The sequence below is a fragment of the Heloderma suspectum genome, chromosome 9 (genome assembly GCF_057233095.1).
Source record: "Heloderma suspectum isolate Gila_16-S chromosome 9, 16-S_ref, whole genome shotgun sequence".
Lineage (NCBI taxonomy): Eukaryota > Metazoa > Chordata > Lepidosauria > Squamata > Helodermatidae > Heloderma > Heloderma suspectum.
The window spans coordinates 43,391,955-43,850,000 of record NC_139466.1 but is presented as its reverse complement, the minus strand read 5'-3'; the positions used below and the strand labels follow the sequence as shown (position 1 = coordinate 43,850,000).

Below are 458,046 nucleotides of genomic sequence, written 5' to 3'. Positions count from 1 at the left end.
GGCCGGGCGAGGCGGGACGACTCCCCCCCCTGCCTGAACTTCGGGGGGAGAAGCGAAGCACCTCCCCCCCACCGCGAATCACCCCTGCGAAAAGGTAAGTGACTTTCATACATCCCTAGGAAAAATACATTTTCAAAGGCTGTTTTTTCACCTCTCATATGTGTTGCAGATATGCACACAATGAAGAACTCATTGTTTATTGCTCTGGTTGTCCTTTATTGGATGAAACTCAGCAAGACTTTCTTCTGATGGTATGGTCATATTTTGATCTTCTGCTAATTACATTAAATGTGTCTCAAACACAGGAACTTATTCACAGCCCTATCATGTGCTTCCCCTCAAAACAACAACAATTCAATTATGTTTTAATAAGTACAGTGTTATGATATGAACTACTTTTTGCTGACAGAGGAAAATAGACTGAGAGGCTATAATTTATATGACTGCAATAACATGAATGCCCTAGAGCTGGGATACAGGCAGGGAAATGGCTGTTTCTTTCATGCATTACTTACTTTTTCTGAGGATGTTAACATCACCAGACAGTGCATTCAGTGTTCCCAGGCAAGAGTTTTATGATGCTCAGGCAGGTTAAGAGAAAATTGTTGCATAACAATGAAGGAGGGAGCCATTTCTGCAATACACAGCACAGTAAGATGTACGGGAAGGTTCCTGAAGGGAAAGGTATTGTCTGTAGACCAGATATGAGGAAGATTGCCTGAAACTCTAGTAAGCAATGGCTGGATAGAATCATAGAATCATAGATTCATAGAATAGTAGGGTTGGAAGGGGCCTACAAGGCCATCGAATCCAACCCCCTGCTCAATGCAGGAATCCAGGTCAGAGCATCCCTGACAGGTGGCTGTCCAGCCTCGTCTTGAAGGCCTCCAGTGTGGGAGAGCCCACCACCTCCCTAGGGAATGGGTTCCACTGTCGTATTGCTCTAACAGTCAGGAAGTTTCTCCTGATGTTCAGCTGGAATCTGGCTTCCTGTAACTTGAGCCCATTCTTCTGTATCCTGCACTCTGGGATGATCGAGAAGAGATCTTGGCCTTCCTCTCTGTGACAACCTTGCAAGTACTTGAAGAGCGCTATCCTATCTCCCCTCAGCCTTCTGTTCCCAAGGTTAAACATGCCCAGTTCTTTCAGTCTCTCCTCATAGGGCTTTGTTTCCAGTCCCCTGATCATCTTTGTTGCCCTTCTCTGAACCCTCTTCAGCTTGTCTGCATCCTTCGTAAAATGTAGTGCCCAAAACGGGACACAGTACTCCAGATGAGGCCTAACCAGTGCTGCGTAGAGGGGAACAAGTACTTCCCAGGATTTGGAAGCCATGCTTCTATTAATGCAGCCCAAAAGAGCATTTGCCTGTTTTGCAGCCACAGCACATTGTTGGCTCATATTCAGCTTGTGATCGACAACAATTCCAAGATCCTTCTCACTTGTAGTGTTGTTGAGCCATGTATCCCACATCTTGTAACTATGCATTTGGTTTTTTTTCAGAAGGTGCAGAACTTGGCATTTGTCCCTATTAAATGTCATTCTGTTATTTTCTGCCCAGCAGTCCCATCTATCAAGATCACTTTGAATTTTGTTTCTGTCTTCCAAAGTATTAGCTATCCCACCCAATGTCGTGTCATCTGCAAATCGGATCAGCGTTCCCTGCACCTCCTCCTCCAAGTCATTAATACAAATATGGAAGAGCACTGGGCCCAGGACTGAGCCCTGCAGTACCCCACTCATTACCTCTCCCCAGTTGGAGGAGATCCCATTGATTTCTCCATAGCTCCGCTTGGCGGTATCATTTGTTCCCACATGGATGAGAAGAAAGGGATACCTGTCATTGGGCTTTATGAGTGCAGGCAACCCTTCAGTCATGTCTCTAATCCGTTCTCCTGGGAGACAGCATACCTGGTGTGTCCACAGGTCTTCGCGACATACTTGGGTTTCGATCCCACATAGCAAGGAGTCTCCCACTACTACTACTCTTCTCTTCTTGTTGTTGTAGGCCTTGGTTTCATCGCCTCTGCTTGACTGACCTTCAACCTCTTGCTCACTCTCATGCAGGTGCCCCTGTAATTCCTCCTCTGCAGTCTGTCCTCCAGTCTCATCCTCAAGTATCTGGAAACGGTTCCCTAGTTCTACCGCCTCCACTGGTGCCGAGTGTCTTCTAGTTCTTCTGCTCCTGTCACCCTTTTCCAAGGAGTATCCTCTACTGCAGCGGTTCTCAACCTGTGGGTCACGACCCCTTTGGGGGTCGAACGACCCTTTCACAGGGGTTGCCTAAGACCATCGGAAAACACATATTTCCGATGGTCTTAGGAACCAAGATACCGCTCCTCTATCCGTCTCCAGGCAGGTCCGCCCACATGCAGATACGCCCACATACAAGTACCCGGCGTGATGACATCATCGCGCCAACCCCATCACATGCACCCCGTACAAATACAGGTGTATGTGACAGAGTTGGCGCCATAATGTACTTATGCGGACCAGTCACACATGTGTAGAGAACAGCTACTGTGTAGAGAACAGCTACTGTGTAGAGAGCAGCTGCTGTGTTGAAAGCAGCTACTCTGTTAAAAGCAGCTACTGTGTTGAAAGCAGCAGTATTGGAGGTAAAACGACACTTCATGAATTATAATTACTGGGTAAATGTAAAATCATGTACTGTAAAATCATCAACTACTGCAAAAAAATATATATCTGTACCATGGGAACTTTTTATATTCAGCTGTGGTTGATGTGAATACTGCCCCCTTGTGATAGTAACAGGTATGTAAAAAAAACAACACAGAATGGTAAATTCTGCCGCCGCTGGGCCTGCTGCTGCCGCCGCTGCCACCACCACCAGGCCTTCCCTGTGGACTTCTGCCTGGCGGACCGCCAGTCCCTGCAGGACCAGGCCCCCAGGTACCGAGCCAGCTGTGCTGCTCCACCTGCCCCTCCCTGGAGGGGCTACATAAGCTGGCTGGCTGAGGTGGCCTGGGAGAGCCAGGGCCTGCAGGAGAAGCCACCACCACCACCACCAGGGAAGAGGCGTGCTTGCTGCTGCTGGGCCTGCTGCTGCTGCTGCTGCCGCCGCCGCCGCCGCCGCCACCACCACCACCACCACCAGGCCTTCCCTGTGGACTCCTGCCTGGCATTTTTAAGGGGATTTTAATTGTTTTGTTTGTTTTATTTTGTTGGGGGGGATTTTGTTGTGTTTTTAGGGGTGGGTAGCCTGCCTGATAGGCGGGAGCGAGGGGGCATGTGTCCACCTGATGGAGGCAGTGGGGGGAGTGTTGGGGGCCAGAACATACCGAGGCTGGGCGGCAGGCGCTGGCGGAGCGCTAGGGGCAGGCCATGCCAGGTAAGGGGAACAAGGGAGAGATGTGTAGTATCTGTCCCCTGCTCCGGGCCTGTCCAGAGCCAAAGGATGGCTGGGGGAGGTGTGACCCCATCTTCTGGCCTTCGTTTGCTGCTCTGCAATGCCAGGTCTGTTACCCAGAAAACCTCCCTCATCCATGACATGATCCTGGATGAGGGTGCAGACCTGGCATGTATTACGGAGACCTGGCTGGCCGAGGCTGCTGCTCCAACCCTTGCAGCCATGTGTCCAGCCGGATTTTCGTATGCACAGCAGCCGAGGGCTGGGGATCAGGGAGGGGGAGTGGCTGTTATCTACCGAGAGTCTTTGGTCTTCACCAGACCCCCTCTCCGGGAGACCAAGGTTGCTGAGTGCATGTACTGGAGGTTGGGCCTGAAGGGCAGTCTGGGGATTCTGCTCGTGTACCGTCCACCACGCTGCACGACTGACTCCCTGGCCGAGGTGCTTGAGGTAGTCTCTGATGTGCGTGTGCAGTCCCCTAACTTACTGGTGTTGGGGGACTTCAACGTACATTCAGAGGCCATCCTCACAGGAGCACCTCGGGACTTCATGGAGACCATGGCCTCCTGGGAGCTGCACCATATTCTAACTGGGCCCACCCATGTAGCCGGTCATGCACTAGACCTTGTGTTTGTTTCTGGAGAAGCGGGGAGTGATCTGGAAGTCGGGGGTATATCCACCACCCCCTTGTCATGGTCAGATCACTATCTGGTGATGTTGGACTTCTCGGTTCCACAACCCCTCCGCAGGGGTGGAGGACCCATTAAAATGGTCCGCCCCGGGCATCTTATGGATCCAAATGGATTCCTGAACGCGCTTGGGGATTCTCTGGGGCATGCCAACGGCCACTCGGTCGAGACCCTGGTGGGTGGCTGGAATGCTGCAATCACTGGGGCATTAGATCGGGTGGCTCCGAAACGCCCTCTCCCCCTGAACAGGGCTCGGACTGCACCATGGTTCAATCCGCGGTTACGAGCTCTGAAACAGGAGGTGAGACGGCTAGAGCGCCGGTGGCGGAAGTCTCGCTCCAAGGACGATCAGACACGGGCTAAAGCTGTATCTTCAGCCTATCACGTGGTGGTGAAGGCAGCAAAAAAGGAATATTATGCTGCCTCCATCGTGTCTGCAGAGTGCTGTCCCAGGAGGCTGTTCCAAGTGGTCCGGAGCCTGGTCGGTCCTGTGGCTCCTGAACCACTGGAGCATTCTAAGGCCTCCTGTGAGGCCTTGGCAAGGCACTTTGCAGATAAAATTGATCAGATTAGGTGTGTTACTCTGCACACTGTGGATACAGTTAGTGAGCAAGAGGCGGCCTGTGGCAAACCGGTTTTGTGGGATCGGTTCCAGCTTCTTCCTCCTGATGAAGTGAACAAGGTGCTTTAATCTGTAAGGCTGACCACCTGCTTACTTGATCCTTGCCCATCTTGGCTCATTATGAGCTGCAGAGAGAGACTGGGTGAGGGGATCAAGGCGGTGGTGAACGTCTCCCTTGAGGAGGGAGTGATGCCATCAGCCCTGTTTACGTAGACTACGGCGAAAATAAGGGCAACGCAAATAGCGTTGCCCTTATTTTCGCCGTAGTCTATGTAAATCTTTACGTAGACTACAGCGACCAAATAAGGAACGGGAATGGCGGCTCCCTATGGGGGCCGCCATTATCCGTATGCGCTTTTTTTTTTTTTTTAAGTCACCCGTGATAGGCTACGTGACGATTCACGTAGCCTATCACGGCTGACTTTGCAAATCTAGCCGTGATAGGCTACGTTAATCATAACGTAGCCTATCAGGGGGCGTTTTTTTTTTCTTTTATTGCAATGGCGCGCTCGGCCTCCCGAAGTTTCAGGGAGAAATTCTCCGCCATCCCTAGTCCCTGCCCTTTTCATGATAGGCTATGTAAATATATACATAGCCTATGATGGCTAACACAGGGATGCAAATGGGAGCCGCTACAGCAGCCGCCATTTGCTGCCGCAGCCAGGCAGCAGACAGGTCCGGCTGCAGGTGGCCCTGGCCAGTGGCTCCGCGGACTCACCGCGGAGCGGAGCCAGCCGGGGATGATTCCAGGGGGAGGGATGGATCGCCTCCCCCCACTGCGGATGCCCCGGACTGGAATAAGGTAAGGGATTCGTACATCTCTACTCCTGTACTTCGCTTTGCTGCTATAGTTCCACCATTCTGTCCAAGAACTCTTCGTGTTCTCTTATTGCCCGGAGGGTTGACAGTTGCCGCTCCAGTCCTCTTACTTTTTCTTCCAGCAGTGTGATCAACTTGCTCTGTCTTGTTGCATGTGTAGGCCATGTTGTTCTCAGGCAAGGAAATAAACATTGCACACACCTTGCAAGTCACCGCCACTAGAGAGTCTTGTCTAGGGATGTTAGAGAATTCCGCCACAGACTCCAGACTCCCCTCGGAGTCCGTGGTGGAATGGAGCAACCCCCCCCCGCCATCTCGTGAAACTTCCCCGGAACGGATCCTACCTGTTGTAGGCTGTCTGCTGCCCTCATCTGCGGCCACGAATGGCGGCCCCGGTCTGCGGCCGCCATTTCCCTCGCTACTTTAGCCGTGATAGGCTACATTATGTAGCCTATCATGGCAGAGAGCAAGGACGCAAATAGCGTCCGCTATGCCATTTGCGTCCCCGCTCTTTTCATGATAGGCTACGTAAATATATACGTAGCCTATCACGGCTAACGCAGGGACTCAAATGGCGGCCGCTACAGCAGCCGTCATTTGCGGCCACAGCCCGGCAGCGGACGGAGGTCTCGCTGCGGGCAGCCCCATTCAGCGGCTCTGTGGACTCGCTGCAGAGCGCAGCCAGCTGGCCAGGCAGGATTTCGGGGGGAGGGATGGATCGTCTCTCCCCCACCACAGACGCCCCGGCCTGGAACAAGGTAAGGGATTCGTACATCCCTACTCCTGTACTTCCATAGCCTCTTTCCCCTTTTTGTGTCTAGCTTTCTGGTTGTTCTAGAGAAGCCTGTGCATGGTCCTCTACTCACTGCAGGTTAAAAACAGAGCCCCACTGGTATGGAAGTGTGTGTAGCAAGACAATTAAAAAAAAAAAAGATAAATAAAATAAAATAATTAAAAATATATATATTAGGGGCCTCTCCCTTGACCTCCCCTGGCCAACTCCTGTTTGCTCCCCCTGTTCGCTCGCTCTGGTTGCTCGCTCTCTGGGAGCTTGTTTGTTTCTATAGTCCCAAGAGCAGCTGGAGCAGCTTCCTCTGCTCTGCTCTGCTCTGCTCTGCTCTGCTCTGCTCAGCTGGAAAAGGAAAAGGCAAAAAGAGGCAAGTCTTCCTGGGTGTGCAACAGCAGAGCTGTGACAAAATCTCACCTGCCTCAAAACCAGACTGACTTCAATTATCACTCATCACAAATCATTATTATTATTATTTTTATTATTATTATTAAGGCTGGGGAGGAAGACAAAAGAAGCAGGTGCCTGAGAAAGGAGGGGACAGAGGCCGGAAAAAGCAGCAGGGGCTAAGGGATGAGGGAATGGAATGAAGGGGAGAGACAGAGGCAGTGGGAGAAATCTGACTAAGGGTCAAACTATGTAATACTAGGGATGTGGGCTGACCCCAAGATTCGGTTTGGACCCTGATTCTGTGCTTTGGAAAATGACCCAGTTTGTTTCAGAGGCTGCGCGGTTCATCTCAGGTCAGAGCCTGAAGTGTGGTTAGTTCAAAACAAACCTTTGTGTCTCCCATTGTCTAACACGGAAAACCCACAATTGGCTCTATTTTTAAAAAAACAGAATTGGATGGAATTTGCAGGTGTAGTGCACTCTGCTAAGAGTATGAAGCATGCCAAATAAGCATGCCAAGATATAAGGGCTTTGGTAGTAGATTCCCTTACAGTTCTATGATTCTTCTTTTTAAGGAAACTGCCTATATATGTATTTTTAATTTTTTGACAGAATTAGATAACACATGCCCCTTCTGTGGGGATAAATCCTGCCAAATTTCAGGCAGACAGGTGCAAGGGTCTATATTCAACGGGTACTTACAATTTTGGAATGGTTAAAAAATACTAATCTGCCTATTTTTTGGTGGAAAATTGTTATGAAAATAATAGACATTGTAGAGCTGCCCCTGGTAAGAAACCTGCAAAATTACAGAAGGGGCTTTTCTGCTAGAGGGCATCCAAGTTGTTTTAGAGGTGGGAAGAGAGACACAAAAGTTGATCCAAAATAAAACCTATAGAACTAAGGCCAAGCTGGGGGAATTGAAGGAAAGTGACAACTAGTTCTCAGAGAGACTCAGGGTCAAACTATACAATACGTTAAATATGTAGAGTGCAGCAACCTTCTCCTTTGTTTACTCTAAAGTAAGCATGCAAGGCCCTAATCCAGATTGGGCTCGCCATGCACAAGGAAGGGAGGTTTAAAGCCCCCTCCCAGCTGCTTGTTTAAAAAAAATACCCTGCATAGGGGCTAAAAAAAGAGGGGGAAGTCATCACTGGTGTATGTAGGCTTTCCTTCCTTTGTGTATCCCCTGCTGTTTCAGAATACAAGTGGTTGGGAGGGGAAGTCTTACATCTCTCCTAGCTGTATGCAGTGGTCCTGATCCAGATTGGGGCCCTGTGTGCTTACTTTAGAGTAAGGAAGACAGAGAGGGTTAGCTCACACTACATATTTAACATATCATTTAGTTTACCCTGACAAACAACAGCAAGAAGAAATAAAACTTCACTTTGAGAGGAAGATCAGAAAGAATAGATGGCATGAAAAAGAAAAGGAAGGAAAAGGGCTGGACAGCTAGATTGAAGAGAATTGACTGGAAGAGTAAAGCTACGGAATCAGGAAGGAATAAGTGCGAATGCCAGCCACAAACAACTCCTCTCTCACAAAGCTCTTCAATGCTTTATCGCTCTCAGCTGAGACAGAGGCTTTCTTCACATGGAGCTTTTATCCTGCGATTGAGATTGCTCCTTCATGGAAGTTTGCAGGCTCTTTACATGATGCCGTGTGTGGGCGTCTCCTGCACTAAATGCCCTTGGTTCCATTTTTAAATAGATTGCAGATAATGAGTTGTCAAATTACCCCGCTGTGTTCCGCTTGAGTTCCCTCCATGAAAAGAAGAAAAGCGGCAAGAAGAGGAGCGAGGTCAATGAAAGATAATGGATGACTCAGATACGGGGAGAAGGAGGGGGAAGGGGGAGGGGGAAAGAAAGCAGGTGAGAAAGGGAGTTGTCGTGATCCTGCTGTTAAAACGGAAGCAGAAAGCAGAGTTTTAAATGCAGGATTTTAGGCTGGTGTACAGATGCCCAGAAACAGCCAAAGGAGCAGAGAGCAGCCTTCAGCCAAGGATCTTATAGGACCCAAGTTCCACCCCACACATACAGTGCTTGGGGAGGCCCCTGGAAAACCATTCTCTGTCATTGGAAGGTGGACCTGTCAGACATTGACGTCTTCTCCCTCCCTCCCATGGCATTTTCCATATATGTGATTTTTTCTGCAGACAGCCTGCCTTTCTGCAGCCCTCTCAACACACACAATGCTTCAGGGCAGCTCAGCTGTGGTTCTGGTCACTTTGGAGGGAATCCCACTTTGCTCTGGAAAGCCTCAAGTTTTGAGGTCAGCCAAATCAGATGCACATCCCTATTAAATACATAGTGTGCAGCTCAGCCTCTCTTTATTTCTTACTCTGAAGAAAGGGGAGAATGCACAGAGTGGAGAACAACTTCAGGAGCTTCAAGAGGTGAGGGAGACAGTTCATATATTGATTTGAACTAACTAGCCAAATCTTGGGCTGCAGACCATTAATTGTATTTTTCTAGTGCCCTTCAGCAGGCATAAGACAAGCTTTACTTTGCTTATTCGTTCATTCGTTCATTCTTGCATGCATAGGGTGCCCTTATTCAACAAGCTCACATACGTGGCATTGTCCCATTTTATACACTGAAGTTCACTGAACAATTCTGTGAGGCAGGTTTCCCCAGCCTTTCCCAACCTGGTGCTTTCCAGAGGTTTTTTACTTCAACTCCCATCAGGCCCAGATAGTATAGCCAATGGTCAGGAATGCTGGTAGTTATAGTCTAAAACATCTGGAGGGCACCAGGCTGGGTTGGGCTGAGACAGAGTATACAGTAACATGCAATCAGTGCTCAGTACATTTACATTTCAAGAGGGCGGGACAATAAACATCACATAATCAAATTAAAATATATTTTGGAAGGGGAAGCATAGGTGAGTTGTTGGTTATTTCCAAATGCAGCACTACAGAATAACAATGTGGGATCATATTCAGATCATTTGTTGATATATTCATTTTTGAGCTTATCTAGAAAGTCCTTGCATACATAGAAGGATTCAAACAAGCACTTCTGATCCAGTTTTGTCTCCAGTTAGCCTAACAAATCATCCCAGAGCGCCCCATGTGTTTGCAGGGCTTGGCTCATTTTCCTGTGTTGAAACATATAATCAAGCAAGTCTTGTGAACAGAACAGAGGGTTGTTCTAAATGTGCAGCCACCCTACAGCCAGTTTCGTTCTGGCTTGGGGCAGAGCAGAGCCAGGCTGGATCAGACTGGAGCCCTCTGTAGTCTGGCATTCTGTTTGCCGTAGTGGCCAGCCTGATGCCTCTTCCCACAGCAGAACATAAGAGCAATAGCCCACTCCCCCTTTTGCCCCCCCTCCCGGTAAATGGCATCTGCCTCTGATCTTGGAGGTTGCCTACAGCCACCATGACCACTCGTCATAGAAAGATCTATTCTCCATGCAGTCATCCAGCCCCCTCTAAAGCCATCTCAGCTGGAGGCCATTGCCACATTGTGTGGTAGCGAGCTCCATAATTTAACTATAAGAATATTCTTATTGGCAGGAATCCTGGGAACTACAGCTTCAGGAGAGAGTTCTCTGTTGAATGCCTTATGTCCTTAAAGATTCCCCATCCATTACGGAACTACAATTCCAAGATTTCCTTGAGAAAAAAAGCTATGAGTATTAAACTCCTATAAGCGTCTTGCAAAATATACCCCACAGTAACTCCAGCATGCCTAAAAATACATTGTGAAAACTTGCCAGAGGTTTTCCTTGTGACTGATGACTGCATCAAATATTATCCACTTTCAGCGCTGAGGTGGAAACTAACCACTTTGGTGGGGTGGAAATTTTTCCTGAACACTGCTTAAGCTGTGCAGATATTCATCTTTTTAAAATCCTGTTCTACACCAATATTTCATCCTTCCCCCACCTCTTCATGGCTCCTGTTTCTTCCTCCTTCTTGGCTTATTCACAAGAGTCATCTCCCAACTAATTAGGAATCACATTGTGAATCAGATGATGTCATATTTCTGTGCAGAGGCTCAGATTTGGCTACATCGCTGAAGCAAATGAGGTCAACAGAGAGCGAGGGTGATTTAAATGAGGTATTATGGTGTCCAGCAAGTCAGAAACAAACTCAGGGTGCTTCAGACTGATGGCTCCTAATGATACTATTCAAAACACATTGTGTAGCGATTCCATCTTTCTCTCCTTAATGAGTTTTCTTTGGGAAAAAGAAAAAGATATAGGCAAAGGTTTATAAATGGAAGATGATATCATCCGGACCCCCTGTAAAAATCTGTGCATGAGGCAGGGTGGATGCACAATAAAAGCCTCATCAGAGCTTGCAGCAGTACATAAGGGGCCCATTCAGTGCTAGAACAGGTTGCATGGCAATGTCCCATCCGTGTCACTGCTCTCTCCGGCTGCCCTTCAAAGGTTTCTCTACAGATACCCAGCTGTTGGTTTCTACTATGGGATACCTTTTGCCCATCCATGTGGCTCTTGTCAGCCCCAGGCAGCAGACTTCATCTCTCCCGTATAGCTCTCCAGCAACCAAGACAGAACATTGTTTGCAGAGAGTTCCAAAACATTACCAAAAAGGGAGGGGATTTTTTTTTTGTACCACCAAAAGTGTTTGTGAAAAATGAAAAAGCCATTTTGACTTAGCTCTAATAATGACTCTTTCTACAATTTAGCTATCTCCTCTGCTTGTTCTAATAAAAGCCCGAACGAGTGTCCTATGTAACTCCCCCCAAGGGAGTAATGCTGGTATCTATAAAATAATAAAAAGGGCAGGCCCTGGTTAGAAATGACAACGTAAGCAGGGCAGTAGTGAGAACGCTTGCTCATAATGCTTTGAAGAAAAGTACTGACAGCTTAATAGACCTGAAAGAATGAACTGCAAGAGGAGAACAATCCACTCTGAGAACGATAAATAAGTGATTATGAAATAACAAACCAGGATTCCCCAAGTGCCAACAACCTTCTAGCATTCCATTAAAACCCATAAATCTGCCAATGGCCAAGGCTAAGTAAATTTCCTCCAGTGCATTAAAACTCTTTGTTTACAGGGTCGATAATTAAATTACAATGTCTCTTTAGTTCAAATAGAAATGCCCACTCTGTCTCCACAGCATACAGAATTAAACAAGGACATTTCATTCTTGTCAGTCTCCTGACACAGAGGGAAGTTGCCTTCCACAACACTGGTGGCACAACTACACTGGCAAGATTGACTTTGTGAGGATAAAGGGCTTCCCTGTTGTTACAGGCAGAAACCATAAGCCTTCAGTAGCTGAAGGACAGGTAGAAATCAACAGGTCGCAGTTTTTAGAGGCATTGAGGTGCAGTGATGGGGGAAACGTCATATTGTGCAATATGTGCAAAGCTGTGAAACACAGAATAGTAGGGTTGGAAGGGGTCTACGAGGCCATCGAGTCCAACCCCCTGCTCAATGCAGGAATCCAAGTCAGGGCATCCCTGGCAGATGGCTGTCCAGCTTAATCTTGAATGCTTCCAGTGTGGGAGAGCCCACCACCTCCCTAGGTCATGGGTTCCATTGCCGTATTGCTCTAACAGTCAGGAGGTTTTTCCTGATGTTCAGCTGGAATCTGGCTTCCTGTCACTTGAGCCCATTATTCCGCATCCTGCACTCTGGGATGATCGAGAAGAGATCCTGGCCTTCTCTGTGACAACCTGTCAAGTACTTGAAGAGCGCTATCATATCTCGCCTCAGTCTTCTCTTCTTAAGGCTAAACATGCCCAGTTCTTTCAGTCTCTCCTCATAGGGCTTTGTTTCCATTCCCCTGATCATCTTTGTTGCCCTCCTCTGAATCCTCTCCAGTTTGCCTGCATCCTTCTTAAAAGGTGGTGCCCAGAACTGGACACAGTACTCCAGATGAGGCCTAACCAATGCTGAGTGGAGGGGAATTAGTACTTCCCAGGATTTGGAAGCTATGCTTCTATTAATGTAGCCCAAAAGAGCATTTGCCTTTTTTGCGGCCTCGTCACATTGTTGGCTCATATTCAGCTTGTGATCTACAACAATTCCAAGATCCTTATCGCTAGTGTTGTTGAGCCACGTATCCCCCATCTTGTAACTGTGCATTTGGTTTCTTTTTCCTAGGTGCAGGACTTGGCATTTATCCCTGTTAAATTTCATTCTGTTGTTTTCTGCCCAGTGCTCCAGCCTATCAAGATCACCTTGAATTTTGTTTCTATCTTCCAGAGTGTTACCTATCCCGCTCAATTTTGTGTCCTCTGCAAATTTGATCAGCATTCCCTGCACCTCCTCCTCCAAGTCAATGATACAAATGTGGGCCCAGGACTGAGTCCTGCGGTATCCCGCTCGTTACCTCTCCCCAGTTTAAGAAGATCCCATTGATAAACACTCTTTGGGTCTGATTCTGTAGCCACTTGATAGTTCTTTCATCTAGCCCACTTTGAGATCAGATTCATCTGGTAGGATTTGTTCTTGACAAATCCATGTTGGCTTCGAGTAATCACGGCATTGTTTTCAAGGTGCTTACATACTGATCGCTTTATAATCTGCTCCAGAATTTTCCCAGGGATTGTTGTCAGACTGACTGGTCTGTAGTTCCCAGGTTCCTCCTTCTTACCCTTTTTGAAGATAGGGACAACATTAGCCCTCCTCCAGTCATCTGGCACTTCCCCCATCCTCCATTATTGCTCAAAGAGAATAGACAGCGGTTCTGAGAGTTCTTCCGCCAGTTCCTTTATGACTCTAGGATGCAGTTCATCTGGCCCTGGAGATCTGAACTCATTCAAAGTCATTAGGTGTTCCTTGACCATATGCCTATCGATCTCAAGTTGCAATCCTGCCCCTTCAGCCTGTACTTCGCCTTTGCCAGGGGGGTCATAGACCCTCTTTTGGGAGAAGACCAAAGTAGGAATTGGGCACCTCTGCCTTTTCTTTGGTAGGGATTTTAGAGAATTCCGCCACGGATCCCAGTAAATTCCAGTGAATTTGACCCCCTGGAATCCATGGCGGAATGGAGCCCCGCTGTGGGTAGCCCCGCGAAACGGAGCCTACCTGGCTGCGGCTCCGACTGTGGCTTCAGCTCCGGCGGCGGTGGCTCCAGCTGCTGCCGGGCTGGTGCAGATGCAAATGGCATCCTGAGCAGGGGGCACCATTTGTGTCCCTATGGTAGCCCGTGATAGGCTAAATAAATACTAACGTAGCCTATCAGGGCTAAAGCAGGGACACAAATTTACGTAAATATTTACGTAGCCTATCACGGGCTACCATAGGCCCTGCTGTGAGTTGGCCCGGCTGGCGGCTCCACGGGCTGGCTGAGGAGCGGAGCCAGCCGGGTAGGATTCCGGGGGAGAGGAATGGATCACCTCCCCCCCTCCGTCGAGGATTCCAGGGGGAGGAACGGATCACCTCCCCCCCATCGAGAATTCCAGGGGGAGGAACGGATCGCCTCCCCCCACCTGCGGAACCTGGCGGAGCCAGGTAAGCGGGGTTTCGTACACCCCTAGACTCATCTGTTATCATTTTGCCATCCTTATTTAATAGTTGAACCACCCTTTCTTTCCTCTGTGTTTTACTATGCACGTAGCTGGAGAAAGCCTTTTTGTTGCTTTTAGCATCCGGCACTAACCTCAGCTTGTTCTCAGCTTTAGCCTTTCTGACGCCATCCCCGCAATTCTGTGCTACCTGCCTGTACTCTTCCTTTGTTGCTTGGCCATCTTTCCACTTACTATATGTGTCCTTTTTTGTTTTCAGGTCATCTCTCAGCTTTTTGTGAAGCCACATTGGCTTCTTCTGTTGCCTTCCACCTTTTTTTTCTTGTTGGAATTGTTTGTAATTGTGCCTTGAGAATGTCCTTTCTTAAAAACTCCCACCCATCTTGGACTCCTTTATTATTAGGGATGTCAGAGAATTCCACCACGGATCTCAGTAGGGATGTCAGAGAATTTCGTCACGAATCTCGGGGTGGCCGAATGCCAGCGCATTCGGCCCCCCAAAATTGGTAGCGAAATGGTCTGCGTTCCCTTTTTGTTGTTGTTGCTGTTTTTAGCCTACATAAATATTTACGTAGGCTAAAACGGCAAAAAAAGGGAATGCAAATGGCAGCCGCCGTAGCCACCGCCATTTGCGTCTGCTGTTTTGTTCTTTTGCTGTGATAGGCTACATAAATATTTATGTAGTCTATCACGGCAAAATTGTTGTTGTTCAGTCGTTCAGTCGTGTCCGACTCTTCGTGACCCCATGGACCACAGCACGCCAGGCCTTCCTGTCCTCCGCTCTCTCCCAGAGTGTGCTCAAGTCCATATTCATTGCATCAGTGATGCTATCCATCCATCTCATCCTCTGCCGTCCCCTTCTCCTTGTCCATTCTGGCTTATGAAGCCTGTCAGAGCTGGGCTGGGTACCTGGACCTCCAAGGTGGTCAATGCCGCCATAAGGGATGGTGAGGTCCCTGCAGCTTTGAAAGAAATACCGGTGAGGCCCCTATTGAGGAAACCAAACCTAGATCCTATGGTTTCAGATAAGTACTGCCCAGTGTCAAATTTGCCATTCTTGGAGAAGGTGCTGGAATGTGTGGTCACCTATCAATAGGGATGGCAGAGAATTCCGCCACGGATCTTGGTGAGGCCGAATGCCAGTGCATTTGGCCCCCCGAACTCCGTGGTAGAATGGCCTGCCCCCCCGCCCCCCCACGGATCCCCCCCGAGACGAGACTTACCTGGGGCGGATCTTCTGGGCAGCGGCGGCGGCAGCTGGTCTTCTGACCGGCTACCGCCGCCGCCATTTTCAGTCTTGTGTAAAAAAAAAAAAACACGACGTGATAGGCGACATAAAGATTTACGTAGCCTATCATGGCTGGGTTTTAAAAAAAACAAAAACATGTACGCAAATGGCGGCGGCTATGGCCGCCACCATTTGTGTTCCTTATTTTTGGCCGTCTTAGTCTACATAAATATTTATGTAGACTATGACGGCGAAAATAAAGGGGAACGCAAATAGCGTAGCATGCGCTATTTGCATCCCTTTTTGATTCACCGTTTTAGCCTACGTAAAGATTTACATAGGCTAAAACGGTGAATCAAAAAGGGATGCAAATAGCGCCCACTACGCTATTTGCGTTCCCCTTTATTTTCGCCGTCATCGTCTACGTAAATATTTTCGTAGATTCAGTCGGCCAAAAAGAAGGAACGCAAATGGCAGCCATAGCCGCCGCCATTTGCATACGCGGGTTTTGTTTTTTACCCAGAGCCCTCCGCGGCCGGAAATCCGGCTGCGGACGGCTCTGGCCTGGCTGGGCCTGGCCGGCTGCTCTGCAGAGCTGCTGCAGAGCACAGCCGTCCATTCGAGGATTCCGGGGGAGAGGAACGGATTGCCTCCCCCCCAGTCGAGGATTCCAGGGGGAGGGACAGAACGCATCCCCCCCAACATCAACATAATCCGCGAAAGGTAAGTCACTTTCGTACATCCCTACCTATCAACTCCAGGAAGTGATGGATGATATTGATTACCTAAATCCATTTCAGTCAGGTTTCAGCCCTGTTATGGGATGGAAAACACCATTGGTCACCCACTTATGCAATGGAATGGACAGGGGAGTGCCACCCTGCTGGTTTTTTGGACCTCTCAGCAGTTTTCTATGCCACCAACCATGGTATCCTTTTGGATAGCTTATCTGGATTGGGCTAAAGCCCCCTACCCAGCACACTAAAGTTCTGATCCAAATAGTGAGCCCTGCACATGCTCTGGAGTAAAAAAATGAAAAGAAAAAAAACCAACGATTTAGCTACTTGATATGTCTTTAATATAATGTGTGCCCACATATGACACGGTTTTTAAAACTGCACACCAACTAACAACTTCTATGTTTCTGCAAAGCTGCATAGCCTTTTATATCTTGCAGTTTCTTCATCCCGAGAAACTGAGCTTTCATTTAAAACACACACACATTTTCAGTTCTTGGGGCTATAGAGAAGAGTTCACAAATATGTGTTCACTCTCATGTGACATTACAGAAGTAAAGGAATAGGTCCTCTATGCCCTGCATTCTTCTTTCATCACCATTTCCTGAGCCCCATATTTACAGCCCTCTTATCCAAAATGTCTGTCTCTGGCTATATTTCCATCTCATTGACATTCCAGATGGGGCATCCAGGCACAGACTCCTTGAACATCAGATAGAATTGTCAAAAGGTGTTGAATTTTTTAATAAGGAGTGTCATCTCAGGTATAATAAGTGAACATACTTCTTAAGTTCATGCATTACAAAGAACGTCTGGCTTCAGAAAAGGTGACAGAAATCCTTTCTACTTTGAATTAACTGGCAATGAATAAACTACTCTTGCCAAGACAACCTTCACACATGCACACAATGGAAATGGGTGTTGATATTAAGAACTGATTAAATCTTAAATTTGATTTAATTAGTTCTTAACATCAAGTTTTTGAGCTGGTCTCCCCCCCCCCGCCCCAATTATGTATCTGAGGCACATTACTAGGTGCAGATGACTAGAGAGTTTCACTCCCAGGGCTGCCAGAATTAATGGGACGTCACCTCCTAGCACCCTACCACCTATTTCTTTTCATTTTTTGGCTCTTTTATTGTCGTTTCATAGGGGTTTGTATTGGTTTGGGAGGATTATTTGTTTTCATTTTATACTGTATTCTTCCTTGTGTTCCCAAATCGATGGGGAAGACTGGGTGGAATTTTAAAAACTGAAATCAATAAAGCTTTTTCTTTCTTTTTTCAGGAAATGCAAGGTACAGTGGCAGGTCAGCAGCACGTAAGAGCTGGCAGTGTTGCACATCAAAGTCCCTGACTTTGGGGTCCCCAACGTGGCAGCCGCACAGCTCTTCACTCCCTGCCCTCTTCAAAAAAAAGTTTAATAAAAGCTTGGAAATGGTCAGGGCACCAGGCTCTCCTTCCTGTTCCTGAACCTGCCACTAATCAGCTGTCCAGCGGGCAGGAAGAGAATGGAAAGCAAAGGGGTAGAGGGGAGAGAAAGAGCAAGGCTGGAGGCCAGGAGGGGGGAGAAACAGCATGGTGAAGTGATGAGGGGACAGAAAGAGCAAGGCTAGGGGGTAGGAAGGGAGAGAAAGAAGGACAGGGATGGGGAAGGGAGCGAAATAGTGAGGAAAGGGGTTGGGTGGGGGAGAAAGAGCAAGGCTAGAGGCTGGGATGGAGAGAGAGAGAGAGAGAGAGAGAGAGAGCAAAAAGGTAAGGTCTGCGTGGATGGAAGAAGATTGGTGTCAGGAACCCCCTAGCTGCCTCTTTAAGCCCCTCCAATTGCCAACTCACGACACAGACGAAAGGGATTCTTTCCAAGGCTTTATTCCTTTACAACTTAATGACTCTTTCAGATGCTAATCACCAGCGACTAAGCAAGGAACAGCACTGGGAAAAGATAGCAGAGTAGCCTATGCTCCAGGTTAGGCAGTTGGTCCCGGTTTGAAGGAGAATCACAGGAAGACCCTGAACTTATGGGCTAGGGAGAGATCCTCCCTCTTTCCCTTGGGTCCTCGGGATGCGACCGTTGTTTTAACGCCAAGCGGGCAGAGCGCCGCCTCTCGGCGCCCTCCATCAGGCACCGCTCCCTGCATCTGCGCCAAGCATCCAGCAAGGCCCCATCCCCCACTCCCTCACTTCTAGGGTCACTATCTCTCTCAGGAATGCAGGCAGGAGGAATCTCTCCCTGCTGCTGTGCCTGTGAGAGATGAGCGAGCTCCTCTCCCATGGGTGGTTGGTCCTCCTCAGAATCAGAACTACTCTGGGGCTCTTTGGGCTCAGTATCCACCCTGACAATTGGGGGGGGGGCAGGAAGCAACTTTTTCCATCTTGCCTTCCCTCCCAGCCTTCAGCCTTGCTATTTCTCCCCCCGTCCCCGCAGCCCATCTCTTGACTAGCCAGGCAGCCACAGCAGGCATTATGTGATTAGCCACACCCTCTGTGGAGGCCATTTTTTCCCTAAGTTTTTATTGTGGGTTTTAACAAAACCAACCAAAAACATAACAAAACCAAAAAAAGAAAAAAACATTTTTTTAAAAAATACAACAACATATCCTAAAATCCTCAGTTTCAAATATTACAATATTTGAGAAGGAAAAAAGGGGGGGGGGAATAAGTTACATATACACTCCAGTAGAAGCAGACCAAATATCCAGATATAAGTCCATCTGCAAGTTACACCTATATATCAGTCTGTCAAATGTTGCTAGTGTTGTCAAGTTTTCAGTCCATCGCGTTATAGGCGGTGGGCTTTTATCCTTCCAACATCGTAATATCAGTCTTTTAGCAACCAAAAGGGCACGAAAAATCCATTTATGCTGACAATGTGTTATTTTCCAAGAAGCAGGTAAGTAATTTAAAAGAACATTTACATCAGTAAATATTAAAGAGCTTTCCAACACAAAATTTATCCATATAATAACTTCCTCCAAAAGGAGGCAGCTATTGGGCATTTCCAAAACATATGGATAAGAGAAGCACTGACTGCATTACACCTCCAACAATTAGCCAAATTTGACAAGCCTTTATTAAAAAGACATTGTAGCATCCAAGAGACCTGAAACAAAAGTTTTTGCTGAATAAGGCATAACCGAAGATCCATTTAAATGTCTAATACAGACACCAGGACAGCAGTCTATTGATTAAACAAAATAGGATGTTCCAATTCCCTGTTCGATTCCTGCTGTGTAAACCACTTATGTCATATTTATTCATTGATAATAAATGTTTGTAAACATGAATGGTAGGTCAATATATCTGTTCAGCTTCAGTAAGTATTTCCAATAATCAAGGAGACTCCAAAGCAGTAAAAGCAGCAGAATCGAATTTAGATACCAACAAATGTTTCAGTTGCAAATAGTGCCATTCTGTTGTAGCAGGCAAATCAAATTGATCTCGCAAAGTTGAAAATAACAAAAACTCATCATCAACCCCCACTAATTGATCCAGGGTAAAGATCATTTTATCTATCCAGGTCTGCCATAAAAACATTTTCTTACCAATTCTTAAATGTGGATTTCCCCATAAAGTCAGTTTAGCATGGGCAAATGGATCAAACTGTAATTGATGTAACATTATATACCAAACTTCTCTAACTGCCAAAATTGTGGGAGGAGCTCTGTCTACCTTGATATGCTGAGAAACTAATGCCATCCATTTAAACAGAGGCTCCAGACAAGAAGATCCCAACACTGACCAAGGTGGAAAATCTAATCTGAGTAGAAAAGACCAAAATTTAGTTGTTGTTGTTCAGTCATTGTTCGTGTCCGACTCTTCGTGACCCCATGGACCATAGCATGCCAGGCCTTCCTGTCCTCCGCTCTCTCCTGGAGTGTGCTCAGGTTCATATTCATTGCATCGCTGATACTATCTAGCCATCTCATCCTCTGCCGTCCCCTTCTCCTTTTGCCTTCAGTCTTTCCCAGCATCAGGGTCTTTTCCAGAGAGTTTTCTCTTCGCATTAGGTGGCCAAAATATTGGAGCTTCACCTTCAGTATCTGTCCTTCCAATGAGCACTCAGGGTTGATTTCCTTTAGGATGGACTGATTTGACCTCCTTGCAGTCCAGGGAACTCGTAAGAGTCTTCTCCAGCACCACAGTTCAAAAGCATCAATTCTTTGGTGCTCAGCCTTCTGTATAGTAGATTTAGGTCAGCAAATTTAGTTGAGGTCAGCAAATAGGTCCGATGGTACATAGTTATATCTGGAAAACCGAACCCACCTTCATTAATTGGAAGTTGCATCCTTTTTAAAGATATTCTTGGTGGAGAGGAACCCCAGAAGAATTTACAAAACAAAGCATAACGTTTTTGAAAATATTTGCCAGGTATAAGTATAGGGATCCCACGTGTAACATAAATAATTCGGGGTATGGTATTCATCTTAAGTGTATTCACCTTACCCCATAAACTCAACTTTAAAGATGCCCATCTATCTATATCTCATGAAATATCATTAATCAACTTGTTTAAATTTAACCTAATCATTTGAGATATATCTCTAGGAATAATTATTCCCAAGTAAGTCATAGACTCTGGGCACTGTCAAAAATCCCAATTGGCTAATACACTAGAGTATACCCTATCTCCAATTGGCATTATTTCCAACTTTGACCAATTAATTAAATAGCCAGACAATTCACCAAGGGTATTAATCAGTTTTATCAAAGCTGGAACCGATGACTGGAGTCTCAAGATAAACAGCAAAAGATCATCAGCATAAAGGCTAATTTTAAATTCTAAACCAAAATGAACAAACCCATAAATACTATTATTTTGTCTAATAGCACATGCCAAGGGTTCCAAACATAAATTGAATATGAATGGGGAAAGTGAGCAACCTTGTCTGGTACCCCCCCCCAAAAAAAGATGAGAATAAACAGTCGTTATACTCGCTCTAGGAGCAGAGTATAAAATTTTAACTCATTTCAAAAGTTCTATAGGAAAACCAAAATTAGTCAGTGTAATAAACATAAATTTCCAATTAATTTTGTCAAAGGCCTTTTCTGCATCCAAGGAAATGATGGCCACCTGGTCAGTTCTTTCAGAGTTTAAAGCAACCAAATCAACAACTAATCTAAGATTATCAGACCCTGTCTCCGTTCAATAAATCCTACCTGGTCTAACCAATACAGTCATGACTTGTAATCTATTGGCCAAGATTGCTGTTAATATTTTGATATCTATGTTAATTAGTGATATAGGTCGATAGCACCATAGGTATGGTCCTTTCCTGGCTTAGGAATCACAGTAATATAAGCATCATTTAATGATGAAGAAAGGGAGACCGCTTCAAAAATGTGATTGTAGAGGAAATACAACTTTGGGGCTAAAAAAACTAGAGAATGTTTTATACCATTCAATTGGAAATCTATCCGGTCTGGTCTGGGTGATTTCCCAGTATTTGTTTTCATTATTGCACTAATAATTTCCGCTAAACGCAGAGGAGCTAAAAAGAGCTGTTGTTGTGAAGAATCTAAATGTGGAAGAGTAATCTGAGAAAAAAGCATCCATATCTTGCTCTGATATCTAGGGATGTACGAATCCCTTACCTTCCTCCGCTGAGGGGCATCCGCGGTGCAGGGGAGGCACCCCCGGAATCCTCGATGGGGTGGTAGGCGCTCTGTCCCTCCCCCTGGAATCCTGCCCAGCTGGCTCCGCTCTGTGGCCAAGCCACGGAGCCTCCGGCCGGCTCCGGCCATCCGCAATCGGACATCTGGTCGCTGGGCAGCCCTGCAGGGATGCAAATGGCGGCTGTTGTAGCCGCCGCCATTTGCGTCCCTGTATTGAGCCGTGTTAGGCTACATAAATATTTATGTAGCCTATCATGGCAGGGGGGAAAACCCCAGCGTACGCAAATGGCGGTAGCCACCACCATTTGCATACGCTGGGGTTTCCCCCCCCTGCTGTGATAGGCTACGTAAATACTTACATAGCCTATCACGGCCTCCACAGGGATGCAAATGGCGTCCCTGTGTTAGCCGTGATAGGCTACATAAGTATGTAGCCTATCACGGCTTGAAGAGGAGGAAGAGAATGGCGGCCGTAAGTGCTCCGTTTCGTGCGCCTTTCGTGGGGTGGGGGCGGTGGGGACTTCGTCCCACGCGCCTTTCATGGGGTGGGGGGCGGGGGCTTTGTTCCGCGGCGGATTTCGGGGGGCCGAATGCACTGGCATTCGGCCTCACCGAGATCCGTCGCGGAATTCTCTGACATCCCTACTGATATCTTATTACCAGTACTATACAGATCAGAATAAAACTTTAAAAATTGTGAATTCATATCTGTAGGAGAAGTATATACTTTGCCACTCTCATCTTTAATAGCTGAAATGACATTCTGATGTTGATGCTGTTTAAGATGATGTGCAAGGATCTTACTAGGACATTCATCACTTTCCCAATATTTCTATCAGAGCAAATTTTTCCTGTTGTGAAAGAATACTGTTCAACTCATGCTTAGTGTTCTGTAGCTCTTGATAAAGCTGTGTTGTGGGGGCAGTGGCAAACTGAGTTATAAGAGATTTCAGCTTCTGACTTAAGCATGCCTGTTGAGTTTTTTTAAACTTCTTTTGTTAAGAAGCATAAGAGATAATTCGGCCCCTTATAAAAGCTTTACTAGCCTCCTAATTCAGTGGCACACGAACCCACTGTACCCTCGTTAATATTGAAATACTCTGTTATTTCAGCTAACATCTGGGTTTTAAACTTCTCATCATTAAGAAGAGAAACATTAAAACGCCAGAGACCAGGGGCTCTAGGAGTATCAGAAAATTGGAGTTCCAAACATATCGGGGCATGATCTGACACTACCAATGTGTCAAACTTGCAATCTTTTATTTGACATACTAAAGTTGTAGAAATAAAAAAAAATAGTCTAATCTAAAGCAGCTATGGTGAACTGGTGAAATAAAAGTATACTCTCTATCAGCAGGATGTAAAATTCTCCACGCATCAATTAAACCATATTCCATCATATAAGCTTGGAGTGCCAATCTCACAACAGACTAAGTCTTAGGAGAAGGTGTACTCCTATCTAATGAAGGATCTAAGACCTCATTAAAATCCCCACCCACAATCAAATAATCATAGGTAATATCAACCAGTTTAGCAAAACAATCATGAAACAGCTGGAGGATCAATATTTGTCCCCTATACATTAATCATAGCAATTAATTTACCCATATACTTTCCTACCAAGATCAAAAAATGCCCCTCAACATCAAAAATCACCTGTTGAACTGAAATAGAAAGTCGCTTATGAATTAAAATTGCAACCCCTTTACACCGTGTTGAAGTATCTGTGACATAGGCCTCACCGACCCAGTCCCTTTGCAACATCTGTCGAGCTGCAGCCATCAGACGGATTTCTTGTAAGAAAACCATGTCAGCATTAAGCTCTGTTAACTTAGTAAGAACCCTTTTCTGTTTGTTTACATTTTGCAGCCTCTTGACATTCCATGAAATCATGTTAAACATTGAAAAAACAAAAACAAATTATTTGCCCCTCTGCCCAAACACATCTTTCCAATTTGTGGGAGCCATTTTGTCGTGGTGGTCACAGCAGTTTCTCAGATTCCCAACTCTGCCCACAGGGCCAAAAAAGGCTGGGGACCCTGACACAAGGCTGCGTGCTAATCTGAGAAGGCAGGGAACTCACAGCTGAATTGCCTCTATTGAAGATGTGCTTTGTTCCCTGTATGGTTTGTGTACTGACATCCCAGGGGTGCACTTTCTGCCCATGCCAGCGATTTTTATTCTGATCTGCTGCTGGTAACAGTCCATGCCACAAATCATGCACCTCATTGAAGGGCAGCTCCCCACCCCCACCCCAAGACACAACTAGTGCAGACTCCATTTCCATTGTTCTTGGCCATCAGCCTACCCCTCTTCCCCCCTGGTGGAGTGTCCTTTGTTCTCTCTCTCTCTCTCTCTCTCTCTCTCTCTCTCTCTGAGAGTTTGCGCCCTTGATCCTACCTACCCAGCTGAAATGCTCATTTTGCCCCTGGTCAGTGGAGGCTGGTGGCTCCAATATCCGCGGGTTGGTGCATTTGTTCTGGGTTCAGTCAGAACCAGTCAGAACTCAAAAGGAACTCAGTAAGGGGTGAAGCACCTTGGATAACTCCTTTAGAGTTCTGACTGAAACCCAGAGCAGATTCACTGGCCTCCTGACTTCGAGCCACCAGCCTCCGCTGCCTCTGGTGAAACGTAGCCCTGCTCTATACCCGATCGAGGAGGCGGCTGTGTGGAGAAGGCTTGCAGACATCAGGGGGAGCAGGGGGGCATGCAAGAAACCTGTGGTGGTGCCTGGGCCATCTGGTACCAGAGCAGTGGGGCACCACAACAGCAGGTTCTGCTCTTCCTGCAGCAGAGGCGCTTTATCAAACAGTGGCTTAGCTAGGTCACCTGCTGAGTTCACGGCAGAGGCAAGATTTGGCCAAAAACAGGGAGGACCAAGTAGATAAAAAAGAAGTGACACAAAATCACAAAAGTTTCTGTTTATTTTGTTCCAGCCTGCCCAATGAATGGCTATGAACGCCTTCCTAAGGGGCTACTTGCACCAATCAAAAACACCTTGCCTTTAGAGGCAAGATTTGAACTGAGAACTTCTTGGTGTAGAGCTCCGTATCTTAACCACTACAGCAGGGCCCAGTTTAAATGCAATTACAAGCCAGGGTTTAACAGAAACCTGGATCGTCGTGAATGGGTCATCCTGTGAGCTCTCACGGTTCAGTCACTAGCAGCTCAACACCCCAGGGATGCTCCATCCTTAGGGTGTTTAGCCTGAAGATGGAACCCAGAACTCTGGCTTGTCACTCCCCCAACAAGCTGGAGTTCCAACTCTGGCTTGACTGGGGGAGAGACAAGCCACAATTCCAGGTTCGAACATCATGCTACACAACCCAGGAATGGGGCTCATTCATGACATCTCAGGGTTTAAAAAATTCCTGGGTTGTCACTGCATGTGAACACAGCCTAGCTCTGTAAGGTAGTTTTACTATGATTAAACATGAATTTAATATGATTCATGAATGAGCCTTAAGATTCAGTTTGTTTAAATTGTCCATCTGAGGGCTTGGCACAGAGCTTTTATCCTGCTTTGAGATTGCTCACTCATGGGCATTTGCAGGCCCTTTTGATGACATCGTGAACCTCCAGGGCATCTCCTGCACTAAATGACCTTCATTCCATTTGTTTTTAAAGATTGGAGATAATGAGTTATCAAATTATAGTGCTTGAGTTCTGCTTGAGTTCCCTCATGAAAAGAGGAAAACCCACAAGAAGAAGAGCTCGACCAATGAAACATATGGAAGACTCGGATGGGGGGGAAGGGGGAGGGGAAGGAAGCACATGTAAAGGGAGTCTGTTGTGATCCTGCTTTTAAAATGGAAGCAGAAAGCCCCTTTTTAAATGTGGGATTTTAGGCTGGTGTAGAGATGCTCTGAGTCAGTCACCAGAGTGACATTTTGAAATTCAGTTTCTAAAATATATCTGAAACTTATGCAACTGTTAATTTCAATGCTAGCATTGTTGTGCCCATGGCTCATCCTATCTTTGCCATCACTAGCAGAAATGTTACTCTCTCTGTGCCTCCACTGTGACATTGGGTAGTGCAAGAGTGCCAAAGAGCTTGTAGAGGCTGCACCAAAACTGTTTTTGGACAGGAAATACTATGTGGGTTTTTTTCCCCTTAATGATCTGTGAGTGGCTGTTCCAGAAATACCATGAAAATAGTCTTCTTAGTGAAGCGCTAACCCTAAAGGCAATCAGAGCAAACATGACCCATCCACTCTAGGTACTGTATATATCAGACAGTATACAAAATAACTATCACTCCCTGATCCCAGAGTAATAAAGGCAGATAAATACGTGGATGATTTTTTTTTTTTAAAAAAAGAAGGAAACAGCTGATGTAAATACATGAAGAAAGGCAAAACAACAGAGGGGAAAACAGATGGGAAGAAGGGCATTGCAAAACATTTGTATAATTCATAAACATTTATGTGAAATTCATAGCTTACAGAACAACACAGTGGATTAGTAATTGCATTACTGAAGTCCAAACTAAATGTTCTGACTAGCACCCATGGTGGAGCCATGCATGCTAGCTTTCTAAGCATGGGTAGCCCCAATCTGGATCAGGACCATGGCACTCCAGGGGTAGGGGGTTAAACCTCTCCCCCTCACCTATTTTTTTCCACAAAATTCCATCCCCCTCTGGCAGGGGGTGTTAACCCCCCCCCACTCCTTCTGAATTGGGGCTGTGCATGCTTACACAGAGGTAAAGAAAACTAGCATGCAGGGCTCCACCATACATGCGGAACATTCAGTTTTTCCCTAACTTTAGCAATAAAGTTAGCAAAGATCAAGGGATGATATTAGATGTGGACACTATGACCTACCAGTATTTACTGGAACGTCACATGAAGATCTCCGAGTGCAGACAAGCTGATGAGTCCCTTTTTTATGTTGGAGCTTGAGAAGCTAAAAATGTAAAAGGAAGGAAGCATGTCTTTTCTACTCACAAGGAAAAGGGAAAGACTGACTGATAAGTTAATTGGGCATAGAAGAGACAGAAGCCACAACAGCAACTGTCCTTTCAATGGGAAATATCAAAAGAAGTTTACGTCATGACTTGTCCCATATTTTCCTATTCAAGTCATGGCTGGTCCAGAGAACAGCATTCTAAATGAAGCCCTGGCACAAGGAGACTCATCAGGCAGAACATGTCAGGGAACAGTTTCACATGACTTGCTAAAGTAGATATTTTCAACCTCATAAGCAACCTGGAAAGAGGAGGAAGGGTTTCTCCAAGGTCTGCCATAGGGCCCCATCCACCGTCACAGAGGAGGAGCAAAGGCTGGCCTACTATTTCAGGAACAAAGTACATAATACAGACTTCTTGGGGACTGCTTCACACATGCGTATGCATCGCTGGCTCACTGCAGACATGTGCAAACAACTGATATGTAGGAACAATCAACAGGCCTTTTCCTATCCCAGTTGGTGACATTTCCATACTGGCTGCTGCCGCTTCTGCCTGGATTTGTCCCTTCCATGGTCCCAAATGGGTAATCCTTCCCACTCAGTCAGGAATTATGTGGTGAGCAGTATGGCTGTGTAGCGCTGTTTCAACAATCCAGTTTGTCTGCTTATGATGTCCCTGAGACAAGTGAGGGCAATTTCTAAACAACCATTTCCAGACGTGGTGTTAAAACAAAGACATTTGTGGGTGGGCTGCCAAAGTGTTAATGAAAACAGTGAATAGTTGCATTTTGGTTTTAAAATGCTGTCTTCTGTCCTTCCATCATGTTAAAGCGTAGGGATGGATGAATCATCAAGTTTCATTTTCTCCCATATTTGAACGTTTAAAATCTCAAGTTCTTTCTCTCCCAAACTTTGTGAATTTTGGTGAATTCTTATCAAAAGGCAAGACAAAATTCTCACCCAACTGCACTACTCAAATTTGATAGTTACAGTTATTCCAAGTATGCACAGGCCCATGATACATGTGTGCCTGCTGAAGAGGAGGAGCCTGTAAAAAAAAAAAGAGAGAGGTGTAAATCCTAATTCACCACTACCATGGCTGAATACACAGGGATTCAAATCCAGACTTTTAAGCACTTTTAAGCACTCTAAACCCTGGCTCTGGATGGACGAATCTGTCCGTTTTGGCTCCTCCCACATTCAGTTTCTGTTAATCTCAGTTCTTTTTGTCCCAAGTATGGTGAACTGTCACACATTGAATCCATTTTTTCATTCTGCGCTCCATGATTATGACCCCAAGATGTCTTTCTTGGTCAGTCAATGTCAGTTTGGACCTCATCAGTGAAGTTAGGATATTTTGCCCCAATATGCACCACTTTAGACTTTCTTACACTGAACTCCATTTGACATTTTGCTGGCCATGCACTCAGTTTGGAGAGATACTTCTGGTACCCTTGGCAGTCCATTTGGGTTTTCATCATCTTAGGAGACACGCCAGCCGCTGATGACATGTGTCCTTTGCCTGCTGGCCAAAGCAAGTGGGAGGAGAAGGACTCCACATTTCTGGGGGCTGTTGCCAGGGCTGAGCCCTCTGAAGTTTGGCATGTAGTCCATGTGTTGAAGGAATACCGTTCACCAGTCATCTGGAAGAAGAAGCCAGCGAGGTGAGCGGCCATCATCATCCTCTCACCGCAAAGGCCCTGAGAACCAACTGCCCTGGGAGCAGGCTGCAGAAAGGGAAGCAGCAGCAAACTCTCCTTCTCACCACCACCTCCTTAAATAGCCGAGTTCTGTGGTTTCATTGGTCTAGAATTAGTTGCAGTTTGACAAGTCAGACATTCCAGGGCTTTCTCCTCTAGCCTCTAGTTATCAGCCCCGATTCATAAATAAAAATGAATAAATACTAGAGGGAATGTCGTCTTTTTTTTAGGTTTCCAGCCAGTGGCTCCACCTCTCAAAAAGAGGTAAGCCTGCCTAGTTTCAGTATTTACAAGTTAGTTTTATAGATCAGGATTTAAAAATGTGCTTAAGACAATTCTGGGTGAAGAACTGCTAGTAACTGGTGGTCAGGCTAAAGGAACCTTTCTAAATTTTATTTTTTAAGATTGTATGAAGTTAGACATGAGTTATACAAAGCTCTTTGGATAACAGCTGTAGGGTTTTCTATCTCGGAAAAAAATGGGACCAAATCTATGCCATGGCAAAGCAATTTCGATCTGTGCTTATTTGAGAGAAGCACAGGACAATAATTTACAGATGGGCTGTGACACCACAAAGATTCAATAGGATCTTGCACATCAATACTTTCAGGTGTTGGACATGAAATGCCCAACCTGCAGTCCTACACCATGTTTGGTCTATGGGCTCATGTTTCCTGGAATCCGCAACCAAGTACCTCAAATTATTCCACGTTCAACAGGAGTAAAACTGAATAATCCTGTAATATTTGTTCTTGGATATCTTCCAGAACAATATAAATAGTTAGCAAATCATATTTTGGTTGCAGTAACAATTGTTCTTGCCAGATATCAGAAATCTGCAGCGATACCAGCAATGATGGAATGGTTGTTGAAAGTTTTAGATATTTTTAAGATGGGCAGATTAACAGAATGCTCCACTGAAGATACTCCATAGAAACGGGCAGGTGACTGACTTTGTTCAGAGATGGCTTGCATTTATTGTTTATTGGAATGCTCGCCAAGAGAGTGAATCCTTGGATATGGCCATCCTTATGTGAATTGTAAGAAGCCCATGTGTCTTATGCCCTCTATGTTCTCATTTTATTTTTTTTAAAATGACCCACTCCACTTGGCTCTACAAACCACACCAGAGATTAATTGTCTGTACACAGTAAACTCCCCCAGCCCTTCTTGGAGTTCCGCTGAGTCAAAACACCCAAGTGTCAGGGCTAAACACCTAGATTGCAACAGTATTCCAGTTCCACCATTATGAAGGTTATTCAGAAAAAGCTCTCAAGACTCAACAAAGCCACGGGTGAGTTTTCAGTGCAAATGTAATGAAGAAGAAAAAAAGGCAACAAGAAACCAGTTTCTGACCATTTCTTTCCACTGGTTCACCCAATAACCTCAAAGAAAATAGCATTGGAACTCAAGTACCCGCTTCTTTCAAAAGCAACCATATAATATACAGGGGAGGCAGTTGCCAAAACGTCAAAGCACTCTGCCTGCAGAGATTTTTGGGGGGCATGATATTCAACTAGACTGTTTCTGGAAGTTCTTGAGTCTGTCGACTTGGCCCATCTTCTAAACAGACAAAGTGCTACTGTGAAATTTAAAAAACAACAACACATGCCTCTCCTTCTTCGCCCTCCCACCCACCAATGGCTGTGTCCTAAATTCTTCCACCACCTGCTTTGTTTCCAACAGGCAGTTCAGGTCCAGCTCTGTCACTTCACCTGTCTCCCTTTTCAGGCTACCTCTGCAAGGACGCTTAATATGCAGCAGCGGCATCTGTCCTGTGGCATCCTCACCTTCAGCCATCTACAGTGGCACAAGAAAAAGTTTGTGAAACCCCTAGGAATGTCACATATTTCCAGCCTAAAATGCAATTAGATTTTAATTCAACCCCATAATTCTAGATAAAGAACAACAGATAACTTGGTTAAACAAATGACACAGAAACATGATGCTTTCCCAACATTTATTTATCCAGAATGGATTTAACATTCAATATCCATGTGTGAAAAAGTATGTGAACCTTTATAGTCAGTACCTGGTGGCACCCCCTTGAGCAGCAATGATGTCAAGTAAGCATTTCCTGTAACCGTTGGTCAGTCTCTCGCATCGGTTTGGAGGAACTTTGGCCCATTCCTCCTTACAGAAATGCTTCAACTCAGTGACATTTGAGGGCTTCCTTAAATGAACAGCTCGCTTCAGGTCCTGCCACAACATTTTGATGGAGTTTAGGTCCAGACTTTGACTAGGCCTTTCTAAAACATAGCATGTCTTCTTCCATAATTATCCTTTTGTAGTTGTATGTTTTGGATCATTGTCTTGTTGCATGACCCACTTTCGGTTCAGCTTCAGCTCATGGATGGGTGGCCTGACACTCTCCTCTAGAATCTAATGATACACCGCAGAATTCATGGTTATGTCAATGATGGCAAGCTGTCCAGGTCCTGAGGCAGCAAAGCAGGCCCAAACCATTACACTCCCACCACCATGCTTAATGGTTGGGATGAAGTTCTTCTGTTTGAACTCCGTGTTTGTTTTTTGCCAAACATAACATTTCTCATTGAGGTTGACTCATCCAGAAGTCTTGGGCAGTGGTGTCAAGGCAAATTCAGAAGTGCAGGGCCCCTTCGTGACAGTCACAGCCATGCCCCCTCATAGCTATGCCCCTTCTAAGATTGTACATCCTTGTAAGATATACTGCATTCAGCTGGGATCCAAAAACAGGGCAGCTGAGAGTAAGTCAGGGGTATTCCCATTGGACGTCAAAGAAAAAATGCAGGGTGTTTATCTTTTTCACTCACTCACTCTCACTCACTCACAAACATTTTGGGTTTTCAAAATATGATACTCTATGGAAGCTTCACCTCCTCAACTCAGCCCTCATGGACAGATCCCTTCTCATTTAAACAGCCCCCTTGCACACTCCCTTAGTGCCCCAGCATTACCCATTAGCTTTCCCTATGTTCCTTCATTATATCTCCCCCCTCCCGCTCCAACAGAAACATCCACACACATCCACAAACATCCAGCCGGATTGAACTACACACACACAGAGAGAGAGAGAGTTGTGTAGTGGTAAATTGGAAATGCAGGAGCTCATTGTGACAGTCTCCAAGGACAGTCCAAGAATTTCAGGTAGCTGTGTTGATCCATATCAACAAACCAGTTCTAGGAGTTTTCATCTCCACCAGGAGCATGTCTCTGGTAAAGCGAGTAGGTCTTAATTGCCCATTCCAGACCAAGTCATCCCAAATACTTTGCATTCCAACATGGAACAATATAGCATTGCTTGGAAAATTCATTCCCCCCACAGCTACAGTGAGGATTACAGCTAAGCTTAGAGGGAACAGGGAATTCTGAGTGGGGTGGCGGATGGCATCAGAGTCCCTGCTAATGAAAAAGTGCCAGGGCTGCATCCCTGTGAGCCCTGTCTCCACTACACCACTGGTCTTGGGGATCATCTATGTGATCTTTAGCAAGCTTCAGAAGGGCAGCAATGTTCTTTTTAGAGAGCAGTAATTTCCTCATGGATATCATGAACACCATTCTTGTTCAGTCTTTTTCTGATCACTGAGTCATGAAAACTCACATTAGCCAAGGCAAGAGTGGCCTGCAGATCCTTGGATGTTACTCTGAGGTTCTTTTTTAGTTCCTGGATGATGCACCATTTTGATAGGACGACCACCCCTGGGTAGAGTGACTGTGGGCTTGAACCTTCTTCATTTGTAGACTATCTGTCTGGCAGTGGACTGGTGGAGCCCCAGATCCTTAGAAATTGTTTTGTAACCCTCTCTAGACTGTTGAGCAACAATAATTGCTTTTCTGAGGTCCTCAGAGATGTCTTTTGATCATGGCATGACATGTTCCCACACAACCGCATGAAGACCAAAGTCACCAAGTTTCTGACCTTTGTATACGGTGGAGCCTCCCAAACTCACTCTTGTAGATCTACCTAATTACTTAAGCACCTGATTCTAATTATTCCCTTTAATTGAGCTGATGCAACCAGGGGTTCACTTACTTTTGCACATACCCTGACTTTCAAGTACTCATTGTTTGCCTAATTTATACATTGTTTTGTTTCGCAAGACACGGAACTGGTTAATATAAACTCTATTGGATATTTTTTAAAGGATTGGTTTTGATTCACGAAGGCTATCATGGTACAACTATGGAAATTCCATAATTGTCATTAAGGTTCACAAACTTTTTCTTGCCACTGTAATTGGAAGCCCGAGTCATGGCAGATGCTGCAGAGTCTTCTGGCTTTCCAGGCAATGAATTCTCTCTGGAAAGTTTTTTTAAAATTCTATTTCAAATCCACCTTTTTACAACAAGGCAACTTACAATAAAAAACAAATGCCCATAAAATGTAAAATTGTAAATACAACCCAACAATAACATGGTAAAAGCAGCGGTTTAGGTATCAAGGAGGCCCAATTAGGAGAACACTCACTGGAATAAAACTGTTTTCCTTGCCCGCCCAAAGGCAGGAAGTGAGAGGGCCAAGCAAAGGCAAGCTGTTCTGCAGTCTGAGGGCCACAGTTGAGAAGGCCCTCTCCTTAGTACCCACTTGCTATGCTTCAACTGTCAAAGGAACATGGAGGAAGCCCCCCATAGTGGGATGGAGTACTTGGGCAGATTCAAATGGGAGGAGATGACTCCAAAGGGTTCCTCGCCCCAGGCCATTTATGGTTTGGGAAGCCAAAGCCAGCACTAGGAAGTGAAGTGGGAAATAAACTGGTAATCAGTGCCATCGGTAAAGGATTGGAATAATGTAATTTGATATTCTCATGCCAGAATTCTGATGGCCACAGCATGGACCAGCTTACCTTCCTAGACTCTCTCCAAAGGTAGTCCTATGTAGATTGCATTGCAGTAATCCAACCAGGAGGGGACTACGGCATGAATGACTAAAGCTGGGGTTGACCTCTCCTTGTAAGGGCACAGTTGCATACCACATGGAGTTGGTAAAAGGCATGTCTCACCACCACTCCTATGTGCCTCCAGTAACGCATCAGATTCAGGAGCGTCCCCCAAGCTGTGAACCTGCTGCTTCAGGGGCAGTGTACCCCTCCAGACAGGTTGCACAATTCTCCTGACATCATCGGAGTCTCAAATTAACAGTACTACTTATTCACTAGCATTAAATTTAAAACTGCCCCAAGCCCCCACTTAGAACTGTGGTAGTAGACACACAGCTCATACCAAAGATCGCTTCAGAAAACTCAGATTCGCTTGGTCCAGAGGACAGGTGCACTTAGGGATGTCAGAGAATTTCTCCACGAATCTCGAGGAGGCCAAATGCCAGCGCATTCGGCCCCCCGAAATTGGTGGAGAAATGGTCTGCCCCCCCGCCCCCCCCAGGACGGGACTTACCTTGTGCGAATGTCCCTGGCGGCGGCGGCGGCAGTGGTTCGGTGGCGGTTCGGCGGCGGTGGCTGCGGTGGCTGGTCTTCCGACCGGCTGCTGCTGCCGCTATTTCCAAGTTAAAAAAAAAAAAGTGATAGGCAAAGATTTACATAGCCTATCACAGCTAAATTTAAAAAAAAACACCGTGATAGGCTACGTAAATGTTTACATAGCCTATCACGGCTGAGTGAAAAAAGAAAAAAAAAACGTGCATACGCAAATGGCGGCGCCCATGGGCGCCGCCATTTGCGTTCCTTATTTTGGCACATGTAGTCTATGTAAACATTTACATAGACTACGACAAAAATAAGGGGAACGCAAATAGCATTCCCCTTATTTTCGCCGTAGTCTATGTAAATGTTTACGTAGACTACACGTGCCAAAATAAGGAACGCAAATGGCGGCGCCCATGGGCGCCGCCATTTGCATACGCACAGTTTGTTTGTTTGTTTTTCACTCAGCCGTGATAGGCTACGTAAACATTTACGTAGCCTATCAAGGCTGACTGCAGGGATGCAAACGGCGGCGGCTACAGCCGCTGCCATTTGCGTCCCGGCAGGACAGGATTCGCGGCGGGAGGGACGGGGCGCCTCCCCCCCAGCCAGAATTAAGGGGAGAGGGTTGGAGCGCCTCCCCCCCACCGCGAATCAACTTTCGGGTTCAGGTAAGTGACTTTCGTACATCCCTAGGTGCACTGCACAGAAGGTACTGTGGGCCTGCTGAGTTCTTCAGGTGGTGTGTTGGGATAAGAGCCAGAAGTGTACAGTCCCCTAACTTATTGGTGCTGGGGGACTTCAATGTACATTCGGCGGCCAGCCTCACAGGACCATCTTGGGACTTCATGGAGACCATGGCTTCCTGGGAGCTGCACCATATTCTAACTGGGCCCACCCATGTAGCCGGTCATGCTCTAGACCTTGTGTTTGTTTCTGGAGAAGCGGGGAGTGATCTGGAAGTTGGGGCTATATCCACCACCCCTTTGTCATGGTCAGATCACTATCTGGTGATGTTGGAGTTCTCGGTTCCACAACCCCTCCACAGGAGTGGAGGACCCATTAAAATGGTCCGCCCCAGGCGTCTTATGGATCCAAATGGATTCCTGAACGCGCCTGGGGATTCTCTGGGGCACACCAATGGCCACTCGGTCGAGACCCTGGTGGGTGGCTGGAATGCTGCAATCACTGGGGCATTAGATCGGGTGGCTCCGAAACGCCCTCTCCCCCTGAACAGGGCTCAGACTGCACCATGGTTCAATCCGCGGTTACGAGCTCTGAAACAGGAGGTGAGACGGCTAGAGCGCCTGTGGTGGAAGTCTCACTCCAAAGACGATCAGACACGGGCTAGAGCTGTATCTTCAGCCTATCACGTGGTGGTGAAGGCAGCAAAAAAGGAATATTATGCTGCCTCTATCGCGTCTGCAAAGTGCTGTCCCAGGAGGCTGTTCCAAGTGGTCCGGAGCCTGGTCGGTCCTGTGGCTCCTGAACCACTGGAGCATTCTAAGGCCTCCTGTGAGGCCTTGGCAAGGCACTTTGCAGATAAAATTGATCAGATTAGGTGTGTTACTCTGCACACTGTGGATACAGTTAGTGAGCAAGAGGCGGCCTGTGGCAAACCGGTTTTGTGGGATCGGTTCCAGCTTCTTCCTCCTGATGAAGTGGACAAGGTGCTTTAATCTGTAAGGCTGACCACCTGCTTACTTGATCCTTGCCCATCTTGGCTCATTATGAGCTGCAGAGAGAGACTGGGTGAGGGGATCAAGGCGGTGGTGAACACCTCCCTTGAGGAGGGACCGCTCTTAAAGAAGCCCTCCTTGGATCCTCAAGTTCTGAACAACTTTCGCCCAGTCTCAAATCTGCCATTTTGGGGCAAGGTGATTGAGCGGATGGTGGCGGTGCAGTTGAAGGCACACTTGGAAGAAACTGATTATCTCGACCCATTTCAGTCGGGCTTCAGGCTTGGACATGGGACAGAAACGGCCTTGGTCACCTTGGTGGATGATATGAGGAGGGCTCTGGATAGGGGCGAATGCTCCTTCCTTGTTCTCCTCGACCTCTCAGCGGCTTTTGATACCGTTGACCACGGTATCCTCCTGGACCGCCTGGAGGGGTTGGGCTTTGGAGACACCGTATTGCGGTGGTTCTGGTCCTTCCTCTCCGGCAGGTACCAGAGAGTAGCACTGGGAGAGGAGGTTTCGGACCCGTGGCCACTCACTTGTGCAGTGCCACAGGGTTCCATCCTCTCCCCGATGCTTTTTAACATCTATGTGAAGCCACTGGGAGCTATTATCAGGAGGTTTGGGGTGTGGTGTCATCAATATGCGGATGACACGCAGCTCTACCTCTCGTTCAAATCTTCACCAAGGTTGGCCGTAGAACCCCTGTCCAAATGTCTGGAGACAGTGAGTGGCTGGATGGGGAGGAATAAGCTGAAGCTGAACCCTGACAAGACCAAGGTACTTTTGGTGGGAGACAAGAGGAGGCTGGGGGATGTTGACCTGGTGTTGAATGGGGTACGGCTACCCTTGAAAGACCAGGTCCGCAGCCTGGGGGTCATTTTGGACTCCCAGCTGTCCATGGAGGCTCAGGTGTCAGCTGTGAGCCGGACAGCGCTGTATCAACTCCATCTGATACAGCGGCTGCGCCCCTTCCTTCCCGACCATCTGCTCCCATCGGTAGTACATGCCCTGGTCTCCTCTTGTTTAGACTACTGTAATGTGCTCTACGTGGGGTTACCCTTGAAGACCGTTCGGAAGCTGCAGCTGGTACAGAACGCGGCGGCTCGCCTGATTAAAGGCAGCCGCCAGCGAGATCACATCACTCCAGTGCTGAAGGAGTTGCACTGGTTACCAGTTGTTTTCTGGGCCAAATTCAAGGTGTTGGTTTTGACCTTTAAAACCCTATATGGTTCCGGCCCAGCCTATCTTAAGGAGCGCCTCCAGCAGCACCAGACAGGCCGCTTAACAAGATAAGCCTCGGATGGCCTTCTCTCTATCCCATCAGCCAGGACAGCTAGACTGGTGGGGATGAGGGAGAGGGCCTTTTCTGTGGTGGCCTCCACTCTGTGGAACTCCCTCCCTAGAGAACTCCGCCATGCCCCCTCTTTAATGAGCTTCCGTCGTGCATTAAAAACGTGGTTGTTCAGGCAGGCATTTGGGGTGGGTTAGGGTATTTTAGAAAATGTTTTTACTGTAGAATTTTATTGTTTTAAACTGTTTTATTGTACGTTGTACATCGCCCAGAGTGGCTGGGTGACCAGCCAGATGGGCGATTAATAAATTTAATAGCAAATAAAGTGGGAGAAAAATAGAAGGGGGTAGCTTACAGTGAAATTCAATACAACAAATATGCAAATAAAATAATAAAAACCTAAGATCAGTATAAAACAAGCAACAGAGGGCAAACTGTGGTGCAGCTGAGGCTGATGTCCAGGGGCCCTCAGCTCATGGGCCCCCAGCTGACCACCCTGAGAGCGGCAGGTGATGAGGGCATCATAGCAGCAGAAGCAAACACCATTTTATTTCTCTTCGACACGATGGTATGTGATTTAAGTTGAAACAGAACATTTTAAAATGCTCAGAGTATTATTTTTTCTTATCAGGGTTGGCAAACATTCTAACATGTATGGAAAGTAGAATCATAGAATAGTAGGGTTGGAAGGGGCCTATAAGACCATCGAGTCCAACCCCCTGTTCAATGCAGGAATCTAAGTCAAAGCATCCCCGACAGATGGCTGTCCAGCCTCATCTTGAATGCCTCCAGTGTGGGAGAGCCCACCACCTCCCTAGGGAATGGGTTCCATTGTCGTATTGCTCTGACAGTAGGGATGTACAAAAATTCCGCCACGGATCTTGGGGAGGCCGAATGCCAGCGCATTCGGCCCCCCAAAATTGGTGGCGGAACGGCCTGCCCCCCCGCTCCCCCCAGGACGAGACTTACCTTGGGTGGATCTTCCTGGCGGCAGCGGCTCCGGCAGCGGCGGCTGCAGCGGCCAGTCTTCCAACCGGCTGCTGCCACCTCCATTTCCAGTTAAAAAAAAAAAATGTGATAGGCTATGTAAATGTTTAGGTAGCCTATCACGGCTGACTTAAAAAAACATGTGTGTACGCAAATGGCAGCGGCCATGGCCACCTCCATTTGCGTTCTTTATTTTGGCACATCTTAGTCTACGTAGACTAAGACGTGCCAAAATAGGGAACGCAAATGGCGGCGGACATGTCCGCCGCCATTTGCATACACGCGTTTTGTTTTTGTTTTTTTAAGTCAGCCGTGATAGGCTACGTAAACATTTACGTAGCCTATCATGGCTGACTACAGGGACACAAACAGTGGCTATGACATTTGCGTCCCTGCTAGCCAGTGGCCGGATGTCCGGCTGCTGGCAGAGCCAGCCGGCAGCTCCGCAGAATCCTTGCGGAGCACAGCCGGCCAGCCAGGATTCTGGGGGGGGAGGAATAGAGCGCTTCCCCCCCCGGCGAGGATTCTGGGGGGAGGGACGGAACGCCTCCCCCTCAACCATAAACATAATCCGCGAAAGGTAAGTGCCTTTTGTACATCCCTATTTGACAGTCAGGAAGTTTTTCCTGATGTCCAGCCGGAATCTGGCTTCCCGTAACTTAAGCCCATTATTCCATGTCCTGCACACTGGGATGATCAAGAAGCGATCCTGGCCTTCCTCTCTGTGACAACCTTTCAAGTACTTGAAGAGTGCTATCCTATCTCCCCTCAGTCGTCTCTTCTCCAGGGTAAACATGCCCAGTTCTTTCAGTCTCTCCTCATAGGCTTTGTTTCCAGTCCCCTGATCATCTTCGTTGCCCTCTTCTGAACCCTTTCCAGCTTGTCTGCATCCTTCTTAAAGTGCGGTGCCCAGAACAGGACACATACTCCAGATGAGGCCTAACCAATGCTGAGTAGACGGGAACTAGTACTTCCTGGGATTTGGAAGCTATGCTTCTATTAATGCCCCTCAAAATAGCACTTGTCTTTTTTGCAGCCACGTCACATTGTTGGCTCATATTCAGCTTGTGATCGACAACAATTCCAAGATCCTTCTCGCTTGTAGTGTTGTTGAGCCACATATCCCCCATCTTGTAACTGTGCATTTGGTTTCTTTTTCCTAGGTGCAGAACTTGGCATTGATCCCTATTAAATGTCATTCAGTTGTTTTCTGCCCAGTGCTCCAGTCTATCAAGATCACTTTGAACTGTGTTTCTGTTTTCCAGGGTGTTACCTATCCTGCCCAATTTTGTGTCCTCTGCAAATTTGATCAGCATTCCCTGCACCTCCTCCTCCAAGTCGTTAATAAAAACATGGAAGAGCACTGGGCCCAGGTCTGATCCCTGCGGTACCCCACTCATTACCTCTCCCGAGTTTGAGAAGGTCCCACTGATAAGCACTCTTTGAGTCTGATTCTGTAGCCAAATGTGGATCCACCGGATTGTTGCTTCATCTAGCCCACTTTGAGCTAGTTTGCTCATCAGGGTATCATGGGACATTTCATTGAAAGCTTTGCTGAAGTCGAGGTATATGATGTCTACAGCATTCCCACAGTCCACAAGGGAAGTTACCTGATCCAAAAATGAGATCAGATTCGTCTGGCAGGATTTGTTCTTCATGTTGCCTTTGAGTAATCACGGCATTGTTTTCAAGGTGCTTACAGATGGATTCCTTTATCATCTGCTCCAGAATTTCCCCAGGGATTGATGTCAGACTGACTGGTCTGTAGTTCCCAGGTTCCTCCTTTTTACCCTTTTTGAAGAGAGGGACAACATCAGCCCTCCTCCAGTCTTCTGGCACTTCCCCCGTCCTCCATGATTTCTCAAAGAGAATAGACAGTGGCTCTGAGAGTTCTTCTGCCACTTCCTTTATTACTCTAGGATGCAGTTCATCTGGCCCTGGAGATTTGAACTCATTCAAAGTAATTAGGTGTTCTTTGTAGGGATGGACGAAAGTCCCTTACGTGATCCCTCAGCTTGCTTCGCGGTGGGGGGAAGGCGCTCCGTTCCTCCCCCTGAAATTCTGGGTGGGGGGGAGGCGCCCGATCCCTCTGGCTGAAATTCTGGCCGGGGGGGAGGTGCCCTGTCCCTCCGGCCGCGAACTTCGTCTCCTGCCAGGACGCAAATGGCGGTGGCCATAGCCGCCGCCGTTTGCGTCCCTGCTGTCAGCCGCGATAGGCTACGTAAGGATTTACGTAGCCTATCATGGTGTTTTTTGAAAATCTAGCCGTGATAGGCTACGTAAATCTTTACGTAGCCTATCACATTTGTTGTTGTGTGTTTTTCACTTTGGAAATGGCGGTGGTGGTAGCCGGTCGGAAGATTGGCCGCTGCCGCCGCCGCCACCACCACCGAACGGCCGCTGGGAGCCGCCAGTGCCAGGGACATTCGACAAAGGTAAGTCCCATTCCGGGGGGGTGGGGGTGGGGGCGGACCGTTTCTCCACCAATTTCAGGCGGCCGAATGCATTGGCATTCGGCCTCCCGGAGATTCGTGGAGAAATTCTCTGACATCCCTAGTTCTTTGACCATATGCCTATCGATCTCAAGCTGCAATCCTGCCCCTTCAGCCTGTACTTCGCCTTTGCCAGGGGGGTCATAGACCCTCTTTTGGGAGAAGACTGAGCCAAAGTAGGAATTGAGCACCTCTGCCTTTTCTTTGTCATCTGTTATCATTTTGCCATCCTTATTTAATAGTTGCACCACCCTTTCTTTCCTCTGCCTTTTACTATGCACGTTGCTGAAGAAAGCCTTTTTGTTGCTTTTAGCATCCCTCGCTAACCTCAGCTCGTTCTCAGCTTTAGCCTTCCTGACACCATCCCCACAATTCTGTGCTATCTGCCTGACCTCTTCCTTTGTTACTTGGCCTTCTTTCCACTTCCTATATGTCTCCTTTTTTGTTTTTAGGTCATCTCTCATCTTTTTGTGAAGCCACATTGGCTTCTTCCGTTGCCTTCCACCCTTTTGTCTTGTTGGAATTGTTTGTAATTGTGCCTTGATAATTTCCTTTTTTAAAAACTCCCACCCATCTTGGACTCCTTTTCTCATTAGAAGCAGTTGTAAAGCATGAAATGGAGGTTTGGTGGGTGGAAGAGGGATGTGCATGGTATGTTTCACAACTGAAGTAATATACAAAACTGTCTAAAGGGCCCCCCAATAAGACCATTAAGTCTAGGATCTAAAATTACCTCACTGTGACACTAAGGGTAAAACTGATATAGCAAACTCATAGCAGCACTGGAAATTTCACAGATCTTAACACTTCAAATAATATCTGTAATCACAATTTTTTTTTTTTAACATTAGAATTAAAACTCCTGGGAAAATAAGGTATTTCCCCCGGTGTCAAAATGGTCACAGTAGAGGCTCCTGGTGAACTTCTCTGGAGAGGACATTCCAAAATGGGGTGCCACCACTGAAAAGGTTTAAAGTACGAGGAAAAAAGGAGTGGAGTGCTTCAGCCAGGCTCAATTATGTCTATGCGAAAGAAGTAGGATGGTATCTCCACTCACTTCACCTTCAACCACTGATTGGTTGGGATCCTTAACCATGCCGTGCTGTGACCTAAGCTGGGCTGCGCTAGGGACACCACCATTTTTGTTAATTTGTTTAGAATTATAGAATTATAGAATAGTAGGGTTGGAAGGGGCCTACAAGATCGTCGAGTCCAACCCCCTGCTCAATGCAGGAATCCAAGTCAGAGCATCCCCGACAGATGGCTGTCCAGCCTCGTCTTGAACGGCTCCAGTGTGGGAGAGCCCACCGCCTCCCTAGGTAATCTGTTCCATTGTCGTATTGCTCGAACAGTCAGGAAGTTTTTCCTGATGTTCAGCTGGTTTAGGATGCAATTCTTCGCATGTCTAGGCAGGAAAAAGTCCTACAGCCCCCAGAATTCTCCAGGAAGCATGGCATGGCTGGCTGAGGAATGCTGAAGGTTGTAGGACTTTTTTCGTCTAAAGATGCATAGGATTGCACCTTTAGATTTTTTTAAAAGGTAAGCAGAAAAAAGGAAGGAGAATGGTAGGAAAAAGTGAGAGGAAGGACCATTGTGGGCATATATAGTTGAAGTGGGTCTCATTCTGAACATGGGGGCAGGGGGGTTCCTGCATGAAACATAAAGCCCTTACATGGAGAAAACTACTAGCACATCAGGGAGAAGGTTGGCTAGAATCCTTATCCTTGACAACAGCCTTTCCAAGTGCGGGTAGATTTTTTAAACATATATGTTTAGAAATTATGAAGGAAATGAGTTTCAGCCCAAGCCAGGCTATTTAATAACTGCTGTCAACAAATTATGAAGACTACTGTAATGGTACATCAAAGGAATAAAAGACTCCTGAAAGGAGAAAACTCACCATAAGAAATGGAGGGAATAAATAATTAAGAACATGCCCCTTCTATGAGGCAGGAAGAGCAAAATGGCTGACTCCACTAATAAACCAACTACATTTACAGTTACTTCCACACTCAAACCCCTAGAGTGGCTGCAGCACGCCTTTTCTACAATTAACTGGGAGTAGCTTAATTTAGTGCTATATTGACCAACAATGTGCTTATTTGTGACCAAGATCTTTCTATAATGTTAATTCATAGAATCATAGAATAGTAGGGTTGGAAGGGGCCTACAAGGCCATCGAGACCAACCCCCTGCTCTATGCCAGAGATTCCCTGACAGGTGGCTGTCCAGCCTCGTCTTGAATGCCTCCAGTGTGGGAGAGCCCACCACCTCCCTAGGGAATGGGTTCCATTGTCATCTTGCTCTAAACAGTCAGGAAGCTTTTCTTGATGTTCAGCCAGAATCTGGCTTCCTGTCACTTGAGCCCATTATTCCATGTCCTACACTCTGGGATGATCGAGAAGAGATCCTGGCCTTCCTCTCTGTGTCAACCTTTCAAGTACTTGAAGAGCACTATCCTATCTCCCCTCAGTCTTCTCTTCTCAAGGCTAAGCATGCCCAGTTCTCTCAGTCTCTCCTCATAGGGCTTTGTTTCCAGTCCCCTGATCATCTTTGTTGCCCTCCTCTGAACCCTCTCCAGCTTGTCTTTATCCTTTCTTAAAGTGTGGTGCCCAGAACTGGACATAGTACCCCAGATGAGGCCTAACCAGTGCTGAGTAGACGGGAACTAGTACTTCCCAGGATTTGGAAGCTATGCTTCTATTAATGTAGCCCAAAAGAGCATTGGCCTTTTTTGCAGCCACATCACATTTTTGGCTCATATTCAGCTTGTGATTGACAACAATTCCAAGATCCTTCTCACTTGTAGTATTGTTGAGCCACGTATCCCCCATCTTGTAACCGTGCATTTGGTTTCTTTTTCCTTGGTGCAGAACTTGGCACTGATCCCTATTAAATTTCATTCTGTTGTTTTCTGCTCAGCGCTCCAGCCTATCAAGATCACTTTGAATTTTGTTTTTGTCTTCCAAAGTATTAGCTATCCCACCCAATGTTGTGTCATCTGCAAATTTGATCAGCATTCCCTGCACCTCCTCCTCCAAGTCATTAATACAAATGTTGAAGAGCACTAGGCCCAGGACTGAGCCCTGCGGTACCTCGCTGGTTACCTCTCCCCTGTAGGAGAAGATCCCATTGATAGGGAGGTTACTTGATCAAAAAATGAGATCAGAGTTGTTTGGCAGGATTTGTTCTTGACAAATCCATGTTGGCTTCAAGTAATCACTGCAATGTTTTCAAGGTGCTTAGAGATGGATTGCTTTATAATCTGTATAATCACCATCCCTGCAATTCTGTGCTAAACTGCCTCCACTCTTCCTTTGTTGCTTGGCTTTCCTTCCACTTCCTATATGTGTCCTTTTTTTTTTTTTTCAGGTCATCTCTAAGCTTTTTGTGAAGCAACATTGGCTTCTTCTGTTGTCTTCCACCTTTTCCTACTCATAGTTTTTGTCCATTCTGTTGCTTTGGGAGATTAGAGGCAAATTGCTTTTTAATTGCCTCTTAATTACTCAGCTTCTGTTCTTGGTTGGGGGGGCCATATTAATGGGGTTTTACCTATTTTTAAAAAGTATTTATTTCATAGAGAAATAGCACTATTTCACTATAAAAGAAAGAAAAACATGTAAGGACATCAGTAATTAATTCTCCCAGGTCAATGAAGCTGACCAATTTGAGGTAATTAAGGGGCAATTCATCACTAATCTGCTGGCCACACTGAACAGGAAGAAAAAAAGCAAACTGAACGTGGAAACAAGAAGTTTTTGATCAAAGGCACAGTAAGCCTTAAAAGCTTCAATAGCATTTTGCCTGCCCACAGTGGGAGGCTGGTGCTGCAACTGCATTTTATAAAATATGGCCACAGATCAGGCCAGAAATAAACATAGTAGGACAGCACTGGAATGCAATGATTTGGCAATCATGTGTGGATTCCCTGTAAAGAGTGAGAGCAGTTAACACAATGACGCAGCTCCCAAAGAAACCATACTTGATAATTTGGGATTTCTGCAGATCCTAACTGGCTAAGATGTGGGATGGTTATAACACCACTGAAATGTATCATTAAGTTCCGCTTCTCCCCATCTACTGACATTGAAAGAGATGGCAAACTTCCCTAAGATGGGTTTTTAGGGCAGTGGTGTTGGTTTTGGTCTTTCTCCAAATGTCATCTGTTCTGGCGCATAGAGCTTATCAGATGATTATGAAAATGCTTCCTGGAATTTACATAGACTAATGTGAAGGATGAAATCTCATTTGACACACAACATGTTCTGTGTCTTTAATCTAAGTTCTGGTTGTCGGAGGAAAAGTTATTAGTGGCGGTAGGGGGTGGGGAAAGGGGAGTCCATCCCATGTCTCTCCCCGTCACTCTACCCCTTGTCTACAGCTGGTCAAAGGCAGTGGGGGTAGTTGACTGGCTACATGTAACAAGTTTTGAACTGACACTAACAGCCCTTTGGCCAAACTCTACAAGGCCAATTTCACCTGTAACAAGAGAACTAGTCGGGTTGCCAGATCCCTATGAGCCCATTAATCATTCACACTCCAAACAGAGACCTGAGCCCAAGAGCTGCCAGAGAGCCAGGATTCCCTACAATTTGCTTTGCAGGGAGCTACCTACTTGTGTCTCCTACTGTCCAAGGACTCTTTCCAAGGACTCTTATGTCCAAGGACTCTTTCAAGCCATTCCTCCTTTGCTTGGAAACTACCCTTTTTATTTTCTTGCACTGCTGGGTAAACTGGAGTTGTGGCCAGGAAGATGATGGGTTGTTTCCATCAACACCAGTCTTCAGTCCAGTGGTTTGCAGGGGTGTTCCAGTTTCCAGGCTGAAACTGGCTGGAAACTGACTGGTTATGTGCCTAGAAATAATAAATGTGGAGGGGGAGGTGCCATAACAGCTCTGAGGTAGTTGCTTTACCAGCAGCAGGCCCACGTTCAGTCCCTGTTATCTCCAGTTAAAGGATCTAAGGCAGTTCCAAGCACCTTGGACGGCTGCTGCCTGTTGGAGGAGACTGTCCTGGGCTACCTGCACCAAGGCTGAGATAGGACAAGGCAGCTTCATATGTCCAATTGGAGGTGTAGGTTTTATATACAAGGGCCTCTACAGCCCAGGCCCTGCACTCCTTAGAGAGCCCTTTCACCACTCAAAATCATCAAAGGATGCCCTGCCTGTTTAAGGGTCAGATCAATGATGCATAAAATCTGCTAATACACCGGACCTCCCCCCTCATTCCTTACTGCCTTGGGAGGACGTCTGTCCTGAAAGGCGGCCTGGAAACCTTTTAAATTAATAAAATAAATTACAACCATTAGGAAATGGCATCTCTTTAGACATGTCTGTGGTGGCACTTAACTGAACTTATGACCATTTTGTAGGTGGACTTATACTGATTTATTTCATACATTTATAGGTCACATTTCAATTCAAGACTCCCAGGGCACTGGGCAATAAAAGCGATATAATGCAACAGTATATAAACTCAACACAAATCTCACAATTAGCAGCCAAGAACCAGTAGATTAATAAAATCCAGCAAGCCATGTAGAACAGAACTGACCAGCTATAAAACATACTGGAAAGTGTGGGCAAATAAAAAAGTGTTCTCCTGGTGCTGCTGAACTTCTCTGGGGAGGGAAGTCCAAATGAGGTACAATAGCTGAGAAAGCCTTTCCTCCATCCCCACCCACTTAATTTCAGATGGAAGGGGGATCCAGAGAGGCTTCTCAAACTGTCTTCATTCCTCCACACTGAAAAGAAAACATGACATTATTTCATAGACCATCACATAGGCTTTGATGCTTGTTTTGTGCCCCTGTTGCTCCCAAAGCAGTGGTCCCTATGACCCCATCCTAGTTACACTAGTAAACGGTCTGGCACATGCATTCCAAAGAGACATCTGAAGAACCACCATATTTAAAGGGGAGATATCCCTCTGGCATAGTGCTGCTGCTCCCCCCAAAAGTACACATAGTAACCAAAAGCAGCCTTACTGGACTTCTTCAAGAGTGGCCATTCCTAAGAGATGAACAAACATTCCGGCATAAATTAATTAACTGTTGGTTTTATCACCAAGGGTCTTGGACATGATCAACATTACCACCCAAGTTGGAGCAAGGATGAGGGAATCTATCATCTATTTACCTTGAGTTATCCTTTTATTGTTCTATCTCCCAACCCACCTCCACCAACTTGCTTTTTGTAACTTCTTGCCTGATGAAGAGATCTGGAGGTCTCAAACTCAGTTGTTATGATCTTTGAGTTGGCCTAATAAAGGTATTGCACTAATATGTATTTTGGGTATTTTCTTATGGTATTTTCTTATGCTGTATGGAATTCCTTACCCTATGCCACTTTTTTAAAAGATAAGACAAATTTACGGAGGACAGATCTGCCAGTGACTATTAGCCATGACAACCAAATGGAACCTTCTTACACAGATACAGCCTTTGAATGCCAAATACTGGAGGTAACTAACTGGGGAAGGCGGTGGCCTCTGTGTCCTGCTTTTGAGCTCCTCTGGTCAGCTGCACTTGGGAAGACAGTGCTGGAATAATTGGATCTTGGTCTAATCCATTGAAGCAATCCTTCTTATACTGAAAGTGAGCTACTAATACAGAAATAGAAGTAAACACAATTATTTTATGTAAGTATTTTAGAGTATTTCTATACCATTTTTCATTTTAAAAATCCCAAAGCAGTTAACAACGAATTATAAAACAATTGTTGTTGTTGTTCAGTCGCTAAGTCATGTCCGACTCTTTGTGACCCATTGGACCATAGCACGCCAGGCCTTCCTGTCCTCCGCTCTCTCCCAGAGTGTGCTCAAGTTCATATTCATTGCATCGGTGATGCTATCTAGCCATCTCATCCTCTGCCGTCCCCTTCTCCTTTTGCCTTCGATCTTTCCCAGCATCAAGGTCTTTTCCAGGGAGTTTTCTCTTCGCATTATGTGGCCAAAATATTTGAGCTTCACCTTCAGTATCTGTCCTTCCAATGAGCAGTCAGGGTTGATTTCCTTTAGGGTGGACAGATTTGACCTCCTTGCAGTCCAGGGAACTCGTAAGAGTCTTCTCCAGCACCACAATTCAAAAGCATCAATTCTTCGGCACTCAGCCTTCCTTATAGTCCAGCTCTCACAGCCATATGTTACTACTGGGAAAACCATAGCTTTGATTATGTGGACCTTTGTCGGCAAGGTCTCTGCTTCTTACTATGCTGTCGAGGTTTGCAATAGTTTTCCTCCCAAGGAGCAAGCATCTTTTAATTTCATGGCTACAGTCACCATCTACGGTTATCTTGGATCCCAAGAAAATAAAATCTGTCACTGCTTCCATTTCTTCCCCTTCTATATGCCAGGAAGTGATGGGGCCAGATGCCATGATCTTTGTTTTTTTAATGTTGAGTTTCAAACCAGCTTTTGCACTCTCCTCTTTCACCCTCAACAAGAGGATCTTTAGATCCTCTTCGCTTTCTGCCATTAGAGTGGTATCGTCTGCGTATCTGAGGCTGTTGATAATTCTCCCAGCAATCTTAATTCCGACCTGTGAACCCGGCGTTTCTCTTGATGTACTCTGCATATAAGTTAAATAAGCAGGGCGACAATATGCAGCCTTGTCGTACTCCTTTCCCAATTTTGATCCAGTCGGTTGTTCCATGTCCGGTTCTTACTGTTGCTTCTTGCCCCTCGTACAGGTTTCTCAGGAGACAGGTAAGGTGGTCTGGTACTCCCATCTCTTTAAGAATTTGCCACAGTTTGTTGTGATCCACACAATCAAAGAATTTAGCGTAGTCAATGAAGCAGAAATAGACATTTTCCTGGAATTCTCTTGCTTTCTCCATGATCCAGCAAACATTGGCGATTTGATCTCTAGTTCCTCTGCCTCTTCAAAACCCAGCTTGTACTTCCAGTAGTTCTCAGTTCACATACTGCTGAAGCCTAGCTTGTAGGATTTTGAGCATCACCTTGCTGGCATGTGAAATGAGCGCAATTGTATGGTAGTTTGAACACTCTTTGGCATTGCCCTTCTTTGGGATTCGAATGTAAACTGACCTTTTCCAGTCTTGTGGCCACTGCTGAGTGTTCCAAATGTGTTGGCATATTGAGTGCAGCACTTTAACAGCATCGTCTTTTAGGATTTTAAATAGCTCAGCTGGAATACTGTCATCTCCGCTAGCTTTGTTGTTAGTAATGCTTCCTAAGGCCCACTTGACTTCATTCTCGAGGATGTCCGGCTCAAGTTCAGTGACGGCACTATCATGGCTATCAGCGACATTCAGATCTTTCCTGTATAGTTCTTCTGTGTATTCTTGCCACCTCTTCTTAATCTCATCTGCTTCTGTTAGGTCCCTGCCTTCTTTATCCTTTATCATGCCCATCTTTGCACAAAACATTCCCTTGAGATCTCCAATTTTCTTGAAGAGATCTCTAGTCTTTCCCATTCTATTGTTTTCCTCGATTTCTTTGCATTGTTCATTTAAGAAGGCCTTCTTCTCTCTCCTTGCTATTCTCTGGAAATCTGCATTCAGTTGGATATACCGTCCCCTTTCTCCCTTGCTTTTTGCTTCCTTTCTTTCCTCAGCTACTTGTAAAGCCTCATCAGACAGCCACTTGGCTTTCTTGCATTTCTTTTTCTTTGGGATGGATTGAGTTGCTGCCTCCAGAACAATGATACGGATCTCCGTCCATAGTTCCTCATGCACTCTGCCTATCAGGTCTGATCCCTTAAATCTATACCTCACCTCCACTGTATATTCATAAGGGATATGTTTTAGGTCATACCTGAATGGTTTAGTGGTTTTCCCTACGTTCTTCAGTTTAAGCTGAAATTTTGCAACAAGAAGCTCATGATCTGAGCCACAGTCAGTTCCAGGTCTTGTTTTTAATGACTGTATGGAGCTTCTCCATCTTTGGCTGCAAAGTACACAATCAATCTGATTTCGATATTGACCATCTGGTGATGTCTATGTGTAGAGTCGCCTCTTGTGCTGTTGGAAAAGAGTGTTTGCTATGATCAGCGTGTTGTCTTGGCAAAACTCTATTAGCCTTTGTCCTGCTTCATTTTGTACACCAAGGCCATGCTTGCCTGTTATCCCGGTGATTTCTTGACTTCCTACTTTAGCATTCCAATCGCCTATGATGAAGAGGACATCTTTTTTTGGTGTTAGTTCTAAAAGGTGTTGTAGGTCTTCATAGAACCGATCAACCTCAGCTTCTTCGGCATCAGTGGTTGGGGCATAGACATGAATCACTGTGATGTTGAATGGTTTGCCTTGGATTTGTACTGAGATCATTCTATCGTTTTTGAGATTGTACCCCAGTACTGCTTTTCCCACCCTTTTGTTGACTATAAGTGCTACTCCATTTCTTCTATGGGATTCTTGCCCACAGTAGTAGATATAATGGTCACCTGAATTAAATTCGCCCATGCTTGTCCATTTTAGTTTGCTGATGCCCAAGATGTCAATGTTCAGTCTTGCCATCTCATGTTTGACCACCTCCAGCTTACCTTGATTCATTGATCTTACATTCCAGGTTCCTAACCAATATTGTTCTTTACAGCATCGGACTTTCTTTTCAGCACCAGACACATCCACAGCTGAGTGACCTTTCGGCTTTGGCCCAGCTGCTTCACTCTTTCTGGCGCTACTTGGAAGTTCCCTCTGCTCTTCCCCAGTAGTATATTGGACACCTTCCGACCTGAGGGGCTCATCTTCCGGTATCATATCTTTTAGCCTTGTGATACGTTCCAGTGGACCACATTTTGTCAGAACTCTCCACCATGATCTGTCCGTCTTGGGTGGCCCTGCATGGCATAGCTTATGGCTTCACAGAGTTATACAAGCCCCTTCGCCACAACAAGGCAGTGATCCATGAAGGGGGACAAGTTATGGGTAGGGATGGACAAAAGTCACTTACCTGTCCTTGAAGCTTTTCGCGGTGGGGGGGAGGCACTTCGCTGCTCCCCCCGCGAAGTTCAGGCCAGGGGGGGAGGCTTCCCGCCTCGCCTGGCCGAAATTCAGGCCGGGGAGGAGGCGCCTCACCTTGCCCGGCCGCGAACTAAAACGTTTTTTTAAAAAAACAAAAAACGCCCCCGTGATAGGCTACGTGACGATTAACGTAGCCTATCACGGCTAGATCTGCAAAGTCAGCCGTGATAGGCTACGTTAATCGTCACGTAGCCTATCACAGGTGACTTTAAAAAAAAAAATCGCATACGCAAATGGCGGCCCCCATAGGGAGCCGCCATTCGCGTTCCTTATTTGGTCGCTGTAGTCTACGTAAAGATTTACGTAGACTACAGCGACCAAATAAGGAACAGGAATGGCGGCTCCCTATGGGGGCCGCCATTATCTGTATGCGCTTTTTTTTTTTTTTAAGTCACCCGTGATAGGCTACGTGACGATTCACGTAGCCTATCACGGCTGACTTTGCAAATCTAGCCGTGATAGGTTACGTTAATCGTCATGTAGCCTATCACGGGGGCGTTTTTTTTTTCTTTTATTGGAGTGGCGGTGGCGGCAGCTGGTCGAAAGACCGGCTGCCGCTCCCGCCCCGGACGAACACCCGCCGAACTGCCGGCTGGACCCGCCGCCGGGAGGGACATTCGCCAAAGGTAAGTCCTGTCCCGGGGGGGGGGGTGCGGGGGGTGGGGGGGTGCGGAGAATTTCTCCCTGAAACTTGTTCGGGGGGCCGAACATGTTGGCGCTCGGCCCCCCGAAGTTTCAGGGAGAAATTCTCCGCCAACCCTAGTTATGGGTTGGTAAAAGCCAGGGTACAAGTTATTGGTTGGACAAGTTATTGGTTGGTAAAAGCCAGGGTAAATGAATATGTTATTAATAATTGTCACAAGTACATGTTTGTCGGTGTCTGACACAATGCAGAGGGGAGTCATTTAACTGCAGGTCAGTTACTGACCTCTTTGGTCACACTGGGCTGCCAAAGGAAGAGAGGCTACCTCACCCCCAGAACAGCATTTGTAAAGCTAAACAGCTGCAAAAGAAGAGTGCTATACTTAAGGGAGGAAGCAATGTACCAAAACAATTTGGGTTCAAATTCCTGTGCTCAGTACACAACTGTAAACATGAGGCAAAACTTCAAAATGCCACTGGACTTGCTCGCTTTCTGGCAGCTTTAAGACATTCACTTTTTAGAGGAAGCTCAAATCAATGGTTTGCAAACTCCTTAAAGAAGGAACATTTCCTTAATCCAAACCCACTGTGCTACGCAAGGGAAAGAGATGCCATGAGAGATAGATACGTAACTGCAAAAGCATGTATGTGGATGGAAAGGCCATAGGCTAAGATCAGTGGAAGGGACTCACTTCCCGGTTGTGCCTGGTCTGTAACACGGGGAAGTAACTGCTTTCCCTGCAGAGTAATGTGCCACTCTGCCCCTGCCAAGACAGAAGGAGTCGCTCCTTTCTGGAAAGCAGACCCAAGGGAATTCTGGGATCAGGTCAGATGACATCACTCACCACCATCCTCCTTGTGAGGAAAAAGTGGGAACTCTACTCCTGAATGCAAAGGCTATGGAAGGCAGTACTTTGGAGGAGTTCCTACCAAAATACCTGATGCTGCTGAGCATCATTCTTGTGAATGCAGGCTGCAATTGCCTCTCGATCCATAAAGCATGAGGGCCAGGGTGTGTGGGTGGGGGTTGTAAGGCTAACACCCATGATCTCAGTTGAAGGGAAATTGAAGTATGGGTTCCTTGCCTGGCGTGAACTGAACCGTCCTTGGCCTTACATTCCGCGCCACTGTGTCTGACTGCAAATAACTGGATTAAAGGTGGAGAGGGGATGGTGTATCTGTGTGAATGCGAAAAACAACATCAGTATGCTTGGGTGACTACACTTAGGTTAGAGAGGTCTGGGACTCCTGCATCCACTGCCACATGAAACCCCCACATCCCAGGAGCCAACAACTGAGTCGGGGAACCACGTCGTAGAATTCAGCTCGTGTTCTTCACAACCGATTCCGTGATCTGAGCCAACAGCAGTGCTGGCTCTTCAGTCCAAGTGGTGCTAGTTCAGCTGTCCTCTTCCTGCAGCCAGACACATGACTTGGAGCTGTGGCAAGCTTCAGCTCCGACTCCAGATTGCTGGGGTCTGATGCTTCTGTATCTCTTTGCCTCAGCCACATTCCAAACATCTTCAGTGGCAAACAACTTTTGCAAGGAGAAACCCTCCTGGGACAATTTGTTTCATGCCAAAAGCATTTCTGAAAGTTGCGAAAAAAATAAACAAACCCCAGAACCAAAAGCCCAGATTGTTAAAATGATATTGAAGTAATATGGATACACTTGAACTGATTATTCATTGTTCATAATACAGGCATGGGAAGCCCAACAGACCCAGTAGCCCCGCTCTGGCGTTCCTGGAGACAAAACTGCGTATCAGTATTCTTTCTTTTAATTAGGTATTTTTGTGCCACACGGTTTTCCTGTATAACTTGCATGCAATCCAATGAAGAGGAAATGGAAAAATACATTTATGTGGCTTTATCATATTCATTACAGTTAATAAGTAGCATTTTCAGACACACAAAATGTACAGATTTTTTTAAAAAACTGTGAATCTTCTTGTTCTTTGCAACAGTTTTAAATGATCTTCACTGAAACAAAAAGCATGATTCCAAAAAATCTCAGAGCTCAACACAGGGAGAAAGAGAAAACTTATTATTATTTAATGCAAGAGGTCACATTTTAATTCAGAGTTAAATATAAGATGCTTTTAATAATATTTAAATGTTAATATTTGTTACAGCATCTCATTTAATACAAGCATTTCACATTGGCATCAAATGCTATTGACTGGTCATTATTGCTTGCTTTTTTGAGGACAACTGTGCTGAGCAAAAGGTCTCATCAATTGGTTCCCAGGGTGCATCTGCCATTTTCCTGCATCATCATGACCATGATGACCATCAAGTACCACAGGCCAGACCAGGGCAGTACAGGCACCGCAGCCCAGCTGGCAACCCCAGGTGTGCAATGGGGAGGAGCTGCCTCTCCTGATTTGTGATTGTGATGCCCCATGATGATGGCAAGTCAAATTGATGCCAAATTTGTGGCAAGTTCTTGGTGGTATGGGGATACCAAGTCATCTTGTCTGCTTCCTGAGGAATCTGTATAACGACCAAGTAGCAACAGTAAGAACAGACCACGGAACAACGGACTGGTTTAAGATTGGGAAGGGAGTATGGCAGGGTTGTATACTCTCACCCTACCTATTCAACCTGTACGCAGAACACATCATGCGACGTGCTGGGCTTGATGAAGCCAAGGCTGGAGTTAAAATCACTGGGAGAAACATTAACAATCTCCGATATGCAGATGATACCACTTTGATGGCTGAAGGCGAGGAGGAGCTGAGGAACCTCATGACGAAGGGGAAAGAAGAAAGTGCAAAAGCTTGGTTGCAGTTAAATGTCAAAAAACCCAAGATTATGGCAACCAGCTTGACTGAGAACTGGCAAATAGAGGGAGAAAACGTGGAGGCAGTGATGGACTTTGTCTTTCTAGGTGCAAAGATTACTGCAGACACTGACTACAGCCAGGAAATCAGAAGACGTTTACTTCTTGGGAGGACAGCAATGACAAGTCTTGATAAAATAGTGAAGAGCAGAGACATCACACTGACAACAAAGGTCCGCATAGCTAAAGCAATGGTATTCCCCGTAGTAACCTATGGCTGCGAGAGCTGGACCATAAGGAAGGCTGAGCAAAGGAAGATAGATGCTTTTGAACTGTGGTGCTGGAGGAAAATTCTGAGAGTGCCTTGGACTGCGAGAAGATCAAACCAGTCCATACTCCAGGAAAGAAAGCCAGACTGCTCACTTGAGGGAATGATCTTAAAGGTAAAACTGAAGTACTTTGGCCACATCATGAGAAGACAGGATACCCTGGAGAAGATGCTGATGCTAGGCCCTAGGGAAAGTGGAAGGCAAAAGGAAGAGGGGCCAACCAAGGGCAAGATGGATGGATGATATTCTGGAGGTGATGGACTCGACCTTGGGGGAGCTGGGGGTGGCGACAGCCAACAGGAAGCTTTGGCGTGGGCTGGTCCATGAAGTCACGAAGAGTCGGAAGCGACTGACTGAATAAACAACAACATGATGATGGCATTCTCCAACAGCATACCAGGTTCCCCCTATGTTGCTTCCTGAAGTGACTCAGCCAGGGATGGACTAATCTGACAATTTACATTTCTCTCTGTCTCTCATTTTTCCAGTCTTAAATGCAGTTCATCTCACACCTTGAGAATTTCTCTGGTCTTAAGTTCAGTTCATCTCAAACTTTGAGAATGTGTTCTTGCTTGCATGAAAATTCATGAGCATTTTTGTGCATCCTTTCCTAATACATGCATTTTGTATCCATTTTGCCTAATATACCAGGTCGGAAGATGGTAGGGATGGCGGAGAATTTCTCCCCGAAACTTCGGGGGGCCGAGCGCCAACGTGTTCGGCCCCCTGAACAAGTTTCGGGGAGAAATCCTCCGCAACCCCCCGCCCCCCACACCCCCCCCCGGGACGGGACTTACCTTCCCTGAATGTCCCTCCCGGCGGCAGGTCCGGCTGGCGGTTCGTCGGGTGTTCAAGCGGGGCGGGAGCGGCAGCCGGTCTTTCGACCAGCTGCCGCCGCCGCCATTGCAATAAAGGGAAAACAAAAAACAAAAACGTCCCCTGATAGGCTACGTTACGATTCACGTAGCCTATCACGGCTAGATTTGCAAAGTCAGCCGTGATAGGCTACGTGAATCGTCACGTAGCCTATCACGGGTGACTTAAAAAAAAAAAAAAAGTGTGTACGGATAATGGTGGCCCCCATAGGGAGCCGCCATTCGCGTTCCTTATTTAGTTGCTGTAGTCTATGTAAATGTTTACGTAGACTACGGCGAAAATAAGGGCAACGACCTGAAAACAAAAAAGGACACGTATAGGAAGTGGAAAGAAGGCCAAGTAACAAAGGAAGAGTACAGGCAGTTAGCTAGGGTTGGCAGAGAATTTCTCCCCGAAACTTCGGGGGGCCGAGCGCCAACGTATTCGGCCCCCCGAAGGTGTTTCGGGGAGAAATTCTCCGCACCCCCCCGCCCCCACACCCCCCCCCGGGACGGGACTTACCTTTCCCGAATGTCCCTCCCGGCGGCGGGTCCCGGTGGCGGTTCGTCGGGTCTTCGTCAGGGGCGGGGGCAGCAGCCGATCTTTCAACCGGCTGCCGCCGCCGCCATTCCAATAAAACTAAAAAAAAACCAACGCCCCCGTGATAGGCTACGTGACGATTAACGTAGCCTATCACAGCTAGATTTGCAAAGTCAGCCGTGATAGGCTACGTTAATCGTCACGTAGCCTATCACGGGGGCGTGTTTTTTTTTAACTTTTTATTTCACGGCCGGGCGAGGTGAGGCGCCTCCTCCCCGGCCTGAATTTCGGCCGGGTGAGGCGGGAAGCCTCCCCCCTGGCCTGAACTTCGGGGGGAGTGCAGCGAAGCGCCTCCCCCTCACCGCGAAAAGCTGCGAGACCAGGTAAATGGCTTTCGTACACCCCTACAGTTAGCACAGAATTGCAGGGATGGTGTCAGGAAGGCTAAAGCTGAGAATGAGCTGAGGTTAGCGAGGGATGCTAAAAGCAACAAAAAGGCTTTCTTCAGCTACGTGCATAGTAAAAGACAGAGGAAAGAAATGGTGGTTCAGCTATTAAATAAGGATGGCAAAATGATAACAGATGACAAAGAAAAGGCAGAGGTGCTCAATTCCTACTTTGGCTCAGTCTTCTCCTGAAAGACTTCTCAGTCTATGACCCACCTGGCAAAGGCGAAGTACAGGCTGAAGGGGCAGGATTGCAGCTTGAGATCGATAGGCATATGGTCAAGGAACACCTCATTACTTTGAATGAGTTCAAATCGCCAGGGCCAGATGAACTGCATCCTAGAGTAATAAAGGAACTGGCAGAAGAACTGTCAGAACTGCTGTCTATTGTCTTTGAGAAATCATGGAGGACGGGGGAAGTCTAGATGACTGGAGGAGGGCTAATGTTGTCCCTATCTTCAAAAACGGTAAAAAGGAGGAACCTGGGAACTACAGACCAGTCAGTCTGACATCAATCCCTGGGAAAATTCTGGAGCAGATGATCAAGCAATCCATCTGGAAGCACCTTGAAAACAATGCAGTGATTACTCGAAGCCAACATGGATTTGTCAAAAACAAGTCCTGCCAGACAAATCTGATCTCATTTTTTGATCAAGTCACCTCCCTTGTGGACCGTGGGAATGCTGTAGACATCATATACCTCGACTTCAGCAAAGCTTTCGACAAAAGTGCCCCATGATCTCCTGATGAGCAAACTAGCTCAAAGTGGGCTAGATGAAACAACGATCCAGTGGATCCACAGTTGGCTACAGAATTGGACTCAAAGAGTGCTTATCAATGGGACCTTCTCAAACTGGGGAGAGGTAACGAGTGGAGTACCGCAGGGCTCAGTCCTGGGCTCAGGGCCCTTCAACATTTGTATTAATGACTTGGAGGAGAAGGTGCAGGGAATGCTGATCAAATTTGCAGATGACACAAAATTGGGCGGGATAGCTAATACTTTGGAAGACAGAAACAAAATTCAAAGTGATCTGGATAGACTGGAGCGCTGGGCAGAAAACAACTGAATGACATTTAGTAGGGATCAGTGCCAAGTTCTGCACCTAGGAAAAACAAACCAAATGCACGGTTACAAGATGGGGGATACGTGGCTCAACAACACGACAAGCGAGAAGGATCTTGGAATTGTTGTCGATCACAAGCTGAAGATGAGCCAATAATGTGATGTGGCTGCAAAACAGGCAAATGCTCTTTTGGGCTGTATTAATAGAAGCATAGCTTCCAAATCCTGGGAAGTACTAGTTCCCATCTACTCAGCACTGGTTAGGCATCATCTGGAGTAATGTGTCCAGTTCTGGGCACTGCACTTTAAGAAGGATGCAGACAAGCTGGAGAGGGTTCAGAGGAGGGCAACAAAGATGATCAGGGGACTGGAAACAAAGCCCTATGAAGAGAGACTGAAAGAATTGGGCATGTTTAGCCTGGAGAAGAGAAGACTGAGGGGAGATATGATAGCACTCTTCAAGTACTTGAAAGGTTGTCACAGAGAGGAAGGCCAGGATCTCTTCTTGATCATCCCAGTGTGCAGGACATGTAATAATGGGCTCAAGTTACGGGAAGCCAGATTCCGGCTGCACATCAGGAAAAACTTCCTGACTGTTAGAGCAATACGACAATGGAACCAATTCCCTAGGGAGGTGGTGGGCTCTCCCACACTGGAGGCATTCAAGATGAGGCTCGACAGCCATCTGTCAGGGATGCTCTGACCTAGATTCCTGCATTGAGCAGGGGGTTGGACTCGATGGCCTTGTAGACCCCTTCCAACCCTACTATTCTATGATTCTATGATTCTAAGATCAAACCAGTCCATACTCCAGGAAATAAAGCCAGACTGCTCACTTGAGGAATGATATGAAAGGCAAAACTGAAGTACTTTGGCCACATAATGAGAAGACAGGATACCCTGGAAAAGATGCTGATGGAAGGCAAAAGGAAGAGGGGCCAACCAAGGGCAAGATGGATGAATGATATTCTGGAGGTGACAGACTCGACCTTGGTGGAGCTGGGGGTGGCGACGGCTGACAGGAAGCTCTGGCGTGGGCTGGTCCATGAAGTCATGAAGAGTCGGAAGCAACTGAGCGAATAAACAAGAAAACATTATTTCTCCTAATATATGCATTTTGTATGACTTTTTTTGATTAATAATGCTATTGCAAAATTTGGAAAAGTGCAAATTTTGAAGGATAATGGAGTTTCAGTTTGCATAGCAGTTTGAAGGTGCAAACCTAGGTAAATTGGTATTAAAATATGAGGTGATTTAATTTTCCCCCATCTTCCTAGGCACCTTGCGGCAAAGAGCTGGCATTAGGGATGGACGAAAGTCCCTTACCTGATCCCGAAGCTTGCTTCGTGGTGGGGGGGAGGGGCTCTGTCCCTCACCCTGAAATTCTGACCGGGGGGGAGGCGCCCCGTCCCTCCGGCCGAAATTCTGGCCGGGGGGGAGGTGCCCCGTCCCTCTGGCCGCAAAACCTCCTCTCCTGCTGGGACGCAAATGGCGGCAGCCGTAGCCACCGCCGTTTGCGTCCCTGCAGTCCAGTCAGCCGTGATAGGCTACGTAAATGTTTACGTAGCCTATCACGGCTGACTTAAAAAAAAAAAAGTGCGTATACAAATGGCGGTGCCCATGGGCGCCGCCATTTGCGTTCCTTATTTTTGCACATGTAGTCTATGTAAACATTTACGTAGACTACGGCGAAAATAAGAGGAACGCTATTTGCGTTCCCTTTATTTTCGCTGTAGTCTACGTAAATGTTTACGTAGACTACACGTGCCAAAATAAGGAACGCAAATGGCGGCGCCCATGGGCGCCGCCATTTGCATGTGCGCTTTTTTTTTTCCCCCCAAAGTCAGCCGTGATAGGCTACGTAAACATTTACGTAGCCTATCATGGTGTTTTTTAAAAATCTAGCCATGATAGGCTACGTAAATTTTTACGTAGCCTATCACGTTTGTTTGTTTGTTTGTTTTACTTGGAAATGGCGGCGGCGGCTGAACCACCGCCGGAGCCGCCGCCGCCAGGGACATTCAAACAAAGTAAGTCCCATCCCGGGGGAGGGGGCGGGGGGGCAGACCATTTCTCCACCCATTTCGGGGGGCCAAATGCGCTGGCATTCGGCCTCCCCGAGATTCGTGGAGAAATTCTCTGACATCCCTAGCTGGCATGCAGTTCCCATGCTGGATCCCACCTCCTCCTGCCACATCTGCCCTGCCTCTGCACCCTCCCCCCTCCTTGGCTTGCTTCGCAGCTCCAGCCTGTCCTCGCTACCTGCAGCTGGGTTTTCCACCTGGCCTATAGCACCAGGAACATTTTAGTCACTTCAGTCCTTCAAACACTGAAAACCAATGCAGGGAGGGGGGACAGGTCATGACTGAGCTTTAAGATAGTGATGAGCAGAACAGAAGAGTTAAGTAATCATTCCAGGATTCTGGCATCTGGTTGATTCTGCCTTGGGGGCTTCCTTCATGGGGGATTTCCTACAAATTGGGAGCATTTCAAGGTTGTTGGCAGCAGATGACATCATGGCCAATCTGCAGCCACCCCAGAGATTTCCAATGGAAAAGCCAGATTTTCTGAGATGATTTTTACTCTGGTTTCTTTAATTCGAGTTCTCTGTGCTTCTGGTGCTGTGTGCCCGTATCCTCTGCATCTGCTTCAGCATGATAGCCCTGCCCAGGGGTGTGTCTTTCACCTGGCCATGAACTCACTGAGCTTTTCCAGCCTTCAGAAACCTGCACACCCATTTCGCCAGTAATTAGCCTTCATGATTATGCACTTCTCTGATGTTTGCATTCCTTCACTTCTCCATTGTTGTGTTATATTTCATCTCTGCTTTTGTGTAAAGTCACTTCTTTGATATTATGCAAAGTCACTTCTCCAATCTGGTGAGGTCTCAGGAGTAGGGATGTATGAAATTGGCCTTACCTGGCTCCGCCGGGCTCTGCTGGGGGGGGGAGGCGCTCCATCCCTCCCCCCGGAATCCTGGCCTGCCAGCTCCGCTTCGTGGGAATTGCAGCCGGACATCCGGCCGCTGGCTAGCAGGGACGCAAATATTTTTTGCCATTTGCGTCCCTGTAGTCAGCCATGATAGGCTACCTAAATCTTTACATAGCCTATCACGTCTGACTTTTAAAAAAACGACAACACGCGCGTACGCAAATGGTGGCGGCTATGGCCGCCGCCATTTGTATTCCTTATTTTGGCCCGTCTTAGTCTGCGTAAATATTTACATAGACTAAGATGACAGAAATAAGGGGAACGCAAATAGCGTAGCGGACGCTATTTGCATTCCCCCTTATTTTCGCCGTCTTAGTCTACATAAACATTTATGTAGACTAAGACGGGCCAAAATAAGGAACGCAAATGGAGGCAGATGTAGCTGCCGCTATTTGCGTCCGCGCGTTTTTGTTTTTGTTTTAAAGTCAGACGTGATAGGCTACATAAAGTTTTACGTAGCCTATCACGTTGTTGTTGTTGTTTTTTAACCCAGCCATGATAGGCTACGTAAATCTTTATGTAGCCTATCACGTCGTCTTCTTTTTTTTTTTTTTAAACCCTGGAAATGGCGGCGGCAGCAGCCAGTTGGAAGACCGGCCGCTGCTGCCGCCGCCGGAGCCACCACCGCCGCCCAGAAGATCCGCCCCAGGTAAGTCTCGTCCCGGGGGGGATCCGGGGGGCGGGGGGGGCAGGCCATTCTGCCACAGAGTTCAGGGGGCCGAATGCACTGGCATTCAGCCTCACCAAGATCTGTGGTGAAATTCTCTGCCATCCCTACTCAGGAGCCTGTCATTGGAAGCAGGAGAAAAGTACCCAGAGAAGAAAAGGGGTGGTGGTGGAAGCAATAACTCTGCAACAGTTTGCTGGAATGGGGCAAAATTGGGGGGATGGGATGGTCTCAGGGGAAGCCTTCGTATGCTGTACTTGAGGACCAGGGATTTTGGCTTCTCAAGGCAAAAGTGCACACATGGGGAAAAATGGGGTGGGAGCAATAACTCTGCAACAGATTGCTGGAATGCAGTGAAATTGGAGGGGGGAATGCTCTCAGGGGGAGCTTTCAGATGCTGCACTTGAGAACCAGGGATTTTGGCTTCTTCAGGGAAATCTGCACACATGGGGAAAAATTAGTTGCTCTCCATTCATAATAAAGTAGCAGGAGAGAACCTGGACATGGACCAGGGAACAAGCCTCTCTCATTGGTTGAGCAGCCTCTTTGATGACATTCTGTTGTACCCCCACCCCACCCCACCTGGAAGCATGCTCCTTTCAAGCACTGTGTGACCCCTGAAAACCGGATTTTAAAGGTACGCTACACTCAGCTTATCTTGCTTTGTGTGTCCCTGATGGGTCAAAGCCGATTCCATTAAAATGCAGATAATACTCCCATACTCTTCTCATTCCATTGTCATGAAGACCCCCCCCCCAGGTTAATTCTGGTGGGAAATCCAGGTTTGGGGGCATAGGTGGCAGAATTCTGTGCATGTGCTTTCATTAAAAAGCATAAAATTAATTTATTTTACTTTTTCAATCTCCCAGAAAAGGCTAGCAAAGGCTGGGGGTAAGCAACACTCTGCTAAAGACCCTCTTGCCCTAAAGACCTTCAGTGGTGAATTGCTTTTTGCACCCCATCAGGTAATTTTGAGCAGCAGCTTCGTTCAATGCCTGTAATGAATTCAAGGGCATTGTTGCACCATTGTATAATTTCACAATTTCATCATTTCACAATGTGATTGTATTTTTTAAAAAATGGGGTGGGGAGGGGTGAGGTGGGGGGCGACCAAACATTTCTTTTATAACCAAAACAGATTCTGCCTTGCTAAATTCCAATCTGAAACATCCAGGGCTTATGCCAGTTGAGGTGGATTAAAGCTTGACTACTTAGCTGATATTGATACAGATGTCAGTGTATGGAATACATGAAATGTGAGGAAATGGTCAATCCAGCTAAATTTTCCCTTCATAAAAGAAGAATGAGGAGCAATGTGATGATGCCTGCTTTCAAATATTTAAAAGCCTGACACAACGCAGATGGAGAACAATGGTTGTTTTGTGCTTCTGAGTGCACAGAAAAGGATAATGTATTTGAAGTGCAGAGAGGCAAATTTAGGCGATGTATTTGGGGAAAAAATTCTTGTCTCAGAATCACTGGGCAAAGTAATGTTTCACACACAATCTATGGAGCCATTTGCAAACCGATGCTCCTATCCAAAGGTTCTTTAATTGTGCAGCGCCTCTAATCCACAGGCAGCACTCTTCCCCACTGAAATCAAGGACGAAGGCAGCACAATCACTGAAAGCACGTGTGTGTGCTGACCTGCAAGCTCCTTGCTGAAGTGAATGAAGCAAGAGTATTTGCACCCTGACTGCAACCAGAGCTTGTAACAAAGTAATAGTGATTCTTCTGCATGATGTGTTACATGGTGTTATGAAAATAAACAGCACTTCCTGGGCCCCATCTACATGAGCCTTTTACTCTGGGGCGGCTGTGAGTCATGGTTCCTTGGGACCGATTCATTTCACAGCCATCTGTGGTTTTCTCCCAGAAAATGCGGATTTCCAAGGAGGCGTCTTGCGCTGATGTTTTTCATTTGCTGCGGGTTTCCCCGCGGTTGCGAGCTGTCTTTCCCTTCCCCAAACCGACTTTGCATTTTGCAGTGGGCATGTTGTAGGCATCCGTAGTGCTTGCATCACTCTGTAATGCCCCTTTACTCCCCCCGTCCTTTCGCAGCTACACAGTTACAGAGGCACAGGGAGGTGTTTTCCTTTATTTAATCACACTTTCACACATTTTTGCAGCTTCATATCTTTGCAATGGTCGTTTTGGACTCAGTGCCCAAGGGCAGGGGGGGTCTTGGGGAAGGACCAACTTCGCTCTGGTCACCATTTCAGAGCGATGAATAGGCACATACCGCTCACGCAAACCGTCGCAAGAGTCTCAGGCTGGGGAACTGACAAACAGATGGTGTGGAAATGAAGGAGCACAGAGCACCCACTTTTTACCTAACAAGGGACGGAAAGACACAACAGAACCCGTAAGGTACAAAACAGCCACTGCAGTGTCGCACCCCCATGCTCACAGGGCTGCACAGCTGCGCATTAAAGTATAATGGCAAAAAAATAGGGCACAGTGGAGTCTGCTGGGGAAGCATGCAGTAAATCGCGAGTGTATCGCAGCAGAAGCTAATTCAAAGCTGCAATGCTGTGCAGTTGCAACAAGGTGGGGGGTGAAAGCGGTGCCATGTAGATGGGGCCCTGGATAAATATGGAGAAGATCCTTTGAAACCCACATCTAGATAGTACAGTAATATGTACTTTTCACATATGCAGTGGTGGGGGGATTACTATGCAGAACTCTCTGGCGATCAGGCATGTAGAGTTTTTGCTCCATGTCCATATGTATGATCACAACATCAGGGTTTCGTGCTAATTTTTCCAGCAAACAAAGTTCCTCCTGTATAAAAATCAGGTAATTTGTAAAACAGCCTTAAGTTTAGTCAGCTCAGGTAAATGAAGGGGCACCCCAAACACCGGCCCCGCGAGCCTCCTCGAAGGGAATAAGCGTGACAACGAGACAGATATCGGCCAATTTGGCTGCCAGGGCTGGCTCAAGACTTTTTGCTGCCCAAAGCACAACCCAAGTGGTACCCCCCACCCCCCGGGCCAGCACAGCGATAAAACCCTTGCTGCACCATTCAGACACCAATTACTGCCTCCCCACCACCACCACACACACCCCTTCATGGTGCAACCTGAAGTGGTCATTTCCCCTGCTGCTGCACGGCTAGCCCAGCCCTGTTGGCTGTTTATAACATTCTCTGGGGAAAGGCCATTTGTTTTGCCTGAGGAGGAACCTCCAAACTGGCTTCAGTTCTTACTTTATGTGAAATCACATGGGAAGGCAACCCTGGGATATGTTGAACCCCTCTCCCCCCACCCCCGCCCCTCCAGTAATTTTGCTGTTGGAACTCGTTTGACTTCCTCTGAAATTCCACATGTTGCACCCGAGAGGAGGGGATCAATTCACTGCAGGCTCATCTCTCCAGTGAACCCATCAGAGCTCTTTGAATGAGGTGGGTCCTAAAATGGAACATGAAATGAGTAGCATTCAGTACATGCAAAAAGATGCCAGTTTCCTGTCTGTTTCTAGTGCAGCATTTCCTTCTTCTGGCCAGCCCTATACAACCAGTGTTGGTGTCGAATGAAACATGGAGTGCTTCAACAATTATGCCCTTAATAGTGACCCTTGTGCCCATAGACTTTTCGATCACCTCATTTCCATTCTTCTTTAGAGACATGTTGCTTTAGAGGAAAAACAAGCTTTGGGACTTGGGAGGAAATAACATTTTTAGGTTGCTCACTTAAAGGAATCCTCAGACCACAGCAAGCATATTTTTAGTGACGGGAAAATTCCTTTTGGTTCCACTCAGAATCAGCTCAGTAATTACAAGCTTTCTTGGCGAGATTTGGGGGGGGGGAATAATCTGTTTTCTGACATTTCTATTCTGTTTTATAAGGTTGGTTCATATGTGTTGATGGTGCCGCATGTGCCACGTCTTATTGCCGCCTGGGAATTGCAGTCCCCAGTACCAGCCATGACGAAGAGTTGCTTGGAAACTGAATTACCCACTCCGAAAACAAACAAACATAAAAGGCATTGTGTCCCTATTCCATGTTTTCCTCTTTAACCGATTTTTGGCGGTAAGAAAAAAAATGGGAAGAAATGATGGGAAAACACAGGAGGGTAACAAGTGGAAGACGATGCCATCTGGACACACACACACCTTTAAATTCTAAGAATGATGCAGGGTGTTTCCAGGACAAAAGGCTCATCAGGAAGCACGCATAGCTTAAGATGCGCTTTAAATCTGGATGGAGAGGCAGCAGCACGTAAAGGAACGGTGGTGAGAACTGACCAAAACAGAGAACATATTCCCTAAACAAAAGAGCAAATCCAGCATTTCTGTGGGAGGGTGAAGAGTTTAACATTAAAGAACATTAAATCCCAGCTGGCTTTAGATAATTGGTCTAATGAACATGGACCGTGCATGTATAAAGTCTCACAAAATCTCATTTACATTTCAAGTCAGGGAAATAACATGCAGTTCATAATGCAGCTAAGCATTTATGAGCTGGGCAAATCTGTATTCTGAACCAGGTAGTTACAAATTTCAGTGACATCAGTAATTCCAATGAGGTGTGAAAGAACAAGGGCACCAACTAGACTGCAGGAAGCAAGATAACTGGGCATCCCATTTCCTGAAGGCATTGAGGCCATTAAAAGATTACAGCTGCTGTGCTGAGATTTCTTTAAAAAATAAAAATGTGACGCCTAAGCCTTATTGTCCATGTTCAGATGGTCAGCAGGGGAAACAACACAGTATGGGTTGTTTCCCCTGCTCCTGCACATGCTGGTCGCAGAACTGGCATTTCCCTAATTACCTGCACCACATCATGGGTAGCCGTGTTGTCCGAACCTGGCACGCAACATGGTGGAGGGAGCTTCTCACCCACCCCACAACCCCTACTGCAAACCATGGGTTGTAGGGTGGGTAAGAAGCCACCCCTGCCACCCTCAAAGTTTGGACAACCCACGGTGCGGGTAATTAGGGAAATGCCAGTCATACGAACGTCACGCACAAGGACGTGGGAAACAACCCATACTGCATTTTCCCCCCCACTGATCATCTGAACCCTGTCACTGTGATAGCAAGAAAAAGAAAGGGATCTAGAACCATCGGATAGTTCTACCTGCTGATCCCCAGCTCCGATGGCTGTGTGCACTGAGCCGAAGCAAATCTTTCTGGCGTTCACTTGTTTTGTTGGTCTTATCCACACAGAACCCCAGATATCAATAGCCTCAAGATGAAATCAGCTTTATTTATTTCTGAAATAGCCAGAGCTTGTAATTCCAAGCAGCAGACTTTGTAAAGCATGGCAAAAAAGCTCATCATTATTTTATATTATGTTATCTGCCCCTGCCAAAAAGGTACTTAAGGCAGGGTCGCCAGAGGCAGCACCTTGGCGCGTGTCTCGGCGTCGCGCCAAGTGTGACGCTAAGTGCACACTTAGTGTCGCACTTGGAGACGCATGGAGGAGCACAGGAAGACCCACCCACCACCTCTCTGGAGACATCAGCAGCCACAGATGCCAGCAGCAAATAGCAGCAGCAGAGGGCAGCAGCTTTAAAGACCAGGGAGAAAGGGGCAAATGTAGATTTTATTTGCTCCTTCTTAGCTGCTGCTCTCTTTTATTGCTTTTATCCTTTACCTTCTTTTATACTGTTGTATATTTTATATCTTAACATTTTAATATGTGCCCGGGAGTACCACTGAGCAACTCAGGGGGTGGGGGAGGTGCCACCATAACTGTGGTCACGGGCAGGAGGAGGTATGGCGTTGGGGGATTAACCAGCCAGCTGAGGAGAAGAGGGGCTAGACACCTTACGGCTGTCCCCTCTTCTGGTTCTTCCCCCAACCTGATGGTTCCTGGCAGCCTTACCAGTCTGCCCTCAGGTCTGGTGCTGCTGCTGCTGAATGCCAGATCAGCCCAAAATAAAATCTCCCTCATCCATGATTTGATTGTGGATGAGGGGGCTGACCTGGCATGTATTACTGAGACCTGGGTGGGGGAACTGGGAGGGGTCATTCTCTCCCAGCTGTGCCCTCCTGGGTACTTGGTGCAGCACCAACACTGACTTGAGGGTCGGGGAGGGGGGGTTGCTGTGGTCTATAGGAATTCAATCTCCCTCTCTAGGCTTCCTGCTCATTTGAGTGCAGATCTTGAGTGCTTGTACCTTGTGTTGGGTACCTGGGACAGATTAGGGATTCTGTTGGTGTACCGCCCACCCTGCTGCCCATCAGACTCCCTGCCTGAGCTGACGGAGGTGGTCTTGGACTTGGTGGTGAGGACCCCTAGGATGATGGTCCTGGGGGATCTCAACTTCCATGCCGGAGCAGCTGTATCCAGGGCAGATCAGGACTTCATGGCCTCCATGACAACCATGGGGCTACCCCAACATGTCATCAGCTCAATGCATGTAAAAGGACACAGGCTTGATCTGGTTTTCTCAACTGGGCAGGAGGATGGTGATCTGAAAGTGGAGGAATTAACATCTGTCCCTTTGTCGTGGTCAGATCACTTCCTGTTGAAGTTTAGACTCTTGGCAGCCTTCCCCCTCTACAAGGGTGGGGAACCTATTAAAATGGTCCACCCATGGAGGCTAATGGATTCCGATGGATTCCAGAGGGCTCTGGGGGATTTTCCTGCTGGTATGGCTGGTGCTCCTGTTGAAGCACCAGCCATACACTGGTGGAATGCAGAGATCACTTTGTGGAATGCAGAGATGACTTGGGCAGTTGATACAATCGCGCCCAAGCGCCCTCTCCCTCTGAGCAGATCCCGGCCACCTCCTTGGTATACACCTGAGCTGAGGGCAATGAAGCAAGAGGGGAGACGGCTAGAATGCAGGTGGAGGAAAGCTCGTGCTGAGTCTGACCGAACACAGGTAAGAGCTCACTATCAAGCCTACTCTGTGGCGGTGAGGGTGGCAAACAGACAGTTCTTTTCCACCAGCACTGCATCTTCTCAGTGTCGCCCAGCAGAGATTTTCCTAATGGTTCACAGCCTGTTTTCTGGGCCAGGGAGAGAGATGGTGGAACCCTCGGTGGCACGCTGTGATGAATTTGCAAGGCACTTTGAAGTTAAAGTTGCTCAGATTCATCATGAATTGGACACCACGATCAACGCAGTTCCATTGGTAGAGGCATTCAGAGCACCGTCTGGTCCAGTTCTATTGGATGAGTTTCAGTTATTGAGGCCTGTGGATGCGGACAAGGTGCTTGGCCAAGTCCAATCGACCACTTGTGTGCTCGACCCTTGGCCTTCATGGCTTTTTACACCAAACAAAGAGGGGATGTCTGGCTAGATCCAGGAGGTTGTAAATTCCTCCTTGAGAGAGGGAGTGGTGCCGTCCGCTTTAAAAGAGGCGGTAATCCGACCACTCCTAAAAAAGCCTAACCTGGACCCGGAGGATGTTAACAATTATAGGCCAGTGACCAACATCCCCTTCCTGGGCAAGGTGCTCGAGCAGGTGGTTGCAGGACAGCTCCAGGCACTGTAGAATGAAACGGATTATCTAGATCCATTTCAATCGGGCTTCAGGCCTGGTTTTGGAACAGAAACTGCCTTGGTTGCCCTGTGGGATGACCTCTGCTGGGAGAGGGACAGGGGGAGTGCGACCCTGTTGATTCTCCTGGACCTCTCAGCGGCTTTGAGAGGTCCAGGAGAGGTCCCATAGGGAGCCACCATTATCCGTACGCGCTTTTTTTTTTTTTTTTAAGTCACCCGTGATAGGCTACATGACGATTTACGTAGCCTATCACGGCTGACTTTGCAAATCTAGCCGTGATAGGCTACGTTAATCGTCACGTAGCCTATCACAGGGACGTGTTTTTTTTTTCTTTTATTGGAATGGCGGCGGCGGCAGCAGCCGGTCGAAAGACCGGCTGCCGCTCCCGCCCCGGATGAAGACCCAACGAACCGCCGGCCGGACCCGCCGCCAGGAGGGACATTCGCCAAAGGTAAGTCCCATCCCGGGGGGGGGGTGGGAGGCGGGGGGGCGGAGAATTTCTCCCTGAAACTTGTTCGGGGGGCAGAACACGTTGGCGCTCGGCCCCCCGAAGTTTCGGGGAGAAATTCTCCGCCATCCCTAGGCACAGTAATGGACTGGATGAGGGCCAATAAACTGAGACTCAATCCAGACAAGGTGGAGGTACTGTTAGTGGGTGGTTCATCTGCCCGGCTAGGTGATATTCAACCTGTTCTGGAGGGGGCTGCGCTCCCCCTAAAGGATCACATTCGTAGTTTGGGGGTGCTCTTGGACCCAGAACTGTCACTTGAGGCACAGGTGAACTCAGTGGCACAGAGCACTTTTTATCACCTTAGGCCGGTATACCAACTATGCCGTTATCTGGACAGAGATAGCCTAGCTACAGTTATCCATGCTCCGATAACTTCTCGTCTGGGTTACTGCAATGCATTATATGTGGGGCTGCCTTTGAAAACGGTCCAGAAACTTCAGATGGTCCAAAATAGGGCAGCAAGATTGTTAACAGGGACTGGCCAGCGAGCTCATATTATGCCAGTACTTTTCCAGCTGCACTGGCTGCCAGTCCATTTCCGGGCCCAATTCAAAGTGCTGGTATTAACATTCAAAGCCCTTAACGGCTTGGGGCCAGGTTATCTGAAGGATCGCCTCCTCCCATATGTGTCTGCCTGGACCTAAAGATCATCCTCAGCGGCCCTTCTCCGTGAGCCCCTCCCAAAGGAAGTGAGGCGGGTGGCTACTAGGAGGAGCAAGGAGGGCCTTTTCTGCTGTGGCACCCCGGCTGTGGAATAAGCTCCCTAGTGAGGTTCACCTGGCACCTACATTGTATTCCTTTCAGCGCCAGGTGAAGACCTTTTTTATTTTCCCAGGCATTTTAGTATTTTAGCTTTCTAGACTTTTAGATTTGCTGTTTTAAATATGTATTTTAACTCCTGCACTGCTGCTAGGTTTTATTGCGGTTGTATTGTTATATTGTGGTTTTAATGTTCTATATACTTTATATTGTTTTATTGTGTGCTGTTTGGTTTTAATTCTTGTGAACCGCCCAGAGAGCTTTGGCTATTGGGTGGTATAGAAATAAACAAACAAACAAACAAACAAACTAACTAACACTTGTTTTGTAAAAAGTAAAAATCCAAAATCTCCTTAGAAATTTGGCTGGCTGAAAAATATGTATTTTTTTTTTTAAAAAAACCAAGAGAATGATACTACCAGCTGGCCAGGAGACAGCAGAGGTGCCCAGATTGGCATGCCACTCTGTCTTTCCCTAGCAACTGCTTACACCTCCTTAGGGGACACCATAACTCCAGCAGAGATGTGCGGAGCCCCACTGAGAAATTTTGCTAGGCTTCTTGAAACATTTTTGGCGTCTCTCACTTCTCAGATCATTCTCCCAAGCAGAAACTTCCAAATTCATCTAGAAATTTCACTTCGGGGGAAATTTTGGTGGCAACTGTTGTCCCAGTTGTTGTTTTATTTCTCATCTCTCTCTCTCTCCCCCCGCCCTTTATTCTGGTGTATTTGTACTTTGATTTTCTTAATAAGGCATTCAGTATGGTTTATCAGCTTTGCCCACTCTGTGGCGAGCCTCACCAGCCCTGATCAGGCATTGCTGAAAGACCCACAGCATATCGTAGCTGACAACAAGAACAGGTGTTTTCTGTGGGTCCCAGGAAGGGAGGTATAGTAAAAAAAAAAAAAAAAAACCCAAGAAATGTCTGTGATATTATTGAAATCTCTCTCTCTCTCTCTCTCTCTCTCTCTCTCTCTCTCTCTCTCTCTCTCTCCGATAGTCCTTTGCTGCTTGCCCCAAGCAAAAACTTTCAATTTTTCCTCAAAATTGTGGTCTCCATGAAATGTGGTAGCAAATCTACTCCTAGCACACGGATGTGTCCCTCTTTTTTGCCTGATTCCTACTTTCCTGTTCCAAACACACACATATGTGCTCTTCCCCCAAGCCTGACTCTATAAGCAGCTTCATAAAACTAATGTTCAATATAAGATTCAATTTTTAAAAGGATCCTTATGCATGCAAGTGTGTTCATGTTATTTGGAAAGCTTGACATATTAGCTGTGTTCCCTCCATGTGATTATAAACACATCAAGTGGGGTCCCTTTTGTCTTGGTTCAAGGGGCCTAAGTGGACTGGCCTTCACCAACCTGGTGTCTTCCAGTGGTGCTGGACCACAGTTCTCATCATCCACAGCCAGCATGGCCAGTGGCCATGCTAGCCAGGCATGATGGAGCTTGTAGTCCAGCCGATGTGGAGGGACATGATTGGGGAAGGCTAGGCTGGCCAGTCCTCACATTCCATCCATCCTGCACATCTACATGCCTGTGATGTAGAAGCAGCGATTGCCAGAACCCCCGAGGTGTGTGACAAGCCCAGCAGCTTGCTGCAGCTACAGGGAGGAAGGGAAGGGAGCCCACAGATGGTTCGTCACAGCGATGGAAATGGCAGGAGATGCTCGCAAGCAAGAAGGCTCTTAGGAGAGGGATGTGGGCTTGGAAAGTGAAGCGAGATATTAGAAGAAGCTCTCCCACAAAATGTGGATATGGATGAGGAAAGATCATCATTTTGGAAACTTGAAACAAGGACATGTTTCCAGCTGCTGCTGCAGGAATGGAAAAAAAGGGGGCGGGGGCGGGGGACAGCAAGCAGGAAAATGTCAAAAACTGGTCCTAATGCTCAACACAGAAGGAGAAGGAGAGCTAAGTAATTTGCTGGCAAAATCCACCCATTTTACAACATTGCAAAAGAGCAAGACATCTGCCTAGGAGTTAAAAGCACAATGGCATTTTTCTGAGCAACAGCTTGCAAAAAGACCTATGACCCCACTCTACGTGCTAGCTCTGGTTCAGGAATCAGGCATTAGACTGTGTGGTTCAAGGTTTTACATGCAATGATTTATCTCCCCCCACCCTTCTGTTTTCATGTGGATGAAGTAAAAGAGAAAAAAAAACGGAAGACTTGGAAGAGAGAGCTCATGTCTCTTCATGTACACTTCGTTGTCCACAAAAGACAGGTGGCCTAAAACGCTAGAAACTTTGATCCTACAGTGGTCAACATTTGGGAACATAAGTGTCAATAACCAAGCCAAAAGAATGTGATTGTGCCACTTGGGTGGACCGCGCCACACATATGCAATCCCCCCACTGTGTCTTTGAGTGATTGTACTTCTAACCCTATTGAGCTTTAGAGCAGCAGGCCAGCAGCAGCCTAGCCGGGAGAGAGTGGGGCAGTCGTGCATTTATTTATTCATTTGGGATTATACCCTGCCCCATCCTAAGTGGCTAACAGTAGTTTAGGAATATACATGGGTCCATGTGCCTTAAAACAACTTCACAGGCTGCTGGTCTGCTTCTGAGCACAATTCTGAGAGCTGAGGTTAGCCCTTAAAGCCCTGAATGGCTTGGGACGTGGGCACCTGAAGGACTACCTTGTTCCTCCTGCCAACCATGGATGGCCATCTGTCAGGAATGCTCTAGGTGCGCCCTGAAGTACAGAGTCTGCATTGAGCAGCAGGTTGGAGTAGATGATCTCCGAGGTCCCTTCCAAATCTATGATTCTATAGCTCAAAAGGTATAGAAAAGGGCAACCAAACTGGACTACATAGGCCTTTGGTCTGATCCAGCACAGCTCTTCTTATGTTCTAATGAATTCTTATGTCCTTAAGCAGGAATGCAGACTCAGAATAACTTAGTATCAGTTAGTTTTGCCTTAACCATTAAGAGGTCCTGAGTATGAACATTTGCTTTGTAGATTTATAACAGACCTTGGGGGTTCTAGTATAAAAAATAGCCCGCACAAAAGGGACCACCAAAAACAGAGGACAAACCCAGCAGGAGAGGAAGGTATGTCATGAGCAAAAGGCGTGTCAGTGTGAGGAACTTGTTCCTAGCACCTTTTTAGCACTGGCTTCTGTTTTCACATATTGAAAGACTCTTCATGACAGGAGCACCCGATCTAGCTGCTTTTTGTATCTGGCTAAATTTCCTTTTAAGACTTCTTTCCTCCACAAGAGCAGGAAATTGCACACCTCTTGTCCCAGCCAATTCTGATCTCTGCACAGATTTCTTTTTCCCATTGTTTTGTCGTGTTCTCTGACAGACCTCTAAGAGATATCATTATAGTACGCTGAAGGTATATATATTCAGGCCAGGTCTGTGAAGCCCTAAGACAATGGTTTTCAAACCATCCCGACTTCTGTTTGCTGATGAACTGTTGAATATCTACCATGGAAACTCAGGTGTGTTGCAGAAGATTATGGGGCCATGTTCTAGGGCATATATTCCATTTCTGTAGGGATCTGGCTAGGCATGTTTGACCTCACCATGTGTTTTTACACATATGTTGTAAAGTGCCTTGGAAATTCAGTATTGAAAGACAGGGTGAACTTATTGTAATAAAAGATGCAAACTGAGGCACAGTTGAGAGTGCAACTTATAACACACCCAAGACTCCTTTGTCTGCAGACACATTGCGGAGGAAGATTGAAAAATGTCTGGCTAGCTGTCCTTCTGACATCTTCTCCACTATTACTGATCTTCTAATTGAGGAATATCTGATAAAATTTATCAACCCTTAATATTTTCTTTTTCATTCCCTATTACTATCTCTTACCAAAACCCAAACAGTAAAGAAGTGTGTCTTTGACTTGCAGCCCCATTGCTTAAAATTAGCTCTCGCCCATTAAAACTGGTCTCCACCACTTAATCAACAAAAGCAAATGTTACCTGGGAGTAAGTCCTATTGAACTGAACAGCACTTACTTCTTAGTAGACATGTATAGGATTGGGCTGTAATAGTTTATAGTGGATTACCAATGGACTGTCTTAAAGCTTGAGCCCCAGGTAAGATCCATACAGAGGTCAGCAACTTTAAGCAATCATACCTGCTGACTCTTCCTAGGTGCCTGCTATTTGACGTGTAAGTCAAAGGAAAATATTGATTTGGTTCTGTTATTCAAATGCATCTTGATACTCCAATATATCCAATAAAAATAATTATTGGATACTCCAATAATAATAATAATAATAATAATTATTATTATTATTCATGAAACTCCTGACATGTCACAATAAATGGTTGGTGTCTTGTCTTTAGCTTGGTGGATCACAGTTTATACAAGTTAGGCCTGTATGGAAGACTTCATAATTCGGATGAGAGTTTTAGGGAATTATGGATAGAATTCTCATCGTTCTGGACCATTTGTGAGAAACAGGTGGGAGAGAAGCTCAAAGATTATGCAGACTGGCACTATTTGTGCACATACAAAACACACAGAGAGAAGGAAGAAGACTGCTAATCCTAAACAGTTGGCTTTTAGATTCTTTTGGTCTAGTGCTTTCAGAGTAGTAAATCGCTGGGGTAGAGGTTCATTTGTGGGGAGGAAGGAGGCTCTCTGGAAATAAAACTTGGTTTTATTTGATAAATTTACCAGGCATGCATGTGGTTGTGGTAGCTTATCACAAATAGCTACACAATTGTATTTGTGTATTTGATTAATTTATATACTGTCCTCCAATGGGTATACTACACATTAAAAAGATATAAAACAAACACATAACAAAACAGCAATCATTAAAAGAGCAGAATTCTTTTTAAAAGAAGAAAATTGTCAACAGATTAAGAGGCGTGGGAAAGTAAAAAAGGGCCTTAAACTGGCACACTGAAATGGTATCAATGTAGAAAGGCTGTTGAGACTGCTTTACATGCTGCTGGGACTATTTTGGTTCTGGTTAGTGATAGTGACAGTAGCAGGGAATGGGAAAGAAAATGTTAAAGATGGCTAAGTTTTATCAGAGGTTTAAAGAGAAGTCCAATAATGGCAGAGAAGCCTCCAGGAGGCCAGCTTGAGAGTGCCGCAAATGAGTGCTCTCCCCAGTCTCCAGATGGCAGGGGCTCCTCAACAAGGGACCCCAAAGATGATCTCAGTACACAACGAGCTTCTTTCAGGAGCAGTCTCACAAATGCCTCCTTCAAAGTGGTCCCTCTTGCAATGACAAAGGTATCACCTCTCGGTCAATCTCCCTCTGCTTGATATTATAAGTCATGATTAGAGATGGGTGAGCTCTCTCAAGTTTACCTCAGATGATCTCAGACATGGGAACTTGAAGGACCTCCTTCACCAGTATATAGTCCTTGTGCTAACCATTCAACAACAGAAGTTCTGCCCTGGGTACCCTGTCACTGAAGTTCAGCACGAGTCTACCAAGAGCAGGACCTTCTCAATGGTGGTACTTAAAGGGCAGATTTTGATAAACACTGTTTACCAGGGAGATCCCCTTGGTCTATCTTTACTTCCCAGTTCTTAACATTGACTAGCTGCAGTCAATAAGAACATCATTCCTTCATATATGTTTATGTTAGAGATAATTTTTACATAAATGAGCAGGCACAGTAATGTGCAGGTATTAATTGCAAATGAAAAATCTATTTAATAACATTGGCTAGAAGATTCTAGTACTGGGTGGCTCTGTTACAATGCCACCATTTATGTATAAAATCCGTTTTATATGCTTGACAATGGCTGCCACCACCAAATGCTGGCAGAAGCATAACACAAGCCTCTCCTGGGGGAGAGAAACAGTTTCAAAGGGTAAGTAAGAGGGGACACAACAGAGTTCCAGCGGTGGCTGGTATCCACTGGAACCAGTACATGGAAGGCAGGCAAAGCCAAAGCTGGTAGGCAAAGCCAAAGATGGAGGTGGAGCCAGCTAATTCTGGTTTTGCACCCATCCTCCGCCTTTGCAATGATGCTAAGAACACTTAGAGCGCACTCCTGTGCCCTTTGCAGGAGTGCTCCAAAGCTGGAGCATTCCAGGTATCCTATGCTCTGTGGGCAGATGCCCAGCGGAGCAGGAGAAGTGAGGAGGCAATTTTCACCCCTCCATTCTGCTTGTTGTTGGTGTTTTCTCTGGATGGGCTTCTGAGCACGTCTGGAGAGGTCATGGTTCTGGGGTGGAAGCAGAGCTGGAGCGTTCCTGTATCCAGTAAAAGAGGCAGAGTAAAGGACAGAGTTTAAATAACCAAGGCAGCAGAACTAGCAGCTATGCCTTGAACTAAGCAGACTCCATTGTGACTTCCTATTTCCTTTTACAGGGTACCTCCCTTCAGCTGGGTATAATCCCAGCTCTCTCAAAGGTGCCATGCCTACAAAATCACCACAAGAGGCCACAGGATACTGTGCATCCTGGCCTCTCCTTGCCCCTGCTACCAAAACACTCCCTTTTCCTCTCCCCAAAGTTGCATTTGCATTTGTGATCTTGGAATCAGCCACTGTAGTTGCAGTTCTTTCTGTGGTGGCTATGAGAGGTGGAGGAGGAGCAGGATTGGAACGTAGAGTCCCCCTCCTGAAGTCATAGCAGTATCTACAGCCTTGGGAAGGGGACTCCAAAAAAATCTGATAGTCCCTGTAATGCTTTCCCAGCACCATAGGATTGCAGTACAATTATTTAACACTTACCATCTAGCTGAACTTACCATCTAGCTTACCTCAGCTAAGCTCAGTATACTCTACGTTAAGCAAAACCCCTTACCGGAGCTTTCTGCTTCTGGTTTCTTTGTGAGATTAGGATGGGCTCCTTTACATGGCAGACACGTGGTTTGGATCGAGGAAAGTCCTTCCTCAGCAAGCTCATAGCACTACGCTGGCATTACGCACTGCTGATATGGTGCCATTAACTTGTATTACTAGCTTTATCTCTGATCTTTTTGAAAGTGGGATAAAGAGGGAAATGTGCAGGAGACATCCTGGAGGTTCACAAGATCATGTAAAGGACCCGCAAACTTCTGTGAGTGACCAATCACAAGCATGCAATAAATCACTTGTGTAGAGTCACCTGTGATTCTCAACTGGGGGGAAAAGGTATAGCCTGCCTCCACCATCCCTTCCAACCACCCCTTTCTTCCATTTAAGCCATGACTGAGGAGTGGCAGGCTAAAGGGTCGAGTGGCATCAGGGGCATGGGTTAAAAATCACACGGCTGCATGCCCTGCCTCACCAACAAGAACAGAAAAATAGATGCATCTAAGGCAGGACTAAGCAACCTGGTGCCCTTCAAATGTTTTGAACTACAACTCCCATACCCCTGACCATTGTTGGCTGGGTCGGATGAGACTTGTAGTCCAAAGCATCTGAAGGGCACCAAGAAGTCTACCTGCTTTAGCTCTTCTTTCCATCAAAATCAGTGGTGCACAACCTGCAGCCCCCTGCCAAATTTCCTGCCCCCCCCCGATTTCCACATCACCAACGTGTGCACACCTGTAAGTTTTTATTGTTTCCCCTGACCCCCAAGCCAGCATCACATGTGGCCCTCAAGGCCGAAAAGGTTGTGCACCCCTGATCTAAATCCGAGGATGCTTCTCTAGTTCTTAATCGGTGTCAGATCCCAGTAATGGACTGGATGAGGGCAAACAAATGGAAGCTCAATGCAGACAAGGTGGACATGCTCCCCGTTAGTTGAAAGGCAGATCAGGGAATAAGAATTTAAGCTGTGCTGGGGGCAGGGGGGTTACACTCCCGATGAAGACTCACATGTGCAGTTCAAGTGTCCTCCTGGATTCAGTCCCGAACTTGGATGCCCAGGTTGCACACTTAAACGCACTGGCACAGCTGAGGCTAGTGCTCCGATTGAGGTGACTGCGTCCCTCCCTGGACATATCAGATCTGGCGATGGTAGTCAGTTTTGCAGGGCCACCCAGAGGGTTTATGAGGGCGTTATGGTGCAGATGTGATGCCCACTGAGAACGCCATTGCTCAGAACCTGGATCTCTCAGCCACTGTGCTCCAGTCTGTAGAAGCCCGTCTGAACAGCCACATTCAGAGTGGTGGCCGTGCCTCTGCAGGCCGCAGAGCTCTCACAGGTTTTACTTATAATATTTTCTGTTTTGTTGCAGTTCTTATCTTTTGGTAAGCATTCTTTATTTTAGAATATCCAGTGTTGTTATCTTTAGAAAGAAGAAAGAAAAGTTATAAATAAAAAAGATATCCAACTGATCTCTTACAGCTTACGGGGTCATTTTATTATTATTTATATAGTACTTATAGTGTTTACAGTATTTGAAGTGCTAAGTGCTCAGTCACCTTGCTGTGGAAAGGTGTGTTCCACTGATGTTTACCTTGAGCAAATTACATTAAAGTGAAAATCGAACAAAAATACTTCAAAGCGAATTGAAGGAAGATCATTAGTACCAAATGACTTGTCGAACCTTGAAAGAAAGGTTTCAGTCGCTTGCTTTTTGCCACCTGAGATCACTGCAGACGGTACATTCAAAAGACACCGCCACTGAGCTCAGCATGGCACCCCCCTCAGCTTGGCACCCCAGAAGACCACCCAGTTCACCTGCCCCTAAGGCCTGCCCTGGCTGTATCCCACTTGGACTACTGTGACATGCTCTATATGGGGCTTCCTTGGAAAAGTGTATGGAAACCTCAGCTGGTCAAGAATGCTGCTGAGAGGCCATTGACCTGGGCTGATTATAAGGAGCATGTGACTCCCTTCTCAAAATAGCTTCACTGTCTAAGGGTCTGTTTCCAGGCAAAAGTCAAAGTGCTAGTTATGACCTATAAAGCCCTACATGACTTGGGGACAGGTTATTTGAAGGAGCATATGAGCCTCCCGGATTTGAAGGGCCTTAGGAGAGGCCCTTCTCTCCGGCTCTCCACCATCATTCAGAGGCCCATTTGGCAGGAATACAGGAGATTTTGAGCCTGTCAGCAGGGACAGGCTCGAAGGCTCTGGAACTCCCTACCGTGGGAGGCCAGGCCCACTCCATCTTAGATGTCCTTCAGCTGGCTGGCAATCATTTTTATTCAGACAGGATTCAGCTTTTAAGCTGAAGTACATTTTAACTGGTGGATGCTGTTGATTTAATGATCTCAGTAAGAATCCAAGGCAAACCATTCAACATCAAAGTAATTCAAGTCTATGCCCCAACCACTGAGGCCGAAGAAGCTGAGGTTGATCAGTTCTATGAAGACCTACAACACCTTTTAGAACTAACACCAAAAAAAGATGTCCTTTTCATCATAGGCGATTGGAATGCTAAAGTAGGAAGTCAAGAAATCACCGGGATAACAGGCAAGCATGGCCTTGGTGTACAAAATGAAGCAGGACAAAAGCTAATAGAGTTTTGTCAAGAGAACACGCTGATCATAGCAAACACTCTTTTCCAACTGCACAAGAGGCGACTCTACACATGGATATCACTAGGTGGTCAATATCGAAATCAGATTGATTATGTACTTTGCAGCGAAAAGACCTGGAGCTGACTGTGGCTCAGATCATGAGCTTCTTATTGCAAAATTTCGGCTTACATTGAAGAACGTAGGGAAAACCACTAAACCATTCACGTATGACCTAAAACATATCCCTTATGAATATATAGTGGAGGTGAGGAATAGTTTTAAGGGATTAGACCTGACAGACAGAGTGCCTGAGGAACTATGGACGGAGGTCCGTAACATTGTTCAGGAGGCAGCAATTAAATCCATCCCAAAGAAAAAGAAATGCAAGAAAGCAAAGTGGCTGTCTGATGAGGCTTTACAAGTAGCTCACGAAAGAAGGGAAGCGAAAAGCAAGGGAGAAAGGGGAAGATATACCCAACTGAATGCAGAGTTCCAGAGAATAGCAAGGAGAGACAAGAAGGCCTTCTTAAATGAACAATGCAAAGAAATCGAGGAAAACAATAGAATGGGAAAGACTAGAGATCTCTTCAAGAAAATTGGAGATCTCAAGGGAACGTTTTGTGCAAAGATGGGCATGATAAAGGACAAAGAAGGCAGGGACCTAACAGAAGCAGATGAGATTAAGAAGAGGTGGCAAGAATACACAGAAGAACTATACAGGAAAGATCTGAATGTCCCTGATAGCCATGATAGTGCGGTCACTGAACTTGAGCCGGACATCCTCGAGAGTGAAGTCAAGTGGGCCTTAGGAAGCATTACTAACAACAAAGCTAGCGGAGATGACAGTATTCCAGCTGAGCTATTTAAAATCCTAAAAGATGATGCTGTTAAAGTGCTGCACTCAATATGCCAACACATCTGGAACACTCAACAGTGGCCACAAGACTGGAAAAGTTCCAGTTCCAAAGAAGGGCAATGCCAAAGAGTGTTCAAACTACCATACAGTTGTGCTCATTTCACACGCCAGCAAGGTTATGCTCAAAATCCTACAAGCTAGGCTTCAGCAGCATGTGAACCGAGAACTACCGGAAGTACAAGCTGGGTTTCGAAGAGGCAGAGGAACTAGAGATCAAATCGCCAACATTCGCTGGATCATGGGGAAAGCAAGAGAATTCCAGAAAAATGTCTATTTCTGCTTCATTGACTACGCTAAAGCCTTTGATTGTGTGGATCACAACAAACTGTGGCAAATTCTTAAAGAGATGGGCGTACCAGACCACCTTACCTGTCTCCTGAGAAACCTGTACGAGGGTCAAGAAGCAACAGTAAGAACCACACATGGAACAACCGATTGGTTCCAAATTGGGCAAGGAGTACGACAAGGCTGCATATTGTCGCCCTGCTTATTTAACTTCTATAGAGAGTACATCATGAGAAACGCCGGGTTGGATGCATCACAGGTCGGAATTAAGACTGCCAGGAGAATGATCAACAACCTCAGATACGCAGACGATACCACCCTAATGGCAGAAAGCTAAGAAAATCTAAAGAGCCTCTTGTTGAGGGTGAAAGTGGAGAGTGCAAAAGCTGGTTTGAAACTCAATAGTAAAAAAGCTAAGATCATGGCATCTGGCCCCATCACTTCCTGGCATATAGAAGGGGAAGAAATGGAAGCAGTGACAGATTTTATTTTCTTGGGCTCCAAGATCACCGCAGACGGTGACTGTAGCCATGAAATTAAAAGACGCTTGCTCCTTGGGAGGAAAGCTATGGCAAACCTAGACAGCATAGTAAGAAGCAGAGACATCACCTTGCCGACAAAGATTTGTATAATCAAAGCTATGGTTTTCCCAGTAGTAACGTATGGCTCTGAGAGCTGAACTATAAGGAATGCTGAGCGCCAAAGAATTGATGCCTTCAAACTGTGGTGCTGGAGAAGACTCTTACGAGTCCCCTGGACTGCAAGGAGGTCAAATCAGTCCATCCTAAAGGAAATCAACCCTGAGTGCTCATTGGAAGGACAGATACTGAAGCTGAAGCTCAAATATTTTGGCCACCTAATGCGAAGAGAAAACTCCCTGGAAAAGACCCTGATGCTGGGAAAGATCAAAGGCAAGAGGAGAAGAGGATGGCAGAGGATGAGATGGCTAGATAGCATCACCAGTGCAATGAATATGGACTTGAGCACACTCTGGGAGAAAGCAGAGGACAGGAAGGCCTGGCGTGCTATGGTCCATGGGGTCACGAAGAGTCGGACATGACTTAACGACTGAAAACAAGCTGTTTATTTCCAGATTTTATTGATGTGTTTTTAATTTATTTGCTTTCATGTTTCAGTTGTAATTTTGTTTTTTTTATCTTGCATTGTATTGTTGTTAGCTGCCTTGAGCCCCCTTTATAGTGGAAAGGCAGGGTATAAATGCAATAAATAAATAACTCATAAATAAACGTAAGCTAAGGAAGCTCACCCTGTACATAAATAGAGTACTGGGAGCAGTGCAAATAGCATAACTAATTAAAGTTGCATATTATGGCTTGGTTTGCTTCCAGAATGTGGCTTTTTCTAAGAATTGTGTTATTCGCTGAAGAAAATGTGTGTCACAAGGCCAGCAAGGAGGAGAATGGGAGGGAGTGAAAATGCTAAGGGCAAGGTTAGGTGACCAGCAGGGAAGGCTGACCATATTGTAGCCCTGTGAGAAAATTATGAGAGTCATCCTCTGAAAACCAGGGCTGTCTCCTGCTTTCAATAATGTACACACACACACACACACACACACACACATGAATTCTGACCAGATACAGTAAGTGAACGGACTGTGCCACGAGCCTTTGACAAAATAGGTACAGCCATGTCAGAAAGCATGGAATTAAGAGTTTTTGACTTTTTGCAATGATATGTGACAAAACATGAGGATTTTGTCCTGGTCCTGGCTCAGAAACTGCTGCCCTTGAAAAGGGCTTGGTGTCAGCGGATGTAGGAAACACTAACATCACAATAACATGGAAAACAAGCTTAGTTGTGGTCAACAGCTGCCAATTGTCACACTTCTTTCTGGCCAAGAGTTTTCACTGGCTGTTAGAATTTTTGTTTGTCTTGAGAAGTCAGTTTTTGTTTTTCTAAAGGTCTTTACTTCGCTAGATGTTTAGGGAAGACCCGTAGCTCAGTGGTAGAGCATCAGTTTTGCATACAAAAGGTCCAAGGTTCAATCCCTGAAATAGGGCCAGGAAAGACCTCTCTTTCTCTCTGAAACCCTGGAGAATAGCTGTCATTTGGTGTATACCAAGCTAAACAGACTAATGGTCTAAGTCAGTATAAGGCAGCTTCATATGTTTAATGCACATCTGGTTGTGGGACATATGTGAACTAAGGCACTTCAGTTTAGTAGGATCTTTGCTCCATTCTTTGGTTACTGCGCCTGGATTTTTGCAGGTGGGTAGTATGTGTTACCAAAGAATCATGTGGTGCTCAGCCTTTATAAGGGGAATGGCAAGACAGCTGGTGCCATTTCACAGTGCACCCTCCTGTCTGTGTGTGAGTGTGTGTGTGTGTGTGTCGGGGGTGTGTGTTCATTGCTATGGGTGCAAATGCAGAACAAGTCAGGCTAATTCTCAGTCAGAGATTATGCCTTCAAGTGTGTGAGCGTGTGTGTGTCTGACCCCTGATGAAGCAAGAGTCTGAGGTTTTTTCCCCAAATAAAAATATGGAAACGCTATGAGAGGGCATGCTCCTTTCTCACTGGAATATCTTAAGACTACTGTCATAAACCTCCCCGCCCCCCAAAGTAACAGCACTCAAAGTTTCCTAAATGACCAGACAAATTGAGCACTTTGTAATGATTCCAGGAAAATTTATCAGACAGCTTCTGTGATTAGTGTTAACTAAGCTAAAGGATGAACATTTGGTTCAGTAAGAAAATGTGCTTGTAAAAGGGCTTTAAGGGCTATAATGAGGGTCTGCAACTCCCCCCCCCCCCATCACTGCAGTTTTATATATCCTTCTTGGTCACTAAGTGACCAGACAAATCCCCCCCCCGACCCTCGCCCCCTGCCAGGCTGCCCATCTGCATTATATGACAACAGTAGTAAGGGGGACTACAGATCTCGCTTTAGAAAATGTCACTACCACCATCACCAGGCTAAAATATGATCAGGGCTCCTGCAGATGGAATCTAAAATGTCACTGGGCTTTTGGCCCACAGATGAGGCCGGCTGAAGTCCTTGCCAATGTTTGATTTCAAAAATCCACCCAACTCAGACCCCTGATGGCTTAGGCCAGGAGAACCAGGATGGAACCAGGCCAGAATCTACTGGATCGGGGCAAAAACTGGAAGAGCATGATTCACATCTAGCAGAATGCAGCATCTACTATTTTTCAGTCCTGAATACTATGACAGAATACAGTCTTTGTTGTAAGAACGAGAGCTGAGCAAAACAGAGGGGGGAGGCACGTCTGCAACAAAAACACTTCACTTCCATAAAATGCTCCACTGCCACCCATTTCTGTAACGTTGGGGGGGGGGGGGCAAAAGAGGAAGAAAATGTCCACCCATTCAGCGTGAGGGCAGAAAATTTCTACCCATTCAGAGTGAGGGCAGGAAGCCTGCCTTATGCTCATTCTGATTTATTGTTGTGATTTATCATCACATAGCCAAATCTGAATGGCTACATAGTGTTGCCAGGCCTCCTGTTCTGAGGGAGAGGCTGCTTCCTGCCTGTGCTCTGATGCATGCATTTCTTTTTTCTTTTTTATATCCCACCTTTCCACTATAAAATAATGCTCAATGAGGCTAATAGCATAAAACCGCCAATAATAAATTAAAATAAACACAAATGAACACAAAAATAAACACATAAGCACAATAATAATTAAAACAATTGAAAAGAGACCAAAAACAGAAAAAGAGACAGTATAACAGAGAATTTAAACATCAGACTCAGCATAATACGCTAATAAAACATCCACCTAAACAAAATTGTCTTCACTAGGTGGCAGAAGCTAAAAAAAAACCCCAGGGTGCTGGAAGAGCCTCTCACAGGAGATAATTCCAGAACTGGGGTGTGGCCACAGAAAAAACTCTCTCACATGTCCCAACCAACCTGGCGCAAGCCTGTACCAGGAAGCAGAGGTGGGCATGCCATCAGAGCTTTGGTGCAGGCAGCACAGTAAAGGAGAAGGAGGAAACCCTTTAGATCCCCTTGGTCCAACCCATGTAGTGCTCTATAGGCAATAACCAGAATTTCGAATTGTACCTGGAAACATATTGGCAACTAGTGCAACTACTTTAAACGGGACATACTATGCTGACATAGTTGTGCTCCTATGAGCACCATAGCTGTTGCATTCTGGACCAACTGACGCTTCTGGAGACTTTTCTATAGGCAGCCCTATAGAAACTGTGTTGCGGTAGTCCGGTCTTGCAGTGAGCAAAGCATGTGTTGCTCTGTTTATGTCTGACCTCCCCCCAAATGGGTGCAATCGGTGCACTGGTCTAAACTGGAAAATGCCTCCCCGCCCCCTGGTCCAGCCATGACCCAGCGCTGCCGCACAATATCTCACCGCCTCAGGCAGGAAGATGTGCGTCTACTGCCTCCCCCTCTCCCCTTCTTGTGGGTTTTTGGGGTGGAGGTGCTGCATCAGCGGCAACAGTGTGGCGATCTAGGCCCATCAGTACCTATCCCTCCTCAGAGCCTTCCCCAGAGCAAGGCATTGTGGGCAAAGTGGCCACAAAGATCACCTGTGCTGCTGCAGGGCCCACCTCGCCTACAATGCCTTGCTCTGGGGAAGGAGAGTGGCCTCAGTGAGACGTCCTTAAGGCAAGGCACTTGCTGTGGACTGTGGAGTGTTTGTCACAGCAGGACAGTGACTAGCAGGGCTTTCTGGAGTGCCTACCTGATGCCTTGCTCTGAAGAATTCTTCCTTGCCTGCCTTCTGCTCTGAAGAACCACACTAGATACTTTCCTGCTGCAGTATTTTCCACAGTAGGATAATGACAGGCAAGGCTCTGTGCAGCACCCGCCGAATAGCACACTCCGAGGAAATACTTGTCAGAGCAAGCATGGGGCCTGTCAGCCAGTCCAGACTATTAAGCTGGTCACTTTTCTGCTGCAGCATTTGCTACAGCGCAAAAATGGCTGCTGGGGCTCTCTGGAGCACCCATCCGCCCAATGCCTCAATCCTCAAGCTATGCGTTTGACCCAGCAATGCTCTGCCACTGCAGCCAGCCACCTCCCAGTGGTAGATGGGGAGCTGTGCAATCCACTGCCCTGCCTACCTGAGGCAAGGGGGGGGCAATGCCACCTGAGTCATGGGAGGGCCTGCCTTGCCATGACCAGTATCTGGGCATTCAGAAACAAGGCCAGATCCAGAAGACCCCTCAAACTATGCACCTTAACTTTCAAGGGCAGTGCTACCCTGTCCAGTACAAGCTGAATCCTGCAACTGCAGAAGTCACCAAAAGCGCCTTTCTCTTGTTTGGATTAAGTTTATATTTCTTAGTCCTCATCCAATCTATTACTACCACTAGGTACCAGTTCAGGATATCAGTAGCTTGCATACTGATGATAACACACACCAAATTGTCAATGCCCTCCTCCAGTGGTTTCAAGAAGTCATTAAATAGCATAGGGGACAAGATGGAAATTGTGGGACACCCAAGGTCAGAGGCCAAGGTGTCAAGCCGATGTACCCCAACACCACCTTCTGAAATCAACTTTCCAGGAAAGACCGGATCCATCTTAAAACAATGGCCCCAAGACCCATCTCTGCCAATTGATCTAGAGTGATATCATATTGAGAGGTCTAGCACAACCAGCACACACTCGCCCTGCCCAGTTCCTGACATAAGTTGCCTACCAGGCAATCAAAGCCATCTGCACCCTGAAACCAGAATTAAATGGGGCTGGGTAATCCACTTCATCTAGGAATCTTTGAATTAGTTTCATCACACTGTGATGTAGCCAAATCTGACTGGCTGTTTGATTATTTTTTTTTCATGACATTGCCTATGTGATTCCCAATTGGCTGGGATTCTCTTGTGGAAGAATCCATGTGAAAAACTTTATGTTGGAAAGGCAAGCCCACTTAGATTTTCCATGAAAACAGGAGGACTGAAGCTAACCAAACTCCACTAATCTCACTGATGATCTTGGTTGAGAATGCCTCATTCTGATGAAGAGTTTTCCTCATCTATTCTTCCACTTGAAGAATTCCAGAAGAATTCCTTGGAGGAATTAGCCCAGCAATGTTTTGTTCTGTTCTTTAAAAAACACGTGTCATTGCTTGCAAAAACAAATAAGAAATTAATATGGTGTTTTTAAAAACAAACACACACACACACCCCGAATTGAGAAAGTGAAGATATTCGATACCTCCTTCCATCTCCATCTCTCCATCTCTCTGTTTGAGGCATTTCAATTAATATGTAGACATGTGCCACATGTCATAGATCCACAGAAGCTATTATCAAGCATTCTGAGCACAGAAATTGGTAGTACTAAGCACAAAATCCAGATTCTGAGAATCCCATCATTCAAGTATTCAAAGAGTTTCTCGCTCTTATGCTGCAAAGAAGGATTTTAAGATATTGGGCTGGTTTGCATGTAACAGCAACCAGAGTGTAGGTTGAGTAGGGGTTGTTGTTGAATCGTGGGTTGTTGTTACATGTGAACCCTGCACTATGGTTTAACTATGGGTTGTTAACCACAAACAACCCAGGAAGGGAATCTAAAGGGAACCCATAGTTTGTTGTTGGGCTGTGAACTCTGGGTTGCCGTAATGTCAGCCATTTATGGATCTCCACAATTCTTAGCATATAATTCTTTTTATTTTAGCCAGAATTGACACCAGCCTGTGTATGAGCAGCCCTATCCAGTGGGTCCAGGGAGTTACACCTGGAGATGGCCATCCAACCTGAGCAAAATTTAATTCTGTTTCTTCAGGAACACTCTAGACTGGAGCCAGATGGTAGTTTAGTTTAGTGTTTTTTCCCCCCAGAGACTTGGAGGAAGTATGAAAGAAGCTTCACTGCCCATGGAGTTTAAACTCATTCTGTCTTGTTGGATTATAGAGTTCTTCAGAAACTTGCAAAACCTGTCTGACCAGAGATGAGAGTGGGACAAAAGAAAGTATCATGTCCATCATGATGACTATCTCATACCTGCAACTCTCCTAGAAATTCTTGTACCTCTAGCCCTAGTCATCCCCTGGACACCATTTAAAGAAGAGCTCTCTCTCTGTTTCTGCCTCTCTCTCCAGTCCTCACTGCACCTTCAGAAGACATGGGCACAGATCATCCTCTGTTAAAATGAAGGGAAGCACTCAGAGTTGACTGTGCTGCACCCCCACCAAAGCGTCTGCAATTGCTTTCATCAGGTTTGATGTTCAAAATGCATCATCTTTTTCTAGGTGCCTCAGGAGGGATTTCATGTTGCTCTGGCTTCGCCAGCTGGGCAGGCTGTCTGGCAGCAAAGAGAAAAGGCCCCTTTATTGTGTGTTGTTGTTGTTTGTTGTTGTTGTTAAAAGGAACATAACATCTAAGATAGATTACTGGGAAAAGGCTCAGCATCACCACAGCTTCGTCCCATGCCACAAGGCTCTCCACGATGCACAGTCAAATGAGAAGTCACGAATTTCTTCTGCTGTCCTTGGCGTTGATCATCCATGTGTCATAAGACTGATGCTAATCTTATCTTGCACTGCACTGTGCTGTGCTGATGAAGCCTCTTGATATGGGTTGGTTGACCTTATATATCAAACAAAAGGAATCAGCTTATCCCAGAATGGAAAAGATACTAACATGCTCAGATCATATATCGTCATGAATACTAGTCAAGCGTGCCAGCCACACCTGGCCAATCACCTTTTCTTAGGGAGACTGCTGGATTGATTTTTTTTTTTTTTACACAAAATAGATGCCTTCAGGACACCAGTCTCCAGACGGGGCTGCAACAAAGTGGTAAATTGGTGCAAATAAGTACAAATTGACACTTTGGAGCAAAAAAACCTAAATTCATAAATGCAATGTTGGGGTGTATTTTAGGTGCTTTTATTATTATTATTATTATTATTAAATGATGATGATGATGATAACAACAATGACTGCGATGACACAGGATCTTTGGGTCATGGTGAATTATCTGTTGAAATCATTAATTCAGTGCACAGCAGCAGTGAAAAAGGAAAACTCCATGTTGGGATGTACTAGGAAAAGGATTGGCTGTCTAGTTCTGGTTGCTCCATTTCAAAGGATATCATAACATAATAATAACCTTTTCAGAAAATAATACAAAAAGATCAAAGAACAAATTCAAGAGGCACCTCCCCTGTGAGGAAAAGCTGAGGCACCTTAAAGTTTTGAAGAAGCAAAAAGAAGCGGGGGGGTGGGGGGAGACATGTCTAAGCATTGTCTAAAACCATTCCTGGTATGGGGAGGGTGGATAGAGAGAGATCACTAGAATTAGAGGTTGCCCAGGGACATTGCTCAATAGTCATTCCAAACAGTCAAAAGGAATTCACTGCCTCAAAATGTGCTGACGACCATTAGCACAGGGGGCTTTTGGAAAGGGTAAGACAAATTCATGGTGGTGGAGGAGGAGCAGCAGCAGCTCCAGAAGCAGCAGTGCCCATGCCTGTTAGCCATGACACCTAAATGGAGCTTCCCTGTCCAAAGGCATCACGGGGGCATGCAGCGGAGAGCTCTCACCTTCACATCCAGCTTGCGGGCCTCTCAGAGGCATTTAGTTGCCACTACTGGGAACAGGACTTCACAGTCTGACCCAGGAGGCAGGTTCTTCTTATGTCCTCAAGCCACGTTTGTTTGAAAGCTTTTGCACCTGCTGCAGTTACAATCAACACCTGGCATGACTCAGGATCATAATCTACACGTGAAAGAAATAAGCTGGGAAACATACTCTTCTCTTGCCTCCACAGTCCCATCTGTTCCCTTAAAATATACAGTTGGGCACCAGTCCAGCAAAGCTCTTAAACACGTGCTTAAGTTTCAGCCTGTGATAAATCCCACTGACTCCACAATGGGAAGTGGTTTTTCCTTTTCTCTGGCAAATCCTCTGGTTTCATGATGTTTCAGATGACTGAAACATCTGTCTCTGATCTACAAGCCCTGCCGGACTCCCCTCTTTGGGGCAAAGATTGGTGACTTTATGCAATAGGCTGCAGTTGGTTCGATGGAGGAGGTGTTCTGCAGCAGGATCCCAGAGACAGTGTGGTGATATTTTAAGAACATGATACTTTCACTTTGACTGTGTCTTTCCTTCTGAATACAGCAGAGGATGGCGACAGAGTGAATGACTGGCAACGCAGGGGCTGTGGGCAGATCTTTCCATGTGAAAGATCTGCCCACAGATCTGCCCAGAGGCTTCCACAGGAAATCTTGTGCATTTTGCATGCCACGCACCACATACCTGTCCTTGTAACACCTACAGTGCTCTAGTCCTGGGGTAGCTGATCTTCTTGGCAAGTCAAGTCCTCATTGTGAGAAACTGTGGCTTCCTGTGCTTTAGCGTAGTTTCCCTGTGGTCTACTGATCCAGGGCACTGCATGGGAAAGTAGAGCAGGTGTGCAGGCCTGACTCTGTGCCATAGCCAGCCTCACAGGCCTCCTGCTCCTGCCCTGGAACCAATCTACAAGAGCAACTTAGTGTGGAGGGAGAGCACTCTGAGGTCCTTTGCAACACATGACATTGTCACCAATCTGCAGCCAACCAACAGCTTCCCTCTTGAAAGACAAATTTTTGGAAAGTCCGTTTCCTCCATCGTTTTTCTTAAATGCAGCTCCGGAGCGGTTCCGTGGCAGTGTGCTCCGTCCCCCCACATTAAATCCTGGGCATGCTTCTGTGGCCTGGCTGTGGCCTGCAAGTGATGTGGTCAAGGTGTGGGGCCGCCCCTTCTGCCCCCCTCCCTCTTTTCCCCCATTTGCAGTAGGGCTGCTTTCACAATGAGTAGCCTCCTTTTCCAATTCATAATAGCAGTAGTCCTGTTTTATTCACAATAGTGGAGTAGCCAGTTTACAGTGTGCAATAAAAGAATACACAGAGTGGAAGGAGAAAGGGCAGCCAGCCGCTCTTTCGCAGTGGCAATACACCTGCAGCTTTGCAGTTGCATTATACACCTGCAGCTAAGGAGTACACAGAGCGGGGAGGAGAAAGGACAGACATTACAGCAAGGGAGCATGGACAGGGCTGGGAACAAACCGCCAACCATGGAATCTCACTGGGTTGCCCCTTCAGAGTAACGCAGCAGTTTGATTTTCCCATTCACAGATAGCAGCCTCCGATTCATTCATGTCTCCCATTCAGAATAGTCCCCTGTGTGTGTGATTTTCTTGTGTGTTTGTGGGGAGGAGGAGGAGGCTTAGTTCCAGTCAAGGAAGCGGAGGCAGCAGCAGCGGTAGCCGCCACTGCTGACACCACAGCACTAGCAGAGGAAGGCCATTCCAGCCCTTTCCCTCCATGCAGGCCTGGGTGGCTCCCGTTTGCCCGCCTGTCGGTCTGTCCTGGGCTTCAATATTGCTGGTTCACAGCCAGTGGGTGCGAGGAGGAGAGGTGTAGGGTAAACTCTCTGACATTACTCATCTCTTCCATTAAACCTCCCTGAGCAGCGGAGCGTGGAGAGGGGCGGGAACAAGCCTCTCTCATGGGCGGAGCAGCATCTATGGGGCAGAGGATGTTCACTTCTACTGGCGGGACTCTGCCCATCCAACTGCAAAGTGAAGTGCAGTTTGACCTGTGAAAAGCAGGCTTTAAGGCTGTGTTTACTTCACATTTTTTGCTTTGTGGGCTCCTGGTGGACCAAAGCCGATGGCATGAAAATCCACATTAAACATGAAAGCGCTTCTACGTTGCCATGTAGATCTGGGCCTGATATGCATCAGTTGGTCAAAACCAGCACTTTGAATTGTGCCCAGAGACAGACCAATAGCCAGTAAAGGTCTTGTAGCATGGGGGGGGGGAGGCACGTGCTTGGGCATTTGCTCATAGGGGCAAGGCGGTGCAATGCCCCCCCCCCCCGGTTTCCAGTCATGATGTTGTTCTGAGAGCGGCGGCGGCAGCGGCTTTGCTGCACCCACCCCATCAATCAGTTTCCAGCCACACAGAGAAGGCTCAGGATAGGACATAAGGGCAGTAAATGAAACACGGAATGGGGGGATGCCCTCGAGTTTAACCGGTGCCATGGGAACACCTGTCTCATAAGGCAAAGAGGGAGGAGCAGGCAGCAGCACATCCAGGCTCCTCCATGCTGAAGTAGTGCCATTCTAAGAGCTGCAACTGTGCCTCATGCTGCACACCCTCGCCCCGTCTCTCTCTACTCTCCAGTTCCAACCCAGCCAGGGGAGGACGGTGAATTAAACCTGGAGGTGGGATTCCATCGAGCTCAGTTGAGAGGGGCTGCCATAAAAGTGGTAAAATGTGGACCTGGAAGGGGCATGTGAGGCCAGCTTTCTGGCAGGCCCAGCCAGGCAGCCCTGCGACCTGTTAGGCCTTCAGTTTCGTAGCCTGGGGGAGCAACTGCCCTGTAAAGCAAATGGACGGTAGTATGATGGGCTCCCTCACTGATTGTGATGAGGTAAATCACTGACTTCCTGTGCTGTTCCACCTGTCCTGGGCCCCTGGCTGAGTTCACATTAATTTAAAGTGAACCAGTGATTTGTTTTCCAGTCCACAGTAGGTGTGGTAGGGGGAGAACACAGGATTGCTGTGGGAACTTGGGGACCGGGGTGGGGGGATCATGTTGTCGCTTGTAAGGACAATCCCTGCCAGTCCCAGAATCACAAGAGAAGATGCACTCCTTGTGTTCAATGGCTTTTTGTGGCTTAATGCCACCCCCCACTCCCAGTAAATATGCACAGGATTGGACTGTTAATGTTGGTATGTGAAAGCACATTAAAACCCTATGCTTTCACCGACAAAGCCTGGGAAAGTGCTGAAAGAGAACAGCAGGGAAAGGGAGAGGTGGCTGTCACATTATGAGGACAGCCATTCCAAATTTCATCCATGCTTCTGGGCATCATCAGGAAGGGGCACGGAAGGGCAACTGACCCCCTGGGGATAAGCCATAATCTCCAGATTCCCAGCTTTCGTTTTAAAACAAAGCAAGTATCTAGCCCTTGCAGAACCTGAGATACGAGGCAAAATGTGCAGCCTCTATTCTGCCTATTCTTTTTTCAGGGGGGAAACTAGCTTGCTCCCACCTTGTAGTGTTCTTAGCCCATTAATGAAGTCTCAACAATGGTTAGCACACCCACTACCTGGGTGTGTTGACCCCTCTGGGTGTGTTAAGCCTTTTGCGAGTTTTCCCTCTTAGGAAGTAATTGTAGCCTCATAAAAAACAATTTAGAAATCCAGGAGTTTCCTGTAGCTGGATTTGGGCACTAGTGTGTCTACCAAAAAACAAAAGGTAGCAGAAAAGACAGGTGTTCATGATATTTCAGCAGGGCTGGCTGAAGACATTTTGCTGCCTGAGGAAAACCAGAAATTCGTGGGGGGGGGGGCTGCCTGTGCTCTGTGTACCCCTGCTTCCCAATGAGTGCTTCTGCCTCCCACTCTGGGTGTGCCTCCACCCCCCCCCCCCCACTATTATACACTACTCAGATCTCAGTTTCAGATTCCAGATTCCTCATGAAGCTCATGGGGTTACCTTGGCCCGAACACTCTCAGCCTAACCTACCTCATAGGACTGTTGTAAGGATAAAAATGGAGAGGAATCTTATCCACCAACTTTAGCTCCTGGAAAAAAGGTAGAATATAAATATAAGGAAATAAAATTAAGTGTAGATATAGTTGAAAAAACATAGTTCTTATCATATGCTATAAATAGCTCAAAACAAGCCACCCTAGCATGCAAAATGACCATCTGTGCATTGCATGCTTATAATGCGCACGCATGGACATACTCAAACAAAGATAAGCATCAAATGATTGTTATGGCCCTGATGGCATTTGTCAGCTCAGTGGCATATAAATCTAAGTAATTAATTATTTAATTAAAATACCTGTCTTTGAGATTAAATTTACAGAGACCTTGCAGTAGGGATATAATCCCATGCACACTTACCTGGGAAAAAGCCCAATTAGCAATTGAACATAATGGGACTGACTTCCAAGTAAACATGTATAGTAGGGCTGTGCAGGGACACTCCCACCCCCCATCAACCTGCTTTGCAGGCCACCTCAGGGCTTCTGAGGTGGGCCCAACCTGCTTTGGGCTTCAGAGCTTAAGCAGGATTCAGATGGCTGAAGCAGGCTGTCCCCGCCCGACGCCCCTGCCACACTGTGCAAGCCCCCTGTTCTTTACCTGGACCCTTGGGATGTGCACCGCCAGCTTCTTCCAGGGAGTTGCCACAACATATTTTCAAGAGGAGGACAAGGGTCTGGCCATGCACATCTCCACACCCTTGCTTCCGAAAGGCATATTGTATTAAAAGGTGTGAGGAAAAAGGAGTACTAGTAGTACAGAGGAGGAGGAGGCGGCGGCGAAGTGTATTAATCCCACAATTACATGAATTATGTAATGAAATTCTGGAAGGAGCCCCACTCCCAGAAACATGGAAAAAGTCACGCATAGTACTTTGACTCAAACCAGGGAAAGACCCATTAAAACCTGATTTGTATCAGCCAATCTCTTTATTAAACACAGACTATAAAACCTTTGCCTCAGTGTTGAATAATAGAATTAAAAATTATATAGAAAAATTAATACATGCAGGTCAATTTAGTTTTATACCAAATAGACACATTTCTGTTCCCGTTAGAAGGGTTTTTGGCTTGATGGGCCATTGTAAACAAAGCAATCTTCCTCTGGCTCTGGTGGCACTGGGTAGATATAAAGCTTTTGGCAGCGTTAATTGGAAGTTTTTTAAAAAATGCAATGAAATGTTATAAATTTGGTTTCAAATTTTCCAGGGCCATTGGTGCCATATATTCCCCATCATAGGCCTGTATAAAAATGAATAACTCAGACTCAGAATACTTTGAAATAGGAAGTGGAACTAAACAAGGTTGCCCCTTTCCCCAACGTTATTCATTCTTGTTGCAGAATTTTTAGCTAACTATTAAAGACATAATGCTAATATAAAAGGCATCACGCTAGGAAAAACAGAACACCTAATCAGTCTTTATGTAGATGATATGCTATTAACCCTACAAGATCCCATAAAAGCTGCCCCATTCTTACAGAATGAATTCGATAACTTTAAAAATTTAGCAGGCTTACAAATCAATTATAATAAATTAGAATTAATGAAACTAAACATATCCCCCCCAATCAACTTTTAATTTCCCAACAGCTTGGAATCCCCCATAGTAAATAAACATTTTAGATAACTTGGAATAAATATAACAAAAATCATAATAAATTATTTATCATTAATTATGGGAAAATTTGGACTGACATTAAACAGAAAATAAAAAATGGAATAAATTAAATGTATCACTTTCTAGTCAGATTTCAGCAACAAAAACTATTGTTGTGCCCAAACTTAGAATCATAGAATCATAGAATAGTAGGGTTGGAAGGGGCCTACAAGGCCATCGAGTCCAACCCCCTGCTCAATGCAGGAATCCAAGTCAGAGTATCCCTGACAAATGGCTGTCCAGCCTCGTCTTGAAGGCCTCCAGTGTGGGAGAGCCCACCACCTCCCCAGGTAATTGGTTCCATTGCCGTATTGCTCTGACACTCAGGAAGTTTTTCCTGATGTTCAGTCGGAATCTGGCTTCCTGTAACTTGAGCCCATTATTCCGTGTCCTGCACTCTGGGATGATCAAGAAGAGATCCTGGCCTTCTTCTCTGTGACAACCTTTCAAGTACTTGAAGAGTGCTATCATATCATATTTATTATATATTTTATAACTTACATATTTATTTTATACTTTACCTATTGAAGTCCTTAAAACAGTGCTAAAACAATGGCAAAGTAAACTGGAATACTTTATATTTAACTCCAAGTGACCCAGAATAGCTAAGAACCTGAGATACAGGCAATGTATGAATGGTGGATGGGGTGTTCCTAACCTAACTTTATACTTTGAGGCATTTCAATTTAGCCATGCAGTTTCAATATTAAGGAGGAAAAGGCAGGAAAAACATCAGATACAAATAGAAAGTAATTGGCGGAACATAAAAAAAATGAATATTATTATTATTTATTACATTTCTATACCACCCAATAGCCGGCGCTCTCTGGGCGGTTTACAAAGATTACAAACATTAAAAATACAATATATAGATATTAAAAACCATTTACATAAAAAACACATGAACAGACAATATACACAAAAGAAACATATATCTAAAACAATTTCAAACAAACGATCTCAAAAACAAACAACCATAAATATATGATCCTTATTCCAGGATCAAGTAAACACTGACTTATCATATACTGCCTAATGCCTGGGAGAAGAGAAAGGTCTTAACCTGGCACTGAAAAGATAACAATATTGGCGTCAAGTGGGCCCTGTTGGGGAGATCATTCCAAAATTTGGGGGCCACCACCAAAAAAGGCCCTCTCCCTCATTTCCGTCTTCCGACCTTCCCTCAGTGTAGGCAGCCGGAGGATGGCCTTAGATGTTGAGCGTAATTAGGGATGGACGAAAGTCCCTTACCTGGTCCCGCAGCTTTTTTCAGGGGGGGGGAGGCGCTCCATTTCTCCCCCCGAAATTCTTGGCGGGTGGGGAGGCGCCCCGTCCCTCCCCGCCAAAATTCTGGCCAGGGGGGAGCGCCCCGCCTTTCCGGCCGCGAAAGAAAAAAGTAAAGTAAAAAAAAAAAAGTGATAGGCTACGTAAAGATTTACGTAGCCTATCACGGCTAGATTTTCAAAGTCAGCCGTGATAGGCTACGTAAATCTTTACGTAGCCTATCATGGCTGACTTTGGGGGGGGGAAAAAGTGCGTACACAAATGGCGGCGCCCATGGGCGCCGCCACTTGTGTTCCTTATTTGGGCACGGGTAGTCTATGTAAAGATTTACGTAGACTACGGCGAAAATAAGGGCAACGCTGCGTTGCCCTTATTTTTGCCATAGTCTACGTAAATCTTTATGTAGACTACCCTTGCCCAAATAAGGAACGCAAATGGCGGCGCCCATGGGCGCCGCCATTTGCGTACACGCTTTTTTTTTTTCAAAGTCAGCTGTGATAGGCTATGTAAATCTTTACGTAGCCTATCACGTTGTTGTTGTTGTTTTACTTGGAAATGGCGGCGGTGGCAGCCGGTCAGAAGACCGGCTGCCGCTGCCGCCGCCACCGAACCGCCGCCGAACCGCCGCCGGGACCCGCCGCCGCGAGGGACATTCGCAGGAGGTACGTCCCATCCCGGGTGGGGCGGGGGGTGTCAGAGAATTTCCCCACCAATTTCAGGGGGCCGAATGCGTTGGCATTCGGCCTCCGGGAGATTCGTGGAGAAATTCTCCGAAATCCCTAAGCGTAATATACAGGTAGGTTCATGTCAGGAGAGGCACTCCATCAGGTATTGTGGTCCCAAGCCCGGTAAGGCTTTATAGGTTAAAACCAGCACCTTGAATTGGGCTCGGAAACATACAAGCAGCCAGTGCAAGTGGACCACAGTCGGTCTTATATGTTCGGACCTTCTGGTCCCCATTAGCAATCTGGCCACTGCATTTTGCACAAGCTGCAGCTTCTGAACTGTCTTCAAAGGCAGCCCCACATAGAGTGCAGTGCAGTAATCTAACTGGAGATTACCAGAGCATAGACAAGTGAAGCCAGATTATCCCTGTCCAGAGAGGGGCGTAGCTGGGCCACCAACCGAAGTTGGTAGAAGGCACTCTGTGCCACTGAGGCCGCCTGAGCCTCAAGTGTCAAAGGTGGCTCCAGGAAAATTCCCAAGCTACGAACCTGCTCCTTCAGGGGGAGTGCAACCCCATCCAGAACAGGTTGAGCACCTTCTATCCGGTCAGAAGAACCATCCTATTAAATACTATTCTGTATTTAAATAGCATTTAAATACTATATTTAAATACTATTAAATATTATTAATTACTATTACTATTAATAGTAATTACTATTACTATTTAATTAATACTATTAATTAAATACTATTAAATACTATTGTGTTAATTGAAAAAGAATTACAGAAATGTGAACTTCCAAACACATCCACATTAAATGAATTGCTTTCAACAAGAAAAAACGGAAAAGAAAAGCTATTTCCAAAAATATCACCACTAATACCGGTATCCTGTCATCCAGATCTCAAAACAAATTACATTAATGTGAAAGGATATTCAGAACAAGGTTTTTACTATGTAAGAGACTTTTCTATCAATTCAAGTCCAATAGAACGAAAATATTGGAAAGAAAAGTTGCAAATATGCAAATTAGTTGGTACTCCTGGTACCAACTGGGAAATTTTATCAGAAATAAAACAATAATGGAACAAGCTACTAGACCATTATCCAGTTTTGAGAATTTAATACTTCATCAAACATACCAAACTAAGGGTGTTATCTCTAAAATTTATAAAATATCACTAGAAATGGATATGGGAACTGGAAACCTGAGCTCAGTTTGGGAACTAAACTGGAAAATTCAAATTACTGAAGAAGAATGGAGTAAAATTTGGCAGAGATTTCCAATTAAAATGCTATCCTCTAAAATCAGGGAACAAACTATTAAAACTATACAAGGCTGGTGGTATCTCACTCCAGTGTGCTTATCTTACTTTAACTCAGACAATAAATGTTGCTGGAGGGGTTGTAAGGAACTTGGCACTACACAACACATGTGGTGGGAATGTGGGAAAGTGAAGAAAATATGGGACTTTGTTTTTCTAGAAATTAGTAAAATAACAGGACAAAGTATATCAAAAACACCAGAATTAGCATTACTGGGAATATTTCAAGGTAATAACGATAATTTATTACATAAAACACTTACAAGATTTCTAACAACTGCAGGTAGATTGTTGATAGCCAGCAAATGGAAATACCCCAAAGGAATCTTGCTTAAAGAATGGTACAACAGAGTATGGCAGATCATGTTATTAGAAAAATTAACAAATAATATTAAATTGGCAAAAGGACAAAGAAAAAAGGACAGTTGTACAGAAGAATGGTACAGTTTTATTGTGCATACAAATGTAGAGAACCGATGGTGTGTTCCCTCTTACTACAAAACTCTGTGGTTATCATAGAACACAAAAAGGTACTATAGATGATTAAGGCAACTAATAAGAAGGTATATGTATTAACAAATTGTAATTCATGCTGTCAAACATAAAATATGGCAGCAAAAGTTTAGTTTAGGTTATATATTTGTTCTTAAGAATAAAATATGTACATTTTATCATTGTTAATAGCATGGATAACTTGTGAATTGATGTACAATTTATTATGCATTTGTTGAAAAAAGTTGTGCAGATAGATAATGTACATGTATGATAATGGAAATGAAATAAAGAACAGTTAAATCATTTCTTTAAAAAAAGAACAAGTGTATATAGACAAAAATTACGTTTCAAACAGCTATGTCACTTTTTAAAGATGCATGACATTGGTTTGATAAGGATACAATTTTATTCTTTAAATATGTGTGTGCATCCTGTTCTGTTTACAGTAACATTTCTCTTTGGAATGGATTAAGCACACACCTAAAAAAAGTGGCAGAGGAGAGGGAGAATTAGAAGGACAGAAAAAACAGCAGGAACTGAGAGAGTTGCATCAGCCATTTAGTCATCAGAGATTAAATTTCAAACAGTGATTATGTCTGCTATTTGCTTTGAGAAGGACTGACACGGACTGAGGGCACTTGTTATTTATTTTTAATGTGTGTCTTTTCTTATGTTATACATACCATGGTGCATGTGAGCTGTGCCTGCCCTTCTTGCCAAGCGCAGTTTCCCCCGGGCACAAGCGCAGCCATCAGACACTAAGTGGCCGGGCAGCCAACTTCTCAGGGCAGGCCGGCTTGTCTTCCACTGCCCCCCCCCCCGCCCAAATCCAGGCTCAAGTGGGCGCTGCAAAAGAGAAGGGACTGAAGTTCGCTCCAGCCTCTCCTTTCCTTTGCTGCAGCGTGCTGGAGTCTGGACGGAAGGCAATGGAGGGAGGCAGCGGCTTCTTGGTGGCTGACACACACATACGCACACGGCTTTGAGATGGCGGCAGCAGCGGCAGGGGGTGAAACATACAGGAGCCAGGGTGTGATGTGGGGAGCAGTGGCTGCAGCAGGCAGGTGCTGAGCGAGCAGGTGGAGCGGGGGGGGGGGAACCTGGTGAGAGGAGCAGCTCGCAACACCCAATCTGCTGCTCTTTGCAGCCTGCTGCCTCATGCAGGCGCCTCACTTCATGCACAGGAAGGGCCCCAGCCCTGTCTTTCTAACTCAGGTCTTGCTGATCTTTTTTCTGAGTTTATAAACTTTTTAAAGATGGCCTTGACAATGTGTGCAGATAAAGTTCATCATTTATTGTAACCATATTGCAGGAGGCAGGGCTGTGGCCTAGGAAGTGTGGGTTACACCAGTCCTGCAAAGTCGCCCGGTATTATTCCCATTTTCCGGAGGGGTGTGTGTGTGTGTCATACAGAGTGTATGACAGCTCTACAATGCAGTCCAGTTTTGGGGGAATGCAGATGGTCTGTGAAACTGATTGTAGCAGCAGTGCAAATTATTATGGATTAGAACGGGTTGTTGTGTGATGTGTGTGTGTATATGTGTGTGTATATATAGATATAGATATGGATATATTTGGGCGGACCTGCCATTTTTAGTTCTTGTAGGAGGCCCAAGTGAAACTTCTCCCCATCTTTGAGTTGGCCTTGGCTCTGAGACAGTATGCCACGCAGTTCCACAGAGGTTTGTGTTTTCTCATGTATTGTAGAAATAAAGAAATCTCTTGTGAAGGTACCTGAATCTGTTGTGTGTTACTTGGTCAGTAGAGTCTAGAACTGGGCTGCAAGTTGATTAGGTCACCCACCACCCCAATATTAACCATGCCCTTCAGCACTGTAATGGCCTTTGGCCCAAAGGGCTATTAGAGGGATGAAGAGAGCCATGGAAAGAATTAAGGCTTTCAGCTGTGGGTTGAAAGACATTGTCTGGACACCACTGAGAAACAACAGAGGTAGACTATATATACAAATGTCTCACAGGCTAGATCTACCTATTGTAGAGATTGGGCCCACCATTTCTAGAGACGCACCCTAAGAAGACATGGGAACCAATTTGGAGTCAGACAGGGAGGAGGGGGAAGGAGTTTTTGAAGAGCCAAGGTTGCAGGAGAAGGGTGAGATTAACGGTAACAGAGAGGAAGATGTCTAGCTGTGGACTAATCAGTTGGATAACAGCCAGCCAGGGCCTCTCCTACTGTGGGAATTCAGGATCTTGACAAGGAGGAGCTGGGAGTAACAGATCCAGGAGTTAGATATTGGATCAGGAGGGAGGAGCAACGCCAGGTCATGAGGCATTCCAAAGGCTGGGAGAGGACCCTCTGGAAAGACCCACCTCGATGGCAGGGTTTAGAGAGCTACTCAGGTTGCAAAGAGATGGCCAGCAGCAGTGTTCTTGCAACTACCTTTCATGGTGCATTAACCAAAGGTAGTCTTGTATTATGCAAAGCTGACTAGCAGACCTAGCTCTTTGTGGCTGTTTGTGAATTCTGTTTGTAACCTGAGGCATTGTTGACTTGACTGTTCCTGTTAGGACCCCAGCACATTAAGTTCTGGGCTTCTAGGGCACCATCAAGGCTACAGTTCAGTCTGCTGCCTCAAGGACCAGTGCCAGCACTTCAGGCCCTATAAACATGAAAGTGTGCAGGGGCCTCTTTGTGTCCTGTTTCCATATAGGACTACAGACCACAGGGCTATAGCATCAGGTCACTGGGGCAAGAGACAGGCAGTAACAGTGAAAGCCAAAGCACAAGAACAAAGCATAAGAACAGCACAACGCTATCAGGTTCAACATATTTGTAACTGGGAAATTGCCAAGGATGTCTAATATAGTCACATTTTCTTTCTAAAAAATGAAGGGACTAGTTAAAAGGAAAGGGAAAGGGAGAGCCAAGAGGATCCCTTTTCCCTAAAATGCTTGTACATTTTTAGAAAGCACAATAATATGATCTATGCTGGGAACTGGACATGGGGAGTGTGTCCCTGCTAGTTTTGCTGGACCTCTCGATGGCTTTCAGTACCATCGACCATGGTACACTTCTGAGGCATCTGTTTGAGGTGGGATTGGGAGGCCCTGTTATACTTCTCGGAGGGTGACCTCAGAAGGTGGTGCTGGGGGATTCCTGTATGATGCTGCAGCCATTAGCCTGCGGTGTCCCTCAGGGTTCCATCTTATCCCCCGTGCTGTTTAACACATACATGACACTGCTGGGAGAGATTGTCCAAAGTTTGGGGGTTTGGTGCCACCAGTATGGTGATGGTATCCAATTCTATCTCTCCTTTCCATCTGAATCCAAGGAAGCTGTTCTGGTTCTCAATATGTGTGTGATGTCAGTAATGGACTGGTTGAGGGCAGACACACTGAATGTCAATCCAGACAAGACAGAGGTGTTCCTGGTTAGTCAGGGAATAGGGATTCAACTTGTGCTGGATGGAGTTCACTGCCCCTGAAGCCTCAGGCTTGTAGTTTGGGTGTACTCCTGAACCTGGATGCCCAGGTTTCAGCAGTGGCCAGGAGTGCATTTGCGCAGCTGAGGCTAGTGCCCCAACTGCACCCATTCCTGTCTGATCTGATCCTGGTCACACATGCCTTAGTTACATCCCATTTAGACTGCTGCAATGCACTCTACATGGGGCTACCTTTGAAACCTGTTTAGAAACTTCAGCTAGTCCAGAATGCTGCACCCAGACTGTTGACCTGGGATGGGTACAGGAAGCATGTGACTCCCTTTTTATCAAGTTTTATTAGTGACTCTAAGCTAACGAGTGCCATTTTTAGTAGAAAGGCTGGGTACAAATCAAATCAATAAATAATAGAAGCTCAGCTAGAATGTATACCACAGAGTAAGAAAAGTACCATCAGGTCTAAGAGCCAGCATGGTTAATCAGCAGAGTCAAGGAAGCTGTAACAAAATGGGATTTTTTTTCTCAAATGAGCAGAAAAAAAGATCACAAACTTTGTCAAAAGCAATGTAAGCTGACAATAAAAGTAAAACTTAAGTAAACATTTAAATACATCAGAAGCAGGAAACTGGCAAGGGAAGGACATAAGTTGAGTAAACATGAGGTGGGGCACACATCTCCTAACACCTTGTTTTGGCCTCAGAAACCAATGTTCATCCAACAACCACAGGTCAGATGGAACTCTGGACACCTGCAAAAACCGCTATAACAATAATATAAAAGAAACCATCATTAAATACCTCAGAGATCTCCACCAAAGAGCCCACAAGAGTTCAGTGGCTAGGCAGAAGCTGGTGTCCTCATCCTCTCTTTGCCCTTGAGGTTGGGACTCCAAAGGGCACATCCATTTGGTGTTACCCCTTCGTGGGGAACACCCCCATGCCAAATAATGCATGCAGCCAGCCTACAGTGTAGGGCATTCTTCCTTTTCCTGGTTAAGACTCTCTCTCTTATGCAACATGATCAGAGGCAGGTAAGAATTATAGGCCAATTTATTTACATTTTGTTGCAGAATCAGGTATTTGGCAAGTTTTTTTTTCTGGAGTATATGACTCAACAGCATTCATTACCATCAGCCATGGTATCCTTCTGGAGAGGTTGTCTGAGTTGGGTGTGGATGGTACAGTGTTGCAGTGGTTCTGCTCATACTTAGAGGACCATTCCCAAAAGGTGGTTCTGGGGGATTTCTATTCAACCCCATGGTATGTATGCTTTGAGATCAATCTTGTCTTCCATACTACTTCACATCTACATGAAACCATTGAGTAAGATCATCTTGAGATTTAGAGTGCAGCGCCCTCATGCTGTAGTCACACAGTTCTATCTTATGGTTTTTTCAGATCCAGGTGAGGCAGTGGAAACACTTGATCAGTGCCTGGATGAGGTCCAATAAACAGAAGCTCAATTGAATGGAGATAAGACAGAAGTACTGTTAGTGGGTCGTTTTTCCAGGTGACCAGTATGACCTTCACTTTGTAGCTATCCCAGCTGTTGATATGAAAATTTGTTAATAAAAAAGTGGGAGGAGTAGGGCACCAAGAAGGTGCCAAGAAAGGTGTCTGGGGGCAAATTGGTACCCACAAGGGCCACACTTGGCCACCCCCATTGTTTTAGAGGCACAAGTATCCTCTGTTGTACGAGCACTTTTCACCAGCTCAGGCTGGGGTGCCAGCTATGACCCTACTGGAATAGACGGTTTGTGATCCATGCCCTGGTAAACTCCCATTTAGATTACTGCAATATGTTGTATGTGGAGCTGTCCTTGAAGACAGTCCAGAAACTTCAGTGAGTACAAAATATGATGGCAAGGGTACTAACTGGAAGGGCCATTATGGTATTATGTCAACATGCATTAAAAACATGGTTGTTCAGGCAGGCATTTGGGGTGGGTTAGGGTATTTTAGAAAATGTTTTTATTGTAGAATTTTATTGTTTTAAACCATTTTAGTATATGCTGTACATCGCCCAGAGTGGCTGGGTGACCAGCCAGATGGGCGATTAATAAATTTAATAATAAATAAATAAAAGTTGCATCATCTCCATCTCTGGAAGCCACATTCTGGCTGAACATCAGGAAAAACATCCTGTTAGAGCAATACAACAATGGAACCAATTACCTGGGGAGGTGGTGGGCTCTCCCACACTGGAGGCATTCAAGACGAGGCTGGACAGCCACCTGTCAGGGATGCTTTGACTTGGATTCCTGTACTTAGCAGGGGGTTGGACTCGATGGTCTTATAGACCCCTTCCAACCCTACTATTCTATGATTCTGTGATCTCCACTGGCTTCCAGTTAGGTTCCAGGCCCAATTTAAAGCACTAGCGTTGACTTAAAAAGCCCTTCACAGCTTGGCCACAGAGCACTTCTGCCTGTATATTCATGTGCATCAGTGTCCAATGGAGACCCATTTGAGGTTAGCAAAGAATTGCCCATTCTTTGCTAACCTCAAAAATCTTTTACACAGAGGTGTTTTGAATCTTAATTTCTTGGTGCTGCTTTTTTGGGAGACACAATATTTATTTTACTTAGTGAAATTAGAGTGTGCAGGATTGTTACAAAATCTGAGACATTGTTGAATGTGCTTTCACATTTATTTGTGAGGGCATGTGCACCCCATCAAATGTGTGATGTGTTTAATGTATCTCATTTATAAACATTGTATACAGGATGCACCTCATTTGTCTGAGACAAAACAGGCTAGCTAATATTTTTGATTGGACAACGTCTAGCCCTGTAGCCAGATCAGCTTTGGAGCACCTCAGTCAGACGAAGCTTCCCTCAATGCTTTCCCAGCTTTATTGATCAGGCTGCAACTGTGGTCAGGTGGGGATGCACACTCCCATCCAGCTCCAGTGGAAATGGATGGTGCTCACTTATCCTTGTTGATGTGCTTTTGATTTGGTCTCCAAAGCAGTGGGAAGGAAAATGAAAAGGGCAACCACAGCCAACAAAAAGGTAAAAAAAAGAAAAAAGCCGCTTCACACATATTCTGCCTCTGCTGGCATGAGCCAACAGGGCTTGGGGTTTTTTGGTACTTCTGTCACAGATTCCCCCTCCACACTCCCATAGGATTGCTTTGCCCAGCTGGCTTCAAGATATGGAGATGAAAATATCTAAAATTTAAAAAAATGCTTCCCTAGAGCAAAGAATGCTGAAGAGCGACTTAAAATTGAACTCCTTCTGCATTCCATGCAGCTGTATGGATCCTACAGGCTGAATGGAAAGGGGAAGGCTCAAGCAGGCATAGTCTGAGAAAATCACTTGTGTGTGCTTAATCAGCATGCCTAGATAGCCGCGCGTTTCAGCCGATACTGATCTCAGTCTGCTATGGTGCATGGCAGGCTGTTTTTAGTGCCCTTCAAGTGTCACGCTCTTGACATGATCAGCACTGTGAGATCCCGAAAATCTCTTAAATTCTGAGGGGGGGGGAACAGTTTGGCCCATATAACAGTGACACTGACAGAGTTTACAATGAGCATGCATGGGAAAGGCAGACACAAATTAACTGTCTTGGAGCTTCTCCATTTCCATGAAATGTGGGAAGAATTTCATATTGGAATGACTTTGCAATTCCAACTTCTATGATTATGTGTAATAAAGTTTACTGTCTGTGGTAAGACTGTAAAAAGGCAAAGGAAATGTGCTAATTTTCTATGTCATTTGCATTCAGGAGGGGAAAAATATTCTTGAATTTATTGTGAAATACATTTACCGCCAGACAAAACAATTTCTTTTTCCTGTCTGCCTTTGGTTCTTATGTATTGATTACCATAAGAATCTATCTTCGCAAGACCGAAAATCTGGGGGGAAAGTCTAGTGCAAACCTCTAACTACGGATGAAGAAAAAATGTAGAATGTCTATATTTTTATCAACTAAATGCAGGCTTTGTTTTACTAACTGAACTCTTGCGGGCCTTGTACCCTGTATTTGAAAAGCTAAAAGAACCTGTTTCAGGCCTACAGAGGCAAGGAAAAGGAAAAGGTCAGGCCTAGAGCCTGGTATTTTTTTGGTTGGGAGGGGGTATCCCTGAGAGGAGTAGTTTCATTTTCCTAAGTTTCATTTCTCTAGGCTTGAAACAGTGCTTTCAATTTTGGGGAAGGAGGCAGTAGGAAGGATGAGAGTCAGTGAAAGGGAGACCAGAGAGAGTAAGACAAGAGCCTGAAGAGGGAGCAGGAAGTAGCAGCCTGGAGAAGTCTGAAAACTTCCATTTTTGCAATCTTTATTTTCTCTTAATATCTTTTGTATCACTCTGTAAATACCTTTAGTTGTAATTTGCTTGCTTTAATTTACCAGTAAACTGTTGTGGTTAACACCCAAGTGTCTGAAGCGCTAAAATCTTTGGCACCAACACTGTGTTGTTTCCGGCACCTCCTGAAAACAGCAGTGTATCAGGAGGCATTTCTTAATGCAGTTTTTATTGGCATTGTGCTTTTTAAACAAGTATAATTTTAATGTGGTGTTTTAATCGTTTTATTCTTTTACGGTTTTATTTTTTGTGTTCACTACTCCAAAATGTTATATAGAGCAGTACATAAAATATTGTAAATTGTGACTAAATTGTAAATTGAAGTGCCATTCACCCCACATCTGCAGCCTAAATGCCATGTTATTGGGAAGGGGAAGTATAAAAGGAGGAAGGTGGAACTCTTAAGGAGGCAAGAGATCCTTAAGGAGTTGCTCAGGGGATCCAAGTCATAAGGGGAACCCTGACAAGGAGAAACTAAGAAATGACCATTTAAACTGGAGAGACAAAAAACCAAGAGTCCTTTAATATTACAGACTTCCCAACATGTCAAAGATGGAAAGCATCTTTCATTTTTTGTGTCCTTATGCACCCTGATTCTCAGACCAAGATCAAAGGAATGGGAGCAAGAGATAAGCAGAGCAAGTTGGCCTCCTACACTGATATGACACATTGGTCAGCACTGCACCTTTTCTGAAGGAAACACTGAAGGATATTAATCATCATCATCAACAGGGCTCAGTTTTACAGACCTTATCAACAAATTCATAGAAGGCGTATATCAGTGATGGTTAGGGAAGGGCTGTAGCTCTTGGTACAGCACGTGCTCTGCATGCAGCCCTCTGGGGAAATCTGTTAGAGGCCACATGGCAGGTGTGGGCAAGGTGATTGGAAGCAAAAGGTGAAGCCACAGCCACTCTGTCATCTGTCTCTCCCACACATGCACTTGCACCCTTAACCACGTATACCACTCTCTTTCTCCCCTTCCCTTTTCCCCAAGTGACTGGTCTCCCTCTTCCATTTTCATTGTTCTCAGCATCTGCCATGATTATGGCCTGCTTCCTGCTCCCCCTCGGTGCTGCCCAGTGTCTCATAGACATTCATGAGATTTGCTTCTGGGAACGGGTGAGATAAATGCATGGTGGAGAGGGTCTTTTGGTGGCTGTTAGACACAGCAGCCGGCAAACTACTGGGAAACACACGGGCTCCCTGGTTCTGTTCCTCCTCCAGTAACATGTAGTTGGGAGAGAGTGTGACATGACCTCATATTAGTGTATCTCCACCCCCACCCTACTTCACTGGCTGCCACACATGGGAGTGGGGGAGTGTTAATACAATGCCACATCACTTTTCTTCCAAACTAGACATTACAGCCTAGCAGCACCCCCATAGCCCTCTTCAGGCATTCTCCAAACAGGGCTTTGCTATAAACATGGAGGGAGCTGGAGATGTGTCCCCGCGGCCCCCCCCCCATTGACAGGGAAGGAAGGTGTGCAAAGGGCGCTGTAACTGAGTTCAGCTGACGTTCCCAGTCTTTTGGAGCAATGTAAATGCGTGCAGACCAACATGCTTACACCAGCCTTGTAGATAGGGATGTCAGCCGCGACGGATCTCGGTGAGGCCGAATGCCAGTGCATTCAGCCCCCCGAAATCCGTCGCGGAACCAAGCCCCCGGCCCCCCAACCCACAAAAGGCACGTGGGACAAAGTCCCCGCTGCTCCCACCCCATGAAAGACCCGCGAAACGGAGCACTTACCTGCTCCTGTCCGCGCTGCTTTGCAAATGACGGCCATCCTGCAGCCGCCATTCGCTTCCTCCTCTTCATAGCCATGGTAGGCTACGTAAATACTTACGTAGCCTATCACAGCTAACGCAGGGACGCCATTTGCGTCCCTGCGGAGGCTGTGATAGGCTACACAAGTATTTACGTAGCCTATCACGGCGGGGGGGGGGGGGGAAACCCAGCATACGCAAATGGCGGCAGCTACCGCCTTTTGCGTACACTGGGTTTTTTCCCCCCTGCTGTGACTGGCTACATAAGTATTTACGTAGCCTATCAGGGGAGGGGAAAAAAAACCCCAGCGTACGCAAATGGCGGCGGCTACTGCCATTTGCGTACGCTGGGATTTTCCCCCTGCCATGATAGGCTACATAAATATTTACATAGCCTATCACGGCTCAATACAGGGACGCAAATGGCGGTGGCTACGACAGCCACTATTTGCGTCCCTGCAGGGCTGCCCAGCAGCCGAATGTCTGGCTGCAGGTGGCCAGAGCCGGCCGGTGGCTCCGCAGCTTGGCCACAGAGTGGAGCCGGCCGGGCAGGATTCCAGGGAGAGGGACAGAGCGCCTTCCCCCACGTCGAGGATTCCGGGGGGAGGGACGGAGCACCTCCCCTCCACCGCAGATTGCCTGGTGCGGAGCCAGGTAGGTGTTTCGTACATCCCTACTTGTAGACATGGTGAAGCTGGTAGTAGGGGAAGAGGGGGCAGAGTGTGCATCTCTGGCTCCCTCCGTGGTTACAGCGAATCCCTCTCGGTGAACACCTGAAGAGGGCTTATGTCTCCCTTTAATGCATCATTTGGGCTTAAAAACAGAACCTTCTTGTTTAGAAGCTGTATGTGTACAGGGCAAATGTGAGTGTCCAACTGGCCACACTTCTGGCATGACTGCTGAACGAGACAGATCTTCTGTCTGATCTGACAGGCATTTCTTTTGTTCTTCCAGCTGGTGAGGAATGTCGAATTACAGCTTCCAGCATCCTTCAGTCGGCATGGCTGGCTGGGATTGCTGGGAATCGCACTCTGACACATCTGGAGGGTACCAGGTTGAGGAAGGCTGCGCGGATTCATGTTAGCTACCCCAGAACTGTGCATGACATGCTGACAGCCATGCGTCCACTTCAGCTGAGTTCGACTCTCTTCCACAGAGGCTGTTGGGGCAGCATCAGTTTCACTGCTGCTGCTTATTAGTTCCATTTCATGCTGAGACATAAGCTATATTCCAATGATATATATGTATTCTTTCACGTACTTGCTAGGGATAATCACCTGAAAAACATTAATGATAACTTTGAAAGTGCCAAGCTTGCCTAATACTGTACTTGCAGTTGTCAGACATTCATTTTTAATGATGAACTTATCAATGGGAAATTTTCTGTGGAAAAATTAAGCACTGGAAAATTTTCCACCCCACATCATTGGCCAGATGGTCCAACATGGATCAGTCTCTGGCAGCTTCATGTATTCATGCCAGTGAGTCACAGAAGTCCATCAACCAATTTTTCTTTTTCTTTTTCAGTAGGGAGCACTCGCCAGTTCCAACTCTTGTCCTGGAAGCACATCCCTCCATCCCTCAAACCTTCATTGCCTGTGGCTGCTTTGTGCAACCAGCACAGGAAGAAATCCATTATGGAGGAGGACTGAAACCCACCCCCTCTACAAATAGGTGGACCAAAAGCCTCCTTGCCCTGAATGTTAAGAGCTCACAGTTAGATAGAAAAGTGGGCTAAAAATGACCAAATAAATAAATATTGTCAGAACTTCAGTTTAAGCACCTTTTGAAGATGGCTTCACATGCCACAAGGGTGGTTAATAAGCCCCCAGCAACCCTTCAGCAGAATTATAACCATGCCAGCCAGCCACCCTTGCCGGGGTTGGACATCACAACAACCTGCGAGGGTAATTAGGGAAATCACCTGGCACATGCCTGGCGCACACAGGAGTGGTTAAAAAGCCATGGTGGTTTATTTACCACCCTTGTGCCATGCAAGCCCGGTCACTGAAGGAAGTGAGAGAGAACTTAAAAACAAAGGCTATCATTCCATGTTACAAGGAAAAGCCATCTTTAATGGTTCCTTTTTACCCCTTTTACATACCAGAACCAAAATAGTTTAAGAAAATAAACACATGTGCCACTGGCTAAAACAGGCTTCCACTGATTACATTAATCAAACTGTTACTGATTAATGGTTTAAACTGATCAAAGCTTGCAGACCTAATTTTGTTTGCAAAGGGATATACACCAAAAGGGAAGCACCACAAAACAGCATCAAATGAGGTATCCAGTTGGTGCCAGAGACATTTATTAATCCAAATGGTAAAAGTCTCAATATTCCCCAAACATTTTGAGCACAGGGGCTCTTCGTCAGGGGACAGGGGAAACCAAACATCTATGATAGTTTTTAAGAGAAAAGGAGCTACTAACTCCTTTAGTAGAAATGAGGGAAACGGTTTGCTTTCCAGTAACTTGCTTCAAGTGGCATCTGGATGGTGCAGCAAGGTTTTTTTTAAAGCAAGGGGGTGATTTTGGCTCAACTTCATGTAGCAAAATGTCTTGGTCCAGCACTGGTTGGGACTGAGACTGTTATCATTTCACTGGATTAATAAGGCTGCAATTTTATGGACACTTACCTATAACTTACTTCTGAATAGATTTGCATAGGGCTACAGTGACTGTGAAAATCAGTCTCTTGTAGTTGCTGCATACCTGGGGTACTTACTTCTAGGCAAGGCTTTTATACAATCACCCGGCTTCATTCACAGATTCTTGTGGGGTCCAGGTATCATTTTCCATTCATAGCCCTCCCACATTTTCCCACCACTTCTGCCATTTTTCTTACCACAAAAAATCCATTAAGGTGAGAAAGCCAGAATAGCTGCAGGTCTTCTGAGTGGTGGAGCTCGGGGCCCCCCCTTTGGAGTTGGAGCCCGTGTTGGTCTCCGTTTGGATAACAGCTGCAGTCAGAGCATACCTACTGAATGCTGGTCCCAGGTTCCAAGGCCTCTCCCGGCTGTTACGCAAGCATTCCTCAGGCAGCAAACCTAGGAAAGTGTCCTGCTTAAGAACTTGCTGCCAGCTGGAATCAATAGTTCTAGGCTAGATGCACCAAACAGCCTGAGTCCCTCTAGAAAGGGAGGTTTGATTTTCTTCGAAGAGCTGGATGAGCAGCCCGCTCCCAAAGGCGCTCAGGAGGCATGGTGGAAGGCTAGTCACCTGTAACGAAACAACAACCTTAAAGATGGCAGAAGGTGGTGTCACTGTTGGCAGGGAAAGAACTTGTGTCACTTGTTCAAGCACATGCTAGATTGGCAGAGGAGGGGGTGGGAAGAGGCGAGTGCATGGCACTTTTCTAGCAACAAGGTTCGCGGTGCCAAGGGCAGCGACTACCCTCGGCGGAAAGACCTGCGTATCCGTTGCGAGGAATCAGTCGCCACCGGCTGCCCGGAAAGGCCCCGAGCGACCGTGCGGGGCCACGAACGGTGCAGCGGCTGCAGCGGGGGCGGGAGCAGCAGCAGCGTCCCGAGCAAGGCATTGTTGCGGCGCAATCCCCAGATAAGCATCTCGAATCGCCGGCTTTTGTTCCTCCGCGCATCCACGCAACTGCCAGCGTGTTTGCGGAGCCCGCGCTCCCTCGTGTGCACGCTTCCGCAAGACCTGCCTTCGGGCACGTGTAGTTGGGCGTGCGTATGCAGAGTAGCAGCGCGGGGCTGCCGGAGAACGGGTACATAAGCCGACGCGCTCCCCGGCTCTGCACGCCTCGGAAGAGCCTGCTGTGTGGACGCGCGCCGGGCAGCCTGCAGAGCCCCGCGCAGAGTCCTGCCGGCAGAACAGACGCGCCGCGCCGCCGGGCTCGTCCTGCCCCTCCCCGCCCTGCCCTCCCCTCCCGCTCGGCTCCGCGGCTTCGAGCCAAGGCGCGGGCAGACGGGAACACCCCAGCACAACCTCCCGAGGCCGCCGAGCTGCGCGCAGAAAGTCGGGAAGGGATCGCAGCGGGATCGGAAAAGGGAAGCCGCTCCCTGGCGAGGCGAGGCGAGCAGCCCCCCCCCCCCCCGGCCCAGAAGCGGATTTGGAAGAGCGGCGACTCCAGCAGGGCGGAAGACGCGCGGGGCAGGGGAAAGCAGAAAATCCAGGCGGCGGAGGGCGAGTCGCGCAGGCCAGGCGGGCGGCGCGGCGGGCGAGGGAGTCCCCCGCGCGCCGAGCGCTCTTCGGTCGGTGCCTCTCTGCCGCCACTTGTTGCTCCTCTCTCCGCCCCGGATCCAGGCGCTCGGCCGCTCAACGCCAGCTCCGGCGCGGCGCTGATTAGAGCGCCGCCTCTCCGCTCCTCCCCGGCCGGACAGGCTTCTCCGGCTGCCCTTCCCGGGCGGGGACAAAAGGCAGGGTAGGCCGAGCCACCTCCGAAGCGTCCGGCCCGCGCGGCTCCGACTCGCCTCCGTGGCTGGCCAAGCAGCGGCGTGAGAGGCTCGCGGAAGGCGGGGCCGGGCGCTGCTGGGGAGCGGCGTTTCCTCGCTCCGTGGCGCGCTCTCCTCAGGCCGGCCGCGCTCGGCCGTAACCTTGGCTCGCCCCGGCGGCTGTCTGCAAGAGAGACGTCAGTTTGTAAGCGCAGCAGCAGCAGCAGCCCGGCCGCCTCCGGTCTCTCCGCTGTGAAAGTTGCCGAGTTAAGCATTGCAAACGCGGCGGCGGCGGCGGCGTGGCACCGGCTCGTAGCCCCCGGCTCCTTGCTCCCGCCTCCCTTCCCGGGCTCTCGCTCGCTTTCCCGAGGCCGCCGCGGCATCGCACGCTTCTAACAGGCCCACCTCCAGCCCGGCCTCCGCACGCACCTGCCCGCCCCGGCGCCGCACCTGCTCCAGCTTGCCCGTGGCTTGCGCGCGCCCCGACGGCCCTGCGCCCCGCGCGCCCTCGGAAGGGATGGCCCGGCTCGTCAGCCACAGCAGCGCCCGCTGGTAGAGGCGCTCGCTCACTCGCTCAGCCCCCCCCCGCCAAGGACGCTCTGTGATAACAGGCGGGCGCGGAAACTGCCCCGCGCCAGCTCGGGCGACCAGCGCCGGCCGATCCTGCGGCCTCTCCAGCCAGGCATGGAGGTGCACGTCGGGCTGGGTAGGGTCTACGGCCGGCCGCCGGGCAAGACTTTCCGAGGAGCTTTCCAAAGCCTCTTCCAGAGCGTCCGCGAGGCGTTCCAGAGCCCCGGGGCCGGCGGATCGCGGGAGGATGCCGCAACCAGCCACCAGGCAGCCGCGGCGGGCTCCTCGTCCTCCGCCCAGGGTCAGCCCGGAGACCGCTTGCGAGAGCCCAGCCCCCGGCGGGCGCCGCAGCAGCCACCCCCCGGGTCCCCCTCTTACCTGCCCCTGGACGACCAGTCCCCGGCGAGCAAAGGGCTGCAGGCCGACGAGCGGGAGCCTCACGCGGCGGCCGCGTCCTCCTCGTCGGCCGCCGCCGCCTCTTCCTCCCTGGCCCTGCTGGATCCCTCTTTCCAAAGCTGCTCCGGGGACCTCAAAGACATCCTGGGCGAGAGCAGCCTCCTGCAGGCGCCCGACGGCGAAGCGGGCGGCGGCACTGCCGAAGCCCGCCCGGAGAAGGAGGACTACTTGGGCGAGAGCGCCAAGGAGCTGTGCAAAGCCGTGTCCGCCTCCATGGGCCTGGCCGTGGAAGCGCTCGACGCCCCCGGCGGCAGCGAGCTGGCGGCGACCCGCGGCGACTGCATGTTCGCCCTGCCTGGCGCGCACGCTCGGGCCGTGACGCTGGGCGGCTGCAAGATCGTCGAAGCCGAGCCGGGGAGCGGCGGCGGCGGCGAGGGCGCGCTAGCCATGGACGTGCCCGGCCACCTGAGCCTCTACAAGGGCTCGCCGGAGCTGGACGAGCCGTCGGCGGCCGCCTTCCAGAGCCGCGACTACTACAACTTCCAGCTGGCGCTCGCCTCGCACGGCCGCATCAAGCTGGAGAATCCCCTGGAGTACGCGGCGGCGTCCGGCGGCGGCGTCTGGGGCGCGCAGTGCCGGCGCGCCGGGGAGATGCCCGCCTTGGCGTCCCACTACGGCGGCCCTCCCGGCCCGGGCTGGCACCCCTTCTTCGCCGAGGAAGGGCAGATCTACGGACCGTGCGCGGCCGCCGAGGGCGCCGCTCCGGCCTCCTTTGGCTACGGCAGGAGCCAGGGGCCGGCCGGCCAGGAAGGAGGCGACCTCCCGTCCGAAGTGTGGTACCCGGGAGGCGTGGTGGGCAGGATACCCTTCGCTCCTGCCCCCGGCTGCATCAAGACGGAGCTCGCCCCTTGGATGGAGGGCTACGCGGGGGCCTACGGAGACGTGAGGTAAAGCGCGCAGCCCTTCCGCACCCCCTCGCCCCAGGGCCGCCACTCTCGCGTCTCGCTAGCAGCGCACTGAATGGCACGGGCGGGGGAGGTGTAACAAGTGGCGCGGGCGGGCTTCTTCAGGCATGGCATTATTTAGGGCCAGTGGTCGGAGGGTGAATTGGATGACCTCTTGAGGCCCCTTCTCCCCAACTCCCTTGGGTGGTGTTACTTCTCTTTTACGGAGCCTGAATAGGCCAGTGGTCAGAGAGAGAACGGATACCCCGTTGCAACCTATCCGTGAACACGTTTGTTTGGAAGGGAGCTTCACCTTGGATGATTAGTAAGTAAGTCTGCATTTGATTGCAGCCCGTCTGTTCAACGTGTTAAATCTTTGCTTGACTCAAACACCAACAAAACCCCTCTTACCCCAATTTATTGGTGAATGGTTTGCACATCTGATCGGCCCTGACTTTCCTATGTATTTTTTCTTCACCGTGGCTACAAACTGGGGGCTTTTGGCTTTTGGAATTTTTGCTTTCATTGGATAGGGCTAGCATTCTGAATTCCTAGTACAGTTTGATTCATCTGCCTAAATGGAGCAGTAGTTTTTATTTTGCTTTGCTTGGTCGATGATTCTGGCTAACTGCACAACTTTGCTTCTCATGACTCATTAAGGAAGGTGGTTGTGCCAGATTTTCCATACTGAAACTTAAGATACTGGAAGGTGATTTAACGATCCATTAGAGATATGTAGTTGTGATGATTCATATTTCAGTTAGCTTTTGCATCTTTCCTTTTTCCTTTTTTGCATATCAAAGTGCAGATCAGTGTCTTCATAATGATCTAGTGTTTTTTTAAAAAACATTTTCTTTATTTTAGGTGCTTTTGAGAGTTTCTGGAACTGCTGACAACATCACAGAGAGATGTTAAAGTGAATAAATTTGTGTACATAAATAAGTATGAGCGCATACTCCCATCAGAATTTAAACTCACGGTTATGTGTTGAATTAAGACTCTATATTTAATTCAATAGTTTACAATTAGTTTAGCATTAGTATATCAGACAAGAGAGCGAAAGTTTCATGGACAAATGTAACAACTAGTAATAGATTGTAACTACAAAAAACACAGTGTTAGTTGCAATCCTATACAGACTTACCAGGGAGTAAATCCCATTGAACTCAGTAGTGCTTACTGCTGAATAGACATGCATAGGATTGCACCATTAATGTAAACACTTACATGCATGCCGCTTAACCAAAAAAAAAAAAGTGCTAATTTATTTGCAATTACTGAGACGAAATGAGACATCAGGTACTCTGATGTAGCATCACCGATGCGCAACATGAGTGCATTTGCTCAGAAGTAAGTTCCACTGTATTGGATAGGGCTTGCTTTCTAACAAACATGGTTAGGATTTCATGTTAGCCTTCTATTTGTTTTAATGGGTGGTGAACACTCAGCCCTTACCCTTCCCGCCCACTCATTTTATGCATTTCTCCCACAACGGGCTTGACACACCTGGTGATAACAACTAGTGATAGGTTTTAGCTTGGCCTCCAAATTAGTTTGGTTATTCTCGGCATACTTCTTAGTTAGCCAGTCTCCATGTTGCCAGTGGCACCTGCATTGACTTTCTTTGCTGCAAGGCCATGGGTTAAAATAGAGACAAGGGTAAGTCCCTTCCCAGAATCCAGTTGTAATGAAGTTGTTACATTCAGTTGTTTATCACTCCCTGAGTATCCCATGCCTGTTCTGTTGATGTAAAGATGACTCCATTTATTCAAGCAATAAAGCTGTTACTAGCAGTGAATTCTCTTATCAACATTTTAATTCTATTTATTTATTTATTTGCAAGGTAGGATGAGCAACAGTTAAAAGCAAGGTATGTCTAAAACATTGGTGGCTTTCCTGATTTTGGATTTGTCCATTTCCACTGACTTATTTTTTAAAAAAGTGAAGGGGGTCTAGGGTTGCACTTCAGTCTTTGATTCAGTTATATAGGATTATAAAACTTGGTTTTTGCAAGCCACTGAAGGTGAAGTATTGGGAGTCGATTTAATCCCATGGATTGGAGTGTGACTGGTACTATAATTCTAATATGTATTACATGGGAGAAAATCCCACCAGTTTCATTAGAACATTTCTAGTGAATGTGTGGGCTTAGGATCTTATTCTAAGGTGACTTAACATTCTAGTTTTTAAGATTAACCCAGGAGTGGTTTGGGTTGGTGTTTACACCCCTTTGTTTACCAGTTATTTAGTTTGATAATTAACTCATTAGATTGGTAATCCACCAGATTCCGGGACTGTAGAAATAAAAAAGACAAATTGAGCCCAGGTAATACCAGGAGAACAGTGGGAATGGCCCAAACTCCAAACATAGAAACATAAAATTGCACAGAAATGTTGCAGAGATAACATTAAAACATAAAATCCTTATCAACCCTTGCAAAAGTTAACAAAAATATTTCATTATTATAATAATATGGTATACTCTGCATGTACCAAACTCAGGCACATTAGAAGTGCAAACTAGAAGTGGTAGACATCCCAGTGGTGTACGCTCCTGCAGCTGAATCTGACATTGCTTTTGCCTGTTTGTATCTTTATGATCGATGTTGGGAGGCAGGGAGAATATTACACTTGAAGATAGGCTCCATAATGTCTAAGCAGCTAGGCTGACACACAAAACTAACTAACAGTTCTTTGTAAAGATAATCCGTGTGTGTGTGCGCGTGCGCGCGCATGTGTTTGTATTTGACTGTTCTCAATTTTGTCTGCCATTTTCTCCTGGCTTATCTAAATGCAACTCAATGATGTAAGTAAAAAGTCATGCCAGCCTCTGCCTTATCTTGTGGCCCATGCCTTGGCCTGCAGCCCCTATTTGTCTAGTAGGGTACAATTTGCAATACTTAAACTATTGCAAAGTATTGCAAATGGTATTTGTCTGGTGCTAACAAATGTCTACAGAAAGTATATTAGGTGGTGCATTGAGGCTGAAAGTGAGTAGTCATTGTCTCCTAAAAATGGGAATTGTAACCGAGGTCTTAGGTTAATACTCATTTAAATGGTTTATATAAGGTTTTATATTTTTTTTAGCCGATTCATACATGTTGATTGCAAGAATCAATAATACTGTGCTGAGATGAGATACAAAGTGAACATAGATTAGTATAGGAGAATTACATGCATGATGTTTGAACGAAAGACTTTCAGCCACTTCCCAGAAAGTCAGTTTGACTTAGTTTGGGCAAGCCTATGGAGTAGGATTCTAGATACCCAAAGTATTTAAATTGCCTGTGGAATGTCACACCTGAATATGTTATATTAATCTCACAGTTGCTATAGGAAAGTGTTCTACAGTGCTGAGAGCTAGACACAGAGAAATTTGATAGACTGTTGTTGAGAATCAAATTTGCCTACCCAAGGTTTTTATTTAAGGTACATTGTAAGTGACTGAGTATCCTTTCCCTTCTTAACATTTATCTTGGACCTAATCCAGCTCTCTATGGAATCTAGTGGAAAGCCTCCCATTGACATCAGTGGACCAGGATTAGGTCTTTACATTTTATGATCTTAGGTTCCGCTGCAATTTTAGAGTACGGTGGTCTGAATTGTTGAATGCCATTTATTTATTATGTGTTGCTTCCAGTGGGTCCATTTGTTTCAAAACGGAACAGCAGCTCTTGCTTGCGTGTTCTGTGGTCTAATGGGTTGCCTTCGGTGCAGTGTGTACCTCACATTGTGATTCATAGCAGAACTCCTTTTGCTTTCACTGGAACTGGATTACAGTTTCATTTTACCAGATGGTATATAATGTTTCCTCCACCCCAATCATGATGTGGCTTGGCTACTCCAGCAGAGGCTTGTAGTCAGAACTTTGGTGGTACATACGGCATGATAAATCTATACAAACCATCAAAAGACCTAAATGCAAGTAGTCTAATATGTTCAAAGTTATTTATTAAACAATTTTAATAAAGATTAGTTGCCAGATGCCCTAGCATTTGTCAGTCATCCCCCTCCTTAATAGTGGAAGCCAGGAGCAGGTTTATTTCCTGCTGAGCAGTTGAGTAGAATACTGCCTGTATGTTTTTCCTTATGAGAATATAATTAGAAGGGCCATGGACTTAGGTTAGGTTGTGTTCCAGCTGACATTCCAGTTCTTCTACTTCCAATTCATTTCAATGGAGAATTAAGTAAATGGTTAAATGTTTGACGTTAAAACCAATGTGACTTAAAAGTGCTTAATGTTGGCTGGATCATATAATGCTGACGACAATAAACAAAGGCAGAACACTTGAGAAAAGGAACCTGAAACATTTTTATTTATGGGATTTATATCCCGACTTTTTCCAAGAAGGTCACGGTGTTGTACATTGTCCCCCCCCCCCAGCTACCAATTTTATATTCACATCAACCCCGAGAGGGAGATGAGGTTGAGAGAGAGTGATTGACCCCAGGTCACCAAGTGAGCTTTGTGACTACATGGGATTTGAACCTGCATCTCCCCAGATAGTCCAGCGCTCTAGCCTACGCTATGGATCGTACGCTGGAATATTTGCTCTCCTGTCATGGTATGCAGCAGCATGCTCATCGGAGTCAACAGGGTAGGCGATGCAAAGCTAAAAGTGCACCTGACTTTGATCTGTCATGCTTCCCCACCCCAACATCTGCTGATATAAATTGGTTTAGGCAGTATTCCCATGCACATTTACTAGAGAGTAAATTGAGCCCACGAGATTTGTTTCTGAAGAACTCACATAGGATTGTGCTGCATGTTACGTTGCATTCTCTGAATCAAGTTTGTAATTGCTTGCTCTTACTGATCTTTCATCCTTAATTACCCCATATGCTTTATTTCTCAATGATGGTAACGTTACGTGAGCATTGTTGGTCCACATACGTTTTCAGGAGTCAGCCTGAGTGTAGATTAAGGTTGTAGTGAAGCAACGAAGTCAGTTACTGCTTAAGCATCTTCGTTCTTTGTAATGTTTAAAATTTGTCTGACAGTGAGTGACACAAATGGCTGCTTCATATTTAGCTTTTTCACTCTCCAACTTTTTAAGTAAAGGGCAGAGAAGACTGTGTGTGGTCCCTTTCCTTGTTGCTATTATACAGATCAATCTCCTTAGAAGCTATTTATTCTCTTAGGAACATAGTTGCTGTGTAACTTTATCGTTTGGCTGCCTGGTGAGTGGCTTTTGATTTACTCCTGATGAGAGGAGATAGTGAGGAATAAATGGTTGGTGCTGAGATAAGGATTTCTGATTTATATGTATGATATAAATCCTTCAAGCAAGTAACTAGAGTGAGGGCAGACAGTTGCAGGGGTTAAGGCAGTTTTCCGTTGGTACTTCTCTTTTCTCCCCTCCCAAGTTTTCAGTTGAGTGAGTCCATCATTTGGTGCGTGAGTCCAAACCAATATTTTGTATGAGCAAAGAGCAGTTCAGTAAAAAATAATTAGGTAAATATATTGCCTGAAGTTGCATATAGCAAGGTCGGAGTGATTTCATAGGGAAACCTTGACAGTGGGTGCAGGACGCTCTCTTAATGTGTATAGTCCAGGACTGTAAAATATTCCATTGTGTGGAATATTCTGTGAGACCTACTTGCCTTAGATCCCGGTTGGTACTTAGACTTATCTCCCTAGCCTCTTAGATTTGGCATGGATGAAGTCATTAATCAGGAGGCCCGCATAGCAATGTTGCAAGGCCCAAGAAATGATCAACAGTACGATCGTTTCTTACAGTACGATCAACGCTAAAGCAGGAGTCAGGAGGCCATCAAGTGCACCGCTTTCCTTCACTTTTCTTCAGGGCTCACCAGAGATGAGGATTGTGTTTTCAGTGCCAGGGCCATTGATTAGGGATGTTACGGGTGGGTGAGAAGTTCATTTGGCTTATTTTTTTCATAAGAACTCACCAAAATGTCTTCGTAAATGGAACAGAAAGAACTTAAGATTTTAAAAAAGTTGAATGTGGGAGAAACCGAAACTGACTGATTTGTCCATCCAGATCCAAGGCATTGAGTGCTTAACTCTTACACGTCTGGGAGGGAATCCCTCTGTATTCAACCATGTTTGGGGTACTGAACTAGGGTTGCCCCCTCTTTTCTGGCAGACTCCTTGTTTTTAACAGCTACAGGGCAGGCAGGTGTAAGATGGTCCTGTCCATTCTTGGAATAGCTGTACCTACTGAATTTGGATGGTGCAGATGGGTGAGAATTTCATTTCATTTCATTTTGAGTTTAACAAAACATGCAAACTTCTTCATATACCGGATGGAAAGAACTTGAGATTTTAAGGTTTTGAATGCAGGAGAAAGAGAAACTGACAGAATCATCCATCCTGGTGGAATTCTAAGTACAGGGCTCATACAAACCCAGGCACTTAAGAAATGAGTGCCAGTGCTGAAGGATGTTTTGGCATTTCCCTCTGCCTCCTTCTTCCCAGTAGGGCTACATATGGTGCCTGTATATTTGATGCAGGTTCTCAAAATTTTTGATCATGCCACAGATGAGTTTGAAATGTTTTAATCCAGCTATGCGTAATCAGGAGATTGACATAGGGCTATATCAAAAATTCCTTTCCCTCGCAGCCTCTAGCTTCTGTACCTGGGGCTAAGGGGTAGTGTGCCTGGAAGCCATACAGTGAGACTACCCAGCATCTGTCCTTTTAGAGGGTATCTTCCCCCACACCTTCATACCACCTCAGTTCCCCTTCTTGGGTGCCTTCTTTGTCATTCTCCCTGCTCTGATTCGAGGCGTTAAAAGTGGACACACCCCTTCCATTTTTGTAAACGTTTGTGTTTGCTTCCTCTGTGCCGCTCAATCCTGAAACTGTTTTGTCTCTCTGCATTGGAGGGCACTGCATTACCCCACCTCACCTTGGCTCACACCATGCTTCATTTTAGCTGCTTCTTTATTTACCAAAAGAGAAATAATCAGTCCAGGTTTAGTGCCTTTGGAGACAACAGGACTGGTTGGCTGAAGGGATGGTTGATGGCTAGTCCATGGGGCTTCTTGCACTGGAAGGCCGTGGTCACTATCTGTCTGTGGGGCCTGCAGAATACGATTTCAGTAACGGCTGCACTGGTCATGGCGCATCCTCTACTGTACTACGAAAGAGCACCTCACCGTCTGATACCACTGCTGAACTTTTCCTTAGTTTGGAAGGTGGGAAGGTTGGAATGGAGCAAATTTTACTCTGTGCTGGGTCTTATTTAAAGTTTCAGGTTTGCACAACTTGGTGCAGCTTGCCCAGTGTCCCATCACTACCTTGAGGATTTCTGTTTGCAAGGCTTAAAGTTTCCTGCTAATTTTGCTTAACTTAACAAAGGGAAAGTGGAGAAGGAGGGCAAGGGAGAAAACCCAAGCACATCTGGATTGCTTTTGAGGCTTATTATATATATAATAAACCATTTTCAGAAGTATGCTGGTATATAGTTTGTTTTTGGTTTTTTAGTCGCATCTGTCACAGTTATATTACTGTACTTTCATTGGAATGTTTTCAACAGTATTTCAGTATGTTCAGTAATAGAAATGTTCAAATCCAGGACTGAAAATGGTTCACAGGAGATAATCTTATAGACAGACAATCAAAAAATAAATAGGAGATTCGGTTATAGTTGCTGCAAAGTTTTTTTTTTAATGACAGAATGAGCCAGCTGCTAAACTTAAGTGGATTTGAGAGGGAACCCCTAAGTGGATTAAATAAATTGAGAGAGAGAGAGAAGCGGAGAAGGTCTAGGTGGGCTCATGTGGCTGGTCTCTGTGATCATATCTTTCCCAGCCCTTTTATCCTGTGCTGCTCCTGTTCTCTGCCATTTATTTGTTAATTATACTCTGACTTATTCCATTGTAAAATAGATTATAATCTTTCTACAGTGTGTGCCATCTCAGCATGCGATTTTACCGACATAATATTGTTGGGTTTGATCATGTAACTGCAATACTTATGGCTCATAAGTTTATTTTAATGTCTCTAGAAGAAGGTATCTTGGTGCTGGTAAGATAATATTAATTACAATATAATACTAATACTACTACTAATAATAATAGTAGTAGTAGAAATAAGAGGAAGTAACCAAAATAAATGAAATAGGGACATTTGTATGGAGCTCTGATCTCTATTTTTTAAAAAAATAAACACCAGCCCCAGTATGAACAGCAAGTCTTTCAGGATTAGCCTGCTTGGATTTGCTAGTTCAAGTTGTTTGTGGACTGCAGAGTCACCCATTATGGGATAATTCCCTACTTTTTAGTTTAATCCAGATTGCCGGGTCTTATCTGTAGTGTTTAAAGCCTTTATCCATGCTTAAGTTCCTTTGACAGTAAAATATTTGTGACTGACTGATTTCAGTGGACTTAAACATGTCTAAGTTTCTTTCTGGATTGGGGCCTCAGAGTTCTCTAATATGTACCCCACACTGCAGGATTTGTACTAGTAGACCCCCCCCTTACCATCTTTAATAATGTTTTTTGGGGCCCAATTTACTGTTAGGATTAATTAGGCTTGGTTCATCAGTGTTTCAGTTCTCTTACTGAGAACTTCATTTATGGTCCAACTAAATTACTTTATTTTTAAAACCAATAATTCTGGAAATTCGGATTATTTTACTCTAGCTTGTTCTATAATTGCTGTGAATTCTTGGATAAATTTTTAAAAGCCAGTTTTGGATTCCTGTTTTTCAGAACCTTTAATTTTCACGTAGAGGTGTGTATTTGTGAGTGTGCAAGGCAGGGGATAGTGAAACTCTGCAAGTAGGAATTCAGGAAAACCAGAGTTCAGACAACAACTTTTTTTTCCCAAATATGTTCCTGTTGGCATCTTTAAGAATAGGATCAGGCCCCTGTTTTCTGCTGGGTGCCTCTGACCTTTCTGCTTCACTTTAATGGCAATAGTATGTAGATATTCCTTTTGAAGGCAAATCGTGCGTGGAGGAATGCTGTTTCTGAAACTTGCCCTTCTGGCTGGCTTTCTGAAACATTCTCGACAATCCATAGTGAGTAGAACCCATTTTATGTACTGTAAATTCCAGATAATTTATCATAGCTGTGATAAAGCCTGTCGTCTGTTATAGAAAATAAATGTGTTCTTCTTCTGTCTCTCCTCAATCTCTCTCTCTCCCTTCACCTTTGTTTAAACTTTATCTTTATTAGCTTGAGTTAAAAAGCAGAGAGTTTGGGTCACATTATCTCTCCAGTTACAATTAGCCCTTCCCTCTTCCTTGCCCTGAACGGGTCTTAAAAGTCATGAACTCTGGAGTCTGATACAGTGAGCTGCTGTATATGTGAATGAGCCGGGAAGCAGATTATCTGTCGTAATTTGCTCATGCATACTTTCCCGCAGGCTAGAAAACATCGCGTACTGCAATGCGCTGTAAGTAGGGCTATCCTTGATGGCAGTTTGGAAGCTTCAGCCATTACAAAATGCCGCAGTCACCATCCTGTTTTGGGCAAGTCCCAGTGTTTGCTCCGGCTCCCTCTTGCCTTCATTCGAGGCTCGGTTCGAGGGGCTTGTTAAAGCCTTAGAAGGTATGTCTAACGTGACTAATGGACCACCTCCACATGTTCCAGCATAATGTTGACTGGGAATGCTCTCTGGAATACTTAGAATATCTCTAAGCCACATCAGGTCTGCAAGTGAGGAATTATTGGTGGCTACCCCTCACATCTGGGATCCCCCCCCCCCCGCAGGAGACTTGCTGAATTCCTGAGCCTCTGCTTCTTCTAGAAGTAGTGCGAGACTTTTCTGTTCAAGCTGGCTTGGTGGTCAACAATAGGGAAGGAGCAGGTAAAATAATAGGAACACAAACATTAATGTATTTCTCATTTTAGATCTCTTTTAGTAGAAGATTGTAGGCTTAGGGTGCAATCCTATGCATGTTTAGACAGAGAAAAGGCCTTTTCTTTGTCTAAACATGCATAGGATTGCACCCTTAGAGTCTGTATTTAATAACTGGCTGATAAAATCAGTAATATTCCCATATTACCAACTGAAATCTGAGGTGCCTAAGAAATGATGAATTGCTTGCCAAAACCAAACCCTTCTAAGTTTTGTCTTTAAAACATAAGCCACTCTGGGGGCACTGTTACGTTGTAGTTGTGGCATCCAAATATAGAAAATAAATGAAATACATTGTTGTTCTTGAATTTATATGGCCACCTATCAGCATAGCTTCTCTGAGTGGCTACAGAAGAAATAATAAACAGCAACAACAGAAACAATAAAATAAAGCATAAAAGCTTTCCTTCTAGCCATAGGAGAATAAAACAAAAAATTAGTAGTTTGGAGTATAAAATAGAACACTACTTAACAATTGAGAGTCCATTTTTCCCCTCCTTAATGAAAGGTGTTTAAAAGGCCTGGGTAAATAAAAAGCTGTTCACCTGGCATTGAAAAGACCATAAAGAAGGCCCCCAGTGAGCCTGTCTGAGGAGACTATTCCACAACTGAGTGTCACCACCAGGAAGGCCCTCTATTCAATTTGAAGAGCAGCTTTACAAGTTCAACCCAACCTAAACTGTACTGGTCCTTGTTTGGTCTTCTGCCTGGTTCGCTGCCTTCATCTTTTATAAAGAGATTCTTGGGACATAACATTAAAGTCATCTTGAGTAATGGTAGAGGGAAGCCTCTAAATTTAATCTGAGCTTCCCCTAAATATAGCCATGCCTAGACGCTGATCATATTGTAAAAGGACTGCACCACTTCAGAATGAGTAAGCATGCATTGGGTGAAGGGTTAGATGTTTGAATCCCTGTACACAGAGAACTACATGTCAGGGAGGATGTCTTGAATGATCCTTCTTGACACTTTTCTGTAATTATGGGAAACTCCCAGGATTCTCAGCCAGCATGGTCATTATGAGAGTTGTAGTCCGACCCATCTGGAAGGCACCTGGTTGAGGCAGACAGGTGTAGAGGGGGTATTTTTTTCATGGAGGTGCATATAGTTACGCAGTTTGCCTGCATGGAGGTTGACGTCCAAGACCAATTCTATCACATGATGTACTGTGCATTTTGGTCTATGCTGGGGTGTCTGATGTTTAACTGTTGCACTGCCTGACACAAAGAGCATTTGAAAGCACCCCAGAAACAATTTATGGGGCACTTGTAGTTGGGAGGAGGGGGGTCTCTCCCATGGCTTAACATCTGGCTGTGACAAAAGAAAGTGCAGATCTTTTTTCTAGGCTTGAAGAAGTGGAAAAAGAGGAAAGAATGGGGCTAAGCCAGTCCCTTCATTGCACCCATGGAAACCTAAAGCCGACAGTTGTCCTACTGGTAACCGGATTCAGAAAGACATCTGGCCCTGATGTGTTGTGGAATTCTCGTGGCCCTAGTTGCCATGGTGATGTCCATGGGCCACCCACACCCACCCTCTGGTAGTGGAAGGCTGGGCTGACGTACACATCTCCCACTCACTGAAAAGAAAAGGATGACCTTGTAGTGCCCTTGGGCTAGGACTGGGGTCTCCAACGTGGTGACTGCAGTCACCTCCCTTGGCAACCACCAGGCTCCCTTCCCCTCCTAATTTTTATTGTATTTTAAAGATTTTTTAAAATTACAACTTTTGTTTAAAAAAAACCCCAGGAGGCTGGCATGTTGCAACGTGAACTCTTGCCCTAGAGTGCCTTCTTTACTTGAGTTAAAAATAGTGGTTTTGTGTTTTGGAGATTAGACGCCACCTTTGCTTTCTTCTTGGACAAGTTACTTTTCTTTTACTCTCCCATTTGCCTTCTGGGAAATAAGTGTTTTGTAACAGACCATGCCCCCCCCCCATAACAGCCATTTTATGAATGGGCGAGACCCACCACATGGCAGCCATTTTGTGAGAGCACCCACAGCCCTCAAAATTTCAGATGTGCCCGCTGACCTCAAAAGGTTGGGGATCCTGGGCTAGGTGGAAGGAGGTTGTGTTTATCTGAGCAGCTGTTCAGTTTCTGTGGGGGGGGGGCAGGCCTCAGACATTGAGAAGCACAGTGCTGTTCAGCCTGAAGGAGAATACATGCTTAGATGAGGTTCATGGTGGTCTCTCTCAAGGACCACAGCCAGGGGAGAAAAGGGATACACAGATGACACAATAATAAGGTAAGAATGAATGGCACAGGAATGAGGCTTGATTGCCGTGTTTTTTCTGAAGGGGCTCCTGCGCCTTTGATGATGGATCTCTCCTCTCCAGAAACTCCATGCTGAAAAAAACGTCATGGGTTGAAATCCTGCTTGTCACAGAAATTTTGTAAAAGGCAAAGGAGCCTGTCAGAGAAATACATGAGACATAGGCTTGAATGAAGAGGATCATAATAATAAGCTAATACAGGAGGGTTTTTTTTTTTAATAATCTGTAGCACTTTGGTAATCCTTACAACAGCCCTGTAAGGTCGAGCAGTCTCACATATTTCTGTTTTGCAGATATGGGTTTTAAAAGAAAAAGGACATTTAAAAAAAATCACACTACATGTATTAATTGGCTCACTATTTCAGTGATGTCTGTGCTATCACCCAACAATGTTTTGTGAACAGCAACTGTTAAAGGTAATCATCACTGCTTGTTGTTGTTGTTCAGTCGTTCAGTCGTGTCCGACTCTTCATGACCCCATGGACCATAGCACGCCAGGCCTTCCTGTCCTGCGCTCTCTCCCGGAGCGTGCTCAAGTTCATATTCATTGCATCCGTGATGCTATCTAGCCATCTCATCCTCTGCCGTCCCCTTCTCCTTTTGCCTTCAGTCTTTCCCAGCATCAGGGTCTTTTCCAGGGAGTTTTCTCTTCGCATTAGGTGGCCAAAATATTGGAGCTTCAGCTTCATTATCTGTCCTTCCAATGAGCACTCAGGGTTGATTTCCTTTAGGATGGACTGATTTGACCTCCTTGCAGTCCAGGGGACTCGTAAGAGTCTTCTCCAGCACCACAGTTTGAAAGCATCAATTCTTCGGTGCTCAGCCTTCCTTATAGTCCAGCTCTCACAGCCATACATTACTACTGGGAAAACCATAGCTTTGATTAGATGGACCTTTGTCGGCAAGGTGATGTCTCTGCTTCTTACTATGCTGTCTAGGTTGGCCATAGCTTTCCTCCCCAGGAGCAAGCGTCTTTTTATTTCATGGCTACAGTCACCGTCTGCGGTGATCTTGGAGCCCAAGAAAGTAAAATCTGTCACTGCTTCCATTTCTTCTCCTTCTATATGCCAGGAAGTGATGGGGCCAGATGCCATGATCTTAGTTTTTTTAATGTTGAGTTTCAAACCAGCTTTTAAACTCTCCTCTTTCACCCTCAACAAGAGGCTCTTTAGATCCTCTTCTCTTTCTGCCATTAGGGTGGTATCGTCTGCATATCGGAGGTTATTGATAATTCTCCCAGCAATCTTAATTCCGACCTCTGATTCATCCAACCCGGCATTTCTCATGATGTACTCTGCATATAAGTTAAATAAGCAGGGTGACAATATGCAGCCTTGTCGTACTCCTTTCCCAATTTTGAACCAATCGGTTGTTCCATGTCTGGTTCTTACTGTTGCTTCTTGACCCTCGTACAGGTTTCTCAGGAGACAGGTAAGGTGGTCTGGTACTCCCATCACTTTAAGAATTTGCCACAGTTTGTTGTGATCCACACAATCAAAGGCTTTAGCGTAGTCAATGAAGCAGAAATAGACATTTTTCTGGAATTCTCTTGCTTTCTCCATGATGCAGCGAATGTTGGCGATTTGATCTCTAGTTCCTCTGCCTCTTCTAAACCCCGCTTGTACTTCCGGTAGTTCTCGGTTCGCATACTGCTGAAGCCTAGCTTGTAGGATTTTGAGCATCACCTTGCTGGCATGTGAAATGAGCGCAATTGTGCGGTAGTTTGAACACTCTTTGGCGTTGCCCTTCTTTGGAATTGGAATGTAAACTGACCTTTTCCAGTCTTGTGGCCACTGTTGAGTGTTCCAGATTTGTTGGCATATTGAATGCAGCACTTTAACAGCATCATCTTTTAGGATTTTAAATAGCTCAGCTGGAATACTGTCATCTCTGCTAGCTTTGTTGTTACTAATGCTTCCTAAGGCCCACTTGACTTCACTCTCTAGGATGTCCGGCTCAAGTTCAGTGACCGCACTGTCATGGCTATCAGGGACATTCAGATCTTTCCTGTAGAGTTCTTCTGTGTATTCTTGCCACCTCTTCTTAATCTCATCTGCTTCTGTTAGGTCCCTGCCTTCTTTGTCCTTTATCATGCCCGTCTTTGCACAAAACGTTCCCTTGAGATCTCCAATTTTCTTGAAGAGATCTCTAGTCTTTCCCATTCTGTTGTTTTCCTCGATTTCTTTGCATTGTTCATTTAAGAAGGCCTTCTTGTCTCTCCTTGCTATTCTCTGGAACTCTGCATTCAGTTGGGTATATCTTCCCCTTTCTCCCTTGCTTTTCGCTTCCCTTCTTTCGTGAGCTACTTGTAAAGCCTCATCAGACAGCCACTTTGCTTTCTTGCATTTCTTTTTCTTTGGGATGGATTGAGTTGCTGCCTCCTGAACAATGTTCCGGACCTCCGTCCAGAGTTCCTCAGGCACTCTGTCTATCAGGTCTAATCCCTGAAATCTATTCCTCACCTCCACTGTATATTCATCAGGGATATGATTTAGGTCATACCTGAACCTCTGACAATTCAGTTTACCTCTCTCCCCCACCCCTGCCCCCAGCATGGGTATCTGCCAGTTTGAGGCTAACACTTCATGCATCTGATGTTAGCCTTTATGGTGCCACAAGACTCTTCCTTGTTTTTGCTGCAACAGGCTAACAAGTTACTCCTCTGGATTTAAAAAAAAAAGTTGCTTTTGTTTTACAAAATGCAGTAACTGAGGTTCCCTTCCACAATAGGGGGGAATTTTCAGTAGGGAAATGTCCCAAAGAGAATGGGCAAAGAAACTCCTCTCCCCTGTGCCTGTCTTCCCTGTCAAATTCAGTGGTTACATGGTGTAGAAAAGGAAACCTGCCCCTAAAAAAGAATCATGAAATTCCGCAGAACGCATTGTTCTCCCCTGAGTGAGTTCATGGCTGAGGCAAGAGAAGGTTCCTCTTCTTCTCTTTATATCCCTTGTTCTGAGGGCTATCAAACTCAGTTCCATCTGCTCCCAGCTGAACACTTTGTTCATCCTTGTAATATTGTGGCCATGAAGCCTGATTCTTGTTGACACACTGATCTGCTCAGATGCTCTGGCCAGGTTTCCTTGCATCCTATGTCCCTCTGACACCACACCTGAAGGTTTGAGTAAACATGCACAAAAAAAGAAGGCATGGGGCGGGGGGGGGGGAGAAAGAGAAATGGGGGGAATTAAGAACACTCTTATTGGTTTGATGTGAACCAAACTGGACTTGCAGTAGGCTCTTTTTGTGGAGGCCACTGTGACCTTAATGGAAATGGGGCTGCATGGGGTCCCTGCAGATTTCTTTAAACCCCACATAGCACGTGTACTTCTAAAATGACATACACATGCTCTCTTGAGAGTCACATTTAAATCTTAAAAGTATTATTTTTGAAGGGTAATGTACACAGTTATTTGGGAGGGAATGCAGCGTGTAAACTCTGCTTCTGGAAGTTTCTCAGACAGATTACATTCAGACAAAATGTCATACCGTAGTTTGCTGTCATGAGTACAACAAGCAACTTTAAACTCTTGTACTCTCTTCCCATTTTCTCCATTGGCGAGTGGAGGCAGTAGAAGCTTCAAATATTGGGCTGCAGGAAACCATACTTTGCTGTTATATTGGCACTCAGCAAACTTTCACCGTATCAAGTTATTCTTTCCCTCCCGTGATTAGAATGACGTTGAGGGGGTAACAGGTTTCTGCTTGTTCACCCTGCCCCCCTACATCACACCCTGTCATCTGGCCCCACTGCCTTCACCATGTTGGATGTGGAAAGTCTGAAGCAGGGAGCCTGCTGTCTGCAGAGAGGCTTTCCACATACTTTAGAACCCGGTGAGATGGGGATTCTGCATAGGTGGAAGGTGGTGCAGCGGGACCAGGTGATGGGGATGTTACAGAGGGGGAGGGCAGTGTCCTCCCCTCTCATGCAATAAGGGTGGACACCCAAACAGGGCAATAGTTTATCCTTAAAACCAGGTTCCCAAACTGCAAGTTCAAAGGAAATGACAAACTCTAGTTTCCTACAGAATACATCAGGAGCATCTAATCTCCCCTCATGCATGGAGGAAGGGGAACCAGCAGAAGGAAGTGTGTGAGTCCAGGGCTCATGTTTTCTCACAGTGCCAAGTCATGGCTTGCCGTTATGTCTGAATGCACGCAAGGCATTTGTCTGTTCCAGTGTGCTGCTTCCCATACTCAATTTCGGCATTTCTCAAAAATTCAGTGAACTGGGGGGGGGGGGCGTGTTTGAGAGAAAAAAGTCCTTTGTGCTTAAATCCTCTGAATGTGTGTTGTTGGATGATGGAGGCAAAGGCTATAGGCTTGTCTCTCGCATGTCATAAATGAGTTAATGAGTACTCATCATTAATAATTCAGGTGCCACCAAGAGGCCTGGCTGGAGTGATGCCCTTTGAAAGGTCTTTTATGTGCCTGATACATTTTGAAGTTCTCTTTGTCTCTCTCAGCATAAGGGTCCCTCATGCTTGGGGCTCAGATAGAGCATCCAAGACTTACAATATGAACGAGTATGGCTGGGCTTGGCTTGGCATGATGTGTTCCCCTAATGGCCATGTGAATGCATGGAGCGCTCTGTATTTCTGTTGACAGAGGAAACGACTCCACCAGTGACTGGATTTCACACCAGATTTTGCCTGAAGCAGCATTCCAAGGCAAACGTTGACGTCCTTACTTGGAGGATTCTTGCTTGGAGGAACGTTGAGGGTAGGGATGTCAGAGAATTTTGCCACGAATCTCAGGGAGGCCGAATGCCAGTGCATTCGGCCCCCCGAAATTGGTGGCGAAACGGTCTGCCCCCCCCCCGGGATGGGACTTACCTTGGGCGAATCCTCCTGGTGGTGGTGGTGGCGGCGGCGGCGGCCGGTCTTCCGACCAGCTGCTGCCGCTGCCATTTCCAGTAAAAAAAAACAACCAAAAAAAATGTGATAGGCTACGTAAATGTTTACGTAGCCTATCACGGCTGAATAAAAAAAAAAAAAGTGCATACGCAAATGGCGGCGGCCATGGGCGCCGCCATTTGCGTTCCTTATTTTGGCACGTCTAGTCTACGTAAACATTTATGTAGACTACGGCGAAAATAAGGGGAACGCAAATAGCGTAGACGCTACACTATTTGCGTTCCCCTTATTTTCGCTGTAGTATACGTAAATGTTTACGTAGACTAGACGTGCCAAAATAAGGAATGCAAATGGCGGCGCCCATGGGCGCCGCCATTTGTGTACGCGCAGGTTTTTTTTTTTTTTACTCAGCCGTGATAGGCTACGTAAACATTTACATAGACTATCACGGCTGACTGCAGGGATGCAAGCAGCGGCGGCTACAGCCGTCGCCATTTGCAGCCCGGCCAGCCAGGATTCGGGGGTGGAGGGATGGAGTGCCTCCCCCCCTGGCCAGAAATTCAGGGGGGAGGGACGGAGCACCTCCCCCCCCGGCCAGAATTTCGGGGGAGGGATGGAGTGCCTCCCCCCCACCGTGAATCAAATTTCGTTAAAGGTAAGTGACTTTCGTACATCCCTAGTTGAGGGAATCAAAAGTGGTTCAGTAAGGCTAGTGACATTTCTCAGAGGGTTTTGTAAAGGTTTAAGCTACTACCAGGATTTGCCTAAAGTGGATATTTTTTTTTTTAGGCAGCCTTGGAGAAAACATCCCAGGAGTGTCAGTGGCACCAAAGAAATGCAGTTAGTAACATGTATCACTGGGGTTTCCACACATCAGTGGCAATTCCAGAATTTGGAAAGGCAGGTTGCTTTCGTACTGCCGTCATGCATATATGTATAGCTGGTGTGCACAGCACTTTACCGAGTACAAGAGGAGGACAGGTTCCTGCCCCACAGGGCTTTACAATGTGAAATCCAGCATAGGGAAAATAACAGAGGAAAGGAACTGAAGGGGGGGGGGCAGAGGTGAACAGGGAAAGAATATGCAGTTGTGTCCAGTGTACGTACTCAGATGGAGTTATAGTAGGGCAGGGGGTCTGGGGCGTTGTGTGAAAGGCTTCATGGAAAAGGTCATCCTCCTGACACCAAAATAATCGACTTTGCTTGATGGTTTGCACAAAACAAACATGGTATTTCTGGGATTATATAATTGGGCTTATATAAGAGCTATACTAAAAAAAGAAAAGAAAAAAAAGTGAAATTTTGAAAACCAAATTTCATAATGAGGAAATGCCATGTGCCAATGACTGATTGTATTTCTAGTACTGTCTTAACAGATTAATTTGTCACCACAGATAGAGAAGCCATATTTGCTCAGAAACTGAGGAAAATGTTTATTGGGGTTAATTTGGTGAATTGTAGTGATAATCTAATAAGTCATTCACTGAATATGGCTTATATGTTTAAATCTGAAGGAAAAGCATATTGATCTTACTTCTATGAATTTCATTGAGTTCTTCAACTTTGTTAATAATGTATTTGATTTGTTTGTTTCTAGTACAGCTCATTTTAATGACCAGAAGCAATAAACACACACAAAATGATTTATAAGAGGAGATGAATTCTGCAATCTGCATATGTTATGCAACCTAAATTCCTCTTATTTAGAGTTATGTGAACTGAATGTTTCTATGTTGCATAATGTAGTCTGCATACTTCTGCCATAGAGAAGGGCTAGGAACTGTGAAGGAAACTGGACATATTATTCAACAAGGCCCCTGGCTTCGGCGCTTCTATCAGGCATTGCCCACACACTTTCAAGCAGATGGCTGTAGCCATTACGCAACGCAGAAGCTGTTTTGTCGATCCATTGCCACGCCCTGCGCTTTTTCTGTGCTTGTGTGGCTATTTCATGACATACACAAAGCATGGCTCTGTCTGCTGCTCAGTCGGAAATGCTAGTAGGTGGTTAATGACTGAGTTTAGGAATCTAGTGGGACTACCTTTATTCCTACTTTTGGTCTCCCACGTTTCCTGATGGATCAGTGTTCAGTGATCATTTTTTGTTTTCTACCTGCAAACAGAGCTGATTTGTTAGTGATTTTTTCGTGTATTCTTGTTAGTCATTCCTTTTTATTTCATGTTTTTTAGTGTTGTGATTTAATTGACATTTCTTTCAGTTGATGATTTAGATGATCAGATACATGCTTTAATATCTTAGATCACCTAAGACCTACCTGCAGCAGCTGTAATAGAAGAGTAGGCTTTCAGCATTGTTGTTCAGAGGTGTGTGTGCACACGCTCGTATGTATACACATGCACCAAGAAGATGGGTGGCTAAAATCACAATCCAAACTCTTTACCTATTGATTCAGCAAGTCTTTGGGTACCCTGTGCTTGGTTCACAGGAGAAAAACACTATGCTTCTTTAGCAGGATTGGATCTCTGTATTTCTGTTGAAGGAGAGTCTATGAGGGAAGGAGGGAAACCAATAATATTTTAAAAATGAATATTCTTCTGGGCTTTGGGGGTGTCATTTCCAGTTTGATTAAGGCTAGGTGGTGATAGAATTAAGCAAGAGTTGTGCCAGTGGTTTAACTCTCCCTAGCTGACTGTGCTATGCGATTCTTCAGCAGTTGTATTTCATTTGTTTCCACAAAATGCTGCTGGTTACAATAAACTTACTTTATTCTCCCCCCTTTCCCATGCTTTCAAACAGTGCTTCTGAGTTTTGTAGTAAGGAAGGCAGAGTGCATACACCCGCCCTCCTGATCTGTTAATTAAGATTGCCAAGTCTGATTCAGAGTTGTATACTATGTTGTGCAGAGTAAGGAGGAGAGTTGGGAAGGAGAGGCACTCCCAAACAAGCAACAACAACATGGAAACTACTAAAGTGTTTATGATGAGACCTTGGTGTAGGGTAGGTGTTCTCTCTATTGACAAGATTTTGCAGTATCTTCTTGAAGTAAGCTTGGAAACAGCAACTTCCCTGGTCAGCTACAGTATATTAATGATAATTCCCAGGTGATCAGGTGGGAAAGATTCCATAAACTGGAAGAGAGCTGATTTTGTTTATAACTACAGGTGGTTGATCTTAGTCAGTAAATGACACACAAAACATGTACGGGCAGACAGGCTAGTAAACACTTTTAGGGGACATGAACTATTTATTTATTTATTTAATGTATTTATTCATTCAAATATTTGTATCCCACCCTTCTAATGAATTTGCATTACTTAGAGCAGTTTAGAACAGTTGGAGTACCACAATCAATAATAAAGCAACAAAACCCAAACAACATGAAAACATGCTCAGCAAATATTAAAAATGGGGTCAACAGAAAAATAAGCTCTTCAAGAAAAATAGTTACTGGAACAGGAAGGTTTCACTGAACAACAGGAAGAGGGGGCCAAATGAACATCATGGGGCTAAACATAAACTTTTTGTGATCTTACATAAAAGGATGCCTTTGGAAGAAGGCTGAAGGAACTGAGACCTTCTTTGAGACAGTTCTTTTTTGGAATCTCTCAACTGTTGGAGAATTTCAGGAGGCCCGCTGTCCACAAATAGGGCAGAGACTTTTGTGTGCTACAGTGATAAAATACAGTACATTTTAATATTGTTGAAAGAAGCAGCAGTGGTCTTACCTTCTAATCCTTCCACCCTACTTTCTTTGTCCACTGCTTCCTTCATCCATCAGGCTGATCTAACAATATATATTACATTCAGTATTAACTAAGCCAACGTTTCGCAGAAGAAAATGTTCTGAGAAATGTTCTGAGAATGTTCTTTTTAAAAACTTTTGGAAAAATCCCCCCCCCGCCATAGAAAATTTGGCAAAATGTCCCACACACCCCAGTTTTGCTATCTGTAAATAGAGAATGTTGAGAGGCCATTTTTTTGCTTAGCCCTCAGAATGCCTTGGACACTGATCATTCTGGAGCATTTCAGAAAGAATGGTGTCCCAGTTTGTGGTGAAAATGTATTCATCCACGGTTGCTCATCTCCAGCACATCTCTTTGACCAAGGACGTTCCTTTTCTAGTATCATGCCCAGTAACTATTGTTAACACTATGCTCCATGATTTTATCTAACTCTTTCAGAAAACTAGTTCCCTACAAGTACATGTTCTGACAATACTTCCCTAAGTTAATTATGCAATGAGTGACAAGAGTTCAATTGTGGAGAAGGGAGGGGCAAGAGGTAGAAAAAATATTTCTTTCTAGGGGCATTCATCATAATGAAAGCCATGCCCTGTTTTCAGAAAGGAAAGAGACATTATTTAATGGCTGATTTAAAAAACAAAAAGACTCCTTGTATGTTCATGCAAGAGAAATGATTTAATACATTTCTGCAATTTTTACACATGCTCATCAAAAACTCAAGGGAGTTATCCTCATCTCTAATTAAGCTAGATTTCAAGGCAGTCTTAGAGAGGTTGTTGTTTAAGGTAACTCTGGGCTGTTTGCTTTGTGTATTGGGAGGTTTTTCTTTGGTAGGTGAACTACTAGGGGAAGCTTCATGATTATGTCTTTCTTGGGACAGAGAACAGCAGTCTGTGCCACACTATGTTTGGCGCTGGTAGATAACAGCGAAAAGGGTGCCATGTTGCTTTTTGTGTGTATGAGAGAGAAAGAGCAGCATTTAATGCAGCATAGATAAACACCATGATCTGTATAGGCTTAAGTTCCAATAGGTTCTTCGAGCAAAGAATATCTCCCTACATTTCAAAACTTTTTTTAAAAACAAAGATTTATACTAGATAGCGGCTAATGTGACAGTGAGCAGAATAGTATTAAGAAGCCTTTTTTGCTTTGAGCTTGTTGATTCTTAATGTTATCCCTCCATCTTCTGTTCGCAGACTGGTTTGAAATACATTTATCATCATGGCTGCTTGTATCCAGAACGTTTGTGTGTCTATTACTCAAGAGGCCATGGGTTGCAACCTGACGATTTTAGCATTTCTTTCTCCCTCGCCTTCACTCTAGTTTTCAGATGATTCCTTTTCTAAAGTGAGTTACTAGCCATCAGGGCCCAAAAGTATATCTACAGGCAGTGTGTGGCAATGATGAAAAGTTCAAGAGTGTCACTTTTCATCAGCTTGGCACAGGGCAGAACTTCTTGCACCACATCTCTTTATGTCCATAACTTTTTAAAGTGCTTTTGTTGTAGAATCTGTCAAGCGTTATTTTGCTTAGGTTCTCATTTTTTTCACTTTTAAGTTTGTTCCATCTCATTTCTGAATTGTGATTTTTTTCCCCATGTCAGGATGAAAATTTGAATGGATTTTCGTGTGCATGGGTTTTTTTTTAAATAATGAGGGTTTTGTATGCATTTTTTAAAGTGGACATTTTTGTGTATACTTTTGCACTTGTACACTTTTTAAAAGCAATTTTCCAACAAATAAAGAATTTCTTGCGCATTTTTTTTCAACTTTACACGTCTGTCCACATTTTTTGGATTGCATTTTTGTGTGCATTTTTTTAATTTTTGTATGTTTTTGCGTTTTTGCACTTGCATTTTCGTGTACATTCCCCACCCCCACCCCCAAATTTTGTCACAGACTTTGGAAATGTACAGATTTCAATGGCAAACTGTGTTCTGGGTTGTGTTGACATTTCGGATGTGCAGATTTGGTACATTTGTATAAAAATGCGAACCCAGCATAGACACAGTCCTGCTCTTACTGCCTACCTATTTCCACACTTAAGGCCAATCCTATGCATATTTAGTCAGGAAAAGGTCCTGCAACTCCCAGCATTCCCCAGCCAGGAATGCTGGGAGTTGTAGGACTTTTTTCTGTCTAAATGTGCATAGGATTGTGCCCTTCATCTACTTTGCAGTCCTAAACAAGTGAAATTACACCCCTTAAATTCAAAAGGACCATAGAAGTAACTGTTGTTGTTCTTGTTGAGTAATTAGTTGTTAAATAATTCCCATTACTTTTCAAGAGGCTTGCTTCCAATTGAGCATGCATGGGATATCAGCCCTGAAATATTTATATTCTGAGAGCAGAATTTAGAAAGCATGTACTACCACATGATACCTGTCTACACATGATATGCAGGCCCCTTCCCAGTGGTCAGTTGTGGTCATGGGAGATCAGAGAGATCCATATGCATGATACCTTTCCAAACAGTGGAGAACTTAGTATATGGTAGTAATACATCTTGAGCCATCAGTTTGACATGAATCCCATTGGTTTTCAACTCTGCTTTGGGGGACCCTGGGGTTCCTTGGAAACTTTTCAAGGCTTATTGAATAGTAGACACGCTTCTGTGCAAGACAAGCCCATTGTTATGGATTTTCTTGCAATATGTAGTCACAGAAGCATGGAGTGCAATTTAGGGCCCACTCCCACACAGTGTAACAATCACCCTGGCTGATTCTTTTCCTGAACTGAGTGTGCACCTTTGCAATGTACAGAGTTTCTTTGGTGGATGTCAATGTTGAAAGAGTTTTTCATGGTTAAAAGGCTGAAAATCATGGATATAGATCATTCCACTGCTATTACAGTTAGAGACTAACAGAATTCACCAACTTTAGCAGCAGCATCAGAAGGGTATGCATTATCATGGGTGATTATTTATAAACCAGCTGTCAGAATTAGAATTATGAAACTCAAAATTCAAATCACATTACGTATAGTGAATGCATTTTGTGGTTTACACTAGCAAGATTCAAACCCTGAGTTGATTTTTTTTTTTTTAATTGCCATACAGTGGGTTGGAATTCACCAGTATAATATGATTTGTGTGGCTGTATTATTATTGCAGTGTAAAGCTTTCTGGATTCACAAGGTGAGCACCATTGCATCTTGTAGTCGAAAAAGTGAATCAGAATTAATTGGCATCTAGGGATGGTTCCCAGCTGTTTTTTTTTTTTACTGCATAGAACGTGTTTTATGAGGTTTAGGGTTTACCACATTTCTTCAGAATGCCAAATTTCTTTGGCAGTGGCTAAGCCTAGCCACTGCCAAAGAAATTTGGTCCAGGCCTGACTGGGATTCTAAATCCCAGACAGAACCCATTCTTAGGTTGTAATCCTGCTCTGTGTTTGTGTCTTGTTGTAGTTAAAATAACTCAGAAAAATACAAGAGTATATGCAATGGAGATTAATAGTAGAGGTTTAAATTAGAATTGCCTTAAGATAATACAGAAAGCTAGCGTGGTGCAGTGGTGAGAGCATTGGACTCGGACTGAGAAGACCCACTCAGCCCTGAAGCTCACTGGGTGACTTTGGGCCACCAGCTCTCAGCCTAACCTACCTCACAAGGATAAAAAGGAGAGGAGGAGGAGGACCTTGTAAGCATCCTTGGGCTCCTTAGAGGAAAAGGTGGGATATAAATGTAACAAATACATAAAAATATATAAGCCATAACAAAGTACATGGCTTGGGACCACAGTACCTGGTGGAACGGCTCTCCTGGTGTGAACTGTACACTATGCTCTATATCCAAGGCCCTCCTCCAGGTGCCTCGTCCACGGGAGGCTTGGAGTGCCGCAACAAGGGCGAGGGCCTTCTCAGTGGTGGCCCCCCTTTATGGAATGGAGTCCCCAATGAGGTCTGCCTGGCACCAACATTGTCATTTTTTCAGTGCCAGGTTAAAACTGTCCTATTATCTCAAGCATTTGGCAACATATAACGAGTTTTTTTGATCAAGTCCTGGATTGTCTCTGGCTGATTGTTTTAGATATTTGTTGTTGTTGTTGTGTATGCTGTCTATGTTATGTTATTACGTGAATTTTTTAATGCTTTATATAGTGTATTTTAATGGTTTTTAATTCTTGTGAACCACCCAGAGACTTCGGCTATGGGGCGGTATAGAAATATAATAATGAATGAATGAATGAATGAATGAAATGAAATGAAAGTAAAAAATTAAAGTACTGCCCAGCATCTAGCAGAAGTACATAAACAGTGTTTCAAATAAATTAATAAAAGTAGTTAAGTTCGGCTATATTCAGATAATTGATTTCACTTCTTTAAATCGTTTTCAAACAACTGCATGATGTGGACATTAAGAGGTTGAGTTTACAAAATCTAAAAAAGTATATCCATCTACCAATAAAATAATCCTCTTACTCTTATAAAGTTGATCGGTTTAGTCATAGCTGCAGTATCCCACAGTCATCCATTCTTTCAAATCTCATACTTTGGGTAATTTCCTATGTCTAGCAGATCCTGTTACCAAAAAACTACCCAATTCACTATGTTCATTCTGTATTCTATGAATGGCCTTGAGTATCATTTTTCTTGATGGGCCACAAATCAAATTGTACAAATTGTAGGTGGGGTACAAATCAAATAAATGAATGAATAAATATTTCGTTTACAGAGAGAAAAAGTAATGGAGCCAGACTTTGCATGTAGCTTAAAATTGTTTCCATTAATTTTTTTTTGGTTTCTTCAGTAGTTTTTTGTGTGGAAGCTACCTCAACTGCTGTAACTCATACCACATACAATGTAAACTATAATTCTTATTTTTAAAAAAATCACAGGGGTGATAAATATATAAATATTTTAAAGTTTATGCTTAGAGGAAAGTAAATTTGCCCGTGAGTAAATAGGGCATACTTCTGATTAGTAAACACACATTGTGATAAAATATGTCAGTCTGGCACATCGAAGCCATTTGAGTTCAGAGCTGAACTCTTCGCGAATTGTATCTAGACAATATATGCATGACTTCATAGGCTTCCTTTAGATAATCTCTTGATGGCCTTTGGTGCACCACTGTCAGTGATGCTAAGGGTGGCTATGACACATGGGGGGGCAGTGTGGGCTCCCCCAGTGATAGCATTGGCTTGGGTGGCTGCAGGCACTGTTGCCTGCACATGACATCACTCACATGTGTCCGGTATTGCATACAGACCCGATAGCCAGCAAGAGGCTTTGGCACAGCCAGCTGGGGGGTCAGGGGAGGAGCCTGGTCCCTCTTAAGCAAGGGCAGGCTCAGAAGAGAGGGGGACAAGACAAGAGAGAAATGGGAGAGAGGAAACAGTCACTTCGAAGGAAGATGGTAGGGCTGAGCTGTAGGTGGCTGTCCAAGATTAGCCAGGAGCTGGGAACCAAGAGACATACGTTGATCACAGAGTCAGGGCCAAGGAACAAGCCAGATGTTGTAGCCAGAACTGAGGGTGAAGCCAAGAGTACATGGCTGAAGAGCAGGCAAGGTTACTTGCAGAGTGCACCAGAGCTCAGGAAGTCCTTGTTGTTCAGCCAAGGCCTAACTCAAGAAGGAAGGAGAAGATAGAAAGATGGCTGAAAGTGGAGGTAGTGTGGCAGGAGGCGGCGGGAGAGAGAGAAAGGAGCAGAAATAGCTAAAAGAGATGGAAGTGTTGAGCAGCATGAGAGGCTGTGGGAGCAGGGGAAAGAGAAAGAAGGGCAGTGCTAGGAGGCTACAAGGCCCATCACGATCTGGACTGAGCCTGGACTTCTCCTTACTGGATCTCCTGTGCTGTGCCTACCTGTGCTAGCATATCACGTCAGCTGTGCACATGTAGGAGACTGTTGGGACAAACATGAGTAAGAGGCCCCAGAGAAGAAAGTTGCCCCTGCTCCTGGGCTTTGCCAGTCCTAGGAGATTTCTAGACTGTTTGCAGTAGTCTTCAGCATCCCACATAAGGGTCCTCTACCTGGAGGTGCCTCAAGTTTAAACAGGACTTTATTCGCCAGTGCTGTGGACATCGGGAAATGAAAGTTTTCTTCCTCAAAATCTGGTTGTCTGCTGGTATCTTTGCGGATGACTAAGAGGGATGTTATTATTATTATTATTATTATTATTAAATTTATTAATCGCCCATCTGGCTGGTCACCCAGCCACTCTGGGCAATGTACAACATACAATAAAACAGTTTAAAACAATAAAATTCTACAGTAAAAACATTTTCTAAAATACCCTAACCCACCCCAAATGCCTGCCTGAACAACCACGTTTTAATGCACGACGGAAGCTCATTAAAGAGGGGGCATGGCGGAGTTCCCTAGGGAGGGAGTTCCACAGAGTGGGGGCCACCACAGAAAAGGCCCTCTCCCTCGTCCCCACCAGTCTAGCTGTCCTGGCTGATGGGACAGAGAGAAGGCCATCCGAGGCTGATCTTGTTAAGCGGCCTATCTGGTGCTGCTGGAGGCGCTCCTTAAGATGTTAGATGGTTTCAGGTCCCACTTCCCCACAGTGAATCACAGTGGCAAAATGTCTGCCGTTAAAGGAGGTTGCTTCCTTCCGAAGGCTTTCTCCTGATTTCAGAACATCCTAGATTTTCTTTTTTGAAAGGTTTAGCTGGCAGCCATAGTCCTATATCAGGAATGGTTGTAAAGTTCAGTTGTCCTCTTGTCTTGTTGATGAGGGCAACGTCTCCCCGCTCTGGGCAGTTCTAAGCTTGGCTGGGAATGGTTTCCTGTCCATATCTTGTCTTTTTAAGGAAGATGTCTAAAAAACGAATGACATGCTTAGAAAACATGGCCTTCTTAACACGAGAGACATCTCAGCGTAATCTTACAGCAAGATGCCTTGTAGGTCACCAGTCAGTGTTGCCCTCCTGAATAGTTTGGGCGGTGGTGAGTTGGCCCCTTCGGACATTATCAGCCTGGAATAAATTTGGCAATAGATGCAACTGTTCAAGGAAGGCAGTGTATCACTTTCTCCAAAACAGAAGTGTAAAAGCTGTCTTTTCTGAAGATTATGTTTTGGGACATATGATATCAGAACAGCTAGTTCTGGGGTGAAATGTTTTAATATGCATTTGCTTTCTGAATCTCTAATTGTGTTCTTTAATTTAGTGCCTCTGCCCCATTTTTATGTGACATTTTAAAAGCTGGGATGCACATCCCTCTTTTTGTGTAGACCAGCTCACAGCCCTGAAGTGGGCGAGGGTGCCAGTGTCAGGAAGGAGAGAATTAAAAATACGTTAAGACTCTCACATATTTCAGCTTCAAAAATATGTTAAGACCTGTTGTTCTCAGGCTTTTGCAATATGGAGGATAAGTTGAGACTGTGCTCCCTATTTTTTTACACAGGATACTGTATAGCTGCCAGAAAAAATAGTACTACTCAGTATGTGAGGAAACAGGGCCTGGATTCAAATGCTACCTCGGTCACAGACTCCTGGTGATTCTTGGAAGAAGACGCTCACTTTTGGCTTCATTCTTTACTTGTTTCATGGAGATAAGTGATAACCTAACAGCCATCCTGTGAGGTATAATGCTACAGCAGGGACAGAAAAAATGCCAGGTTGCTCAGATGTCTAGGAATTAAGTGTTGGTGTATGGGAGTTTGAATAATTTCTTCAGACATGTATGGGACCCATGCCTGCTCTTGTAATGCTGGCTCTTGGGGATTTTAGATACTTTCCCCCAATTCCAGTGGACTCAGTAAAAGACTGTAAAGCATGTTATAAGCCAGATATGCCGTATAAATGGTAAGTAGAAAGTAGGTTCATCCATTGCCTTGACCAATATTTGAACTGCTGACCAACTGCCATAAATTATCTGTTCCGAATGATCTCCTTTCCCAGTTTGGTAGGCCTGCCTTTATCCTGAAACGGGTGAGCTGGCTGTGAGTGAGTGCAGCCTTGGTGGATTTATTGCATCCCTCCTGCCTGTTTTCCTTTGGGCCCTGGCTTTTCCTGAATGGAGTGGGGAGATATTAGGGCTGCAACAGGAGGAGGATCCTTGGGCTGGCTCTCATTTCATGGAGATATTTATGTCCAGCAAACATTTAAGTGACAAGATGCAGGCGTACTGTCTCCTCCATGCACTTCCCTGACTGATCTGGTGTGCCTGTTTTCCTCTGCACTTCTGGCTAACCATTTTGCAGTATTTCACTCATTGTAACTACGTGATGGAGAAGAGGAACTGGGAGTCCCATTTGCCTGCTGAATGATCGGTTTTATAAGCAATTGAAGGAATTTTTATGAGAGTTTTTAAAAGGGGATAAAAGCAAGGAGGACCTGCTCTATAAACCTCCCTGGGGACAGCTATTTGCTCTGCCCTCCTTTCCTGTCTAGGGTCACTAATGTATTGTTAACTAATATCTAGAGAAATGTGTCTGGAAGACTCGGCAGGTATCGTGGCCTGGTTGTCATTGTACAATGCCCAGAGAAAATGATTTATGATGCATTTAATAAATGAAGTACATCAATAAATATTAATATTTATTTGTATTGGGGTATAGCTAGGGCTGGTAATTTTTCTTTTCCATTTCAGGATTGGCCCAGTTGTGGGCAGAGTGGGGGCAGGAGGAATTCAGGCAAAGCCCAAAATGGAGAGAAGGGAGCTGCCGCTAACCACTTTATGCCATTGTGGTGAAGAGAAGAGGGAGCTTATGGCGTCATGGGGCTGCTTTTGTAAACTTTGGTAGTGGGACAAGAGCAGCTGGGGAGCTCTGGCCGTTGCCAGCTTCTCTCCCAGACTACCTCTGGAAATTAAATTACACTAGCACAGACACGTTCCTGTCCTTCCCAAAGACACTCTGGGAGAGAAGGACGGTGGCAGCCAGAGTGCCAGCCAAAGTGGCTTTTGAAAATTTTAAAAAGAAAGAAGCTGCCATTGAAAGGCCTTCCTTATTTTGGTGGTAAATTGCAACCCATGAAAATGCACTGAAGCAGCTGTCCCCGATTAGTTTTGGGGAGCAAATTTATTTACTAATTATATTTTTAGTCTGCTCAACGACAAACGTTCTCCAGGCGGATTAGAAACGGTTATCTTTTGTTGTATCTGTGCCATTTTGGATAAAAGTACTGAATGTAGCACTGGGTTTCTCAGCAGTTACACATGAAGTAAGGAGGGGGGTGGGGTGGAACTGGCACATGGTTGCCTACGGTGTTGCACAGTTTTTAACCGGCATGACAGGCACCTAGTGTGGGACCTCAGGTCAGAGCTGGAACAGGGGCAATGGGGCCGGAGCAGAGGAGTTCAGTACAGAGCTGTTAACCCAGCAAGGGTCCAAAGGAGACTGAGAGGCTTTTAGCCAGCTCCTCCTTTTCTTGGTCACCTGCAGGGTCACTGCTTGCAGCTGGATCTCTTCTGATGTCTCTGTCCTCCTGAGTAGGCCCTTCCTCCTGATGCTCCAACACCAACTCTGGGCTTCCCACCAGATCTGCTCTTGGCAGAACTGGGGATCAAGGCAAGGCTTGGAATGTGGTCAGAGGGTTATGAGGCATTTCAGTCACAGGTTCTTTTAGGTCTTCAGTTGTACTCAGGTTCTTTGTAGATTTTTCTTCTGAAGCCTAAATATAATTAATTCATAAAAAACCAAACAAAATACTTTGCGGTGTGTGTTGATCTGGCTGTGCTCTGGACACCATCAGCCATGATCTACAGGAATCCCAGAATGCTTCCTGGAAAGGGTGCATGTCAGATTCTGTGAGAGCCAGAGGAAAATGGAGCCCAGTATTCCATTGTAGTGAATATTATAGCTAGACCTGAGAATTTGTAAGTTTAAACTAGGACTGAGCCAAAAATATTCACTGCTTTTGGGGGGGTGAACATTTTCAGCAGCATCAAAAAGCACCCCCTCTTCAATGATTTTCGGGAAATTTCTTCAATGGTAGCCACCTGTTTAGAGGGCAGTGCCCTCACTCTGAAATGACATCACCTTTAGCAGTGACTGCGCATAGCCAAATCTGGTTGGTCGCACAGCATTGTGATGTCACCGTGTTCACTATGTCAACAAAAACCTCTAATGAGGAAAAAATGGAGTTTAAGTAGCAGTTAGCACTGAACAGAATAAAAAATGGGGCAAATAGCAGCAGAATCAAAACAGTTTTAGAAACTGTTTCTACTAATTACTCAATTTTCAGACATAAATTGGTTTTTACTGCAGCTTTAGTTTAAACTCATTTGTGGAATTGCTAGAGAGAACCTTGGACTGTTGGACAGTTAGTTTTGTAACTGACTGGGTTTTGTTCTATAGATCAGCATGGCTACTTGATGTTTGGCTTTGTTTGACAGCAGAGTTTAGCTGCTGAAGTGTGAAACCAACAGGTGTTGAACGTGCATCAACTCAACAAATGTCCCCATGCACGTCTGCCCTTGCTTTCCTGTCTATAAAATGGGACTGGTAAACAATTTCCCTTGTTGGGGTTTGGGCACATGAAATATTGCCAGTGAAAGTGTACAATGTAAATGGTAAATGCAATGAAATCCATTGTAAAATGTTGACACAATGAACATGCCCCCGTATAATGTTAGGCTATTGTGAAGTATTTGAAGGTTTCCATCAGAGCTATAAACAAATGTCCAATTTTGTACGAAGTGTAACTGGAGAATAAACTTTGTACATGAATGATATGATACAAAGTTGTTTTATCTAGCACACTGAAGGAAAGCAGAGGGAAATACTCATTTTCTTGAAGGAGTCTTGTCATTTTGGGATATAACAAAAAGCAATATTTTGGCTGTTGATAATTCACTGGAAACAGCTGCTGGAGACAATTCCCTTGTTTCCAGTTGAAAGGGAGCCTGATGTGTGTGGTTTTTTAATTGTACTTTTAGCTGCAGCCATATTGGCACATTACAGTGATTGTTGTTCAGTCGTTCAGGGAGTTTTCTCTTCTCATTAGGTGGCCAAAATATTTGAGCTTCAGCTTCATTATCTGTCCTTCCAATGAGCACTCAGGGTTGATTTCCTTTAGGATGGACTGATTTGACTAAGGATGGACGAAAGTCCCTTACCTGGTCCCGCAGCTGTTTTCGGGGGGGGGGAGGCGCTCCGGTTCTCCCCCCGAAATTCTTGGCGGGGGGGAGGCGCCCCGCCCCTCCTGGCCGAAATTCAGGCCGGGGGGGAGGTGCCCCATCCCTCCCCCCCGAAATTCTGGCCGGGGGGGAGCGCCCTGTCTCCCCGGCCGCGAAATAAAAAAGTAAATTGTAAAAAAAAAAAAATGTGATAGGCTATGTAACGATTTACGTAGCCTATCACGGCTAGATTTTCAAAGTCAACTGTGATAGGCTACGTAAATCTTTACGTAGCCTATCACAGCTGACTTTGAAAAAAAAAAGTGCGTACGCAAATGGCGGTGCCCATGGGTGCCGCCATTTGCGTTCCTTATTTGGGCACGGGTAGTCTACGTAAAGATTTACGTAGACTACGGCGAAAATAAGGGCAATGCAAATAGCGTTGTGAAAATAAGGGCAACGCAAATAGCGTTTAAATAAAGGGGAACACAAATAGCGTAGTGGGTGCTATTTGTGTCCCCTTTTCATTCCCCATTTTAGCCTACGTAAATCTTTACGTAGGCTAAAACGGCGAATCAAAAGGGGATGCAAATAGCGCCCTCTACGCTATTTGCATTCCCCTTTATTTTCGCGGTCATAGTCTACGTAAATATTTACGTAGATTAAGATGGTAAAAAGAAGGAATGCAAATGGCGGCAGCCATAGCTGCCGCCATTTGCGTACGCGTTTTTTTTTTTAACCCACCCCCAACCATGATAGGCTACGTAAAGATTTACGTAGCCTATCATGTCTTTTTTTTCTTTTTTTTTTAAACCTAGCCATCAGAGGCTACATAAATCTTTATGTAGCCTATCACGTCTCCCCCCCCACACACAACCCTGGAAATGGTGGCGGCGGCAGCCGGTCGGAAGACTGGCCACCGGAGCCGCCGCCGCCGCCGCTCGGAAGATCCGCCTCAGGTAAGTCTCGTCCCAGGGGGGATACGCGGGGGGGGGGGGCGGGGGACAGGCCGATCCGCCACAGATTTTGGGGGGCCGAATGCACTGGCATTCGGCCTCACCGAGATCCGTGGTGGAATTCTCTGACATCCCTAGTTCTCAAGCAGCGCTAATGAGGTTTTGCTTAATTAGAGGAATAACGCTCAATGTTTCGAGGGCATTCTGAACGCTTGGAATTGCTTTGTATGCATCATCTTGTTGTAATCCTTACAAAGACCCTGTGAGGCAACCTGGTACCCTTGAGATATTTTAGACTACAATTCCCATCAGCCCCAGCTGGCATAGTCAAGGATTGGAGATAATGGGAGTTGTCATCTAAAAACTCTGGAGAGCACCTGATTGTCTACTCTTTGTTGTTGTTCAGTCGTTCAGTCGTGTCTGACTCTTCGTGACCCCCTGGACCACAGCACGCCAGGCCTTCCTGTCCTGCGCTCTCTCCCGGAGCGTGCTCAAGTTCATATTCATTGCATGGGTGATGCTGTCTAGCCACCTCATCCTCTGCCGCCCCCTTCTCCTTTTGCCTTCAATCTTTCCCAGCATCAGGGTCTTTTCTAGGGAGTTTTCTCTTCGCATTAGGTGGCCAAAATATTTGAGCTTCAGCTTCAGTATCTGTCCTTCCAGTGAGCAGTCAGGGTTGATTTCCTCTTACTATAAGGTATTATTATCCACCATACTGCAGGTGGGGGTGTTGACATTGGCATTTTTGTTTAATTTTAACCAGGGATGGGAAGACATTGGGCTTGTGGAATCTCTCTTGTTTTTTACAAGAACCTCAAGATCCACCAGCCAGAGCCCAGTGCAGAAGGCATACAGCTAGAAAGAAATAATTTTGAGTAGCAGAACTGAATGGAGATCACAGTCCCTTCACTTAAAAAAAACAACTACTCCTACTTATCCCCTCTCAAAGCTTTCTTCATTTCAGCAGTATAATGTAGTGTGTGTGTGTGTGTGTTTTCAATGTGTTGTTTCTTGCTAAACAACCGAGAGTCAGAAACCCTTGCTAAACTACTGCAAAATACCCAGAGACCTATGAGTAGATCTAATCTATCTTCTGTCCACCCCTGATTTGGACTATCCCAAGTTTTATGTTCAAAAAATACGCAGAGCAATTTGCATTCTTCATTCATCCATTCTGCCTCCATTCTTGCCTCGCTACCCCCCCCCATTTTTCTGTTGAAGAAAAGAAAGGAAAGGGGAAGAGGTAGCCATTCAGTAAATCCCCCTAGAAGACCAGGGTGTGCCAGGCAGATGGCTCCTAGGCCCAGCACTGCCAGTCACAGTTGGCACCACCAATTGTGCAGATATTCCATCTTTCCCCTCCCCCCTTAGCAGTTGTTTTTTTGTGTGTGTGTGGAAAGAAAAAAGACGCCCCTCCCCCAAATACAGCAGGAAAAACATGGAAAGGTTGTAAGCGTAGATGACATCTTTGGGCCCCTGGAAAACTCCACGAATGAGGCAGGGTGATTGCACAATAACAGCCTCATCCGGAAGCACCCCAGAAAACCAGATCAGAATCGTTGGGAAGTGTTGTGCTTCCTTTCAACCTTGTCCAAGGCAATTCATTCTTTAGCTGTTTTGTAATGTTCCAGTACTGTGGGACCAATCTCACAGCCAGAAGTCCCAGGAGTCACACATGCCAGCTGTGGGTTGCCAGGAGATAGCCTTTTCTCAACAGATCCATGGCCCTCCCCCAGATGGTTGAAGGCAGTTTGACGGGGGATCACAGCCTATGGTATGAGCCCGTATCTTGCCAGACAGGTGTGGAAGGTATTTGTATTGCTTGAGAAACCCCACCAAACCCTGCAAACCAGTTTTCCCAGAAGAGGAACTGGGATGAAAGAAGTACATGTGCATGTCTTGGGAAGCAGTGCCTCTCCCCGGACACATTTGGCTCTCTGTTGTCAGCCTCACGTGCACCGTTGCACATGGCCTGTCTGAACTTGCACTCTGCTACTGGCATGGATCTGCTGCTGATGAGTAAGGGTCCAACTGTAGGTGCACAGCTCTACTTTGGGGTGATTAGAAGACTTCTGGCAACCTGACAAATAAGGCCTCAAATGTTTCTGTCCCACACAAAAAAGTGTGTTAGTCCATCTGCACGCTTATATACCTATGTTATAGCGTTCCTTAATAATGTATATTTATCGTTTATATAGCACTTCCATATACATGATGTGATTTGAGTTTTCTACCTCAGCAAAATCCTTCCAACAAGCCTGTAAGGTAGATCAATATTATCCTCAAACAGGTGGAGCCTGCAACAAAATTTTCAGTATGGAATGCTGTTCTTTAGGATTCCAGACACTCCAGTCCATTCTCTCTCCCCCAGGCTTCCATTTTACTCCCAACAGTCAGTGTTCAGCAGCCATTGAGCAAACTTCATTCACATTGGGCTGTATTTTGCAGGTTCCTCCCCCCCCCCCAGGGGGAGCGGGTTGTTCTGAATTTTTTTTTTGTACTTCTGCAATTCCTGGGGTTTCCCCAAGCCTTTTGCATGTGGGCGGTGCATTTTGCTTACATAAACAACTGTACTCATGCCAGAACATTGGGAATTAATTGCAGGCTAGAGACTGGGGTTAAGAGATTGTGGCTTGCCTAGGGCAACCTTGGGCTTAATGTTGCATCCCTCTTAACCTGGCTAAGAAAACTGGAGCCAGACAAAATCCAACAGACAACATTCAGTTTACCTCTTTCAGCCATCAGTTTCGTATCCAGATTCAATAGAAACACTGGGTAGCATTAGCCACAGTTAAGGGCAGTGCTGATGTTTGCCTTAAACATAGTTAAGGCAGGAGGGGAGGGATTTGCTCCTGAAAGGAGAGTGGGTAGAGTAACGCAGGGCATGCCCTCTTAGCTACCTCCTAGTCTCTTCAGCTACAGTGAAGGGGGAGCCAACTGTACTTCTCCCCTCATGTACCCACGGCTGAGGCAAGATTTGCCCAGGGGCTTGCTGCTCACTCACACTTATTCCTACCTGTGGCACAGTGGCAAGTGGCCTGAAAAAAAATAGGGCCAATTCTCTTTCCCTTTACATTAAAGCTTCCCTTCTGGAGGCAATTTTTTATTTTATATTTATTTATTTATTAAATGTATTAATCGTCCATCTGGTTGGTCACCCAGCCACTCTGGGCTATGTACAATAATAAAAACAGTTTAAAACAATAAAATTCTACATTTAAAACATATTTCTAAAAATACCGTAACCCACCCCAAATGCCTGCCTGAACAACCAAGTTTTTAATGCGGCAGAAGCTCATTAAAGAGGGGGCATGGCGGAGTTCTCTAGGGAGGGAGTTCCACAGAGTGGGGGCCACCACAGAGAAGGCCCTCTCCCTCGTCCTCAGCAGTCTAGCTGTCCTGGCTGATGGGACAGAGAGAAGGCCATCCGAGGCTAATCTTGTTAAGCGGCCTGTCTGGTGTTGCTGGAGGTGCTCCTTGAGATAGGCTGGGCTGGAACCATATAGGGTTTTAAAGGTCAAAGCCAACACCTTGAATTTGGCCTGGGAAACAACTGGTAACCAATGTAATTCCTTCAGCACAGGAGTGATGTGATCTCGCTGGCGGCTGCCTTTAATCAGGTGAGCTGCCGTGTTCTGCACCAGCCGCAGCTTCTGAACTGTCTTTCTTATTTATTTATTTCTATACCACCCAATAGCTGAAGCTCTCTGGGCGGTTCACAAAAATTAAAACCAAACAACACACAATAAAACAATTTAAAATATATAGAACATTAAAACCACAATATAACAATACAACCACAATAAAACCTAGCAACAGTGCAGGAGTTTAAAATACAGATTTAAAACAGCAAAGCTAAAAGTTTAGAAAGCTAAAATGCCTGGGAAAATCAAAAGGTCTTCACCTGGCGCCGAAAGGAATACAATGTAGGTGCCAAGGTCTTCAAGGGTAACCCCATGTAGAGCACATTACAGTAGTCTAAACGAGAGGAGACCAGGGCATGTACTACTGATGGGAGCAGATGGTCGGGAAGGTAGGGGCGCAGCTGCCATATCAGATGGAGTTGGTACAGTGCTGTCCAGCTCACAGCAGACACCTAAGCCTCCATGGACAGCCAGGTCAACATCCCCCTACCTACTCTTGTCTCCCACCAAAAGTACCTTGGTCTTGTCAGGGTTCAGCTTATTCCTCCCCATTCATCTCCTGACCTTTGGACAGGGATTCTATGGCCAACCTTGGTGAAGATTTAAATGAGAGGTAGAGCTGCGTGTCATCCACATATTGATGACTCCGCACCCCAAACCTCCTGATGATAGCCCCCAGCGGCTTCACATAGATGTTAAATAGCATCGGGGAGAGGATGGAACCCTGTGGCACCCCACAAGTGAGCGGCCATGGGTCCGAAACCTCCTCTCCAAGTGCTACCCTCTGGTACCTGCCGGAGAGAAAGGACTGGAACCACCATAATACAGTGTCTCCAATGCCCAACCCCTCCAGGCGGTCCAGGAGGATACTGTGGTCAACCATATCAAAAGCCGCTAAGAAGTCGGGGAGAACAATTAAGGAGCATTCGCCCCTATCCAAAGCCCTCCTCATATCATCCACCAAGGCTATTTCTGTCCCATGCCCAAGCCTGAAGCCCGACTGAAATGGCCAAGTGTGCCTTCAACTGCATCACCACCACCTGCTCAATCACCTTGCCCAAAAATGGCAGATTCGAGACTGGGCAAAAGTTGTTCAGAACTTGGGGAACCAAGGAGGGCTTTTTAAAGAGTGGTCTTATCACTGCCCCCTTGAGAGCTGATGGCATCACCCCCTCCTCAAGGGAGGCGTTCACCACCACCCTGATCCCCTCACCCAGCTTCTCTTCTCTGTTCAGCTCATAATGAGCCAAGATGGGCAAGGATCAAGTAAGCAGGTGGTCAGCTTTACAGATGAAAGCACCCTGTCCACTTCATCAGAAGGAGGAAGCTGGAACCAATCCCACAAAACTGGTTTGCCACAGGCCGCCTCTTGCTCACTAACTGTATCCACAGCGCATGGAATAACACTCGTAATCCAATCAATTTTATCCACAAAGTGCCTTGCCAAGGCCTCACAGGAGGCCTTAGAATACTCCAGCGGGTCTAGAGCAACTGGACTGACCAGGCTCTGGACCACTTGGAACAGCCTCATGGGACAGCACTCTGCGGACGCGATAGAGGCAGCATAATATTCATTTTTTGCTGCCTTCACCGCCACGTGATAGGCTGAAGATACAGCTCTAGCCTGTGTCCGATCGTTCAGAGTGAGACTTCCGAAACCTCCTGTTGCAGAGCTCGTAACTGCAGATTGAACCAAGGTGCAGTTTGAACCCTGTTCAGGGGGAGAGGGCGTTTCGGAGCCACCTGATCTAATGCCCCAGTGATTGCAGCATTCCAGCCACCCAACAGGGTCTTGACCGAGTGGCTGCTCCAGAGAATCCCCAAGCACATTCAGGAATCCATTTGGATCCATAAGACGTCTGGGGTGGACCATTTTAATGGTTCCACAACCCCTCTGCAGGGGTGGAGGACCCGAGAAGTCCAACGTCACCAGATAGTGATCTGACCATGACAAGGGGGTGGTGGATATAGCCCTGACTTCCAGATCACTCCCCACTTCTCCAGAAACAAACACAAGGTCTAGTGCATGTCCGGCTACACGGGTGAGCCCAGTTAGAATATGGTGCAGCTCCCAAGAAGCCGTGGTTTCCATGAAGTCCCAAGGTGTTCCTGTGAGGATGGCTTCTGAATACCAGCACCAATAAGTTAGGGGACTGTACACGCACATCAGAGACCACCTCAAGCACCTCAGCCAGGGAGTCAGTCGTGCAGCAGGGTAGGCGGTACACGAGCAGAATTCCCATACCGCCCTTCTGGCCCAACCTCCAGTACATGCACTCAGCAACCTTGATCTCCTGGAGAGGGGGTCTGGTGAAGACCAAGGACTCTCAGTAGATAGCACCACTCCCCCTCCCCGATCCCCAGCCCTCAGCTGCTGTGCCGATGAAAATCTGGCTGGACGCATGGCCGCCAGAGTTGGAGCAGCGGCCTCAGCCAGCCAGGTCTCCGTAATACATGCCTGGTCCGCACCCTCATCCAGGATCATGTCATGGATGAGGGAGGTTTTCTGGGTAACAGACCTGGCATTGCAGAGCAGCAAACGAAGGCCAGAAGATGGAGTCACGCCTCCCCCAGCCATCCTCTGGCTCTGGACAGGCCCGGAACAGGGGACAGGTATTATACACCTCTCTCTCATTCCCCTTACCTGGCATGGCCTGCCCCTCGCGCTCCGCCAGTGCCTGCTGCCCAGCCTTGGTATGTTCTGGCCCCCAACTCTCCCCCCACTGCCTCCATTAGGTGGACACGTGCCCCCTCGCTCCCGCCTATCAGGCAGGCTACCACCCCTAAAAACACAGCAGAATCCCCCCAGAACCCACCCCCACCAACAATTAAAAAAAAATCAAAACAATATATCCCCTTTAAAGATACTGCCAGGCAGGAGTCCACGGTGACGGTGGTGGTGGCAAGCATCCAGGAGCAGGAGGAACGCGCTCTTCCCCAGGGGTGGGGGGTGGCAGCAGCTTCTCCTCCAGATCCTGGCTGTCCCAGGTCACCTCAGCCAGCCAGCTTATATAGCCCCTCCAGGAAGGGGCAGGTGGAAGCAGTCCGCACAGCTGGCTCAGTGCCTGGGGGCCTGGTCTGCAGGGCAGAAGTCCACAGGGAAGCACTGGTGGTCTGTGCCCCCAGGGCACAGACTGGAGGTCTGCCGGGCAGAAGTCCACAGAGAAGCACTGGTGTTGGTGATGGCAGCAGGCACGCCCTCTTCCCCGGGTGGTGGTGGCGGCTTCTCCTGCAGATCCTGGCTCTCTTACTTGCCAGAGGCCACTAGGTTATTTGTGCCTGGCAAGTAGCCGAATGCTTCTGGCCTTGCTCAGCGACAGCTGTTCTGTTGTGAATTGTCCTTTTTCCAAATCCTCATGAGGCTCTTCAAGGAGCCACTGCTATTGTTTAATATTCTTGGCCTGACCTTTGCTTGCCACTACTCTTGGTGCGGGCTAATAGCATTTCTCAGATGTGTCTTCAAAAATGGCTTGACATTAATAGGGTCTGAACAAGAGTGGATGCTCTTGAAATTTGCTTGTGGTTAATGGGGAAATGGACAGATGTTAACAAAATTTAAGACCTTTGAATTTCAGTCCATACAGAAATTTACTGCTTTATTCATTAAGGATCAGCTGTCATCCTTATTTACGCCCTCCATAAACATTCTGGACTCCACGATCTTTCCTCTGGTATATATAGCTTGGCACAATTTACAGCCCAGTGTTGTAAAATAAGTAATGGAACTGTTAAAATGTAAAAAATGAAAAATGTCTTTTTCTTTTTGCATCAATTTGTTTGGTTCGTTGTGTGAGTGAGTGAGACTTTCTGTGTATGTGTGTGTGACGTACGACTTAGGAGAGTGTGAAACCTTCTCAGAAATCTTGCTAGTCCACTCAGATCTTTTACGTTTTCTCCACATTTCTCTAATGCTCTGTCCAAGCAGGCAGCTCTTCAATTTACTTTGGACTTTGCTATTGGTAAAATTTGGTGGCAGCATTCAGGGATGTGCGTGTGACACCCCTGAGAAATCTTGCGAGCCTTATCTTAGAGAATTGCTGTAGAACAGTGGCTAAGCTAAGATTCAAGAAGTCTTGAGTTCAGATCTCACCTGTGTCATGAACTCACTAGGTGGCTGAGGCAGCCCACCTCTCTCAGCCTCACTCTCTCCGCCATCTGCAGTCGGGGATGATAACAGTGATCTGCATTTTGGGATTGTTGTAAGGGTCACAGCATGGCATTTAGAAGTCCTTTTAAACACTTCAAAATGCTATATAAAGTGAAGCTATTTATTTAGAAGAGTAATACACTGTCCTCACCAAAGCTTCAAGAGCGGTTTACAAAAAGAAGATACAATATAACATAAACTACAATTGTTGTTGTTGTTGTTGTTCAGTCGTGTCCGACTCTTCGTGACCCCATGGACCATAGCACGCCAGGCCTTCCTGTCCTGCGCTCTCTCCCGGAGCGTGCTCAAGTTCAAAAAGCAATATTAAAATACATTGTAAGGACTGTGAGAATAAAAACATCCATTGCCTGACACCAAGAGGATAATAGTATCAGTGCCAGGTGGGCCTCCCTGGGGAAGGAATTCCACAAATGGGGACCCACTGCTAAGAAGGCTCTGACAGGGTTAAGATGACACGCTGCAACTCGTCGTGAGTTATTTAACCATCAATGACCCACAGTGTCCATGTGCAACCCCTGCTCAGGGTGGTTGTCCCATGCGAACCCAATGTGCGTGGGTTATGCAACCCTCGCATAATCCATGGTCTGTTGGTTTAACCCTTGTATAACCCACACTCGCCAGGTTTGCATGACTGGACAACCCCTGAGCAGGGGTTGCTTATTCACATGGTGTCTGCATCCCCACCCCCCCACAGCCTCATTGTAGGTGAAGTAAACCAACTTTGTGGTTGCGGCACATGCAGGTCGCATGCAGCCACCATTCTGAATGCTGGGGTTAAATAAACCATGGTGGGCTGTTGGGTCATGTGAACAGCCCCTCCGTCTCTGGTTGCCACCTGTCTTGAGCACACTACGGGAGAGAACGCAGGACAGGAAGGCCTGGCATGCTATGGTCCATGGGGTCACGAAGAGTCAGACACGACTGAATGACTGAACAGCAGCAACCTGAAAGTACCACTGCTCCCCTACCAACCAGCCCATGTATGGAGGTTATTTTGCCCCTGCCATCTAAGGTGAGGCTAGGGATGTACGAAAATCACTTACCTGGTCCCGCAGCTTGCTTCGCGGTGGGGGGGAGGCGCTTTGGTTCTCCCCCCAAAGTTCAGGCCGGGGGGGGAGGCGCCCCACCTCGCCCGGCCGAAATTCAGGCCGGGGAGAAGCGCCCCGTCTCCCCGGCCGTGAAATGCAAAAGTGAATGTTAAAACACACACACACACACACACACACATGACAGGCTACGTAACGATTTACGTAGCCTATCACGGCTGACTTTGGAAATCTAGCCGTGATAGGCTACACAAATCGTTACGTAGCCTATCACGTGTGTGGTTTTTGTTTTTTTTTACATTTACTTGGAAATGGCGGCGGTGGCAGCCGGTCGGAAGACCAGCCCCCGCCGAAACGCCGCTGGAACCCGCCGCCGAGAGGGACATTCGAGAGAGGTAAGTCCTATCCCGGGGGGGGGCGGAAAATTTCACCGCCAATTTTGGGGGGCCGAATGCGTTGGCATTCGGCCTCCCCGAGATTCGTGGAGAAATTCTCCGCCATCCCTAGTTAGGGATGTCAGAGAATTTCGCCATGAATCTCGGGGAGGCCAAATGCCAGTGCATTCAGCCCCCCGAAATCGGTGGCAAAACGGTCTGGCCCCCCGCCCCCCCGGGATGGGGCTTACCTTGGGCGAATCCTCCTGGCGGCAGCGGCTGCAGCAGCGGTGCGGCGGCGGCCGGTCTTCCAGTAAAAAACAACAACAACAACTACGTGATAGGCTACGTAAAGATTTACGTAGCCTATCATGGCTAGATTTTTAAAAAATACCGTGATAGGCTACATAAATTTACGTAGCCTACTACGGCTGAGTAAAAAAAAAAACCACGCGTACGCAAATGGCGGCGCCCATGGGCGAAAATAAGGGGAACGCAAATAGCGTAGACGCTACACTATTTGCGTTCCCCTTATTTTCGCCGTAGTCTACATAAATGTTTACATAGACTAGATGTGCCAAAACAAGGAACGCATGGGCACCGCTATTTGCGTACGCATGTTTGTTTGTTTTTTTACTCAGCCGTGATAGGCTACATAAACATTTACGTAGCCTATCACGGCTGACTGCAGGGACGCAAACGGCGGTGGCTATGGCCGCCGCCATTTGCGGCCCAGCCAGCCAGGATTCGGGAGTGGAGGGACAGAGCGCCTCCCCCCCCCAGCCAGAATTTCGGGGGGAGGGACGGAGCGCCTCCCCCCCACCGCGAATCAAATTTCGTTACAGGTAAGTGACTTTCGTACATCCCTAGCTCAAGTCCATATTCATTGCATTGGTGATGCTATCTAGCCATATCATCCTCTGCTGTCCCCTTCTCCTTTTGCCTTCGATCTTTCCCAGCATCAGGGTCTTTTCCAGGGAGTTTTCTCTTCGCATTACGTGGCCAAAATATTTGAGCTTCAGCTTCAGTATCTGTTCTTCCAATGAGCACTCAGGGTTGATTTCCTTTAGGATGGACTGATGTGACCTCCTTGCAGTCCAGGGGACTCGTAAGAGTCTTCTCCAGCACCACAGTTCGAAAGCATCAATTCTTCGACGTTCAGCCTTCCTTATAGTCCAGCTCTCACAGCCATATGTTACTACTGGGAAAACCATAGCTTTGATTATGCGGACCTTTGTCGGCAAGGTGATGTCTCTGCTTCTTACTATGCTGTCTAGGTTTGCCATTGTTTTCCTCCCAAGGAGCAAGCATCTTTTAATTTCATGGCTACCGTCACCATCTGCAGTGATCGTGGAGCCCAAGAAAATAAAATCTGTCACTGCTTCCATTTCTTCCCCTTCTATATGCCAGGAAGTGATAGGGCCAGATGCCATGATTTTAGTTTTTTTTAATGTTGAGTACCTTCAGGTACCTGGGTCCTAAGCCATATAGGGCTTTGGAGGTAACCACCGGAATGTTGAATTATGCTCAGGAATAGGGATGGGTGAGAAATTTGTTCAGTTCAGATTTCAGTGCAAATTTGCAAAATTTGTACTTCCTGAATCTAAACACAAACTGGAATGCATTGTCTCCCTGAAATCCCTGCATTTCCAACATTTGTGATGTAGCTCACACAAAATAATGTGTGCAAAAAATGCTTCAGAAATTGCACACAGAACCAATTTATTCAAAAGGGGGAGGATGTGTACATGTAGTGCTAACTGGGCTTCTAGTAACAAACCTGGATCTAGGCACATCCCCAGACTGCAAATGTGATCCTTTAGGAGGAGTGTAACTCCATCAAGTACAGGTTGATCACCACCTTCCTGAACAGATACATCACTACCCACTGAGCATTCATCCTTTTGGGGTTGAGTCTCCATCCTTTCAGGGTGGAATTTCAGTTTATTGGCCCTCATCCACCCCATTACTGATTCCAGGCAGCGATTCAGCATTTCCACTGCCACACCTGAGTCTGATGAGAAAGCGACAGAGCTGGATGTCATCAGCATACTGATGACACCACATCCTAAATCCCTGAATGAGCAGTTTTATGTAGACTTTTAAAGCATTGTGGATTTAAAGCATTATGTAGACTTTTAAAGCATTCCATAGGAATCTAGGCAGGCTGGATTCCTATGGAACTCCAGAGTATAAATGCCATGGCACTAAGCCGTCGTCCCCTAGCACCACATTTTAGAATTGGCCCTCCACAGGGGAAGGGGACAGTGCTTCTAGTTCCCAACCCCCAGAGCTTGTCTGGAAGGATAGCGTGGTCAATGCTATCAAAAGCTGCTGAGTGGTCCAGGAAAATGAACAGAGTCACACGTCCCCTGTCCTTCTCCCAGAACAGGTCATCCCTGAGGATGACCAAGGCAGTCTCTGTACCCAAAGCAGGCCTGAAATTAGATTGAAATGGCTCCTGATAATTGGACTCATTCAAGAACTTCTGGAATGATGCAGCTGCCACCCGCTCAAGTGCCTGGCCCAGGGAGGGGACATTAGCAGCCACCTGCTCATTGTTGCAATTCTTGGGGCTGCAACGCCAGCACTCTCATGCTCAGACACCATCACCACCACCACGCTCAATCCTTTATTAAAATGTTTGAACCTATTATTATTATTATTATTATTATGGTCCACCCTTATTATCCAGACTCTTTGGCTTCCCTTGAAACTCCTCAGGAGTTTTATCTGAGCAGATACCTCCAGATGTACCTTGGAAATTAGCTTGAGGTGGCTACAATGAATGTAAATGCGTGTCAGCAAACATAGGTTTATGCCTTTGGTAGTTTTGTGTAAGTGCTATAAAATGCCACATTCTATGGGCATTTCTACACCAGCCTAAAATCCTACATTTAAAACGGGGCTTTCTGCTTCCATTTTAAATGCAGGATCACAACTGACTCCCTTTACACACGGTTCCCCCCCCCTTCACTTCTCCCCGTATCTGAGTCTTCCATTATCTTTCATTGATCTTGCTCCTCTTCTTGCCGCTTTAACTCTTTTGATGGAGGAAACTGAAGCAGAACAAAAAGGGGTAATCTGATAGCTCATTATCTGCAATCTATTTAAAAACAGGACAAAGGGCATTTAGTGCAGGAGGGTCATGGCAGGGTCACAGCATCATGTAAAGAGCCTGCAAACTTCCGTGAAGGAGCCATCTCAATCGCAGGATAAAAGCTCCATGTGGTGAAGCCCTATATGTGTTCACCATCAATGTGGATTTTACAGAAAATTTTGAATCAAAATGTTTCCCATTGCCCTAAATCAACAGGGATCTGATTTGGCGTGTTTATTTGACTCACCTTTTTAGTTGTGTTAACTAAAGATATGCCATGTTTAGAGATGTGAAAACCCATGGAAAAAACCAGATAAATTCAGAAAAAAAGGGTTTTTGCAAGAACTGTTCCTTTCCCCTGAAAAATTGAAGAGGTTTGGATTATGAAATATTTTCTTTTAGAATGAATAAAATATATAAGACAAGGCATTTATATATTGTTACCTAGCCTCCCCCCACAAATAATTTCTGAAGACTATATAATAAGGTAACTTTTATATAAAGACTAGATATGTAGAAGTCTGGAAATAATAAAGCCGGGTGTGTGTGTGTTTTTTAATCCTCTCTGTAAGATTCCCAGCATTGTTATTTCTTCCATTCTTTATTTGTATTATTGATCTACTGTCTGTCAGTAAAAGATACAATCTCAGTTTCCCAACATGTGAGTAGAGTCACCATATCATAATTTTGAAGAAAATGTGCATTCTTGACAGTTTGGGTTTTGTTCTGTAGAGTCCTGTGTTTGTAGACATGTTCTGGTTAGATGTTATAGCAAGTCAATTAATGTTCTATTTTAAAATCCACGTGTGAAAAACCCCACTGTAGGTTATCCCACCATTGCCACCAGATGTGATGGCACAACATGTTTGTTATCCCATGTATGTTTCTTTAAAAAAAAAAAAACTTTGAAGCTCGAGTGTATGGAACTCATTACCACAGTTTTTAATAAAGTTTTCAATTAGATCTCAGCACTAGGAAATGCTACCTCAGCTATAAAACCCTTTAACCGTTGCCACCAAAATAAAACCTATCTGCCTAAAATAAACTCAGTAGCTCAGTTCATATGGCATTGGTGTGGGCTGGACACTACCACTAGAAGCAGCCTTTCAAAATGAACAAAGAATAAGATGTTCATTAATAGAAATTATTTGCAAACATGAATAAAATGTCACTTTTCAAATAATAGGTTGAGATTGCTTAAAGGTTCTTAATAAGTATGATTGCTTACCATTCTTAAGCTGTTTCTTGGGTAAATAAAAGCTCACAATCTTTTCCTTCGGACGAGAGTTCCCTAAATTCCACCCCACAAACAGGAACTGGTTTAGGAATTTCCCTGAAATTCCTTACAAACAGGAACAGATACTGTACACCAGTCTCCTTCTGCCTCCGGTTCTTCCTGCTTCTAGGATAATTCAGATGTTTCAGGGACTTCTTGCTGAAGCTCCCTTTGGTCAGACATAAAATAGCCTAAAATGCGTTCCATATAACTTGGTTTACTCATAAAACAATTCAATAAACAAAAAACCTACAGTTTACAAAACAATGTTAAGGCTTTCAATCAAGTACCAAAAAAGCAAGGAAATTGTGAGCTGAGGCTCACAAGCCTTAATGCCACATCCTCCCCAAGGAGGCAGAAAGTGCAAGGGAAGCCTCATTCTCCCAAAGCAGGTAAACCATGTGGACAGGATGAAGAATATGATATGCAGAGGTGATTGTGGGGTTGTGGAAGATGGATGCTGGACAACTTAGGGCCACCTCCTTCTCTCTCTGTTGGAGCAGCCTTCCCCAACCTGGGGCACTCCAAATGTGTTGGACTGCAACTCCCATCATTGCCAGTCCACATGCCCCATGGACAGGAACGTTGGGAGTTGTAATCCCAAACATCTGGAGAGCAGCAGGTTGGGGAAGGCTGTTCCTATCTCCTTAGCAAATACAGGGCTCTGCCCAGTACTTTTCCCTCTCACATCTCCCATATAGCGTACTGCTGACAGCAAAAGGGCAATGCATTACAGATCTTGGAACAGAGCATGTGTCCTAAGCCAGGCACTTTCAGCTTCTTTTCAGTGTCCTGCCCTTCAGAGAGCTGATGTTTTTAAAAGGTGTTTATACAAAATATACTGTTCTCCCCCCACCCCCGACAGCACATCATCTAATCAAAGTGACAGAGAAGCAGAAAATCTTTAGTTTGGCTGTCATTAACTCCTTTGCAAACTCATCTCTTTTGAATCGTGTAACACTTACTTGGGAGTAAACCCCACTGAACTTAGTAGGACTTACTTCTGAATAGACATGAAAAGGACTCTAGAATAAACCCATCTTCCCCGGCCTGGTGCTCTCCAGATGTGTTGCAACTCCCATGTTATGTGTTATGGGGAGACACAAAAATCACTTTCATCATTAGTTTTAAAACAATCTTTATGCATGACTGTATTAGGGGCTGGCTCTGCCTTTGATCTCACAGTGCTGAACGCATAAGAAAGATCCTCCATGTTAGGCCCCCCACACCATATATCTGACATTCAATAAACAGAAAACCTACGCCATGTGTTGAAAACTAATTTTGGAGTCTGAAGAATTATCTGGATTAGGAAACTGAATTCATTAGTTGCCTCCTCATTTGGTTTAAGATGATCTATTTAAAGTGATGCACCTATTTTGGAGCTCTTGGTGCATCATATATCTTAATTCTGGAAAACAGCATGCTTTAGAACAGGTGTGGGGAGAAAATAGATCTATCCTGATGTTTTGGATGTCAGCTCCCAGCATTCCTGATCACTGCCCATGCTGGCAGGGGCTCCTACGAGTTGAACTCCAAAACATTCTGTCTGCCCTTGCTCTAGAGCAGCCTTCCCCAACCTGCTGCTCTCTAGATGTGTTGGATAACTTGGATTGCAACTCTCAGCATTAGGAGATGCTCCAACAGAGAGAGAAGGAGGTGGCCCTAAGTTGTTCAGCATCCATTTTCCACAACCCCACAGTCACCTCTGCACCTGTCTATTGGATATTCTCCATCCTGTCTGCATGGTTTATCTGCTTTGCAAGAATGAGAACTTCACTTGCACTTTCTGCCTCCCTGGGGAGGAAGTGGCATTAAGGCTTGTGAGTAGGGGTGCACAAAAGCCACTTACCTGGTCTCGCAGCTTTTCACGGTGGTGGGGAGGCTCTTCGCTGCTCTCCCCCCGAAGTTCAGGCCGGGGGGGGAGGCTTCCCGCCTCGCCCGGCCGAAATTCAGGCCAGGGAGGAGGCGCCTCGCCTCGCCCGGCCGCGAAATAAAAAGTTAAAAAAAAAAAAACGCCCCCGTGATAGGCTACGTGACGATTTACGTAGCCTGTCACGGCTGACTTTGCAAATCTAGCCGTGATAGGCTACTTTAATCGTCACGTAGCCTATCACGGGGGCGTGGTTTTTTTTTTAGTTTTATTGGAATGGCGGCGGCAGCCGGTCAAAAGATCGGCTGCCGCCCCCGCCCCTGACAAAGACCCGACGAACCGCCACCGGGACCCGCCGCTGGGAGGGACATTCGGGAAAGGTAAGTCCCGTCCCGGGGGGGGGCAGGGGGGGTGCGGAGAATTTCTCCCCGAAACTTCTTCGGGGGGCCGAACATGTTGGCGCTCGGCCCCCCGAAGTTTCAGGGAGAAATTCTCCGCCAACCCTACTTGTGAGCCTTTCAACACGGAAGTCCATGACAAATGATGCAATAAACTCACCTTTTGCATTACCTAATACATTTGTTTCCCAACAGACTTACTGCTAATGCACCCATAAATCTAATGCTATAATTCTTAATTTTTACTATATTAAAATTAAAGAATCCACTTACATCAGGTGCAAATCAGAGAATACCATTTTTCATATTACTGTTCAAGAATCCAGACTCCTTCTCCTGAGAAAACTTGCATAGGGGACTGCGCTGTTAGTCTGGCAAAAAAAATTCGATAAAAAAATAAAGATGTAAAACATCTGTAATAATTCAATACCCTGCATGGGTAGAAACCTGTGTAGAGTCTAGGAAGTAAGTAACATCGTAAACTACCTTTTTTTCTTGCTGCCCCTCCTGGTGGAAGGGTGTGCTAAGGTTTCTAAATGTTTTTATTTTTCAAAAATGGCCTATTTGTGTACTATTTTTATCTCATATGTCACCTTCTAAAGGTTCTACCTTGAAAGGCAGCCTAAAAATTCAATTTCAGCAGGCTGAACTGAGAGAGATGAGAGGAGGAGGAAGGGGACCAACCTATCAGCCTGATTGAAAGATGGAGGGTGAAATCTTAATTTTTTTCCTCATACCTCCCTATGCTTTTTTCCTTGCATGTCATGACCTAGGATGCAATCCTAGGCATGTTTAGAAAGAAATAAGTCCTACAATCCACAGCATTCCCCCAGCCAGCATGGCTGGCTGAGGGAATGCTGGGAGTTGTAGAACTTATTTCTGTTTAAATGTGCCTTGGATTACATCCTTAATTGTTTTCCTCATCCCTCACTATTCTTTTTTCTTTACGTGTTGTGTCTGATGATGTTGAACTGAATGATCTAAGCACTGTGTGAAGAAGTACTTCCCTTTATCCATCCTGACTCTCCCACCAATTTGTGAATGAAAATTTGATCATGTGTTTACAGGATTAGTGTCAAAAACTGTTAACAATAAACATTATTTCATCTGCTACAGTACTATATGCATGTCTTTTCTTGAAAGGAATTTCTGTAGCACTTTACAGGTGTAAAGTACATTAATACGACATTATCTCATCCTCACAACTGTCCAGTGTTTCTGTGTCCAATTTTTAGACATGGGAAACTAAGCAATTACAATTCATCCCAAGTCCATAGCTGAAAAGCATCTTGAGCCCCAGTTTCCTAGATTCAAATTCAGTGCTTTAACCAGTCAACTATACAGGTTTTTGATAGAAAAAGACATTCAGCTTTCGGCAACTAAGCTCAATATATAAAGTAGTGCTGTGCCCAAAATTTCTCCCACATGTTTTTTGACCATTCCTATTCAATTGATTGAAGGCAAAAGGAGAAGGGGACGGCAGATGATGAGATGGCTAGATAGCATCACCGGTGCAATGAATATGGACTTGAGCACACTCCAGGAGAGAGCGCAGGACAGAAGGCCTGGCGTGCTATGGTCCATGAGGTCACGAAGAGTCGGACAAGACTGAACGACTGAACAACAAAATTAAATTTGATAGAAAATAAATTGTTTTTAAAAAGAAATTCAAAAGGAGAAGAAATATCAGAGAAATTCTCATGGGTTGGGTTCAGGGTTCTTGTGCTTACTTTACTAATGAGGTGGCTGAGAAATGTGCACATCCTGTCTGTCATTGTACTATTATCTGTCTGGCAGTCTGTAGCCTCCTTGACTTCCCACACTTCTCGCCCAGGGTATGAGGTCCTCCCATAGGGCTTTTTCAGATCAGGAAGTGCAGGCAGCTTGAGAGGCTGCAGAGCAATGGAGAGATGTGTAACAGAAAGAAAACCGCACAAACAGTACCATTGGCCACCTCAGTGATTAGGTAAGGTCAAAAACACCTTCAAAAGAAATTAAAGAACACCTTGAGAATGAGGCAGAAAAATAGAAGCTTTTGAAGAAATGAAGAAAACTTTCAGGAAACTGGAGGTCAGATTTTTTACAGCACAGTACTAGGTTAGCCTCTTCCCTGGAGCTGAACGCAACGTTGTCCCCCCATCCCTCCCACTTGCTACAGGGCTTGCAGAGATGAAGTGGTATTATCAGCAGCTGTATTGGAGACAGGATGTGTCCACAATTACCCCTCAGAAAGTTATTTATTTATTTTGTTTCATTTCTATATGGCCCAATAGCCAGAGCTCTCTGAGCGGTTCACAAAAATTAAAACCACAAAGCACAGCATAAAACAATATAAATATGAAAGCTTAAAACCACAATGTAACAGTATAACCAGAATAAAACCTAGCAGCAATGCAGACATTTAAAATACAGATATAAAACAAATTTTACATTCAGAACACCCTGGGGAAGGTGCTGAACCCTGAAGAATGACAGAGCTGAGACAAAAATGTTCAGAATACATTTTTTTTCAGAAAAGTTCAGAGATTTTTCTTTTCTTACCCTCCTAGAAATAAAAGGCAGATCTGAAGAATTTTTCTCCAAATGTTCTTCCCCATTGTTTTTTGTGATGCCTGCATTCCCTTCCCCCACCCCACCCCCATGCCCTGGAATGATGCTAGGTATGGGGCATTGTGGAGGATGCAAAATGGAGGCCAGGCTGCCAACACAGTTGATGCTGTTCCCGCTTGCAAAAACCATTAGGAAAAAGCTGTGCTATAACCCTTGCCAATGGTGAGCCCTACCTGTGAGAAATTGGTGAAGAATTTCTCCTCCCCCTGGGGAACTTTGGTGAAATTGTCTCCCCATTTTCTCTGTCCACAAATAGGGTGGAGAATTTGAGAGGCCATTTGCACACTGCTCTAATTTATAGTCACTGACAACTACACAGAGGGTGTGTTTTGGGTCCTTTTGTCAGTACAAATAGTATCTAGGTTTAAACACCACACTACTAGCACAATCCTATACATGTCAACTCAGAAGTGAGTGCCAAACACAGAGAAATCATGCTTTTAATTTAAAATCCATATTTAAATAAAGACTACCCCCACACACACACGTGTGTGCGCGCACCAAGCAAGCAAACAAGAAAATTAGTTGTTCGTTGTGGGATTATTGTTCTGGAAAGTAAATGCTTTTCCTCCATGCAGCAGTTATTCCCTTCAACATTCCAAATCAGCTGTTAGGCGGGAGAGAAAGAGACTCCACTGAGTATGCACGTAGTTATGAGAGCCCCATAGAGTCTCATTGTACAAATAAAAATTGTTTTAAAAATAACTAAATAGATTTAAAAAAAAGAAATCCCATCCCACCAACTACAAGATAAAGGGAATAGGAAGCCATCAATATATACATTAAGGAAGCTTTAATTTCTTCAGAAATCGTGGGCAAAAACAATCGCCATGTTTTCTCAGAAAACCCTCGGAGTGAGAGAGGGTTTATAAAAAATTTTTTTGTTCAACTGCTCTCTCTCCCTCAATCTTCCTGAAATTTTCAGGTTATTTAAACTGACATTTCTTTCTGGTACATGTAAATTTCAGGAAGATTTGTGAAACTTTTTTGATTTTATTAAGATTAGAATGACCAACCAACCCCCAATTACTCTTTTCAGTGGTGGAACGCATTTTAAGCAATTCAGTCTAAACTAAGGACACACCGTTGTGCGTCCTTAAATCATGTTTGGTATATTAAAAGTTTTGTTTATTCAGACAATAATTACTTACCAGCTGCAGGTACTTTTTAAAGTTTTTAATTTCCTAGACTGTTCTGAACATTCCCCCACATTGGGAGTGGGGCGCGTGCGAGAGGCTTTTGGATACTGTGTAACCAGAGCTTCCCCTGCTCTGCCAATGTCATGCTCCTAATCCCACATTTTTTTTATTTGTTATATTTTTATCCCACCTTTGCTCCAAGGAGCCCAAGGTGTCGTACATGATCCTCCTCCTCTCCATTTTATCCTCACAACAACCCTGTGAGGTAGGTTAGGCTGAGACTCAGTGACTAGCCCAAAGTCACCCAGTGATGTTGGTGGTTGAGTGGGGAATAGAACTCGGGTTTCCTCAGTCCTAGTCCAACACTAACCACTAGACCACACTGGCTTTCTCAGGGCCTATAGGATTGCAGCTTTAGTATGGTTTAGATGTTACATTCAAATTCAAAGCCTTACTTAGAAATTATTTTTATTGGAGTGCTTGTAAATATTTTGAAGTATGAAAACTCAGTAGCATACACTTCGCATACATTAGACAGAAAGAAAAAAAGAACTGAAGATAGTGAGAAATACTCTGTGGGAAGTACTCTACCCCACACTGGTACTCACTAATAATTCCCAAACTAGCTGTCACAACAGAAGTGCTGGCAGGCCTCAAGAAAACAATGGACTGAATAGTTAAGCGCTTCTGTAAATCCCAAATAGCCACCAACAGAGCAGGCTGCCCACTGCATCTCTGCTGGATTTACTGCTTTGGCCTCACCTCGAAGGCAGCCCTTGCCAAGGCAGGGTAATTCTGCTGTGTCTCTCCATCAGACGCTTCCAGATCGGCCAGTTACTCCTGATGCAAAAGTGCAGCCAAATTCCCAGGCAGTCGAGGAGGTTGTCTTCGCCTCTTTGCGAGAGATGCTACTATTAGCTTGCCTTCTTCCAGTCAAGAGACACACCTGGGACAGGGATTATTTTAATACCATTTAACATGGGTGACATCCTTTTAGTTTTACACACTCAACAAGAAGATACTTTGTGTGTGGGGGGGTGCGAGAGTGAAGTGAGGCCATAGCTCAGCTACAGAGCACCAAAACGTGCTCTGCATGCAGAGACTCCTGCGTTTGTTCCTAGCATCTCCAATTAAATTTTTTGGGGGGGGGGCTCCAGCTCAGTGGCAGAGCACAGACTTTGTGTGGAGAATGTCTAAGGTTCAGCCCCTGTCATCCCCAGGTAAGGCTGGGAAAAGCTGCTGTGTGAAACCCTGGGACTCTGCAGCAAGTCTTCGGGGACAGTTCCGAGCTACATGGGCCAGTGATCTGACTTGGTAAAATGCCGCTTCCTGTGTTCCTAGGTGTGCCTCCCAGGTTAATTCAGAGAAATGTGTGTCTCCACTATCAGACACTGGGGGGATCTGTGTGCACACTTGCTGATGGAATTATCTGCTGATTGCTTAATTTAAGAAATAATTGTGTTTGTCCAAATCCAGTGACTTCTTAGAGGTCTAGAATTCCATTGCGTGCACAGAGCTCCTTTAACTGGAAGGTTCACACCATCCATTTTGATGGAAGCAAGTCTGTATGCATAGTCCTTGGTGCCCTCACTTCCACTCCCTCCCACTATCAAAATGAATAAATCACCCTGTTTATGCAGGAACATAGGGACACTGGAGCACATGCTGGGCTCTGCATTGTGGTAGATGTATCCTTGTGTACATGCTCTGTGATTCATTTAAAAACATTTAATATCCCCTTTTGCCCTGTGACGTGTGGATAAACCAGTTCATGCTGGAGAGTCTCAGTAGGGAAGGAGAGTTTCTGTTTTATTTTGTTCTCTCTCTTTTTTGCTACATTTATTCAAAGACATTTCATCACATCAGGCTTAGAAGTCCAGTGTGCAGTTTATTTTGGCATGATTAGTTACTAGCTCACCATGGGATTTAATTGCCTTTTATTCGCTCTTTCTGTGACATGAGCATGGCCACTGGAGTAGCAGGAATCTTTTGGGGTTGCCATGGTGAAATGAAGACTGGTTCTTGATATGAATCCCCCCACTGTGCCCACAGTTTCAGCAGGTGTTAGACAGTCTTGTCTTCAAATGTGCCTGTTCCAAGCCTTCTTCATTTCCAAGGGGGGCTTTCCAGCCGGATGTTCTCTTGTGCAAGTGGAACTGAAAGGAGAGGCAGTGGTGCGGGATATGAAACTTTTTAGCACTTTCACTGCTCCCATCCTTGTTGATGAACTTGTACAGGAGCACTTCCCATTGGATTGTGGCTGTTAGGAGTCATCCCCTTGCTGGACTAGTCCTGCCCCAGAATGGAGGGATTAATAATCCGGCGGAGGATCAGCTGGCCTCTAATTTGTGCATCTGTCTTTCAAGACCATCTCCAGTGATGGGAGGCTTTCAGCCATGGGAGGCCCTGGGGTTGTACCTCTTGCATGGACATAGCAGTGGTTTTGTTCATGCTGAGATGCTTAGAGAGCCAATGTGATGTAGTGGTTGGACTGGGAGACAACACACAGAAGAAACAACAACACAGAAGAAGTGTGCGTGTAAATGTGGGTGCAAAGCAGCTACTTAGAGTGCCCAAGGCTCAGATCTTACAAACTCACTGGCAGCACTCTGCTCCCCCACCTCGAATCTGTAACATGGGTATAATAACACTGACTTATAGGGTTGTTGTTAGGTTAACTTGCACCTGTGGCATGCCTTGAACTCTCCCCAAAGCTGTATGTATCGTTATCACCATTAGAACCTTCAGCTGTTGTTTGTGCACTCCTACCTTGCCTGTTGATTCCATGAATCCCCAAAGGGGGTTAACAACAATGAAAATCCACAATATAGATCAAAGAAAGCACATAAAGCAATGTTGCAACAGTAAAAATCCCATACAAATGAAGACCGGGAAGGCAGGCAGCAGAACATCATAGAACGGCCAGGGGCTAAAGCATGCCATGATTGGAGAATTTCAGAGGTCCTTCAAAATAGTGCTGCCTTGGCGGGTGTCTGCAGGGGATTTCTTCCCATTAGGGAACCAATGGAGTGAACCTTGCTATGGAGGAATTCCATAGTTTTGGTGTTGCCATTGAGAAGACCACATAGCTTGGATCCCATCAGGTTATACTTGAAATTGGGATTCTTTGCCCCCATGTTCATCACTTTATACTTGCTTACATTGAACCGCATTTGCTATTTGGATACCCCATTCTGGAGAGATCCTTTTGGAGCTCTTCACAATCCCTTTTAGTTTTAACCACCCTAAGTAATTTGGTGTCATCAGCAGACTTGGCCACTTCACTGCTTGCTCCTAATTCCAGATCGTTTATGAACAAGTTGAAAAGCATTGGTCCCAATACAGATCCCTGTGGGACCCCACTGTTTGTTGTTGTTGTTGTTCAGTCGTTCAGTCGTGTCCGACTCTTCGTGACCCCATGGACCATAGCACGCCAGGCCTTCCTGTCCTGCGCTCTCTCCCGGAGCGTGCTCAAGTTCATATTCATTGCATCCGTGATGCTATCTAGCCATCTCAACCTCTGCCGTCCCCTTCTCCTTTTGCCTTCAGTCTTTCCCAGCATCAGGGTCTTTTCCAGGGAGAATTTACCATGGATTCCTACTCTCTGCTTTCTGTTCTTTAACCATGTACTGTTCCATAAGAGAACCTCTGCTGTTATTCCATGACTGCTAAGTTTGTTAAGGAGTCTTTGGTGAGGGACTTTGTCCAAAGCTTTTTGAACATCCAAGTAAACAATGTCTACTGGATCACCCCTGTCTACATGTCTATTGACACTCTCAAAGAACTCTAAAAGTTTAATGAGATGGGACTTACCTTTGCAGAAGCCGTGTTGATTTTTTTTTTTTCAGCAGGGCTTTCCCCCAACAAGAGACTCTTGTCTGAGGAGGGCCAGCAAAGTTAAGGTGCTGCACCCCAGTTTGCATCTTATGTTTCTCAAACTGTTCTTTAAAACTGTGGGCTTGTACACATCCATACTGCCCCATTTTGCTATATTGACAGAAACTGCTTCTGAAAAATGGCTTTCTAGATGGCTGTTCAGGACGCGCAAGGTGAAAGCTAACCAAGAGTTCCTGGCACCTTCAGGAAAGAACAATTCCCAGTCCATCTGGGAACAGTCATGGTGGTTAAACAGATTCAAAACCAGTTCTGGTGCATCATGTAGATATTGAGGAAGGGACCTGTAGCTGAAGCTCTTCAAGTGTCAGTATGACTGCCATGCTGCATTTGGCAAGGCTGAGCAATGGGCTGGTGAAATTGCTTGCTGTTTAGGGCTGAGCATCTGAATATGGATGAGCTCTTGCTGTCCAGATGTTCAAGCACAAGCCAGTCCAACACACCAGGTAGGGTTTGTCAGGCACCCTACATGCAAGCCGGATGGTTTCCTCTGCTGTTCAGTGTCTGCAGTATATGCAAGCTCTACTTTTGAGCTAGTACCATTGAAATAAAGGGAAATTTGCATGGATGTGTGCTTGATTGATTGTGTCACAGTATGATGGGCGGGCTGCAAAGAAATACTTAACCAACAAGAAATACCTCAGCCCACCCAGGTCTGCTAGTGACAAATTTAATAATAGAGGTATCTAATCCAAAAGCTTATGTTCACTTCCTTCCAATTCTCCTTTCATAATAAAATATACTTTCCCCATTCTGATGTGACTATGAGGGGATAATCCACATGAGGGAAAATAGTTATCTTTGAATACCATCCTAGACATCAAGGAGAGATTTTTCAGTGTGTTCACTTGATCTTCTTTGTTGGTCATAACACCATCTTTATAATTCCCTTATCTTGGAATTCCCTGTCTATTTATTAACTTTGTAGAATGATAACACAGACATCTTTAGTGTATTTTTTTAAAATTGTCTGTATTCAAGCCACAGGAGATAGAATTGAACCTCTTGATGAGTTGTAGTTCAACTCTTTCATGTCAAAATCTTTCTTTGAAGTTCCTTTGTTCAAGAATGGCCACCTTAAAGGTCAGTGACAAAGAGTCAGGAGAGGTTGAAGTGTTCCCCCACTGGTTTTTTATGTCAGATTTGTGTCTGTTACTATTTGTGTATAGACCAATAGTCTCCTGCCTGTTTGTCCTATGTAGAATTAGGTTGGTTTGCTTAAAAATGCAGACCAAATGAAATTATTCCCCATCCCTAATAGCTAGATCTGTTCTCCATGAAACTGCCCATTCATTTTAGCAAGCTACCCCAGCTAGTGGTTATATCACCATATCTTTGGTTAATGAATGTTCAGCGGCAGTGTGCTGGATATAAATGGAGAATGGCCATCTCCATCGTACCCTGCTTGGGAACTTCCAAAGGAAATTTCGCTCAACAGTGTCAGCTGTTGTGAACATAAGAACATAAGCAGAGCTGTGCTGGATCAGACCAAGGGTCTGTCTAGTTCAGCATTCTGTTCACATAATGGCCAGCCAGCTGCGTGCTGGGCTAGATGGACTGATGGTCCTGACCCATCATGGCAGTCCTTATGAATATACAGCTTTGCCCCTGCACACTGACAGAATAGCTTTATATCAGTTTAAATTTCAACAATGGACAAGGCTGCCTTAAGCTTTCCATCAGCTGAATCAAATTTAGAATAGGCCCCTGTTTTTCCTGGGTTTGTGTGGATGTGTGAAGATCCCTTAATTGATAATAGTTTTCCCTCCCCACCCTCCAGACACAGCATCTAAGTGGAAAGAGAACTGACCAGGTGGTTCCTGTCTTTAAAAATACTTTTTTTTCTAATAGTGTCAGCAACCAGTGCAGAACATTAGTCGGACTTGCTTACAAAGAAAATTAAAGCAAAGCAAACTGAATTTTGATTAGATTCTTCTCCTAATTGCCTTCTTATTTGGTGAGGAAAAGGGCACAGGTAGATATTAATTATAAACACTAGGTCATAGGCAGCTGTTTCTTTCGCACACTAGGAGCAGCAGTCCCAGGAGTGTCCTGGGATGAGAATTCTCACACTGTCTAGTTCCTGCAAATTGGTGTAAAGAGAGATTTTACACATATGTATTTCTTCAATGAGAGATGAGTCCAGTGATGGAAATGAGCTGGGGGTGAGTGGTTTTCTTAAACTGTAGCTTTACTTGCAACTATATGCTCTCCAGGTGTTTGTGGGCCCTTGGGCAAGAGGTTATCAGTGGGCCTGCCATTGTGTCCCTCATAGATTAGTAGGGTTGGAAGGGGCCTACAAGGCCATCGAGTCCAACCCCCACAAGTTTAGTGTTTCCCTAAACTTGTGAAACATGACACACACCCCTGAGAATGTCCCATGTGTTTTCCCTTGTTGCTGAATAACCACAGCCAGTATCCAAACACCTAAGAGTAGGGGAAGGGGAATCTGGAAGCAAAGGCTCTTCTTTCCAGGGAGCTGGTCTCATTTCACATAAGGAAATCCATGATTCCTGCAGCAAGTGGGCATGGGAGCTCACAGCCCGTGTGTGTGCGTGCGTGCATGCATGCGTGTGTTCCTGCAGGATTTGATGGTGGGCCATCAAAAGTCTCTGGGCCCTAGCAAGTGCCTAACTGGGGGGGGGGGAGCATTGCACTCATATCTTCCTACCTGCTTCGATGACAACAACACAATAATGAAAGCAGAGCATTCAAAGAATAGGTACTAGAACGAACTTAAAAAATACTGCCCTTTTCCTGTTTTAACAAGCACTGAAATACATAAGGAGAATCGCATTCATCCAGTCAGCACACGGGGAAGTATAATGTGTATTTCTGGGATCACTTTCAGGGGAGATATTGAGAGAAATGCTCAGCCGCCCCCACAGAAACAAGTGCAGATGGCCAAAGCATACAAAAAGAGAGGGGAAAAAATGTATTACAGCTTTACAAACCCCCAGGCACACTCAAAGGCTGCTTTTCCCAAGTTATCTGCCTTCACTTTAGCAGATTTCAAGCTTTGTTCTTTCCTTTTTGCATGAAAATGAGTGTGTCTGTTCTTGTATATTTTCCCAAATGTATGTATGGATTGCATGCATTTTTTAAATTATGCATTTTTCTTTCATTGAGTAAAGCATGTTTCTGTGCATTTTTCAAAAATAGGCATTATTTACATGCATTTTTCAAATGTACACATTTTAACACATTGTTTTTTGTTTCCTGGATCACATTGCAAGCTTGGAAATCTATGGATTTTGACCAGTTTGCTTTTGGGTCCGCAACAGGGTAAATTCTGGTCAAAAGCAAATTGAAAAGAATTTCTTATACATCCCCAAAAGAGGCTTTAAACTTCAGCAAACTCCATGTCTGTCCTGCTTGGTGAAGGCTACTGTGAAAAGCAGAGTATTGCTGGCATAGGTTGATTGCCCATCATCTCCCCTGGAGTCCTGCAGGGTTCCATCTTGTCATGCTCAGCATGTACTTGAGATTGCTAAAACAGACTGTGCAAAGCACCAGAGGTGAGAAGCCCTCAGTATATCCCATCTCTTCCTCTTATTCTCTTGTAACCACTGCCATGCAGACTTGTTTCTTAGTTTCTGTCTGGCCCAGAGTAGGGAATGAATATAGATGAGCCACTTATTGCCGAATCCAATTGAAGCCTCTGATGTCTTGGCACACCCTGTTTCCTGATGGGAACACCTTGACTGGATCCATCTCCCCTACTCACTCTGATTCATAGTACTGGAGTATTCCTGGACTTTCAGGTAGCATCTAGGGGTACTTTCTGCCAGTGCCAGAAGACTGTACACTTTTTTTTTTTTTTTTAGCAGATTGAGAACTAGTAGCTGCCATCCCTCCAATTGCAACCTTGGAACTGGAGTGCTTCAGACTTGCTTTTGAAGAGTATGCAAGAGCTACAGGTCATGCAGAACTTCATGGCCAGAGTCCTCATTCTGGAACAGTTCTGCTTCGTTTCCACTTCCTTGGCGGCCCAGTGCTCGTGATGCTAAAACTGCAAGCTCAGGGTTTGGGATTTTAGATACCAGTACTCATCTGTATTGGCAGAGATGCATTACTTGTCACCCACCAAGCCAAAGGAAGTTCACTAGCCATGAATTGTGGACTGCCAGGTGCTGCTTGGCATTTTGCAACCCTAGGCAGACAGCAAAAGCAGAAGGTTTATTGAGCTCCTTGTGCGATTAGCAGATTATAAATTTTGGAGGCCCCCATAGCAGGCATTACGAAGAGTGGCTTTCTGCCCCTCCTTCAGGATAATGACTAGTGTCCACAGAAGCAGGTTAGAAAATCCTGAACAGAAAACTGCTTTTCATTTAACAACATATTTTGTAAACCTTCAGCTCTTCACAGGAAACTTGCACATTCTTAGGGTTCCAATGCTGTGGGGAAAATACTTTGCTTCCTAAATTTCCCCTTGGTTTTATTGTCTTTGGGAGTTCTTCTCCTCAGCTTTTCCCATTCCTTTAGTTGAATGACAAAATTGTAATGTTATCTGAAGTTATATAGCTAGCAGAGGTTTCAGCAGTTCTTCGCAGTGTTATAGCTGCTCTGTGTGCTTTTACAGGTGAGAATGCCAGAGTAAAATGGCATGACAATGGGTCTGTTCAGACTCACATTGGGAAAAGGTGGTTAGGCTAACCATGGTGCATGGTGGTTACTGCTAACCACTGCAAGTGCGGCTGCCACATGTGCAGGAACCATGTTCCTCAACACGGTTAGACTAACCATTCTCTAACCACCCTCCTTCCCACAGGAACCCGCGGTCTTCTGGATGGGTGGCCATGCATCCCAGTGGCCTTTGCACTGTCAGCCATTTTGGTGCTCGGAGCTGTCAGCCATTTTGGTGCTCCTTCTTTGGCTGCTCTTGCCGCAGAGCTCTATGGCAGCTGTCAACCACGGAGGCTGTTCAGATGTCATGCTAAGCCATGGTAGAGCCTACTAACTATCTTGCAGCAAGTGGTTAGTGAACATGGTTAGTCCGTGGTTAATAAACCACCATGGTTGGGAAAGACGCCTGTTCAGACGTCACGCTAAGCTCAAAACCCCTAACCATCATGGCTTAGTGTGACATCTGAACAGAGACATTGTCTCCTTTTCTTGTGTGTGTATGTGTGTTATCTACTGCAAAATATTTTCTTCTGCACTCTTTATATCTGGAACAAAAGTTGTGCACTTTTGGAGTTTGGAGTTTTGCCTTTTGAGTTTGCCTTTGCACAAAGCATATATTTGCTAGTTCCATATTGTCAAAGGGGAACCCATTCCCCATGAAAATGCCAAATGTGGAAAATTTTCATGCCAAAATTATTTTATTTCTTTATACCTATGTAATGTAGAAAGGAAAACTTAGAATGTCTCCAATGAGCGTTTCCCACCCACCCCAAAACATTGTTTTTATTGATTTTATTTCTATACAAGAAATTAAGTTTCGGTACCACCCTTCAGTCCAGCATTTCCAAATGAGCAGATTTCTTTTGGATTATGTGTTTCTTCTTCATGGTCTCTGTGACTCACACAAATGGGTTATGCTCCTGTGCAGAACAGTCATTGGAACATCCTAGAGCTAAACAGAGTTTTATTCAGGAGCCCGGCCCACATCCTCTGCACATGCTCAGGCTATGGCTCCCGCCTGCCTTTCAGTTCCTTTTCCCCTGCTGCATTAACAAGCCTTATTTGGCACATTCTCTCACTTCATGGTTAAAGAAATTGTCAAAAATTTCCTGTCCCCTCTTGGGATGCTGAACACACTCCTCTCTTCTTTCTTTCTTTCTTTCTCTCTCTCTCTCTTTCCTATTTTCCCTGAGTTTTCTCTCCTCCTCTGCCTGCTCTTTAGGGGTGCATGCCCCCCAAGGCCTTCTTCAAAAAGTGTACCCATTGTGGCAAGAAGATACTATTGACTGATGGGCACGCTAACAGCCTTCTCTGCTTAGGATAGGCACACAGGGTGGACTTCCGTACCCTCTGCCAGGCCTTCATGAAGCAGGCCAGGAGAAACAGAACAGCATGCCCTCATGCCCTGCTGTGGAAACAAGCCTCAAGGCGGCAGACACAGCTGCACCAAACTGCCCTCTGCAAACCACCTCAGCCTCCATCTGCAAGAATCCAGCTCTTTCTCAGCTTCTTCCAATGTGTAGTATCATGGAAAGCACTTCAGGGCAACCGTCTCCAGTATCGGGAGTACCAGCCCTTACAGTACCAATAGCTTTGGCCATCCCTTTGGGCCAACAGCTTGAGACTGGTGCTTTGATGCCAATGGTCTAGGTCAGGCAGACCAAGTCCCAAGACAAATGCCCCACTAACCCCTTGGCTCCAGGACTGAAAAAGAAAAAGCTGGGTCATGGGACAGAATCTGACATTGAACTCCGGTACCAATCCAGCCACCCTCGGGACGGGCAGCACCACAAAATCTCATGTAATCACTGACAATGATCCTGGGAAAACTGCAACTCCCACGCGACCGTAACTTGCCAGATGATATCCAGTGCTTCGAGTTGGTATCACATGGCAAGTCCAGGGAACGTTTCTTGCTGGAAACGTACTATGGCCTGCCTCGGAACCTCTCCCTGAGCAAATATAGAAAATATAAGAAAAAATAGATCTCCTCAGTACTGACAGACCTCACTGGCTTCCTCAGACTCTTCAGCAGGTTTATTTATTTATTTATTTATTTCATTTCTATACCGCCCAATAGCTGAAGCTCTCTGGGCGGTTCACAAAAATTTAAACCAAACAACACACAATAAAACAATTTAAAATATATAGAACATTAAAACCACAATATAACAATACAACCACAATAAAACCTAGCAGCAGTGCAGGAGTTTAAAATACAGATTTAAAACAGCAAAGATAAAAATTTAGAAAGCTAAAATGCTAAAATTCCTGGGAAAATAAAAAGGTCTTCACCTGGCGCCGAAAGGAGTACAATGTAGGCGCCAGGCGAACCTCACTAGGGAGCTCATTCCAGAGCCGGGGTGCCACAACAGAAAAAGCCCTCCTCCTAGTAGCCACCCGCCTCACTTCCTTTGGGAGGGGCTCACGGAGAAGGGCCGCTGATGATGATCTTAAGGTCCAGGCAGGCACATATGGGAGGAGGCGATCCTTCAGGTAACCTGGCCCCAAGCCGTTAAGGGCTTTAAATGTTAACACCAGCACTTTGAATCGGGCCTGGAAATGGACTGGCAGCCAGTGCAGCTGGAAAAGTACTGGCGTAATATGAGCTCGCAGGCCAGTCCCTGTTAACAATCTTGCTGCCCTATTTTGGACCATCTGAAGTTTCTGGACCGTTTTCAAAGGCAGCCCCACATATAATGCATTGCAGTAACCCAGACGAGAAGTTATCGGAGCATGGATAACTGTAGCTAGGCTATCTCTGTCCAGATAAGGGCGTAGTTGGTATACCAGCCTAAGCTGATAAAAAGTGTTCCGTGCCACTGAGTTCACCTGTGCCTCAAGTGACAGTTCTGGATCCAAGAGCACCCCCAAAGTACGAACCTGATCCTTTAGGGGGAGTGCAACCCCCTCCAGAACAGGTTGAATATCACCTAGCCGGGCAGACGAACCACCCACTAACAGTACCTCCGTCTTGTCTGGATTGAGTTTCAGTTTATTAGCCCTCATCCAGTCCATTACTGTGCCCAGGCACTGGTTCAGAACAGCCACTGCCTCACCTGGTTTTGATGAGAAAGAGAGGTAGAGCTGGGTGTCATCCGCATATTGATGGCACCTCAGCCCACACCTCCGGATAACCTCCCCCAGCGGTTTCATGTAGATGTTAAACAGCATGGGGGATAAAATAGAGCCCTGTGGAACCCCATGGCACAATTGCCATGGCACAGAGCAATAATCCCCCAGCACCACCTTCTGGAATCGGCCATCCAAGTAGGAGCGGAACCACTGTAGTGCAGTGCCTCCAACTCCCAACCCAGACAACCTATCCAGAAGGATACCATGGTCGATGGTATCGAAAGCCGCTGAGAGGTCCAGGAGAATCAACAGGGTCGCACTCCCCCTGTCCCTCTCCCGGCAGAGGTCATCCCACAGGGCGACCAAGGCAGTTTCCGTTCCAAAACCAGGCCTGAAGCCCGATTGAAATGGATCTAGATAATCCGTTTCATTCAAGAGTGCCTGGAGCTGTCCTACAACCACCCGCTCAAGCACCTTTCCCAGGAAGGGGATGTTGGCCACTGGCCTATAATTGTTAACATCCTCTGGGTCCAGGTTAGGCTTTTTCAGGAGTGGTCTAATTACCGCCTCTTTTAAAGTGGCAGGCACCACTCCCTCTCTCAAGGAGGAATTTACAACCTCCTGGACCCAGCCGGACAACCCCTCCTTGTTTGATTTAATAAGCCATGAAGGGCAAGGGTCAAGCACACAAGTGGTCGATCGGACTTGGCCAAGCACCTTGTCCTCATCCTCAGGCTTCAGTAACTGAAACTCATCCAATAAAACTGGACCAGACGGTGCTCTGAACGCCTCTACCAATGGAACTGCATTAATGGTGGTGTCCAATTCATGACGAATCTGAGCGACTTTATCCTCAAAGTGCCGCGCAAACTTGTCACAGCGTGCTACCGAGGGTTCCACTGTCTCTCTCCCTGGCCCAGAATGTAACAGGCCGCGAACCACTCGGAAAAGCTCCGCTGGACGACACTGAGAAGATGCAATGCTGGTGGAAAAGAACTGCCTCTTTGCCACCCTCACCGCCTCAGAGTAGGCTCGATAGTGGGCTCTTACCTGTGTTCGGTCAGACTCAGCACAAGTTTTCCTCCACCTGCGTTCTAGCCGTCTCCCCTCTTGCTTCATTGCCCTCAGCTCAGGTGTATACCAAGGAGCTGGCCGGGCTCTGCTCAGAGGGAGAGGGCGCTTGGGCGCGATCGTGTCAACCGCCCGAGTCATCTCTGCATTCCACAGAGCAACCTGGGCTTCGACAGGCGCACCAGCCATACCAGCAGGAAAATCCCCCAGAGCCCTCTGGAATCCATCGGAATCCATTAATCTCCGGGGGCGGACCATTTTAATAGGTCCCCCACCCTTGCAGAGGGGAAAGGCCGCCAGGAGTCTAAACCTCAGCAGGAAGTGATCTGACCATGACAAAGGGACAGATGTTAATTCCTCCACTTTCAGATCACCATCCTCCTGCCCAGTCGAGAAAACCAGATCAAGCCTGTGTCCTTTTATATGTGTTGGGCCGATGACATGTTGGGACAGCCCCATGGTTGTCATGGCGGCCATGAAGTCCTGAGCCGCCCCGGATACAGCAGCCTCGGCATGGAAGTTGAGATCCCCCAGGACCATCATCCTGGGGGCCCTCAACACCAAGTCCGAGACCACCTCCATCAGCTCAGGCAGGGAGTCTGATGGGCAGCGGGGTGGGCGGTACACCAACAGAATCCCTAATCTGTCCTGGGTACCCAACACAAGGTACAAACACTCAAGATCTGCACTCGAATGAGCAGGAAGCCTGGAGAGGGAGATTGAATTCCTATAGACCACGGCAACCCCCCCTCCCCGACCCTCAAGTCAGTGTTGGTGCTGCACCGAGTACCCAGGAGGCACAGCTGGGAGAGAGTGACCCCTCCCAGTTCCCCCACCCAGGTCTCAGTAATACATGCCAGGTCAGCCCCCTCATCCACAATCAAATCATGGATGAGGGAGGTCTTATTTTGGGCCGACCTGGCATTCAGCAGCAGCACCACCAGACCCGAGGGCAGACTGGTAAGGCTGCCAAGGAACCATCAGGTTGGGGGAAGAACCAGAAGAGGGGACCGCTGTAAGGTGTCTAGCCCCTCTTCTCCTCAGCTGGCCTATTAATGCCCCAACGCCATACCTCCCCCTGCCCGTGACCACAGTTATGGTGGCACCTCCCCCACCCCCTGAGTTGCCCAATAGTCCTCCCAGGCACATATTAAAATGTTAGGATATAAAATGCACAACAGTTTAAAAGAATATAAAAGAGATAAAAGAGAACAGCAGCTAAGAAGGAGCAGATGGTTTTCTTCACCATCACCAGGAGGGCATCATTATGAATATAGGGATAGCGAATATCTGCATTATTATCCCCATTGTTTTCATTCCCCTCGCCATCTAAAATGATCTAAAACTACTTGTAACTATGCAGTGCCTTCTCATGTAGTATCTAAACCAGCAGAAGCTCAGTTATCGGAACCTAGCTTATCGGTACCAGACTTTACAAGTTTGTGACTTGTTCTCCACCTTCTTCTTCTGGGCAACTTCTTTCAGGACATAATCCTGGAAAACCACTTAGAACCACCCGCCACTACGTAGTCTCTGCCAGCAGTACAACCTACTCAGCCATCTTTGGCCCCTAATACACAGACACCAACTAATGACGCCTCTTCAGCTCAGGATGGCTATTGCTCCGACTTGTCTTCCACCTCCTCTGTCTGAGTTTCAACCTCCTCACAAGACATTGCTGGTGATGCACACTGGGGCAAAAAATCCCAACTTCAAGTATAGCCTGATGAGATCTGAGCTAGCAGTAACTGACCAAGAAAGAGATCTTGGGGTTCTCGTGGACAGCTCAGTGAAGATGTCAGCCCAGTGTGCAGCCACTGTAAAAAAGTAGGGATGGGGGAGAATTTCTCCCCGAAACTTCGGGGGGCCGAGTGCCAACGCATTTGGTCCTCCGAAGGTTTGGGGAGAAATTCTCCACCCGCCCCCCCCCCCCGGGATGGGACTTACCTTTCACGAATGTCGCTCCTGGTGGCGGTTTGGCAGGTCTTCGTCAGGGGTGGGGGCGGCAGCCCGTCTTTCGACCGGCTGCCGCCTCCGCCATTACAAGAAAAGTAAAAAAAAAAAAAAGCCCCTGTGATAGGCTACGTGACGATTAACGTAGCCTATCACGGCTAGATTTTGCAAAGTCAGCCGTGATAGGCTACGTTAATCGTCACGTAGCCTATCACGGGTGACTTAAAAAAAAAAAATCGCGTACGCAAATGGCGGCCCCCATAGGGAGCCGCCATTTGCGTTCCTTATTTGGTCCCTGTAGTCTACGTAAAGATTTACGTAGACTACGGCGAAAATAAGGGCAACACAAATAGCATTTGACTTTGCAGATCTAGCTGGCTGCAGCAGCCCGGCGGCTCTGCGGAGCCGCCACGGAGCAGAGCCAGCTGGGGAGGATTTGACTTTGCAGATTTGCAAAAAAATTTGACTTTGCAGATCTAGCCGTGATAGGCTATGTTACTCGTTACGTAGCCTATCACGGGGCGTTTGTTTGTTTTTTTACTTTTCTTTTGAAGTTCGCGGCCAGGGAGACGGGGCGCTTCTCCCCGGCCTGAATTTCGGCCGGGCAAGGCGGGAAGCCTCCCCCCCCTCACATGAACTTTGGGGGGAGAAGCGAAGCGCCTCCCCCCCACCGCGAAAAAAGCTGCGGGACAAGGTAAGTCACTTTCGTACATCCCTATAAAAAAGGCAAACTCCGTGTTAGGCATAATTAGAAAAGGAATGGAGAATAAAACTGCTAATACCATACTGCCCCTATACAAATCTATGGTGTGGCCACACTTGGAATACTGTGTCCAGTTCTGGTCACCACACCTAAACAAAGATATTGTAATGCTGGAAAAGGTGCAGAAAAGGGCAACTAAAATGATCAAGGGACTGGAGCATCTCCCCTATGAGAGAAGACTACCTACAACAGCTAGGATTGTTTAGCTTGGAAAAAAGAAGGTTAAGGGCAGACATGATAGAGGTGTACAAAATTATGCATGGTGTGGAGAATATGCATAGGGAGCCACTTTTCTCCCTCTCTCAAAATACTAGAAGCCAGGGTCATCCTATCAAGCTGATTGGTGGGAGATTCAGGACAGATTAAAGGAAGGACTTCTTCACACAGCACATAGTTAAACTATGGAATTCACTCCCACAGGATGTAGTGATCACCACCAATTTGGTTGGCTTTAAAAGGGGGTTAGACAAATTCCTGGAGGAAAAGGCTACCAATGACTACAAGTCTCGATGGCTGTGTGTTACCTCCACTGCCAGAGGCAGTATGCCTATGTACACCAGTTGCTGGGGAACATGGGTGGGTGGGTGCTGTTGCACTCATGCCCTGCTTGTGGATTCCTGGTTGATAGCTGACTGGCCACTGTGTGAACAGACTGCTGGACTAGATGGACCCTTGGTTTGATCCAGCATGGTTGTCGTTATGTGCTTAACCACACCTTTCTCCATCTCGCTTGCCTCCCGGACCTCCTCACAATGAGCAACGGGAAGATCATGCACCCGAACCTGAAGACACTGTGTCGCACATGGCGAAGACGCATGGCAAATATGCTGCCCCTCTGTTTCTCCAACCAAGTCCTAGAAGTGATGACTGCTTCATGCAGACTTTCCACCCCAGGCTTCATATGCAGCCAAACTAGGGATGTCAGAGAATTCTGCCACCGATTCCAGTGAGGCCAGATTCTAAAGAACCAAGGGTCCTCCGGAATCAGACCAACGGCCCCCCGGAATCGGTGGCGGAACGGCTTCCCACCCCCCACAACCCCGCAGAATCCCCCCGGGATGGAATTTACCTGGAACGGATGCGGCGGTGGTGGTGGCGGCAGCTCCGGCTGGTCTCCTGGCCAGCCGTGGCCAGGCTGCTGAGGCCGCCATCTGCGTCCTTGCAAGCAGCCATGATAGGCTACATAAGTATTTACGTAGCCTATCACGGCAAAGAGCAGGGGCGCAAATGGTGTAGCGGCCACCATTTGCGTCCCTGCTCTTTGCCGTGATAGGCTACGTAAATACTTATGTAGCCTATCATGGCTGCTTGCAAGGACGCAAATGGCAGCTATGATGACCGCCATTTGCGGCTGCAGCAGCCCGGCAGCTCCGCGGAGTCACCACGGAGCAGAGCCAGCTGGGGAGGATTCCGGGGGGAGGGACGGAGTGCGTCCCCACCACTGCGGATGCCCTGGCACAGAGCCAGGTAAGGGATTCGTATATCTCTAAGCCAAACAGAAGGCCTTTCTAAGATGTCTCACTCCAGCAGAGCAGGGCCCCAGGTCCTGTGGGCTGCTTGAGCATATTGGACTTCCTTCTTTCTTTGAAAGCTCAAGGCTTAGCCCTTTCCTCTCTCAAGATTTACTTTGCAGCCATATCAGCCAGTCATGACAATACTGAAGGGTTTTCTCTCTCTTCTCACATCTTCTCATTAAACGGTTCCTCTAACCTCTATCCACTGCCTCCCACTGTCAGTCCTGACCTGAACTCTGTCAGTAGTACTGACCCAACTAATGGCCAATCCTTTTGAACATGTGGCCATGGTCAACCTTAGGCTCCTCATAATGAAAGTGGCTTTCCTTGTTGCTAGTAGTAACAGGAGACTTCAGTTTCCTCAATATTTGTTGGGAGACAAATTCTGCAAAACTTGGCCCCTCCAAAAGATTCCTGAGTTCTGTTGCTGATAATTTCCTCCTACAGAAAGTAGAGGAAGGAACTAGAGGATCGGCTATCCTTGACTTGATCCTAACCAGCAGAGATGACGTGGTGGATAAAGTAGCAGTTAGGGGAACTCTGGGGGAAAGTGACCATGTTATACTTGAGTAATTGGTTCTAAAGAAAGCAAAAGCAGAGCACGGCCAAATGCATACCTTGCATTTTAGGAAAGCTGATTTTAATAAACTCAGAACAATTATCAGTAAGGTCCTATGGCAAGCAACTCTAACGAGAAAGGGGGTCCAAGATGGGTGGGAGCTTTTAAAAAAGGAAATTCTCAAGGCACAATTACAAACCATTCCAACGAGGTAGAAGACAACAGAAGAAGCCAATGTGGCTTCACAAAAAGCTTAGAGATGACCTGAAAACAAAAAAGGACATATATAGGAAGTGGAGAGAAGGCCAAGCAACAAAGGAAGAGTACAGGCAGTTAGCACAGAATTTCAGGGATGGCGTCAGGAAGGCTAAATCTGAGAACGAGCTGAGGTTAGCAAGGGATGCTAAAAGCAACAAAAAGGCTTTCTTCAGTAACGTGCATAGTAAAAGACACAGGAAAGCAATGGTTGTTCAGCTATTAAATAAGGATGGCAGAATGATAACAGATGACAAGGAAAAGGCAGAAGTGCTTGATTCCTACTTTGGGTCAGACTTCTCCTGAAAGAGGGTCTATGAGCCCCCTGGCAAAGGCAAAGTACAGGCTGAAGGGGCAGGATTGCAGCTTGAGAGTGGTAGGCATATGGTCAAGGAACACCTAATTACTTTGAATGAGTTCAAGTCTCCAGGGCCAGGTGAACTGCATCCTTGAGTACTAAAGCAACTGGCAGAAGAACTCTCAGAACCACCGTCTATTCTCTTTGAGAAATCATGGAGGACTAGGGAAGTGCCAGATGACTGGAGGAGGGCTAATGTTGTTCCTATCTTCAAAAAGGGTAAAAAGGAGGAACCTGGGAACTACAGACCAGTCAGTCTGACATCAGTCCCTAGGAAAATTCTGCAGCAGATTATAAAGCGATCAGTATGTAAGCACCTTGAAAACAATGCAGTGATTACTTGAAGCCAACATGGATTTGTCAAGAACAAATCCTGCCAGACAAATCTGATCTCATTTTTTGATCCAGTATCCTCCCTTGTGGACTGTGGGAATGCTGTGGACATAATATACCTCAACTTCAGCAAATTTTCAACAAAGTGCCCCATGCTATCCTGATGAGCAAACTAGCTCAAAGGGGGCTAGATGAAACTATGATCCGGTGGATCCACAGTTGGCTACAGAATCAGACTCAAAGAGTTCTTATCAATGGGATCTTCTCAAACTGGGGAGAGGTAATGAGCAGGGTACTGCAGAGCTCAGTCCTGGGCCCAGTGGTCCTTAACATTTGTATTAATGACTTGGATGCAGAGGTTAAGGGAATGCTGATCAAATTTGCAGATGACACAAAATTGGGTGGGATAGCTAATACCCTGGAAGACAGAAACAAAATTCAAAGTGATCTTGATAGGCTGGAGCACTGGGCAGAAAACAACAGAATGAAATTTAAAATGGATAAATGCCAAGTTCTGCACCTAGGGATGTACGAAAGTGACTTATCTTTTCGCAGATTCTGTTCATGGTGGGGGGGAGGCATTCTGTCCCTCCCCCCGGAATCCTCGATGCGGGGGGAGGCAATCCGGTCCTCCCCCCCAGAATCCTCAATGGCCGGCTCGGCTCTGCGGCGGCTCCACGGAGCAGCCAGCCAGGCCAGGGCCGTCCGCAGCCGGATTTCCGGCTGCAGTGGCTGCTGGGTAAAACAAGAAACAAAAACGGTGTACACAAATGGCGGCTATGGCCACTGCCATTTGCGTTCCTTATTTTTCTCCGTCTTAGTCTACGTAAATATTTACGTAGACTATTACGGCGAAAATAAAGGGGAATGCAAATAGTGTAGTGGGTGCTATTTGCGTCCCTTTTTGATTTGCCGTAATAGTCTATGTAAATATTTATGTAGACTAAGACGGCGAAAAATAAGGAACGCAAATGGTGGTGGCTGTAGCCGCTGCCATTTGCATACGCCGTTTTTTTTTTAACCGGGATGTGATAGGCTACGTAAGTCTTTACGTAGCCTGTCACGTCTCTGTAAAAAAAAAAAAACCCAAACGACCAGACTGCAAATGGCGGCAGCGGCGGCAGCCAGTCAGAAGACCAGCCGCCGAAGCTGCCACCACCCGGAACATCCGCCCCAGGTAAGTCTCGTCCCGGGGGGGATCTGCGGGGGGGTAGGCCATTCCGCAATGGATTTCGGGGGGCCGAATGCACTGGCATTTGGCCTCACTGAGATCTGTCGCGGAATTCTCTGACATCCCTATCTGCACTTGGGAAAAAGAAACCAAATGCACAGTTACAAGATGGGTGATACTTGGCTCAACAATACTACAAGTGAGAAGGATCTTGGAATTGTTGTAGATCACAAGTAGAGAATTCCTGTGGAGAATTCCACCACAGACTCCAGTGAGACCGGATTCTAAAGAATCCGGCCCCCCAGAGTCTGTGGCGGAACGGAGGACTTACCTCCGCCTCCCCACAGAATCCTCTTCGGCCAGATCCTCCAGCTCCGGATTGCCAGTGATACGGTAGCCATGCTGTATCGTTGGCTCAAGGGGACTGACTGCGGATGCAAATGGCGGCCAGGATGCCATTTGTGGCCGTAAAGGCCTTAGTTTAAGGTAAATGCAGCCATTTACAGCTGCATTTACCTTAAACAAGGCCTTTACGGCCACAAATGGCGTCTGCAGTCAGTCAGGTCCCCTTCAGCCAGTGATACGGCATGGCGGCTGTATCGCTGGCGCTTCAGAGCCAGCCGACGAGGATTCCGGAGAGAGGAATGGATCGTCTCCCCCCTGCAGACACCTCCCCCCCGGACTGGCAGGTACGGGATTTGTACATCCCTAATCACAAGCTGAATATGAGCCCACAATGGGATGTGGCTGCAAAACAGGCAGATACTAGGGATGTCGGAGAATTTCTCCACGAATCTCTGGGAGGCCGAATGCCAATGCATTCGGCCCCCCAAAATTGGTGGGGAAATTCTCCGACATCCTCCCGCCCCTCCGGGATGGGACTTACCTCACGCAAATGTCCCTCACGGCGGCGGGTCCCGGTGGCGTTGCGGCGGCGGCGGCTGGTCTTCTGACCGGCCGCCGCCATTTCCAAGTAAAGTAAAAAAAAAAAACGTGATAGGCTACGTAAACATTTACGTAGCCTATCACGGCTAGATTTTCAAAGCCGTGATAGGCTACATAAATCTTTACGTAACCTATCACGCCTGACTTTGAAAAAAAAAAAAAGCGCGTACGCAAATGGCGGCGCCCATGGGCACCAACAGTTGCATTCCTTATTTGGGCACAGGTAGTCTACGTAAAGATTTACGTAGACTACAGCGAAAATTAGGGCAACACAAATAGTGTTGCCCTTATTTTCGCCGTAGTCTACATAAATCTTTACGTAGACTACCCTTGCCCAAAAAAGGAACGCAAATGTCGGCGCCCATGGGCGCCGCCATTTGCGTACGCGCTTTTTTTTTTTCAGAGTCAGGTGTGATAGGTTACGTAAAGATTTACGTAGCCTATCACAGCTGACTTTGAAAATCAAGCCGTGATAGGCTATGTAAATCTTTACGTAGCCTATCACGTTTTTTTTTTTACTTTACTTTTTTCTTTCACGGCCGGGGAGATGGGGTGCTCCCCCCCGGTCAGAATTTCGGCAGGGAGGGATGGGGCGCCTCCCCCCCGGCCTGAATTTCGGCGGGGAGGGGCGGGGCGCCTCCCCACCCGCCAAGAATTTCGGGGGCAGAAATAGAGCGCCTCCCCCCACCCCCGAAAAAAGCTGCGGGACCAGGTAAGGGACTTTCATCCATCCCTAGCAGATACTCTTTTGGGCTGCATTAATAGAGATATAGCTTCCAAATCCTGGGAAGTACTAGTTCCCCTCTACTCAGCACTGGTTAGGCCTCATCTGGCGTACTTTGTCCAGTTCTGGGCGCCATACTTTAAGAAAGGTGTAGACAAGCTGGAGAGGGTTCAGAGGAGGGCAACAAAAATGATCAAGGGACTGGAAACAAAGCCCTATTTATTTTTATTTATTATTTATTATTAAATGTATTAATCGCCCATCTGGCTGGTCACCCAGCCACTCTGGGTGATGTACAACATACAATAAAACAGTTTAAAACAATAAAATTCTACCATAAAAACATTTTCTAAAATACCCTAACCCACCCCAAATGCCTGCCTGAACAACCATGTTTTTAATGCACGATGGAAGCTCATTAAAGAGGGCGCATGATGGAGTTCCCTAGGGAGGGAGTTCCACAAAGTGGGGGCCACCACAGAAAAGGCCCTCTCCCTCGTCCCCACCAGTCTAGCTGTCCTGGCTGACGGGACAGAGAGAAGGCCATCCGAGGCTGATCTTGTTAAGCGGCCTGTCTGGTGCTGCTGGAGTTGCTCCTTAAGATAGGCTGGGCCGGAACCATATAGGGTTTTAAAGGTCAAAACCAACAACTTGAATTTGGCCCGGAAAACAACTGGTAACCAGTGCAACTCCTTCAGCACTGGAGTGATGTGATCTCGCCGGCAGCTGCCTTTAATCAGGCGAGCCGCCGCGTTCTGTACCAACTGCAGCTTCCGAACGGTCTTCAAGGGTAACCCCACGTAGAGCGCATTACAGTAGTCTAAACGAGAGGAGACTAGGGCATGTACTACCGATGGGAGCAGATGGTCGGGAAGGAAGGGGCGCAGCCGCCATATCAGATGGAGTTGATACAGCGCTGTCCGGCTCACAGCTGACTCCCGAGCCTCCATGGACAGCTGGGAGTCCAAAATGACCCCCAGGCTACGGACCTGGTCTTTCAAGGGTAGCTGTACCCCATTCAACACCAGGTCAACATCCCCTAGCCTCCTCTTGTCTCCCACCAAAAGTACCTCGGTCTTGTCAGGGTTCAGCTTCAGCTTATTCCTCCCCATCCAGCCACTCACTGTCTCCAGACATTTGGACAGGGATTCTACGGCCAACCTTGGTGAAGATTTGAATGCGAGGTAGAGCTGCGTGTCATCCACATATTGATGACACTGCACCCCAAACCTCCTGATTATAGCCCCCAGCGGCTTCACATAGATGTTAAATAGCATCGGGGAGAGGATGGAACCCTGTGGCACCCCACAAGTAAGTGGCCACGGGTCTGAAACCTCCTCTCCCAGTGCTACCCTCTGGTTCCTGCTGGAGAGGAAGGACCGGAACCACCGCAATACGGTGTCTCCAATGCCCAACCCCTCCAGGCGATCCAGGAGGATACCGTGGTCAACGGTATCAAAAGCCGCTGAGAGGTCAAGGAGAACAAAGAAGGAGCTTTCTCCCCTATCCAGAGTCCTCCTCATATCATCTACCAAGGCGACCAAGGCCGTTTCTGTCCCATGCCCAAGCCTGAAGCCCGACTGAAATGGGTCTAGATAATCAGTTTCTTCCAAGTGTGCCTTCAGCTGCACCGCCACCACCCACTCAATCACCTTGCCCCCAAATGGCAGATTTGAGACTGGGCGAAAGTTGTTCAGAACTTGAGGATCCAAGGAGGGCTTCTTTAAGAGTGGTCTTATCACTGCCTCCTTGAGGGCTGATGGCATCACTCCCTCCTCAAGGGAGGCGTTCACCACCACCCTGATCCCCTCACCCAGTCTCTTCCTGCAGCCCATAATGAGCCAAGATGGGCAAGGATCAAGTAAGCAGGTGGTCAGCTGTACAGATGAAAGCACCTTGTCCACTTCATCAGGAGGAAGAAGCTGGAACCGATCCCACAAAACCGGTTTGCCACAGGCAAACTATGAAGAGAGACTGAAAGAGCTGGGCATGTTTAGCCTTGAGAAGAGGAGAGATAGGTTAGCGCTCTTCAAGTACTTGAAAGGTTGTCACAGAGAGGAAGGCCAGCATCTCTTCTTGATCATCCCAGAGTGCAGGACACAGAAGAATGGGCTCAAGTGAGAGGAAGCCAGATTCCGGCTGAACATCAGGAAAAACTTCCTGGCCGTGAGAGCAATACGACAATTGAACCGATTACCTAGGGAGGTGGTGGGCTCTCCCACACTGGAGGCATTCAAGATGAAGCTGGACAGCCATCTGTCAGGGATGCTCTGACTTGGATTCCTGCATTGAGCAGGGGGCTGGACTTGATGTTTGTATAGGCCCCTTCCAACCCTAGTATTCTATGATTCTATGATTCTATAACTTTGACATGCAGAGGCATGACCAACCATTCCTTACTTTCCACAAAGTCAAGGTGGTGTTACACCTGGACTGCTCCTTTGTTCCGAAGGTTGTCTCACAATTCCATCTAACTCAGGTTATTGTACTACCAACTTTCACTCCTCAACCTGCCTCCCTTGTGCATGTCAAGCTTCATTCCTTAGATGTCAGTAGGGCACTTTTAGTCTGTGTCCATAGAACATCATCATTTAGAAAATCTGCTTACTTATTTGTCTGCCATTCGGGACCAAGGAAGGGTCAGCCAGTTTCACCTCAGTGCTTTGCCCTGCTTTGAGTGTGCACAGGGGAGGTGGGCGGGGCCTCTGCCTAAAACTCTGTTTATCTCTGGAGTATTCTGAATGACAGTTCTGCACAGGTGCATAACCCATATGTTTGAGTTCACAGATGACAACTTTAAGAACCACAGTTAGATGTAAGCAACCTGGCCTCCTCTGTTCTTTCCCCCTCTTAATATAGGAACAACTACAAAAACAGCTTGAAGCCAAGAAAAGAAAAAGCTCTGTTATTCAGTCACTTACAGTTGAATTGGCTAGAGGAAAATCCTACCATTTGCACAGAGAAAAGTGCAAAACATTATCCTGTTTAAGCAACTAGCCAGACTTCTTGTATTAAATATTACCCAGATGTGCCCACTCAAGGGAGAGGCACAGCAGTTTGATCTTCAAAGTGTAGCTGTGAGTTGCTTGAGGCATGGTTTAAAATATCCCAGGCGTCAGATTGTATTGAGTTCATTATAATTAAGAATCTGAAAGAAGGTTTTTTTTCCTCCTTAACCCATGGGTCAGGAGCCCAGGTCCAGGAAAAACCACTGGCTTCCCACAGCCATGACTTGTCCAGACTGAAGACATCTGTAGCAGTCACTAGAGCTAGTTAACCAGTGGTGGGATGGGGTTGGTGCTGTGGTGGGATGTCTCCCAGGGCCAGGGGGTCCTGGTGTGTGTAGTGTTAGCATCCCAGCATGAGCTGCCTGCAGTCTGTTCCCCTGACCTGCAGTTTTGGTAGCTGAAGGAGGAGGGAATAGGTGCGCTTGGTCTTACTAGAGCTGTGGTCCAGTCTCTCTGGTGCCCGATTCCTCGGTTGATAGTGTGGCAAGGAGTTTGTTTCAAGGCTGACTGATATAAAAACCTTGGCCATATAACTTCCCCCCTTCCCAGTTCACAATTTCAAAGCAATCATATTTAATTTTGAAAGAGAAAGTATCTCAAAGTGTTTGGGAGTATCCCACCAATTTTGTTAAATAGACCCCAGGGAATCCAGGAAGTTAATGATCTGTCAACCTGATCTTTACTCCAGGGCATTGGTGAAAACTATAATTACATATGTAGTTCTTTAAAATATGGAAAGAGAAGCCTTTCTAAGGAAGAATCTGCATGATTCTTGGTTCTCAAACATCTTTAGGATTTCTGTTCTGCAAAAAAGAATGGCGTCAGCAAGTAGGTAGACACGCATGACACATATAATGAGCCTTTCCAGCAGCTTTTGACAAAGTCTCTTACAGAAGGCTGTGGAAGAAGCTTAACTACATTTGGATTACTGTGTACAGTTCTGGTCATCCCATCTCAAAAAGGTTATTGTAGAACTGGAAAATGTGCTGAAGATGGTAGCCACAATCATTCAGGAGCTGGATCACATTCCCTATAAGGAAAGGCTAGTGTGTGTGCTTGAGGCTTTTTAGTCTAGAAAAAAATGTCAGGGGGGATATGATAGAGTTTTATAAAATTACGCATAGTGTGAATAATGAGAAATTCTTCTCTTTCTTTGGCTGGAACTACATGTGCTAGTCCTTACTTCTTCCACACACACCCTGCCACCCTCGAGGGCTTTCTTTCATCATATGAAACCTCAAGGGTGGCAGCTTCAGGTGAAGCAAAAAAACCTGTAAGAGTGGGGTGGGGAGAGCTTTTTCAGCCTTTATTTGAACTGTTTGTTTAAAATTGCCCCCCTCAGCTGCTTTCCTCTTTTATTGACAATATTGTAAATATTTATGTACAATAAAAAGAAATAAGACATCAGAAAGATTGTTCAGACTGAAAGCCTGGGAAAATAAAGTCATCACTCGGCACTGAGAAGACTACAGTGTGCTAGGCAAGCCTTTTTGGGGAGAGTATAGGATGCCACTACTGAAAAGGCCCTCTCTCTCTCTCTCTTTGTTTGGTGGGGGTACCTGGAGAAGGGCCTCAGAAGATGATCTTAAGGCTTTGGTAGGTATATGTGAGTGGAGAAGGGGATCCTTTGGGTAATTGAGATCCAAGCCATTTAGAGCTTTAAAAGTAGGGACGTACGAAAGTGACTACATATTCGCGGATTCTGTTCATGGGGGGGGAGGTGTTCCGTCCCTCCCCCCCAGAATCCTCGACGGCGGGGGGAGGCGATCTGGTCCTCCCCCCCGGAATCCTCGACGGCCGGCTGTGCTCCGTGGTGGCTCTGTGGAGCAGCCGGCCAGGCCCAGGCCAGGGCTGTCCGCAGCCAGATTTCTGGCCACGGAGGGCTCTGGGTTAAAAAAAACAACAACCACGTACGCAAATGGCGGCTACAGCCGCCGCCATGTGCATTCCTTATTTTTCGCCGTCTTAGTCTACGTGAATATTTACGTAGACTAAGACGAAGAAAAGAAAGGGGAACGCAAATAGCATACTGGGCGCTATTTGCGTTCCCCTTTCTTTTCTTCGTCTTAGTCTACGTAAATATTCACGTAGACTAAGACGGCGAAAAATAAGGAATGCACATGGCGGCGGCCGTAGCCGCCGCCATTTGCGTACACGTTCTTGTTTTTTTAAAAAAACCTAGACGTGATAGGCTATGTAAGTCTTTACGTAGCCTATCACGTCTATGGGGGGGGGGAGAAAAAAACACAGACTGCAAATGGCGGCAGTGGCAGCCGGTCGGAAGACCAGCCACTGCTGCCGCCACCGCCGGAGCCGCCGCCGTCCGGAACATCCGCCCCAGGTAAGTCTCGTCCCGAGGGGGATCTGCAGGGGGCGGGGGGGCAGGCTGTTCCGCGATGGATTTCAGGGGCACTGGCATTCGGCCTCACTGAGATCCGTCGTGGAATTCTCTGACATCCCTATTTAAAAGTCAATAACAGTTTCACTGGGAGCCAGTGCAGATGGCAAAGTTCTTTCATAATATGATTGTATTAGCCAATCCCAGTTAACAATCTTCCTGCCCTATTTTGAACCAACTGAAGTTTTCCAGACCATTTTTAAAGGCAGCCCCACATATAATGCATTGCAGTAATCCAGACAGGAGGTTATCGGGGCATGGATAATGCCTGCAAACCTGTCTCTATCCAAATAAGGTTCAGTCGGTATATCAGCTTAAGCTGATAAAAGGTGTTCAAGCCACCAAGGCCATGTGCCGCCTCCAGTGACCATGCTGGATTCAAAAACACCTCCAAATTGTCAACGTAATCCTTGAAGGGAAGCTCAAACTGCTCAAAAATAGTCTGAATATCACCTTGCTGGGTAGTAATAACTGCAACTTTGCCTTGCCTAGATTGAGTCTCGGTTTATTGGCCCTCATACAGTCCCTCACATTGCCCTTCATACTACTGTGCCCAGGTACTGATTCAGAACACCCATTGCCTCTCTGGGATTCAATGAAAGTGTGTGTGTGTGTGTGTGAGAGAGAGAGAGAGAGAGAGAGAACCGAGTGTCATCTATATATTGGTGATACCTCAGTTTACATCTCTGGATAACCTCTCCCAGTGATTTCATCCAGATGTTAAACCACTCTGAATGGTTTCATAAAGATGTTCATGTAGATGAGGGATAAAATAAAACCCTGTGGAACCCTAGAGTACAGCTGAATGAAGCAATAATGCCCCCATCTCACCCTTCTGAAATCGACTGTTCAGATAGAAAAGCGACACACTACCTCCAGTACCCAACCCAGACAGCCTCTTGAGAAGGTTACCATGGTTGGTGATACTGAAAGCTGCTGAGGCATCCGAGACAATCAACAAGGTGGCATTCCCCTTGTCCCTCTCCCAGCAAAGGTCATCCCATAGGGCAACCAGAAGGAAGATATTAGCAACTGGCCTATAGTTGATATGAGGACCTGAATCTTTTACATGTAGGGGGAAAAGCAGATTTTAAGGGGATGGTGCACTTTTGAGAATATATATTGCTGTGAAAGAAAGGATTAGCCACTCCCCTGCCTCTCAGCTGCTGGTTTCTGTGCTCAACCTGAAGTGTCCTGCAGCTGCTTTACATAGTAAAAGAGCCGCTGAGAGAAAGATTCTTGGATTACTCATAATGTGTAGCTCCACCCTCAAAATTCTAGAGCTTGGAGCCATATCATGAAAATGACTGACAAAACACAGAATAAATACAGTAAGTACTGTTCCAGGCAGGGCATCATTAGGTATGGGACTCATTGCCATAAGGTATGGGTTGCGTCCAGGATTTTGCCCAAACAGGTTTTGCTTGATACTGCCAATGTTCCTGGTGTTTGCATGCTCGGTATTAGTGTAAAGGGGGGGCGGGGCGGGGCGAGGGGGATGCACATGTACTGAACGTGCAGCACTTCCCATTAGTACTGAACACACAGCCGCAAGGGTGTAGCCAGCACTGGCGTGGTTATGTGATAACCCTGTTGTGATAGCTAGAGGCTGTAACCTTTTTCTGTTTATCAGAAGTAGATGAAGTACGGTCATAGTAGCCCCTTTGGAAGGGATTCCACCTGCCCAATTTCAGAAAAATAGGTGCAGTGTATTTTGTGCTTTGCATTCTATATTTTGATTTACTTTCAAAGGGAACTGCTGACACATTTTTTATTTCTTGGCAGAATTGGATGAGATTTGCAGGTGGAGATTTGCCCCTTCTGAGGGGATTGTGCCTACCAAGTTTCAGATCAAAATGTGCAAGGATTTTTGTGCAAGTGCTGCCATTAAATTTTGAGGGTATTAAAAAAAAGATGTGCTTATTCCCCTATGTTCCTCATAGACTGTTCTTCAGAAAATAGTGGTGGCCTAAGTAAAGAAACTTCAAAGTTTCAGAAAGATAGGTGCAGCGATTTATATAGGAGGCGAGTCCTCAAATTTTGGGGGTGGGGTGGGTGAGTCACTTCCCCTTCCCTATCCCTGTGGCTTTTGGGGCACCCCTGCCCATCAGAGGTGGACAGAAGGTAGGTCTCCAGATGTTTTGGACTTCTAGAGGTGTCTCCAGGCAAGAAATCTGCCAAGTATCAGAACGATAGGTGCAAGAACTAGGAAGTAATGATGCTTAAAAATAATTTAAGGCTTTTTTCATAGTAAAGCCTGGTGGCCTTGGGAGAATGGTCATCTCACGTTCCCATTTTTGCCCTCCCCTGAAAGCACGGTGATTGGAGAATCTCTGGTAAAACATGTCCTATGAGTAGAAGGTAGACCTGTCAGTCACTCAAACCTCCCTTCTCATCAGTGTTTAGAGAAACGAAAGCAAAAGATGCCATTTCTGGAGTCACACTGTCTGCTTTCTAAAGCTGAATTGGGAGCAAAGCCTCATGGAGGGTCCAACTTCAGTTCCGCTCACTTTGGAGGGAAGCCCACTTTGCCTTGGAAACATAAAAAATTGGGCCGAAGGGGCCTGATTCAGCTCAGGCTTCAGCTGAACCTGATGTTCATCCCTAATGTAAGCCATTTAAAAAAAAAATCCAAGTTTATGGAAGTAGCTACTGCTAGTTGCTGTTGTAACTAAAAATGGAATCTTACTTAGTTCAGTGGCAGTGCGCATCCACTTATAAGGTGCTAGAGAAGAGCAACAGGGGATCTCCCCCATGCCCACTTTGTGAGATTTTGGGGGGAACTCTGTCTGGCTATTTCTGGAAAGAGCTCTGTAACGTTGGGTCTTATCCAACAAGGACATTCTTATGTTTGCCAGGCCTGTGTGAAACAAATGGATGAAAATTATGTATGTGTTGAGGAAAAAACAGTCAGCCTTGGAAGGCAGTGTTGCTTGTTAAAATGCTCTGTGAATTTGTGACTTCCCTGTACCGGTTCTAAGATCAAGTAGCCATGCTCAGTAACATTTGGAACCCAAGAAATAATAGGCATTTAGTAAAATTTAGTGTGTTTTGAGTAGAGTTGTATGTATTTACAGATGTGAGGAACCCAGATTCACATCTCTGCTCAACCATGAAACGCAGAGTGGAACTAGATGTTACTAAATTGTTTTATTGGTTCTGTTTTTTTCTGGATGTTATTGTTGAGTTGTGTGTTAAGTTTTCTGTTTTCCTCTTAGCTGCCTTCAGCATGGTAGCATAAAAATAGTTTTACTAACTAATTAGGAGTGGGTGGGGAAATTGTAGGTGTCATGGAAGGTTGTTGCATACTTGTACTTATTAAGAACATATGGGGGAGAAAGGGATGCATCGGAACTGCTGATTTTGGCAGTAGTTTTGTAGTGTCACAAACACACCTGTTTCGTAGTGTCTGCTAAGTAGTGTTTTCCATCGTCACAAGACAAGAGTGGTCTTGGGCAGATTTAGCCACAGTTAGCCTAATGATCATTTTGTCAGGTTAAATACACATGATAGCTATGCAAAAAATGGGCCTTATTTATAACGTATTTCAAAACCCAACATTCAAAGTAAAATACGGCTGGGTAATTCTATGATCTATGTGTTCTGTGTTCTAAGTTCCATATATGAGATCAGTATAGCATCTTCTCTGGTGGCATCGCTGATATTCCTTCTCTCTCTCTGTCTTTGTGATGTTAATTGTTCATTGTGATGTTCATTCGTTAGCTTTAGGCTGCCATCCTATGCTCACTTGCCTTGGGCGGAAGCTCCATTGAACTCAATGGGTCTTACATTGAGTAGACATGTGTAGAACTGCATTGTTAAATTTGTATTATGTGCTTTGTGATTTTAAATGAAAGGGTGATATAAATATTCTTATTAAATACATAATAATAAGCTGCTTTCATCCAAATAAAGTATTCTTCACTTTAATCCCCCCCCCAACCTGGCAAATCAAAATGGTAGAACTCTGGGGCCCACATAGGTCTGAGGTCTTTGTTTATTTTGAAGGTTTATACCCCCACCTTTCAACCAAATTGTTCTCAAGGCAGCTTAAAAGCAACAGGTAAAAAAAAAAGGTAAAGGTGTCCCCAACCAGTTGTGTCCGACTCTAGGGGGTGGTGCTCATCTCCATTTCTAAGCCGAAGAGCCAGCGCTGTCCGAAGACGCTTCCGTGGTCATGTGGCCGGCATGACTGAACACCGAGGTGCACGGAACGCTGTTACCTTTCCCGCCGAGGCGGTACCTATTTATCTACTTGCAATGTCTTGCTTTCGAACTGCTAGGTTGGCAGAAGCTGGGACTGAAGACGGGAGCTCACTCCGTCACGCAGCACTCGGGTCTCAAACTGCTGTCCTGCCGACCTTCCGGTCTGCAGTAGGGATGGCGGAGAATTTCTCCCCGAAACTTCGGGGGGCCGAGCGCCAACGTGTTCGGCCCCCCAAAGAAGTTTCGGGGAGAAATTCTCCACCCCGCCCGCACTCCCCCGGGACGGGACTTACCTTTCCCGAATGTCCCTCCCGGCGGCGGGTCCCGGCAGCGGTTCGTCGGGTCTTCGTCAGAGGCGGGGGCGGCAGCCGGTCTTTTTGCGTTGCCCTTATTTTGCTATTTGCGTTGCCCTTATTTTCGCCGTAGTCTACGTAAAGATTTACGTAGACTACAGCGACCAAATAAGGAACGCGAATGGCGGCTCCCTATGGGGGCCGCCATTTGCGTACGCGCTTTTTCTTTTTCTTTTTAAAGTCACCCGTGATAGGCTACGTGACGATTTACGTAGCCTATCACGGCTGACTTTGCAGATCTAGCCGTGATAGGCTATGTTAATCGTCACGTAGCCTATCACGGGGGCGGGTTTGTTTGTTTTTTTAACTTTTTATTTTGCAGCCGGGTGAGGCGAGGCACCTCCCCCCCGGCCTGAATTTCGGCCGGGCGAGGTGGGAACTTCCCCCCCCCGGCCTGAACTTCGGGGGGAGAGCAGCGAAGCGCCTCCCCCCCACCGCGAAAAGCTGCGAGACCAGGTAAGTGGCTTTCGTGCACTCCTAGTCTGCAGTTCAGCGTCTTAACCACTAAGCCACCGCTGCCCCAAGCAACAGGTAAATAATACCAAAAAACCGATACTACTCTCTTTCTGCACGCACGCACCACTTTCAACGACAACAGCGACAATCAATCAGCTCCACTTACAGCGACAGCAACACGAGCTTTCCGAGCTACAGCAAGCTGCCCACACTGCCCAAGACCACAGGCCCATATTTACTCTTGACTGTCCAGGCAGGCTGCACTCCGGAGTATTTCCAGCTCCCTGTGGGCATTTAACTGGAGATGCCAGGCCTCGTATCCTTAAAACCACATGCTTTTAAAAGCTGCCATATAAATGATCAAGGGCAAATAATGACATGCTGTCACTCACCAAACCTAGTTTTGAGATTGACTTTCATGAGTAAGGGAGGAATAGTTTTAACCTATTTGTAAATTCTCTTCTTGTTCCTTTGGAGAATAGCCTTTTGCCTGAAGGACATCCAGTTCCCACTCTGAGGTCATTATGGAGTTAAGGGCATTTAATTTTAACTAAAGATTTTTTCCAGCAAAGTCTTATACTGCCCTCTCTCTTTTTTTGCCTGTGAGCATGTGTGGTGTGCATGTGTGAACGTGTGCCTCGGTAACTAAGGGGTTGAGTCGACTTCAGCATTACAGGCTATTGAGCCAAAGCGAATGAACCTATAAATTTACCTCAGATTTCACTCGGGCAGGAAAGGCTTCCTCTTCCTTTGCAACTGTTTACCTTAGGGATTCCCACAACGGTTTGTCCGTGTGATTCTGGACCCAGATTCACAACTGTGTGGTGAAGGTGAAGAAGGAGGAGGCGGAGGCAGGCGACCAGGCCACTGCCAGGCAAATCATATGCCTATTATGCCTATCCATCCTGATTTCCTGCCTACCCTAATTCAGGCTCAAGCTCCTCAGACAATTTCTTCCTTGAGCTGTTATGTCTGTGGGACTCCTTTAGTTTGTTTCCCTCCCCCTCTTTTAATACCACTGAAGCCATTCTTTGTTTTGCAGCCTTATCTTTTTAATAAGGCCTAAATATGGAAAATATCACATCTTCCTCCCTACCCTCCTTTTCCTTTGTGTCAAGCTTCTGACAGAAGAAGGCTGTGAAGCTCTTTGTCTAGCAGGCAACCAGAAGTCAAGCAGTTGTATAAGCAGAGACTGCGGACATGCAGTTATTTCAATTAACATAAATAACATGTCATCAAGCAATGAAATAACCTGGGCTGGGGGTGGAATCCTCCCTTTTAACACTGACAATAACAGTTAGAAAAGGAAGCAAAATACAATGGCTTTGCCTCCTGTTTATTAATAGGCCCCATGTCCTCTTTTTATCAAGTTCTTTTTGCTGTTGTTGTTAATTAATGGCTAGAGCCTAGCTGGCCAGACTGCCTCCATTGCAGGAGCCTCCCATTTCATCTTAAATTTCGCTTTCAGCAGCAGCTCTGAAAATTAGGGATGTCAGAGAATTTCTCCGCGAATCTCGGGGAGGCCGAATACCAGCGCATTCAGCCCCCTGAAATTGGTGGAGAAACGGTCTCCCCCCCCGCCCCCCCCGGGACGGGACTTACCTTGCTCGAATGTCCCTGGCGGCGGCGGCTCTGGTGGCGGTGCGGCAGCGGTGCGGCGGCGGCCAGTCTTCCGACCGGCTGCCGCCGCCACCATTTCCAAGTTAAAAAAACAAACGTGATAGGCTACGTAAAGATTTACGTAGCCTATCACGTCTAGATTTTAAAAAAACACTGTGATAGACTACGTAAATGTTTACGTAGCCTATCACGGCTGACTTTGAGAAAAAAGAAAAAAAGTGCGTACGCAAATGGCGGCGCCCATGGGCGCCGCCATTTGCGTTCCTTATTTTAGCACGTGTAGTCTATGTAAACGTTTACATAGACTACGGCGAAAATAAGGGCAACGCAAATAGCCTACGTAAAATTTATGTAGCCTATCATGGCTGACTGCAGGGACGCAAACGGCGGCGGCTATGGCCGCCGCCATTTGTGTCCCGGCAGACGACGAGGTTTCGTGGCTGGAGGGATGGGGCGCCTCCCCCCCGGCCAGAATTTCGGCGGGGAGGGACGGGGCGCCTCCCCCCCAGCCAGAATTTCAGGGGGGGGACGGGGCGCCTCCCCCCCACCGCAAAGCAAGCGTCGGGATCAGGTAAGGGACTTTCGTCCATCCCTACTGAAAATACAGCCACCATGTCCTCCTTTGCAGCTGTTGGTACATATGAGCTGGTCCGCAGTTTCATATGCATTGTTTTTTTACCCCACACCCACCCCGCCAAAGCTGTAGGAATGAAGGGAGAACTCTTGTGTGGTGCACAGCCAGCAGGGGAGCAACAGGCCAAAAGATGGGGCTTGTTGCTTCTCTGTCGGCTGTGCACCACCATGATTGCCTTGCCTTGAATCCATCATTGGATTGCAGTTCTGCAGTCAAGCGATACCTTTATTAGTACTTTCCCCAGATGGACAAAATTGTGGGGAAGCTTTCAAGATCTCCATAACTGTTAATCAGGTAAGTTGTTACAAAAGGAGTGTGTGTGTGTGTGTGTGTGTGCGTGCACACAGGGGGACAGATGAGAAGAAAAATGCTGACTTGATGTTGAACTCTGCATGGTCAGGATCTTAAAATGAGGAGGAAGAGTTGCAGACTTAGAGCATTTCTACACCAGCCTAAGATCCTCCATTTAAAAGGGGGCTTTCTGCTTCCATTTTAAATGCAGGATCACAACTGACTGCCTTTACACATGCTCCCTTCCCCCCCTCTTGCTTTCAGTTTCTTTGCAGGATAAGGAAAGGCTTCTTTACACGGCAGCCACATGGTTTGAACTGAGGAAGCACCTTCCTTCTCGCATCCCCAATCCTGGGCACTTACTTACTTGGGAGTAAGCCACATTGAACTCAATGGGACTTACTTCTGAGCAGATATATGATCGCTCTGTAAGTCTGCAACCCTCGGCACACTTACTTCAGGGTAAGCCCCATTGAACTTAATAGGGTGGTCTGAAACAACAGATGACGTTGCTTCCGAGCTTGGTGGGGTGGGGGATCAGATGTGTCTCCCTTCATTGCAGGGAGGCATTTTACCCTCTTCTCCCTCCGATTGAGAAATGCAGAGGCAGGAGTCGCAATTGGCAGGCGTCCTCGTGCCTACCTTCCTCATCCTGACTGCCCCTCAACAACCGAAAACAAACGCCCACAGCAGGCAGGCAGAGCGGTTTCTTCTGCTATGGGAGAATTTGACGTGGAGGTCATGCCGCTCCTGTTCCATGGGCTGGAAAAAAATACCCAATTTTTTCAATTTGAGGAAAACACGGGATAGGTGGGAAGAAATAGTGGAATAATGCTTGGACAAGGATGACATTGTGTAAAGGACCCACACAATTCAGTGAGTGACAACCATGAACGCACAATAAATTTGAGGTGTAGAGATCCCCTTAGATGGGTTGGGCTCTCCTAGTTATCATAATGACTGATTTCCCCCATGTTAGAAAAATATGAAATCCAGTAGTAACTCAGATTTATCTCTAATCTTAGCTGAAACATGCAAGTTCCTTGGGAGCCAGAGAGCAGATATAACAAGAAGTATAATAATTTTAATATAAGCAAGGCTGAGATTAATTTTGGGTGATGCACTAGCTTAAAAAAAGTCAACAGAAGTCGCTGTGACTCGTCCTTCATTTCATCTTAGGACTGTGACCATGTGGACTTCAACATCAAGATACACATTTTTGTCATTCCCCCCGCCACGCCCCAAACCTACTTTTTGTAACATCTAGCCTGAAGAGGAGATCTCAAAACCTTGCCCACAATTTTGTGCGTTTTTGGTTGATGCTAATCAAGGTTTTACCTGACCATGGATTTTGGAATTTTTCTTATCGACCAGCATGACTTACTTTTGTTTTATGCATCAGTTGGTTAGATTGAAAAATAAAGAATTAATCAGATTGCCATGTTGCAACCATGGGGATGCAGGGTGATGATGGTGAAACTATCACAGTAAAAATAATTGGCAGCACTAAATCAGCATACCATGATCAGAAGCAGCCTCAAGGTGATGGAATTACCCTCCCTTAGGAAGCTCTGTTACTTCCCTCTCTTTTAGCCTTGGGCAACTTTTCAAGACATTGACCTGGTTCGCATGATCAAAGCCATGGTGGCTTATTTAAATCATGGTGCATGTCAGGTGCAATTTCCATTCAGCTTGTCGTGTTGTCTGAAACTGGGTGGTATGGCCTGTTGGAGGAGGAAACAACCCGCCAATAACCCTACTCATGGGTTATTGAAAGGTTGTTTCCCCCTCCAACAAGCCTTGAGATGAATTTGGGAGACTCTGTTAAGGTAAAAATGGAGCCATTTCAAGGAAGACTAAACATGGTTTCTACAAGACTAGCAATATTTCTTGGGATTGGGGGAGATTTCTCATATTTCCCATTAGATGGGAGTTTAGCAACTTTTATCCATATGTCAAAATCACATTAGATGGTTATTCTTTGCACTCATATCATATGAGTCTTGGTGGGACATAGCACGAACGCTCTTGCTCTAATACTCCAGTGCTGCAAAAATGTTCCATAGAGAGCAGCTCTTCTCTTTAAAAACGAGTGAAGGAAAGTTTGTGTCAGGTGCTAACCTTTGTGCCTTTGGTCTAGCTCCAACTGCACCTATAGCAAGCAATTTCTTCGAAGATGGCTGTTTTTCTCAATGATAGCACAGAATTAAGAAAACCCTGTCCAAGCAGTGTAGTCTAAAATTAGACTAATGTGGCTGTGTTTTGATTTGTTTAGCAGGCTTCTGAGAAAACATTTCCTAATGACTTCAGTGCTCTATTTTCTTGGAAGGATGAACAAGGAAGAGAGAGAATGTTTCTATGAAGATAGCTACAGCCTGCAGTTAGTTGTGATGTTTAACCATTGGATCTAAATGATAGTTGTTGAGATTGCTCTACTTGTGACTCCTTTTGTTTTTCTAGTTTTACTTAATGTTTAAAAAGTGGCCATGTTTTTCCAGCTTTTGAATACACCAGCCTGAAAAGTGGTGTGAAGTGCTCATGCAGAACTGCAGAATTGCAGTTGAAAAGCGTGTGTGTGTGTGTGTGTGTGTGTGTGTATATATATATATGTGTGTGTATATATATATATTCAGCCCATCCAAAACAATAACGGCCAACCTGGTTTTGTTCCTGAAGGGAAAAAGACAGGGAGACTCTTAATAGGGAAAGCAGCAGACTTTGAGTAGTCCTTACTTGAACAAATAGTGTTGGTCAGTTGACTGGTGAAATATTGGTTAATTGTTTTTAAAGCATTCACATTATGAGAAAACAACAACAAAAAAGATAACAGTCAAAATGATTGATGCTTATTAGAATGACAGAAAAACCAAATTAGAGATCTGCTGTTGTGGAACAATGACATTAACTTAAATACGTAATTCATTACACTTCAAAACATAAGAAGAGCCCTGCTGGATCAGACCAAGGATCCATCTAGTCCTGCATTATCTTCACACAGTGGCCAACCAGTTGTCAACCAGGAAGCCGGACATGAGTGCAACAGCACCCTCCTGCCCGTGTTCCCCAGAGGTGTACTGCCTCTGATACTGGAGGTAGCATATAGTCATCAGAACTAGTAGCCATTGATAGCCGCCTTCTCCAGAAATTTGTAGGGATGTCAGAGAATTCTGCCATGGTCTCCAGTGAGGCTGGATTCTTTAGAATCTGGCCCCCCAGAATCCGTGGCGGAACGGCCTCACCCCCCCCCCGCCACACTGCGGAATCCCCCCGGGACAGAGCTTACCTGGTGGCGGATGCGGCGGCTCCAGCTGGTCTCCCAGCCGCTGCTGGGCTGCTGCGGCCACAAATGGCGGCCATTGTAGCGGCTGCCATTTGCGTGGCTGGCTTTGTTCGTGATAGGCTACGTAAATACTTACGTAGCCTATCACAGCAAAGAGCAGGGGCGCAAATGGCGGCCCTGCCTTTTGCCGTGATGGGCTACGTAAATACTTATGTAGCCTATCATGGCTTACTGCAAGGACACAAATGGCGGCCGCTATGACGGCCACCATTTGCGGCCACAGCAGCCTGGCTGTGGCCGGAGCCACCGGGGAGCGGAGCCGGCCGGGGAGGTTTCCGGGGGGAGGGACAGGGCTCCTCCACCCCACTACGGATTGCCTGGCACAGAGCCAGGTAAGGCTTTCGTACATCCCTAGAAATTTGTCTAACCCCCTTTTAAAGCCATCCAAACTGGTGGCCATCACTACGTCTTGTGGCAGCAAATTCCATAGTTTAACTCTGCGCTGTGTGTGAAGAAGTCCTTCCTTTTATCAGTCCTGAACCTTCCACCAGTCAGATTCATGGGATGCCCCCAGGTTCTAGTTTTTCGAGAGAGGGAGTGTCTCCCTATCCACATTCTCCACACCATACATAAGTTTGTACACCTCTATTCTATATCCCTTTACTTACCTTTTCTCCAAGCTAAACAATCCCAGCTATTCTCATCTTTCCTCATAGGGGAGTTGCTCCAGCCCTTTGATCATTTTAGTTGCCCTTTTCTGCACTTTTTCCAACTCTACAATATCTTTAGGTGAAGTGATCAGAACTGTACACAGTATTCAAGTATGACTGTACCATAGATTTGTATAGGGGCAGTATGATATTGGCAGTTTTATTCTCAATTCCTTTTCTAATTATGCCTAACATGGAATTTGCCTTTTTCTAGGGATGGTGGAGAATTTCTCCCCGAAACTTCGGGGGGCCGAGCGCCAACGTGTTCGGCCCCCCGAACAAGTTTCGGGGAGAAATCCTCCCCGCCCCCCCCCCCCCGGGACGGGACTTACCTTCCCTGAATGTCCCTCCCGGCGGCGGGTCTGGCTGGCGGTTCATCCGGTGTTCGAGCGGGGCGGGAGCGGCAGCCGGTCTTTCGACCGGCTGCCGCCTCCGCCATTGCAATGAAAGAAAAAAAAAAAAAAGTCCCCTGATAGGCTACGTGACGATTCACGTAGCCTATCACGGCAAGATTTGCAAAGTCAGCCGTGATAGGCTACGTGAATCGTCACGTAGCCTATCACGGGTGACTTTAAAAAAAAAAAAAAAGTGTGTACGGATAATGGCGGCCCCCATAGGGAGCCGCCATTCGCGTTCCTTATTTGGTCGCTGTAGTCTATGTCAATGTTTACGTAGACTACGGCGAAAATAAGGGCAACGCTATTTGCGTTGCCCTTATTTTCACCGTAGTCTACGTAAACATTGACGTAGACTACAGCAACTAAATAAGGAACGCGAATGGCGGCTCCCTATGGGGGCCGCCATTCCCGTACACGCTTTTTTTTTTAAAGTCACCCGTGATAGGCTACGTGACGATTCACGTAGCCTATCACGGCTGACTTTGCAAATCTTGCCGTGATAGGCTACGTGAATCGTCACGTAGCCTATCAGGGGACTTTTTTTTTTTTTTTTTTAACTTTCGTGTTCGCGGCCGGACGAGGCGGGAAGCCTCCTCCCCGGCCTGAATTTCGGCCGGGCGAGGCAGGAAGCCTCCCCCCCCAGCCTGAATTTCAGCCGGGCGAGAAGGGAAGCCTCCCCCCCCCCGGCCTGAACTTCGCGGGGGGAGCAGAGAAGCGTTCCCCCCCACCGCGAAAAAGCTGCGAGAAAAGGTGACTTTCGTTCACCCCTACCTTTTTCTAGGGATGGCAGAGAATTCCGCCACGGATCTCGGTGAGGCCGAATGCTAGTGCATTTGGCCCCCCGAAATTTGTGGCGGAACGGCCTCCCCCCCGCCCCCCCGCGGATCCCCCCTGGGACGAGGCTTACCTGGGGTTGATCTTCTGGCCGGTGGCAGCTCCGGTGGTGGTGGCTGCGGCTGCGGCGGCTAGTCTTCCGACCGGCTGCTGCCGCCGCCATTTTCAGTCTTGTCGCTTTGTTGTTGTTGTTGTTTTTACAAGACGTGATAGGCTATGTAAAGACGTCCGTAGCCTATCACGTCTGGCTTAAAAAAAAAAACACGTACGCAAATGGTGGCGGCTACGGCCGCCGCCGTTTGCGTTCCTTATTTTTGGCTGTCTTAGTCTACGTAAATATTTACGTAGACTAAGACGGTGAAAATAAGGGGAACGCAAATAGCGTAGCGGACACTATTTGCGATCCCCCTTATATTCGCCGTCTTAGTCTACGTAAATATTTACGTAGACTAAGACAGCCAAAAATAAGGAACGCAAATGGCGGCGGCCAAAAATAAGGAACGCAATTTGCATGCGCATGTTTTTTTTTTGTTTTGTTTTTAAGCCAGACGTGATAGGCTACACGGCTGACTACAAGGACGCAAACGGCGGCGGCTACGGCCGCCGCCATTTGCGTCCCTGCTAGCCAGCAGCTGGATGTCCAGCTGCTGGCGGAGCCGGCCGGCAGCTCCATGGAATCCCCGCGGAGTGGAGCCAGGTGGCCAGGATTCTGGGGGGAGGGACGGAGCGCCTCCCCCCCCAGTGGAACCCGGCAGAGCCAGGTAAGGGGACTTTCGTACATCCCTACCTTTTTCACAGCATCCATACCACTGTTCACCACAACCAAGATCTCTTTCTTGGTCAGTCACTGCAAGCTCAGGTCCCATCAGGCTATACTTGAAGTTGGTATTTTTTGCCCCAGTATGCATCATTTTGCACTTGCTTACATTGAACCACATTTGCCATTTAGATGCCCATTCTCCCAGTTCAGAGAGATTCTTTTGGAGCTCCTCTCACAATCCCTTTTTATTTTAACCACCCTAAATAATTTGATGTCATCAGCAAATTGGCTACTTCACTGCTCACTCCTAATTCCAGATTATTTATGAATAAGTTGAAAAGCATTGGTCCCAATACGGATCCTTGTGGGACCCCACTATCTCCATTGGGAGAGTTTACCATTGATTCATTCTGTCTGCTTTCTGTTCTTTAACGAGTTACTGATCTATAAGAAGACCTCTCCTCTTATTCCATGACTGCTAAGTTTGCTTTGGTGAGGGACTTTGTTTACTTGGACTTCCAAAAGGTTTTTGACAATGTCTACTGGATCACCCCTGTGTACATGTTTATTGACACTCTCAAAGAACTCTAAAAGGTTAGTGAGACAGGACTTACCTTTGTGGAAGCCATGTTGATTCTTTTTCAGCAGGGCCTGTCCTTCTATACGATTACAAATTTTATCTTTAATAATGCTTTCATCCAATTTACCCGGAACAGACATTACGCCTGTAATTTCCCAGATCCCCCCTGGATCACTTTTCAAAAATTGGCATTAGTTAATTTTATTACTGAATTTCTTTTAAACACTTGTATCCTGCCCTATATCATTAGGACATTAACCATTTTCCAGTCCTCTGGTACCAAGGCTGATCTTAGGGACATGTTGCATATTTTTGTTAGACGATCAGCAGTTTCATATCTTGAGTTCTTTCAGAAGTCTAGGATGGATAGTATCTGGGCCCAGTGATTTATTAACTTTCAATTTGTCAGTAAGGTTGAGAACTTAATCAGTCACTACTATTTGCTTCAGTTCCTCAAACTCCCTTCCTGAAACATCAGTCCAGGCACATATATTTGTCCTATATCTTATGCAGACAGATGAAAAGAATTCATTCAGCTTCTCTGCAGTCTCCTTACATTCCTTTAATTCCATTGTCATCCAACAGTCCAGCTGCCTCTCTGGTTGGTTTCCCGCTTCTGATTGATTTGATTTGATTTGATTTGATCCTTGTTCTGCCTTCTTCCCAAGCGGGGGTGTCCATAGTCCCCTCCTTCATCCTTACAACAACTCTGTATGCTAGGTTAGGCTGAAGGTGTGAGATTGGCCCATGGTCACCAAATGAAGTTCGTGGGTGAATGAAATCCAACATGGGTTTCCTTGGTCCTAGTGCAACCTGACTAGGCAGAGGCCTTTTCCACTGATGACTGTTTGTATTCCTCATTTGCTGTGCCTGTAGTGGGAGAAGCTTTGCTATACTCCTGGATTTGCCCTCTGACTGTTGCAGGAAAGGGGGCAAGCTGCCCTTGCTCATGCCACTGCTAACAAATGACATAAAAATGTAAGCTGTCCTAACTGTAATGGCAATTCTGAAATATTCGGCAATATTTGACTGTGCTCATAATAGGTAGTCACTGACGGGTCAGTTGACAATATTTGACTGATCAATTGACCAGTGTGCCTGCCACTTCTAACTGTAAACAATATTTGGAGCATTGCCAAGGGTCAAATAAAATAGCTTTGAGACCCAATCATGGGCCATGGGCTGGCAGTTGTTAAAATATTAGAATTCTTGTATTCTGGCTAGGAATGTCACTTAATGGGGCTAGGACAGATTCCCTGGTGGTTTTATGTGTTTCACATGGATTCTTCACAAATCCAAAGAGTGGTCCAAGATTAGCCAGCCATACCATGTGTTTGTGCATTCTGCCCGATCATTCCTGCTGCAGCATAATAAAACACAAACCTTCTGTTTTGGTTTATTTAGCATTATGTGCAAACGAGGAACTGGGGCTTCTTTCTCCCTTGACAAGCCAGAGTAATAAGCCATGGCTTGTTGTTAGCTTATGACTCCAGCTTGTTGCAAGGGAGACAAGCCAGAGTTCCTAGTTCTCGCATAATACTAAACAAACCAGAGATGGAAGCCTTGTGGTTTATTTAACTGCAGCATGAACGAGCATGCTGCTCATAAACTATAAGCTAGAGTTCCCCAAGGACCCTGGCTTATTGTTGCATCTCAACCAGGCCATGACCAGAGCTTCCACTGGGGCAACCAAGTACTGAGAGACATTTCCCACAAGATGCTGTCTCTGGCACTGAAGTGGCATCTGCATAGGAAATTTGTTCGTTGTCACATGGTCTAGTTTAATGGTGAGTTACTTCAAGAGCCATTTAGTATCGTGTAACTGAGTGGTGAAATGCTATGGTGCAATCTTATGTTGTTGCTCAGGTAAAAGTACTGTGCTCACCATAATTGATAACTCAGTTTGTTTAAAGTGTGTTTTGCCCTGAAGGGCTGAAACATTAATGTTGTGTAAACAACTTGTAAAATGCAAATAGAAGGTCTCTTGGCAGCTAGTGCCTTTTCTCCTCTGCAGCTCCTAGAGTTTGGTCTTAGAGACTGAAAGCTACTGATTGCCTTTACATTAGTGGTTTCAAAACGGTGAGTAGGGATGCTGCCATTGGTGTTGGGAGATTTGCAGGAAGCTCACCAGGCTGCTGATAGTGTTGACCCAGAGTTAAGGAATTGGGACAGCTGCGGAGTTGATGTATGATGTGTACATAGGAGAGCAGAGGCAACCTGCCTGAGGTGTGGTGGGACAACAGGTTGTGCTTTAAATAAAGGGTTGGCACACATACACATCGCCTAATTCTCTACACTTCAGACTGGTCCCTGTGGAAGCTCCTGAATGAGCCTCAGTGCTGCTGTTGCAATTATCAAGTGATGAGCACATATGCGAACTAGCTTTCAGAAGACTGGAAGGATACTCGGATATGTTCTTCTTGGAGAATTACAGTCCACCAAGCACTGTAAATAGAAGGACACCGGTTCAAAATCTAGCTCAGCAATGGACTGACTCACTGGGCAGCCTCTGTCAGGTTTACTGTCTCAGACTTAGTTTGCCCATGTGTAAATGTGGAAATACTGATATCTGCCTCACAGAGTTTGTGGCAAGGAGAATAAGCATTTCAATATGATGAAGAAGGGTTGCTCCTTTCATGTGACATGTGTTATGGAAACCGTAGCTGATGGTGTATGAACGGAAGCCCACCTGGCACCATGATGCTCTACTGCTGTAGCTGCCACGGCACAGGCAGAGGGCTCCTCCATCCATTGGCATCACTCGGTCCTTGTGAATCCTTTTGTTCCAGTTCCACAGAGCGCCATTAGCAGAAGGTGTGACATTAATGATCCTTTTCCAAAATCCTGGATCTCTACTGTATAGAGTCTGTAGGCCATTTCAAGCATTTGCTGGGTTTCTCCACTGAATGAACAAAGAATTGCACCTAGTCTTAACTCTCTGAGTAGTATACAATACATGTGACTGCAAACATGTATTTGCCACATTTCAAGCGTACACTTAAAATAACTAAAAACTGTAAGCTGTGAAGCAGCTCAAACTAAAAAATACACATTTTTACACATGGCCCAACTTCTTTGTAATTTGAAATATTCTGCTGAATATTTCTCCCCACAAGGCTATTCATTTGGAGCAGGGAAGTCCTAACATCTGTGTTAAAATGCCTGTGTTATACCCCAATCTTTTCATAATGTCCATTTCAACAATGTACTTCCTTTAGTTTGGGCAGAACCCAGCACAGTTGATAGGAAATCTTATAAAGGTTTTATTTTCTTGAGTCATGTTGATTTTCCGCATTGATGCCATTTTGGAGTATTAGTTTTAATGTTTCTGTTTATGCAGCAAGTAGCTGTGTCAGGAATAGTGTTAGCGCTGTTGTTGTTTCTGTTTTGCCTTGTTAACTTGAATAACCACAGGAAGAACAACGGTAAAACCAAAACCCCAGACAGCTCCATTGTCTGAGTTTCAATCAAGGTTCGTTTGAGTTTCCTTGTTTAAAGCAATTCCAGCATTCTCCTACAGGCAGGTAACATCTCTGCCTGGCAATCTCAGTGTGGCGAACTGTTGCTTTGATTTTGCCTACAGTTAAAGCACACGGAGGGAGTAATGTGTGATAATCTGCCTGACCTTTGGTTGGCCAGTTTAACAACACGAAAATAGCAGTGTTTCTGTTTGAAGCTCTCATTCTTTCATCTGGCTTTAAAGTCCAACCGTAGCAGCTTCCAGCCTACATCTTGTTGCTGCTGGTGGTGGGTTTTTTGCCTTTTAAAAAAATGACACTTGTTCTTAACTAGAGCCAGCCTCCTTCTCAGACCCTGAAGACTTCTAAGTTTATTTATTCCATTTATATTCTGCCTTTCTTCCAAGGAGCTCATGGTGGCTTACATGGTTCTTCCTCCCCCATTTTATCATCACAACACCCCTAAGGGGTAGATTAGGCTGAGAGATGGTGATTGGCCCAGGGAACCCCACAGAGCTACATACGTGGCATTCATTTCAGCAGTAAAGTAGGAGGCCAGTTTATACGTTCAGTAGAATCGGTAAATGTTTGCTGGAATCTACCTTTTCCCTTCGAAGAGGGGGATGCCCTTATGTATGCAGATAACTAGCCTGTGAGGGAGAAGGCTTCATATGTTAGTTTTCATAGAATCATAGAATATAAGGGTTGGAAGGGCCCTACAAGGCCATCGAGTCTAACCCCCTGCTCAATGCAGGAATCCAAGTCAGAGCATCCCTGACAGATGGCTGTCCAGCCTCGTCTTCAATGCCTCCAGTGTGGGAGAGCCCACTACCTCCCTAGGTAATTGGTTCCATTGTCGTATTGCTCATGCCCTCTTCCTCTAAAAAGGGACCCCCCAAATTCTCCCACAGGTCATATTATTTTTTTCAGCCAGATCTGTCCACAGGCCAGAGTTCCTTTCACTCAAAAGGCTATAGGTACCCCAAACCTGCCTGCTCTCACACTCACTTCCAACCTCCCCAGGTAATTCAGTTCCATTGTCATATTGAAGGATATAACTTGTTCAAAAAGAACAGGAGGAACAGAAAGGATGTGGGGTTGCACTGTATGTGAAAAATACATATCTCCGCACAGAAATACAGGAGGATAAGCTTGGTAGCCCCATCAAGAGCATCTGGATCAAAATAAAGGGAGCAAAGAATAAAAGGAACCTGGTGGTCAGAGACTACTACTGGTCACCCAATCAAGGAGAAGACGAGGATGAAACTTTTGAAAAGCAAATAGCCAATGTTTTAAGGAAGCATGATGTAGTAGTAATCGGGGACATCAATTTCCCCGATATTTGTTGGGAGAAAAATTCTGCAAAACATGGCCCCTCCAGGAAATTCCTGACTTGTGTGGTGGATAACTTCCTCCTACAGAAAGTAGAGGAAGGAACTTGAGGATCGGCTATCCTTGACTTGATCCTAACCAACAGAGATGACTTAGTGGATAAAGTAGCAGTTACAGGAACTCTGGGGGAAAGCGACCATGTTGTACTTGAGTTCTTGGTTCTAAGGGAAGCAAAAGCCGAGTGTAGCCAAACGCGTACCCTGGATTTTAGAAGAGCTGATTTTAATAAACTCAGAACAATGATCAGTAAGGTCCCATGGCAAGCGACGCTAACGAGAAAAGGAGTCCAAGATGGGTGGGAGCTTTTAAAAAAGGAAATTCTCAAGGCACAATTACAAACCATTCCAACAAGAAGAAAAGGTGGAAGACAACAGAAGAAGCCAATGTGGCTTCACAAAAAGCTTAGGGATGACCTGAAAACAAAAAAGGACACATATAGGAAGTGGAAAGAAGGCCAAGTAACAAAGGAAGAGGTCAGGCAGGGAGCACAGAATTGCAGGGATGGCATCAGGAAGGGTAAAGCTGAGAACGAGCTGAGGTTAGCGAGGGATGCTAAAAGCAACAAGAAGGCTTTCTTCAGCTACGTGCACAGTAAAAGACAGAGGAAAGAAATGGTTGTTCAGCTGTTAAATAAGGATGGCAAAACGATAACAGATGACAAAGAAAAGGCAGAGTGCTCAAGTCCTACTTTGGCTCAGTCTTCTCCCAAAAGAGGGTCTATGAGCCCCCTGGCAAAGACGAAGTGCAGGCTGAAGGGGCAGGATTGCAGCTTGAGATCGATAGGCATGTGGTCAAGGAACACCTAATTACTTTGAATGAGTTCAGATCTCCAGGGCCAGATGAACTGCATCCTAGAGTAATAAAGGAAGTGGCAGAAGAACTCTCAGAACCACTATTCTCTTTGAGAAATCATGGAGGACGGCTAATGTTGTCCCTATCATCAAAAAGGGTAAACAGGAGGAACCTGGGAACTACAGACCAAATGCACCATTACAAGATGGGGGATACGTGGCTCAACAACACTACAAGCGAGAAGGATCTTGGAATTGTTGTCGATCGCAAGCTGAATATGAGCCAACAATGTGATGCGGCTGCAAAAAACGCAAATGCTCTTTTGGGCTGCATTAATAGAAGCATACCTTCCAAATCCCGGGAAGTACTAGTTCCCCTCTACTCAGCACTGGTTAGGCCTCATCTGGGGTACTGTGTCCAGTTCTGGGCACCACACTTGAAAAAGGATGCAGACAAACTGGAGAGGGTTCAGAGGAGGGCAACAAAGATGATCAGGGGACTGGAAACAAAGCCCTATGAAGAGAGACTGAAAGAAGTGGGCATGTTTAGCCTTGAGAAGAGAAGACTGAGGGGACATTAGGGATGGACGAAAGTCCCTTACCTGTTCTCGAAGCTTGCTTCGCGGTGGAGGGGAGGCGCTTCTGTTCTCCACCCAAAGTTCAGGCGAGGGGGGGGAGGCGCCCCGCCTCGCCCGGCCGAAATTCAGGCCGGGGGGGAGGCGACCCATCCCTCGCAAGCGAAATTCAGGCCGGGTAGGAGCACCCTGTCTACCCGGCTGCGAAAAAAAAAGTAAAAAAAAAACAACACACACAAACACCCGTGATAGGCTACGTAATGATTTATGTAGCCTATCACGGCTAGATTTCCAAAGTCAACCGTTATAGGCTACGTAAATCGTCACGTAGCCTATCATGGGTGACTTTGAAAAAAAAAAAGCGCGTACGCAAATGGCGGCTCCCATGGGGACCGCCATTTGCGTTCCTTATTTTGACACGTCTAGTCTACGTAAAGATTTACGTAGACTACGGCGAAAATAAGGGCAACGCAAATAGCGTTCCCTTATTTTCACTGTAGTCTACGTAAATGTTTACATAGACTAGACGTGTCAAAATAAGGAATGCAAATGGTGGCGCCCATGGGCCGCCGCCATTTGCGTACGGCTTTTTTTTTTTTCAAAGTCACCCATGATAGGCTACGTGACGATTTACGTAGCCTATCACAGCTGACTTTGGAAATCTAGCCGTGACAGGCTACATAAATCGTTACGTAGCCTATCATGGGTGTGTGTTGTTGTTTTTAATTTACTTTTTTTTTTTTGCAATGGCGGCGGTGGCAGCAGCGGGTCGGTAGACCAGCCGCCCCCCCCGATGAAACGCCGCCAAACCACCGCTGGGACCCGCCGCCGAGAGGGACATTCGGCCACAGTAAGTCCCATCCCGGGGGGGGCGGGGGGCCGGTGGAGAATTTCCCCACCAATTTCGGGGGGCCGAATGCGTTGGCATTCAGCCTCCTGAAGTTTCGTGGAGAAATTCTCTGCCATCCTTAGGGGAGATATGACAGCGCTCTTCAAGTCCTTGAAAGGTTGTCCCAGAGAGGAAGGCCAGGATCTCTTCTCGATCATGCCAGAGTGCAGGACATGGAATCAAGGGCTCAAGTGACAGGAAGCCAGATTCCGGCTGAACATCAGGAAAAACTTCCTGACTGTAAGAGCGATACGACAATGGAACCAATTACCTAGGGAGGTGGTGGGCTCTCCCACACCGGAGGCGTTCAAGACGAGGCTGGACAGCCATCTGTCAGAGATGATCTGACTTGGATTCCTGCATTGAGCAGGGGGTTGGACTCGATGGCCTTGTAGGCCCCTTCCAACCCTGCTATTCTATGATTCTATGATTGCTCTAACAGTCAGGAAGTTTTTCCTGATGTTCAGCCAGAATCTGGCTTCCTGTCACTTGAGCCCATTAGAGCCCATTTGAACCCCCCAAAAACGTGATAGGCTACGTAAACATTTACATAGCCTATCACGGCTAGATTTTAAAAAAATACCGTGATAGGCTATGTAAATGTTTACATAGCCTATCATGGCTGAGTAAAACAAAAAACCACGCGTATGCAAATGGCGGCGCCCATGGGCGCCGCCTTTTGCGTTCCTTATTTTGGTACGTGTAGTCTACGTAAACATTTACATAGACTCCGGCGAAAATAAGGGGAACGCAAATAGCGTAGACGCTACGTTCCCCTTATTTTAGCCGTCTTAGTCTACGTAAATGTTTACGTAGACTTCACGTGCCAAAATAAGGAATGCAAATTGCGGCGCCCATGGGCGCCGCTATTTGCATATGCGCGGTTTGTTTGTTTGTTTTTTACTCAGCCGTGATAGGCTACGTAAACATTTACGTAGCCTATCACGGCTGATTGCAGGGACGCAAACGGCGGCGGCTACGGCCACTGCCATTTGCGTTCCCGGCCATCCAGGATTCGCGACGGGAGGGATGGGGCGCCTCCCCCCCAGACAGAATTTCGGGGGGAGGGATGGAGCGCCTCCCCCCCACCGCGTATCAAATTTCGGGCAAGGTAATTGACTTTAGTACATCCCTAGCGGTACCCCGCTTGTTACCTCTCCCAGTTGGAGAAGATCCCACTGATAAGCACTCTTTGAGTCTGATTCTGTAGCCAGCTGTGGATCCACCTGATGGTTGTTTCATCTAGCCCACTTGTAGCTAGTTTGCTCATCAGGATGTCATGGGGCACTTTGTCGAAATTTTTGCTGAAGTCGAGGTATATTATGTCTACAGCATTCCCACAGTCCACAAGGGAGGATACCTGATCAGAAAATGAGATCAGATTCGTCTGGCAGTATTTGTTCTTGACAAATCCATCTTGGCTTCGAGGATTGATTGATTGATTGCATTTATATCCCATCTTTTTTCCTCTTGCAAGGAACCCAAGGCGGGTTACATTATCCTCATCCTCATTCATTTTATCCTCACAACAACAGCCCTGTGAGGTAGGTTGGACTGAGAGTCTGTGACTGGCCCAAAGTCACCCAGTGAGTTTCCATGGCCGAGAGGGGACTAGAACCCGGTTCTCCCGGCTCCCAGTCCAACACTCTCACGACTACACCACATTGGCTCGCCACTGCATTGTTTTCAAGGTACTTACAGATGGAATGCATCATCATCTGCTCCAGAATTTTCCCAGGGATTGCTGTCAGACTGACTGGTCTGTAGTTCCCAGGTTCCTCCTTTTTGCCCTTTCTGAAGATAGGGACAACATTAGCCCTCCTCCAGTCATGTGGCACTTCCCCCGTCCTCCATGATTTCTCAGAGAGAATAGACAGTGGTTCTGAGAGCTCTTCTGCCAGTTCCTTTATGACTCTAGGATGCAGTTCATCTGGCCCTGGAGATTTGAACTCATTCAAAGTAATCAGGTGTTCCTTGACCACATGCCTATCGATCTCAAGCTGCAGTCCTGCCCCTTCAGCCTGTACTTTGCCTTTGCCAGGGGGGGTCATAGACCTTCTTTTGGGAGAAGACTGAGGGTGGGTTTTCTATGTGCAGGGTGGGTTTTCATATGGAGAAGCATTCAGACACATGATCCTTCACCTGCAGATTAAAGTGGTACAGCACAGGTAAAGTAGAAACTGAAGGATCAGTGCTGAGTGGGTGGGGATCTCAATGCTTAGAAATCAACCCTGGCACCCATATTTCTGTTAGGATCCATTAGATCACATCCTACCTTTGTGGGATTTCCAAAGGCATTATGTTGCGAATATCTCTGCTTTGGGTTGCACATAATTGGTCCAGTTCTGCAGATTTCAGTTGGAGCTTGTTGGCTGGTGGTGTGCTCTTCTTGACTGACAAAGAGTTGGACTATTTCCAACTAAAGATTAGAGCACCACTGATAAAGCTGTGACCAGAATTACCAGTCTGTCCAGTTAAAGGTCCTAAATGAACCCTGTTTAGGCATACTAGAAAAAGGGTATGAGACCGCACATGGAAGCCCCCCTGCCCCACTGGCTCTGTTCCCGACCTTTGCGTGATGAGCATGGAGGTCTGAAGGAAGATTCTGAGGGCCAAAACAGGCCTTATTTAAAATCCATACTTAGCAGCTATGTCTTTTTTCATTTTTACTGTAGAGTAGGAGAAGGAGCCTGATCTGGATCTTAAAAAGCTTCGTAGCTCCCATGCTAGGGTCCCAGTCCAGATCTGGCCCCGTGCACGTACTCTGCTCAATAAAAATGGAGGGTGCAGGGAAAGGCATAGCTGCTAGATATGGATTTAAAGCAATGTGTATTTTGGCTCCCTGTGTTTGGGAGCCATGTGTAATGAGCGGGAGATTTCTAAGTACATTCAGAAGATTTTCTTCAAAGAACATGGGTAATTCCCGAGTTAGTGTCAAGCGAGCTTTGGAGCGCTCACTCATATCTAAACAGGGGGCTGTTGCTCTTTCCGTGGGATGGGTTCGAAGGGGCAGCAAGGACACTTCTTGAATAGAAGAGGGTTGTAAACAGCCATTTTCCTGGCCATCAGTGGCAAGTAAAAAGCACCTGCACTGGGTCAAGCAGGACAGTTTAATACAATTATTTTCTTCTTTTGAGACCACCTATAATTAAAACGGGCACCTGCCAACACGTAACCTAGTAACCCTTGTGGACATATTTGCAAGATTGGCATATAATGAGCAGAGACCCACAGTCTTCCATTGGGGCATAGCATAGCCAAACGAAGGAGGAGACCCTGCATTGCTCCAACTCTCTCCAATTAGATCGCTAGGATTCCCAGGCTCAAGGAGTCCATCTGTGAGCTGAGCCAGGTCCAAGGTAGACCCTGCAGATGCTGCCACCACTGCATGCTTAGCAGGCCTGAGAGCTCTCCAGGCCAAATGGCCTCCTGGCAGCAGTCTCCCACTGCAACCCACCTCTCCCACAGGAGATGATTGGAGGGTATTTCATTCCCGAAATCACCTGCCATCACATTGATTTCAGTGTGATTCATACTGCAGAAGGGGGAATGTGGAAGGGGTCATTTGTTGCAGACAAAATGGGAAGAACATGTTCAAGGAGAGAAATCAACAGATCTGATTATTTCATTCATTCCTTCGTTTTGAGACTTTGAACTTGCTACGTAAGCTCCTCAAACCCCTCGGGCAGCGTAGAATGTATCATAAAAACAGCAATAAATGTGCCAGTAAGATGAGAAAACCGCTAAAAATAAAATAAGCTGGAACAGCGTAAACAACTGCACATCAGGCGGAAATTAAAACTGCATATAAAACAGTACTATGTTGGCTATTTGTTTAATAGGCAATTGTTTCTGTGATTCTTTTTGTGAGGAATTCTCTATAGAGCCTGACAGCTATTCACAGAATTTATATTTCTGAGAATCAGTGTTTTTCTTTTAACCAAAAGACCCCTGACATTTCTAGTATCATGGTTGTAGACGTTTCTTTGCGAACTTGTACATGCAGCACTGTATGCTTGATGTACACTTGAAGTGTGTGTGCGTGCGCACGCGCACGCAAGCATGTGTCTCTCCATGGTGTAATTCAAGCAATACATTGTGCACGTTCTTTTGCTGATCCAACTGTGTTGCAACTCTGATCTCTCCCTGAAAATGGGTTTGGATGCTGTGGCTTTGTGGGAGGGAGACCTGGTCCAGAGTGCAATTAATTCAGAAAGTTCCAGCAGTCAAGGAGCATATCCCCAGTGTCCTGCTGAACTGCTTTCCTCTCTGAAGGCACCACTCATATGTTCCCCATTCATAAACTATCAGTGCCTCTTTCCTCATCATCCCTACCTTTCCACCTGCCCACTCACAACCCTCTGCTAAACATTTCCAAATTCTGCAAAATGTAATATAAAAATCAGATCTGGTGGTCAGAACAAAGCTTGCAAGTTGAAAAATGCAGTATAACAATGAAAGAAACCCATGACGTTTGAAAATTTGGGTTCCTACTCCTAGAATGTGGACTCAGATTGTTTTAATGGGATCAAATATAGTCTGTGTTTGTATGTCTTTATTTATCCATAGTCAAACAGTCTGTATTTTGAGTTAACAAAGGTCAGAACTGAAAATGACAGGCCGATAAAACAGCTGGGTGCAGCAAACATCCTAACTGTTCCTCTAACAAAACAGCCAATGTTTCACTTCCTAGGGCCACCAGAGCTGTTCTCTGTGGCTCAGACCCTTGAACGGGGTGAGGCGGCTTTATCCCAGCTGAGTTTTGGGCCCCCTGCATGTTGAAGGGGTGGCAGAGTGTCCTCGTTAGTGGCTGACTTTTCAACCATGTGAATGTGACTGAACAAATTGTTTATTTAACACATAGTAATTATGGTTTTGAATACTGTGCAGGCATTTAACCTGCTGCTGGTGCTGTTAAAAAAGTTAATAACGATGCAATTAATTAAGCTTTTATTACTCTGGATATGCTAAGAGCATTGCATTTTGTCTGGCAAGGGCATTTCCGCCATTATGGCCTTGTAGACCCCTTCCAACCCTACAATTCTATGATTCTATGATTATGTGTATCATTTATTTCCCTGGTTTTAAGTATGCAAACTTTTTCTCATACATGCAGCCAATTTTTATTTTCTTTGCAATTTCTCCATTTGGGGGTTGGATTAGCTCAGTTTTTGAACCTTTTAGGCCACACCTAATCAGGCACTGTTTTCTCTAACAAAGCCATCTGGTATAATAATCCGTAGCTGAATTGTTCCCCTCACCCCACCCCACCCCTTTGGAGTCTAGAGGACCATAGAAAGACAAAATTGATTAGAGTCTTTTGAAATGTAATTAATTTGAGAAGGGGGGCCTTGGTGAGAAGAGTACATTTGACCTGCATGTCCTGAAATGTTAATCTTGTTTGTTTGCATATGTTTTAAGTTTACTTTATCTGTAGGGAGCTTTTCAGCAGGCTAATATGGGCTATTCTTTGGAAAACAGCTTTTCTTTTCCCCTATTCCAAACATTCAAAAACTTAATTGTTCTCCCAATGACATAATTAGGAACACAGTGCCTCCTGAATGCCTCCTGCCATATGAAAGACCCAGAGCTTTGCCCTGCTGCTTGGTTTCTCTTCACCCAAATCTTTCCTGGTGGTGGCAGCAGGACCCAGAAAGCCCCTCTGCAAGGCCTCCATTCCTGTCCGCTCTGGTGCCTTGAAAAAGCACTATCCCAGCTGCTAAGGACCCTGGGAAATGTAACTTTTTATGGTGGCTCAATTGGGATTTCAAGCAGCCTGGACAATTCTTGCAACTGTCACGTTCAGCAATATCCCAGGTGTGAAGGGGACTTTTGAGACCGACACACAGACTTCCTCTGTTATTATTATAGTTGTATACCTTAAAAAACAACAACCTCAAAGCAGCTCTACAATGCAAAATCTGACACAACCAATCAATACTATATATTAAACACTAAACAGCTGAAATGGAGACAAGGCAGATAAATTTCACAAAAATTCCAGGGAACATAAACAGCAGCAGCCCAACAGGCCAAATAAAGGAGAGAAAAAACCCGCTTCTCGAGGCAGTGAAAATACGTCAAGGAGAGAGTTAAGTAAACCTCCCCAGGCAGGAATTTCCACACCCCGGGTGTGGCCTCAGAGAAGGCCCTCACTTGCATCCCAATCAATTGCACCCCTGATATTGGAACACGGAGTAAAGGTTCTCAGAACGTAACGTACAGGTTTGATTTATATATGAGATGAGGCAATCCCTTAGGTAACCTGGTCTTAAGCCATTCAGGACTTTTAAAAGGCCTTTGAATTGGACCCAGCTACCCATGGGAAGCCAGCGAACCTGTTGCAACAAGGGATTCACACGCTCTTGATCACTGACTGGCTCAAGTCAGCACTCTCTCTCTGGCTGCCCCATTCTGGACCAGCTGAAGTTTCCAGACACTCTTCAAAAGCAGCACCACATAGAGTACAGGAGGCTAGCACTGGTGTAACTAAGGCACATATTACCACAGCTAGGCCTGCCTTCTCCAGGAACAGAGGCAGCTGGACCACCAGCCTGACCTGAGCAAAAACCCTCCTGGCCAAGGCCGCAGCCTGGATGTCCAGAAGCAAAGCTGCTTGCTGGAACAACACCCTTCAGCAAGGAGGAATGCATCACTGTGGCTCTTCCACAGGTGGCAAGCTAGTGAAGCTGAGAGACGAGGAAGAGCCTGACTACGAGGCAGAGGTGTTGTCTGAGCCCCCAGACACAAAACCGCTCATTTGAGCCCAGTTTTCTCCTCCAACAGAATACCCATTTACTTCACAGAAAAGAAACGTGCTCTGTCCTCCCTGCTCCCCATCTCTCTTTCTTACCCAGAAATCTCACACACAGACATACACACACACACTCACTCACTCACACACACACACACACCCCAGTAAGAGGGGGGAAATAAAACATTGACACACGGAGACCCATAGGAGGGGGAAACACCCTAACTAGGAAGAAGGAAAAACCCAAAACAGCACAGATCTCCCCCCCACACCCACAGTTTTCCTGCCCTGCCCCACCTGCCCCCTTTCTACCCTCCAGCCCCATCTGCTGCTCTTCCTGCCTGTCCTTCATGGTGTTGCCTTCCCCTTTCTTAGCCTCCCCATGTGGCCCCACCTGATGTCTTTGAAACCCCAGGTGCCATCTGCCCCATGTTCCACCCTCCCTCGCATTGCTCCATGTGCTCCCTGTTACCCCCCTCCCCCAATGAAGTGGCCCAGTTCAGGCACAGCGAAGCCCTCAAGGCTCCTTCCCTCTCCAAACTCCTGCCTCTGCTACCCATCGGAATGGTAGTGGGAGTGTGTGCAGCAAAAGAACAGCAAGCAGGCAAAGGAGCAGCATCATTTTAGTTGGATGGGGGAGCGGAATCTGGTGCATAGGGGAGCAGACAGCCCGGCGGGTGCCATTGCAGACCAGACCTCTGTGGGCACATTGGTGCCCCATGTTGGGGACTGAAGATCTAGGGGTTGAGGACTCAGCTTGCACAGCCCAGCTTTAAAGACTACCTACCTCCAGTAGCATCCGCACTGAAGTTCAGAATTGGTGTGGGTGAACTGGAAACACGCTTTTCAGATTAGAAAGCCAAAGATGAGCTTGTACCCTCTCCAGAATTCAGCCCTGACTCATGATGGGCTCGACCCACTGCTAGCCCTCTTTGACACAGCTGGTGTTTTTAGTTTTCTAGCCAAAGTTACTAGGAAGCTGTAGCTGTGAGGGTGGGGGCACTCTCCATTAGATTTCAGAGCAGCCACAGCAGCAGCCTGGTTACCAGACCCATGGAAGATTTAGTTCTCATGGATCGTGAAGAATGCCTAACTAGAATGTCATGATCCATGGAAACTACATTTCCCGTAGATTTCGGCACCTGGGACACTGCCAAAGCACTGGAAGTCTAATGGGGTTGGGGCTGTCATTGGGCTCCCAGTTGTGCAGTTTTGCCATTGCTAGGCATGTTTTAGTGGAAGAAAGGGGAAGGCTCAGGAAATGGGATGAGATGGGGAGGTGGATAAACAAAATCTACCACTTGGACGGAACAGCCATATTTAATAGTTTTTAATTCCTTTAGCAGTAACATGAGAACCAAAGCAGCTTCGACAACAAACAGATGTGCCCTTAACTCTGAGCCCAGCTGATTAAAATTAGCCCCACCAGTGAATTAACAAAAGCCTTAGTCAGTTAACCAACTCATGAAACTGATTCAGGCTTGCAACCCTACAATACTGTGATACAATGGGAAAAATCTAGACTTGGCTTTCCATTTGTGATGCTACATCTAGTCCAAATGTGTTGATTTCTCTTCCATTGGCCTACAGATTCTGCCCACATATAAGATGCAAGTCCTTCATATTTAAGTCAGAATCCTTCAACAGATTTGTGTTGTTACAGCCGGATTTGGTTATCACGGAGAAAACTTGATTACTTTTGGCTAATTTATCGATGAAGCTTTGCCTCTGTATGACATCCATGTTGTACAGCAGAAATAGATAACAATAATATTGGCGTCCTAGATGACAGTATCTCCAGAAGCTACTTCTGAGTGCATCTTTCAGCACAAGCTTTAATTGACTAGTATGGATGCACACAGGCTTCATCTTTGGCAGAGGTCACCCAGAGGCAGGGAATGTTTGCAGAGCATTTTTGGAGAAACATCTGCGTGGAACGTCCACTGTTTATATGTAAATGGTAGATACACATCACTTGGAGATTTAGTACATTGACCTGAAATCAACAGTAGGCAGTTCACATTTGTGTCTTGCTTCTTTCCTTCCTCATTTCCAGCACATTCATGTTCCAGAGAGGAGGTGCTGGGGGGGCTAAACAGTGGTTTAGATCTGCCAGCTAGAGGCTCCTAAATCTAAAGATATTACTGCTTCCAGTCTTCCCATGCAATATGCTGCCACAGGGGAGTGGCGGCTGCATTCCCAGTTTATGCAAGGTGACAGGTATGCCTGGCCAGCACCCTGCATAAATGGAGCATGTGTGCTCGAATTTTCTGCAATGCATAGTGGATGTACAAGGCTTCCTCAGCAGAGAAGACAACACAGGGCCAAAACGGACATAACTTTAATTGTATGTCTAGCTGTGATGACTTTTCCCCCTTAATTTTTACTCTAGAGTAGGTGCAGACCTGATCAGACCTGGGATCGTCGCGTGGAGGTTAGTGGAGCTTTTAAGATCTGGATCAAGGACCCTGAAGCTTCTCTAGAGTAAAAATGAAGGGAAGACATAGCTGCTAGACACAAATTTAAACTAATGCCTGCTTTGGCCCATAGAAAAGGTTTCTTCAAGGGAGAAAGTTTGAAAACTGCCACCTTATGCCAGTTGAAAAAATACATTTTTATTTATTGTATTTTACTGTTTTAATGAAATTAATTAAACAAAAAAGATGGTGGCTAAGCTAAAGGCAAACTTGATTGGACAGAATTTCCTTCCTGGAACAGGTTCCAAATAAATGCATGGATTTGGGATTAAGTTCTCCAAATGCCATGCCTGCAACCGAGTGTTCTTGGAGTCACGCCTTTGGTTGTGGAGAGATGCTTTGAAGGCGTGGACAGGCCCAGCAGTTTGCTCAGCATGGGGCTTCCATAAGCGAAGTCTTCTTATGTGGCTTCTCACAGGCTGCTCTTTGTCCTCTACTAGGATCATTCAGTAAATATTATCAGGCCTAATGATTTAATAGGCGGAGAGTAACTATGTTCTCTCCCATAAGAATAGCATCCTGTTAAGCAATAATATAATCCTTTTTGCAGCATGTGAAATAAAATAACACCCTGCTAATGGTTTTTGTCTGATCTTTAGCAAATGCTCCTTCTGTCATCCTGGCAAGGCCTCTCCAGGGCATGGAAGGCTGGGATTAAAACTATCTTGTTACTTCTGATCTCTCTTGCAGTCATACTCCCTTTTCATTGCCAGCAGGGAATGGAGTTTATAGAATTGGAAGATTGCAGTTGAACTTAAATGAAATTAGAAAAGATTACACAGGACAGGTTGTTTCCTTGGGAACTGGCTAAGGCTTTGAGAGCAGTGGCAGCAGCACCAAGGCCCTCACCTTGGAGAATCCAGGTAACTCTTCAGTCACTAGGATAACAACAGCCTCCCTGAAGGTTGCTCTTCAGTTCATTCTCTCCACACACACACACACACACACACACACACTTTTTTTCTTGTTTTACTCTCAGACAGTTTGTATAATTCTATCTAAAACTTTGAACCAGGGTCAGATATTCATGAACCATTGCACAACATTATGCTTTGAACTACAAAGTGCATATACAATTGGTGGTGTAGTGGAGGTTTTTTGCCACCTCTATACTGTGGGGAAAAAATGCTTCAGGTAGTCAACGCAGTATTCATTGTACACAAGCCAAAAATGATTAACAGTTTACAGTACAATCCTATATCTGTACTCCGAGGGAAGCCCCATTAAATTCAGTGGGACTTATTAAGTAAGTGTGTGTAGGACTGCAGCTTTAGACTGAAGTCCTATACCCAGTTTCCTGTGAGTAAGCTGCATTGATCTCAATGGGGCTTACTTTTGAGTAGACATGTTTAAGTTTGCAATGTTAATCTGTCAAAGAAACTCAAAGCTTGCATTTAAAGCTAAAAAAAAATGATTAGTTAGTATCTTTCACTAGCTCAAATTTTCTGGAACTAGACTTATTCAATTAAAATATTTTTATGATTATTTTTAAAAGGTTATTCAAAACATTTCATGTAATAGAGGCTTCTTTTCAGACACTTCCAGAAATACATTTGTGCGAACTATACAAGAAGGTATAAACTGAGGGCTACTCATTCTGCCCTATGGCAATGAGCAACCAGTGTTTCTCAACAGCTGTCAGTAGTAACTACATGGTGTATTCCAAGAGAGATTTTGCCTGGTTAAAGAAAAGAATCTTGGATTTATTATGAGCCTGCTTACTCAAAGATACCCAAGTTGTTTTAGGGCTCAGTCCTGTCAGGATGGCTATAAGCCTCTGAACTCAGAGGCTGATGGCCATTCAATGCAGAGTGGGGGGAGCAGCGGAGGTAATCTTCACCTCCGTGCTCCTCCCGCTCTGCAGGTCAGCTCAGCTCGATGGGCTTTTCTGCCTGTCTAGCTGGGGCTCTGCAGAGCTGGAGGGAAGGAGGCTGAGGAGGCCTGGGGATACGGCATAAGCCAGCCTCCCTAGTCCCCTCACCTCTCCACCCACTAGCACACCCTTTGCCTCCCCTCCAAGGCAGCCAATGCAGTTCTCTCCACACCGTCTGTGAGGAGGAAGGGGAGGGGAGCTCAGATTCCTGGCTCTGAAGTTGGAGCCTGGCTCTGAGGTTGGTCTCTGACCACAGATACAGGAATCTGAACTGTCCTATGGCCCCCCAGACTCTGTCTAGGAGGGGCCATAGGATTGCTTTCTTAGAGATTATTAATGCACAGTTGTTATCTCATTGTAATAAACTCAGTTTGGGTTTACTGACACCTTGTTCGTCACCTTGTTCACTATTCTGTGTTATTCACAATATTACTACATTTTGCTGTGGAATATGAAATACCCCTCAATTCTGCATTATTTGTATAATCATGAAGTCAAGGAAAGAGCAGCTAATTCAGCAGAAGTCTCCCCCCCCCCCATTTAAGTTGCTTAAGTCTCAGATTATCTTCCTCGTGGTGTAAACACATGCAAAGTTTAAGTAAGCAAAGAGGCAGTAATTTCAGGATAAGTGAGGGTGAAAACAAGCTTTAAAAATTACAGTGATATTTACTGGCATGATGCTCCTTTCATAACATATCATAACCATCATTACAATTATTCTTCGTCTGTTAGAACGCATTTCTTATTATTAGCACTAGCTGAAACATCACGAGCAGCCCTACCAGTATTTATCAGGGATCAAATGGGAAAACCCAATTTCTGTCCATGTGTTTACCACAACCCTGTTGATCCCAGCAAAGTTTCTCTCTCCCAGAGACACTGTCTTCTGCTTCTGCAGCCATAGACACAAACAAGGGATGGTCAGCTTGGAAACATGCTCAAGGCTGTTTCAGGGAAGAGAAACAAAATTCAGTGTGTTTGCTGATTTAGCACAGAGTGGTTGGAATGGAAGAACAGGAAGCCTTGCAAAGAAAAAAGAACAAGAGCAGACTGATCCTCCATTATCAAAGCAGCTCTCCTCCTACCTAAAACAATGGCAATCAATAGTTATCCTCTCCCCCGCCTGACATTTCAGAGCTGCAAGCATTCCATACCTGAACAAGATGATGTGGTGCATGGAAGAGTAGGCATGTATTCCTTTGGCTGGCCGTGCTTGTACTGTGGCCCACCAGGAGCTTGATAAACCCTTGGGTCTAGTGGCACATCTAGTCTCCTCACAGGTAGAGAGGGATTGTGGCTCAGGTTCAGTCCTTAGCATCTCCTAAGGTAGGGATGGAAAAACCACTGCCTGAAACCCTGGACAGCCATTGCTGCCAGTCATTGTTGACAGTACTGGGCTAGACGGACCAAGGTTCTGACACAGTATAAGTCAGAGGAGGGAGAGGATTAAAAAAACATGTTTGGGTGTATATGTGCATAGAGGAGGCCAAACAGAGCACCCATAAAGTTGACCAGTTTGCCATGGGTGAGTTACCCTGGAATATCTTGGCCATCTGTATCACATTTCTAAGTGGTACAGATTTTTCCCCATATGTCAGGTTCAGATGTGTGGTGAAATGTGTAGTAGAATAGAATATATGGTAAATCGTTCATCTGTATCAGCTCATCATCACATGTGACTGAGCAAAGTCTAAGAGGCCCTTTAATCGTAATTTTCCTGTCATGGTGACCACTACTCCTGCAATTTGTTTCTCCCATGCTGGGTATGCATGGGTATGCATGAGGACTACCTTCTATGTGGTTCAGCTTCCTGGTGTGTTTACAAGCCACACAGATGCCTGGCCTCCCACCTGTAAACCTGTCAGAGAGCCAAAGCATAGGGGTGGGAGCCCTTAAATATACCTGGACTGGTAATGCAGCAAATACTTCTAGTCATGTGACTAATATGCTTGCAAACCACACAAGTGACACTTGCCTTGGCTTCTTACGGTGGGGGAAGTCTGTTGCTTGCATGGTGTATAAACACAACAGGAAGTTGAATCCTACAGGCATAAATCTTCAGACTTGCCTGGACCAACCGTGGAAGCAGCAGCAACCACGCCAAAAAGCAGCCTGAAGTCTGGGTTCTGTCTGGGCCTGTACACCTTGGCATGATTTAGATCACAAATATCCAAATGTGTTGATTGGGCTAGCCTGCCGTCTGGCTCACTGTTCTGGGTCACTGCCTTCCCCACGTACTTGTTTCTTCCAGGGGCCCCAAGAAGCACAGCTCCAACCTTCCTCTGTTCCACAGTATTGCCACTTGTAAGGAGACATGGTCCCTCAGCTGATGGACATTGGGCAGGATTGGCGTGCCAGTGGCCATTGGGAACAGTAGGAAAAGGTGCAGGGGTGCTGATGACAGCGCTGGAGGGAAGAGTAAGAGGCAGAGGCTTGGAGAGCCAGTCGGAGAAGCTCAGCCAGATCTGATTTGACCCAGAAGTCATACATTAAATCCAAATCCAATGTATTTTGTTAGCTTGTGATGTCAAACATGCAGTCCAGATGCAACATAAAAATACAGCACATGACACTCATTGGAAAAGAAAAGTTGGGGTCGGGGGAGAGAATGGAATAGAAGTGAATTCAAGCAAACAAAATGATTCCCATTTGGCAACCACCACCCTCTTTTATAGCAGGTACTGTCAGATTGTATAACAACACATATAAAAGGTAACAAGGTCAATGGCAGTACTTGCCATAGAACAATGCTGGCAAAATGGGCAACAGCAGCAATTAAGTGAATCATCTTTATGCATTTATTGCCCAGTAAAAATGTCAATTTCTGAGAAATGGGTTGATAATGGAAGGTTTCATTTGATGAAGAAGAATTAAAGACAATCTCTTTGCCAACTGGATCTCCAGGTCTTCATAAATGTGGCTTGTTGGATGTTAGAGAATTGGGTTCTGCACTGAAAGCTCTATGGGGAACTTAGTGGCTATTCTCATACCATCTGCAAAAGAATGGAATGCCCACTTCTGGATCCTTGTGAAGAGTCACTTTATTCTCCAGAAAATAGCTTTGGGGCTGGAACTGTATTTTGTTGCAGAAATTGAACACCTGCCTGCCCACCCGCTTGCCACCACCGAGAAGTGGTCAAGTTCAATCATAGAACAGATGTAAAACATTTAGGGCTCATGGCAGTACGTATAAATGTGCACTCAAAATTGTACATGTTGTATTCAAAATGGAAAAGAACCTATTTTACTTTTAAGATTTCTAAGCTGCCTTTTAGGATAATGGCAGTGTACATCAAAATGGTATATAGCTATCATCACTACAAACATAAAAATAGCAGAACAGTGGTAACAAGTAAAACAATAAAATTTAGCAGAGCAGATAAAACTATAGTTAAAACCAGCTTACACTACATCTTGAAATGTCTGGGCAATTTTTTAAAAAAAGTTTTTGCCTGGCTCCAGAATGACACCAACATGGTTGCTTGATGAGCTTTCCTGGGGTGCGCATTCCCTAACTGGAGTGCCAGTGTCAAGGAGGTCCTGTTCTGATCCCTTCAGATGGCCGGGGTCTTTGTGGTAGACGGTGCTTCTTCAGCTACCCAGGTTCCAAGCCATTTAAGGCTTCATAGCATATAGGTAATAGCTTTGAATGTGATCACCTTGGTGGCTTTGGGATGTCACAAAGTCTATAATATTTCTATTTCTTACAACTTGTAAATAATTTTCTATATAAATATTATAAATAAATGTAACTGTAGGGCATTCTTTTGCCATGTCTAGACAAGAGGTGGGCAACCTGGTGTCCTCTAGTTGTTTTGGACTACAACTCCAGCCAGCATAGCCAATGATCAAAGAGGCTGGGAGTTGTAGTCCAAAATACCAGGTGGCCCACACCTGATCTAGAGTGATGTTTGGTAGCACTGTCTGGAGCCAGACTGAATTGCTTTAGGCTTGCATGGCACCACCACATATCCCTAATTTAGTAGGATGGTGTCCTGAATTTTTGGACCATTATTTAGGGATCATGTTACAGAACCCATCTCTGAATACCTGGCTATCTTAAGTGATATATGTGAACTCCTGACAATGCCAGATTGTCAGGAAAAGGGTTTCTTGTTTTCAGTTCAAATAGAATATGGTGGAGAAATTGTTGTATTTATATTTTGTGGTACCTCACTAGCATACTTGAGTACAATATATGTCCATATCATCAAAAACAAAGTGCTTGTGAAACATATCATCTAACTGGAAAAGTCATGTGGTGGAAGGATAAGGCAGCATGCCTTCTCTCAGTCTCTCTCTCTGGTGTACTGTGAGATCCCAAGTGAAAGCGAGCTGCTTTTTGAAGCTTTGAAACCCCGTTCATGAATAAATGAATTACAGATCTCTGTGACTTGGCTCCATTTGGAAAGGATGTCTCTCTCTCTGTTATAGCTCAGATGGAAATTTTTAGCACAAGCCATGGCAGGATGAAAGAGGGAAGAGAGGGGGGAGGGAGTGGCTGAAATGTCTTTTTATTCAAGGTTGCCCTCAGACCATTGAGTGCGCAGTGAAAGCCAGGCTGATTGCTGAAATGAACTATTGACACACACATGATGATTACCTGGCTAGCAGAGTGGTGCTTGGCTCTTGCAAAATGCCTATATTTTGCACACATTTTCATGTCCCTAGAGAGCAGCGGGAAGCATTCTAATCATACCATCTTGCATCAAGGAGAAAGACTGCAAACGTTTGTTTCTTTCTTCACTTCTAAAAGCCATGCGAATGCTTCCGACCTTGACCTTCCAGTCATGAACTCAGGGTGGAATCTCAGGCTCACGTCATTCCTACACAAGTTGTGTCTGCTTCACTCTGCCTTATCTTGGTTTTCCAAGCTTCTCTCTGACTTGGCTTTCATTTTTCAAATTGCATTTGTGCGGGAGTTGCACTGGAAAATCTGCAGCAGAGATGGAAGAACTGAGCCTGATTCACATGGCTGCAGATGGCAATTTCTTTCTTTCTTTCTTTCTTTCTTTCTCTCTCCCTCTCTCCCTCTGCTGGCTTGGAATGTGCAGATGGTAAACTAGTTCTGGTATTGGCTATCAAGAGCACAAATCACCAGCATGCTTGCAATTATTGGTCTAGATTTGTTCATATAAAACAAAACAAAGTTCACATAGGCTAGATTTTGAGAGCTCGTGGGCTTCAGCAGACTGAGAATTGATCTTGAAGCTTAGGAGCTCTGGATTCAAATCCACAAACTTACTGTGTGGACTTGGATAAATCCCCAGCCCCAGCCTTAATTCCTCATCAGAGAATAATGAAAAATGCACTGAGTTGCTGAGAAGATGAATGCAGTAAACCAGAGGGCAACAACAAACCGGCTGAGGATAGGCAAGAGGCTGCGTCTCTCTTACTTAGTTACTGCAGGCTGCATATTCAAGCTAACCAGCTTCCCTGGGTGAGGAGCGAGACTTCAGGAAATGCATGCATGGAGCAGGTCCCCAGGATGTAGCCGTTAGGAATCTGGCTGGTGGCTAAAAGACTCCTTTTAGGCACCAAGAGAAAAGGGCTGGGCTTTTCATGAAGCAATGTGAAGCACCTGCTTCAGACCACAGACTCCCCAGGGGCGGCCATCTTCCTGCCTTCAGTATCCGCCTCTCTGTGCTGGCAGCACAGAACAGGGAGATGCTCTTTGAACCAGGTGTGAAATTCTCAAAAGGCCAGCAAGTGACTGGTGAGGGGTGAGGAGGGAGAGCCGTCATCTGTGAGGCTGCTTGCTGCCTCCTCCCACTGCTGCAGTGAAGTTTATAGGTAGGTAAATAGATGATTTAAAAGTAGTCTACAAACTAGTTACAGAAAAGGGAAAGACACCCCCACCCAATATGCTCATGACAATTTAGGAACAGCACTTAACATTATATTGCCAAGGTCAAAAATCACTATTTTCAAGCATCTTTGGTCTAATTTTTAAGATTTTATTTTAAAACGTTGCAACCTTCTGGGTAATATTGACATTATGCCCCTCCAGACCTATGAAAAGTAACAACACATCTGAGCAACTGGGATATGATGCCAAGATCAGCTGAATCAATTTTGCTCTAACCCCCTGATAAAAGTTACAATAAAACATCATATGTACCAGTGTTTTGATACCCCAGAATCACAAGGGCAGAGTCTTAAAGCAACAGATATTCCTCCGTATCGACATTTCAACACCCAGAACTGTATTACATTAAACCACACCAATGTGAAAGCCATACGGTATTTTGGAACAGTCAAATTCTGTAAATAATGAGCACTTTGCAACATATTTGAAAATGTCAGTTGATGAACTAGAGGTGAAGAAACAAGATTAGCTTCTGCCAACTGGTTCTTTCTGTCTTTATCCTGAATTGTCTTCTAAATTAAAAATATGGCTTGTGATTGCTCCATTGTAATCCCAAAGACTGATGAAAGCCAAGCATGTGTAATAACCAAGGAATACCTTTATGCAAGCTAGATTCAGAAGAATCACAAGGCCAGATAGGCAAATATACTGACTGAGTCACTCAAACAGAGGCGCTGGCAGTAACATCCATAGGATTATTGTTCCATGTCGAGCAGAGAGGTCTGAAATTCTCTAAGGTCAACAGTCAACAGCTGAACAGTGGTGTAGTGGAGCTCACAGGGTCAAAGCATCTGGGCTTTTTGAGTAGCAGAAACTGTGGCATCTCTCCCCCCCCCCCACTTCTTTATTCCCTCTGAGTTTAGCTGCAGTCCTCAGAGTAAGGGGGGGGATTATCCCAGCAATAGTATATTATTATGAGCTATCGCTGTTGAAATGTTTGGGGTGGCTTGGCCTTGCGTGGCCAGTTAAGAATCATTAGCTGTACGCAAGAGGTGCTCCTGATGGAGATAAAAATGGCTAAAGCTCTTTTGTTGACCTCGAGATTAAATGTTTCTCCCTGGTGCTGGGAAAAGAAACTCCTGGAAAATCTTGAGCTGGTGGCCTTATGCAGTTTGAAGACATATTGTGTCCTGCCCTTTCCCTTTCTCATGCAATCTCAGGTCTCTTCAGCCAGAGCCCAGTATGCTAAGCACCACACTGCCCTTTGCCAGCTCACTCTTCTCTCACTGTCAGCTTGTTAGAAACTCGTTTGTCCAACCATGACCTGTAAAATAACTTCGTGACACACGTTCAAGCAGCACTCTATGTGTATTAAGCACATTTGCAAAGGTGGGTGTCCTAATTGAGTAGACACACCTGACAATCAAAGCACACAGTTTTTATTCCCTTTCCCTGGCCACTGAGTCCCTCCCTTGTTTCCCCATTGGCCTGGTACTCCAAGGTTCACAACTTTCCGATCCGCCTATTCATATTATCTCTTTGACATGTTCCCCCTCACTTTACATACATCGCATGTACATAATAATGACCTTATTAGCTATGCAGGGTGTGTAACATAATATTCATGAGCTCTTTAAGCACACGCAGTTCTATAATAACCATGTGTCCTAACTCTGATTTTTTATCTAATTTTCTAATGTGGTTTCTACTTTGCTTAGCTAACCACACTTCTAACTTCATTTTAAGTTTCTTACCACAAAGTACCTTAGACACTTGTTTCCACATCCTGTCTCAGCTCAGTCACTGCTCAAAAGCATTTGCGACTTATTTAATGCAAAAGCAACATTTTAACCCTTTCCTACAACCTCCCCTTTTTCTTCTACACCATTCTGTTGCTTTTTGCACATCTAACTCAATGAAGCTTCAAATCTTGCTATCATGCTTTCACTCCCCCCCCCCCCCGGTGTTCGTCTTCAGAATTAACTTCATTCATTAGCATCATATTGTCACTGTATGGTGGAGGTTCTAAGGGTATCTACTTTGAAATTGTTGTTGTTTATTCGGTCAGTCGCTTCCAACTCTTCGTGACTTCATGGACCAGCCCACGCCAGAGCTTCCTGTCGGCTGTCGCCACCCCCAGCTCCCCCAAGGTCAAGTCCGTCACCTCCAGAATATCATCCATCCATCTTGCCCTCGGTCGGCCCCTCTTCCTTTGGCCTTCCACCTTCCCTAGCATCAGCATCTTCTCCAGGGTATCCTGTCTTCTCATGATGTGGCCAAAGTACTTCAGTTTTGCCTTTAACATTATTCCCTCCAGTGAGCAGTCTGGCTTTATTTCCTGGAGTGTGGACTGGTTTGATCTTCTTGCAGTACAAGGCACTCTTAGAATTTTCCTCCAGCACCACAGTTCAAAAGCATCTATCTTCCTTCGCTCAGCCTTCCTTATGGTCCAGCTCTTGCAGCCATAGGTTACTACGGGGAATACCATTGCTTTAACTATGTGGACCTTTGTTGTCAGTGTGATGTCTCTGCTCTTCAGTATTTTATCAAGATTTGTCATTGCTGTCCTCCCAAGAAATAAACGTCTTCTGATTTCCTGGCTGCAGTCAGCATCTGCAGTAATCTTTGCGCCTAGAAAGACAAAGTCTCAGTGACTGCCTCCACGTTTTCTCCCTCTATTTGCCAGTTATCAATCAATCTGGTTGTCATAATCTTGGTTTTTTTTTTGAGGTTGAACTGCAACCCAGCTTTTGCACTTTCTTCTTTCACCTTCGTCATGAGGTTCCTCAGCTCCTCCTCGCTTTCAGCCATCAAAGTGGTATCATCTGCATATCGGAGATTGTTAACGTTTCTTCCAGCGATTTTAACTCCAGCCTTGGCTTCATCAAGCCCAGCACGTCGCATGATGTGTTCTGCGTACAGGTTGAATAGGTAGGGTGAGAGTATACAACCCTGCCGTACTCCTTTCCCAATCTTAAACCAGTCCGTTGTTCCGTGGTCTGTTCTTACCATTGCTACTTGATCGTTATACAGATTCCTCAGGAGGCAGACAAGATGACTTGGTATCCCCATACCACCAAGAACTTGTCACAGTTTGTTAGGATCCACACAGTCAAAGGCTTTAGAATAGTCAATAAAACAGAAATAGATGTTTTTCTGAAACTTCCTGGCTTTCTCCATTATCCAGCGGATATTGGCAATTTGGTCTCTAGTTCCTCTGCCTTTTCTCCCAGCTTGTACATCTGGCAATTCTCGTTCCAATTGCTGGAGTCTACGTTTCAAGATCTTGGGTATTACCTTACTGGCATGTGAAATGAGTGCCATTGTTTGATAGTGTGAACATTCTTTGGTGCTTCCCTTTTTTGGTATGGGGATATAAGTTGATTTTTTCCAATCTGTTGGCCATTCTTGTGTTTTCCAAATTTGCTGGCATATGACATGCATCACCTTGACAGCATCATCTTGCAAGCTTTTAAACAGTTCAGCTGGGATACCGTCATCTCCTGCTGCCTTGTTATTAGCAATGCTTCTTAAGGCCCATTCAACCTCACTCTTCAGGATGTCTGGCTCTAGCTCACTGACCACACCATCAAATCTATCCCCGATATTATTATCCTTCCTATACAGATCGTCCGTATATTCTTGCCACCTTTTCTTGATCTCTTCTGCTTCTGTTAGGTCCTTGCCATCTTTGTTTTTGATCATACCCATTTTTGAAATTACTTTGAAATTACTGTCTCTATTAATCTCTGTGCTAAGCTTCTTATGCAGGGAATGATGCAAAACCCCAGAGCAGTGAGTACTCCTGCCACTATGACTGAAGAAGTAAGAGCAGAGATTACTGTTTCCTTCCACTTTCCAAACCAGGATTCTAACCACCCAGTGAGAGAGGTATCTATCCCCGGATTTTCTGCCATCTCTTCAGCTAGGGTTGTGAGTCCTTGAAGAGCCTTGGAGATTGTACCGTCTGGGGCAGTGTTATTAGGGATGAAGGTGCAGCATTTACCTCCTAACATTACACACACACCACCTTTCTCTGCTAATGTCATATCTAGGACCATCTGATTTTCTCAAGCCATTCTGCTAGTGGCGTCTAACTGTTCGGCAGTTCCTTTGACTGCATCTCTGGTATAGTTTATAAATCTCTGTTGGTTATAATATATATAATTAATCCAATCTACATTCTTATTTATTGTGGCCCACTAAAAGAGAAATTACTCAAACCCTGCTGCTACCTGGTTCCTTGCTTTAAATTCGTCTGGAACTTCTCTAGGGACTCCTATTGAAGCTATATAAATTCTTTCATCAAAGGAGACCCCAAGTGACCTGTTTCATCGACTCTGCTTCTTTGGGGTAGTTATCTTTCTTTTTCAAATGCCAAGATGAATGGTATAGCCAATTGAACAATTGCACAAGTGTCTCTCCAATTTCTAGGTAGAGTGTAGGGGTGGACGAAAGTCACTTACCTGTCCTCGAAGCTTGTTCGCAGTGGGGAGGAGGCGCTTCGCTGCTCCCCCCGCGAAGTTCAGGCCGTGGGGGGAGGCTTCCCGCCTCGCCCGGCCGAAATTCAGGCCAGGGGGGAGGCGCCTCGCCTCACCCGGCCGCGAACTCCAAAGTTTTTTTTAAAAAAAACAAAAACGCCCCCGTGATAGGCTACGTGACGATTAACGTAGCCTATCACGGCTAGATCTGCAAAGTCAGCCGTGATAGGCTACGTTAATCGTCACGTAGCCTATCATGGGTGACTTAAAAAAAAAAAAAAGCGCGTACGCTAATGGCGGCCCCCATAGGGAGCCGCCATTCGCGTTCCTTATTTGGTCGCCGTAGTCTACGTAAATCTTTACGTAGACTACAGCGACCAAATAAGGAATGGGAATGGCAGCTCCCTATGGGGGCCGCCATTATCCGTATGCGCTTTTTTTTTTTTTTTTAAAGTCACCCGTGATAGGCTATGTGACGATTGACGTAGCCTATCACGGCTGACTTTGCAGATCTAGCCGTGATAGGCTACGTTAATCGTCACGTAGCCTATCACGGGGGCGTTTTTGTTTTTTTTTCTTTTCTTGGAATGGCGGTGGCGGCAGCCGGTCAACAGACCGGCTGCCGCTCCCGCCCCACACGAACACCCGCCGGCCGGACCCGCCGCCGGGAGGGACATTCGGCAAAGGTAAGTCCCGTCCCGGGGGGGGCGGGGGGTGGAGAATTTCTCCCCGAAACTTGTTCGGGGGGCCGAACACGTTGGCGCTCGGCCCCTCGAAGTTTCGGGGAGAAATTCTCCGCCATCCCTAGTAGAGTGGGTCTTAGGATCTTACCTCCACAATGCCACCACAAAACCGCTCTAGGGATGTTCAGAGAGGTATAATTGTCTCCCATCTCATCAGTTACGTTTAACACCATTGTACAGGTTTTCAATTCTCCTAGCTCTTTGGCACCATTTCCTCCCTATCGTGAGAGACAAGCAGTACGGTTTCCTATAGCAGCGGAGAACACCGGAGGGACCTGTATATTTTCATTCTTTAATGGTGGGAACAGAAGAGACAGGGACTTGCAGGTCTTGTTACCCCATGTTATGGTATCTTGGTAAAATGCCAACATGCATTGCATTCCAGAGGCATCTTTCTCCCGGCCCACAGGAAAAGGGACAATCTGGGCTACTGGTCGCCCAGAGGCACACACATAGCAATTGCTTTTATTTAAACTTTTAACAGTATATTTCATCTATTCCAGCCAGACATTTGCGTCTCCATATCCTGTTTTTATTTCAAAAGTCTGCCTAAGGTCTTGAACATCTATAATCTCTACCACCTTTGGATCATTATGTGGTTTGAAGGGTTTCACTTCAGGCATCACAGTGGGCTTTTCTGGAGTTTAACTCTTTATTTTGGGGACTACTCTTATCTGGAAGCAACATGCTTGAGGATCGGCTCCTGATACTGATATCTCTATTCCAAATTTAGTATTGTTGATACTGACCCTTAGTGTAGATCCTTTAATTCCCTCTGTCCATTCAGTCTGTTGGATCGTCATATAGACTTGGTTACACTGCTTATTCTGGTCCCAATTTTTCTCAGGAAATACCAGGGATGCCACTCCTGTCTCCCCACTTGACAGCCTTGTAAGAACCAGAACCATACCAATTCTCTAGCCCCCCCTAACTTTGGAAGTGCTATATCTCTTTTTTTCTATCCTCAAATCTCAATAGGAGCACAGGGGTCCCTCCCAGACCACAGATGAGCCTGGACCTGTAGTCCAGCTGTCCACTAGAGGGTGGACCAATCTGTAAAATCACTCTTCTGTGGTCCAGGAAGGATTGTCCTCCAGCCCAGCGCCTCACCCCGGAATGGATGCAGCAATGTCCATTTAACTTAAGTTCTTTTCAAAACCAATTTAGTGGGAGAATCTGTTTTGGTTACTGTCCAGGAGTCACCCTTCTGGGGTTCTTTGACAGGTCCTTTCACACGGGTGTGGTGGGCCCAATCCTTCTCAGCAGTTCAGACAGCAGTTTCTGTTGGCAACAGCACTTGGAAGGGTCCTTCTCAACTTGGTTGAAGTTTGGCTTCTTTCCACGATTTTATCAACACCCACTCTCCCGGCTGGATATTATGGACCATGAACTCCAGGGGCGGTGTTTGTGCCAACAATCCTTTTTCCCTGAGGAGAGATAGAGAAGACGACAGCCCAAGTATATATTCCTACATCTTTCTGTGGGGCGGTCCGTATTCTCAATAATGCTATGGGTAAACACCTAGTCCATGGCAGCCTGGTTTCTAGAATTAATTTACTTAATGTACTTTTCAAGGTTTGATTCATTCTCTCAACTCTTCCTGAAGACGGAGGATGCCATGGAGTATGGTACTCCCATGCAATACCCAGTCCTCTCATTATTCCCTGCAACACCTTGGAAGTGAAATGACTTCCCTGATCGGAATCTATGTACTCTACAATTCTATATCTGGGCACAATGCGTTCCAGGATTACTCTGCTTACTCCTACAGCCATGGCAGTTGACATTGGGTATGCCTCTATCCAGTGTGTCAGACCGTCTACTAAAACCAAAATATACTTTAATCGACCCATCGGAGGGAGTTCTGTAAAGTCAACCTGGATACTTCGGAAGGGACGCAGACTTGGCTTACGCCCTCCTTGGGGCTGTTTTCTTAATACCTTCTTATTAATCTTTTTATAAATTGGACATCTTTCACATATTTGTTTGGCCACTGTGTACATTCCTACACACCTATATTTTCTAAGCACTAGATCACACATTGCTTGAACCCCCCAATGACTTCTCTGATGTAAAATAGCCATAATTTCTCTCATAATTGGTTTGTTGACCATCTTTTTGCCATCTGGAAGTATCCACTTTCCTTCTTTTACCTCCACTGCTCCTAATTCTTGTAGTTTTAACATTTCATTATCTGTCTATACCAGTTTCTCCAGTATTTGTGGCAACCTGGGGGTTATGGTGCACATCCTCACAATTCTTCTCCTATTGCAGCTTCTCGTGCTGCCTTATCTGCCAGGGCATGCTTCCCCATGCTTCAAATGATGTACCGTTCTGGTGTCCGTCCACATGGACTACAGCTATTTCTCTAGGTAAGAGTAAGCTTTTCAACACCTGTTCTACGAGTTTGCTATGTACTAATTCCTTTGTTCATTAACCCTCTTTTATGCCATATTTTCCTAGGGGTGGACGAAAGTCCCTTACCTGTCCTCGAAGGACGTTTGCGGTGGGGGGGAGGCGCTTCGCTGCTCCCCCCGTGAAGTTCCCGCCTCGCCCCGGCCGAAATTCAGGCCGGGGAGGAGGCTTCCCGCCTCGCCCGGCCGCGAACACGAAAGTTTAAAAAAAAAAAAAAAAGCCCCCTGATAGGCTACGTGACGATTAACGTAGCCTATCACGGCTAGATCTGCAAAGTCAGCCATGATAGGCTACGTCAATCGTCACGTAGCCTATCACGGGTGACTTTAAAAAAAAAAAAGTGCGTACGCTAATGGCGGCCCCCATAGGGAGCCGCCATTCGCGTTCCTTATTTGGTCGCTGTAGTCTACGTAAATCTTTACGTAGACTACAGCGAAAATAAGGGCAACGCAAATAGCGTTGCCCTTATTTTCGCCGTAGTCTACGTAAATCTTTACGTAGACTACAGCAACCAAATAAGGAACGGGAATGGCGGCTCCCTATGGGGGCCGCCATTATCCGTACGCGCTTTTTTTTTTTTTTTTTTTTAAAGTCACCCATGATAGGCTACGTGATGATTGACGTAGCCTATCACGGCTGACTTTGCAAATCCAGCCATGATAGGCTACGTTAATCGTCACGTAGCCTATCAGGGGGCGTTTTTTTTTTTCTTTGATTGCAATGGTGGCGGCGGCAGCCGGTCAAAAGACCGGCTGCCGCTCCTGCCCCACTCGAACACCCGCCGAACCGCCGGCCGGACCCGCCGCCGGGAGGGACATTCGGCGAAGGTAAGTCCCGTCCCGGGGGGGGGGGTGCGGGGGGGTTCGGAGGATTTCTCCCCGAAACTTGTTCGGGGGCCGAACACGTTGGCGCTCGGCCCCCCGAAGTTTCGGGGAGAAATTCTCCGCCATCCCTATATTTTCCCAAACGTGTGAACCATCTCATACGCATTGTTCCATCCTGTTTCTTTAGCAGTTGGAGGGTCTGATTTAAAGCATATAGTTCACACGACTGGGCTGCCCAATTATTAGGTAGCCTTCATGCCTCTACTCTCTCTGTGGTGGTGCCATCCTTTTGAATCAATAGATCCCATCTTTTTCTCCACAACCTGGTCTACTGTATTGACCATCATTTTGACGGTTTGTTTTTGCTTCTCATCCTCTCTCTTAACATAAACCTTCTGTGCCTCTCTCAACAATTCTTCTATGGTTTTATCACTCTAGTTTTCTAACTTCTCTAGCTTCTTTTTAATATCTGGCCATGATTTCGTTACAAAATTAACCTTCAGTAGTGACTGACTTACTGGATCTTTAATATTTATGCCAGAATACTTTCTCATCCGATCCTTTAGTCGTTGGAGGAAATCAGATGGTGGTTCCTCCTTGCCTTGCTGAATTTCAAAGGCTTTGGTCAAGTTCTGGGACCTGGGTACTGCGAGTTTGATTCTTTTCATTATCAACACCCTGAGGTCTTGCATATTAATCCGGTGTTGGTTCTCTTGGTGGTCCCAGCCCGGATCTCTGTTAGGGTATTTTTGATCAGCCGGGATCAATCAAAAAGAACATCTGCCCAGGGAGATGTTCTTTTTCCCATTTTTTTCCTCCTAACCATGACCCTTTCTTTTCCCGAGAACAGGATGGCTAGAATAAACATTAAGTTTTCCCAGGTATATATATTAGGTCCCAGAAATTTATCAAATTGCTCCTCCAATCCTGTGGGGTCTTCCATTAAAGACTTCATCTCCTTCTTAAAGTTTTGTATTTCTATTGAGTGGGGCATTTACAAACCCCATTTGTCCCTGTCCTATTGGGACCTCCCGTAAGGGGTACATCTTTGCCCCCCAAGTGTCACATTTGGTGCGGGATATTCTTGGTTTACCTCAGAATCACTGTCAGTTCCTTTTGATGTACTACAGACCTCCTTTTGGGCCCCCTGAGGGATAGGGAAATTTACTTGTTGTTGTTGTTCACTCGTGTCCGACTCTTCGTGACCCCCTGGACCACAGCACGCCAGGCCTTCCTGTCCTGCGCTCTCTCCCAGAGCGTGCTCAAGTCCATATTCATTGCATCGGTGATGCTTTCTAGCCATCTCATCCTCTGCCGTCCCCTTCTCCTTTTGCCTTCAGTCTTTCCCAGCATCAGGGTCTTTTCCACAGAGTTTTCTCTTCGCATTAGGTGGCCAAAATATTTGAGCTTCAGCTTCAGTATCTGTCCTTCCAATGAGCACTCAGGGTTGATTTCCTTTAGGATTGACTGATTTGACCTCCTTGCAGTCCAGGGGACTCGTAAGAGTCTTCTCCAGCACCACAGTTCGAAATAGGGATATACGAAAGGTACTTACCTTTCCGCGGATTATGCTGATGCTAGGGGGGAGGCGTTCCGTCCCTCCCCCCAGAATCCTTGCCGGGGGGGGAGGCGCTCCATTCATCCCCCCCGGAATCCTGGCCAGCCGGCTCCGCTCTGCAGGGATTCTGCGGAGCCGCTGGCTGGCTCCACCAGCAGCCGGACATCCGGCCACTGGCTAGCAGGGACGCAAACGGCGGCGGCTGTAGCCGCCGCTGTTTGCGTCCCTGCAGTCAGCCGTGATAGGCTACGTAAATGTTTACGTAGCCTATCACGGCTGATTTAAAAACAAACAAACGCATGTACGCAAATGGCGGCGCCCATGGGCGCCGCCATTTGCGTTCCTTATTTTGGCACGTCTTAGTCTACGTAAACATTTATGTAGACTAAGACGGCAAAAATAAGGGGAAGGCAAATAGCGTAGACGCTATTTTCTTCCTTCCTACTTTTCCCTGTCTTCAGGGGACTTAGTGTCAAGTGTCACTACCTCATTCCCCATCCAACATCTAGCATAATCGGACTCCTCTTTGTGAAAATGGTCTTTTATCATGCACATAGAGATTTAAAGTCTGACACAACCATGCTTCTTCCGCTCCAAATTCGGGCCAGAAAATAGCAGGTGGTTTGATACTCCTGAGTCTAAACAAAACAACAAAATTTAATCATCTTTTTCTTGTCCTTTGTTCTGGTACATGGAATGTCCTTCCAAAATTTTAACATCCCCCCTAAGGGACTATTTGGCGTAATGTTGCCCTTTTCCCTAGGCACTTTTTCTTCCCGGGTCTTTGCTGACCCATCCTTGAAACCATTGTTCCCCATCGAGACCTTTCAACCATCCCCTTTATCGCTTCATCCAGCTCTGGCCGTACTCCTCACGGATGTAACAGAGCTACAGATTAGGACTCCACACTCACTTCTTGTCCCTTGACATGTCTCACGCACTCCACAATCAGTCTCGACACCCAACCACCAAGGCAGTACTTAACAGTCCAATTTTCCTACCTTGGTCCGTGCACGGAGTTGCCTGGTTGCCGCGGTTAGCCAGTGCCTATGATCACCCTGTCTGCTTCACCGTGTCATGCTTCAGGATCCTTCTGACTGCACGTCAGGGAAGCCCCTGCTGATGAACCCTAGAGCCGTTAAATTCAACGGGATGCATCTCCCCAGTGTTGGGCATCAGTGGCCCCCGAGCAATGAGCCTGGATCCCGGACGAGCCCCCAAATTTGTTAGAAACTCATTTTCCCAACCATGACCTGTAAAATAACTTTATGACACACGTTCAAGCAGCACTCTATGTGTATTAAGCACGTTTGCGAAGGTACTCCAAGGTTCACAACTTTCTGATCCACCTATTCACATTATCTCTTTGACATGTTCCCCCTCACTTTACATACATCGCATGTACATAATAATGACCTTATTAGCTATGCAGGGTGTGTAACATAATATTCATGAGCTCTTTAAGCACACGCAGTTCTATAATAACCACGTGTCCTAACTCTGGTTTTTTATCTAATTTTCTAATGTGGTTTCTACTTTGCTTAGCTAACCACACTTCTAACTTCATTTTAAGTTTCTTACCACAAAGTACTTTAGACACTTGTTTCCACATCCTGTCTCAGCTCAGTCACTGCTCAAAAGCATTTGTGACTTATTTAATGCAAAAGCAACATTTTAACCCTTTCCTACAAGCTGATCCTAATAAACTGGGCATTATGCTGTGTGCTGCTGCTCTTTGGTATGTATGTACACACACACACACACACACACACACACACAGGGAGAGAGAGGGAGAGAATAGATCCACACAGCTGCCTGCAGTTTTGGACTTTCCTTGGGACCATGGCTATGGAGACTGTCATGATGAGTGCCTACACTTCCTAATTTATCAGTAGAAAGGAGAGCCATCATCTATGGGGCTTTTTGTTGCCTCCTCTTGGTGCTGCAATGAAGATTATAAAGTACTTTGCAACTATGAATTGCCATATAAATGGCGCCAGAGTTGTATCTCATCACAGGCATACTAATATTGGACATTTTCTGGCTCTGTAAATAGTGCAGTTCTTACTTCCAGCAGTTGTGTGTGATGGTAAAACATGGAATTCCAGTAGGGCTAGCAAGGTTCAGCTGAGAGAGAAGCTGAAATCCCCTACAGCACCAATGCAGGGGATTTCATTTGCCAGCTCATTCAACTAACCTTTCGGAGGGAAAAGAGCCATGAATGAGAGCCAGTGTGGTGTAGTGGCAAGAGTGTTGGACTGGGAGCTGGGAGATCCGGGTTCTAGTCCCCACTCAGCCATGGAAGCTCACTGGGTGACTTTGGGCCAGTCACAGACTCTCAGCCCAACCCACCTCACAGGGTTGTTGTTGTGAGGATGAAATGGAGAGGAGGAGGATAATGTAAGCTGCCTTGGGTTCCTTGCAAGAGGAAAAAAGGCGGGATATAAATGCAAAAATAAATAAATAAATCTCCTTGGGTAGTCAGGGCCTTGCTGGTGGCTGTGCCTGCTTAGAAGAACTTCCGGCTGCACTGAAAACAGCCTGTCTGTGTGGAGGGGGCTCCACAAAAGCTAACTGCAAAGGCTGAGCTTATCCCCAGCTTTACTTTCCTGTTGTTCTGCTTACTACAGTGCCGCAATTCTTGGAACTGGTCCATACACACATTTATCATTTGATGGCTACAACACTTGTTAATGGTTTGTGTGCATGAAGGAGTCATGAGAGGCCTACCAGCAGATGGAGAATTTTCATACCCCTTCCCATCATCTGGGGCACAAGGCTCTTCAACAGAGTCCATTCTCACTGGGGGTAGGCAACCAAGCACCCTTCAGATGCTTTGGACTACAGCTCCCATCATCCATATCTGGGCCATGCTGGTTTGGGCTGATGGGAACTGTAGTCCAAAACATCTGAAGGGCACCAGGTTGCCTACCCTTGATTTGCACATTCAGTTGACAGCCGTCAAGTGTCAGGCAAACGAGGGAAAAGAACAGGGCTGGTCACGGGAACTGCTCACAGCTGCAATTAGAATATGTGAACTAACAATTGGGAAGAGGCCATACGTCCAGGATTAGATGATCTGGTCTGAATGTACTGTAAACTGCTTTGGGGGTCCATGTTAGGGCCCAAAGGTGATCCAGAAATGCTTTGGGAATCATGAAACACACACTACATTATTTTAACCACATTTAAACTACCCTGTTCATGTGAACAGGAAGACAGCTGGCATTCCATTCTGAAAAAATTACCTAGATTTCAGCAGAATTTAGTTACAAGTAGTAGTTCAAGATCACAGCCTATGTGCATTTAGGGTTAACAAATGCTGGTTTCATCATGATAGTAAATACACTTCTACTGTTAGAGTATACAGAATATAGAATCCGCACAATTTAAGCCCAGAGAGAGAATGTTTCATGACAGTAGATACAGATAGATCTAAAGAAATGAATGCAAAAGCGTACCGATACCTGTGCAAATATCAATGTGATTCTAGGAAAAAAAGTTTTAAACTGTAATTTTAGCTTGTGGTCCCCTTCCAAGTGATTGTCATCTTGTTTTATATCTTTCAGCAATTAAATAATGATTTAAGATTCAAATTTTCTTGTGCGTGCCCCATAAAATCAGGGCTTCGGCTACTGTGCACATGGTGAATTACAAGGCAAGAAGGGGCTGTGCTTAGTTAACTTCCACCAAACATACTTGTGGGGCTTAATTTTAGCTCTGGCTTAGCTGGGCATAGCTCCAGAAGCTAGTTTCATTGTCCAGGCCAGGCCTTGGAAGAAATGAAGCAACAGTAAAGAGTATGCATTTGAGCATGTGCAGAGGATATTGTTTCTGCGGTGAATAACTCAGTGTTTCCAAAACTTTTTCACCTTGCTCCCCTCTTCCAAACTTACTCTGCCCCGCCCCAGTCCCAGCATCAACCATCTGCCCAACAGCAGAAGGTGAGATTCTTCCACACCATCACAGTCAGGCAGCCTACTGCTGAATGCAAAGATCTGTGGTTTTAGGGAGGGGCCATGGCTCACTGATGGAGCACATGGTTTGAATGCCAAAGGTCCCAAGTTCGGTATCCAGGGTGGGCTGGAAAAGTTCCTGCCTGGAAACCTGGAGAGCTACTGCCAGTCAGTGTTGTCAGTACTGGGCTAGCTTGACTGATGCTCTGATCTTGGTATAAGGCTCAGCTCCTGTCTATTAAGCGGTTGTTAGAGGGGTAGAGGAGCAACAGGAAACTAGGGGGGGAAATATTACAAATATAACTTAGGCTTTTAATGTTTTTTTAAATAGTGATGTGTTCTCCTTCAAGTATCTTTAGTTCTCTGACTACAAGGACACAGATCTGATGAGATTTTCAAGAGCTCAACAACAATACGCAGAGTTTCAAAGAAGCATTGTATAAGGCAGCTTCTTTTGTTCCTTTGTTGACTGAGGCAGTAATCCAACACTGACACTGGGAACGGGAATAGCACAGGGCATCTCGGACCACTCCTCAAGCTTCATACAGAGAAATTCCATTAGAACCATGCAGCAGCTCAGTTTGAGATGATAGGACAGATGAACACACACATGCCCAGTATTTTGCTAGAGGGCATTCAACTCACCCAAACTTCCGGTGATGAGGAGGGGGATTCCGTCCTGGGATCCTGTCCCTCCCTGGAAGTTTGTCCCACCAATTCCAGGCATTACATTACTGCCCACATCCCCCTGTTTGGCCGTCGCTCCAAATTTTAGAGCCACTTGAGTTGGAACCACAAGCAGACCTGATGCATCAGATGGAGGCAGAAAAACATCCTGGTCAAGCACACACTTTCCAAGTAGACTGGGGCTCCAGCAATTGTTGTTTGAGAAATGAAGCACCCCCCAGATCAGCCTTCTGAGGCCTGGCCCGGCCGACCTTGAGGTGGCAGCCATCCATGTGCAGCCCATAATGGCCCGCACAGTCTACCTTACATGGCTAGGGTGGGCTGTATGGGCCAATATTGGCTGTATGCCCAGTGCCTACACAGTTGGCTTTAACCAAGTTGGCATAAGAAACATGGAGGCAGCCATGATAATGTCACTCACAATGCCCCACGCTTTCGTCCTCCCCGAGGCAACTGGTAACCATGGGCAGTGGCTGTAGCTCAGAGGTAGAGCGCACGGTTTGCATGCAGAAGGTCATAAATTCAGTCCTTTCCACCTTCAATTAAAAGGACTGGGTGGTAGGAGATGGGAAAAACCTCTGCCTGAGACCCTGGAGATGCTAGCCAGAGTTGACCACACTGGGCCAGACGGATCAGCAGTGTGGCTCCAGATAAGGCAGCCCCACATGTTAACTCGAGTGCCAATAATTGCCTTATCCTCCGAAAATATACATGTGCACGTATTTGTCCAGGCACAGCATTGTAAGTTATGGTTCCATAGGCGAGGTGACAGCCCCCAAGGAGAACTCTCAGTGATTGTGTTGGCACATTCCACAGTTTTCTTATTAACACTGAATGGAGAACAGTAAACTGAGTGAAGGGAAGTGCTTTTATTGATGGGTTGTGTACGCCTGAATAGTAGTGAGGGGAAAAGAAACATAGAATGGTTACTGCAAAGATGGGCTACAGCAAAGGGAAGCGTTTGAACATAGACTTGTTTCTACCAAAATGGCAGCTTTTGTTCTTGTTTCTCAAAGGTAGTTCTTGTCTGAGACACCCAAGCATCAAGCATGCAGGAAAGTTTCTCGGGTATATCACTACTGCTTGTCCGCCCCCAGGCAATTTAATTTACCTGCGAAATAAAATCTAGTCTGAGTTTTTCAGCCTAGTAAGTTCAGATTGTCAGGAAAGTGTCCTTTGACTGCAGAATAAGAAATGGACCCACCAAGGGCAGCTTCTTCTCCTTTAATTAAGATACCATGTGGGACCAGCCTCTGTAGACTGTGTGAAGAGAACTGAATGTCTGTGTGAGCTAAATTTGGATCCTCGTTCTGATTTTTCAAGGAAGAAGCAGTATGAACTACTGAGTAGTTAACAGCCGAGTGTTAACAGTCAAGAGGTTGCCGTAGGTGGTAATTGGTTGGGAGTGGCATAGACAAGGAGTCCGCTTTTGCATTTGCAAGTCTTTCCAAGTACAGTCGCTCCTTGGCTTCAGGGTTGATTGATTTAAATCGCTTCTCTGAAGGACTCAATTTTAATAATATAAATCACAGTTAAAATCACTAGTGAGGCTGATTCTATTTAATCATCATTTTTAGTAGAGCTACATTATTGTTTAATATAACCTTAATACATATTCAGAGATACAGGTTTCATTAGAAGGTAGGTACACACTAAGCAATTATTCTGAATTGTTTCCAGATTTAAGTTTCATCAAAAAAAATGTGGTGATAATTTGGTCATTTTAGTACTAAAGCAGAATGAACTTGTGAAGTCATTGAGGAGATGAACATGCTTCAACTGTTCAATTAATCATGATATTTTTGTCATGATGTGCCAGAATACCACCAACAAACAAGCTTTTAAATTGTACTAATAAGATCGTTTATTCTTCTGGTTACTTTTCTTCTTCAACAAACAGCAACATTAACAAAACATGTACATGGATTTTTGTGGAGGATACATGCAGCAGAAGTTTCTTCAGGAGTCAGGGAGCATGATTTTGCATGATTTTGAAATCTGATTTAAATAAAAAAATTCTGTTTAAAATTTTAAAAATCTGATTTATTTATTTTTTAAAAAATCATTGACATTTATCAACCCTCCTTGGCTTCCTCAGGCAAGTAAATGTTTTTCCCTCCGCTGGCTTGTGCAATGAGCAAAATGGGCTTTTCCCAGCCTCAAAACTGCATCCAAACTTCATTACTGGAGAAATGGGACTTCCCCCAAAGCAAACTGTCCTGTTGCCAGGTGGAATGTGGATGCATGAATGTCTGGGGCACCTTTTGGTTAAGAGGACATGAGAATTTGTATGCCTTTTTCTATGCATTTCTCCTAATGTATGCATTTTAAATGCATGTTTACCTAATAAACACATTTTTGCAAACAGCTTTCCTAATATAATGCATTATAAGGTCATTTTTACTAATGTACACATTTTGGTGTGTACTTTTACCTAACATAAGCATTTCTGTACACATTTTTTGATTGGAGAAATCCATTGCAAATTTGGAGAACTGCAAATTTCAAAGGGTAACTGAGTTTCAGTTCATATATTGGTTTGACTGTGCAAAATTTGGTAAGTTCGCATTAAAGTGCGAACAGAATTAATCCCCCCACACACACACTCACCCCTATTGGGCTTCATCTGTAAGCAGCTGGAGGGACTATGGGTCGCTCAAAGCCTTGCAAGAAATTTAGTTTTATTGAGTCAGAGCTTTCGTTCATCTAGTACAGTTTTATCAACACTGATTCACAGTAGCTCCCTAGGGTTTCAGACAAGGTCTTTCTCAGCCCTACCTGGAAATGCCGGGGATTGAACCTGGGACTTTTTGCAGTATTCTATCACTGATCTATGGCTCTTCTTGTTAAATCTCAGGCCCAGCTGGTCTAGGCAGCTGTCATAAAGAGAGCTGGTGACAGAGGGAGGAAAAAAGGGAATAGAAGCAAGCTATCAGTCCAGGGACTTTTTAAAAAAACAGTCTTTATAAAAATATTTATGAATATTTATTACATGTTATCCCACTCCATCTCTTATGGAACTCAGGGTGGCACACTTGATTCACTGCTTTTCTGATGGCTTTGAACCACCAACCGCAGGACAATAGAGCAGGAAGGAGCTGCCCGTGGATATTGCAAAAAAGCAGAATGGCCTAAGTGCCACTGAGGATGCTACTTGCAAATAAGGCACTTTGGTTCGTCCATTTCTGCTAATTCTAGTCTGGGTTCCCCTCCACGCTGACCTTTGTGGCTTGCCTAATGGGTGTTGTTACTTCTTTCCTTGGTTTCGTTGTTTGTTCATTGTAGAATCCCTATTCTTGCATCTGCTTAATTTTTCATTGAGAACTGCCTTCTTCCCCCCATGATTTCCTGATCATTAAGATAATCAGATGAGGCCTTGCTTCACTACCCAGCCCCTCTGAGGTGGACAAAGATGGTGAGAGGGAGTAGGTCCTTTTTAGCAGTGGCCCTCTAGAGAGATTCAGAAGGCAAGTATCCCAGTGATTTCAGAATGTTAATTAAGACCATTCTTGTTAGGTAGGAAAGCTTTGTGGGATTGAGCCTGGCCTCAGTATGGCATTTCTTGTACTTGGTTTCAGTACGTTGTTGTAGTTCCTTCTATATTGGGTTTTTACTTGTGATTGTTTTTCTATTTGATTTTTGTAATTGTGGATACAAATCAGTTAGATAAATAAACACTCTCACTCCGTGGAATGAAAACCGCCTGGACGTGACCCGAGATCCACTGAGCTTCTGTTGCACTGTTGGCGCTACTCTTGCTCTCCAGAGTGCATAATCCCTTCTCCTCCCTTGCAAGGAATCTTCATGGAACAGGTACTCCCCACCCCACCCATTTTGCTTTATTGATCCTGATCATGAACATTAGGGGGTGACAGACAGCAGCGTTACTCTGATTCGCTAAATAAGACGTTTTTAAGTAATGACGCTGGGGAAAAAGAAAGGGCAAAGACAGGTGTGGATGGAACTTGCTCTCTTCAGTTGTTCTGGTACAGGTGGTTTCATTCTTAAAGTACAAAAGGCCTCTCAAGTTGCAATCCTTAAACCTGCACAGGATTGCACATACAACAGGCAAGCCACATCTACCCCATCTTCTTCTTCTCAAAGAGGAAGAAGTTGAAGCATCAAGAAAGTTGAAGGGAACCAGTCAACTGGTGGTTTATACAGAAACATCCCATTCACTCCTACCTGGGTGAGGCACAACAGCAAAAGTTTATCTTCTATAATGAGCAGATTTGAAAGTTCAGACTCACCCTCTTCCTTTCTTGGAAAACAAATTGGATTGGTATCTGCCATTGATCACTCATTTGCACTCGGAGCTCTATCCCGGAAGGCTACATTGATCTTTATAGCATTTGTAGTAAGTAATTCACTCCTTGAAGGTTGTCCACAACTGTTTGTACAATCTTTGGCTTTAGTGTAGTGGTGAGAGTGCTGGACTGGGCGTGGGGAGACCCGGGTTCTAGTCCCCACTCAGCCATGAAGCTCACTGGGTGACTTTGGGCCAGGCACTGACTCCCAGCCTACTCTGCCTCACAGCATTGTTGTGATGATAAAATTGAGATGAGGAGGATCATGTAAACTTCCTTTTTGCTCCTTGGAGGAAAAAAGGCAGAATATAAATGTAATAATAATAAAAATAAAATAAATAAATTTTAGGGCAAGGGACTGAGGATTCTCAGTTGGTGCTGCCTGGTGCTTCCATGACGGCAATTAAACAAGAGAGTTTTGAACCGCTCCAAATAATGAGAAGAAATGTGAAGAGCAGTGTAGCATTTTAAGAGCAGTGGAGGTAATTTGATGGCGCTATCACTCCTGGCCTCCAGACAAGATTGTATTTTTCTGTTATAAAGGAAACTCTGAGAAAAGGTGTGCAAGTTTTCAGCATGGCTCAGTTTGCATTGGGGGAAAGGTGACAGGGGCTCGTACCTATCAGACAGCACCTGCAACATCACAGACATGGAGAGCTCGTCTCCCTCTCCCCGCTTGCCACTGCTTTTATGACATGAGTGTGTGCTGTTGCTGAGGCAGAGAAATATTATATGCATATATGTGTCTTTTTAAATTACATTTTTAAGAAAAGGTGGGTGGTCCATCTCATGTTGAGGGATGGTGCAGGACTCCCAAGTGGCATACCTCCTTGGCATGGGAGGCCTCTTACCAATCCTGCTATGTCTGTAAAATAAGTTGCAAGGCTGAATTTATGCTACAGCTGAGGGACACTCTGTGACTGCCCTGCAAATGCTCCATCTGCCACCTTCACCTTCAGGTGTATTCGTTCGGAACATACCTAGTTCTGAATAAGCACCGAAACCAGCACAGACTGTCCTGCAGTAGTGACCCAACTAGCTCAGTCATCCAAGCCAGAAATTCATGCCTAGAGCTTCTTCTGTGGCATTTTGGTTGGTGCTAATAAAGGTGAGGATTCTGGATTTTTCCCCTCATGGAGTGACTGACTGTCTTTGTTCTTTATGTGCCTTGGGAAGTACTGTACTTAGCTATTCAGGGTGGAATCTGCCACCAGAGCAAGATGATTTTCTACTCACTGAAGGGGAATTTTGCATCCTAAGACTTCCATTCCCTCCAGCCACTTGCTAATAATACACCATTTGGCTTCAATTGGTTTTTTACCTACTGTGCCACCAAAAATTAATCTCTGGCTTTGGTAATATAAAGATTGCCATGTTTCTCTTTATTTCTGCTCACTGCCTACTCAGGAACCTGTGCATTTCACACAGATCAAGAAGCAGATCTGAGTTACAGCCAGCCCTTATTTTTTTCAGAACTGTGGGTCAGCCATTGCTTCTTTTTCCCAGAATGCTCAGTTCAATGTGCTACCTGCTCTACTAGTCAGTCATTCTGCAGTCTCAATTTTGAGACTCATTCTAAACTGCAGACTTCATGACTATAACATCTAGCCTAATTTTTGGACTTTTCTGTTTCTTCCCCCGTCCCCTGCTTTTTCACATCCTGATGAAGAGTTCTAGAGAACTTGAAAACTTGCACAATCTTTTGTGGCATTCTGGTTGGTCCTAATAAAGACATTGCCCAACTTTGGATTTTGGATTTTTTTCTCTCATGGACCAACACAGCTATCTTTGGTTTGGTTTGGTTTTATTCCATGGCATAGAAAAGGCAGATTGAACCCACAGCGTGCCAGTTTTTTAGACATGGGAGGAAAGGGAAAAATAGGGAAAAACAGCAATGCATTGGGTGCCCCAAGGATACACACACACACAATTGCTCCTGCAGCCCTAGCTCTCTCCTCATGGGGTGGCTACGTTTTCCTTGCTTGCTGGCCTTGGGCTCTGCTCCAAACTGCGCATGCTCAGGATCCATTTATACTTAAGCTGAGACCATCATTACACTAAGGCAAGACCCACCCATAATGCATTTTCTCAAAAGGACTTTAAGAAATCAAAATGTTTGAGGCTTAAAACTGCCCATTGATTGCTCAGTGCCAGTAATCAACAAAAAGCATGGATACACACATCACTTCTGATCTGGAGGGGTTGGGGTAGATTGAGTGTCAGGATTTTCCCAACTCTGCAATCTGACCCTTTAACGGGGGATACAACCTGGGACCTCCTGCATGCAACAGGTAAACTCCACCACCATTGATGAACTATGGCCTCTCCATTATCTGAAGGTGACCTGCCACTACAGTCTATGCCTAGCCAAAGGCCAAGTTCAAACCTGAGTGGAAAGCAGGAGGAAAACATGATTCCTACCAGTGAGTCCTAACTATTTGTACCCTAATTAATATGCTGTGTGCTTCTTGATTTTTCTTCCTGATTTTTTGATCTGAAAGCAGGAGTGGCTTGGTAAAAATTACCCTACCAATGCTGCTCCTTCCTTGTACTTTGTTGGCCTGAAGGATTCCATATGACTTGAAATTAGTGCTGCCTCAAAATCTGCAGCTTGCACAACCTATGCAAATAAAAATGTTTCACTAGATCTAAAGATTTCTCCAGAATAGCTCACAGCCTTTCTGAACTCTGCTGGGCATATTTCTCTTAAAATCTCAAAATATCTCTCTCATGCTACAATAGTGTTCACTCTGTATTCTTGAAACATTTTCTTTAAAATCCTTTAATGCCAACCAATTTCACTCTGTAGTCTTGTAATACCTGTATTTTGTGATACTTTTAAAAACCCACAACATTTGCTAACTTGTCTAATGTCACAATAGCACCTCTTGGTATGCTCTAGTTGGCTGCCTCTCATTCTTAAAGGCTCCCAGGTTCCATGCAGCAATGCAGCATCCAGCAAATGTATAAGCAATAGGTGCCAGGACCTTCATGAAAGTATCACTGGGAAATATACACAGTTACTTCCATCACTGACCTCAGTCTTCCAAATAAATCTTTGTTCTGCTTCTAAGAAAACGTAAGCATGTAGCAGTGGGCTCCCACTCCAGATCTTCTAGGAAACCACTCTTGGAAAAAGGAAAGTGGGCTGTATAACCATTGAGATCTGACCTACTGATGGACTTGAGGAAATATGCATTTCTCAGTACTTCTGACAGCAAGCAAAGCCAGATTGGTTATCCATTATCCACAGTGATGGGGCTGGTTGTGCCAGAGAACTTAACAGCAGGTGTGTTGAACATGTGGTGGCGACCCATTTGGAGAGAAGGTCCATTTAGAAAACTGCCCATGAGCCTCTGGAAATCTGTGCTCTCCCAAACCCTTCTCCATTTAAGTGCATATCCCAAGCTGTGGCAATCTTGAGGCTTCATGCCAGAGAGAACAGGTGGCTGTACACGTGGCCAAGCAAGGTGGGGATGATGGGAATTGCCTTTGAACACATCTGGAGGGCACCAGGTTGCGGGAGATTGCTGCTCAATGTAGATTAACAGTGCAATCCTATGCACATTACTTAGAAGTAAAACCCATTAACTTCAATGGGAATTACTCCCAGGTAAGTATGTATAGGATTGCAGCCTGCGGGCAGTATCCAATGGTGACCTTCCACAAACTCAAATAGCGCTAGCAGAGCTCTGCTGAATCTTTCCGTTGCACAAGTGGTTGCCTGTTACTCCTGTGCAAACAGTTGCGCAAGCTGTTGTGCAACGGTTTGCACAACAGGTGCAAAGCAGTTGCACAAACGGTTGCACAACCCATCGCACAATGGGTACAAGCAGTTGCGTAACCCAAGCGGAATGCTCAACCGGTTGCACAACAGGTTGAACAACGGTCGGTTGAACAATGCATTGCACAACGTGTTGCACAAGCATAATGCAGAACTGCTTGTGCAAATGTAACTTTAGTTAGATTCTTCTCTTATGCATAGTTCAGAACTTCGTTTCCGCTAGTGCAGTGTCACTTGCACTAACAGAATGGCACAGTTGGATACTGCCCTAAGGTTGTAAACTGGTGATGATGGGCTGGATTGTAGCTTCTGTAAACCCAGCAAGCTGAATTTGCTCACTAGACAAACTGCAAGGTTTGGTGGGCATACAATGGTTCTTTGAAACTCTGTGTATTGTTATTGAGCTCTTGAAAATCTCATCAGATCTGTGTCCTTGTAGTCAGAGAACTAAAGATACTTGAAGTAGAACACATCACTATTTAAAAAAACATTAAAAGCGTAAGTTATATTTGTAATATTTTCCCCCCTAGTTTCCTGTTGCTCCTGTACCCCTCTAACAACCACTTAATAGACAGGAGCTGAGCAGATAACAGTGGAGGAGCCCAGCCAGAAGATGAAAAGGTGCCTTTTACACAAGATGCTATGATGCTTCACTATAATAAGACCCTCTGAAACAGAAGGCTTGAGACTGGGGAAAGGAGAGAGAGGAGTGCTGCATTTTGTTGTAACAGGTGGCTTGGCTTATTTGCTTGACACACCTGGAGCTATTTGCACCATAGCGCACCATACTGTGTTGCTAATGATCCTTGCTTTGAATACACCATGGTTAGGATTGTGTGACTTCTTCTTTTAGGGGTTGATGTGTGCAGGATGCAAACAAATGCAAATAAATGTAACATTGTTCTTAGCCCCTTCTCCAATAAAGAACTTGGGTCAAACTATGTTGAGGATTCTTCACGGTCTACACACCCACAGCCAGCATTCATATATTGTTTAGATTAAACCATGCTGAACTTATTTATCTATTCATTTATTTATTTGAGCAACTCATGAGCTGGAAAAGCAGGATGCAAAGATCTAAAATAATAAAGAAGCTTTGGGTTTAGTTTACAAACAAACACACTTTCAGAAGGGTAACAGGCTCTATCATATGTAGATGACCCAAAGCTAATGTGCATTCAGAAGATCAGGCTTGGCACATGTAATCTGTAGCTGCCACATGGAAAACAGGTCATGGTGATCACCATGGACATTGTTATAGAGAGGCCCACCTGGTCTTTGGCCCTGGGTCTTCTGAGCTGGACCCCAGATGTTTTGAGCTGTGGTTAAGATGCTGAACAGCAGACTGGAAGGTCGGCAGGTCAGCAGTTCGAGACCCAAGTGCCGCGTGACGGAGTGAGCTCCCGTCTTCAGTCCCAGCTTCTGCCAACCTAGCAGTTCGAAAGCAAGAAATTGCAAGTAGATAAATAGGTACTGCCTAGGCGGGAAAGGTAACAGCGTTCTGTGCACCTCGGTGTTCAGTCATGCCGGCCACATGACCATGGAAGCGTCTTCGGACAGCGCTGGCTCTTCGGCTTAGAAACGGGGATGAGCACCGCACCCTAGAGTCGGACACGACTGGTTGGGGACATCTTTACCTTTAATTGCCATTTTGCCAAATTTACTTTTTTCAAGGAAAAGCAAAGAGCTATATTTTTTGTGCTTCCACATAAGTGCATGGAATTTGGGGACCTGGCAGCCCCTAAGAAGCCAACTGAACCTGCCAAATTTTAGACAGGTCCAGTGGCTTTTGTGCTAGCCATGCTTAAAGTTTCCTTTTCTCAAAGACAAAAACAAAAGGTAAAAACTGCCAAGCCACACAGGGGATTAGAAAACCTAATTAGAAGGTGCTTAAGGTGACCATTAGGAGGTCACTATCCCTAATCTCTGGTGTAGGTTTTTTGAAGTGCAGATAGTTTTTTTCTTGTCCTAAATCTGCCACTATTCAGTTTCACTGGATGACCTGAGGCTCCTCATTAAGGGAAGAAAAAAGTCAAACATCTCTTTGGCTGCAATACACATTACGTGGGAAAAAGTCACACCAAACTCAGCTTGTTTATTGTACTGCTCCACTTTTACTACTCCATATATTTTTATAAACCTCCCCCCTTATTTCCCTTTCTTCTAAATTAAATAGCCCAAACATTGAAGCCTTGCCTTATAGAGGAGTGATTGCACCCCACTTTCAATCATCCCACTGTGACTGGAGACGGCTGGGTTAAAAGTTCAGCCCTGTTGGCAGCTAGATGTCACTCGCCAAGGCTCAGTTCCCCCTCCCAACTCCTCCTCTCTCCCTCTCTAATCTTGAGGAAATTGTTACATTTCCCAGACAGGCTGTCTGGGCTTCAGAATCGTCCAAAGCGATCTGATGCAATTTGGACTGATCCAACCTGCTTCGGACTGATCCGGATCTGCTTCGGATCCGCTTAGGATCTGGACAAATTTGGTCCGAATCACCCTGCTTCGGTAGGGAATGTGGATCTGGATCCAAAGCAGTGCGCAGCCCTACTTAATATAGGCCTGCTTCTTCCCTCTGAGCTCAGTAGCCTTGCTGTTACTAGGAGGCCTTAAGACTCACTCCCTCAGCAGACCAATAGGGACTCTAGTATGAATGCACCAGCCTTTTAAACTAGAGGGGAAACTTCCACCTTTACTTCCACAGTCTGCTCATTGTTTTCAGAACAACGGTCCACAAGAAACATAGGGAGATAAGTGTGCCCTCTTTTGGGGACCTCAAAATGTCAAGGCTACCCTTGCACAAAAACCCCTGTGGCTATCATTCTGAAATTTGGCAGACACAATTTCCTCTGATGGGGCAATGAGTCTTGACTTTTTTGTCCAATTCTTCCAAGGAATAAAAGTTATTGGCAGTTCCCTTTAAAAGAAAATCAAAATATAAACCCTGCACTTATTTTTCTGACATTGGGCAGGTGTAATCCCCTCCTAGGGGGCTACTATGCCTGAAATTATCATCCTGTTCTGACCAAGAGAAAAAAGTTAAGTTTTTTTCTAATTTCCCATGGTAGTCAACAGGAAGCATAAAGACCCATTTTTCCAAACCTTGACTGAGGTTTGGTGCTGATCTGAAGTGAACCAACTACAAAGCAGAAGCAGGATGTTTTCCACAACACTGAATCGGGGTCTGAGTTGAAGTGGGGTGGGGGGTCAGTGCACACTTCTCATTTATGCATTATGTAATCTATAGACACACATACACACATGCATGCACACCACACACACACACACGCACACGTGTGTGTGTGCTTAGATGCAGACATATGCACATGCAAGTTTGTGTTATGGGCCTGTGCCCCAGATCCTTTAAGAACCTAGCAATGCCCCTGGTGATCACAAATATTTATTCCAAGATAACAGTTGGATGGGTTTATATCTAAATTAAAAACATATAACACAACCCTGTGCATGTATACTTAGAAGTAAATACAGTTGAGAACTTAGGGATTTATGTTTTAATAAGTGTGGTTATACCCAATTATCTGGGAGCAAGCCCCATCGGAATCAGTGGGACTTACTTCTGTGTAGACATGCAGAGGGCTGCACTCTGGTTTTGAGAACCATTATGATTGCAAAACAGCATATAAACGACCATAAAATAAATGAATAAATGTGTTCCAGAGGTGGACAGCATAGACATGTCCTGACTCCCTTGGGGGCTACCTTACATGGCTGCTGGGCTGCATTCAGCTTGTGGGGGGCCGGCACGGGCTGTGCAGACCTGGTCCAGGTTGCTCCCCCCACCAACTTTTCTGTCATCAACTGTGGTCACTATTGAGCCTGGGAACGCCGTGATAAATGCTGGTCCTGACAACATGCTGACCTCTGTCCAGTAGTTGTGACATGTGCACCACATTTGCTGATGCTTGTCTGTCTTTCTCTTTTGCCTCCAAAGGTTGGATTCTGCAAGGGACCATGTTCTGCCCATCGACTATTACTTCCCTCCACAGAAGACATGCTTGATCTGTGGGGATGAAGCTTCTGGGTGCCACTATGGGGCTCTGACCTGTGGGAGCTGCAAAGTCTTTTTCAAAAGAGCTGCTGAAGGTAATTCCCTTTTTTTGAGAATGAGAGAGAATGCAAATCAGAAGATGATTCTGGATGTCGTTGCCAGTCCATTTCACTGAAAATGTCATCCTTGATAAAAATGTCATTTGCTTATAAAAAAAACCTCTGTATTTGGCAATACAAAATAACTTTAGTAGATTGCAGTTTTATTGTTAACCCTCTTTTACCTGCTTGGGAAAGCGAGTTTCCACCATGTCTTCAAAGCAAACAATAAATACTTTCTGATTGAGAAATATTAGCAGTGGGCATTGATCCAATGCAGTGCTTCTGTGTTTACACACACCCTCATCTAATAGCTTCTTTTCTGCATGCTCTTCTCATCATCTTCCCTTCTTATGGGTTCTACCCTGAAAGGTGGCCTAAAAATAATTTTCAATAAATAAATAGATTCTCCAAGAGATTGCATTGTTCCTGCAGGTCAGCAAGGAAATCAATGCACACCCTATAATGTTGCAGCCTTCCTCTCCTACAGCTCTGGCCTCCATAGCATGTCTAGTACTCCTTTTTCTCCTTGATATGACTGGGCCAATGGAAGGAGTAAACATGCTTAGAGATCTGTAAACTGCCCTTCTGTCTTGTTCCATTTTTCTCAAATACTAGGAAGGAGTGGGAGAGGTCCTTCCCAGCTGCAGTCCCATGAGATCTTTGCACATGCAACCACGTAGCGGGAATATAAGCAGTCATTTAACACAAGTGGTAATGGACCATGGTGTGCATGTAACCAGTTGATTGTATTGTGCTGCTATGTGTTGAGGATAATCTTACAGTCACCATACTTCTGCACTTAATCCAAAATCCAGAGATGCAAAGAAGTCATAACTTGGCGGAATAATAATAATGCCTACCTGATGGTAAATTACCACTTGGTTAATGGTTGGCTGCATTCAGTCTTTGCAATGGCCGAAAATGGTCAACAGCCCTGAAATCTTTCTCATTTCTTCCTTGGGAGAGCAAGAATCTGAGGCCCAGCATATATCCTAGCCTTGAGGATTATATCAAGTTACGACCTGCATATGTCACTGGGCTGTCATCACAGATCTACCACCACAGACAGACCTTTCCTGCCAACTGAAACACAATGCTTTAAAGTGTAGTCTGCCTAAAATTAATTTCCTCCCACTTTCCTTCCCCTGCAATGTCCTAGGGGAAAATGGCACTGGAGGATGGAGAAAAGGAACAACTTCCTTATCTGACAGGTTTCTACCTCCAAAACCTCCCATCCTACTTTGGCAGTACCATGGGAGAAATGAAGTGGTCAAAGGAGAATTGGGAGAGTGGGCTTGGGGAAAGGATAGGTACTTTCTTTCTCTTATCCTCCTGCCCCCAGCTGCCCATCAAACCTGAAGGGTCTTTAGCTAATTGCACTTCTAGTAAGATCTGATCACCATTTCAAAACCAGGACACAAAGCCTTCTCTTCGCCTTCTCAAGCCACAAATATGGCTCTTCTCCACAGGCACATCTTCTGGGGTCTGGGATCAGTTGTTTCGTATGGATCTCAAGCATGGTGTGATTTTTATTTCTCATTTAGAAATTACAGGAAAATGGGAAATTTCATTGGGCCAAATGGTAAGAAAAGATTCTGGGCTTTAAAAGGTCTAGCAGTTCAAAGCCCATATATTTGGTAATATAAGAAGTTCCGTAAATCAAAGCAGCACGGCTGGGATTTTCAGAGGGCACCTAACCAATGCCAATCATAATTTTTGTGTTAATGCCGACATCTGCTAAAGGCACTGGCTTCTGGCAGTAATAAGTCATCTGCTGCTTTTATGATATCATTTAGCAAAGAGGCACTTCTTGGTCCACCAGCCGACATGCTCGCATTTGGGAGTCAGCCGTGTTGTTCCCTCCGATATATTTCCCTCTCAATCATTATTGAGGGTTTCTGTGCCCTAGTGTTTTACGTTACTCCATATGGCACACTGCAAGCAAGGTAGGGATGTATGAGAAATTCATTTCAGTTCAGTTTTGGTCAGGATTTACCCGGTTTGCACCTTCTGGATGAAATATTGATTTGGATGCGGTCTGTACATTTCCGAGCTTGCAATGTGATTTGGGGAACCAAAAAATGCATTTGACAGCATGCATTCATTTGAAAAATGCGTGTGAAAAAGCATACTTTCGAAAAGGTGCACAAATCTGCTTTAATAAATGGGAGAAGAATGCACACATTCCGAAGATGTGCATTGGAAAACATTATATTTGGGAAAATATGCACAAAAAGACACACAGATTTTCATGTGAAAAGAAAAAAAATCAAACTCTCATTTTGATACGGACTCAAATCAGAATGAGCTTTGAGATATAATTCGGGGAATTCCATCAAGCTCGACTTTTGCTGATTCGCACATCCCTACTGTAAAGAAATATACAGAAGGTGAATGGAGGGACAGGTCACTAAGGAAGTGTACAGGCAAATAGTCTGGAATTGCAGAGATGTTGTCAGGAAGGCTAAAGCTCAGAATGAGCTGAGGTTGGTAAGAGATGCGAAGAAAAATAAAATGGGCAACAAAGATGATCAAGGGACTGGAAATGAAGTCCTATAAGGAAAGATTAAAGGAATTGGTTATGTTTGCCTTGAGAAGAGGAAGCTGAGGGGGATATGATAACACTTTTCAAGTACTTAAAGGGTTGTCACCAGATACAGTTTGCATAAGTGGAAGTTTTAAGGGGTGTGGGAGAGAGAAATTAACCACATTCTGGGAAAAAGCTTGTGGCTCAGCTCAGAAATGCAAGCCGAGCCAGGGGCTCTAGGGAAATCCATTGAGCCCCCAAAGGGCCGGATTTCCCCACAACAGCCATCCCTAAGTCGAGCAGTCTAAAGTGGTATAGTTGTTCAGTTGTTCAGTCGAGGGAGCTGCAGGGAATCCAGCTTCCTGATGCTTGTTGCGTGCGCACGCGCGCACACACACACACACACACCAATTTCGGGTACAAAAGAATACTAGCACTGAATCACCTGGCTCAGTATGCAGATTTGCCCAGCTCATAATGCTTGACTGTGTTACTAATCGAGTGCCATTTCCCCACAATGTTTTGCCCACCTTTGAATGCTAAACAAGATTCTGCACATGTCGAGTAGGCACGTGCACAGAAATAATTTATGCTTGACCTCTTATTGCCTTGTCCTGGCCAGAGCAGAAGCCCAGAGGGCACAAGAGAGCTTCTGGGTGTGGCGTACTCAAGCAGGTAGCAGGCCATACTTGCACGTGCTTGGACGGTTTCAGGTTAGCAGCTTGCTGTGATGGAGTCTAGACCGAGGCCATTATCACTCTTGGCCCAGGCTGTTCCTCCCTGACTCTGCCCCCTACCTGAGCAGCAGCGCTTTGGTGTGGAGCCTGGCACTCAGCCCTTTGTCTCCTCCTATCTTGACTGTTGCCTGTGCTGGCCGGCTGGCTGGCATAGTGGCCTTTGGTGGAGGAGCCTTGCCTAGGGGGTGCTGTCTCTGGAGGTCCCATTTTGAGGGTCTTTTGCTCAAGAGGCTTCCAGCTGACAGGCTCAGGCTCAGTGGTAGGGCCTGCGTATGATTCCTGGACCTCCATGGCTTGTGGCATTCATCCCTTTGATCAGGTTGGCCAGTCCTCACCACTGCTCAGGATGAGGGCCATGACACACTTGACAAAACCGTTATTGGTTGCTGTGGACTACATCGCCAGACCACTTGACCAAGCAGGCATCTGGGGAATATATTCTCAATTTGGGGCAATGCTCTTTAATGTTTCTGGAAAACAGTTTAGGTGATTGTTGTCCTGACCTTGTTTCCTCTCTTGTTTCCAGGAGTGTTAGTTTATTTGAAGGCAGATTCACTTCAGAATGGCTCTCTGCCATTGCTGATCCTGCAGGATTAGGTGCAGGACAGGTGGAACCAAACTGCAATCCTAATAGAAGGCACTGTGATCATGTACATGTGCTCATGCCGAATGTGCTGCAGCATAATGAGCCAAGGGAGAACTCTCAGGAAAATAGGCAAGCGTTTCCTGATGCTTGCTGAGAGCATTCTTAACCACCAAGCCAATTGCAAACTGAGCCGACAGGAGTGTACCCATGACTCCACAAAACATTTTAGGAATACACCTTTTAAAAATGTAATCTGTGAAGTTGGTTTCAGAGCTGATGCCCTGGAGACCGCTCCAGCTTGTAGCCTGACACCTGCTGTTCTGCTGTGCATGATTTGACACATAATATCTGTACTGTAGTGCTTGAGATCCAGAGCTGTGTAGGCACTGGCATTATTCATGCCACAGAGTTTCTGTTTCCAGGTCTTCTTCCAGCTGTCTGTAATGTGGCAGCAGCAGCAGCAGTTGGGGAGAATGCACAGCATTTGCTGTGGGAAAAGGTGTCTGTGGGGGAAATAGAACGCCAAGTTTGTAAGAGATGCTTTCTTCCTGTAGTACCTTTGGAGGAAATCAAGAGTTTGCCAGGCTGATTCTGGAAGCACTTCTCAATCTTCTTTTCACTTCACATTGCAAGTGATAACGCACACACTGTCAGAGAGCCGGTTCTCATCAGACCCCAAACATTCTCTGTTTGCAAAACCACCATCCAATTTGCGCAACTGGACTTACTTGTCAGACTCAGAAGTGAAATAGCAGCAGGTATTCATAATTGAGTTTGGAGGTGCATTGGCAGAGACGTCACACACAGTGAGGAGGGTTGCATGGAAGGGTCTTCAGTTGATCTGCAGGAGCGAGGCTGGAGATGCTACAGGAAGAACAGGGTTGTTCACACCTTGAGATGTCAGGCCAGTCATTTTATATGTTGTGCCTGTCAGCCAAGTGCAGAATTGCAGGGATTTTTAAAGATTTACTCCCCCACACAGTGGCTGTGCTAGAGTTGGGCCATAAGGCCCCACGGCCCCTGGTCAGGGCAGGGGTGGGGGAGTGGGCAACCAAAGTCTAGGGTGGCCACCGGGGCTGGGGCTGCTGCTGACGCCTCAGCAAAACTGCCACTTGGCTTTTAAAGTGCAAAGGAAACGATTGGCTTTTCGATCTAGCTGCCTGGCTCCAAGCAGTATTCTTACTGAGATCTGGTCAGCAACAGGTGGTCGGCCAGCTGCCGCCCACTTTGCAGATGGCACTGGCAGGAAATGGGGAAGGAGCTTGTGAACGGTGTGATTATGTAGCGGCACGCCCTTACCAGTTATGGCCCACACCATTTCTAGACTGGCGGTGGGCTTCCCAGACTGCTGCTGCCACCACCGCCATCAAGATCCCATCACAGCCCAGTGTGCGCGCCTGGCTGCCACGCAAGCAGGCACATGGCAGGGAGTTACGCAGGGGTGGTGCAAGGGGAGAGAAGCTGCCACATCAGCAGTGGGCAGAGCACGCAGAGAAACTGCAGCCCGGGCAGTGGGTGGGGGCTGTGGTGGACACCTGTTCCTGGACCCCCTCGAACCTGGCAGCACCGCTCCCCCTCCCCCCAGATGTATTTGCGTGGCTGCTTTGCATCAGATGGAGCGCCTCTCGCAAACTCTGGCAGGGTTTGCTCATACACAGAGAGGGCGATAACCAAAACATTTTAACAAAACATTGTCTCTGTTCCCCCCTTGAAAGAGTTGTCACAGCAAAGCCAGGCGTCACCAGATCATGTCATGGTTGGGAGTCGGAAGACCTTTTGGACGTGCTATTTTAAGCGCCCAGTGGTGACATGTCTATATTTAGTGGCTGGGGATATAACTTCAGTCTTTCTGGATGTCGCCTTGGATTCTTACCCATTTTGTTTTGCAAGGCTTCACAAATTATGCTGCGCTGCCATCTTATTTAGAGTGGGAGAGATCAGTCCAGACTTTACCAGGTAGTAAAGGCTGCCGCATCAGTCAAAAGTACATGAATAGAAGGCAGATACTTGGAAGATGAGGATTAATTAAATGCAGATGGTGAAAGCTCTTGAAGTCAGCCAGACAGGTAGGCTTCGTTCAGCCAAGGTAGAGCAACAGATGTCAGAGCTTTATGGCAGGCTGTGGCAGGGATTGGATCTCTGGGCTCACTTGATCACCAGGGCCTGGAGGGTTCTGGTGTTGTGAAGCCAGTAACCCAGCAACAACTGCCTGCAGTCCAGAGAGCCGAAGGAGTAGAGAAGCAGTGTCTCACTCACAAAGGCTCCTAGTCTGAGCCCTGCTGTTCCTGACTGTGATGTGAATCCTGTCTCTGCCACTCTCCACAGTGCACTGGGAATGTGAGAAGAATGGAAGGGGCTTGAAACAGAATTAAATTCTAAAACATAAAACCCCTAGAAAACACTTTCTTGCAGATGAAGCTGCCCAGCTGTTGGGGATGCTTTGCTGTGTGAGCTGACCTTCACTGCCATGGCAGCCACAGAGCACAGGGGTGGAGGAGGCCCTTTTGGGTTTCACCCACCTCCGGGAACTCCTCACCCCAGGAGACCCAGTGTCCCTAAAGGGAAGGGCCATAGCTCAGTAGCAGGGCACAGGCTTTACATGGAAGAAGATGCAGGTTCGATCCCCAGCATCTCCAGGTGGGGCTAGGAAAACCTCCTGACTGAACCCTTATAGAACTGCTTCCAATCAGTGCAGAGAGGAGGGTGTGTGGTGGCCATCTGGGAAGCCCTGGAAGACTGGAATGGGACCCTACGTAGGCCAGGTTCGACCCACGGGCTTGAGGTTTATCACCCCTGCTCTAGACGTTGTCTGACTGGGCTTGGCGATGGTTTGCATGCAGAACATGTTGCACAGGTTCAGTCGCCAGCATCCTGAGTAAACAGGACCAAGTAGCAGGTGATGGAAAGACACTTCCCTGCCAGAAACCCTGGATTGCTGCTGCCACTCGGAGTAGGCAGTGCTGGAGCTTATGGCAGCTTCCTGTGTTCCTGTGCAGGGAAACCCATAAGATGTGAAACAATCCTAAAATAGCAATTCAAAAGTTCCAGCAGTGGGATTGGATCCCAGCTCCATTCACCGTACACATACAGTAGCAGCCATTTCTGTGCTTGCTTTGGTTCTCATTCCCTGCCCATTCATAGCACAACTGATCTATGCAGCCCTGTGGGCACGTTGCCTGCCATCTACAGTGGCACCCTCTTTTTGGAACCCCCTATTAAGGCAAGCCCCCTTCAGGGATCACTGCCTTGTTGTGGCGAAGGGGCTTGCGTAACTCAGTGAAGCCATAAGCTATGCCGTGCAGGGCCACCCAAGACGGACAGGTCATGGCAGAGAGTTCTGACAAAATGTGGTCCACTGGAGAAGGAAATGGCAACCCACTCCAGTATTCTTGCCAAGAAAACTCCATGGAACGTATCACAAGGCTAAAAGATATGACGCCGGAAGATGAGCCCCTCAGGTCGGAAGGTGTCCAATATGCTACTGGGGAAGAGCAGAGGGTATTTCCAAGTAGCGCCAGAAAGAGTGAAGCGGCTGGGCCAAACCCGAAAGGACACTCAGCTGTGGATGTGTCTGGTGGTGAAAAGAAAATCCGATGCTGTAAAGAACAATATTGTTTAGGAACCTGGAATGTCAGATCAATGAACCAAGGTAAGCTGGAGGTGGTCAAACATGAGATGGCAAGATTGAACATGGACATCTTGGGAATCAGCGAACTAAAATGGACAGGCATGGGCGAATTTAATTCAGGTGACCATCATATCTACTATTGTGGGCAAGAATCCCTTAGAAGAAATGGAGTAGCACTCATAGTCAACAAAAGGGTGGGAAAAGCAGTACTGGGCTACAATCTTAAAAATGACAGAATGATCTCAGTACGAATCCAAGGCAAACCATTCAACATCACAGTAATTCAAGTCTATGCCCCAACCACTGAGGCCGAAGAAGCTGAGGTTGATCGGTTCTATGAAGACCTACAACACCTTCTAGAACTAACACCAAAAAAAGATGTCCTCTTCATCATAGGTGATTGGAATGCTAAAGTAGGAAGTCAAGAAATCACCGGGATAACAGGCAGGCATGGCCTTGGTGTACAAAATGAAGCAGGACAAAAGCTAATAGAGTTTTGCCAAGAGAACATGCTGATCATAGCAAACACTCTTTTCCAACAGCACAAGAGGCGACTCTACACATGGACGTCACCAGATGGTCAATATCGAAATCAGATTGATTATGTCCTTTGCAGCCAAAGATGGAGAAGCTCCATACAGTCAGTAAAAACAAGACCTGGAGCTGACTGTGGCTCAGATCATGAGCTGCTTCTTGCAAAATTTCGGCTTAAATTGAAGAACGTCGGGAAAACCACTAAACCGTTCAGGTATGACCTAAATCATATCCCTGATGAATATACAGTGGAGGTGAGGAATAGATTTCAGGGATTAGACCTGATAGACAGAGTGCCTGAGGAACTATGGACGGAGGTCCGTAACATTGTTCAGGAGGCAGCAACGAAATCCATCCCAAAGAAAAAGAAATGCAAGAAAGCAAAGTGGCTGTCTGATGAGGCTTTACAAGTAGCTCACGAAAGAAGGGAAGCGAAAAGCAAGGGAGAAAGGGGAAGATATAGCCAACTGAATGCAGAGTTCCAGAGAATAGCAAGGAGAGACAAGAAGGCCTTCTTAAATGAACAATGCAAAGAAATCGAGGAAAACAACAGAATGGGAAAGACTAGAGATCTCTTCAAGAAAATTGGAGATCTCAAGGGAACGTTTTGTGCAAAGACGGGCATGATAAAGGACAAAGAAGGCAGGGACCTAACAGAAGCAGATGAGATTAAGAAGAGGTGGCAAGAATACACAGAAGAACTATACAGGAAAGATCTGAATGTCCCTGATAGCCATGATAGTGCGGTCACTGAACTTGAGCCGGACATCCTAGAGAGTGAAGTCAAGTGGGCCTTAGGAAGCATTAGTAACAACAAAGCTAGCGGAGATGACAGTATTCCAGCCGAGCTGTTTAAAATCCTAAAAGATGATGCTGTTAAAGTGCTGCATTCAATATGCCAACAAATCTGGAACACTCAACAGTGGCCACAAGACTGGAAAAGGTCAGTTTACATTCCAATTCCAAAGAAGGGCAACGCCAAAGAGTGTTCAAACTACCGCACAATTGCGCTCATTTCACATGCCAGCAAGGTGATGCTCAAAATCCTACAAGCTAGGCTTCAGCAGTATGTGAACCGAGAACTACCGGAAGTACAAGCTGGGTTTCGAAGAGGCAGAGGAACTAGAGATCAAATCGCCAACATTCGCTGCATCATGGAGAAAGCAAGAGAATTCCAGAAAAATGTCTATTTCTGCTTCATTGACTACGCTAAAGCCTTTGATTGTGTGGATCACAACAAACTGTGGCAAATTCTTAAAGTGATGGGAGTACCAGACCACCTTACCTGTCTCCTGAGAAACCTGTACAAGGGTCAAGAAGCAACAGTAAGAACCAGACATGGAACAACCGATTGGTTCAAAATTGGGAAAGGAGTACGACAAGGCTGCATATTGTCACCCTGCTTAACTTATATGCAGAGTACATCATGAGAAATGCCGGGTTGGATGAATCAGAGGTCGGAATTAAGATTGCTGGGAGAATTATCAACAACCTCCGATATGCAGACGATACCACCCTAATGGCAGAAAGTGAAGAGGATCTCAAGAGCCTCTTGTTGAGGGTGAAAGAGGAGAGTGCAAAAGCTGGTTTGAAACTCAACATTAAAAAAACTAAGATCATGGCATCTGGCCCCATCACTTCCTGGCATATAGAAGGGGAAGAAATGGAAGCAGTGACAGATTTTACTTTCTTGGGCTCCAAGATCACCGCAGACGGTGACTGTAGCCATGAAATTAAAAGACGCTTGCTCCTTGGGAGGAAAGCTATGGCCAACCTAGACAGCATAGTAAGAAGCAGAGACATCACCTTGCCGACAAAGGTCCGTCTAATCAAAGCTATGGTTTTCCCAGTGGTAATGTATGGCTGTGAGAGCTGGACTATAAGGAAGGCTGAGCGCCGAAGAACTGATGCTTTCGAACTGTGGTGCTGGAGAAGACTCTTACGAGTCCCCTGGACTGCAAGGAGGTCAAATCAGTCCATCCTAAAGGAAATCAACCCTGACTGCTCATTGGAAGGACAGATAATGAAGCTGAAGCTCCAATATTTTGGCCACCTAATGCGAAGAGAAAACTCCCTGGAAAAGACCCTGATGCTGGGAAAGACTGAAGGCAAAAGGAAAAGGGGACGGCAGAGGATGAGATGGCTAGATAGCATCACGGATGCAATGAATATGAACTTGAGCACGCTCCGGGAGAGAGCGCAGGACAGGAAGGCCTGGCGTGCTATGGTCCATGGGGTCGCGAAGAGTCGGACACGACTGAACGACTGAACAACAATTAAGGCAAGCTCCCTTCAGCAAATAACTTCCTGGTCAGTTGTGTTCCTGTGCGTTTAGTCTGTTTGTGGATCTCCACTGTTTGTTTCATTGTTTTTAGCTGGGTATTGGAATATTTATATTGTGATTTTATTCTAAAAATACAGATAATGTCATAAGCTGCTACAACAGCTCATTTGGGCTAGTAATGTAAGATAAGCAAAGCTCACCTCGATGTAGCAGGCGTTACAGAAACCTAGAGGAATTGAGAGAACCAGTGGGATATGGCAATCTCTGGATATAAACTCTACGGGAAGGACAAGGAAGGGGACGGTGTTGCTCTGTACGTCAGAGTGGGTGTAGTGTCAAGCAGACTAGAATGCCTAAAAGGGGCAGACACTTCCACAAAAGCGCTATGGGCGACAATACCAGGCTCCAAAACCAGTGTAGTGCTAGGAACATGCTATTGTCCCCCAGACTGGAATGCTCAGGATGACCTTGAGATGGAAAAGGAAATCAGGGAAGTGTTGCAATAATGGGTGACTTCAGTTACCCCCACATTGGCTGGATAAATGCCTCTCATGTCATGTCATGAGAGGCATTTATTTCCAGTCATGACAGAGAGCCATGTCATGTCCAGTCATGACAGAGAGGTTAAATTTCTCAATGCCCAGAACAACTGCGCCCTAGAACAGTTGTTCATGGAACTGACTCGAGGGGAGGCAATCCTGGATTTAATCCTAAGTGGTGTTGCCCAGGATCTAGTATGAGATGTAAATTATTATTATTATTATTACTACTACTGCTACTATTACATTTCTGTACCAGTTTACAAAGATTAAAAACATTAAAAATACAACATACAAAGATTAAAAACCATTTACTTAAAAAAACACATGAACAGACAATATACACAAAAGAAACATATATCTAAAACAACTTCAAACAAACAACCTCAAAAGCAAATATCCATAACCATAAGACATTCCAGGATCGATTAAAACTTAATTTCTCTGGAGAAAGCATGGACATCAAGTTCTGAGAGCATCCAAAATTCATGCATTTGCAGGTAGTAGTAGTCATCCACACAGCCAAACAAAGGCACACCTTTGAACCATATTATTCTGTTCCACACCGCACTGAGAAGGAAAATGGATCAAGTGATTTTAAGCTCACAAGTGCAAGGCTGTGTGTGTGTGTTTGGGAAACCCACTCACTCCTGGAAGAAATCCATGCACCCTCCCACTCGCCTCTCTCTCATAGCAAACACACACACCAGGCCACAGTAAAGCCCACCCCGCATAGACACATTGCTTTGGCCAGCCAGTATCACAATGATGTGTTTTTAAGAGCAAACAACAATAAAACCACTGCTGACCAAAGCAACCATATATTTTATAAAAGAGAAACAAACTTTGCCCAACTAATCACAACAGAATTTAAATTTTACTCACAAGTAAGCAGAGTAAGCATCTGCCTGTCGTTGTCACTCAGAAGTAATCAGGACTGAATCATGCAGTGTTCCCTCTCCCGGTCCTGCACCTCTCCTCAACAGGGAAAAGCCCTTATCTCCAGTCAGCAGAGCAGGAAACCTGGGGAAGAAGCTGGTGCTAGATGGGGAACTTGTGGGTGGTACGTAATCATTCTTAGCTTTAAAAAAATAGAACCAAGAAATGGGGGGAAATCAGAAAGGAGATTAAAATGCCATCCCCCACCCCCCGGAAGCGACCCTGTGTACCTTTTGACTCTACATTAATTTGATGAGCTGGGTGCCTTCTGCTTGCTGCACAGTTCTGTCTCAATACACACGGGCAGGCGTGCACACGCACCCCTTTCGCTCTTGCTCTCTCCTCTGGACTGGTGGACTCACAAAATGCTCTACGGAGAAGGGAGTGGAAGTGACTAATGATTTCCCGCTCCTACCGGGCATGTTTGGAAAATGTGTAAAGCGCCTGATTGGCTAGGGATGTCTACTTTCCCACCCTTTCTGGTGCTTTGCTCAGCAGCATCCAAGGTAGGGGCACTGAAGACCAGTCTGGTCGGCATTGCCCAGTCTGTGTGCCTGTGCTGGCACTGCTCTGCGGCAGAGGAGAATGGCGCTCGTGGAGAGCAAAGCTGCCCTCTTTCAGCAAGTTCTCACATGCACGTGTGTCAGTCGGGGATTGTTTGGAGAGATTGACGGAGACTGGCGAGGTTCTGTCCTGAACAGCTCATTCCACAGGAGAACTCCTAAAAGTGCATAACGTCTCGAGCTTCCATGCCAGCCAGGCAGCTTTTGGATTTACTCACTTTCCAAGGCACATGCAGGGCCAGGTTAAATACAGGCTGGCTCCAAAGCCTGCGCTGGCAGATTCTTCAGCCCTGCTACAGATTTCCATCCCAAAAGCTGAGTGGGCCAAGATTTGTTTGATGTTATTCATTTGCAGCCCTGCAGTTCCTTTTGCCACCCAGTTCTGCATTGTGGAGAATTCAAGCTGGCTGCCTTCCAAGCCCCTCCCCTGCCCCTCCTGCTTTCCCACTCCCCGGTGAAGGTGCTGCTGACAGATTCCCAGAAGGCACCATCTCTATATTCTGCAGGGCACTTTCTCACTGCTAATAATAGCCAGGGACGTGTCTGGTCCAGGTTTTGAGATCAGAATAAATTGTGCAAATTCAGTCACTTGACTCGTTCTGCATAATTTGTGCTTCTTCCAGAACTCAAGTTTTTCCAAAGAATTTGAAAGAGGGCGAGGAAAAGGCATCCCGTTTCCAGCTTCATAACTAATAAGAGGGAGGCCAGCCCTGCGCAGCTTGTGTGGCCCATGGCTGCCTGGGAATGGGGGAGGACCGTTAAGCACTTCCTTGGTGTGGAGCTGGTGTGTTGCGTGCAGCTCAGTGGGCCAGTCCTGCAGTGCTGAGTTTGTGCCACACTACCTATGGGAGGGGGCTTTGCTCAATGCTAGAGTAGCCCATACTTTGCCTGTATAGAATGCCAGGTTCAATCTCAGATCAGAGTTGACTAGACCAACCATCGGTTTTTCAAACCACTATTTTTAAAATGCCCTGTCAGAAACAGCAACTGTGACATCATCCTAGGAGGAGGAGGACAGAATACTTGCTATGAGTACCTCCCAGCTTCTTTCTGTCCTGTCATGTGAGCTGGAAAGGTGCTTTAAAATACATGAACACCATCACTCTCAGAATTACCCGTTTTCTCAACAGATATTGGGTTGGTTCACCTGTAATACTAAACCATTATATGTATGAGCTTCGTGCACACATTTCCTCTTTCTCCCCTTCCCCTCATACAATTACTTCTAGAGATGGATTTTAATTTCAGTTTGCGTTTGATAAAAATTGACCAAACACCACACATTTCTTCATAAATGGGATGGAAAGAAGGTGAGATTTTAAAAACTGGAATGTGTGAGAAACAGAACCTGACAGATTGGTCCACTCAAGCCCAGGGCTCTGAGTGCTTCGCTCTTAAAGGTCTGGCTTTGAATCCCTGCATATTCAGCGATATTTGTGGGTTTGAATTAGGTTTGCCACTTTTTTTTCTGACAGGCTCCTCAGTATTTAATAGCTTCATGTCAGGCAGGTACAACATGGTCCTTTCTAGGTTGGGAACAGTGATACCTATTTAATTTTCCTGGTGCAGGTGGGTGAGAGTTTTGTTTCAGTTCATTTTTGATGAGAATTTACCAACATTTACAAATTTCTTCATATTCCGGACTGAAAGCTTCAGATGCAGGAGTAAGCAAAATGTGAGATTTGTCCAACCTTCTGTTACCACAGGAACCACCATTTGTGTGATTCCTCCAAATCAGAGCTGCAGATCTCTGGGTGACAAAGCATAGGATGAAAGTGCTGTGAAATCCTTATAGAATCATAGAATCATAGAATAGTAGGGTTGGAAGGGGCCTACAAGGCCATCGAGTCCAACCCCCTGCTCAATGCAGGAATCCAAGTCAGAGCATCCCTGACAAATGGCTGTCCAGCCTCGTCTTAAAGGCCTCCAGTGTGGGAGAGCCCACCACCTCCCCAGGTAATTGGTTCCATTGCCGTATTGCTCTGACACTCAGGAAGTTTTTCCTGATGTTCAGCCGGAATCTGGCTTCCTGTAACTTGAGCCCATTATTCCGTGTCCTGCACTCTGGGATGATCAAGAAGAGATCCTGGCCTTCTTCTCTGTGACAACCTTTCAAGTACTTGAAGAGTGCTATCATATCTCCCCTCAGTCTTCTCTTCTCAAGGCTAAACATGCCCAGTTCTTTCAGTCTCTCTTCATAGGGCTTTGTTTCCAGTCCCCTGATCATCTTTGTTGCCCTCCTTTGAACCCTCTCCAGCTTGTCTGCATCCTTCTTAAAGTGTGGTGCCCAGAACTGGACACAGTACTCCAGATGAGGCCTAACCAGTGCTGAGTAGAGGGGAACTAGTACTTCCCGGGATTTGGAAGCGATGCTTCTATTAATGCAGCCCAAAATAGCATTTGCCTTTTTTGCAGCCACATCACATTGTTGGCTCATATTCAGCTTGTGATCGACGACAATTCCAAGATCCTTCTCGCTCGTAGTGTGGTTGAGCCACGTATCCCCCATCTTGTAACTGTGCATTTGGTTTCTTTTTCCTAGGTGCAGAACTTGGCATTTGTCCCTATTAAATGCCATTCTGTTGTTTTCTGCCCAGCACTCCAGTCTATCCAGATCACTTTGAATTTTGTTTCTGTCTTCCAAAGTATTAGCTATCCCTCCCAATTTTGTGTCATCTGCAAATTTGATCAGCATTCCCTGCACCTCCTCCTCCAAGTCATTAATAAAAATGTTGAAGAGCACTGGGCCCAGGACTGAGCCCTGCGGTACCCCGCTCGTTACCTCTCCCCAGCTTGAGAAGGTCCCATTGAGAAGCACTCTTTGAGTCCGATTCTGTAGCCAACTGTGGATCCACATGATCGTTGTTTCATCTAGCCCACTTCGAGCAAGTTTGCTCATCAGGATATCATGGGGCACTTTGTCGAAAGCTTTGCTGAAGTCGAGGTATATGATGTCTACAGCATTCCCACGGTCTACAAGGGAGGTGACTTGATCAAAAAATGAGATCAGATTTGTCTGGCAGGACTTGTTTTTGACAAATCCATGTTGGCTTCGAGTAATCACGGCATTGTTGTCAAGGTGCTTCCAGATGGATTGCTTTATGATCTGCTCCAGAATTTTCCCAGGGATTGATGTCAGACTGACTGGTCTGTAGTTCCCAGGTTCCTCCTTTTTACCCTTTTTGAAGATAGGGACAACGTTAGCCCTCCTCCAGTCATCTGGCACTTCCCCGGTCCTCCATGATTTCTCAAAGAGAATAGACAGCGGTTCTGAGAGTTCTTCTGCCAGTTCCTTTATTACTCTAGGATGCAGTTCATCTGGCCCTGGAGATTTGAACTCATTCAAAGTAATGAGGTGTTCCTTGACCATATGCCTGTCGATCTCAAGCTGCAATCCTGCCCCTTCAGCCTGTACTTCGCCTTTGCCAGGGGGGTCATAGACCCTCTTTTGGGAGAAGACTGAGCCAAAGTAGGAATTGAGCACCTCTGCCTTTTCTTTGTCATCTGTTATCATTTTGCCATCCTTATTTAATAGCTGAACCACCATTTCTTTCCTCTGCCTTTTACTATGCACGTAGCTGAAGAAAGCCTTTTTGTTGTTTTTAGCATCCCTCGCTAACCTCACCTCGTTCTCCGCTTTAGCCTTCCTGACGCCATCCCTGCAATTCTGTGCTACCTGCCTGTACTCTTCCTTTGTTACTTGGCCTTCTTTCCACTTCTTATATGTGTCCTTTTTTGTTTTCAGGTCATCCCTAAGCTTTTTGTGAAGCCACATTGGCTTCTTCTGTTGTCTTCCACCTTTTCTTCTTGTTGGAATTGTTTGTGATTGTGCCTTGAGAATTTCCTTTTTTAAAAGTTCCCACCCATCTTGGACTCCTTTTCTCGCTAGCATTGTTTGCCATGGGACCTTACTGATCATTGTTCTGAGTTTATTAAAATCAGCTTTCCTAAAATCCAGGGTACGCGTTTGAGTACACTCGGCTTTTGCTTCCCTTAGAACCAAGAACTCAAGTACAACATGGTCGCTTTCCCCCAGAGTTCCTGTAACTGCTACTTTATCCACTAAGTCATCTCTGTTGGTTAGGATCAAGTCAAGGATAGCCGATCCTCTAGTTCCTTCCTCTACTTTCTGTAGGAGGAAGTTATCCGCCACACAAGTCAGGAATTTCCTGGAGGGGCCATGTTTTGCAGAATTTGTCTCCCAACAAATATCGGGGAAATTGAAGTCCCCCATTACTACTACATCATGCTTCCTTAAAACATTGGCTATTTGCTTTTCAAAAGTTTCATCCTTGGCTTCTCCTTGATTGGGTGGCCGGTAGTAGACTCCGACCACCAGGTTCCTTTTATTCTTTGCTCCATTTATTTCAACCCAGATGCTCTCGATGGGGCTACCAAGCTCCTCCTCCTGTATTTCTGTGCAGAGATATGTATTTTTCACATACAGTGCAACCCCGCCTCCCTTTCTGTTCCTCCTGTTCTTTTTGAACAAGTTATATCCTTCAATTGCTGTATTCCAGTCATGAGAGTCATCCCACCAAGTCTCAGTTATACCTATCAAGTCATAATTTCCCTCCTGTATTAAGAGTTCAAGTTCATTCTGTTTGTTTCCCATACTCTGGGCATTAGTATATAGACATCGAAGACCATGTGCTTCATAGTCTGGCTTTCTTCCTACCTGTGTCTGAAGACTATTATTGGGCGCTATCAGCGCTGTTCTCTCCATTGCAGTGCATGCGCCTACGTCCATTGTTACCCCCAACATTACATCTCCCTTCCCCGTAGGATTCAGTTTAAAGCCCTCCTGATGAAGTTCTTCATGCTGTGTCCAAACACATTCTTCCCAGCCTTTGTGAGGTGCAACCCATCCCTAGCCAACAGCCCATCTTCCAGGAAGTATAGCCCGTGGTCCCAGAATCCAAATCTCTCTCGTCGGCACCACCTTCGTAGCCAGTCATTCACCCGGAGTATTTTTCGTTCCCTTTCTATCCCTCTTCTAACTACTGGAAGGATGGATGAGAAAACTATCTGGGCCCCAAAGTTCTTGAGTTTCCTTCCCAAAGCTTCAAAGTCTGACGTGATCTCTTCGTAGCTCCGCTTGGCGGTATCATTTGTTCCCACATGGATGAGAAGAAAGGGATACCTGTCAGTGGGCTTTATGAGTGCAGGCAACCTTTCAGTCACGTCTCTAATCTGTCCTCCCGGGAGACAACATACCTGGCGAGTCCACGGGTCTTCGCGACATACTTGGGTCTCGATCCCACGCAGCAAGGAGTCTCCCACTACTACCACTCTTCTCTTCTTCTTCTTGTAGGCCTGGGTTTCATCGCCTCTGTTTGACTGACCTTTAGCCTCTTGCTCACTCTCATGCAGGTTCCCCTGTGATTCTTCCTCTGCAGGCTGTCCTCCAGTCTCATCTGCAAGTACCTGGAATCGGTTCCACAGCTCCACCGCTTCCACTGGTGCAGAGTGGCGTCTAGTTCTTCTTCTCCTAACTGTCACCGTTTTCCAAGGAGTATCCTCTACTCCATTTTTCTTCTCCTCAGCATTTCCCACTTCTGCCTCATCTTGCTGTTGCTCTTCAAGCTTCTGGTCTGCCCTTTGCTGCTGTAGTTCCCCCATTCTGTCCAAGAACTCTTCGTGTTCTCTTATTCCCCGGAGGGTTGACAGTCGCCGCTCCAGTCCACTTACTTTTTCCTCCAGCAGCGTGATCAACTTGCACTTGTTGCAGGTGTAGGCCATGTTGTTCTCAGGCAAGAAAACAAACATTGCACACACCTTGCAGGTCACCACCACTGGAGAGTCTTGTCCTTCCATAGCCCCTTTTCCCTTTTTGTGTCTAGCTTTGTGATTGTTCTAGACTAGCCTGTGCCTGCTCCTCTACTCAGTAGAGGTTAAAAGCAGAGTCCCACTGGTGTGGAAGTGTGTGTTACAAGACAAATAAATGGGAAAAAGTTAGTTAAAAAAAAAAAATCCCATGGATTTTTATCCCATGGATTCCCACTGGATACTCCCATACTTTGACCATCAGCCATCTTAAGTGAGCATTCAGGTGCTGCCCTCAGCAGCTGACATAAAGGAAAAGGCCCCCCTTGGCAAGTTCTGAGACCTTTTCTAATAATCCTATAAGGAGCCCTTCTGCTAAAAACGTCCTGATGTCAGGTGGCATTTGCCTTTGGAGAAACTTTGTAGTATTGAAAGTGTTTCTTTGAGAAAGTTACAACAACCACCAACTTCCTTAGGTCAGCAGGCATCATCATTGCATGGTTCCTTTGGGCCCTTCACACATTCTTATCCTCAACCTCCTATGATATTCTTTGATCAGGATTTTATTGTTTGTCATGGTTTTAGAGCCTCGTGTGGTGCAGAGTGGTAGGCGGCAGTATTGCAACTGAAACTCTCCCTATGAGCTGAGTTTGATCCCAGTGGAAGCTGGGTCCCAGGTAGCCTGCTCAGGTCGACTCAGCCTTCCATCCTTCTGAGGTCAGTAAAATGAGTACCCAGATTGCTGGGGGAAAGGTGGTCATGACTGGGGAAGGCAATGGCAAACCACCCCGCTATAGTCTGCCATGAAAACGCCAGCGCAAGCGGCGTCCCTCTAGGGTCAGTAATGACCCGGTGCCTGCACAGGAGGAACCGTTCCTTCATGGTTTTAGAACTGTGAGACATTTCACTCTTGTAGACAAGAGGATGAGAAGTGGACTGTGCATTTAAAACATAAATCAACTCACAAGTTTCTTGATCCCGTTCTTGCTGCTACCAGTGCCATGTTCCCAGTCCAATTGTTCTCCAGATCTTTCCAGGCCCCTTTCCTTCCTGTCTGTTTTCCTTCAACTCAGGCCCCAATTCCACAGCCATCTCACTCACGTGGCACTGCGCATGGACTCAGACTAGCCTTTCATCTTGCGCCACAGTGAGCCAAGCCCCCCTTTGCTCTACATACAGGTTTGCCAAACGCTACTGAGTTGCCAGAGAATAAACCAGGGCCAGATTGGTGCTAGTTGCCAACACAGATCATTAGAAGCAAATTGTTTTCAGGCTCTCTCTCTCTCCTTCAGATCACAATCCCTCGGCCTTCTCCTGTGCTGTCTGCCCTGTAGCCCCTCACTTCAGTTGGCAAAGGCACCTGGCTGGAGCTGGGTTCTGAAGAGGATCTCAAATTTTCAGTAGTCGACTGAAAAGCCTGCAGAAAGATTTGGGAGTCACAAAAATGAACACCCCAGTGGAGTTTCCATATCTTTGTTTAATTGGATTAAAGATTCCCTTTTGCCTTAAGGCATATTCATGGCATGGAATGGGATTTGAAGGGGAAATCCTGGAACAACAGTTGTGTGAAGCAATGAGAGCCAGGAGCTGGTTTTCCCTGCAGACCTCGGTGCAAAGGTTTGAAAAAGTGTTCAGTCAGAATGTTTGCATACTCAAAATCTGGCATAATTTCAGGATGTAAATTTTACTTTTTACATCGCACAGCTTTTACCCTTTTGAATGTAACATAAATGATCTGAAAGCATACATAAATCTCAAGTCTTGTTTAGGAATTTTAAGTAAGACAAGTAAGCAGCCAAATTCGCTATTTTTACTGCATGTTTTTACTACAATTTCAACATCTGTAATTGGGAGTGTTGAGTGAATTAGAGGAATATACAGGTGTAGTGAAGAGTGGGTCCCTCTAGCTCAGGAGCATGAGCAGAAGGAAAACAGCCCCTAATGTTGTTCTTCAATTGCTCGTGCCAGAGTTTGCACAATGCTGTTATAGGTAGGTTCATTAGCAGTTCTCATGCTTCCCCTTGAACAAAGAGAAGAACATCTTTTGATTCAGTTTCACTTCTGTGAAGAACTCTGCCACCAAATGTGCAATAGTGTTTCCCTGAGCAAGAAGGTGCTTCCAACATGCCAAAATGCACCTTTGGATCTAGCCTCATATCAGAACAACCCAGCACGGTCAGAAAAACATTTAGCATCCCTGAGTGCTAGTATCAAATCTTTAGGTGCTGACTATACACACGGCCAAAAAAACTACTTCCAAATTTCCAGCTGGCTGCGTGCTTCAGATCGGTTCTGTTCTTCATTACCGTGAAGGAATGGGGCGTTTCTTTGCATTTGTGGGCTGGGAAAAAGATGCCTCAGCCCTGGCATCAAATGTTGTAGGTGGCTGACCTAAGGAAACATTTTCATTTCCTAGTTCGTGCTGTTCCATATTTAGTTACCAGGGCTATCAGGCACATGGGATTTCTTAGCCAGGAAGTCCCACATTTGTATATAATCGGGCCTCAGTCAAACGTTCTCAAGTGAGAACTTCCAGCTTGAAGTTTGGAGGGGGATTCACGTGAACAAATCAGGCTTCATTTCCCCAATGGAGGGGGCAGGAGCCGGAGGAATTCTGTGAAAATGTTTCCGTGTGTGTATCTGTGTGAGACCATTTGCAGTTATAGCAGCACAGAGGTTTTTAAAGGTCTGCTGTTTTTAAAAAGCTTTCCATTGCAGCTGCAACCAGAGGTACCCTTTTAGCCTCTGGACAGCCACGTGCCCCTGCTGACTGCCTCAGATGTGGAGGTGTTCGAGGGCATCTGTGGGAGATGGTGACCACAAGGAGGCTTAGGGAAAAAATGAAAGAAGAAAAACCACACCACCTCCACACATGGGAACACCCTCCCCTTGAAAAAATGCCACAGACTATTGCCAAAATAGCCTTCAAATGGGGAAGCAACTGGGTGGGGTCAGGTGCAGATGTTTGTCTCTCCACAGTTTATAACAATACAAACAGGAGCCCCAGTGAGAGATTGCAAGACAGGGACCATCAGACCTCATGTGACTGAACCTTGCTCTTTCCTTCTGAAGTCCCCCTCTGAAATGGCCCTGACTACAAGGCTGATGCAGAACCTCATTCATGTGTGCTCGCTCCCTATGTAAATTGCTTGTGATATGTGAAGGTGTACAAAATCAGGGTGGGGGGAAAGTTGAGATCTCTGCTTGCGAAGATTGACAAATAGGCAAGTGTTTGCAAAATTAAAAAGTCAGAAAATTAAAGGGTGAGATAAGTGCTGAGAAAGGAGGAATTAAAAAATGGCCTTATTGCAAAACCACTCTTTCGCTACCACTATGAAATACAAAGGTTATGATTGATATCTGTTTTTGTAAGGTACCAGTTTTTCCTTTAAAGGGCCTGGTCTTGGGGCACAAATTGTGACAGGTCCTGGAAACACTCGGGAGTTGAGCCTGGCAGGCTTTGCAAACTACTAGCAAGCCTTGTGATAGAGAGATACTGCACAGAAATTGACCAGCTGCGGATGTCTTCTGCATCATACCCAGTGCTGCTGTCATCCTGCCACAGCATACAGACTGCGTGGCTTGGCCTTGGGGGGTCTTCTTTTGCATGGCAGAAGCCCAGTCTCCATCCTTAATCACACAGAGCAGTCATTGTCAACTGCTGGATCAGGTACTCTGCCTGCTGAAGTCTTTAAAAGTCTTTCTGTACAAACAAGTAAATGAAAATATATGGCTATTCCATCGGAAGAGCAAGAAAGGCTCATTCTTTTTCCTTTCGCTTGCCTTCGGTTCCTTCTAAATTGCAGCCCGTCACATTGTGCCACAATTTATTCATTTTTATAGCTGTACATGAAGGTTTTGTTTTCTTGGCCTGCTGTGCCTTGTTCACATGCAGTTGTATGGGAATCCCAGTAGCTAATAGTGCCATCCTAGGCATGTTTATTTATAAGCAAATTCCACTGTGTTCAGTGGGGCTTATTCCATAATAAGTGTTCTTAAAGGGTCTTCTCCACATTAATGGAAAACCTGCTGCCTTACTGGGGCTTTCTGCTCCTGGATTCTTTGCAGGATTACAATTGGCTCCATTACACGGGTGGACATGGGATGGGCGGCCAGGTGGTTTGAATTGAAACCTTCTATAGCAGCACTTTTCCTATGTTTTCCTTTAGACAGCGCCCTCTAGTGGCTGAAATACAGAGCTGCGTCGACATTACATGCTGCCTATTCTGCACATTCTTTTAAAGTCCTGATTTAGTCTGGAGTTTGTTACAGCGGGATAAACCTGAAAAAGCGTGGGAGGGGCCCAGGATGTCGACGACGTTGTGTAATGGACCGGCAAACTTCTGTGAGTGGCCAGTCACAAGCGTACAATAAATTGCTGATGTAGAGAAGCCCTGTGATTCCTGCAGCTAACAGTTAGGAAAGTTGCTAACTTCTTTTGACTTTGGGCACTGTAGGTTTTGTTTCAAAAAATTTTAAAGCCATTTACATAAAAGCACACAGACAGTGTACCCAAATAGCATATAACTAAAAACAATCATAGCACCAGTGGTTACGGTGGGGTGAACATAGAGAGCGTGCCTTGAACTGCTGCAGCCAAAAAAGGGAGACTGACTCCACATTGTAGACATCTACCCTTTTAAGGTTGCAATAGGGGACTGGCCTGCATTTTCTGAAGAATTACATGGTGCAGCCTTCCTGAAACCATACCACTTCAGAATGCAGGTGGGGGGATTGCTGCAAGCTTCTAAATCCCACAGAAGAAATCTCCCACATTTTGTAGGTGACTTTCTGATATGATACAGACATGAACATTGCCCCTCATCGTGCCTGATTTAACCAGAGGTTTGAACGGGACCTGGGGTGCTTCCAAATAGAAGGCATCTGCCACTACCAATCAAAAGACATTGTGCAGCTATTCCGTATTTTCCTTCGTAGTGGGCTTTTTCTGGAAAGAAAAAAGGTGGAAGAAATGGTGGGAAAATGGGGGGGGTGTGCAAATGGAAAATGGTGTCATCTGGACCTCTTTAAAATTCCATGAATGATGCAGAGTGCATGTACATAAAGCTATCTGGAAGACCATAACTTTGCATTGACAGTGTGGGATTGCACCCGGCTTGTAAGGCTGCAAGCTTGTATTGAGGCTATTGCATCTTTTGGTACCTCATGATTTGTTATCAATTTAGAATACAGGGGTGCCAATCCATTCCAAAACCCAGCCTACCATAGGAAACCATAAGGTGCAGTCAGTTGTGTGTGAGAGTAATCATCTGGATAACTCCCAGGCTTCTGGTTGAAGCTGTACTTCAAATGTTGGTGTTGATACCGGAGTTTGAAAGCGATTAGAACTACCCAATAGAACTTTTGCCGTGCAGTTCAGAGCAAGTTTTTCAGCCTTGCAGCAGCCCTGTGCTGAAGAGCTGCAGCTGCCCGGGCATGTGAAAGGGTTGGTTTTGTTTGTGCGCAGCTCCCCGGCAAGGGGGCTGGGTGGACGTGTTTGGCTGATTTGAACTGGAACTTTCTCAGGGAGTTTAAGGTCTGGGACAGAAGCATTTTTCCTTAGTAAGTAAGGGCTGGCTGGGGTTTGAGCGGGAGCACCGCATGACTACTGCCAGAGTCCTTGCTGCTGGTGCACTTGTGATAACCTGCACAACTGTACATTTGCAAATAAATTGACTTCAGACCTTCAGCACACTCTCCTTGAAAGATGCAGCCCTTTAAGCTGCACGGATCTTCCATCCTTTTGGAAAAGGGGGGCACTAAAGCCTCTCAAAATTCTCCCCATTCAAGGGCAGTGAAATTGCAGGTCGGGGGAGGATTCACAATTCTCCCAACAGTTTCTTGGTGGGGATGCACCATTAGCAGGAGTGGTGGTGGCAGATCTTTCTTTTTCTCTCAGGTGTTTTGCTGTCTCCAAATGCAGTGGCAGAAACAGCAGGACTCTCATGTTGGCAGCCCAGCTCCCATTTTATTTCTCTCACCGGGGCCTGGATATAGCATTGTTCTAGGGCATTATGAGGGGGAAATGGCAGAAAATATGCAGATAAAATTCTGCAAAACTGCCCTCTTTTTCAGAAGGGCCCAGAAAAAAATCTGCATTCAGCTGCATTCTGGTGTGTCTCCAGTCCTGAGCACAGCTGGTGCCTACAGAACTTATGCTGCTTGTGTGGATTTAACACTGGGCTTCTAGGAATTTGCAATTATATTTCAAGTCCTGAGACGAAAGGTAGCCAAGCGGAGCTTTCCAAAGCAATGCAAATGTTGCCTATCAGCAGGAAGAAGATGTGTTGGTGCAAGAGGCTCTGGACTGACCCTTGGTACTTCCTGGTTTCTCCGTGGTTAGGGTTGGAGCTAGGTTAGGTTAGGTCTCAGTCTACATGTGGCCAAGTCCTACAGTTTACAGAGTTGTGTTCCATCTCATATGCTATAGGCCTGTTTTGGTTTGGGGCATAGAACCACCCAAAAACCCTATCTATGATTAGTGTATAATATTATTACAGCTTTCAGTTTGCCTTGTGAAGGATGTTGCTGTGTTGAATTGATTTGATAAATTGTGGTGACAGGCTCAGCTGGGTAATTCCGATTGTTTGCACTCAGCATCTCTCAGTGTTTGTATTTGTTCCCAGTGGAGACTGAAGCTTGCCCCCCCTTCCCCCTTTCACTTGTTCCTGAGATTAATTGTGATGTCAGCTCATGAGCCATGATTGGAATAATGGTGATAATTAGATTTGCTTTCTCTCTTTGTGGTATACAGTGCAAAGGCATGCAGCAAGGAACCAGCAACTATCTAACTGTCAAGAAACTGCATCAGTAGCACAAGCTGCAGCTGAATCGAACGTGGGTGTGGAAAGACAGGGTTTCTTCTCACTTGGACTTTGAAAATACTCTAATTTAGAGCAGGTGTGGGCAAATTTAGAGGGCCCAGGGGCCCCTTTCTATCCTCAGACCCTCCCGTGTGCCACACTCCAGGCACTGCCAAAACAAATTGTGGTTTGCCAATGAAATTCAGTGACAAACTGCAACAGAGGATGAAAAGAGACAAATATAGCTTGTTTCCAAGCTAAATTTGGCCATATCAAGCCTCTATCATACTTTAGCACCCAAACTCAGTGGTGAACCACTGATTTTTTGCCACACTGCCAAATGTGTGTGTGGGGGGGGGGTGGCAGCAGGAGCCACACTAGAGGCCAGGAGGGCCGCATGTCACTTTCCATCTCCCTGATTTAAAGCCTCCTAACTTGGCCTTTCCAAGCATTTCTACATAAAGATTACATTGAATTTGGCGTTTTTGGATTGGGGGCAGAGGGAAGAATCTAAAAATATTGAATTTGGAAGTTGGTATTTAAAAATATTGCCTTTAAAGTCATCAGCAAGACTTTAAAGTCATATTTCAAAGTTTAAATTAGAAAGTGTTTGGAACCTGAGTTCTGACATTGCACTTGTAATTTGCTTAATTTGCGCAGATTTTGGCTGTAAATTGTGCAAATGTGCATAATTTTTTGCAAATTATGGCTGTAATTCGCACAAACTATGCAAATTAGTGCAATTTATCATTGGAATTTGTGCAATTTACCATTGAAATTTGCGCAATTTACCATTGAAATTTGCACAATTTGCAGCTGTAATTTGAACAAATTCTTTTTTAAAGAGAGAGAGAGAGAGAGAGTGTGTAATTTATGGAAATTCCACCAGCTGGCCTGCCTCATTGCACACCGAGTCAGGCTAGCTGGCAGAAGACAGAACAGAGTCCAGGGGGCTGAGCTGATGAAAGTCCCCCACCCCAGATTCCTCCAACATCCCTACCTGTTGAGCATATAGCAGCAGCTCATATGAAAAGCCACTGGTGTGGACACACCTTCAGTAGCACCTGAATAGTGCACTTGGGTCTGTAAAGGTGTGGTTTACTCCTGAGCTACAGGCCAACAATCTAGTTACAGTTGAATTCTAAACACATCTGCTTGGGTTGTATGACACAATCCTTTCCTATTTAAGCACAGGTTACAGGTAATAGTTACCAGTACAGCTATGTGTCTTCCCAGAGAATCAGCCATCCTTCTGAATTCTTTCCTCTTCCAGGCACCCAGTGGGCCTTTTTTACAAACCTGAAGACAGGAGTGTGGCCTGTGACTCAAAGTAACACGCGCTCAGTATGCCATTTCAATGCTCTGTTGTTACATGCTGTGCACCAGTAATGCGCAGCACAGCAGTAACAGTTGCTCCTATCTAGCTGTCCTATTCAGTGCTAACAGACCAACAAATATTTGGTTGCCTCACTTGCCCTAGAGCTTCTCTGTAAATGTGATCAAGCTTAGCAATGGGCATTGATGGTGCTAGAGATGTAAAATTTCTGCAAATTTTGAGGCCGGGGGGGGAGACAAAAATGGAAATTTGGGGGGAAATAAACAATACTTATGTTTTTAGCACTCTTTACAGATCTAAACTCACTCTGTTGCTTTAAGACAGCCTTCCCCAACCTGGTGCCCTCCGGATATTTTGGACTCCAGCTCCCATCAGCCTCAGGCAGCATGGCCAATGGTCAGGAATGCTGGGCACTGTAGTCCAAAACATCCAGAGGGCAGAAGGTTGGGGAGGGCTGCTTTAGGAACAGAAGCAGCCTTTCTGTTCCTAAAGGTATCTTACGTATAAGTTAGTTTACTCATAAAATTATTATAATTTAAAAGTTTTAAAAGTAAACTTGGTAAATTTGTAATTATTGTCTGAATAGATTAGAACTACATTAAATGACTGCTACAGCATCAGAAACACAGGACTCTATAGAACAAAACCCAAACTGTCAAGAATGCAAAATGGTGACTCTACTCACATGTTGGGAAACTGAGCATAAACGTCTATCAGTAAAATATACTTTAGATAATAATTTTAATAAGGAATGAAAGAACTAAGTATGCTGGGAATCATACAGAGAGGATTAAAAAACGTGTTTCCCCATGGCTTCGTTATTTCCAGACATTTTACATCTCTAGTCTTTCTACAGAAGTGCTATTATATAATTTTTAGAAATCATTTTGCAGGGAGTAAAAGCTGGGTAGCAATGTTTAAATGCTTTGTCTTAAATTCTAAAAGAAAATATTTCATAATCCAAAGCTGTTCAGTTTTTTGGAAAGAAACAAAAATGGTCCTCGGGAAAACACACACGCGCACATCACTGTTGTTTTTTCAATTTTTTCTGTTTTTTTCTGGGCCTTCACATCTCTAGATGGTGCTGAGGAACAGTAGACAGGGTCTTTGCAACCTCTCGCATAGATGTTCTCTTTTCTGTTGATCACATAAGGGGATATTTATGCTCTCAGGATGGCCATGCTTGACCAGTCCATCCTAACGCCCGTGAAAACTTGTGATGTTCCAGTTCTGGTTAGATGAGCCAGCAGGTGCTGGATAAGACTTGAATAGGTCCAGTGATTCCTCCATCTACCAAGCAGTCTCCGTCACCCAAAGGAAGTTATCAGATTCAGTCCAAGTCATGCCTGATCTGTTAGACAGCTAGGCTCTGCCCAATTGTATTTTGTAACTGCTAGCTTAACCTTTACTTATCATCCGAGATGCATCTTTGACACTCCCAGTTAGTTACACAAGCTCCTACTCCCACGAAAAATCTTCTCAGTTTCGGGTTAAGTTTCCCCTTCTTTCTCTAATGGTCAATTGAACACAAAGCCACGGGGTAGTCAGCGGAGCATGTCGTACATGACAAACAAGGGCAGGAAGTCCTTATTCCAGAGATCTCCCCACACGGAGGACATCAGATTCAGGGAATATCTCCAGCTTCTACCAGCTTGGCCACCACTATAACAAGGTATACACAGCACATTGGAGAATGTACCGACCCTGTTTCCGCCCTGGACATGGAATTTGTAGGGTACAAATGCTGCTGTGGATTTGAAGGGCAGGTTGGCCATTGCCGCCTTAGCATGTTATGTTAGTTTCAGTGGGATACGGTATTACTCTTCCCTTCCTCAGCCCAATAAAAGTTCACAAGAGCCCTTTCAAGGTCAGTTTGTTTGCTTGTTTTCAGGGGTGGGAGATATAAAAGTATTTTTATTTTGCTCAGCTGTCAGTTGAGAAAATCTACAATTCCAATTAGAATTCAGCACCCTGAGAAACTTAGTGCTTTTTGTTTCCTTTTTACAAGAGGATTCAACCCTGCAACATTTTGTTGCAGGTCTCAATGCTGCTGCTGCTGCTGCTGCTACTACTACTAATTCTTTTTTCCATGTTAAGTTAATAAACAATTAAATACGTTTTAAAAAGTCAAGGGTGCACAACCTGTGGGCTGAATATGTCCCCCCAGGGCCCCCCTGCTGAATTTACCGCCTCTGCCACTCACCCCTTGTCCCTCTGATTCTTGCACTGCCAGCCTACTGCCACTGTGCCCCCGTCCCCCAGCTGCACTCTGCAAGAAAAGACCCTGCCGATCCTTTCCAGTGATGCCAAGCCTTGCTGCCTCCAATCTTGGGAAGATACTCTAGGACCCGGCCTCCAAGGGCCTGCCCTGGCAGCCACTGCAAGAGTGCTTTAGATGCATTTAACAGCCATGCCATTTCCCCACAGGTAACACGGGAACTTGTAGTCCTGTGAGTGAAAGGGGCTGGGGAGTCTCTAATCGAGATTTCTCCGCACCTTTGGAAAACTTCACTTCCCAGGATTCAGTGGGTTAAGCCATTTTAGTTACTGATATACAACTCAGGTAAGTGTCTATTGTGGATATGCCTGGTGACACCAACCACATATTTTTCACACCCCACCTGTGAGGGAGGAGACTTTTAGGAATACTCTGGGGTGTTCCAGATGACAAAGCAACCCAAGAGTTTTTGCTGCAGCCGAGTGGCAGTTGCATCCAGGTTGACAGCTTCCGTTATTAGCCCCTCAGTTCTAGCCTGTTCCAGGGAGAAGTTGTTTCTCCATCCCCACCCTTCTCATGACAAACAGGTTGACCCTTCTGGCACTATGTCCTTACCGAGAGTGCATTCCCAGTTGGCAGGAGACTGTGTGTGGTTAAGTCAAGGCAGGGCCTTGGTATCTATCCAAGCTTTGAAACAGAATCCCAGCCCTGGACACATGTCTCAGTTTCTTAATGTATTAGAATGTTTGGCTTCTGTCGATGTAGTGTTCAAGGTTCAGGTTCAAGGTTCTTCTTCATAGCATTCCTCATTTGCAAATATTGCTGCAGTTCTTCAAGAAAATAAAAGAAAACAAGAAGAACTGAACCCCTTTGGCTGAGAGCCAAATTTGACTTCCAACACATGTGGGGCTTGTACAAGCTGGAGCAAGTTGCTCTCTGCCAGGATAACATCCAAATGAAGGGCTTAACTGATCTTACTGTAGGTGACATCAGTGGAGTCAACCAACAAAGTGGGGCAAACCTCAAATGGTTCTAAAAACCTTGCAAAACAAGCACCTTCCCAAGGAGAAAGCCTCCTGTGAAGGAGACATGACATGGCCATTGCCTTGGATCAGCCTTCCCCAACCTAATGCCTCCCAGATCCACAGGACTACAACTCTCTTCACGTCTTGATCTCCCACCCTACTATGCACGCACTCCCACATTGCCTACCGCTTTTTTCCGCTGCTCTGCATTAGCCTGTCACAAATGCCAAGGTACTCTTCTTTTTTTAAAGGTACCCTAGAAAAACATCATTTTCCTATAATACATTTTCATCAGTTTAAAATGAACCTCACCAGTTATAGTGTTTGAAATGGCAAATGTGTACTCCGTTAGTGTGGGTGTGGGTGCATTTCCTAGATGTACTAAAGCCAAGATGCATCCACACTCTACTTAAAGAACTAGTGGAGAGAGCTGAAACCTGCAGAATGGCAGCAGTACCAACTCACATTTATTTATTTTTTTTAAGGCATCCTTGAAAGGTCAATCAAGGGCAGTGATTTAGGAAGGGTAGGAACTCTTGGAATGCGTGTTGTTCTGCCTGCAGGATTGGTCTGGGGTTTCCATTACCTGCCAACCCAGTGGAGTGTTGAAGACTCAGCTACAGTGTTGTGCCCAGGATCCTTTCCTTACACTTTAATGTTTGAAAAATCTTGAAATGAGACTTGCTGGTTTTTAATCTTAATGTGGATTCCGCAAGAAAGTTAGGTTCCCTTCAGGACTCAAAAATTGTTTCATGTCATCCCTTTTAATACAACCAAATAATTGAGACACGTATCCAGTTACAATGTTATAACTTAACGATGCATACAAGACTTACGTGTCTTTTGCAATGCCATTAGGAATAAAAAGCTTCCCCTGCTTTATGCTGTAGAGCTAAACAGATTAGAAGTTGATTAAATTGGATTACATGAATTAAAGGCATTTTGGAAAGAGTTTCCATTTGCGGTGTCAAGACTTTCTTGGAAAGTCCTGCATAGAAAAATGGAGAGCTCCATGCAGAACCATGTGAAGCAATCCAGGCTTGGTATGCACACTGTCATCATTTGAGAACTGCAACAACTGTGCTGACGTGCAGGTGTGACTGGGTCATGACAGATCAGATGCCACAAACAGAACTTTCATGTTGCGTTGCATCACCTCCCTGGAGTCCGTTCACACACTCGGCTGCCTTGTCATCAAGTGATGCCTGTGCAGGGGCGACTCAGGACAATGTCAGTTTATAACCTTCCAATGGATTACGTTTGTGTCATCTTCAGACTTTTGCCTTTGTGAACGAGAGCTTGAAACTTGTATTGGAATTTAGGAATTCCCATGGGCCACGTTCAGCATGAATGGAAAGGTAAAAACATATCTTACTCGCTCAGACATTTTAATGAATGTTACTTATTTAAATGAGCAAGTTTAAGTCTGTTTTAAAGGTTTATTTTCAGGTTTTTTGTTTTGGGTGGTGTTATATATTTTGTTATGTTCTACAACAGGGCAGAGTTCAAGCCTGCAGGATCTACTTTAGTTTTACTGGATCCAGGTGCAAAATAGTAGGGATATATGAAGAATCAACTCTGTTGAATTTTAGGGTGTTTTTTTTTTGCCAATTTCCCCAATATGGACCACCCAGAAATGGACTTCTGATGCCCTCCACACAACAGGAGAAGGGCATCCAATTAAATGCATACACTTCAAAATGTGCAAAGAAAACACGTACATTTAAAAAAAATGTGTACGAATGTGCTTTACTCGATGTGTGGAGGCATACAAAAATGCATACAATTTGAAAAATGCTCAAAGAAACGTGTACAAACATGAACACATTTTTTTTCCCGTGCACAAAACCAGCACTGAATAGATATGGAAGTGGGAAAAGAGGAACTCTGTGGAGTTGGACTAGACAGGTACAGCCATCCCTATAAAACACTGCCATGCAGGGAGGGGACATGCTCTTAAAATTACAGAACAAGCTTGCAGGGAGAGGAGCCCTTGCTGTGATCTCCTATCAGAGCTAATAGTGGGGATACCCCTTAGCATGCTGCTCACACTCCCAATTGGGACTGGGAGAGGTACACAGGGGAAACAATACTGTTATCCCCAATCACTGATCAGAGGTAACGGTGGGGATTTCCCCTCCCCGCTGACCTCCAGGGCACAGGGCTTCAGGGAGGTGCCTCTGTTGAGGCCAGATGGACTGGGCTGGCAGGCCAAATTTGGCCTGCAGGCCAGGAGTTCCTCATTCCTGGTCTAGAAGGATGAGTGCCCTAACTTCAAATAAGGCAGCTCCATAGACCGTTACCTTCAGCCTCTGTAATAATAACTACTAGATACATCAACACCCCACCCACCCCCTACCCCATATAGATGTCCTGAGAATAGCCATTAAAATAAATATAGCCCCCTTTTTAGATCCTTAATGAAATAGTGACACCAACAAAGGCTGTATATTTGTTGTGGCTCTTTATGTGGAGAAGACTTTGATAATTAATTGCTTGCCAAATGGAAAAGGACCAAATCCTTCAGAAATAAAACCTTGTCATCAAGCAGGTGAGAGGTTTTCCAAACACAGAGATGAGAGGGAGGGCAGAAACGGACCCTCTAGATTAAGTAAAAGCTTTTTACAGATCTGTAAAATCTGTATATTTTAAAGGATGGTTAGTTGAGTACTCTTCAGTTTATTTTGAAGTCCTTAGAATGAGTCAACCTGAAAATAGTAAGTAATAGTGGGAGAAGATTTATGACAGGAAAATACTTTTGTTTCTCATGAATATAAGTCTTCTCTTGATTTCCCTCTGTTGTCATCAAGACGACTTTTCTACATAGCCCATATGAGCCTATCACAGGGCCTCCACATGAACTTCATCGTAATTTGATCCCTGTGATGGCCGTCTCCACATGGCAAACTGCAATCCACAACAGCTCGTGCCATAATAAATGTGTTAGTCTTTAAGGTGTCACAAGACTCTGACGTTGTTTTTGCTGCAACAATCTAACTAGGGATGGCAGAGAATTTCTCCACGAATCTCGGGGAGGCCGAATGCCAACGCATTCGGCCCCCCAAAATTGTTGGTGAAATTCTCCGCCCCCCCCCCCCCCCCAGGATGGGACTTATCTCCCTCGAATGTCCCTCTCGGCAGCGGGTCCCGGCGGGAGTTCGGGGGCATTTCGTCTTCCGACCGGCTGCCGCCGCCATTACAAAATAAAAAAAAAAACACCACACCCGTGATAGGCTACGTAACGATTTACGTAGCCTATCACGGCTGACTTTGGAAATCTAGCCGTGATAGGCTACGTTAATCGTTACGTAGCCTATCACGGGTGTGGTTTTTTGTTTTTTACTTTTGTATTTCGCGGCCATGGAGACGGGGTGCTTCTCCCCGGCCTGAATTTCGGGCGAGGCGGGGCGCCTCCCCCCCGGCCTGAACTTCGGGGGGAGAACCGAAGCACCTCCCCCTCACCACGAAGAAGCTGCGGGACCAGGTAAGTCCCTTTCGTACATCCCTGCCCCTCTGGAAATAGTCTCATGAGCAGTGGCTCACTGCAGGAATCAGGTACACTTATAGAAAGGGAAGGTGCAGAGAATGGAAGCTAGGAGCGAAGATTAGGTTGGTGATGGATGGAGATGGCTGAAAGGAAAAGGGGTTACCCAGGGTAGGGCATTTCCTCCTCCACCTCCTGGACTGAAGTAGCTGAGGGGAGGTGTGTGAGCATGAGCCTGGGGTGAATGACAGTGGACAGCTGAATAAAAAGTGGTGAGGAGGAGAAACTCTCCTGTACTGGAAATCTTTTTCCCTTTCCAGCCTTCCCCACCACCCCCTTTCCTTCCACCTTCTTGCCACCTGCATGTTTGTCAATTTTTGTTTCTAATCTTAGAAGTGACCATAAGACATGTCAAAATTTCTATTTCCCTGAAGCTTACAGAACCTCCATCTTGGAAGTGGGCCTTGAGGGGCTGCACCTGGTGTTGGGCCATAGACAGGTTGGGATGCAGCTGGGGTACCGCCCACCCTGCTGCCCAACAACCTCCCTGACCAAGATGATCTCAAGTGTGGTTTTGGGGGAACCCAGGACAGTGGCTCTGGGTGATGTCAGTTTCCATGGTGAAGCTGTCTCTGGAGCTTGGGACTTCACAGCCTCCATGACAACCACGGGGCTGTCTGAGTTTGTCATCGGCCCAGTGCATGAAGTGCATGACCCTTGATTTGGTCTGTGCTCCAGGCTGTGAGATGTGTAGTCCAAAAATGGAGGGGCGGGGGACCAACCCCATTGTCATGGTCAGACCATTTCCTGCTGAGATTTGAACTTACAGTGTTACTTTCTTCCTGGAGGGGTGAGGGACCCATTTGGATGGTCCAGCCCAGGAGACTGATGGAATCCAATGGATTTCTGAGCACTCTTGGGGATTTTCCAGTGGAGAGAGCTGGTGATTCAGCCAAGGCCCTAGTCTCACTGTAGAACAGTGAGATGTGGAGGGCCACCAACTTGATTCTACCTGAGTACCCTCTCCAGCGTTGTAGAGCCTGCTCCGCTCCGTGATATACTGGGGAGCTGCGGTCATTGAAACAGGCTGGACATTGGCTTGAGTGCAAATGGTGCAAGACATGAAGTGAAGACCACGGAGCATGCTCTAGAGCGCATAATCGTGCCTATTGCACAGTGGTGTGGGCAGGAAAGAAGGTTTACTTTGCTGCCTCCGTTGCGTTCTTAAGTAGCCATCTAGTGGAGCTCTTTCAGGTTGTCTCCTAGTTCCTTCAAGGACCCGCTGTGACCCCTTTGCATCACACCTTAAGGACAAAATCACTTGTCTCCGCAGCAGACCTGACACTGTTGTTAGCACAGCTCCAGTCGAAGTGTCTGATGCCACCATCTGCTGGATTTTGTGGAATGAATTTCAGTTGCTGTTGCCTGATGATGGGACAAGGTGCTTGCAGCAGTGCAAATGACCACATGTCCTCTTGATCCTTGCCTTTACTGGCTAATAAGAGCTAGCGAAGGGGGTATGATCGGGTCAGTCCAGGATGTGATAAATGCATCATTGTGTGAAGGGATGGCTCCTGTTGTCCTTAAAGAGGCAGTAGTGTGACCACTCCTGAAGAAGCCCACTCTGGACCCAGTGATATTTGACAACTTTCGTCCAGTCGCAAATACCCCTTTCTTAAGGAAAGTACTTTGAGAGAGTTGTGGTGGAGCAACTGCAGACACTCCTGGAAGATACTGAATATCTAGTCCCATTCCAGTTTGAGTTTCAACTTGGTTACAGGACCAAATCAGCCTTGGACTCCCTGATGGATGACCTTTATTGAGAGAGGGACAGGAGAGTGCAACCCTGTTAATTCTGGTTGATCTCTCATCAGCTTTTGATACCATCGACCATGGTATTCTCCTGGATTGGCTCCGTAGGCTGAGTACTGGAGGCACTATGTTACACTGGTTCTTCCAATCTTACTTGCGGGCTCCACTTCAAAAAGTAATATTCCTGGGCCCCTTGGCAATTGAGCTATGAGGTTCCGCAGGGTACCATCTTGTCCATAATGTTGTGCAAGATTTATATGAAGCTGCTGGGAGCAGTCATTAGGGGATTTGGAGCCAAGTGCCATCTTTATGCTGATGACACACAGCTCTCTCTCCCTGTGACATCTGAATCTGGTGAGGCTGTGCAACTCCTGGATCAGTACCTAGATGTAGTAATGGAGTGGTTGAGGGCCAATAAACTGAAACTGAATTCTGGCAAGACGGAAGCCCTGTGGGCGAGTGGTTCCCGAGTCTGGGAGATAAGCTCAGCGCCTCTTCTGGATGGAGTTGCACTCCCTCTGAAAGATGAGGTTTGTAGTCTGGGGTACTCCTAGATCCATGATTGTTGCTGGAGGCCCAAGTGGCCACGACAGAGTCAGAGTGCCTTTTACCAGCCTCGACTGGTTCGCCAGCTACAGCCTCTCCTGGACAGGGATAAGTTGGGCACAGTGGTACAGGCACTAATAACCTCAAGACTGGATTACTGCAATGTGAGGCTGCCCTTAAGGCTGTCCCAGAAGCTGGAGCTAGTGCAGAATGCAGCAACTCAGCTGTTGTCAGGAGCTGCCCCTTTTCAGCAAGAGGGAACTGTACTGGCTGCCTGTTCGCTGCTGGGCCAGGTTTAAGGTTTTGCTCCTAGTGTATAAAGCCCTACACTACCTGAGAACAGGATAGTTGAGAGAGCACCTTCTCCTTTATCAGTTTGCTCAGTCACTGGGGTCATCAGAGAACATGCTTCTGGTGGCTCCGCACGGACTTATGGCCCGATTGAAGTCCACCTGGAGTAGAGCCTTCAGTGTGATGGCTCCCTTTCTGTGGAACTCCCTGCTTCAGGAAGTCAGGCAGGAAGCAATATTGTGCAGTTTGGGGTATCTGCTGAAGACATCTTTATTTCAACAGGCCTTCCTTGATTGACCAGCCACAGTTTTTATTGGTATTCTGTTTTTAAAAACTTATAATGGTGTTTTATTCTTTTTGTCCTTTATTGTTCACTACTCCAGAATCTGTTTAGATGTGGAGTGGTATATAAATGCTGTAAATAAATAAAGAAGCCCTGCCTTTACTACATCCAATATGAAGACTGTATTTCTCTGTATATTACCTATGATGGAGAACGCTGTTCCAGATAGGTATTGCTCACAGGCACTGATGGACTTTACATACTGCACAACCTTGTAAAGGTTGGTAGAGTCACTCCATATGTTTCTAAACAGTCACTTCCTCCACTTATCTTCCCATCCTGGACAGAAACAAAGACTCTGATTACAGCAGATTCTGTGAGACATTTATCCCACACTGCTGCCAAGCTGTCTCTGGTGCTCTGAGAGCTTTTTTTGCTTAATGGTGGCATAGAAATGTTTTCAATAAAACAAGTAAAGGATTCAGGGTCAAATCCTAAAGTGGAGGCATCTTTACCATGCAGATCGTCTGTGGGGACAGAAAGGGGCACTGTTGACAAAAGGGTCAGAGAAGTCATTGCGGTCTCTTATCTGGCTTCGATGGCTTTCAAAAAGGGTTATAGACCAGTTAATAAAATAAAGTAATATAAGTGGGTGTTGTGTCATTACACTGGAGTTTTTGCCATGTTGGGATCACTTAGGAACCCCCCACCCAGACATTGCACATACAGTGTTTCATTTCCTGCCCCATTCAGTTTAATTGGGATCTAACCACAGTGCCCTTTTAGTGAACCAATCAAATTAAAATACACACAAACGGGAGGGGTAGGAATTGAAACACCCTGTAACAATCAGTTTCTTTATTGCAATTAAATATGTGGAGTATGATGTGGCACCCCTTCATGGATCACTGCCTTGTTGTGGCGAAGGGGCCGCTTGCGTAACTCAGTGAAGCCATAAGCTATGCCATGCAGGGCCACCCAAGACGGACAGGTCATGGCAGAGAGTTCTGACAAAATGTGGTCCACTGGAGAAGGAAATGGCAACCCACTCCAGTATTCTTGCCAAGAAAACCCCATGGAACGTATCACAAGGCTAAAAGAGATGACGCCGGAAGATGAGCCCCTCAGGTCGGAAGGTGTCCAATATACTGCTGGGGAAGAGCAGAGGGAATTTCCAAGTAGCGCCAGAAAGAGTGAAGCGGCTGGGCCAAAGCTGAAAGGACACTCAGCTGTGGATGTGTCTGGTGCTGAAAAGAAAATCCGATGCTATAAAGAACAATATTGTTTAGGAACCTGGAATGTCAGATCAATGAATCAAGGTAAGCTGGAGGTGGTCAAACATGAGATGGCAAGATTGAACATGGACATCTTGGGAATCAGCGAACTAAAATGGACAAGCATGGGTGAATTTAATTCAGGTGACCATTATATCTACTACTGTGGGCAAGAATCCCTTAGAAGAAATGGAGTAGCACTCATAGTCAACAAAAGGGTGGGAAAAGCAGTACTGGGGTACAATCTTAAAAATGACAGAATGATCTCAGTACGAATCCAAGGCAAACCATTCAACATCACAGTAATTCAAGTCTATGCCCCAACCACTGAGGCCGAAGAAGCTGAGGCTGATCGGTTCTATGAAGACCTACAACACCTTCTAGAACTAACACCAAAAAAAGATGTCCTCTTCATGACAGGCGATTGGAATGCTAAAGTAGGAAGTCAAGAAATCACCGGGATAACAGTCAAGCATGGCCTTGGCTCTTTTCCAACAGCACAAGAGGCAACTCTACACATGGACATCTTCAGATGGTCAACATCGAAATCAGATTGATTATGTCCTTTGCAGCCAACGATGGAGGAGCTCTATACAGTCAGTAAAAACAAGACCTGGAGCTGACTGTGGCTCAGATCATGAGCTTCTTGTTGCAAAATTTCGGCTTAAACTGAAGAACATAGGGAAAACCACTAAACCATTCAGGTATGACCTAAATCATATCCCTTATGAATATACAGTGGAGGTGACGAATAGATTTAAGGGATTAGACCTGATAGACTGAGTGCCTGAGGAACTATGGACGGAGGTCCGTAATATTGTTCAGGAGGCAGCAACTCAATCCATCCCAAAGAAAAAGAAATGCAAGAAAGCCAAGTGGCTGTCTGATGAGGCTTTACAAGTAGCTGAGGAAAGAAGAGAAGCGAAAAGCAAGGGAGAAAGGGGAAGATATATCCAACTGAATGCAGAGTTCCAGAGAATAGCAAGGAGAGACAAGAAGGCCTTCTTAAATGAACAGTGCAAAGAAATCGAGGAAAACAATAGAATGGGAAAGACTAGAGATCTTCTCAAGAAAATCAGAGATCTCAAGGGAACGTTTTGTGCAAAGACAGGCATGATAAAGGACAAAGAAGGCAGGGACCTAACAGAAGCAGATGAGATTAAGAAGAGGTGGAAAGAATTCACAGAAGAACTATACAGGAAAGATCAGAATGTCCCTGATAGCCATGATAGTGCGGTCACTGAACTTGAGCCGGACATCCTAGAGAGTGAAGTCAAGTGGGCCTTAGGAAGCATTCCTAACAACAAAGCTAGCGGAGATGACAGTATTCCAGCTGAGCTATTTAAGAGCCTAAAAGATGATGCTGTTAAAGTGCTGCACTCAATATGCCAACACATTTGGAACACTCAACAGTGGCCACAAGACTGGAAAAGGTCAGTTTACATTCGAATCCCAAAGAAGGGCAATGCCAAAGAGTGTTCAAACTACCGTACAATTGCGCTCATTTCGCATGCCAGCAAGGTGATGCTCAAAATCCTACAAGCTACGCTTCAGCAGTATGTGAACCGAGAACTACCGGAAGTACAAGCTGGGTTTCGAAGAGGCAGAGGAACTAGAGATCAAATCGCCAACATTCGCTGGATCAGGGAGAAAGCAAGAGAATTCCAGAAAAACGTCTATTTCTGCTTCATTGACTATGCTAAAGCCTTTGATTGTGTGGATCACAACAAACTGTGGCAAATTCTGAAAGAGATGGGAGTACCAGACCACCTTACCTGTCTCCTGAGAAACCTGTACGAGGGTCAAGAAGCAACAATAAGACCCAGACATGGAACAACCGATTGGTTCAAAATTGGGAAAGGAGTACGACAAGGCTGTATACTGTCGCCCTGCTTATTTAACTTATATGCAGAGTACATCATGAGAAACGCCGGTTGGATGAATCACAGGTCGGAATTAAGATTGCCGGGAGAATTATCAACAACCTCAGATACATAGACGATACCACCATAATGGCAGAAAGCGAAGAGGATCTAAAGAGCCTCTTGTTGAGGGTGAAAGAGGAGAGTGCAAAAGCTAGTTTCAAACTCAACATTAAAAAAACTAAGATTATGGCATCTGTCCCCATGGACTTGAGCACGCTCCGGGAGAGAGCGCAGGACACGAAGGCCTGGCGTGCTATGGTCCATGGGGGTCACAAAGAGTCGGACACGACTGAACGACTGAACAACAACGAATCTCCCCTCAGTCTTCTCTTCTCAAGGCTAAACATGCCCAGTTCTTTCAGTCTCTCCTCATAGAGCTTTGTTTCCAGTCTCCTGATTATCTTTGTTGCCCTCCTCTGAACTCTCTCCAGTTTGTCTGCATCCTTCTTAAAGTGTGGTGCCCAGAATTGGACACAGTACTCCAGATGATGCCTAACCAGTGCTGAGTAGAGGGGAACTAGTACTTCCTGGGATGTGGAAGGTATGCTTCTATCAATACACCCCAAAATGGCATTGGCCTTTTTTGTAGTCACATCACATTGTTGGCTCATCTTCAGCTTGTGATCGACAACAATTCCAAGATCCTTCTCACTTGTAGTGTTGTTGAGCGATGTATCCCCCATCTTGTAACTGTGCATTCGGTTTCTTTTTCCTAGGTACAGAACTTGGCATTTATCCCTATTAAATGTCATTCTGTTATTTTCTGTCCAGCGCTCCAGTCTATCCAGATCACTTTTAATTTTGTTTCTGTCTTCCAAAGTATTAGCTATCCTGCCCAATTTTGTGTCATCTGCAAATTTGATCAGCATTCCCTGCACCTCCTCCTCCGAGTCATTAATACAAATGTTGAAGAGCCCTGGGCCCAGGACTGAGCCCTGCGGTACCCCACTCATTACCTCTCCCCAGTTTGAGAAGGTCCCATTGATTAGCACTCTTTGAGTCCGATTCTGTAGCCAACTGTGGATCCACCGGATCGTTGTTTCAGCTAGCCCACTTTGAGCTAGTTTGCTCATCAGGATATCATGGGGCACTTTGTCGAAAGCTTTGCTGAAGTCGAGGTATATGATGTCTACAGCATTCCCACGGTCCACAAGGGAGGTGACTTGATCAAAAAATGATGATCCTTCTGATGAGCTGACACTAGACTGTTTAGAGTATTAATGGTTAATATCAGAGCTGGGAACTGACTGGGAGTCAGCGCAGATGGCAAGAAATGGTATAATCGGGTCATACTGGTATGTCCCAGTTTAGAAAGCCTTCCCTAGCCTGGAGCCCTCGAGATATGTTGGAATGCAATTCCCATCATTCCCAGGTAGCATGGTTTAGAGGGCACCAGGCAGGGGAAGATTGCTTTAGGAGGTACACGTGGCATGAACATTAGAATCCTTCTGGTGCCAGGTTAAACTTGTTCCATTTGCCTGACAATTTAAATTGGGTTGTTTGTCTTATTGTATTGTCTGTCTTTTAATTGTTTTCTTTTATTGTATTTTGTATTTATACAGCTATTTATACACTACCCTATTATCTATAAGGATGAAGGGCAGTTTATATATCCAATGAATGAATGAATAAAATAAAATTAACCATCTTGCTGTCCTAGTTTGGACCAGCTAAAGTTTTAAGACTGTTTTTAAAGGCAACCCGAAATATAATGCGTTGCAAGAATCGAAATGTGTATCACTGTTGCAAGGCTATCCCTGCCCAGAGAGGGTTACAATTGGTTTGTCAGCTTAAGTTGATAAAAGGTGCTTTGAGTCACTGAGGGCACTTGTGCCTCCTGTAAAAATGCTGGATCCAAGAACATCCCCAAATTGTGAACCTAATCCTTTAGGGGAGATGCAGCCCCCTCCAGAATAGGGTGAACATCACTCAGCTGGGCAGACCACCCACCCACTAGCAGCAACCCCTTCTTCTCTGGATTTAGTCCCAGTTTATTGGCCTTCAACCCATTATTGTGCCTTGGCCTTGATTCAGAACACCCAGTAGCCCAAATCAGACATTTGACTGAACATGCGAGGGATAACAATGAGAAGAGGCATGCAGACAAGTTTTGCCCCCAACTTACCCATTTACAGGGCTCCTCTTGAGACCTTCACGTGAAGGCCTCAAGGGGATTTCCAAGTGTGTTCAGCTGAATGCACTTCGAAGCCTCCGTGTAAACAGGAACACTAAGAAAGGAGGGTTGCCAATCGTGCTGCAGAGGTTTCTAGGTGCGTTTAGATGAACATGCTTGGAAGCCCTCTTCAGACCTGCTTGCTGGATGCGTGACGGTCTGAAGAGGAGCCGCTGCACGTCAGGGCCTTGTGGGCAGCACTGACCTGCGTGTCTCTGCACCCTGCTCACTTTTAAGCCTGCACACGTTCAGGCAAACTGTCTCACCTGGCTTTGATAAAAAGAGAGAGAGAGAGAGCTGGGTGTCATCTGGATATTGGTGAAACCTCAGTCTACCTCTTGGGGTGACCTTTCCCAGCAGTGCCCTGTGGAGCCCCATAGAATAACTTCCTAGAGTTAGAGCAATGAGCTCCCAACCTTCTGGAATCGATGAAATATTCATTCATTCATTCATTCACTGCATTTATATCCTGCCTTTTTTCCTCTTGCAAAGAACCCAAGGCAGCTTACATTATCCTCTTCCTCTCCATTTTATCCTCACAACAACAACCCTGTGAGGTAAGTTAGGCTGAGAGTCTGTGATGGGCTCAAAGTCGCCCAGTGAGCTTCCATGGCCGAGTGGGGACTAGAAATCGGATCTCCCAACTCGCAGTCCAGCGCTCTCACCACTACACCAGGCTGGCTCTGGAGTAGTAGTTGCAGAACCTGCACAACACAGTACTGCTGAGAGCTGCTGAGAGGCCCAAGAGAATCAAGAGGTCCATGCCCCCCTGTTCTCCTCTTGGCAAAGGTGATTCCACAGGGTGACTGAGGCAGTTTCTGCTCCAAAACCAGACTTGTAGCCTGACTGAAACTGATCTAGTAAAACTTTTCTGCAGCAGCCCCACAGTCTCTCCCAAGAGAATGCCAATAAAGGAATAAAACCCAGCAGGGAGCTGAAGCCAGTCCAGGATTATCATGTTCAGAAGTTTGTCTCTAAGGCTGAACAGATCCTTACACACCTTCTGTTGATTCAAAAATTCTAATCCTGCGTAAGGCATCTCTCCTCCCTCCCTTTCTCCACCAGAGCACTTGTATTTCCCTGATCTTTCCCTTTATCTTTTCCAATTTGTCTTTTTTGCCGTTCTCCCAGTGTGTCCTGCTTACACTGTATTTTCTCAGCCTTCCTATGTATTGGGACCATAACTAACCCCAAGGAGGCTCAAGCTAGGCTGTGCCACATCATTGTTGTTCAGTCGTTCAGTCGTGTCCGACTCTTTGTGACCCCATGGACCATAGCACGCCGGGCCTTCCTGTCCTCCACTCTCTCCCGGAGCATGCTCAAATACGTATTAATTGCATCAGTGATGCTATCTAGCCATCTCATCCTCTGCCGTCCCCTTCTCCTTTTGCCTTCAGTCTTTCCCAGCATCAGGGTCTTTTCCAGAGAGTTTTCTCTTCGCATTAGGTGGCCAAAATATTTCAGCTTCAGCTTCAGTATCTGTTCTTCCAGTGAGCACTCAGGGTTGATTTCCTTTAGGATTGACTGATTTGACCTCCGTGCAGTCCAGGGGACTCGTCAGAGTCTTCTCCAGCACCACATTTCGAAAGCATCAATTCTTCGGCGCTCAGCCTTCCTTATAGTCCAGCTCTCACAGCCACACGTTACTACTGGGAAAATCATAGCTTTGATTATGCGGACCTTTGTTGGCAAGGTGATGTCTCTGCTTCTTACTATGCTGTCGAGGTTTGCCATAGCTTTCCTCCCAAGGAGCTTCTTTTAATTTCATGGCTACAGTCACCGTCTGCGGTGATCTTGGAGCCCAAGAAAATAAAATCTGTTACTGCTTCCATTTCTTCCCCTTCAATATGCCTGGAAGTGATGGGGCCAGATGCCATGATCTTTGTTTTTTTAATGTTGAGTTTGAAACCAGCTTTTGCACTCTCCTCTTTCACCCTCAACAAGAGGCTCTTTAGATCCTCTTTGCTTTCTGCCATTAGGGTGGTATCGTCTGCGTATCTGAGGTTGTTGATAATTCTCTTCCCCATTAGTATATTGGACACCTTCCGACCTGAGGGGCTCATCTTCTGACGTCATATCTTTTAGCCTTGTGATATGTTCCATTGGGTTTTCTTGGCAGGAATATTAGAGTGGGTTGCCATTTCCTTCTCCAGTGGACCACATTTTGTCAGAACTCTCCACCATGACCTGTCTGTCTTGGGTGGCCCTGCACGTCATAGCTTATGGCTTCACTGAGTTATGCAAGCCCCTTCGCCACAACAAGGCAGTGATCCATGAAGGAGGGAGACAGGAGAGCACTCTTCAAGTCCTTGAAAGGTTGTCACAGAGAGGAAGGCCAGGATCTCTTCTCAATCGTCCCAGAGTGCAAAACACGGAATAATGGGCTCAAGTTACAGGAAGCCAGATTCTGGCTGAACATCAGGAGAAACTTCCTGACTGTTAGAGCAATACGACAATGGAACCCATGACCTAGGGAGGTGATGGGCTCTCCCACACTGGAGGCATTCAAGATGAGGCTGGACAGCCATCTGTCAGGGATGCTCTGACTTGGATTCCTGCATTGAGCAGGGGGTTGGACTCAATGGTCTTGTAGGCCCCTTCGAACCCTACTATTCTATGATTCTATTACCTCCTCCCACATATACCTACCTGGACACTAAGATCATCTTCTAAGGTCCTTCTCCAGGTGTCCCCTCTGAAGGAAGTGCACGGAGTGGCCTTTCACTGATGGCGCCCTGCTTGTAGAACGTTTCCCCCAGAGAGGCTCACCTGGCACCTTACGTTGTCATCTTCTTGATGCGAGCTGATGACCTTTTAATTTCCCAGGCTTTAATCTTAAGTATTTTTTAGCGTTTCTAGATCTTATGTTACTAATGTTATCCACGTTGCTGGTTTTAATTTGGTTTTCTGATGTGGCTGATTTTATTCTATTTTAGATTATTTTTGTGTGTCTTATTGCTTTAAATGGTTATAATTTTTTACTGTAAACCACCCAGAGAAATTACATTTTGGGGCTGTATATAAATATTGTTAATGCATAAATAAGTAGATAGATAAAGGTACTGTGGTTTGACTGTGGGATCCAGATAGGAAAGGGCAGGCAGGTTTTTTAAGGAGTGAAATCCAGCAGTCCAGCAAATCCAGGGTGGCGGTTTTTGTGTCCTTAGCTAGGATGTACTTTCATCCAAGGCACAGGTCAGTTTGGAAGCAACTTCTGGCAGGTGGCAGTGGAAACCTCTGTGATGAGGTTCTTCCAGCTGTACTCAACCTGCAGAATGGGAGAACAGGAAGCAGGTAGATGGAAAGAAGACAAGAGAGCCTGTCCAAATGCCTCTAGAATCAGACAACCGATTTGGACAAGAGAACTTGCCCAATTGCCTCTAGAATCAGGCAACTGATTTGGACAGGAGAGCCTGTCCAAATGCCTCTAGAATCAGGCAACTAGAATGGGAGAACAGGAAGCAGGCAGATGGAAAGAGGACAAGAGAGCCTGTCCAAATGCCTCTAGAATTAGGCAACCAATTTGGACAAGAGAGTCTGTCCAAATGCCTCTAGAATCAGGCAACCGATTTGAGCAGGAGAGTCTGTCCAAATGCCTCTAGAATCAGGCAACTGATTTGGACAAGAGAGCCTGTCCAAATGCCTCTAAAATGGGAGAACAGGAAGCAGGTGGATGAAAAGAGGACAAGAGAGCCTGTCCAAATGCCTCTAGAATCAGGCAACCGATTTGGACAAGAGAACCTGTCCAAATGCCTCTAGAATGGGAGAACAGGAAGCAGGTGGATGGAGAGAGGACAAGAAAGCCTGTCCACCTGCCTCTAGAATCAGGCAACTGGAACATTCACTGGAGGGGTCCACACATCTCTCTCTCCCTGGCCACTGGTGGAGACTGGCTGCACTGGCTGGGTCTTGGTCTCATTCACCCAAGGGGAATTTTAGGAGAGCCGAGGTTGCAATAGGGAAAGCGCGTGTAACAGGCCTTCACCTGTACCTATTGCAGCATTTCCCAACCTTGTGCCCTCCAGATGTGTTTGACTACAACTCTCATTCCCCCCCCCCCCCGGGCATGTTGGCTGGTGATGATGGGAGCTGGAGTGGAAAAGTTGCCCTAAGGTGCCACATCTTAGGGCACCAGTTTGGGAAAAAGTTACCTATATCATAATGCTGAATCACCCAGTGAGCCCGTTAAGTTTCTGTGTTTACCTGTCCATCCTTTCTCACTCCATGGCTGAAGTTCAAAGAGATTTCACATGGCCTGGCCTCCTGTTTTTTTATTCCCCTTCCTTTCCCTCCCCTAATCAAACAAGCATCCTTAAAGCTAATAATGGGAAAAATGAGAGAAGTCACTGGGGGTGGGGGATACGAGAAGAGCTGCTGAGAGCTGGTTGTGTTAAAAGAACTTGCTGAAATGTCGCATTAATGCACTCGAGCCCCATTATGTTCCTTTCCTTAGCCGCCAAGGGTCTTGGGTGTTATAGCCAGGTTCTAATAAGGGCAATTACAAGGTTGGGTTTTTTTTGTTTTTTTAAATGTGTGGTTGTTTTTCAGGCCTGTGCCTTATCGTCACGCCATGCATCCTGAGAGAGGGAGAGCATTATTATAAGAGAAAAGCCTCATAATGACTTTTATACAAGCCCTTGATTGCAGGTTGTTGATGTGATTTTGCTGCTGGAGGTCAACAGTGTCAAACAAAGAGCACAGTTGTGTAATGCCAGGAGGCTCAGAGGAGGGTGAAGGCAGAGGAGTGGGTGGGAGTTCTTGCTGTGGGCTCAACAGTTGCCTGGGATACAGCCGGATAAGGATTGTCTGCAAGGAGCTCTTCTCGAAAACTGGGCTGATTGCTGGAATCAGAGGTGTCCCACAAGGTGCATCAAGGCTTGCCAGTGTGGGACCATAGATTTAGTAGGGGTCCGTAACCAGTATCCCCTGGGACAAGTACAGCCTCCTGAGCAATGCCATCTGCCTCCCAAAAAGAGGTTGTGCCAGTGAGACTCAGCAACATACCATTCCGGGGGAAGAACACTGGGTCTTGCTGCCCATCAGAGTGGCCTTCTGGCAAAACTAGTTGCTGATGAGTGGGACAGAGGGTTGGGTTTGGAAGCACAAGTTCCCAGTTCCGCCATGAAGCATAATAAAGCATCTTCCACAATTTACTTATTTATTATTAATATTTGTATAGCACCTTTCACCAGGGCAGTGTACAACAATTTAATCAGTAATACATAAAAACAATAAACCCATATTAGAACATTAAAACAGCACTGAAACATTAAGACCATGACTCACAATTTAAAAGGCCAATTAAAACATGTCTTAACACCTTTCCAAAAAGCTGAGAGAGTGGAGACCAATCTGAGCTCTCAAAGAAGAGCATTTCACGATTCGGGAGCAGTGCAGGAGAGAGCCCTTTTATGCTTGCCCAACAAGCATGTGAGATGGGGTGTCCTCAGAAGGGCTCTCCTACAGATCTTAATAACCAGACAGGTTCATGACGATACAGGCAGTACCTCAGACAGCCATTTACTGTTCTCAGGTAGCCATTTAAAGCTTTAATGTTGGCGGCGGGGGGTGGGAATGCAGCCTGAAGGCCACGTGCAGCCTGCTTGCCTCTTTTGTGCCACGCCACTGAAAATGTTGTGGTACAGTGGCAGCAAGAAAAAAATAGCCTGCTTTTAAAAGCCAAAAGGGCAGTTTGCTGCTGAAACCCAACAGCATGGCAGCAGCGGCAGGAAGGGACTATTTTTAAGCAAAATAGCCTCTTTTCTCCCTACTGCCTGCTTTTAAAAACAGGCTGTTGTGGGTGGTAGAGTAGTGCAAGGGTGCAGCCTCAGGTGGGGCCCCTGGATGTTGCCCATCTCTGCTTTAAAAGCAGTTTGAATTGAGCCCTTAACACAATTGGCAACCAGTGCAGATCTTTCAGTATAGGGGAGACATGATCACAGTACTATGCCACCAGCCTAACTGCCCCATTGTAGACCAATGGAAGCCTCCAGACTCTCTTCAAGGATAGCCCTATGCAGAGTATGTGCCAGTACGCTAACTCCAATGTAGCCAAGGCAAGAATAACTGTAGCCAGATCAGATTGATTCAGAAAGGGTCACAGCAGTACACGAAACACACTTTTTGCCACTGCTGCCACCTGAAAATCCAGGGACTGTTTAGGATCAAGGAGCTTTCCCAAGCTACGAACCCGACCTTTCAGAACAGGTGGAATCCCAATCCTCGAGCCAGGCTTCCTCCTGACCAGCTTCATCTCTCTCTTGTCTGGATTCAATCCCAGATTTTTTTCCATCCTCATTCAGCCCATGGTCACACCCAGAAATATTCAAAAATATTGACTGTTCGCTTGGAGTTAGGCAACAAAGAGCAGCAGAGCCGAGTGTCTTGCCCCTCGTCATGAGCCCCAACGCCTTCTCAGCAAAAGACCAGCTTGCAATGGATTCTGCACACACACACCCCACAGTCACCCTCTTCCCCGATGCACTTGCAAAAGTGAGCAGTGGCAGCAGGGCTGGATTATCCATTATGCCCAATAGGCACAGTGCCTAGGGCCTACAAAACTCCCAAGGGCCTATGAAAAGTTTGGACCCTACAAAAAGATTCCATTCAATTAAAGCAAGTTATTGTTTGATTTAGCAGTTTACTCATACAGGTATAATATATCTTAAGTAAATACAAATTAAACATTAACTTTCCAACTCTTTTTGTTAGCAAAATCAAAGATTACACCTTCAGGGTTTTTTTTAGCAAAAGTTCATTTCCGATTGAGAGTAGTGCAAGTGAAGATAGTCCTTTTTGTCCCATGGGTGACCTAAGATAATTCTTTATATATTTCAGCTTTGAAGAAGAGTGCTGCCCTTCACAACTTGTTCCAAAAATGGCAAGACATATTCTAAAGTCACTGTTGACATTTGTAAAACTTGTCACGAACTTGTCAGTTGTTTCTGCAATGGATATCCTGTTTTCATACATACGTGGGAACCATAGGAATTCATCAGTCAGTATATGTTTGAGACCTGATGGACAGGTGTCTATTAATGGCCTTGCTCTAGAGGCCACTTCATCACTGGACATAGACCCATCCACAAGAAAACTAAACCTTTCATTAAGTGTGGCATATGCTGCTTGCCATCTGCCCAACTCAAGGATAAGTTTATCTGTTACAGGATAGAAGGGCAGTGTCTGGAATTTGTCACCAGCACTCAAACCCAAGTCAGTATTATCCATTCCAACTTCGTTAAACAAACAGGGTCTCGGCTGTTTGCGTTGTGTGGTCTCCTTGCAGTTGGATGGCGTGAGTCCTTTTGCAGCAGCATTCTCATTGGCTAATGGCTAGGCAAGACCCTTATGTCCTGTCCTAATTGGTCAGTGTTCCAAACAGTTTGAAAATTGATAGGGGAAAAAAGGGATTACCACCTGCTACCAGAAATTGCTACCTGGCAATTTTTCCCCTTCCTGGAGACAAAGGATAGGACCTCTATGGGCCACCGTAATAACATTTCTGATTAGTTCTGGTATGTAAGAGCAGTTGGTGGCCACAGCACAGGTCAGGAGGAGGACAGAAAAGTCCCAGAAAGTTTAAATGGAAAGATATGAATGTGGGGGAGTATCTGGGGACTCTTGGCTATTGTTTTGGGGTTCCCTGTGGATATTTTGGAAGCTAGAATCTTTCCAGTGCTCTGCCCCACAAGCCCAAGGTAACACACACACACCGCCCCTGTGTAAAGATCTAAGATTATGGGACCTGTACAAAGTAAATATTTATAGTTCTATCTTGGGGGGGGGGGGCTATAATTATGAGTGTGCCTAAATCCTACAAAGACTTTAATCCAGTCCTTAGTGGCAGAGAGGGATTGGTGGATGCAGGAGAAGGCTTTTAGAAGACTCACCCATTACTAAATAATATGTGGAGGGGAAAGCTAAGAAAGGCATGCACTTTTGGAAACAGCCATGTGCCATAGCAATGATTGATTGTAAAAATAAAGCTGTCGAGAATGTTAGATTTCTGCCACTCAGAGCCAGCATCAAGCCATTATTAATACTGGATCCACCCAAGCTATGCACCGATTTCCTCCATTTGTGATCTGGAAGTATCTTTGTTTGAGGATGCCAGGGATATGACTACCCAACATGAGGTGCAGGAACAAGGGCCTAGGTTACTCTTCCATGAAGTTGATACTGATTGATGGATGTTAAGCAGAACCAGGAGGCTTGTCAATAACCACTTGCCTGTGGCAGGGAAGAACTGACTCCAGGCCAGCAGGTAGCCTGGAAGGTTTTGGAAAATTGGGTGGTATACCACAAAGCCTGTTAGGCAATTGATGGGCAATTTGCATTTAAGATTATTGATGGCTGATTGGCAAGACTGTGATATAGCATAGGCGGGGACCAAAGCCATATCAGTCCCATCTCCCAAACACGGTTGCTGGCGACAGGGCGATGGTGCTGATCCTCTTCTTGCGGATTCTTTCACTTTTTGCTCATTTCCCCCGATTTCTGTTTCTGACCTCTCCTTTTCAATCCATTACTTTGTTCCCTCAAGCCTCTTTCCTTCAGAAGCCAATAATGCCTGATGTGTACCTTGGATTCCTCCTTTTCCTCTGGTTCTTTTCTCTCCTGCTTAGTATGTCCACCTCTCCAGTTCTTTAAAAAAGCTTTGCTTTGGCTAATTATCATCTTTTCTCTTTGCTTCCTTTTTTTTCTTTTTAAATTTAATTTATTTAAAAATATACTTGGCTTTGCTTTTTAAAATAAACTCAAATCAGCTTACAAAAGAATAATAAAATATAATAAAATACATGAAACACAATAAAACAGTTCAAGACACAATAAAATTAGTTCAAATTACTAAAATAATTTTATACATTAAAACCAAGCATGGGATAAAACAATTCAGTATAAAAACAGGGAGACAGAACTTTAACCCACATTAAAAGCTCAGTGAAATAGAAAAGGTCTTGTAGCTTGCCTCAAGTTTAGTTTCTTGAATCTTTTGCCCTTTCTCAAGCTCTTAAATGGCTCTCTAATAGTTGTCTTCTGAATCGTTTTGGGTCTTGTTTTTGATTGAATAGTTTAACCAAAGTATCTCTGAGCTGGATTTCAAATGCTCTTCTCTCCCAAGCTCATTTCTCTGTACCTCCTCTTAGACTTGCCTCTGCTTTTGACACTGTGCATCATGCTCTTCTCCTGTCTTCACTGTGCTCCCTGGATTCTCTGGGTTTGTTCTTTCTGGTTCCAGTCATACCTTTCTAGTTGAAGGTTTCAGGTTAAAAATTAACAGTTCTCTCTCTTTGCCACTTTTTCACTATCTAATGATTATCATTCTAACTTAGCTGCCCTGCTTCTTTTTACCTTAAATATTCTCCCTGTTGGCTCTGTTATTTATTCTTTTGGTTTCCAGAATCTTTTCTGTGCCTCGGTTCTGTTTGACTGATTGCACTCCTCCTTCCTTGAGTGAGATTTCTGATGCTTTCCGTGCTATTTCCCCCTGAATGACCACCACTCCGCCGACTCTATTATTATTATTTCTTCCTCCTCCTCCTCCTCTCTCTCTCTCTCTCACACACACACACACACACACACACACACGTGTTCTTGTCTCCCTATTGAAGCAGCTAAATCTCTGGTTCACTCACCCATCGACTTCCCTCCTTTCTGTTCTCTCAAACATCTTCCTTTGTATCGAATCTTATATAAGACCTAGGGGATCTCCACACCTGAAGTTTATTGCGCGTTCATGGTTGCTCACTCACTGAATTATCCGGGTCCATTACATGACGTTGTCGTTGTCCAGTCATTATTCCACTATTTCCCGTGTTTTCCTCAAATGGAAAAAAATGGGTATTTTTCCAGATATGTGCAAACATAGCGCCATGTCCTCCCCATGTATTTCTCCTCTAGCATGAATGAAACACTGAGTGTGGTTGTTGGGGGCATGGTCATGACGTCAAAGGTGCTGACGAAGGTCTGATGGGCGTTCAGCCTTCCCACTCCTGCGCCATTTTGGCTCCTCGCCATTTTCAGCCTGCCTGTTCAAAACAGAGCGGCAGAATGGCAGAGCGGCAGCGAGCGGGGAGCAGCAGAGGGGCTGAGCAGCAGGGACTGGCCAGAAGCATGGAAGAGGGAGGTGGGGCCCGGGGAGATAGGTGGGGGGCTGTCCGCGTGTCAGTCCCCGTCCACCAGTAATTTGCAAGGGGAGAGAAAGGGGAGGAACCCAGGAGCAAGTATCGCTGAACCTGGAGCGTGTGTAATGCCTCTTCACGGAAATATAACGCTATGGGAATGGCCATCTACAGAGAAGGAAGCGCATGTAAAGGGAATCAGTTGTGATCCTGCATTTAAAATGGAAACGGAAAGCCCAAATTTAAATGCAGGATTTTAGGCTGGTGTCGAAATCTCCCTAATATCTTCTGATTTTTCACAGTCATCCTGTTATTCCTAGGCATGGGGATGGGGCAAGAATTTGACCATGGATAGCCCTGCTCCAGTTGTGAACAGAATTGAGGCAGGCACATTCACAGAGTGGGGTTGAGTGACTGACAGGTTCCCCCTTCTAATCATAGGGCACATTTTACCGTGGGCTGCAATCATGCTGCTTTGGAGAAGGGGAAGGATGGGACCATGAGATGGCTTTAAACTGGAAAAAAGCCTTAAACTGGTTTTCAAGCATCATAACTCCATAGCCCCTGTACATATTTGCAGGCTTCTTGCCTGGGGACAGCTCTATGATGTGTGCCATTTTAATACAAATTGCCCAAAAAGTCACAGGGGGAGGGAAGGGGAAGCAAGGCAATCCCCCCCACCAATACATTTGAGAGCTCCCTTTACACATAAACCAAACTTTGTACGTTTCTTACTTAGGGACACGTCTAGGCTGTCTTATTTTCAGAACAATAGTCCACAAGGAACATAGGGGTATCTTCTTTTGGAGGCTCTCAAAATGTCAAAGCTGCACTTGCAGAAAATCCCCTGCAGTTATTGTTGTGAAATTTGGCAGGTTTGATCCCCTCAGAAGGAGTGAATATTCCTGGAATGTTCATCTAATTCCACTAAGAAGTAAAAAGGTTATCAGCAGTTCCTTTAAAAAAAATCCAGATATAAAGACCCAAAGCACCAAAACACACACACCAACCCTGTAGCTATTTCTCTGACATTACACTACATTGGCATGTGTAATCCCCTCCTGTGGGACTACTATACCTGAAGCGATCATCCAGTTCTGACAAAGAGAAAAAAGTAATAACCATTTCTGGATTTTCCATAGCAGTGAAAGGGAAGCATGAAGCCTTGGATTTGTGAACCTCGACTTAGGTTCAATACCGAGTTGAAGCAGACAGACTCCGCATTGGTCCAAGCTGAATCAGGACATTTTCTGAAGCACTGAATTGTGGTCCAACTGCAAGCTGGGGGTCGATGCACACCTCTAATAAGAATTCCATGGAAACAGTATATCTTGATTTCAGCAAAGCATTTAACAGACTCTCCCATACTATTCTTCTTGACAAGATGGTAAAATGTGGGCTGGACAAGAGCACTGTTATGTGAATCCAGAGGTAGTTGTGTAACTTTTCACAAGAATGCTTATGAAGGGCTCTGTGTCAACCTGGAGGGAGGTCTTGAGTGGCAGCCATAGGCCTGTGTCTTAGGTCCTGTGCTGTTTAGCTTTTTTATAAATGACTTGGCTGAGAGCATAGAGGGGATGCTTATTAAATTTGCAGATAACGGAGGGATTTGTTGTTGTTGTTGTTGAGTCGTTAAGTCATGTCCGACTCTTCGTGACCCCATGGACCATAGCACACCAGGCCTTCCTGTTCTGCGCTCTCTCCCAGAGCGTGCTCAAGTTCATATTCATTGCGTCGGTGATGCTATCTAGCCATCTCATCCTCTGCCGTCCCCTTCTTTTGCCTTCAATCTTTCCCAGCATCAGGGTCTTTTCCAGAGAGTTTTCTCTTCTCATTAGGTGGCCAAAATATTTGAGCTTCAGCTTCAGTATCTGTCCTTCCAATGAGCAGGCAGAGCTCATTTCCTTTAGGATGGACTGATTTGACCTCCTTGCAGTCCAGGGGACTCGTAAGAGTCTTCTCCAGCACCACAGTTCGAAAGCATCAATTCTTCAGCGCTCAGCCTTCCTTATAGTCCAGCTCTCACAGCCATACATTACTACTTGGAAAACCATAGCTTTGATTGTACGAACCTTTGTCAGCAAGGTGATGTCTCTGCTTCTTACTATGCTGTCGAGGTTTGCAATAGCGTTCCTCCCAAGGAGCAAGCGTCTTTAATTTCATGGCTACAGTCACCGTCTGTGGTGATCTTGGATCCCAAGAAAATAAAACCTGTCACTGCTTCCATTTCTTCCCCTTCTATATGCCAGGAAGTGATGGGGCCAGATGCCATGATCTTTGTTTTTTTAACGTTGAGTTTGAAACCAGCTTTTGCACTCTCCTCTTTCACCCTCAACAAGAGGCTCTTTAGATCCTCTTTGCTTTCTGCCATTAGGGTGGTATCGTCTGCGTATCTGAGGTTGTTGATAATTCTCCCAGCAATCCTAATTCCTACCTGTGATTCATCCAACCCGGCGTTTCTCATGATGTACTCTGCATATAAGTTAAATAAGCAGGGCGACAATATACAGCCTTATCATACTCCTTTCCCAATTTTGAACCAGTCGGTTGTTCCATGTCCGGTTCTTACTGTTGCCTCTTGACCCTCGTACAGGTTTCTCAGGAGACAGGTAAGGTGGTCTGGTACTCCCATCTCTTTCAGAATTTGCCAGAGTTTGTTGTGATCCACACAATCAAATCCTTTAGCATAGTCAATGAAGCAGAAATAGATGCTTTTCTGGAATTCTCTTGTCGCTAGTTCCTCTGCCTCTTCAAAACCCAGCTTGTACTTCCAGTAGTTCTCAGTTCACATACTTCTGAAGCCCAGCTTGTAGGATTTTGAGCATCACCTTGCTGGCATGTGAAATGAGCGCAACTGTATGGTAGTTTGAACACTCTTTGGCATTGCCTTTCTTTGGCATTGGAATGTAAACTGACCTTTTCCAGTCTTGTGGCCATTGTTGAGTGTTCCAAATTTGTTGGCATATTGAGTGCAGCACTTTAACAGCATCATCTTTTAGGCTCTTAAATAGCTCAGCTGGAATACTGTCATCTCCACTAGCTTTGTTGTTAGTAATGCTTCCTAAGGCCCACTTGACTTCACTCTCTAGGATGTCCGGCTCAAGTTCAGTGACCGCACTATCATGGCTATCAGGGACATTCAGATCTTTCCTGTATAGTTCTTCTGTGTATTCTTTCCACCTCTTCTTAATCTCATCTGCTTCTGTTAGGCCCCTGCCTTCTTTCTCCTTTATCATGCCCGTCTTTGCACAAAACGTTCCCTTGAGATCTCCGATTTTCTTGAAGAGATGTCTAGTATTTCCCATTCTGTTGTTTTCCTTGATTTCTTTGCATTGTTCATTTAAGAAGGCCTTCTTATCTCTCCCTGCTATTCTCTGGAAATGTGCATTCAGTTGGATATATCTTCCCCTTTATCCCTTGCTTTTCGCTTCTCTTCTTTCCTCAGCTACTTGTAAAGCCTCCTCAGACAGCCACTTTGCTTTCTTGCATTTCTTTTTCTTTGGGATGGATTGAGTTGCTGCCTCCTGAACAGTGTTACGGACCTCTGTCCATAGTTCCTCAGGCACTCAGTCTATCAGGTCTAATCCCTTAAATCTATTCCTCACCTCCGCTGTATATTCATAAGGGATATGATTTAGGTCATACCTGAATGGTTTAGTGGTTTTCCCTATGTTCTTCAGTTTAAGCCAAAATTTTGCAAGAAGCAGCTCATGATCTGAGCCACAGTCAGCTCCAGGTCTTGTTTTTACTGACTGTATAGAGCTTCTCCATCTTTGGCTGCAAAGTACACAATCAATCTGATTTCGATATTGACCATCTGGTGATGTCTATGTGTAGAGTCGCCTCTTGTGCTGTTGGAAAAGAGTGTTTGCTATGAGCAGCGTGTTCTCTTGGCAAAACTCTATTAGCCTTTGTCCTGCTTCATTTTGTATACCAAGGCCATGCTTGCCTGTTATCCCGGTGATTTCTTGACTTCCTGCTTTAGCATTCCAATCGCCTTTGATGAAGAGGACATCTTTTTTTGGTGTTAGTTCTAGAAGGTGTTGTAGGTCTTCATAGAACCGATCAACCTCAGCTTCTTCGGCCTCAGTGGTTGGGGCATAGACTTGAATTACTGTGATGTTGAATGGTTTGCCTTGGATTCGTACTGAGATCATTCTATTGTTTTTCAGATTGTACCCCAGTACTGCTTTTCCCACCCTTTTGTTGACTATGAGTGCTACTCCATTCCTTCTAAGGGATTCTTGCCCACAGTAGTAGATATGATGGTCACCTGAATTAAATTCGCCCATGCTTGTCCATTTTAGTTCATTGATTCCCAAGATGTCGATGTTCAATCTTGCCATCTCATGTTTGACCACCTCCAGCTTACCTTGATTCATTGATCTGACATTCCAGGTTCCTAAACAATATTGTTCTTTACAGCATCGGATTTTCTTTTCACCACCAGACACATCCACAGCTGAGTGTCCTTTCGGGTTTGGCCCAGCCGCTTCACTCTTTCTGGCACTACTTGGAAATACCCTGTGCTCTTCCCCAGTAGTATATTGGACACCTTCCGACCTGAGGGACTCATCTTCCGGCATCATCTCTTTTAGCCTTGTGATAGATTCCATGGGGTTTTCTTGGCAAGAATACTGGAGTGGGTTGCCATTTCCTTCTCCAGTGGACCACATTTTGTCAGAACTCTCCACCGTGACCTGTCACTCTTGGGTGGCCTTGCACGGCATAGCTTATGGCTTCACTGAGTTACGCAAGCCCCTTCACCACAAAAAGGCAGTGATCCATGAAAGTGTAAGGGAGGGATAGCTAATACTATAGAAGAAAGAATCAAGATTCAAAACAATCTTGACAGGCTGGAGCATTGGGCTGAAACCAACAAGAGATAAATGTAAAGTTCTGCATTTAGCTACCAAAATATTCAAAGGAACAAGTTTATGATGAGGGAGGCCTGGCTTGGCAGCGGTACTGGTAAGGGATCTGGAGACAAGTCCTATGAGGAACAGCTGAAAGAGCTGGGTATGTTTAGCCTAGAGAAGAGAAGGTAAAGAGCAGATATGATGGCAGTCTTCAAATATCTGAAGGGCTGTTACACAGAAGATGGAGCAGATTTGTTGAGGCAGGACTAGAACCTATGGGTGGAAATTGCAGGGAAGTAGATTTCAGCTAATACTGGAAGAAATGTCCTAATAGTATGAGCTGTTCAACAGTGGAATAGACTGCCTCAGGAGGTGGTGGGCTCTCCTTTGCTAGAGTAGAGGGTGGATCACCACCTGTCAGGGATGCTGTAGCTGGACCCTGCTTTGCAGATCCTGCAATGAGCAAGAGGTTGAGCTAGATGATCTCTGAGGTACCTTCCAGCTATGAGTACAAGACTGCCTGCCCATTGCTGTTTAGTCTTCTTTTGTGCTTTCTGCACTGGCTCCCTCTTCTCATATTCTATGTCAATTTCTATTCATTGCTCTTTCTTCTACTTACCTATCTGTTCTGGTCTCTGTCCATGCCTCTCCATTCTCTTTTTGCACCTCTGGTTCTCCATAAAACCAAAGATACTTCCTCCGTTTTCCAACTGCGCCCTTACTTTTTCTTCCTCACCGCACCCCAGAGCTTCCTGAACGTCTACCATCTGTCTGGCTCCTTCCAACTATGTATTTAAAGCCACCTCTTCACACAGGCATTTTCTAATGGAACTTAGATATCTTTCGCATTTCTTGTCTCATTTACATTGTAAGCCTGAAGACAAAGCCCTTGTCCTATATTAGCTTTATGTAATGCACCAAGTCTTTTAGACACTCCAGAAATAATAATAATAATAATTATTATTATTATTATTAGCAACAGCAACAATTATTGTTATCAGCAACCCATCGCTGCAGAGGGAAACATCATCCCAACAGAGTATAGACGCGTAGATCTCAAGAATGATTGTAAGGTGGACACAAGATAAATGTGTTTAGCATCTACTTTGAGTGTCTCGTAGCTGGCAGGCAATGCTGGCTGGCTCCTTGGCTCTCCCCAGCACTTCTTGGCATCCCAAGCTCCACTCTCTGTGAGGGCAAGCTAAAACTTGCTTTGTGATTAGTAAATGAGCAAGGCAGCTCCAGCAGGAGGGTACAGTTGCACTCCTGCCCTCCTTGCGGGCTTCCCACAGGCAGCTGTGTGGCCCCCATGTGAACAAAATGCTGGACTAGATATAGGCCTTTGTTCTGAGTCAGCAGGGCTCTTCTTATGACATTCTGTATACAGCCTCCTGAAGCAGTCCCAGGGCGTGAGCAGGGAATGAGGAGCATCACTGGGAAAATGTCCGAATGCTATCTTGTTTCTCACACATCTGAGCAGTGGCTCCATATGATTAGGAAAGCAGAGAGGGTTGGCAATGGGACCATACAACTGGCACAACTAGAGATGGGGGGTAGGGGGAAAGGGTCCCTTGGGAGCTGCATTTTTTCCCAGGGGCTCACTTCCCTTGGCATGCTAGCAATGCCTCAGAGAGGGAAGGGAGATCTGATCATATATGCTTGCAGAATGCATCTCAACTGGATTCCAACCTATATTTTGTGGTTCCCCATTTCCAGCTTGGTTTCTGTGTTAGAGCGTGGTGAGGCAAAATCTTTTGGCAGGGTCATCTGGAGATAAATAGTGGGGGGAAGTTTTACTTGCTTGATTGTCTATTCTAGTTGTGCTTCCATACAGTTCCTCACCTGCTGCCTACTTCATCCCTCTCCTTCATCCACTCTGTCAGCTCTCTTCCTACTCTCAAGATCCTTATTTCCTAAGATCTCTGCCCACTCAACCTGCCCCTACACATCTCCAGTCACTGGGGTCTGTGTGAGGCTTTTAATCACAGACACATTTTCCTTTCCCTTACCAAAGCTGTATTGTGTGCATTCTGATGTTGAAAGCATTGTTTCCTGAGCTGCCCAAATGTTTGTGAATGTTCCATGACACCACATCAGCTCAGCCAATTGCTGTCAGAGGCTTTACCACCATAATCACTCTACAGTATAAGTTGTTGTTGTTCAGTCGTTCAGTCGTCAGTATAAGTAATAATAAGCAAATGGGCAATTGCCATTCCCAGGAGAACTGGCAACTCTCTTTACACTGAAAGACTCCCCACAAAAGTAAAGTGTACAACACTTGGAGTGTTGTTATCTTGTGTCCTAGATTTCAGGTTGTCCATTGAGCTGAGTGTGAGAAAAGCCAACTCTTATGCAGGGTTGTAAATTCCACTGTTCAGTCACACGCGCGTGCGCGCGCGCACACACACACACACACACACACGGCACAGAATTCAGCACCCACAAAATCTTAGCCTTCATTTTCAAAACATGTTGTGGCCCAAAAGACAGATAATGTTCTTGACATGTGGGCAGTGCCTGGTGAAACTTTCAGAATTTGGAGGGCCAATGTTACAGTGGTTAGGTGATGGGTATACCTGTTTGCCCCCGCTACTGACTAGCAGAAGCGGGGTGTGTGTGTGTGTGCGTGCAAAATTGACATATGTAAATTGTCTTTGCTCTGCATAAGAGCAGTGTCACAAAATTTTGTTTTCATTTGTACAGATACAGATTACCTGCCTGGAAATAGTAGTAGCAGTAGTAGTAGTAATAATAATAATAATAATACTCCTTCTTTGCTCTACTGAAATGTTTCTCCAGTTTTTATTTCTGATCTAATGATGCTCTATGGCAATGAAGCAGTTGATGTTTTCCTCTCATGGTTTGCTCTAATCTCTTTAGGTAAACAGAAGTACCTCTGTGCCAGCCGGAATGACTGCACCATCGATAAGTTTCGAAGGAAAAACTGCCCTTCCTGTCGCCTGAGAAAATGCTATGAAGCGGGGATGACTCTCGGAGGTAACGTCTGCTTGATTTAGGAATATTCGATTCTTTACAGCATGCTTGCTTTGCTATGTATGTATCATGTATCTAACGAAACTGGAGATAGACAGTATAGATAGGGTCCCAGCTGTTGCAATCATGCCCTTTATCAGAGTAGCTTTACACAGAGAGTGTATTAAATTTGTGTCCTACTTTGATGACCTTTGGACAAGCTCACATCCTTATCTCAGTGGACCAAAGGGACTTCCAGCCAAGATCATAAAATCTCATTCCATTCACTGAGGCAGGATCTATTTTATTTATTCATTCTTTCATTTAAAATGATGTTTTGGCTCTCTTCAAGGGTAAACAAACCCTCTCAAGGATCTAAACTTCCCCAAAGAGATTAACCTGTATGATGGATGAATAGAAGCCTGTGATCACGGCAAGTGTCTGTGTTTGGTAAACCAAGAACGGGAAGGTGTTGTGTGAGACAAATCAGAGAAAAGAACTTTCAGGGCTGGTCATAGAATAGTAGTAGTTATAGAATAGTAGGGTTGGAAGGGGCCTACAAGGCCATCGAGTTCAACCCGCTGCTCAGTGCAAGAATCCAAGTCAGAGCATCCCTGACAGATGGCTGTCCAGCCTCGTCTTGAATGCCTCCAGTGTGGGAGAGCCCACTGCCTCCCCAGGTAATTGGTTCCATTGTCGTATTGCTCTAACAGTCAGGAAGTTTTTCCTGATGTTCAGCCGGAACCTGGCTTCCTGTAACTTGAGCCCATTATTCCGTGTTCTGCACTCTGGGATGATCCAGAAGGGATCCTGGCCTTCCTCTCTGTGACAACCTTTCAAGTACTTGAAGAGCGCTATCCTATCTCCCCTCAGTCTTCTCTTCTCAAGGCTAAACATGCCCAGTTCTTTCAGTCTCTCCTCACAGGGCTTTGTTTCCAGTCCCCTGATCATCTTTGTTGCCCTCCTCTGAACCCTCTCCAGTTTGTCTGCATTCTTCTTAAAGCGTAGTGCCCAGACCTGGACACAGTACTCCAGATGAGGCCTAACCAGTGCTGAGTAGAGGGGAACTAGTACTTCCCAGGATTTGGAAGCTATGCTTCTATTAATGCAGCCCAAAAGAGCATTGGCCTTTTTTGCAGCCACATCACATTGTTGGCTCATATTCAGCTTGTGATCGACAACAATTCCAAGATCCTTTCTCACTTGTAGTGTTGTTGAGCCACGTATCCCCATCTTGTAACTGTGCATTTGGTTTGTTTTTCCTAGGTGCAGAACTTGGCATTGATCCCTATGAAATGTCATTCTGTTATTTTCTGCCCAGCACTCCAGTCTATCCAGATCACTTTGAATTTTGTTTCTGTCTTCCATAGTATTAGCTATCCCGCCCAATTTTGTGTCATCTGCAAATTTGATCAGCATTCCCTGCACCTCCTCCTCCAAGTCATTAATGCAAATGTTGAAGAGCACTGGGCCCCTGACTGAGCCCTGCAGTACCCCACTCGTTACCTCTCCCCAGTTTGAGAAGGTCCCATTGATAAGCACTCTTTGAGACCGATTCTGTAGCCAACTGTGGATCCACCAGATCGTAGTTTCATCTAGCCCACTTTGAGCTAGTTTGCTCATCAGGATATCATGGGGAACTTTGTTGAAAGCTTTGCTGAAGTCGAGGTATATGATGTCTACAGCATTCCCATGGTCCACAAGAGAGGTGACTTGATCAAAAAATGAGATCAGATTCGTCTGACAGGACTTGTTTTTGACAAATCCATGTTGGCTTTGAGTAATCACGGCATTGTTTTCAAGGTGCTTCCAGATGGATTGCTTTATCATCTGTTCCAGGGTTTCCCTAGGGATTGATGTCAGACTGACTGGTCTGTAGTTCCCAGGTTCCTCCTTTTTACCCTTTTTGAAGAGAGGGACAACATCAGCCCTCCTCCAGTCATCTGGCACTTCCCCCGTCCTCCATGATTTCTCAAAGAGAATAGACGGTGGTTCTGAGAGTTCTTCTGCCACTTCCTTTATTACTCTAGGATGCAGTTCATCTGGCCCTGGAGATTTGAACTCATTCAAAGTAATTAGGTGTTCCTTGACCATATGCCTATCGATCTCAAGCTGCAATCCTGCCCCTTCAGCCTGTACTTCGCCTTTGCCAGGGGGCGCATAGACCCTCTTTTGGGAGAAGACTGAGCCAAAGTAGGAACTGAGCACCTCTGCTTTTTCTTTGTCCTCTGTTATCGTTTTGCCATCCTTATTTAATAGCTGAACCACCATTTCTTTCCTCTGCCTTTTACTATGCACGTAGCTGAAGAAAGCCTTTTGATGTTTTTAGCATTCCTCGCTAACCTCAGCTCGTTCTCAGCTTTAGCCTTCCTGACACCATCCCTGCAATTCTGTGCTCCCTGCCTGTACTCTTCCTTTGTTACTTGGCCTTCTCTCCACTTCCTATATGTGTCCTTTTTTGCGTTCAGGTCATCTCTAAGCTTTTTGTGAAGCCGCATTGGCTTCTTCTGTTGTCTTCCACCTTTTCTTCTTGTTGGAATTGTTTGTGATTTTGCCTTGAGAATTTCCTTTTTTAAAAGCTCCCACCCATCTTGGACTCCTTTTCTCATTAGCGTCGCTTTCCATGGGACCTTACTGATCATTGTTCTGCGTTTATTAAAATCAGCTTTCCTAAAATCCCGGGTACACGTTTGACTACACTCGGCTTTTGCTTCCCTTAGAACCAAGAACTCAAGTACAACATGGTCGCTTTCCCCCAGAGTTCCTGTAACTGCTACTTTATCCACGAAGTCATCTCTGTTGGTTAGGATCAAGTCAAGGATAGCCGATCCTCTAGTTCCTTCCTCTACTTTCTGTAGGAGGAAGTTATCCACCACACAAGTCAGGAATTTCCTGGAGGGGCCATGTTTTGCAGAATTTTTCTCCCAACAAATATCGGGGAAATTGAAGTCCCCCATTAGTACTACAAGTCCCCCATTACTACTACAATGGTCCTATCATGAGAAAGTTCAAGACACTGTCTCAGGCAGCAAGCTTGTGGAAGGGTTTAGGAGTAGCAGATGTTGGACAAAATATGTCTCTTCTGGAACTCTTTAGCTCATACAAAGATAGTAGAAGGTAGTACCGGACCTGTGGACTGCATGTGGATAAATACGAAGCTGCTTAACCTTGAGTCTAGACCTTGGTGCAGCTAGTCTAGTGCTCTCTGCTCACAGTGCTAAGTGGCAGCATCGCTCTCAGGCAGAGGGCAATTTCTCGTAGCCCTGCCATCAGATATCATTTCAACAAGATACTGAGGGCTGAATACAGGCCCTTTCTACACACAGTGCATAGTGAGCTATCAGTGTGGCCTCATTACTTATAAAATGAATGCATAGGGTAGAGATGTAAAATTTCCAGAAATGTTGATGTCATGAGGGGTGGGGGAGGAAATTGCAGGGAGAATTTTAAAATATGCAATACTTTTCTCTTTTTTTAGCCCCCTTTACAGATCTAAAGTCACTTAGAGAGCAACCCTACATCCCCTAGACGGTATCTGAGTGAGATAGGATTTTGCAGTTTTCTAGCTCTGAGCTCGTAGCCAGGAAACCGTGCTCCCACCCCTTTCCCCTTCTCCTCGTAGCTGGGGTGGAGAGAACCACATCGGCTGCCCCTCTGTGCCTGTCCATGCTTGCAACACAAAGCATGGACAGGGTGAAAAGGGGGCATTCCTGTGGGTGGAGCGGGGAGGAGATCACGGAAGCTGTTTTAGACAGCTTCCTATGCAGTCTCCAGCCCCGTTCCTGCCCCCTCCTTGAACCAGCATTTAGAAATCGGGTGTCTGAGGCAAACTGCAGGGCAGCCAGAGCACAAAAGGAATCCTCTCCTCCGTGCTTCAGCCACACTACACTGGATAGGTGGTCACCTCCAACTTCAGAGGAAGTCAGAGGTGACCATCTATCTCAATAGAATTGCGCCTTTAGTTGCTTTAGTAACATAAAATGTGTTATATATAATTTGCTTTACTCAAAAGTTATCACTTACACGAATTAGCATAAATACAACCAAAAAAATTCCAGAATTTGAGCAGATGATGGAACCAAAGATGCCCGACAATCCATGCACCTTAGATGGAACAGATTTAACAAAATCCCTACATCCCTAAGTAAGAGCTTATGTAGTTGGGGAAGACTCTCTTACCTATTAGGAATGGTAATCAAGTACATTTCACTTTAGACTTTTTAACCAATCTCAACCTTTTATTTGAAGGGTGATATTTTATTTCCTTTAGTAAATAATTCTTCTGAATAAACATCTTAATTTTTGTTGCTTTGGAAAGTTGTCTCTAGTGTGGAGTCAGTCCCATGCCCATGCCATAGGAACCAGACCATTGAGTTTCTTTTAGGTATAGTGAGTATATATTAGTGTTAGTGAGTATATATTAGTGGCAACAGTTAAAGGTTTTGTAGCTGAAGCAGCATTCCCTAATGGTGAGGTCTAATTGAGAACTTTATTAAAAATGGTGGCAGTGAATTCCATAGACACAAGCCTCAACTTTTAAAAACAATAATAATCAGGTGGGATAACCCACGTGGTGTCCTGTCGCATGTGGTAACAGTGGTGGGATAACCTGCAATGTTTCTCTCACAAGAGGGTTTTAGAACCACATTCATTGACTGCCACAGCATCTAACTAGAACAAGCCCAGAAACACAGGACTCTAGAAAAAACTGTCAAGAATGCACATTTTCTTCACATATTATGGTATGATTATTCTAATCACATGTTGGGAAATGAGCATGTCTTGGAGTGTCCCTAAATGTCTATCAGTAAAAGATACATTAGTTCAATAACTGGAATAAGAAATTGAAGAAATAACTATCCTGGATATCTTACCGAAAGGATTAAAAAAACATTCCCCCATAGCTTCAAAACATCCAGAAATTTTACATGTCTCATCTCACATCAAAGTCTTCCTATTATGTGGTTTACAGGAATCATCTTGGGGGAGTAAAGATCAGGTATATGAACACCTTGTCTGACACCAACATGTTATTCATCATTCCAAAAGGAAATATTTCATGATCCAAAGTTTAATTTCTCCCAATTTTTCAGGGGAAAAGAAAAAAGTCTTTGGGGAGAAAAATGTGTGTGTGGGGGGGTCCTTAATTTCTTTCCTGCCAGACCTTGACATCTCTAGTCTGGAGTCAGACCATTGGCCCAGGACGATGTATTCTGACTTGCAGTGGCTCTCCAAGTTTCCAGCAGAGGCCTTTCTCAGCTAGGGCCACAGAGTGGTAACCTGGTACCCAGGACAAAACATGCTTTGGGGGCTCTCTTCCTGCAAACACCTCCCAAATGCTGGCAGTAGAGAAGATAACATATTTAAGTACATGGAATATTGACCTAATAAATATTGTATAGGTTAGTGTGTAGTATTGCTGTGGGTGCTGCGGCTTAGTCCTCCATACCACACCTCCACATTGAGGGCTGTTGCTTATCCCAAACCAACAGTCCTCAACCTAGGAATCATTGCAGCATTCCAGCTCACCCTTAGGGAATTCTGGGAATAAGCTTCCTATTTGCCTCCATCAAGCCACTGTCCCGAACGTCAAAGGTGAACACTTGGATGGGCAGAGAGCGGGGCCACCATATTTAAAGCAATATATGTTGATTTTTTTCTTGGGTGGAGGAAGGAGCAGGAGACGGGGGTGGGGGGAGAGAAATGGTTCATTTTATTATTTCAGGATATGTGTGGACTACCAGGCACATAAGGGTCTGAATGAGTTAGTAGTGTGTATATTTAAAGTTATTTTTAAGAAGGTCATGTGTCTCTGTGTGTGCGCGTGCGCATGTGCATGTGTGTGCGCACGCGCGCGCGTGTGTGTGTGTGCACGCGCGTGTGTGTGTGTGTGTGTCAGAGAGAGAGCACAGCAGCAGCAGCCAGCCAGCATTCTAATCTAGACCTAAAAGGTAGGTTATTGTTCCCTCTTTCGGGGGGACATTTTTCCTTTTCTTTTTTTGTCCATCTTACAGTACAAGCCTATACATGTCTACTCAGAATTAAGCCCCATTGAGTTCTGTGGGACGTACTCCCAGGTAAGTGTGTATAGGGCTGCAGCCTTGTTCTCTTGTCTGGCTTTCCTTCCATTTCTTAGTTGTCGTTGCTCAGACATTTTTTCCCCTTTGGGGGATGTTCTCTGAATGTGAAAGGGGTAGATTTTTGATGCTCAGACCTTGCTTATTCCATGCTTACACTTGATTTCTCAGAGACATGGAGAGGAGGCTGTGGGGCTTGGGAGAATGATCATGTAAAGAGATGCATTTTTGGATACTCAGAAGTTGGTGGCCATGATTACCAGCATGTTTTAATGCTTTTCTGTGTGGCTCTGGGATGATGATGATTTAGCAGCAGCAGCATCTCTGAGTCCCCTTTTGCAGTGGGTTGCTTCTGGGTTCCAAAGGCTGCTTTTCTGTGTGGTTCTGAGGATATTATCATCATAATCTGGTGAGGCTATGTGGATTCACCCCCCATTGTTTTGCAGCCATTGAATTCTCTGTGCAATGGGAATTGTTCCTGGAACAGGAGAAAGTGGGTCCAAAGGAGTGCTTTTGTGTGGCTATGTGAATGCCCCCACATTTTGCATTCATGATCTTAAAGTTCATGCACCTCAGTTTCCCCTTTCTGTGGTATGGATTGCTCACGGTTGGAAATTCAAAAGACTGCTCCTCTTTTGCCAAGTCCTTGGCTCCACCTTCTGCCCCGCCAGACAGATTGGCCACCAACCACCACCAGTTAAGTCTCCTATGCTGCCACCAGGGTCCCAATCTGGATTGGGCCCCTGTACCTGCTGCTGACTCTTTTAAAAAAAATCACACCATTTCAAATAGTGACGGGGTTATGTCCAGTTTGGCCCTGGCTTTATCCCCTTGGCTCAAGAATAAAAAAGGCCTGGGCCAGTCCTGCTTCAGGAACCCTGACCCTTGGAGCTCTTACACAGATTTATAGATACACGAAAAATGGTGAATTTCTGCTTTAGCGGGTGCAACTGTGTGGACTCATTTTTGTCTGGTGCAAGAGTGGATGGTAATAAGCCATCATTCCTATCCCAGACCAAACAGGCCGTTTGGGAATTGACTGGAACCCACTTAGTCTGGGCAAGTGATCAAAAGAACAACATGGTCTTTAATTAAAATCACTATAGAGCTACTGCTTCACGGCATAGTTTTGCCCTCTAGCAAGTGGTGCTTGCTCTCCCTGGGAAGAGATCCATAACTCTGTCCTTTAAAAAACAGTTAATTACTTCAGCAATTTGGCATAATAAATAAAGAAGGAGCAGTACTCCTTCTCTCCGTGCACCCCCTGCCCCCACCAAGAAAGATACCAACTGCCTTGTCCCACAGATTATGCTGGCAGCAGAATGACTACACCTGAGAAAAACTGGGTGGGAAGGGTGAGAAAAGCAAGAGGGGTGTGGGGATTTGCATGGAAACAACAAAATTCATTGTAGGGATTCGACCGAAAATGTGTGAAATTGACCCAATAATTCGAGGAGAAATGGTTTCATGGAATGGCCTTTTCCCCAATCTTGTTTTTCCCGGATTCTTCAGCATGTTTATTTAAGGAGTAAGTCCCACTGAACTCAGTGGGGCTTACTTCTGTTTAGACATGCATCGGATTGCGCTTTTAACCTTTGATTCCCACTCCCCTACTTAACAGCAAAAACAAAAAACAAAACAACCAGCATGGGACACCTTTCAAACCTTTGGGTTTGCTTTCAATTGAAGCATCATTGCTTTTTTTGCAAGATGTCCTTATTTTTAAAAAAATAAAAAAATCCAAATATAAAATAAGTTTTTCTAAGTAATTAAGGTTTAAAAATAAGTATGCTTGGAATGGCATGCTGTGACTTTCTTTATATTTCTAACAAGACTACTTCAGTCATTTTCTTTTCTTTGGAGGGGTATTTAACACTGCACTTCTTGAATAAAATGAGCTGCTGATTTGCCCACTCTGTAAAACAGGGTGGTTTTCTCATAGATATTCAACTGCTGTCCACTGCAGTGAGTGATAAAGGAGGCAGCCATTCTTTATCACAGCAACCACTTTGAATTTCCCAAAATGCAAAAAGCACTTAAGAACAAGGCTTTCTGGGAAAAATAAAATGGTGGCTGGTTCTCTCCCCACCCCAAAAGAATTTTGACTCACCCCCAAAATATAGCTGAAAGAAAACAAAACAGCCATTTTCAAAGTGAGTGAAACATCTGAGAAATAGCCCTTGTCCATCCAGTATAGTCCTAGGCTGGTAGTTGTTTAACCTTACCGTCTAAGTTGAGGTGCCTGGGTGTGTATCAGTGGGGTACCACATCCCCTTTGTTCCTGCCTGCCATTAGGAGACCAGAGTTGTCTCAAAACCATTCTTTACAAGGCTGTGGTTTCACTGGAAGGAAGCCAGGACGCCTGGCAGCATTAAATTGTGGCTCCCTAGCCAAGCCAGCCCAAACTCTCTCCCTCTTTTCAGAAAGAAGTACAGAAAGGTGCTTTTAAAGGAGGTTAATTATTTACCTTGTTAGACATAATAACCCCAAGAGCAGCTCTTCAGAATATTGACAGATGTTTGGCCCTCAAGAGGCAACTTGTTTCACTGTCCAGAATTCTGGGGAATATACAGTACATGTGTTCACCTATTTTATCTCAGATTGGCTGCTTTGACCATAGATGTTATGTATTAAAATGCCACATAGAGGTCACTGGTCCCAAATAGTTATGCGCTCTGCACCACCTGCTGATTCTCCCCTGAAATAACCACACACACACCCAGCCCCTGGATCAGCATGACACAGAAGGAGAAAGGGCTGGGAACCTCATGAGGCATGTGCAGGGGAGAATTGGTGGTGGGATAGTGTGCTCAGTCCTTCCCCCACTAGCTACTTCTTTCCTGTAAATGTGCCCAAGCCATGTTTAACTTATTTTGGTTTTTCCCCCCAACCATGCTTCAAAACCAGAAGTAAGCTTATCTTAGAACAGACCAGGCAGCAGGTTCATTTGCGGGGGACTATCCACAGTGCTCCGTCCTGCCTGTGGATCTTTCCCTGCGAATGTCCCCTGTTCCCATATGTGTGGTACCTTGGCAGGTCACAAGTGTGGTAACATGCATTTGCCAAGGTAATGTATAGTGCAGCCCTACTCTTCTTCATGGTTTCTTCCATTTTAAGAAATTGTTCCAGTGGTTACCTTCAACTGGCTGCAGAGACATGGCTCTTAAAACATTTCCTTTCACTGGCTGGGCAACTTTGTGGAAGGAAGAAAAAGTAACACATAAACCTCCTTCCATTTCTGCTCTATACCTGAACGTAGTGAAGGCCCTTCATTGCATATCTGTGCACAAAGTGGTTCTGAGTGGACAGACTCTGACCCTGTAACTAGGTCTCCTTTTTCTAAGAAGCCTGCTGCCTTGAATATTTCAGGGCCTTCACAGAGCCATGTAAGGCTTTTGTCTCCTTTTCTTTCTTATTTTCTCCCCTCTCTCTTTCACTGCCAGTTCTGGTGACTCCATTACCTTGCTCCAATAATCTGTGCACCTCCCAGTTGTGGCAAGCTCTAGCTGATTGGCTGGCTTTTCTTCTTCTCGTAACTAAAACTCAGAGATTTGAGCTTCAAATGTAAGATGTAACTGAGGTGTGTGTGCCTGTTTCTTAATTACACATTGGCTCAGAATAGAAAAAGAGCAACTCACTGGAGTATTAGCCTTTTTCTGCCTCCAGTGGCATTGAATCACCTTCGTTAGAGCGACGTCCTTCAGCTATCGAGAAAATCTGCTAGTACTGCTTTCTCATTTGAGACATTAAGGGCATAATCCTATGTGATCCGCCCCTGATCCTCATAAGCCTCCAAACACAAAGGGTTACAAGCATCCAGTGCAGAGTGAGAGGTGTGGCAGAGGCGCTCCTCTTCTACCTCCATGCCTCCTGCTCTGCATTTCAGCTAGACGGGCTTTTTCGCCCACCTAGCTGTGGTGCTGAGGAGCAGGAGGGGACGAGTCCAAAAAGGCCTGGGGATACAGCGTAGCCTAGTCTCTGGGAGTTTCTTCCGAGGAGACATGCGTAGGATTTTCTTTTCTGGAACACAATCAGAGTGAGTTAATTCCATCCACAAACAAATGATCATCCTATTTGTAGCGTTGTTCTGTTGCATAAATGTTGACTCTCAAAGACTTGCAACATCCTGGTTAGGAAATACCTTGATCCTTGTTAAGCAAAGAGCAAAATGGTCCAGTTGGCATGGTAAGCCTCCTAGCACATTGGCACCAGAGAAAATGTTGGTCTAAGCACTTGCACATTTCTCCAGTTTGCTCCACAAAGAATAGCTGCACCTCCGTGAGAGCTAAATTTTGTCCTCCTGATTAGAGCAGCCAATTGCCCTTTCCTCACATGTTCATCCCACACGCACCCCTTAAGAGCTGAATCAATCAAACAATTTTATTATGGTCGTAGACTAGCAAGTCCTTAAGAGCTGAATATCAGAATTGCCATGTTGGGTCAGAGTAGTCCCATCTAGTCCTCCCCAATGATTCAGCCTATTTAATTGTGACAGAATGAATTAAGGTGACCAGAAGATCAGAGTAGCCAGTGGTGCAAAGAAATGAGCATTGGTGATGCTCTGTTTGGATAAACACTGGGACTGAGCTGTAGTGGGAATATATACTTCAAAACCTGAAAAATGTGAGATGGGTATAATTGGGATTAAAAAAATAGGAGCTCTTTTGCATTTGCAGTTTATTTGTTACAAGCATGATTGGGTTGTCTCTTGGATACAGTTTTCCAGCTTGTAAAAACATGCAAAGTTTTAGCTTGGGCTGCTATAATAATTAGTTTACCAAACTGATTAATCAGTTCAACTTCTCTGTGTTGGTTAAATTTAGGAGCCAAAGTACTGTTCGAACTCAAGCCAAGCCGATGATTTTGTCCATGCTTACATCTGTCCAAAGAGAGAAGGACATGGGGTTTTCTGCAAAGGCTGCATCTCATCATATCTGGCCTAGCGTGGTTCATTTCTGGCTGGTTCAGCGGAGGCAAGGAGCCGCATCTTCTGAGAGACGGGAGCCGCCCTCTCCTGGGAGAGCGGCAAGAACTCACAAAAAGCCAAGCAGTGGGGTGGGTCTTCCTTCAGCCTTTGCTGGGGCTGCTCCCAGGCAGCACGCCCCTCCTCTCAGCAAGGCGTGCAGCTGCCCTGGCTCTCCCTTCTCCTAGAGCAGCAGCTGCCAAGCAGGCAGCTCCTTCCTCGCTACCTGCCTCTTGAGCACTAGCTGAGGGACAGCTGGATCCCCCCACGCATGCGCGCCTGTTGTGCCCAGGCACCTGTGCAACAGGCCGCAGGGGGCGCACTGGCCCTACTGCTGCAGGGCGGATGTCACTTCTGCCCTGACACCCCAGTCTGATCAGTGGACATGCCACTTCCCTTCTCTTTGTTGCCTTCCCTCCACAGCAACGTCTGTGACTGCCAGGGGACCTTTCGGAGGCTCCGTAATTGCAGAGGGGTCAGTGGCACAGCTCCATGCCCCAGAACCATCTGCTGTGTTCGGCTTCTCTTGTGAACATATCACTCCCATAAATAGGCTGCAGGCATTTCAGAGAGCCTGGATTATGCTCCTCTTCTCTCCAAACCTGTCTTGCCCTCTTCTGCTACTGCTGCCCTTTTAGAGTGTTGCTGTTCCGTCAGCCCACAAGCACTTTAGAGAGGGACAGTTAGAGGGGCGGAATGTCCCCCATCTCATCAGGTATGTGAGTGAGAGGCAGAGCTTTTCCTATAATTGCCTGGAATTAACAGATAAATGCACCCAAATTACCCAAATGCGTGCTCCTACAAGGCCAGCACAAACTCCATTTGGAACATTACATGCGAGATGGTTTTAAGTGAAAGAAAAAGGCAAGGTCATGCCCCCGTCGCTTGCCAGAGTTGGAACGTTGGCAACACGGCTGAAGAGCCACGAGGCTTCTGCTGCAGCCGCTGAGCTTGGTTTATGCTATTTCCAGGTCACCGTGCTCCTCCGATTCTCACGCAGCTGTCGTTTGCAGAGGGAATGGAGCAACACTTGTAGACCCCAGGGGGCTGCTCTTGCAGCTCTCTCTTAAGTTGTGTTTTGGGAGCCCATGAGGGCAAAGGACCAGCACCTTCCTGGGCTGGATTGTGTGCTGGGACTCTTGGTTGCACTCTGGGAAGTTTTAGTAGAGCCTGGAGTGAATCCATCCAGTTCTGCCAAAACTCTGGAGTGGATTGTGGAATGTGGAATCAGATCGCCCTAAAAGCATGCTTTGCTGAGCCCAGAGGCCTTGTCATCTCCCTTGCCATTCCAAAGCATTCTCCAGAGTGTTTGCAGAATGGGCTTGGTAAACAGCAGATCCCGGGCCATTTTTGGAAAGTCTTCCTAACCAGGTGGAAACCAGGTGGTTCTAGCCCAGATTCTGGTTGGAGGGGAGCACCGTTCCAACCACATAGCAAGCGTTTGTGCAGGGTTTTGTTTTTTTATTGATTTATTACATTTCTGTACCACCCAGTAGCCAACGCTCTCTGGGCAGTCCACAAAAATAAAAATTTTAGAATACAAGATGGTGACCCTTAACAGCGCAGGACCAGAATCCAGTGGCTGCCATGCTCAGTCCTCCCGTGAACCCCTGGGCTGGAAATCTGATGGTGTTCCCTGGAAGAAAGGGTCAGGTATTACGACTGCCTGACTTGCATGGCCTGCTCATAATAATCCCGAAGGCAAAAGAGAACCTTATATATTGGGGGGGGGGAGATTGGAGGCAATCTTGAGCTGCCAGAAGCTACGTGATATTTGAAATTCATGTCAGGATGAGGTGGCAGAAAGGGCCAGACGGGTGAGAAGGACCCAACATGCAGGGCTTCTCCTGCTTGCTGACACCGTTGGGAAAGCCAGCCCAGCCCAGCCCAGCAAAAGAATAAAGCCTCTTTATCCTCTAAGGCAACCCATATAGTTTGTTAACTGACAGCTCCTTTGGTCTTCATCATAAGCAAAGCTGTGTGTATGCCAGGATTCCATGACTGCGGGATTTGTACGGAATGTAGAAATCTAGCCCATACAGCCGCAATGATAGCTTGAAATGTGTGGGCAAAATCTGGAAGGGGTGGGATGTGGGGGTTTCACTGTCTTCAGTAGCTCAATGACTAGCAGAGACAATCAATTATTCAAAATCAATTCACACTGTTTTGCCATTTTATATGCGCCTGCTTTTCTTGGCACATAATTTAAAGGATAATTTAGTGGACAGTATATATCACTTTGGTTACAGCTTGATCCCCAGTGGCATTTTTATGATCACTCTTTAGAAGGGCTTCCTTGTCAATATGCCTAATGGAGGAGGGGTTATAGAGTGCTCTTGTTTGCAGCTTGGACAGGTTCAGCAACCTTGAACTGCAGGAGCATCTGTCACAGCCATGGAAAGGGGATGCAGTGCAACCTAATTAAAAGAGAACTGAAATCTTCTTGGAGGCACTAATACCGTATGATCTTGCTCATAGGGTAGACTTAAGTTCACTGCTAGCGTTTGATACATACCTGCCTGGTTGTCACTATCTGTCTCATTCACAAATCTGTCAGTGATTTCTCTCTGTTGAATACTTGTAGCCACTAGCTAAGCAACAGGGTGGAGTCAAACTACTTTGCCTTAGGAGTTTGGAAACTCCAAAGTGCTCACAGAGCTCCCCCTGACTCAAATACTGCCACATTAATTGGAGTGGGGGATGCAGGTTTTTTGTGTGCACACAGAGCATTTAAACGAAGGGTGAAGCCTGTGTGGAAGGGGACTTCACTGGTGCACAGCAGTGAAGATCTACTTCATACAGCACATTCTTAACACATGGAATCCATTTTAAAAGGGATGAGACAAATTCGTGAAAGCCAGCCCAGGTGGTGGCTGCTTGCAACGACAGTTAAGTGCAGTCACCATTTTCGGAGGCAGTCTGCAGTAGATGCTGGCAGCAAGCACCAAGATGGTGGCTCTCTCCATCTTGCTCCGGCCACTGCTTGAAATACTTTCTAGCATTGGCAGTCCTTGTGGACTCTGGCTTCCTTCCCCAACATCACTAAGTAAGCATATTATTATCAAATTTATCAAATTTAATATCCCAGGACTACCAGAATAAGGACAGCTGGTAGAACTCAGAGATTGCTTAGTTTCATGAACCATATAGAACCAAGGATTTTTTTTAAATTAAGGTTTGCATTTCATACATTGTGTGATTTGTATTTCAGGAAACTTTCCTTCCTTTAATTTAAGCCCTTGGTAATCCAGTAACACTTTCTATTCTTCTTCACCAAATGGAAGCATGTGCTGTGCGAGCAGTACCATCTTTTTGTGAATATATTTTTGTCTGCAGGACACAGAATAGGCAGTAAATTGCTGAAGTTACTTCCTACTTGGCATCAAAGTTTTACAGATTTTTTTCCAAAAAATCTCACACATTCTCAGGTTCTTTTTGAAGCTGCTTCTTGGCTTGTGTGTTTGCCTTCACCCTGTAGCCACTTCATTATTTTTATGGGCTACATTTCCATGTGAGAAAGAAAAAAGTGAAAAGTGGTACACCAAAATAACTCATTTTCTACCTCATTTCTACCTCAAAAGGTCTTTATCTTGTAATGCTGTTGTTTTCAGAGCAAGGCCTGATGAATCATCTCTGGTAGGTCTGGATTTTCATCTGATGTTGCTGTGGGACATTAGGATATAACCCAGAGCTGAGTGGACAAACCTGGCCAATAATGAAAAGTGCATCCAACAGCTGGTGAAAGAGAGTCGCCAGTTGGGCTAATTACCATGTAATGGCAATGAAAGAGACTGGCAGCAGTGAACAAGCCCAAGATGAGTTGCGTGAGCCCTTCATTAGTAGCTGGTTGACATGCGCGTGTACACACACAGAGTAATTTCGACATGTTCTTTGTTGCTGAGCATATTATAGGATTGTGGGGTTCTCTGAAAGATACTCAAGGACACAGGCAGTGGGAAAATGCTCCAAGCTGAGAGCACTGCTTGGGTTTGTAGAGCTATTACCCCTCAGCCTCTAAACAAAACTCTCCTCCCCTTCTCCCTCTCCCAGGCCACTGCCCTGCCTTGCTTTTGTAGCAGCTGGTGATGCATTTGCACTGCAGCCCAGCTATGGTGAGCCTGGCCGTAAACAAATAATTCTCCTGCTCATACAGCGGGTTTAAGAAATACATGGGGGGAAGGGGAGAGTCAAAGCAATGGAAGCACTCGCTTTTTCCGACCCACTCCTGGATTAGCTTGCAAGGTCTGTTGTGCTATTCGGTTACAGTGCCTGCCAGGTGGAGGTGAGCCTGGAAGGGTGACGGCCAGACTCCAGCAGGTGGTTCTGCCTTAGCAGCCTCACATGTCAAGTGGGTTAAGGTGGAAAACATACATCATCAGGTGTTCAAATTAATGGGCTGTTAAGAACGATCAGCTGCTTTGAATTTGCAAGTAAATAGCTCTGTAAGGTGGGCATAAAATGCATTTGGGAACTATGTTGTTTGTGTCCCTGTCAGGTACTTAATCAAACTGGTTGCATTTACAAGACATAAGTAACTTTAAGTGTTAGTAGTCAGTCAGCAGATGAACTCAGGTGGCTAGTATTGAGCAGAGGGAGAGGGAAAGGGAGAAATCGACACCTGTCATCAGTGACACAACACTTTCCAGAGTGGCTTTCCAAAATGGAAGAGGGGTTTGTTTGTTTTATTAGATTTGTATTCTTCATGTTGACGACTTCCTAAAGCAGCTCACGCAGTGTTCATAGAATTCAACCGTCCCGTTCACAACCTTGGTGAATTTGGTGTAGGGTGAAGTGGGGAGAAAAGAGAAGAGGTTGAAAAGCAGAATTTTAAAAAATTGAACAGAAAAAGAACAAAAAAAAAACTGAACAAAAACACCTCCCACAGGTGGAGAATGTTCCGTTCTTTTGAACACGAGAGAAGGGGCGACTTGCAGCTGAACCGGGAGCAGGTGTGTGATGGGTGTGTCTGCACCTGCCTGCCCATTCCTCCCTCCTCATCCACAAGGGTGGATGTGGTGAACATGTGGTGAATATGTTGCATCCATTGCTGACTTGTGAGCTGCAGTGCTGGGCTCCATTTCACAGCACTGCTTCACTCTCTCCCAGGGTGCTGAACAAGGCGCCGTTAAGTAGCACGATTCAACAATACTGTGAACCAAACTTCCTTCACTCATTTTTGGTGGGGCTGGACTGGCGCATGTCACAGCAGAACTGCGGGTTCATCCCACTTTTGGAAAATGGCCATGGGGGTACGTGAAAGAGGCTTATAAATTACAAAGTGGGGTGGGAAGAGAGAAATTATTCTCTCCCTCTCTTTCTCAAAACGCTGAGTGGACAAGCACTCTGCACAATTAACATTTCACTTTCACATCAACAGTTAATTACCAGTGGTAGCTAAACAGGCCTTCCATGTCCAAAATCCATCTACGTCTGGTTAGCAGATGTTGTGGACAAACAACATATCTTCTTGGTCACTTCCCAGGGGCCTCACTTAAAGACTACAGTTACCCTGTAACTATTTACCTAGAAGTACATCCCATTGAAGAGGGCTGCGGTGGCTTAGTGGTTAAGACGCTGAACTGCAGACCGGAAGGTCAGCAGGACAGCAGTTCGAGACCCGAGTGCTGCGTGACGGAGTGAGCTCCCGTCTTCAGTCCCAGCTCCTGCCAACCTAGCAGTTTGAAAGCAAGAAATTGCAAGCAGATAAATAGGTACCGCCTCGGCGGGAAAGGTAACAGCGTTCCGTGCACCTCGGTGTTCAGTCATGCCGGCCACATGACCACGGAAGCGTCTTCAGACAGCGCCGGCTCTTCGGCTTAGAAACGGGGATGAGCACCGCACCCTAGAGTCGGACACGACTGGTTGGGGACACCTTTACCTTTTTACATCCCATTGAACTTAGTGAGATTTCCTTCTAAGTAGACATGTATAGGGGTGTGTTGTAAGTGAATCTTTGATCCAGCTTGCAACTTTAGGTTCTTATGAAAGGTTTTCCAGGATGTGAACGATGACTTGTAGTCTGCAGTTGCTTCAGGGCATTCTTGAGACTGGTTGAGCAACACTGATATCCACCTCAAAATCCTATTTGTGTTACTTTCATATCAGAGGGGATGGCATGGACTAGGGAGAAATATTTCTGTGCCAAACACAACACAGAGATGAGAACTTCCTGCAACCCTAAGTTTACTTTCCTGGGAAGAAGCCGAAAAAACTCCCAACAAGCCATTTGGCCCAGTCTTAAGGTCAGACCAGAGTCTGTTTTGGAAGGACCAGGCCCCCTCAAACCTGCTTTAAATTTTTAATTTTTCTGAACTGCCCAGAGAGCTTCAGCTATTGGGTGGTATAGAAATGGAATGGAATGGAATGGAATGGATGAATGAATGAATGAATGAATGAATGAATAAATGTGGGTAGGTCATGGTAAGACCAGGAGTGGAGCTCATCCTGTTGGTGATCAGTTAGTGTTATTGAGTTACATGGCCCAGCATCAGCCCCTGTGCTCTGACATAGTCGCCAGTAAATGACACACCCGCCCACTCCGGCCTTCTTCATGGGTGGTTGTGTCCGGCCCTTGCCTTGTTGTTCACACGCATTTCTCCACTGGTGCTGGTGCCCTTGTCCAGCCACCAGGTCAGGTGTTTGTGCAGCCCTGTGCCGTTATCATCAGAAAGGATGGCAGTTGGGACTGAAGCACCCATCCCACTAGGAACAGCAAGGACCAAGGGACGATGTGTAGTGTTCCATGGGAGGTGATGGCCCTGGGGGCAGAGGAGTGAGGATGGCTTCCCTGACAGTTTAGCAGACAACAGAAATACCCTTTGGATATATGTGACCAAACTAAAAAGGGTTTCGTTTTAAAACCAACACCACCATTCTGCTGAATGGCATGCAGCCATTCACGAGGTCAGCCATGGTGTGTCCTTTAAGTTGGGGAGGGAGGGCACCTACCTCTCCCTCTGTCTCCTGCCCCCTGGCCTCCGCTCACCCCTGCCTCAAGGGACTGAATGACGATCGCCAAAGTTGTGATGGCACAAGTTGCTTGAGTCCCCCCCGTTCTTTTCGGCTCTTCTGCCTGCTGCACATGCATCTCTTACTCTGTGGCTGCCAGTCCCCTGTGCCGCACGTTCCAGGGCTCCTAAGAGATTCTGAGGTGAGCAGTACTCCAAAGGGAGGTTGGAAATGGGTGTCCGTGGAGTGTACCCACAGCCCGTAGCAGCCCAGCCCAGCCCAGTGCACGCCTGTGCAGGCCAGCCCAGTGGTTTCAGCCTGCAGAGGAGCTGGCAGTGGCAGCCCAGCCCAGCCAGTGCTGTTGCTCCTCTTGGGAAGCGGCACTGAAGTGCAGCAGCCTTGACTGCTGCCAGAAGCTGCTAGCAGAGCTGCAGCTTCCTCCAGCGTTCTGAGCCCCACCACACCTCCGGGGATGTCCCGGGGACCCCACAGTGGATGCACCCGTGAAGCTGCCAGAGCAGGGCTGATCAGATGCAGTCCAGCAGCTGATCTTGCGGGCCCTTGGAGCAGGCAACACAGGAGGCTGAGGCCAGGAACAGCAATGCCATGGATGGGAGTTCCGCTGGAAGAGAACGAGCAGGACAAGGGGCAGCCCCGAGGGCTGCTTCTGTTCACCCTTCTGCCACACCTCACACCCGCCAAGCAGGGTGCCTGTGTGCAGAGGGTGCCAGAAGGGGGGTGCTTGTTTGTCGTGGTAACAGTCTTACATTAAGGGGGTTGCCTCTCCATTTTGAGCCTATTTCCATATGCTCTGGCTTCAGAAATGCAATTGGTGGCTCTCTTAGACATTCCTGATGCTTTCACTCCTCTCTCTCTCTCTCTCTCTCTGATTTTTTTTTTTCATTTTATTGCTGGGGGTGGGGGGCTTCTGTGAGACTTGTGTCAAAATGCACCCAGTACATCACAGCTGGGACAAATATCAGGTGCCCTTTAGAGCAGGGCTGTGCAACTTGTGGCCATCCAGATGGGCCAATACTGATTCCCATGGCAATGCTCCCTTCCAAGATGTAAAGGCTGTTGATTTTCAAAATCAAAGGCAAGAGCAACGGGTAACAACCGTCACCTATCCAGTGCCCGCAAAACCAAGTGCTGGCACAGCATCTGATAAAAGGTTTTGTGAATCTGGAGTCCACATCACCAGACACAGGAGTTATTTTATTGCTCGTGGATCCCCATTAGCTGAAATGCCAATATTGGGAGCAAAATGAAAGGTGGGAATATATCCCACTCAATGTCTGATAATGGATCCTGATGAAGAAGACAAAAAAGAAAACCCATTTGTATATGAGCAGCAAGAACTCTGTGGGGCAGCTAATGCTATGCCTACAATTCCCATCAGCCCAAGACAACATAGTGGTTAGGGATGATGGGAGTTGTAGGCCAAAACATCTGGAGGACCACACTACTCCTGCCTTATAGGGAGACAGTTTTGCAGGAGAAGGTTGCAAAGAGACCACTGCTACCATCCTATGCACACAAAATACTGTAGATCTCCCCCCAAACATCCAAGGCGCAAGTAGGACATGGTCACAAAGATAACTTGCCTCAGTTTTCCTTTTCTGTACCTTGGCTCCGCCTACTGTTAGGTGTCCTGCCTTCCACCCCACCAGCACCAATGGGCCTGAGTTGCCACTGTATGAAGTTACATTTCTGTTTGGGATACACTGGCAAAAGAAGTGCTCTAAACGTACGTGTGTATACTTCTTTCCAGGTCACTCTAACCTTTTCGCCCAGCCTGTTTTCTCTTTATTTTTAATGTTAGCTTAAAAGAAATTGTGAAAACATGTGCTGTGAATTAGTGCTCAATATTATCCCATTTGTGTCCCTTCCACAAGTTCCTCTCTCTCTAACCCACAGAAAGATACAAGACATTCAAGAATAGGAGCATAGGAAGCTGCCTTTTATTGAGTAAGACTCTTGGTCCCTCTAACCAAGTACTGTCAACATTGACTGGCGGCAGCAGCTCTCCGGTGTCTCAGGCAGGAGTTTTTCCTGGAGATGCCAGAGAGTGAACTTGGGCCCCATGGAAAGCAGGTGCTTTGCCATGGAACTACGGCCCCAACCAGACTACGGAATATTTCAGTAACTGGCCGTTTGCTATTAACTGATTATTAACAGTCACTGAAGGATAATGCCCGGTTTGATGGGCAAAGCTGAAGAAGTTAGCCTGCGTACGGTGGGCAAGAAAGAATCTGGTCATGGACTGCAATAAAGAGATTTGGATTTGGCGGGTGAGAAAGAAGAGGCAGCACATTCATTTTCTCAAGGATTCTGTGTTTTTGCACAAAATGGTACTCTTTCTTTCTTTCTTTCTTCCATTCTTTCTATAAAGCACATCATTATTGATTTAATTCACTGTGACTCAAGAGGTACAAACCACTGGATAATGCGGAGGGGGGAAGAGGGGGTGAACCCCCCGCTGCTCTCCCATCTGCAAGTACAAAAGGGCAGGCCAAGTGATCGGGCAGCGCTGGCTCATGCTGGCAAATCCTTGGCCCTAGTCTGCACCGTGCCCCCAAAGGACTTGTTTCTGCCTGTTGAGACAGCCATTTTCCTACGGCACCAGAGACCTCTCCATCCATAGGGATGCAAGATCCTATGGTGGAGGAGGAGTCGGGAGCGATGGACCCCAAAATCAGGCATCGGGTGAGGAGGGAGAAGCAACTTTGGGACATGAGGCGTCCTAAAAGATTGGCCACTCAAGAGAGGTCCCTAGGGGAAGACTCTCCCTGAGGGTGGGACTGGGAAAGCTACTCGAGTTTCATACTGTTGGCTGGCTCTGGTTTGCATTGCGACTTCCTAACATGGTGTATTCATCAAAGGTAGCTTCTTGTAGTCTAATTAGTATTATGCAAAGCTGGCTAGGTAATTTTGCTCTGTGTTGGTGTATGCTGATTACATCTGTAACCTGAAGCATGGGTGATCCAACTCTGGCTTGCATAATAAAAGCTGTTGACTAAGAGAGCATCTTCACTGTGTGATGACAAAGACGACTGGAGGCTTGGCACTTGACAAACGGTGAGGGGTCTGGAAACCAAGTCCTATGCGGAATGGTTAAAAGAGCTGGGTAAGTATAGCCTGGAGAAGAGCAGATGTCAGGGTTGCCTCTGAACATATAGAATGTTAGAGTAGCTCAGATCGTGAGGAAGAGCTGCAACATGTGGGGGAGGAACTTTCCCAGGCTTCAGAGGCTGCACAGAGAGCCTCCTTCCCCCCCTTTCACACATCCCTGGGAGTGATCGCGAACAGGGGGAGGCGAGGGAAGAACAACCTGAACTCTTAGATGCAAAACACAGACAAGCGGGAAATTGCAGGGGCTGAACTTTGGCGCTCTGACTGATTGGCTCGGCATCAACAGCTGCGCCTAGAGGTGTCATGGGAGAGGGGGAGGTCTTCCCCTCCCACCCCTTAAGTTAAGAGAGCTTGCCACCTTTTTCCCAAACAGAGACCAACTTTCGTAGCTTCCCTTTGAACTCCCTGAAGGCTGTTTCCTTTGTAGTCTGTGAGTCTCTAGCAATTTGCATCTGTATGCCTCATTCCGGTAAATGGAATTAAAGCCTTGGAAATGCAGCCTCTTGTCTGAGTGTAGGGGTGGACGAAAGTCCCTTACCTGTCATCGAAGGACGTTCGCGGTGGGGGGGAGGCGCTTCGCTGCTCCCCCCGCGAAGTTCAGGCCGGGGGGGGAGGCTTCCCGCCTTGCCCCGGCCGAAATTCAGGCCGGGGGGGAGGCTTCCCGCCTCGCCCCGGCTGAAATTCAGGCCGTGGAGGAGGCTTCCCGCCTCGCCCGGCCGCAAACGCGAAAGTTTTTTAAAAAAACAAAAAACGCCCCCTGATAGGCTACGTGACGATTCACGTAGCCTATCACGGCTAGATCTGCAAAGTCAGCCGTGATAGGCTACGTCAATCGTCACGTAGCCTATCATGGGTGACTTTAAAAAAAAAAAAGCGCATACGCTAATGGCGGCCCCCATAGGGAGCCGCCATTCACGTTCCTTATTTAGTCGCCGTAGTCTACGTAAATGTTTACGTAGACTACGGCGACCAAATAAGGAACGGGAATGGCAGCTCCCTATGGGGGCCGCCATTATCCGTACGCGCTTTTTTTTTTTTTAAGTCACCCGTGATAGGCTACGTGACGATTGACGTAGCCTATCACGGCTGACTTTGCAAATCTAGCCGTGATAGGCTACGTGAATCGTCACGTAGCCTATCAGGGGGCGTTTTTTTTTTCTTCGATTGCAATGGCGGCGGCGGCAGCCAGTCGAAAGACCGGCTGCTGCTCCCGCCCCGCTCGAACACCCGCCGAACCGCCGGCCGGACCCGCCACCGGGAGGGACATTCGGTGAAGGTAAGTCCCGTCCCGGGGGGGGGGGCGGGGGGGTTCGGAGGATTTCTCCCCGAAACTTGTTTGGGGGGCCGAACACATTGGCGCTCGGCCCCCCGAAGTTTCGGGGAGAAATTCTCCGCCATCCCTATCTGAGTGTTGATTTGGCTATTGGAGTTCTCAGCCGGGCAAAAAGGGAATCCTGACAGCGGATTTGAATGATTGATAGCAGGTTTCAAATATCTGAAAGGCTGCCATGCAGAAGATGGCACAGACTGCCTTGGGAGGTGGTGGGATTTCCTTCACTGGAGGTCTTTAAGCAGCACCTGTGTAACCATGTGTCAGGAATGTGGTAGTTGCATCCTACACTGCAGATCTTGCATTCTATGACTGTAAATTGTGCCCAAAAATGAACTCGTTGCCAGTGCAGCTGGTGCAAAAAAGGAGTCACATCTTTAAAAAATGGCTTCAGCTAGGCATCTTGCTGTTGTGTGAGGTGTTCAAAGCCAGTGCCACATGGAGCACATGGCAGTAATCCAGTCTAGATGTAATGAAAGCATGTGTGACAGTGGCCAAGTCCGCCTTTTCTCCAAATAGACGTACCAGCTTCCCAGCTTCACTACTAAGCAGATGTCCAGTGGGGAGCACCCATATTTTCACACATACCCCAAAATGTCAATTCCACTTTAGTTAAGATGAACATCAATTTCCCAAACTCCTCTTCTTGATGCCCAGCTCCATGCCCTGGTCAGTGTTTCTCCTTTTGAAGTCTATCCATCCTGGGCAAGTGGGCCACTCCCAGGGCACGGGAGTAGAAATTATTTGAAAGGGGACCCACTGGCAAGGTCTGTTTCTGGATGCCTGCCTGACTCATCTCCCCAGTGTGATGCTCATTGGCTTGACTTCAGCACATGAGGTCATTTAAATAGAAGCTAGTAGTGGAACTACTTGTGAGTAAATGCACCACTCTACCATTTGTGCATCTTGGCCCTGTAAATGACCACGTTGTTTGGAGTGTGGTTGGGGTGCCATAGGCCATACTGCAGACTTACCTTTGACATCTCTGTGCTTTATGTTCCAGATCAGGATTTATATGAAAACTCAACCTTAACAAAAGCCTTTACACCCACCTAAAGCTATGCCCAGATGGGGCCAATCTGACCTCCCTTGGGAGGAAATTCCATAATCAGGCTGCTGCCACAGAAAAGGCCCTGTCCTGTGTCCCCACCAACCTCACCTCTCTCATTGGCGGGACTTCTGAAGAAGATAATAAATTACGGGCAGGTTCATAGGAGAGCAGGTGCTCTACAAAGCGCACATCAAAAAGTAGTCTGGCTGCTACATTATGCACTGGGTGCAATTTCTGAATGCTGTTCAAGGGCAGCCCCACACAGAGTGCATTGCATTAATCTAAATGGGATGATTAAGGCACTAAATGGCAGTGATTAAGGTGAATCACTGTGGCCAGATCCACCTTCTCCAGCCAAAGCTGGGCAAAGGCACTCCTTGCCACCGCAGCTCCTGGGGCCTCCAAAAGCAATGCTGGATCTGAAAGCACCTCCAAGCTGAGATGCTGAGCCTGCAGCGGGAGCACCACCCCATCCAGAAGAGCAGCAGTTTTCAGCAGCAGCAGCGCTCTGCTTTCCCCAAAGTCACAGCTGCTGAGCTTCATGCTGTTTGCTCAGCCCCCCTCCCCAACTTCTGTGTTCCTGGGGTTGCACAAGCCCTGCCAGCCAAATTCTCCTGCACCTTGAATGGTTGTTTCTTGACAGGTCAAAATCCCGCATGCGCAGCATTTCCTGGCACTGCCACTTCATGTCTGGGGCTGGGGGTGGGATGATTGCTGCTACTCCTCATAATGCAGCTGTTCAAAGAACAGAAGTTCTGTCAGGAACAGACTTGGCACTGCTGGCTGATTAGGGCACTTGGCTACCTTCCCGATTGCTGTGGGTTCAAGTATCACTGGATACCAGGCTTAACCTCGGACAGCTGCCTCCAATCCAACCAGGCATAAATGGGGACTGAAACAGCTGTTGATGGGTTTAGGAACCACTGCTAAATGGTAGATGGCAGCCACCAAAGATGCCGGAAGTGGCTCAGGCTACATGCCATCATTCCGCACCATTTCCAGCTCCCCACCCCCCAGCCACCCCAGTATGACCTCTTCCACAAAACACCTACCGGTATTTGGGAATTTCTAAATGAAACTGGGCAGTCATGAAGGGCTTTAACATGCCGAATTATGCCAGTCATGCGGTATAGTGATGACACTAATCTGAGCTGTGCTGCCATCTTGGGTTCTCAGTCACATCAAGGGCAGGTGGGTGCCTGCCTGGACATGGCTGCGTTGTCAGAATGTGACCACCACAGATGGTGGTACTGATGACAACAGTGCCTCTACAGCCTGAAATGTTAGCTCTTTGCCCAGTATTGTCAAAGGATCCACTTATATTAGGAGGGGTCAGTTAAAAATCAAGGGTAATCCTTGAGTCTGCCCATCCCTGCTCCAGGCACGTTTTGTTTTCTGATTTAAAAGCATTCAAAATGAGTAATGGCTGTCTCCCCTCTGGCAGACATAGTCCTAAACAGAACTTTCCCATTTTATAGCCACTGTGCCCTCCTGCTTAATAGGCTTCAGTCTCATCTTACAGAGCGCTGTTCTGCTTGGTCTTGGGTTACCAAACTAGAGCGTTTTCAAGTGCACTTGATTCCTGACCTGCCATACCTCTGTCCAAGGGTCTGGTGACCAGATTTTCAGTTGCATCAGACTATGTGCTGGATAGGCCTTAGCACAGGATGAACATGAACATACCAAGCTACTGCTCTTTTTCAGCCGGTGGCAGATGGAAGGCCAGTATATGAATTATGGGACTGGTCACTTCTCCACTCAGTTGTTTCTAGTGATGACCAAAACAATAATCATTTCTCCATCTCTCTCTCTCTCTCTCTCTCATACACACACACACACACACACACACACTTACACAACAACTGTCATGTTGAGAAGCCCTATCACATTAGAGGCAACAAAATTCTCCTCTTGGGTGCACATGAAGGACTTCATCTTTCCCCATCCATAATCAAAACAATGGCTACTATCAGCAGGAATCCAGGACACATGATAAAAAAGCAGAATATCTGTGTTGGGAACAGCTGTCCTAATCTAAGTGGGGGGAGAGCAGCACTGGCCCTAGCAGTTCTGTGTTTGTTCAAACTCTGGATGCAGCTTTCCACTGAAATGCCCTCCCAATGTGTTTAAAGTTAAAAGTTAAGTTAAAAAAATTAAGTTGAAGACCTATAGAGCCAGTCTTTAGCTCAGTGTTGCCACATATACAGTTTCATCTTTAAATGTATTTTCAAGCAAATTTTGAATCATCTCTTATTCTGGGGCATGGCTTTGGGGGGCTCTTTTCCACCTTGAGCCATTAAATAAGTGGAACCCCTGCCTCCTTGTTCTGTAGATAGAAAATACCACTCTGTACCATAAACCCTGTGGACATACTCTGTGTATACAGCAGGGAAATGTCCCAGACATATACTCAGGGGAGACAAATTATTGAAATACGAAAATGATCCTGATGAGATGGCATTGCAGATGATGTTTTTCTGCCTAATTGTACAATTGGCACCTTGCTTGCAGGACCATTTTAGGTCATAGTTGAGGAGCTGATAGAATGTGGAAAAACTGTGGGAAGACCAACCAAAGGTTTGCTTCTCGCTTTGTAATTTGAGAAAGTTATAATGTCCTGCTTGATGCAGGCATCAGAATGAGGCATCAGAATCCTGCCAGGGTGTAGGTGTGCCATTTTGAAATTCTCTCCTTTGTAAGACAACAACAGTAACAAACCTTGTGCAAGCCTTGCACATCAGGGTGAAAACTTCTAGCCAAACTATTCATTGGGATTTTTTTTACAAAGGGAATCTTTAAAATGTCTCTCTCTCTCTCACACACACACACACAGGAGTGCGCCTTGAAGTTGTACGGCACATGCGTCACAGCCTATTTGAGAGGGAAGAGAGAACTGAAACCTGGCTTAGTCCTCCCCCATCCCCCCCAAACACATGGTGAATCCCCATGGTGAATCTTGCTGCAGGCTTGGAACTGGGAAACCTGTGTTTGAAAACCTGCTCATTCGTGAAACTCGCTGGATGTGGAGGACAGTTGCTCTCCCTCAGCTAACGGACTCTCAGGGTTGTTGTGAATTTCTTTGAAGAAAGGCTGGCATACAAATATAACAAATAAATGAGCTGGGGGAAGTTTTTGTGCCCAGGGGACAATGCTGGCAATTCTGCTGGGAAACTGGAGCCTACGAAGCTGCCTAATGGTGAGTCAGACTGGCCTGTCTGGTGCACTTATCTGCTGTAGCTGCCAGCAGCTGTTGGTGGCCTTGACAGAGGGGCCTCTCCCCAGACCTGTTAGGAGGACCCTTGAAACTGGAAATGCCAGGACCTGAACCTATGAGCAGCTTGCAATCCCATGTCCACGCATTAGATGTACAGCTCTTCTAGGCCCACTGAAAGAGCAGGTGCATAGCTTTGGGATGCTTCTTGATCCAGTGTTGCCACTAGAAGCCCAGGTAGCCACAGCTATGCTCAGTCTGGTTTGAAAGCTGTAACCATTTCTGGATGGGATAGCCACCTGGCCACAGCAGTTCATGCTTTGGTAACCTCCTGATTGCTGAATTACTGCCATGTGTTGTACATGGGGCTGGCCTTGAAGACAATTTGGAAGCTTCAGCTAGTGTGGAACGTGGTGGCCAGGACTGTAGCTGGTACACCTAGGTGGGGTCATACTACACCGATTCTAAAGGAGCAGCCCTGGCTGCCTATTCAAGGTGCTGGTGCTTCCCTTTAACGCCCTAAACAGCTTGGGACACACCGAGCTGTCAGAGCACCTCTCCCTGTATCAGCCTGCCCGGGCTGCATGACTGTCCTGGGAGACGCTTCTCCAGTTAGCCAACAAGGGAGAGCTCCTTCTCCATGGTGGTGTGCCAGTTGTGGAACACCCTCCCCACAGAGATGTGACTGGCACTGGTTGAACCCTATTTGTTTGCCCAGGCATTTTAAACTAGGTTGTTAAGCACGTTGATGTAAGCTGTCTGTTTTATGTATTTCTTGCCTTTTATTACTACAGTTGTCATAGTTTTACTGTTTTTGTTGTTTATCATACATAGAACTTCTTAATTACATTTCGTGTACTGCCCTGGTATCATGTAAGAAGGGTGGTATAAAAAGGTTTTAAATAAATAAACAATACAATATGACTGGTTTTTATCCAAGGAAACTTTCCCCAACCTGGTGTCCTTGAAATGTTTTGGACTACAATTCCTAGCATTCCTAGGGGTCCTTGCATATTCCTTGCATATTAGCATATTCCTTGGCTATGCTAATTGAGGCTGATGGGAGGTGAAGCCCAAAACATCTGGAGAGCACCAGGTTGTGGAAGGCTGATCTAAGGTTTCTCCTTTGCACGTTGACTTCTGTAAGTTTGCTGGCTGTGTGTATTCTCTGGAAAACGGATACCCGTGCTGACTTCTAGAAAGTTCACCCTTTCCCTGCCAATGGGCAAGCTTGGGTCCTCAAAAGGTGACCTCAGAAGCAAGGGTCTGTCCAAATGCGTAGGTGCCACTGTCCACAAGGTGCCACGGCATCATGTTTACTCTACCATTGCTTGTCCTTTGTGAACTTTGGTTCATTTTTTGTCACCTCCCCCCAGTCCTCCCCATTCAGCCAAAACAGAGCTGGCTGTTGCTGCCTGTGGGAGCACCGATATGCCTCTCTGCCGACAGTGGCACTCAAGGGGAAGCTCTCCCAAGGTTAAGTAACGCAACCAGCTACAGTTCTTGGGAACTTGGTGATGTGGCTGCTGTCAGGACTTTGTGGGAGCCAGAGATGCATAGTTTTCACTCAGTTACTCTCCCTGCCTCTGTCCCCCTCCCTCTCCTGCTTTGGTTCTGACCTGCACACATAATGCCAGGATATGTCACGCTGCACTTTGCTCTTGTTTTTCCAAGCTTACTCACTCTTTATTTTTATTGCCATGTTCCCATTTTTACAGAGCAGCCTCCCTTAATTGCTCTTACTGTAGATCATCCACAGCATATTATTTAAAGACCAGCTTTTGCATTGATTTACAGAGCTGCTCTTTGATTTGACATTTTTACGTTTGGAGGCTTATTTTTCTAATTATGGCCAAAGGAAGTTTCAGATAAGTATCATTTAATGTAGGGAGCCAGAACCCCAAGGACAACAGATTTCATTTTATTTTTCTCTTGCTGAAGTCAAGCCATCAGGATTCTTCTCCACCCCGTCCCTGCTTTTCATTTTTATTTTTTTCTTCCAAGCTGCCTATTGGGATGATGGGGAACATAGTTGGGGAGGGATAAAAGTTTTTGCTGTGTAGAATAACAAAATCTGGCTGTGCAGGCTTCATGGTCGTGAGCATGCCCATTATTAAGGAATAACTACCACATTCTGCAGTAGCTGAAGCATCCAAATTGTCTTTAAGGGCAGCCCCACATACAACACACCAAGTAGAAATAAATAAATAAATAAATAAATAAATAAATAAAGCAATAAACAGTCCATTTCAGATAATTACAGAGCTGTAATCACAGATTTTCTAGTGTTCTGTTCATGGTCTGTGTAATTTGATGCAAGGTCTGTACATGAAGGTTGCAATCTGCTGGGAACAGGGTTTGCTTAAATCCCCCTTGAAGTGGAGCTCAGCAGCTCTGTAGGACTTTTTGGCTAGATCCTGTTCATGTTTAGAGCTGAGCTCAGGCAAGAAAATGCTTGAAGGATTCTACTCCATCTTTTCAGATTTCTAGCACACACACATCTAGCCAAAGATACCTATATGCATTTTACCAATCACATTTCCATACTTTAAATCTTCTCTTTTCCTAAGGCAGCATTGAGTTTTGCAGTTCATGACACAGTGAGTCCCACATTTAATTGGGCTGCACAGAGGGGTCTAGCATGTGATCATCTCTGCAGCCACCCTTTGCTTGGAGCAAGTCAGATCCTTTTAATGCTTATTGGCTCCAAAGCTAATAATAGGCAAGACTTTCTTCTCTACCCAGTTCTAGTTGGTTTCCATAAGAAATAGAAAGAGCCCCGCAGGATGAGACTAATGTTCCATCTAATCCTGCATTATCTTTGCAACAGCAGCCAGCCACCTAGATGCTCACAAGTAGGATATGAAGACAGTAACATCCACGGGTACTTACCCACAGTATCCTATTCAGAGCTATACTGCCTCTGCTGTGGAAGTTCCATTTAGCGATCATTGCTAATGTCAGTAGCTTATATCAGTAGCTATCATGGCTGACATAAATCCCACCCTATGGTGGCTGTGAAAAAGTCATTAGTGTGGCAGGAAGGAAGGTTGCTCCTCTTAGGGTATGTTCACAAAGCCACTACAGTGCATGGTAGCTGCAGGAAAATCCTGCCTGTGCCATCTCACCGTCTCTCACCCTGTGACTGGCCAACAACACACACAGTTCAGCCATCATGTCATTGCCTATGTTGCTATTCGAGCCATTGTGGCAGCTAACCAAACCCTAAATTCAGTGCGTGGCTACAGGTTCACGAGATCTGCTGGCTGAGACTTGGGACACCTCCTGCCTGGGCTTTCGGAGAGCTTTTTCTCCAGCTATCACATGCCTGCCAGTCATATGAATGGGCCCCCAACCAACCCATAGTGGAAAATTTTCTGAGTAATCTTCTTCTTCTCTTTAGCTCGCAAGTTGAAGAAACTAGGTAACCTGAAGTTGCAAGAGGAAGGGGAGGCAGCTGGCCCATCGAGCCCCACGGAGGAGCAAGCCCCAAAGATGTCCATGACACACATTGAGAGCTTGGAATGCCAGCCGATCTTCCTCAATGTCCTGGAAGCGATTGAGCCTGGCGTGGTTTGTGCAGGTCATGACAACAACCAGCCTGACTCCTTTGCCGCCCTTCTGACCAGCTTGAACGAGCTTGGGGAGAGGCAGCTGGTGCATGTGGTGAAATGGGCGAAGGCCTTACCAGGTAAGAAACAGTTCTGGTGTTCTCCTTCACCACTTCCCAATCATTTCCTGAAGATAATAGGCAACAGCGCAAAACCTGCCTCCCTCCATATTATGCCATAAAGATTTTTTCTGCCAAAGTTGTACTTGGCAATTCAAATTAGATTTCCGTAAGCACGCTGAGATGTCCAGTGCCCATTTGTATAGTTGTTCCATGCAGTTTAACCTCTGCTCCTCAGCTTGGGTCCTGCTTCTAGGAGCTTGCCTCTCTGACTTGGCCAGAGAAATTCAGGGTTCCCTGGCTTCTTTGCAGCAAGGTCCTTCCTGCCAAGATCTTACTTGAGGCTTATAAGCAGGACTGATTTTATTCTGGGACACCCATACCATCCACTGCAAAACAATAAATTGACTACAGTTTATTATGCAAAATAAGTAAAGTGCAGAATTCATTCCTTTCATTATTCTTGCTTCATTCTTTGCAATTAAAGTGACATCTTCTTTTATTATTTCCAGCTCAAACAATAGTCAAATGATAGCTGAATGCATAAACCAGATATAAGAAACCACCAATATAAAAAATGAATGAGAGAAATTCTGTAGAACAGTTAGGATGAAGGATATATTTCAAAATATATAAGGACTCACCAGAACCAGAAATTCATTAGTAAAATGCAATTCAACCTTCTCAGGAATGGCCAGCTCCAATAGGAGGCCCAGTCTTCTGGCCAATTCCAAGTTGCTTTTTCCTTAAGGGGAACAGTAGTTGCATGTAAATGACTGAAACTCCAAAAAGCGTGGCCTCACCAATAATATCTGTACCCCACTCTTCCACCAAAAAGCTCCAGGTGACAGACATCTTTTTTCTCTCTTGTTCATATCCCAGCAAACCTCCTGAGCAGCATTTGGTTGCAAAATGGTGACTTGTCCAGAGTTACTCAGCCCCAACAAATGTCATGGCTGATGGGGATTTGAGCCCAGCAGTCACTAGGTTATAAACACAAGCACTGCTGAGCAGCAAAGTCGAGAGAGGCAGGGTGATGTAGTAAGTTCAAATCCCCACCCAGCCATGAAGCTCACTTGGATGATCTTTCCCTGTGCTCTGAGTCTACCTCACAGGGTTGTGGTAAAGATAAAAATGGGGGTCCTTGCGTATCACTTTGAGCTTCTTGGAGAAAGGGTAGGAGAAGCGTTCAAAATTCTCAAACCAAACAACCTGAAAACTTACAGCCTCTCCAAATATCTTTAGACTGTAGGAAGAAAGAGACGTCTACTTGTAAGATGATTTGGTGGAGAATACATACAGTCCTGCTTATAAAGTGTTGGTGATTCTGGTTCACTTCTTCTGTCAAAGCCATATCATGGCTGCTTATCTTCTCCAAGGATTCATCCCACTGTGCCAGGGTTTTCACCACATATTCTTGACTGATAGTCTTTTACAGAGAAATGTTGCATTCACAAAAAGAAAAATCCCTCCCATTCTTCCCTGGTTATAAAGTCCCCCAAAACTTGCTGAAACTGAGATGCAACCACTGAACTCACAAGAATCAACATTTGTTTTCAGTGGAATAATTCCACGTATTTATATGCTTGTTTCACCATATGAGAAGCATGTAGAGAGAGACTGGCAACCACTGGAGCATTATACCTGCTGGTGACATCTCCTCGTAAAAAGCAGTTGCGTAAGAAAATGCTGTTACAAAAGTCTTTTGTAGATGTCAAGAGGGGTTTTTGTTTTCCATTGGTTTTGTTTGTGAATGTTACTTGCAAACTGGTTACCTGTATTTTGTGATCAGATTTTTGCTCATGAGGAATGGTCAATAAAAACCTACTAATGATGCCCTTCCCACTGTCAGTGAGCAGAAATGGACATCGCAAGTGGAGGTCAAGAACAAATTCTCTCCCAAGCCGGGTTGTGGAAAAGGATTTCTGCCTTCCCCCGTGCTTTGTGGGTTGACTCGCTCGAGCCATTTGGTGCTATCTGGTCTGCAGGCTCTTCTTGGCAGCGCTTCCACTCTCTGCTTAGAGCTCACCGTCCTCTATATTGCGCAGCCTGGCTTGCGGGTGGCTTGTGGGAGAATGACTCTGCTGTTCGCCAGCACGTTAGATTCCAAGGCCTTCCCAACTCTCTGTCATTCTTTGCTCCAACTTAAGTAGAAGGTATGTTGTTTTCACTACAGCAGACTGTTGGATTCCATCTTTAATTCTCATATCCTTGTGGCAGTCTACAAGAATGCAGATCACAGCTTGATGGCGAATGTCAGTTGAAGGACTTAAGTGTCTATTTCCTAGACTTTAGGGGATAGATTGCTGGAAAATGAGAACGTGGTCAGCAGGAGTCCATTAGGATGAAGTTGAAGGGCCATACCCATTTCACACATTAGATGGAGGCAAACCTGAGTTTGACACCAAGCATGTGTTCAACAGGGAGCTATATGCATTCACAGCTCCCTGATGAGAGGAGAATCTGCATGACAAACGTGTTCATTGCATTCACGCTTTATACTATCATGCATTCCTCACTTCCCTGAGGAGGAGTGGGAAATTCCAGGAGCAGTCGTACATGGGCTTGCCTTCCTTTGGAAGGAGAAATACCTGGAGACCTGTGGCATTTTTGTAATATTTGCTTTATCTACAAATATACGAGCAGTGTGTAAGTGGAGACAAGCATCATGTGTACTCCTACCAGGAAACAGATCTATTAGCTCATATCAGATCTCCAGAGGGAGACGTGTGCCAGGGCCAGTCTCAAAGTTAGGCATGGTGGGACACCTACTGCAGGCCCACATCCCAGCAGGGGCCCATTGACAAGAGCCCCCTGGAGTTGCACTTTTCACCACTGCAACCTGCTTATTCACTTGCCTCTTGCTTTGGCCCAAACTACAGTGGTTGTGAGGCAGAGGAGCAGTAGATTCCACTGCCTGCTCACTGGCTCTCTGCCTGTTGAGCAAGCAAGTGGTTAGCAATGAGGAGAAAGAAACAGCAGAGTGGTAGCAGCTGGTGACAATGGTGGTGGGAAGGGAGGCTCATTGAGGAGAGGGCCCATGGAGGGCGTCTTGCCAAGAGCCCTCAAAAATTTGCAACTGGCACAGCATAGCACCACAGGCTGCTTCTGTAGTCTTCACTTAACTCTGAGCTTTCTCTCTGTCTTTTCCTATCTGCCCCCAAACTGCTGCTTTTGTTCCTACACACACACACACACACACACACACACACCTCTATTGCATCTACTCAGCTCCTCCCCTTAATGGTTTGGAGACACCTTCTCAACGCTTGGGTGGCTAACACACAAGAGACAACTCCAGATATCTCCGAACCATTAACTTCCATTGAACACCCACTTCGGCCGTTAACAAACAGTCTCTCTAATAAAGGAATGGTTGGCCAGCAGCCTAACAATATTTTTAGATGTGTACCTTAAAAATATAAGGTGTGAAATAATGATCAAGGGTCCATCCATATGTGTGTTGTTGTGGCAGGGGGTGGGGGAGAGAACAGGATATAACATGAAAATAATGAGGCCCAAAAGGATCCCTTGGGATAGACGGAAGAAGTCAAAGCCTGGACATGTCCAAGGAATGAGATCATATGCATTATCACTTGCCATGACTGCCCCACTTGGAGGCGGAGTGTCAACTTCACAGAACTCACCAAAGGGTGACAAGTGGAAATTTCCCTATCTCTTCTCTATTAAAGAAAGCCAGAGAAAGAGGAATCGGATCCTGGACTGCAACCCAGTGCTGACAGAATTAAGATTACTTAACATTTTTAAGCTGATGAAGGTTGTTAGAGTTCCTCAATGTCAGGTTAGCCTGGCTAGACTATTGCTATTGAGTAGCTTACTCTCTAGCAACAGTACAAGAACTTCAGAGAATGCTTTTGTCCTATAGCAGGAAAAAGAACTATACAAAATAAATGCACAACCACATGCACACACCAAGGTGTCATTAACTTCTAATCATGAACATGATTTTATGCTTGAATTGCACAATTTGGTTATCCCTATGAATGGGCAAGTCTTCCACTTGCCTTGGGGCAGAAGGGGGTCCCAACAGAAATTGGAAAAAAGTTGGAAAAAATCCTGAGCCAATTGGATTGGCTAAGGGAAGATTCATCCCACTCTGCTGTCTCTGTCACCCTCTTTCCTGCATCTAAGCCATCACTGTCATACTTCCCCCTGCCCTTCCTTTCCCCTTATCCAGTCAATTGGTGGGGTGCAGGAGTAGTAGCAACAACAGAGGAGAAAGAGAGGCTGCTTTCCCCTCCCTCCCTTGTATCACCCTTCCCACTGTCTTCCCCTCTACGTGATGGGATTGGTGTACTATGGGAGGGTAGTGCTGTCGGAGTAATATGGATGGTAGCTCTCGCCATTGCAAGAACACCTGAAAGAACAGCATCTCCACAGCGCATTGTGCTCTGTCACACTATCAGAATGGGAAACCCATTCTTTCAAGCAAAAGCTTTGAGTCCAAGCTTCTAATTATGCTTTTGCTTTTCTTCGTGGGAACCTTGGTCTGTGTCTTCATTTTCTTTCTCTTCTTTCTCTTCCAATTCATATCCCCCCCACCCCCGAAAACACACTTTATACCACTGAACCACGATCCTTTGTGGAGGAAACAGCAAATGAGCTCAGTATTGATTTTCTGATGGTGGACTCCACTTTGGAGGACAATTCCCTCAAATGTGGGAATGTGCTAAATTCCCTGCAAGGGGAGATAGGTTTTGCTATTGCTTCCACTTCTCCCACCCCCAACCACCACTTGCTGCATTTCCCTTTGCTGTTGTTGTTTCATAAGAACACCAGAAGAGCCCTGCTGGATCAGACCAAGGGTCCATCTAGTCCACTATTCTGTTCACACAGTGGCCAGCCAGCTGTCAACCAGGAACCCACAAGCAGGGCATGAGCACAACAGCACCCTCCCACCCATGTTCCCCAGCAACTGGTGTACATAGGCTCACTGCCCCTGGTACTGGAGGTAGCATATATTGATCAGGACAGGTAGCCAGCAATAGCCTTATCCTCCAGGACTTTGTCCAATCCCCTTTTAGAGCCATCCATATGTTTCCATTCATTCAGTTGTTCCTTCTGCCTAAACCAACTTGTCCTATGATCCACAAGGATCCCGCACTTCAGATCACTCTTTGCCACTGCTGCTATCTCTGTCTCCTGCTGAACTCATTTGCTCCCACTGCATAAACTGTGACTTGTGGAGCAAGAACCGAGTCATGGTAGCCTCCGTATTCTTATCAGCAAACACTTTACATATCATTAAGTGAATAAAAGTCTTTGACCTCTTTCACTTAGCTACAATTAGCCAGTTTCCTGCTCATCCTGGAGATGGATAATAGTTCTTTCAGAATGTCAGACGAAGTTGCTATGAGGGAGGCATTGTTGCCTGCTTTGTGCACTACCTGCATCCCGCTATTGCATCTGGTAAATCGTTTGTGCACATCTGTTTCAAAAACTTGAAAACCTTTTTAACCAGAGATTACTGTGTGTGGGCATGCCTGCACACACACATACAGACACGCCAGGATAACAATGTTACTTGCATAGTGCTTTCTTAAAAAGTAGTCTTTCTCCACCCATAGACAAGTCTTGCTCTGATTCACTGCACTCGTACAACTTCTTTCTTTTGGCATGAAACACTTCTTTAAAAAAAGGAGAGGAGGACCACATTGTATTTCTCCTTCCATATTACCTTTAAAAGTCACAACTCCTGCTTCACTTTCATCCTGCTGGCAGGAGCCCAGCAGGCTTTTGGAAATGCTGGAGCTTGGGGCAACTTTGGAAATGTCTCTGACAAAAAGAATACCGGAACACACCTTATATTCAGCATCTGAAATATAATCCACAAGTCAGTGCAGATGGCACCAGTTGACTGTACATCAACAAAATGCCAGTATGAAACCGACTTGTGTGAGTTTGAGCCAGGCTGGATCAGTGGTTTTTAATGGAACGTTAACATGTTAAATCACATTTTAGAAGTAACAATTATAGTAAACATCTCTTCAAAAATAACCTGATTTGTTCACAGTAAACATGTTAAAACTTATACCTGGAATCACTTAAACCTGAATCACAATCATCTATCAAACACTGAATTAAAGGCTGCCATACTGTGTGAAAATAGAACCATGGGGGGAGAGGAGAGAATCTGAAGTTAAACATTATAAATGATAAGAGGAATCATATATTTTACATTTATTACCTTCCTACTGGTACCAGGCACCAGCAAGTCATCACAGGCACTAGAATCCAGCTGATGCCATCCTGTTCTTGTGTTCCTGTTTTAAGCACAGCTACCTGAGCTCTGCACTGTCTTTAGTGTGAGGGGCCATAGCTCAGTGTGATAAAGCATATGCTTTACATGCAGAAGGTCTCAGGTTTGATCCACGGCATCTCCAGGTAGGGCTAGGAAATTATCCTTCCTGAAACCCTGGAGAGCCACTTCTAGTCAGTGTCAACAATAATGGGCTAGATGGACCAATGGTCCGTCTGACTCAGTTATAAGGCAGCTTCCTATGTTCTTAAATTGCTAATATTTGTGACTTCGCCAACTAAAGAGCAGGGATCTTCACGTTCCATCTCTTGGATAACCACCATTTTGGCCAGTAACAATCATCCCTTGCTTCTGGAAATTTGTAGACACTTGATATAGTCCAAACTCAAACATGTTTATTTGGAAGTAAGTTCCACTTTGTTCTATGGGTCAAAGAACAAAGCAATGATGCCTAGGCCTGAAGATTTAGCTTTCAACTAAGTGATCTTGCTTAGTGTCCTTGCATGTGTACATTTCTTTCCTATAAGCATACAGAATTTTGCAGTACAAAAGACATGTGGACTGCATGGCCAAAAGTTTTGAATTATCCCCTTAGGCTACATAAAGGCTCTATTTGTTACAACCCAATGTGTTCTCATTGTACGAGCAACCACTAGAACACATGCTTGCTGGGAAACAAACATGTCAAGAACAGAAACTTGATTTAAATCAGTGATTTAAATGGGTCTGTCTTCTTTGTAATTTAAATCATGATTTAAACTGATGATTTAAATTGGCTTGGTTTAAATCAGTGCACTCTGTTTCATGCTGTTGGGGAAATGCCCTTAGATGCACCGTTCCTGATGGATTGCTAACAAGAAAAGTCAAAGGTATACCAATATTTCAACAACTTCAAAGTCACTAATACAATAAACTATAAATATTGAGTACAACTTTTATTTAAACTACGGGTGTAATCCCCAATTTGTAAAAAAGCACAACACCCAAATCAAAATCTGTACATTATAATGTATGACAAATTCTCATAGAGCCCAGGACAGGCTACATAGGAATGAAAAAGGTCAATATATAGTCAATATGTGGTCCATAAGATGAAAGTGATGGAATAGTTTTTCAAATTAGTCCTTGCTGAATGCTCATGGAGCTAGTAAACAGGAAAAATACTCTATACAAAGCCCAACGCGTTTTGGCCTGTGTGGCCTTCCTCAGTGGCTTGAATCAAAACAAAAATTGATTATTTTAAGAAAACTCATCCATTAATATACATTATTACAAATCAGTAATACATAAAAAATCTATCTTACCAGATGCCACTTATACAATTTTTAATATGCTGACCAGCTATCCAAATTTTTGGTACAGCAGTATCAACAGGGCTTTGTAGGAAATAGTATATAGAGCAAAAGTGCCCTAGTTTAAAAAAATATCCAATATTGTTAAAAAAAAAAATATATCCAAATTCTAACCACTGCATGTTCTACGTTCAGTGTATCCACATCTGTTACCATATGTTCTAGTAAGTGGAGTTTGTAGTACATCAAGCCTTACTGTGTTGCACACCTTATTAAGATGTTGATCAGGATCCAAACTGCTAATTTTTAAAATGCTCTGTATTCTGAAGGAGCTTACATTTAACTTTAATCTTAACATGAATATAATCTTTAATCTTAACATTTCTTGCCATGAATATAACCATGGCAAGAAATGTATTTTACTGAACAAACAGCCATTCAATATCCTCATTGAGTCCTTGGGATACAGGAACAACCCAGCACAAACTTTCTGTGCTTCCCTCTCTTCCTCCTTCACACATGCAAGGAATTCAAAAGCTTCCATCTGGAACTAACCACACTGGAACTGTGACATCCAAGCTTGGTGAACAATTGTTTGTTCTATCTATGATTAGTTAAAACAAACTAGGATCAAACCATAATTTGATATCCTGGTTTGATTATTAACTGTAGTTAGAACAGACCACAGTTCCCCAAGTTCAGGCATCACAGCAAACTGTGGTTAGTTCAAAAGTCAAAGCTTTCATTCTCCTCCCATGCATGCAGGAGGAGGAGAGGGCAAGGGACTGTGCCAACATGAAGTTCGTGCAGGCTCACTCCTGTCATGCTAAACTATGCTTTAGCTTTATGTTAGAACCAGGCCCAAAGATGACAGAACAGAGTGGTAATGGAATAGAAACCCATTTCAAGTCCTAAGGCTAATTACTGCCCAGAAAAAAATGTATGTTTAAGCTGTACTGGAGCATTGCCCACAAGAAAACGCAGTACAAATGGAGGTGTTATTTTGCAGAACTCCACCTCCCTGTGAAAAAGCTTCCCCACCATGCTTTCACAGCCACATGGATCTATTTGTCTCAAGCACAGGGATGCTTGCCAAACTTCCAGAACTGCACTGCAGCCCCACTGCACAGTGCTGGAACCTAGGCAAGTGTTCCAGTTTTATCTAGGTAACTGGGCAGTGCTCATTCTTGTTGGACAAGAGCATGCATTAGCCAATTGCCTAGGCAGATGGGGAGGGAGACATCCACACGTAGCCTAGGGACCTCAAATATACATTTCTTTTCCTCGTGTCTCATGCAACTCAGCAGCTTTCACCACCTCAAGTATGAGGTTGCAAGGTCACAGAGACTGTTTTGACTCGACCCTGAGTTGAAGTGCCTTTGATTTTTAATAGAACGTAGTTCGTTTTAGCTTCATTGAGCCTGTGGCCAAGATTCCAGGTGGTGAGCAGCCTTTCAAATACTGAAAGACATAGTGGCTCCAATGGCTGTTTCAGCCACCTGCTGAGAAGCCTTGCAGCTCCAGCTTGGTGCTTTCTGCCTACCCGCTCCCCAGAACCACTGGCTGGTTTTTGGACTGCAGCAGAGCTGTCAGGACCATTGGCTTGCACTGTTGCTTCCCATACATTTTGTCTTGTTTTTTGAGTTGCAGGTTTTGCCCAACCACGCCCTTAGCAGCTTGGGCTCCACATTCCTGAGAAACCACCACCTGTTGTGTCCCATCACGATTGGCCCAGAATACCATCTGTACTCCACGTCCAGACTGCAAGGGCACACAGAAAGGAGTTCTTGGTGGCTGCCTCACAGCTGTGGAACTCTCTTCCTCTGGAGATTTGCAAGGACATTAAGAACCTAAGAAGAAGCCTGTTGGTCACACTGAGAGTCCATCCAGCCCAGCATCCTGTTTCCAGCAGTGGCCATCCTCTGAAAAGCCCACAAGCAGGGCTGAAAGGGTGTGGCCCCCTTCTCACCATTGTTACCCAGCAAGTGGCATTCAAAGGAATGCCACCTCTGAATCTGGTACCATTCAGCTGTCATGGCCAGTTGCCATCAACAGACCTCCTTTGCCATGAGTTTGTCTTAATCCCCTTAAAATATATTATTTATTGAGAAGGTATAAAAGTACAAAATAGCTATAGCATACATTGCATGCGTGTGTGCACGCATGTGTGCGTGCGTGCACACACACACACACACACACACACACACATATATATATATATAAAAAAATTCCCCCAAAATAGTCATTCCAATAAGAACCATATGATATTAAAGAGGAATTTTATCAAAACATAAAATGGTGAGCAACTTCATTAGATCATGCAGGAAGTTTAACGTATAGCGAATAACTGGTCTCCATATGAGGAAGATGACTTGATATTCCACAGTGGTCCTCTAATAAGCATTTACTTTGATTTAAGAAGATTGCTCAGTTAGACTGCTTGAATCCCATTGAATTCCATGGGATAGAAACTGTCCAACTGTACACAGGATTGCAGCCTACAAGAATCTTGCAACAGGGGTTCTTATGTTAAAACCCTTTAAAATTATTATTATTATTATTTTAAAATGTTTTTAAAAACAGATTACTTTACAAAACAGATCACTGTGAACATTAAAACATTACCATTTTTGACACTGTAAACACCAAAACCTATTACAAACATTAAAAAGCAGTGAGACCCATCAAATATCTTACAACAATAAAACATCTAGACCTAAATAACCTTTAAACTATAATAAAGGAAATGTATTACCATGTATCACATTTTGCTAATCATTCCAAAATCTCCTACATGGCTCCCATTCCTGTTCAAATCTACTTATCCTGTATCTTCCCTACCTAACCCTGAGAATCCACATAATTTTGCTTAAGGTTGCCAAATTCCACTTTTTAATGTACCACTCTTCTCGTCTAGGAATTTCTTTTCTTTTCCAGTATTTGGCATAAGGAAGATGTGCTGCTAATATCATATAAACAAGTAGTTTCTCTTTGTTCTTTGGTACTGCATCTTTAAGAAAAGTTAAACAAATGCTAGGATCAAAAGGTATAGTATATTGCAGAATATTACTAATATTTAAAATAATTTATTTCTAGAACCTCCTTGCCTCAGAACAATTCTACCAGCAGTGTATAAAGTCTGCTTTTCCCTTTCCACACTTCCAACAAATATCTTTACAATTTTCATAGATCTAAGATGACCATAAAGGAGTCATGTACCAGTGAGTCAGAAGTTTAATTGAGTTTTCTATTAAAGACAAAGAGCCTGCATATCTATTTAAGTTATTGCAAATATATTTCCACATTTCAACTGACGGTCTTTCTCCAAGTATCATCCCCCATCTTTTAATGTAATCTGGTCTTCAATTTTCTTCAGTGTGCATTATAATTTGGTAAATTTGGGTTCGCATTTTTGTGTCCCACATTATCTTCTTAAACGTATTTAGTTGTCTTAATCCTCCTTCCTGGTTTCTTAACCAGCTATTTAAATGATCTCGAATTTGAAAGTATTCAAACAATACTGGTCTTGGGCTAAGAATTTTATTCTCCAATTGCTCTAAATGCTTAACCTCAATCCAATCAGCAAATTTATCAACCCCATATTGTTGCCATTTTATAAAATTACCAGTTGTCCCATTTTTATTGAATTGTGGATCAAATAAGGCTGGTGCCAATGCTGATTTTGAGGGATATAATCCCTCAAATAATTTGGGACTTTTAATTTATCCCAAACTGTCAATAAATCTGTAATAATACAGTGGATTTCCTTTGATAAATGTCTTTCAGATTCATCCAAAGCATGGCTTTTATGGGTGTTTTTTTTAACTGTCTTCTAAATTATCTATATATCCTTCTCCAATTTCATGATACTAGTCTGCAATCAACTTTGCAGATGACACAAAATTGGGCGGGATAGCTAATACTTTGGAAGACAGAAACAAAATTCAAAGTGATCTGGATAGACTGGAGCGCTGGGCAGAAAATAACAGAATGACATTTAATAGGGATAAATGCCAAGTTCTGCACCTAGGAAAAAGAAACCAAATGCGCAGTTACAAGATGGGGAATACGTGGCTCAACAACATGACAAGCGAGAAGGATCTTGGAATTGTTGTCAATCACAAGCTGAAGATGAGCCAACAATGTGATGTGGCTGCAAAAAAGGCCAAAGCTCTTTTGGGCTGCATTAATAGAAGCATAGCTTCCAAAGCCCAGGAAGTACTAGTTCCCCTCTACTCAGCACTGGTTAGGCCTCATCTGGAGTACTGTGTCCAGGTCTGGGCACCACACTTTAAGAAGGATGCAGACAAACTGGAGAGGGTTCAGAGGAGGGCAACAAAGATGATCAGGGGACTGGAAACAAAGCCCTATGAGGAGAGACTGAAAGAACTGGGCATATTTAGCCTTGAGAAGAGAAGACTGAGGGGAGATATGATAGCGTTCTTCAAGTACTTGAAAGGTGGTCACAGAGAGGAAGGCCAGAATCTCTTCTCGATCATGCCAGAGTTCAGGACGCGGAATAATGGGCTCAAGTTACAGGAAGCCAGATTCCGGCTGAACATCAGGAAAAACGTCCTGACTGTTAGAGCAATACGACAATGGAACCCATGACCTAGGGAGGTGGTGGGCTCTCCCACACTGGAGGCATTCAAGATGAGGCTGGACAGCCCTCTGTCAGGGATGCTCTGACTTGGATTCCTGCATTGAGCAGGGGGTTGGACTCGATGGCCTTGTAGGCTCCTTCCAGCCCTACTATTCTATGATTCCATGATCCACATTAAACAGTTTCCTTGAAAATATATCTTCATATCTGGTAAAGAAACCCTCCTCCTGTTCCGTTGATAATAGTTCTAAACTTTATTCTAGGTTTTTTATTCTCACATACAAATTTGTTAATCATACATTGCCATGAGTTCCTTCTTGATTCTGTTATAGCTATAGGAATATTTTGTAAAAGGAAGTTTATTTTAGGAAGTATGTTCATCTTTATTACTGCTATTCCTGAAAAAGATAGTTGAAGATGTTCCCATCTATCCAATTTATCCTTTATTTTAATTTCTAATACATCATAATTTAGTACTTCTAATATACTAAATGGAAAGCTTACTCCCCTGATATTTTGCTGACATTTTGTCAATTTTAAATGTTGTCTTACTTTCCAGTATTATTAATTCCTTTTCAATAAAATAAAAAGTTAACCACTCTGACTTAGTAATATTAATCCTATAGCCAGCTATTTTACTAAATTCCTCTATAGCTGTCAAAAATTCAGTTAAAGAAATTTCCAGTTCTGTACTGATCAGGGTAACATCATCTGCATATACACAGGTCTTAATTTCTTTATCTGCCATCCTTTGTCCTTTTATCTTAGGGTTGTTCCGATACAGTCAGAACTGGCTCTAAATATAAATTAAATAAATATGGGGATAATGGCCATCCTTGTCTAGTTCCTCTTGACAACTGAAATTGTGAGGATAATAAGTCTTTAACTAATAACCTTGCATGTGGGATCTATAAATACTATTAATCCAGCTCCTAAATTTTAGTCCAAATCCATAGTATTATAAAACCTGAACTAAGTAGGGTCCCTCTACCCTATCAAAAGCTTTCTCCACATGTACAAATGTTATTGTAGTCTTATTTTTCCCTAATTTATATAATCTATCAAGTTAATCATTTTACAAATATTTTAACTCATTCTCATATTTTTAATAAACCCTTGCAGGTCAATGTGAATTAATTTCATAATTTCATAACTGAATCTAACCAGTATGCTAAAACTTCAGCAAAAATTTTATAATCACAGTTTAGCAATGAAATAGGGCGATACGGGGGTTAGTAAATATAGATCTTTATCTGCTTTTGGAATAATCACTATTTTTGCCTCATTCCGGATACTTGGTATATTTCCTATGTCTAAAATAGCATTCATTGCTTTTGTTAATGGTTTAAGATCTCCTCCAGAAAAGTTTTATAAAATTCAAAAGGAAAGCCATCTAAACTGGATACTTTTTCCATCTTTGTATTGGAGAGAGCAATCCTGTGCCCCCTAGACACCACCTAGCTTCTGTTTCTGAGATCTGACGTCAGAACCAGGGCTCCAATCTTAGAGCCCAGAAATTGTGCTCCCAGCCCCCATGATTCTCCTACATTTAACTAGGTTATTGAGCCCATTAACTTTTATGGAAAACAATGTTATGGTTTGTCTTCTCCTGTTCTTGAATCAGCCCCTCTTTCTTCTCCCTGTATTTTTATTCTTTGCACCCTTCCCAGAAACTGTTCTCCCTCCAACAAATTAAATACCACTACTGTTTTCCCTTTATAAAAAATTAATAACTTAAATGCGGATCCCCACTGATATTTAATATGCAACTTTCTTAATTCCTCAGTGACTTCTCTAAGTTCTCTTAACCAATGTTATGAGGTTAATATCTGCCAAAGCTTGGATTTCAGTGTCTGCTATCCAAGGATTTCCTCCTCTAATAAGTTGTCTTGCTTTAAAGCAAGGAAAGTTTACCATCACATCTCTAACTTTAGCGAAACATAACTTGTTGGTGAATTAATTCTATATTCCCAGTCCATTGATATTTCTTTTACCTCCTCTCCCATAATCCCCATAAACAAATTTTCTACAACAGTAATCAGATCATCTGCAATTTATTCTAGTATCCTCCTTAGAATTAGGTTAGGTTCCCTCAAAGTATTATCTAGTTCCATTACTAAATTTAAACATTTTTCATTAACTTGTTCCATTTTACTGTTCAGCTCTGAAACTTCTTGTTTCAACTCTTGATAATTCTTTATTACTTCAACACTGAATTTCAAATTTTGTCTAATTCTTTTATCTGCCTGTTGTTTTACTTTTTTACCACTGCTCTAAATCCAGAGTCAAACTTCTTCTCCACCTCGTCCCACATTCCTTCCCATAGGTGCACAGATTTCAGTTTTAAAGATTTTAAGTTCCTGCCTTAATACTGTTTGCATCTTCTCTACTGTGTAAGATTTAGAGTCAGCCATCTTTCCTATCTGTTTCTTCCTTCTATTCTATTTTCTTGATCTCCTTGAAACCTCCAAAAGGAGCTAAGTTTTCTCTGAGAGGACTTGCTCATTTAACGTTGGAATACTGAATTAATTATCATCAAAACACCAAAAAATGGGAAGGAGGATGCAAGAAAATGGATTCAGACTAAATCAATAAACCATTTCAACCACTTGAAACTGAAAACAGCTAAATACATTGTCCAATAAATTCAAACTATAAATACAACTAAGGAGGACCTCTTTTAACCCTGATCATATTAATTATCAATGTTAAAAGAGGCACTCCTTGGTTTTAAATATTGATTACAGGGGAGGGGAAAAATACCGCAATTGAGAGGGAACGTGAGGAGTAAATTGTGGTCATCTCTCACTCCAGTCAAATCCCCTTTTCAAGCCATCTAAGCTAGAGGCCATCACCACGTCTTGTGGCTGGTAATTCCATACATGAACTATGCTGTGTGACAAAGGCCTTTTGTTTTCCTGTCCTGTATCTACTCCCAATCAATTTCATTGGTTTATCCCAGAGTTCCAATGAGAGGAGGAGAATAAATTCTCTAACTACTTTCTCCAGACCATAAACCTCAACCATGTGCCCCCATTTTTTTTTAGGGTTAAACTATGCACGTTATGTTAAGCATGTAGTTTGGTTGTGTGTGATTCTTTTTTAAAAAAAATACAAATTGTAATTAAACACATGTAATTAAACAAATCAGAAAAATCAGAAATAAACAATCAATAACAAAAAATAACAATGGGGGGGTGGAATCAGGACCATGGTGCACTGGGATTGGTGTTAACCCTTTCCCCATGCCCCAGTCCTGATAAATATCCTCAGCCTCTGAAGATGCTATTTGTTATGGGAGAGAAGTTGCCACTGGAGCCAAATAGCAGCTTTGAGGGTATCATTTTTGGGCAGCGCCATTTGGGCATTGATTTTCAGCCCTCTCCCTGTGCTCTGCTGTCCCAGTCCTGCCTCTCCCACACACACAAAGAAATCATGCTACACCCAGCTACATTTAACATAACATAGTGTTCAGCCCTGAGTCAGCCTTTTTTCTAAACTAAAAGGTCCTTTCCTCACAAGAAAGGGTTGCAGCTCCCTGATCATTTTGGCTGCCCTTTTTGCCTCTTTTCCAGCTTTATGAAATCCCTTTAGAGAGGGGATGGCAGATTATCCCACAGTATCCCAGACACAGCCACATCACAGATATATATGCATAATAACACTGCAAATAGGGATGTACAGATTTTGTTTAATCCATTCCATGTCTGTTTTGCCAGGTTGTCAGGCATCTGATCATTGCTCATTGCTCATTGATGGAATTTTTTAAAAATCCCCTTCAGAAAACTATGCAAAAGCATCCACCACAATTGATGTAACTTATGCTGGTATACTATATGTTGCATTTTTCTTCAGGTTACACAGTTGAGGCTGTATAAAACACTGGCTTTTTAAAAAAGAATGGCATGCATATATATATATATATATATATATATATATATGCATGCCTATTTTCCCCTATCATACTTTTGTATGACTTAATTTGTGTATAATTTGGGAAAGTTTAAAAAATGGTCTGGAAGTCTGCAGAATACACACAACTCAGAAGATGCCAGTCCAGTGCAGAATCCACAGGTTGAATTCACAGAAATCTGAAGTCATTTGAACTCGTTTTGGATTTCTCTGACATTCCTAATTGCAGTACTGGCTGATATATTTTTCAGTTCCTTACCTAATGATCCCTGGCATGGAAATTGCTTTTTCACTCCTGCTGCACACTGAGTTGATGTTTTCATTGAGCTATCCACCACAACTGCAAAACTTCTTTATCCGTGGTTAGTCACCACCAGTTCAGGCCCAATGAGTATTATATGTGAAGTTAGGAAAATTTGCCCTCCTGTGCATCACTTTGCACTTAGTTACAGTTAAACTCATTCACCATTTTCCTGCTCATTCACCCATTTTGGAGAAGTCCTTTTGGACCTCTTTGTTGTCTGCATGAATAGTGACCTTCATAAATAATTTGGTATCATCAGCAAACTTGGCCACCTCACTGCTCAACTCTAATTTTAGATTATTCATACACAAATTTAATAGCATTGTGATTAAATAGCACATATGGAGAGAGCAATCCTATGGCCGCTAGACAGCGGCTAGACGGCCATAGGATATGCTGTTTTCTGGGAACTGACCTCAGAGCCCGCACTCCAAGGTTGGTTCCCAGAAAACTGACCTCCCCCCACTTCCGTGCTGCCTCAGAGGCAGTGCAGAGAAGCCCCATCCTCCACGCTCAGAAGAGGAGTGCGGAGCAGCTGAAACGGGGCAAGGCTGGGGCATACCAGGGCGGGGAGAGCAGAACTGCGTGTACAACACATCCTATGTGTCATACAGCAGCCTCCGCTCCCGCTCCCCCCCCCCACGGCTAGATAGCCAAAAACAGCTGTCGAGCAAAAAAAGCAGGGCAAGAGAGGCACAGGGGGAATGATCCCCCCGTTCTTCTCCTGCCTTGCTTTCGATAGGCGGTTGCATCCAAGTTCGGAGGCAGCCGCCTGTCTAGATAGGATCATGCCCTAAATCGCATATAGATCCGTGGAGGAACCCACTTCTTATTTTCTTCCATTATGAGAACTGTCTGTTTCTTTGTACTGTCTGGGTTGGATCCAGACTTAGTTATTTACTTGACCAATTGATTTCCCATCGATTTCAGTCAGTCTGCTCTAAGCATGATGAAGTCTGGATCTAACCCTCTGCTTCCTGTTTTTTAATCACTTACCAATCCACAGAAAGAACCATCCATTTCTTCTAGGTTTATTCAGGAGTCTTTGGTGAAGAACTTTGTCAAATGCCACTTCTCTTCAAGAAGAAGAGAAGAGAAGAGAATCATAGGGTTGGAAGGGGCCTACAAGACCATCGAATCCAACCCCCTGCTCAATGCAGGGATCCTGATTCTCAGGCGGTCTCCCATCCAAGTACTAACCAGGGCTGACCCTGCTTAGCTTCCAAGATCAGATGACATCAGGCACATCCAGCCCTTTTGCTACAAATTTATGAGGGTTTTTATATATTTAGGGTGGCTGGGATTAAGTAGGTATGAGAGGGGGAATTGACTTTTTGACACTGTTTTAAACTCTAATTGGTAGGTTGCTGGAATGCTTTCAACATAATTCCAAGACTTTGGGATGTGTCTGGCAATTTTCCAAATAAGTAGATAAATATAGATTTAGATGTAGATAGGCTGAGGTCCCCCCAAATACAGGAGGATGGGCTTGGCATCCCCATCGAGCGCATCTGGGTTAAAATAAATGGAGCAAAGAATAAAAGGAACATGGTGGTTGGAGTCTACTACCGGCCACCCAATCAGGGAGAAGACAAGGATGAAACGTTTGAAAAGCAAATAGCCAAGGTTTCAAGGAAGCATGATGTAGTGGTAATGCGGGACCTCAATTTCCCTGATATTTGTTGGGAGACAAATTCTGCAAAATGTGGCCCCTCCAGGAAATTCCTGACTTGTGTGGTGGATAACTTCCTCCTCCAGAAAGTAGAGGAAGGAACGAGAGGATTGGCTATCCTTGACTTGATCCTAACCAACAGAGATGACTTCATGGATAAAGTAGCAGTTACAGGAACTATGGGGGAAAGTGACCTTGTTATACTTGAGTTCTTGGTTCTAAAGAAAGCAAAAGCTGAGTGTAGCCAAACGTGTACCCTGGATTTTAGGAAAGCTGATTTTAATAAACGCAGAACAATGATCAGTAAGGTCCCATGGCAAGTGACTCTAACAAGAAAAGGAGTCCAAGATGGGTGGGAGTTTTTAAAGAAGGAAATTCTCAAGGCACAATTACAAACCATTCCAACAAGAAAAAAGGTGGAAAACAACAGAAGAAGCCAATGTGGCTTCACAAAAAGCTTAGAGATGACCTGAAAACAAAAAAAGGACACATATAGGAAGTGGAAAGAAGGCCAAGAAACAAAGGAAGAGTACAGGCAGGTAGCACAGAATTGCAGGGATGGCATCAGGAAGGCTAAAGCTGAGAATGAGCTGAGGTTAGCGAGGGATGCTAAAAGCAACAGAAAGGCTTTCTTCAGCTACGTGCATAGTAAAAGACAGAGGAAAGAAATGGTGGCTCACCTATTAAATAAGAATGGCAAAATGATAGCAGATGACAAAGAAAAGGAAGAGGTGCTCAATTCCTACTTTGGCTCAGTCTTCTCCCAAAAGAGGGTCTATGACCCACCTGGCAAAGGCAAAGTACAGGCTGAAGGGGCAGGATTGCAGCTTGAGATCAATAGGCATATGGTCAAGGAACACCTAATTACATTGAATGAGTCCAGGGCCAGATGAACTGCATCCTAGAGTCATAAAGGAACTGGCAGAAGAACTCTCAGAACCACCGTCTATTCTCTTTGAGAAATCATGGAGGACGGGGGAAGTGCCAGATGACTGGAGGAGGGCTAATGTTGTCCCTATCTTCAAAAAAGGTAAAAAGGAGGAACCTGGGAACTACAGACCAGTCAGTCTGACATCAATCCCTGGGAAAATTCTGGAGCAGATGATAAAGCAATCCATCTATAAGCACCTTGAAAACAATGCAGTGATTACTCGAAGGCAACATGGATTTGTCAAGAACAAATCCTGCCAGATGAATCTGATCTCATTTTTTGATCAAATAACCTCCCTTGTGGACTGTGGGAATGCTGTGAACATAATATACCTCGACTTCAGCAAAGCTTTCGACAAAGTGCCCCATGATCTCCTGATGAGCAAACCAGCTCAAAGAGGGCTAGGTGAAACAACGATCTGGTGGATCCACAGTTGGCTACAGAATCGGACTCAAAGAGTGCTGATCAATGGGATCTTCTCTAACTGGGGAGAGTTAACGAGCAGGATACCACAGGGCTCAGTCCTGGGCCCAGTGCTCTTCCACATTTGTATTAATGACTTGGAGGAGGAGTAGGGATGGCGGAGAATCTCTCCCCGAATCTTCGGGAGGCCGAGCGCCGAGGCATTCGGCCTCCTGAAAGTGTTGGGGAAATTCTCCGCCGGCCCCCCACCCCCCACCCCGGGATGGGACTTACCTTCAGCAAATGTCCCTCTCGGCGGCGGGTCCCGGCAGCGGTTCATCAGGGGCGGAGCTGGCAGCCGGTCTCCCGACCGGCTGCCACCGCCGCCATTACAAAATAAAGAAGTAAGTAAGTAAGTAAAAACAAACACACACACACCCGTGATAGGCTACGTGACGATTTACGTAGCCTATCACGGCTAGATTTCCAAAGTCAGCCATGATAGGCTACGTAAATCGTCACATAGCCTATCACGGCTGACTTTGGAGAAAAAAGAAGAAAAAGCGCGTACGCAAATGGCGGCGGCCCATGGGTGCCGCCATTTGCATTCCTTATTTTGGCACGTCTAGTCTACGTAAAGCTTTACGTAGACTACGGCTAAAATAAGGGAACGCTATTTGCGTTGCCCTTATTTTCGCCGTAGTCTACGTAAATCTTTATGTAGACTAGACGTGCCAAAATAAGGAACGCAAATGGCGGCGCCCATGGGGCGCCGCCATTTGCGTACGCACTTTTTTTTTTCTCCCAAAGTCACCCGTGATAGGCTACGTGACGATTAACGTAGCCTAATTTCGGCCGGGCGAGGCAGGACGCCTCCACCCCCTCGCCTGAACTTTGGGGGGAGAAGCGAAGCACCTTCCCCCCACCGCGAATCACCCCTGCGAAAAGGTAAGTGACTTTCGTACATCCCTAAGGAGGAGGTGCAGGGAATGCTGATCAAATTTGCAGATGACACAACATTGGATGGGGTAGCTAATACTTTGGAAAACAGAAACAAAATTAAAAGTGATCTTGATAGACTGGAGCACTGGGCAGAAAATAACAGAATGAAATTTTAAAGGGATAAATGCCAAGTTCTGCACCTAGGAAAAAGAAACCGAATGCACAGTTACAAGATGTGGGATACATGGCTCAACAACACTACAAGCGAGAAGGATCTTGGAATTGTTGTTGATCGCAAGCTGAATATGAGCCAACAATGTGACATGGCTGCAAAAAAGGCCAATGCTCTTTTGGGCTGCATTCATAGAAGCATAGCTTCCAAATCCCAGAAAGTCCTAGTCCCCCTCTACTCAGCACTGATTAGGCCTCATCTGGAGTACTGTGTCCAGGTCTGGGCACCACACTTTAAGAAGGATGCAGACAAGCTGGAGAGGGTTCAGAAGAGAGCAACGAAGATGATCAGGGGACTGGAAACAAAGCCCTATGAAGAGAGATTGAAAGAACTGGGCATGTTTAGCCTTGAGAAGAGAAGACTGAGAAGAGATAGGATAGCACTCTTCTAGTACTTGAATGGTTGTCACAGAGAGGAAGGCCAGGCTCTCTTCTCACTCATCCCGGAGTGCAGGACACGGAATAATGGGCTCAAGTTACAGGAAGCCAGATTCCAGCTGAACATCAAGAGAAACGTCCTGACTGTTAGAGCAAGACGACAGTGGAACCAATTACCTGGGGAGGTGGAGGGCTCTCCCACACTGGAGGCATTCATGATGAGGCTGGACAGCCACCTGCCAGGGATGCTCTGACTTGGATTCCTGCATTGTACAGAGGGTTGGACTCGATGGGCTTGTAGGCCCCTTCCAACCCTACTATTCTATGATTCTGTGTGCACACTTAAGGAAGATGTCAGTTGAGTATAGCCAGAGTTTTGCTAATTATTTTCACTTCAGCAGTTCCCTCTGTAGAAGAAGCAAGCCGATCTTTAAACTAAAGAGTGGCAAAGTCTCTTTAGCAATGCGAAGTCTGCAGTAAAAATGACATGCAGAGTTCTCGCTGTGCCTGCAGTTCTCTTTACTGCATATATAACCCTTCTTTGATTTATGGCTGATGGCTTCAATGCCTCTAAATAGCTTGTTAGGAAGAAGTGAAGGCACATCTCTTTAATTTAGGTTTTTAAAATATGTAGCTATCAAGGTTTTAATGATTTTACTGTTCTTATTGTTTTAAGGTTCGTTGTTTTAAACTTTTGTACACCGCCTTGGTGGCTTTTCAGCAAATAAGGGGTATATAAATGTAATGTAATGATAATGATAACATAAATTTAGGTTTCTCTAGTGGATAACCTGGGCAGGTAGGGAGAGATCAGTCATGGTATTCTTGTGCACTGCCCATCCCGGGTGGCAATTGGAGGCGCTCTGGTGGTTCCACTCTTATCTGAATGGCAGACTTCAGAAACAGCTACTTCTGGGGGGCTCTTACTCCACCCCATGAAATTTATTTATTTATTTAATTTATTGTGTGTTTGTGACACTTATATACTGCTAAATATAATAAAATCCCTCAGCCGTTCACAATAAAAACACTTCACATTTAAATACAATATTAAAAACACAAAATTTAAAACACCTCCAATTACAATAGAAGCAACACAGGAGCAGTAAGATGAAGTGGCAGGTTTTAATTTAATTACAGCCCAGGGAAAGCCTGGGCGAACAAGTGTGTTTTCAGGAGACATTTGAAACATGCCACATTTTCTCCCTCCCAAACTGCATGAGGGAGGGTTTTCCAGAAGCCGGGTGCTGCGTCCAAGAAGGCCCATGTCAGAGTTGGATCGGAGCCCATAGAGCCCCAAAGTTCTGATTCTGGATCTCTGAGGAAGAGGTAGAAACCGTGGGAGAGGAACCCGAGCGCTGTTCAGAGGTGCCGCCGGAGGGAGAGCCCCTCCCTGATCACATTCCTGAGAGTGGTAGTGACCCTGGCAGGCAGGGGGAGGGACAACTGGAGCTTCAGGACACTGGACGCCAGCACAGGGACAAGCGGGAGATGGAGGGCGCCAAGAGGAGGTCTACCCCTTTCCCGTGGGGCATCAGGGCGCAGCTGTTGAATGATTTTGCTCCACAGGAAAGGGGTAAACGTTCACCTCCTAGCCCTTAAGTTCAGAGGCTTCCCGCCTTCACCCTCCAAATGGAGATCAACTGATTCACTAAGGCTAGAAACCCCAAGTAGGCAGCTCTCTTAAGTTTCCCGCATTAGGCTCATGCAATTAGCATCTGTAAGCATCATTAGGTTGAATGGAAATAAAGCCTTGGAAAAGAGCCCTGTCGTCTGCGTGTTGATTCTGGCTACTTGAGGATTTCGGAAGGCAGCAAGGATGCTCCTGACAGCCCACCGTCGAGGTATTGCATGGTGGTATTCCATTAGCTTTGGAATGACCAGCGAGGCCTCCTCTGGTGATCTTAAAGGTCACCTGGGTATGTATAAGGGAAGGCAGTTTGCTAGGTATCCTGGTCCAAAGTGGTTTAGGGTTTTGAATGACAATAATATAACCTTGTACGTGGCTTGGTAGCTAATGGGAAGCCAGTGCAATTCTTTTAACACAGATGTTATGTGAGCATAGGTGGGTGGCCCAGTGAGCACTCTACCTGCTGAATTCTGCACTAGCTGCAGCTTCTGAACCATGCACAAGGGCAGCCCCACATAGAGCACATTGCAGTAGTCTAATTTTGAGATTCAACATCTACGGAATTCCTTTATGCTATTTAACATCTATGTACTGATGAACATTCATCCCCAGTATCCAGAGACTTAGGGTGAAGTGTCATCACCATGTGGACAACATCCAACTTTATTTCTCATATAATCCAAGTGTGGCTTTGGATGTCCTGAACAGGTGCTTGTAGTCAGTAATGGGCTAGATGACAAGATAGAGGTGCTGCTGGTTCAGATCTGTTGGACTGCAGAGGTTGTATTGTCCTGCATCGGACCAGGTTGAACTCCCTCTTAAAGATCAGGTTTGCAGCATGAAGGCATTTCTAGATCTGTTGCATAAAACACTATCAACTCCAGCTGATGCAAGTGGTGCATTCCCAGCACTGGTTTCCATCTTGTTTTCAGACTTAATTTAAACTGCTGGTTCTTCATCGTGGTCTCTGTGCATCACACATATGGGTTCTGCACCTGTTAAATCACTAGTCTTCTGGTGATTGAACTAAATCTTCTTAGTTTTTTTCCTTCTTTCTGACTGTTTTATTTTTGTTGTTTTACCCTTTTAAACATTTTATTTTCTTTCATGGGTTGCTGCCCTCACAGGCCCCTCTAATGGCCTTTGGTCCTTTAGGCCCCTTTCCATAAGCGTGCGGACTGTGTTGGAGTAAACTACTGCCAACAGATGGGCTTATGGCAGAAGACCGCCACTCTACTCAAATATCTGTCAGATGACAAGAAGAAAATGGCACATCCAAGCATCAAGCCAGCACAGCCAAACACATTGTGGACTGCAGAGCGAAGCCTATGGCAGGAGCCATAGCTCTGTGGAGACACATATGAATACTTTCTGCAGGACTCACCAGAGAGGCTCAATCCCACATAGATCCCGCCCTTTGATGAACAAGGCCTGTTTAATTCAACAACAGATGACACCTTAGTTCATCTCTATAATCAAGACGTTGGCCAAAAAGATGGGTGTGGGAGCGCTGCAGTAACCTGGAGCAGGTCCCAGTGCCAGTGTCAAGCAGCCTGCCTGTCCACTGATTAGTCCTTTTTGGAAAGTGGGAGCCCAGCAATCCAAATGCCCCTTCCCTTCACAATGATACAGACAGCAGTCATGTCAAAAACGAGGGGAAGGGCAAAAACAGCACCTCTGACCCCCAAAGACCAGAGGGCACTGACTCTCAAGCTTTTGGAACACGTTTAAGCAGGTACTATGAGGCCTGGCACTGCATCACAAGAACAAATGGGTTCTTGCTATTGTACAAGATGGGCACCTGAATTCTCCCATTCCACTCCCCCCTTCAGGTCCCCATGGGTCATGACCCCTCCCCCCCCAAGAGAAGGTCACCTCATTGTTCCAGAAAGGGTCCATTGAGCAAATTGATCCCCTAAATACGGCAAGGGCTTTATGTCCCACTATTTTACAGTAGATAAAAAACATGGGGATCTTCAGCCTGTTCTACACTTGAGAGACCGTAACTCCTTCATTCGACAAAAAAAGTTCCAAATGGTAACACTGACTGCCAGACTTCCCCTACTCCAGGAAGGGGACTGATGCACTTCCATGGACCTCAAGGACGCTTATTTTCATATTCCCGTCCATCCTTGCTACCATCGCTATTTGCAGTTTACCACCAGGGAATGTTATTACCACTTTCGGGTACTACAGTCTCGCCACCGCCCGTAGGGTTTCCACTAAATGCATGGCAGTGGTTGCTGCCCATCTCCACCTGCAGGGCATTACGGCATTCCCGGTGTATCAACTATTGGCTCATTGTAGCCCCATCCCATTCACTGCTCTCTGCACACCTTCACTCTACTCTTCTTTTTTCTCATCTAGGACCCTGTGGCAGTTTACACAAATCCCACCTCATTCCAGCTGCTCAAATCCAAAATGTCAGGACCATCCTGGACTTAGTACAAGCCAAAGTGTTGTTGCCTCTAGACAGGACTTGTATTCTTACATCAGTGACACATTATGTCGTGTCCCAAACCTCAGTCTCTGTTTCTGCTATCCAACGATTACTTGGACATGGCAGCAGCCACCTCTGCCACTCCATTTGCAAGAATTCAAATCTGAACGCTCCAAGCATGATTCCTCTCTGCCTTCCATCCAGAGCAGGACTTACCTCAGGCATGACTGCTGCTACCCAGCTCAATTCATCGTTCTTTCTACTGGTGAATAATTCCACCCAATCTCCATCAAGGCTTTCCCTTCCGGCAGAGGCAACCATCTCGGAGCGTAACTGCTGACACCTCAAGCCTGGGTTGGGGGGTGCACTGCAGTCCATTCTGAGTTCATGGCTGATGGTCTCCATGGGAGGAAAAAAATATCACATCAATACCCTCGAACTGCTTGCTGTCCAGAAGGCATTGATTGCCCTTGAAACCATCGTTGGCAACAGAGCCATGCAGATCACTACAGACACGACTGCCGCTGTATGGTATATTAACAAACAAGGGGGTACCGGATCAGGAACTCAGCTATGGCTCACTCTAGATCTATGGGGCTGGGCCATCACCTGAGGTGTCGAGATCCTTGCAATCCACCTAGCTGGGAAGGACAACACATTAGCCAACGCTTTAAGCCGATCTGAGTGGATTTCACACAGATGGATGCTAAACCGGTTAATTGTTCACAGTCTCGTTCAATGATGGGATGCACCATAGATTGACCTCTTTGCCACCAGCACCCAGCACAACATCTTTTGCAGCAGAGTAGTCACTGCCTTGTTGTGGCGAAGGGGCTTGCGTAACTCAGGGAAGCCATAAGCTATGCCGTGCAGGGCCACCCAAGACGGGCAGGTCATGGCAGAGAGTTCTGACAAAATGTGGTCCACTGGAGAAGGAAATGGCAACCCACTCCAGTATTCCTGCCAAGAAAACCCCATGGAACGTACCACAAGGCTAAAAGTTTCCAGTCACTTCTCACTGAGTGATGCTCTCTTGTATCGATGGGACTCGGTCACTCTGTATGCTCTCCATCCAATCCCACTCATCACAAGGGCACTGGCAAAGATTCAGTGGGACAGATCAAACATTATCCCATCATCCCATGGTGGCCCAGTCAACTGTGGTTGAGCACCCTACTGACCCTATTGAAAAGAGTCAGGCTCACACTGCTCAACCTGCCGTCCCTCATATCCCAACAGAATGGGTGCATGTGGCATCCAGACTTAATGTCCCTCTGGCTCACAGCCAATGCTCTCACCCTTCCCAGCAGATATTGAACAGGACTTGAAGGCAGCCAGAAATCCCAATACCCAGCAGTCCTATGCAGACATTTCAGACATATGCAGACAGGCATTTTGGTTGACCCTGTCTTCTGTTCTCTTCACCACATTCTTCAGTTCCTCTTGATGCTTCACAAGAAAGGACTTGCATTATCGTCTCTTCAAGTTTGCTTAGTGGCTTTGTCAGTCTTTCACTGTTGGATTCAATGATATGCTGTGTTCTCCCATCCAAGTATGAAAAGATTCTTAAAGAGATGTTAGAATGTATATGCCCCAGTTTCCAAGCCAGTCCCTAACTGGAGCCTATATGTTTTTTTCCCCTTCATGGATCACTGCCTTGTTGTGGCGAAGGGGCTTGCGTAACTCAGGGAAGCCATAAGCTATGCCGTGCAGGGCCACCCAAGACGGACAGGTCGTGGCAGAGAGTTCTGACAAAATGTGGTTCACTGGAGAAGGAATGGCAACCTTTGGCCACCTAATGCGAAGAGAAAACTCACTGGAAAAGACCCTGATGCTGGGAAAGATTGAAGGCAAAAGGAGAAGGGGACAGCAGAGGATGAGATGGCTAGATAGCATCACCAATGCAATGAATATGAACTTGAGCATGCTCCAGGAGAGAGCGCAGGACAGGAAGGCCTGGCGTGCTATGGTCCATGGGGTCACGAAGAGTCGGACATGACTGAACGACTGAACAACAACAACAAATACTTTTTTTGACCACCCTAATGTCCAAACCCTTTGAACTGCTTACTACAACTAACTTCCACTTGCTTACCCTCAAAATGTTTTTTCTTGTTGCTATAACATCAGGATGTTGAGCTGGAGAACTGGCTGCCTTCCGATCCTACCCTCCTTATGCTGTCCTACATAGAAACAAAGCGGTTCTCAGACTGGATCCATCTCTTTTCTTTTCTTTTCTTTTTACCAAAAGTGGTTTCACCCTTCCATCTGAACCAGGAGATTATTCTTGCTGTTTTCTTCCCTGATCCACTGTAATCTCCCCTTCATACTTAGATATGTGAAGAGCTCTAGCTTTGTACCTACCTAGAACTGTTTCCTTTCGGAAAACCCCCAAACTCCTTTTCTGCTGTGGGGGTAAAACTAGGGACTCTTCAATTTATCCACAATGACTCTCTATTTGGATATCTGATACAGTTAAATTTTGTTATGCCCTAGCTCGGCTTCTGGTACCAGGTTTGGTATGAGGACATTCCACCAAGGGTGCAGCTCCTTCAGTTGCCTTCTCAAGAGATGTTTCTCTTCATGAGCTATGCAGGGCTGATGATGTTTGTCAACTACTGCCTTGATGTACAAACAAGGAAGGGTGCCTTGTTCAGAAGGGCAGTCCTTTCATCTATACTAACCTGACTACCTGTTCCTTCTTCCATTGGTAAGTCAGCTAGTTAATCAGCCATATGTGTGATGCAGAGGGACCATGACAAAGAATGACAGGTTGCTTAATTGTAATTGTAGTTATTGGAGTGGTCATCTGTGCAGTTGCAAAACCCACCCTCCTCCCAGCTACAGTGTTCTCTCCTTCGTCACACCATCTTCTCAGCTGAAATTCAGAGAAGCTGAGGGGTTAGGCGGGAACACTGCTGTCTAGGAAGGCACAGGAGGGGAAGGGAAGGGTTCCCACCTAGAGGTTTTCACTCCAGAGTGTTCCAGCGAAGGCTTTGCACAGGCAGAGAACCCACATGTATAACTGCACAGATGACCACTCAAAGTAGTACAGGTAGAGGTAAGCAACTTGTCCTTTTGACTTATACATCTCTAGAGTCAAGGTATCTAAGGGAGCACCTTCTCCCATCAGTTGCAGTCTGCTGGCACTCTTCTCTGGGTTCCCTAACTTCAGAAGACAACTGGGGGCTACTGGTGAGAGGGACGTTTCTGAGGTAGAACACCAGTTGTGGAACTCAGTCCCCTAACCTATTATCTTCTTTATTATCAGCCCTCTCTAACCTGGCGCCCTCCAGATGTGTTGGACTAGAAAGCCCATCACCCCTGGCCAGGATGGCCAGTGGTCACATTGGCTGGGAATGGGAGATGATTATAGTCCAATATATCCGGAGGCCACTGGGTTGGGGCTAAAAGCTTGGCTAGGTTTGCTCAGGCTTTAATCAGCTGTGTGGGATGACTGTCTTTAGCAACTCTTGCTTTCATTTGTACTGCTGCCTCTATGTATTTTTATTATTATTATTATTATTATTATTATTTTAGTGCTTTCATCATTAATTAAAGGTTAGTAGTTTGTTTTCAGTGGCCTTTGTAATCTGCTTTTGGAGCTTTTATTCTAAAACATGGAGTATAAATTGATTAGAATAATTAAGGAATAAAGAACTCGGAACATCCCTTCACTTTTAATCATGTCACACAGTTTCACAACCCCATAATCTCACATAAATGGGCAGAGTCCAGAATGACTTTTTTAAAATGAAGGGACTAATGATTAAACTGAAATCCTCTCACCACAGTTCTCAAATAGGTGTCTCACTAACAGCAGTGACAGCAGTGATTTCTTCTTTTCTATCCGTGCAAATGAATTTATGGGGTGATCCCACTATAGAACTCCTTGGCAGGCAGTATACGCAGTATTGCACCATTAAAGAGACCAACTCAAGAGGTCCTCAGTGAGGAGGGCCTTTGGGAGACAATGTCTCAATGGGGCTGCTTTTGGCGAGTTTAATTTGGATTCAGCTGGTGTTTCTGAAATGTTTACATTCTAATACAGGAATGAAAGTCTGGTTGCTGCTATATGAGCAGAAAGAATGAGACAACATGGAATGCAGCGCTTGGAATCCATTTTGCTTCAAGCCTCCTCAAACAGCTCATTCAGTTCTCAAACCCCTTCAGTGGGGCTGCTTTCAGGTCAAGCGGCCCTTTGCTCATCTGTCCCTACCTAGGCTCTAGGTCAGCCTTCCCCAACCTGGTGCCCTCCAGATGTTTTGACTACAACTCCCAGGCAGTCATACTGGCTGGGGCTGATGGGAGTTGGTCCAAAACATCTGGAGGACACCAGGTTGGGGGAAGTTACTCTAGGTAGTCATTCCACTTTTTTAATAGCAGCTGACCACAGCTGATCTAGTGCCCACTCTGTTTTTTTCAAGGGACCAGCAATTTTATTTTATTTATTATTTTATTTATTACATTTATATCCCGCCTTTTTTCCTCCAAGGAACTCAAGGTGGCGTACATAATCCTCCTCCTCCTCCATTTTATCCTCACAACAACAACCCTGTGAGGTAGGCTGGGCTGAGAGTATGTGACTGGCCCAAAGTCACCCAGTGAGCTTCCATGGCCGAGTGGGGACTAGAACCCGGATCTCCCAGCTCCCAGTCCAGCACTCTCGCCACTACACCATGCTGGCTCTCATTTTAGGTATCACAACAGAAACAGAGCATTATGGTTTTTGCAGAGAGTTAAAGATCGCATGACAGAGGGTTCCTATCCATAGGCCCAGGGGGCACATGTCCCAAACGTATTTCTGGGTGGCCCGAGCAAGGCTCAGCCAGACACCGCCACTCAGAGAACTCCAAGCTTTCTCTTGAGTGCCACGGCGGCAGCCGCCCGTCCCTGGCATTGCAGCTGACTCTGCTGCACCATGGGCGGAGGGAATGGCAGCCCCCTGCACACACATCCTGCTTCAGAGCTTCAGCTTCCAGCTTGGTCTTGAGTTGACCCCTCATGGGGCTCTATAGCCTGGCAACAAAACAGTAGCGGTGCCAGGTGGAGCGGTAGCATTCAGGCTTCTGGAAACAACGTTTGACTGGGGATTTGACCAAACTCCAGCAGTGGCAACTTCATTCAGCATGTGGCTGAAGAGACTCCCTCTGCCTCAGAGCCACGTATGGAGACAACAGTGCTTCAGCCCAGGAACCAGCAGGTAAGAAAAGGTCCTGTGATCGCTTTGAGCGGGGGTGCTTTTTGAAGACTTCGTTGTTGTGTGGGAGAGAGCATGGAGGAACTGTTGTTACTTACTGCCCATTCACAGGGGTCTGCACAGCTTTCTTTCCTCCCTCAGGCTGCTCTGAGAAGGAAGAAAAGTGTCTTCAAATGCACTGAACTAGCGGCATCCCACAAAGAAAAGTGCACCTTTTGTTTTTGCATATCTTAACAACCTGACTAACCTTTGAGGTTTAACAGATTTCGGTGCGGCCCTCTCCCTTCTTTCCCTCACACGACTCCTGCTGGGTGCTTTACAGGGCAAATCAGTCGTTGCTTTAGTTTTCCTCATCACTGTGTCTTCCTGCCAGGAAAGGCAGCCTGCTATCTCCCTCTTGAAATTGCTACCACTGCCAATGGACACTGTCAAACCACTATGCAAACCAAAAGTCCATTATCCTTTGAAATTTGTACTTCTCTGAATTTTGTGGTAGAGTTTTCCAACGAAGAATGTATACAAAATTCTATGTATTAGAGAAAACAACTTTCAAAAATGCATTATCTAAGGAAAATTGCTTGCAAAAATGTTTATATTATGCAAAAATGCATATAAACATGCATGTATTAGGAGAAATGTACCCAAATGAATGTTCATGCAAACCTTTAAAAAACTCTCAAAGTTCAGGACAAACCAAACTTAAAACTGGGAGAAATTCTCAAAATGCGAACAGAATGCATTTCTCCCCCATCCCTTCTCCCTGTTTTTTTAACTAGTTACTTAACCATGACAGATCCTCTCCTCTTATCCCATGTCTGCTTTGTCTTCTCAGGAGTCTTTGGTGAGGGACTTTTTCAAAAGTCTTTTGGAAATCCAAGTAAACAGTGCCTACCGGATCACCCCCATCCACATGTTTATTGACACTCTCAAAAAACTCTGAATTCCTAATGACAGGACTTAACTTTGCAGAAGCCATGTTGATTCTTTTTCAGCAGGGCTTGTTCTTCTATATGCTTACTAATTTTATCTTTAATAATGCTTTCCACCAACTTACCCAGAACAGACATTAAGGTAAATTTAATGTATCCAACATAAGAGTCCGTTTTTTAAAAAAAAATGGTGTTACATTGACCACTTTTCAGTCTTCTGGTACAGAAGCCTAACTTAGGAACATGTTATGTATTTTTATTAGAAGATCAGTACTTTTACATTTGAGTTTTTTTAAGAACTCTAAGATGGATACCATCTGGACTTGGTGATTTGTTTGTTTTCGGTTTCTCAGTAAGGTCTAGAACTTGATCTCTTGTCACCACTATTTGCCTCAGTTCCTCAGACTCTTCCTGAAAATCTCAGTTCAGGCACAGATATCTGTCCTATGTTTTCTGCAGTGAAGACAAACACAAAGAATGCATTCAGATTCTTGCCTTATCCTTATCCTCCTTTAGTACTCCTTTTAACTCCCTTGCCATCTAACAGTTAAACTCCCTCTCTAGCTGCTTTCCTGCTTCTGATGTATTTAATTTTTTGTTATTGTTGGTCATAATGTTAATGGCCATGTGCTCTTCAAAATCCTTGTTTGCATCCCTTACTGTCTGTTTGCATTTCCCTTGTGCAAGTTTGTGTCGCTTTTTGTTCTCCTCGCTTGGGCATTCTTTCCATTTTCTGAAGGAAGCCTTCTTTAATAGCTTCCTTGACTCGACTTGTTAACTGCACTGGTGAGCACATGAAAGGATTTTGTGCTACCTTTCCTGATCTGTGAGATATACTACTTTTGCAGGTATAGTGCTGTGGAGGAACAGGAGATAAATTATGCTCCAGCATCATCATGACCAAAGCCCTTTTGTGAATGCTACACTGACTATGAAAAGCTGCTCCAAGAAAAATCTGTGGTGGGGGCCCAGAGCCAGTCATGGAGCCACTATGTATCTGAGCAGGCAGAAGCTTTCAGGTAGCACAAAGTCAGTTTTGGCCTGATTCAGGCATTGGGGCCTAATGATAACCCATGCATGTTGGGGGCCAAGAACAGGCCTTGGCAGTATGCCTTGCTAGAGTTGGTTGAATTGCACGTGCAGTGTATTCATGTCTTGCCTGATACTAGGGGTGGACGAAAGTCCCTTACCTGTCGTCGAAGGACGTTCGCAGTGGGGGGGAGGCGCTTCGCTGCTCCCCCCGCGAAGTTCAGGCCGGGGGGGAGGCTTCCCGCCTCGCCCCGGCCGAAATTCAGGCAGGGGGGGAGGCTTCCCGCCTCGCCCCGGCCAAAATTCAGGCCGGGGAGGAGGCTTCCCGCCTCGCCCGGCCGCGAACGCGAAAGTTAAAAAAAAAAAAAAACGCCCCTTGATAGGCTACATGACGATTCACGTAGCCTATCACAGCTGACTTTGCAGATCTAGCCGTGATAGGCTACGTGAATCGTCACGTAGCCTATCAGGGGGCTTTTTTTTTTTTTCTTTGATTGCAATGAACACTCGAACACCCGCTGAACCGCCGGCCGGACCCGCCACCAGGAGGGACATTCGGTGAAGGTAAGTCCCGTCCCCCGGGGGGGGGGGGTTCGGAGGATTTCTCCCCGAAACTTGTTCGGGGGGCCGAACACGTTGGCGCTCGGCCCCCCGAAGTTTCGGGGAGAAATTCTCCGCCAACCCTACCTGATACACGTGATCCTTCCACATCTCAAAAGGAAGGATGCTTGCATAAGTCTGTACATACCTGGCTCATTCTTTTGTGTTCTCACACATTCTCAGTGTGGTCTTATTTATCTGGTGCATTTATACACTCATATAGATATATGTTTGTCATGTATAGGTTACTTTCAGAGGGCCCAATCCAGAGAAATTAAGCCCATTGGAATCTTTGGGACTTGGCCTGGTTGATCCCATTGGTTTCACAAGGGACAGCCTTCCTTGGAATGTTCCACTTCAGAATGTAGAGGGAGGGGATTGCGAGTGTCACTAGTATGAAAAGCATGGTGCACCTACAAAAACAGGATATCTGGAAGAAGACTAAAGTCAAACTCTTTTCTTTTACATGTTGAGGTTTCTCCAGGCATACTGACTCCGATACTGGAAGTATCATATAGCCATCGTGACTAGTAGCCATTGGTAGCCTTGACCTCTGCCAGTTTGTCTAATCCCCTTTTAAAGCTGACCAAGTTGACAGCAGTCACTGCATGTGTGATAGCTAATTCCATAACTATGTGCTGTGTGAAGAAATGCCTCTTTTTGCCTGTCCTGAATTCTGCTTCATTGGACAACCCCAGGTTCGAATATCATGAGAGAGGGAGAAAAATGTATCTTTATCCCCTTTCCCCATGCCATGCATCATCATATAGCCCTCTGTCATGTTCCGCATTACTCACCTTTATTCCAAGCTGAAAAACGCCAAACGTTGTAACCTCATAGGGCAGTTGCTACGGCCCCTAGGTTGCCCTTTTCTGCATCTTTTCCAGCTCTACAATGTCTCTTTTGAGGTGCAGTGTGGTCACACCATGTATGTAAAGGCATTATGAAGTTGGCAGTTTTATTTTCAATCCATTTTCTAATGATCCCCATACTAGAATTTGTCTTTTTCACAGCCACCATGCACTGGGTTGACATTTTCATGGAGACATGGGATCAACCTGTCTAGGGTCTGTCAAGGGCTAAGGCACATAGCCCTTAGCTCACTTGTAACACTGTGGGAAAGAGACAGTATCCTGACTTGCTGGGTTGGGGTGGAGGCATGGTAGTAATACTCTTTTCCAGGATATTTATTCATTAAACAATGGAGCATGTGAGCATCAAGGCTAAAATGTACAAGACTTCGAGATTGTGATGAAAATATTAATCAAAGAGGTGATGTTTGTTGAATACTTACCAGAAACTAAATAATTGCTAATGAGCATTATTTAATAGCTACTGAAGAAAGATACCGACAAGGTATTTGTTGTTAGGGAGAAGATGAAATGTTTAATTATATCTTGAGATACTAGTGGGAAAACTGGGTAAAATGTACATGCATGCGTGTTAGGTGCCAAGTATCTGTTAACTTATTTTTCCACCATTGGGGTGATGTGCAGTTTTACAGTGCCAATTAGAACATGCTTCTAAGCAATTTTACCAGGGAATACATTATGGTGGGGGTTACTCCAAAGTAAATGAGCTGAGGATTGTAGCATTAGCATTTTAAACCTCAGAATTAAAGGGGATGAAAATGCTGCTGAAAATTGGGGCTGGGGAGGTGCATTGGGGTCTGTTTTTGTTCAGAACAGACCCAAACCAGGATGGACCAGATCAGAGATGCAAAGTCCATTGTTAATACTGGAAGTTTTTGAATTCGGTAAGCTTTGTGACTTACTTCTGCTCATAATGGAAAGCATTCAGTGGATGACTGTTGACATTAACATGTTGTGTGACATGACAAATGTGTAAAATTCTCTATTACATTACACCAGCTCTACATACGGAGCTGGTGTAATGTTGAGACTAAGAGAGCAACCTCGGCGTCCCCAGTGAATATCTCCCCTCTGCCAAAAACTCATTGAGGTGGCATGCGGCAGGCTACTTCTCTCAGCCCCCGCCTCCATCTGCATTATGGGAATAACCTTACAGGATTGTTGTAAGGATTACATCGCAATAGCCCATGTGAAGCACTTTGAACACTCTAAAGTGCTATATAAATGCTAAGTAGTATTATATCATCAGAAGAATTAATTTACAGGCAGACCAACCAGAAACATTAAATTAACCCAAGGCAAAGAGTGCCACCTTTTCCTACCATATTTTGCCTTAGAAGTGGCTGTCTTCATTGCAGGTGCCAGAAAGGAATGTTTCTACTTGGTGCCAGTGATGACTTAAAGCCTTGACTTTCTGTACAGCAAAGATCTGATTAATTAATTAATTTTATTTGTTTATTACATTTCTATAGCTGAAGCTGTCTGGGAGGTTCACAACAAAATGAAAGCATCAGAACACAGATGTTTTGTGCATGGAGATTTATGGCTGTGGGAATAAGCTGGCACTTGAGAAACTGACAAACAAAGGAGATGTCACTAGCTCACTTGTCTGTAGGATGTAAAAAGGGCAGCTTGAGTTCTCACAAGTGGCTTGATACTCTCTTAATGGCAAGGTTGTTTAAAGTTCAAAGCACAGCTCATTAGTTGCTTCACCGCCATGGTCCTCCAAAAAGCAATTCCAGCTTCTTCCTAGTTTCTGTGTAGGCAGATACATATGGGAAGAAACCTGTGACTGCACAGAGAGTCTTCAAAATATTCTAGGTTAGTTTCTAGCTCTGGAATGCTTCTAAGGTTCTGTGTGTAAGTACAAGCTTCCCCATACGTGTGGCTCCGCAGGCAACCACTCAGAGAACTTCAGTTACAGGTAGGCAAGGGCTCTTTCCTAAACAGACATACTGCCATTCTCCAAGAAAACACATCGCTGCTTCCAAATGTCAGGTGCACGGAGATGACTCCAAACAGGCGTCACAGAGTAAATGTAGAATGTTCTGTTATATCAATATGCATGTTTCCCAAAGCTCTACCAGCAGTAGTTGAAGGAGCTCCATCTTTACAATACCTGTATGAAGTGGGAGCTCCATCTTTACAATACCTGTATGAACTGGTCCCTTTAGATGCACATAGTGCTTCCAATAACGAACCCCTTTTATCTGTAAAAAAACAAAAACAACTTGAATCTGAATTCATACATTCTAATGCCAAAAATTCATGAACCCTAATAAGATTCTGAAATTCAGAAACAAATTTGATATGAACATTGAGTTTGTGTGACTGTTTGGGCAATGTTGAAAGATAGCTTCATCCACCAGAAATCCTAATTCACAATGACAATTCAGAAGCTCCTAAAACTTCAGGTCTTTGGAAGCTTTGCATCTACATTTGTTAGTTGTGAATTTGATACATTTAAGTATGTAATTCCAACGTGAATTGAAACAGTGTCTTCCTTCTTTCAAGAGATTAAACTATGGCAGACATAATTCTTCAACACGTCATCTCCATTAGATGAATCACAAAGACCTTTTGTGCATGTATTTCCTTGTACCAAATAGTGTTTTGGCCCTTTTCCAATTTAAACAGTCTTCAGGGAGACCCAGCTTGAACTGCAAGGTCTTCTATATTTTTTATGTATTAGATGTGTTTGTGTTTCCCTACTAAGCAATACTGAGTTGCTGAGTATTTTCAAAGACTGAGGACAAAAAATCCTTTACTCTCCTTTATTCCTTTACTCTCCTTCAGCTCAGTGCTGGACTGGGGCAAGGGGACTGCCTTTGGAATTTTCAAGTACATCTCCCATAAATCCTGCCATAATGTATCCATATTCTCAAGAAAGAAACGTATGGATTTGCAGCTTTTAGAATGGTGGATCCCCCTTACTTTTACCCTGAGAACTCAGGTTTCATATCCTCAAAAAGTGAAGGTCATATGAATTATGATAGTTTGTGATCATAGATTTGGCATTTGCAAGTGTCAGTAATAGTCAGATTTCTGTTTTATGTGGTCTTTCATTTCAGCTTTACTTAGCACATATGGCAGAGCTCAAATGTTAAGACAACTCAAAAGACACTTAGGGCAAGTACTAGCAGTTGACAACAGAACTCATGATTTGATCTCACTTTGAGAAATTGACAGCTTCTGTGACAAGAAACAGAAGCTTAAACTGAGCAGCTGTAATTATGAACTAGATACGTTATCTTTTTTTAAAATGTTGGCTAAAAGCTCATTTAACAGTTAAGAGAAAGATAAAATCTTGAATGAAGAAGCCTACAGTTCCAAGGGGAATAACCTATGAGGTTAGAAAAATAGTTTTGTGGACAGTGCGTTTGGGTTTCAGATGCAATTTAAGGGCGTGTGTGCTTGCTTGTGACTTAGTTCAAGCTAGGCAATATCAAACGACATAACCCTCTGCCCGCCATTCCCGGAAAGCAAGGGGAGCTGTTCCCTGTTCAGCCAGGGGTCTACTAGAGGATTGTGGATTTAGGACCATCAGCTCCTCACATGGGTAAGATTCACGCATATGCTCAAGGCTAGAGATAAGAGGAAGCTCAAAATAGCAGATATGTGATTTGTGCTTCTTGCTGGGTGCTGCAACGGAAATAGAAAATTAGCACATGTAATAGTAATAATAATAGATATAACTAACAAAACTGTGTTTCATACTGTGTTCAACCTGTTTTCCTTTCTGGTGGAAGCAAATAATTCACCTTGCTGCACTTCTCTCTTTCTCTGTCCCTCACTCACTCTCAGCTACCAAATTAGAAATGATACAGAGTATAATGATTTTACAAAGGGGCTGAGAATCAAATGGTCAGTCATTTACAAGTTGCTCCCTGCTGGAGATGCCTGAATCCCAGGCCAAAAACACACAGATGCTTTCATTTGAGAGAAACAGTGGAATGCTTTGCATGCATCCAGCCTGACTCTATGTGTGCCTGTTTCCCCCTAGGGTTCCGTAATCTGCATGTGGATGACCAAATGGCCATAATTCAATACTCCTGGATGGGCCTGATGATTTTCGCAATGGGATGGAGATCATTCACCAATGTAAACTCCCGGATGCTTTACTTTGCTCCAGACTTGGTCTTCAATGAGTAAGTTCTGGTTTTCATTGCAACTCCTTGCCTCTTTCACATTAGACAGCATGTGATCGGACTGAGGTTGAAGAAGTAATCTAGTCCAATAAGTTGGATAAAGGGTTGGATAATGCGTAGACATTTGATTTAAGTGAACACTGAGTGAAAGCTTGTGCTCTCAGTCTTTTTATTTAGATGGGAAGCCTGATCCTGTTTCTCAGCTTAATGTGCAACTGGGCAGGATAGGACTAGAACCAGTGGGTAGAAATTGCAGGGAAGCAGATTTCAGCTAAATATTAAGAGAAACTTTCTAATGGTAAAACCTGTTAAACGGTAGGATAGACTTCTTTGCATGTTGACTGGCTCTCCTTCACTGGAGATATTTTAACAGAGGCTGGATGGTCCTCTGTGGTTGCATCCCATATTGTAGATCTTGCATTGTATAGGTATTGAACTAGATGACTTCCTAGGACCCTTCCAAATCTAAAATTGTGTGATCCTGTGCAGTTCTTTCACCACCGTGACTAATGGCTAGTTCAGGCATGTATCTATGAACATTTGATGTACAGCCCACCATTTCTTGATTTATAGTTTGATGACTCACAGCGTATTGATGCTGGAGCTGTTTTCATGGAAAGGCAGGGGTGATATAATGCAATATGATGAACGCTCTCCTGGTTTCACTTGAGGGATTAGCGTAAGTATGTGAAACCCCTTTGTACCAAGATCATTGATCCATCTAGCACAGTACTGCCTACTCTGACTGATAGTGACTCTCAGGCAGAAATTTCCCTGCTCTGCTCTCAGAAATACTTCACTAGAAATGCCAGCCCGGGGCCTCTTGTATGTAGTGAGGTACTGTACCGAGCAGTGGCCCCTCTCAACCCAAAGGAACAGCCTTCCACCCCCTGGACAGGGCTCCCAGCAGGTCAAATCAGCAACCACATCAGGAATGAGAGCTGGAATGAATTTCCAAGATCCACCAAGGCAGTTCTGTGTCTGTGTGAACTCACCTGAAAGCAGAGTTCTAGGCCTGGCAAGCAGGATGAGCTTTCAGAGGACCCTTGGTACCACACCACTTGTGACATGATTGCAGTTTGCCTGGTATCTGAGATACCATTTGAGAAGCAACCATTTCCAAGGCCTGATAAATGGCCATCTTGTCAGGATATATTTGGAAGGCCTGGTAATTCACAAGGTAGCTCTGCCACCCAATAAAGCTCACAGGAAATCTCCCCTCATGAGGCTTCTCCCACACTAAAATGGTTATGGAAAATTAGGCCTAGAAAGAAGGAGGAAGAGCTGAAGGGGGGGGGTGTTGCTGCTTATGGGGGAGCGGTCAATACGCCCCTTAGGTCTTGTCTGCCCACAGCTAATAAACACACAATGATATTGAAATAAAAGAGGCCCATGGATGCTGCTTGCTGCTGCAACTTACCCATCACTCTCACTTTATTTAGGTGTTAGTGGGCTAAACTAAGAATAGCATTTTTATGACACACTGGGGAGAGGGGCAGCAGCTCCAGGGGCTTTTCTGAGAAATTATCTGTAGCATGATGTTAATTCTGCTAACTTGATCTCTATCGCACACCTCTTTGCCTTTCTCTTTCTCTCTCTCCCTCTCTCGATTCTTTTGTGCACACCCTCGAGATCTGCGTGTTTAGAATATTCTGTTGTGAAATCTTCCAGCAGCTGCAGAAGCAGACATGGCATAAGTCTCTCATCTCTTGAGCGGTCCTGGCATGGTACACGAAGCTCCTCCAGAGTCCGTGACTCAAGTGGGACATGCGCAAAGCCTCTTGTAAAAGGGAGGGAATGCCCTGTGGGAACGGCATACCTGATGGTGTGCCGAATTTGGCACCCGTCCTGGTTGAACAATGCCCTCAGAATGCTTTGGAGGTTAATTTGTCAGGCCGTAATCCCTGAATCCACCAAGCACTGACAGCTGCAGGTGTAGAATCATATAGAATCATAGAATAGTAGGGTTGGAAGGGGCCTACAAGGCCATCGAATCCAACCCCCTGCTCAATGCAGGAGTCTTCTCAGAAGGAGGTTTCTTCTGCTTTCTTCTTTGAAACCCAGCACTCCACATTCCTCTTCATGATGCCTGTAGACTTCTAAGCATTGAGACGTTAACTGTATATATATAAAAGACCAGTTCCCAGTATTCTGACACACCCAAGGTGTGACCAAGGAACAGAACCTGGGATGGGACTGGGCAGTTAAGAGCAGACTCAGTTCTCAGTGGGTTGGGGTCACCAGTAGCAGGGACCAGCTGGGCCCTCACCAAGTGGACCCCTTGGCTTTCTCTTGTACATATTTATTTTTTACATTTTATATTTTGTCTTTCTACCGAGTGGAACTCAAGGCAACTAATAACAATAATGCAAGCACAATAGCATATAATCAGATACAGTAAAACAGTAGAAGTAAAAAACATAAAAACAAAGCAGGTTTTTAAAAACCACTAAAATCCAACCAAAGCCAATTAACAGCATATTTACAAGTCATCTTATGGGCCATTGTCCTCAGGAAAGATGTATTTTCCTGCCAGCAGAAGGTCATCAGAGAAGGTCTAGCCAGATCTCCTTGGCAAGGCATTCCAGAGCCTGGGAGCAGCCACCAAGAGCCCTCCCTCTCAAGTTCCCACCAAATGCACTTCAGATGTTGGTGGAACTGAAGAAGGGCCTCTCCTGAAGATTTTGAAGACCAGGCAGGCTCTTATGGGAGAAAGCAATCTTTCAGATCACATGCTCCCGGGTCATGTGATGACAGTCTTTCAGATCACATGCTCCCGGATCAAGGACCTCTCCTGAAGATTTTGAAGACCAGGCAGGCTCTTATGGGAGAAAGCAATCTTTCAGATCACATGCTCCCGGGTCAAGGACTTCTCCTGAAGATTTTGAAGACCAGGCAGGCTCTTACGGGAGAAAGCAGTCTTTCAGATCACATGCTCCTGGGTCATGTGATGACAATCTTTCAGATCACATGCTCCCGGGTCAAGGACCTCTCCTGAAGATTTTGAAGACCAGGCAGGCTCTTATGGGAGAAAGCAATCTTTCAGATCACATGCTCCTAGGTCATGTGATGACAGTCTTTCAGATCACATGCTCCTGGGTCAAGGACCTCTCCTGAAGATTTTGAAGACCAGGCAGGCTCTTATGGGAGAAAGCGGTCTTTCAGATCACATGCTCCCGGGTCATGTAGGGCTTTGCACATCATAAGGAGCACTTTGAATTGTGCCCAGAAACAGACCATTACCTGGTCAAAGTCTTTTAACATGGAAGTCACATGTTCCATATAACTGGCCTCTGCATTCTGAACCAGCTGCAGTTTCTGAACACTCTTCAGAGGCAGCCCCATGTAGAGGTGTTACCGTAGTCCAGACAGTAGATGTAAGCAAAGTATGTGTCTCCATGGCTTGATCCAATATTTCCAAGGATAGGCACAGTTAGTGCACTAGCTTAAGCTGTGCAAAAACACACCAGGCCACTGCCGAAACATGGGCACCCAGGCTCAGGGCTGAATCTTTCCACCTGAGTCTTCAAGGGCAATGCAGCCTCATCTAGCCCACTACCGACATAAGACACTATTTCACCACTTGAACAGCTTCCTTGGATTTAGATTAGGGATGTTCAACTGCAGGGGATTCTGGGGCCAATTTCCATCTCTGGACCTGCCCAGGCACCACACCTCTGCTACCCGCCACTCTGCCAGAATTTGGCAGCACAGTGGCAGCAAAGCAAACAGCAGTTTGCTGCCAAGATTTGGTGGTGCAACATATCAGAAGTGTAAGCCATCACCAACATTTGGCAGCAAATCATCAATTGCTTTGCTGCTGCTGCTGCTGCTGCTGCTGCCGCTGCCGCTGCCATTGGGGGCTGCATGCAACCCACACAAAACGTGTTGCCCACCCCTGATTTAGATGGGGAAAGGAGAGATAGAGTGTTGGGTGTCATCAGCACACTGATGTGCTGATGACACCCAAGCAATTTCATGGAGCAATTGCTAAATTGATGACACCCAGCAATTTCATGGAGGTGCTAAATAGCACTGATTGCTCTTGACTCTTGGGGGAGAAAGTAAAGCACATTCGGGACGCTTGCTGACAGAGCCTCCACAGAGGGCGCAAAGTGTTTCTGTGCATAGGCATACACTGCACACTCCAGGGATCTGTGCATTGCACTACACATGCCTAAGAAGCATAGAAATCTGCCTTCAACTGGGTCCGGCCATTGGGCCTATCTAGCTCAGTACTGTTTACACTGACAGGTGGCAGCCACTCTCCAGGGTTTCAGGCATGAATCTTCCCTAGCCCTACTTTGAGATGCCATGGATTGAACATAGGGATAGTGGGGGCAGGGGGACGTTTCCAGTAATGCAGACTAACCTAATGTTGCACTTTTGAACAAATATGTGAATTGAAACTCAGTTATCCTGCCAAATTTGCACTTCTCCAAATTTTGCAACAGATTTCTGTGATTGAAAGACGCACACAGAAATTCATAATTAGTGACAATACCACTAAAATGCATTATATTAGGGAAATTGCATGCAAACATGTATATATATTAGGGAGAATTGCATACAAAAATGCATGTACTAGGAGAAATGTGCACAAAAATGCGTACAAAATTTCATGCAGCCTTTTTAAAATGAAAAACCCTCGATGTTCAGGAAGAAGAGAATTGAAGATTAGAAAAATTCTCAGTGTTTGAAATGAACAGAACTTAGGGCATCAGTTCCTTTGGGTGTGTTTTTGATAAGAAGAAAGAAAAGAAAAAGAAGAAATCGGCATGTGCACTTGAGTTCCTTTCTTCTTGAGAAGCAGCAATCTCCAGGGAGCTTGAAGGAAAGCCCTGAATTGGTAGAGAAAGTGGGGCTGAAGGAAAATGCCCCACACCAGTTACTAACAGAAGGAGGTCTGTGGCATCAGTGAAATGAGGTAGCCATGCAAGGGAAACGTGGGAGGTGGCCCCCGTCTGGACCCTGCTTTTAAGTTCCCAGGGGAATCTGGCCAGCCACTGTTGGAAAGAGTGCAACTGTGCTGCACTGGTCTGTCTGAGCAAAGCAATTCTTCCATTGCTAAGTTCTTTTTAAATTACTTTAAACAGCATAAAAGTGATGTGCATATGCCTAAATATAACCACATAAAAAAATCAGTAAAAAAATAAATTGACAACCCAACCAGGCATCTGGCTCAAACTACACTAACAGGGCTGGCCCAAGACATTTTTCTGCTTGAGGCAAAGGACAAGATGGCTTCCTCACATCCATATAGAGATGCTGACTGGACTGCCAGTTCAATATTACTTCTGCACTATCTTCTACCACACCTGAGGGCAGTAGGCTTGTTTAGGGGAGTGTAGGGCAGGCTGTGTGCTACACACAGCCCTATCCTCCAACATCCTGCAGCATCTGCCACCTGAGGCAGCTGTATTGCTCTGCCTAACAGTAGGGCCAGCCCAGCAGGCAGAAATGAGGACATGGGGCCTTCCCAGTGGTGGTGCCCTGTTTGTGGAAGTCTGTACCAGGAGAGGCTGGCTTGGTGCCCACTCTGATGTCTTTTTGACAACAGGCAAATACTTTTTTATTTTCTGTTGTATTGGTGGTAGGAATGACTGCAGGAATCAGCAGGCCTCAAACACAACTATTCTTTATTCAGCACACACAGAAGGGAGGGCTTAGCAGAAACTCTACCCACTGTTGCTGCTCCCAATTCTACAGGAGCTGCCAAGGTCCAAAAACAATAACTAACCCACAGTACTCCTTAGAATACATAATATTTTCCCAAGCCTCTTGCCTCTCACTTTGGTCCACGCTGTAAGATGGTAGGTAGAACATAACGGACTTTCAGGTGGGGAAAATCACTTTTCAGTGGGAGTGAATTAAGTACTTATAATTCTCTGTGGTGGCGAGTGTGGTTTTCTCTCCCCCTCTTTTCCAAGCCATGGTTTGGCTGTGAGATTGGCAGACTGGCTGCCATTTTGAAAATGGAGCAGAGAAGAAGCGGGAAAGTAACTACATGATTATGTAGCATTGTTCATGTCGCGTAGTTCTCACTTCGTCTCCACTCCATTTTCAAAAGGGCAGCTGGGATGCTGATCTCTCTAGTGAACCACAGCTTAGAGCTTTTAAAAGCTACAAAAGGAGGCAGGGGAAACCCCTGCAAGCCCAGCCCTAGTAAATACAATCCAAATGCTTTTGGCTGTACACTGGCGTCTTCCCCAACCTCATCTGGGATTGCATCCAATAGACGCAAGACCTCACATGTTTCGTGATCACACTGTGCAAGTGAAAAAATGGCACTGAATGCAGCATTCAGGTCCTATGTAACAGCCTTTCCCCTCCTACCTGAGCAGTGTTCCCAATGACAAAGGGTTGGGCTTGAGTGGCTTTCCATAACTAGCAGAAACAGAATGGATTGTGCAAAGTCAGCATTATTTCATTTGTCTAATTTCTGTGGGTTGCAGAATTCTGCTTTCCTTAGATTTTGGAGCCCTGAGCATGCACAGCTCTGGATATGCTTGGGGGGGGGGGGGAGAGGCCCATTTGTTCTTCGACGTTTACTTTAACCACATCCTGAGAAATGGTGTAAGGTTGCCATCTGCTTGCCTCCACCCTTCCGTCACCACACAGCCCTTGAACCTACTTGCTCCACTTGCATTGGCTTAATCATGCTGGTCGTGCAGGATCCGCTCTTTGTTAATGGCTCACTCAAATGGGTGCTGTGCTGGAAGAACAGCTGAGGATTTCATGCATAAGGCGCTCTTCTTACACAGGTTTCCATGCTTCTTGCTCCATTTCTGGCAGGAGCAATGAACGGGCAGTGCCCTGCTTCAAGTGTGCTCCATGACTTTGCCTATCAAGTTGTTTGGTGCCCACTGACAGTAAATTCAGAGCAGTTCCAGGTGTTGCATTATCTGGGAGGAAATAAGAAGCACAAGCAAGGTGTGTTTTCTCTTCTCTGTGTGTCCTTGTAATGTCCAGAGTTCAAATTCTGCATCATTCTTTTGCAGCCGTGTGTGTAAGCTGTCCTGGTATTGGCAGCTTATATATCCAACCATAGGCAGAAATGCAAAGACTGGACATTAGACATTGCAAGGAAATGTGAAGAATAGGAACCACATCCAAAACGACTCTCATCATCATCACTGCAGCTGAAAGTCTGGACCCCCGGCCCTGACAGCTTGGCTTTTTCACAAAGCTCTCCATGTTTTCAGCAACTTCCTTTCCACACCTTCATGCCCAACCCTCTAAATCCTCTGTCAGCAAATCTTTGTCCACAGGTTTGGGGTCCTCCCTGATCAGTCAACTTTCTACTTAACCTGGTGAATAAATTTTGCAGAAAATGTGCACACAGCTCAGTGAACAATGAAATCAGCAGAGATAAACTGTAACTTGGAGAAGCTGCTTGTTTTGATAGTAATTTACCAATGCGGAATGTCAACAGAGTCACATCAACATCAATTCCTTACCTAGTATTATCCCTCTCATTACTAGCTAGCGCCTGTGACAACCACCAAACAGCAAACCCCGGCTGGAGTGTGAGGGTTAGGGGGTCTTCTGGGGTCATTGAATGAGCTTCAATAGGGGTCAAAGGTTACTGTTGTGGGAGTAGTCGAAAATGAGTGGAGGGGTTCGACAGATTGCATCGCTGTATGCCTGAAATGCCCACTTCTGATGACCTGTTCCAAACAATCCCATTGTCTTGTTTAATTATTGCAAATCATTGGGACTGACATTTTTGCAAGAGATCTGGAACATCATGAACACCTTAGAATTTCACACGATCCTCCCATTTTGGAACATGCTTCTTCCTTGCTTCGAGGACAGACTGCCATTAAGACTGAAACACAGATACATTATTATTTTACATTATTATTTAGTACATTATTAGCCGGTTCTTTTTTAACTTCAGCTGACATTTGCTTATATCTCTTCCTCTTAGGTACCGGATGCACAAATCAAGGATGTACAGCCAGTGTGTCAGGATGCGACATCTGTCTCAAGAATTTGGATGGCTTCAAATCACTCCCCAAGAATTTCTCTGCATGAAAGCTCTGCTCCTCTTCAGTATTAGTAAGCAGCAGCATTTTCATATGCGTTTCTTGCTCCCTTTCCCCCCTGTTCCGTTGGTTTTATTAATATTAATAATTATGATTAGTTATTATTATTTTCCAAAGTGAGGAGCTCTGCATTAACGACAGTTATGCCTTAACCTAAAATAGGACCCATAGTCAATTCTCTTCTTTTTCTTCCCACTGATGTTTGTTCTCTTGATACTCTCTTTCCCCCTTTCTTTGCTTCTTTCTGTACATTGCTGTTTCCTTTTTCTTTGCACTCCAGTTCCAGTGGATGGCCTGAAGAATCAGAAGTTCTTTGATGAACTTCGGATGAACTACATAAAGGAACTCGATCGTATCATTGCTTGCAAGAGAAAGAATCCCACATCCTGTTCTCGCCGTTTCTACCAGCTCACCAAGCTCCTTGACTCGGTGCAGCCGGTAAGTTGGGGAAAGGGATGGCTACATGCGTGGAAAGATGGTTCATAACCTTGGGTGTAATCTTGTAGAATCTGCTTAGGCTAAGGTTTCTCCTAAATGCGGGGTGCACAGGGAGAGGGAAACACGAAGACCAACAAATTTGTGAAAACTGCTGGAGTCCATTTTGGAAAGGTCACTGTGACATCACAGTTCTTTCCTCAAACATGCAGTGGTACTATCAAGGAAACAAAGCCCTGTAGGAAATTTGAAGGCTTTCTGCTCTAAACAGCCTGCATACCCCCAAACTCTCAACAGATTATTTCCTACGATTTAGATACTTGTAGTCTGCCACAAATGAAAGGCAGGAGCAAGAAACATTTAGAAAATCAGAGCTGGGAACAAATGTAGTGAAACACTCCCAGGTGGGTTAAGTAAGTGATCTGTGCAGTGCGCTGCAGAAAAACTGAGGAGAGAAGATGTAAAACAAGCAAGCCCCTCTTTGTCAATCCCCCAGCCCCCAAAAGAGTTCAAAAACGGTCAAACACGCACACACAAATGTGGCCCACCAATCTGCATGAAGCTCACCAGCAATGCACTGTGGCCTACCAAGTCCTTGATAAACCTCTCCTCTTCCAGGGCCAGCTTAGCCTGAATATACTATCCAAACTGGTACTCAGGATGTAGAGTGTGTTCAAGCCACTTCCACACTCGGAATGTGCGTCTGTCTTCACCCTTTGTGGAATGGGAGCCCTGGCCCTCCACTTCCACAACATTCTCTACATGGCCCTCCAAGAAAGTGGGTTGCTGCTGATCAGGGCCTCAGTCTCACTGAGAGAGCAGCCACTCAGTCGGACATCCAGCCCTGGACAGGTGTGCGTATCGTACCATGCCAGGAAAGGGGGATGTGCAAACGGGCTCCTTAACACAAACAAGAGATCTTGGAGTCAGATTCACCTTTGAGAAAAGAGTTCCATTCTTCTCAGGCGTTACTTTTTTCTCTCAAGTGTTAATTTGAGAAATGTTAACTCGCTGCAAGTGTGGTCTTTTTAAAAAATTGTACAGTGTCATATCATTCCATCTTCCTCAGAAAGCCCCACCATAGTTTGGCAAGGGAGCACTAAGGGAGATCCAAATTTGAGACGCTTTTGTTCTCTCCAACTGAAAACACACTTCACTAACTTGGTATCTGAGATAATTCCTTTGCGCTGCCCACCCTTTCGGCTGTAAGAATGCCCTTTGAGATATAAAACAGCCAGTTGCAGGGTTCTGCCCTATGCTAGCAGCACACAGGGAGCTGCATGCCTAATCAGTGTCCTTACTGGTGTGTAGGAGCTCTCCACGTGGATTTCCAGAAAACCTATTTTCAAGAATGTCCAGCAGGCATTCATCAGGGGAGGTGGTGTGCAGTTCTGGCAGTAAGCAGGATTAGCCCGTGCGGTCCCACAAACCCCTCCACATATTAATTGAACGCATGAAGAGGTTTGGGTAAAGACCCCTAAAGGAAGACTAGACCGAGAGCTCTACAGACATGGATTCAGATTTAGTCCAACTTAGAGTAGACCCATTGAAATCCATGGGACTTCAGTTTGTCTAACTTACGTCCCATTGATTTTAATGGGTCTGCTCTAAGTAGGACTAAATCTGGATCCAGTGCAAGGGCTGATGCACTTCTCTAGGGCACAGTAAGGGAGCAATCCTATGGCTGCTAGACAGCAGCTAGATGGCCACAGGATATCTTGTTTTCCAGGAACCGACCTCGGAGCCCACACTCCAAGGTTGGTTCCCAGAGAACCAACCTCCCCCCACTTCTGTGCTGCCTCAGCGGCAGAACACCCTGTTCTCCACGCTTGTACGAGGGGTGCGGAGCAGCCAAAAGGGGGCATGTCTGAGGGCGTTCCAGGCGGGGAGGGCGGACATGCCTGTACGACACATCCAGTGTGTCACACAGCAGCCTCCGCCCTCCCGTGGCTAGACAGCTGCAATCAGCTGTCTAGCCGAAAATGCAGGGCAGGAGAAGTGCAGAGGGAACGATCCCCTCCATGCTTCTCCTGCCCTGCAATGGCTAGGCGGTCACCTCCGAGTTCAGACGCAGCCACCTATCTGGACAGGATTGTGCCCTAAGCGAGCTTCAATTTGGGACTGAACTGAAAAGGAGCAAAGCCCATCGACTGGCATTATCAAGGGCTGTGGGGAGATTCATCACCCCGATTGCACCCCTTCACTTTCTCCCACCCATGGCAAGGGCGGCCATTCACTGCTCTGGAAAAGGTAATCATTGCATTTAGGAAGAATATTGCCATTGGGGTAAAACCCATCCACAGATACCAACCAGAAGCCTGTGGAGGGAGAGGTGGAATGGGACTGTTCATATTATTATTGCTGCACTTTTCTGTTAAAGACAAGCAAAGTGACTTCCAAAAAAGAAAAAATGGAATCAAATGTAGAAGTGAATAAAATTTAAATTAATACAGAAAACTGCAGCACTAGAACATCAACATTAATAAAAAATAATTTTTAAATGGCAATGTAAAAGCAGCGGATGGTGTACAAGCAACAGAACATGTATTAAAAGCTAGTTGCAATTCAGAAGTTGTTTTCAGAAGCCATCTAAAAGTGAAAAAAAGTAGGGATGTACGAAAGTCACTTACCTTTGACGAAATTTGCTTTGCGGTGGGGAGGAAGCGCTCCGTCCCTCCCCCCGAAATTCTGGCTGGGGGGGAGGCGCCCCGTCCCTCCCCCCCAAAATTCTGGCTGGGGGGAGGCACCCCGTCCCTCCCCCCCGAAATTCTGGCTGGGGGGGAGGCGCCCCATCCCTCCCGCCGCGAATCCTTGCCGGCCAGGATGCAAATGGTGGCGGCCATAGCCGCCGCCATTTGCGTCCCTGCAGTCAGCTGTGAGAGGCTATGTAAATGAGTGAAAAAAACAAAAAACCCGCGTGTACGCAAATGGGCGCCACCATTTGCGTTCCTTATTTTGGCACGTGTAGTCTACGTAAACATTTACGTAGACTACGGCGAAAATAAGGGGAACGCTATTTGCGTTCCCCTTATTTTCGCCGTAGTCTATGTAAATGTTTATGTAGACTACGCGTGCCAAAATAAGGAACGCAAATGGCAGCGTACGTGCGGGGGTTTTTTTGTTTGTTTTTTTCACTCAGCCGTGATAGGCTATGTAAACATTTACATAGCCTATCACGGTATTTTTTTTTAAATCTAGCTGTGATAGGCTACGTAAATGTTTACGTAGCCTATCACGTTTTGTTTTTTTACTGGAAATGGCGGTGGCAGCAGCAGGTCGGAAGACCGGCCGCCGCCGCCGCTGAACCACCACCGGAGCCGCCGCCACCAGGGACATTCGCACAAGGTAAGTCCCATCCCGGGGGGGGTGGCAGACCGTTTCGGGGGGCCGAATGCGCTGGCATTCAGCCTCCCCGAGTTTCGTGGCGAAATTCTCTGACATCCCTAAAAAAAAGAGACCCTGGCACATGTCCTCATGTAACGATGAGATGGCGCACAGGGCCTCTCAAGGGCCGGGCAGGTTCATGTTGGGGCAGGCAGTTCCGGTGTAGCTTGGTTTTAAGCCTTTCAGGGCACAGAGCTGACAGAAAGGCTGTAGCTCAGTGGTAGAGCAGATGCTTTGCATGGGAATTCCCCATCATCTCCAGGCAGGGCTAGGAAACAATCCTGTCTGACATCCTGGAGAGTTGCTGCCAGTCTGTCAGCAACACTGGGCTAGATGGACCAATGGCCTCACGGTATAAGGCAGCATCCTATGTTCCCGAGCTTCAGGGGGTTGTTTAAGTCAGGAAAATGGCAAGGGGCACAAAGGGTTAATCTCCCTTTCCCCAGTACCACAGCTCCAATCGCGCATCACCGCTAGTTTGTCATTGCTGCAGAGGTGAACAGTGTGCATGTGTGAGAGAGTAAAACGTGACTGCAGTATCAGAGTTTGGGGAGATGCTGTCCACAGTGTAAATCGCCACTCTTCAGTATTTGTTTTCCTAAAGGCCGGATACAGTTTAGACAGGAACAAAAGCCAGGAGCGATTGGTTCAGAAATTAAAGCATTACATGAGGAACGTTCTCCAGACTTTGTCCTCTGTGTTGCACACAGAGCAATACAGGAAAAGTGAAGCCCAGCTTATATTTATAGCAGATAAAGGGATACAATTGTTGCCAGCTGCATCACTATAGTGAGAACTTTCACTCCCCGCCCCCCCGCTTAAAACCCACGCTTGGGAAACAAGCATCTAGCAACAGGCTAAACTAACAGACTGTTCATCTCCCTGACAGCTAACTTGCTATCTGCAGGGAGTCTTTTTTCAATGTGAGGGAGCGTTCAGTCACGTGATTCCTAACCAATGCTCTGTCCAGAAACAGATTTACCATGTAGACCCCCGTTGAAAACAATGGAATGGATCTTTGTCATGCCTCGGGCTGCTTCCAGATGAGTGGCTCCTAGAGCTAATAAGTCATTGTTCATCTGCTGTCAGCTACAAGCAGAATTGCAATCGACTTTACACGCTATCAGGGACACTGCACTTTTTCTGTATGTTCATCCTACTATGTTTCATCCACACCAGTGGGTGTGACATAACTATTGTGGGTGTGATATGGAAAAGTCCGATTCACCTAAGGCACCATTTAGAAAAAATATATATTCCGAACGGTTCTTTAAAAAAAAAATGCCATTTATTTATAAAGTACGTATACATTTAAGTGTGATTGCCCATTACTACTTGTGAAATGCAAAAAAACCCAAAGTGTTAATGTTTGCTTTGGATTGGAAGTGTTTAATTAGAACAAAAAGTCACATTGTAAAAATGGTGGTGACTAGAAAGTTTTTTTTTCTTTTTATTAATTAGCATGATAGTCATACAACACTTTTTCATTTAAGCAATGTTTCACTAATAGTTTAATACTTAAAATATAGCTGAACAAAGCATTTTACTGCTCATTCAAATACTATTTTTTTAATGAACATGGTTATAAAACGGTGCCCACCACAAAGGTTATAGTGCCTGCTGGGCTGTGATACATTCACCTGCCCAGTGCATAATGGTCCCTGTCGAACCATATCTCCACAAAAGACCGGCTGTTGGCGCTAAGGGGCTCTGCATCCCAGCTTGTGCCCTCCTCCAAAAAAAGTCAGGCTTTCTGTGGTAAGAAAAAGAAGCAGCACAGGGAAGACACAGGAGGATTACAAATGTGTCCACCTGAGGGAGGCAGTGAGGGGGAGTGTTGGGGACCAGACTATACCGAGGCTGGGCAGCAGGCACTGGCAGAGCGCGAGGGGCAGGCCATGCCAGGTAAGGGGAATGAGGGAGAGATGTGTAATACCTGTCCCCTGTTCCGGGCCTGTCCAGAGCCAAAGGATGGCTGGGGGAGGCGTGACTCCACCTTCTGGCCTTTGTTTGCTGCTCTGCAATGCCAGGTCTGTTACCCAGAAAACCTCCCTCATCCATGACATGATCCTGGATGAGGGTGCAGACCTGGCATGTATTACGGAGACCTGGCTGGCTGAGGCCGCTGCTCCAACTCCAGAGGCCATGTGCCCAGCTGGATTTTTGTATGCACAGCAGCCGAGGGCTGGGGATCGGGGAGGGAGAATGGTGCTATCTCCCGAGAGTCCTTGGTCTTCACCAGACCCCCTCTCCAGGAGACCAAGGTTGCTGAGTGCATGTACTGGAGGTTGGGCCCGAAGGGCAGTCTGGGGATTCTGCTCATGCACCGCCCACCCCGCTGCACGACTGATTCCCTGGCCAAGGTGGTTGAGGTGGTCTCTGGTGTGCATGTGCAGTCCCTTAACTTATTGGTGCTGGGGGACTTCAATGTACATTCAGAGGCCATCCTCACAGGGGCACCTCGGGACTTCATGGAGACCATGGCCTCCTGGGAGCTGCACCCTATTCCAACTGGGCCCAGCCATGTAGCCGGTCATGCGCTAGACCCTGTGTTTGTTTCTGGAGAAGCGGGGAGTGATCTGAAAGTCGGGGCTATATCCACCACCCCCTTGTCATGGTCAGATCGCTATCTGGTGACGTTGGACTTCTCGGTTCCACAACCCCTCCGCAGGGGTGGAGGACCCATTAAAATGGTCCGCTCCAGGCGTCTTATGGATCCGAATGGATTCCTGAACGCGCTTGGGGATTCTCTGGAGCATGTAAACAGCCACTCAGTCGAGACCCTGGTGGGTGGCTGGAATGCCGCAATCACTGGGGCATTAGATCGGGTGGCTCCGAAACACCCTCTCCCCCTGAACAGGGTTTGAACTGCACCATGGTTCAATCCATGGTTACGAGCCCTGAAACAGGAGGTGAGACGGCTAGAGCGCCAGTGGCGGAAGTCTCGCTCCAAAGACGATCAGACACGGGCTAGAGCTGTATCTTCAGCCTATCACGTGGCAATGAAGGCAGCAAAAAAGGAATACTGTGCTGCCTCTATTGCGTCCGCAGAGTGCTGTCCCAGGAGGCTGTTCCAAGTGGTCCAGAGCCTGGTCAGTCCAGTTGCTCCGGAACCGCTGGAGCATTCTAAGGCCTCCTTTGAGGCCTTGGCAAGGCACTTTGTGGATAAAATTGATCACATCAGGAGTGTTATTCTGTGCGCTGTGGATACAGTTAGCGAGCGAGAGGCTGCCTGTGGCAAACTGGTTTTGTGGGATCGGTTCCAGCTTCTTCCTTCTGATGAAGTGGACAGGGTGCTTTCATCTGTAGAGCTGACCACCTGCTTACTTGAACCTTGCCCATCTTGGCTCATTATGAGCTGCAGAGAGAGACTGGGTGAGGGGATCAGGGTGGTGGTGAACACGTCCCTTGAGGAGGGAGTGATTCCATCAGCCCTCAAGGAGGCAGTGATAAGACCGCTCTTAAAGAAGCCCTCCTTGGATCCCCAAGTTTTGAACAACTTTCACTCAGTCTCAAATCTGCCATTCTTGGGCAAGATCATTGAGTGGGTGGTGGTGATGCAGTTGAAGGCACACTTGGAAGAAGCCAATTATCTAGATCCATTTCAGTCAGGCTTCAGGCCTGCGCATGGGACAGAAACAGCCTTGGTCGCCTTGGTGGATGATATGAGGAGGGCTTTGGATAGGGGTGAATGCTCCTTCCTTGTTCTCTTCAACCTCTCAGTGGCTTTTGATACCGTTGACCATGCTATCCTCCTGGATCGCCTGGAGAGGATGAGCACTGGAGACATCGTATTATGGTGGTTCTGGTCCTTCCTCTCTGACAGGCACCAGAGGGTAGCACTGGGAGAGGAGGTGCCGGACCCGTGGCCGCTCACGTATGGGGCGCCACAGGGTTCCATCCTCTCCCCAATGCTATTTAACAAGTATGTGAAGCTGCCGGGGGCTATCATCAGGAGGTTTGGAGTGTGGTGTCATCAATATGTGGATGACATGCAGCTCTACCTCTCATTCAAATCTTCACTGGGGTTGGCCATGGAATCCCTGTCCAAATGTCTGGAGATGGTGAGTGGCTGGATGGGGAGGAATAAGCTGAAGCTGAATCCTGATAAGACCGAGGTACTTTTGGTGGGAGACAAGAAGAGGCTGGGGGATGTTGACCTGGTGTTGAATGGGGTACGGCTACCCTTGAAAGACCAGGTCCACAGCCTGGGAGTCATTTTAGACTCTCAGCTGTCCATGGAGGCTCAGGTGTCAGCTGTGAGCCGGACAGTGCTGTACCAACTCCATCTGATATGGTGGCTGCGCCCCTACCTTCCTGACCGTCTGCTCCCATTGGTAGTACATGCCCTGGTCTCCAATCGTCCAGACTACTGTAATGCGCTCTACGTGGGGTTACCCTTGAAGATGGTTCGGAAGCTGCAGCTGGTGCAGAATGCGGCGGCTCGACTGATTAAAGGTAGCTGCTGGCGTGATCACATCACTCCGGTGCTGAAGGAGTTGCACTGTTTACCAGTCGTTTTCCGGGCCAAATTCAAAGTGTTGGTTTTGACCTTTGAAACCCTATACGGTTCCAGCCCAGCCTATCTCAAGGAGCGCCTCCAGCAACATCAGACAGGCCACTCAACAAGATCAGCCTCAGATGGCCTTCTCTCTGTCCCATCAGCCAGGATAGCTAGGCTGGTGAGGACAAAGGAGAGGGCCTTCTCTGTGGTGGCCCCCACTCTGTGGAACTCCCTCCCTAGGGAACTCCGCCATGCCCCCTCTTTAATGAGCTTCCACCACACACTGAAAACGTGGTTGTTCAGGCAGGCGTTTGGGGTAGGTTAGGGTATTTTTAAATAATGTATAATTTTACTGTTTCAAATTGTACCATTGTACATCGCCCAGAGTGGCTGGGTGACCGGCCAGATGGGTGATTAAGAAATTAAATAAATAAATGGGTGGGTGGGTGGATGATGTTATGTGGATGAAAGAGGCATGGCCATTCCAAACACGAAGCACCCACTGTGGAACCAGCCTCGCTTAGATCCCAGTCAGCTCAGGGGACTTAGGGCTACACACTTCAGGTAGCCCTAAGTCCCAGGTAACATTAGCCTATTGACCACTTCTCTCCTTGCAAAGCACTTTGGGAGAAATCCATTTACATTGGAGAAATGGCAGGGAGGGGGGCTGGAAGCCCAGGAGGGAGGGACACAGCTTCAAGGGGAAGGGGAGGACTAGGCAGGGGGCAGGTTAAGGAACCCCTTGATACCACTTCTCCATTGCAAAATGCTCCCTTCTGAGAATGCTTTGTGGAGAAGCACCATTGGGCTAATACTACATGCGGCTGGAGAGTGACATAGAAGTGGATCCGTACCTATAACTAGCTTCAGAGCTGGACCCTTAGGGCCTTTCCAGATAGGTGCTGCTGCTGGTCCAGCACCACCAGTACATCGTCCTCCTATCTCTACCCAATGGAAGAGAGAGGGGAGGGCCCTCGCTGTGGAAGAGAGAGCAGTACTGCTGTCTGCTCCTTTAAAAGGGAGAGAGGAAGAGAAAGAGCTGAGAGGAAACAGCTGAACTTCCAAAGAACCAAACTTTTTTTAAAGCCAGAGATGATTAAAATGATGGCCATTGCTGCCAGGGGGGTGGGGGTGGGGGTGGGGGCGGGGGCGGGGAGTAGTCCTGCTGGTTCCCACTGGTTTAAAGGATGTGGGCCAACATTCCACCTCAAAGAAACTCAATAATAAGAATACAACTATAAAAATTCAGACATTGACATTGTGGGAGGGTAAGGGAGACCATTCATACAGCCCCAGTGATGGGCTGGGTGGGCTTACGGAGTTTTAAAAGGGAAAAGAAAAACAGACTACTGCTGCCCAGAACTTTACAATCTAAATTTGACAATGAGGAGGGCGACAGAGAGAGGGGAGGGGGAAAGGGTGTGATGGGTGTAAGCAAACACAGTTACATGCATTTAAGCTTGAGTGGTGAGGATGAAGCCAGAGGCATCATAGCTTCTGATGGTGAGCTGTGTGCCTCTTGTGAAAGGTATTTGCACAAACACATTTCACACAGCACTCACAGGAGCAAGGAATCTCTTTCTTTCTTTTGCCCTAAAAGGTCACCCCAGTCTTTTTAATATTGGGCCCAGATCAGCAGGGGAGGTGCAATGATGGGGACAGTTGCCCTTGTGGGTCTCTGCTTCCCATGCAGCTGTTCGAAGACCCAGAGGTTCCATCCGTTCAAAAGGTGGCAGCCCTGTTTCCCAGCAGCAAATGCTGCACCCTGGATGCCCGTAAAAGAAGCTATCCCCACCACAGAAGCACTGCCCGGAGGAATGAGGTCTAGATCCAGGGGACCGACTGTGCATTTACTTCCATTTGAAACATTAAATTCAACATAAAGTAGAAAATCTGCTAGAGCTACCAGTTGTTCCCGTGATGCCTCGCTGCCACCTAGCGGTTCCCGAGAGAGGAGGCACCTGTGTGTGTGTCTTGCCACAGCCCACAGGAAAGTTTGTCGGGCAAGAAATGGACTCACCTTTGAAGACAAACGCTCGTCACCTCCTCTTCTCTCTTTCTCTTCCCAGATTGCCAGAGAGCTGCATCAGTTTACATTTGACCTCTTGGTTAAGTCCCACATGGTCAGCGTGGACTACCCAGAAATGATGGCCGAGATCATCTCGGTGCAAGTCCCCAAGATCCTGTCTGGGAAAGTGAAGCCCATCTACTTCCACACACAGTGATGGAGGGAGGCCTCCCAGCCAAGGCTCAGCTGCCGTCGCCTGCCTGTTATCTCTGCACTACTGCACTGCAGTGCCTTGGAATACTGTATGCCACGAAGACATGCAGTAATGACAACTACCTGCTGGGGTTCCTCTCGGTTTCGCTTTTTCCCTCGTTCCTGGGCTCCCCTTCAAGTGGAGTTACCCACCCTGGCGTTTGCCTGTTTTGAATCGCTCATGATGTGTATGGACCCCTGGTCCCGTCCCCCACCCCCTGCTTTCTTTTTTCTTTTTGGTGTTGTGGCACAGCGCCAAGCAGCGCTTGTTTTGTTCTTGCACTTGTGCATTTGCCACAGTGGCCTTCATGGCCTTGCGCCACTGTGGGGAGCATTAGATTTGGAAACACATGCGACGCGTACATCTCCCTTGGGTTATCCCTGTTGCTGTTAATTTCATTCTGTTTTAAAAAACAAACTCAAGACGACAAGCAGGTTATTAAAATTAAATACTGGGGTTGGGGAAAACCTCATATTGGGACTGGGTGATTTTTCTTACTGTTTTCAGCAGTTCTGTCTTTGGGGTTTTCAACTGGGTCACCCATCTCTCTAAGATGCAAAAGAAATTCTATAGTGTGTCCGAAAGCAGGAAGTGAGAGATGTAAATCCTGTACTCAAAATCAGACAGAAAGAATGTAGTAAAATAAATACGATTGGAAGGAAGGCAGGAAGGCATGTTGTCACAGCTGTGGGCATCACACATGCTCAGCTCCCACAAGAGCGTGCCTGTGCAAAGTGGGCCATATTTCTGCATGTAAAGAATCCCCGTCCCCATTCCTGCTCTGACTATGCACGGAGAGCCATCATGTTCCTACTGCCCAGACGATTGACAGGGCCATCAGCCCACTGGCTCAAACATACCCGCAGTGCAGTGCATCATCCTGCCTCAATCGCTATGCTGGTAGATTTGCATCTCCACTTGCTTTGGAGGTGCCTACAGTAGCTTTTACTTAACACAAAGTGCCCAATCCATATGGTGGTTCTTGTGTTCATAAAAATGACACAAAACATTAAGAAGGGCTGGAGGTACTTCTCATCTTCTCAATGCCCTGAAGATTACAGGGGGCTGTTTTACAAGGGTTTTTTTTTCCTTCTGTGGACCATGAGCCAAAACTAAAAACTTGCCCAATGAATGTGAACACATTCCAGTTTTGAGCATTTTCTTTTTCATGTCATGAAAGATGCTCTCCTCTCGAGAATGCAGCCCTTTGGTTCTTGGTGCTGTCCATCCAACAGTCCATCTAGTGTTCTTCTTGCCTGCACCGCCAGCCTCTGATGCCTCCTCTTAGCTCTGCCTCCCACATAACGTAGGTCACCAGAGGCATCTAAAGATCTTCTTGTGTGACTTGTTATTTCTGAATGTGGCAGATGAAGGTCCCAGAAGCAAAGCAAAACAGGAACTCTGGGCCTTTGGACCTGCTGAGAAACTGCACAGAACATTGGTCCCAGCCCACTCCATTGGGGCAGATATTTTTTAATGACATCTAGTTCCTTGTGCATTATTGTACATTGTAAAGGGAGCATGTACGGGGGCCCTTTTCTTTCCTGTGATTTCTGTTAGACATCAGTAGAGACTGGTATTCACCAAAAGGATCATGGAACTAAGCCCCAGAAGTTTTCTTTGTTGTGAAAAGGCATCCCTCTCTCTCATCAAGCTGCACTAGAATCCGTTCAGTCGCTGACCACAGAATCTCACAGGTTGGCACAAAAGGATTCTAAGCTGCCATCTTTGAATGGTCAGAAATATTTCAGAAAGAAATAAATGTGAGTAGTTTTGTTGAAGAAAAATCATTGATTTGGGTCATGCCTTCAGACAGCTCAATTGAATGTGTGAAAGGTTCTCATAAAAATGCCATCCATTATTGTCTCCCCCCCCCATGAGTTCTCTCTTCTAAGCTCATTCTGCCATCTCTTGAGTATAACAGAACAGAAAATACTAGCAATTTTTTGGCCTATTTGATTTCTATAAAGTTGGATGAGATTTGGGATATGCCATCCCACAATCTCCAGGAACTGATAATTTATTAAACTTTAGGATTTGAAGATAGCTTGCCGTGAGTTTAAAGCTTGCTCATCCCCACCAGTTTTGATCGGCCTCTTCTGTTTGGTGGTAATCTGCCAATTTATGTAGCTTTGCTGGATATTGTGTACCAGGAGAAGAAATAGCTCAGTGTTCAAATCTATGCTTTATAGAGATGCCTTGTTAAAATAATCACTGCCCCCAAAACCCACCCCCAGCCCCACTGCAGTGACATGATTTGGCTGAGACTTCTCAGTGATGTCAGCCATTGTGTTGCTGAATTACATTTGGGAGGTGTTTTTTTAATGTTCATACTGTTTAGGAGCTGCACTTTTGGAAGGAACAGTTGGCTCAAAAACTTTACCGTGACTTCTGCACCATGGGGGGGTTTCATATAGTAATGCTGAGAAAGCTGCGAGAGAATTGGCTTGTCCCAGTCATGCTCTGGCTGCCTCAAGAGATGGTAGATAACTTGGAAGTGGCAATGCAGCACTTTTTCCCTGAAGGTTATGTCTCACTTTGGATACTTGGTGTGGAACAGCCATTTCCTGCATTCAGCAGAGCTGGTTAGAATGTCTTTCCACTCTGAAGTACCCACATCTTTAAATCTGATGTAGATTTACTGTTTTTCATGCCAATACTGTGTGGGGCACCCTCTGCTTGTGCAGACCTCCGTACGTGCATTGGAGCCCATGAGGATCTTTGCATCATGACTGTGTTTGGAAGAGTTTCTTAAAGATCCTTTCAAACACACCTTATAATGAATACCATGTAAATATTGGAGTGGGTGGGAATGGTGGTTGGGGGGGGGGACTGAAGTATTTACTTTCTTTGGTTTATTTACAGTGTGCTGCTGCTGCAGTAAAATAAAAAGAAGCTTGAGAAATACCAAAAGCATTGACAATGTCTTAGCCATCAATCCTTATTTTTATTATGCATTTTATGCATTATAATTATTATGCATTTTTTTAAAAATGTGTACTTGCACTTGAGTACATTCTGTTCTGCCATGTAAAACTTGCCCTCCTTAATACAACACAGGTAGTTTAGTTGTTTCATTTGCTAATTCTGTTTCTCCCCTTAAACTCAAGGGGTTGTAAACAGATTGGTGTCTCCTCTTCTCCACTCATCTTCTGACAGAATGGTGAAGGGGTGGGGGAGGAAGTATGCCCAGCATTTTTTATGCAGTTTCATGCCTGGTTAAGCAGAATGTAGCCTGTATTTGTTAGATCATGGCAAACATGGGTGTACATCACATTTCCCCCACCCCCAACATATTCAAATGCTCTTTTTCACGTGCCTCTTAACTAGGCACAATCCCATGTCTTTAGAGGCACACATCACACCTCCTTCACACTTGATTGTGTTTACTGGGACATACCAATGTGTGCATAATAAATGTGTAAAGTGTTAATTGTCCCTTAACTCTGTTCTTTTTCTGATCCATGTTCAAAATCTCCTTTGGCTTTGTGAAAGCAAAGTGAGGATGTTGTTTAAAGGAAATTCCCATTGAATTTTTGCTGATTGGTTAGAAACAAAGAAAGGACTCCAGCAATTGGCTGTTGTTGGCAGTACAGCATTGATGACAGCATCCCTACCGCAGAGTTGTTGGAGTGAGGGGGCCTGGTTAAGGATTCCAGGCTTTCTGCACTAAAAGATGCCTTATATGTTATTTATACCCTTCCCTCCTTTTCTTTGTATTCTGCCCGAAATTACCACAGGAGTTCCCAGGAGTCACCCTTTGTATGAAGCACCTTGTGAAGCTTAAGCTATTTGTGTTGTTCACTTGCAGCAGTTTTTACCCAAAGAATGTGTTGGTAGTGTTATTACCAAAGACTGGTTGTTTAAAATTGAAAAAGATTTCAGACTTTGTTTCTCTACAATGCTGTTGAACAGCGCTAGGGAAAATGGGCTCACTATGTAGAGGAAAGCTCATTTTTCTCTTTTCTGCCCTGGTATGTTTGAAATGTGATTGTACTAGTGTGTTCACTGGCATGCTGAACTCAGTTGCCAAGCTTGATACATTTAGAGCTGCAGAAGGTCTCTACTGTGGGAGGGATTGCACACTGCTTAAAGGAACATGATTTGCACTACAGAGGTAGCAGAGAGAAGGTCCCATTTACGCTCCCATTCGATAGCACAAAAGCTTCTCTATGCAGGCGACAAGTGTTTATAGTGTGTGGGGGGGAGTTTTGTTACTGTGTAGTATGTTGGTTTCTACAGCACATCCTCATTTTGGGATGCATACAGCAGATGGAAGGCAAGAGAGTATGTGCTACTTTAATAACCAACTCACCTAACATTCCCCCCCCCCCTTCACTCTGCAACCTTCACATTTGCATGTGAGAACACTGCACCTTGAAGCAGAACAAAAGATGCCTTGATTGAATGGACTGGGGGGCTGCAGCAGGGAGACTCCACTGGCCCTGTGTCTTTCTTGCTGAAAGAGGAGCAATCCTGGGCTTTAGTTAGTTTAGACCTGCAGTGGTACAAGAAAGGTTTCTGATGCCAGAGGGTGGGCAAGGGAGCACAATCAGCTGTACTGTTGTTCAGCAGCTGCATCAGAAAACTCAAGTGCAGATCTTTCTGTCTAGCTTCCCAGTTTCAGAGGGTGTCATTTCCTATCCCCACCCCTTTGCACTATCTGTGTAGGAAGCAGAGGACACTTGGAGGAGCCCCCGCTCTCCTCACGGGCTTGAGTGGCTGCCTTTGCCTGTGCTGCGTTCCCCATGGGAGGCCCCGGGACTGCAGTCATTTTCCTCAGGCTTCACAGTGCCACCCTGAAGCCAGCATCCTGTCCTGTGGAGCAGTGTCAATTACAATGGGTGGTTTGGGAGAGGTTCTGCAAAAATTGTGGCACTTTTTTAAACAAAAAAAAGAGTTTTATTTGTTAATCTGTTTATGCATTTCTTTAAAAAAAAAAACACAAACGAGGTCTTCATATATAGAGAGGGTTTTTTGTTATTTGTTACATGGGGAAATCAGAGTGGGTGGGCTGCTAGGCCACAATAGTTGGGGGGGGGGCAGTAAATGGAATTGTAGTGTTCCATTGTCTTAATGCAGCCAAATAAGCTTGTGAAGCTAGCAAAATATCAAAACCAGCGGGACAGCTGAAATGTATTACAGTTTAGTAATGGGGGGGGGGGGTGTTCGCAGCTTTGAAGGACACCAGAGAGGCTGTTTAAAACCAATAAATGAATAAAAGTCAGTTTCTCTTGCTCTGTCTCCTGCCAGCCCTCACCAAATGCATGCCAGCCCCATAATCACTCTTCGTCATGACCTTCAGTGTTCATACAGGAGGAACTGTGGCTTCTTTCAGCCAGTTGCCTTTACGTAATTGTGTCAAAACAAGATCTAAAGGTTTTCCTGCTAAAGCCAGTGGGGAACCGGGTGTTGACTTCATAGGGGCTGGCATTAGCTATCTTCAGGCAAAACACAGAAACACACCCATTGATGGAGAAGTTGGGTGAAACTCACCAGGAACAGCACCTGTGCAGGTGTTCTTGAAATAAAATGAACGAGACTCGCACAAGAAATGTTCCCTAGTGAATTGTACCCTTCAAAAACAAAGCACTCCATTCAAAAGGCAGAGTTGCAAAAACTACCCAACTCAGAGATTCAGATGATTTCTGATACGAAGAAGTGGGGAGAGGTAGTTAAACAGAGCATAGTACGAAGAAAGATAAAGACAAACATACAAGCTTTTGTTTCTGACTTTAGTCCATGGTTGGTTTCAAGGGAGGGTGACCAGCCATCACTGGACAACAGGGCAAATTTCATGCTGTAATTCAGTTCCCCTTTTTTTGTAATCTTGGATTCTATTGTTGCTTCAAATACAATAAAAAGGCAAAACTTTGATTGTTGGAATATACTTGTGTACATTTGGCTGTGTGTTTTTCATTTTTTCCTCCAGGCATTTGGAAAATGACTTCTACTGACAGGGGATGGGGGACCTAATCACTTCCTGTGCCACCTAATGAGGATGAAACTTTATAAATGTCAAGACATTTTGTTGTCGAAATCAAAGAAGAAAATGGCATCTGTGGTATGCATCCTCATTCACACAGACACATAGCTTGTGTGTTGTCACATATAACCACCAATGGGTCTAAACGGGCCTTTAACCAGAGGTATGTTGTGCACACAGCAGATTTATGCACTCATACCAGAGTGAGGAATCACTGCTCTTAAAATGGAGAAATTCACTCAAACGTTCCTTAAAAGTCCAAAAACAAGAGTTTTTTGGTTACAGATTTTTATACTCAAAACACACGCATGCACATGCATCACAGACCCAACCCCTAGCACAGAGGCCAGTATACTTGCCCTAATAGTATGCTAGATGGAGAAGGATGAATATTGCCAATTAAGGAAGGGAAGGTGGTGCCATAGAGAAATGACAGATCAAGAGATTAGAAGGCAATGCAACCAAGTAGGCTCAGGTGCTGGTGATAATGGTGAGCCTAGAGATGTGAAGGCACGGGAAAAGCAACTTGTTTTTCCCAAGGACCTTTTTCCCAAAAAATTGAACAGCTTTGGATTATTAAATATTTTCTTTTAGAATTTAAGATAACATCTATATTGTTACCCATCCTTTACTCCCTGCAAAATGATTTCTAAAAGCTATGTAATAACACTTTTGTAGAAAGACTAGAGATGTGAAATGTCTGGAAATAATGAAGCCATGGGGGGAAATGTTTTTTTTTTTTAATCCTCTCTGAAAAATTACCAGCATAGTTCGTTCTTTCATTCCTTATTAAAATTACTGATCTAAAGTATATTTTACTGATAGACATTTATGCTCAGTTTCCCAACGTGTGAGTAGAGTCACCATTGTGCATTCATGACAGTCCAGGTTTTATTCTATAGAGTCCTGTGTTTCTGATGCTGTAGCAGTCATTTAATGTAGTTCGAATCTATTCAGACAATAATTACAAATTTACTGAGTTTGCATTTAAAAGTTTTAAAATATAATGATAATATTATGAACATGCTAAATTTTACATAAAATAACTTTAGGAATAGAAAGGCTGCTTTATGTTCCCAAAGCGGCCCTCCCCAGCCTGTTGCCCTCTGGATGTTTTGGACTACAGTGCCCAGCATTCCTGGCCATTGGCCATGCTGCCTGAGGCTGATGGGAGCTGAAGTCCAAAATATCTGGAGGGCACCAGGTTGGGGAAGGCTGTCTTAAAGCAACAAAGTGACTTTAGAGCTGTAAAGAGTGCTAAAAAAATATTCCTTATTTTTCCCCAAATTTCTCCCCCCCATGTGTTTTTTTTCCCCCATGGCCTTAGATTTCCAGAAATTTTACATCTCTAGGTGAGTCATGGGTCAGAAATTGATCAATTTAGGCGGCAAGGAAAAGAAATGCAGGAATGGCTATAGTTACCTGGCTTCAGAGGAACCCTAAGAGCATCACTAACTAGTTGGTTGCCAAAAAGTTATAAAAATGTTGTAAGCACAGACTAGCCTCCAATTTCTCAGTTTTAGTTCCAAATGTAAAAATGGGCTATAAGCTTCAAGTCGGTTAGGCACAATTGAGCACTCTGTTTGTGCAAAAGGCACTGAAGGACAATACATCTAATGGTGTTCTGATACAACTAGTATTCACAGTGATGATGGAGAGACCAAACAGAGATTAAACTGTTATTAGGCATTCTGGAACTATTCCAGTTTAATCAAAAATAGATTCAGGTGGACAACCTGGTCAGTGGAGCTTCTCCTTGAAGTTTCCAGTGAAAGAGATTGTGCATTCCACTTGAGACACTTCAATAGCCACTTCCAGTACACTAAGCTCACTTGGACTCAAAGACAGCAACTTATATGGTGGTTGCAGATCACCTGCATGTCCTCACTGGTCAAAGTGCACTCCCGCATTTATGGAACCCAGCTATGGGACTCAGGTGCCAGAGGGGAGCAGAGAATTGTGCTTGCAAAGACTTAAAAGGAACAATAATAAAACCAGTCAGACCCCAGGTTAATATCAGAGCTGAGACATACCAGCATGTGGAATGCTCAAGCAGAAAGAATGACCATCAACTGCCCAAACCCCCAAGACAGTTATAGAGTTAAAAGGGGGGGGGGATAGAAAGAGCTCAATAGCTCAGAGGCTGGGCTCAGGATGGGTCAAAACAAAGGGAACAATAGTTTGGTTCCAGTGATGGAATAGAAAGCTCATGGAGGTTCCTTTTTCCTTGACTAATATACATTTGGCTGAGATGAGAATGAAGTGGCCATCTCCAGGACAACTTTCCTCACTAGCCAACTGATGTTCCAAATTTTCAAGTCTGCACATCTGTCTCCTTAGCCAAACTGTCAGTGCCAGGAAATATACCACTATACTTGCCTGCAGTGCTAGTATCACCACAGTGGAGTGAAGGGCAATAGATAGGATGCTGGACAAGCTGGAACTCCAGCCAAGAAGTGTTTCCCACCATCTGGAATCGGTTGCAATCTTCATAGTGGCCACAATTTGGGCAATTTCCTGATTAGCATGCCAAATCTCTAGGGCTATGTTGTCTCCTGTATCTTTCAATTTAATTAATTTCTGTTGAAGGGGGCGGGGGGAGAGATGCGTTTTCAAGGTAGACAGCCTAAAACTAAGGAGGTAGGAGAGACCTCCTTACAGAGAAAGGGCTACACTGTCATGTGCTGCACTGTCAACACAGGTACCAAAAAATGGAAAACATATCAAGGGATGTGCAAAAGTCACTTACCTTTTCGAAGGGGTGATTCGTGGGGGGGGGGGGAGGCGCTCTGCACCTCCCCCCGAAATCCTAACCTGGCCAGCTCCACTACGCAGCAACTCCGCAGAGCCACCAGCTGGGTGCATTCACAGGCGTGCGGAGCCTGCAGACGCAAATGGTGGCAGTTACGGCAGCCACCATTTGCGTTCCTATTTTTTTATCACGGCAAAAAAATGGGTGCAAATGGCATAGCGGCTGCCATTTGCACTCCTGTCTTTCACCGTGATAGGCTACGTAAATATTTACGTAGACTATCACGGCAAAAAAATGGGCACAAATGGTGGTGGCTACAGCGGCCACCATTTGCGTTCCCTTTTTTTCCCGTGATAGGCTATGTAAATATTTACGTAGCCTATCACGGCCTCCGCAAGGATGCAAATGGCATCCCTGCGTTAGCCGTGATAGGCTACCTAAGTATTTACGTAGCCTATCACGGCAAAAATGGGGAAGCGAATGGCGGTGGTGGGGCAGGGGGTCTTCGTTCCACCACGGATTTCGGGGGGGGGCGAATGCCACTGAGATCCATGGCGGAATCCTCTGACATCCCTAAACATATCCCACAACTGAAATACTGCAAAAACATCTATTATAAGGAAGCATAGGGTGAATAATAATTCTGTTAATTATTGACTAGCACTTGGAGGAGCAAGTTGGGCATCCCCTTCACGTGCTGTGTGCCGCTATCCCGATTAGAGCCATGAGTGGCACACAAAGGGTTGCCTCCTTTACACATTGCACACTATCCCCATTGGGCTGGTAAGTAGCATGCAAAAGGAAGGGACTCAGTTGGAACTTGTAGGCAGGGATGTCGGAGAAATCCGCAATGAGTTCTAATTTCTAGGAAACTGTCCTGCAGATTTTGCAGTCCACTGCCTTGTTCTGAGTCACACGGATTCTGCACACATAAGAACATAAGACGAGCCCTGCTGGATCAGACCAAGAGTCCATCTAGTCCAGCTTTCTGTTCACACAGTGGCCAACCAGCTGTTAACCAGGAACCCACAAGCAGGACATAAATGCAATAGCACCCTTCCGCCCATGGTCCCAGCAATTGGTGTACATAGGCTTACTGCCTCTGATACTAGAGGCAGCATAGAGACATCAGGACTAGTAGCCATTGATAGCCTTTTCCTCCAGAAATTTGTCTAGCCCCCTTTTAAAGCCATCCAAGTTGGTGGCCATCAGTACATCCTGTGGTAGCGAATTCCATAGTTTAAATATGTGCTATGTGAAGAAGTACTTCCTTTTATCTGTCCTGAATCTCCTACCACTCAGCTTCATGGGATGACCCTGGGTTCTAGTATTTTGAGAGAGGGAGAAAAAATTCCTCCCTATCCACATTCTCCACACCATGCATAATTTTGTACACCTCTATCACATCACCCCTTACCCTCCTTTTTCCCAAGCTAAAAAATCCCAGCTGTTACAGCCTTCTCTCATAGGGGAGATGCTCAAGCACAGTCACAAGAAGTTTCCTCTTTTGAAGTCACATGTGACTGTGCTGGACTTCCTGACCAATTTTCCACTTAATTGTATATTAAATCTAATAGCACTGTGGTCACTGTTTCCAATTGGTTCAACATTTACATCTCATACTTGCAGACCATTTTTTTTCACTTCTGGAGGAATTTGCACTAATTTGCATTAGCACAAATCCACATTTGCGCAAGAGCACGTTACCACTAGTGCACTAATGCACTAATACACGTTAGTTAATACACATTAGTACTAACATGCATTAGTGCACAGAAGGAACTTTTGGTAAAAACAAATTGATTCCATGAATGCCTGGATGATGGAACAAAAACAACACCTGACTATCTGCAGAACATCCCTACTTGTAGGATCTCTTGCATGCACCAGCCGAGTGTGCAGCTGGCTTTGCTCCTGCAAATCGTGCATCGTGCCCTGGATGCTCCTGCAAGCACTGGCTGAGTCCCATCCCTTCATGAGCCACTCACCACTCTAATCTGTGATCAGAAATAGCAAGGCAATTCCCCTTCACACTGCTCACCCCTTGTTATTTTTCATCACAGATCTGACATAACAAAGGGATTCTTACTCCCCAGTAGCCTCAGGGGGTTAGGGTGCATGGCTTGGGAAAGGGAGTCTGGCCCCAGGTCTCCACAGGCCAGATGGAGCACCTCCATGGGCTGGAATAGGCTCATGGGTCAGATGTTCTCCATCTCCATTCTATGACCTCTGAGGCAGTTTCAGAGCCTTAATAATGTTCCTGGCAGCTTTTCAGGCTGTGCCTTCCAGTAACAAAATGAATGCTTCAGCCAAATTGTCTAGGTGATGCCAGTTAAATATATAACAAATGCACAGTTACAAGATGGGGGATACTTGACTCAACAACGATCCGGTGGATCCACAGTTGGCTACAGAATCGGACTCAAAGAGTGCTTATCAATGGGACCTTCTCAAACTGGGGAGAGGTAACGAGTGGGGTACCGCAGGGCTCAGTCCTGGGCCCAGTGCTCTTCAACATTTGTATTAATGACTTGGAGGAGGAGGTGCAGGGAATGCTGATCAAATTTGCAGATGACACAACACTGGGCAGGATAGCTAATACTTTGGAAGACAGAAACAAAATTCAAAGTGATTTGGATAGACTGGAGTGCTGGGCAGAAAACAACAGAATGACATTTAATAGGGATCAATGCCAAGTTCTGCACCTAGGAAAAAGAAACCAAATGCACAGTTACAAGAGGGGCGATACGTGGCTCAACCACACTACAAGCGAGAAGGATCTTGGAACTGTTGTCGATCACAAGCTGAATATGAGCCAACAATGTGATGTGGCTGCAAAAAAGGCAAATGCTATTTGGGGCTGCATCAATAGAAGCATAGCTTCCAAATCCCGGGAAGTACTAGTTCCCCTGTACTCAGCACTGGTTAGGCCTCATCTGGAGTACTGTGTCCAGTACAAACTGGAAAAGGTTCAGAGGAGGGCAACAAAGATGATCAGGGGACTGGAAACAAAGCCTATGAGGAGAGACTGAAAGAACTGGGCATGTTTAGCCTTGAGAAGACTGAGGGGAGATAGGATGGCGCTCTTCAAGTAGTTGAAAGGTTGTCACAGAGAGGAAGGCCAGGATCTCTTCTTGATCATCCCAGAGTGCAGGACACGGAAAATGGGCTCAAGTTACAGGAAGCCAGATTCCAGCTGAACAGGAAAAACTTCCTGATTGTTAGAGCAATACAACAATGAAACCCATTACCTAGGGAGGTGGCGGGCTCTCCCACACTGGAGGCATTCAAGATGAGGCTGCACAGCCATCTGTCAGGGATGCTCTGTCTCGGATTCCTGCACTGAGCAGGGTTGACTCGATGGTCTTGTAGGCCCCTTCCAACCCTACTATTCTATGATTCTATGAACCCCTAGACTATTTTTTCTTGGGGGAGGGGGACTTTAACACAGCCTTCTTCCATTTTCTGCAACCAGCACCTGAAACTCCTTCCCCCCACTCCAGTTACCACCACCAATTGCTCCGACAATTCAATAACACACACACACATAGATTGATGTGAAAAGATTTACTGTCAAAAGGAACTATAACTAAGAAAAGGTTGGAGAGAGAAGTAACCTATATTGGAAAAAAGTGGGAAAATTGTGAGGATTCAAAACCAGGAATTGGGTAGACAAAACTTATTAGGTAACTTATACCTAGGATGTACACAAAGAACACTGTTGCTGTACAACCCCCTTTTTGTAGTCCTGTGTGGAAGAAACCTGGTGCAACTGGAGAAACATGAGAGGATTCACAGATCTATTTGAGATCTCTAAACCAGAGCTGGGCAGACCTCAGGTTTGTTGGATCTACTTTGTTCTTAATAGAGTCCCAAGATCCAGCAACCACAGCCTGGTTAACAAGACAGACACTTATAATTAAAGAATTCTGAGCTCAGGGATTTGTTTTGAGTACCAAAACTGAATGGAGCTCGCTGTCACGTTCTCTAGTCCTCCCCCTTCACAATCAACACACTTCAGGATACCAGGCATCAGGCTCACTGCTTTATTTGTTAAGACTAGTTTCCTTACAAGTGCAAATTCTAGGGAATTCTCAGACTGTGTTTTGCCAAAGGCAAGGGTTCTTTCTTTGGATTCAGAAGCAATGAGCACGCAAGTGAGTTGAAGTCAAAACATTTTATTCAAAGCGGGCAAAAGGGTATTAAGAATATACAATACCAAGCAAGCTTATCTTCCTCAATCAGTTGTCGGGAGCCCCAGTGGAGGACAACGAGGAAACCCCAGTCTGCAGCCAGTATGCAGTACCTTCCCGGTCTAGGTCTACATCGAAGCTCCCCTTGGGCAGAACTACGAGGGTTTTTTATACCCTAAGCCCTTGAGTGCTATGTGCCGTTTAGGACAGCACCTCAATTAATCACACCTGTTGTGTTCAGGTCTCATGATGATGTGTTTACATGGCTGTACCACCCAAAAGATAAGCCAAAGCGAGTGGACAGTAGCCAGTTCCACTGTTTATGGTATCCTCCTGCATTCCAAGGCTGTACCATCCCAACCTACAACTGACCTTGGAAAACAAATTTCAAGCCAGAGGACCTCAAGGGCCTTAAGGAGGCCTGGGTCTTAAGGTCTTCTAGGAGACATGGGAATAGAAGGAACAATTGTGGCACACCATCCCTATCTCCTCGGTATACAATAGTCTTCCGGTGGTTTTCCTCTACTGACTGCAATGAAAACAGCTAATCCACACATTTACAAATATCAATAGAGGAGTCAAAGTGGAAGTTAAAGAAGTTGCCAGCAGTCTCAGCACGAACTTCTCGGCCAGACTTGCTTTGCAGGGATGCCCCTCCCTTAAGATGGCTCCCTCCTATGTAGGCTTCCATGTGTAGCCGACCTGGAGGAGTGTCTGAGCTCTGCCTCTAGCTTTTCCCGCTTTGCTCTGCGACGGACCCTAGCATCCCTCGCCCCTCGCTCTCCTCCTCCCCTGAAAGCTGGGATCTCATGGAGAAGGAAAGGGGGGGGGGCTTCAGGCTGAGCCATCTGTGACTCAAGGTCTTGGGAAGAAGGCCTTGCCATATCTGAGCTCACTAGGGAGGGAGCCTCCCCCAGTTCTGGCTGTTCTCATTCTGAATCTGAGCTGCTAGACATATCCACACACTCGGATTCATTCCTGATACTCACACTCCTTCCACACATAAAAACCACTCCTGGTTACCCTAAGCCTTTCTTATTTCAACAGAAAAATTTAGGAAGGAGTGTCATTTGTTGTTACTATTGTTAAAAAAATAAAGAGATAGAAATCCTTGCTGATCTACTATAAGTCACCCAGAGATCTACCAGTAGATCCAGATTTACTTTCTGCCCACCCCTACCCTAAACTAAGTATCTGATCTGTATACTGAAGCCTGGCTGATTCAAGCACAGTGGGGACTTCAGAAGTCAGACTTTCCCCTCAGGTCACAAATCTTTCTTCTGGAGTCTTCACCGAGGGGGCACTTTGGTACATCCTGGTCGCTAAGGAGGCTGCCTGGCCAGCAGCAGAACCCAGCTGGGAGTCAAACCAGTAAAGAGGCCCCAGCGACAAGCCAAGACCACCACAAAACTCCACCAACAGCCTTTTTATGCTCAGGACACGCAGAAGGTGGGCCTGCCCTCTCCTCGTGCTTCTCAGTCACACACTCCCTGTTATCCATCGGTGGGGAAAACCTGCCAATCGGTGCCAATTCACTGTTCTTCCCCAGAGCCCTCACTTACCACCCCCCAAGCAAAACAATGGGTTGACAGTCCTTGATTAACCCCCTAAGGTGCAATCCCCTTGCATGTTTCAACAGAAAAAAATCCTACATTTCCCAGCATGCCCACCTAGCATGGCTGGCTGGAGGGATGCTGGGAGTTCGGGACTATTTTCTCTCTAAACATGCAGAGGATTGCACCCTTAATTACTGAGGAAAACACAGTTTACGTCAGTTCAGACACAAAATAGCAACCCTGAAATGGGTGAATTATTTTGGCACCTGAAAGACGAAATCCCATAAGCGCCTCTCCCCCACCCTGGCAGAACAAGTACAATAATAATAAATAAAGCAACAATTTGCTGCCCTTTCATGACACCAAAATCTGCAGCATGAGGAGGCTGCCTAATTCTGCCTAATGAGGGAATCAGCCCTGATAATTAGCTGGCCCATGTCCAGAATTGAAACTGTAATCTTGAGGTGGGGTGGGGAGGGCATTGTTTTTGCTGTGTTTTAATTCTTTTACAAAAACTACTCTGGGAAACCTCTTTATTTCTAATTTATTTGGAGATTAAAAGGTTCAGATAAACCTTTATAGATTTTCTATGAACAGATTTTTTTTTTAGCGTAGTTGCTGAAAGTAGTTATACATAGAAGCCTTTCCTCTCATAGCCCCCAGCTGGGTTCTCTCTATCTGTTCAATTTTCCTGTAAATCATTTTTTTTTTCTGGGCGTGTATGAACACATTTCTGCTCTGGCTTCATTATAAGACTGACCCCTGATCTCCAAGTAAGAAAGAATATTACATTTATCAGACACATTCGTAGTTCAAAGCAGTGGATGCATTTTTGAAGGGGGGGGGCAAATATTCAGTGTTAAATTAGACAAACAAGAGTCTAGCAGGAAACAAAAACAGCTCCACGAACACAACCATCAACTTTTCTACAAATGCTTCTTACATAACCACATTGTAATTTCAAAGCTATAGGAGGCCTGGGGAAGGGGGAAGTTAAAAACTCAGTGCACTCATGACTAAACAAAGCAAATTGCACAGCTTGGTGACATGTTATAGAATCATAGAATCATGGGGTTGGAAGGAGCCTACAAGACCATCGAGTCCAGCCCCCTGCTCAGTGCAGGAAGCCTGATTCCCAGGCGGTCTCCCATCCAAGGGCTCACCAGGGCTGACTCTGCTTAGCTTCCGAGATCAGACAAGATGTTGGTGACGGGGGGAGGAAAAGCTGCTTCAAACCTTCACTTCCATCACACCTGGGAATGGAGCTTGTAAGTACCACTGAACTGCCACACAATTCAGTGCAACCAGCAGGTACAACCGTTCAAAAGCCCAGGCCTGACTGGCAGAAACCACGAGACCCATGAGCATCGATGAAGCCTTTCAGGAGCATTTCTGTGAAGTGTCACCAAGGCTGCAGCTCACCGCTGACGTGGGATGGCAATTCAAGAGGTGAAGTACAGGAGGGTTTAGACACAACAGGATGTGGAGGGTGACTGAAGGTGGCTTTGTCTGGAGAGAACTGCCAGCTCTTAACCCAATGAGGAATTTAACAGGCGCAAGACCAGTTCACTCCTTTCTATGATTTTTACATCCCAGTTCCCAGCTGAAGCCAAGGTGGCAAGGAGGCCAGCAAGGAACTGCTTTATAGGGAGTCGGACCAATGGTTCAGCTAGCCCAGCACTGTTTATTCTCTGTGTGGCCAACCTGTTACACAAGGGGGGTTGGGGCATACACAGGCAGGAGCCGGACAGCCTGTGGACTGGACTAAAGGAAGACCCACCTCCCTCAGGTGATGCCACCTGCTCCCCAGTTCAGTAGATCAGAGGTAAAATCGCCCCCAAAGCATGCAGGCTACACATGCATTTGAGTGTTCAGTTCATTATTACGGTGTGCATGGGAACTGGCAGTAGATCCACTCTCGAGCTTCCTACACACAGGTGCAGCAACACAAGTAAAGTTAGTTCAAGGGTAGCTTCTTAAAGTGTTGTGCAATCTTCATGTCATAAGCAACTAACCTGAAGCTGTGCCTTGGCAGACCTACAGGCAACCCTTGTTGTCTGATGAGTGAATCTATGGTTTCTAAACTTATCATTCACACTAGACATTTGTAGGTGTGATTTTTTTTTAAAAGGTGAAGTCCTGTACAACAAACTCCTCCTAAAGACAACTGCATCTGTGGCACACGTTTTCAATGAGCAATAATGTCCTGAAAATGCACCTCTAGAGACTCTCAGAGGGTTGTCTGGGGGGCAGGGGGCAGGGGAGCCAGGAATTCTTCCCAGGCCCAGAATTTAATCCTAATGCTCCTACTACTCTCCTTTTCTTTGAAGCAAGCATTGCAAGATCCCACAGCTTCGGGACCAAGCTTGTGAGTTTCAGCGGCATCTCTAAGTTTAAAAAAGCAAGGGTGTCATTCTGATTATGGATCCCCTGCATAACATGTCCTTTGGTCCTCAGTTCACACCTAACATTTGTCCATGGGGGCCACTCATCTGGACAGAAAAGGTAATTAATAGTCTTCTAGTGTAGCCGTGCATGCTTTGTTTTAAATACTGCATTTATGCCATGCTCTGGAGTGTTCAAAGCACTTCACAGGTATTATTGAAGGAATTCCCCTTCCAACAACTCCATAAGGTGAGTCCGTGTTATTATTCCCACATTGCAGAGCATAGAAGCATGCCTAAGGCCACCCAGCAAGTCCCTTAAGCTGACATTTGAACTGGGGACCTATCAGCGCATACTCTCAGCCAATACCCTATAGAAGGTCCTGTGTGAACCGGCCCTGTGTGGGGACCCAAAAACCCACAATACAGAACTGCAGAGAGAAGGTGGACAAGGTCTGCCATTGCCCAGCCTCCTGTTTTTTGCTTTCTTCCATTTCTGCAGTGAGCTCTCTTTAATCCCCTACTAGCCTTGATTTCGCCAGTGCCACAACTGTGCTTTTGCTAGAATGTACTTGCAAAGCTGCTGACTTAATCAAAGGGACACATTTTCAGCTACAACGTAACCTTTCCATGGAGATTCCCGAGTGACAGGCTCCAGTTTATCAGCCTTACTGCAGCCTATGTCCACACAGCAGTAGCCTACGGATTGCATTTCATGAAGGCTAATGCATATAGTCACTCAACCTCTTTAGCTTATTAACAAGCAATTCGTAGGATGGAAAAACAAAGGGGTGGGGAAGAGCATACTGTGCATCCAAGGCCAGTGGCCATCTAGCCGCAGCCTTGGTTGACATGAGTGACACTACCATGTTTGTGGCAATCTGGATATTTCCCCAACTGATTGGAGGCTTATCAAAACAAAGTTTCCTGCATTTACAAACCTAGGTTGGCCCATTCCAATCACACAGTTCTTAAGTGACCATTTGAGCCGCTCATTCCCAGTTCCAATCAGGCTAGCAAATTCCTGTGCAACTTTCAGCAAGCACAGTGCAACTTTCAGCAAGTACGTATGTTCCTCTCCAGTCCTGGCTTCCTATAATTTGGAAGTACACAGAAAGTTGACATAAAAGTAAATAAGAAAAGGTGGGAAGAAATGTTTTGGTCACACTTCAGACACAGAATTTTAGATACTTCCAGTGATCTGAATTAAGGCTCCAACTACCTCGAACTGTTACTAGGCCCCTCCAAAGCACTCAGCATCTGTTGCAGGACAAACAAGAGAAAGAAATTCATTGCCACAGAATGTTGCAAGGGCCGCTACCATCGACGATGTAGGAGAAATGAACTGATACTAGAGGACAGGGCCTCTGTGTTCAGAAGCGGTCTACTACTGGTTACTGGATGCTGGCAATAAAAACTATGGATGACTCTGTCGATCACACAAAGTGATGCTGGCTGGGGCAGGGGGGGTCACTTTCCTTCTAATATTTTGTCCACCTGATTTCCCAAAATAAATGAACAACCCCAAATTATGTTTATACTTACAGCGCAACCTTACGGTCCCTAGGAGAGCCATATTCCAGGGGCTGTAGGATAGCCCAGATCTCCCCCTCTGAGGTCAGACAGAGAGGACCAACTTCAGGGGGGGAGGGAGATATCCAACTTTGGGGGGGGACCTCCCAGCCCTTGCAAAAATCTCTGTGCTCTTACCCCAGGGAGGGGAACACTGGAGCACAGGGCCATGGTGTAAGCAGACTGCAGGTGGCTTTGAACCCTGCGGCTGCTGGCCCATAAACAGGTCCCCAAAACAGGGATATGTTCATGCTAGCCTTGGAGATGCTGTAAATAATTTCCCTCCCATTGCTGCTTGTAATAGGAGATAAATAGGTTTTTTTGAAGTGAGGATGGAAGGGAGGTGAATGCTTCTCCCCCCTCTGTTCTGCCCTGCCAGCATGAGCCTGACGGGGCTTTGGATGCTGCAGAGGATCTGATGTCTCAGAGCGCTCTGCAGTGGGCATTAGGGTTGCTCTGACTGATTATAAAAGCATCTATATAAGGATACATTAATGTAATACCTATTACTAGAGATCTACCAGACCGATTTTGCTCATTTAAAAAAAAACACTGAAGCGTGAGCAATATAGATGTGTAGAAAATTTTGAAACTTTGAAAACGTTCAAAGCTTGAGCTTCAATAGCAAAACAATATGTTTATTTGCTCTGCACCAAGCAGTCTCCTATTCCTCTACAGCTCGGTGCTGGCTTATATTTGCTCCATGCCAAACAGCGCCTGATCTGACATCATGTGTCTTCAGCCTGAAACTTAAAGAAATGCTAAATGATCTTAAAAAAAAAAAGAACGTGCCAAACAGCGCCTGTTCTGACATCATGTTTTTGATCTCCATTACTTGCACCCTCCCACTTTCCTTTTTTCTATTTGGGTTTGTTTTTATTTGTTTTGCTTCACAGGCAGGCTTCGCGGGGCACTGCTAGGCCTCAGGCGGTTGCTAGGGGCAACAGCCATGCTCCTCCCCCTCAAATTCTATTATTTTAAATGGGACAAATCAGAGAGCGAAGTGGGAGGGGCTGCTGCTGCTCCTCCCAGGATGCCCTGCCCGTGGGTGGGGTTTGTGTATATGTGAGTGGGGGGGCAGTGGGCAGGGCAATGTGGCCGCAGTGGGCGGGGCTTAAGACTCTGGCTCAGGGCAGGTGAGAGAAAGGCAGTGTCCCTTCTTCTCTCCCCCGCCCCCCGCCCCCCGCCCACCTCACCTTTTGTTTTGCAGGCCCAGGTGGGGGCGGGGTTCATCGGTGGGGGCTTGGAGCACCCCCCTTTCCCTGCACCGAGGAGGGTGGGTCTGTCTATGCTTTTATGTTAAGGGGAGGGGGTTCTTATTGGAAGGAGGGAGGCTGATTGTGTGGGTGAATGAGAGGGAGGGAGGAGGGTAGAAGACCCCATTTGCTATGGTGGGGGGAGGCTTGTTTTAATGTAGTGGGAAGAGGCCGTCTTATTGGGGTGCGCAGTGAAGGGAAGCTGATGCAGGATATAACTGGAAGTTGAGAGAAGGAGAGGGAGGGAAAGGAGAAAATGCCCCCTGAAAGTTGTTCCAGTCCCAAGGGAAACGGCCAAACATATTTTCATCCAGTCATTCTCAGATCACTAGCAACTGTGGCAACACGGGCTTCACGCTAGTTCTATATAGTAAAATAGAAAACAAAGGTATAGTATGTTTAAACAGAACAGGAACAAAAGCATCACCATTTCAAAGAACGGAAAAACACATTCTCAGCCTTCCGTGGAGACACACCGAAAATCATTCAGTTTTAATATTTAATGGATTTCTAACTTTACTGACTACTACAAAGAAGCTTTTCTAAAGGATGTGTGCAGGCCAGGGGGCAGCAAGAGCCGGCAGCAAGAGCCGGCAGCTGCCTGGGGCCCCTCCCCGCCCCTCCCCGCCCCTCCCCTTGCCACAGCCACCACCATGACTGTGGCGCCAGTGGCCGTTCCTCCCCCTCACGTACGTGGCCAGCCACACTGATAGAAGGAAGCGCCATGGAGCCTGCAGCCCTGTGGTGCCCCATCGTGAAAGAAAACCTTGTTTTGCTTGCATTTTGGGAGGCAGCCACCTAAACCAATCAGATGCTGCCTTTGGGGAGAACATAGGAGCATCAGAAGCTGCCTTCTGCCGGGTCAGACTATTGGTCCATCTAGCCCCGTATTGTCAGCAACGACTGGCAATTGCCTTCCAAGGTTTCAGGAAGGGATTTTCCTGCCCCTCCCTGGAGTTCCCGGGGACTGAACCCGAGACCTTCTGCATGCAAAGCAGGTGCTCTCCCGCTAAGCTACACCCCCTTCCCACTCTTTATGTCACTGCTGTGAGGACTGGCTGTGTCTCCCCCAAAGGCTGTGTCAAATTGGTTCAGATCACTGCTACTCAAAGTGGTTAAAAAGGCTTTTCTTTTATAATTCGGCGCAGCAGGGCCTTCAGGTTCAGCTGGCTGGTTGCCATGGCGCTTCCTTTTGCCATTGGGACTGGGTGAGTGAGGGGAGGACAAGGGGGAGAAGGAGCCCGCCACCAGGTTAAAAGAAACCCAGAGGGCTGGATGGATGGATGGCCAGTGGTGGCAGGTTCCTCTGGTAGGGGGGCGGGCTGGGTGGTGTGCAAGCAGGGGCCCATCAGTAGCACCATGCGGAGGGCTCACTGGAGTCTGGCTATGGCTATGTGTATCAGATGACTGTTTATGCAACTTCTTATAGAATTGAATGGATTTACATTTAAAAAGCTGTAAGACTCAATAGGGGATGTTGCTGTGAAATAATTCCAGTTAATGGCTTTAGTGGGCATGAACTAGGTTTGAAGAAAATGGAAGGAGGTGAGCATCCCAAGTCTGCAGAATTTTTTTCACAGCAAAAGATTGCCTACCATGTCAATCTACTGGCAACCAGTTCTTTCCCTCTGAAGAAGGCCTAAAAATAAGAAAAAGGCCAAAACGCATTGGGCTTCCTATAATAGATGGATTAGGCTTGGCCAAGAAGCCAGTCTCGATGTTCTAATGGAATGGCCAACAGACAACACCCCATGGATGATGACACTAGAAATCAATGGCCTTTGCCTTTGTTGATGGGCTTCTGCCAGCATGCACAACCTTTTGTGTTTGGGACAAATGACTTGTCTTCTCTGGTTCAACTTGTGTTGTATTTTAATGATATTTTCAGTTGCTGCTATTTGTACATTTTTATGTGTTCTTATTTGCTTTTTTAAGGTATGTTGTTTGTTATGTTATTTATTAATTGTGGAATTTATTGTTGTTAGCTTTGGTATGTGCAAAAAGTGCAAAAGAGTACAGCAAAGAGCGACAAGTATTTCTTTTATAAAAAATGTCTAAAAGAAGAACAATTTGTTTTGTAGAAATACAGTGCATGGTGCTCTATTCTAGAAACTGACATTGCTGTGTAGGATAATTTAGGGCTGTAATTACTCTTAGGCATTACATTAGTAACCTCTTTTCCAAGCCCACTGTTAATAACTAAAATAAAGCAATATTACAAGACACCACAAATTGCCGTGGTGAATGGCTAGTACAAGAACAAATCTTTCTCGCTTCCTTTTCCATTGTTATACTTGATTGCAGCAGAATTCTTCACAGCTGGGAATTTGTGTCTGGGGATTCAATCTTTCTGCCCCCCATTTGTCCAGATTAGGGTCAGGCAAATTATCTCTATTGACACAGTGAATTGGCTGGAAGGGGCAAGATTTCTCAGATCTAAAAAGTGGTCATGCAGATGAGCAAGGGAACAGTATGAGGTAAAGCTCTAGAACAGGGCCCCCCAACATTTTTTGGATTGGTGGGCATATTTAGAATTGTGAGTGTCATGGGTGCCCTCACGAAATGGCTGCATTGGGGCTGATCCATTTCAGACATCCAGTCAAATTATGGACCCTGGGCTTTCCCAAAGGCCTCTAGGCCCCGATGCATGCCCAATCATGACATCACATGAGTGGTGGAGTCTTGAGCTTTTTGAATGTGCCTTTCCCACTACTACAGTCAGGAAAGGATGTGTGATTAATCCAGTTTTGCCAAGTTAATTCTGGATTGGATTGATGAAAGTTGGCCTATTCTGACTCTGGCCAGGTGGGGACTGGAAAAGCAGAAGCAGCATGCCACGCACAGACTCCCAGATTAGAGCTGCCTAGCCTTTCCCTTAGATTAGAGCACGTGTGGGCAGAAAGTAGATCTCCAGATGTTTTTGGACTTAAACTTCCAGCATTCCTGACTATTGGCCATGCTGGCAGGGGCTTCTGGGAGGCAAAGTCCCAAATATCTGGAGATCTACATTTTGCCCACCCCTGGATTAGAGTATCATGTGGTACAAGGATGGAAATACATACATGTTTCTGTCTCTGTTTTTCAGGCAAGATTAAAGCACAGGAGGACCATCAGTGGTTCTTATAAAATAAATGAACTGATACTTCAATCATAGCTCAATACTAATAATGTGTGAAAAAAGCTAATTGTGCCTAGTGTGGTGTCAGCTGCTGCTGCACATCATAGCAGAAGAGGAATACACATGACCCCACACACATATTAGCCCAACCCATGGGTATTGTTAGAGAGAGTATACCAGGGTTTGTGCCCTGTATTTTAAGAGTGGTGCCCCAAATTTTTTGAATTTCCCCAGTGATATTATCTGCTGCTTTTTTCCTTTTGAGCTCAGTAGCCTTGCATTGATGTTAGGACTCACTCTCTTAATAGACCACTCAAGGGTGGCGCATGAAAGCAAAGGCTTTTTAAACTATAGAAGACACTGCCACCTTTCCTTCCGTGGTCTGTTCATAATCCCCCCCCATGTTTCTACTCTTCCCCTCTTTTTAAACATGTCTCTAGCATCTAAAGTGAAAGACCACTCTAGAAGCATAAGATATTCAATGGCTAGTAAGGAGGTATACAGGGTGGCCCAAAAGTAGGTATACAGTTGTTTAGAATGTTGATGGGAGGGGGAGAGAATTTTCAGTCTTCCAGTACTGCTTCAGAATCCACTTTCTTTGTTCTTGACTCAAGTTCACTGCCATCATTCACAATATCAGTAAAAAAAAATAACTAAACAACTGTATACCTACTTAAGGGCCTCACTCCCCTCACTCTCTACATTTAACTGTCACTCACTCTTCCCAACAGTCATTCTGACTCCATCTTCTACTCACCCATTCTCTCCCCCTCCCATCAACATTCTAAACAACTGTATACCTACTTTTGGGCCACTCTGTATATGTGCTGTAGATAGGAAACTGCCAGATTATGGGAACAAACTCTCCCCCTGCCCCTAATTTTCATATAACTTGTATAGCTCACATTGGGGGTAAACAAAAAAAAACTGGCAAAAACTATTTATAGTGTATCTTCTGATTTCCCCCCCCCCTCTCAAAAAAACATTCCATGTAAGAGCTTTAGTGTTACATGCAAATTAGAGCTTTTTATTATTGGCTACCCTATACTCATGTCAGGAGCAGCTGTAAAGCCTGGAAGAGCAGTGGAACAAGGTGGGAGAGAAGAGACATGTTAGCTCTGTTCTTCACAACTGAGGGGGCAGGGGGTATAAGACCATTCAGTCCAGGGTCTAAAATTACCTAACTGCACCAATGCAAATGCAACTGCCATTCATTTATATGTGAACTTCTAAACACCAGACAGAGGGAGCTGGAACCTGAAGAACCCATGCAACAATATTTAAATGCGACCCCTCCCCACCAGGCAAAAAGAGGAAAGTATAGTTCAGGCACCAGGAAACTCCCACTATCCCTGCAAATTTCAGGGAATTGTGCATGGAAGACTTCAGAAGCAAATGTGCAATTATAACACATGACCACATGGAAAGGCCTTCAGACTCACAGTCATGGCAATAAGAGCTTTCAGTGTCATGTGCCAAATGCTATGCTAGTGCAATTCGACCACATACAGCTTGATGAGAGCATTGCAGGAACATGAAGTCTGCAGGAGCATGTTCCAGTTCAATAGGACCAGAATATTTGACTTTCGTGGAAGTGAATCGGAATGAAAAAAATGGGATTGTCAACTGACCAGGACCACTATCTGGCTTGCTCTCTTGCCTTTAAAGGCACTTGGATATGCCAAAATCAGCAGGTGATGCTTTTAATGGCACAGATAAATATTATTGCCAGCTAATGTCTGCACAAACTGCTGTTAACAGCACAGCCACAATGATCAGTTTCAGTGCTAGCAAGAGGATCACAACCAAAGTGTATTTCTGAAAAGCTGTAACAAAAGCTTAGGACACTGGCAAAGCCTTGGTTCCAATCTGCGCTACACATCTATATTAGCTTTATTATACCATATAAACTTCTAATCATCGCTTCCCGCAGTCCTGGCAAAGGTTGCAACCTGAGCCTCTGGGAGTAATGCCAGGTCCAAGCACAACTGCAAGCTACGTATCTGGCCCTTAAGGGAGAATGTGGCCCCACCCCATCCAGAACAGGCAACAGCCCACTTAGCCTCTGGGCAATTGGGCCACTTGCTAGCAATGTCATGTCTGCATTACATGACAGAGGACTCCAACGCAAGCCCTCACTGGGGTTCACCTTGCTTCAATCATAAGCAAACTTGAATGGTGACCAGGTGTCCTACTTTGCAGAAGACAGTCCTTTGTTTGAAGGTGTCCTATCTTGAATGGACTGCCCAGTCTAAGTCTGGCTTAACGTCAAAGAACCTTAGGGAGAGCAGAGCAGGGGCCACGAAGCTGCACCCCACAGCCAGCACCTGGACAGCAAACTAAGCAAGGCACACAGCTCACCTGGACACAGTCTTCCTCACTACAGCAAAATGCATTGTGCTTCTATTTAAATTGTGGTCATTACTTCTAAATGTGAATGTATACATGCACATTAGCATATGCAAATTTCTGTCCTCTTTTTTGGCGATGCAAAAGAGGCCATCCTGCAGGTTTCTCTTCTGAGGCCCTCTCTGGCCCAAAGCAGAATCAAACACTCCACTCTTCATATTTTTTTTTTAAAATATACCTCCAAAAAGTTCCAAAATGCAAGATTTGAAGACTCTGTTTGAAGGTAACATGCACCACCCAGAGAACTGCAGTTATTGGGTGGTTTAAAATGTAATAAATAAATACACAGATAAAACATTGAGCTTTGATTCCAAAACAAAATTGCCTTGTAAAATCCTTGAGATGTCTCCCAGCAGAAATCCCCTTTTGTGGGGGGGGGGGAGTAATTGCACTCAGTAATCCAGCTCAGGGTTCAAAGAAAGCAAATCTGAGCAGATGCAATTACTCATATTTATCAGGGGTGGGCCCATCTTCTCTTCCTTTGCTGTAATTATGGGAAGTTGGAGTTCCTTTGGCCTTCAGTCTATGGTTTTGCAAAGTCCTTGTCTTTCTTATTTAGGTTGATCTTTCTCAAAATTAAAATTGTTTGTGTTTGTGTGTTTAAGGTTGCCTTCTCCATGTCATATCCTTGCCAGGAGGCAACCCTAATTTAGCAAACCCATCTGTGCAACTCAACACAAGCAGGAAAAACAACCATTTGGAGAAATATCATGTGGCAACATGTTTGTCCAACATCGGAGCAACTGTAAAGGACATTACAGGGCTGTTGTATAGGTAGTACAAATGACTGCAAGAATCAGCAGGCCTCAGACACAACTGTGCTTCATTCAGCACACACAGAAGGGGGGGCTTAGCAGAAACTCCACCCACTGTTGCTGCTCCCAATTCTACAGCAGCTGCCAAGGTTCAAAACAATAACTAACCCACAGTACCACCCAGAATAGATAACATTCCTTCCCCCTTGGCTATCATAGTCTTTCAACCAATGAGGAACCCTTTCACAGCACGGTCTCTGCATTTGACTAGTAGATGTAGATTGCTCCAAGGACTTCCTTTCAGTAACTGCCATAAGTAAGGAAGAGTATTGCTCCCATTGCTTAGTGGTTCTGGCACTTCCACAAGCCATAAGAGAAACTCATCAGTTCCAGATAGATCTTCAGCAGCAACCTCTGCAGATGATAACCCACTCTGGCCAAAACTCCTTCTCAGCTGGTCAACATGGAAATGCCACACTGACCCACCCTCACACTGGACCCTGTATAATACCAGTCCAGTGACCTCAGTGATGAAGGAAGGAACCCACCCCAGTCCAGCACCATAGTTTCTAGTAAACACCTGATGTTGTGGGGCAAATGAACAGAGAGTAGGAGCTGAGAAAGCAGCATCCAGAGGTTGCTCCCATTTGCTTTGTAAATCTTCAGTTAAATCTGGGTGGAGACAGGCAAGGCAAGCTTTTAGACGCCGCCCCATAAGTAACTCTGCAGGACTGACTCCCGTTGTTGCACAAGGAATAACATGTTGAGCAACAAGAAACCTAGCAAGGCATGTTGGCTGGTCTCCTCCCGCAATACACTTGGCATCTTTGTTGTCTGCACCATCATTTCATCTTAGCCATTTGCTCAGGGATGACGAGGTACAATGGTGACAGCCCGAATAAGGTTCTTATCTGCAAGTAATTTAAATTCAGCAGATGTAAATGTCCCATTGTCTGAAACTATAGTATCAGGCAACCCATGGGTTGCAAATAAGTGGCACAATACTGTGATTGTTGCAGCAGCTGTTTGTGATGGTAGCACTTCAAGCCATTTTGAGTAGGAATCTACCACAACCAGAATGTTTTTTCCTTGAAATGGCCCTGCAAAATCCACATGAATTCTTGACCAAGGCTTCTTGGTCACTTCCCATGGAAAGATAGGTGCTCTTGGTGGGTTATGCCTAGTGTCTTGACAAGTACTGCACTCATTTACAGTTGTTTCAATATCTCAGTCAATACTGGGCCACCAGACATAGCTCCTGGCCAGTGTTTTATGCAAATGATCCCTAAATAAGCTGCATGCAGTGTGGTCAAGATGGTTTGATGACCCTTATCTGTAATAACAACATGGTTTCCTCATAGCAGACATCCCTTATGGACAGACAACTCATGCTGATGGTGTTTGAATGGCTTAAATTCCTCTGGCAGTTCCTCATCTGGTCATCCCCTCCATACCCAGTTTAAAACACAAGCCAGTATGTCAGTTCTTGCCAGCTGACCACAGCTGGTGGTGATAACTCACTAGCTGATAACAGGGTCATAAACCTGTCCAAGACTAAGAGAAGGGAAAGGAGGCTGACGCAGGAAACTTTACCAGTTCATTCAAATCCCAGGCAATGTGGCAAAGAGAAGTCCATTTTCCAGTCCAAAGTCCAACACACAAGGGAACACAAGCAAGGCTGAGACTCAAGTTTGGGGTCACGGGGAGGCTGCTGAGATCTGGCATGTGAAAACAGCATTGTTCTCTAACAGCCTTGCCCCTGCCTACTTCCTGCTTTTAACTGCAGTGTCCTGAAGCAGCTGTATGTAATCAGTCTTCTTGCTTCTGAGGGCCTCTCTGTCTTAAAAGGACAGAGGCCTGCCCATGTTGCTCTTTTACATGCAGCTGCCTTTGCTCTACTGAGGTTGGTGGCATTTCACCCTCTGAATCCTGTGGGAAGGCTACAGCTGGGCAAGGAACATCCACAGGAGGTGAGGGAGCTTGGGCTCCTTCTGCATTGGTCTCTTCCCCTGTGTCTGGAGCCTGCCATTCTCCTTCATCCTCGGAGGAGTCCAAGGGAGGCAAGACACAGTACAGGATCTTGAACAGTCAGCCTAGCAATTTGATCAGCCTGAAGAGGTGGGTCAGGAAGGGCTTCTAGCATCAAGACTTCCAGTGGAGGAGGTACAACAAAATCTAGAATTTGAAGTAGTACCCGACTGAATCCATCAGCATTAGCTACTGACTTTCCTGGTTTGTAGACAAGTGTATAATAATAAGCATGGAGCAGAATGCTCCAACACTGTATGGGGGGGGGGTGATACTATGCTAATGTTGTCCCTATCTTCAAAAAGGGGGAAAGGGAGGAACTACAGACCAGTCAGTCTGACATCAATCCCTGGGGAAATTCTGGAGCAAATTATAAAGCAATCCATCTGTAAGCACCTTGAAAACAATGCAGTGATTACTCAAAGCCAACATGGATTTGTCAAGAACAAATCCTGCCAGATGAATCTGATCTCATTTTTTGATCAAGTAACCTCCCTTATGGACTGTGGGAATGCTGTGGACATAACATACCTCAGCTTCAGCAAAGCTTTCGACAAAGTGCCCCTTGATATCCTGATGAGCAAACTAGCTCAAAGTGGGCTAGATGAAACAACAATCAGGTGGATCCACAGCTGGCTACAGTCAGACTGGAAAAGTGCTTATCAATGGGATCTTCTCAAACTGGGAAGAGGTAACAAGCAGGGTACTGCAGGGCTCAGTCCTGAGCCCAGTGCTCTTCAACATTTTTATTTTATTTATTTATTTATTTATTTATTTCATTTCTATACCGCCCAATAGCCGAAGCTCTCTGGGTGGTTCACAAAAATTAAAACCAAACAACACACAATAAAACAATTTAAAATATTGTTGTTGTTGTTGTTCAGTCGTTCAGTCGTGTCCGACTCTTCGTGACCCCATGGACCATAGCACACCAGGCCTTCCTGTCCTGCGCTCTCTCCCGGAGCGTGCTCAAGTTCATATTCATTGCATCCGTGATGCTATCTAGCCATCTCATCCTCTGAGGGGCTCATCTTCCGGTGTCATATCTTTTAGCCTTGTGATACGTTCCATGGGGTTTTCTTGGCAAGAATACTGGAGTGGGTTGCCATTTCCTTCTCCAGTGGACCACATTTTGTCAGAACTCTCTGCCATGACCTGTCCGTCTTGGGTGGCCCTGCACGGCATAGCTTATGGCTTCACTGAGTTACGCAAGCCCCTTCGCCACAACAAGGCAGTGATCCATGAAGGGGAATTTAAAATATATAGAACATTAAAACCACAATATAACAATACAACCACAATAAAACCTAGCAGCAGTACAGGAATTTAAAATACAGATTTAAAACAGCAAAGATAAAAATTTAGAAAGCTAAAAAGCCTGGGAAAATAAAAAGGTCTTCACCTGGCGCCGAAAGGAGTACAATGTAGGCACCAGGCGAACCTCACTAGGGAGCTCATTCCAGGGCCGGGGTGCCACAACAGAAAAAGCCCTCCTCCTAGTAGCCACCTGCCTCACTTTCTTTGGCAGGGGCTCACGGAGAAGGGCCGCTGATGATGATCTTAAGGTCCGGGCAGGCACATATGGGAGGAGGCGATCCTTCAGGTAACCTGGCCCCAAGCCGTTAAGGGCTTTAAATGTTAACACCAGCACTTTGAATCGGGCCCGGAAATGGACTGGCAGCCAGTGCAGCTGGAAAAATACTGGCGTAATATGAGCTCGCTGGCCAGTCCCTGTTAACAATCTTGCTGCCCTGTTTTGGACCAGCTGAAGTTTCCGGACCGTTTTCAAAGGCAGCCCCACGTATAATGCATTGCAGTAATCCAGACGAGAAGTTATCAGAGCATGGTAGCTAGGCTATCTCTGTCCAGATAAGGGCGTAGTTGGTATACCAGCCTAAGCTGATAAAAAGTGCTCCGTGCCACTGAGTTCACCTGTGCCTCAAGTGACAGTTCTGGATCCAAGAGCACCCCCAAACTACGAACCTGATCCTTTAGGGGGAGCGCAGCCCCCTCCAGAACAGGTTGAATATCACCTAGCCAGGCAGACGAACCACCCACTAACAGTATCTCCATCTTGTCTGGATTGAGTTTCAGTTTATTAGCCCTCATCCAGTCCATTACCATGCCCAGGCACTGGTTCAGAACAGCCACTGCCTCACCTGGGTTTGATGAAAAAGAGAGGTAGAGCTGGGTGTCATCTGCATATTGATGGCACCTCAGCCCACACCTCCGGATAACCTCCCCCAGCGGTTTCATGTAGATGTTAAACAGCATGGGGGATAAAACAGAGCCCTGTGGAACCCCATGGCACAATTGCCATGGCACAGAGCAATAATCCCCCAGCACCACCTTCTGGAATCAGCCATCCAAGTAGGAGCAGAACCACTGTAGTGCAGTGCCTCCAACTCCCAACCCAGACAACCTATCCAGAAGGATACCATGGTCGATGGTATCGAAAGCCGCTGAGAGGTCCAGGAGAATCAACAGGGTCGCACTCCCCCTGTCCCTCTCCCGGCAGAGGTCATCCCACAGGGCGACCAAGGCAGTTTCCGTTCCAAAACCAGGCCTGAAGCCCGATTGAAATGGATCTAGATAATCCGTTTCATTCAAGAGTGCCTGGAGCTGTCCTACAACCACCCGCTCAAGCACCTTGCCCAGGAAGGGGATGTTGGCCACTGGCCTATAATTGTTAACATCCTCTGGGTCCAGGTTAGGCATTTTCAGGAGTGGTCTAATTACTGCCTCTTTTAAAGCAGCAGGCACCACTCCCTCTCTCAAGGAGGAATTTACAACCTCCTGGACCCAGCCGGACAACCCCTCCTTGTTTGATTTAATAAGCCATGAAGGGCAAGGGTCAAGCACACAAGTGGTCGATCGGACTTGGCCAAGCACCTTGTCCACATCCTCAGGCCTCAGTAACTGAAACTCATCCAATAAAACTGGACCAGACGGTGCTCTGAACGCCTCTACCAATGGAACTGCATTAATGGTGGTGTCCAATTCATGACGAATCTGAGCGACTTTATCCTCAAAGTGCCGCACAAACTTGTCACAGCGTGCTACCGAGGGTTCCACCGTCTCTCTCCCTGGCCCAGAATGTAACAGGCCGCGAACCACTCGGAAAAGCTCCGCTGGACGACACTGAGAAGATGCAATGCTGGTGGAAAAGAACTGCCTCTTTGCCACCCTCACCGCCACAGAGTAGGCTCGATAGTGGGCTCTTTCCTGTGTTCGGTCAGACTCAGCACGAGCTTTCCTCCACCTGCGTTCTAGCCGTCTCCCCTCTTGCTTCATTGCCCTCAGCTCAGGTGTATACCAAGGAGCTGGCCGGGCTCTGCTCAGAGGGAGAGGGCGCTTGGGCGCCATCGTGTCAACCGCCCGAGTCATCTCTGCATTCCACAGAGCGACCTGGACTTCGACAGGCGCACCAGCCATACCAGCAGGAAAATCCCCCAGAGCCCTCTGGAATCCATCGGAATCCATTAATCTCCGGGGGCGGACCATTTTAATAGGTCCCCCACCCTTGCAGAGGGGAAAGGCCGCCAGGAGTCTAAACCTCAGCAGGAAGTGATCTGACCATGACAAAGGGACAGATGTTAATTCCTCCACTTTCAGATCACCATCGTCCCGCCCAGTCGAGAAAACCAGATCAAGCGTGTGTCCTTTTATATGCGTTGGGCCGATGACATGTTGGGACAGCCCCATGGTTGTCATGGCGGCCATGAAGTCCTGAGCCGCCCCGGATACAGCGGCCTCGGCATGGAAGTTGAGATCCCCCAGGACCATCATCCTGGGGGTCCTCAACACCAAGTCCGAGACCACCTCCGTCAGCTCAGGCAGGGAGTCTGATGGGCAGCGGGGTGGGCGGTACACCAACAGAATCCCTAATCTGTCCCGGGTACCCAACACAAGGTACAAACACTCAAGATCTGCACTCGAATGAGCAGGAAGCCTGGAGAGGGAGATTGAATTCCTATAGACCACGGCAACCCCCCCTCCCCGACCCTCAAGTCGGTGTTGGTGCTGCACCGAGTACCCAGGAGGCACAGCTGGGAGAGAGTGACCCCTCCCAGTTCCCCCACCCAGGTCTCAGTAATACATGCCAGGTCAGCCCCCTCATCCACAATCAAATCATGGATGAGGGAGGTCTTATTTTGGGCCGACCTGGCATTCAGCAGCAGCACCACCAGACCCGAGGGCAGACTGGTAAGGCTGCCAGGAACCATCAGGTTGGGGGAAGAACCAGAAGAGGGGACAGCTGTGAGGTGTCTAGCCCCTCTTCTCCTCAGCTGGCCTGTTAATCCCCCAACGCCATACCTCCCCCTGCCCGTGACCACAGTTATGGTGGCACCTCCCCCACCCCCTGAGTTGCCCAATAGTCCTCCCAGGCACATATTAAAATATTAAGATATAAAATACACAACAGTTTAAAAGAATATAAAAGAGATAAAAGAGAACAGCAGCTAAGAAGGAGCAGATAGTCCACGTTTGCCCCTTCCCCTTGTCTTTAAAGCTGCTGCCCTCTGCTGCTGCTGCTATTTGCTGCTGGTATTGTGGCTGCTGGTGTCTCTGGAGAGGCAGGTGGGTAGATCTTCAGGTCCTACGCGACTCCAAGCGCGACGCTAAGTGTGCACTTAGCGTCGCACTTGGCGCGACGCCGAGACACGTGCCAAGGTGCTGCCTCTGGCAGCCCCGCCTTAAGTACCTGTGGGCGGGGGCAGAAGCAGGCTCAGGCTCAGGCTCACCTGGTGCAGCTGCTGGCTGGTCCTCCTTCCCCAGGCTCCTTCCCGAGCAGCCTCTGGCAGCCCCGCCTTAAGTACCTGTGGGCGGGGGCAGAAGCAGGCTCAGGTTCAAGATCACCCGGTGCAGCTGCTGGCTGGTCCTCCTTCCCCAGGCTCCTTATCAGTGACTTGGAGGAGGAGGTACAGGGAATGCTGACCAAATTTGCAGAGAACACAAAACTGGTTGGGATAGCTAATAACCTGGAAGACAGAAACAGAATTCATAGTGATCTCAATAGGCTGGAGTGCTGGGCAGAAGACAACAGAATGAAATTTAACGAGGATAAATGCCAAGTTCTGCACCTAGGAAAAAGAAACCAAATGCACAGTTACAAGATGGGTGATACTTGGCTCAAGAATACTACAAGTGAGAAGGATCTTGGAATTGTTGTCAATCACAAGCTGAAGATGAGCCAACAATGTGATGTGGCTGCAAAAAAGGCCAATGCTATTTTGGGCTGCATCAATAGAAGTATAGCTTCCAAATCATGTGAAGTATTAGTTCCCCTCTACCCAGCACTGGTTAGGCCTCATCTTGAGCACTGTGTCCAGTTCTGGGCACCATACTTTAAGAAGGATGCAGACGAACTGGAGAGGGTTCAGAGGAGGGCAACAAAGTTGATCAGGGGACTGGAAACAAAGCCCTATGAGGAGAGACTGAAAGAACTGGGCATGTTTAGCCTTGAGAAGAGAAGACTGAGGGGAGATAGGATAGCGCTGTTCAAGTACTTGAAAGGTTGTCACAGAGAGGAAGGCCAGGATCTCTTCTTGATCATCCCAGAGTGCAGGACACGGAATAATGGGCTCAAGTTACAGGAAGCCAGATTCTGGCTGAACATCAGGAAAAACATCTTGACCGTTAGAGCAATACAGAAATGGATCCAATTACCCAGGGAGGTGGTGGTAGGGATGTATGAATCCCACTTACCAGTCCACTGCCAGGGTCCACTGGGGGGGGGGGGAGGCGATCCGTCTGTCCCCCCCCCCCGGAATCCTCCCCAGCTGGCTGCGCTCTGCAGCAAGGCTGTGGAACCTCCGGACTTCCGGCCGCTGCGGCAGCAAATGGCGGCCGTCGTGGCGTCCACCATTTGTGTGCCTGCATTAGGCCGTGATAAGCTACTTAAGTATTTCACGGCAAAAGGCCGTGGCGGATTTCTCCAACATCCCTAGGTGGCGGGCTCTCCCACACTGGAGGCATTCAAGACGAGGCTGGACAGCCAGCTGTCAGGGATGCTTTGACTTGGATTCCTGCACTGAGCAGGGGGTTGGACTCAATGGTCTTGTACACCCCTTCCAACCCTACTATTCTATGATTCTATGCAGGAAGTAGTCTTACCAGGAGGGAAGATTCCTAGTAGAGGCGTGTGGTCCGTGCATATTTCCAAGGTATGGCCACAGAGATAGTTGTGGAACTTTTTGACTCCTGCAATAACAGCCAAGGCTTCTCTGTCAATTTGTGCAAAGTTCCTTTCAGTGGATAACATAGTCCTTGAATAATAAGCTATTGGTGCCACTGTACCATCTGGAAATTTGTGGCTGCACCAACCCCATAAGAAGAAGCACCAGTAGTAAGGATTAGTGGATGGGGTGGTGATTTCATCATAATGTACAAGCACAGAACTTGAACTCAACAAGTGTTTGACATTCTGGAAAGCATTCTCATGCTGGCTGGTCCATTTCCATGGAACTCTTTTTCCCAGCAAGTGATGAAGTTGCCAGCTAATGGTAGCCTTTTGTGGAAGAAACACATGGTAGAAATTGAGAAGTCCCAAGAAGGCTTGAAGTTCGTGCTTTGTTTTTGGAGCAGGTGCATCATGAATTGCCCCAATTTTTTTCATCAGTGGGGTGAATGCCAGAAGCATCAATATGACACAGCCCAAAAATGTTACGCTGGATGTTTCACATTTCTCCTTTTTTACATGGATGCCGGATGTGTCAAAACGACATGGGACTTCTTGAAGTCATTCAGCAAGCTCTTCCTGTGTTGATCCCATGAGCAAGACATCGTCAAAAATGGCACAACCTGGAATTCCAGAAAGTAGGAATAACATGAATTGTTGGAACAGTCCAGGAGCCACAGAAATTCCGCATTGCAGACACTTTACGCGGAATGCCCCTCGATGAGTGATTATTGTTTGGGTATCTGCTACAGAATCATCAACGACCAACTGTGGATATGCTTGGGCCAGATCAAGTTTTGCAAAGACCTTCCCTCCACCAAGAGCAGCGGGGAGTTGATGGACAGCAGGCACTGGGTCTGCATGCTGCTTAAGTGCCTTATTCACAGTGCACTTGTAATCCCCACACAGTCTCACTTTCCCGTTAGGCTTTAATACCAGCACAATGGGTGTAGCCCACTGGGTCTGTGTAACTGGTTCTAGCACATCTTGCTTGATGAGATGCTCAAGCTCTTCAATTTTTTCCCACAATGCAAAAGGCACATTCCTGGCTTTCATGCAGATTGGTGCAATAGATGGATCCAGATGGAGTGACCCTTTGTATTCTCCCAGTTCTTCAGAAAATAGCCTTGGAAATGTATTAACATTTGCTGCAAGCTGACCTGTAGTAAGGACGTGAATTCCTTGAATGTTAATCCCTATTGATGAGAACCAGTTTCTCCCAAAGAGGTTTTTCCTCTGCCCCTCCAGAATTATAAGTGGAAGCTTCCCTTGGAAGGAGCCATACTGTACATCTACAGTGCAGCATCCAACAATATCGACCCTTCTTTGCATTGTAATCTTGCAGAATGGGGTACCCCAGACCCCGAATCCACTTCCATTTTGCACGTCTGGCCATTGATTAATACTGTTGCATACAGCACAAAATCACGAGATTCCTTGCCACAGACCTTCTGAATGTGATATAGCTGTTGAGTTTCATCACCCTGTGGATAATCAACCCCATGAGACGCTAGGTGGAGTGACTCTTTGTTATAGTTCCTTGGCCTTATGCTGACAGATTTTGAATGACAGACTTGCTCAAGATTACTCTTCTTCTTGAAAACCTGCACTCAGTATCCTTGTATCTGCACAGAGAGTGCTGATGTGGACCTCCACAGCCTGAGCAGGAATACGTAAGCCAAGGTCTATCTGCAGATTTGATGGAGCGTGCATTTCTTGTGTTCTGTTGACCTTGCTGCCCAGAATTCTCAGCCTGCTTGCGCCGGATGGCATTTATATCCTCTGCATCTCTCTTGGGTTCTGTGACATACAGTGATGCCGTCTCGCTGGCTAATGCCTTCTCTTGAGCCATTGCAAATGTCAAGTTTGGCTCAGACAGGAGGCATCGTCATAGCGCTTCATCGTAAACCCCACAGACAAGGCGATCCCTCGACATATCCTCTAGAAAATCCACACAGTTGCAGTGTTGAGAAAGACGACGCAGTCCTGCGATGTGAGTGGCAATGCCCTCTCCAGGCTGCTGCATTCGTTTGCAAGGTTTAAATCTCTGCACAATAACTGAAGGATGTGGTGAGAAATCTATCTTCAGGAATCCCAAAAGTTCATCAGATGTCTTAGTTTGGGGTGAGGTAGGAGCAGTGCGGGATCTTATTATGGCAAACGGTTTGGCCCACAAACAGTTCAGAGCACAGCTCGCTTTTGTTCAGCATTAGCTACCTTATTTGCTTCCAGGTAGAATGAAAGCCGTTCTGCATAAGAAACCCAGGAAGCAGGTTGACTCACACCAAACTCTTTGATTTGTCCAAGAGCAGCCATTTTGATTTTAATTCTCTCTTTTTAAAAAACACAGGAGCTGCTCAAGTTCTTAAGTGGGTCTAGCTGACAGCTTACCAGTTAGCTGTGTAAATGGATTCACAGTCCTTGCTGCCTGTGTAGCTCCCAGAACCCCATCCCCGTCGCCACAAAATGTTGTATAGGTATACCTATAGACTATACCTATATATACCTATATAGGCTATACCTATAGACTGCAAGAATCAGCGGGCCTCAGACACAACTGTGCTTCGCTCAGCACACACAGAAGGGGGGGCTTAGCAGAAACCCCACCCACGGCTGCTGCTCCCAGCTCTGCAGGAGCTGCCAAGCTGTCGATTCAAAAACATAACTAACCCACAGTACCACCTAGAATACATAACAAGGGCCATGGCTCATTTCAAACAAGGGCATGACAAGGGCCACGGCTCATAACAAGGGCCTTGGCTCATTTTCACATTTTATTTCCCCTGCACTTAACTTTGCATGAACGCTGCCAATAGGAGGCAGTCACTGTGCTGCAATTTGCTCTTCTGGAGAACCACAAATGCCATTTCACCACAAAGCTCTCGGAGCCAGGCTGCTTACATTTGGGTGCTCTATACAGATTGCCCCATCAGATGTGAGCATTGTTCTCAGCTTCGGCTTCCAAACATTCCAACTCATGCCTGGGGCCAAAGGGTGGTGCGTGGGACAGGGTAGGGGCTGGCTGGGGTCTGCAGGTGTGGCCAGCTTAGCCTGGATGTGGAGCCAAGCAGAGCAACGTTGGCATGAGAAATCCTTACAGCAGCCACTTCTGTGCCCCTGCCTGCTTGGTTGCTGCTTGCTTGGTTGCTGCCTGCTTGATCTTTATCTGGACCTTGGCTACCATTTGGCTTCACCATGTGTGTGTAAAATGGGTAGAGAAGAACCGGCCACATGGCTCTAGCAGCATGTGACAGGTGAGCAGGTGGTAGCTCTGGACCCACTGGTAGTTCTCTGGGTGATTTGCAGTTGATTGGCAAGGATTTCTGACTCCCAGCTGTTTGACATTCGGAGCCACACACAGACTCACCCCACTATCCTAAATCACACTGTTGAACTGAAGAAAGCCAGGAGGAGCCAGGAATGGGTCTGTGTGTAGAAGGTCTGTGAGCTCCATTCCATTGCGGGACTCAGAACACATTCCTGAGCTCCGAATTCTTGAATTCTAAATGTTTGTGTTTTGCATCTGGCTCCAGTTGGTGGATCTTAGGGTTCTAGTAAAACACCAGGTAGACCCCACAAGCCTGATGTCTGTCCACCCCTGGCATGCGAACAGGCATGTTTGTACCTGGCTGACACCTGAGGCTGCAGGCTTGAATTATGTAACCCACATATAGTCTAATGGAAATACTGTTGCTAGTACACAAAGAATTCTGGCAACCTGCCAATATTTCTGGCATTTTACACACACACAATTGACAACTTGCCCAAAGGTTGTTGGTCTGTGAGCCATTCGCTGCTGCTGCTGCAGCTGTTTTGGTTTGTTGGCAGCAGCCCTAAAAGACGGGGAGGGGAGAATGAGGAGGGGAGGATAGGAAAGTTGGGACACTTTTTGAGAAGGATGGGAGAGAAGGTGGAGAGAAGGAAGGATGGCCCATGCATGCATTCATCTACAGCTCCAGCATAAGTTGGATGCCATTTCATTTCATGCATTTATTACATTTCTGTGGTGCTGGAGAAGACTCTGACGAGTCCCCTGGACTGCAAGGAGGTCAAATCAGTCCATCCTAAAGGAAATCAACCCTGACTGCTCACTGGAAGGACAGATAGTGAAGCTGAAGCTGAAATATTTTGGCCACATAATGCAAAGAGAAAACTCTCTGGAAAAGACCCTGATGCTGGGAAAGACTGAAGGCAAAAGGAGAAGGGGACGGCAGAGGATGAGATGGCTAGATAGCATCTCTGATGCAATGAATATGGACTTGAGCACACTCCGGGAGAGAGCGCAGGACAGGAAGGCCTGGCGTGCTGTGGTCCAGGGGGTCACGAAGAGTCGGACACGACTGAACAACTGAACAACAACAATATCACCCAAAAGCCAAAGCTCTCTGGGCGATTTACAAAGATTAAAAACCTTAAAAAGACAGTAATATGCATAATATTAAAACAGTTTAGCTGCAAAAGAGCAGGCACACATACACACGCATATTCAAACAGTATCCCATGACCTGATTAAAAACCATATGCTGCCGAAAGCCTGAGTGAAGCGAAAAGCCTTAACCTGGCGCCAAAATGATAACAACGTTGGTGCCAGGTGGCTCTTGTCAAGGAGAACATTCCATAATTGGTGCCACCACGAAGAAGGCCCTCTCCCTTGTTACAACCCTCCGAGCCTCCCTTGGAGGAGGCATCTGGAGGAGGGCCTTAGACAATGAGTGTAGTGTACAGGTAGGTTCATACTGGGAGAGGTGCTACATCAGGTATTGTGGTCCTGAGCTGTATAAGGCTTTATAGGTCAAAATCCAGAAGTTGTGAATCTGTTCTTTCAGGGGGGGTGCAACCCCATCCAGAACAGGTGAAGTTCCCTCCATCCACTCAGAAAATCACCCACTAACAGCACGTCGGTCTTGTCTGGATTGAGCTTCAGTTTATTAGCCCCCATCCAGTCCACTGTCGCAGCCAGGGATCAATCTAGCACATCCACAGCCTCACCTGATGAAGATGAAAAGGAAAAGGAAAGCTGCACATCATCAGCATAAAGATTACTCTGCGCTGAGGTAGAACCCTTGATTTCATCTTGACTATTCCCCATCTTTTCTCTTATGTACCATTTGACGTACAACAGACCGGTCTATCTAAGCATTCCATGTTTGCGCTGAGAGCATGTGTGATGTGTGTGGCACACAATGTGCAGGGGGGGGTCTACTTTCAAGTGACATTTTGTGATAAAGGGAAGGAAGAGGGTAAAACAAAATATGAATGATCTGTTTTATGGGCAACCCCTTTCTGGTGCTTTCTTCCCTTATGCTCACAGTAACAAGCCCATCTTGAGAAAACAGGAGCACTCAAGATTTGCAGGAGACTTGAACAAGGAATACATACAATAACGTGCGCGCTGATGATTCACACACAGATTCCTGGGACCATCAGGTCCTGCCCATGACCCTTTAGCAGGCTCCATCTTTGAGCAGTTCAGTTCCACTGTGACCCAACTGATTCTGCCCTGACTAATCAGGTTCCACCAGGGCAGGGCTTTGCCTGGAGATCTGCCCAAACACATCCTATTCAAGCAGGCTGTGCTCCATCCAGCCTAATCCTTCCTAGGTGAAGGGCACAGCTGAACCTGCTAGATACACTCAAGGGGACTCTCTTTTTAATGTCTTCATTTTGTACTTAAAGTTACTAAAGAATTCAGATAACATATGGAAGTTAAACATATGAATATGCATTACAAAAAGTGTGCACACTTTTTCAAGGGCATAGCAGCAGGATCCATTAGCATTAACTTCTATGGTGGTGCCATCCCAAAACACTATTGTATGTAAAAAAAACAAAAAACAAAAACCCTTTCTCATTATAATCAAGCCCTCTTAAAAAATAACAGTTATACAAAATTGCCTTAGATGGCTGTCCCAGGTGGGGGGTCTTTTCTTTTTTCAAGTCTAAGAAGAACAAGAAACAGATTGTTGATCTCAGGAAAAAAAGTTTATAACTGCCTTAATTTCTGCTTTCGTAAATGAAACAAAAGGAGCCAAAGACAACATGGAAAAATGTCAAATTAGTACTAAACAGCAAAAGGCTCTCTAACATCAGACCTTGGAAAGCTATCTGGCCTGGACTTTCAACATGGAAAGAAATCAGTCCGGTGGACTGAGAGAGCAATAAAGATGTCCCAGAGATGTGGGGTAACATTTTTGCCCATGTTTCTAGATTTAAAATGGCAGAATTGGAGGGTGCTGGTTCTTTATAAAAAGGTTTTCCAGAGATGTTCCTATGTTAGTCTGAAAGATTGTTTGATGCATAATGCTTTTCAGCAGTTTTTAAATTTTCTATTTTCAAAGAGAGCAGAAAGGAAGGTCCACGGAATTATAGACCAGTCAGTCTGACATCAATACTTGGGAAGATTCTGGAACAGATTATAAAGCACTTGATGTGTAGGCACCTTGACACTAGTGCAGTGATCACTGGATGCCAGCAGGGATTTGTCAAGAACAAGTCCTGCCAGACTAATCTTACTGCATGTTTCGATCGGGTAATTTCCTTATTAGATCGTAGAAATGCTGCGCACAGAATATATCTTGCTTTCAGCAAGGTATTTGACAAAATGTCCCATGATATTCTGGTTAGCAAGCTAGTTGTGGGATAGATGGCACTACTACTAGGTGGATCCACAGCTGGCTGGAGATCTGTATTCAGAGAGTGCATGTCAATGGTTCCTCATCAAACCGAGAGGAGGTATCGAGTGGGGTGCTGCAGGGTTTGGTCCTGGGCCCTGTACTCTTCAACATTTTTATGAATGACTTGAAGGAAGATGTGGGGAGGGGGGAATGCTTATCTAATCTACAGATGACACAAAACTGGATGGGATTGCTAATAACTTAGAAGACAGAAATAAAATTCAAGATGATCTTGATAGGTTAGAAAACTGGGCAGAGAATAACAGAATGAAATTCAACAGGGACAAGTGCAAAGTTCTTAATTTAGAAAAGAAAAATCAAATGCACAGGTATAAGTTGGGGGATACCTGGCTTGATTGTAGTACATGTGAAAAGGATCTTGGAGTTGTAGTCAATCACAAGCTGAATATGTGTCAGCAGTGTGATGTGGCTGTAAAAAAGGCAAATCCAATCATAGGTTGCATCAAAAGAAGTATAGTTTCTAAATAACGGGAATAGTTCCACTCTACTCTGCACTGGTCAGACCTCACCTCAAATACTGCATCCAGTTTAGGAAGGATTCAGATAAATTGGAACAAGTTCAGAGAAGGGCAGTAAAGATGATCAATGGACTAGAAACTAAGTCCTACAAATAAAGATTGAAGGAACCGGGTATGTTTACCCTTGAGAAGAGAAGACTGACGGCTCATATGATGGCACTCTTCAGGTATCTAATGGGTTGTCACACAGAAGGCAGCTGCAACCTGTTCTCTATTGTCCAAGACTGCAGGACACAAAGTAATGGGCTTAAGTTACAGGAAGGCAAATTTCAGTTGAACATCAGGAAAAAATTCCTAAGAGTCAGAGCACTCAGACAATGGAACCAAGTGCCTAGGGAGGTGGTGGGCTCTCTGTTGCTGGGGGTATTCAAGCAGAGACTCAACGGACATCTGGCAAGGATCCTCCAAACTGGATTCCTGCACTGAGCAGGGGGATGGACCTGATGGCCTCAGTGGCCTGTTCCAACTCTTCTATGAGTCTAAGTTGAAGGTAAAAGATGTCAGTGTTGGTACTGTAGACGCCTTTTGTCTCCTGGTTTCAGCTAGTCATATGCCCAGTAGTGTAGTGGCAAATTCACAAGTGCAGGGTCCCTTCATGATAATCACAGCCATGCCCCCTCACAGCCATGCCCGGATAGGATTGCACCCTAAGCAGAGGCCATTTCTAGAAGACTGTGCATGATGTTTGTAACATGCGCTTCAGCTCACATAAAACAAGTCAGCCACAGAAAACATCATGGCACTGGACAATCAAGTGTTCAGAGACACAGAAGGGTCACCGGGCAATGTTTCTATTGGCTGTGCTGTTCTAGACCACCTCTGAAATGGCCGTCTCCCCTTGCTTTATGTGTTTCTCATAAAGTAGGGATGGGGGAGAAATCCTACACGGACCCCAGTGAGGCTGGATTCAAAAGAATCTCTCCCCCCGGAGTCTGTGGAGCATCGGAAGACTTACCTCCACCTCTACAAGGAATCCTCACCGGCCGGATCCTCCCTGCTGGCCGGCTCCGAAGTGCCAGTGATACAGCCGCCATTGTATCGCCGGTGGGCTGGATTGACTGCGGCCACAAATGGCGTCCAGGACACCATTTGCAGCCATAAAGGCCTTAGTTTAAGGTAAATGCAGCTGTAAATGGCTGCATTTACCTTAAACTAATGCCTTTACGGCCACAAATGGTGTCCTGGACACCATTTGCGTCCGTGCTTTTAATTAACGCGATAGGCTACGCAAATATCTCCGTAGCCTATCACATAAAAGCAGGGACATCTCCAAAAGAAGCTATGTTGATCTCCAAAAGAAGAACTATATTTGGTCTCCAAAAGAAGCTATGTTGAGACCTCATAATTGCTGCATTATTCCACAGGGCCAGCTCAAAATATTCTTCTACCTGAGGCAGAGCCATAAATGGGACCACCCACTCCTCAGTATCAAGGTTCATAGTACCCCCGGCCAGTCAACTTATTTTGGCACCTCAGGCAGAAAAATCCACAAGTATCTTTCACCATCCTGACAATAACAATACAATAACAATAAATTAATAAGACAATTCTACCCAAAGTGTCGGAGTGCTCCAACGTCAAAACTGACAACATATTCAAAGCCCGACCGGGCTCATGCTGGGGGGAGGGGGGGAAGTGGGGGAGGAGCAGCATTTTCCTTCCCTTTCTAGTGGGGAGAGGGCTTGACTTATTTCCCTCCCGCTGAAAGGTCCTGGTGCCCTTCCTAAATTGCACCTTTATAACCATCACCATAATAGTTCCATCTGGTCTTGAATTTACCACACTCTTTGCCATCCCCATGTTGTTAGGTCAGAAGAAAGCAAACAAGTAGATAGTAACCCAGAAATATCTCCTTGGAAAGTGCCAGTGACTAAAAGTCATCAGTCTGATTTTACCTGGCAAAGGGATTTGTTTTCAAAAGGTGTCTGCTCGGGTCACCTTTGGAAAGTGCTTTGTTTAACAATTATGAGGGCTTTACGCATTCTGAAAGCCTATAATCAGCTGACGTGGATGAGGCTTTGCTCATGCAAATAGGAAATGGCTGTATCAGGAAGGGCTCATTGGTACAAACAGGAGCTTTCACTGGGTTTTTTATTATTACTGTTACCACCAAATATAGACTGTCAGCCTCCTTGCACCAGGAACCCTGCAGAGGACTTGCTGCTACTGCCTGGAGAATAGAAGGCTTGTCAAACACAGCAGGATACCTGAAAATATATTCAGGCTGCTCCACTTCAGGCTGATGAGAATTTTACCTGCAAGTATTTATGAGGAAGCATTTGAGATGGCATTATTGTTGAGCCCAGGTCCAACAAGGACATGCCAGGCAAAGAAAGGAAGTCAACCGTATCTCCTGGGGCAAGGACTTCCATGGCTGAGATGGCTCCATGCTGTCGCCTAACCCCCTAGGCCAGAAAGATTCTGGGGGCCAATCTACACTTACGTTTTTTTCTGCTTCCAATGAGGTTTCACTGCCCATCTTTCGCACTACGCAGTCCCCGCCTCAAATTGGAACCGGAATTTCCTGCTTCCCTGCTAGATATCCCAGTACTTTCCCTTAATGTGCTCTGATTTTCCACATTCATTACCATATCTGGTTGTAGTCTGTCCATATATGCCTGTGCATGTCCATATACAGCGGTGTTGTATTTCCCTCTTATCCAATCACAGCTCTCGACAGCCCCATGTTGTCTTCCAGCTACTGTTTGCATAGGTTCCTCAGCACTCCCCATTTCCTCAGCAACAAGCAAAGGGATGGATGTGCGCGTGCTTGTCTGATCTCGGAAGCTCAGCAGGGTCGGTCCCGGTCAGTGCTTGGATGGGTGACTGCCTGGGAATCAGGCTTCCTGCATTGAGCAGGGGGTTGTTCTATTCCTTCAAATGAGACTAAGTTTTGCCCCCCTCTATCCCTCGCTTCGGCTTTTTTTTTTTTTATTATGGTGTTATCTTCAAAGCTTCAGAACTTCAAATCTTCAAAGAAGCAAATCTTCGAAGAAACGAATTTTTGAAGAATCATAGCTTCTCCAGCCCGATTGCTCCACAAATTTGCCTGGGCAAGCCCAGGCAAGCGTAAACGTTTTCACAGTCCCATCCATGCTCGCTGCACGGAAAACACACACGTATCCAGGCAGACAGTCCTCAGTGTCCACAGACTAACATGGATAAAAATGTCCGTGGGCAATTTTAACGTCATCTCAGGAGCAGGGGGCAAATACAGGGCAGTCTTCGAAGATGTGAAGCTTCGAAGCTTCAAAGAAGCTAGCAGAACCCCGAAAACGTGAGCACTGGGTGCTGCCACTGCTGCCCCTCTTCCTCACGCCGGCTGTCAAGGACTGGTGCGGGGAAAAGAGCATCAGCAGACAGCCCCCAGCCTCTTGCCCTGGCCTCCAGCAGGTGGAGGGGGAGAAGAGGATAGGTGCCGCTTTCTTCCCTCCACCCCCACCTGCTACAGCGGTGGCAGGAAGGGACAAGCTGGTTGTTTTCCCTAAGGCCAGGAAAACATGCAGAAAACGACTAGCCTCTCCCACGCCACTGCCGCTGTAGCAATGATGGGGGGAGGACAAGAGGCACTGCCTTCTTCCCCTCTTCTTGCTGAGGGAATTGTGTGTGAGGGGGGTGGTGGTAAATTCTCACAGGGCTTTGAGCCCCAACAGGATGCTTGCGCAATCCCTACACACAAACAGGGATAGAGGAAGAGAGGGACGGCGGGTGGGGAATCAGCAGAAACAGGAAGAGTTTCTGCTCCTCCAATGAAAGCCGCCATCTTTAAGAGCAGGAAAACAGCACAGCGCTCGAGTGTGAACCGTGCTTGCGCATTTGATGAAGTACTGCAACGGGGAAACAAGGTGAGTGTGGATAATCATGTTTTAATGCGATGGCATTTACTTCGCCAGTCTACCGAATTTGATGCGGTAGCAGACACAATGTAGATTGGCCCTGGGTTGTTGTGTGAGCCTTCTGACTCTACATGTAGTTTTTAGCAGTGGATGTAGCTATGTCAGGGGCACAAAACTTGGTGGTAGAGCACCTGCTTTGTATCCAGAAGGTTCCGAGTTCAATCCCCAGCATCTCCAGGTAGGGCTGGAAAAACCATGCCTGAAACCTTGGAGAGCCATTGTTGCCAGAGGAGACAATACTGGGCTAGCAAAACCGATGGGCTGACTCAGTATAAGGCAGCTTCCTATGTTCCTAGTCATTGCCCATGGTGGGGAGAGCAGTAGAAAAGTTTCTGATCCACACTGGTCTGCATGGCACCTGACAAGTAGCTCAGCTCCTCCCTCTTCTTTCATCCTGTTTGTTTGTTTGCTAGACAGATATTTCTTTTCTAAGCCATGGAGAAGAAGTCCCTGGATTGGTTTCATTGCCTCTCTTGTTCCAAAATACCCATAAGCCAACACAAGAATGAGGGGGTGGCATAGTGCCCAGGCTTGGTAGTGAAACCGAAAGCCAGCCAGGGCACCCTCTGCCGAAATGCGATTGCAGAGTGTGAGGTTTAGAATGGCTGAATGGAAACTGCAAGTGTTTTCAGGAGACACAAGAGATTCCTCAGGAATGAAAGCGTTGGGCTTCTGCTATACATCTGAAGCAGGTCCCTCACAAATGAAAAACAAAGCAGCCAGTCCATATCTATTCAGATGCTCTTGCTGTATGCTTGTTATATGCAATGGGGGTGTCAGGATTTGGGGCAAAATGCAGCACACCCCCAGTCCTGCCATAGAACCAAAAGTGTTCCAACAGAATGAATCAATTATTTCTTCCCGCTTGGGTGGGTTATTTCCCACCTTTTCCAATTAGAATTGCTTCTTCATTTCATTTTCAATTAGAATAATTTCTTCATTTCAAACTCTCTGCAGCCTCCAGCGGAATTCCGAGACGGGCTGTTGCCAGGCTTTAATGTCCACCCTGGGCAACTAAGGCAAGCTAGTGGGGAGGCTTTCAAAATGGAATTGATGAGAGAAGCAGGGGGGAATGGTTCTTTGTTTTGCTTTTTAAGATATGAGAATCCGGCTGGATATTAATCTTGCCAAGCAACAGCTTTCTTGAGCTACAGCAACTCTCGCATAGCTCCAGCTTTGGCCTCCGTTTCTAGCTGCCAACACAGTCTTGCCCACACGCCGTGCTCTCGACTTGTAGCACCTCCTTTCATTCCAGTCCTTGAACTCTGACACAGAGCTCTGCCCGCAGGCCACAAGGCTGACCTACACACATGGTTGACGTGGGAATCTTGTTCGACTCCTTTGTCTCCTTTCTGTACAAACGGCTGCCTTGTGAGCCCAGCAAACCTTACGACTGGCAGAAGGAGCCCTTTTCAAAGCCCCGGCTACCTAGGACAGAGACCGGATGAGCAGTGGGCGCACCAGAAAGCAACAGTCAGGCACAAGAGGGGCAAAGCACATTTCTGGGGAAGCAAGTTTTGTGCCGCATATCACCTTTTGTACTCATGTTCTCATCTAAACACATTTAGATGTTCTCATGTAAACATGTTCTCATCTAAACACATCATGTTCTCATCTAAACACATTTTGTCTGAATAGCATCTCTGCTAATTTAACCGTTTAAGTATGCATGCTTAGGATACGTGGCCCAGGTAAATTACAGCTTTCTTGGGAGAGCCTTTGGGAAGTTGTTGACGCAATTTCCTGGAGCGGCTCTCGGTGCCCCATTTTAAGAATGGTGCTGGCAGACTGAGGAAGAGAGAGCTGGCAAGGGGCACTGATGCCATCTGCTTTTTCACCGGCTGCAGCTTTACTGAGCTGGGCCGGGGCCCCTCCTCCCTCCCCTCGCAGAGGCTGTTAGACCCTTCTGAGCAGGAGCGACGAAGGGAGTGGACGGTCATCATCAGCGCCTCTTCAGACAGTCCACTGCAGGGGTGGGCAACCTTTGGGGCCCTGGGCCCATTTGGCAATCTGAGAAATCTGTGGGCACCACCACAAAATGGCAGCCATGGGAGGCATGGCTAGTTACAAAGGACAAGTAACCTGGCCAAATTGCTGCGAACAAGGCAGAGGTCTGAGCCACCACACACTAAACAACTCCTTTGAACACACAGTTTTCAGCGCCTTTTTCTCCCCCACTTCTTTTTCTTGGCAGTGGCCATGCTTTCGGAGTGCAGCATCAGCCCACAGCCACATGCTGTCTTCATGTCCTAAGAATGTCTCTGAGCCCCATTCAGTAGCCCAGAAGTGGCCTCCACAGCAATGAAGATGGCAGCCGCTGGAGGCCCTCATTTTGCTTAGACCTGATCCCAGCTGCCAGTCAGAAAATGTGTTAATTAAACCAACACAGACGTGGAGGGGCAGGGCACCTCAGCAGACGCCAGGAAAGGTGTCTGGAGGCACATTGCAGGGAATCGGATTTCAGCTAAACATTAGGAGAAACTTCCTAACATTAAGAGCTGTTCGGTAGCAGGACAGACAGCTTTGGGAGGCAGCGGGCCCGCTTTTGCTGGGGCATTTAAGCAAAATCTGGACGGCCCTCTCTCGGGACTGCTGTAGTCGTATCCTGTAGTGCAGATTTCACATTGAGCAGGAGGTTGGACTAGATGACCTCCAGGGTACCTTTGAACTCTATGACTCTATGGGAATATTCAGCAAAATGGCCTTTACCTCACCTGCAAATTGGGTGCACAAAATCCTGCAGTATATTTACAAATGCATTGGTTCTGTTTCCCACCTCTTTAGCAGGGTGACAAAAGCAATCCGTTTGTAAACATACTGTGAGATGCCAGGAATCCTTTCACATAGCATGCAAAGAGCTGGACTGAAGAATTCATGGGCGCTTTCTGGAGGCCTAGAAACCATGATTTGATGAGACTGTCAGCTGGGAGAAGACGAAAGCCTGGTGGCCTGCATTTGCAAAACCGTTTGCCTCTTGTAGCGATGCACCCTGGCTATCCAAGGAGCAGAGACGGGGTCCTTTCTCGCCACTGAAGGGGAAGGGCCAGGCCGATGGTGCGCTTCCCGGAACTGCTGCCACAGACGCCGCAGGCTCAGAGAACGGGCTGAGCTGCCACTATAAATCCAAAGCCAGGATGCTAAGGGCAGGCAGGGCGCCCTTTCGGAGGCCGGAGGGGTGGGCCGAACCCCATCCGCAGCTGCAGCCATGCACGTTTCCAAGCACTGTTTGTGAAAGGGCCTTCAGCACGCTATGGGTCTGTGCGTAAAAACAACAGTGCAGGCCTGAGCGAGGGCTCAAAGAATGGCCAAGGGCTGCCCATCCTCTCCCCCGCCCGTCCCCGCGCCCCTTCCAAGAGGCACAGGGAGCTGCACGCCAACAGGCCTGCTGGGATGAGCCCTGGACAGGCAGCCCCTGGGGTCACGTCCTGTATTTCACAGGGATTTTCGCCCTTCCCTTGGGGACGTTGAAGAACATAACCCTCGCTCCCTCCCTCTTCCATGCTCTGTCTAGATCTCTGGGTGGGAGTGAACAATGCCAGCTGTTTGGTCAGAGAGGCTCCAGTTGCGTGACTCGGGAAGAGTGTTCGTCTTGCTCCAGCAACACTTGAGAAGGCAGGGCTTGTTGAGAACTGGCTCGGGGGGCGGGGGGAACGACTGTGTTTATTTTGTTTTTGTCATGAAATCTGATAAATCAAGCCATCCTTAAAAAGCAGGAAACTTTATTATCCAGTTTATTACGCCAGTGTGGTGTGGTGGTTAAGAGTGTTGGACTGGGAGCCGGGAGATCCGGGTTCTAGTCCCCACTCAGCCATGAAGCTCACTGGGGGACTTTGGGCCAGGCACTGGCTCTCCACCTAACCTGCCTCACAGGGTTGTTGTCAGGATAAAATGGAGAGGACCATGTAAGCTGCCATGGATTCCTTGGAGGAAAAAGGGCAGGATATATACATAGGCACCACACACACGTGTGTGTGCACAGTGCCTTCCAAGACTGGTCTGCATTCAATGACTGCTCCAGCACGTGGCTTTTAAAATCACAACAGTGCAAATGGGGAATTAGGGGGCAAATCTGCTGACTGTACTGGGTTTTCTTGGACAAGCGCCAGGAGTCTCAAGCCCCTCTGCAGACTGACCCCGGCCCTTTCTTCTCTCCCTCCTCCTGGCAACCTGCAGCTGCTGTATGGCAGCACCACGACAATCGCCGGGCAGTATGGGGCATTGCCTGCGCAGCAGGGCTCAGGTGCCCCACGGGGCCAAGAAGGTCCCACCGAGAGCCGTCGCTGAAGCCAGTCATTCATCCCAAGCTCGCATTTTTCCAGCTTGTGGAAACACAGGAAGCTGCTGCCTTGTACCAAGTCAGAACATTGGTCCATCGAGCACAATATTGCCTACACCAGCTTTCCCCATCTTGGTGCTCTCCAGAACTGTTGGCCATGCTGGCTGGGGATGATGGGAGTTGTAGTCCAAGGCTTGTGGCCAGTTTGGGAAGGCTGGTCTCCACTGACTGGCAGCCGCTCTCGCGGGGTCAAGGAGGCAGCAGGGATGCTCCCTGGGGCCTTTTACCTGCCACTAGGGATGTATGAAAGTGACTTACCTGTTCACAGATTATGTTTATGGTGTGGGGGGGAAGGCGTTCTGTCCCTCCCCCCGGAATCCTCGACGGGGGGGAGGTGCTCCGTTCCTCCCCCCGGAATCCTCAAATGGCCGGCTGTGCGCCATGGCAGCTCTGCGGAGCAGCCGGCCAGGCCCAGCCAGGCCAGAGCTGTCCGCAGCTGGATTTCCGGCCACGGAGGGCTCTGGATAAAAAACAAAAAAACAAAACCCGCGTATGCAAATGGCAGCGGCTACGGCCACCGCCATTTGCGTTCCTTCTTTTTGGCCGTCTTAGTCTACGTAAATATTTACGTAGACTATGACGGTGAAAATAAAGGGGAACGCAAATAGCGTGGCGGGCACTATTTGCGTCCCTTTTTGATTCACCGTTTTAGCCTACGTAAATCTTTACGTAGGCTAAAACGGCAAATCAAAAGGGGACGCAAATAGCGCCCGCTACGCTCTAAACGGAAAACAAAGATTCTGCACCTGCGTATTCAGTGTGCATAGAAGTTCTTTAGCATTAGTACAGACTCTTGATGACTAACAACAAAGCCAGATTTTTTTTTACCTATTGAACTCCCCATGATGGTTGTGACCTACACAGTCATATGATCCAGCCAAGCAGCCTTGTGTTTTGTGAGCATCATCCTCTCCATGTCTGGATGAATATCCTCAATTGCTTCTTGCAAATGCCCTGTGTGGGGGCTGCACCCTACCCACATCTGAAAGCATCCTGAGCGCGCGCTTTATACCTTTATGTTTGAGAATAGAAATAAAATTTTAGGAAGTACCGCCATTTTTAAGGCAGACGTTCTAAAAAGGTAAAGGTGTCCCCAACCAGTCGTGTCCGACTCTAGGGTGCGGTGCTCATCCCCGTTTCTAAGCCGAAGAGCCAGCGCTGTCCGAAGACGCTTCCGTGGTCATGTGGCCGGCATGACTGAACACCGAGGTGCACGGAACGCTGTTACCTTTCCCGCCAAGGCGGTGCCTATTTATCTACTTGCAATTTCTTGCTTTCGAACTGCTAGGTTGGCAGAAGCTGGGACTGAAAACGGGAGCTCACTCCGTCATGCAGTACTCGGGTCTCGAACTGCTGACCTGCCGACCTTCCAGTCTGCAGTTCAGCGTCTTAACCACTAAGCCACCGCGGCCCCAATTACCCATTCATTAAATATGAAGCTGGTTCTAATAAGCCAAGTCATCTTTTACTTCAAGCATAAACGTACAATGATTATATTCTGTTAGGGTATCAAGATTTTGTGTAATCCATACACCTAAACATCTTACCAAGGAATTTTATATTTTTTGGTAACATTAATTTTTGTAAGATTATCCATGTTAAATCCAATCCATTCTGATTTTGCAATACTGATTTTGTATCCTGATACCTGACCATATTTCTGCAACAGAGATAAAAGTCTATCAAAAGTGTGCATACGATCATGTAAGTAAATAACTATACTGTCAGCATAGAGGCTAATTTTGAACTCTTCTCTGCCAGTCTTTACCCCCTTTAATGTATTTTCCATTCTAATAGCTTGAGCAAGAGGCTCTTTAGACAGAGCAAATAATAAAGGAGATAAAGGGCAATCTTGTCTAGCGCCCCTCCTCAAATAAAATTTGTCCATTCACAGAGACAAATGCATTAGGATTTGTATAGATCATTTTAACCCATTCAGCAAATGGACCACCTACACCAATTTTAGCAAAAAGTTCCATTCCAGGTGGTCAAAGGCCTTTCTGGCATCTAAGAAAATTAGTCAGTATGGTTGTTTAGATTTATCAGCAAGATGAACTGTATTTACTAATTTTCTTATATTCATTGCCAATTTATGATTTTAATATAGCGTGTCTGATATATAATTAGCAACTATTCCATTTAGTCTTTTGGCAAGGATGGATGTCCATATTTTGAAGTCTTGGTTCAGAAGAGCACTGCGTCTATATGACTCAACTTTTATAATATCTTTATGTTTTTTTGGAATCACTGCTATATGGGCTTCCTCCCAAGTTTTTAGAAGAGAGTGAGTAGACATGAGTGTAAGTACACCTAGTAATGTTGTTCTATTTCCATTTAGAGTATCTGGTAATATTCTGGCATAAAGCCTTCCATACCTGGGGCTTCATTATTTTGTAAATCCTTAATTGTGTTACATAATTCTGTTAATATAATAGGTCTCTGTAATTTATCTGTTTCATCCAGTGTTAAGCTTGGTAATTTGATCTTATTCAAATATGATTCAATATTCTCTCTGGAGGGTTGTTCTGAAGTATATAAACTTTCATAAAACTCATTTGCTATGCCTTTAGATTTAGTATAAACTGTATGTCCTTTCTTTATTTGCATAACCATTGTGCTATGTTGTTTCTTACTATAGAAAAGAATAAAAACTAATTACTTGTATTGAAAACAACAGCAACCCAAAAAGGATTCCTTAAGGAAACAGCTGTTGAACACCATGATTCTAAAACTGAGTTAGCTAGATTAAAAGAACTGAACAATTAGCTTATGAGATGCAGAAATGGAACATGAAACTAATTTTTTAGAGGAACGTATAAAGGAATTTATTGAACCAGATATTGGCTGTGCAGTAGGAATAGAGTCAGCCTATAGAAACAGTCAATTTAGGCAATTCACAAGAAATTACCTTGGGACACTTTTGTTAAATTTATTAGTCTTAAAAGTAAATAAGACATCCTCCCCGAAAAAAGATCGGGTTGGGAAACCCCTTGAAAATTGATGACAAAGAGATTCAGGTTCTACACCCTGAGACACTGGAAAAAAGGAAAGACTTGAAGTCTTTGATTATCTGTTTACAAGAAAGGAAAATTAAATATCACTGCAGGACCCCATTTAAATTAAATATTTGGATGGGAAAGGATTGGGTTGTGGTCCAGTCAGTGGAAGATGCATAACAATGTTTAGAGATCATTAGGGATCTACCAATGGTTTCTGTAAACCCCTCACAGTTTGGTTGACTGTGTGTGCTTTGTTTCCTATTTAACACTATTGATATATTGATATTCTCCCTTGTTTTTTCTTGTTTTTCCTTTTTTCCTTTTAAGTAATGAAAATGTCAGACAAATTTAGAATCATATCTTTGAATGTAAAAGGATTAAATTCCCCCAATTAAAAGGCAGAAATTTGCCTACCCATTGAAAAAAGAGTAAATTTGATATTTTCCAAGTAATTTATGTAAAAAAAAAGGATGAACGATTATTAAAGAGTTTAAATCTAGGGGAAGATTATTTCACCTCCACCAACAATTAAAAAAAGGGATTGGCCATTATGGTCAAAAACTCCTCTCAGATTAAATTATCTGAAGAGATAATTGATCCAGAGGGCAGATTCATTTTTGATACTGTATTTTGGGGAAGTAAAACTTATTTAGTAGGGTGTGTGTACATTCCAAATAACAACCAAAGAGCTTTTTATTAAAAATGAAAGATATAATAAATGCCAGTTTGGACAAAGAAGTCATTATTGGAGGGCATTTCAATGGTTTGGTTAACCCCCAATTAGACAGATCATCTTTAAGAGACTCTAGTAGTAAATTGCCCAATTGTTTTATAAAAAATCTAAAAAAAAAAATCTCATCAATGTATTGAGACATTTGATTGCCCAGGAGAGAAATTATACATTTTTCTGACCTCCTCACAATTCTTACTCAAGGATCGACATGTTTTTTGTTGTTGTTGTTCAGTCGTTAATTCGTGTCCGACTCTTCGTGACCCCCTGGACCATAGCACGCCAGGCCTTCCTGTCCTGCGCTCTCTCCTAAAGCGTGCTCAAGTCCATATTCATTGCATCGGTGATGCTATCTAGCCATCTCATCCTCTGCCATCCCCTTCTCCTTTTGCCTTCAATCTTTCCCAGCATCAGGGTCTTTTCCAGTGACTTTTCGCATTAGGTGGCCAAAATATTTGAGCTTCAGTTTCAGTATCTGTCCTTCCAATGAGCAGTCAGGGTTGATTTCCTTTAGGATTGACAATGTGACCTCCTTGCAGTCCAGGGGATTCATAAGAGTCTTCTCCAACACCACAGTTTGAAAGCATCCATTCTTCGGCGCTCAGCCTTCCTTATAGTCCAGCTCTCACAGCCATACATTACTACTGGGAAAACCATAGCTTTGATTATATGGACCTTTGTCGGCAAGGTGATGTCTCTGCTTCATACTATGCTGTCTAGGTTTGCCATAGCTTTCCTCCCAAGGAGCAAGCGTCTTTTAATCTCATGGCTACAGTCACCATCTGTGGTGATCTTGGAGCCCAAGAAAATAAAATCTGTCCCTGCTTCCATTTCTTCTCCTTCTATATGCCAGGAAGTGATGGGGCCAGATGCCATGATCTTCGTTTTTTAATGTTGAGTTTCAAACCAGCTTTTGCACTCTCCACTTTCACCCTCAACAAGAGGCTCTTTAGATCCTCTTTGCTTTCTGCCACGAGGGTGGTATCGTCTGCGTATCTGAGGTTGTTGATAATTCTCCCGGCAATCTTAATTCCGACCTGTGATTCATCCAACCTGGCGTTTCTCATGATGTACTCTGCATAGAAGTTAAATAAGCAGGGCGACAATATGCAGCCTTGTCGTACTCCTTTCCCAATTTTGAACCAATTGTCTGTTCCATGTCTCATTCTCACTGTTGCCTCTTGACCCTCATACAGGTTTCTCAGGAGACAGGTAAGGTGGTCTGGTACTCCCATCTCTTTCAGAATTTGCCACAGTTTGTTGTGCTCCACACAATCAAAGG

General features: G+C 45.8%; 1 protein-coding gene across 1 annotated transcript; it reads left to right on the top strand.

Moving 5' to 3' along the window:
* The first annotated feature begins 111,755 nt into the window (after positions 1-111,755).
* AR (androgen receptor) lies at positions 111,756-409,275 on the top strand. Its single transcript, XM_084814267.1, has 8 exons — positions 111,756-113,457; positions 257,205-257,356; positions 316,496-316,612; positions 346,704-346,991; positions 384,621-384,765; positions 392,699-392,829; positions 393,097-393,254; positions 403,209-409,275. Exons 1-8 carry the CDS (start codon positions 112,229-112,231, stop codon positions 403,362-403,364), a joined length of 2,376 nt encoding a protein of 791 aa, XP_084670393.1. The 5' UTR covers positions 111,756-112,228; the 3' UTR covers positions 403,365-409,275.
* The last annotated feature ends 48,771 nt before the right edge of the window (positions 409,276-458,046 follow it).

Bases quoted from the DNA above. Each gene is read 5' to 3' on its own strand.
- AR (XM_084814267.1), top strand. From the start codon at position 112,229: ATGGAGGTGCACGTCGGGCTGGGTAGGGTCTACGGCCGGCCGCCGGGC. The intron at 384,766-392,698 runs GTAAGTTCTGGT...TCTTCCTCTTAG, and splicing joins CCAGACTTGGTCTTCAATGA to GTACCGGATGCACAAATCAA. The intron at 392,830-393,096 runs GTAAGCAGCAGC...TTTGCACTCCAG, and splicing joins TCTGCTCCTCTTCAGTATTA to TTCCAGTGGATGGCCTGAAG.